Source organism: Microcebus murinus, chromosome 4 (genome assembly GCF_040939455.1).
Source record: "Microcebus murinus isolate Inina chromosome 4, M.murinus_Inina_mat1.0, whole genome shotgun sequence".
In the NCBI taxonomy this organism is placed as follows: domain Eukaryota; kingdom Metazoa; phylum Chordata; class Mammalia; order Primates; family Cheirogaleidae; genus Microcebus; species Microcebus murinus.
In genome coordinates this window covers 58,994,293-59,547,558 of record NC_134107.1, presented here as the reverse complement: position 1 = coordinate 59,547,558, position 553,266 = coordinate 58,994,293, and the positions used below count along the sequence as shown (strand labels likewise).

Sequence of the window (553,266 nt, the reverse complement as noted above, 5' to 3'; positions counted from 1 at the left end):
AAATTCGCTGCCTATGCTGATGTCTAAAAGAATTTTTCCTACATTTTCTTCTATAATTTTTGTAGTTTCTTGCCTTGCATTTAAGTCTTTAATCCATCATGAATTAATTTTTGTATATGGTGAGAGGGATCTTGTTTCATTTTTCTACATGTGGCTATTCAATTTTCTCAGCACCATATATTGAATCCCCTATGCTTTATTATCCGATTGTATTTCTTTTGTGAATTACCTGTTTGTTCCCCTCCCCGTTTATCCTTCAGGGTCTTAATGCTTTTATTCCTGACAATTTTAGCTTTTTTATACATACTCTTATCACATTTTAGGAAGGAGTTTGTATTCGAGTAAAGATCACCATATTGGGATTCATGAAATCTGGGTTCAATCCCAGCTCTTCCATGTTGTGACCTGGAGCAAGTCACTTCTCCTTTCTAGGTCTCAGTATCCACAACTATAAAATGTGGATAATGGACTAGGAGCTCTAAGATCGAGTGAAAGGCCAAGGAGCCGGGCGCGGTGGCTCACACCTGTAATCCTAGCACTCTGGGAGGCTGAGGCGGCAGATGGCTCAAGGTCAGGAGTTTGAAATCAGCCTGAGCAAGAGCGAGACCCCGTCTCTACTAAAAATAGAATGAAATTAATTGGCCAACTAAAAATATAGGGAAAAAATTAGCCAGGCATGGTGGTACATGCCTGTAGTCCCAGCTACTTGGGAGGCTGAGGCAGGAGGATTGCTTGAGCCCAGGAGTTTGAGGTTGCTGTGATGCTGTGAGCTAGGCTGATGCCACGGGCACTCTAGCCCAAGCAACAGAGTGAGACTCTGTCTCAAAAAAAAAAAAAAAAAAGAGAGAGAAAGGCCAAGGAGATGGGGCTGCTCTCCAAAACTCTGCTTTCCACTTTAACTAGAGCAACTCCTCTTTTATCCATTGTTATTTAAAAAAATTCCTAATACTCTTTTGTCTCTAATGGTTTTAGATTTAATTGTTCTGCTATACATAGGTAGTTGCCCAGTTAGAGAAAAATTCTATGGTTATTTCCATTTTACAGATGAAGAACCTAAGACTCAGTTCAAGGGAATAGATTATCCTTTAAGTCTAACTACAAGGAAGCCAGACCTTCTAACTCTATCATGGTCCCTACTCCTTTCTTGAATCCAGAACCACCCTCTTTTTTGAATCCCAGTGGTTTCTGAAAGTGGACTGTTGAACATGTCAGCATCATTCAGTATGCATATCCTTATAATTAAATGCTCACAAACTTCCACCCTAAACCACTTGAAGTAACATGTTCCTTACAACCAAAAGAACTGAATTCTTTTATAAGTATAGACAATAAAAAAAAAAATATTACAAGTATAAACAATAAAAAATAAACATAAATAAAAAATAAAAGAACTGAATTCTTCAAAGTAAAACAGAAGTCACCCTGATTTAATAGTGCTGTTTTGGCATAAGAACTATTGTCTGGTCTCATGAAGGATTCTCCTATATGCTCACTCGTATAAGCCTATGGGAGTTATTAGACCACTTGACTTTTGTCACATCTTCTCCTACAGTTTTTTGAGTTATAATGATTCTTCAAAAGTTTCCAACTTTCTTTTTAAAAATTTGAGCCTGTCCAGTAATAATAACACCAACACAGTGCCTTCTTTTTTCTAAAACATCTGTGTAGGCATTTTCTCAATTGTTCTTCACCACAGTCTCATGAAGCAAGTAAAGAAGGACTCAAGCTGGGTATAGTGGCTCATGCCTATAATCCCAGTACTTTGGGAGGCTGAGGTGGGAGAATTACTTAAGGCAAGGAGTTCAAGACCAGCCTAAGCAATATTGCAAGCCCTCATCTCTGCCAAATAATAATAATAAAAAAAAAATTGGCCAGCCACAGTGGCACAGTAGTCCTAGATGCTTGGGAGGCTGAGGCAGGAGGATGGAATGAGCCCGGGAGTTCAGTGCTGCAGTGAGCTATGGTCAACCACTGCACTCCAGCTCAGATGACAAAGTGAAACCCAGTCTCAAAAAAGGAAAAAATAAAAAAAATTAAAAAAAAAGGACTTGTATCCTAATCACAAGATGCACAACAGAAAAATTAAGGCTGAGAATTGAAGTGATTTGCTCAATATCACACAATTAGAAAGTGAACCCAGGTTTTTAGTCTCCTAGCCCAGTGCTCTTTTCATTCAACCACTGCTACTTAATATTATCTCATTTGATAATTGTTAGTTAGAGACCCATTATTTGGACAGTTTATCATTATTACAAAGCCCTTGAGCAGTAGTCCCTCTACCCCTAAAGTCACATGGAAGGGACCAAAAGAGACTAAAAGTTATTTCTGTTTAGTCAAATAAGTGAATAAACTTCCTTTTCCTGCTTATCTGCCTAATTAGAAACTGGTAGTGTAAGATAAACCACATTTAGGTACCTAGAAAATCTCCTAGCTGGGAAGGTTGGGACTGGAAGTCCTAACTTCTTTCTTAACCAGTTTGTGAAGACTTGTTAGAGCCATTTTGACTAGAGAGAGGCTGAGTACAGCTAGTAAGAGGTGTCATTCTAAGTTTAAAGGAATCAGCTTTTGAGAAGGCTCTGATTGTTAAATATTCCTACATTTGGTGAAAGTTTGAACTTGTTTTTTCAAAGGCCCTTACCAGCCCAAGATGTTATGATGTTGAGTTTCTCAAGATTGTATAACTCTGGGGGAAACAGGAAAAGGTGCACTTAATCTCTGGCAAAAACTAAGCATAATTTTTTAGCTTTTATCCTTATGGTTTAAATTACAATTTCAAAATGTTTAGACTTTAAAAAAAAAAGATTATATAACTCCAGAACCCTAAGATTATATAGTCTATTAAGGCTCTAAAATCTTGTAATTCTTGTGGAACAACTTTATAGAGGGAGGGTGAAGTTGTGGAATAGCCAGTTCTTTCTGTCTGTCTCTCCTCTATCTGTCCCACCTCCAATTAGCTATTCAAATTCAGTGTTTAAATGCTCAATGGGTCTTGCCACACGTTCTAAAAGGTGACAAAAAATAAAAATAAAAATAAAAAAATAAATGCTCAATGGGAAAATATAAACATGTGACACATTCATTAATAGAATACTTTATTCTAAGCATTCAATTAAAATGGCAAAGAAAAAGACTTAGTATGCAACTAACAATACATAACTTACACAGCATTGTCCCAATTGTGTTAAAATAGATAAAGGGGGTGGGGGGGTAAGAATGACAAGGCTTATAATGATAATTTCTGGTTGATGCGATAATAAATCATTTTTATTTCCATTACGTTTTTCTAAATTTCCCAATTATCTACAATATGCACGTATTTTTGTAGTCAGAAAAAAAAATGCTTTAAGTTCAAACGTGTCAGGCCACACCTGGCGCTGCCAATTTACCTCGGGGTTGGGACCTAAAGATGAGTCATCTCAAAGACGTGGGAGGGGCCAGCAGGGCTTTGACTAGGGCTGGCTTTGAAGAGGAGGGACAGACACTGCAAAGGGTGGGAACTGATCAGCGTAGCTGGAGTTCCACCCGGAAGCAGCGGCGGTGGCACACCACCCGGCAATACCAAGCCTCAAAAGCTGGGAATAACGTGGCAGCCGCAGCTCGGCCTAGCAATCCCACCACCCTCTGGCAGAGGTCTCAGGCCAGCCCCCGCCCCTTTCCTCTCCCCGTTGGTCCTCTGTAGCTCGTTCGTTTCCCAGGACCCGCCCCTCGGCTGCGAGAGGAGGGACGCTCCCTCCTCCCTTTGACAGCTGCGGCCAAGCTGAGCCTGGCCCGCCGGAGGAGGGTGTGGCCGTTCTCTCTTACGGCTATCGTTGACTCCATCCAAGAACTGTGCCAGTGTCTCCTTAGTCACGCACGGGCTCTTGGGACCGGAAGAAATGAATTGATTTTCCACTGAAATGATTCTCACTTGGGAGCTGAGCATTTGTGTGAAGTGCACACATCTTCTGCAGTGCCTCCCATTCCATAGAGGACGGTGGGTTCTAGTTTTCCAGGGTGATGTCATCTCAGAATCTTTCTAAGGTCCTAATGCCCGAGGATGGGATCACAGAACCACTCCAAATTAGAGCTCCGTAGAGATTGGGTGGCAATGTAATTTACTGTTCAAACTGGACTGCTTTGAGAGTCTAAGGGGATACTATTAATAATTATAATGAGCACGACAGATGTGAATGAGGACTGTTCTGGAGTTTATAACTACCCTACTTAGAGATCACCAGATCCTGGGCCCATTTTTGAAAACGTGGTAAAATAACAAAATTTTCCGTTTTAACCATTTTAAGTGTACAATTCAGTGGCGTTAATTACATTCACAAAGTCTGGCGACCATCGCCATTATGTATTTCCAAAACATTTCGTTACTCCAAACAGAATTTCCGTAATAAATTACTGTTCACACTAGTCCCTGGTAATCTTTGGTGTATTTCCTGTCTCTATGAATTGGCTTATTCTAGATATTTCACGTAAATGGAATCATATTGTACAATATCTGACGTTTTCGGTCTGGCATGTTTCACTTATAATGTTTTCAAGGTTCATCTATTTTGTAGCAGGTAGCAATACTCAATTTTGTTTTGCGGCCAAATAATTTTCCCTTGTGTGGATATATCTCAATTTGTTTATCCATTTATCTGTTGATGGACACTTGGGTTGTTTCTACCTGTTGGCTGTAGTGAATAAAGCTACTACAAACATTTGGTGCAAGTATTTGTTTGGGGGTCTCAATTTCTCCACATCCTTGCCACCATTTTTTTAAAAAAAGCCTTCCTAGTAGTCTGAAATGTTATCTTATTGTGGTTTTGGTTTGCATTTCACTAATAACTAATGATGAACATATTTTTATGTACTTATTGGTCATTTGTATATCTTCTCTGGAGAAATGTCTATTAATGCCCTTTCTTCATTTTAATTTTTATTATTATTATTTTTTTATTTTAGCGTATTATGGTGGTACAAGTGTTAAGGTTATGTATATTGCCCATGTCCCCCCTCCCCCCTCTTTCTCATTTTTGAACTGGATTGTTTATCTTTTTGTTGATGAGTTGTAGGAGCTCTAAATATATATCCTGGATACTAAATACTTATCAGATATATGATTAGCAAACATTTTCTTCCATCATGTGGGTTGTCTTTTCTCTCTCTTGATAGTGTTCTTTGATGCACAAAAGTTTTTAATTTTAGTGAAGTCCAGTTTGTCTATTTTTTTCTTTAGTTGTCTGTACTTTTGGTGTCCTATTTGAGAAACCATTTCCAAATCCAAGGTCATACAGCCCATTTCATTTTACAGGTGCAGAAATTGAAGCCTATAGGAGAAAGGCCTGAAGGCTCAAGCTCACTAGAAGTTAATGTCATCTAGGACTAAGACCCAGAGTTCTTTACACAACCAGTGCTAAAAAACAACTTTTAAAAAAAAAAACATTGAGTGGAGTTTTATTTTCAATGATATAACACACTGTAATAGAGTAAAACCTTCAGAACAACTTTGTTTTCAGAATAAAGAAAGAAGGCCGGGCGCTGTGGCTCACGCCTGTAATCCTAGCTCTTGGGAGGCCGAGGCGGGCGGATTGCTCAAGGTCAGGAGTTCAAAACCAGCCTGAGCAAGAGCGAGACCCCGTCTCTACTATAAATAGAAAGAAATTAATTGGCCAACTGATATATATATAAAAAATTAGCCGGGCATGGTGGCGCATGCCTGTAGTCCCAGCTACTCGGGAGGCTGAGGCAGGAGGATCGCTTGAGCCCAGGAGTTTGAGGTTGCTGTGAGCTAGGCTGACGCCACGGCACTCACTCTAGCCTGGACAACAAAGTGACACTCTGTCTCAAAAAAAAAAAAAAAAAGAAAGAAGGTAGTACATATGGCTCAAATTATTATGATAGTAGATAACTCTGATTGGATAATCTTTGGGTCAGTATTAAGCAAACAAAGTCACTGTTGTTGATAAAGAAACAAACAGGATCCTGGCTTACCTCAGGACATAACATTTATAGAATGGCTCTTTCATTTGTGGCTTAGGATACTAGAATTTTATAAATCTAGATATTTCCTGGATGAGTTACCTGAAGGGCTCCCTATCTGAAGCCAAGAGCCAAAATGTCAACTTCACTTAAAACTTTTTTTTACCAGTATGCATTAATAGAAATGCGCTCACAAAATTTGGCTTTTTAAAAAAAATCAGGGACACATGTCTGAAGTTAAAATCATTTTATTCAATAAATATCTACAAAGAACTTTAAGTCTCTTATGGTCTTTATTCTTTATTTTATCCATTAATTTGAAAAGTAAATATTATTAATGATAATTTCACCTTCTCTGAGATTTACATGGTGCATTCTGTTAGGGCTCAAACAAAACTATTCCTTCTATCATGTATCCAAGTCAAGATGAATGTGGTTTATAAAAAAAAAAAAAGATGAATGTGGTGTAATGGCAATGCTTTCCCATCACATTCATTTCTGGAGGTTTTTTTTTTTTTTTTTTTTTTTGAGACAGAGTCTCGCTTTGTTGCCCAGGCTAGAGTGAGTGCCGTGGCGTCAGCCTAGCTCACAGCAACCTCAAACTCCTGGGCTCGAGTGATCCTTCTGCCTCAGCCTCCCGGGTAGCTGGGACTACAGGCATGCGCCACCATGCCCGGCTAATTTTTTATATATATATCAGTTGGCCAATTAATTTCTTTCTATTTATAGTAGAGACGGGGTCTCGCTCTTGCTCAGGCTGGTTTTGAACTCCTGACCTTGAGCAATCCGCCCGCCTCGGCCTCCCAAGAGCTAGGATTACAGGCGTGAGCCACAGCGCCCGGCGTTGGAGGTTTTTAAATGGCATCATTTTTTTTTCCTTCAAAACTACAAAGTTTGGGATAGAGAGAAAATAATTAGAAATGATACAAGGGAGGAATTCTTAGATACTATACTAATTGGAATAGGTGGCTATGGTGGTGGGGTCATTCCCACATTCTGTTGTACTTAAAAAGTATATGAAAACTTTCACTCTTGGAAATTTAAAAAACATTCTGCCCAAAACAGAGCCTACAAAAGCTCCCCTCTTTAAGTATTTAATTTTATAGGCAGAGAAGTTGCCAATTATAATATCTCCCTCATTCATATCTTTCCACCAACCTTCCTACCCCTGCACCAATTTTTTTTAAATCAGAATTGGCTTTTAAAACAAACAAACCTGAAAGAAAAGTGAGTTTAAATATGATTTTTTTTTTTTTGGCCAGGCACAATGGCTCATGCTTGTAATCCTAGCACTCTAGGAGGCTGAGGCAGGAGGATCTCTTGAGGCCAGGAGTTACAGACCAGCCTGGGCAATAATGAAATTCTGCCTCTACAAAAATTAAAAAATTAGCCAGGCACAATGGCACGTGCCTATAGTCCCAGCTACTCAGGAGGCTGAGGCAGGAGGATTGCTTGAGCTCAGGAGTTTGAGGTTGCAGTGAGCTATTGATGATCCCATTGTACTCTAGCCTGTGCAGCAGAGCGAGACTCTGTCTCAAACAAACAAATAAATAAGATTTTTTTGGTACTTGCAGAGCATATCTCAGGATCATAAGAAGACATAATAATTATCTCTTTTGTTGCTTTCCAAGATTTCTACAAAGAAGAATTATAACAAATATTTTTATATCTCTATAAAAATCAGACCATTCTAATAAAACATATTTCCTGGTTCAATTTCTCTTTGAGCATGTGAGACTGCTTGGTTCTAAAGTCTTTTTCAAGTTAGGGTAGTCTCACTGCTAAGGAAAGAAGCCCTTAACCAGTCTGTGGGACTACAAAATCTGATTTCACACTACTTAAAGATTACTCATAGTTAGAGTTGCCAGATTTAGCAAATAAAAATCGGATGCCCAGTTAAATTTTAATATAAGATTTGAAATTAAAATTTAACTTAAAATTAAAATTTAATTTAACATCCTGTACTTTATCTGAAAACCCTATTCATAATACACCAGTATTATTCATTCATCTCGTTTTAACATGTATTTATTGAACACTGCTAGTTTAACATATTGGGCGACGCTTTGTAGGTCAGATTGAATGTAAAATTTGTATCCTTAAAGAAATTATAAGTAAGCAACAAAACTGTATGTACAATAACATACATATGGCTGTCTGTCAATCTTTGTGTAATCTGTTTCTTTGATTTTAAGTATCGGTCCTTTCCAGGTATTTGTATTTGTAAGAACAGAGTCCTTCTTCTATAGGAAAGCTCTGTTTTGGAATCGGCATGGCTTTGCCTGTTCATTGTTACCAAAGAATAAATGTCTGCTGTTGAACATGACTGTCTAATATTTAAACTCTCCATAAAGTGACAAATTAGAAAGCTAGACACTTAAATACTCTTTTTTCATTATAATTTCAAATTTGTTTTATCTTATGATTGATATTTAATCCAATTTAGTGGGGTTTTTTTGTTTGTTTTTGGACAGAGCCTCACTCTGTTGCCAGGGCTAGAGTGCCAGAGTGTCCCTGCATCAGCCTAGCTCATAGTAACCTAAAACTCCTGGGCTCAAGCGATCCTCCTGCTCAGCCTCCTGGGTAGGGGGGACTGCAGGTGCATGCCACCACACCGGCTAATTTTTTGTTTCTATTTTTAGTTGCTTGACTAAATTTTTTCTATTTTTTTTTTCTTTGAGTTGCCAAGACAGATGAAAATTTTTATTTATTTATTTTTTTATTTATTTTTTAATTTTTTCTATTTTTAGTAGAGACGTGGTCTCACTTTTGTTCAGGCTGGTCTCCAACTCCTGACCTCAACCAATCTTCCTGCCTTAGCCTCCCAGAGTGCTAGGATTACAGGCATGAACCACTGTGCCCAGCAATAGTGGTTTGCTATTAATATATTTGTGCTTTTGATTTTACCTTCTGTTAAGAATTTAATGAAATTTAATGATCCCTAAACAAACATTTGATACGATGGTACTTAAATGACAATGTGACCCCTTTGCAACTCACAAATCATTTTGTAATGTGATAAATTTCATTCTCTAATTTATAGGTAAAATAGGTTAGTAGTTCAGATACTAATGTTAAGTTTTCTATCAAATAATATAAAAAGGGATAATATCCCAAGGGGGGAGACTGACATCTCTTAAGAAATATTTTTTTTATCTCTCTCCCTTCAAGTAATAATAACTACTTATTGAGTTATTTCTGTGTGCAGGTACTGGGCTAAGTGCTTTACAGACTTCATTTAATTGAATCCTTATGGGGAACCTGAGCCTAGAGATGTGGTCTAGTATTTTTGGAGGACAAACACTAGAAAGAGAAAGCACAACAGCACGCAACATTTTTTCTTAAATGAGGAGTTTTAAATGACTCTATTATGAAAAGAGAGATTTGGGTCAAACATTAGGAAATGCTTCCCAATAATGAACCACTGGAACAGGGGAGAGCGGGAGAGTGGAGAGATAGTCTTCACTATATATACTGCAGAGTCAGTTGATGTTTATTTGCCTAGAAGCTTGGGGAAATAAAGTCCTATGGATATCCTCTGAGCTCGGTAATTCTGGGAAATGGAGTTTGCCTAGAGACAAAAGTAGAGACCTTTATCTGCTGTGCATTTCTCTTTCCAGCTTCAACTCCATGCCCACCTGTGTGGAACCTTGTAGTAAGCAATCTGCTGCAATTCCTACTTTTTTTTTTTTTTTATTTTTTTTATTTTGAGACAGAGTCTTGCTTTGTTGCCCAGGCTAGAGTGAGTGCCAAGGCATCAGCCTAGCTCACAGCAACCTCAAGCTCCTGGGCTCAAGCGATCCTCCTGCCTCAGCCTCCCCAGTAGCTGGGACTACAGGCAAAACCACCATGCCTGGCTAATTTTTTCTATATATATATTAATTGGCCAATTAATTTCTTTCTATTTATAGTAGAGACTCGATCTCGCTCTTGCTCAGGCTGGTTTCGAACTCCTGGCCTAGAGCAATCTGCCCAACTCGGCCTCCCCTAGTGCTAGGATTACAGACGTGAGCCACCGCGCCTGGCCTGCAATTCCTACTTTTAAAACAAAAAGTATCTATAAACTGGCTAAAATAAAAACGAATGAGAATAAAATAAATAAATAAATAAAAATTTTTAAAAACCAATAAGTAATACTTATCTACGATTGGATTCTTACTTCAAAGGGAATATGCCTATAATTACTACAATTAAACTTACCATCTTCCTCTGCTTTTTTTTTTTTTTTTTGAGACAGAGTCTCACTCTCTTGCCCCAGCTAGAGGGCCATGGCATGAGCCTAGCTCACAGCATCCTCAAACTCCTGGGCTCAAGCCATCCTCCTGCCTCTGCCTCCTGAGTAGCTGGGACTACAGGCATGTACCACCATGCCCTGGCTAATTTTTTCTCTATATATTTTTAGTTGGCCAATTAATTTCTTTCTATTTTTAGTAGAGATGGAGTCTCTCTCTTGCTCAGGCTGGTTTCAAACTCCTGACCTTGAACAATCCTCCCACCTCGGCCTCCTAGAGTGCTAGGATTACAGGCATGGGCCACCACGCCCAGCCTTCCTCTGCTTCTTGATCTTCTGGGCCTCTTTAGTTACTCCTTTTTTTCTTTCGTTCCCCTAGAACCAAATTTCTTTTTTTTTTTTTTTTTCTTTTTTCCGAGATGTTTCTAGAGCTGACCAAATTTCTTAAATAAAAGAATCTTCACTTCTTGCCTCCATTTCTTCATCTCGAATTTACTCCAAAATCCCAATCTGGCTTCTGTCCTCATTACTCCATTGAAACTTCTCAGACTCAGGCCACCAAGAACCCTTTTTAAAAGAATACTTTTTTGAGGAATAATTGATTTATCATAAAAGTCACTCATTTTAAGTGTACGATTCAGTGATTTTTAGTAAATGTACAGAATTATGCGGTCATCACCACAATCCAATTTTAGAACATTTCTACCACCCTAAAAAGATCCTTTGTCCCCATTGCAGTCACCTATCTTTTGATAGCAGATTCAATGGACACTTTTCAGTCCTCTATTTTTTTAACTGCTCTGATGTATTTGACACTGCTTACTGTGCCTTTCCTTTTGAAACTTTCTCTTCCCTTGGCTTTCTTGTCACCATGCTCTCTCCTGGTTTTCCACCTAACTTTCTGTCATTTCTTCACAGAATACTTTCTCTGCCTGACTTTAAATATTGCTGTTCCATAGGATTCTGGCCTAACCTTCTCAGCTTACGCTCAGGTGATCACATCCATCCTTGTTACTGCAACTGCCACTTATAAACCAATGACTCCAAAATCTCTATCCCCTGCTCAGACTCATATCCTGAGCTCTAGATTGATATGCTGTAGTAGTTAAAATACTTATCATCAAAAGGGGTTCATCTCTTGGGCTTTGGCTATAATAAAATACAAATAGAAAACTTAAAAATTCAGAAGATAAATCCTGTTTTTCTCGGAGGAGAGAATTAAGATTCACCCATATCTTATTAAGTTTTCAAAGTGGTAGATGAAATATGAAATATGCACAATCTCTGTGGTCTATAGACATAATATACTCTTCTTAGCAGATCTGGTAAGTTAAATAGAGCTATACAGTATCTGCACATCTATTACGTACTGTATTCTGACTTAAATTTAGTTTTTTTTTTTTTTACGTTTGCCTCACCAGTAGATTGATGTAACCTCAAGAGCAAGAACCAGATCTTTTTATGTTTTGTGTTACCAGTAGAAAAGCAGAGTGTCTGGTACAAAGTTGTCAAAAGTGTTTGTAGATTGAATAAATGAACCAATAAATAGTTCAGGACAAAGCATGCTCAAAACTGAGCTGGTATGTTTAGTGTAGTGAACACTGGTATGGTGTTGGGCTGCCAAATATTATTTTCCATCTTTTACTCCTTATAAAAAATTGCAATTTTATTGCAAAAATCCATCTTCCTCCACACAGCCATATAACTCAATTCCAGTCATAGTAATTCCATTTCTCTTGCAGTGACAGATTTAGGATGGGCATATGTAACAAGTCTAGCCAATGAGATGTAATGGGGAATCTTCTGGGGGACTCTCAGGGAGGTTGTCTTTACTTATAGAGATACATAGAGGCAGTTCCTTTCTCTGAACTTTATAGTATCTACATGTATCAAGTGGAACTGTGGCAACCATTTTGTTATTATTGGGGAATCTAATGTCTAACAGCAATGTCAATATACTGAGGAAGGCAAAGCAGAAATACAAAAGAACTTGGCCCTTGTAAACAACCCTGGAGCTGTCCTACCTTGGACTTCTTTAGGTGATTTGATTTATTGGTTGTTTTTTTGTTTTTGTTTTTGTTTTTTTAGTGGTTTTTTTGATAGGGACAGTATCTGGGTCTCACTCTGTCACCAGGCTGGAGTATAGTGGCACAATCATAGCTCACTGCAGCCTCAAACTTCTGGTCTCAAGCATTCCTCCTGCCTCAGTCTCCCAGGTAGCGGGACTGCAGGCATGTGCCACCAAGCCTGGTTAATTTTTCTATTTTCTGTAGAGATGGGTCTTGATATGTTGCCCAGGCTGGTCTTGAACCCCTGGCTTCAAGCAATACTCCTGCCTTGGCCTCCCAAAGTGCTGGGAGTACAGGCTCAAGCCACCATGCCCGGCCTGTTTAAACTATTTAGAGCTGAAAGGTTTCTAACTAGTAAATGGATCACTTAGCAAATAAACTGTGTATTTTTTTTTCCTGATCAAAAGATAGTGGAATGTGGACAAAGGGCACATGTAATCTCTCTTCTCTGTATTGGACTACAGGTGCAATGTAGATGTTTTGCATGCCTTCTCTGGAAAGATTGCGTGCTAGCCATGATAGTCTCAGATGTGGACACAAAAATAACAGCATGTCAAGTAAAGACAGTTGGTAGGATCAGTAATATGAGAATTTCTTGTTTTTATTGATAAAAATAATGAGAATTTTCAGCTTATTCTACCACCCAATGCTAGCATTTTCAGCCAGGGGAGAGTCCCAATAGTAGTAATTTTCAGAAGGGTTGAAGATATACATTGACACTGGTTCTTTGCTGTTTTTATAACGTTTTTATCCAAGTTTCAATACATTTATCTTTTTCTCCTTCCCTTCCTTCTACTCAGATTCTTTCAGTTTGTCAATATACAATTGAGATTTCACCCTTGTAATAACCTCTTTCTCCTCTAATCTCTTACAGAGGCCTTTGTGCCTTATTTGGTGATTGGTCATGCAGTGCCTTGTGAAATCTGTATTTATTATTTTGAAATGGTTTAATCTTTATTGTTTAATTTTTTTATGTCTTTCCTCTTCAACTAAGTAAGCTCCTTAAGAGCAGAATAAATGTCAGCACAAGCACCTCATCTTTTGGATATTAAGTTGTCAAATAAACAAATAAATATACATTGTACATTTTATTGTACAATGTTATTATACATATTACAAAACTGTGGTTAAAAATACATAACAAAATCTACCATTTAATCATTTTTAAGTGTACAATTCAATAGTGTTGAGTATATTTACATTGTTGTGGAACAGATCTCCAGAACTTTTTCTTCTTGCAAATCTAAAACTCTATATTATTAAACAATTCTCCTTTTTCCCCGTCCCTCCAGCCCCTGGCAACTACCATTCTACTTTCTTTCTATGACTTTGACTACTAGCAATACCTTATATAAGTGGAATCATACGGTATTTGTCCTTTTGTGACTGACTCATTTCACTTAGCATAATGTTTTCAAGGTTTATCCGTGTTGTAGCATGTGACAGGATTTCCTTCTTTTTAAGGCTGCATAATATTCTATTGTATGGATATACCACATTTGGTTTATCCATTCATCTAGCAGTGGACATGTGGGTTGCTTCTACCTCTAGGCTATTGCTTCTACCTCTAGGGTGCTAGTATGAACATGAGTGTGCAAATGTCTCTTCAAGACACTGTTTTCAATTCTTTTGGATATGAACCCAGAAGTGGGATTGCTGGATCATATATGGTAGTTCTATTTTTAAACTTGTATTTGTTTATTTGTTTTTAGAGACAGAGTCTTGCTCTGTCAGCCAGAGTGGAGTACAGTAGTGTGATCATAGCTTCCTGCAATCTCAAACTCCTGGGCTCAAGTGATCTTCTTGCTTCAGCTTCCTGAGTGGCTGGGTCTACAGGTGTGCACCACCATCTGTGGCTAATTTTTAATATTTTTTAGAGACAGTCTCGCTATGTTGTCCAGGTTGGTCAACTCCTGGCCTCAAGCGATCCTCCCACCTCAGCCTTCCAAAGTGCTGGGATTACAGGCATGAGCCACTGTACCCAACCTACTTTTATTTTTAACTTATTGCAGAACTTCTACGTTTTTCATAGCAGTTGTACTATTTTACAATTCCACCTACAGTGCACAAGAGTTCCATTTTCTCCATATGATCACCAACACTTGTTATTTTCTGAGGTTTTTTGGATAGTAACCATTTTGATGGATGTGACGTGATACATTGTGGTTTTGATTTGCATTTTCTCTGGTGATTAGTGACATTGAGCATCTTTTCATATACTTGTTGGCTGTTTGTATATCATTTGTTTGGAGAAATGTCTATTCAAGTACTTTGTCCATTTTTGTTTTGTTTGTTTGTTTATTTATTTATTTTTAAGACAGGATCTTGCTCTGTTGCCCAGGCTAGAGTGCAGTGGTGTGATCATCGCTCACTGCAACCTCAAACTTGTGGGCTCAAGTGATCCTCCTGCCTCAGCCTTCTGAGTAGTGGGCCTACTGGTGTGTGCTACTACACCTGGCTAATTTTTAAATTTTTTGTAGAGGCAGGGGGTATTACTATATTGCTCAGGCTAGTCTCAATCTCCTGGGCTAAAGCGATGCTCTCATCTTAGCCTCCCAAAATCTAGGATTACAGGCATGAGACATCACTACTCCTACTTTTAAAGTAGATTATCTGATTTTTTGTACTTGAGTTCTTTAAATATTTTGGATATTAACCCCTTATCAAATAGATTGTATGTTTTTAATATAAATGCTAAAAGTGTATAGAGGAAACAGACTTAGCAAAGGAGTAAAAAATCATATTAGATATTTTCTATGTATATTGTTGTTGACAGCTAAACAGATTTTCAGGATTACAAAATATCCTTACTTTACCTCCTGAAGTATATAGTAATTCAGTGGTAATAAGTATGGGGAATCAAAGAAGACAGGATTTGTTTAATTGTTTGATGTTGACATCTATGCTTTACTTTTCTTTCCCCTCTTCTCTGTGCAAAGCACATTGCCTTATGTATCATTTGTCCATAAAAAATGTTGAAACACATTCAAAAATGTATTGAGACTTGAGGATAAGTTCATGAGTGTTTGTTGTAGTGCTATAATTTATTTCTTGATTTCTTTCTTTTTTTTTTTTTTTTTTTTTTTGAGACAGAGTCTCGCTTTGTTCCCCAGGCTAGAGTGAGTGCCCTGGCATCAGCCTAGCTCACAGCAACCTCAAACTCCTGGCTCAAGCAATCCTCCTGCCTCAGCCTCCCGAGTGGCTGGGACTACAGGCATGCGCCACCATGCCTGGCTAATTTTTTGTATATATATTAGTTGGCCAATTAATTTCTTTCTATTTTATAGTAGAGACGGGGTCTCGCTCTTGCTCAGGCTGGTTTTGAACTCCTGACCTTGAGCAATCCGCCCGCCTCGGCCTCCCAGAGAGCTAGGATTACAGGCGTGAGCCACAGCGCCCGGCCTATAATTTATTTCTTACAAATAGTTTATATTCTTTGTCTCTACTTGGTATTTATTTATTTATTTTGAGATGGGTGTCTTGCTCTGTTGCCCAGGTTGGAGTGCAGGGGTGTGATCATAGCTCACTGCAACCTCGAACTCCTGGGCTCAAGCAATCCTCTTGCCTCAGCCTTACTTACTATTTATTAATGTAAAAAGAAAGTTTACAATAATACTATGCATTCTGAAATTGCCCCGTAACCTTTTTGTTTTAATGATCTGTTCATAACTACTTAGTAATTTATTTGGCATCTGTATATATGTATATAATACTATAGGATTAGATTGTACTTCTTACCCTGTTCTGTTTTTTATTTATATTATTAGTCTTGTTCACCTCTGATCTTTTATTACTGTTGGATTCTGTGCCTAAGCTGCCTTCAAATAACTCTCAAAGTTTCTTTCTACTGTCATGAGTTTTCTTGCTATGTTGCCCAGACTGGTCTTGAACTCCTGATTCCAAGCAATCCTTCTACCTTGGCCTTCCAAAGTGTTGAGATTACAGGTGTGAGGTACCACACCAAGCTTATTTTTTATTTTTTATTTTTTTGAGACAGAGTCTCGCTTATTGACCAGGCTAGAGTGAGTGCCGTGGCGTCAGCCTAGCTCACAGCAACCTCAAACTCCTGGGCTCAAGCAATCCTTCTGCCTCAGCCTCCCGAGTAGCTGGGACTACAGGCATGCGCCACCATGCCCGGCTAATTTTATATATATATTAGTTGGCCAATTAATTTCTTTCTATTTATAGTAGAGACGGGGTCTCGCTCTTGCTCAGGCTGGTTTCGAACTCCTGACCTCGAGCAATCCGCCCGCCTCAGCCTCCCAGAGTGCTAGGATTACAGGCGTGAGCCACCGCGCCCGGCTCTTATTTTTATTTTTATAGAAATATAGGTCGGGCGCGGTGGCTCACGCCTGTAATCCTAGCACTCTGGGAGGCCAAGTCGCATAGGGTGCTCGAGGTCAGGAGTTCAAAACCAGCCTGAGCAAGAGCAAGACCTGTCTCTACTATAAATAGAAAGAAACTAATTGGCCAACTGATATATAGAAAAAATTAGCCGGGTATGGCGGTGCATGCCTGTAGTCCCAGCTACTCAGGAGGCTGAGGCAGGAGGATTGCTTAAGCCCAGGAGTTTGAGGTTGCTGTGAGCTAGGCTGACGCCACGGCACTCACTCTAGCCTGGACAACAAAGTGAGACTCTGTCTCAAAAGCAAAGCAAAGCAAAGCAAAGCAAAGCAAAGCAAAGCAAAGAAAAGAAAAGAAATATAATTCACACACCATAAAAGTTACCCCTTTAAAGTACATAATTCAGTACTTCTTTAGCATGGTCACAATATTGAGCAACCATTACTGCTTTCTAATTCCAGAACATTATAGCAGTCTAAAAAGAAAAGGCTAATATATATGGCCTTTTGTGTTGGACTTCTTTCAATTTACATAATGTTTTCAATGTTCATCTATGCTATAGTATGTATCAGCACTTCATTCCTTTTTATGGCTTAATAATAGCCCATTATATTGATATACCAGATTTATTTACCCATCCATCAGTTGAGGGACATTTGGATTGCTCCCAGTTTTTGGCTGTTAGGAATAATGGTGTTGTGGACATTCATGTAGAAGTTTTTGTGTGGACATATGTTTTCAAATTCTGTGTATAGCTAGGAGTGGAATTGTTGGGTCAATTTTTTCAGAAAAGTGTTTAGTAATAATAGAAGGTAGCACATAATTAGAGCTCAGTGAGGGACTGGTACAAACTATAACAAGTAGAAGACGATATTTGCTAAGGGAAAAATCACTGTGGCCTGGCATGCAGCATCTCAGTACTTTAAAAATTTAATTATACTTAACATTATACCTGTATATATTAATAGATTTTAAAGGTCTAATAGTGCTATAATGTTATTTTAATTTACCTAGTTTCTATTATTAAACTTGTTGGTAAGTTTTCCTCCACCCACCAGTTGTCTCTCAACTAAATTTTCTATATGGTCAAATTTAACCTTCATCCTTCTGCTCCAAGTGGACTGATTACTCTTTAGGCCTGCTGTAAAACTCTTACCTTGTGACTTTTTTTTTTTTTTTTGTCTTTCCTGGGAATTCCTTTTTATCTTTTCTTGTATAGGATTTACTATTTCTGGATCTATATCTTCCTTATTTTTACTTTAGCTCCTTATTTGGCTACTCAGCTTTTTGAAAAAGATAACATGGGAAGTAAATTTTTAAGACCTTGCATATGTGAAAATATTTTTGCTCTACCTACACATTTAAATAATAGTTTGGGCTGGGTGTGGTGGCTCATGCCTATAATCCTAGCACTTTGGGAGGCCGAGGTGGGTAGATTGCTCGAGGTCAGGAGTTCGAAACCAGCCTGAGCAAGAGCAAGACCACATCTTTACTATAAATAGAAAGAAATTAATTGGCTACCTAATATATATATGGAAAAATTAGCCAGACATGGTGGCGCATGCCTGTAGTTCCAGCTACTCGGGAGGCTGAGGCAGGATTACTTAAGCCCAGGAGTTTGAAGTTTTGTGAGCTAGGCTGACACCACGGCACTCACTCTAGCCTGGGCAACAAAGCGAGATTCTTGTCTCAAAAAATAAATAAATAAATAAATAATAGTTTGCCTGGGAATAGTATTCTAGGTTGAAAATCCTTTTCACTTAGGTGTTGCCTCATGGCTTCCAAGTTTCCAATGTTATTCTTGAGAAGGTTGATGCGATTCTGGTTTTCAATCCTTTCATTATGTCCTGTTTTTAATTTCTGGGAACTTCAAAAATCTTTTGTCTCTGATGTTATAGAATTTCACGATGATAAAACTTGATGCAGATCTCCTTTTATTTTTGTTGGGCATCTAGTATACCTTTTCAATCTAGACATTCATGTCCCTCAGAAATTTACCTTTTTTTTTGAGACAGAGTCTCTGTTGCCCTGGCTAGAGTGCAGTGGTGTCAGCCTAGCTCACAGCAACCTCAGACTCCTGGGCTCAAGCAATCCTTCTGCCTCAGCCTCCTGGGCTCAAGCAATCTTTCTGCCTCAGCCTACTGAGTAGCTGGAACTACAGGCATGCGCCACCATGTCCGGCTAATTTTTCCATATATATATTAGGTAGCCAATTAATTTCTTTCTATTTATAGTAAAGACTGGGTCTTGCTCTTGCTCAGGCTGGTTTCAAACTCCTGACCTCAAGCAATCCACCCACCTCAGCCTCCCAAAGTGGTTAGATTACAGGCTTGAGCCACCGCGCCCTTGCTGAAATTTGCCTTTTTAATAGTTTTCTTTGCACTAAACTTTTCTTTGTTCTCTTTCTATATAATTCCTGTTATTTGTATGCTGGATCTCTTGGATTAATCCTAGATAATCCTCAAATTATCTAGTGTCCATCTCTTAGCTTTTTGCTATACTTTTTGGAACATTTCCTTAACGTTATCCTTTAACTCTTTTCTTTTTAAACCTTGGATATCATTTTTTAACAATTTTTTGTAATCATTTACCATTTTTGTTTTTTACTCTATCTCAACTTACAAATCTTATTATTTAAATGGATATCATATTTTTAATTTCAAAGAAAGCCTATTTTTGTTTCAGTGTATCTTTTTTTTAGAAATAGGATCTTTCTTTTCCTTCATAAGTGCTGTAGCTTTTCTCTTATAGAGCTTCCAGGTTTTTTTCCTGCTTTTTTTTTATTTTTTTTATTTATTTTTTATTTATTTATTTATTTTTTGAGACCGAGTCTCGCTTTGTTGTCCAGGATAGAGTGAGTGCCCTGGCGTCAGCCTAGCTCACAGCAACCTCAAACTCCTGGGCTCGAGCGATCCTTCTGCCTTAGCCTCCCGAGTAGCTGGGACTACAGGCATGCGCCACCATGCCCGGCTAATTTTTTATATATATATATCAGTTGGCCAATTAATTTTCTTTCTATTTGTAGTAGAGACGGGGTCTCGCTCTTGCTCAGGCTGGTTTTGAACTCCTGACCTTGAGCAATCCGCCCGCCTCGGCCTCCCAGAGAGCTAGGATTACAGGCGTGAGCCACCTCGCCAGGCCTTTTTTCCTGCTTTTTAATTAATTAATTTATTTTTTAATTTCATATGGGACACTTTTCTTAAATATATGGTAAGCCTTTACAGTTTGTTCATATTTAAGAGTATTTAACAAATGGATTGAAAGCTCATTGTGAGTAGGTGGCATTTATTGATTAGAGGGGTTCATTAGAGGATGATTTAGTGGTGAACTGGCTTTCTTATTGAAGGACCTCTATGTTCAGAATTTATAGGTCATTTCTGTGGGATATTTATTTATCTACAGAAGGATATTTTAGTCTCTTTTTTGGGCATATGAGACTGTTATGGAAGGTGCCTGGGGAGAGATAATTGATTATCAATCCCTGTTTTCTGGCAGCACCTCACTCTGGTACTCTACTATGCCTGGTTAACTGAGCCTAGAACCTCTTGTGCTAAGTTCCTCCTTAGGGAGAGATGGGTTTATAACTTCTGTTTATATAGTCTTTGATATGGTTCCCTTGATTTTGGTCCCTTACCTTACTCTACTTTATGTGGTACATGGTGTTTCACATTTCTGAGCCTTTCTGCATTCTGCTTGGTTGATTAGCTTACTTCTTGTTACTTTCTCCTTCAGTAAGCATTTTCTATGCTCTGTTTAGTCAGTTACCACTGTTCTATCTTTGTCTTCATACTTAAAATATGGCTCTAGTTCTCTAACACTAAATAGAGCAACAACAACAACAAAAATATGGCTCTGGGTTAGAGATGTCAATGCCAGAGTTTGCATTTTATTTCTTATTATTTTGGACTGGTTCAGAAAAGGAAGGAGATAGAAATATCTTTAATCTGTCTTCCTAAATTGGAAGTTTGTTCAAGTTTTCCCCATGATGTTGTGGCTTATTATCTCACTGGACAATTTGAGCTACAATTTCTATAATTATTTTGATAACTTTTGATTTTTATATAAAATGAAGTCCTAGTCACTTCAAAAAATATGAAGAAATATTCACAGAAAGATAATATTTCTTGGCTGCTTAGGCAAGTTAAAATTTGGCTGTATATTTTGTTGGTATTTCAGTGCACACAGTGTTGGTCTCACTTTTCTGTCCTAAGATGCTCTGTTCTTTATATAAACAGCAGTAGAAGCAGTTGTTCTCTTCTACTCTGAAAGTGATTATCTCTTAGTAGCAGGTGGAGTGATTCATTCTCCTGTACATCTTAGAGACTTTATTATTTGTGGAGGATAGAGTGTGGGGAGAGGAAAGCTCCAGCAATATGTCAGGTATTACACATTCTGGACTAGCATAAAAAGAAGCAAATTCTTCCCCCACTGCAATTTCAAAGCCTAGAAGTAACACCCCACTTATAAGGCTCTGAGAAATCACATTATTCATAACAGGGACCATGATTCACATGAACAGAACAAAATGGAATTATCAAAAATAGATTCTGTGGATCAATCTGTAGCAAAAAATATCTTCTGACTTAGCCATTAATTGGCTATAATCACAGGAAGGATCATTCCATTTAAGTTCTACCACCTTCTCCTCCACTGTGATTAATTTTCATTAGTCTCCCATGGCACATCCTTATAGGTCAAAGTATTTGGGAAACAGGTTTTAACGTGGGGCCTCTCTTTTTTATTTTTTCTTGTGGTCCTTTTAAAACAAGGCTTACTTGAACACATCTTGTGTTAATTGTGCTTGTTTAATTGGTCACCTTGAATTATTGAGCATTTGTCATGTTTATGCTTTGTATATTGACCCATTATTATTTTTAGTAGCAATGATTATAATAACCTGCAGTGTGGGTTAGAAGTTCTTTGCATTGGATGGGATTTGAATTCATGCCAGAACTATTATTTATTTCAAATATGAGCAATATGATTTCAGTCCTTTTACCTGGACAGTTTTTCTCCTTCTATTGATTTTCTGTCTCTCCAAGAGTAATAAATCCTTTTTTAAGGAGTAGTAAAGAGAAAAAGGCAGTTCCAGTTTGATAACTACTACTTTACATACACACACAATATTGAGTGCCTAATGTTCAAGGAACTGTGCAAGGTGTTTTAAGGGATCTAAAGATAAGAATGTCAGCTGCTTACAGCTGCAATTAACAATAACAAAGAAATACAAAGACATTTATATTAGAGAGCTATCATTAAATATAAAGACATTTATTATTTTACTAAAAAGAAATCCAGAAAGAGGCCAGTTCTGGGGTTGGCACAGTGACTCAAGGATGTCTTTTAGCTTTCTACTTAGCCATCATCAATGGATTGGCTTTTGTCTTCAGAATTATATATATATATATACATATATATATATATATATTTATTTATTTATTTATTTTTATTTTTATTTTTATTTTTTTTTTGAGACAGAGTCTTGCTTTGTTGCCCAGGCTTGAGTGAGTGCCCTGGCATCAGCCTAGCTCACAGCAACCTCAAACTCCTGGGCTCAAGCTATCCTTCTACTTCAGCCTCCCGAATAGCTGGGACTACAGGCATGCACCACCATGCCCGGCTAATTTTTTCTATTTATATTAGTTGGCCAATTAATATTTTCCTATTTATAGTAGAGGTGGGGGGTCTCCCTCTTGCTCAGGTTGGTCTCGAACTCCTGAGCTCAAATGATCCGCCCACCTCAGACTCCCAGAGAGCTAGGATTACAGGCATGAGCCATCATGCCTGGCCCAGAATTATATATTAATGTTCAGAAGAGTTGTCTTAATTCTAGGTATCACATTCTTATGCAATCACATCCAATGGCAGAAAAATGGCTGTTTTTCCTCATCTGTTTGTTTTTATTAAGGAAGAAAGTTTATCTCAGAATCTTCTAGCATATTTCCTCCATTTTCCACTAGCTCAGATCGAGTCATGCACCCATACCTTAGCTAAAGGGAAACTGGAAAAATGCCATCTCTAGTATATATTGTGGAATTATGTGTGTATGTTGTGCATTTATTGTTGGATAGGCAACCAATAGCCACTGCCACTAAGAATAAGATGAAATCCCAGTCCTCCCTCAAGAAGCTTTGTGTCTTTTTTTTTTTTTTTCTTTGAGACAGAGTCTCACTCTGTTGCCCAGGCTAGAGTGCCGTGGTGTCAGCCTAGCTCACAGCATCCTCAAACTCCTGGGCTCAAGCTATCCTTCTGCCTCAGCCTCCCAAGTAGTTGGGACACCATGCCCGGCATGCGCCACCATGCCTGGCTAATTTTTTCTATATATTTTAGTTGGCCAATTAATTTTCTTTCTATTTTTAGTAGAGACGGGGCAGGGGGGGTCTCACTCTTGCTCAGGCTGGTTTCGAACTCCTGACCTTGGGCGATCTGCCCACCTCAGCCTCCCAGAGTGCTAGGATTACAGGCATGAGCCACCGCGCCTGGCCAAGCTTCGTGTCTTATCAGGGCAGAAGACAAGCTATAATTGTATTACAATTTCTGTGTGATAGATTCCTGATACACTAATGGGCTTCAAATTAGAAGTCCCCTTTAAATTGATCAATGAAAACTGCTTTAGGTTCTTTGAATTTGGAGCTGCCAAGCCTATCCTTTCCCATTTCCCTAATTTTTAGTTATACATTTTTTTCCATAAGTAATCTTTAAGAATGAATAATCAATTTACATAATATATTTTTGGGTGTTGTTCTCATTCTCAAAAATGCTCTTACCATTCATTCCTTCTCTGCATGCCCAAATCCCATTCATTCTTTGAAGATAGCAAAAATAATCCTTCTCATTTATATCATTTTGTCAGCAAGTATCTGTTGCATGCTTACTATGTAGCAAGTGCTCTTCAAGAGCTGGAGAGACAAGACATGAGAACTGGCCTCACTGAGCTTACAGTCAGGTAGGGAAGAATGACAATTAACAACAGGTAAGTGATGGGGAAAAATAGGGTACAATGGGAGGGCAGGCAAGGCTATTTATACTGTGGAGGGCATGGGAACAGACAAGGAAGCCTTCTTGAAGACTTCTGCAGTGGATTGAATGTTTGTGTCCCCCAAATTCATATGTTGAAATGCTAATCCCCAATGTGATGGTATTCGTAGGTAGGCCCTTAGGGAGGTGATTAGGTCATGAGGGGAGAGCCTTATAAAAGGGACCCCAGAGCTTTGAGCAGTGGCAGTATTGTAGCCAATGAGGTTTATCTGAGGTGTGATTATTGCTAATTGAAAACTTTTCCTAAAACCCTGCCATGACGACTTGAAATATAGTTGGCATTGGCAATTTTTGACAGTCTATATGGAGACTGAAAAAATTAAAAGAAACAGTAAAAGAGACCTCAAAGAGCTCTCTTGCCCTCTTTCTGCCATGTGAAGACACAGTGAGAAATATGGTTGTCTATGAGCCAGGAAGCAAACCTTCACCAGACACCTGAATCTTCTAGTACCTTGATCTTGGACTTTCCAGTTTCTCTCTAGAACTGTATGAAATAAATCTTTGTTGTGTAAGCCACCCAGTCTATGTTATTCTGTTCTAGCAGCCTGAATGGACTAAGACAACTAACTTCTTTAAGTGATAACTGAAGGATGAGTAGGAATTGGGGAAGAGTGGGAAAGGGAGGGGGAAAGTTTACAAGTTAAAGAGAAGTGTGCAGAAAATCATGGAGGTGAAAATGGTGCTGAAAGTGCCCTTCAAAAGGGCTTCTCTAATTCCTCCTTCTCCAGTAATTTTTCCATTTACTGAACCCTATAGCATTTGATATACTTTTAGACCATAAGATCTCTGAAGCTAAAACATATGACTTACACAGAATATTTGGTAAATATGAAGGCAGATTCAGAAGAGAATGAGACTATATATGTGTCAATGCAAAATGAAAGCATAAAACATGAAAACATTTGAGGTGAGAGGTAGACTATACCACACCTCTCTTCAAAATGATAGGGGATATGCACTACAGGATGTTTTTAAAAAATGATAGAGGATAGCATCACCTGTCTAGGTGACTACAGAGACCAAAGCAGCAGAGAGGAACCGATTCATAAAGTTCTGTAGGAAGTACAAAGTAATTATAGTTCCAATCTTCAGATTTTACTTTAAAGGCCATTTCAGGAAACATAATGAAAAGCTGGTACCCATCAGAAAGAAAAAATAACCACTCACTTTTGTTTGCAAGACCTTGTTAAAAATAGTTTCTTAGTTTAGCCTGCTCTTTATGTGTGACAGGGTTCTGGGTTACCAGTGGGGAGGACCCTACCAAACCTGATAAGCTACTTGTAAAATTACATATTAAAAAAATAATCAAATGTCCATGTCATAACTCAGGTTTTTTTTTTTTTTTTTTTTTTTTTGAGACAGAGTCTCACTTTGTTGCCCAGGCTAGAGTGAGTGCCGTGGCATCAGCCTAGCTCACAGCAACCTCAAACTCCTGGGCTCGAGTGATCCTTCTGCCTCAGCCTCCCGGGTAGCTGGGACTACAGGCATGCGCCACCATGCCCAGCTAATTTTTTATATATATATTAGTTGGCCAATTAATTTCTTTCTATTTATAGTAGAGAGGGGGTCTCGCTCTTGCTCAGGCTGGTTTTGAACTCCTGACCTTGAGCAATCCGCCCGCCTCGGCCTCCCAAGAGCTAGGATTACAGGCGTGAGCCACAGCGCCTGGCCATAACTCAGGTTTTTACCGTTTCATTTTAGATGCATGTTCTAAAATCCTTCTGGCACTTGGCTGAAGGAACCAGAAGGGAGTAACTTTTGATAGAGAAGGAGGTTTGAGGATATAGTTTTTATCTTGATAGGCCAGTATAGACAATATTTTAAGAATTTCAATTCTAGCATATTGCAATTCAAAAGAGTTGATGTTAAAAAGGCAACATAAGGCCGGGCGCAGTGGCTCATGCCTGTAATCTTAGCACTCTGGGAGTCCGAAGCGGGCGATTGCTTGAGGTCAGGAGTTCAAAACCAGCCTGAGCAAGAGCGAGACCCCCGTCTCTACTATAAATAGAAAGAAATTAACTGGCCAAATAATATATATAGAAAAAATTAGCTGGGCATGGTGGCGCATGCCTGTAGTCCCAGCTACTCGGGAGGCTGAAGCAGTAGGATTGCTTGAGCCCAGGAGTTTGAGGTTGCTGTGAGCTAGGCTGACGCCACAGCACTCACTTTAGCTTAGGCAACAAAGTGAGACTCTGTCTCAAAAAACTAAAAAAAAAAAAAAAAAAAGAATTTCAATTCCTATTCTTAATTTATTCTAGGTCAGCAATTCATCCCTGGGCTTTCATCCTGTCATTTCTATAGATAAGTAAATAATAACCCCAAATAATGAGAAAATGTATATAAGTATGTTATGTGAATGATAAGATACTATACACAAATGTAAGGACTTATTTTTCATTATTAACTTGGGAAGCATTTTTAATCTGATCTTTCAAAGTGTCTTCTTCAAGGGTAGGGTTTCTTTTTTTGGATCTTGTCCCACAGTATGGTGAGGTGTGGCTGAAGTTGTGTGGATGCCAAATTCTCTAATTTGATTTATCAAATTATCTTTTATTAATAGTTTTTTATTTTTTAACAGTTTTAGATTTACAGAAAAATTGCAGTTAGTACAGAAAGTTACCCATATACCACCAGGCCATTTTCCTCTATTATTAACATCTTATATTATTCAAAGTATATGTTTGTTACAATTAATCAATATTGATACATTGTTAACTAAAGTCCACACTTTATTCAGATTTCCATCCTTTTTTGTCTAATGTTCTTTTTCTGTTCCAGGATCCCATTTAGCTTAAAAGTTAAATTTAGTTGTTTTAGTTGTCATGTTTGTGTCACGTTATTATTGTCATGTTAGTTGTCCATATTACATTTAGTTGTCATATTTCCTTAGGTTCCACTTGGCTGTGCCATTAACCTTCATTTTTTTGGATTATGAACCAGGTTGAAAATCTGATGAAAGCTATGGACCCTCTCCACAGAAAAATACACATTCTTCATTCAGATGGCTTAATAGAAGTATACCTGTAGCAGATTTAGAAGCCCCGTTTTAGGAGGAAAGGGTGATCGTTGCCCAGATCTAGCTCTAGCTTAGATTAGGCTCTAGCTCAGGCTTTTCCTCTAATTTGTTGTGTAACCTTCAGCAAAGCTGTTTCCTATGTGTGCCTCAGTTTCATCATCTGTGAAATGAGGGGTTCGGTTTACATGATGTCTAAACCCTTTTCTAGCAAGATAGAAGGTGGGCGTCATCCACAGTTAGGAGTTAACATCTGAGGAACAGGGGCTGGTCACAGAAGACCCAGTCAGGTCAGGCCAGGGAAGTGGATGGGCTTATCAATAAAGAGGTTGCATAGAGGTTCATTGGGGGAAAAGTGAGATAATCGGTGTCCAACTTTATGGCTTTATGGATTTTGCAAGTCATTTTCTCCCTTAGGGCTTCAGTTTTCTCATCTGCAAAATGGAGAGGCCCTGTTTCTGGCAATTTAAAAATTCCTGAGAGCAGTGGAGAATGTATCTAGTAAGATGCTGTGTGAGGAATTATGATGGGAAAGAGGATGCAGAAGTGGGGGTTGGGTTCAGGGGCGAAGGGCAGATCTGAGGAATGTGAGGCAGGGCCCAGGGCTCAGGAAAGAGGCACCTATTATACATCTTGGGGCTACAAAACCCCACCTGCACTTTGCGGAGTTATTCTATCTCTGCCCCGGCCCCGCCTCTGTCCCACCTTCCTCCCCCTGCCCACTTCTCCCTTCCCCACAAACTGAGACGCGCCACACTTCGCATGGCCGACGCGTTATTCCGCCTTCCACTACTCAAAGGCCGCGCGCGCTCTCGCGCCGCCACCTCACTACTTGTCCCTGCCCGCCCTCGGCTTCTTCTTATTGGCTCTTCACATAGGTGACGTAAGTGCTCCATTTTTCTACTCCCCCATTTACCCCTGGCCCTGCCCCGCCCCCTCGCTTCTTCTGATGCGAGTCGAAACCTACCCTGCCCTCGTCGCTGCCGCGAAGGAGGAGCCGGGAGAGCCGGCTAAACCAGGAAGGCCCTGGCGGTAGCGCGCACGCATGTACGTACGCCGGCGGCCAGCGGGACGGCAGGCTCGCGCTCGGGCTCTCCTCGCGCCGCGCCAGAGGCTCGCGCACTCAGCAGGTTGGGCTGCGGCGGCGGCAGCTGTGGGAGCTGAGGCGCTGCGTGTGTGAGTCCCAGACACGTCTCCGGTTCCGGCTCCGCTACCCTTTGCCTCCCTCACCCCAGTCTCCCTGCCGGGTGCTGAGGAAGGGAACGGCGCTAGCCTCGGAAACTCAGAGCACACCCCTGGCTGTCTCTGACACCGCCCTCCTTCCCTTCCCTGCCACGGGCCTCGCTCGGTGCTAGGCGACTCTGCGGGGAGGCGGCGGCGGCGGCTGCCTGTCTGTGGAGGGTCCCGTTGCCTTCCAGCCTTGCTCCTCCGCCTGGCCCTGCAGGGGCCGAGAAAGCTCGGCGCCCGCAGTTCCACTCGTCTTTTTCGTAAGCCTGTTGGAGCAGCGTCGGTCCGGGAAGTCTCTGGGCTGAGGCGGCGGCAGCTCCTTCGGCTCCATCATGTCCGCGGGCGGAGACTTCGGGAATCCGCTGAGGAAATTCAAGTTGGTGTTTCTGGGGGAGCAGAGCGGTGAGTGCGCGGCTCCCTACTCCTGGCAGCTGGCAGCGGCTTCCCCGCACCACCCCCAGTGCGGCCCTTTGGTCGGCGGAGGCTCCCTGCGGGCCCCGCGTCTGCGCTCCGTTCCACCCTAGCCCTTCCCCGTGCTCGCCGACCCTCTTTGCCACCGGCTCCTCGTCTGGATCCGTCGGTTGGGTTTTACTCTGTTCCCCGGGCCCTTCGGTCCCCGACTCTGCTGTCTCCATTCCCCGCAGCCCTGCCTGCTCCCGTCGATCTGCCCTCCCTTCCCAGTCCTCACCCCGCCCAGCCACAGCCTTCTGTCCATTCCTTTCTTCCTCCAGTCTCCGTCGTCTCATCTACCTCGGACCTCTTTCTTGAACCCCACCCTTATTCCTTGCTCTTTTCCCGGTTCGTCAGCTCCTTGAGGCCCACTCCGGGAAGCCCCACTCTTGGGAATGGGCCCTCTTCAACCTTGGCCAAGGAGGGTGGGATCTGGGCGTTGTTTTCCCCAGAGGCTTGGCCCTGAGAAGTGCGAATCTCGAGTAAGGTGGAAATGGTGGTTGTAGAAACAATTCTTGGGTGGTTTTTACCTGGGTGGGAAATTAGTCTGGGTTATAGAGGAAATACATCAGAATTGGAGGCGACTTTGGGGTGGTCGAGGTTGAAAGGAGGTGGCATCGGCAGTGACGATTTTTGCCCCTTGGATTGGGCTGTGGCTTGTCTGAAAATCTCATTTTCTTCTCCTGACTTTCACCACTGACAATTCTTTTGGCAGCGTTGATGGTTTTTCGATCTTTGCCAGATGCTATGTCATGATCATTTTACTTGGAATTTTTCACATCTCACCTCCCCTTTTTCTCGATTCAATATGAAGCAGCGTCTGATTCTCCTCATGGTGGTGCAAACAGGAATTACTGGGGAAATGTTAATTATTCATTTCTTCTTGAGTATTTTCTAGTGATATATTTAGGATTCCTGTGAAAGAAGGCCTAGAATTACGAACATCTTTCTTTTGTAGGATTTCCTTTGGGTAATAGAATAGAGTAGAAATAAATTCATCATCTAGTTATCTAAATTAGATTTAGATCTAATTTAGGCTGAAGGATTCTTTTATGCTTAATATTCCATACTATTTGATGAGTGAAATTGTTATGCCATTTATTTGGTGCTTTATATCAGATACAAGATGTTAATTTTTGTGATGGTTATCTCTGAGATTACTTGTAATAATTATAATTTTATGCTATATTATACAAACTTGACCCTCCACAATTCAGAGAGTATTACCCTCCTTTGTTTTTCTCACATTTTTCATGACCATCTTTAAAATTCAGACATTGAGAGATTAGTTTCAAGTCATCAAACATTGGATACCTACTAGGTGTCTTAGGGGAGGTTTTAGAAAACATTGGTTATTTGTTTTGACTGGAAGGCATATAATTGATATGAATTCATAGCTTTTGTTATTGTCTTGAACTATTCTAGTTTGTATGGCATTACAGTAGGTCAAAACTAGTTGCAAAATAGCCTCCATTCCAGATGGACCTGGGAAGTTGTTTTTCTCCTTTCGTAGGTCCCCCCCTCTTGATGGGGAAAAATACAATCTTCCCTCCTTTTTGCTTACGGATTTTCCTGAAGTAAGTTTAAGCTTGTTTCCTTAGGTGAGTAACTTGTTAGAACCTATGGAATTGATTCTGGTTCAACTGTTATATGATAATTTCAGGACAGTACCATACATAGAATATAGCTTATTGGTTTTTATTGATAAATAGCACCTACAGTGCTTATTATGCACTCTAGAGATGTTATTGCCTTATGTTATAGATAATAGAGCTATTTAGTTTGTATTAAAAAAACCCATTAATCTCTCTGTCTAGGGAGGTTTTACCATGAATAGAGAGTTTTGATTTCTTAAGTATCTGCTGGTTAGTTTCCTTTGACTTTCAATATGTTTTAATTCACAATAAAGAGTTTAATGGCTGCTCTTATTTCTTACTTTCTTTAAGTCTTTATTAGCCCCCTCTTTGTAATTCCTGAAGCTTTGTTAGGTTTTTTAAAAAGTAGGGTTTATTTTTTAGAACAGTTTTAGATTTACACAAAAATTGAGATGGTAGTGCAGAGGGTTTCCATATACTCCTGCACCTAGTTTCCCCTATTAACATCTTAGGTTAGTATAGTACATTTGTTATAATTAATGAGCCAATATTGATATGTTATTCCTAACTAAAGTCTATAGTTTATTCAGGTTTCCTTAGTTTTTACCTAATGTCCTTTTTCTGTTTCAACATTCTAGTCAGTCTAGTCTAATTAACCTCTGCATTACCTGAGGTTAATTATCTTTTGAGGCTACTATATTGCTAAGTAATGCCATCCTGTAGCTTTGACAGTGAAAGATTGATCTCTGTTTTCATGGTCAGTGTCTGTAGTTTACTAATGCATTAGACCAGATCTGTAGAATCCATGTCATCTTGATGTAACTCTTCATGAATTATTTATTTTTAGGTCTCTTGGAATTCCACAGTTCAGCTTTCAAAGACTAATCTGTGGCAAAGCCTTGTTTGTTTCCTTCATAGCATTTACAGCATTTATAATTATTTTTTGTGTGTTTGTTTTGTCTGTTTCCCACAGCAGAAAGTAAGTTCCATGAAGATAAAAACTATTTTTTTGTTCATTGTATTCTCATCGCCTAGCATAGTACAAGGCTCATAGTAGCTACTCAGACATACTTGGTGAGTGAATGGTGGTTGAATATAATAGTAACCAAATCTAGTAGCCTATATTATATTCTTTGCTGTGGTGAAGTCTCCATTTTTTTATGCAATTAATAGTTTAAGAATATTTTATCCTTACGTCATTTAATTGTATACAGGAATACTTCAGGTACTCAGGGATGCAGGGAAACCAATAATTTAGAGGCCTAATGATTTCATTAAAAAAATAAGACTGGCCGGGAGCAGTGGCTCACGACTGTAATCCCAGCACTCTGGGAGGCTGAGGTGGGCGGATCGCTTGAGGTCAGGAGTTCGAAACCAGCCTGACCAAGAGCCAGACAAGACTCCATCTCTACTAAAAAAAGAAAGAAAGAAAGAAAGAAATTATTAATTGGCCAACTAAAAATATATAGAAAAAATTAGCCGGGCATGGTGGTACATGCCTACAGTCCCAGCTACTCGGGAGGCTGAGGCAGGAGGATGGCTTGAGCCCAGGAGTCTGAGGTTGCTGTGAGCTAGGCTGATGCCACGGCACTCTAGCCCAGGCAACAGAGTGAGACTCTGTCTCAAAAAAAAAAAACTGACCTGAATTTTGTACTTTTTTTTAGATGAGCAAAATCAGTCTTGCTTTGTTAAAGTTGTTATTAAATTGTTTGCTATTAGTATAACACATAAAAAGTATTCAAATTATGTTAAAGATATAGTCATGGAACTGATTTGAAATTATGTAGACTTTATTTAGCTTATCAAAAATTTAAGGTACTATGCTTTATAATGAAGATGAATTGTGTTGGTACTTGAAACAGGTTGAGTTGATGACATTAGTCTTCGTGATCTTCTGATAAACTCTTATGGTTTCTTCGTTATTTCAGTAGTATATGTGCTTTAATAAAGGAATGTTGAAATACACAATTTGAAGTTTCCTTGAGGAATCTCTTTTGTTACTACCTATTGTCTTGATGTAGACGCACTTTTAGGAATGTCATTCACTGGTTTACAGTAGAAGAATTTGTTATATATGAAAGTTATTGATTATAAATTAGGAAGTATAATGACAAGGAGAAGCACATACCTGGCCTACTACTTCTTCTTTTACTTTTTGTTGTCTTTTTTTTTTTTTTTTTTGAGACAGTCTTGCTTTGTTGCCCAGGTTCGAGTGAGTGCCGTGGCATCAGCCTAGCTCACAGCAACCTCAAACTCCTGGGCTCAAACAATCCTTCTGCCTCAGCCTCCCAAGTACCTGGAACTACAGGCATGCGCCACCATGCCTGGCTAATTTTTTCTATATATATTAGTTGGTCAATTAATTTCTTTCTATTTAGAGTAGAGCTGGGGTCTCGCTCTTGCTCAGGCTGGTTTCGAACTCCTGACCTCGAGCGATCCGCCTGCCTTGGCCCCCCCAGATTGCTAGGATTACAGATGTGAGCCACCATGCCCGGCCTTATGTTGCTTTTTTAACATCAACTCTTTTTTTTTTTTTTTTTTTTTTTTTTTGAGACAGAGTCTTGCTTTGTTGTCCAGGCTAGAGTGAGTGCCATGGCGTCAGTCTAGCTCACAGCAACCTCAAACTCCTGGGCTCAAGCGATCCTACTGCCTCAGCCTCCCGAGTAGCTGGGACTACAGGCATGTGCCACCATGCCCGGCTAATTTTTTATATATATATCAGTTGGCCAATTAATTTCTTTCTATTTATAGTAGAGACGGGGTCTCGCTCTTGCTCAGGCTGGTTTTGAACTCCTGACCTTGGGCAATCTGCCCCGCCTCGGCCTCCCAGAGAGCTAGGATTACAGGCGTGAGCCACCGTGCCCGGCCTTAACATCAACTCTTTTGAATTGCAATATGCTAGATAAGGAAAATGCGGCTTACAGAGCAACAGTACTGAACAGTTTATATTGGTTAGATCAGTGGTTCTTAAACTTTTTCTTTTTCTTTTTCTTTTTTTTTTATTTTGAGACGGAGTCTCACTTTGTTGCCCAGGCTAGAGTGAGTGCCGTGGCGTCAGCCTAGCTCACAGCAACCTCAAACTCCTGGGCTCAAGTAATCCTCCTGCCTCAGCCTCCCAAGTATCTGGGACTACAGGCTTGTGCCACCATGCTCAGCTAATTTTTTCTATATATATATTAGTTGGCCAATTAATTTCTTTCTATTTATAGTAGAGACGGGCTCTTGCTCTTGCTCAGGCTGGTTTCGAACTCCTGACCTTGAGCAATCCGCCTGCCTTGACCACCCAGAGTGCTATGATTACAGGCGTGAGCCACCTGGCCTGGCCAGTTTTGCCATCTTAATGGTAGCTTGTTTATGCCAGCAGCGAAGAAGCCTGGAGAGCAAGTAACAGTGAAATCGTGAAAGGCGTTTTCCACAGCTTGTTGAGAATTGAATATTTTCCTTGCAAGAAGTAGTCCAAAGCCTGGAAGAAATGGTAGTCAGTTGGTGTGAGGTCTGGTGAATATGGTGGATAACAGAGAGTTTCCAAGTCCAGCTTCTGTAGTGTGAGTAGCATTGTTTATGCAACATACAGTGGAGCGTTGTCTTGCAGGAGGATTGGCTTGTCTCTATTGACCAATCTCAGCTGCTTAATCACAAGCATCTTCATCATTTCATCCATTTGGTTGCAGTAGATATGTGTTGTAATCAATTGACCAGGTTTTGTGAAAGCTGTAGTGGATATTACCAGTGCTTGGCCTTCAAACAGACACCATTAGTTTTTTTTTTTTTTTTATGAATATTTGGTTTTGGACTGTGTTTTGGCGCTTCATCTTTGTCCAGCCATTGTGCCGAATGCTTGCTATTGTCAAAAAGAATCCATTTTTCATCACAGGTAACCATATAATGTAGAAATAGTTTACCTTTATATCATGACAGCAAAGAAGGGCAAGCTTTGAGACAATTTCTTTTCTGTTGGTTGTTTAATTTAATTCGTGCAGTACCCATCTATCCAGCTTTACCTTGCCCATTTGTTTCAGATGGTCCAATATGGTTGGAATAGTAATGTCAAACCTTGCTGCTAATTCATGTGTATATAGGTTGAGATGGATTCACTTCCACTACAGCTTTCAGTTTATCATAATCCACTGTGGTCTCAGGTTGACCATGTGGCTCATTTTCAAGATTAAAATCACCAGAATAGAACTTCTCAGACCATTGATGGATTTATTGTGCATTCATTAGTCACATCTTTCCCAAACACTTCGTTGATATTTCAAGCTGTCTGCACTGCATTGGTTCCACTACAGAACTCATATTTGAAAATAACATGAATTTTCGACTTTCCATGGTTTCATAAAAACTGCTCTAAAAAAAAGTGAAAGATAATCACAATCCAAAATATATATTTGAAAGACTGATGGCATACCGTCACAGTAAAAATAAAATAAGAAGTGAAAAGTGAAATGTAAATGAAATGTAAAGTGAAATGTCAGAGATATCAACTTTCAAACTTAGTACTTAAATCAGATATTTAATACTTAATAACCTAATAAAATATACTTTATAAAATGACAACTAACTCATTTACATCCATCTTCATTGTAGCATTATTCACATTAGCTGAAAAGGTGGAGACAAACAAGTGTCCATCTATAGATGAATGGATAAACAAAATGTGATACATACATGCAATGGAACATTATTTAGCCTTAAAAAGGCAGAAAATTCTGCCAGATGCTACAACACAGATGAATCTTGAGGACATTATGTTAAGGGAAATAAGGCAGTCACAAAAGGAAAAATACTATATGATTTTAAAAGTTGATAAATACTATAATAAATAAACCTCACTGTTATCATCTACCATTGTGAGACGGAATAAAACCTTGCCAAAATACCCCAGTAGACTTCTCGTTTGAGATGAAGTCCAGACTCTTCTGAGTTAAAGCCTTTCATAGTCTGGCTTTTACCTTCCTATCTCTGACATTACTCCTAGGACTCATCTTTACCCATTATTATAAGGCAGATTTTTTTTTTTCCAAAAATAGTTTTTTAAGAAAATCATCTTTAAGGTATAATCTGTGCAGGACACATCTTTGCTTTTTAAAGCTTCGATTCTAAGAATCATATAGAATCTTAGCTGTCATTTATTCATTTAACAGATACCTACAGTGTAGCAGGCATGGTGCTACGTCCTGTGGAATATAGTAGTTAACAGAACTAAGACCCTGTCCTCTTGCTTATAGTCTAGCTGGGAACTACAAGGTAGATTCAGATCTTTTACAAGATATTTATTATTTACAAAGGGAAAAACATTCTTATGGCAGAGAAACCCTGTAGACACCACCAATAACCCAATGATCAAGGTTAACATCACTAGGAATAAGACATTAATGTGCCGTTGTGTACCCTCTGTTATACTGCACTGAAAAAGGCACATCAGTTCTGTGGTAGTTTTGCCAAAAATGCATTACCTCAACCTAATCATAAAAAAAATCAGATAAATCTAAATTATATAAAATAACTGACCAGTATTCTTCAAAAGTGTTCAGATCATGAAAACAAGGAAAGATGGAAGAAATGTCACAGATCAGAGGAGACTAAGGATCCATGACAACTAAATGTAATGTGGATGTTGGATGGGATCTTGGAACAGAGAAGGTATTAGTACCGTGTTTCCCCAAAAATAAGACCTACCCATAAAATTAGCCCTAGCAGGATTTCTAAGCATTTGTGCAATATAAACCCTACCCCAAAAATAATACCTAGTGATGGGTGTGGCTACCCAGCGTATCTACACAACCCATGCATTTCATTGTAGAGTGGTAAAGAAGACCAGCAGCCCTTTTCATCTGGCCCATCGTGACAGCTACTATCCCAGAGGTGACCGGAAAGGTGCAGGCAACCCCACCAACAAGGTCAGCTCCCCCTGTCAGGTCCCAGCCATCCTGTGCGTGCTGCAAGCTGCAGGCTTTGAGGGGAAAATAACACATCTCCTGAAAATAAGCCCTGGAGTGTCTTCTTGAGGAAAAATATAAGACCCTGTCTTATTTTGGGGGAAACACGGTAGAAAAACTGGTGAAATCCAAATGAGTTGTGTAGTTTAGGTAACAACATATCACTGTTAATTTCTTAGCTTTGATAATCATGGTTATGTAAGATGTTATCTTAGAGGAAACTGATTGAAAGATATATTGAAATTCTCTGTACTATTTTTATAACTTTATTATAAACCAAAAATTATTTCCAAATAAAATAAAATAGTCCTGTAGGTACTACTACTATTTGAATTTTACCACTAGGAAACTGAGACACAGAAAGGTTAAATAACTTGTCTCATGGTTCCATGGTTAGTAAATAGCCAAGCTGGGATTTTAACCCAATAGTCTTGTTCTAGGGCTCAAATTCATTGATAAAATCTTCACATATTTAGCTTATAAAAACACATGAGTAAAAAAAAATTCACATATAGGTGGAATTTATGCAGAAAGTACAAGATACTTAGGTGTTCCTCAAACCTTAAGAGTGAGAAAACCAGTCATGTCTAGAAAATAGTTATATGAACTAAATCTGTTAGATAAGATTAGGTGTTTGTTAGATATTTTGTAGTGTTATTTATATTACAAAACTCTTAATTATATGTAATTAAAGTTAAGAGAATAAGATGAGAAATTAGTTTTCAGTAAAGTTCAATAGCTTTAATAAAATTTGCTTTGTTTAATGATTATTACCTCTGATAGTTATCAGAAACATTTCAAAACATTTTGTTTTTCTACACAAGGAAAATCATAGGCTTATTTTGTCATGAAATTAAAGTATGGGATATTCAAATGAGAATTGCTCAATTAATTTTGGAGAGAAGGCAAAGGTACAACTGAAAAAAGTCTTTAGATTTGTAATGATGTCTTACATAGAAGATAATAGTGAATTATTTTGCAATTCTGAGAACTGAACAAGAAGAGAAAGGCTTAAACTGAAAATAGTGAATTTAAGTCAGACATGGAAGAATTTCCTGACTGAAAGGCTTGTAGAAAGAGTGGGTTATAAAATCAACTGGAGAATTTTTTTTTTTTTTCCAAAATAGAGAAATAATTTATTGGAAGAGCTAAAAGTGCCTGGAGAACCAGGAATATACCTGCAGTACTTAACAGATCCCATTTTGTGTTCCATAGAATCAAATTTGATGACTAAATATTCTTGTTTGTTAGTTTTAGTTGGTCTTTTTTTTTTTTTTTTTGAGACAGAATCTCACTTTTGTTGCCCGGGTTAGAGTGCCATGGCGGTACTTAGCTCACAGCAACTTCAAACTCCTGGGTCCAAGCAATCTTCCTGCCTCAGCCTCCCAAGTACTACAGGCATGCACCACCATGCCTGGCTAATTTATATATATATGTGTGTGTTTTTAGTTGGCCAATTAATTAATTTCTTTCTATTTATAGTAGAGACTGGGGTCTCCTGCTCAGGCTGGTTTTGAACTCCTGACCTTGAGCAATCCACCCGCTTAGGCCTCCCAGAGTCCTAGGATTACAGGCGTGAGCCACCATGTCTGGCCTTTTAGTTGGTCTTAATTGCCTCAATGTAACCTTCCTTTTTTTATTTTTTTTTTCTCCCAGAGTGAGAATGAGTCTCTGTTACCCAGGCTGGAGTACAGTAGTACAGTCATAGTTCACTACAGTCTCCAAATCTTGGGCTTAAGTGATCTTCCTGCCTCAGCCTACATTAGGACTACAGGCGCACCACTATACCCACCTAATTTTTTAATTTTTTTGTAGAGACAAAGTCTCCATGTTGCCCAGGCAGGTCCTGAACTCCTGACTTCAAGCGATTCTTCTACCTCAGCCTCCCAAATGCTGGAATTACAGGCATGAGCCACTGTACCTGGTTGCCAGTTATGTTTTAAAATTAGATGTGTCTAATCTTTCTGCAAAAAGGAGTTATTTCAATTACTGAAAGTTTTGTGATCATAAATGAGTATGCTAAAGTATTTTCTTGAGTTGACATTATAAAGGGGCCACCTAAGTAGACTGTACATCGTTTCTCTGGAATTTTGTGGTATCCTCAATACAAGGAGTAGGCAATGGCTATATTGAGATCCTGATTTACTGTTTAGAAAGTCCTTCTTTAAGACAAAATAAAAAATACCTTGAACTAAAATGTAGAATTTATCCTCTATACCAAAGTGATATAATGCCAATTTTAAACTCCGTGAGAGCAAAGGCTCTTTTAGTTACTAATTTCTTGTTTAAAAAAATTGGTGTGCTGTAAAATTTGTTGTTTTACTAGAGTTGGAGGGAGAATATTTTTAAGCTTTTTCTTTCTTGCATTTTAAGTTTTGATTACTTCATTATTGTAATATCTAGAAGTATTTTTCCAAAGTCAAAAATTATTTGCTTAAGATATGCCATGGGGAAAAACTTTAAGATACACATAAAAGGGACTGTAGTCATAGTTTTGAGAAACAAAAAGTTTTCATCTATGTATGATACAGGTGGGCATTTGTGGTTGAGTCTCACACTTGCTTTATTTTCCTTGAAAGCTTGTGTCCAAGAAGTGTGAAGGTTTTTCCTCAACAGACCAACCTAGCTTACCCATTTTACTTTTTCATGATCACAATATATTAAACTTAATTTAATGTAGGTGGATGTATCAATTTTTTCTCTATGGGTAGTGATTTTTGTGTCCTATTTTAAGAAGCTTTTCAATAGCCTGAGTAATGTCTCTCTCCTATTACATATCTTCTATTACATTTTTTAGAGGTTTTATTTTTTGTTTTGCTCTGCCTTTCCCATTTAAGATTATAGTACACTTGAAATTGATTTTTATGTGTACATACTATGAAGCAGATGCCAAGTTTCTTTTAATTCAGAGTGGATTTGTAATTATCCTCATATCATGTATTTAAAAGTCCTTTTCCCCACTGCTCTGCCATGTCACTTTCGTAATAAGCATATATAAATTCATTGGTCTGGTTTTGGGATTTCTGTTCTGATAATTAGTTTGTCTACCCTTGCAACAATACCAAACTATCTTACTATAACTTCATATAAAAATTACTGAATACCCAGAGGGTAGATCCTCCCACCTTATTCTTTGTATTCAAGAGCACCTTGGCAATTAGTCTTTTGCAGTCATGGGGAAGGTTTTTAAATTAGGGCTTCAATTCCTTTTGTAGTCGTGGGACTATTAAGATATTCTTTTTCTCATTTTTCTAGGACTTTGTACATTTCCTCTAATATTTCAAATTTATTAGCACAGATTATTCCTATTATGTCTGTGGGATCTGTAATCTTCCATTAATTAATTTTTAATATTGGTTATTTGTGCATTCTCTTTTCTCTTTTTCTTTAAAAGAAACAAGTTTTGACTCTGTCATCCAGGCTTGAGTGCAGTGGCCCAATCATAGCTCACTGTAGCCTGGAACTCTCTGGGCTCAAGTGATCCTTCCACCTCAGCCTCTCACGTAGCTAGGACTATGGGTACTGGCCACCATGCCCAGCTGAGTTTTTTATTTTTTTGTAGAGATGGGGTCTCACTATGTTGCCTAGGCTGCTTTCAAACTCCTGGCCTCAAGCAATCCTCCTGCCTCAGCCTCCTGAAGTGCTAGGACTACAGGTTTGAGCCACCATGCCCAGCCTCTTGTTTCTCTGGGTTTATTTTGCTGGTCTTTCCCCACTTTTATTTATTTATTTATTTTACTGGTGGGGGGTGTTGTGAGGAGGGGAGGGTTGTTTAGTTTCCTTGTTTTTCTTTTTTTTGTTGTTGTTGAGACACAGTTTCACTCTGTCCCCCTGGGTAGAGTGCAGTGGGATCATTGTAGCTCACTGGATCCTCCAACTCCTGGAGTCAAGCAATCTTTCTGCCTTAGGCTTCTGGGTAGCTTGGGACTATAGGCATGCACCACAATGCCTGGCTGGGTTGTGGAGATGGGGTCTGACTTTTGCTCAGAACTGGTCTTGAGCTCCTGAGCTTAAGCAGTCCTCCTGCCTCTGCCTCTCAGAGTGCTAGGATTACAGGTGTGAACCACCTGGCCTGGCCCTTTCCCACTTATTGAGATACATACATAGCTCATTAATTTTTAGCTTTTCCCTATGAAATATGCTGTATATGATTGTATATAATTATATAAATTTCCTTTTAACTGCTACTATAGTTCTTTTTTGGAAATTTGATATGCACTGTTTTTAATATTCAGTACAGAATGCTTTCTAATTTCTATTGTGACTTTTCCTTTAATCCATTGGTTATTTAGAAGCATATTGTTTTATTTCTAAACACTTGGGAATTTTCTGTTTGCTTTGTATTTTTGATTTTTAGTTTAATTGCACTATGATCAGAAAATATAATTTCATTGTTAATGTTGCTAGGACTTTGTGGCCCCGTATATCATGTCAGTTTTTATAAATATTCCATGTTTGTCTGGAAACAATAATGTATTATGCATATTGTTAGGTGCAGAATTCTATATATGATCACTAGTTTAGTTTATTAATCGTGTGGTTCAAATCTGCTGAGTTCTTATTGAGTTTTTGTCTGTTCTGTTAATTACTGACAGAGTATGTTAAAATTTTGCACTGTGGGGCCGAACGTGATGGCTCATGCCTATAATCCTACCACTCTGGGAGGCCAAGGCGGGCGGATCGTTTGAGCTCAGAAGTTCGAGACCAGCCTAAGCAAGAGCGAGATCCCGTCTCTACTAAAAATGGAAAGAAATAATCTGGACAACTAAAAAATTAGCTGGGCATGGTGGCACATGCCTGTAGTCCCAGCTACTCGGGAGGCTGAGGCAGGAAGATCGCTTGAGCCCAGGAGTTTGAGGTTGCTGTGAGCTAGGCTGACACCACGGCACTCTAGACGGGGCAACAAGAGTGACACTTTATCTCAAAAAAAAAAAAAAAAAAATTTGCACTGTGATTATGGGCTCTGTATGGTTATCCTTGTAGTTCTTCCTAGTTTTATTTTATGTGCTTTAATATCATGTGTATATGAGTTTAAAATTGTTTTATCTTCTTGATGAATTGAACCTTTCATCATCATCAGGTGTTCCTCTTCATTTTTAGTAATACTTTTTACCCTTAATTTTACTTTGATGTTAATATAGGTATACCATCTTACTTTTGGCTAGTGTTTTCACAGTATTTATATTCTTCTATCTTTTTAGTTTCAACTATTTTATGTTTTTAGGTTTCAGATGTGTCTTAATAAACAACAGCTAGTTAGGTTTTATGTTTGTCCAGTTTTATAATAAGTTTTAAAAATTGGAACATTAGGCCAGGCGTGGTGACTCATGCCTGTAATGCTAGCACTCTAGGAGGCCGAAGCGGGTGGATTGCTCAAGGTGAGGAGTTCAAGAGCAGCCTGAGCACGAGCGAGACCCTGTCTCTACTAAAAATGGAAAGAAATTAATTTTGGCTAACTAAATACATATATATATATACATATAAAAAAAATTAGCTGGGCATGGTGGCTCATGCCTGTAGTCCTAGCTGCTCAGGAGGCTGATGCAGAAGGACTGCTTGAGCCCAGGAGTTTGAGGTTGCTGTGAGCTAGGCTGATGCCACGGCACTCTAGCCCAGGCAACAAAGTGAGACTCTGTCTCAAAAAAAAAAAAGAAAGAAAATCATTCCATATTCTTTATTAATTGGAAAGTTATATTTTTTCCTTTTATTTAGTGATTACCCAAGAAGTCGTGTCATGCATTCTTGATTTATCAAAGTCTACAGTTAGTTGATTATTTTATCTTTTTGGACAATTCAAGAACCTTAGAACTTTTCCTTCCTCTCCTCTCCTCTCCTCTCCCCTCCCCTCCCCTCCCCTCCCCTCCCCTCCCCTCCCCTCCCCTCCCCTCCCCTCCCCTCCCCTCCCCTCTCCTCTCCTCCCCTCCCCTCCCCTCCCCCCCCTCTCCTCCCCTCCCCCTCCCCCTCCCCCTCTCCTCCCCCTCTCCTCCCCCCTCTCCTCCCCCCTCTCCTCTCTTCTCCTCTTCTTTTTTTTTTTGAGACAGAGTCACTCTGTTGCCTGGCCTAGAGTGCCGTGGCATCAGCCTTGCTCACAGCAACCTCAAACTCCTGGGCTCAGGCAGTCCTTCTGTTTCAGCCTCTGAGTAACTGGGACTACAGGCATGCGCCACCATGCCCGGCTAAGTTTTTATATATATTTTTTTTAGTTTTCCAGCTAATTTCTTTCTATTTTTTTTTAGTAGATATGGGGTCTCACTCATGCTCAGGCTGGTCTCAAACTCCTGAGCTCAAACAATCCTCCCGCCTTAGCCTCCCAGAGAACTTTTTAACTCTGCTTATCACTCTTCCTCCTGACTTTACTTACTATTATGTATTTTAAGTTTGTGTATTTATGTGCACAAGTATGTGTGTAAAACCCCACAGGACATTATTATTGCCTTTTTTTTTTTTGTAGAGATAGGGTCTTGCCCTTGCTCAGGCTGGTCTTGAACTCCTGAGCTCAAGCTATCCTCCCACCTCAGCCTCCCAGAGTGCTAGGATTACAGGCATGAGCCACCATACCCAGCCAGAGATTACTGTTTCAAATGATAATAATTTAGATTTTTTTTTTTTTTTTTGGTGAGGGAAACTTTTTATTGAAATACAACCTACATATAGAAAAGCATGCAAACTGTAAGTGTACTACTTGAATGAGAAAATTTGCTCGTCATATGAATATGAATATTTTCATTCTTACAAACGTTATTTCTTACTGTAAATTAGTAAATTTGACCTCTTTTTTTTTTTTAAAGATAGGGGATCTTACTATGTTGCCCAGGCTGGCCTTGAACTTCTGGGCTTAATGATCCTTCCACCTCAACCTCCCAATTAGTTCAGACTGCAGGCATGCACCACCTTGTTAGGCTGACCTTATCATTTTATATCTCAGTTTCTTTTTTTTTTTGTTTTTTGTTTTTTTTTTTTTTGAGACAGAGTCTCGCTTTGTTGTCCAAGCTAGAGTGAGTGCCGTGGCGTCAGCCTAGCTAACAGCAACCTCAAACTCTTGGGCTCGAGCGATCCTTCTGCCTCAGCCTCCCGAGTAGCTGGGACTACAGGCATGCGCCACCATGCCCGGCTAATTTTTTATATATATATCAGTTGGCCAATTCATTTCTTTCTATTTATAGTAGAGACGGGGTCTCGCTCTTGCTCAGGCTGGTTTTGAACTCCTGACCTTGAACAATCCGCCCGCCTCGGCCTCCCAGAGAGCTAGGATTACAGGCGTGAGCCACCGCGCCCGGCCTATATCTCAGTTTCTTGAGCTTGATTTTATAAGTATGTTCTCATGAGATGTATCCACTTTCCTATTTCTAAGACTACAAGGCTGCTGTTGTAACCTAGACTCTGGACCATATTAACTGCCTAAGGTAGTGAATGATGTCTACTTGGTAGTTTCTTTTCATTGATTGATTAATTCATTCAGTGCCAGACAGGAACTGACACTGAATATAGCTATAAACAAGGCAAATAAAGTTCTTGTTTCTCATCTTAGCATTTGTAATTGGGAGAGATAAACTAATAAATAAATATGTGAACAAGATAATTTGAGACTTAAGTGTTTGAATGAAATAACACTGATAAAGTGAGTTTTAAGCTAGTAGTGAGTCTTACAGTAGTATGAATTTTGAACTTTTCATTGGTCTTTTTTTGAGGGTACAGATTATTTTGACTCATCTTTTTATCCTTATGATACATAAAGTATGTTAACTTTGTTGTTGAAATAAAAGCCCTGCTGCCATCTAAAATACTTGTAGAGATACAATCATAGGCTGAATGTAATTTTAAAAGATAATTTTGTGGTTTTTTTCCCTTCAGGCAGAACCATATCTGATATCAAATTTGTAAGCTTATAACGTAATCAGGAAAGAAAATTCCACAAAATTATATTATGTGCGTAAAAGCTCAGAGGCTCCAAAGTATATGGTATGCTTGGAGAATAATAGCTTTTCATGATTGACAAAGTTTATGTTTGTCAAGAGTAGGAAATGAAACTAGAGGCTAGACTCAAGTTTGATTGTAAAGGTCCTTGAATAGGTGTCAGAGAATTTTACCATTATCTTATGGATCCTGGGGAGCCCCAGAATGTTTTTTTTTTTTTTTTTTTTTTGAGACAGAGTCTTAATCTGTTGCCCAGGCTAGAGTGCCATGGCATCAGGGTACCTCACAGCAACCTCAAACCCCTGAGCTCAAGCGATCCTCTTGCCTCAGCCTCCCGGGTAACTGGGACTACAGGCACGCGCCACTGCACCCGGTTAATTTTTTCTATTTTTAGTTGTTTGGCTAATTTCTTTGTATTTTTAGTAGAGACAGGGTCTTGCTCTTGCTCAGGCTGGTCTCGAACTCCTGAGCTCAAGCAATCCTCCCTCCTTGGCCTCCCAGAGTGCTAGGATTACAGGTGTGAGCCACCGCCCCAGCCTTAGAATGTTTTATAAATTGAGAAAAGATACCTGTGGTAGTATGCAGGTTGGATACTGAGCAGTACTTCCTTCTCTTGTTCACTCTCTTGTGTATGTACATGTTCATTTTCTTTAGTGAATTATAAACTCCTTTTAGATCAGGGTCTTACACATATTTCCTTTTACATTCTTATCCTCCAACCTCCTTACTCCCTAGCATTTAATAGTTTTAGAATGAAGTGAAACATAAATAGTAGCCATCCAAGCATTAAAATATTTGTTTACTTTTCATTTATCTTTGGTAAGAGTAGTTTAGTAATGGGTCTTTACCTTTATGTATCTTTCTTCAACTTTTATATAGTTAAAATTTTTTTATATAAACATCTGTGTGCAGAGGGTTTTTGTTTGTTTTTGTTTTCTTGTGGAGGTTTTTGTGTGGGCATACATTTTCAGCTCCTTTGGGTAAATACCAAGGAGCACAGTTGCTGGATCATATGGTAAGAGTATGTTTCATTTTGTAAGGTAAATATTTTGTTTTTACTTTGGATGTTTGTATTTCATCATCCTGGAAACTCATATAATGGATCTAATAAATATTGTAAAGAAATAAAGTATCTTTATTAAAAAACAACTGTTGAGCCATAGATGTAAAGTTACTTATTTCAACAAATATTCTGTACAACTGAATTCATGTTCTGCATTTTCAAATGTGATTGTTAAGTATAGTTGTAGTTTTTGTTTTTTGTTTTTTTATGGGGAGGGGTTAAGGAGAAACAGTCTATTCAGTTTAGGTGTTTTAGAGGAAGGCTACTAGATTTTTAAATTTTAGTGTTATTGACTAGGTGAGCTACATTGAAGTAGCATTAGCTTGGTTTAATTGATTTTCTATTTTGCTACAGAATTGCATCATCTAGGTGAGATGTCCTTTGCAATATGATATTGCAGTGAGATTTGCTTGCAGCGGAGCTTTTTTGCTGTGATCCCTAGGTACTTTTCTTAGCTGTCTTTGTTAACCATGGTGGAATAATGACTACAGATGTTTTTTTTTTCGTAACTTTGTTATTAAAATCATAGCATATGATTTAAACTGCTATTATCATAGCACATTAATCTTTTATAGTGGCCTATTACTGTTGGGAAAAGTTAGAAAATATAAATATCTAATTGGTCTGATTTAGTACTATCTGACCACTGTAACTAAGAATTATGAAACATCATAACTTGTCATATAGACAGAAAGATTGTAGAATAATTGAGGCTTTTCCTTTTATGCAAATAGTTAATACATTTGCATACATTTCTTATATTTCTCCAATCCTAGGTATCCTTCAAGAGTATATTATGGGAGGAGTTACTTTACCACTTACAGAAATTATCTCCTAAGTTAGTATCCCTCAGTTTTCTTTTCTTTTTTTTTTTTTTTTTTTTTTTGAGACAGAGTCTCGCTTTGTTGCCCAGGCTAGAGTGAGTGCTGTGGTGTCAGCCTAGCTCACAGCAACCTCAAACTCCTGGCTCAAGCAATCCTCCTGCCTCAGCCTCCCAAGTAGCTGGGACTACGGGCATTCGCCACCATGCCCAGCTAATTTTTTGTATATATATTAGTTGGCCAATTAATTTCTTTCTATTTATAGTAGAGACGGGGTCTCGCTCTTGCTGGTTTTGAACTCCTGACCTTGAGCAATCCGCCCGCCTCGGCCTCCCAGAGAGCTAGGATTATAGGCGTGAGCCACCGCGCCCGGCAGTATCCCTCAGTTTTCTTGAGGCCCAATAATTATTAATACTTTCTCTAACCTTTAATAATCAGCCACTTTTAGCTTTTCTTTTATTTATCTTTGGTATTCCAATATAGGATTTTTTTTGAGACAAAGTCTCGCTTTGTTGCTCAGGCTTGCATGAGTGCCGTTGCGTCAGCCTAGCTCACAGCAACCTCAAACTCCTGGGCTCAAGCAATCCTACTGCCTCAGCCTCCCGAGTGGCTGGGACTACAGGCATGTGCCACCATGCCCGGCTAATTTTTTCTATATATATTAGTTGGCCAATTAATTTCTTTCTATTTATAGTAGAGACGGGGTCTGGCTCTTGCTCAGGCTGGTTTTGAACTCCTAACCTCGAGCAATCCACCTGCCTCAGACTCTCAGAGTGCTAGGATTACAGGCGTGAGCCATCGCGCCAGAATTCCAATATTGGATTTTTTAAAAAAATCCCCCATAATTTTTTTTGTTACAAGGTTTTTAAAAAAATAGTAAGAGTTAAGTGGCATTAACTATATTCACATTGTGGTATAACCATCACTCCTATACATTTTTCATAACAGCTTTACTGACAAAAAATTTACATACCATGTAATTCACCCATTTCAAGTGTACAATTCAGTGATTTTTAGTATATTCACAGAGTTGTGCAACCTCCAAAAGAATCCCAAATCTCTTAGCCTTCGCTACGGCAATGATGGCAATTTCCATACTCTTCCCCAGTCATAAGCAACCACTAATGTATTTTTTGGCTCTGTGTATTTGCCTATTCTAAAGATTTCTTATAAATGGAATCTTATAATATGTGATCTTTAGTGACTGGCTTCTTTCATTGGTGTTGTGTTTTCAGAGTTCAGTATTTTTGTAGCATATATCAGCACTTCATTCCTTTTTATGGCTGAATAGTATTTCATTGCATAGATTTGCCATATTTTGTGTATTCATTCATCAATTGATGGATGTTTGATTTGTTTCTACTCTTTGGCTGTTATGAATAGTGCATACCATATGTTATACTAGTTGCATCATTTAGTTCAGATTATTTTAAAATTTTCATTTAGATTTCTTCTTGAATCTACTTTATTTCCAAACATTTCAGAATTTTCCAGATATCTTTTAGTTATAAATTTCTCATTTAGTTTCACTGAAGGCATAGAACATGTTTCAGATTTTTAGATTAGGGATACTCATGTATAACACACATATCCTGAAATCTGAAACACATCTGGTCCCAAATACTTTTTTTACAAATCACAGCAAATTTATTACTCAATATCCAGTGCCACATTATAGCACCCTCACCTTCCCCCTCAGCCTGGCCTGAGGGTACACCCAATACAGAAAAAACCAAAAGTAAATCCAGATCCCTGCTCCTCTGGAAGAAGGGGCCTTGGCCAGGAAGCACCTTCCACAGACCCCAGCAGACGGGTGAGTGGACCCCTCTGTGGCCAGAGAGTGAGGTTCCAGGCTCCAACAACAGAGAGAACCTGCAGGCAGGAGAAGGGGCAAAGGCCTGTGTCTGTGGGGAGGAAGAGTGGGAGGAAAGGGCACTGCCTGAGGAGACCAGTAGTCTGGTCATCCTGCAGATGCACTCAGGAGCTTCCAGGCAGCAGGGGCCTGCCCTTAGCTGGTTTGCGCTTCAACAGCTTGTGAGACAGCCAGTCCAGCCCATCTTACTGGCCTGGCACAGGTGAACTGGACGTATCATGTGCAGCTGTGTAAGTGTTGTAGCTCCAGCTTGTCAGCTCACGCATTGGCATAGCATTGGGTATGTTCTGCTTGTTGGCAAACACCAGCAGTATTGCATCCCACAGCTTATCGTCCTGCAGCATCTTCTGAAGCTCATCAGCAGATTCCTGGACCCACTCCCAGTCATTACTGTCTACCATGAAGATGAGGCCCTGGGTGTACTGGAAGAAGTGCTGCCACAGAGGCCAAGTCTTGTTCTGGCCTCCTACGTCCCAGACTGTGAAACAGATGTTCTCATATTCCACTATGTTTCTACATTGAAGCCTATGGTTGGGGTGGTGGAGACAGTCTCCCCCAAATTTAGTTTGTATAGAATTATGGTCTTGCCAGCCTTATTCAAACTAACCATGAGAATCTGCATCTGGAACTGGGGGTAGGAAAGCGGGCACCTGGTCTCAAGAATTTTGGATAAGCAATTATCAAACTGTAGTTGTCTTGTTCTACCTAATTTTACTGAGAAAACTTATTTATTTATTTATTTAATTTATTTAGTTTTAAGACAAGGTCTCACTCTGTTGCCTATGTGAGAGTATGGTGGCATCATCATAGCTCACTGCAACCTCAAACTCATGGGCTCAAGCAATCCTCTTGCCTCAGCCTCCTAAGTAGCTGGTACTACAGGCACAGGCTATCTTGGCCAGCTAATTTTTTTAATTTTTTGATAGAGAGGGGGATCTCCATCTTGTTCAGACTGGCCTCAAGCAATCCTCCCATTGTGGCCTCCCAAAGTGCTAGGGTTACAGACATGAGCCACCACAACTGGCTGAAAACTTACCATTTAGTTTTTTTCTCCTAGCTTTTGGATTTTTACTATTAGAAATTACTTTGCTTTTGTTTACTTATTAAAGGGTTAATTTTTCTTGATTATAATGGATGAGTATTTTTACTTTAGCAAAATTGGAATAATAAAATCAGACAGCTTTTTTTAAACTTGATTTTTACATTAAAATATTTTCAACCATTTTTTATTGCACTAAGATTTCTGTATAAAAAATTTGAATAGGGTCCAGGCATGGTGGCTCACCCCTGTAATCCTAGCATTCTGGGAGGCCGAGGCGGGAGGATTGCTCAAGATCAGCAGTTCGAAACCAGCCTGAGCAAGAGTGAGACCCCGTCTCTACTATAAATAGAAACAAATTAATTGGCCAACTAAAAATATACATAAAAAATAGCCGGGCATGGTAGTGCATGCCTGTAGTCTTAGCTACTCGGGAGGCTGAGACAGAAGGATCGTTTGAGCCCAGGAATTTGAGGTTGCTGTTAGCTAGGCTGATGCTACTGCATTCTAGCCAGGGCAACAGAATAAGACTCTGTCTCAAAAAAAAAAAAAAAAAAATTGAATAGGTGCATAATGTTGTGGACCTTATGAATGTGTCATAATTTTAAGTAACCATGGCCCTGTTTAAAAGTAGGCTGTTTCTAAATGTTACTGTTATAAATAGTATTATAGTGAGCAACCTTACACCTAAATATTTGTGCACATCTCTAATTATTTTTTTTGGATGCCTGTTAGATCATACTACATGCTGGATTTCACTGCATGTTACTATTTTTGATAAATACTACCAAGTGGCCCAAAAAGTCCACCCATAGAGTATGAATGTGTCTATTTTCTAGTAGCTTTACTAATAGTGGAATTTGAAATAAAATGCCCAAAATGTTTCTACCATTTTAAATAACAAAAAGTAGTTAGATGACCTAACACTACTACAGTGCTACCATTTAGCACTGATAGCCTTTGTTACTGTTACAGTCAGCATTCATTCATTCATTCATTCTGTTAAATTTCTTGTATTGTGGAAGGGTCTTGCTAATCTCTGCTTCCATCTCTTTGGCTTTCTCTTCTGTCTCTTCTGTATCCAAATTTCCCTCTTAAAGGGCCACCAGTCATTGGATTAGGACACACCCTAATCAAAAATGACTGTATTTTAACTTGATTATATTAATTTAAAATAGGCAAAACCTAATTTCCAAGTAAGATAACATTCACAGGTTCCAGGTTGACATGAATTTTGGTGGCATAGTATTCAACCCAATTTGGTAGCCTCTTGGAGAGGGAGGAAGGCATAGTTGGGATGTTTATAGGTGTTGGAGTGTTGGGGTCTGATTTAAGATGGCTTTGTTTTTTGTTTTTTTTTGAGACAGAGTCTCACTTTGTTGCCCAGGCTAGAGTGAGTGCCGTGGCGTCAGCCTAGCTCACAGCAACCTCAGTCTCCTGGGCTCAAGCAGTCCTCCTGCCTCAGCCTCCCGAGAAGCTGGGACTACAGGCATGTGCCACCATGCCCGGCTAATTTTTTATATATATATATATTAGTTGGCCAATTAATTTCTTTCTATTTTTATAGTAGAGACGGGGTCTCGCTCTTGCTCAAGCTGGTTTCGAACTCCTGACCTCGAGCAATCCACCCGCCTCGGCCTCCCAGAGTGCTAGGATTACAGGGTTTTTGATTTTTGAGACAGAGTCTTGCTGTGTTGCCTAGGTAAGAGTGCAGTGATGTGGTCATAGCTCACTGCAACCTCCAACTGCTGCACTCACGTGGTCTTTCTGCCTCAGCCTCCCAAGCAGCTGGGACTAAGGCATGTTCCACCAAGCCTAGCTAATTTTTAAATTTTTTGTGGAGACAAGGTCTCACCTCTTTGCTCAGGCTGATCTTGAGTGATTCTCCTGCCGTGGCCACCCAAAGTGCTAGGATTGTAGCTGTGAAACCAGTGTGCTCAGCCTTGTTTTGTTTTATCTGTGTTACCCAGGCTGGAGGGCAGTGGCACAATCATAGCTCACTGTAGCCTCAAATTTACAGACTCAAGGAATCTCCTTTGATTTTGGTTCTTATTTTAATTTTCCATCTTAATTCCTCTATTAATTTTTCAGTTACTCTTTTTTTGTATAGTTTTTAGTAGTTGTGCTATGGCTTGCAATATGCATCATTAGCCTCTTACAGCAGTCTGTAATGTACTATTCACATAAACTATAGAAGGCTTGCACGCTTTGTTGCCCAGGCTAGAGTGAGTGCCATGGCATTGACCTAGCTCACAACAACGTCAAACTCCTGGGCTCAAGCAATCCTTTTGCCTCAGCCTCCCGAGTAGCTGGAACTACAGGCATGCACCACCATGCCTGGCTAAATTTTTTTGTATATGTATTTTTAGTTGGCCAATTAATTTCTTTCTGTTTATAGTAGAGACGGGGTCTCACTCTTGCTCTGGCTGGTTTCGAACTCCTGACCTCGAGCAATCTGCCCACCTGGGCCTCCCAGAGTGTTAGGTGGCCTGGCCTCCTCCTGTCCTTTGTGTTATGGTTTTCATGTATTACATCTATGTGCTACAAACTCTATAATACATTAATTTTTAATTTAAAACATTTATATGTCTTAAATAAATTAAAAGAAATTATATAGTCTGTATTTACCATTTATGATTACCATTTATAGTGTAATTTACCTGAATAAATCCTTTTAACTTTTTTGTGTACAAATTTCCTGGCAAGGAATTCTCTTGTTTTATATGCAAGTCTTTATTTAACCTTCATTTTTGAAAGGTAATTCATGGGAAAAAAGTATTTTTAGGTTGAAAAACTTTCTTTCAGCAATTTAAAAATGTCATTCTATTGTCTTCTGTTCTCATTTTGTCTGTGAAGTTAGTGAAAATTTGTATTCATTATCCCTCCACAGCCCCCCATCCTCCTCCCCATGTGTAATGTGTTTTTCCCTGGCTGTTTTCAAGGTTTTCTCTTTATCCATGGGTTTTAGCTATTTGTCAAGGTGTGATTTTCTTCCTGTTTATCCTGCTTGGAGTTCATTATGTTTCTTGGATCAGTAAGTTGTCTTTCACTGTAATTGGAAAGTTTTCGGCTATTATTTCTATAAATATTTTTTCCTCATTTTCTTTTGTCTTATCCTCCTGGAACTCTAATTATACATATGTTAGATTACTTGATCTGTATTCAGCTTCATTTATTCTTTCCTCTGCCATCTCTAGTGTGGTATTAAGTTTAAACAGTTACTTTTCTTTAACAATTACTGTAATTACCTAGAGTTTACATTTGGTTCTTTTTTCTCATTTCTATTTCTATGGAGATTTTCCTTCTGTTCATTTATGTGTATATCTTTCTTTAAGTCAGAGAACATTATCTGTGATAGCTGCTTTAAATCCTTGCCTGCTAACTGTAACATCTAGGTAATCTCAGAGCCTGTTTCTAACTTTTATTCTTGAGTATAAGTTATATTTTTTGTTTCTTTGCATATCTACTAATTTTTTATGAATACTGGACATTATGAAAAATACATACAGAGACTTTGGATTTTGTAGTTCTTCTAAAGAGTTTTTTTTCCACCTAGAAGACAATAAATTTGGTTTCAAACTCTAAATTCCCTTTTGGAGGACAGTAGCTAAAGTCTCTTCTCAATTCTTTCAACATCCAGTTGCTACTTTTTTTGGTGGGAACCCTGAAGCCTCCCTAACATGTCCTCATACTTAATTTAAGAAATCAGCCAAGGATTTTGACGTGTTTTAATTGCAGATTGTGCAGTTCACCCTCTTTGTAGCTCCCTCCCTCCCCTTTCCTCAAACATTTTAACTGTTCTGCAAGCCCTGCACTTTGTCCTGTGATTTTTCAAGCCATCTAGGTTTTGGGTTTCTGCTTTGAGAAACACATGGATTGGGTAGTGTTTCTGCAGATTTTATAGACTGACAAATCTCACCCTTTGCCATTTTTCCTTTAAAGATATAGCCCCTTTCATTTTCTGTTTTCTTATCGCTTGTGTTCAGGTTCTTGAAAACCTGAAGACTGGGTAGGTGGTGCAACATAGCTCTTATGTAATTGTGGCCATGCTACTTTTAGAAATACATACAACATGCTGGGTACAGTGGCTCATGCCTAGAATCATAGCACTTTGGGAGGCTGAGGTGGGAGGATTGCTGGAGACCAGGAGTTTGAGACCAGCCTGAGCACGAGGAAAACTGCCATCTCTACCAAACAAAAAAGGAAGAAAGAAAGAAAGAAATTAGCCAGGTGTAGTGGTGCATGCCTGTAGTCCCAGAAACTTGGGAGGCTGAGGCAGGAGGAATGCTCTAGCCCAGGAATTTGAAACTGCAGTGAGCAATGATGATGCCATTGCACTCTAGCCTGGGAGACAGAGCAAGATCCTGTCTTAAAAAATATATATATATAAAATAAATATATAAATATATAAAACAAAAGAAAGTAGTATATTGGGAAGAACATAATCTTTGGTTAAAAATTTAGTGTAATCACATTTTTGCAGAGAACTAACTGATTAAACCTGGGCAGTCTACTAAACTTCTCTGAGCTTTTTACCTTTTCTTGAAAAATGGAATTTCTTCTCTTGTAAGCATTATCATAAACACCTAGGTATGTGATACATACACTTTTATAAAAAACATGATAAATTTTACCTTTTTTTTGTGTGTGTTATTCTGCATGAATATTAAATGCCATAACCTTGCCCTTACAATCCATAGAGACTTAATGTATAGTTCTTGTATTTAACAGAGGTCATTGTCATTGGGCATCTTTTAAAATAAGTATATTGTTAACTTTATTGTGTTTTATAATAGCAGTATTTATAATGAAATCACTTATTTAATTAAAAATAATGTCTACTTTGAATATCCCTGGATAATACATTGTTTACCTTTTAGAAAAGTGTTAGGTGTCAATTCAGTGAACATTTGCTTTTCACTTAGTATGATGTTCCAAGCATTCTGTTAAGCTCTGATGGTATGGAGTAAACAAGACAAATATGGAGCTTGTAGTTTAGCAGGAAAAACAAATATCAAGCAAATCATCACTAGTTTGCATAATATTTTACAGTAGGTTTGGGGATGAATAAAAACAATAAATTTATAAGGACTCCATATTGGAGAATCATATTCAAAATGCTTAATACTGAATTCTTAACCCTTTGAATAAAAAACTATTTTTAACAAACAAGCTATTTTGTATTTATTACCTATTTTATATACTCCTTTGGTTTTCCCGTACTCTTTCCTCTCTGGAAATTGCATAATGCTTTTTTTCTCTTCATATTTTCATATTTAATTTTCACAGATTGAGATCAATGTTAAATAATATTAGTATGTATTTTATATTGTTCCTGACTTTACTGTGAATAGTTCTAGAGTTTTGCCTTTAAGCACATATTCTTTTTTTTTTTTTTAAACCTTTGACTGAGATAAGTACATATTCTTATATGTGAAAATATTTTGGAGAAACATATACCAAAGTTTTACTTTTTTTTTTTTTTTTTTTTTTTTTTTTTTATCATGAGTTGTAGCAAGTATATACCAAAGTTTTAACATTGATTATATTCTATATGGGTGGTAAGATACAGGAAATTTTCACCTTGTTCTTTTTTTTTATAAATATATAATTGTTGGCCAATTAATTTCTTTCTGTTTGTAGTAGAGACAGGGTCTCACTCTTGCTCAGGCTGGTTTCGAACTCCTGACCTCGAGCAATCCGCCCGCCTCAGCCTCCCAGAGTGCTAGCATTACAGGCGTGAGCCACCGCGCCCGGCCTTCACCTTGTTCTTGATCTTTTCTGTACTACCTACTTCACAACATGCATTTTGTTTTTTTAAGTAAAAAAATGTTGGGATTTTTCAAAACAATAAAAACTATATGTACTATTTACTAGTAAAGAAGTGCGTAGGTCAACTCATTGCTTCATAAGGAGGCTTCTTCCCAAACATTAGTTTTCTTTTGGTTAGTGTCTAGGGAAACTATAACTCTTCTCTTCTGCTATTTTAGGCTCTGCAGAATAAGACATTTGGGGGTAGATAATTTTCTGGGGCTCTTCTGTTTGGCTCTGTTTTTTTTTTTTTTTTTCCCCTCTCACGTTTTCATATGGCATATGAACAGAGGGAAATGTAGAAGCCAGAATCTGGTCTCTAAAAACTGGACTGAAATCAAAAGTTACTTAAGTCTGGGTGTGGTGGCTCATGCCTATAATCCTAGCACTCTGGGAGGCCAAAGCAAGAGGATCATTCAAGGTCAGGAGTTCGAAACCAGCCTGAGCAAGTTCGAAACCATCTCTACTAAAAACAGAAAGAAACTAATTGGCCAACTAAATAATATATAGAAATAATTATCTGGGCATGGTGGTGCATGCCTGTAGTCCCAGCTACTCAGGAGGCTGAGGCAGGAGGATTGCTTGAGCCCAGGAGTTTGAGGTTGCTGTGAGCTAAGCTGACACCACAGCACTCTAGCCTGGTCAGAGTGAGACTCTGTCTCAAAAAAGTTTACATAAATTCATACTAAAATATGAATGACTATGTATGGTTTTTATCCTCCCAAAAAGTATTTCCATTTTGGGGAGCATTAGGAATGTTCATTTACCCAGTTCCTTTCTAATTGATATAATTTCTTGAATTCATTTAGTATTTATTTTTTCTGTGCCAAGCTACTGGAGAAATAGAAAAGTAATCAGATATGTTTTTTGCCCTTGAAAAGTGTGCTCATTGGAGAAGAATTGCTAGCATTCCACTATTTTTGCCTGGTGGTACTTTCCTGTGTATTAACCTAAAACTATCAGTGCAAAGCAAAATTATGAATCTTTGAGCTTGTCCAACCTGAGAAATGGTGAGATCTATTTGATCTTGAGATAAGTTTCAAAACATCTTCCTGTGTTACTTCTTTCTCTCTCTTAAACAGCCTAGTTCTTCTAGCCCTCATACTTCTCCTAGGATTCTGTCTTTTGTCTTTTAGTTCTTATGGATTGTACTTTGATTTGCTAAATGAAATGGACCTGAGCCTCCATGAGTTCTTTTTATTAGGACTCAAGTAAATAATCTGCTTCGCCTTTTGTAAATTAAGAATGTTAACATAATTATTTTTCTCCATTTTGTTTCTTCATTTTCCTCAACTCTTAACTATTATAAATACTCTTTGCCTGTGCTCTTAATTTGAGAGATTGTTATCTGTTATTAGAGAAAGCCATGTTGACAAATGGGGCTATATGATTTTAAATTAGTGTTAGAACCATTACAGAATTTATTATAATTGTAGTTCTCTGTAGAATTGCCTGAGAACCCAATACAATGTGTTCACCGAGCAAATCTCTTTTTTTCTTTTCATTTCAGTTGGAAAGACATCCTTGATCACCAGATTCATGTATGACAGTTTCGACAATACTTACCAGGTATTTTGTTTTTGCCAATTTATTGGTTGTCTATTTTGTGTTGAAAAATATTCAACATATTTTTTAAAATTCACTTATTTACATGCAGTTATGGATGTAAAAGCACTTTCTGTAATCTGTAAAATGCTATATAAATACAAAGTATAAATGATTTTGTCCACAGTCCTCAACTTTATCATTAGATTTCTTTTGTCTTCTCTTCCAAAGTCTGTTGAAATATTATTTTTGTTACTGTCTGGGATGCAGTTAGAAGTGATGGTAGATATTCTCTTATAGAGATTTTATATAAGTCTTGGATCCTGTGACATTTTGATCAACACTTGAAGTCAAGAATAAATAAGCAGTGAAATTAAAAATTATTCACAGAAGGAAATTTGGGAAATTCACAGATTTGTGGAAATTAAACAATACATTTTTAAATAATGAATGTCAAAGATGAAATCACAAGAGAAATTAGAAAATACTTTGAGATGAATAAAAAAGAAAACACAGCATGTCACAACTTACGGGATACAGCTAAAATAGTGGTATACAGAACAGAACAGGGGTCCTCAAATTTTTTAAACAGGGGGGCCAGTTCACTGTTCCTCATACCGTTGGAGGGCCGGACTATAGTTTTAAAAAAACTATGAACAAATTCCTGTGCATACTGCACATATCTTATTTTGAAGTAAAATTTTTAAAAAAAGGGGCAAAAACACCTGCATATGGCCCGCGGGCTGTAGTTTGAGGACGCCTAGAAAAGAAGAATGACTTTAAATTAATAACCTTCCATCTTAAGAAACTAGAATAAAGTAAACTAAACCGAAAGCAAGCAGAAGGATGAAGCTATTTTAAAATTTAGATTTTACTATTGTTTGGGTATGGTGAGGCCAATAGATCAGGAGATGATTGCCATTGAAAAGATAGTTTGTTAGGCCGGGCGCGGTGGCTCACGCCTGTAATCGTAGCACTCTGGGAGGCCGAGGCGGGCGGATTGCTCGAGGTCAGAAGTTTGAAACCAGCCTGAGCAAGAGTGAGACCCGGTCTCTACTATAAATAGAAAGAAATTAATTGGCCAACTAATATATATAGAAAAAATTAGCCAGGCATGGTGGCGCATGCCTGTAGTCCCAGCTACTCGGGAGGCTGAGGCAGAAGGATTGCTTGAGCCCAGGAGTTTGAGGTTGCTGTGAGCTAGGCTGATGCCATGGCACTCTAGCCTGGGCAACAAAGTGAGACTCTGTCTCAAAAAAAAAAAAAAAAAAAGAAAAGAAAGAAAGAAAAGATAGTTTGTTAAAACTCACAGATCCTGACCGGGCGTGGTGGCTCAGGCCTGTAATCCTAGCACTCTGGGAGGCCGAGGCAGGAGGATTTCTTGAGCTCAGGATTCAAGACCAGCGCCTGAGCAAGAGTGAGACTCCGTCTCTACTATAAATAGAAAGAAATTAATTGGCCAACTAAAAAAAAAATATATATATATATAATTAGCCGGGCATGGTGTGCATGCCTATAGTCCCAGCTACTTGGGAGGCTGAGGCAGGAGGATCGCTTGAGCCCAGGAGTTTGAGGTTGCTGTGAGCTAGGCTGATGCCATGGCACTCTAGCCTGGGCAACAGAGTGAAACTTGCTCTCAAAAAAAAAAACCCAAACTCACAGATCCCAAGAAAAGGTGGGTATGGTGTGTCATGGGAGGCCACATAGGGAAGCACCCAGGTCAGTCAGGAGGCAGAAGGTTGGAGAAATGTGGACAAGAGCCTTTATTGTGGTTTCCATGGGAAGGAATAGGCAAGACAGGGTAAACAGGTTTAGGATTAGGTAGTTTGAATAATTTCAGTGGTTCTGGGGTGGAGGGGCTGTTACTAGTTATCTTGATACATAGCCCAGTTGATTAGGGCAGTATAATAGTGGCCCTCACTGTGATAGAGAAGGTGCTGGGGTATTGGCTTTGGATTGGTTGGTTTGCTTATGAAAGTTAGGCTCATAGGTGAGTTTACTATCTCTAAGAAAAAGGCAAACCCGGGGAAGGGCAGTCTCTTCAGTGTCAGCAATGCCCCTGATGTCAAAGCATCAGAAATACAGGAAATAAAAAGACATACTTAATACAGAAGCTAATAAAGGTTAGAACAGAAATACATGAAAGAGAGACCAGAATAACAGTGAAGAAAATCAGTAAAACCAAAACGATCAACAAAATTTACTAACTTTAAGCTTGACTAATCAAGAAAAAAAGAGGGAAGACTCATATGCTAAAATCAGGAGTGAAAGAGATGACATTACTACCAACTATACACAAATAGAAAGGATTATAATGGAATGTTATGAACAATTATATGCTAATAAATCAGATAATCTAGATAAAATGGACAAATTTCAAGAAAGACACAAACTATGGAAACTAACTCAAGAACAAAATCTGAATCTACCTATACTAAGTAGAAAGAATTAGTAATCAGAAAACTTCCCACAAAGAAAATCCCAGTACCAGATTGTTTCTTTGGTCAATTCTATGAAACATTTAAAGAACACTAATGCTTTATAAACACTTCTAAAAAATAGAAGAGAACACATCATAACTCACTTTATGAGGTCAGTATTACTCTAATACCCATCCTAGACAAAGACATCAACATTAAAGAGAACTACAGACCAATATCCCTTATGAATATAGATACAAATCCTCAAAAAAGTACCACCAAACTGACTCAAGCACCATGTAAAAAAAGGGATTATACACTATTTAACAAAATGGTATTTATTTCAGGATTGCAAAGTATTGGTTCAACATACAAAAAGCAATCAATATAATACACTGTGAATAGAAGAAAGTACAGGCCGGGCGTGGTGGCTCATGCCTGTAATCCTAGCACTCTGGGAGGCTGAGGTGGGAGGATCGCTCAAGATCAGGAGTTCAAAACCAGCCTGAGCAATAGCAACACCCTGTCTACTAAAACTAGAAAGAAATTAATTGGCCAACTAAAAATATATATATATATAAAATTAGCTAGGCATGGTGGCGCATGCCTGTAGTCCCAGCTACTCGGGAGGCTGAAGCAGGAGGATTGCTTGAGCCCAGGAGTTTGAGGTTGCTGTGAGCTAGGCTGATGCCACGGCACTCTAGCTTGGGCCACAGAGTGAGACTCTGTCTCAAAAAAAAGAAGAAGAAAATACAAAATCACATGATCATTTCAATAAACACATAAAAAGCATTTGACAAAATCCAGCAGCCTTTCTTGATAAAAACATACATCACACACACTAAGAAGTGAAGGGAGCTTCAACATAATAAAGAGCAGTTATAAATGCAATCGCAGGCTGGGTGCAGTGTCTCACACCTGCAATTCCAGCCTTTTGGGAGTCTGAGGTGGGAGGATCACTTGAAGCCAGAAGTGCGAAACCAGCAGGGGCAACACAGTGAGATCCCATCTTTAAAAGAATAAGAAAAATTAATGGCATGGTGGTGCACACCTTTAGTGCTAGCTGTGAGCTATGATTGGGCCACTATACTCTAGCCTAGGCTATGAAGCAAGATCCTGTCTCTCTTTAAAATAAAATAGAAAAAAAAAAAAAGGCTGGGCATGGTGGCTCACGCCTGTAATCCTAGCTCTCTGGGAAACCAAGGCGGGCAGATCATTTGAGCTCAGGAATTTGAGGTTGCTGTGAGCTAGGCAGACATCACAGCACTCTAGCCGGGGCAACAGAGTGAGACTCTTTCTGAAGAAAAAAAAAAAAAAACAACTTCAAGATTTTGAGCCCATCTCATTCATGCTATAATTTGTTTCTTTGTACTCTGAAACTAATACTAGATCTTTGAAAATTGAGTTAATGCTTTGTATTTTTTTTTTTTTTTGAGACAAAGTCTTGCTTTGTTGCCAAGGCTAGAGTGAGTCCTGTGGTGTCAACCTAGCTCACAGCAACCTCAAACTCTTGGGCTCAAGCAATCCTTCTGCCTCAGCCTCCCGAGTAGCTGGGACTACAGGCATGCACCACCATGCCCGGCTAATTTTTTTTTTCTATATACATTAGTTTGCCAATTAATTTATTTCTATTTATAGTAGAGACAAGGTCTCGCTCTTCCTCAAGCTGGTTTCGAACTCCTGACCTCGAGCAATCCACCCGCCTTGGCCTTCCAGAGTGCTAGGATTACAGGCGTGAGCCACTGCGCCCGGCCAATGCTTTGTATTTTGAAACTGACATGTAAAAATATATTGATCATATAGACAGACAAACGATACTTAGATCAAACTGCTTGCTCTGTGAGGGAGGTCTGAACATGGTGTACAGAGAAAAGATACACAGTTGCTTCTCTACTTACAATGGAGTTACATCCTATTAAACCATTGGTCAGTTGAAAATATAAATTGCAAATACATTTGACAGACCTAAGCTGCCAAACCTCATAGCTTAGCCTAGTATACCTTATATGTGCTCAGCATGCTTACATTAGCCTACAGTTGGGCAAAATCATCTAACACAAATGTTGAATATCTCGTGTAATATATTGAATACTGAACGTGAAAAAGAGTGGTTGTATGGATATGTGAAATACGGTTTCTACTGAATACATACTGCTTTTGCACTATTGTAAAGCTGAAAAATTACAAGTCAAGGCATTGTAAGTTAGGGACCGTCTGTATTTGAGAAATATGATTTTGATATTTCTCCCTCATGTTTTTAAATTTTAGATTGTAATTTTAGGTAAAGTAGCAAATTTACAGTATGGTAAGGAAAGTCAAAATGCAAGGAAAAATGGGGCCAGGTGGCATCATGGCTCATGCCTGTAATTCTAGCATTTTGAGAAGCCAAGGTGGGAGGAATGCTTGAGCTCAGTAGTTTGAGACTAGCCGGAGCAAGAGTGAGAACCCATCTCTACCAAAAAGAAATTGGTGCATGCCTGTAATCTTAGTTACCCGGGAGGCAGAGGCAGAAGGACCACTTGAGCCCAGAAGTTGAAGGTTGCAGTGAGCTACAATGAAGCCAATGCACTCTACCCAGGGCAGTGGAGTGAGACTCTGTCTCAACAACAACAACAACAGCAAAAAAAAAAAAAAACAAGGCAACTAAACACCCATCTGCACAACCCCCCATCCTTTCATATTTTAAAATTAAAAAAAAAAGAAAAAAATGGAAGCAATTTCTAAAAATAATGTAATTAGGAGCAGGACATATTGCATGGTGGAGTAAGGAGCTAGGCAAATGATAAAAAGAAATGATAAAATTGGGACTGAATTGTCAAAAACTACCATTTTGAGACTCTGGAATTGATAATAGGTATACATTAAGTTGAAAAGTGATTATCAAGAAAGATAACTGATCCTTTGTCAGAACAGTATCTGTGGTGCCTTGGCCCGGGACTGCTACTATTTTCCTTCACCTGCTTCTCAGCTCCTCGATGTAGTAGTTCAACCAGGGCTGGGCAGGCTGGGAGAACAATATTGGATTGATTTGGAGAGAACAAGCCCCATGCCCACAGGCATTGTTGAATAATAGTGACTTCAGTGGTGAAGAATTAGGGAAGTCTAATATCATAGATGCCTGAGAATGTGATCCTGGATGGGGCAAGCCACAGACCAGCCGGAAACTTAATAGGGTGGTTCAGGAAATGAGACAGCTTTAGTGAGTCTTAATGAACCCCTCTATATTCCTGATGTTTTGGAAGGCTGTGTGTATGTTTAAGGCTCTGCACCTGCTCAAGTTAAAGAGAAAACCTTAGTTGTGTACTCATCTTTGATTGATTGTGAGAACTTGCAAATTCAGAAAATAAAAGATTAACAGAGTTAGAGTACATTTTCCGACTTACCCAGAGAGCCAGTACTCCACAAACATTTCCAATATAGAGAGAAAGATACACATCCCAGCTCATTTTGTGGGGCCAGTATTACTCTGATAATAAGGCCAAACAAGGATCTCGTCTCCTGAATATAGCCCGTAGTCCTAGCCACTTAGAAGGCTGAGGCAGGAGGATTGCTTGAGCCCAGGAGTTGGAGGTTATGGTAAGCTGTGAATGCGCCACTGTACTTCAGCCTGGTACCCTGTCTTTAAAAAAAAAAAAAAAAAAAAAAGGTAAGGATAGATATATAAATCAATGCAACAGAATCAGGAGTCAAAAAGCAAAACTGATCCAGGACAAGATGGAGTTACTGGAGGTTCTGAAGCACGGGCTGCAGCAGGTCAGCGGTCACGGCGGCCTCCGTGGCTATCTACGAGTTTTATTCAGGGCAAATGATGTGAGGGTTGGTACATTAGTAGGGGAAGACAAATATGGAAACAAATACTATGAAGACAACAAGCAATTTTTTGGCCGTCACCGGTGGGTTATATCTACTACTGAAATGAATGGCAAAAATACATTCTGGGACATGGACGGAAGCATGGTGCCTCCAGAATGGCATCGTTGGCTTCACTGTATGACTGATGATCCTCCAACAACAAAACTACCTATTGCTCGTAAATTCATTTGGACAAACCATAAATTCAACGTGACTGGCACCCTACAGCAGTATGTACCGTATTCCACCACTAGAAAGAAGATTCAGGAGTGGGTCCCACCTTCAACACCTTACAAGTAAAGACAGTGAAAAATAGTTTAACCGTGCTAAATCTGAGGCTTTTCATGTAATTGCACCTTTTCTGCTGACTTTAAGTTAATTAAAATTGTTTGACTAAAAAAAAAGCAAAACTTTGCATTTGTGGGCAATTGATTTTGACAAAAATACCAAGGCAATTCAATCAGGAAAGGATAGTCTTTTCCACAAATGGTGATATAGCAATTGCATATCCACAGTGAAAAAATTAATTTAGGCCCCTTGCCTTATACCAAATTGCCTCAAAATGAATCATAATCCCATTAGAACTAAAACTATGAAATTTTAGAAGAAATGTTTTTAGGAAAAAATTTTCATAATCTTGAGTTAGGAAAAAAATTCTTTCATATCACACCAAAAGAATGGCCCATAAAAGAAAAAATATTAAATTGACCTTTATTAAAATTAAGAACTTTTGTGCTTAAAAAGACTCCTTTAAGAAAATGAAAATAATCCATGAATTCTGAAAAATTCTCAAAAAGAGAAAGCCACAAAGGAGAATATCATTTTCACTATTGGTGATAGCTAGTGTGTCAGTTCTTTACTCTGAAATTGGAAATTAAAAGGAAAGAAGTTTCTATCCTGCCTTTTCCTGTGCAAGTTGTACTTCAGGGTAACTAAATAGCTCTGCTTGGTAAATTCTAAATGGAAGAATTCCATCTAGTAAATGGAGCAGGAATGACAGAATTACAAAATTACCATTTTGCTACCCTAATGAAATAATTGATTCAGAGAGTTATTATCTATGAATGTTAAGCCCATTGGGTAAAAAAAATTAAAGGGAAATTGGTATTTGCATGATCCCAACCCATCGTCTCATAGATTATTTGTTATGAGTAAAAAACACAACTTTACAATGGAAAAATCACACTGTAACCAGCTGAACTTATTGATCGATGTTAGCCACACTAACAGTAGATATTGTGTTCCTATTAATGTGGTATAATATCTTTTTTTTTTTTTAAGTACAACTCAGTAGCATTCACGTGGTATAATATCAAATATTCAGCATTACCCACAAACCTAGAATATGTTGAACCTGAATCTTACCAAGCTTTTTTTCTTTTTACCCCTCCCTCCCTCCCTCCCTCCCTCCCTCCCTCCCTCCCTCCCTCCCTCCCTCCCTTCCTTCCTTCCTTTCTTTCTTTTTTGAGCCTGGTTCTGGCTCTGTTGCCTGGGCTAGAATGCAGTGGTATTATCATTGCTCACTACAGCCTCAAACTGCTGGGCTCCAGTGATCCTCCTGGCTTAATTTCCTGAGTAGTCTGGACTGTAGGCATGCCACCACAACTGGCTAATTTTTCTGTTTTTTATAGAGACAAGGTCTATCCCTAGTTTCCAAGAAATACAGAGGATAGAAGAACAAATAGACATCATAAGGAAGTAAGAAGGTAATTTTGTATGGATCACTCCACCAGAAAACTGTCCTATGTCTTCAAGTCAATCACATGAAAAAAAAATGGAGGCAGTAGATATAGTTTACAGTTAAGAGATTCTTATGAGAAAAACAGCTAAATGCAGTTTGTGGACCTTGCTTATTTAAGAACCGAAAAGATGATAGCTGAACATAGATAACTAAAACATAAATCTGACATTGAAGAAAAGTCACTTCATAATAAAACATACAAAGATAAACTATGTATGTTTTATTTTTTTGAATATTTCAGAAATGGTTTAACTACCTCTTAAGACTTTGTAAAAAGAGCAAGCTTAGAAATGAAAAATTGTTCAGTCAGCAAGAATGCTTCAGTTTCTTTTGGACCCGTTTTAGATCAGGTAGCCCTAATTTTTAGGTCTTTGCAATTCCACAGTTTATAGGCTTCAACCAGATGACCTTCTTTTGTATATAGTATTTTGAGTCTGAGCAGTGCTTCTCTTTCTCCTTAGCAGAGAAGCCACAAATACCAGTCTCAGTGACTTAAAAAGGTTTTGATGTTACAGAACCAGATGTGGCGAATTCCTATGGGCGTAAGCTCCTATCTTTTGAGAGTAGAACCAAAGACTATAGTATATAAAATCTGAACTAGGGAGACTTAGACTAAAGAATTATGAGCTAGAGACTATATTTAGAGTTCTCTGGGCGTGTTGTTGTTGTTGTTGTTGTTGTTTTTGAGACAGAGTCTCTGTTGCCTGGGCTAGAGTTCCGTGGCGTCAGCCTAGCTTACAGCAACCTCAAACTCCTGGGCTCAAGGGATCCTCCTGCCCCAGCCTCCCGAGTAGCTGGGACACAGGCATGTGCCACCATGCCCAGGTAATTTTTTCTATATATTTTTAGTTGTCTGGCTCATTTCTTTCTGTTTTTAGTAGAGACAGGGTCTTGCTTTTGCTCAGGCTGGTTTCGAACTCCTGACCTTGAGTGATACATCTGCCTCGGCCTCCCAGAGTGCTAGGATTACAGACATGAGCCCCTGCGCCTGGCCTCTCTGGGTGTTTTTAAAGTACTTTGTTACACCCAAGTTCTCTGTGGAAGTAAGGATACCTTTCAGGCAAACCTGAAAGTGCCACTGCTATTTCTTTGTGCACTGAGCCTGTAGCTTCTGTGCAGACTATGTTAGGGCAATGATGATGTTGATGGGGTGTGAAGGTATATGGAATTTGATATAGAAGGAAAGATTTTGATTCTTTTGGGGGGAAGTTGTTGCTAATGAAGTCAAATTATCATTGTACTTTGTCACTAACAGGAGAAGCTAATTAATAATAGTTGGAGTTATAGCTGTTTATAATAATTAGGTACAGTCTTAGATCCAAAGATACTGGTCTATAAGACTATCCTTTTTTTTTTTTTTTTTTTTGAGACAGAGTATCACTTTGTTGCCCAGGCTAGAGTGAGTGCCGTGGCGTCAGCCTGGCTCACAGCAACCTCAAACTCCTAGGCTCAAGCAATCCTACTGCCTCAGCCTCCCAAGTTGCTGGGACTACAGGCATGCGCCACCATGCCCGGCTAATTTTTTGTATATATATTGTTAGTTGGTCAATTAATTTATTTCTAATTTTGGTAGAGACGGGATCTCACTCAGGCTGGTTTCGAACTCCTGACCTTGAGCAATCCGCCCACCTCGGCCTCCCAAAGTGCTAGGATTATAGGCGTGAGCCACCACGCCCGGCTATAAGACTATCCTTTGTCTTTACTTGAGAAAATTGATCTGAAAGTACAGGACATCAAGTATTATTTTTGAACGTGAAGAATTGACCCTTTGTGGCTAGCTGCCAACTTAGTTGTCAGGTGAAGGGTTCTTTAATCATTTGAAGGTTCCCTGCTGCCACACACCACACACACAACAATTTTATTCTGAAATGAATAAAGAGTGCTAGTCTGATTGCTAGAAATTTATTATTGAACTTACCTGAGCCGTGTGTAATCTGAAACTTAAGTTTTATTTCACAAAAAATAAATGTTGTATGATTCATAATTCATATTCTGTATATAATTCATTTGCACTGAATTCATTTCATTTGAAATAGAGGAAACTGGTTGGAAGAATCCTTAATTAGCCAAATTTTAGGCATTATTTCAAAGTCAAGTGAAAAACTGTTACCTGGGAAACTGTTCTTTTTAGCTAGAGCCTGGAAATAATTCCCTTAAGTTGCTCTTATTCTTCAGTTCTCTTTCTTTTTCCAATATAAACCTACAGATTTTCTAACAGTTTCAAGGATATCAGTTTGAACTATATTGTTACCATTTTTGTCGTTCAAAAATGATAATATATTGGCAATTAACCATATTAATATGGTTCAACTTAATAAAAGTAAGCTTAAAAAAAGATTTCCACAGTTAGAGTAAATTTATCCTTTTATTTGAGCAAAGTAATGTTAGTCAGAGTAACTTTTGAGATTACTTTGAATTTAGAGGATTTCTTATTATTATTTGTTATTTTTGCAAATCGATAAAGATAAGTACAAGATGGCATAGATAAAACCGTGAATTTTAGGCACATAATGAACTTGTCCAAAAAGATGGTGTTGATTGAGCATACCCTTAACCTCTTTAAGTTAAAGCTCTAGATTGTTTTACACAAAATTCTTGTTTACTACCAACAGACATAAAATCTGCAACTGGACAGACTGCTTTTCTGATGCAGTGTTTAATTTATTATTTTTAAATATTTTTTAAATTTTTAATGACTTTTAAAATGCACAAGATTCTACCAAGTTTCTGTTTTAAGGAATATGGCACAAAGATACTTAGGGGAAAATTGTGTATGTATATACACACATACATAAACATATTAATGGAATGATTAACCTTCTAAAATAGAATCTGCATCAACTTCTTCTGGTGTCCTTTGTCTTCCATTCTTTTTATCTCTCATATTTAATTTTGGACGCTTCTTTAATGCGTCTACTTTTTTCCTTTTTTCTAATCTTTGCCCCTTTTCAGCTCTCTTATTTTTTTTTTTTTTTTCAGCTCTCTTATTATTTCATCATTTTCTCATGCTAGGGAAAGCAGCAGCTAGGCAACAGAACTTTACATGCTTGAACCACATAAGGAAGCTGATTATCATTGCTTGGTAAAGAGGAAAACTTGTTTTCTTTACCTAATTAACTTTCCTTTTATGTTGAAAAAAAATTATGCCCCTTTTGGAAAATCATGTTTGTGGGTCTCTGGCTGTCTGTGGCATTAGGACAGTTGATACATCACTGTGTAGGAAGTCAGGCAGAATAGCAGTTTACATTAGCAGTAGTTTGATATCTGGCATATTAATGCCTCCCATTTTGTTTTTGTTGCCTAGAATTGCTCTTGATATTCGGGGTGTTCTTTGGTTCCATACGAAGCGTAAAATTATTTTTTCTATATCTGTGAAGAATGTTGATGGGATTTTAATAGGTATTGCATTGAATCTGTAGATCAGTTTGGGTAGTATAGACATTTTGATGATATTGAGTCTGCCGATCCACGAGCATGGTATGGATTTCCATCTGTTTACATCCTCTGCTATTTCCTTCCTCAGTGTTTCATAGTTCTCCCTGTAGAGGTCTTTTACCTCTTTGGTTAAATATATTCCTAGGTACTTTAATTTCTTTGTTGCTATTGTGAAGGGAATTGAGTCTTTGATTTGGTTCTCAATTAGATTGTTGTTGGCGTATATGAATGCCTCTGATTTCTGTGTATTGATTTTGTATCCTGAGACTTTACTAAATTCATTGATCAGTTCCAGGAGTTTCTTGGTTGAATCCTTGGGGTTTTCTAGATACAATATCATATCATCAGCAAACAGTGAAAGTTTGATCTCTTCTGCCCCTATTTGGATACCTTTGATTCCATTTTCCTGTCTGATTGCTGTAGCCAAGACTTCCAGCACTATGTTGAACAGAAGTGGAGATAGTGGGCAGCCTTGTCTGGTTCCGGTTCTAAGTGGGAATGCTTTCAGTTTTTCCCCATTCAGTATGATGTTGGCTATGGGTCTGTCATAAATGGCTTGTATCATTTTTAGGTATGTCCCTTCTATGCCTATTTTCTTCAGTGTTCGTATCATGAAAGGGTGTTGAATTTTGTCAAAAGCTTTTTCTGCATCTATTGAAAGAATCATGTGGTCTTTGTTTTTGCTTCTGTTTATGTGGTGAATTGCATTTATAGATTTACGTATGTTGAACCATCCCTGCATCCCTGGGATGAAGCCCACTTGGTCGTGGTGGATTATTTTTTTGATAAGTGTCTGGATTCGGTTAGCTAAGATTTTGTTGAAAATTTTTGCATCTATATTCATTAGGGATATTGGTCTGTAGTTTTCTTTTTTTGTTGCATCCTTTCCTGGTTTTGGTATCAGAGTAATATTTGCTTCATAAAAGGTGTCGGGGAGGTTTCCGTTCTTCTCGATGTTGTGGAATAGTTTCTGCAAGATAGGTACTAGTTCTTCTTTGTAAGTATGGTAAAATTCAGGTGTGAAGCCATCTGGACCGGGACTTTTCTTTTTAGGGAGATTTTTTTTTTTTTTTTTTTTTTGAGACAGAGTCTCGCTTTGTTGCCCAGGCTAGAGTGAGTGCCATGGCGTCAGCCTAGCTCACAGCAACCTCAAACTCCTGGCTCAAGCAATCCTGCTGCCTCAGCCTCCCGAGTAGCTGGGACTACAGGCATTCGCCACCATGCCCGGCTAATTTTTTGTATATATATTAGTTGGCCAATTAATTTCTTTCTATTTTATAGTAGAGACGGGGTCTCGCTCTTGCTCAGGCTGGTTTCGAACTCCTGACCTCGAGCAATCCGCCCGCCTCGGCCTCCCAGAGAGCTAGGATTACAGGCGTGAGCCACCGCGCCCGGCCTAGGGAGATTTTTAATTGCTGTTTCTATTTCAGCTCTTGAGATTGGTCTGTTCAGGGAATCTATTTCTTCCTGGTTGAGCCTAGGGAGGCTGTGTGTTTCTAGAAATTTGTCCATTTCCTCCACATTTTCCAGTTTGTGTGCATAAAGATTTTTGTAGTATTCATAAATTGTATCTTGTATCTCTTTGGGATCAGTTGTGATATCTCCTTTTTTATTCCTGATGGAGCTTATTAGAGATTTCTCTTTTCTGCTTTTCGTTAGCTTAGCCAACGGCGTGTCAATCTTGTTTATTTTTTCAAAGAACCAACTTTTTGTTTTATTAATCTCCTGAATAGCTTTCCTGTTTTCAATTTCGTTTAGTTCTGATTTGATCTTGTTGATTTCACTTCTTCTGCTGGGTTTGGGGTTGGTCTGTTCTTCTTTTTCCAGCTCTTTGAGTCGTTTCATTAGATTGTCTATTTGTGATCTTCTTGCCTTTTGGTTATAGGCATTTATGGAGATAAACTTTCCTCTCAGAACTGCTTTAGCTGTGTCCCAGAGGAGTTGATAACTTGTCTCTCCATTGTCGTTTTCTTCATAGAACTTTTTTATTTCCGTCTTGATTTCTTCATTTACGAAGTAATCATTTAGTAGGAGGTTGTTTAATTTCCACGTTTTTGTGTAGAAATGTGAGTTTCTGTTAGGGTTGATTTCTACTTTTATTCCACTGTGATCTGAGAAGGTACATGGTATGATTTCTATTTTTTTAAATTTCTTGAGATTTTCTTTGTGTCCTAGGATATGGTCAATCTTAGAGAATGTCCCGTGAGCTGATGAGAAGAACGTATATTCAGTGGATTTTGGGTAGAATGTTCTGTAGATGTCTGTCAGACCCAATTGTTCTAGAGTTTTGTTTAAGTCCATTATTTCTTTATTAATTTTCTGTTTGGAGGATCTGTCTCGTGCCGTCAGTGGGGTGTTGAAATCCCCGGCGATTATGGAGTTGCTATTAATCCATTTGCTTAGCTCCAGTAAGGTTTGCTTTATGAATCTGGGTGCACCTAAGTTGGGTGCATATATATTTAAAATTGTTATCTCTTCTTGTTGGACTGTGCCCTTCACCATTATATAATGACCCTCTTTGTCTTTTACTACTATTGTTGGTTTAAAAACTAAATCGTCTGAAATTAGAACTGCCACACCAGCCTTCTTTTGGCTTCTATTTGCTTGGAATATTGATCTCCACCCTTTTATTTTTAGTCTATGTGCATCCTTGCAGGTTAAATGTGTTTCCTGAAGACAGCATATACTTGGCCTGTATTTTCTTATCCATTCAGCCAGCCTATGTCTCTTGAGTGGAGAGTTTAAGCCATTCACATTTATTGAGAGAACTGATAGGTAAGGTAGATTACTGATCATTCTGTTGGGTTGGATGTTGTTGCTATGATTTCTGTCTTGAGCCATTGTAATACCTGGCCTTTAATATCTTTGGGTTTTGGTTGTTTTTATATCCGTGGATTATTATTATGATGTTCCGTGCATAACGCTGTTTTAAGTACTTCTTGTAGGGCTGGTCTTGTCTTGGTGAATTCTCTGAGCCTTTGCTTGTCTGAGAATGTTTTTATTTCTCCTTCATATATGAAGCTTAGTTTTGCAGGGAATAATATTCTAGGCTGGGCATTGTTTTGTTTCAAAAGAGTGAGAATGGGGCCCCAGTCTCTCCTTGCTTGTAAAGTCTCATTAGAGAAGTCTGATGTTATTCGAATTGGCTTTCCTTTGTATGTCACTTGCTTCTTTTGTCTTACAGCTCTTAGAAGGGCCTCTTTAGTTGATACTTTGGTCAGTCTGATGACTGCATGACGTGACGTCTTCCTGTTTGCATTGAATCTCCCAAGGGTCCTCTGAGCTTCTTGAACTTGTATATCGAGATTTTGAGCAAGGCCTGGGAAATTTTCCTCTATTATATCTTCAAAAAGCTTGTCCAGCCCTTGAGTGTTGTCTTCCTCCCCTTCGGCTAAACCTATGACCCTCACGTTAGGTTTTTTCACATAATCCCACAGCTCTTGTAGGCTTTGGTCTTTTCTCTTGTTTCTCTGCTGTATTTCTGTGACTGATTTATTTAATTGGAGGGTGTTATCTTCAAGCTCTGAGATTCTTTCTTCTGCTTGATCTACCCTGTTCTTGAGACTTTCCACAGTATTTTGTAGTTCTCTGAGTTGATTCTTCATCTCCAGGACTTCGGTTAAAGTTTTCTTCACTGTGTCAATCTCTTTGTTGAACCTTTGTTCCATTTCTTGGAGGTTTTTTGTGTTTTCTTGGTGTTGGTTATTGAGTTGTTGTTGCAGCTGGGTGAGTGTTCTTATGATCCACATACGAAATTCCTTTTCTGTCATATTGGTTGCCTGATTTTGGTCGGTGTCCGTTTCTAGGGGGCTGGTGCTCCTCCTTGGGGGTGTGTTTTCCGTTTGGTTCTTCATATTTCCTGAGTTCTTTCGCTGATTTCTTCCCATGTCGATCAGTTGTTGTTTCTTTCCTTAGGTTATTGTTTGGGTATTCACACACCTTGTTTAGTTTCTGAGGGGTTAGGTGGTGCCCTTGCCGCTGGTCTCCGGGCTGCTCCGGTGTTCTCAGCCTCCAGTTCTCCTCTGCAGCCTCCTCCCGTGGAGTCTCCCGGGGTCTCAGGTACCCCTCCTTCCGGCCCTTGTCCGCTGTATGCTCGTCTTCTTGCTTCTTTCCTCTAGTTTCTGCTAGAATCGGTCTTTTCTGCAGAGACCCTCTGTCTGGCGGTGTTATTCGTCTGCCATCTTGCTCCGCCCCCCTACATTAGCAATATTTTATAAAACTGCTGTTGGGACAAATAAGCACCATTCTGAGCGGGCAGCACTCAGATATTTAAAATAAAGTCCGAATGTAATTTTTTGCATATTCAAGTTGCAAATATTCAAACTAAACTTCCCATTGTCTTGTTATCTATAAACCGAAAAAATAGGGATGAGAATAAGCTACTTTGCCAGGCGTATAAGATGATCATGTATTTAGTAGCACCCATGTGCTAATTTTTTAAAAAAAGGTGATAATGTAAAAGGCTTAAAACAATCTCTGACACGAAGCAGGTGCTCAATACATAGAAGTCATTTTCCCTAAAAATTTTGTTCTTAGTTGGCTATGTTGTGTTGATGTGTTTATTAATTATTTCTTCCACAATTATAAATTCCATTTGAATCATGAACTCTGGCCAACATTAAACTACTATTATTTGTTAACTTTGTTTTGTTTTATTTTACAGGCAACAATTGGCATTGACTTTTTATCAAAAACAATGTACTTGGAGGATCGAACAGTGAGTAATGTTTTCAGTGTGCAATTTTCTGCAACACTACAAGTTAGAAAACTATGACCAAAGCTATAATCAATGATTGTCACCATTAGAAATACTTAGCAAATACAGACCTTGAGAAAAATTCATTACAGAGTAAGTAGTACCTAGCACTCCTCTTGATTTGGAAAAATAAGAAGAAATAACTTTAATGGAGAATTAAAAGAGAATTTTAATAAAGAAATTAGAGCTGCTAAAGAACTTTTGAGTGATGCTCTTGAGGCAGAAGTTATGTGTATCTTATCTTTTGGGTTCTTGTCTTCCATCCTTTGGAATAGTCCCTTTAAATACAATGTAAATTCTATGTTCTAGTCTACTACCCCTTGAAGACATTCTTGTCACCTAAACAGTGAATATCTTAAATGCAACATTTCAGAATTTGCACCCCAAAAACATTATTTTATTTCCAGTGCTATTTTTATAAGTGTGTGAGTTTCTTCTTTTGGATGTTCTCTTTAGTTTTAATATATAGCCGTTCTTAAAATTTGAAAGCTTGGAGACTGCTTTATAATCATAGGGGCACTTGATGTTTATTTTTAGGCTTTTCTTCCTGTAATGTAGATGTGAGAAAGAAAGTAAGGAAATTTTTATGTAGGGTTGCAAAAAATCCTCCTTTTTTCTTACCTTATATACAGCATTCTGGGGAGAAATGTATGGGAGAAACATAAGTATAGTAGTTAAAGTTCCAATATCAAAGTATTCTAAACCGAATTGGAAAGAGATACATTTTAGTTTCAGAGAGACTTTCAAAGAAGAATTAATCCTTTTACCCTGATCGCCTGGGCTAATCATTGACATTTACCGTAGTTTTTATCTTTTATGCTCAATATTTGAACATCAGCAGTCTACTTTTTGCCATCTAGAAGGCATAGGGATCTAAAGAGGTTTTATTTAGGGAGGGGAAAAAGGGAAGCCACATATCTGATTCTGTGAAATCTTTCCCAGTAGTATTTTTGAGTTGTACTTTCAGAGCAAGCAAATTTTTAATATTACTCCCTTTTATAAAAGGGGTGTTTTCATTCTTCACTTCCCTGCAACCTCTTGCATGAGTCTCCTTTCTACTTCCTTCCCACCTTCTCCCTTTAAAAAACATTTCATTTTTCTTTTTAGTATTAGTTTGGTTTTTTTTTTTTTTTTATTTATTTTTTCCCATCCCACAGATCAGGCTGCAGCTGTGGGATACTGCGGGTCAGGAACGTTTCCGTAGCCTCATTCCCAGTTACATCCGTGATTCTGCTGCAGCCGTAGTAGTTTACGATATCACAAGTAGGTATATTGCAATGGGTTGACCTTTCTTATTTTTCTTGCTTGTTTGACTGATTTTGTTGTTAGGTACGATTGCAATTATGGGACACAGCAGGTCAAGAGCGGTTCAGGAGCTTGATTCCTAGCTACATTCGTGACTCCACTGTGGCAGTTGTTGTTTATGATATCACAAGTGAGTGGGGGGAATTATACATTTCTAATTTTCTTTCAACCTTTAGCTTAGCTGCATGCATGTTCTTGTGTTGTGCTTGTTTTCCTTATTGGCATGTAAAAATAAGTCTTTTCATACCAAATCTTATCACATACCAGCCAGGTCAGAAATATTTGCTTTGGTATTAATACCAATATGCTTTATTTCTACTGTGCCAGGTTTTTCACTCAAGTAATTTTCTTTAGGGTCCAATTATGAATGAATCCTCTTCAAGACTTCTTAGTATCCTGTTATCCCTAAGCCATACCATAATTATAGTTGGAGGAATATCTCATTTCATTTAATTTGCTCTCGTATTTCTCTAAAATAAAATAATCTGCATTTAAGCCTCTTGTCAAGTTTTCTAGTTCCTCCAACGCTTCTGTTGAGGCTATTTAAAAGCTTCTGCTAGCCAGCTTTTCTCTGCTTTCCCCTTCCAGCCATTCTCTGTAGAGGAAGACAGAGAAAACATCATGTGTAGTTTTCTATTAATCATTTTTATTTGAATCATATCTAGATTCTATGATGACTTACTTTGTTTGATACTAACAAATTACACTTTAATTTCTCTCCAACAAAAAAATTTTAATTGGGAAACAAGTAGTAATCTTTTTCCTTTCCCCAAAGATTGAATAATGTCTTTGGCCTTTAAAGTGATTGTAAATTTTCCATGGAGCATTGGTGACTGACAGGAAAATGCTCTCAGATTGAAATTGTCTTTGTAAATTGGTTTGTATATATTAGGCAATATTAAACATTATTCAATATAGTGGTCCATAATTTATAGGAAAACCAGGGTTATATAGCATCTTGGACTTTTAAAAAAAATCTTAGGTAGATGAAGAAACTTAATTTGAGTTAGTAATACTGTACTATACATTTTTGCATATCTGCTCAATCAGAGGTCATGTCTAATAAACAGTATTTGCTCTGGAAAAACTAGAAATTAAAAGATTGCACTCAGGGACTATTTTTTTTTTTTCTGATAGATGCTATATACAGTCTTACTTTGCAGCTTTACTGTGGGTTGCTACTTGTTTAAAAACTGTATGTTCATTATTGTGTGTTGACAGGTTTTGTAGCTTTAAAATGTTTGTGTTTACTTTAACCAAAGCAAGTGAAACTTGGTGTATTTTCTTTAAAAAATCCGCAAATATGGTTATAGTATTAGTACATTGTCTTCTTTAGCTATTGAAAAAGTGTTGAAAGTACTCAGAATCCAACACTAGAAAAGATGAATTTTGTTACAAGTGATTCTGGTGCATTAAACTAGGAAACTTTAGGTTAAAGTGATCACAAACTGAGTAAGCAGTGCAAACAGAGTGGTGTTGAAAGCTATTGAAAGGCTTTACCAATTTTCTGGATGTGTTGGGACTTACTGGCTGACATACTTTTGGAAATGCTTTCTTTGTCATGTTTGGTATGTGTAAGTGATCAAAAAAGCATTGTGGCAATATGACACCATATTATCTGCCATAGCTGTCCTTACATTTCAAAAAATTGCTTTTCAATTATATAGTACATTGCACTCATTTGGTCATGACCAAAAAGTTTTTAAACTACTCTAAAAGGAACCTTGAAGATTTTATTCTTGTGATTTATTTAGATTGCTGACAGTTGTAATCAGATAAAATGGAGTTATGTTGCAGGCACATTAAAAGTGGGTATTAATGTGCCAATACCTTTCCAATTTCCAGGGCTTTTTTGGAAGGGGGTGTCCATCACCTGGGGAGACATTTTTCAGTAACACTAATCTCTCTGTCCACCTTCCTATACTAGATGTTAACTCATTCCAACAAACTACAAAATGGATTGACGATGTCAGAACAGAAAGAGGAAGTGATGTTATCATCATGCTAGTAGGAAATAAAACAGATCTTGCTGACAAAAGGTATGGAGGGATTTCATGTATGTGTTTGCTTTATATGTTAAGCAGCCTGTTATTTTGGTTCACTGAAAAGTTATTTTGAAAGGAGACATGCTTAACCCTTAAGTTTATACTCCTCTTTTCTTTAGTGTGGGAACCTGAAATACAAATGTAAACATTAAACCAGTCCTTTAGGGAAAATGAGTTTTATTTTTTGTAAACCCTTGTGTAAATAACTCTTGTGCAAAATTGTTTGCATATGAAGCTGGGAAATATTTTGCATTTTTCAGGTCCTATAAGTATTAATAGGTTTAGTTAAAGAGCAAACCGTTTTAGAAAACAAATCTTATCTTTAAAAATTATTCATAATAATTAAATGTACACTGTTAGTAGTCTTATAAACATTCATTATAATTCAGTAGTGTAGCTTTTTTGTTTTAATTGTATGGTTGAGCCAGACTGTGTAGTTGAACTGAATAGCTTGATTGTGGTACCTTAGTCAAATGAGCAAAGCCATATTCAAGTCACAGGATGCAAAATGTATTAACATTCACTGTAGACAGCAGTGCTTGAATATCTGCTTTCAGCATTCTTAAGCAATCTATTGCATATTCTTTGTGCTTTAAATAGTCTTGACCATACTACTTAATAGTGAGAGCTTTTACTGTTTATTTGTTTATTCATGAGTTGGCTATTGAAATTCAGGTAATGAACTTGTAATATTAATTAAAATGTTACAAAGAAATCCAATGTTCAAAGACTTTTGGAGATATTAAGCCCCCATATCTGCCCACAGTACATCAGTTAGAGAGTTCATAGGTACCTTCATTTTTAAACAAAAAAATTGTATCTCTGAATTGTTTCCCTTTATAGCCAGAGTAATCTGAGGTGGATGCTTATGAGCATCTTTTCTTTTATTGCTTAATATTTCAGTTGAGTGCATAAGATGCTAGAAACTTACCTTAAATTATATTTATAATAATTTTTTGTTATGGTAATATTTGTTGATTCTTTTGGAATTACCATCTTTCTTGGTAATTTTTGTCAGACTGTAGCCTCACAGCTGTTCACATTTAAAAGAATTAGAGCTTGTTCATTCTAATAAAATGATTTTCAAATCAGTAGAAGAATTAAATGTGTTTTAAAAAAGCATTAAAAGAAAATATTTTGGTAGTGAGAAGCCTTTTATAAGCATGATGTGGGCTGGGCGCGGTGGCTCATGCCTGTAATCCTAGCACTCTGGGAGGCCAAGGCGGGCCGATTGCTCGAGGTCAGGAGTTCTAAACCAGCCTGAGCAAGAGCGAGCTGCTGTCTCTACTATACATAGAAAGAAATTAATTGGCCAACTAATATGTATATAGAAAAAATTAACCAGGCATGGTGGCGCATGCCTGTAGTCCCAGCTACTTGGGAGGCTGAGGCAGAAGGATTGCTTGAGCCCAGGAGTTTGAGGTTGCTGTGAGCTAGGCAGATGCCACGGCACTCACTCTAGCCTGGGCAACAAAGCGAGACTCTGTCTCAAAAAAATAAATAAATAAAATAAAATACTTAACCAAATTTACCTCCAGTATCCCACAGATAACCCCACAGAAATATGAAAAGATGACCATATAAGGATGTTACTAACAAGGCCAGGCTCGGTGGCTCATGCCTGTAATCCTAGCACTCTGGGAGGCTGAGGCCAGCGGATTGCTCGAGATCAAGAGTTCAAGACCAGCCTGAGCAAGAGCCAGACCCCGTCTCTACTATAAATAAAAAGAAATTAATTGGCCAACTAAAAATATATATACAAAAAAATTAGCGGGGCATGGTGGCCCATGCCTGTAATCCCAGCTACTTGGGAGGCTGAGGCAATAGGATTGCTTGAGTCCAAGAGTTTGAGGTTGCTGTGAGCTAGGCTGATGCCAGGGCACTCACTCTAGCCTGGGCAACAAAGCGAGACTCTGTCTCAAAAAAAAAAAAAAATAATAATAATAATAATAATGTTACTAACAATATTATTTATAATACTGAGAAATTGAAATCAATCTAAATGTCCATCAGTAGCAGATTGGATATATGAATAGTATTTTAAGTGTGAATCATAGCCATTAAAAGAATGGGGCTGGGCCAGGCGCAGCGGCTCACGCCTGTAATCCTAGCACTCTGGGAGGCTAAGGCGGGAGGATCGCTCAAGGTCAGGAGTTCAAAACCAGCCTGAGCAAGAGCGAGACCCTATCTCTACTAAAAATAGAAAGAAATTAATTGGCCAACTAAAAATATATAGAAAAAATTAGCTGGGCATGGTGGCGCATGCCTGTAGTCCCAGCTACTCAAGAGGCTGAGGCAGAAGGATTGCTTGTGCCCTAGAGTTTGAGGTTGCTGTGAGCTAGGCTGATGCCACGGCACTCTAGCCTGGGCAACAGAGTGAGACTCTGTCAAAAAAAAATAAGAATGAGGCTGGGCACTGTAGCTCATGCCTATAATCCTAGTACTTTGGGAGACTGAAACAGGAGGATTGCTTGAGGCCAGGAGTTTGAGACCAGCCTGAGCAACATAACAAGACCCCATCTCTACAAAAAATATATAACTTAGCCAGGTATAGTGGCACACACATGTAGTGCCAGCTATTTGGGAGGCTGAGGCAGGAGGATCGCTTGAACTCAAGAGTTTGAGGTTACAGTGAGCTATGATGACGCCACTGCACTCTAGCCTGGGTGACAGAGTGAGACCTTGTCTCAAAAAAAAGGAATTTATTGATGTCTAACATAAGTCTAACACATGAAGCTTAGGAAAGCACTTGATCAGTATGTATATACAGCATATCTATCTTTTCCATTAAAAAAAAGATATATTTATTTGCTTAAAATAAATCTGGGGCCGGGCGCGGTGGCTCACGCCTGTAATCCTAGCTCTCTGGGAGGCCGAGGCGGGCGGATTGCTCGAGGTCAGGAGTTCGAAACCAGCCTGAGCAAGAGTGAGACCCCCGTCTCTACTATAAATAGAAAGAAATTAATTGGCCAACTAATATATATATAGAAAAAATTAGCCGGGCATGGTGGCGCATGCCTGTAGTCCCAGCCACTTGGGAGGCTGAGGCAGAAGGATTGCTTGAGCCCAGGAGTTTGAGGTTGCTGTGAGCTAGGCTGATGCCACGGCACTCATTCTAGCCTAGGCAACAAAGCAAGACTCTGTCTCAAAAAAAAAAATAAATAAATAAATAAATCTGGATAAGAATACATGAAATTTAATTGTGGTTGGGAAGGGAATGGGATTATGGAGGATTTTATTATTAATTGGTATTTTAAAAATGATTACTTTTGCACCTAAGTGGACACATAGAAACTACATTAATTGGGTATTGGGTGGGGGGAGGGGCAGGTATATACATACATAATAAGTGAGATGTGTACCGTCTGGGGGATGGGCACACTTGAAGTTCAGACTTGTGGGGGGAAGAAGAGCAAGGGCACTATTTGAAACCTTAAAATTTGTACCCCCACAATATGCTATAATAAAAAAATAATTACTTTTGTGATTGGAAAATGATGTTTTAATAAAAAAACCCCAAAATTCAGAGTTACATGTTTTAATCACTTTCTTAGAGAATGAATACTTTTTTTAAAAAACACTTGGAGGAAAGTCCAGAGTGTATCTCTTTCAGTGTCTTTTTCCTTCATGCTCAGTACTCATTGAGTCCCCTGTGGCCCAATAATTCCCAAATGAAAATGAATTGGTAAATGTAGCTTATTAGACTCTCTTGTAAGACTCAGACTCTAAAGGATCATGGTTAACTTTTTAAATTTGGAAAATTTTGATCCTTCCTCTAGATATCAGTGAGTCTAGAGTGGGGCTCTTGAATCTGTATTTTAAAGAACCTTCCTAGTGAGTGTAACACAACCAAACCACAGTTGGGACAATTGCTTTAACCATTTTATTAAGATGACTTATAGTTACCCTAGTGCAATGCTGAGGATTCTAAAACCAGGAAGGATTTCTGTTTGGAATCATTCACATGTAAGGTTTACAGACTAGTGATCATTCAAGAAATATTTATTGAGTGTCACTTATGTTCTAGATGCTTGCTGCCTGAGCATAGAGATCAAAAATGACAAATATTCAAGGAACTTTTTTCCCAGAGAGTGATCCAGACAGTAAATAAGTTAGTAAAATACATAGTATATTAGATAGCCATACATGCTTCAGGGAAAAAATAGAGCAGGGAAAGGATGTGAAATATTAATGGTGAGTTTGAAGTTTTATATAGATTGGCATGGAAGACCTCATTGAGAAGTGACTGTTGACTTTTGAATAAAGATGCTAAGGGAGTAAGGAGTTATCTGTGTAGGAGGAAGTTAATTATGTCATTGTCTTGAGGGGAACGAGGTTCTAGGCCAGGGGTCCTCAAACTTTTTAAACAAAGGGCCAGTTCAGTGTCCCTCAGACCGTTGTAGAGTACGTACTGTGGGCCCAGGATGAGTCAGCTGCTAAGCAGGACAGGTAGCGGTGGCAAAAACACCCGGAGGGCTGGATAAATGTGCTAGGCTGCCTGCATGTGGTCCACTGGCCGTAGTTTGAGGACGTATGTTCTAGGCAAAGGACTTAGAAAATGCAAAATCTCTGAGGCAGGATTACACTTAGCTTATTTGAGGAACAGCAAGGAGGCCTGTGTAGCTGGCTAAAGAGGGTGATGGAATGAGTGGTAGGCAATTAAAAAATAATGATAATGAAGACCAGATCATGTGGAGTAAAGTTAGGGCTTTTTCTTAATGAGATTAGAAGACTTGAGTAGAGGAGTAACTTCATGGAGCACCGTTTGCTCCATTGAAAATAAAGTAGTGAGGTAGAAGTGAGTAGACCATTGAGGAGATGAATCCAGGCTACAGTCCAAGAGATGATGATGATGACTTGGACTAGGACAATGGTAGCTTATTGGATGATAAGTAGTTAATTTCAATACATTTTGAAGATAGAGCTTTCAGGATATACTTATGTAATAGATGAAATACATGCTGATAGGTGGAATGTGGGGTGAGAGAGAAGGAGTAGTTGAGGATGATACCTAGATTTTTGACCTGAGTAATTATTATTAACTGAGATGAGAGAGACTGTATAAAGAGCTGATTTGGGAGGGAATATCATGACTTCAGTTTTGGTCATGTTATATTTAGTGTGGCCATTAGATATCTAAGTGAAGATGTCAGGTGGACAGTTGGATATATGAGTAGGGTTCGGAGGAACAGTCTGAGCTAGATAAATAATTTTAGGAGTCATCAGCACATAGGTGGTATTAAAAACCATGAGACTGCATGGGGTTACCAGGGGAGTGATTGCAGATGGAGGACTAAAGAGTACATTTTAGAGAATCTATTATTTAAAACGGGGATGTCTCAACCTCAGCACTCTTGACATTTTGGGCCAGATAATTTTTTCTTGTGGAGGACTGTCCTCTGCCTGTAGAATGTTTAGCAACATCCTTGGCTTCTACCCAGTAGATACCAGTAGCACATACATACCAGGTTGTGATAACCAAACTTTCTCCCCAAATTGCCTGTAGTTAAGAACCACTGATTTGGAAGTTGAGAAAATGAGGAAGAACCAGCAAAATAAACAGAAAGGAGAAATTGGCCACAAAGGTAGTAGGAAAAGCTGGCAGATGCAGTATTCTGGAAGCCAAATGAAAATAAATGTTTTAAGAAGAAGAAAGTGATTAAGTATGTTAAATGCCCTTTAAGATCAAATAAAATGAAGACTAAGAATTAACCATTGTATTTAGAAACATGGAGGTTATTAGTAATGTTGACAAATAGTCACATTGGAGTTGTGGGATTAAAAATGTGACTATAGTTGGTTCAAGATAGAATATCTCGGCCGGGCGCGGTGGCTCACGCCTGTAATCCTAGCACTTTGGGAGGCTGAGGCGGGCGGATCGCTCAAGGTTAGGAGTTCGAAACCACCCTGAGCGAGACCCCGTCTCTACCAAAAATAGAAAGAAATTAATTGACCAACTAAAAATATATATACAAAAAATTAGCCGGGCATGGTGGCGCATGCCTGTAGTCCCAGCTACTCGGGAGGCTGAGGCAGCAGGATCGCTTGAGCCCAGGAGTTTGAGGTTGCTGTGAGCTAGGCTGACGCCACGGCACTCACTCTAGCCTGGGCAACAAAGTGAGACTCTGTCTCAAAAAAAAAAAAAAAAAAAAAAGATAGAATATCTCTCTCTCCTTTGAAGTTATGAAATAAAATGAATGAGTTGACCCTATTTGTAATAGAAAAAAAAAAAATTCAAGGCATAACAACAGCATATACTATTCAATACTTACACAAAAATAATTATAAATCACTAAGGAAAGACTCAGTATAGTTTGAACATACAGAAAACATACAGAACATACATATAGTTTGAACATACAGAACATATTATGTTCTTGGATAGGAAAACTTTATATAAAGATGCTAGTTTTCCCTAAATTTTTCTAATTTAACAATACTATATGATTTTTAAAGTTGATAAATACTACAATAAATAAACCTCACTGTTATCATCTACCATTGGTAGATGGAATAAAACCTTGCCAAAATACCCAGACTTCTCATTTGAGATGAAGTCCAGACTCTTCTGAGTTAAAGCCTTTCATAGTCTGGCTTTTACCTCCCTGTCTCTGATGTTATTCCTAGTACTCATCTTTACCCATTATTATAAGGCAGATTTTTTTCTCCAAAAATAGTTTTTTAAGAAAATCATCACATGGCTGGATACGGTGGCTCACACCTATAATCCTAGCACTCTGGGAGGCTGAGGCGGGTGGATTGCTCGAGGTCAGGAGTTCTAAACCAGCCTGAGCAAGATCGAGACCCCGTCTCTACTATAAATAGAAAGAAATTAATTGGCCAACTAATATATATAGAAAAAATTATCTGGGCATGGTGGCACATGCCTGTAGTCCCAGCTACTTGGGGAGGCTGAGGCAGCAGGATTGCTTGAGCCCAGGAGTTTGAGGTTACTGTGAACTAGGTTGACGCCATGCACTCACTCTAGCCTGGGCAACAAAGCGAGACTCTGTCTCCAAAAAAAAGAATAGCCATTAAAACCTTGAAAAAAAGAGCCCTGTTGAGTACTTGGCCCTTTCAGATATTAAAACATATTATAAAGCCTCTGTAATTAAAATAATACGGTCTTGGGCTGGGCATGGTGGTTCATGCCTATAATCCCAACACTTTGGGAAGCTAAAGTGGGAGGATTGCTTGAGGCCAGGAGTTCCAGACCAGCCTGGGCAATATAGCAAGACTCCATCTTTAAAAAAATTAAAAAAAAAAAAAAGGCAGGTGTGGTGGTGTGCACCTGTGGTCCTAGCTACTTGGAAGACTGAGGAAGGAGGATCATGTCACTTGAGCCCAGTAGTTTGAGGCTGCAGTGAGCTGTGACCATGGCATTGCACTCTAACCTGGGTGACAGAGTGAGACCCTGTCTCTTAAAAAAATATATAGAAGTGTAGTCTTGCTGCATGAATAGTATACAGAAAAATGGAACAAAGTATAAAATCTACAAACAGACATGATTTCATATGGAAAATAAATGTAAGGGCAGTAACTGAAATCAGTGAAGAAAATGAGCTATGTAATAAATTGATTGGGATAACTGATTATAGAAAAAGATGAAATTGGTTCAAGTCCTCACACTCCATCAGAACAAATTCCAAAGGGATCAGAGATTTAATTATAAAAACAAAATAAGGACTAACTGAATACTGGTACTTAATAATGCTAATGCTGTGATACAAAATGGGAAAATGTTAATAAATTTGATTATATAAAATACCATAAACAATGTAAAAAGCAAACTAGGAAAAAGTATAACTTCATTTCAGAAATAGCTAATATCTGTAATATATAAAGAGCTTCTAAAAATAGAAAAGAAAAAAGATGCACTATAGAAAAATCTAGAAATACAGTCAATTTGTGAAGAAAGTAATATTGCTCTTAACTATCTGAAAAGAAGCTTAATCTTGCTGCTACTGTAATGCAAATTAAAAACTACACTGAAAAACATTTTTGCCTCAGATTCAGATTGCCAGAATTTCAAGTTAAAAATCTGCTAGCAAGTCTACAGGGGAAACAGGTATAATAGCCTTTGACCTGGAAATACCACTTCTAAGAAACTCTCCAAGGTAAATTGGTAAGAATATAAAAAGACATGTAAGACTTTTTGCTGTAGCGCCTTTTATAATATCTAAAGACTGTAGGCTGAGTGCCGTGGTTCATGCTTGTATATCCTAGCACTCTGGGAGCCCTAGGTGGCATTGCTTGACCTCTGGAGTTTGAGACTAGCCTAAGCAAGAGTGAGACCCCGTCTCTACTAAAAATAGAAAAAAATTAGCCGAGCATCCTGGTGCGCACCTGTAGTCCCAGCTACTTGGAAGGCTGAGGTGGGAGGATTGCATGAGTCCAGGAATTTGAGGTTGCAGTATGCTGCAAAGATGCCACTGCACTGTAGCTCAGGTGACAGAGCAAGACTCTGTTCCCCTAAAATGATTATAATATCTAAAGACTGTAAAATAAACATCACAAATGCTCACAAAAGCTTATGTACATCCTCATAAAGGAGTGCTAAGCAAGTATAAAAAAGGAATGAGGGTTAGGGTTATATATATATATTACTTTATATATATATATATATATATATATTACTTTAGAGTGAACCTTCAGGATATATGACTAAGTAAAAAAAAGCAAGGTGAAGTAGTATGTAACATGCGACAGTTGACTTATGAAAGAGGGAAATACAGATGTATATACATACTACTAAAAACAAAACGGGTCCCCTCTGGGCTGCCACCCCAGCTGGACTGCCACTGTGTCTAGCACTGAATACTTTCAGAGTAGTGGACCTGTGAGCAACAGAAATGAGAGGCTGAAAACTGGAACCTGCAAAGCTATTAAATTATTACAGCCAAAAAAAAAAAAGGAAAGAAATATAAGTTTAAAGAAAACGTTTACCTATGGGGAAAGTGGGGAGAAGGAAGAATTACGGTGGAGTGACAGAAACAGAAGCTAGGCATCTTTGAAAATAACTTGTTTTGTAGATTTGACTTTGGATTTGCTGTAATATAATTAAAAACGAAAATTTAATTAAAATTCAAAACAGTTCTTAAAAATGACAGTGAAACTATTCAAAGTAACCTAAAACATAGTATACCAACTGAATATTCACACAGATATACCCAAGGATATAAACAACTGCAAGCAGTCTTAAATGTTTTTAGTAAACATGTTATTGGTGATAATGTTAGGTATTGTTATTTTGAAACTGTGGTGTGTATTCTGTATAAAATAAATGAATAATTTGCTTAATGATTGTATCTTTGGGAATTGGTATTGTTGGCGTGGGAAAATAAGATCAATAACGTTAAATATACTGGGTGTGGTGACTCACATCTGGAATCCTAGCACTTTGGGAGGCCTAGGTGGGAGATGGCTTGAGACCAGGAGTTTGAGACCAGCCTGGGCAAGAAAGAGACCTCATCTCTATGAAAAATATGAAACTTAGCCAGTCATGGTAGCATGTACCTATAGTCTCAGCTACTTGAGAGACTGAGGCACAAGTATCACTTGAGTTTTGGAATTTGAGGTTGCAGTGAGTCATGATGCAGTGAGTTATGATGCAGTGAGTTATGACACCCACTGCATTCTAGCCTGGGTGACAGAGTGAGAGACCCTGTCACACACACAATATATATATATACATCAAGTATAAGCATAAATTCATGATTTTTTTCTTGCATTCAAAATTTAATATTTTCTAGCTCTACTGAAAACACCTAAACCAAGAGGAATGAGCCCAGACTGTGATATCTAAATACTGTTTCTCTCTAATGGAACCTTGGCTACATTAAATGACAGATTTAGAGTCTGGTCTAGAAAATGTAAAAGATGGGCCTGCAGTATCTTGTCATACCATAAATCAGGAAAGTTATTAAAGGCCATTGGAGTTGTGTCAGATTCAGGAGCCAACTCCTGAACAAAGATGTTCTGCTGATCAAAGATGGGAAAATTTGAGAATCAGTAATTACTACAAAATATGCTTAAATTCATGAGTACTTAGGGGAAAAACTCATTGGTCATCTTTGGAAGATGCTAGAGGCTGACTCTAGCATTTATCCTTCTTTCCCCTCCTTCCTTCCCTCCTTCCATTCTTTTCCTATGCTTGTACCTCAGGATAACCAAATAGTTGAGAAAATTTCTCTGTAAAGAAGTATTTCATTTGCTTTGAAGGTCACTATTAAGGTAATTGGCAGAACCTGATTAGATTCTATAGCATCAATGATGGTATAATATGATAATTTCTGAATTTTAATAACTGTACTGCACTTAAGAGAATGTCCTTATTTTTAGGAAATTCACACTGATGAAGTATTTAGGGCAAAAGGTCTGCAGATTGACAGTTTACTCTCAAACTATTAAAAAGGACAAAATTTTTTTTTTTAATTTTGAAAAAAGTTTTTAAAATGTGTATACACAGAATGAGAGGGTAAAACAAGCAAATATGGTAAAATCTTAATGGTAAGTACAAGAGAATGTCCTTCTTTTTAGAGTGTAGAGAACTTCTAGAATAATATCTTCTTGTAGACAAGAAGGGAATGGGATCTAATACATAAATTTTGGGCATAAAGACTGTTCTTCCATAGTAATAGGAGTTGAAGTGGAATATAAAGGCACACATGCAGGTAGACAGTGATAAGAGGAAATTCTATTCCATTGCTCAGTTTTCTATGTTGTAGAAAGCAGGGTTTGTCAACTGGTAGTCTATATCTACTTACGTAGAATATTTGCACATTTATTGACTACCTATGTGCTACCCAGGTGTTGGGAATACCAAGATCAATGAGATAATCTTGTACTTGAAGAGCTCTCAATTTGAGACACACTTCTCATTACATCACAAAATGCCCTGTAAAAGATATGTTAAAGTATTAATATTTTGTATCAAGAGATTTTACCATAAAAGTCTTTGACTTACTTGGTCCACTTATAGAAATCCACAAAATCCATCCTAGGGAAATGTGCACAAATATTAAGCACAAAGATGTTTAGGACAACATTTTTCATAGTAGTGTAAAATTTGAAAACAGTTGCATTTTAACAGTTTAGGGACGGTTATATAAATTATAGGAGCAGATTGACAGATTGTCTAGCCATGAAAGTTACTTTATACAAAGTTTTGAATCACAAGGCTAAATGCTTGTAATCTAATACTAAGGGAAAGAAGCATGCTATTAAGTTTTTTAAAGTAAAAAAAAAAAATACAGGAGGAGCTCAGTCAAGTAAAAGCAAATCATTAAAGAATGTCTTTTTAAAAATTGTTTAGAGGCTGGGCATGGTGGCTCAGGCCTGTAATCCTAGCACTTTGGGAGGCCACAGTTGGGAGGATCGCCTGGGGCCAGGAGTTCAAGACTGCCTGTGCCAGAGTGAGATCCCTGTCTCTACAAAAAATAGAAAACATTGGCTGGGAACAGTGCCAGCTACCTATAGTTCCAGCTACTCAGGAGGCTGAGGCAGGAGGATCACTTGAGTTGAAGAGTGTAAGGTTGCAGGGAGTATGATGATGCTGGTGCACTCTATCCTGGACAACAGAACAAAACCCCATCTCCAAAAGAATAAAATAAAATGATAAAAATAAAAAGTTCTTAAGTATAACATACAGACATGCACAAATATCTAGTGTGCTGCAAATTGATGAATTTTCTAACTAATCTCACCTATGGAATCAGCACTTATATAAAGGAAAGTTATTTTCAGAACTTTGTTTATAATCTTTGTAATACTGTATCTTTTAAAAGTAAGAATTTGCTCACAACTGAGGGATGCGGTGAGCATTGTAGAAGGGAGGGCATACCTCTAACCCTTGCTAGGGAGTGGCAAAGATACAAAATGTAACCAAAATGTTTGTACTCTCATATTTTCCTGAAATTAAAAAAAAAAGTAAGAATTTGTTTCTTTTTTTTATTTTCTACAGACAAGTGTCAATTGAGGAGGGAGAGAGGAAAGCCAAAGAGCTGAATGTTATGTTTATTGAAACTAGTGCTAAAGCAGGATACAATGTAAAGCAGGTAAGTGTTCTTTGAGTGTGGGTTGAGGTTACCAAATTGAAAAAACATGAAATGATTATGTGAGTATTCTCTTTTCCGGTGTAAGGTTTTTTCCAGTTAGCAATAGCAAAGCTCATGAACTAGCAACATGTTTTCAAACAGTGAAAAAATATAAAGGAGGCATAGGTTTTGGAAAAAGAGAAATGACTTGCCAACCTTTTTAGATTGTATGCAGAAAAGCTATTTCATTATGATTACAAAGTTGTACATTTACCATGCTCTCACTACATCCCTATTGCATTGTTTTAAAGGTAAATTTTCCTTATTTCAGAGTTTGATGGCAAGACTGTGATAAATAAAAGCAAGTATTTGCTGTTTGTAATGGTGTTTTGCTCGTATTGTGAAAGTAAATTCTGGTTATTTTATCCTTAAATAAACTGGTGTTTCAACAGTGTTTACAACAGGTGTTTTGGGGGGAAGAGAGCAGTAAAATACAGTCAGTGTTCACATTACCAAGCTATTTTCTACAAGATAGGTCAGCCAAAAATTCACCTGATTAATTCTTCAGGGTTATGTATCATATAAAGTAGTGATCCCAGATTTATAGACCAATTTTTAAAAATTTTAATAAAATAATTAGGGGGTATAAGTTGAATTCCAGTAAATGTATATATTGTATAATGGTGAAGGCTGGCTTCTTGTACCCATGTCCTGAGTAGTGTACATTGTATCCCATAGGTAAATTTTTATCCCTTACCCTGCCCTCCCTCTGCCCTTTTGGGTATCCATTGTCCATTATACCACTCTGTGTGTCCTTACATAGCCATAGTTTCACTTATAAGTGAAAACATGTGGCATTTATCTTTCTGTTCCTGAGTTACTTGGGATAATGGCCTCCGGTTCCATCCAAATTCCTGCAAAAGACATTATTTGGTTCTTTCTTATGGCTGAGTAATACTCCTTGACATATATATATATACCACATTTCTTCAGTTGATGGACACATACATTGATTCCGTATTTTGCAATAGTGAATTGTGCTGCGATAAAAATACAAGTGCAGGTATCTTTTTGATGTAATGATTTATTTTCCTTTGAGTAGATCCTTAGTAGTGGGATTGCAGGATTGAATGCTAGATCTTCTTTTAGTTCTTTGAGAAATTAATGTAATGATCTCTATAGAGATTATACTAGTTTATATTCCCACCAATGATGTTATGTGTTCCCTTTTCACCACATCTATTGTTTTTTGACTTTTTAAATTTTATTTATTTATTTACTTATTTGTTTATTTTTTTTGAGACCGAGTCTGGCTCTGTTGCCCAGGCTAGAGTGCCATGGCGTCAGCCTAGCTCACAACAACCTCAAACTCCTGGGCTCAAGCAATCTTTCTGCCTCAGCCTCCCGAGTAGGTGGGACTACAGGCATGTGCCACCATGCCTGACTAATTTTTTCTATATTTATTTTTAGTTGTCCAGATAATTTCGTTCTATTTTTTTTTTTTTAGTAGAGACGGGGTCTCCCTCTTGCTAAGGCTGGTCTTGAACTCCTGCCCTTGAGTTATTCTCCTGCCTCGGCTTCCCAGAGTGCTAGGATTACAGGTGTGAGCCACCGCGCCCAGCTGGCTTTTATTATTTTGAAGTGTTCATTCTCTGAGCTTTTTGAGAGTTTTTATCTTGAAGGGATGCTGTATTTTATTGAATAATTTTTTTCAAATCTATTGAAATGATCATACGGTTTTTATTTTTAATTCTATTTATGTAGTGAATTACATTTATTGACTTATGTATGTTAAACCATCCTTGTGTCCGTGGGATGAAACACACTTGATTATCCTTTTGCTGTTGTTCTATTGGATTCAGTTTGCTAGTATTTTGTTGAGGATTTTTACATCTGTGTTCATGGGAGATACTGGTCTTTAATTTTATTTTTATGTTCTATCTTTTCTTGGCTTTGGTATCAGGGTGATACTGGCTTTGTAGAATGAGCTGGGGAGGATGCATTACTTCTCAATTTTATGGAACAGTTTCAGTAGGATTGGTACCAGTTCTTTGTACATCTGATAGAAATTGGCTGTCAGTCAGTTTGGTCCTGGGCTTTTGTTGTTGTTGTTGTTGTTGGGAGATTTTTAATTACTGATTCAATCATGCTACTTGTTATTGGTCTATTCAGGAGTTCTGTTTCTTCCTGGTTCAATCTCAGGAGGTTGTATCTTTTCAGGGATTCGTTCATTTCCCCTAGTTTTCCTAGTTTGTGAGTGTATAGTTGTTCATAGTAGCCTCTGATGATCTTTTGTATTTCTGTGGTATCAGTTGTAATGTTTCCTTTTTCATTTCTGATGTTTGTTTGGATCTTTTCTCTTTTTGGTTAGTCTGGCTAGTGGTTTATCAACTTTATTTATCTTTTCAAAGAACCAGCTTTTCGGCCAGCCGTGGTGGCTCACTCCTATAATCCTAGCACTCTGGGAGGCTGAGGCGCGCGGATTGCTTGAGGTCATGAGTTCGAAACCAGCCTGAGCAAGAGCGAGACCCCATCTGTACCATAAATAGAAAGAAATTAATTGGCCAACTAATATATAGAGAAAAAATTAGCCGGGCATGGTGGTGCATGCCTGTAGTCCCAGCTACTTGGGAGGCTGAGGCAGTAGGATCGCTTGAGCCCAGGAGTTTGAGGTTGCTATGAGGTAGGCTGATGCCACGGCACTCACTCTAGCCTGGACAACAAAGCGAGACTCTGTCTCAAAAAAAAGAACCAGATTTTCCATCATTGATTCTTTTTTTCCCTTTGGTCTCTACTTTTTTTTTTATTATTATTGGTTAAAAGGCATATGAATTTTATTAATGTGTACATGGGAAGAACCACAGAGTGACTACCCAGTCTCTATTTTATTTAGTTCTGCTCTGATCTTTGTTATTTCTTTTCTTCTAATTTGGGGTTTGGTTTGTTCTTTTTTTTCTAGTTCTTTCAGGTGTGATGTTAGGTTGAAAATTTTTTGTGCAGGCATTTAATGCTATAAACTTTCTTCCTAGCACTGCTTTTATTGTATCCCACAGCTTTGGGTATGTTTTGTTTTAATTTTTGTCCATTTTGAAAATTTTTTTCCATTTTCTTAATTTTTTCATTGACCTAGTGATCATTCAGGAGGCTGTTGTTTAATTTCCATGTACTTGTATAGTTTATGAAGTTGCTTTGTATTGCTTTTTAGCTTAATTCCAGTGTGGCCTGAGATGATATTTGTATAATTTCAGTTTTTTAAAGTTTGTTAAGACTTGTTTTGTGGCCTAACATATGGTCTATCTTGGAGAATGTCCATATGCTCATGAAAAGAATGTATATTCTGTAGTTGTTGGGTAGAATGTTCTGTAAATGTTTTAAGTCCATCTGGTCTGAAGTCCAATTTTTTTTTTTTTTTTTTTTGAGACAGAGTCTCGCTTTGTTGCCCAGGCTAGAGTGAGTGCCATGGCGTCAGCCTAGCTCACAGTAACCTCAAACTCCTGGCTCAAGCAATCCTCCTGCCTCAGCCTCCCAAGTAGCTGGGACTACAGGCATGCGCCACCATGCCCGGCTAATTTTTTGTATATATATTAGTTGGCCAATTAATTTCTTTCTATTTATAGTAGAGACGGGGTCTCACTCTTGCTCAGGCTGGTTTCGAACTCCTGACCTCGAGCAATCCGCCCGCCTCGGCCTCCCAGAGAGCTAGGATTACAGGCGTGAGCCACCGCGCCCGGCTGAAGTCCAATTTAAGTCTAGTGTTTCTTCGTTGATTTTCAGTCTCAATGATCTGTCTAGTGCTGTGAGTAGGGTGTTGAAGTCTACCGCTATTGTTGTGTTGTTATCTCTTTCATTAGGTCTAGTAATACTTGTTTTGCGAATCTGGGTGCTCCAATAATAGGTGCTTATATGTTAAGGATTGTTATATCCTCTGCTGAATTGATCTCTTTTTCATTATATAATGACCTTCTTTGTCTTTTTTTTTTTTTTTTTTTACTTTTTCTGATTATTTAAAGTTTGTTTTATCTGATACAAGTGTAGCTATTCCTCACTTTTGGTTTCTGTTTGCATGAAATATCTTTTTTTACTCCTTTACTATCAGTCTATATTTGTCTTTATGGGCAAAATGAGTTTCTTGTAAGTAGCATATAATTGGATTGTGTTTTTTAATCCATTCTGCCAATCTGTATCTTTTGTTTTGTTTTGTTTTGAGACAGAGTCTCACTCTGTTGCCCTGGCTAGAGTGAGTGCCATGGCGTCATCCTAGCTCACAGCAACCTCAATCTCCTGGGCTCAAGCAATCCTCCTGCCTCAGCCTCCCGAGTAGCTGGGACTACAGGCATGCGCCACCATGCCCGGCTAATTTTTTCTGTATGTATTACTTGGCCAATTAATTTCTTCCTATTTATAGTAGAGACGGGGTCTCGCTCTTGCTCAGGCTGGTTTCGAACTCCTGACCTGACCTTGAGCAATCCGCCCGCCTCGGCCTCCCAGAAAGCTAGGATTACAGTCGTGAGCCACCGCACCCGGCCTCAATCTGTATCTTTTAAGTGGAGCATTGAATCTATTTATGGTTGAGGTTACTATTGATATGTGAGTCTTTGTTCTACTTATATTATTAATTGTTTTCTAGTTTTATAAATTATTAATATTTGTTTCTTTTTCTCTGTCTTTTTGTCTTTGTAGTTTGCTGAATTTCTGTTGTCTTGCCATTTAATTCCTTTCTCTTCTTTGATTGTTTTCTTAGACTTTGGGGTTTTATATTTTCCATGTGTTTTCACGAAGGTGAATATTGACTTTTTGTTTCCATGTTTAAGACAGCTTTGAGCATTTCCCATTGGGCCAGTCGTAGAAACAAATACTCTCAGTATTTGCTTGTCTGGGAAAGAGTAGTTTTTCTTCATTTATGAAGCTTATTCTGTCAGGATATAAAATTCATGGCTGACCATTGTTTTTTTAATTTCAGCACTTTGAAAATGCCATCCCATTCTCTTCTGGCCTGTAAGGTTTCTGCTGAGAAGTCTGCTGTTAGTCTGATGAGGTTTAGTCATTCTGATTGTAATATGCTGTGGTGAAGTCCTTTTTGCATTGTATTTGCCTAGGGATAGTTGGGCCTCTAATACCCTTGCTAGACCTGGGAAGTTTTCATCAGTTGTTTCTGTAAACAGATTTTCTAAACTTTTTTATCTCTCTTCTCCCTCAGGGATACTGATAATTCATAAGTTCGGTCATTTTATATAGTCCCTGACGTTGCAAAGGATTGGTCATTTGTTTTTATTCTTTTTTAAAATTTTTATCTGACTGGATTATTTCAAAAGACCTGTCTTCAAGTTATGAGATTCTTTCTTCTGCTTGGTCTAGTCTTTTGTTGATGCTTTCAAATGTGCTTTATGTTTCTTTCAATTAATTTTTCAGCTCCATATTTTGTATGTGTGTTTTTCTTAAGATATCTATGTCCTTGGTCAATTGCTCATTCATATTCTGAATCGATTTTCTGGTTTCTTTATATTGGTGTTCAGATTTCTCTTATATCTCATTGAGCTTCTTTAGAATCAATATTTAGAATTCTTTATCTGGAATTTTGAGGCATTCTTTTTGATTGGAATTTTTACTGGATAATTGTTTGTTGTGGTCCTCTGTTGGTATCATATTTGCTTGCTTTTTCATATTTCCTGTGTCCTTATGTTGATTTCTGCACATCTAATGTAACAGTTGATTGTTCCAACTTTTTTTTTTTTTTTTTTTTTGAGACAGAGTCTCACTTTGTTGCCCAGGCTAGAGTGAGTGCCGTGGCATCAGCCTAGCTCACAGCAACCTCAAACTCCTGGGCTCAAGCAATCCTACTGCCTCAGCCTCCCAAGTAGCTGGGACTACAGGCATGCGCCACCATGCCTGGCTAATTTTTTCTATATATATTAGTTGGCCAATTAGTTTCTTTCTATTTATAGTAGAGACAGGGTCTCTTGCTCAGGCTGGTTTCTAACTCCTGTCCTGGAACAATCTACCCCGCCTTGGCCTCCCAGAGTGATTGTTCCAACTTTTTGAAATTGCTTTCAAAGGGAAGAATTTTTTCTTGAAGATGTATCTATGTTGTTGGTTGAGTAGTACACTTTGGCTTTGATTTTGGATGCCTGCAATAGAGTGATCTTTGTATGATTTCTTAGGTCGTACCCAGGATCAGTGGTGTCTGTGATATCCTTGGTGGCTTAGGGAATTGGTTATTGATTGAGGCTGTGGTGAAGTTTTGCTGGGGAGTTGAATGCCAGCCGAGCCAGCCAGTCTTGGGCTCTAGTAGTGACAGCAGTAGGCTCAGTGTGCCTGATTTTAGGCCACAAGAACACCTTATACTGGCAGCGGTATTAGTGTGTTCTGAGGGCCAATCCTTGGACCTTCAGGTGACTTGCACAGAAGGTAGTAGTTGGATCAGAGGGCTGGGTTTGTGGGCGGGTTCTTAGGCCCCTGAGCAGCTGGTGTGATATGGAAGATAGCGTAGCAGTGGTGGAGCCATTCACTAGGATCCAAGTGGTCTGTGTTGGTGATGCTGGTAACTGCAGTGGACTGGACAAGCTAGTCCCTGTCTCACAGCTGCCCATAATAGGGCGGTGGGTATTTCTCCCCTATCACTTCCCTGCTAGGTGGTTAATTTAATTTAATTTTTTTTTTTTTTTTTTTTTTTTGAGAAAGAGTCTCCCTCTGTTGGCCTCGCTAGAGTGCCATGGTGTCAGCCTAGCCCACAGCAACCTCAAACTCCTGGGCTCAAGCAATCCTGCTGCCTCAGCCTCCCAAGTAGCTGGGACTACAGGCATGCGCCACCATGCCCGGCTAATTTTTTCTATATATTTTTAGTTGGCCAATTAATTTCTTTATATTTTTTTAGTAGAGACAGTGTCTCGCTCTTGCTCAGGCTGGTCTCGGACTCCTGACCTTGAGCGATCCTCCTGCCTCAGCCTCCCAGAGTACTAGGATTACAGGTGTGAGCCACCACGTCCAGCCCTTACTTTTTAAGACTGAATAATAATCCATTTATGGATATGCTATATTTTATATACACACACACGTTATACAACACATGGGTTGTTTATACCCTTTGGCCATTGTGAATAATGTTGCTATGAACATTAATATACAAATGTCTCTTTGACTCCTGCTTCCAATTCCTTTGAATATATGCCCAGAAGTACAATTGCTGGATTAAGGAATTTTTAAATAAGTAGATGTTATGAAGCAGCATATGTATTTTCGTTTTTAAATTTTTTTCTTAGGCAGAGACTCATTCTGTCACCCAGGCTGGAATACAATGGCATGATGATAGCTCACTCTTAGCTCAAACTCCTGGACTTAAGTGATCCTCCTGCCTCAACCTCCGGAATAGCTGAGGCTACAAGTACATACCACCACACCTGGCGAATTTTTTTTTATTTTTGTAGAGGTGGAATCTCACTATGTTGCCCAGGCTGATCTAGAATTCCTGTGCTCATGTGATCCTCCTGCCCCAGCCTCCCAAAGTGCTGGGATTACAGGTGTGAGCCACCTTGCCCAAACAGTATACATTTTGTTTTAAATTGTGGAAATAGGTAAATATGTGTGACTATAACAATACTTACCACAAAAGACCTCGTTAGTTATGTTCTTTTTACTTAATAGAACCTATTTTAATTTTTAGAAAGCCTCAAAACTTGTAAACCTAATTTTATTCCATTTTCAAAAGCTCTACCGAAAAAGTAATCAGACCTTTCCTATGCCTTCCTCTTGAAAAAATTTTCAATTTCTAAGCTAGCCAATAATAAACCTGATATTCTTAGGAGCCGAAGAGATTATGCATCTTGAACATGTAAGCAGTTTAAAAAATATTTCATGTCAGAAGCAAGCTATTATAAGATCATGGATTTCTGGATGTTCTCAAGAATGCTTCAGATCTACTCTAATATTTTCAGAAGGCCTCCCACAGCCCTCTCCCCCGACACCTTTCCCACTAGTTTTATATAGTTCCTTCTTAAAGCAGAATTGAGTCTGTGGGTGTTTCGTTGTAGTCCTAGAATTCACTGCAGACTTGCATAACATTTGGAAAAACTCTCTGTACCCAAGCCCACAGGATGATGAGTTATTTTGTTGCTAGTTGCATTATTCTCTCTGGTAGAAATAGAGCTGCTTTTTATTAAAGGCTTTCTGTATAACTCGTTAGTCCTAAGCACTTGGCATAATTATTTCCCTTAATTTTCACAATATTCTAGTCAAGTAAGCATACCGTTATTTTTTTTTTTTTTTTTTTTTTTTTTTGAGACAGAGTCTCGCTTTGTTGCCCAGGCTAGAGTGAGTGCCATGGCGTCAGCCTAGCTCACAGTAACCTCAAACTCCTGGGCTCAAGCGATCCTCCTGCCTCAGCTTCCCAAGCAGTTGGGATTACAGCCACGCACCACCATGCCCGGCTAATTTTTTCTCTATATATTAGTTGGCCAATTAATTTCTTTCTATTTATAGTAGAGACGGGGTCTCACTCTTGCTCAGGCTGGTTTCGAACTCTTGACCTTGAGCAATCTGCCCACCTCGGCCTCCCAGAGAGCTAGGATTACAGGCGTGAGCCACCGTGCCCAGCCAGCATACCCTCATTTTAAGTACATTTTACAGATGAAGGAACAGAGGAACAAAGATTACATGATATGCCACATAAATTGCCTACCCAGAATGCAAACCCAGGTTAACCACTACCCTGTACTCCTGTCCACACTTCACTTTTTAGTTTTTAGCTTTTTGCCATCCCACTCTATTTTTTTTCCCCCTTGGGGGATTGTTCTTTCAAACCAGTGGCACACATGAATTTGTTTCTATTACCATAACAAATTTTCTCTAGATAATCCCAGTTCTCAATGCCCCTTCTCCATAGAATAAGCATTTATTTTTTCCTCCTTTTATTCTAAGTGTCAAATTTTCTCACAGTTATAGCCTAAGAATGTGTTCTTATTTGGCACTTAATTATATAAACGCAGCATATACAGTAAAATACTGTTTCTCTTTTCTTCTTTTTTTTTTTTTTTTTTGAGACAGAGTCTCGCTTTGTTGCCCAGGCTAGAGTGAGTGCCATGGCGTCAGCCTAGCTCAAACTCCTGGGCTCAGGCGATCCTCCTGCCTCAGCCTCCCGAGTAGGTAGAACCACATGCATGCCCCACCATGCCCGGCAAATTTTTTTCTATATATTTTTAGTTGGCCAATTAATTTATTTCCACCTTTCGTAGAAACAGGGTCTCGCTCTTGCTCAAGCTGGTCTCAAACTCCTGACCGATAGCAATCCACCTGCCTCGGCCTCCCAGAGTGCCAGGATTATAGGCATGAGCCATAGCACCTGGCCTGTTTCTCAATGTTTTATCATTTTTCTCTGTTGTGAGGAGATTTAAAAACATAGAATTCCAGGCCAGGCATGGTGGCTCACCCCTGCAATGCTACCACTCTGGAAGGCCGAGCTACCAGGATCCCATGAGGACAAGAGTTGTAGACCAGCCCCAGCAAGAGAGAGACCCTGTATCTACTAAAAGTAGAAATAAATTAGCCAGGCAACTAAAAATAGAAAAAATTAGCTGAGAGTGGTGGCACATACCTGTAGTCCCATCCACTCGGGAGGCTGAGGCAGGAGAATCCCTTAAGCCCAGGAGTTTGTGGTTGCTGTGAGCTAGGCTCCATCCCACTCTAATACCTTTCACTTTCTCTGTGATTTGTATGTCTCAGAAACCATACTAAGACTCTGAAATCATGGATAGAAGTCCTAGAGCAAACTATTTTTAGTGGCTTCTTTCACCCACAGAATGCATAGGAAGGTCTTTCTTAAGTCTAGCCTCCAATATATACATCCCTGTCCTAATGCTTTTACATATTCTATGTCCAACCAGTCGGGACTACCTGACCACTCTTATATGTACAGGGTGCATTTCTATCTCTGGACATTTAGATCTTCCCTCTGAAATCTTTCCTACCTCTTTTTCCTTTGCCCTCATGTCTACTGAAACAGAAATGTGCTGAATATGCATTTTATCTAGATGGCCAAGTGTTAAAATCATTGAGGCGAAATCTGAATACAGGCATACCTCAGAGATATTGCAAGTTTAGTACCAGACCATCGAGATAAAGTGATTATCTTATGAACCAGCCTGGTTCGTTGTTGTTGTTTGTAGAGATGTGTTATTGTTGTTTGTAGAGATGTGGTCTCATTGTGTTGCCCAGGCTGGTCTCCAACTCCTGGCCTCAAGTAGTCTTTCCATCTTGGCTTCCCAAAGTGCTGGGATTACAGGCATGAGCCACCATGCCCAACCCTGTTCAAGTTTTATCATGAGATTGCAGCAATTTAGTCACATCTTCAGGCTCCACTTATCTTTTGTTTCTTGGATTTGGTTGGTTTTTGGGTTTTTTTTCTTTTTTTGTGAGATAAGGTCTCACTTTGTCACCTCAGGTAGAGTGAGTGCATGAAAACATTAATCTCTTTGTACATCTCCATCAGAGCTCTTCTGTGACCGGGTACATTGTCAATGAGCAGTAATATTTTGAAAAGAATCTTTTTTTCTGAACAGTAGATCTCAACAGTGGGCTTAAAATATTCAGTAAATCATACTATAAATCGATACACTGTCATTGAGGCTTTGTTGTTTCATTTATTGAACACAGTGGATTTAGCATAATTCTTAAGGGCCCTAGAATTTTCAGAATTGTCAATAAGCATTGGCTTCAACTTAAAGTCAGCAGCTGCATTAGTCCCTAACGAGATTCAGCCTGTCCTTTGAAACTTTGAAGCCAGGCATTAACTTCTCTCTCGCTATGAAAGTCTTAGATGGCCTCTTCTTCCAATGTTATGCTTTTGCTTAAGGGAATATTATGGCTGGTTTGATCTTCTATCCAGACCAGTAAAACTTTCTTTATATCAGTAATAAGGCTGTTTTACTTTCTTTTTTTTTTTTTTTTTTGAGACAGAGTCTCGCTTTGTTGCCCAGGCTAGAGTGAGTGCCATGGCGTCAGCCTAGCTCATAGCAACCTCAAACTCCTGGCTCAAGCAATCCTCCTGCCTCAGCCTCCCGAGTAGCTGGGACTACAGGCATTCGCCACCATGCCCGGCTAATTTTTTGTATATATATTAGTTGGCCAATTAATTTCTTTCTATTTTATAGTAGAGACGGGGTCTCGCTCTTGCTCAGGCTGGTTTCGAACTCCTGACCTCGAGCAATCCGCCCGCCTCGGCCTCCCAGAGAGCTAGGATTACAGGCGTGAGCCACCGCGCCCGGCCTGTTTTACTTTCTTATCATGTGAGTGTTCACTGGAGTAATACATTTAATTTCCTTTAAGAATTTTTCCTTTGCATTCACAACTTAGCTAACCATCTGGCACAAAAGGCCTAGCTTTCAGCCTGTCTCAGCTTTGACATGCTTTCCTCAGTATGCTTAATCATTTCTAGCTTTTGGTTTACTATGATGGATACATGCAACTTTTCCTTTCACTTGGACACTTAGAGGCCATTGTAGGGTTATTAATTGGCCTATTTTCACTATTGTATCTCAAGGAATAGGAAAACCCAAGAAGAGGAAGAGAGATAAGGGAAGCCAGTTGGCTGTTTCATAGTCACTATACTTAACTGCCTATTTGCAATATTAAATAGATGGCTGTTTTCAGGTGATGCTAGTGGGGGAACATTTTTTTTGCTTTCTTATTTTTATAAAATGTGTTTTCCTTTATATACTTATATTCTCTTTATGTCCAGATTAAAGGTGATTTATTTATGGTGTTAGATTTTTTTCCTGATAGATGAAATTTTGAACTGACAAAATTGATATTCTGCTTTTAATTCATTGTCTAATGCTAAACACTAGAACTTCAAAAAGATTAGAATTGCCCAACCTTGTATTCTTTTTTTTTTTTTTTGAGACAGAGTCTCGCTTTCTTGCCTAGGCTAGAGTGAGTGCCGTGGTGTCAGCCTAGCTCACAGCAACCTCAAACTCCTGGGCTCAAGCGATCCTCCTGCCCCAGCCTCCCGAATAGCTGGGACTACAGGCACGAGCCACCATGCCCGGCTGATTTTTATATTATATATATTAGTTGGCCAATTACTTTCTTTCTATTTTTATGGTAGAGACGGGGTCTCGCTCAGGCTGGTTTTGAACTCCAGGCTGGTTTTGAGCAATCCGCCTGCCTCGGCCTCCCAGAGTGCTAGGATTACAGGCATGAGCCACTGCGCCTGGCCCCAACCTTGTATTAATTACATTTTTATAAACACTTGCTAGCTTAAAAAGGGGATAATATTCTTCCAGCAAAAATGTCATTTGAGTCATAAACGTCGAATATTATAGAAACTCAGAGAAAGAATAGATCATTCATTTAATAAAACTGTATGGTAGCATTCCTATCTTCCATAAAAGGTTAGGTTTCAAAGTCAGATATAGTAAAAGTTGGGCTAGTCAAAATTACCCTTGATAATTCCTTAGAAAAACACTATGTAGAGATCAACATGCCACCTCTCAAGTCCAACACAACTGGCTTTTCCTCCATCACTGCAGTGAGCACCCGCAGAAGTGTTTGCCTTGTGTTTGAGGTGTGATGTTGTATTGCCCCATACTCACTGGACATAATAGCAAGTTAAACTGCCTGATTGTTTAAATTATTTCTTTTAGTTAGGCATGCAGTATAGAATTCCAATAGGTAAAATGCACATGATGTAACTCCCTTTTACCAAGTATTTGCATCATTGAGGCATTGTCTCAGGCTCTTTAGGAACACAGAAATGAACAAGATATAGTTTACTAATTCAAGGAGCTCAATATCTGGCAAAAGAGAGAGATTCAAACTATTCCTTATGTCACAATGTGATGCTACAAACCAAGGAAGTACAGAATGATAAGAGAATGTAAGGAGGAGACTGGGGAAAAATCTTTAGAAGGTGATGTGATTTGGGATTTAAAGGCAATTTTGAAATTTCACTTGGCTGAAAAACATTGTATAAAGCACATAGTCTTTAAGTGCTCCATAAAAGTTACTGAATTAAATTAAGAAAGAACAGAATGAATGGAAGGCCAGAGATGAAAGATTGAATTATAAGTAATATGTTTAAGAAAAGCAGTGTACTGGCCGGGCGCAGTGGCTCATGCCTGTAATCCTAGCACTCTGGGAGGCCGAGGTGGGTGGATCACTCAAAGTCAGGAGTTCAACACCAGCCTAAGCAAGAGTGAGACCCCTGTCTCTACTATAAATAGGAAGAAATTAGCTGAACAACTAAAAATACATAGAAAAAATTAACTGGGCATAGTAGCGCATGCCTGTAGTCCCAGCTACTCGGGAGGCTGAGGCAGGAGGATTGCTTGTGCCCCAGGAGTTTGAGGTTGCTGTGAACTAGGCTGATGCCACAGCAGTCTATCCTGGGCAATAGAGCAAGGCTCTGTCTCAAAAAAATAAATAAATAGGCTAGGAGTGGTGGCTCATGCCTATAATCCTAGCACTCTGGGAGGCCAAGGTGGGTGGATCACTCAAAGTCAGGAGTTTAAGACCAGCCTGAGCAAGAGTGAGACCCCATCTCTACTAAAAATGGAAAGAAATTAGCTGGACAACTAAAAATATATTTATAAAAAATTAACCGGGCGTAGTGGCGCGTGCCTGTAGTCCCAGCTACTCGGAAGGCTGAGGCAGGAGGATTGCTTGCGCCCAGGAGTTTGAGGTTGCTGTGAGCTAGGCTGATACCACAGCAGTCTAGCTCCGGCAATAGAGCAAAGCACTGTCTCAAAAAAAATTAACAAATAAAAAAGAAAAGCAGTATACAAAAGGAGTAGACTTCAAAATTTTGATCTATTAAACAATAGCCTGATAGGGTAGGAGTAGGGAAGATTGGGAAACACTGTAATTGTCTTGGATCTGTAAGGTTCAGTAGTGTTTTAGAGAAGTACCAAAGTTAGGCTTTAGCCCCAATGTTCTACCCAAATCAGCTATTAGACTTCAAATTGTATAATGCATACCTTAACATCATTTCTGGTACACCAGAAATTGTACATGATGAAAGATTATATAGTTTTATCAATTACTATCATATCAAATAAATATAACATTAATTGTATAAGGTGAATCCCTTGAATTAATATGTGAATACTTGGTTGGAAATACTAACATTCTAGATGTAAGAATAAGTGCTGCAATAATTAATGACTATAAAAGCTGTTAATCTTATGAAAAAAATTAATATTTATAAAAACTAAATGGAGAAATAAATTGACATAGTGTATTAGATAACTTTAGGAAGAATATTATGCCCTTTTTAAGCTAGCAAGTGTTTATAAAAATGTAATTAATACAAGGTTAGGCAGTTCAAATCTTTTTGAAGTTCTAGAGTTTTGTTTTTGTTTTTGTTTTTGAGACAGAGTCTTGCTCTGTTGCCTGGGCTAGAGTGCCGTGGTGTCAGCCTAGCTCACAACAACCTCAAACTTCTGGGCTCAGGTGATCCTTCTGCCTCAGCCTCCTGAATAGCTGGGACTACAGACATGCACCACCATACCCGGCTTATTTTTTCTACATATTTTTAGCTGGTCAATTAATTTCTTTCTATTTTTAGTAGAGACAAGGTCTCTTTCAGGCTGGTCTCAAACTCCTGACCTTGAGTGTTCCTCCCACTTTGGCCTCCCAGAGTGCTAGGATTACAGGAGTGAGCCACTGCACCCGGCCAGTTCTAGTGTATTAATTAACATTAGCATTAGACAGTGAATTAAAAGCAGAATATCAGTTTTGTCAGTTCAAAATTTCATGTATCAGGAAAAACTCTAATACCATTAATAAATAAATCACCTTTAATCTGGACATAAAGAGAATATAGTGTATAATGGAAAACACATTTTATAAAAACAAGAAAGCAAAAAAAAAGGTTTGCCAACTAGCATTAGCTGAAAACAACCATCTATTTAATATTGCAAATAGGCAGTTAAGGCCGGGTGCGGTGGCTCACACCTGTAATCCTAGCTCTCTGGGAGGCCGAAGCGGGCGGATTGCTCGAGGTCAAGAGTTCGAAACCAGCCTGAGCAAGGGTGAGACCCCGTCTCTACTATAAATAGAAAGAAATTAATTGGCCAACTAATATATATATATATATAAAAAAATTAGCCAGGCATGGTGGCGCATGCCTGTAGTCCCAGCTACTTGGGAGGCTGAGGCAGAAGGATTGCTTGAGCCAGGAGATTGAGGTTGCTGTGAGCTAGGCTGACGCCATGGCACTCACTCTAGCCTAGGCAACAAAGCGAGACTCTGTCTCAAAAAAAAAAAAAAAAAATAGGCAGTTAAGTATAGTGACTATGAAACAACTAACTGGCTTTCCTCATCTCTCTTCCTTTTCTTGGGTTTTCCTATTCCTTGAGATACAATAGTGAAAATAAGCCAATCAATAACCCTACAATGGCCTCTAAGTGTCCAAGTGAAAGAAAAAGTTGCATGTATCTATCACTGTAAACCCAAAGCTAGAAATGATTAAGCATACTGAAGAAAGCATGTCAAAAGCTGAGACTTCTGCTGGCGCTCATTCCACTCATGTAGGAAAAGCCAGTTGTGTTGGACTTGAGAGGTGGCATGTTGATCTCTTCCTAGTGTTTTTCTAAGGAATTATCAAGGGTAATTTTGACTAGTCCAACTTTCACTATATCTGGCTTTAGAACCTAACCCTTTTTGGAAGATAGGAATGCCACCATAGAGTTTTTTTTTTTTTTTTTTTTTTTGAGACAGAGTCTCACTTTGTTGTCCAGGCTAGAGTGAGTGCCGTGGCGTCAGCCTAGCTCACAGCAACCTCAAACTCCTGGGCTCGAGTGATCCTTCTGCCTCAGCCTCCCGAGTAGCTGGGACTACAGGCATGCGTCACCATGCCCGGCTAATTTTTTTTATATATATATCAGTTGGCCAATTAATTTCTTTCTATTTATAGTAGAGACGGGGTCTCGCTCTTGCTCAGGCTGGTTTTGAACTCCTGACCTTGAGCAATCCGCCCGCCTCGGCCTCCCAAGAGCTAGGATTACAGGCGTGAGCCACCGCGCCCGGCCTCACCATAGAGTTTTACTAAATGAATGATCTGTTCTTTCTCTGAGTTTCTTTTTTTTTTGAGACAGAGTCTTGCTTTGTTGCCCAGGTTAGAGTGAGTGCCATGGCGTCAGCCTACCTCATAGCAACCTCAAACTCCTGGGCACAAGCAATCCTGCTGCCTCAGCCTCTCAAGTAGCTGGGACTACAGGCATGCGCCACCATGCCCGGCTAATATTTTCTATATATATTAGTTGGCCAATTAATTTCTTTCTATTTATAGTAGAGACAGGGTCTCACTGTTGCTCAGGCTAGTTTCAAACTCCTGACCTTGAGCAATCCGTCCGCCTCGGCCTCCCAGAATGCTAGGATTACAGGCCTGAGTTTCTATAATCTATTTTTATGACTCAAATGACATTTTTGCTTTTTATTTCATAGCTACTCATGTCTTATCTCGCCAGTTAAAAAGCAGGGATCATGGTTTTTTATTTTTTTTTGAGACAGAGTCTCACTTTGTTGCCCAGGCTAGAGTGAGTGCTGTGGCATCAGCCTAGCTCACAGCAACCTCAAACTCCTGGGCTCAAGCAATCCTACTGCCTCAGCCTCCCAAGTAGCTGGGACTACAGGCATGCGCCACCATGCTGGGCTAATATTTTCTATATATATTAATTGGCCAATTAATTTCTTTCTATTTATAGTAGAGACAGGGTCTCGCTCTTGCTCAGGCTGGTTTCGAACTCCTGACCTCGAGCAATCCGCCCGCCTCGGCCTCCCAGAGTGCTAGGATTATAGGTGTGAGCCACCACGCTCGGCCCATGGATCATGTTTTATTCTTGTTTATATTTGGCATACTGCTTTTCATACATTCATTTATAGAATGAATAGACATTTTAATATGTTTTCATGATGCTGCTAAAGCGTAAGTGAGGAATAACCTGGAGTCATATCCTTTAACTCACCATCCAGTGGTCATTTGCCTTGATAACATTTGCTAAATTTTCCCTCCCAACTGTCACATTTCTCTCTTTCCCACAGCTCTTCCGACGTGTAGCAGCAGCTTTGCCTGGAATGGAAAGCACACAAGACAGAAGCAGAGAAGACAGTATCCTTTTTGTTTCATCAGAAAATGTTTATTGTTAAAACTAGTCTTTAGAGCCTTACTTGGTGGGCTAATGAATATTATGCTATTGCCTTTCATTGCTTTTTCTTTTCTTTCTTTTATTCTTTTTTGTTTGTTTGTTTTCTTTGAATGCTATTGTCCATTGCCTTTTACAACCAGGAATTGATGGCTTAGGGATACAGAAACTCAGAGGTTTTCTTTTTTTTTTTTTTTTCTTTTAACATGCTCCCTAGAAAAGTAAAAACTCAGAGGTTTTCTATAGCAAATGTGGGCTGGTTATCCAAGTGTACCTTTTGCAGCCTGTGGCTCATTATGATTTGTCAGTGAGAGGGTTTTTGTTTGCTTTTTAATGAGCAGGAAATTCTTAGAATCCCTGTCTCCTTCCTTCTTCGAGTCCCATGGACTCTGGGCTTTTTTTCTAACACTTGGGCTTTCTACTTGACACAGGCAAGAAATAAAATGGCACTTTATCATGGACTCTGCTTTCAGAAATAGGATTTAATGAAGCACATCTGATATTATTTCTAAGGATTTGGATTTTACTGTTTTCATTGTTTGTTTTATATTTATGTTCTACTATTTTTCCTTATGCAGACATTTTTTTATTAAGCCATAGAGTGCATAACACTTTGTATTCAGCTCTTCCCAGTTCTAAATGTTTTGTGTTTTCCAAGCCTTTATTACTTTTTTCCCCCCAGACGGGGTCTCTGTTGCCCAGGCTCCAGTGCAGTGCTATCATCATAGCTCACTGCAGGCTTAATTAAACTCCTGGGATCAAGCTATCCTCCCACCTTGGCCTCCTCCAGTGCTAGGATTACAGGCATGAGCCACCACACCCAGCCCTTTATTATTTTTAATGGCATAATCTGTTCTACTGGGTTGAAGTTCCATTATTTATTAAATTTTTCACCTGTTGTTAGAACTGTCTTGCAGGCTACTTTCAGATATTTATTAAAGGTGATTAATTTTCTAAGGAATATCATCTTCATATGGTTTCTTGCTACTATAGAATAATTTCCTTAGGAAAGATTCTCATAAATAGGGCTTGTACCTCATTCTGACCGTTGCTGCATATAGTATATATAAGCAAGTTTATTCCATATGAGCACTTTGTATGGTGAAGTGGCTACTAGAAAATAGTGACTATTGTAGGCTCTGAAGTCAAAAAGGAATATAAGGGCCTTGCCAGAGATATCCATGTTCAGCAGAATTGAAATTGTACATTATCATTTATATAGCTCCTTAACTTTTATTTCAGTGATTGACATAAAACTGGAAAAGCCTCAGGAGCAACCAGTCAGCGAAGGAGGCTGTTCCTGCTAATCCCCTATGCCATCTTCAACCCTTCTCCAGAAGCTCACTGCTTTGGCCCTCTTACTCTTTCATTGACTGCAGTGTGAATATTGGCTTGAATCTTTTCCCTTCAGTAATAACGTATTGCAATTCATCATTGCTGCCTGTCTCGTGGAGATGATCTATTAGCTTCACAAGCACAAAAAAAGTCAGTGTCTTCATTATTTATATTTTACAAAAAGCCAAAAGAGTCCAGCATATTCCAGTAATAACATTAAAAATTAGATACATTTTCTTAACATTTTTTCCTTTTTTAATGTTATGATAATGTACTTCAAATGATGGAAATCTCAACAGTATGAATATGGCTTGGTTAAGGAGCAGTGTGTGTTCACAGCCTACTTGATCTCTTGCTGCTTTTCTCGATGACCTTCTTCCCCATTCCCTATTCTTATCCTTGCTCCTTTCCTCAAAACAAACAAGAGGAGGCAAAGCAGCAGTCAGACTAAGCCAGAATTATCCTTCAATTTTACAAATACTACTAGCTTTGGGCCATGAGCCAAGATGTCCAAAATTATTCTTGAGCACTGATACAGATATAAATTACTTAGACCTTTGAGGTCAAAATGCAGCTATCATGGTGGGCAGTGTTTGAATGAGAAAAGGGTTCTTTACAAGTAGAGAAACATAAAATATATTTCTGACCAAAACAAAAATGACCCTTTCACATGTGCTTTACTAAATACACTCTGGGAGAGAAAAGTAACCAAGTGCTTCAGAACAGGTTTTTAATATTTAATTCTTCATGGTAAAATCATAAAGTTCTAATGAACTATTTCTCCCAAGGTTTTAAAATTGTCAAGATAAGAGTTATTCTATTTGTTTAAAAAAAATCTTTAAGCAATAGATTTCGCTTGGGTTTTCATTCTTTTTTTGAAAATGCTATGCAGGCAAGACACTATAAAAGTCAAATACCTTTAAGAAGAACCAGTGGAAGAATTTACATTTGGCACCATGATCAAAATTAAATTATTAAACTAGTAAGAATAATGATATCTAAAACTTACCAACAAAAGAACCCTTGGCAGAAAAGCAAATACTTTGCTTGACGTTTGAGGTCAAAGTGAAGACCGAAACGGTTTTCTTTTAAGCCCCTAGAGGCAGATCAGAAAAAGCATACGTAGAAGGAAAGGAAAGAATGGAAATAAAACTCAATATATTATGCAGATTAATGCCTTATTTTTTAGCATTTTTTAAATGTTGGGTCTTGAAGGCTGGTTTTGCTTTTTATTAGATCTGTATAGTTTGGTTAATTAACTAGTGATTTAGTTTTATATTTAAGCTATAATTAATCATTTTTCTTTGGTGATATTTATTTCTTTGCCTTTTTTAAAAAAACTACTTTCAATTTTTAGCTGTTTTGTTGAATCTAGTTAGAGCTTCATCACTATGGCAATATGTATTTCCCTTAAAACACTGCAAACAATTATACTAGGAGTGCACCCTTTTAATCTTTACTAGTTATTGTGAGATTGCTGTGTAAGTTAATAATAAACACTTTGTAAATACATTGTTTGCAGGAAGAAAATTCCTGAGTTTACAGCTCAGGAAAAGCCTGCTGAATTTATGTTGTAAGCATTACTTAACACAGTATAAAGATGAAAAGACAAAAATATCTTCATACTTCCTTATCCCCTCATTGCAACAAAATCCTTAACTGGGAGAACGTTAGTCCCCTCTCTTTCCTCCCTCTCCTCCACTTCCCATTTACTGTCACCTTGTAATATTCAGAGAGCACTTGGATTATGGATCTGAATTTAAAAAATGCTTTCAGATAATCATTAGCCCACATACCAGTAACTTGTACTCAAAGATGGGATGGAGTTGTAAAGTGCTTTTATAATACAATATTATTGTTAAAGGCAAGGGTTGACTCTTTGTTTTATTTTGACATGGCATGTCCTAAAATAAATATCGATTCAATATGGCAGATGGGTCATATTCTTTATTTGGAAAAAGTTGTGATTTCTGACAAGGGGGTGATTATCTTCCTACACTATTGCATTTGATTCTTTTTATGTAACTTTAAGAAAGTAACTAGTTATGCTGCTTTTATTATTGGTCTTTTTATTTGGCTTGGGGTTTCTTCAATTGAAGCAGTGAAATGTGTTCATAGTCCAGTTTTTTTTTTTAATAAACAATTTTGCTGCCAAAAATATATAAATAAAACATAAAAAGAGAACAGTTATTGACTTGGTTTCCCATTCCTGCAAAGGTGATGAATTACTATATGCTTCTTACTCCCTCCCTAGAAGAACTATAAAGGGAACATGGAATACAGAAAAATAACAAAACAACAAATGTGAGAAACCCCCAGGAAGTCAGAAGACTCTTGTTTGGGGTAAGGGAGACTGGCTGCCACTTGAAAGATAGGGCCCTGGTGGAAACAGTTATAGGATATATTAAGAAAAGTATTTTAAGTTCTACTTTTGCCTTTTTTTTTTTTTTTTTTTTGAGACAGAGTCTTGCTTTGTTGTCCAGGCTAGAGTGAGTGCCGTGGCGTCAGCCTAGCTCACAGCAACCTCAAACTCCTGGGCTCAAGCGATCCTGCTGCCTCAGCCTCCCGAGTAGCTGGGACTACAGGCATGTGCCACCATGCCCGGCTAATTTTATATATATATCAGTTGGCCAATTAATTTCTTTCTATTTATAGTAGAGACGGGGTCTTGCTCTTGCTCAGGCTGGTTTTGAACTCCTGACCTTGAGCAATCCGCCCGCCTCGGCCTCCCAGAGAGCTAGGATTACAGGCGTGAGCCACCGCGCCCGGCCTACTTTTGCCTTTTCACTTCTAACCATGCCTTTGCCTTTGGACAGGGGTTGGCAAACTATGGTCCTCCTGCCAAATCCAGCCTGGTCCCTGGTTCCTATTTTTTAAATTAAGTTTTATTGGAACTCAGCCATACTTTCTCACTACAAAGACAGAGTTTAATAGTTGTAACAGGCTGGACATGGTGGCTCACGCCTGTAATCCTAGCACTTTGGGAGGCTGAGGTAAAATTGCTTGAAGCCAGGAGTTGGAGACCAGCCTGAGCAGTATAGCAAGACCTCATCTCTATAGGAAAAAATTTTAACATTGGGCTGGGCGTGGTGGCTCACGCCTGTAATCCTAGCTCTCTGGGAGGCCGAGGCGGGCGGATTGCTCGAGGTCAGGAGTTCAAAACCAGTGTGAGCAAGAGTGAGACCCCTAACTCTACTAAAAATAGAAAGAAATTAGCTGGACAAGTAAAAATATATAAAAAAAATTAGCCGGGTATGGTGGCGCGTGCCTGTAGTCCCAGTTACTTGGGAGGCTGAGGCAGAAGGATTGCTTAAGGCCAGGAGTTTGAGGTTGCTGTGAGCTAGGCTGACACCTCGGGACTCGCCCAGGCAATAGAGCAAGACTGTCTCAAAAGAAAAGGAAAAAATTTTAACATTAGCTGGGTGTAGTGGTGAGCACCTGTAGTCCCAGCTATTCAGGAGCCTAAGACAGGAGGATTGCTTGAGCCCAGGAATTCAAGGTTGCAGTGAGCTGTGATGTCACCACCGCACTCCAACCTGGGTGACAAAGGGAGACCCTGTCTCAAAAATCTAAAAAAAAAATTGTGAAAAATTCAGTAGTTGTAATAAGGAACACATGAATGAAGGATGATAACAGTATAAGTGGCAACATCTAGTAGCAAATCCAGAAAGATAAAAAAACAGGAAGAGGCCAGGCCGTAGTGACTGATGCCTATAATCCTAACACTCTGGTAGGCCAAGGCGGGAGGATTGCTCGAGGTCAGTAGTTCGAGACCAGCCTAAGCAAGAGTGAGACCCCTGTCTCTACTAAAAATAGAAAGAAATTATCTGACAACTAAAAATATATAGAAACATAGCTGGGCATGGTGATGCATCCCTGTAGTCCAAGCTACTTGGGAGGCTGAGACAGAAGGATTGCTTAACCCCAGGAGTTTGAGGTTGCTTTGAACTAGGCTGATGCCACGGCACTTTAGCTCAGGAAACAGAGTGAGACTCTGTCTCAGAAAAAAAAAAAAAAAGGAAGAATTAAAGTATGGAAAACAAAGAATTTTGAATGTGATATTTATTTTTTTTAGAGACAGAGCCTCACTATAGTGCCCAGGTTGGAGTGTAGTGGCTATTCACAGGCACGGTCATAGTGTATACATCCTCAAACTGGGCACTAGTGATCCTCCTACCTCAGCCTGTCAAGTAGCTGGGACTATAGGTGCACACCATTGCACCCAGCTTTGAGCATGGTATTTGTGGTAAGTATCTGCATATTCTATGAATGCATCTTCTGAAATGGCTCCCAATCCCTGTCTCCTGGTATTCATGCCCTGTATGATCCTCATCCCTTGAGTATAGGCTTGACCTAGTGACTTGCTTCTAAGGAATAGGATACAGCAAAAGTAATGAGATGTCACTGAAAGGTGATCTTACTAATAACCTGTCTAACAGAGGAAAATAAACTCTAACAGAAAGTAAGGGAAGTAAACTCATAGCACATAATTGGCCCTTGGAAGAGGAAACTCAACACAACTACCCCCTTTTGTTTTAATTAAAACACCTGTAGCCTAATTTGTTATTTCTAGGAATTTCTTTTTCTCAGCCTTGTAGAGCCCTAAGCAGACAGTAGGGGTGCAAACTCCCCACTCCAGCTCTTTTCCACAGTTCCTGCCAGAAACACATTTCAAGGACAGATAAGCTGGCCTCACAGAAGAAAGAGAAAAAACTAAAGAGCACCTGCAACCACTTCTGTTATCAGTCTGCTGAAGCAAAGAGGAAAAAAAGCCTTTTTTACCCTTTAAAAACTCCAAACAGCTTTTCCTCAGCTGCCCGGCACTTCCTTCCATCTTCTGTGTGGTGTAGCCACTCCCTCCTTTTCTCTCTTTCTCTATTGCTCTCTCTCTCGGAAAAATAAGTTTTTACTTTTATATATCCTAATCTCTGCATGAGAAATCTTTCTTCGCCTACAGTGTGAGCACCTAGTGAGCTTTCCACCCTTACAGTAACTTCAAAGATTAGATTATGAAGATTGTGGCTTCTGTATTCACACCATCTCTCTAACTCTTCTCTCATTTTTTTTTTTTTTGAGTCAGAGTCTCACTCTGCCGGGACTAGAGTGCCGTGGCGTCAGCCTAGCTCACAGCAACCTCAAACTCCTGGGCTCCAGCAGTCCTCCTGCCTCAGCCTCCCAAGTATCTGGGACTATAGGCAACAGCCACCATGCCCAGCTAATTTTTTCTATATATATTTTTAGTTGGCGAGCTAATTTTTTTCTTTTTCTTTTTCTTTTTTTTTTTTTTTGAGACAGTCTCGCTTTGTTTTCCCAGGCTAGAGTGAGTGCCGTGGCGTCCGCCTAGCTCACAGCAACCTCAAACTCCTGGGCTCAAGCAATCCTCCTGCCTCAGCCTCCCAAGTAGCTGGGACTACAGGCATGTGCCACCATGCCCAGCTAAGTTTTTTCTATATATATTAGTTGGCCAATTAATTTCTTTCTATTTATAGTAGAGATAGGGTCTCACTCTTGCTCAGGCTGGTTTCGAACTCCTGACCTCGAGCAATCCACCCGCCTCAGCCTCCCAGAGTGCTAGGATTACTGGCGAGAGCCACCGCGCCCGGCTTTTTTCTATTTTTTTATTAGAGACAGGGTCTCGCTCTTGCTCAGGCTGATCTCAAACTCCTGAGCTCAAACAATCCGGCCACCTTGGCTTCCCAGAGTGCTAGGATTATAGGCGTGAGGTACTGCGCCCAGCCTCTTCTCTATGATGCAACCTGCCATGTTATGAGTTGCCTTTAGAGAGACCCACATAACAAGCAGCTAAGAGCAGCCTCCAGTCAACAGCCGATGAGAAACTGGGTAAAGAAACAGAATGAAAAACAAGCCAAGGACTGAAAAATATTTACAAATTGCATATTTGATAAAGGGTTGGTATTCAAATTATATGAAGAACTCTCATAATTTGATGGGAAAACAATCCAGTAAAAAGCAGGCAAAAGATTTGACCACTTCACCAAAGATGATAGAAAAATGGCCCAAAAAGGATATGAAAAGATGCATGACATCATTAGTCACTACAAAAATGCAAATTAAAACTACAGTGAGGCCTGTAATCTTAGCACTCTGGGAGGCCAAGGCAGGCGGGTTGCTCGAGGTCAGGAGTTCGAAACCAGCCTGAGCAAGACCCTGTCTCTACTAAATATAGAAAGAAATTAATTGACCTACTAAAAATATATATACAAAAAATGAGCTGGGCATGGTGGCACATGCCTGTAGTCCCAGCTACTCGGGAGGCTGAGGCAGGATTGCTTGAGCCCAGGAGTTTGAGGTTGCTGTGAGCTATGCTGATACCACGGCACTCATTCTAGCCTGGGCAACAAAGTGAGACTCTGTCTCAAAAAAAAAAAATAAATAAAACTACAGTGAGTTACTACTACAGACATATTAGAAAAGCTAAAATTAAAAGACTAACCATACCAAGTGTTGGTGAGGATGGGAGTAATTTTTTTTTTTTTTCTTTTTTTTTGTGGCGTTCTGTTATAGCAAGGATGGGAGTAATTGTAACACATTTCTGGTAGAAGACTTTGGAAAAACAGTATGGTAGTTTCTTTTTTTTGAGACAGAGTCTCGCTTTGTTGCCTAGGCTAGAGTGAGTGCTGTGGCGTCAGCCTAGCTCACAGCAACCTCAAACTCCTGGGCTCAAGCAATCCTGCCTCAGCCTCCCAAGTAGCTGAGACTAGAGGCATGTGCCACCATGCCTGGCTGATTTTTTCTATATGTATTAGTTGGCCAATTAATTTATTTCTATTTATAGTAGAGACAGGGTATTGCTCTTGCTCAGGTTTCGAACTCCTGACCTCGAGCAATCCACCCACCTCAGCCTCTGGGAATGCTAGGATTACATGCGTCGGCCACTGTGCCCAGCCCTGGTAGTTTCTTACAAAGTTAAAATATGCACTTATATAACTCATCCATTTCATGCCTAAGTATTTACCCACAAGAAATGAAAGCATGTATCCATACAAAGACTTGTACACAAAATTCATACCAGCTTAATTTACATTATCCTAGAGCTGTAGATAACCCAAATGCCCATTAAAAGGTGAATATAAACACATTTTGGTACATGCATGCTATGAAACACTATTCAGCAATAAATCAGAATGAACTATTGATACCCACAACAGCAATAAATCTCAGAACTACCTTTAGTGAAAAAAATTAGACAAATATTCCATTTATTTAAAATTCTAAGGTATGCAAACTATAGTAACAGCAGATAATTGGTTGCTTGAGGATGCAGGAGATATGAGGAAGAATGGGAAGTATTACAGAAGGACATGGAGAAACTTCTGGGGATAGTGGGTATGTTTATTACTTGATTGTGGTGGTAGTTTCACAGTTAAATACATATGTCAAAAGCTATCAAGTTGTATACTATATGTGCCATTTTGTATATCAATTGTACATCAATAAATCTTTTAAAGAATATATAGCCAACAAGCTAATAGAGGAGGGAAAATTGAATAATAAAACTTATCTGATTCATCTGAAAGGCCAGAAAGAAGATACTGACATCTATGCTGGGCACACTGGCTCAGACCTGTAATCCTAGCACTCTGGGAGGCCAGGAATTCAAGACCAGCCTGAGCAGTAGAGGGAGGAAGAAAGGAAGGAAGGATGGAAGGAAGGGAGGGAGGGAGGGAAAAATTAATAGCTAAACAATATTGATTCTTCCAATTCATGTACATGGTATATCTCTTTTTATGTAGGTCTTCCTTCAATTTTTCCTAGCAGTTTAATAATTTTTATTATAAGGATCTTACACATCTTTTATAAATTAATTCCTAAGTATTTTATATTTTATGCTAATTAAAGGAACTGGTGTTTTGTTCTTATTTTTAAAATGAGTTCCCAGTTGTTTACTGCTGATAAAGACAACAATTGATTGCTACATATTGACTTGAACTTGCTTAACACATTTGATAGTTCTAGTAGTTTTTAGTTAACAGTTTCTTTTTATTTATTTATTTATTTTTTTGAGACAGAGTCTCACTCTGTTTCCTGGGCTAGAGTGCTGTGGTGTAGCCTAGCTCACAGCAACCTCAGACTCCTGGGCTCAAGTAATCCTCTTGCCTCAGCCTCCTGAGTAGCTGGGGCTACAGGCATGCACCACCATGCCCAGCTATTTTCTATGTATATTTTCAGTTGTCTAGCTAATTTCTTTCCATTTTTAGTAGAGACAGGATCTCACTCTTACTCAGGCTGGTCTCGAACTCCTGACCTCAAGCGATCCGCCACGTCAGCCTTCCAAAGTGCTAGGATTATAGGCATGAGCCACCGCGCCTGGCAGAGATACCCACTTTTTAATATTATCTTTTTCATCTTTAGCCATTTAGGTGAGTATGTAGCACTATCACATTTTAATTCAAAACTTTTTTTTCATCTTCTCAAAGATTTTAGATGAAATAATTCAAAACTTTTAAAAAACACTGCTAACCAGACAAAATGATGTATGGGCCAGATGTGGTGCCTGGGCCACCTCCAGATTAGACTGTGTTATCTCTGAGAATTGTTTGCCCAAACATATATGTGAATAATTTAAAAATTATCTACCAGGCAGCTGGAACAATAAAAAATTCATGATGCAATCCTAGTAGTGAAGAGATTTTGAAGTAAACTGCATCTGGAGCATCCATTTGCACTCATTTCTCTGCTCAGTGGGGAGAGAGGAAAGCTCCATGACAAAACTATAGAGAGATGTTTGGGGGGAAAGTCAAAACAAAGGACAGGGGAATGAGGTGAGGAAGTAGGAACATCTGCAAGTGATATAAAAACCTATCCCCTTGTGGGAGGAGTAATTTAGTTTTATTTTTTCATTTCTTTCTTCTCCCTTTGGCTACCCAACCATTTCTAGGAAGTGTAGTGCACATATGTTATGATGATGGGGCTGCTGGTGATGACATAGAGAATGAAAAGCTGGGGCAGTAAAGTGAAACCTTCCCACGTTGATCCCTTTCACAGTGTCTAGGCAGAGAGAACAGGCACCCATTTAAGAGAATCTTGACAAGATTTTCAAATGGTGACCAGTAGATCTAGGCAGAGTAAGATGTGTGGGGAGAGCAGCTGGCCAGTGGAAAAGAACGCCTTCCTCCCATACCATACAAGAAGAAGGTGACTCGGAGGAGGGAAAGCTGATATCTGCTTTGTAGTTGGAATTCTATGTTCAGCATGCTTTCCTTGCCTTGGCATATCCTGGTTTCAGCCTGTTATCTCTTTCTCCGTTCCCCAAGACTGGTGACCAACCTAGAAAGGGCCAAAGGGTCAAACTTCTGTGCTTCAGGTTTAGGGGAAACAGACTGATTGGAATGTGATTCTGACAATGAAGTCATCTGGCAACCACTTAAGATGTCTACATATCTCTGCAGGAAGTTCTAGGGTTGGGGAACACTGTGGTCTGAGGCCCAGAAGTAAAGCTGGGACCCAACTCCTAGGAGTTCACAAGAGGCAGGTCTCAGCTCCAGCTGAGGAAAGAGGTCCCACAGACTAAGCTATCCCACAAGGGCAGGAAAGGGAAAGAGTGAACTCCCAATTCCCATGGGTGGCAGAAAGCAGTGGAATGGTCCCTGCCAGGTAGGGAGGCATCAGTTTCCAGGCTGGAAAGGGCATCTAGGGTCATTTCCAGCCTGCTATTCTGGGTATAGGACTCCAGTTCTAAGACTGAGTCATATGCTCAGTTTTGGAGAAGTGCTCACTGCCGAGATGAGATGCTCAGAGGGCAACAGACCCTCACTGTCTACAGAATATCCTCTAGTAGGGGGCTGATGGAGGCAGGGTGGTCTCAGGAGTGGATCTGGAGTGCAGTGCCCCCAGTGAGCTGTGAGCACCAGGCAATGCCTGGGCTGCCCAATTTGCAGAGATGATTTTGTCTGTTTAGACTGTGTTGTCCATGAGGATTAATGTTTGTGTTGGTGAGTGTGATCTTTTCTAATTTCCAAGTTTGACCATGTCCTTCCTTTGCTTGCAATCTTTTGGAGGCTCTTCGTGGCCTCAGAGTATATATTTCAAGCTCTTTCCCTGGCATTCAAGGCCCCTGGTGTTCTGACCACTTTCCACCTGATCACACTGCAGGTCTGGCCTCACCCAGTGACCTCCCAGCGTTGATGAATGCTGCTTTAATTCTTGTTTCCTCTTCCAGACCATATTGGGAAGAGTATTTATCTTTTAAGCCAAATTAATAGTCTTCTTTACCTCACTTCTTCCTATACCTGAGTCAAGGGCTCCTTTCTCAGTGCCCCAAAAGAGCCTCAGGGCTACCATTTGCCATAGCCCTGATAAGACCATGTTGTTATAGTCTGTGCCCATATCTGAGGCAGACAGGTATGTGTACACACACACACGGCTCCTTGAGTGTAAGGCTCAAGTTCATCTCCCAGTACCCAGCTTTCAGCCCTGTCTGCCCACAAAAAACTCTGAGGAAAGGATTTGCTAAAAGAAAAGGGATATTTGTGCTATACCGATGACCCACTTTGAATGGTCCTGGTCTCCTTTCTGGGAATTGTTTTCCTGCCAGATAATGAGCCACTTGGGATTCACAGTGCAGAAGCAGTGTGGTGTGGTAGACAAGGTCAAGTGGCCCGCATTTGAATCCAGGTTCTGACACAGCATGCATGACCTTGGACAATTTACTTCCCCTCTCCACATCTGTTTCTTTGTAGGTAAAATAAGGATATTAACACCTGGCCCATGGGGTTGTTGTGAGGATAAAAAGAGCAGGGTCGCTCTGGGCAGTGACTATGAATGCCTCCAGTTCTCTTTGATCTCAGATGCTCTGCCCAGTCAGTTCCCTGTTTAAGCTGCACTCCTAGGAAAGACTTTGGATGGCTGGGCTCTTCCTAAGTACTAAACTGGCTCTCTAAAAGCCCTGAGACTGAGCCCCCAGAGAGTAGGCCCAGAGGCAGGGTCATTTCCAGAGCCAAACTCAGTTGCTTACTCTGGTGCCACTCACTAGACTATGCCCCGTGCTCACTCTCTTCTCACCACACAACCTGCTATACATGAGCCTGGTCCCTGACCCTCGTGGTGTTCTCAAGTCTCTAAAGCCTTTGCCCATGCCATTTATCCCATCTGTTCTGTGTGAAAAGCTCTCCCACCCTTCTCAGATTGGCAAACTCTTACTCACCCTTCAAGGCTCAGACTAAATTTCCATCTCCTGTCCCAAACCTTTCCCCCATTTGCTTGGCAGAAAACCTCCTCTTTGGGGCTCCTACTATACCGTGTTCCTCCCTTACCTCATTGACTCGTCACTGTTTGTCTCCCTTCTAAGTTTGTGTCTCTGGAAGGATGGATGAGGTGGACACCTGATATTTTTGCCACCAAGCCCTCATCCATCCTACTTCTAGCAAGAGTGCCCTTCCCCAACTCTGCTGTAAGCCCAGGTGTTTTAGACCATCCTTTTCCAGACTGCTGTGATTCATTAAGGATTGGCCACAAGACCCAATTTGGGCTGCGGTCCATCAGGCCCAGGACCTTTATCACACTGTTGGAAAAATCCTTTTGGCTGGACTTGAACTCAGGAAAGCATTAGTCTGGAGTTACTGACCACCACTGCAGCCTCCAAATGAGCCATCCCAGTGACTAGAAAGATGGAAACAAAGTCTTAGTGACACTGTTTGAGCCCCTGGACCACACAGTTCTTGGACTTCTCAGTTATGTGGCCCAGTGTTTTCTTTGGCTTAAATCAGTTTGAGCAGGGGTTTTCTGTCACTTGCAGCTTCAAGAGGCGTGATGCAGGATGGTTGTGTTTTCTTCCCAGGCCACCTGGTCTCTGAGAACAATTCATTGATTCAGCTCTAGAAGGATGAGAACCTACTGTAAAGACCAATACCCAATACCACAGGGCTCTCAGAAAGCAGGCAGGGCCTGGCTGATCATCCATCAGCTCAGCCAATAGAGACCTGATGCAACCTCTCCTCTGGGAGCCCTCAGGGATGGTCAGCTTCAATGTGTCACCTTATGGGTAAGGAAAGAAAGATCCAGAAAGGTTAAGTGACTCGCCCAAAATTGCTCAGTAACACTATCAGTTACCCCCTGAACTCAGAGTCCATACTTTTATCACTATGCCAGAGAAGGCACTAGTAGACGCTGGGTTATGGAGCTGTCCCAGGGAGATGGGGCCTCCTAGGAGAACAAAGCAAGCCAAAGACAGGGCTGGAGCCAACCACGCTTTTATTAGTCTCTGCAGTAGAACCAATGGAGTCCCCATCTACAGGGGAACTTTAGTGGGCTACTCTGGCTGCTGGGCAGTGATGTTAGCATTTCTACTGGTGATTGGGACAGGATGGAGGAAGAGCCTGGAAGATGACCAAACAGGGAGACTGCATGGCCACCTGAAGGCAGGCATATGTGGGGCTTCCCAGGCTAGCACAAGGGTAGATCAGGCCCCACAAGGGAACACTGCCATCTTCCCTAGATGAAAAGACAAAGCCTGAGATGGTGACCGTCACAACTAGGAACAGAGGGCTGAGCTCCTGGGATCAGAAAGGCATTTCCTGATGGAGGCAACTTCCTAGGGCCAGAGGTGCCAAACACAACTCACCTGTCCCCCAACCACAGGCCCCCAGGTTCAGCTCAATTGTCATGGGTAACAGGGGAACCAAGGAAGCTGCTGGTGGGAAGGATAGGGCTAAATTCAAGGGTGTTTGGGGTAATGGTATGTGTCAGTATTAAAACAGGCAACATATTCATTATAGGCGCAATCATGAAACTTCCCTCCATAGAAAGCTCACGTCTCCCCTTTACCCAGCAAGTCCTTAGCCTGGAGGGCCACCATATGATCCCTGCCTCCACCCAGCTCAAATGAACTCCCCCTTAATTTTGTGGACGTGCCATGACACTCACGGCTCTGTATACTTGCCAATAACCATAACCCCAGCCTACCTGCCTCATCCTGCCCCCATGTGTCCTTGTCAAGGACCGATAACGCTGCAGTTTTGTTGAGTGTTTGTTCACTCTGGTTTTCCCCACCAGGCCTGGAGCTCCCGGAGAACAGGGCGGACAGCCCAACTCATGTTGTGTCTCCAGTGCCCGTGGAACTTTTGAGACCAAATGATGTAGTGTTTGCTGTGTCCTAGTGTGTTTGGAGGACATTTATCCATGTGTCTTTATCGGATTTCTGGGGTGTCTAGCAGTAGATGTGAAGATTTCGACTGATGTTTGTGCCTGGGATCATAGCTTCTTCCGATGTTGGGGGAGAGGGAGGGAGTGGGAGGCATAGTCCAAGCCCGGAAGGATGTAACGGAGAGGAAAGGGCCAAAGTGGGACAGGGCTTGGAGGGTGGGGTCCAGGAGGAAGAGGGTTCTACGCGCAGGGTCCAGTGCTCCGAGTCCCAGGACTCAGAACCAGCAAGGCGACCACATGAGCGAGCCGAGCGCCGCACCAGTGGCGGCTCCTGCGAGCATGCCCATGGCCAGCGGGGCGCCCGAGCTGTAGCAGGGATCCTCTCGCACTATCACGTGCGTCACGCCAGGGCCTGCGGAGAAAGCCCATGAGGGTCCAGGACTTCAGAAGAGGGAGCAGGGTGATCTTCATTCTCTTCCTGCGTGGCTCCAACCCAACCCACTGAGGCACTGAGCCCGCTCTCCTGCTCCCCAGTCGGGGAAACAGACCTTGATACGGGAAGGGCTCTACCCCAGGGCTTCCTGGCCTTGGATCTGCTACGAATGTCTGGAACCGTGGGTCTAGGGCGGAGTGGCGAGGAAACCCCGGGGTCTGTAAGCACCACCACGCACCCGGGGATGGGCCTTCCAAATTGCCAAATCCTAGAGCCAGGAGGCGGCCGTTCCCGCATGCACCACCAGGGGTCGCTACTGGCTCAGGAATGGGCATTGCTGAGCAGCCAAGCTGACCAGGCCAGCCTGGAGAACTGAGGTCAGCTCTCGAGAGTGGGGGAGGGACACCGGTCCCAGGGCTATTCTGAATCTTGGGATGGGGAGGGGCTTGCGGAGGGTACTGCCTGGAAAAAGCCGCGAACACTAAAAGGGTGTGGCCTGGTCGTGACTGATGGACCATGGGTGGGTCCTGGCGCTGGACAGGACAGGCCTCTCCCGGACTTACCTGCATAGGGCGGTCCGTAGTAGCTGCGGACATACGTGGCCTCATGTGCATTGGGCGGCACCACCTCGTAGTAGTCCTGGTACGGGCTGTAGACGCGCACCTGGGGAATCCAGCCAGGTCAGGTGCCAAGCAACTCCCTGGCCCACGTTTGGTCCCCTACCGCCCACGCCCTGCTCAGCCTTCCGTCGGCCCCATGGAGCCTCCTCCCCAAGGCAGGAGGAAGCTCCTGGATAAAGGCCCTGCCTTCCCCACAAGGTCCATGGTCCTTGTCCTCTAAAACTTCAGCCCCTATATCCATCTCCCACTGATGCCCATTCTCCTGGCCCCCTACTCAGCTCAAAACATTCTCCCAACATCCCTTCACAGATAGTCAAATATTTGCTAATAGCTCCAGAAACCCAATGGATTTCTCTATTCCTCTAGTCACAGAGAAACATGGCCAAGCCCCAGGCCCAGGAAATAAACAGGGGTTGGGGAGGAAGGAAGGGTAGGGGTGGGAAGTAACTACAGTAGTCATGTGTCACTTAAACAACAGGGATATGTTCTGAGAAATGCTTCCTTAGGCAGTTTTGTCATGCAAACATAGAGTGTACTTACTACACACTGAGGCTACAAAGCTATACAACATGTTACTGCAGTGGATACTGTAGGCAGTTGTAACACAATGGCAACTATTTGTGTATCTAAACATACACGCAAGGTAATGCATTGCACCACAATGTTATGATGGCTACAATGTCACTAGGTGATAGGAATTTTTCAGCTCCTTTATAATCTTATGGGACCACCATCATATCTGTGGTCTTTGACCAAAACATCCATCATTATGCTGTGTGTGGCTATAACTGTTATTGAGTATCCACTCCATATCAGGTTCTGAGGGAAGTGTCTATGTTTGTTACCGTCTCTAATAATCCTTAAGGCAGGTATTATCTCCATGTTACCACAGAGTTGGAGAGAGAATTGTCAATGTTCTCTCCAGAACACACTCCCGGCCCTCCCCCTCTTCTCCTGTTAGATTTATATCAACCCTTCAAAGCTTAGCTCAAAGGTTACCCACTCCAGAAATCCTCCTAGGTCTCAGAAAAGAATTCTTTCTTCCTGAGTTCTCTGGACTTTGTTCATGCCTCTTGTTGCTATCCTTTCCCCTGGCCTTTCCTGCCTAGAGAACCCCAAATGTGAGCTACCTATGAGCAAGGACTCTGATTCATGTGTGTCACCAGCAGGGCCTAGTGCATAGCAGGAACCAGTAAATATGTGCTGACTTAAATGGAAGCTCCCAATCCAACCCCTTCATTTTATCCATGAGTGAGCCGATCTGGAGAGGGGCCAGGATCCCCTTCTCTTCTGGATCTTTTCAGCCCTCTTCCTTCTAAGTTGGCTTTACACCTGAATAGTCCAACTCCCCTCCAAAGTTCAGGTGTCTCAAACTCCACTCATTCCATCCCCCAAACCTGCTCCCCTTCCCGTACATACTTTACTCTGTACATGCCACCACCATGCACTCAAACCAAGAAAGCAGGTTGGCACCCTCATCTCCTCACACACTCGCCTTCCATGTCACATCAGCCACTAGGTCTCATTATTTTATATTCTAAACATGCTCTTCTGTCCACCCTAGGCCAATGCCAAGAAAATAAGCCATTGGTTTTAGCAACTTGGAAGTTGAGAGTGAGCTTAAAAAAACACTTTCAGAAGAATGGTTGGGAAGAAGCCAAACTATATAGAGGGTTTAAAGAACGGTTGAGAGGGAGGTGAGGATGGAATGAACATGTCATGGTATCTTCTTCTCAAGAAGTTTGGCTGTAAAGGGGAATTCTCCAAGCACACCTTGTGATTTCAAGTCTCCGTGCCATTTCCCTTTAATAGGGATGCCTTTCTCGCCTTTTCTCATTCAACTATGTAACTTGTCTTTCAGACTCAAGTATCTCACTCTCCCTGAACCTCAGGTTCTGTTGGAGTCCCATCTGGACACCTACAGCCCTTGGACTTCCTCCATCACAGCACTGATCATGCCATTTATCACTGCGTCCCTGCGCATGTCTGTCTCTTCCATCAGACTTGGAGATCCCTGCAAGTGCAGAGACTGGGTCTAATCAGACCTGATTGGAACATGGCAGGGGCCTAATAAATGCTTATAGAATTTATCTCAATTGAATCAAATACAGGGCCAGACTGGAACTAAGTTCATCCAACTCTAAGTTCAATTTCAAGTTAAGGAGAACAACAGTCCCAGAGCAATGCAGCAGGATCAGATAAGCAATGCTGTGGGTCTCCTGTCTCAATTAGCTTTACTTGCTGTACTCCCTCCACAAGGGTGATCCAACAGGGCTTTATGGAAGGGCGGCCAGGACCTGGGCTCCATGCGCAGAAGGGGCTAGAGGGATCTAAGTACTCAAATCCAATTCTACTGGTAGGGAAGTTGCAGAGCCTCCACCTGCCCTGCAGCTGCACAGTGAGCCAGTGGCCTTGTGAGGCCCTTGAGAGGATGGAAAATGCCACCTCATGTCCCTCTGGGCACCTGTTTCTCCAGCTCTGGGAGGCTCAGAAGGAAACTCATATAAGTCACCTGGCAACAGGCAGGCACACCCTAGAGACGCATGGGCAGAAACTGAGGCTTTGATTGCTGTTTCTCTCCTTCACAGGCCCAGCCCCTCTGTGCACGGGGCCAATGTTGGCCAAGCTGGGGTCACAACAGATAAGCTGTTGTGCAGTCTTTTAAATCCTATTTTTAGGCATCCCTACTTTAAACAAACTGGCATCCTGGTTTATTGTGGGGAATACCTCGGAATGATGGGCTGGGAGTCCTAGGCCCGCCACTGATGAATTGAGTGACCCTGATCATGTTCGGTAACCTCCCAGACACTTCACCTTTCTCCTCTGCCTGCAGTCTTTCCTCCACTGGCTGCTCCCAGGCACCGTGAGATTCCAGCCGAGCCGCATCTATGCAACCGGGTGGCCCACGCACTTCCAGGCTCGGTGGTTCAGCATGTCAGATTCACCAGGAGCAATGATTTATTTATTTATTTATTATTTTTCTATATACCTTTCTATATATCTTTAATTGGCCAATTAATTTCTTTCTATTTTTAGCAGAGCCCGGGTCTCTCTCTTGCTCAGGCTGGTTTCAAACTCCTGACATTGAGCCATCTGCCCTCCTCGGCCTCCCAGAGTGCTAGGATTACAGGCGTGAGCCACCGCACCTGGCAATTTTTTAAACTACAGATGTCCTAGGCCCCACCTGAGATCCATGAACATTCTATGAGGCCTACTTGTGCCAGACCCTGAGGAGGCTCGGCATAAATCAACGGTCCCCAACCTTTCTGGCACTAGGGACTGGTTTCATGGACGGGACCAATTTCATGAAAGACAGTTTTTCCACCCACCGAGGTGGAGGGGACAAGTGACAGGGAGCAGCTGTAAACACAGACGAAGCTTCCAGCACTTGCCCACTGCCCACACCTCCTGCTGTGCGACCTGGTTCCTAAAAGGCCACGGACCAATACCAGTCTGTGGCCCAGGAGTTGGGGATCACAGGCATAGACTGTCCCCATCGTTTGGCCCTCATTGAGCCCATGCTGAATACCTAGCCCTGTGCCAGGCTCCATAGGGGCAAACCTGGTCCTGGCCTTGGAGGAAGTTCCAGGTCTCATGGGAGACTAGACAGACAGGAATAAACTGACTCTGAAACCAGGCAGAATGAAGAAAGTGCTAAGCGTTAGTACTGGGCCGTGGGAGGGAGTGACAATGCCTGGAGGTCTGGGAAGTCCTCACTGAAGAGGCAGTTTGTCCAGTGAATGAGGAAAGGAAGGGTCCTGGCAGCAGATGAGCAGGTACAAAGGCGGGAAAGGTGGGCGGGTGTGGCTGGGGCAGCGGGTACAGCGGAGCAGTTGGAGGACAGGGATGGGGGGATGTGACAGGCGAGACTGGCCAGATCCCTAGGGCCTTGAAAGCCAGGATGTAGTCAGTGTCCCATGGGTGACGGGGAACCGTGGAACGTGTGTGAGCAGGGAAGGGCTGTGACCAGGCCTGGTTTGGGAGGCAGGGAGGGTGAGCCAGCACTTACCCAGATCCGCCTCTCAACCTTACAGGGGTTCCATGAGTAGGTCACACACCTGACCTTGGGGCAAACCCGGCGGCTCCTGGGAGGGACGGTGGCTCCAACTGGGGCCTGCTTAAGCCACAGAAACCCAAGAAGGGGGAGGGAGGGAGGTGTCAGAGGTCCTCTAGATCGAGAGAGACTCAGAGCTCTCACTAGGCCCTACCAGAGCCCTCAGCCTGCTGAGCTGGGGCGGGGGGGGGGGGTGTCCTCTTCCTCCTCAGCTCATGGGGGAGGCTCAGGGAGGGGTAGTGACTGCCCACGTTACACAGAGAAGAAGGAAGAGCAGTCTCTTTCTAGAATTAACTCACTCTCCCCCATTTCATGCAGCCAGGGTTCCCAGTCTTCCGGGAAGACAGGGTGGCTCTGATCCGTCCTCCCACCCACCTGGCCCCCTTCACCTCCACCCAGCCTTGCCCCTGGCTGCACCCCCAGGCCCTGTGTTCCCTGCTATGGCTGGTGTCAGGGGTTCTTGGAGCCTCCGCCCAGAGTTGGGTATGGACCTGCAGCAGGTGAGGGACATAGCGCAGGTCATCACCACATAGGCACTGGGACAGAGAAGCCCACAAACACAGACGTGAACACACAAAGTCAGGCAGACGCAGGTACAAACACACAGAGGCACACACACACCCCTGATCTAGTAGTCCGGGGCCCAGAGGGCTGCGTGCATATGGAGCAGTGGGAGGTGGAATGGAGGATTGGGGCGGGGCGGGCTCAGTGGTTCACCCCTGTGATTTGTAATCCGGGACTTTGGGAGGTTGAGGCAGGAAGACTGCCTTGAGGCCAGGAGTTTGAGAGGGTCAGAGCAGAGAGAAGGGGTAAGTAGAGCGGCAGGAGGGTGGACAGGCAGAGAAGGAAAAGCCAGCTTCATAGAGTCACAGAGCGCAGAACGGTCACCTTCACCACCTTCCTTCCATGTCTCTTGGTGGGACTGATTTGCCCTACTTAGGGGGCTTTGGATCTCAGAGCCAGGGTGGCCCAACCTGGGTCCTTCCACCCTGTTGGCTACTATACTCCAGCCTCCTGCTCCCGGCTTCCTCTAATCTACCCTCCACCTGCAAGCCTCAGTCTGGCCCTGAAGTCCGACCACAGACCTCCCTGCCAACTGCCCTTTGCTGCTCCCCACAAGCCTCAAGAAAGTCCAGTTCCTCAGCCTGGACTTGAACACCCTTCATGACCTGGCCCCGATGACCTCAGAGGTCACCTCTCCTATTTCATGCCCTTCATGCGTCACCCTCCCCAGACTCCAGGCCCTTAGATGCATGTGTACTCGCACACACACACACACACACACATCACTTCCCTGTCACTGCTCATCAGTTCCTCTCAAAGTCCCACTGACCTGGGTTCCAATACAGCGTCTTCCACTGATTTAAGACTGTGAGACTCTGGACAAATCAACTCCCTTCTCTGAACCTCAGCTTCCCTATCACTAAAATGGGACTAATAAGACCCTCCCCTTCTCCCTGTCAGGGTTGCTGGAAGATGCAATGATGTAACCAATGCCAGGCGCTCAGCACAATACCTGGGCCTCACCAGGTGGATGTCCAAGGGGGGTGCTAAATGCATCTCAGTCTCCCCTGCTACTTTCCAAGGGACTTTCTCTCTGGATGAGAGGGGACTCCGCCGTGCCACAGATAGTAGCAGCAAACGCAGATCCTGGAGTCAGGCTGATGGGGGTGGCAGCCAAGCTGTGCAGGGCAGCTCTTCAAATCCACACCTCCACTGGGCTGGTGACCCCACTTCCTAAATATGTCCTGTACTCATCAGCCTGTCTCTGCCAGCAAGGCCTTAGTCCAGACCTCCAGCCTGTCACCTGGACACTGTCCCAGCCTCCTCACTTGCCTCTGGGTGTCCACACTTACCCTCTATAATCCATTTCCTACCTACCAGCCAGACTATCTTTTTAAAAACACAAATCTGATCTGATCATGCCATCCCTCTGCTTAAAACTTGTCAATGGCTTCCCGGTGCTCTTAGCAGAAATCAACACCCTTAACACAGCCCACAAGGCCTGGCCCTGCCAACCCTCCTTCCCCACCACCCCTCGCCTGAGCACCAGCACCACCCCAACCTTCCTTCTGTTCCTCAACTTATCAGTGTCCTAACCCCTGACAGGGCCTTTGCACATGCTGATCCCTATGCCTGGAATGCTGTTCTCTTCACTCCATCCCACACCTTCCACCCAAGTTCCTTTTATCTTTCAAGTCTCAGCTAAAGCCTCATCTGAACTCCCACCTGGATCAGGCCACCAAAGGGCCACACACTGTGAGCCTCCATCAGAGCAGTCACTACTATTGAATTGGAATAACTACTAATCAATTAGTTGTTTCATGTGTGGCTCCTCTCCCAGCTGAGTCCAGGAGGGCAGGACCCACATCTCCTTGGTTCACCTCTGATCTCTGGTCCTTGGCACAATACCTGGCACGCGGAAGGAACTCAGTAAATACCTGTCACATGGATGAATGAATCTCAGTCTTATCAGCTGTGGAGATGGAACAATAACTTTATAGAACTGTTAAGAGGAGTAGCTGGAATTATATCTGCACCATGCCTGGCACATAATAGTTGCTCAATAAAAGACACTTCCTTTCCCCAGCTCACATGCCACCCCTCCAAGTCTTCATGGAGGCTTTTTTCTCTCCCTCATCTGAGCACCAATTGGCTGTCCTCTGCCCTTTTCCATTTGTGACTCAGGGCATCTGAGTCTGCACAAACCTGTCCACACTAGAGTGAGAACTCTTGGTAGGTGGAGACCAAGTCTGAGTCGCCCATGATTCCATGGCATGGGGGGTGGGGAGGAGAGGGGAGAGAATGGGGGACTCACCGGGGTGGAGTTTGCCTCCAGCAGTGCCGTCTTCCACGCCCTACAAAGCAAATTCCACAGACATGAGGAGGGAGTTTGGGGGGAAGGGGATTGGGTTTTCATATTCTGGACTTTCCTCCCCAACCCATCCTCAAGCCCCAGCCTCTTGAGAAGGGGGAGCTCCCCTGGACTCCCTCAGGTAGACAAAAGTGACCCCGCCCCTGCCCCAGCCACACGGATAGAGCCCTAAGCTAGGCTAATTCATTCTTAGTCCATAGTCTCTTCCCCTCTGCAAGTTCCAATTTCTCCATCTATGTAGTGGAGAGCCGGGCTTAGGTGGAATCTTTTCTTTTTGTAGAGATGGGGTATCACTCTGTTGCCCAGGCTAGAGTGGCACAATCCTAGCTCACTGCAGCCTCAGACTCCTGGGTTCCAGCGATCCACCCACCTCTGCCCCCCCCCCCAGTAGCTGGGACAACAGGTGTACTACAGGCACAGGTGTACATCATGCCCAGCTCCTGGGTGGTCCCTTAGGGGCCTTCAGATTCTGACACACCTGGGTGGGTGCTCTAGCTGCAACCCACCTTCACATCCCAAATCTATAAATACAGTTCCCCAGAGCTCTGACCCCAGAGGCCAGGAAGACCCAGTAGACACAGGACAATTGGGCCTTTGTTGGTTGCCATGGCACCTGGCCGGGTTGGACAAGGCAGCTCTGTGCTGCCTGCCCAGCGCTCAGCTTCCCCCACTCCCACACACCCATCTCGCTCTCCTCCAGCGCACAGCCACGCGCCCCTCAGCCAGAGGGTAGGAAGGGACGGAATGTGAGTGAGCAGCCAGTGCCTGAGGAGGACGCACCCAGGCGGGCCGAGTGGACACGCAGCTGACATTGGGGTACCCCTGCCTGGGGCACAGCCGGCTGCCTCTGTAGGCAGATCTGGGTCTACCCCTCAGATCAGAGTCCCCCCACCAAGGCCAGGCATCTTCCCAGAAGGGACTGGGAGGGAGGGTCCTTTAAGGATGCCACTGGGCTCATCTGCTTCTTTGGATCACCCCCAGGCGAGGACATACCTCAGGGGTGCTAAACACCTGATTCTGAATGACCAGGGGCCACACACCTGAGGTAGGAGTACACACCACTCCCTGAACAATCCTGAGTTCGTCACAGACAACGTAAGGAGTTTCCTGTGTCCCACACCGGGTGCCACTCAAATCCACTCTGCCCAGCCTCCAACGAGACACCCTTGCTGACTGGTCTCAGTGCCCCCTTCCTACTGTCAGAGAACCAGAATGCCCGATGAAGAGCGGGTATCCGACCATGTTCCGGAAGATTGTACCCGTCCTCTCCTGGGAGTGACTCACACAGCATCATCCCGGGTCTCTGCACATAGGTGCAGGCGGGAACCTTCCCGCAGGTTCACAGTCAGCAGGCCGTCTCGGCTCCGGCCCTCTGGGGGCTGCACATCTAGAAGCAGACACACACACGTGGGTTTCCACAGGCACAGGCCCCAGGTCCCCCCAGCAAACCAGGAACCAGAACAGGAACTGACTTCCTGGCTCCTGTTTGCGGGCCATTGCCAAGCTTCCCTGATCCCACACACTTTCTTTGGGATCCTACTCTACTCTTCAGACCCTTTCAACCTCTCGGCGCTGCTGGCTTCTCTAGGGACATCTTCTCCTGGGTACCCTGTTAAATTGGGGTCTGAGCCTTGGTCAAGGAATTTGGAGATTTGATGTGTGACTCTGGCCAGTCATTTAACTTCTCTGGGCCTCCTTATTGCATTTCATCTTTAGCCAGTAGCCAGCATCTAGAGGGCAGGAACTGTGTCTGACTCACCTCTGAGACACAGCACAGAGTAGAAACTCAATAAAGCACTGATTTTTTTTTTTTTTTTTTTTTTTTTTGAGACAGTCATACTCTGTTGCTCCAGCTAGAGTGCCATGGCTTCGGCAACCTCAAACTCCTGGCTCAAGTGATCCTCCTGCCTCAGACTCCCAAGTAGCTGGGACAGTAGGTGTGTACCACCATGCCCAACTAGTTTTTTCTATTTTTAAGTAGAGACAGGGCCTCTCTCTTGTTCAGGCTGGTCTCAAACTCCTAAACTCAAGCAATCTTCCTATAAGAGTGTTAGGATTACAGGCGTGAACCACCACACCTGGACCAATTTCTTAATGCACACCCAGCTGAACTGCAGTTGACAGAGGCTCAGAGGCAACGTCTGTGAGCTGCAAAGAGCCTTCCAGCCGCAGATGTTCTCAGAGACAGTGGGAGGGCCTGCCTACAGTCACAGTGCCACAGAGGAAGAGGCTCTGCTCACCGTGGCACTCTTGGCCGATCTTTATGTCGCGGACGTTGAAGTGGATGAGCACACGGTCTTCCTCGTCCTGTGCTGTCTCATCGTGATAGTAGCCCAGGGTCCCGTCCAGCCACAGGGCGAACCAGTTCCGCTTCCAGCGGCGGAGGATGGAGCCTGTGCGGTATTCCAGACCCACAGGCAGGCTGATCCCAGAGCTTGCTGGGATAGCAGCCCCACACCAGCTCCCAGAGGCCCCTCGGCCCCAGCCCCCTCGCCCGTGTTACGACCACTTCCTCCTGTCTCTCCACCCCCTGAAATGAGGGTGGGGCCTATTTCTGTCTCGCTCACCCCCTGCCTCCCACTGGGCCCAACACACAGTGGAGCTCAATAAATGTGCTGAGTGGTGCATGAGTAACTGCACCTGTTGCTTGGGAGCTTCCAAGGCCAAGCCACAGGTCTCTTCAGGGGCAAAGACCTCTCCCTACCGCTAACCCCATCTTATCTCTGACTTGTGTGAAAGTTATTTGTGTAGTGTCTGCAGCTCCATGCCGGGCCTGGCCCTCGGCTGGACTAAGTGAACTGAGAGGGGACGGGCAGCAGGGGGCATGGGAGCTCCTTGTCCCAGGGTCCCCAGGCCACCTCTTCTTCAGATCATGACTCTGGTCACAGGTGGGTCTGGAAGACCCAGCTTCAGACATTCTACAACCAGAAATCTTAACACTAAAGGCCAAAGATATAAGAGAGCCTCTTAGTGCTTCACAGAGTCCAAAGCACAGAGGCATCTTTCATTTCGTTGTGTCCCGCCCTGGGCTAGGGTGCCGTGGACACACACAGGGTCACACCAGTCCCCACCCTTGAGGAGCTCCCAATCTGGGGCCAGCATGGGGTCAGGGAGTGGAGAGACCCCCAGGCAAGGACAGCTCTGGTATAAGGGGGTGGCTGTAAGGTGTGTGGGAACCAAGAAGGGAGCCTCTAACCCAGTTTTGGGGCTACGGCAGGGTGGGGGTTGGAGGAAAAGTCAGAAAAAGCTTCTCTGAAAAGGTAATGTCTGAGCTGGGTCTTGAAGAATCAGTAGGAGTTTACCAAGCAGTCAGGAATGGGAAAGACATTCAGGCAGGGGGAAGAGCAGGAACAAAGGAGGGAGGATAAAAGTCCCGGTTTCTTGTGAGAAGAGAAAGGGTTCACCATGGCTGGCCCAACAAGCTGAAGCCATTTCCCTTGCCCCCACCCAGGGACAAGGCACAGGACAGAGGAAGAAGGCTCGGCCCAGGATCACTCACTCTGTCTCCACAGCCAGCCGCCCCTCACCAGGGCCATTTCTTCAAAAGGACTTTCCAGGGCGGAGTCCGGCGGGACCTGTCAGAGGAGCCACAGGGCACACAGGCCTCAGCGGCAGCTCCAAGGCAGCTCCCTGGAGAGAAGCCCCCAGCGCTGTGCTCCCTGGGGGAGCCACCGAGGAAACGTTTAAGGGAGTGTTACTAAACAAACAAGGGCCAGGCCGCCTCAGTCTCCTCCCCATTCTCTGCCTGAGCAGAGAATGGGAGCTCTGTCCTAGGGGTCAGCAGGGCAGCCACCAGTTGGCATGGGGTGGGGGTGGGGACCAAGAGCCTGGATTCCAGTCTCCAGGGCCATAATTCCAGCCAAGTCCCTTCTCCCTGCCCCTCGGGCCTGGCCTCGGTTTCTAGATCTGTAAAAGTGCGTCTGTGAGGCAGGTTAAGGCTGGAGTGAGGAACTCTTAAAATATTAGAAACTCTGGAATTTTGAAATGCTGGAAGCACAGAATATTAGAAGCATGGCAATGAAAGAAGGAGTTTCATGATAAGACCTCCCTCACACTTGGAACCCATAGAGCTATTTACAAAGTGCATAACAGTTTAACAGCAGCCATGCGCCAGGTACACCTCTCAGTTCCTTCATCCATTACCGCATCTAAGCCTCCGATCGATCCTTGTTATTCCTATTTTAGAGATGAGGAAACTGGTGCCTGGAGAGGTCTGGTCACTTGCATAGGTCCCTGGGGCTAGCAAGTGATGGAGCCAAGACTGACACCTGTGATAGTCCTGGCTTCAAACCGTTACACCAGCAGAAGCTTTGAGAACTCCTGCCGCCCAGGTCATACCCCATAATTATTAAATCAGACCGTCTGGGGGGCAGGAGGCAAGCATTGATCGTCTTTAAAGATCCCCAGGTGATTCCTATGCACAGCAAAGTTTGGGAGCTACTGCATATCCTACCTCACCTTGTCCTCACTGTAACCCTGATAAGAAGGGAATCTTTACTCCTATTTTGCAGATGGACAGACTGAGGAACAGAAAATGACTCATCCATGTATGCCATGGAACTTGGATTGGGATCCAGGTGCCCTCTGTTCCCGAGAGCGACTTATTTGGGAGCAGGTACCTCTGCCCCTCCCCCACCTGCTCACACCTGGTGCTGCGTAACAAATGCTGGCACACCTGGGCTGGAAGGCCGGGCCTTGTTTCTCTTTCTCCTGTCGCTCCCTCCCCTCTCCAAGCTCTTGACATAGGTCAGACAAGAGGGTCAGGTGCAAACTCCCTTGCCAGCCCCCCTTGATGGACCCACCTTGTCTACACCTGTTGCTGATGCTGCTGCCAAAGCGGCTGCTACTCGATCCTGCAGCCACCCAACCAGCTGCGCCTGCGCTTTGTGCGCCCCAGAGAACCTGGGGCACTTTACTCCTCAGGCTGCGTCCAGGGCCAGGCTGCCCCTGGGACCCGCCCCCGGACCCGCCCCTCCTCCAGGAAGGGGGCGTGGTGCGGAGCGATGCTGACCGGAGGCATGCTGGGATTTGTAGTCTGCAGTCCCAGAGCTGGCCAGAAGCAGCCTCACCTGCGATCTTATTTTTCTATTAAGACATTCGTTCACTCATTTGTCATGAAATACTTTTTCTTAAGAATCTGTGAACTCTTTTTCTAGAAAAAAAAAGTAAAGTTGCAGGGAGAAGCCAAGCTCCTAGTTTTGCATGCTTTTTCAATGCTCAGTTTGTGCCAGGCCCTGCACTGGGCTCCAGGGCAGCATCAGACACTGACCTTCCCTCTTCCATTCTCAGCTTCCAATCTGCCCAGGGAGACTAAATGTAAACACGCAATTTGAGTACAGCGTGTGATTTCACAACGGGAAAGAGTCTGAGTCTGATTTTGCCCAAGAAGTTTGGGAAAGCTTCCCTTCCCAGAGGAGGTTGAAAGGGGTCTTGGAAGTCTTGGAGGCAGCTTCCCAGGGCAAACCTAACTAAGGGCTCCATGAGCACTGGTCAGGATGTTCAAGAGTGCCCAGCATTTCAGGGTGTTTGGCACATAGAGCTGCAGGGCTTGCAAGGAAATAGCACAGAGGCTTGCATGACAGGCTAAGAGCTTGGACATTATGACTTAGTGACAGGAGCTTGGGGGTGGGGATTTCAAGATGAGGAGTTAAGTGGTGTGATGTGGGGGTTGGAAAAGTCCCTCTAGGGCACGCTAAAAAATGGACTGGAGGGAGCCCAACTGGAGAAGACTGTTTCTGTATCTGTCACCTCCATCTGCCCCTGCAGGATCATTTCCTTTAATAGTTCAGCCTCACAAAGCCCCACTTAGGAGCAGACACGGGATGTCATTCAGAGAACAGGGGCTGTCAGGGCCTAAAAGGCATCTAGTCCCATCCCCTATTTGGGAAGGGCGTCCCCCCTGTCCTGGGCCCTTCCTCCTGTCCCAGAGAACTCTTCCTTACCGGGGCTGCAGGGCTCATGGTTCCTAGGCGGCCAGGGCAGCATTTCAAAGAAGGCTCCTGCAGGGGGGCATTTCCCTGAGCGCCTTAGAGTTAAGGGGATCAGGAAGGTGCTACCAAGTGGGAGCCTGAAGGGGGAGGCAGAAGGGAGCACATAGATCCGGGGTAGGTCTTCCTCTTTCTCCAGTCTCCTCCCCAGCCTTCCCGACTGATCTCTGGCTCTGCCCCTCACTTCATTGGACGAGTCACACGCGATTAGGAGGTGGTCTTGGCCTAGCCTCGCAAAGATTCCCGGGGCTTTGCTGGGGAGAGTCTGCCGCGAGGAGGGGGCGGGGCCAGCCCTCCTCCCCTGGGCGGGGGCGGGGCTAAATCTTCCTTATGGGGCCTGGCAGGACAGCGCCCATCATCCTAGTCCTGGCCGCGCACCCTGGCTCCTTAAACCTCCCTGTCTGGTTCCGACGTCTCTGTAATCCTGACCTCGAGCCATCCAGGCGCTTCGGCCCTTCGTGCAGTGCGTGCCTTGCTGGGGGATTCACCATGGTAGATCCTCTTAGCCACTGAGCTCATGCCCTCTTAGCAGCCCCAGGAACCAGCTCTCCCAAACCACGCTGTTTTTCATCCCTGTGCCTTTAACTCCCTCTCTAGCTGATCCCTGGAACGTCCCACCCCTACCATCTCCTGGCTAAATTTTCCACCCCCATAGCAGAAGGATGAAAGGAAGGGGGAGCGTGATATGGGTGATGAAAGAGAGGTGATAGGGGAAGGGAGAAAAGGAAAGAAGGAGGGAGGGAAGAAAGGAAGGAAAAAAGAAAGGCAGACAGGCAAGGCTGGCGCTGGTCCCTGTCTCGCCTCTCCCCAGCTCTCCTTGCACCCCTCCCTGATGGTCAGTTGGGCCTCGTTCATAGAGGCATGGGGTGAGGGGAATGATGCAAACATCTCCTAGATTTCATTCTCCAAATTTAGCAACCAAATGGAAAAGGAAGGTTCTCCTGCATCAGTGTAGAATTCAGAGGAAGACTCTCCCCACACCCTCCCAAACGGGGTTCTATGGCAAGAAGAAAGGGAAAGGACCCTGGGCAAACTAAAACCACAAACATGGCTGCCAAATCTAAACACAGCTGGACCGGGCCTGTGTCTCTAAAACGTTGGCGGATGACCCTCTTTGAGAAACTAATAATAGGCATAGATTCTCCTCAGGAAACAACATGCGCGCGCACACACACACACACACACACACACACACACACGGCACAACATTCTGCATACAATCCAGACACATTTTTTTTTTTTTTGAGACAGAGTCTTGCTTTGTTGCTCAGGCTAGAGTGAGTGCCATGGTGTCAGCCTAGCTCACAGCAACCTCAAACTCCTGGGCTCAAGCAATCCTCCTGCCTCAGCCTCCCGAGTAGCTGAGACTACAGACATGCGCCACCATGCCCGGCTAATTTTTTCTACATATATATTAGTTGGCCCATTAATTTCTTTCTATTTATAGTAGAGACAGGGGTCTCACTCTTGCTCGGGCTGGTTTCAAACTCCTGACCTTGAGCAATCCGCCTGCCTCCCAGAGTGCTAGGATTACAGGCGTGAGCCACCGCACCGGCAATTCCCACGCATTTATAGACCCCAGAAGCCATGATGACCATGGTTGGATTGGGGTTTTTTTAGTTTTGTTTTGTTTGTTGTGAGACAGGGTCTCTCTGTCGCCCAGGTTGGAGTGCAGAGGCACAATCATAGCTCACTACAGCCTTAAACTCCTGGGCTCAAGCGATCCAGCTCCTAATGTGCTGTGATTATAGGCCTGGATTGTTTTTAATATTTCTAGAGCTGTATAGACGAGAAGAGAGCATGGATTGTGACATGAGATGTATAATCCACCCCATAAACAAATTTCAATGACCCCTATATTATTATTATAATCGTATCCCTTAACGACATGGTCTTTTTAGTTTTTTCCCAGAAATGGTGTATTTTCTACACGACAAAGGAGCTGAGATTCTGAAGGCCCCTGGGTAGACTTCCTGACTGCTAGATTCACCATTGGCCACTACCTGTCCCCAAGGCACAGTAGACCCTGTTAGTTACACCACGCCCTCCCCCGTGAGCCCCTCCTTTAAGAGCCCTTGATCTGCATTAGTCAGACAGACCAATTTGAGGCAGCTTTCCCAGTTCTCCTGGCAAGACTCTGTCATATTAAAAAATTCCTTTCTTCCTTGTTGTCTCAATAATTGGATCTTTGTGCGATGAGGAATGAGAGCTAGGCTGAAACCCTTGTGGTTTCCACAACAGAGGTATCAGAGTATATCAGGATCCCAGCCCTGGCAGTCCTGGCTGTGAGAAATTTTGTCTGTTTATTTAATCAACTAAAACTTATGGAGACCAACAAGCCAGCAAGTAACTTTTCTATTTCTCTTTATGTAACTGTGGTACATAAAACCATTCACAGAGAGAAAAGTGTTTTGCTATTTCAGAGGTTTCTGGTAGATGGACAGCTTGCAGATAATATATTGTTTAGAGAATAGTGGACTGGCTTATCAAATTCAAATTTACTATTATGTTTTCTAGACAGTATAATATAATAAAAATAATTAATATTATCTCTATTTACTAAAAAAACTTTGAAGTTCATATCAAGAGGCAATTTGAGCAAAAGTAAAACCACTTAATGTGGATATTTTTAATAATTTTAGTGAGATATAATTCACATACCATAAAATTCACCCTTTTAATGGGTATAATTCAGTATCCTGATATATTCAGAGTTGTGCAATTGTCACCAGTATCTAATTTCAGAACATATTTATCACCCCCAAAAAGAAACCCAATATTCTTTAGCGGTCACTCCCAATAACCCTTCCCTCCAGTCCCTGGCAATCACTAATTTGCTTTCTGTCTGTGTGGATTTGCCTATTCTGGGCAATCATTTAAATAGAGCCATGCAATATGTGACCTTTTATGACTGGCTTCTTTCACCGACCATAATGTTGCCAAGGTTCATCCTCGTTGTATCACATCTCAGTACTTCATTCTTCCTTATTGATGCATAACATCCTATTGTATGGATATACTTTTTTTTTTTTTTTTTTTGAGACAGAGTCTCGCTTTGTTGCCCAGGCTAGAGTGAGTGCCGTAGCATCAGCCTAGCTCACAGCAACCTCAGTCTCCCGGGCTCAAGCAATCCTCCTGCCTCAGCCTCCCGAGTAGCTGGGACTACAGGCATGCGCCGCCATGCCCGGCTAATTTTTTTCTATATATATTAGTTGGCCAATTAATTTCTTTCTATTTATAGTAAAGAAGAGGTCTCACTCTTGCTCAGGCTGGTTTCGAACTCCTGACCTCGAGCAATCCTCCCGCCTCAGCCTCCCAGAGTGCTAGGATTACAGGCATGAGCCACCTCGCCTGGCCTGGATATACTTTTTTATTTATCCATTCATCAGCTGATGGACATTTGGGTGGTTTCTACTGTTTAGCTATTATAAGTTTTTGTGTGGACATATGTTTTCATTTCTCTTGGGTGGAAAATTTCTGGGTCATGTGGTAACTTTATGTTTAACATTTTAAGAAACTGTCAAACTATTTACCAAAATGATTGCACCATTTCACACTCCCACCAGCAACCTATGAAAGTTCCAATATTTCCATGTCATAGCCAACACTCACTATTGTCTGTCTTTTTTATTATAGCCATCCTAAAAGGTGAGAAGTGTTATTTCATTGTGGTTTTTATTTATATTTCCCTAATGACCAATGATGTTGAGCATCTTTTCATGTGCTTATTAGCCACTTGTGTATCTGCTTTGGAGAAATGTTCATTCTAATTTTTTATTCCATTTTTTCATTGGGTTGTTTGTTTTTTGTGGAGTTGTAGACTTTTTAAACTAATAAACTATATAGATAATTCAAAAATAATTTTGAAGAAAAAATAAGTGAAATTACTCAAAATTCTTGCAGTGTTTCAGAATTTTGAGTAGAAGAGTCATGTGGAGGCCAGTGAATCCAGAAGATGACGTACTTCCATTTTCTGGATGGGGATGTCCGGGGAAAAACCCAACCCACAAGTGACAGTAAGGAGGACAATAACTCTTTTTTGGGGGGGGGACAGGGTTTTGCTCTGTTGCCCAGACTAGAGTGCAGTGGCATCACCATAGCTCACTGCAATCTCCAATTCCTGGCCTCAAGCAATCCTCCCACCTTGGCCTCCCAAATTGCTAGGATTACAGGTGTGAGCCACTGTGCCTGGTTGGAGAACAACTCTTGATGGAAAGCCATCTCAGAGAGTCATCCAGGCTTCCTAGAGCAGAGGGAGTGTAATGGTTCATTTTATGTGTCAACCTGGGGAGGCTATATTAATGTTCGATTTATTCCATCAAACACTAATGTAGGTAGGTGTTGCTATAAAGATATTTTGGGCAGGGCACAGTGGCTCACGCCTATAATCCCAGCACTCTGGCAGGCCGAGGCGGGTGGATTGCTTGAGGTCAGGAGTTCAAAACCAGCCTGAGCAAGAGTGAGACCCCGTCTCTACTATAAATAGAAAGAAATTAATTGGCCAACTAATATATATAGAAAAAATTAGCCGGGCATGGTGGCGCATGCCTGTAGTCCCAGCTACTTGGGAGGCTGAGGCAGCAGGATCACTTGAGCCCAGGAGTTTGAGGTTGCTGTGAGGTAGGCTGATGCCATGGCACTCACTCTAGCCTGGGCAACAAAAGCAAGACTCTGTCTCAAAAAAAAAAAAAAAGATATTTTGTGCATTTGCTTGATCTATAAAATCAATTGAGTTTAAGGAAAGGAAATTATTTTTGATAATGTGTGTGGGCCTCATCTGAGCTGTTGAAGGGCCTGAAGTGTAAAACTGAGGTTTCCCTGAGGAGGAAGAAATTCTGCCTGTGGACTGACCTGCAGCCTCAGCCCCTGCCTGACGGTTTGCAGCCTGCCAGTCTGCCCTACAGATCGCAGCCTTGCCAGCCCCCACAATCCTGTAAGCCAAATCCTTCAAATAAACCCTCTGTCTTTATATGTGTATATATCTCCTACTATTTTTGTTTCTCTGGAGAGCCCTGAGTGGAAGAGGATGTCTTCTTACCATGAACTCCCCATTTTAATCTGTTGGAAACACCAGATTTGGGCCAAAATGAGGAAAGCTTTATACCAAGAAGAGGGTCTGAGGGGAAGGTGTTGAGAGCCTCCCGTCTTAGAGGAAATAGCACCCCATGTCCAGAGATGGGGGTGGCGTGCAAATGCTCCCTGAACAATCCTCCATCTGAACATCAGATGCACAAGGATTGAATTCTAGAAGCTGAAGTTTAGTCACGGTTTCCATTATTTTTTGTGTCATCTCTGTGATCTTGTTTTGAGATGAAGAGGTTTCTCGCAGCCTCCCACACTTTCAACCAATGATCATGAGCTTTTAGTTCAAGAGAGATAATTTGGCTTTGAGAAGAACAAATGACTCTGTTCAGCTTTGCTCCAAGCTTTCTGACTTGCTTTCTGAAGGTTTTCAGCTCTTCATTCGCATGCTTATCTTGTCGTTTGCTTCAGAACTTTCCTCCTCTTGCTCCAAGTAATGATCTTTTTGGACAGATCATTTCTCAGGAGACTCTATAACTTTCTCTTGACAAAGTTCAGTCACTTCATTTCCTCTCTCTTGAAGATTTTGATCTGCACTTCAATTGAGGTTTGCTCAGCCTGAAGATGTTTTAGACAATCTGTCTTGTCGGCTTTTCTGTTTTCTTCTTTAGCAATGTTGATGCAGAATTGATTTTTCTCTCCATCTTGGATGTTTAAATGCACACTTGACTTTTCAATATCAGTCAATTTCCTCCTGGCTCCTCTTGTCTGGTCATAAATACTGTCTCCACCTCCTGCTTCCAAGTTATTACCCATGTTCTCTTTGCCAAGGGAAGCTGCCAGATCTTTCATCTTTAGCCAGTGTTCCTCCAGAGACTTAACCTGAGTCTTCTAGGATTCTTTATGAAGGTCCTGAGTCTCTCTACTGTTGCCTGTAAGAGTTTTAAGTTTATTTTTGCTTTTCCCTTTGTATTTTTATGGATTTGGTTTTTGCTTCTAGAAACAAGATCTTTCTCCTGGTACAAGAGAGTAGCTCATCTTGATCTGAATATTGAGGCTTTTCTTTTCCCAGCTGATTTGCTATTAAGAATAAGATGGACCAAATGACAGGGTTAGCTGTGTCCAGAGCAAGAGGCACTTCTGGACTTTTATCTTCTTTCACTGCAGGGAGAAACTTGACAAGGGCTTCAGTGTTACCAGGACTAGCACTGAATAGTGAATGACATGCTCTTGACTCTCAGTACAAAAATTCTTTTTTCACTAACTGAAAAATTTTGCCCCAAACCAAGAAAACTGTTAACACACATACTGCCATGACATTAACTATCTTCCATGGATTCCCGGGAGAGAGAGACTTGGTCTCACATCATCAAGTACTTCACAGAACTCTGCAGCATGTCCCCAGTTGGCCCATAGCACAGATGCAACTGCAGGATGAAGCGTCAGGTTCGCATATAACACTCCGTTGACTTGCCAGATGGTTCTCTTAGGAAAGCTTGAAACTCCTTTCAGAACTCAGTGTAGGAAGGTGGAGAGCAGAGGAGGTGGTGGCAGCTCTGCCCGGGGCTCTTCTTCACCACTGCTCCCACTCCTGTCACCCCCACTATGAAACTTGGAACAAGGTGCTAAACCTTTCTGAGTCTCCTCTCCTCGTCTGTGAGTGCAGAGAGCACTGCCCACCTGATGTGATTTTGGGGAGGGTGAACACAAGGATGACACAGAATCCAGCAGGTAAGGGGTTCAATCCATCTCAGTGAACTTCTAGATTCCATCATCCGAGGTATTAGCAACTCCTTTGTCAATCAAATATCTGCTTATTCTGCTCAGGTTTAGCAAGAGCATTAAGAGTAGAAAATAAAATAGCTGCCTTAATCTTAAGGAAAAAAAAAAAAGGATACAATTCTTTTTACTGTTAGAATAGTATGTCTAGTAAACATAAGAGACTCTAGTAATAAACTACTAGATTGATAAGAGAATTGGACAAGGTGACTGTATATAAGATAAACATACAAGACAAGGCTTATTTTGTTTTTCCAAGAAAACTATAATGAGGAATGAAGAACAGCCACAGCCTGTTAGCTCCCTGCTCCTGTGTTTCCTCCTCGGGAACCTTGGTCCCCCTAGGCCTGGTGGGTTCAGCAGCCTTCAGTGCCTTCACACATTTGTTTTGGGGCAGGGTGTGGGGTAAGGGCTATTTTGGCTTTTCTAGTAGGTCTCAGCAGGAGCACTCACTGCCAAAGGCTGTTCTATCATCCCTGAAAGCAAAAGTGTCCATCTTTTTTCCTATTCTTAGAATGAATACTTAGAAACAAAATGTAGGGGGGGATTACATTTATAATAGCAACCAAAACTATGAAATAAGCCGGGCGCGGTGGCTCACGCCTGTAATCCTAGCTCTCTGGGAGGCTGAGGTGGGTGGATTGCTCAAAGTCAGGAGTTCGAAACCAGCCTGAGCAAGAGCGAGACCCATCTCTACTATAAATAGAAAGAAATTATTTGGCCAACTAAGATATATATAGAAAAAATTAGAGCCGGGCATGGTGGCGCATGCCTGTAGTCCCAGCTACACGGGAGGCTGAGGCAGGAGGATCGCTTGAGCCCAGGAGTTTGAGGTTGCTGTGAGCTAGACTGACGTCACGGCACTCACTCTAGCCTGGGCAACAGAATGAGACTCTGTCTCAAAAAAACAAACAAACAAACAAACAAACAAACAAAAAACTTAAAAAAAAAAAAAAAACCAAAACTATGAAATACTTGAATATACTTTCTTCAGAAAAGTATAGAACCTATAAAAAGAAAGCCACAAAATCCGACTAAAAGACATAAAACAAGCACTGGGATTACAGGCATGAGCCACCATGACCAGCCAAAACCGTGTGTTTTAGTTAGTTATTACTGTGTGGCAAACCACCTCTAAACTTCACGGGTTGAAACAGCAAGCATCTTTTTTTTTTTTTTTTTTTTTTTTACTTTTCACCATTCTGGGGGTTGACTGTGGTCAGCTGGGTGGTTCTGGGGCTCACAGGGATCTTTCATGAGGTTGCAGTCAGCTGGCGGCTGGGGATGAATATCCAAGGTAGCTCACTCACTGTGTGGCACTTTGGTGGGATGGCAGAAGGCTGTGACCTTTTCCTCCTTGTGGTTTAGCTTGGGCTTTTTTACCTGGTGGCTGGATTGGAACAAGGCAGAAGTGGAAGCGGCTAGACCTTCTTAAGGCTTAGGCCCAGAACTGGCAACTATCACTTCTGCCACATGCTGTTGGTGAGTCACAGGACCAGCCCAAACTTAAAGGGAGGGGACTACACAAGGTTGTGAATATTGGGAGACAGAGTTCACTGGGGGCAATCTTCAGACACTAGCTTCCTCAGCTTGGAAGGCAGATCATGGGCTGACTGAGGTTGTAGCCATGCAATGTAGCAATGTAGTAATAGTAAGAAAATTCAGAATGTTTCTGCTGTCTGGCTTCTTCTTGCTATTAATACCTTTAGCAAGTCCTATGAGAGAGAAAGAGATAGAGAAAATCAAGCTATAGCTAGCTACTCTGTACAGCTTTGCTAAGGGAGGAACTCTTTGCTATAACCTATAATCTGGGTTGACTGAGAATCCTGTAATTTTGAATTTTGCAGACTCAAAAAAGCGATTGCTTCCGCACTAAAGCAGTTATAAGTGGTAATTGCAAAGTGGCAGCCTTAGCAGGAATTAAGACTAGTGCCCTTTTTAGAAAAGCTGTGAGCCTAATGGCAAAGAAGGAATTAAGGATGGTGCTTCCCCACTCAGGCCTGTTCTTTCAGATGGCCTGAAGAAAACCATCATTAAGTTGGACAAATGGCTAGTAAACAAAATATCAGAGTCTTCAGGCTTCAAAACTGTGTTGAGATAAGATCTCTGGCTGTGCTTACTCACATTGGAACTAACCAGCACCAAATAAACCAAAGATCTACTACCTTTTTGAAGGAATAGTGCTATCATTGAAACTCCAAACCCCTCCTAAAAGAACCTGTGACTTCCCAATCCTCAAAACACTACTTAAGCCCTTGATCCTGCCCAAGCAGTGAACTCAGATGACTGTGAATTTCCGAGGAAGGGCATGCTCTCTTACAGCCTGTGTGGATGTGGCCATCCTATCCAGCCTTGGGCTTGTGTTCTGCTTCTCAGTGGTGTGGCCAATCTGGGAATTAAATGAGGAGTGTTGACTTACTCGTGAATTTAAGCTTTACCAAATGCTTCTATGCGCCGGGCATGAGGATTAGTGCTAGGGATGCGACTGTGAAGGAGGAGAGGCAGCTGAGGGTCCAGAAGGCATGGTAGGACCCCTCCTCACTCAGACTCATCATGCACAGCTGTGTCTCCTCAGGGACACCTTTTCAAGGGGATCCTGAAGTTCCTGCCTCTGTCCCCATTGCTATCTCACTGCTGGATGTCCCTCTTGCTGCCCTGAGATCACCATGTAAAAGAAGTCCAGGCGAGCCACGTTAGCCACAGAGAGGGGCTCAGCAGGCAGCCAGCGTGCACACACGGCTGGGAGGCCATCTTAGACTGTGTAGCCCCAGGTGATCTGCCAGAGGACTGAGGTATCAGGATGCACTCCAGGCAAGACCAGCAGAAACATCACCGAGCTGAGCCCAGCCCAAATTACTGACCCACAGAATCCTGAGGTTGGGGGGAACAAAATTCTTAAACAATTTTTTAAAAAAGGTTGTTGCTTTAAGCCATTATGTTTTGGGGTAGTTTATTAAACAGGAATAGGTAACTGTGACAGGAGGGACTGAGTGGCTGGAGAACAGGAATGGGAGAGAGATTCTAATTCACTCTTTTGTACCATTTGACTTTTAAATCTTGTGAATGTATACTACCTATTAATTTTCCTCAAAAAAATGTATGCTGCATTCCATACATAAGATAAATCTCTCATTTTTGAATGCGAAGAGTACAATTGGTAAGTGAGCCATCATTACCATTGATTTTTATGAGCTTTTCTTGAAGCAAAACATACTGACAGAAAAGTACACAAATAGTCATAGCGTAGCTTGATGAATTTTCATAAAATGAACATACCTGTGTAATAGCACACGCATCAAGAAATGCCACCATCAGCCTCCTTCATGCCCCCTCTTAGTTGCCACCCACAAGGAGTGTATGAATATGTATTTAGCAGTCTGCCCTCTGTACCCATGGGCTCTGCAACCATGGATTCAACTAATCACAGATTGGAATCATTACAAAAAAATTTGACAAAGTTCTAAAACTCAAAACTTGAATTTATGCTTGCTGAATACTACATTGAACCCACACAAGTGAAGTAATGTATAGGCATTTTATTAGGTATTATAAATAATCCAGAGATGACTTAAAGTATATGGGAGGATGTGCCATAGGTTGTATGCAAGTACTGTGCCATTTTATATAAGGGACTGGAGCCTCTGAGGATTTGGCTATGCACGGGTGGCCTTGAACAATCCCCTAACGGTATATATTTATAACACATGCAGTATATGTATTTATAGGTACATTTAGATGCATTGTTATATTAACAGAAAGGTAATGTGGTGTTTTTTTGTCCCCACTAAATACATTTGAACAAGTATTTAAAGAATGCCATTTTAAAGGCACATCGAGTTATTTGCCTTCACCGGGGCACCCCCAGATCTCCATCTGGCTCTTCTGCTTTAACGGGATAAAGATATCTCAAGCTATTCCTGTTGAAAGCTAAACCCCTGCCACTGGCGAGAGGCGTCACTGCCCCCTTGTGGTCATACTTGGTTGCTGCACCCGAGCCAGGCACCCAGCAGGTCAGAACAGGACTTTCCAAAACTTTAGCTAAGGAGATCTAGAATAGACAAATTGAGCTGAGTTCAGGGCTGGCATTTTAGGGCAATTCTTCCAGTCAAGGTGGCCTGACAGTCCCCAGTCTGGGTAGCATGTATAAAGTTACCCCCTTGGCTGGTAGACGATTTCCGCCAGCAGCCTGTCCCCTAGTGGAGAGGAGGTGGGTTAGAATAGAGAGTAGGGAGGCCGCGGAAGTTTGTTCAAAGGACACTGTGGCTTTGGCATTTTCAAAACTCAGTATTTAGGGGCACCCAGGGAGTGCCTGTATGGCTGGAGTCCTGAAGTCCAGCTTCTCCAGAGTTTCTCCCTCCTCTCAGGTCCCATAGGACAAGGTGTCATATGTGAGTTTCCAGTAAAAACCAGGGGGTTCAACCACGGATGCCCTGAACATCAGGGCCTGTGCCCCGTAAGTGTGAGCTGGCACAGAGAGGAAGACAGGAGCACATGTGTACTGTGTGTGATGGAAAGCCTTGGAGAGTTTGACATGATGTGATTCACATTCTAAAAAGCTCATTCTTTGGGGAGGTTGGAGGGACTGGTGATTTCCAGAGATGAGCCATGGTAGATGAACGGCTATGGGAGGTCTCCTGGGGTAGATGGAGCTGCTGGAGGTTACGGGATGCCCACCCCCAGCCCTGCTCGGTGGTGCATGTATATAATAGGATATAAAGGGAGAAATGTGCAAGCAGAGAAGTAGGACATATACAACTCCTGGAATTCTCATTACCCCCCTGCACTGTGGTCAGTAGAAAAGGACTCCATTTCAATAATACTGAAATGGGGAAGCAACATATTTTGCTGACATGAATTATATAAATAGGGTGGGCAGAAGGAGGGAACAGCTATGTGACTATGTCACATTGGAAGCTGTGCTGTAGAGAATGAGGCCTTGTTAGAAAGGAGGAGCCGCTGGAACCCAGAGGGTGATAACAACAGCCAGTTCTTCCACTGGGCCAATTCAGACATGCTGAGCTAACAGTCTGGGGAGATGAAATTAACCTTTAAGGCCTTCCAGATATATCTCCCCTCACATGCAAAAATATATTCTGTGTCAATTGGGATGTTTTTGGCTGTAATTGGGTCTTCCTAACTGAAAGTGACTTGAGCCATTGAAGTTTCATACTTGGCTAAGAGGAAGTTAAGTCCTTAACTTAGTCCTTGGGTTGACTCAGTGGCTCGACTTGTCACCCAGGGCCTTGCCCATCTCTCCCCTAAGCCACCGTTCCTGGCAACATCTTCCCTGAAGGTTGTAAGGTGGCTGCTGCAGATCCAAACATCACGTCATCACACGACAATGTCTAAAATCTAGACTTGAATATCAAGAGAGCTTTTCCCATCTTATCTCTCTCCGTTTTTTATTTTTTATCAGGTAGGGAGATCTTTCTTAAAATCCTGTCCCACCAGCAGACGTGCTCTTTCATCTCATTGGTCAGCACTGGAGCACAAGGCTCTACCACAGGAACCACAGGGGAAGGAGACCACCACCAGGGCTGGTTGGACCAATCATGATTCATACTGTCAACAGGGAAGAAAGAGAATGCCTGCTGGGAAACGTCCACCCATGTTTGCCATAATATTTTTTGTTCTTTCCTCTGATTACAAAAGTCATATATGTTCATTATAGAATATTTGGAACATCCAGAAAAGGATGAAAAAATTAAAACCTCATTTTAGGCCGGGCATGGTGGCTCACGCCTGTAATCCTAGCACTCTGGGAGGCTGAGGCGGGTGGATTGCTCGAGGTCAGGAGTTCAAAACCAGCCTGAGCAAGAGCAAGACCCTGTCTCTACTATAAATAGAAAGAAATTAATTGGCCAACTAATATATATAGAAAAAAAATTAGCTGGTCATGGTGGCGCATGCCTGTAGTCCCAGCTACTTGGGAGGCTGAGGCAGAAGGATCACTTGAGCCCAGGAGTTTGAGGTTGCTGTGAGCTAGGCTGACGCCCCGGCACTCACTCTAGCCTGGGCAACAAAGCGAGACTCTGTCTAAAACAAACAAACAAACAAACAAACCAACCTCATCTTATTCCACCACTCAGACTCAACATTGCCTTGTCATCTTTGCACCCCAGCCCTTTCATCCTCACTCTGCACAAGCCCTTGAAATCTGCCCACCCTCTATCAAACCACCTTCCAAAAGCCAGGTGCAGTGGCTCACGCCTGTAGTCCCAGCACTTTGGGGGGCTGAGGTGGGAGGATTGCTTGAGGTCAGGAGTTTGAGACCAGCCTGGGCAACATAGTGTGACCTAGTCTCTACAAAAAATAAACAAATTAGCTGGGTATGGTGGTGCACACCTGTAGTCCTAAATACTCAGCAGGCTAAGGTGGAAGGATTGCTTGAGCTAAGGAGTTTGAGCTTGCTGTGAGCTATGATAACACCACTGCATTCCAGCCTGGGTGACAGAGGAAGACTCTGTCTCAAAAAGGAAAAAAAAGTTGGTTGTAGACCATGGCCCCAAACTCCTCCTTCATTCTTTTTTTTTTTTTTTTTTACTGTGAAAAATTCATAAATAACAGGGTATGTACAATGGATGTGTAATATTTTTTAAAGAATAATGATGTAATGAACACTTGTAAGTTCACCACTCAGCTTACAAAATGAAGCATCACTAATACATTGAAGCCTTGTGTGCCCTCCCCAATTACATCTCCTCTTTTTCCTTTCTGAAATTGCTGTTGCTTATTGTATTAGTCAGTTGCCACAAAATACCATGTATTGCCTCAAAACTCAATGAGCATTTATCTCACACTTAACTGTAGGTTAAGGGCTTTGCAACTAACCTGGGCTGGGCTTAGTGGGGTGGCTCTGCTTTAAGTTGTGAGTTGGCTGATTTAGGCTCCAGGTTGGATGCAGGTCTGCTCTGCATGTGCCTCATCCTACGTGGACAGGAGTCTGGCTAGGGTGTATCCTTCTCATGCAGCTCACTGAGGCGTGAGAGCCAAGCCAAACAGCACAAACACATTTAGGACCACTGCTCATGTCATGTCTACTAACGTTCTACCAGCCAAAGCAAGTCATATGGCCAAGCCTGACATTAACAGCTGAGGAAGTATACTCCCTTCACAGTGGAGGGAGGTGCAGTGAATATTTACTAAACCATAATCTAGGCCATTGCAAAGATTCCTTTGTTTTTCTTCATAGTTTTGCCAAATATGGATAGATCCCTAAATAATACATCACTTGTTTTCTTCTGTTCTTTAACTTTATGTAAATGGATTCAGAGTGTTTGTGTTTTGTCTGAGTTACTTTTCTCTTCCCTCCTCCTTACTTGCCCCCTCCCTGTGTCCTCAGTCAGGGTGCTTCGTTGTGAACACCGACACCACCCTGACTCACTTAAACAGAACAGGAATTTAGTGGAAGGGTGTTAGGTGGCTGCGCAGACTTGATGGGAAGTTTGGAGAACCAGGCTCAGGAAGTGGACAAGATGCAGATCAGTGGTTGCCTGGGGCTGGAATGGAAAGGGGATTCCCTGTAAAGGCACACGAGGATATTATATCTTGGGGTGACAGAAATATTTTATATCTTGATCGTGTTGGTGGTTACATGGGGTATATACAATTAGTTGAAACTCATCAAACTATGCATTTTGAAATTGGTATAGTTTATTTTATGTAAATTGTATATCGAGTTGATATAAAAAAAGAGGACAGCCTTTATTTAATTTTGTTTGTTGGAAAAGGCTGCAGTGGCTAGTGATTGAGGTAGCCGCTGTGAGACTCTCCCCAAACCAGTTTTATATGATCTGGGCTGATGTTCCTAGATCCAAACCTGGTTCTCAGGCCTCTTGAGTCTGTGAGCTTGCCAATAGCCTTTTTTGTTTTTTTACTATAATGTGTTTATTGAGATATGTCATATACTATACAAATTATGTATTTATTTATTTATTTGAGACAGAGTCTCACTTTGTTGCCCAGGCTAGAGTGAGTGCCGTGGCGTCAGCCTAGCTCACAGCAACCTCAAACTCCTGGGCTCAAGCAATCCTTCTGCTTCAGCCTCCCGAGTAGCTGGGACTACAGGCATGCGCCACCATGCACGGCTAATTTTTTCTATATATATTAGTTGGCCAATTAATTTCTTTCTATTTATAGTAGAGACGGGGTTCTCGCTCCTTTCTATTTATAGTAGAGACGGGGTTTCGAACTCCTGAGCTCAAGCGATCCGCCCGCCTCGGCCTCCCAGAGAGCTAGGATTACAGGCATGAGCCACCAGGCCCGACCCAATTCATTTATTTAAAGTGTACAATTCATGAAGTTGTTAGAACTCTTGTAAAAAAAAATAAATAAATAAAGTGTACAATTCAATGGTTTTTGTAGAGTTGTGCAACCATCAATCATCACAAGCAATTTTAGAAGATTGCATTGGCCCCAAAAGATGGCCTGTACCCTTTAGCAGCCACTCCTCATCTCCCCTAGGCCCCTGTATTAGTTTCCTAGAGCTGCCATAACAAAGTGCCACAAACTGGGTGGCTTACAATAACAGAAATGTATTCTCCCACAGTTCTGGAGGCTGGGAGTCCAAAATCAAGGTGTTGGCAAGATCATGCTCTCTCTGTAGGTTCTATAGGATAATCTGTTCCATGACATTTTTCAGAGTCTCGCTTTGTGTCCAGGGTAGAGTGAGTGCCGTGGCATCAGCCTAGCTCACAGTAACCTCAAACTCCTGGGCTCCAGTGATCCTCCTGCCTCAGCCTCCCAAGTAGCTAGGACCACAGGTGCCAGCCACCATGCCCAGCTAAATTTTTGTTTCTATTTTTAGTTGACTGGCTAATTTTTTTTCTATTTTTTAGTAGAGACAGGGTCTGGCTCTTCCTCAGGCTGGTCTTGAACTCCTGAGCTCAAGTGATCCTCCTGCCTCAGCATCCCAGAGTGCTAGGATTATAGAAGTGAGCCACTCCGTCCGGCCTGTTCCATGCCTTTCTCTCAGCTTCTCATGTTGCTGGTAATCCTTGGTGTTCCTTAGCTTGTAGATTCATCACTCCAATCTCTGCTTCTCTTGTCACATGGCATTCTCCCCTGTGTCTCTGTGCTTTCACATGGTGTTCTCCTCTGTGTGTGTGTCTCTTCTCTTCTTATAAGGACTTCAGTTATATTAGATTAAGGACTTACCCTATTCTGGTGTGACCTCATCTTAATAATTTATGGCTTAATTAATATCCCCAAAGACTCTATTTCCAAATTAGTTCATATTCATAGGTTAGGACTTCAACACATTTTTTGGGGGGACATAATTCAACATAGCAAACCCCATCTCAAAACTAAATAAGTAGTGCTCGCTTCGGCAGCACATATACTAAAAAATTGGAACGATACAGAGAAGATTAGCATGGCCCCTGCGCAAGGATGACACGCAAATTCGTGAAGCGTTCCATATTTTAAAAAAAAAAAAAAAAAAAAAAAAAACTAAATAAGTAAATAAAAGGTGTAGGGCCTCAGGGCAAGGGACTTTACTAGGTAGGCACTGACCATTACATAATCAACAGGAAAAATGAGACTTACAAAGTGAAGCTGCATACTGTAAATTTTTTTATTGATGAAAAATTGTTAAAATAATCAAATCTTCTTTACAAAACACAAAACAGCAAAGGCTTGTTCACTGTCTCTAGTTCTGTTTTCCTCTAGGAGCTTCAGCAGACAGTCAAGATATTTGACTCCCTCTTTTGACCCTAAGAATGTTTTTATCTTGTGTTTATGAAGATAGACTTTTAGATGGAATTACATCTATTGATTATTTTTCTCTGAGAATATTTACCAGAACAAATGCAATTAGGTTAGTTCAATATCTTTGATTTTTCTACACAGCCTATTAAATCTATTTCCAACTTATCTATATTCACTTAAATTGAGCTAGAATTATCATCTGAAAAATATTTTCCATATAAATTTTATAACAATGATTTATCAATCTTAAAAATTTATATCACAGTTTAATAATTATAGCTCCTGCTATTGGAATTTATCTTTTGTTATCATTATTTCTATTTTCTACTGGGTTCATTTTTTTCTGGGACATATATTACAGATCTACACTTGCTTAAGAAGATTTATGTGAGTTTTCCATCAATTTTTAGTTAATAAATAATTTCATTGTGTGCAATTTACATGTTTTCAGCTTTATTTTTTCTGTTGATTATATAGTGGTAATGAATCTTATGCCACATATTTAGGAGAGTAAGAAATGACATGTTACTTTATTCACTTTAAATCAAATAAATCCAAATCAGAATTTACATCCTGGACATTATTTGGACTTCTTCCACTTCATGGTTGTACAAAGGATCTTATGGGGTCTTACGTAGAGAAAAATATTTGAGGAGGCCCCTCTCATCCTCAGTGGATACTAATGTATTCTGTCTACCACATGCTGTTCCTCCTTCACTTCCAGAGAGCAGCCCACATACGTCTAAACCCCGGACCTTCCCAGTTTTGGAAGGCAGCTGTGCTCACCACTGCGCCAGTAATGTCGCTCAGGACCTACCTAATTTTAGGAATCTCCTCTCTTTCACTCTTTTCAAAGGTATTAGCCTTCTCTCCCCATCCACCCCTCAAATAATCCTTTCACAGCCTTTTAAGAAACAGCATCCCAGGCTGTCTTGGATGAGAACCAAACACATTTCTTTTCCCCTAATTCATCCAGGTTAGGATGGGAATATTTTAAGACTATTTCAAGTTTATGAGAAAACAAAATGCTAGAAGAAAACACAAGCACTATAAGGGATGAATTCAGTCTAGGAGCACTGGCTTCTTATCCTCTTTGAAATCAGATTTGATGACACAGAGTTATTATTCACAATATATAAAGACCTTCTAAAACTAGGGGGGGGGGAGGACAACCACTTTTTAAACCACAATGAGATCTCACTACATATCTATTAGAATAGGTAAACTTAGCACTCTGGGAGGCCGAGGCGGGAGGATTGCTCAAGGTCAGGAGTTCGAAACCAGCCTGAGGAAGAGCGAGACCCGTCTCTACCATAAATAGAAAGAAATTAATTGGCCAACTAATATATATAGAAAAAAATCAGCCGAGCATGGTGGCACATGCCTGTAGTCCCAGCAACACGGGAGGCTGAGGCAGAAGGATTGCTTGAGCCCAGGAGTTTGAGGTTGCTGTGAGCTAGGCTGACGCCACGGCACTCACTCTAGCCTGGGCAACAAAGCGAGACTGTGTCTCAAAAAAAAAAAAAAAAAAAAAAAGAATAGGTAAACTTAAATAATTGATAGCCAGGTGTGGTGGCTCATACTGTTAGGTAGGGATCAAATCTGCAGGTGGTGGTGTGGGCCAGGAGGATAGTTCCTAAGGGTGGAGAAGAGAGGGGCCAATCAGGGGAAGGGACTGCAGGAAAACCCAGAACACCTGATAATCATTGGATAATACCCCACACGTTCTGTAAGTCCACTAGGCCAATGAAAGGAGACCACCTGAGAGTCCTCAACGTATTTCTCTACTCATGGAGACTGACCTGTTCCTCTCTCTGGACTTTAACTTTGTATAGTTTCTTTCTTATCTGTAATAAACTGTTCGTAGCCGGGCGGGTGGCTCACGCCTGTAATCCTAGCACTCTGGGAGGCTGAGGCGGGCGGATTGCTCGAGGTCAGGAGTTCAAAACCAGCCTGAGCAAGAGCAAGACCCCATCTCTACTATAAATAGAAAGAAATTAATTGGCCAACTAATATATATATATATATAAATTAGCCGGGCATGGTGGTGTATGCCTGTAGTCCCAGCTACTCGGGAGGCTGAGGCAGAAGGATTGCTTGAGCCCAGGAGTTTGAGGTTGCTGTGAGCTAGGCTGACAGCACGGCACTCACTCTAGCCTGGGCAACAAGCGAGACTCTGTCTCAAAAAATAAATAAATAAAATAAAATAAAAAATAAATAAACTGTTCGTGTGGGATTTCATTGTATTTGTGATCACTCATCATCAGCTCACCTTGGTACCAGTACTCACTCTTGACACTGGGAACCAAGACCCAGGGAATATCAAGATAGACCTCATAATGCCTATAATCCCAGTTACTTGGAAGGCTGAGGCAGGAGGATTGCTTGAGCCTAGGAGTTTGAGGTTGCTGTGAGCTAGGCCTCCCAACTAGCTGGGATTATATCGCACCATATAGACCTGAAATAATTTTTCTATTTTTTGTAGAGACCGGGTCCTGCTCTTGCTCAGGCTGGTCTCAAACTCCTGGCCTCAAGCCATCCTCCCACCTCCCAAAGTGCTAGGATTATATGTGTGAGGCACAGCCTTCTGTTGTCTCTTTCCTCTTTTGAATGTAATGTGGTTCTTTCCTGGAGTCTGAGGCTGAGATAAGGGGATATCAACACAGGACACAGGGGAGCATGGGCCTTACCTAGGAAACTTTTCTGTTCCCCTAGAACGAAAGGTTTCTTGAAACCTTGTCTGTTTTGGCTCACTGCTCACAACCCAGACTCCAGCATGGTGTCAGGCAAATGATGGGTACTCGGTAAAAGCTTGATGAATGAACGGATGGGTGGATGGACGTGAGATCATACCTATGCGGGTGGGAGGGACTTTGGAGGGCAGGAGGCCCTACGCAATGTGACTTAATTTATTCTCATTCACTTGACAACTGTTACTGAGTGATTACTATGTGCTGGCAATGTTCTAGTGCTGGAGGTACAGTAGTAAAAACAGAGAAGAATCCTGGCTCCCATGGAACTTACAGTATCTTGAGGAGACTCTTATACCTGACCTTGGCCTGAGTTAGGTGTTTCCTCTGGGTTCTCACAGCCCCTCGCCCCTTCCACATGGCACTGAGCATATGGGGATGTGACTGTCCGTGTAGTCCTCTAGACTGCGAGTTCCTTGGAGACAAGGCCATGTTTGAGTCCCCTTAGGCCCCTGACACCAGAAAAAGACCTGGTACAAACCAAGGGTCAGTACCTTGAGCTGAATGAATAATGAATAAACATACAATGCTGTTCATCCTCTTTCATGGATCCACTGGCCCTAGCTAGAGGAAACTTAGTTCTTCTAGGAATAAAATTCTCTTCATTATTACTGTTTTTCTGGAAGGGCTTTCCACTTTCTAGCCAGAATAAAAATTGGTGGCTCCTTCCTTTTCCTCTGCCACATCTAAATTACTCAAAAAAAAAAAAAAAAAAAAAAAAAAAAAAAAAAGGACCTCTCTTGCTCTCTAAACAAGGCAACATTATGAAACTCCTAGGCCAGGCACTGGGTTTTCCATGGATTAATTCATTTCGTTTCATCCTATGAAGGAGATAATGTTAGTTACACTTTACAATTGAGGACATAGAGGTACACTAAGGAGAAATTATTCTCCCAGTGCCACAGCCTGTATGTTACTGAGTGGGGTATGAACCCAGGTCTGGCTTCGCCATGCTTGTGCACTTCATATGGCATCATACTTTGTCACGCTAATTAGAAGTATCGGCCATCCCAGTAGACAAGGCAAGAACTAAGAGTGCAATAAGAATTTGAAAGAGAAAAGGCGCACATTCAAAGACAACGGATGTTAACATCAATTTTCCATAGTTGCTGTTAGAGATGACAAATTAAATGGAACTGGTGAACATTTACCAAACTAGGCTCCTCTGAATCTGTTTGGGGGGCTTAAAACACTTGCTAATTACTTGATTACATGGGTTTCCAGTTTAATCAGTATATTAGTTTCCCAAGGCTGCCTTAACAAATTACCACAAACTGGGTGGCTTAAAACAACACATATTTATTGTCTCACAGTTGTGGAGGCCAGAAGTCGGAAATCAAGGTGCTGGCGGGGTTGGTTCCTTCTGGAGGCTCTGAGAAAGAATCTGTTCCATGCCTCTCTCCCAGTTTTACTGGCTGCCAGCAATCTTTGGCATTCCTTGGCCTGGGGCTGCATGACTCTAACATTTGCCTACATCCTTACTTGGTCTTCCTCTCTATGTCTCAAGGGTACAGAGCTTTCTCTTAAAAAGACATCAGTCATTAGATTTAGGGACTACCCAAACCCAGGAAGATGTCATCCCAAAAACCTTAACTTGCTTACATCTACCTAGACTCTACTTCCAAATAAGGTCACATTCAAAAGTATGGGTGTTAGGACTTGGTCATGTCTTTTGGAGGGACACAATTCAACCACTACAATTGGTATACTTTTTTTTTTTAAGTTCATGAACTTGAGCAGCTTTATGAAAAGAATCCTGCTAAACTTAAACTCCAACCACTTCACTCCAAATTATCTTTTGGCCTTTGTCAGTAACAACCCTCACTTTATCAGCATTTCATTACATGCAAAACATCTGTTAACTTTTTTTGTTTGTTTGTTTTTTTGACACAGCATCTTGCTCTATTGCCTGGGCTGGAGTGCAGTGGCATCATTATAGATCACTGCAACCTCAAACTCTTGAGTACCAGTGATTCTCCTGTCTCAGTCTCCCAATAGCTGGGACTGCAGGTACACACCACCATGACTGGCTAAATTTTTATTTTATTTTTTGTACAGATAGAGTCTCGCTGTGTTGCTCAGGCTGGTCTTGAATTCCTGGCCTCAAGCACTCCTCCTGCCTTGGCCTTCCAAAGTGCTAGGATTACAGGAGTGAGCCACTGCCCCACCCTCCTTTGTCATCCTAATTGATTATCTATATAGTTTATATACTTGTGTTAACTGATTGATTCATTAATTCAACCACCATTTTTTGAACCCCTACCATGTGAGAAGCCCTGAGCTTGACTGAGCTCTGGGCCACACAGATGAACCAGACCACTCTGTGCCTTGTTCTTTAGCTCACAGCAACCTCAAACTCCTGGGCTCAAGCAATCCTGCTGCCTCAGCCTCCCAAGTAGCTGGGACTACAGGCATGTGCCACCATGCCCACCTAATTTTTTCTACATATATATTAGTTGGCCAATTAATTTATTTCGATTTATAGTAGAGACAGGGTCTCGCTCTTGCTTAGGCTGGTTTAGAACTCCTGACCTCGAGCAATCCACCCGCCTTGGCCTCCCAGAGTGCTAGGATTACAGGCGTGAGCTTGTAATCCTAGCACTTGTGCCTTGTTCTTGAAGGCAGAAAATAGACAATGAACACAGAGAGTGAGCAGTGCTGTGGCAGCCCAGAGCAGACTCCTATCCTAGCTGGGAGTCAGGGGAGGTTTCCTGATGTCTGAATTAGGTCTTGAAAGATAGGTAGCAATTTTATTCCTTTAATATGGTTATTAAATATTAGGATAGGCATTTGATACTCATCTATTGAACATTAATGATGTGTTATTAGCTTTCTAACACTCTGGCAAGCTGGCATAGCAGGTTTATATAACAGCCTTCAGCACAAATGGCAGTAACTTCCATTTGCCCAGTGTTGGGGCCATTTACAAAACATTTTCACACTTCTTGTCTCATTTGCTGTCACAAAAACTCTTTGAACTCTTTGTTTCTATTCTTGTGATTTCTCTTGTTTTATCTCTTAGCTAAACTCAAAAATTATATTTAATTGTCCAAAAATATTCTGGGAGGCCGAGGCGGGCGGATTGCTCAAGGTCAGGAGTTTGAAACCAGCCTGAGCAAGAGCAAGACCCTGTCTCTACTATAAATAAAAAGAAATTAATTGGCCAATTAATATATATAGAAAAAAACTAGCCAGGCATGGTGGCACATGCCTGTAGTCCCAGCAACTCGGGAGGCTGAGGCAGCAGGATTGCTTGAGCCTAGGAGTTTGAGACTGCTGTGAGCTAGGCTGATGCCATGGCACTCACTCTAGCCTGGGCAACAAAGCGAGACTCTGTCTCAAAAAAAAAAAAAAAAAAAAATATATATATATACATATATATAATTGTAAAAATTTATAAATTAAATGAGAAAACTTTGGAATTTATAATCACTCAAATTGTACTAACTGAATATAAAACCAAGGCCTGATTCTAATCCTAGCTCAGCCAATCCGTTCTCTCTGGGTCTCAATTTCCTCTGCCATTTCATGCAAAGGATGTTTAGGCTGAAGGACTTAATGAGATAATGGATTTTAGACACCAGCACAGCATCTGGCTTACTAAAAATCAGTTCTCCTAGATATTCTCCTCTAATATCTATTTTTATGTAATTCTGGAAATTCTTAAAGCCCACACATGTGTGTCAAGGCTCCCAAAGAGATGCTTTGAGAGAGAGAGCATGCAAAGAAGCTCATTAACACTGCTGGGACAAAACCATTCCAAAGTAAGAGTTAATAAGATAGTAACAGGCAAAGGATGGTGCTTTGATACGCTCACTTTTTTTTTTTTTTTTTTTAGGCAGAGTCTCTCTCTGTTACCCTGGGTGTAGAGTGCAGTGGCCTCATAGCTCACTGCATAAACTCCTGGGCTCAATTGTTCCTCCTGCTTCAGCCTTCTGAGTAGCTGGGACTACAGGCATGTGCCATGACACCCATGCTAATTTTTCTATTTTTAGTAGAGAAGGGAGTCCACTCTTGCTCAGGCTGGTCTTGAATCCCTGACCTCAAGTAATCCTCCTGCCTCAGCCTCCCAGAGTGCTGGGATTACAGGCACAAGCCATTGTGGCCAGCTGACACTGTCATTTTGACTCTGAGTTTGTTTTGATGGGGTTGCAGAAAAAATTAGATATGGTAGAAATAATCAACACAAAATAAAACTGACAATGGCTAAAGCTACACATAGTATAATAGAATTTATTATGGATGGGAAAGCAAACTGAATGATTCCATCTTTGTTTGGTAACATTGAAAACTGTGAAGTTAAAACCTGGGAAAATTCCACTTAGTAGAAATGATCAACACAAAAGAAAACTGACCATGGCTCAAATTGTTCCCAGAAAAAAGTGAACTTGGTGGAAATAATGACTAACAAAGAAATTTCATAATGACTGAAGGAATAATCAGTAAAAATTGATAAAGATAAAAGATAACTGATGAAACAAATCTGTCTTGTGAAACTGCTAAAGAATATATCTTGATGAAAATTCAATATAGGAAAAAAAATCTATTCTTTCTGTCTGCTTTAAAGGATAACAAAAAGAAAAAATCTAAAAATGTTAGAAATTGTGCTATATAGGAAATTTACCAAGGAATTAAATTGACTTAATGGAGTAATTCCTTAAAAAAACTTTCATAAATTAATTAATGTTAATATAATTCGGAGTTAAAAGTTTACACACCATGACTTGGCAGGGGTTTGGAGAATTCTCAAAATAGATGAAGTGTTTGAACTCTAAGTATCATTTTACGGTCTTCAAGGCACTTTCAAACCTACTGTTTTATTGGATTCTCCTAATAACCTTATGAGGTGGCAGGGCAGGAATCATTCTTTCCATTTTGCAGATGTAGAAACTGAAGTTTAGAAAACTTAAGTGACTTATTTAAGTCACCCATCATGTTCATAGCAAGGTCTAATTTAGGATCTGATTCCCAGATTCCTGGTCTAGTAAGCTTCTCATACCTATTTATTACCCTAGCTCAGATAATCCTTTACTTGCTACATAGATCAGAATCCTTTTAATTTTGACTACCCAGCTTCTACTTTCTACTTCTTCCACTAGGAAGAAGTGGGGAAATGGAAGAGAAGTGAAGACAGGGTTTAGAGGAGGGCATGGTCAATGCAATACTAAGATAGAGGAAGGGACTTGATTGTCACATAGCCTACATGTCATAGACACCTTCCTCACTATTCTCAGAAAAGGGAAGAGAGGGGCCTGAGATTTTAAGGCTGAGAGAATAGGATGAAAAAGGCGATACAGAGTTTGAAAAATATAGCGCCTGAAGTATTTGGGGCAAGTGAATCTTGAGGGACAGGAGTGTAACTGCAAGTGAGGTGGGGTGAAGCTAGAGAGAGGCTACAGTAGGACTGTGAACTAACTTATCCTCTGAGCTAAGCTTTCTTTCTCCTGTAGGCCTACAGTTCTCTAGTGGGCTGTGCAATGGAGCTCAAATGTCTTGATGTTTCTTATAGAATGCCAAAGAATAATGACATATAAAATTGAAAATGTTATAATTGAATATATGATTTATGATAATCAGAGATAATCTGATACCATATTCCGTATTCTGGAAGTGCCAGACACAGGTGTCAGAAGAGAGAAAAAATATTTTTTTTCAAGCCTGGAATGGTGGCACACACCTGTAGTCCTAGCTACTCAGGAGGCTGAGGCAGGAGGATCCCTTGGGTCCAGGAGTTCAAGGCTGCAGTGAGCTGTGATCTTGCCACTGCACTTCAGCCTGGATGACAAAGTGAGATCCTGTCTCTAAAAAAAAATTATTTTTCAAGTGCAAGACTTATGTATTCAGTCTATAGACAATGCTTTGTGTAGGTAGAGCTTTGTAGGCCTTTTACAAGAACTCTGTTCCTCTCTCTTCATTTTCCCTACCCATAATGATTTCTGGCCCACAAATTAGAAACCATTGCTATACCATCTGGGGATGGTGGAATTTGTGGAGACTTATGGAATAGCATGCAGTAGGATAGAGCAGAGGAGGTGAAATTTGGGGTTTTCCTGGGGTGGACTGATAGAGATTGGAATAGGAGCTGGTGGGGATGAGACGTTCAATGAAGGGAGTGTGATGATGAGCAGGCAGGAAGGTGTCAAATTGGAAGTTAAGTCCAAATTAGTGTGCCCAAAATATGTTCTAGGGAAGGTAGGACTTTGGCTTGAGTTTGAAGAGTAGGAGAAAAGGAGGAAATGGGTGTGGGCAAGTCCAGAAAAAGGGAAATTTTGAGAAGAGGCACTGAAAATTGAGAAAATTCTCCCTGCTAACTTAATGTTCTTTTATGAATTGGAACTGACCATCATTATTTGTTTTAATAGTGGAACTGTTGAGGTCAGAGAAAAACCAGCCAGGCAGTCCTGAAGCATCAATGAGGCAATGGGAAGCTACAGAAAGATTCTAGGCAGGAAAGAGAGGTTGTTGGATTTGGAAGTTATATTTTTTGTAAATAGTCTTACAGCTTAAAAAATGATACGTGCTCCTTTTAAACAATTCAGGCATTATGAAAATAAAAATTACTTGCAATCCGAAACCCTTTCCCTTAACATAATCACTGCTAATATTTGGGGGGAACATCTTTCCTGAAATCTCTATATGCTTACAGAACATTGTCTCAAACTTGACATAAATTGCACCCATCTAAACATCCTGTTATATGATAAATTCTTTCCTCTCGAGAATAAATGGTGAATAGCTTTTCATGTCAATAAATAGATGTCTCATCATTTTAAATGGCTGCTTAGTACTGCATCGAATGTATCACAATTGGTTTAACCAGCCCCCTAGTGATGAACATTAATGCTACTCCCATCGACCACCTCATATATCAACTTTGTACATTCATCTTTTTTAAATCGTTCGATTATCTTTTTAAGGTACGTTCTTAAAAGTAACGGAGCTGGGTCAAGAAGTATGCCCTTTTTACATTTGGATCCAAGTTGCCAAATCGTCCCCAAATTTGCAGGGAAGACCAGTGAGGAAGGGGCTGCATTAGATCTGGTGTGAGAAAGCGGCAACGAGAATAGCGAGGGGAGTACAGAATAACAGGTGATCTAACCCATGTCGGCCTATCCTCGGTGGGTTGGCATATTCCTTTCCTTCTTCCTCTCTTTCTCTTCTTTTTCTTAACATGGAGGAAGAAACTAGAACTCCATCTCCCAGCATTTCGCAGGGACCACACTCCCTGGGAACTGTAGTATCCGGTCTGAGAAGAATCCGGAAAAAGGGCGGGAGGCTGTGGGGCATGCTGGGAGATGTAGTCTGGCGGGCGGCGGCCTCTGTATGTGTCAATGCAAAGAGGTTGGAGAGGCTGCGAGCATTTCCCCTATGGGGATAGGGCCTCTGAACAACCTGACTTCCCTCACAGGTGGTCTTGGAATCTACAAATGCCATCTGCGGACGGTTGGCTTCATTCCCCTTTCCGGGACCGGAGAGGGCGCGGCCCGAGCGATTGGGCGCGCGGCGGGAGGCGCAGGCCGCGCGCGGCCCGGAGCAGGGCATGCCGGGAGTTGTGGTCCTGACGCTCTGAGGTTGTGGGACGTGTCGCGGTGCCGCGCCGGCTCCTCCTTCCCTGTCCTTCTCAGCGGTCCCCCGCCTCCTCCCTCCTTCCCCTCCTCCCTCGCCCGCAGCCGAGCGTCCCCTCCCCCCACCCATCGGGCTCCTCGGCAGCTACTGCAGAGGATTCAGAGCCGAGTCGCTGAGGAGGAGGAGGCTCCTGTCCCTGCGCGCCATCAGCCACCCTACTGGACACGGGCGAAGGAGCAAGAGCGTCGCAGCTGTAGCTTCCACAGAAGACAAGGACATCGTCGCCTCAGCCGCCGCCGCCGCCGCCGCCGTTTTCGCCTGCAGCTGCTCTCCGGTGAGCATACCCCCTCCAAAAAAAACCCGGTCCGCTTGTCCTGAGCCTGGGCCGGTGGTTCTGGGGAGAATGAGAGTGGGGGCTGCGGAGCCCCCACGCCGGCTGGGGGGAGGGGGTTGAGGTAGCGATGGAACCGCGGGCTGGCGGGGGAGACTTGTCCAAGCGCGGGCTGGGGGTGGGGTGAGGGTGGGACCCAAGCAGGTTGGGGGGCGGGCGACGAGGAAGGAGTACTTTTAATGGGGAATAACCGGACCTGGGACAGAAAAGTGGGGTGGGGGCGTCGGGTTGGAATTTGGGATGGTCTTGGGGTGAGGGGGAAGATGAGCCTGGACTGGGATGGCTTTTAATGGGGGAGGGGACTGAGTGAGGGTGGTGATTAGGGGTTGGCCTGGAGCAGTTGACAGCTTGGGGTCTGAGCCGGGATTGGGGGTAGGGGAATGATTTCAGTGGAGTGAGATGTACAGGGTTGGAGAGGACCCTGGGGAATGTTAATTCGGGAAGGTGGAATTCAGGGTCGACCTGGGGCAGGCTGGTGGAGGTGGTAGGAGCTAGGGATGAGGGACTTGGAAAGGGTTGAGACCTGAGCTTGATGTGGGTGTCTGTCATCTGAGGATGGTGGAATTTGTGGAGACTTATGGAATAGCGTGGGGTAGGATAGAGCAGAGGAGGTGGAATTTGGGTGAGCTGATGGAGATTGGAATAGGAGCTGGTGGGGATGAGACGTTCAGTGAAGGGAGTGTGATGATGAGCTGGCAGGAAGGGGTCAAATTGGAAGTTAGGCCCAAAATGGGAGAACAAGGATTGAAATTGGGGGTGGGGCACAGTGGAATAGGATTTAAGGTGATCTTAGAATCACTGGAAGAGGCAAGGTGGCTCCCTGGGTGTGAGGTTGAGGCAGAGGGCATATAAGACATCACTGGGCTGGACTCATTGAAAGGGTAGTGTCAGGTGGTAAGCAAGGTTAGGTTATGATATCTTGAAGAAAATGTCCCTTGGGCAAGGTGGCAGAGGGAGTTTTGGAGAAAGAATGCCAGAAATGAGCTGGTAGGTCTGGAGAGGTTGTTGATTGATGATGGTTAGGTGGCAGAGGGGAAATTTAAGGAGTGGGAAACCTGGAGTTGCTGGTATGGATGGAGCAGAGAGATGGAAAGGTATGAGAGCGGTCCTTGGAAGAAGTGGGTTGGATTTTTCTGGAGAGTAAGGATTAGGTTAGTCTCCAAGAGACACAAGAGGGTTAGGGGTCGGAACACTTAAATGGGCAGATTTGGTGGCTGTGTTTGGGGGAAGGTTAGTAAGGTTGTTAGAGGGGACTTAGGAGGGGACACAGAAGGTGTATTAAAGACTTTCAGAGAGGACGTTTCAAGCTGTTAGTTTGATCTTTTTGTTTGCTTGTTTCATTTATCTTAGTATCATTTGGAAGCCAAGTCATTACATTAGTATCATTTGGAAGCTCAAATGATAAAGTTGAGAGGGGCTTCAGTTAAGGTAGAATTAAGGAGGGGAGGGTGTCTTCTATTATTCATATAGCATAAAAAGAAAGTTGGGGGAAAATGCACTTCCAAACTAAAGGGGGGAGAAGGTGAAATTAGAATGTGATAGATATCTTTCTATATGTTGTCTCTGCCTTCTCCTTTCCCCTCTCCCACTGGTGCATTTAAGAACTAGTCTTGGAATTTGGTATTTAAATAGATTTGATGAGCTTGAGATTGTTATGGGTGCATTCCTTGCTTGAGAACTGATGAATGAGACTGAAAAATATAAGGCTGAATTTATTTTCTAGGCAGGCAACATGCACATAGGTAAAAAGAGCTTAGCTCCCCCCACCCTCCTTTAAAATTGATTGCTTGAAGACTCCATTTATTGGTGTCCTGGTTTGCAAGGCAATTAGGCCCATCATTGTATTGCAGGCTAATAATCCTGAGATGAGTCTTGGCACCACCACTTTATGTAAACAGAGAGAAGACAGGAAATATGGAAATGTCATAAATATTCATTGGCGAGATGGTTTGGTACTGATGGAATTTTTCATATTATTCCCTTTTGACATTGCTTGATAAGATTAAAATAATTGGACTGTATTTCAGATTCAGATTCAGATTCAGTTTTCTTCTAAAGGAATTCAAATGATCAGAATTCTGTCAGATGTGGATAAAGTATATGGAGTCATTTTTATTTTTATTTTTTAGGAAATGATGTTGATATAGGCACATTGCATTAACTACAGAAACAATATCTCCATCTATTCATCAGAAATTTGATTTAAAGCTTAGTGATATACTCATTCTCCTGGCAGAATGGTGATGATAGAAGGTAGAGAGGAGTGTAAATGGAGGGAACATCTTTAGGGGAACAATTTTCTGGACTTAATTGCATTAAGTATGATATGTTAAACATGAAGTAGCTATTGATTAGATCTCAGACTGAGGAAAAAATGTAGGATATAAAGAAGATAAAATTGGTATCAATGGGATCAAAATAATTCTTTTTGTTTATGTTCAATCTTCAGAGTTCAACTTGCAAACCTTGGCTTTCACAACTAAGCACATAAAAATACCCATTTAGAATCTTTTTTTTTTTTTAGTTTCAAAATGGGCAGAATGATGGAAAGTTGGATTTATTCTTTGAATTGAAAGTGTTTTGTTATGAGGAAGCTTCCTGTATTACAATAAAAATCAGGTTTTAGCAGTTACCTGTAATTCAGTGAGAGTGTAATGCAACTAATGCAAGCATTTCTCCTTGTAACTTTACTCTGGGGTCCAGACGTTGTTTTTGTGGATCGGCAGGCTTGGTCTAGAGAGATGGGATGTTTATGTTAAAACCCCAGCTTTTTTGCATTATTTCGGGACAGAAAAAGAAAAAAACAAAACAAAACCCAGCTTTTAATTTTGGACTTCTCCTAAACAAAACAAAACAAAAACAAACCCTAGCTTTCGAGAGCTTAAAATGAAAAGTAATCAACTGGGAGAAATGTATTGCTAGATTTTTTTTCCTCTTAGCTATGGTCACCTGTGCAGTAGTAATGTGTATAAAGTGCTTTAGTATTATATCTTTACCTCATTTGATCCTTCAGATACCTGGTGAGAAGGAGAGAGCAGATGGAGATATTGGTAGACAGATGCCTTGGTAGAATGAATAGCTCATGAATTTAGGAGTCAAGAGTCCTAGCTTCAAATCTCAGTTCTACCACTTGAAAGCTGAGTGATTTCAGTAAAGTCATTAAAAATTTTTCATATTTGGTCATTAAAATTACACAATGCTGTGAATGTACTCAATGCTGCTGAATTGTATGTTTATATTTGGTTAAATGAGGGGAAAACCCCCCCAAAACCAGAAAACTTTCATACTTCACAAAGCTGTCAAAGGGAACAAACCAGTTCATGTCCTGAAAACACTGTGCATATATGAAAAATCTATTTGCTATTTATTTATTTAATGCCTGCTAAGTGCCAGGGGAAATGAAAATGATGGAAAAGCAGCTGTCAAGGAGCTTCGTCGTCATGGGAGAGATAGAAAATTTAAATATAGTGAGAGAAGTGAGGCAGAATGAACACGGTGGTTAAGAATATGGGTTCTGAAGTCTGTCTGCTACTTACTACTAGGTATGTGACCTAGTATAGGCACAATGGGCTCATCTGTAAAGTGTGGATAATAGAAGTAATATCATAGGGTTGTTTTGAGAATTAAACAAAATAATTGGTGGAAAGCATTTAACACAGTGTATTATATAGTACTCATTAGAAAAATAATAGCTGTTGCCATTATTATTAGAGATATAGGCAGAAGCTAGAATAGTGAATAGCCTTATGTGGCCTACCAATGAGTTGTTATTATGGTATTCTATTATTTATTAAGGAGATATTATTTTGTATTATGATCTCCTAGTTTATCTGCATATTTGCATGTTTATAGTCTAGGAACTTTTAAACAGTTCTTTAAGCTCCAAGAAAAGTACTAAACAAATGTTAGCTGTTAGCATCTCATCTATAAAATAAAAAGAAAAACTATGCTCTGAGAGGTTAAATGACTTGTTTAAGGTTACATAGCCAATAAATGGAAAGGTTTGGGGTATAGCCCCAAAATTCTGATTCTTCAATCCTGCTTATATCCCTCTTTTTAAATTGTGAAATATGCCTTATTTATGAAAGTATATAATGTAAATTGACAATTTAAAGAATAATAACACAGTGAAGACCTCAGTGAAGACCCCAGCTTAACAAAAAAATGGAGATTTCTAGTACCTTTAAAACCTCTTGTGAGGCCCTGTCTGATTGAATCTCCTACCTTTCCCCTCCCTCAGAGGTAACCACTTTCCTAAATTTTATGTGAATAATTTCCTTGCTTTTCTTTATACTTTTACCAAATATGTGCCTATCTCTGAAGAATGTATTTTTTACCTTTGCAACTTTTTGTAATAGAATCATAGGGTAAGTATTCTTCTGTGACTTGCTTTATTCTTATTCTTATTTTTTAACTTTACAGTAAGCTTTCTTTCTTCTACCATTAAGTAATATATGCTCATGATGGAAATTGAAAATTATAAAAAAGTAAAAAGCAAAATTATTATCTGTAGACCCATTGCCCAGTAATACTTTCTGTTATTATATGTGTGCATATATTGAGAAATATGGGTAGTCCACATACCAAGAGCATCTTACCCTATGGATCATCAGATTACCCAGATGTAGATTAGTCATACTCGGAAATAGGAATAGGAGGGTATAGTAGTAGCCTTTGTGAGCTCTGACAGAGTACTGTCTGGGAGAGTTTTTCTCACTGGCAGGAATTCTGTGTATTCTAGATTCTAATTCTTTGTTATACCAGTTTGAAGCTTCATGTCATGTTTTGGCTAGTCACTTAACTCTTTTGGTCAGATCCATCTTTTTTTTTTTTTGCAGAAAGGCAGCCTGGTACATTGGTCCTCATCTGATTGTGCAGGAGAGTCTGTCATCTGATGCACAGAGAGTACCACGAATAGGAAATCCTCAGTTATACATATCAGAAGCTTAGTAACCTACTTGGCAAAATTTTTTTATGTAAGGAATTTGGAATCCAAATTCATTAATAATCTGTTGTAACTTTGGTTTACTTATCTGTAAATTGGGGCTCAAATGAGATAATAAATGTGAAAATTACTTTTTAAACTATAAAGGACTATAGAAATGTTAGTTGCTTTTTCTTCCCTTCTAGTTTATAAAACTGAAATCAGGATACTATACACATAAGTAAAAAGCTTTTCATATTTGGTTTATTGCCTTTCTGAAGGGTTTTTCTCTCAGTGAGGGAGGAAATACATGATGGTCAGTCCACAGTTTCTGTCATAAACTTGAAGATTGTTGGATATAGTGGGACAGAAAAAGTGCTAGAGGACTGTCTCTTAGTAAATTTTGGGACCTGGTTCCACATTAACTGTGCTGGCTGCTGAAAGTGAAACAGTTGAGACTTTATTGAGGTGGAAAATGAAGTATACACTGTTTGCTCTTCATTATCCTGACAAATACAGTCATTTCCCTCTTTGTTTTCTACCTGTAACGTACTACAGAGAAAGAGGTAAAGTGAGGATTGTTTGAGATATGTAAAGAGGAGATAATCCTCCATTGTTGGGTTGATACATGGATTAAATGAGAGCAGAAGGACAAAGTACCTAAAACACTGACTGGCACATACATAATTGGTACTTAGTATCATAGCTATTATTATTATTTATATTTTTATTTTACTTGTGAATTGTTTGGAGCTAACTTCTCCTCCAGGATATTCTGTTACTCAGTATTTTCTTGGGTTACATCTCCCCTCACTCAGTTTACATTTGGAATGGAAATTTATTTTAATAATATCATAAGTAAAGCAAAAAAAAAAAAAAAAGAATGAAAATCCACAACTGCAACACATTCCAGGGTCAAGGAGGTGGTTTTATGAATGACAGATAGGTTTAAGACATATCTGTTCAAGTATCTATTGAGTGATTATTAGATGGTAGGCAGTAAGGGAGTGTTGGAAGTCAGGAATAAAAAAATTCTCTGCTCTTAAGGAGCTTAGAGACTAGGGGAGAATTAGGTATGTCACACATAATTATAGCATAGGGGGATAAATACTACAGTGGAGGCATAGACAAAGGGCATGGGGACCATGGAGGTTGGCATGGCCTGAGAAGTAGGGAATAGAGGGATACTTAGAGATGTTAATGCTTAAGGTGAGACAGTCTTCCTTAATTGTTCCCTCCCTGTGTTTTAGTAGGCCTTAGTTTGTACCTCTCTTTAAAATCTTTTTTAGCATGTGTACCTACTGGAAAACCAAATAAGCCAATCCACAGTCATGCTGTACTGTCATGGTCCTACTCATTCCATATGCTGTACTTTCCATCTGGAAAGCCCCCTCCTTACTAAATTCCTTATTTCTTATTTTGTCCACTATATGAGCTGTACTATTGAACCTAGTTCATCATTTTTGCTTGTCCTGGTTTGTTGTTTAGCAGAAAGAGATTTTTAAAGTTGTAAAAATAGCTGATATATTTTTGTTTGTTAGTTTTTTTAGAGACAGGGTCTTACTCTGTTCCCTAGGCTAGAGTACAGTGGAGTGATCATAGCTTACTGTAACCTCCACCTCCTGGGCTCAAGTGATCCTTCTACCTCAGCCTCCTAAAGTGTTGGGATTATAGGCATAAGCCACTGCGCCGAGCCGAAAATAGCTAATATTTAAGAAAAGATCTTTATTGTTTCTACCTTCTCAGTAAATGTTGCTAATCCTTAGGACTGGCTTCTAGGCTCACTTGTGTTTTTAGAGTCTTTCCTCGAATAGTCTTGTCCATATGCTGACGACTCTTAAATCTCTATCTTTAACTCAGAGTTCTCTCCTGAGCTCCAGACTTGTCTATCTCTCTGGGTACTATCTCCCATCTATAGTATTTTCATTTCAAAGATCCTCAAATTCAGTATATCCAAGACAGAACTCATTTTCCCCATCTACTTCTTCTGACCTCTCCTCTTTCTACCTCTTCCCTCACAAAAAGTTAAAATCATCTTTTTCTTGTTTTGTTCTAGCTTAAAGTCATTACTATCCATTTAGTTATTCAAGATATGAATTTATCATTAGTCTTTTCTTCCCCTGTATCTCTCATAGCCAAACATAAAATTCTTCTAAATATTTCAGGAATTCAACTCCTCATTCCTACTATTACCAGCTCAGGCACTAATCTCACTTGGACAAGGGTAGCCTCCTAACTGGTCTCTGTATCATTCATCTCATAAACCTATTTTCCACTCAGCACCCAGAACATTTACCCAACAAATGTATATGTCTATGTCACTCCCTTGCTTAAATCCCTTCATTGGCTCCTTAATGTGATATATTAGGTCTTTTGTGACCTGTTCCTATATACTCCTCGTGCCTGATGAGAGCATCATGAGTGGCATGCAGTTTCTACAGACAACTTGTTTCATACCTTTTCCCATCCTTTTAGGTTAGGTGTATCATCTCCCCCGAGAAACCTTTCAGAACCCCTAAGGTCACAGATAACAAAATGTCCTCATTTTGTTTCCAGGTAGCATCTAGTCCATGCCTCTGTCAAGTATTTGCCTTATTTTAGGAAGATTAACTGTTTCTCTGTTCCTTAATTGTAAGTTTTGTGAGGGTGGGGACTATGTCCAACTCACTTTTACAGTCCTAGCTCCTGGAGTATGCCTTGCAAGTAGTGAGTGATTAGTTTTTGAACTGAACCTATTGAGAATAGTTGACAAACAAGTAGTATGATATTCTAATGAGTAGGTACAATTTTTTTCTCTAGATGTGGGTTTTTAGAATTTAGAATTTAATTGGATTGATAGAGGCTTTAGTGATGGTGATGTATAGCACAAGTTTCAAAAGAAGAAGACACCAAAATGTTGTGTTCAGGGGTTAGCAAATGCTTTCTATAAAAAATACTTTAGGTTTTTGCAGGCCATATATGGGCTCTGTCATTTCTCCCCCTTCCCCTCTTTTTGTCTCCCTTTCCCTCTTTTTTCCCTCCTCCCCCATGTTCTTGCCTCCCCTCCTCCTTCTCCTCTTCCTTTTACATGGTTTTAAGAATGTAAAAACCATTCTTAGCTCACAGGACATACAAATAGGCCATGGTTGGGCCATAGCTTGCCAGTCCTTAGTATATTACCAAAAATCAGCTCAAAGTTGTAGAATATTAAAGAACAAAGACTAAAGCAAGTTCATATTTTTTGCTTTATTTATTTTGTAAAATTTAGTTTCTTGGGCAATTATACATATCTTTAGTACTGAAAACAATTGTGTAGAATTTTTTTTTGGTCAAACTATGTTTATCTAAAAGTTAAACATTTTATTAAATGGGCCATTGGTCTCTGTAAGAAGATGCTCTAAGATATGCTGTAAGAACACCTTGATTTATAGCTCTAATACTCCTCCTACCACTTAGACAGGTAAGTTTGGGTCCTTTCAGAATATGCCTATTTTTATGATAAGTTGTGCTTTTTCTTGGGTATAGACATTTAGAAGGAACCCTGGGCTGATATGTTTAGATCTACTGTTAGATCAGTAGTCTTTGACCTACTTAGACAGCTGGGACTCAGAATCACCTCAGGAGCTGTTTAAGAAAAAGAAAAAAAAAAAAAGATAAACCTCAGTTCTACCCTAGACCAGTACTAACATAACTTCTGTTGGTGAGCCTATGGCAGATGTGTATATGGGGTTATGTTTATATAGAAAATATAACTTAAAAAGAAATTATATTGAAGTATTTGTGACATGTAGAAAAAAAATTGCACAAAAAGTATAACCAGCACTCAGATCAAGAAAGGGAACATTACTCTCTCTTCTAAGGCAAGCAATACATTTCCAGTACCATAGGTTATTTTTGCTTGTTTATGAAATTTCACAAGGTATGACTGACTTTTTGTACTCAACATTAGTTGTGAGACTCACATCATTAGGAATGTAGGTATAGTTTATTCATACTCACTGCTATAGGGCAACATTCTCAAGCATTGCGGTGTCTTCACATTCTTACTTATCGTTGAGGTCCCCAAAGAGCTTTTGTTTGTGGGTTATATCTATCATTATTTACTGTGTTAATATTTAAAACTGAGAAATTTTTGAAGTATTTTATTTAAAAAACCTCTATTACATGTTAACATATTTTTATGAAAATTAGTATATTATTTCAAACCAAAGAAATTAGAAGAGACCAGGCACAGTGGCTCATGCCTATAATCCCAGCACTTTGAGAGGTCAAGATGGGAGGATTGCTTGAGGCTAGGAGTTTGAGACCAGCCTGGGAAACATAGTGAGACCCTGTCTCTGCAAAAAATAAAAAAATTAGCCAAGTATGCTGGCGTGTGCCTGTAGTCCCAGCTATTGGGAATGCTGTGTGGGAGCATTGCTTGAGCCTCGGAGTTTGAGGTTACAGTGAGCTGTGATTGGGCTATTTCACTCCAGCTTGGGCAACAGAGCTGATGCTCTGTCTCTAAAAAAAGGGAAAAAAGCTAAAAAACAAAATAGATGAAGAATGTTTTGCAATTTTCCAAATCTCTTTAATATCTAATTGGATTCATATATGTTTCTGCATTCAGTCTGTTGTGATTGTTTGTTTTGCATGGAGTATATAAAGAATCCAGTCCCGTATAGATAATTGGAAAAGGGAGAAGTGTTTTAATTATCTTTGTAGGTAATTGTGGATATTCATCTTTAATACTACACCAAAACTTGACAATTGGTAGTTTCCTGAGGTCCATTGCCTTGTGGAATCTGAAACCATATTAATGAGCTTTTCATACTTTGTTACATTAAAATCCATTGGTCTGTTTTGCACTTTGAGTAGATCTTTTACCTGTGCATCATTTTGTAGCATCATGGATTGGTTATTTGGAAAATATTGATGCATTAAGTGTCTTAGTCTGCTTTGGCTTAGACACACAAATTTATTTTCTCAAAGTTCTGGAGGATAGAAGTTCAAGATCAAGGTTTTAGTGTGGTCATTTTCGGGTGAGGGTTGTCTTCCTGGCTTGTAGTTGGCCACTTTCTCTATGTGTCCTCAAACAGTGGGTTAGTGAGGGAGGAGAGTGACTGTGAGTAGACAAATTCTCTGATTTCTCTTATTAAGGACATTAATCCTATCATGGCAGCCCTACCCTCATGACCTCATCTAAACCTAATTATAAGTCATCTAAACCTAATTGCCTCCCAAGGGCCCCATTTCTAAATACCAAAGTATTGGGGCATAGGGCTTCAACGTAAGAGTTTTGAGGGGACACAGTTCAATCTATATCACTGAGTTATGCAGATCTTCTGAATGTTGACATATTCTATTGTATAATGTTAAAAAAATCACATTTGTTAATATCACCACTGATCCCATCAGACAAGTCTTTCCTAATTTTCGCTTGAAAGCTCAAATTTTATCATTGGCAATAAATACTGACAGTTGTTTTCCTTGAAGTGACAGTCTCACATTGTTCATTTTTGAAAAAATGTCTGCCATACATCCAAATCTGAATAATCATTATTTTTCTGCCATTCGTTTTCAAGTAAAAATGGTGTTTTATGAAAAAAAGGAGCTAGTTCAGCTTGCAACTCCATTGCACAAGTTCTTTAGTGCTTTTCTTTGAGATGATTCTTGTACTTTGATTTGCAGCAGAAATGCTTTATGTGTACATCCCATTTCTTCACATAGAATATTAAAAAGATGTATAATTAAGGATTGAGATTTAATAAAATTAACAGTTTTTGTTTTGAGATAGAGGTCTTGCTATGTTCCCTGGCTGATGTCAAACTCCTGGCCTCAAAGTGATCCTCCCACCTCAGCCTCCCAAGTAACTGGGACTATAGGCATGGGCCAACCTCGCCTTGCTAAAAGTAATATGGTAGTTTTTACAGCTTCATCAAGAACATTCTTAACATTCTTTAGTGAAACTGAAACTAGCTTTTTTTTTTTTTTTGACATGGCCACGAAGAATGCAATGACACTATTACAGTTTGGTGCTACTTCCTTGATTCAGTATAAGATGATGTATTTTCATTTGTTAATAAGATTATATTTCTAGGCTTTACTTATTTTTTTATAAGGGGAATAGGTGGTTTTGTCAAACCTTTACTAAAAATACTGTTTGAAAGCCAGTGTGAATGCAGGTTTTTCCCTTAGCTCAGTAGAACCAAAACACTTCAGCATTGAGGCATTTCACAACTTTGTCAGGATGTTAGAAAATCACTGGGCTTGGTGCTTATTTTTCTCCACCTTGTATGAAGTAGCCTTTAGAGAGCTGTGCATAGTTGTGCCTAAAAGTGTTTTTGTAGGTTTATTAGGTCCTTGTCGTTAGCCTGGAGCATTTACAGTAGAAAAAGAAAAAGATGAAGCCATAGACAAACAGTTGGTAATGACTTTGGTTTTTTTTTTTTTTTTTTTTTGAGACAGAGTCTCGCTTTGTTGCCCAGGCTAGAGTGAGTGCCGTGGCGTCAGCCTAGCTCACAGCAACCTCAAACTCCTGGGCTCGAGTGATCCTTCTGCCTCAGCCTCCCGGGTAGCTGGGACTACAGGCATGCGCCACCATGCCCGGCTAATTTTATATATATATATCAGTTGGCCAATTAATTTCTTTCTATTTATAGTAGAGACGGGGTCTCGCTCTTGCTCAGGCTGGTTTTGAACTCCTGACCTTGAGCAATCCGCCCGCCTCGGCCTCCCAAGAGCTAGGATTACAGGCGTGAGCCACAGCGCCCGGCCATGACTTTGGTTTTTAACTGCGATTGGGCACAGGAGAATGGAGAAAGAGGTAAGCTAGATAAGTCATGGTGCTAAACATTATTGTATCTTCTAGTTCTAGCCTGGAATCTTAGTTCTGGAGATGGGGAATTAACATTGTGTGCCTACATTGTGCTAGCCCCTGTTATCTTAATTAAACCTCACATTTTCCTGTAGGGTGATCATAATTATCTTATTTTATATGTGAAAAAACTTAGGCTCAGAGATGTTGAGCCTAAGGCCCATCAGCCAGTAAGTGACTAGGGTAGGATTTATCTCCAGATTTTTCTGCCATCAAAACCTATGATTGTACTTTCTTATGTGCCATGCTACCTTCCAGGGACAGGATCTCACTAATTATTCATGTGTCTCTCATACTTGGAACCTAGCAGAGGTTTAGTACATTTTTGTGGAGTAACTCGTCAGTGCTAAATGAGTGAATCAGTTTTTACAGAGTAGAACATAATCTTTCCACTCTGAGCTACTATGTATGTTGGTTCTACAAAGTATAGAGTGATGCAGTGGTTTTACACACTAGTATCTGTTCATCATGTGTTGCTATGGGGAAAAGGTCAATCATCTTGATGATAAACTCTGTAAAACTATTTAAACAATTTGGATATTTAGGAATCTGAGAAATCTAATACAATGAATTTTTCCTAGATTATTAATTATCTCTTTAGAAATACATAGCACATCTATTTTGTTTTGGCTTACCTCCTTACAAGATATGAGACCTTGGGTATGTTACTTCACTTTTTTTGTGTATCATTATTTTTTAATCTTTAAAAAGGGTAGGGCAGGCTGGGTGTGGTGGTTCACTCCTATAATCCTAGTACTGTGGGAGGCCGAGGTGGGAGGATTGCTTGATTGCAGGAGTTGACCAGCCTGAGCAAGAGTGAGACCTCGTCTTTACTAAAAATAGAAAAGTTAGCCGGGCTTTGTGGCATGCTACTGTAGTCCCAGCTACCTGGGAGGCTGAGGCAAGAGGATGGCTTGAGCCCCCAGGAGTTTGAGGTTGCTGTGAGCTAGACTGATGCCAGGGCACTCTAGCCGGGGCAACAGAGTGACACTCTGTTTCAAAAAAAAAACAACAACAACTTACCACAGTGCTTGCCATATATTAATTACTCAATAAATAGTAGCCATTGATTTATCCTTCTAGAATGGAAGTTGGGATTTATTGTGACTTTCAGTATATGGAGAAAGCAATGTGTTCGCTTTTAAAGCATCTATTAGAGAAATAAAGCACTATATTTATTGGTTTTCGTATTTTGGTATTTGTTTTCTGCTTGTAACTTATTTAGTCTTCTTGGTAACAAAGCCCAAATTTTGGCTATTTGCCTGGATTTCTTGGTGAACCAGTGCAGGTATGGTGTGACCTTTGACTCTCCATCAGCTCTTTTATTTTTTTAGAGATAGTCTTGCTCTGCTGTCCCAGCTGGGGTGCAGTGGATCAATTATAGCTCATTGTAACCTGAAACTCCTGGGCTCAAGCCAACCTAGCCTCAGCCTCCTGATTAGCTAGGAAAACAGGTGTATACCATAATGCCCAGCTAATTTTTAATATTTTTTTAGAAATGGGGTCTTGCTATGTTTCCCAGGCTGGACTTGAACTCCTCAAGTGATTCTTCGACTTTGGCCTCCCAAAGTGCTGTGATTATTATAAGTATGAGCCACTACCCCCAGCTTCCATCTATTTTTTCAACTTTGTGGTCTGGTTTCTTTTCTTATTTATTTATTTATTTTTTTGAGACAGAATCTTACTGTGTTGCACAGGCTGGAGTGCTGTGATGTCAGCCTAGCACATAGCAACCTCAAACTCCTGGGCTCAAGCAATCCTTCTGCCTCAGCCTCCTGAGTAGCTAGGACTACAGGCATGCGCCACCATGCCTGGCTAATTTTTTCTATATATTTTTAGTTGGCCAATTAATTTCTTTCTATTTATAGTAGAGACGGGGTCTCGCTCTTGTTCAGGCTGCTTTCGAACTCGTGACCTTGAGCGATCCTCCTGCCTCGGCCTCCCAGGGTGCTAGGATTACACACGTGAGCCATTGCACCCTGCCTGTGGTCTGGTTTCTGAAACAGATTGGATTGTTCTGGAGAGTTCACTGAGGTTGATAGTTCTTTCTCAATTAAAAATGTCAGTGAATGTGGGAAACATCCCTTTCTAAATCTTTTCTAAGTATACCCGTCATCATTGAGGGGATCTGATATTTCTTCATAGTATCCTAATACTGGGGCATAGTACCCTGTCCCAGAGACAAAGGAAGAGGGTTTTTTTTTTTCTGCATTTATTTATGTATGTGGTAATATGATCCTTATTTTGAGATTTATGGCTCCAACAGTACATTTTGATCAGGCTGTGGAATTATGGAGGGAAAATGAACTTCATTCTAAATGAGCATATCTGAAAGCCTGTCCTTCAACCTGGTGTCATTGTAGGAGCACTGTCTTCTAGAAGGGAGTTAACACGAAACTCTGTGAAACTCTCAACTATTTAAAACCTTTGAGATGAGGTTCAGGCTTCCTAATATAATATCTGAGGCAGTTCAGGATCCTCTCCCTAAATTCCTCACCAGTGTTTAGCATTGTTTATCTCTCCTCTCAGCTTGCACATTTTACCTCTAGCACTGCTGAAATGTGCATTGTACTGTGCTTGCAGTTCTTCAGATGTGCCATGCCTCTTCTCTCAGTGTCTTTGCACATGCTCTTCTCTTGGCCTAGACATCACTTTGTTACTCATAATTGGTATACTGTGACTCAGCCTTTAAGACTCAGTCTAGGAGTTAACCTTTTCCAGAAAGCTTTCCTTGACTTTCCAAGGTTGGGATTGAGTACCCCATCTCTGAGTTACTCTGATTGTGATTATCCATTTATTTATTATTTGTTGATATCCTCCACTTGCAGTGGGCAGGGATTATATCTAATTATCCTTTTATTCTCAGACCTGTCTTGGGACCTTGCACGGAATAGGCACTAGTAAGGACTTATCAAGTGAATCCACAGTTTTGGGCTGGCCTGTTAGCAGCTGTAATTTCCCAGCTAGTCACTATTACTCCATGTTGCTCTAGGCTAAGTTTTAATAGAGTGGCTTTTCTATCATGGCTGTTGTCCCTTGCTCTCTGCCCTTTGTGTTTTCTCAACTCTACTTCAGCTACTCTCATGAAGCTGTCCTCTACTCTTTACCCATAGCTGGGCAAGTGGAGCTGTGTATGTAGTGGACACATAAATACTCAGAACTTTATTTGTGGCAGATCCTGGAATCTCACTTGGAATGAATGAAGATTACTGTGATGAATGGAGAAGCTGGGATCTTTCGATTGCTTTTCAGACTCTCTCAGTCTAGTGTTCTTTTTTCTGCTTCCAAGTTTCTTCTTTATTAACCTTTGGTCGATTTTAACTTCTAGGTAATGTAAAACAAGTGCTACGAAACCAAATTTTATCATATTCTTGTGGATTTGATTTTTTTTTTTTTTTTGAGACAGAGTCTCACTTTGTTGCACAGGTTAGAGTGAGTGCCGTAGCATCAGCCTAGCTCACAGCAACCTCAAACTCCTGGGCTCAAGCGATCCTCCTGCCTCAGCCTCCCGAGTAGCTGGGACTACAGGCATGCGCCGCCATGCCCGCCTAATTTTTTCTATATATATTAGTTGGCCAATTAATTTCTTTCTATTTATAGTAGAGATGGGGTCTCACTCTTGCTCAGGCTGGTTTCGAACTCCTGACCTCAAGCAATCCGCCCGCCTCGGCCTCCCAGAGTGCTAGGATTACAGGCGTGAGCCACCGTGCCCGGCCTGGATTTGATTTTTTAAACTGAAATAGGGGATGTGACTTATCTGATGGTGGGATGACTGAGACTTTAAGAAATATGGGGATTTATAACTGCTCTATTAAGCCCTTAGTAGTTTTTAACAGGTGATTAATTATGATTCTCAAAAATATTTTACTCAGCGTCTTAGTAGCAAGCAAAAATAATCATTTATGTACGTATTCATTCAGTCAGCATGGGTATCAGGGTCTGTGTTATGTTGTTTCTTACGATACAGAAATGAATAAGACGTGGTCACTGTCTTCAAGGAGCTCCCAATCTTCAAGGAGCTCCCAGGTGCAAGAGAGAGAAGGTAGAAACAAATACATTACAGTTCAGTGTGTTGCAGTTGCTATAAAATAAGTACCAGAGAGGGAGTATTAAAACCTTTTTCAGGGATGAGTTCGTCGGGGAGGAGAAACCTGAGTTTATTTGTGAAAGAGACTAGGTCTTGTGTGTGGACGATTCTGGGTATAAATTCAGAAGTCCTGAATTTAAATCCCAGTTTAGCTGTCTGACGTGGGTAAGTTGTTTAAGTGCTCTGAATCTCAGTTTTTCCCCCCCTGTAAAGTGAGGATAATCATGTCTATCTGCCTTTGAAAGTTGTGAGGATTTAATACATGTGAAAGAACCTTATAAATGTGCTATACAAGTATTCTGGTTTTTGGTTTTTATTTACTCATTGACAATAGTATTTTGACCGATTAGAGCATCAGTTTTCATACCCACACCAGAAATAAGTGAGAAAAAGATTGAGTATATTAGTATGTAGATGTCATTTATGAAGTGCTAACATCGTAAACATCATGAATTAGGACAAAGATTTAAAGTCCAGAATCCATGAAACTTTGATTCTGTGCTATTATGGAAGATATTGCTTAAGGTGCCTAATGAATGGTCTCTGAAAAATCATTGAGTATGGTTTTGAGTGGCTTGGATAGCAACATGCCAAATAGAAAGAGCTCCATTTCCTGTCAGAAGACTTAACACTTGCATCCCAGTGATGCACCTTATTATGTCTGTGCTACCAATCAAGGTTAACGTTTCAGAATTTCATTTTCCTTGTCAATAAAATAGAAAAATAATAGTTACTTTGTAGACTGTGAATTAGGGATAAATTGGGTAAAGTGTAAACCACTAGCCTTAATCAGTTAAAAGTTTAATTTATGGAATATTAAAAACTTGTTTTCCCTTTCATTAGTGTAGACATCTCTAGAGAAACTAGCTTTAAAGAATGGAGGGGGGATTCTGTCATTTATGCTATATGGACACTAATAGTATTTTACCTCCTCTAAGTTTACTCTTCAGAATAATTTTGCAAGGTGAGTTTAAATCCCAGTGGTTGCACTTACTTACTGTGTGACCTTCAAAGTTACTGAATCATTCTAAAATTTATTTTCTCCATCTTTTAGATGGAGATACAGTGTTATTCAATGATATGGTTGTTGGGGGATTAAATGAGGTAATTAAAGTGCTTAGTTCTGGCACATAGTGTGATTTCAGTAAAAAGTAGTGCTATGAGTTGATTGTGTCCTAAAATTTATATGTTGATATATAATGTTAATATATAATATATGTTGATATAATCTACAATGTGATAGTATTTGGAGATGGGGCCTTTGGGAAATACTTAGGTGAGGAGAGTAGAGCCCTCATGATGGGGTGAGTGCCCTTATAAAAAGAGACATCAGAGAGCTTGCTTCCTCTCTCTGTGCTCTCCAGTATGTGAAGATAAAATGAGAAGAGGGCCATCTGCAAATCTGGAAGCAGGCTCTCAGCAGTTACTGGATCTGCTAGTACTTTGAGCTTGGACTTTCCAGCCTTCACACCTGTGAGAAATAAATATTTGTTGTATTCTGTTACATTATAGCAGCCTGAACTCAGGTAGCATTGTTATTATCACTTTCATTTTATTTATTATTATTATTTTAAACACGACTGTGCTTTTCCTTGAAACTTTCATTTTATAAATGAGGAACTGAACACAGAGTTAGAAACCTGACTAGATTCACTAGCAAAAATTAAGGATGGGATTCAATCCAGGTTTGTATGATGCCGAAGACTTTACTGTTTATCCTTTTACCAGGCTACATTTTATAATTAACAATTCATTTGTATGGAAATGTATTCTGAAATGCTGTAGAGCGCTTGGAAATAATTTGTTATTCTCAGGTATTTAAAACGTTCAGTGATATTTTACTAATAGTTTACATAAACTTGAAACTAAATTGGCTAAGGACAAAACTCTCTGGCTTGGCTTCTCTGTGATTAGACACAATTTAAATGCAGACATTCTGGGGTGATAGTGGTTAGTAGAAAGAACAGTGTGTATGTGTACTTGTGTGTGTGTGTGTTTCCCCTTAAACAGCTTTATTGTGGTAAAATTGACATACAATAAATGATACAAATTTAATGTACAGTTTGCTAAGTTTTGAGGAATGTATGTATACACTCATGAAATCATCACTATAGTTTAGGTGGTGAACATATCCATTACTTCCCCAAAGTTTCCTGGTATCTCTTTGAAATCCCTCCTCCTGCTTTCCCCCATTCAAGTGACCACTTATCTTTCTATCACTGTAGGTTAAACAGTGGTTCTGAAGTCAGACCAATCAGGATTCAGTCACTTCATCACTCAGCCTTACTTTACTCATCTGTAAAATAGAGATTCTATCCTCTGCCCAAAGGAAGATTAGGAACAATGTATAATACATAAATAGCCTAGCATAGTGCCTGACACATAGTAGGCCCTCAATCCCAGGAAGCCAGCATTACCAGCCAAGCTTTCAGTTGGTGGTCCAGAATACATTTAGAAGGTCAATATCAAAATGCATTTCTATCACCTAGAGCTCCTGTCCTCTTCCACTGAATGGGCTTCTAGTGTTTTTGAACCTGGAAAATTCAGATTTAGGGATCTTGAGGCCCTAAGGGGCTTTCTGGTGCTCCTTCCTTCCCACCCCCATGCCCAGTGTTCCACATGCTATTAATTATGAACAGATGTTCTTTATAAATAAGCAAAGAACTCCACGGCAGATTTTTGAATTCTTTATGCCTATGTTTAAGTCTGGCATTGCGATAAAACTGCATAAGCAATGAGCTTCTAGTCAAAGTTCCACGTTTTAGTTTTCATTCTGCCTTGGGCAAATCATAAAATCTTTCTGAGCCTCAGTTTTCTCATATGTAAAGTGGGGGAGGATCATACTTCACAAGTTTGTTGAAAAATTAAAGGAGAATTCTGTAAGTGAGTTGTATCATGAGGTTATATTAACAGTATATCTATTGTGTCCTATGACTGCTTCATAGTGTTAGAACTTTGTAAAAGGTTCAGGTAGCATTTAAATCTTTTTTGTTACAGATATTTTTTAGGTTCTACTAATAGGTAGAAGACAAAAGCAAAAACCAAAGGTTAAAAGTGCTTAGACTTTAAAGTTAGAAACTTTAATTCAAATCTTAGTTTAGTAGCTGTGTGACCTTAGACAAGTTATTTAATCTCTCTGAGCCTTAAATTCTCACCTGTCAATAAGGGATATGTGTTCTACTTCAGAGGACTGTTGTGAGGATTAGAAATAATGTGTGTATAGTGGTTGGCCTATAGCAGATGTCCAGCGATGCTAGTTTCATTTATTCTATTTCTAAAATTGGTAGACTTGTGGATTCATTGAACTATTACTGAAGGGATTACTTTTGCCTTCCCCATTCCATGATGCAGTTCAGCACAGGATAGCTGTTAGGTAGTGTGTCTCACATTTCCCATTTAAGTTTGTAAATATAGTTCCAGGTTTATGATGCTAGCAAGTTATTGTAAAGGGATTTTTTTTTTTAAATAATGGGAGAAACCTATGCCATGCCTTTGTACTCATTCATTCTCATTGCTCTAGCTGAAGTTACTTTGTATTGTGGGAGCCAGGGAAACCACAGGCCCGTTTTTCTTGTCTCTTCTGTTTGTGTTTATTTGGGTCGGAGGATTGTCTAAAGGTTTCCTAGTGAATAAAGTGGATTTGCTGAATTCAGATTCTTTTTCCTGGGCGAACCCAGGAACAACCTGGTTGGGGGTGGGGGGGACAAACAGGAAAATGTCAGGAAAAATGGTGAATTCTCTTGAAAAATTGTCAGAATCTTTGAGTTGGGGGGCATGTGAATAGTTGAGTCTCCATTCCCCCCTTTCCCTTCTAGAGCCTGTACACTCCAACACAAAAGGAGCTTTAAGATGGAGGTCTGCATGTAATTTCCTAGAAATTACTGCTTCTGGTAACTGCTCATTCAGTTTGCACCTCTTTGCTGCAGTAGATGAAACAATGGAGACAATAAAGCCATTTATCTGATAGCTGTAGCCTCAATGGGATGTTTGTTTTAATAATGGTATAATTTGCAGGGCTCATAAATTGTGATTTTATTCTCATGGAAATAACTGCCCGGTGGTATTTGGATTCTCAGGTCTCCTGTTGTGGATAATTTCAGTAACATTCTGGCTGACAATTCCTTTTATTCCAGACTTCGTTTTAGATTGTTCAGGCTGGTTGGGTAATTAGCCCAGTGCAGAGCCAATTTTCTTTAGTTTGGGGCTGGCAGGTGGTTACCAGGTAACTAAAGGATCTTCTGAAAGGGGAAGAAATTCTGCTTAGGGATTCAAGGCAAACTACCCAGGTTTGTTTTGATTATCTGGGATTTAAAAAATTCTATCTAATGCCAAAATATGTGATGAAAATTAAAAATTTAAGTCATCTGAATATTTATTTTCTATGGTACCAAATGACTCATTATATTTGGGATATCATATATTTGAGTTATTCATTTTCATCTACATGTTTTGGCTGGGAATATCCACAGAGGCAAAGGACAATAATAGCTACCACGTGCTAGATTTTGCCCTACGTGTTTTACATACATTATCTGTAAATCTTAATGAGAACTCTGAGAGGTAGATATTGTTTCCATTTTACCTATGCAAAAGCTTAAATTCAGAGTAGTTTAGTAGCTAAATTAAGGTATCCCAGCTAATTAGTGGCAAACAATTTACCAGATTCACAGCTTATACCAGGTTTTCAATTATAGTATGAGACATTTTGAAGATAACATTCAAGTGTCTATTAAACTCTTAGATAATAAAGCAGTTGGCTTAATAATATATTGTACACAAATCAGATGTTTATGACAGCAGTAAGGTACATGGAGTATTTTGGCTGGGCGGAGGTGGCTCACGCCTGTAATCCTGGTACTCTGGGAGGCTGAGGCAGGAGGATCACTCAAGGTCAGGAGTTTGAGACCAGCCTGAGCAAGAGCGAGACCCCATCTCTACTAAAAATAGAAAGAAATTAATTGGCCAGCTAAAAATATATAGAAAAAATTAGCCAGGGCATGGTGGCACATGCCTGTAGCTCCAACTACTTGGGAGGCTGAGGCAGGAAGATCGCTTGAGCAGGAGTTTGAGGTTGCTGTGAGCTAGGCTGACGCCATGGCGCTCTAGTGGGCAACAGAGTGAGACTCTGTCTCAAAAAAAAAAAAAAAAGATACATGGAGTATTTTCATTATCTTACCAAAATTAAAGGACTTCCAGACATAATGCTGTTTTAAGAATCCTTAGAAGTTTCCAAAGCATGGTATAGTTACTGGAAAAAGCCTCAGACTAGGAGTTTGAGGATTGTTTTCAAAATCTTGGTACTGCCATTTATTGAATGATCTTGGATAAACCTCTTAACCATCATTGGATAACTCTTAACCCTTGGATAAGGCTTATTTTGCTCGTCTGCAGAATAGGGATATGATATCCACTTTACAGAGATGTTAGGGCTAATGTATTTGGTAGTGTCTGGCATATGCCTATAACATAGTAGGGGCTCAAAAAATGTTGGTTTTCTTCTTTTTTTATTAACTCTACTACTAGTGGAGTATCAAGGAATAATTTGATGCTTCTTTCATCATTGGCAGCAGGGTTTATTAAAAGATGACCACCTTCTAGTGCTATTATGCTGATACTGTTGAACAGAGTTCTTTGTTTTCTAGGAATTTGTTGCTCTAGCTAGGTAATTTGTTTAAGGGACATTTAGACAGCTGGTTTATTGTTCACACTTTCTTGGTCAAAAGAGTGAGTGTGTATGTGGAAAGGACATTGGGTTTGTAAATGTACAAACTTGTAAAGTTTAGCTTTGCTATTAATACTTAATATTAGCTGAGTTTTTTTGGGACAACTATCTTTCTCTGTCCGAGACTTGGGATAGGGATAATAATAGACCTTCCCATCTGTTGTGAGGATCAAATGAGATAATGGATGTGAAAATACCTTTTAAATTGAAAAATGCTAGGCAAGATAGTAACAATTATATGACTTTCATAATTAGATTAGGTAGGGCTTAGTGAGAATTTCCTACCATTTAAAAAAAAATAGGCCAGATGAGGTGGCTCATGCCTAGCACTCTGGCAGGCTGAGATCGGAGGATCACTTGAAGTCAGGAGTTCAAGACCAGCCTGAGCAAGAGTGAGACCCTCGGCTCTACTAAAAGTAGAAAAATTAGCTGGGTGTGGTGGTGCACATTGTCCCTCCCAGCTATTGTCCTAGCTACTTGGGAGGCTGAGGCAGGGGAATCTCTTGAGCTCAGGAGTTTGAGGTTGCTGTGAGCTAGGCTAGTGTCAAGACACTCTAGCCCAGGTGACAGCAAAACTCAGTCTCAAAAAAAAAAAGGGACGATTCTTGAATTTGCATGTAATCCTTATTCAGGGGCCATGCTAATCTTCTCTGTATTGTTTCAATTTTTGTATATGTGCTGCTGAAGCGAGCACAGAATTTACTACCATTTTAAGAGGAAAATTTAAAATTTCACTTGAGCTATATTTAGAAGAATTTTTTTTTCCAGAGCTAGGGTCTTGCTCTGTTTTCCAGGCTGGAGTGCAGTGGCTGGATCAAAGCTCATTGTAACCTCAAACTCCTGGGCCCAAGCTATCTTCCCATCTCTACCTCCCGAGTAGTTTGGACTATAATTGTGCCACTATGCTCAAATAATTTTTTAATTTTTATTTTTATTTTGTAAAGATGAGGGTCTCTTTATGTTGTCCAGGCTGGTCTTGAACTTCTGGTCTTAAGTGATCCTCCTGCCTTGGCCTCCCAAAGAACTGGGATTATAGGTGTGAGCTGCCATGCCCAGCCAAAGAAGACATTTTGATGAGTTTTACAAGAAGAGGCCAGAATGAGCTCCTGTTTAGAGAAACTATTGAGTGAATGTAACTACATAGTAGAAATGAGAATGGGGTGAAGCAGAGGTACAACTGTGAGGGCACGCCTCAGGGACTTAGAGAAGAGATTTGAGATTTGCATCTTGATCTAGTATTGATCTATAGAATAAATAAGAGAGATGCTCCTTGTTTAGAAAAACTTAGGACATTGGGTAATGTGTGGAAGAGAAGTGGTTGAAAGAATAGGGTTGGAAGGGGGAGGGGAGGGAAAAAAAAAGAAAGAATAGGGTTGGAGTTAATAGCTGTAGCTTCCCTCATGAGGACACTCAAGTTGAATTCCCAGTTTTAAGTCTTCTAGGAATATGTACAGAGGTTAAAATAGATTTTTTTTTTCATTCGTAACTAACTCTTCCTATCCCCCAACAGTTAAGTGTGTCCTTTTTTGGCAGAACTTTCCAAGTGAGTCTTGTGATTATTGCACATGAATCCAGTGGTGGCTCTCAGGCGGGCACATTGACATATTTTCATTTAAAGAAGTGCAGGTGGCTGGCAAGTAGGGAATCTGCTTCTACAAACTAGAAAGCTTAATTTTATGTGGTCATATTCAAGTTATCTCTTCCCTGAAAATTGATTCTGTTTACAGTGTTTTAGTAGAGCAGATGATATTTTTCCTAAGTGGAGCATCAACCCAAATTTTCAATGTGTTTAATTATTGATGTATCTGAATGCTGCATTGTATTGGTTAAGGATTTTTCCATATGAAGACAGGTTTCTGTCTTTGAATTTTGGTACAAAACTAATTTTATTCATTTTTCTTTCAGGGGTATGTCAGTTTTTCTTTACTACAAATGACTGCATTATGTTGTTTGGATCATTGCCTTCTCTATTGAGTATTAGGGTAGAATAGTTGTTGTTTAGTACAGTTTCAAGTCTGCATTTTATTTGTTTGTAAGAGTGCATTTACGGCTGGGCGCTGTGGCTCATGCCTGTAATCCTACCACTCTGGGAGGCCGAGGTGGGTGGATTGCTCAAGGTCAGGAGTTTGAAACCAGCCTGAGCAAGAGCGAGACCCCGTCTCTACTAAAAAAATAGAAAGAAATTAATTGGCCAACTAAAAATATATAGAAAAAAAAATTAGCCAGGCATGGTGGCACATGCCTGTAGTCCCAGCTACTTGGGAGGCTGAGGCAGGCGGATTGCTTGAGCCCCCAAGAATTTGAGGTTGCTGTGAGCTACGCTGACGCCATGGTACTCTAGCCTGGGCAACAGAGACTCTGTCTCAAAAAAAAAAACAACAAAAAGTAAGGAGATTTTTTTTTTCCTTCTATTTCTGAGCATCTGCATTTTGTAAGGAGATGGGTTTTCATAGGCCCCAGTCAGAATCAGTCTGAATCACTTTATCACAATAACTTCATATAGAATAATGTCAACTGATATTTGAGTAATTCTTTCTTTGTAAAGTATTTTTATGTGATTTAGAATTTTTCTTTTTACTAATCTGTTTCTTAAACTAAACAGGTAGCTTTTTGGGGGTAGGAATGTGTTTTTTCCTCATCTTTTTACTCACTTTATTTAGCACAAAGCTAGGAATAATGATAATATTAGCTGACATTGTGCCATCTCCTAGGCATTGTGCCAAGAGCAATGTTTGTTTTAATCTTCATTATCCCCATTTTATAGAAGAGAAAACCGAGTCTCAGAGAAAGGAAGTAATTGCGCAGCCTCACAGTGTATGAAGGGATGCAGCTGTGATTAGAACCCAAGCAAGAGCCTGCATATTTAACCCCTACATTATATTTTCTCAGAAAATTAATGAATGAATATATAGGCATATATAAAATATATTGTCTATCTTATTTGAGCCTTAAAACTCTGACATAGATATTATGCTTTCCTTATCTATTCTATAGGTGAGGAAAAGTCAAGTGAATTAATAATATAGATCATCTGTTTGCTGAGTGGTAGAATCTGGACCTGGAATCCCAGGTCTCCTGATGTCAAATCCCTATTTTTTCCCCCTCTATCATACTTTTAGCTATTGGTTAGAGCTTCACATCTATTTTCGTAGGAATGCACAGTAATCTTTTTGGTATGGAAAATAGGTTCTTTAATTTAGACTAACTAAAGAAAAGAGGCAGCCTTAAAAATCTTTTTTTTTTTTTTTTTTTTCGAGACAGAGTCTCACTTTGTTGCCCAGGCTAGAGTGAGTGCCGTAGCATCAGCCTAGCTCACAGCAACCTCAAACTCCTGGGCTCAAGCGATCCTACTGCCTCAGCCTCCCGAGTAGCTGGGACTACAGGCATGCGCCACCATGCCCGGCTAATTTTTTGTATATATATTTTTAGTTGGTCAATTAATTTATTTCTATTTTTGGTAGAGACGGGGTCTCGCTCAGGCTGGTTTCGAACTCCTGACCTTGAGCAATCCGCCCGCCTCGGCCTCCCAAAGTGCTAGGATTGCAGGCGTGAGCCACCACGCCTGGCCTAGCCTTAAAAATCTTTATGTATGCTTTTATTTTTCAAATCTAAGGAACAAAATTCACTGGTAGTTAGACTGAGAGCTACTTGAGGGTAGACAGGACAAGTGTGTGTGTGTGTGTGTGTGTGTGTGTGTGAGAGAGAGAGAGAGAGGGAGAGAGAATGTGAGTGTGTGATCTCCATTTTCCTGGTAACTGGCATAGAGAGTATTTTCCATAAAGGTCGCTGAGGGAATGCATGATTGAAAAAGTCAATGCTGAGTCTAGGATTATTAGAGAGTTGATGATATTAAAATTGCTAGTTTACTTTTATATCCTTTGCTTTCTCCTGATTGCTTCATTCTTGGTCATTATTTGAGTATGTTTGAGAATTACAGTAATACTAATTATAGTGGCATTTAATATTGTTGAGCCAGTGTAAGGTAATTGTCTATAACAGAGCCTTCATATGAGAGAGGGATAACGTCTAAGCATTTTGTAACACTTGAGGAAGCAATTTTTCTGACGTCTGGGTGCACTTAATTCTATTGGACTCTTTTTGATTGCCTTGTCAGATTTATTTTGTATTTCTGTAAAGAAGATATGACAGTGGCAAATTCGTTTTTCAGTATTTTTTTTGCTTAAGTGTGCATTTTAAATAAAGAAATTGAAGTGATACTATATTCTGTGACTTTTCTGCACTTAAATATTGGCATTAAAATAACAGCATTATTTTAATATTATTAGAAAATGTATAAACTTTGGAATTTCATGGAGCTGGAAGAGCTCATCATTTGCTCCAGCCTCTCAAATTACAGATGAAGAACAGAAGCCCAAAGAAGTGAATTGATTTGTTAAAGGTTATATAGTTTGAAAATGGAGAACCTGGGACTAGAACCTAGGTTTCCTTGTATTTACCATAGCACACTCTTTTTCCTTTGAAAATTCTTTTTTTTTTTTTTATAAATGTAAAGTAAATGTTTATTATTGGAGAAAAGAAAAATGTATACTAGAAAGTTTAGATTCTTTCTCCTCATGCATTTCTTTTAGAATAAAGTTCCAGATATCAACTATGAAGATATTTACAAGGATAAATTTTTTTCATCACATGACCATTTACTGTGTGGTGGACATTTTTTCATAGAAGCCATATACTGTAAACTAAATATATTCTTATAGTTTAGAAGAAGCTTAGAGCAATAATGTATTAACAAAGAAGATGGTATATTTTACTGCAAGATATTATAAAAGTGATACAATTCTGTGGCTCTTAAATGTTTAATTACTTGATTTGAACAAAGGAATGAACAACAACCAAAAAAAAGACACTCAGTAAAATCATCAAGACAGGGCTGGCTTTAAGATTTTTTTATTCGATCCTTTCTACTTTCACATCATCTCCAATGAGCTGATACACGTAAGTGACCACTGTAGAAACCTGGATATCCATTAACACAAATGATGGAATAATGTTTGTTTCCAAGGCATTATATGCTCCAGTGGCAGAACCTGGGTTAATGTAGAATTTATTTTCATGCTCAAATGCTTCAAATTTGTGTGTGTGTCCTGAGATAAGAATGTCCACATCAAACTGCCCCTGCAACAGGGCTAAGCTGGCCATATCTCCCCATGGAATAACTTGATATCCATGGATCAAACCAATTTTGAACTGTCCAACAGTCACAACTTTCTCTTCTGGATAATTCAGATTCTCATCAAAATCTCCTCTCACAATATGAACATCACCAGCCAGAGTCTTGAGATAGTCATAACTCTCTTTGGTGCAAAGGTTTCCTGTGCAGAGAATGTGCTGAATCTTTCCTGGCACCAGAAGTTTTTTGAATTTAGCTGGCAAACTGTTGCACTGGTGTGGGATGTGCAGATCTCCTAATACCAACACCAATTTGAGGAGTGTCCTTGCCCAAATTCCACACTTTGACAAATCAGGTTGGATATAGATCATATAGAGTCCATCCTGTCACGGGGCTCCGCTCAGTCACCACAACCGCCGCTGCCCTCTTCCTCAGGCTCCTCTGAAAATTATTTTCTTAAAGGTGCTGTCACATGGCCAAAGTCATAGGCTCAGATTTTTTGGCTCATCTGTCCTGTGAACATGTATCATATCCTTGTTATTTTATAAGAAAAGGATATTATGGGACTTTTGATAGGAACATGTCAACAGTAACAGATCAAGGGTTTAGTTCCGTTAATAGCCTCTTCCCTGGCCCTTGAGAAGAAGCCAGTTTGCTTCATTTGGCTTCTAGGCAATATCACATCCAAATGCAGTCATGTCACAGCCTTGGTTTTCCAGCTGCCCTGCTCTGCATTATTTTTGTGTTAGATTATAGTTCAAAATATTTGAGAATTCCTAAGTCCCTCTTCTTATTTTAGTCTCAGATGGTTATGTTCAGATAAATTACCCCTCATTTAAGAATGTTATAATTGATTCTGTTGTTTCAGATTGCAGATTTGAGTGTCAGGTAGTAATCTACATATTACTATATCTTTTAAGAATATATTGTTTTAATATGAAAGCTGTAGGAGATAAAAAATTACAATCCTGGGCCTTCTCTGTCACTTGGCACATGTCAATCCAACTCTTTTCTCATTTTATGTCTATGAGCTGCACATGAATGTATCCTCTCCAATCTCGAAGGTACTACCAATAACTAGTAGATTATTAGGCCCCTGAAATTTGTCTCACTCAGTTTCCTTGCAGATTTTACAAGTGTGGAGGGTATATAGTTAGAATACAGGGTAGCTGTTGGAAGAAACCCAAACATACAGTGGCTCAAACAAGATAGATGTTTATCTCTTATATAACAGTCCCATGGTAGGTCTGTTATGATCACAGTGGTCAGAGGTTCTGCTCCATGAAATCATCCAGAGTTCTAGGTTCGTTCTATCTCATTGCTGTCCTAGACTATGCATGCTCAAAGACAGCTTATTAACACATACACCTTGAGATGAGTCAAGAAGGGAGAAGAGAGAGTATAGGGCACACAGTTGCTTTTGGAAAAAAGATGAGCTGGAAGTTGTATAAATCAATTTACCCGGCATTTCCTTCATTATCTTTAGAAACATGGCTTACCTGGTTGTAAATATCACTGAGAAATGTAGTTTCCAGCTGGGTTGCATGTGTCCAGTTAAATCTTGGCAGAGGGTGAGGGTCAGGGAGTATCAGTACTAAAAGGCAGAAGGGGGAAAATGGATACTATTAATATTAGTGGTCTCTTCCATAGCTAGAAGGTAAAAATAATAAGACTCTTCCTTCATCCATTATCTTTTAAAATTCTCACCACAACCTCTGAGGTAGGTGGTATTATAACTATTTTGCTAACTGAGAAACTGATTTTGAGATATTAAATGCCTGGTTTGAAGTCACAGGCTGGCTTAAAACTGACCTCATTATCTTCCCCAAACGTTCTCTTCATGTTTCTTATCTCAGTGAATGACACCACCATTTTCTCAGTCACCCAAGCTGGAAATTTGGGATTTCCTTATCTTCTCATAGGCCTTTAATCACTTAGCTGTGTAGATATTATCACTTTAACATTTCTCAAATCTGTGCCTTTCTGTCCATCCCAAATAGCTGTTACCTTACCTCAGACTCTGAGCAGCTCTTGTCTGGACAACAGCCTCCATTCTTGGATCTGTTGCCAGGGTCACCTCCAGCGACTTCCTCTTCTGAGCCCAACCCTGCCAAACTACTTGCAGTCCCCAGGACTTACCATATGCTGTTATACTGTCAAATGTTTATTCATGTTGTTTCTTCTACTCAAATTGTCCTCTTCCCCTCTCAACTTGACAAATGTAGCCTTATTTTATCTTTAAAAGTATAGCACTGGCTGGGCGTGGTGGTTCACGCTTATAATCCTAGCATTCTGGGAGGCCAAGATGGGAGGATCGCTTGAGGTCAGGAGTTTGAGACCAGCCTGAGCAAGAGCGAGACCCTGTCTCCACTAAAAATAGAAAGAAATTAGCCAGACAACTAAAAATATATGGAAAAAATTAGCCGGGCATGGTGGCACATGCCTGTAGTCTCAGCTACTCGGGAGGCTGAGGCAGTAGGATTGCTTGAGCCCAGAAGTTTGAGGTTGCTGTGAGCTAGCTGACACCACAGCACTCTAGTTTGGGCAACAGAGTGAGACTCTGTCTCAAAAAAAAGTCTAGCACCAACATCACTTCTTCTGTAAAGCTGTTGCTTTCTTTTCCAGTTAGAATTGACTATTTTCTCTTTATGCTTGTTCTGTGTTGATGATTGTCATAGCACCTGTAACACTTTATTGTAATACTTTATGTATCTTGCTTTTATCATTGGTACTCAATACTGTGCCTAATATTGAGCATCTACTTAATAATTGCTTGAATGAGTAGAGTATGTGACAGACTGGTACTTGAATTCAAATCCTGTGTTTTTCTTATCATGATGACTCCTCCTGTGTAAGTGTGTACGTATTTTTCAGGAGTTGCTTCCCAACACCAAATTTGGAGATCTGAACTTCCAGGAGCTCTTTTCTTTGGCAGTCAAGAGTAACCCTGTCTGGTTACATTCTTGATCTTAAAAAAAAAAAAAAAAAAAAAAAAAAAAAGAGTAACCCTGGTTGAAAAGGGCTATTTCAACAAATGAGTGCCTTTGTGGCATCATCATTGCCCTGTCACGTGTTTAGAATTCCCATACACAGTTTAGTTGACATTTATAAAAGTCCAACTCTTTGACCTTAGAATTATCAAACTTGTGGCAAAATTATTTTTCCATTTGGATTTTGGGGATGTGCTTTACCTTTTTATGTAGGTGCTGCTAAAACTATTGTCTATAACTTATAAAACAGATGTTGGATACTTGGCTTTACTTTTTATTGATTACATAAAAGGACAGAAGAAGTTTGCTTTATATTTTGGAGGAGAGGCAGGCAAATTAGAAAAAAATACATCCCGGGCGACTTCTGGGGCCCCCTCTCTTGGGGCCCCAGGACCTCGTCCATAAAAAATAAAAAATAAAAAAATAAAAAAAAAAAAATTAAAAAAAAAATAAAATAAAAAAAAGAAAAAAATACATCCCCTTGAAGACTTGAAGATAGTTTTTATTCTTAAGTTTATGTACAAAGTACATACATGAAAGTGGAAAAGGAATAACTTCAATTTATGATAGGCACAGTTTAGGGAAACATGCTTACATCTCAGTGATGAGTGTAAATTCAGCTTGGCTATTATCATTTCTGATCACTAAAGCTCACTTATTGTGGCTTTAAACCATCTGTTTTGGTGTTAATCCTTGAAGACTCAGTTGGTGGATGTTAATGTGATAAAAGGTAATAAAGCTTGAAATATGGCAGTCATTTGGTCTGGTTTACTTTTCAACTAATTGTATGCAAACTTAAGTGTGTTTGGGAAAAAGGAAAGGGAAGAATTAATGCTGTAGTCAACTATTTTGATCTCAGCTTGAACCCGGCACACCTGTCACTGGCTTGTGGAAGTTTTCCTCCATAATTAAGAGCTTCTCTCTCATGTTATTACTTAATTGGATGCCACGAGAGCCTGGTGAAACCGTGGAATCCTCTTAATTGCATACCAACCTTTAAAACAAATCACCAATGTTTAATGTGGTATTGTTTTTATAAGCCTTCCCTGGAAACAGTGTAGATTGCTTCAAGTCCAAAAGGAAATGTATTCCCTGTGTTTTAGAGCATTGAGGATTCTGCTGTTTATGAAAGTCTTATAAATACTTTGAAACATCCTCCTTGAAGAGTTGAGGAACATAATAATGTTTACACAATGCTTTACAATTTGACTAAGTGCTTTCCCTTTCTTTATCTTGTTTTAATTCCTATAATAGCTCTAAGAAAGGTATTATAATTATGTTTCCCATTTTATAGGTGAGGAAACAGAGTCAGAAAGGTGACTTGCCCAGCATTATACAATTCTTGTGGCTACTGATGTAAACCCTAAACCCTACCTTCTTGTTACATCATGCTATTTCAGTGAACATAAATTGCATGTGTAGAAATAGTTTAGTGAGTTAGTTTTTCCTTTAACTTGTTTTGTCATAAGGTAGTCTCAATTTAGCTTACTGTGTTTGGTACTTTTCTTTTTGAGCTTTCAACCCTTATACATATAGTGGAAAGAGGCAGCCTGGTAGTAGGTGAAGAAGCCAAGGAGCTGGTGAATGACAGCATTGCCCCATTCCATGCCTTGGTCATGACTGTATCTAGCTGAAACATCCTTCTGTAAGGTTGTCTGGGTTTTGTGGTTCTGCTGCTTTGTGGATAGGTCCTTTACAGTGTATTTAAGTGCTGAGCAGTTATGACAGCTGGTCTGAATGAGCTTCTGTGGCAATCACCTCCATTGAGGCCCCAGTGCCTATTTTCCTCTCCTACTATTAGGACCTAGTAGTGGAAAGAGCTTTTGACAGGGAACCAGGAAAACGTAATTCTATAGTTGTAGTTGGGTGATTTGTTAGCTGACCTATTCTCTTTAGGACTAAGTTTGCCCAAACCACCTCTATGAAGACTTACAGAAGTCTTTGTGGCCTTAATGCCTTTTTTTTTTTGAGACAGAGTCTTACTTTTTTGCCCAGGCTAGAGTGAGTGCCGTGGCGTCAGCCTAGCTCACAGCAACCTCAAACTCCTGGGCTCAAGCAATCCTGCTGCCTCAGCCTCCCGAGTAGCTGGGACTACAGGCATGCACCACCATGCCTGGCTAATTTTTTCTATATATGTTAGTTGGCCAATTAATTTCTTTCTATTTATAGTAGAGACGGGGGGTCTCACTCTTGCTCAGGCTGGTTTTGAACTCCTGACCTCGAGCAATCCACCTGCCTCGGCCTCCTAGAGTGCTAGGATTACAGGCGTGAGCCATCGCGCCCAGCCCTTAATGCCTTTTTGTTGGTTGTTGCAATAACCTGTTCACGTATTCGCTGTGTAGTAATCACATTGTTCTGCAAATTTTGTGTCTTTCATTCCCACTAGAACTATACATCTAACCCTTTTTTTCTACCAGACTTTCTGTACTTGAGAATAATTGACCCAACTGTATATTCTGTGAGAGCACAACATAGACATTTGTCGTAGACATTTGTAGACATTTGTACTTGTCGTAGACATTAGTAGACATTTGTAGCTTACGTCTTTAGCTTCCCCCTTATCTCAGCAATGGCGTCAGATGTTAGTTTTAGAAACCACATCTCCCCGCTACTTTGTCCCATGTGGTTTGGGTGGGAATTTCTTGGCTCTGGTGTTATGTGAACCAGGCCCAACCTAACCAGGGCATCACATTACTCTGGCCACAGTGATTGGTTTAGGTGTAAATATATGTTTTAAGCTTGTCTAAACCAAATGTTCAAGACTTGCAGGAGCCACTGCAGAAGACCTCCCAGTCCTGCTAGACTAGAAGGGTGTATGGCTGGAGCTGCTACAGCTATTTTGCTACCATAAGAAGAAAGAGTCTTCTGTCATAATAGAACCAACATTGAGGAAGTGAGGCTAAAGAGGTGGAGAAGGTGACTTTCAGCTCTAAATTGAGGCTTCCCCACTACCCTAATCCTGGGCTTCAGTTAATTAAGTCAGTAATTAGGCTTTTTGCTTAAACTAGTTTGGGATCAGTTTTCTGTCATTTACAAGTGAAAGAGTCCTAACTGATTTCTTTTCTGCATCTAGTGTAGTTCATGGCCTAGAATTTGTTAAATGCATAAATGAATGAACTCTATGAACTCTTCTTTCTTAATCTTAGTTTCTTTTTTTTTTTTGAGACAGAGTCTTGCTTTGTTGCCTGGGCTAGCATGAGTGCCGTGGCGTCAGCCTAGCTCACAGGAACCTCAAACTCCTGGGCTCAAGCGATCCTGCTGCCTCAGCCTCTGGAGTAGCTGGAACTATAGCCATGTGCCACCATGCCTGGCTAATTTTTTTTCTATATATATTAGTTGGCCAATTAATTTCTTTCTTTTTTTTTTTTTGAGACAGAGTCTCGCTTTGTTGCCCAGGCTAGAGTGAGTGCCGTGGTGCCAGCCTAGCTCACAGCAACCTCAAACTCCTGGGCTCAAGCAATCTTCCTGCCTCACCCTCCCGAGTAGCTGGGACTACAGGCATGCACCACCATGCCTGGCTAATTTTTTTTTCTATATACATTAGTTGGCCAATTAATTTCTTTCTATGTATAGTAGAGATGGGGTCTCGCTCTTGCTCAGACTGGTTTCGAACTCCTGACCTCAAGCAATCCACCCGCCTCGGCCTCCCAGAGTGCTAGGATTACAGGAGTGAGCCACCGTGCCCAGCGAGTCTTAGTTTCTTTTACTATAAATAGGAATAATAATTTCTGCTTGCCTGGCTCAAAGGGTTGTCGTGAGTTAATATAAAGAAAAGCTTTCTGATCTCCTTCAGCACTTTATACCAAACAATTGATCACTTACTTATATATTTATATATAACCATTATTTAATGATTAAGTTTTTTTCTTTCAACTCGATTGTATACCCCCTAAGGGTGGCATTACATCTTACATATCTATTGATTTTGCCCTACTACTCACCATGATGTTGTGAGAATAGTGGGCATTCATGAATATTTATTATGACAATAACAGCTATAATTTATTGCATACTTTTTTGGGCCAATGTGCTATAGGCATTCTATGTAAATTAGCTCCAAATTTTACTTAGAAAATAGCTCTATTAGATAGCTATTAGATTAGTAGTATTGTCCTCCGTGAATGATTATATAGTGGAAATGATTATATGATAGAAAATAAATATGACTGATTCTTCCCAAGAATATACCAGGAATGTTTGAGGGGTCTACCTTAAGTGAATGATAGAGGTGAATATCAAGTAAATACCTGATAGGAATGAAATCCTGGCCTAGTCTGGAATTGCTTCAAAAGCTACCTGAGAGTCTTTTGTTGGCATAGTTTCATTGATTGCACCAATCTATTTCATCACTGTTAAATAATAAAAGATATAGAGAGTAGTGGCATTGGAAATCTGGTCACAAGAATACTATATAGTATGGTGATGTCCCACTGAATATCACAGTGAATGCCCCCTCTCTGGGGCTCTTATGAATTGATGCCTTGCTAAATATGCTTGACTGGTACCCAGTGAATATTTTGCTCAGGTTCAGGCAGAACTGCCCTGTTAGTAAGTAATCTTTTGTTTTTTAGTGGACTTTAAATTCAAGACTCCAGATTAAGAAAGAAATCAAATGAAAAAAGTCTAGTATTTTAGACTTCATTCTATGATGGAAAACACTTTCACCTTGAAGCAAGACATCTGGATTATAGAACAAGGTCTCAATCAAATGGTTTTATTTACTGAGGATCTGCTAAATTATTTGCATATATTATCTTTAAAAAATTTTTTTTGTTTTTTGAGACAAAGTCTCTCTGTCGCCTGGGCTACAGTGCAGTGGTGTCATCATAGCTCACTACAGCCTCAAACTCATGGTCTCAAGTGATTCTCCTGCCTCAGCCTCCTGAGTAGCTGGGACTACAGGTGCATGCCACTGTGCCTGGCTAATTTTTCTATCTCTTATAGAGATGGGGTCTTTCTCTTGCTCAGGCTAGTCTTGAACTCCTGGCTTCAAGTGATCCTCCTGCCTTGACCTCCCAAAGTGCTAGGATTACAGACATTAGCCACCATGCCTGGCCTTGCATATATTATCTTATATAATCCCCAGAGGAACCTTTCAGGATAAGTGTTCCTATCTCCATTTATGATGAAGAGACGTCATATAGCTATAAATATTCCCCTGTAATGTTTTGAACCACAGTCCTAGTATTGCAGCATTGAACCTCAAGATCACGAATCATACGGAAAGGCCGGGTGTGGTGGCTCATGCCTGTAATCCTAGCACTCTGGGAGCCCGAGGCGGCCAGATTCCTCTAGGTCAGGAGTTCGAAACCAGCCTGAGCAAGAGTCAGATCCCGTCTCTAATATAAATAGAAAGAAATTAATTGGCCAACTAATATATATAGAAAAAATGAGCTGGGCATGGTGGTGCATGCCTATAGTCCCTACTCAGGAGGCTGAGGCAGGAGGATTGCTTGAGCCCAGGAGTTTGAGGTTGCTGTGAGCTAGGCTGATGCCATGGCACTCACTCTAGCCTGGGCAACAAAGTGAGACTCTGTCTCAAAAAAAAAAAAAAAAAAATCATATGGGAGAAGAGAATATTTAAATTATCCAGAAATTTATTTTTTTAATATATATATATATTTTTTTTTTGAGACAGACTCTCACTTGTTGACCAGGCTAGAATGAGTGCCATGGCGTCAGCCTAGCTCACAGCAACCTCAAACTCCTGGGCTCAAGTAATCCTTCTGCCTCAGCCTCCCGAGTAGCTGGGACTACAGGCATGCGCCACCATGCTTGGCTAATTTTACATATATATATATATTAGTTGGCCAATTAATTTCTTTCTATTTATAGTAGAGACGGGGTCTCGCTCTTGTTCAGGCTGGTTTCGAACTCCCGACCTCGAGCGATCCGCTCGCCTCAGCCTCCCAGAGTGCTAGGATTATAGGCATGAGCCACCTCGCCCGGCTCAGAAATTTATTTTTATTGCCCAGAATGAGTAAAGTATTACATTTACCCCTTACTTAAATGATACATATATAAAAATAAAGTCATTTCAGTAAAGTAAGGGGATCTCATAAAGATCTTGGTTTATGGATTTTTAAAAATGTGAATATGCCATTTTCAGTTCTCTGTGGCATAATTTTAACATAGTTATTAGGGATATAGTAGGATTTATAAAATTTGTATGGTCTTTGGTATATTTATTCCACAAAGGATTGAGAGTAGCTTACAACAGTAATCTAATAAAATACTAATAAAATAACAAAAAATTATTCAATACTAATGAAAATAGAATAATGTATATGTGTCTTCTCAGTTGCAGTAGGTGAGCTACAAATTTACCTCTGAATTTCTTGGAAATCTAGGGAAGGATGACTTTTAAAAGGAGAAAAGAAGACAGTTCTGTGGGCAAGGAGTTTAGCATGTAGGCATAGGAAAAGGCGTGGACATAGCTATATATTGGTGTGAAACCTCAATGAAATGATCTTTGTTTACATGTTTTATTACAGTACTTTTAATACAGTATTTTTTTGTAAGGTTCTATTTGTAGGGGAAATGGACTAAAATGAAACTGTAGAAGCTACAGTTTAAACTAGTATAGGGTAACTTCCTAGAGGTGGAACTTAGTTCATTTTCTGCTGCTATATCAGAATACCTGACACCTGGTAATTTATAAAAAACAGAGATTTATTTCTTACAGTTCCAGAGGCTGGAAAGCCCAACGTGGAGGGTCCCATATCTGGCAAGGGCCTTCTTGCTGTGTCATCCAATGGTGGAAAGTGGAAGGCCAAGAAAACGCATGGTTGGTGGTGGCACAGTGCAGTACAATTTACATTTCTGTGATTATGAGCACTCAAAGGAGGGAGAAACCACTTTTGGCTTGGGTAATCAGAAAGACTTCCCAGCAGAGCAACATGTATGTTGGCAGTACAACAGGCAGACCTATTTGGCTAGAATGGGGACATAGTGTAGGAGCCCAGACCAACCAAACACACACTGTAATCATTCAGAGTATTTTAGTCAGCTTGGGCTTGTGGTTTAAATGTGTTCCCCAAAGTTCATGTGGTGGAAACTTAATCCCCAATGCTATAACAGTGTTGAGAGGTAGGACCTTTAAGAGGGGATTAGGTCTTGAGAGCTCTGCTCTCATGAATGGCTAAATGTTGTTATTTGAGGAGTGAGTTTGTTATCTGGAGATGGGTTTGTTATAAAAGTGAGTCTGTTCCCCCCACCCCCCTGCCACCAAACATATGCTCTCTTGCACTTCCACCTTTTGCCATGGGATGACACAGCAAGAAGGCCCTCACCAGATTTGGGTCCCTCTACCTGGGACTTCCCAGCCTCCAGAACTGTAAGAAATAAATCTCTGTTCTTTATAAATTACCTAGACTCAGTATTCTGATATAGCAGCACAAAATAGACTAAGATAGGCTGCCATAACAAAACACCATAGACTCGTGGCTTAAACAACAGACACTTGTTTGGACATGGTGTCTCACGCCTGTAATTCCAGCCCTTTAGGAGGCCAAAGTGGGAGGATTGCTCAAGGCCAGGAGTTCAAGACCAGCCTGGGCAACAAAGCAAGACCCTGTCTCTATAAAAGAGAACCTCCTTTGTGGTGTAGTTTAATCCCATTTCTCAGGATGTGTATATGCTAAGAAGTGGCCTTTTCCCTCCTAGCTTTTATGTTCAAATATACTTGGCTCTTCTTTCAGTTTTTGTTTTATGTTTTGTTTTTTACTAAAACTTTTTAAATTTTCAGCTAACACATTTATGCATTTTTCAGATTCTTCTTGATGACAAAGGATGGCTATTGACACATTTCTGAGCTCATGATACAATTGTTAATGGTGTGAAAATGTGCTTTGGCATGTACAAGTAATAACACACTTAAGTATGTTAATAATAAATTAAAATTAAGATAGTTGACATTACAGAAAATAATAGATTAGCCTCTGCAAAAAGTATTATAATTTTTAAAGCAGATAAGCCAAGGATATAAAAATTGAAAAAATTTGGTTTAGATATTATCATATAATTTTTTTGATGAATGACATTTAGTTGTAGAAGGTAATACTTGCACGGTACCTGACATATTGTTGATATTCAGTAAATGTTTATTGAATTGTATTACTTTTCTGTTTTTAAAAACTTTTTGTTTTAGGCCGGGCATGGTAGCTCACGCCTATAATCTCAGCACTTTGTGAGGCCAAGATGGCAGGATTGCTTGAGGCCAGTAGTTTGAGACTAGCTTCAACAACATAATCAGATCTTGTCTTTACAAAATATTGAAAACAAAAAAAAAATTGCTGGGTGTGATGACACACGCCTGTAGTCCTAGCTTCTTAGGAGGCTGAGGCTGGAGGAATGCTTAAGCCCAGGAGTTTGAGGCTGCAGTGATCACAACACTGCACTCTAGCCTGGGCAACAGAGTGAGACCCTGTCTCTTAAAAAACAAAACAAAACAAAAACATAAACTTTTTATTTTAAAACAATTATAGACTCACAGGAAGTTGTAAAAAAAAAAAAATTACATAAAGTCCCGTGTATCATTCTCCCAGCTTCCACTTAAGATGACATCTTATATAATGTAGAACAATGTCAAAACCAGGTAATTGACCTTGGTAAAATACTGTTAACTAGACTACAGACCTTATTCCTTTTTCATCATCTGCGTAGGCATTCATTTGTGTGTGTATATGTATGTCTATAGTTCAATGCAGTTTTATCCCACGTCCAGATTTGTGTAACTACCACCATAATTAAGAAATAGAACTGTTTCATTACCACAAAGGAACTCCCTTGTGCTACCATTTTAAACTTGTTCATAGATTTGCCTTTCCTCCCAATTTATCCCATCCCTGTTTCTTGGCAACCACTAATCTTTTCTCCATCTGTATAGTTTTGTCACTCTGAGAATGATAAATAAATGGAGTCATGTAGTATATAACCTTTTGAGATTGACTTCACTAAACATAATGCCCTTGAGATCCATCCAGGTTGTTGCATGTATCATTATTTAGTTCCCTTTTGTTGTTGAGTTGAATTCCATCATGCAGATGTACTAGAGTTTGTTTAAGCATTCATCCATTGAAGGACACTTGGGTTATTTCTAGGTTTTTGCTATTACAAATAAAGCTGCTATGAACATTTGTATACAGGTTTTTTGTGTTTTTATTTCTCTGGGATAAATGACCAAGAGTACAATTGCTGAGTATATGGTAAGTGCACATTTAATTTTATAAGAAACTGCCAAAATGTTTTTCAGAATGGCTATACCATTTTACATCTCTGCTAGCAATGTATGAGAAACCTACTTTCTCTGTGTCTTTGTATTTAGTATCATCACTGTTTAATTTTAGTTGTTATAATAGGTATATAGTACCTTTTTCATTTTTTCTTTGGTTAATTACCTTTGTTTTTAGCAGATGACAGGCTGATAGCCTTTGTCAGGGTTAGCTTTCAGGTTGGCCATGTTTGTACTGACTGCATCTAAGAGTTTTTATTTTAATTTTTGAAATAATGAACTTTACGTTCTGAAGGCTTACAAAGCTATTGAAAACTTTTTCTAGTGTTTTAGTTTTCTCTTAGCTTCTATGTGTCTCCTGATCGCAGCAATAGGTACCTTTACATACCTTAGCAAAAGTACTTTTTGGACTTTCCTGAAGTGAGACTAATTCTATGGACATAGCTACATGGACTTATTTAATGCTATGGTGGTGGCACTGAAGATTTTGTTTATGTTTTTCTCATTTGTGACTATTCCTTAGAGCTATTGTTTTCTTTCCTGCTGAGAATCAAGAATTGCACTGCCATCTGTTGTGGTTAAACTTTGGGTAATAGGAAGAAGAGTTAATGACCCAATTTTTGGAGTGTGTGACGGAGGATTCTCATTATTGATTGAATTATTGATTGAGGTAAAATTCACATAATGTTATTGAAATTAACCACTTAAAAGTGAGAAATCCAGTGGCTTTTAGTACATTCATAGTGTTTGTTGTTCAATGACCACCTCTGTCTAGTTCCAGAAGATGTCATCATCCCAAAAGGAAACCCTATACCTATTAAATAGTCATTCCCCATTCCTCTTCCCCCTATCCCTTGGCAACATCCAGTCTGCTTTCTGTTCCTATGATTTTGACTACTGTAAGTACCTCATATAAGTAGAATCATATAACATTTATCTTTTTGTGACTGGCTTCTTTCACTTAGTATACCTATTGCTTTTTTCTTTTTAATTTCAGCATATTATGGGGGTACAAATGTTAAGGTTACATTGTATATTGCCCATGCCTCCCCTCCCCTCATTGCTTTTCAATATTAACAACATGCCCTCCTCTTTCTTTTTATTTTTCTGGTTTTTTTTTTTTTTTTTTTTTGAGACAAGAGTCTCACTCTGTTGCCTTTTATATCCTTCTCACCTAGCAGAGATTCTAATGATCTGGACTAATCCTGATGGCATTTTATAGCCTCATCTTTCTTCCTTAGATCTCCTCCATCCTGTAGTTTTTTGAAAAATGCTTATTATGGAAAAATTAGAAAACTTGGCAAATAATATCTCCCTATAGTTTACCATGCAAAGATTAACTTAAAAAAATTTTTTTTTTTGAAACGGGGTCTCACTATATCGCCTAGGTTGGTCATGAACTCCTGGCCTCAAATGAGCCTCCCAAGTAACTGGGATTACAGGCTCAAACTGCTGTGCCTGTCCAGAGATTAATTTTTAAAACTTTTAGGATTTGGGCTTTTTTTGAAAAGTTTTTTGTATTTATTTTATATAGTTAAAAGCATACTATAGATAGTTTTGTGGAGTGCGTTCTAATTTAACATTATATCATAAACATTTTCCAGTGTTATCAAAATTTTTGTTAAGTTGGCCGGGCGTGGTGGCTCACGCCTGTATTCCTAGCACCCTGGGAGGCCGAGGGCGGATTGCTGGAGGTCAGGAATTCGAAACCAGCCTGAGCAAGAGCCAGACCCCGTCTCTACTATAAATAGAAAGAAATTAATTGGCCAACTAATATATATAGAAAAAATTAGCCGGGCATGGTGGTGCATGCCTGTAGTTCCAGCTACTCGGGAGGCTGAGGCAGAAGGATTGCTTGAGCCCAGGAGTTTGAGGTTGCTGTGAGCTAGGCTGATGCCACGGCACTCACTCTAGCCTGGGCAACAAAGTGAGACTCTGTCTCGAAAAAAAAAAAAAAGCATCAGGCTTTTTTTTGTTCATGTGTTTGTTAGTTTGTGTTTTAGAGATGGAGTCTTGCTCTGTCACCCAGGCTGGAGTGCGGTGGTGGCATGATCATAGCTCACTGCCAACTGGAAATCTTAGGCTCAAGTGATCCTCCTACCTCAGCCTCCTGAGTGCACCTGTACAGCTGGCTAATTAAAAACATTTTTTTGTAGAGATGGGGTATCACTATGTTGCTTGGGCTGGTCTCAAACTCCTGGCCTCAAGTGATTCTCCTGCCTTGACCTCCCAAAGTGTTGGGTTCACAGACGTGAGCCACTGCCTGGCTGAGCATCAGTTTGTTTCTTTTTTCCAGACTCATGACTGGCACAGAATAAGCATCAGTTTTAATGGCTGTATGCTTTTTCATTCCGTGACATGATTTATTTAATCATATCTTTATTGTTAGACATTTAGGCCATTTTCTAATTTTTTTTAGATATTATAAATAATGTGATAATCATCTTTGGTCATCAATTTTGGTCTGTATTTTTTGATAGCTTTCTTAGGATAACTAGTTAGGGTAATTGGAGTAAAAGTATAAATTTTTTCAGGCTGATGAGTGTGTAGCAAGAGCCTGAATTGTCCTAATTGTCCTAATTCATTGTAGGAACTGAGTTTTATTAAATGAAAGAATGAATGCTATCTATAGGAGTGGATAAGTACCTGTGACTCTCATACTGCCTTTCATATCCTTTCATATTTGACCCTCTCAATGTCGTTTGTCCTCATTTGTTCATAGTGAGGGCCTTATCCTCTTGTTAGTTTCAGACTTAGTTGCTTTTTCTGTGCTCAGGTCAGATGAAATCAGGTCTTTATTCCTTCTCTCCCAAAGAAGAAATACTGTGTTTTTCCTCATTTTGTTATTAATATGTTCCTTTTTCACCCTTCCATCATCCGTTAGTAGTATCTTCTGACTCTGAGAGCCCTTCGTGAAACCATTGAGATTTGAAAAACTTGATTCTATAGGTAACATTCTATAGGTAAAATTCTATAGGTAACATTTAAAATATGGAGAGACCAAGATCTAATTGAGAAAAAATCTAGAACGAATTTCTGAGAAACCAAAAGGGATTATAGTTCCTACCCTACATGAGTGATATTAATCTTTAATCTCTCTGGGCCTATGTTTTATTATCTGTAAAACAAGCCCATCATAATAACTCCCCTACTTATCATACAGGCTTGATAGGATTAATCAATTCACAAAACAATACATTCTTATTGAATAACTACTGTGTGAAAATTCGGTAATAAATTCAGTTCATTCGTTCAAACATTCATCTATTATTTATTTAGCTGGTCAACAGATAATTATTTTGGCTTTATGTTAAGTAATAGATGGAGAGGAAGACAGCAAATAAAGACATTGCAATTCAGTGTGAAACATGCTATGATGTTGGTATGTAATAGTAGCAACAACTACCACAACTAACACAATGATTGCCTACTATGTGCTAGGCACTGTTCAAAGCCCTTTACTTGAATTAATTAATTTAATCTTTAAAACAAACCTTTAAGGAAATTGTATAATTACTGTAAAGTACAAATTATAGTCGGGTACAAAGGAGAGTGTTAAAATAGTTACCATTTATTGAATTCCCATATGAGCCAGACATTCTATAGATATGTACATTTTCTTTCATCCTCACCACAACCCTGCAAGGTTAGATATTATTTAACATATGAGAAAACAGAATCTCAGGAAGGTTAAGAAATGTGCCCAAGTTCACACAGTTTGAAAGAGGAAGAGTTGGAATTGAACTCAGTTTTAGTCCAATTTGAAAGCATTGGTTCTTAGGATTTTGTTGGTACAAGGCAGAGGGGTAAGTAAAACTCTCTAGGCTAAGGAACTATGGGAAATTCTATTGCCTTTTAAGAAAAGAGGAAGTAAAATGGAAAGGTACTTAAAAATGTGAGATTATTCCTTCCATTTACCTTTATATCCCTTCCTCTCCAGGATAGACTAAGAAATTCTCTCTTACCAGCATGGATATGTAAGTACTTTCTAAGTTGTACTTGTGGCTGTTGGTACTGATGGCACATGGTAGTTCTGAATGCTGTAGCCAAGTGCCTAATAACTGGAAATTCATTCAGGGCAGCTGCACTATGTAACCATATGGGATTTAAAATTGGCATGTTCATGTAAAAAAAGTCTAATTTAAAAATGTCAATTTGCAACCTGATGTTGACATGTTAGAATATTCTAATCTTTTTTTCCAATAAAGAATAGGAAGTGTTTCATTAAACTCCTGTTATATTGTTTACACTTGTTGCACACTGCACAGATGTGCTCATCTTGCTGAAATGTTTTTCTAAAATTGTGTGCAGTAGAAAAGAGAAAAATGAACAGTTTTAGTTGGGAGTCTAGAATGGCTATTGAATAAAGGAGTGCAGTGAAAGTTTTAGAGTTTATGGAATTGACTTTAACAACTGCTTTCGTAGTTGGCTATATAATTGAATCATGGTGTAATAGCTTTGAGGAGCATAGACTAATAGAGCCCATTTAAAATAAGCTGTGTTGGCCGGGTACGGTGGCTCACACCAGTAATCCTAGCACTCTGGGAGGCCGAGGCGGGAGGATTGCTTCAGCTCAGGAGTTTGAGGCCAGTCTGAGCAAGAGCCAGACCCCGTCTCTACTATAAATAGAAAGAAATTATCCAAACAACTAAAATAGAAAAAATTAGCTGGGCGTGGTGGCACATACCTATATTCCCAGCTACTTGGAAGGCTGAGGCAGGAGGATTGTTTGAGCCCAGGAGTTTGAGGTTGCTGTGAGCTAGGCTGATGCCATGGCACTCTAGCCCAGGAAACAGTGAGACTCTGTCTCAAAAAAAAAAAAAAAAAAAAAAAAAAAAAAGGCTGTGTTTAAAACTATTTGCATTTCAGATGGAAAAATAACAACAACAAAAAACAAAACAAACAAACAAAAAACTACTTGCATTTGGCCGGGTGTGGTGGTTTATACTTATAATCCTAACACTCTGAGAGGCCAAGGCGGTAGACCCCCCCATCTCTACTAAAAATAGAAAAAAATTAGCCAACTGTGGTTGTGCGTGTCTTTAGTCCCAGCTACTTGGGAGGCTGAGGCAGGAGGATCGCTTGAGCCCAGGAGTTTGAGGTTGCTGTGAACTAGGCTGACCCCACAGCACTCTAGCCTGGGTGACGGAGTGAGACTCTTATCTCAAAAAAAAAAGATATAATAAAACTCAGTTATTCTCCAAACCTCACTGTACACAATATAATCTTATCTTTGATTTGGGAAGAAACTTAGGAATTTGTAAATGTTTCTGGTTATTAATAATGAATGCATAGATAATAGAGCATATTATATAAAATTGACAAGAGAGCTGGTAAGTTAAGAATTCTTTTTTATGAATAATAATAATAGTAGATAGTATTTGGGACTTGTGCTTTAAAATGGGAAAATGTTCCATTTTTACATAAACAAGCAGCACTCTAGGCTAGTTTTTGAGCCATTGGCAATTGAGTAATGTGTGTTCTTGCTGTGTTGAGGTTTACTGGTTGGATGAGTACATCATACCCTGCATTTATCTGTATGTGGATATATGTCCTCTATATAAAAAATAACAACAAGGCATCAGTGAATGTAGAGTGGTATGGACATTACTACCTTAAGTCAAGAAAGGAAATGAGCACTGTGGTCTGGAACAGTTATGACAAACTTATAAAATAGATTGGATTTGAGTTGTTAGATGAAAATGATGGCACTTAGGTAAACCTGATTTGGTAGTGGTCAGTGTCACAGTGAGTCTATGGCAACAGAAGTACTTAAGCAGGAATGCAGGGCATGTTTAAGGTACATGGATCCATGCTTGGCAGAGGCTCAGAGTTCTTGAATAGGCTGTATTTGGAAAGAAAGGCAAGTACATGCCAGTTAAGGTATTTATTTAGACTTTGACGACAATGAGGAGTTGTTTAATGGTTTTCTTTAGGATTTGCTGTCACTCTATTTCAGAAGCAGTTTGGGGTTATCTAGAATCCTTGGGGACATGGCCTGCAGATGCACTGTACATTATTTGTGTGTGCAGGGATATTTATAAGGAGTTATGGGTGGCATGGTGGATGATGATAAGCACCCTCCTTGTAGGACTCATACACAGTAGAACAGAGAGAAACCCTCTCAATCTGACTTTATTAATTTATTCATTCATTTATGTATTCAGCAAATATGAGTATGTATCTGTGCCAGGTTCTGTGCCCTGGGGATCTAGATGATTTAAGTTATAGTTTCAGCCCTCGAGGAGCTCATAATCAGACTTTTGTCTAGTACTTGTTCTTATTGCATAGATCAGGGGCGTGCAACCCATGCTGGGGAGGAGGAGTGTGTGCCCTTGTGGATTGTGCTTGCCATCCATTTTAGGTATTGCCTATTCCCTGCCCCATGGCCGAGGCTCCTTTTCTTTTTTTTTGTTTTGTTTTGTTTTGAAACAGAGTCTCACTTTGTTGCCCAGGCTAGAGTGAGTGCTGTGGCATCAGCCTAGCTCACAGGAACCTCAAACTCCTGGGCTCAAGCAATCCTCCTGCCTCAGCTTCCCAAGTAGCTGGGACTACAGGCATGCGCCACCATGCCCGGCTAATTTTTTCTCTATATATATTAGTTGGCCAATTAATTTCTTTCTATTTATAGTAGAGAAGGGTCTGGCTCTTGCTCAGGCTGGTTTCGAACTTCTGACCTTGAGCAGTCCACCCACCTTGGCCTCCCAGAGTGCTAGGATTACAGGTGTGAGCTGAGACTCCTTTTCTTCCCTATGTGGATGCTCGTTTTTTCCCTCACACTACCAGCCAGATAATTTTTACTTTCCCCGTAGTCTGCTGTCCAGTTAGAACACTCTGGCTTCTTCTATTTCTAATACTAATTCTGTATTAATTAATTTAATTATGCCTTTTTAAAAAGTCCACCTGTATATGATTCTGTCTAAGACATAATAGAGGAGAAGTAGTAGTCCTGTGCAAGTCCCTGATTATAAAGAACTCTTGCTGCAACATCCCAATTGAAGCCAGATGGCCCAGAAATGCCCCTGGCATATATCCCCAAGTCACATCATGTCATCAACAGCCTTGTGAGGACTAAGACAAAATCAGTTAATAAGGTAGCTAAGAAAAATAAAGTGTCAACTTTAAAAATTCCTATATATTTGAATTAGCCAACAAACCAGGCAGTTGAAGAATGAAGGAAGGAAAAAAAAGTTTATTGATGAGCAGGCCCTGATATGAGTACTTTGCATGTAAGTTCTCTATAATTCCTTCATCAGCCCTTAAAAATGGATAATATTATTTCCATTTTGCAGATGAGAAAATTGAGGTTTAAAGGGGTGAGATAGAAAGTCTGAGTTTGAATCCTAGCTCCTCTACTTTTATTTTTGATTTTTAGTTGTGAAATCTTTGCAAATTATTTTAACTATGATTCTCACTTTATTTGGTGGTTAAAGAGGAAGATGGCAGCCTATAAAACTTCATTCAGAAGATTCCTTTTGAGCATCAAATGAGAAACCTCCTATGAAAAAATTCAATTCAGAAACTTAGTAGGTACTCAGTTAAGTTTAGTTGAATGTGAGTCTCTTGCTACTTTGTTTAATCAGAGATTCATTTTGAGGAAAGGATTAAAATTCCAGGAAAGACTAAGAAATTTTGCAAAGAAATATGGAGAGTTAAGAAATGTGGCCTAGAGTTTAATAAATACAGCTAACAAATGTATTTATTATATAGTATTTTATGTTTCTTGATAGAAACTACAGGAAAAAAAGGAACTTGTGCTGAGGAGCCTTCACTGACCTTCCTTGAATATTAGGGAATGATTATGTAGAAAGTTAGTCCCACGTCCTTCTGGAACATACTCAGGCTTCTCCTTAGGCCCCTGTTCATAACATTGGCACTTTAGTATGGCTTTGTGTACTTTTTTTTTAAGTTTCTGCTTTTCAGGTAATTAAACAATAATAAATAAACCTTATAAACTATGAGGTCTGAAGGGGTAAGGAAGTCAAGGAGAAACAAGAAGAGGATTTAAGTTTTAGCATCTATTTAGGGGATGGAGATGCAGAGGGTGGTATTTGTTTCTGCAGAGCCTTGGGCTAAAGGGGAGAGTCTTTTGCTTAGAACACATGTGAAAACTTCTCAGAAGTCCAAAGTGCCAGCAAGGGACGCTTGGGGGTACTTTCATCTCACAGTATTGGAGGGTAATGTTAAAATTAGGCAGCTGGAGGCTGTGGTCTGAGTAGATGTGTGTGTGTGTGTCCCCTGCCTGAGTGATAATTTGGAACTCGCATTAGTTTGCTCTTTCTTATAGAAGCTGGCTTGGGGCATGGTTCCGAAGGAAGATTACTATGGGGCCAGCTAAATTTACATATGTACATCTTTTTTTTTTTTTTTTTTTTTTTACAAGAACAGTCTTGTTATTTCCACGGTCTTCTAGTCTGCTACATTGGGTATATGGTGTGTCTGAATCTAAAGTTGTTCTCTTCAATTTAAAACGTGGGTTGTCAGGACTGTTCTGAGTAGTTATTTTTATTTTTTTATTATTTATTTATTTTTTTATTTTAGCGTATTATGGGGGTACAAGTGTTAAGGTTATATATATTGCCCATTCCCCGCCACCCTCGAGTAAGAGCTTCAAGCGTGTCCATCCCCCAAATGTTGCACATCTTACTCATTTGGTTGTATGTACCCATTCCTTCCTCCCGCCTCCCAAGTAGTATCTTTATCAACTTCCATCTGTAGTATTTTGTATTTATTTTATGGTGTGTAGTATAGTGGTTAAAGGCCTGGGCTTTGGAGTCAGACTGCCTGAGTTTGAATTCAGTTTCAGTTATTAGCCGTGTGATCTTGAGCAAGTGTTTTGAATTTTCTAGGCTCAGACTTCTCATTTGTAAAAAAGAGATCATTATAGTCCCTCCCTTATAGGATTATGGTCACAGGTGGATGAGATAATGTACTTGATTGTAGTAAGCACTCAGTAGATATTAGTTATTATTATTATTATTATTATTATTTTTTTTTTGAGACAGAGTCTCACTTTGTTGCCCAGGCTAGAGTGAGTGCCGTGGCGTCAGCCTGGCTCACAGCAACCTCAATCTCCAGGGCTCAGCGATCCTACTGCCTCAGCCTCCCGAGTAGCTGGGACTACAGGCATAGGCCACCATGCCCGGCTAATTTTTTGAATATATATTTTTAGTTGGTCAATTAATTTATTTCTATTTTTGGTAGAGACGGGGTCTCGCTCAGGCTGGTTTCGAACTCCTGACCTTGAGCAATCCGCCCGCCTCGGCCTCCCAAAGTGCTAGGATTACAAGCGTGAGCCACCACGCCCGGCCTATTAGTTATTATTAGTATCATCATTTTACCCCCATCACATTACCATGCATGCTAGCTTGTTTCCTTGCTTATTTATTTATTTATATAAATCATGGTAAAATACACAAAACAAGAATTTACCATCTTAACCATTTTTAAATGTACAGATCGATAGTGTAACTATATTCACATCATTGTATAGCAGAACTCTAGAACTTTTCTTGCAAAACTGAAACTCTATACCCATTGAACAATAACTCCCCCTTTCTCCCTCTCCCTGATTCCTGGCAGCCACAATTTTACTTTTTCTTTCTTTCTTTCTTTCTTTCTTTCTTTCTTTCTTTCTTTCTTTCTTTCTTTCTTCCTTCCTTCCTTCCTTCCTTCCTTCCTTCCTTCCTTCCTTCCTTCCTTCCTTCCTTCCTTCCTTCCTTCCTTCCTTCCTTCCTTCCTTCCTTCCTTCCTTCCTTCCTTCCTTCCTTCCTTCCTTCCTTCCTTCCTTCCCTCCCTCCCTCCCTCCTTCCCTCCTTCCCTCCTTCCCTCCTTCCCTCCCTTTCTTTTCTTTCTTTCTTTGTTTTTTTTTTTTTTTTTTTTTTTTTTTTGAGCCCAAGAGTTTGAGGTTGCTGTGAGCTAGGCTGATGCCACAGCACTCTAGCCCAGGCAACAGAGCAAGACTCTGTCTCAAAAAAATAAAGTTAAAGAGCTTTATTGAGATATAATTCATGTGCCATGCAATTTGCCTGTCTTAAGTATACAGTTCAGCACCTTTTAGTATATTCAGAGTTGTACAGTCATTACCACAGTCAGTTTTAGAAAATTTTCATTACCTATTTAGAAACTTGAACCCTTTAGCAGTTACCCCCTACTTACCCCATCTTCACCAGCCCTAGGCAACTATTAATCTATTTTCTATAATAGATTTACCTGTTTGGAGCATTTTATATAATTGAAATCATATAATATGTGGCCTTTTGTGACTGGCTTTTTTCATTTAGCGAATTTTCAAGGTTCATCCATATTGTAGCATGTATCAGTACTTCATTCCTTTTTATTGCTGAATATTCCATTGTATGGATATGCCACATTTTATGTATTCATTTATCAGTTGGTGGACACTCAAGGGGTTTCTACTTTTAGCTATTACTTTTAAAAAAATTTTTAATATAATATTTTAAAAATTTTGAATAATAAAAAGCATTAACTTTTCTTTTTCTAAAAAGGCTAAAGCTCTAAACTACTTTTAGCTATTATAAGTAATGTTGCTATGAACATTTGCATACAAGTTTTTATGTGGACATAGGTTTCTTAATTTCTCTTGGGTATATACCTAGCAGTAGAATTGGTAGATCATATGGTAACTCTCTCTGTTTAACATTTTGAGGAACCCCAGACTGTTTTCCAAAGTGGTTGTACCATTTCACATTCCTGTCAGCAGTGTATGAAGGTTCTAATTTATTTACATCCTTGCAACCACTTGTCTTTTTTATTTTAGCCAACCCAGTAAATGTGAAAAGATATATCATTTTGGTGTGATGTGCATTTCCCTGATGGCTAATGATGGTGAGCAACTTTTCATGAGCTTATTGCCCATCTTGTTACTATTTTTATGTATCTATTTTTTATGCTTTACTACCCACCTTAGTAATATCCTTCTTTAGTAGGATGGTACTGTGTACCAAAGATGCTTATTAATACTGATTTTAGTTAATCATAAGAGGGTCCCAGAGGAAAAAATATGGTTTCATCTTACCATTCTTTTCTTTTCTTAGGGAAAAAAATCATGTTAAATTGAAAGTCCTCAGGGGTGGTGGCCGAGTCAGGAGAAATTAAAAAAAAAAAAGAAAGTGCTTAGTATGTCCAGACAAGGGAGATTTTCAAAGAATATATAGTCTGTTTAGGGAAAGACCAGACTGAAGACTTAAGATATAGTTAAAGAACAATTAATGGCAGAAACTGATTACTGGCATTGATTATAGAGGACTTACAATTTGATTTTGGCACTGGATGGGTATAGAACAGTGAATAAAGTCTTTGCTTCTAATGCTTAAGTTGGGGCTCAAAAAAAGAAAAAAAAAAAAAGAAAAAAAAAAGTCTTTGCTTTCATTGTGTTCTAGTGGACAGAGAGAAAAATCAGGCAGTGTGTAGGGAAAAGGAGTAGTGGAAAGGGAAGGAGCTATTTTAGATATAATCAGCCTAGGACTCTCTGATGAGATAAAAATTGAGTAGAGATCTTACTGAAATAAAGGAGCAAGTCATATTGATAATTCTAGGGAAGAATGCTTTAGGCAGAGAGAACTGTTAGGTACTAAGTTCTGGAGGTGGGATTGTGCTTGATTTATTAAGGAGCAAAAGGGAAGAATGTTTCTGCTGTTCACATTGAAAGATACGAGGCTCACATGTTCTTGGTCTCTGTGCTTTTGGCCATCTCAGAGTGGTTTCCAAACAACTCAAATGTTGATGCTAAAATTTAATTTTACTGCAATATTGAGCAAGGAAGAAGAGTGTGGTAAGGGGTAAGATCAGATAGGTAGAAGGGAGCTAGATTATGGTATGGTGTAGGTCATGTCATTGACCTTGTATTTTACTCTGAGATGAGAAGTCATCTCAGGGTTTTGAACAGAGTGGAGTGACATGTTCTGAATTGAATTTAAAAGGATGATTTTGGCTTCTGGGAAGAGGGGATAGAAAGATAGCAAGGGCAGGGGATAGAAAGATAGCAAGGGCAGATGCAGGGGATTCAGATAGGAAGCTGTTATAACAGTTATAGAGTGATAATAAAGGCTTGAGTCAGTGTGATAGAGGTAGAAGTGGTAAGAAATGGTTAGAATCAGGATGTGTTTTGAAAGTAGAGGTGATAGAGTTTGCTGATAGGTTGGATGAGGGTTATGAAAGGAAGAAAGTAGTCAAAGAAGATTCTGAGATTGGCCAGACACAATGGCTCACACCTATAATCCTAGCACTTTGGGAGGCCAAGGTGGGAGGTAAGAGACTTGAACACAGGACTGCCAGATGGCAAAGCCTGTGTGGTCTTTCTACTATATAACAGCTATCTCTTTACACTAATATTACAGAGCTTTGTGATTCTGAGCACATAGAATTTATTCATTCATTTATTCAATGAATATTTGATGAGCACTTGCTATACTGTTCTAAGTGCTAGGGATACAGTTGTGACCAAGCCAAATTTCCTGCCTTCACAGGTCTTTCATTCTAGCAGGGGAGACTGACAGTAAACAAATGAACACATTAATAAATAATACAATGTTAATGCCATATAAGAAATAAAGCAAAATAAGGGACCAGCATATGTTGGATGGTGAAGGATGATGAAGAAAAGCCTCTGAAGAGATTGCATTTGTGCAGAGACCTGAACGATCTTAAATAGAAAGTCATGGGACGATGTGGTAGAAGGGAATTCAGAGCAGAGGAAGTAGGAAGTAGAAAGATGCAGAGATATGAATGAGCTGGGTGTGTTTTGAAGAACAGCAAGAAGGCCATTGGTAGGGCAGGAGGCTGACAAATAAAATGCATAGAGCTTTGGAGTCATTTAGCCCTGGACCATTCAGTTCTGACTTCTATCAGTTAATTTGGTATGGGACTCCAGGCAGAATATCTGACTTTTCTGAGGTTTAATTTCCTTGTCTGCAAAATGGAGATAATAAAATAAAGGCTGTCTTGAGAATTAAATGAGAGAATATGTGAAACACCTAGAATGGTGCCTTGCACATTACTTCATTCATTAAACATATGTTTACTTCATACCTACTATTATTGACAGTGTCCTAAGCATTCATTCCACTGCCATCAAATAAGTTCAGTTTGTTTTTCTTTGTTTTTTCAATTTCTTCTAGTCAGCAGATCTTAAAATTCTTGTTTTGTGCCAGGTCTGTATCTCCCTGAGCTCATCTTTGTGTTAATCAAGAAAGAAGTTTTGGACTGAAAAGAAAATGATTTAGAAGTTGATGAGTAGGTACAAAAATAAGGTCTTGGGGTTCTGGTAATTGCAGTCTCTGATATATTCATTTATTATGGAAAGAAACTGCATGTGCATTTCTGTCGTCTTTCCTCATCACTGGATAGTAGCTCTACTCAGGCACTGCCCAGCCAGGTTTCCTACTGATCCAAACCTGCTTGCCTTAGGAAAATCAGATAGGAGCCAAGTCCTCTATCCTTATAAGACCATCTGTTTTCAGACCCACAGATGCTGCCGTTACAATTGCAACCCAACACAACTGGAATGATTTATTCATCTCCAGGTAACATTTGTGCACCAGCCTTCTAGCAAAGTACAGTATCAGCTTTACACTTAATGAAGCATCCAGCACAGGTGGTGAGCTGCACTGTAAAGGATGCTTCTGGTTTAGAAATGGCTGATGGACTGGTGGAGGTAAGCTGTTAGTCCTGAGAATGTAGCTAGAAGAAGCAGGTGAATATTGGCAATTAGAGCTTCTTGTCCAAGTAAAAAGTCTTGATTATGTATCCTAGATTCCTGGAGTGTTTTTGAGATCATTCAATTCAACTAATTTTTAAAGTTAAATGTTGTACCATTTAACTGTTGAATTAGGTTAACTAGGTGAGGAATTCACTTTTGAATTACGTGAGGAAATGAAGACCTCGAGAGAGGAAGGGACTTAAGTTGCACTTTGAAATGCACAGCCAAATTAAGCATATACTTTATGCCTGCTCAATTTTTAGGTTCTTTCCTTATGTTAACTTACATAACCTAGAAGTTCTTTTCAACTTCTTCTTACTATATTGAGGTCTAATTAGCGTAATAGTACTTTTCTTCCATGGCAGAATCCTTGATAGTCAAATCTCCATAACAAACACAGTTACTACAAACAATTCATGCTTACTTTTAGAAAAATTAAGAATGTTAGTGTGAACCTGTGGTGATACGCAGCTAGAGCTAGTCTGAATCTTGGCCCCTCCTGCAAGGTGCTTTGGGACCCTATGATTAGAGGGCGAATCATGACCATGATAGTACTCTTTGTCACCTCAGAGAGGCTTGGTTTCCCTTTTGGAATGTTTGGTTTTAGTAAATTGCTTCCTTTTCATTTTAGGTTTTAGACTCTTTGACAAGCCATCTGCTTCTCAAACCCAATTTCCCTTACCAGCAAGGGTGCTTACAGGCAGTTCAGATGGAGAACAAAAGCTTTCTCCAATTCCTGGTGGTTTTATGGGAAGGCTATAGGGAGAGATTGCATCTGCTTATTGGAATATATTTGTGGTGTGTGCCTGACTAGGCAGTATTTTACCTGGGACTCTGCTGAGCTGGCTGGGGGAGAAATAAAATTCTGGAATGGAGGCCTATCAACATGCATTTTGGCTATTTTGATCCTTGCCAGTATCAGGGCTCTGAAGAACTTGTTGGGATTGATGTTGCTGCTAGTTCTTTTTTGGTTCCTGCATCTGTTCAAGTTTTTCATTTGCCCTTTGTTTTTCTGTTTGGTTGCTTTTTCTGGTTACTGATCTGTTCAGTGAGTAGCTTAATATAATGCAATTCGACAGACTATATTAAGTGTAGATTCAGTAATGAATAAAGTAAGATATGGGGAAACCTAACACAAGGTAATGGAAGAGTGTTGATGAACCCACAGACATGTGGTTCAAATCTCAGCTTTGCCTTACATTGGCTTTGTGACCTTGGGTAAATCATTTAATTTCTTTGATCCATAGTTTCTTCATCTCTAAAAATGGGAATGTAAATATTACCTTGCCTAACATTATGGTGAGGACTAAATGAGTGAATATATAGAAAAGGTGACACATTGAGTCTGTGCTCATTATATATTCATTTCTATCTTTCTTCCTATCTCCTTAAGGAATATATGTGGGGAAATCAGACAGTAATGCAAGTGTTTGTGTGAGTATATGTATGTATGTTAGTTTAATATGGTTCTAAGAAATGGCTGGAATTTGCCACAGTCATTGGGAATTGGAAGTTAAGGGCTTTAGGACGATGCATGTCTTTGTTGAAACCAGACTGAGAGATACTCTCTGGCAAGGTAACATAACACAATCTTTATGTACTTAAAGAAGACCTGAGGAGAGAAAAAGAAGTTGGAGGTGGGGACCTTGAGCTGTTGGTTTCCTCAGGGGGACTATTATAGTGTCTCTGGTAGCTGCTTGTCTCTTAGGGATAGAATAATCTGCTTTACAGTAAGCTGAGAACAGAACCTGGGGTTTGTAAGCATGAGAGCTGCCTTTTGGGAACGTATAGTACAAAGCTTGGAAGATTGTAGGTATCAGTCTTTTCCCAAATCTGTCATATCATCAGAGTGATCTTTCCAAGGTGTAAATCTGGTCTCTCAATTTGCTGTTAAAATTCTTCATTGGCTCCCTATTGCCTTCAGTTCATTTATTTTTATTACTTTTTTTTTTTTTTTTCCGAATCAGAGTCTTATTCTGTTGCCCAGGATAGAGTGCCATGGCGTCAGCCTCGCTCACAGCAACCTCCAACTCCTGGGCTCAAGCAATCCTCCTTCCTCGGCCTCCCAAGTAGCTCAGACTACAGGCATATGCCACCATGCCCGGCTAATTTTTTCTATATATTTTTAGTTGGCCAATTAATTTCTTTCTATTTTTAGTAGAGACAGGGTCTTGCTCTTGCTCAGGCTGGTTTCGAACTCCTGACCTTGAGCAGTCCACCTGCCTTGGTTTCCCAGAGTGCTAGGATTACAGGTGTGAGCCACCATGCCCAACCTTGCCTTCAGTTTAGAGTCCAGATTCCTTCTATGACATACAAGGTGTCCCTTGATCTGATTTCTACCTGTCCTTTCAGCCTCATTTCCAGCGATACTGGATTATTTGCAATTTCTCAACCCTTCCATGCTGATTTGGACTGGTCCATGTTAGTCTTTCTTCTATGCTACACTTCCCTTCTTTTCTATTGCTCTGTTTTGCCTGAAAAACTTCTTCTCTTTCTTTAAAACTCTTTTCTGGCATCATGTTTTCTGCGAAGTTCTCCCTTACTCTGAAAGTGAAATGCCAGGGCATGAGATACCTCCTTCCTATAGGTTCATCTAGAATTTTTTACATGCAAAAATCTAACTACATGTGGAAGCATCAATGATTAGTGGACACAGTGCTGTATTTCTTAATGCTTTTGTTTATGATCCATTAGTTTCTTTATTTTAGTGCCTTCAGTAGAACATTCAGTTTATCTATATATACACATACATTTACAACAGCTATCTTTGGAATCAGAAAAATAAATGCAGATACAGTACAGCATCTTTCTGGACATAGCAAATTACTTTTTATTTATTATATCTCTTGCCCCTGATGAAGTGAATAGCCATCAGTAAAACAAACAACTAGGTTTAGAAAGAGTTATTTATTATCACATTGATGGCATAGGTTCACCTGTTCTGATTTTTTAATCATTGACAAACTTTGACAAAGGTATTCATAATTATTATGTTTCTTTTTTTTTTTTTTTTTGGAGACAGAGTCTCGCTTTGTTGCCCAGGCTAGAGTGAGTGCCGTGGCGTCAGCCTAGCTCACAGCAACCTCAAACTCCTGGCTCAAGCAATCCTGCTGCCTCAGCCTCCCAAGTAGCTGGGACTACAGGCATTCGCCACCATGCCCGGCTAATTTTTTGTATATATATTAGTTGGCCAATTAATTTCTTTCTATTTATAGTAGAGACGGGGTCTCACTCTTGCTCAGGCTGGAGCAAGTCGAACTTCGAACAGGAGCTTCGAACTCCTGACCTCGAGCAATCCGCCCGCCTCAGCCTCCCAGAGAGCTAGGATTACAGGCGTGAGCCACCGCGCCCGGCTTATTATGTTTCTTTCAAATAACTTTTCATTTGGATCCTCAAATATCTTCTGATAGAAACAGGATATGAATTCTGTCTTTCATGTTGTAGCTTTCCCAGATATCTGGTTATCCTTGGTTGTCTGTTTTTGTTTAAAAGTGGGATAGTAAAAAGCTGATTGGAAGTTTTAAATACATGGCGTGGGCTTACTGATTATGGACTTTACTATATGGTGATCTGTCTGGCCTGTATGTGGGACAGCCATAATGTTAGTGTGTTTAGGTCTTTCCACTAGGGTTGGTCATATTCTCTGAAAGAATCCTCTAGCTTCCTTCCTAGGAATTATAGGTTGCCAGTGATCTGGAAGCTAAGTGGGAGAGGAAGGCTTCAGGGAGGTCTTCAATATTCAGTGCATTTACACTCTTATTTTCAGCATAGGAAAGCTGCCCTTAACTGTGCCTGCCTGTGTTTTACTCTTTCCAGAGGGAAAAGAAAACCTCCAGTCTTCTGTAGTGGGGAAGGGAGGAGGCAATTTAGATCCTTTTTTTTTTTTGAGACCGAGTCTTGCCCTGTTGCTCAAGCTAAAGTACAGTGGCATTCACTGCTCACTGCAACCTCAAACTCCTGGGCTCAAGTGATCCTCCGGCTTCAGCCTCTTGAGTAGCTGGCACTACAGGTATGTACCACCATACCCCACTAATTTTTTCTATTTTCAGTAGAGACAGGGTCTCATTCTTGCTCAGGGGTCAGACTGGTCTTGAATCCTGAGCTCAAGCGATCCTCCTGCCTTGGCCTCCCAGAGTCCTAAGATTACAGGCATAAGCCACCGTGCCAGGCCTAAGACTTGGGTTTTGAATTCATTGCTTAACAAGCCATGTGCCCTTAGGACACCTATCTAGAAAGATATGTGAGCAGACTTTAAGGTGGCGCACAATGTGGCAGTGTTAGATGGGTCAGTCTATATGGCTGTACTCACACTCATTCACTTCTACATCCATGGGAATGTGGCTGTTTACTCCCAATAGCATAACCTAATACAGTATGGCCTAGCAAATAGATGTGATTTTCTTGACTAAAGTCCATCCATAAATTTAATGTTCATTAGCAAATTAGACTGGGGCACCCGCAGATAACTAACTTACCTGGAACATTGAGGCTTTACCCATTTAAACACAATTTTTTTTTTAAAAATGTATTGTTTTGGTGGATTTTCCCCCTAAAAACATTATAAACTCCCCCCCCCCTTTTTTTTTGAGACAGAGTCTCACTCTGTTGCCTGGGCTAGAGTGCCGTGGCATCAGCCTAGCTCACAGCAACCTCCAACTCTTGGCTCAAGCGATCCTTCTGCCTCAGCCTCCCAAGTAGCTGGGACTACAGGCATGCACCACCATGCCCGGCTAATTTTTTCTATATATTTTATTATTTATTTATTTATTTTTTGAGACAGAATCTCACTCTGTTGCCTGGGCTAGAGTGCCGTGGCATCAGCCTAGCTCACAGCAACCTCAAACTCCTGGGCTCAAGCGATCCTTTTGCTTCAGCCTCCCAAGTAGCTGGGACTACAGGCATGTGCTACCATGCCCAGCTAATTTTTTCTATATATTTTAGTTGGCCAATTAATTTATTTTCTATTTTTTAGTAGAGACAGGGTCTCACTCTTGCTCAGGCTGGCCTCAAACCCCTGACCTTGAGCGATCCACCCACCTCAGCCTCCCAGAGTGCTAGGATTATAGGTGTGAGCCACTGTGCCCTGCCATAAACTTCCCTCTTCAGAATAAATAGAACATTATTGAATTCTTCTTGATATTCAAGTTCATTATTTTGAACTTATCAGTTATTCTACCTTTTTATGTTGCGGAGATGTCCATGGAAGCCATTGCATTCTACACTAAATACCCTCATACTGTACTTTAAAACAAAAGCTAAAAGCTACTTTTTTGGTATATGAATACTATGCACCTAACATTTTTGTGGTTGTTTTGAATTATTTTTTTCTGCTTATTCTCCTTGGTGTTTGTGAAACACAGCAGAGAATATTGTCCTCCTTTCTTTCTTTGTCCCTTCTTACCTACTATGTATAGTGTTTCCAAATTGCTGAGTTTATTAGACGTGTTTTCAAAGGAAGAGTGAGGCCTTAGGGATCCTACTAGTAGTAAGTGTGAAGAATTAAAGACAGTTATTTTGGCTTTGGAGAGGCCTTTTTTGTTTGCTTCCTAGTTCTCTGTGTTCCAAAAATACAAGGTATTTGGATTGCTGAATTCCATACAAGTGAGGTATTATGATGAAACTTCGTGGTTTGTCAAGTAAATAGCTTTTATCCATTTTATCTCTCCTATCTCTTTTTTTTTATTTTGGCATATTATGGGGGTACAGATTTTAAGGTTTCAATAAATGCCCTTTCCCCCCTCCCCCCACAAGTCTGAGTTTCCAGCATGACCATCCCCCAGATGGTACACATCTCACTCATTACGTATATATATATATATATATATACCCACCCCCTCCCCCCTTCCCCCCTGCCCAATACCCTATTACTGTAGTACCTATGTGTCCACTTAGGTGCTACTCAGTTAATACCAGTTTGCTGGTGAATATATGTAGTCTTTATTTTTCCATTCTTGGGATACTTCACTTAGTAGTATGGGTTCCAGCTCTAACCAGGAAAATATAAGATGTGCTATATCACCATTGTTTCTTAGAGCTGAATAGTACTCCATGGTATACATATACCACATTTTATTAATCCATTCTTGGATTGATGGGCACTTGGGCTGTTTCCACAGCCTTGCAATTGTGAATTATACTGCTATAAACATTCGAGTGCAGGTGTCTTTTTTGTAGAGTGTCATTGGATCTTTTAGGTAGATGCCCAGCAATGGGATTGCTGGATCAAATGGTAGATTCACTTGTATCACTTTAAGGTATCTCCATATTGCTTTCCACAGAGGTTGAACTAGTTTGCAGTCCCACCAGCAGCGTAGGAGTGTTCCTCTCTCTCCACATCCACGCCAGCATTTGTTATTTGGAGACTTTTTGATAAAGGCCATTCTCACTGGAGTTAAGTGATATCTCATTGTAGTTTTGATTTGCATTTCCCTGATGATTAGAGATGATGCACATTTTTTCATATGTTTGTTGGCCATTCATCTGTCTTCTTCCTATCTCTTTTTTAAAGATTCATAGTGATTCTGTGAGGTAAGTAGGACAGGTAGGGTTATTCCCATTTTATAGATAGGACAGGAGTGGGAGGAGAAGGGGCTGGGATGGGAGAGGAGGAAGGGAAAGAGAAAGGGAAAGGGTGTAGTAGGGGAGAGAAGGAGGGAGGAGGGGAGAAAGACCTGGGAGCAGGGAGGAGGGGAAGGACAGAGGATTGGGGAGGGAAGGCCAGGCCATGGCATCCACAGTCCAAGCTTCCTACATGCCTCTCATTGGACTCCAGCCTCTGTCTGCCACACATCATATATTCTTCTTCATCATAACAGCAAAAAAGTTGCATATGAAGATGTTCTAGTAGAGCGTGATTTTAAAAATAGTACTCAGTAAAGTTTAGGAGGCAGCGTCTGGGGTGGTAGAATAAGGGAAGAAGCTAACAACGATCTTGTTTGCCCTACGCTGTAGACTGCGAGAATCAAGCCTCAAATTTGAGGCTGATCTGAGCTTGAGGTAGTGAAGATGGAGGACTGTCTAAAAGTCTAAAATAAGCACCATACAAACTCACACATGATTGAAAAGCTGCCATACATCATTAATATGATGGGGAGCACTGGGGAGGAGATGGAAGGAGTGTGATTAGTACAATCTCAAAAATGAATTAAGCTACATATAAAGATCACACACACACACACACAAATAAATAAAAAAATAAATATATAGATAAGACAGTCTGAGTTTCAGAGAGAGATTAAATGCCTTGCTCATATCACTCAATTAAGTGGTAGAGCTGGGACTAATCTCAGGTTCTCTGACTCAAACCCTACTCCTCTGTCTCTTCTCTGTTCTGGCCTTTGTATGTGGCTTTCTATAGAGAGGGTCAGATTCATAAGGTCAGAGTGCAATGCATGTGGAATAGTCCTTATTTGATTCTATAGGAGCCTGGTAGGATAGGTAGTATTTTTCCTATTTCCCAGCTAAGGAAATTAAAAGTCAGGGGGGTTAAACAACTTATCCAAGTTCACCTGGAAAAGTAAAGAGTAGCAGAGTCCAGCACTCATTCTCTTTTGACCTGAACTCCTACTTTCTGATTGCAGTGTGTGATACATCCTCCTTAAATCATAATGAGCTGCCAAAAGAAGAAATATGCCAGTGCCATGTATATTAGATAGCAGTTTGAACTGTTAGTAAACAACCAAGTCCTCTTCCCCAGGAAGGTTTCAGCTGATTAGAATTCTCAGGCTGGGTACTGTGGCTCACTCCAGTAATCCTAGCACTCTGGAAGGCTGAGGTGGGAGGATCGCTTGAGCTCTGGAGTTCAAGACCAGTTTGAGCAAGAGTGATAGAAAAAAAAATTAGCTGAGCAACTAAAAATAGAAAAAATTAGCCGGGCATGGTGGCATGCACCTATAGTTTCAGCTACTTGGGAAGCTGAAGCAGGAGGATCGCTAGAGGCCAGGAGTTTGAGATTGCTGTGAGCTAGGCTGATGCCATGGCACTCTCTCCACCCAGGATGACATAGGGAGACTCTGTCTCAAAAAAACCAAAACCAAACTCAGTCTATTTTTCCAATTTATGTAAAGGAGGAGGATAAATAATTGTTGTATTTGGACTAGCAACAAACTTATTCCTTTAGTGGAAACTCTAAAGATATACAGTTGCATTGCCAGTTTGGCACAATACTTAAGCTCCAAAGTAGAAATATTTACTGAGTTTCTAGTACAGCCTAATGATCTAGACCCCAGGAGGGATTCATTATGAATCAGGGAATGTTAGGGCTCCAAGATCCATTCATTCTTAGGCTTAAAGGCTGAGTTCATCCAGTCAATCCAGGAAAACAATTCTTTTTACATTTACTCAGCTCCTACTGTGTACAAGGAACAATAAGGGGAAAGTCCTGCTTAGGAATCTCATGGTCTGTTTGAGAAGAGACATACAAACTAATAATTACATTATAGTGTAAGAAGTACTATCATTGAGAGATATACACAGAACACCGAAAAGGGAATCATTAATTCTACCAAGATCGAAGGGTGCAGGGAGTGATTGGAGAAAACTTTACAGTGAAAGTGATCATTGGTACCTTGAGGGATGGATCAAATCTTAGAAAGAGAAAGAAAGGCATTGTAGGCAGACGGAACAGTATGTGCAAAATCTTAGAAATGCGAAAGAGCTTGTTTGAGGGAAGCAATGAGAAGCTTGATTCAGCTAGAACTGGAAAGGAAGGTAAACTAGGCCTCCTCTCTGGTCTGGGGCTCAAGAATGGGCTCTTCTATTATGCAGTGCCAGTGTGTGCTCACCATAGGTATTAATATATTGTTCCTCATATGCAAATGCCCTCAGAAACAGGCTGCATCTCCTTTGCAGTCTTGCCAGCCTTTCTTCTTAGTTAGCATAATTATATTCTCCTCTAAAAAGCCTTCCAGGCCATTGTGAACAACCGAGGGACCCCATCTCTACAAAACAGAGAAGAAATTAGCCAGGTGTGGTAGCACACCCCTATAATCCCAGCTACTCAGGAGGCTGAGGCAGGAGGGTCATATGAGCTCAGGAGCTTGAGGTTGCTATGAGCTATGATGACGCCATTGCGCTCTACCTAGGGGAACAGAGCAAGACTCTGTCTCAAAAAGAAAAAATAAAAAGCTTCTGGTCCACCTGATACCTGTTGCCCTTTTTTAGCCAGTGCAAGTCACCTTAAGTTAACACTTATGAATGTTCATTGTAATTTGTTTCTGTATTCTTTCCTAATGTAGAATTTACCATTAGTGAAATTTCTGGTTATGCCCAGAATTCAGGTTTTGTTTGGTTACTTGCTTTTCTTAAGCCTTGGTTACAGGTTTATTTTTTTTTTTTTTGAGACAGAGTCTCGCTTTGTTGTCCAGGCTAGAGCGAGTGCCGTGGCGTCAACCTAGCTCACAGCAACCTCAAACTCCTGGGCTCGAGTGATCCTTCTGCCTCAGCCTCCCGGGTAGCTGGGACTACAGGCATGCGCCACCATGCCCGGCTAATTTTTTATATATATATCAGTTGGCCAATTAATTTCTTTCTATTTATAGTAGAGACGGGGTCTTGCTCTTGCTCAGGCTGGTTTTGAACTCCTGACCTTGAGCAATCCGCCCGCCTCGGCCTTCCAAGAGCTAGGATTACAGGCGTGAGCCACAGCGCCCGGCCTACAGGTTTATTTTGAGGTTGTTTAACCTTCCATTTAGTTTAGGAACCTTTCAGTAAGGTGTGGTGAAATGAGACCCTCTAGGAATACCTCTCTGACCCTCCCAGAGCTAGTAATTCCTTTTCTCTTTGTCTTAGAGCTTGTCATCCAGTGCTAGAATTCACTTGTTCAAATGTCTGTCCCCTCTACTAGATAATGGGCTTTCCTAATGGGAGAGATTTGTTATAGTTCATCTCTTGTTTTTTCAACAGCTATCATAGAATAGACACTGGATGCAGAATACATTTATTGTTTATTGAGAGTCAGGAACATGACTACTAGTCTCAGGTCTACCACTGTGTGACTTTGGGAATGTTACTTCCAATCTTTTAAATTTCTGTTTATCTGTAAAATATGAAGGCTGGTCTTGATAACCAGTATCATAGCATTTATCTTATGTCAATCAATCAGGGTCCAGTTAAGGAGACCGAAATCACCAATAATTTGAACTGATAAAATTTAATATAGAGAATGGTTAAGTGGGTAGAAAGGTAGTTAACGATAAAAGAGGTAAAAGAGAACTCTAAGATATAATAGAAGTAATAACTGCAGAAAATGACTGTCATACCTAAGACTGAGGGAAAAGTAAACAAGGAAGGAACTTAAAAACTTAGAAGAGAGCTCCGCAAGGCTGAGATTCAGACCTCTGAGGAGTGTATGGCTGCTTAGTGAAGAAGAAACTGGCTGGACAGTGCTTGCCTCAGAATCTGGAGAGTCACTGCATTGAAATGTACCAAGACCCCCTGCACACTGATATATTTGCTGCCTTGTAGAAAACTAAACACTGGAAAAAGTCCCTTCTTTCTCCCCAGTTTTGTAGTCTCCTTCCAGCTGGGAAAGGAGAAATGTAGTCTGCAGAGTCTAGTCTGGTATCACACAACAGAGCAATGAGGAATTGATTTAGGAACTGTAAAGCAATAAATTAATAACTTCTATGTTATAGTTTTCTGTTTTGATATCTGTATCATTGTATCATGAGCTTGGTAGTGGCTGATTTGTCTCTGTATCTACATTGCCCTAGAAAGGGGTTTGGTACTAAAGAGTTGGTCAGTAAATACTGTTTGAATGAAGAAATCGCTTAAGGTATGGAAAGTTAGGCATTTCTCCAAATTTGGCTTAATTCTGATTATTCTTGGAAGGGATTGGGCCTAGACTAGGCATCCTCTTTAGCAGCTCTGTTATTCCATAAGTTAAAGCCTTATTGGATGTCATTTGTCTTGTGCCTGTCATGTGCATAACTTGTGTTAGATGCTAGAGTGAGGATGAGGAGAATATTCTGTTGATATTCATATAGTCTATGAAATTAAACATGTCCTCTTTCCTAAAGGGTAGCAACATGAAATGTAGGGCAGGTACTTTGCACGTAAGTATATTCTTTACAAGGGCAAGGAGACTAACTTTATGTGTCATGTACAATTAGTTAATTTTATCCCTATAGCCCATTCTTTTATCCCTGTTTTACAGATGGAGAAACTGAGGCTCACAAAGGTTGAGGGGCTTGACCAACGAATACAGTTAGTAAGTGGCAAAGCTAGGACATGAGTTGAGGTTTGGCTATTCTAAAATTTGAATAGGGCAACACTCTCTTCCTTTCTCCCAGCTTGTGAAGTCAAGCACAGAGTTTTTTCTAGCTGATGGCAATAGAAATCTGTGGAATTGGTTTCTCTTTCTGGCCATTTGAGGCTGAGCAAGCAACAACAGAGCAAAATAGCAGCACTTGCAAGCTTCAATGACAGTGTTTGCTAATAATTGGCCTTTTACATTAGCCAGTTTGAGCTTGAACTTCAGACACCTGATTTGTGAAGCAGTTGCTACCCAGCAGCAGGGTATTATTCTTTTTTTTTTTTTAATCTTACACTAGCAACTCAGAAAAGAATTCTAATGTATTCTCTACAACATTAATCTTACCTACTTTTGCTCCTACAGGATTTTTTTCCTTTTCTGTGAGCTGGATAGACCACTTAATTATTATTAGGAAGCAAAATTTATGAGGCTGGAGTTGTTGTTTCTGGGACAAGACATGCAAAGCCTCTAAGTAAATTACTTAGGGTTGGGAGTCAGTTATTCCTTTCTTAGGTCCAGGCAGAGTTGGGGTCCCTGGTCTCACTGCTTGAAGGGTCAGAGTATTGCATATGGCCTGGAAGAGATTCTGTTGTAAAGGAGGCTTTTCATTAAAATAATTGGGTGAGGCCAATAATGGCACAATTTGCTAATCAAATTATTCAGCTGTTTATTTTGTGATTATTTTGTGATTATGGCCACAGAGATTGGCTGCCATGCAAATATGATTTCATCATGAGAGTGAGAAGTACTTGCACCAATGTCATCTTTCCTTAGTTTCTTTTGGTACTGTCATACCTGAGGGAATCTTATTTATTTATTTGTTTTTTTGAGACAGAGTCTCACTCTTTTGCCTGGGCTAGAGTGCCGTGGTGTCAGCCTAGCTCACAGCAACCTCAAACTCCTATGCTCAAGCAATCCTTCTGCCTCAGCCTTCCGAGTAGCTGGGACTACAGGCATGTGCCACCATGCCCAGCTAATTTTTTCTATATATTTTTAGTTGACCAATTAATTTGTTTCTATTTTTAGTAGAGATAGGGTCTCTCTCTCTTGCTCAGGCTGGTTTCGAACTCCTGACCTTGAGTGATCTGCCTGCCTCAGCCTCCCAGAGTGCTAGGATTCCAGGCTTGAGTCACCACACCTGGCCTGAGGGAATCTTAATGTAGTCAACTTCCCCCTTGATTTTCTTAGCTGTAAACACTGCTGCTTAACTGTTTTTCAGAAGTGATGACATTTATTCTTCAGTAGGAACTGAAAGAAAGAGTATGTATATGTTATTTGTTTTTAACTGAATACTCAATGGAGTTGAAATCTTACTTTCATTTTGTGGTTTAGCATAGAACAGCAAAGGTGGTGTAGTTGAATTAATGTAGGCTTTAATAGCAGAACCAACTGGGGCAAAGACTCATTTTGCTTAATAATGCTTAATAATAGTTATTTATGCCTTCTGAGCCTCAGTTTCCTCATCATTAAAATGAGAATAATAATAAATAATAATAATAGTGATTCATGATTTTGTATAGGACTGCTAATTTCTTGGAACATTAATTTATCTATAAAATGGGGGCAATAATTCCTCAACAGCAGGTTCGGTTTGAGAAAGTAATTGGCCTCTGCAAGTGAAAGTGGCTCATGGGATGTCTGGTATGTAGGATTTGCAAATGCTAAGTGCTCAATAAGTGATTATATTATGACCCATTGTTTTTAAGAGATCTGAAGAAAGAGATAATAGACGGTAGATATTTTCTGTGGGATGAGTCATACTCATTAATTAATTCTGCTAGTTGGGAGCTCCTGTCATTTCCTTTAGGGACAATTTTCCCTGGTCTGCTAGTATTCAATGTATGTAGAGAGAACCGTGGAGTCGTTTCTCCTGTGAGTTTACTTCCAAAGCTATAGTCCTGTTTCTGCTGTTTCAAGTTGCTCACCATAGAGAAAGTGGAGTGCAAAGGCTGAGTTCAGAACCTTCAGTACTTTGTATTTCTGGGTCTCACCTGTACACAAAACTAAGGAGTGTTTGTCATAGGCTGTTAAGGAGGTATGATCATGCTGTTATTTGCTATTTCTTTGGTACAAACCAAAAAGGAGGGCTGGCCAGTAAAAAATGTTGTGGATCAATAAACTGGATGACTCTGCAAAGCTGACCCATGATCTTAATCTCTTCAGGCGAGAGACTCTGGTAAGTTTGACTTCCAACTGTTTCAGTTCAAAGGTTTTATTTCTTTTTTTCCTCACAGTTACAGAATCCTTAGAGATCTTTAAAAGCTGAAATACAGAGATTAGAGGACTTGTTTAAAGTCATATGGTAAAGCTAGAACCTAGATTTTTTTCCTTTTAATTCTCTTCTTGTAGTTCTTTGGGAAAATTATTTCATAGGATGTTTAGCCAACAATAAGCAGTTTATTTTTGAGAATACTTACTTGTTTTCTTATAAATGCTACATGATTTTATTGTGCTGTAAAGTTCACAGAGTCCTTTCATGGCCAGTGTTGTATTTTTTCTTCACAGTATTTCTGTGAGATAAGCAAGTTAGATGCTTTTAATAATTTTTGTTTTTGTTTTTCACTGATGAGGAAATTGAGACCCAGAGGGAGGTGACTTGTTCAGAGTTACCTAGTGAGTTAAAGGTGGGGTTAGAATGAGAACCTAGGAACAAGAAGGCCCTTTTATTTTTAGGTTTCTGATTATCACTGGGAACATTGTCACATCTTGCACATCTTACCAACCCTGGATACTATCACTCTGTACTTTTGCCATTCTGACAAGAGAAAAGTATCTCATTATTTTAATTTTTATCTCCCTAATTACTAGTGAAGTTAAATTTCTTAAAAGTTTAAAAGTTTATTGATCACTTATAGTTGTTCTGTGAATTTTGTGTATCATTTGTACATTTTTATGCTGGGTTCTTTTTCACTTATCATTTTTTAGGGGAGACTCTTTGTATGTTGAGGGTATTAATCTTTCGATATGTGTGCTACAAATATTTTTGATGTTTTACTTACGAAACTTGGCACTTCCATAGAGCACCAAAGAGAATAGTGCTTTATACTGAGATAATTATTTAAAAATAGCTTACTACTACCATCGTTAACACTACCACTTAACATTTATTTTCTTTGTTTTCCAAGCTTTCATATTCTTTATGTCTCTTGTCCTTTCAAGAACTTCTTAGGGGGAAGGACCTTGTAATTAAAATAAGATGGATTAAATGTATACACATATACATCTTAATCCCTTTAAAAACTTCTTTGAAATGGAACAAAATTGGTACTAACTCACAAGGGCTAAGAGAATAGGAGAGGAGATAACAGTAAAAGAGAGAGAACAAGGTTTTGGAAGATGGAAAAGAGGCACAAGTGGTGAATGATTGAGCAGATTACAGAAAGCAGAAAACTGAGGCTACAGAGGGATGTAAATGTGAAGCCATTTTGTGGTACAGATTCTAGAAATAAGTATTGAAAGTTCTCAATATCTTGAATAGTAGGATGAGAAGTGGAGCTGAAAACAGGAGGATTAGCTCAAAGGTTAAATAAGAAACAGCAAAACTTCCAGATCCTTTTTGTATTTCAGCAAAACATTGGAGGTCTATTCTCTGGAGAAATAAAATCAGGGAGGCTTTGGACTTGGGGATACCAGACTCTACTGAGAGCATTCATTCAGAGGTGATATTCTAAAATCAGGGATTAAGTGAAGGTCTCCATCCAATTCTTAGCCCCCAGGTATAGGTAGTCAGGCTTATTCTCTTCAGATAGGAGATTAAAGGAATCCTCTCTGAGAAACTGACCCACAGAGATTTGAGGCCTATCCCAATACAAAAATTGCTGTGACATTTTCTGTTACTACAGTGAAGCCTAGCAGTTAAAATGCCCTACTGCACATACAATGTGTCTGTGTGTCCCTTACTTTTAAATATGAAAGAGGCAAAGATTACCTGATATTTGAGAAAAACCTCTAACATGAATAACAGAAACTAAAATAGACAAAGAGAGCCTCACCCCTCAAAAAGAGAGAGAAAAGGGAGAAGAGTGCGGTAGAGAGAGGGAGAACACGTGAGCATAAGAGAGACAACTTAGGGAGCAAAAGAAAATTTGCAAAAAAACTCAGATCAGAAAAAATATTGCCTCAGTGAAACAAGAATAGGGTCCTATAAAAAAGGAACAGTCAGAAAACAAGAAAGAACTTTTGGATACTTAAAAATATAATACCAAAAATAAAGTAGAATGAGAACAAGAAAGTAGAAAGTAAGAGAGGAAAGTAATAAATTAGAGGATTAATTTAAGATTTTTTTAAATTTAAAAGTTATTTAAATTTAAGAAGATGAATTTAATTATTTTTACATGATTTCCTTCTCTCCAGTTTCTCTAGTTTTTCCCCTTCAGATTTTTGGATTTCCTTATAGTCAGATGTTGGGTTATGGAATTATGGAAACCATCAGAGAAATAATATAATTTCCTAGAACTTAAGTACATATGTGTTTAGATTGAAAACCCTATCAACTGCTCAGTACACTCAATGAAAAAAAGAAACACATCACCATAAAACTTCAGAACGCTTAGATAGAATGAAAATATCATAAAAGCTTCCCGAGAGAATGAAGAGGTCATTCACAGAAGCATTAGACTTCTCAAAACAATACTGGAAGCTAAAAGAATGTGGAGGAATTGCCTTATATTCTGAGGGGAAATTATTTCCAAGCAATAATTCTATACTCAGTCAAAACTAACAATCAAATAGGAGAGTGGAGGAAAAAGACATTTTTGGATTTGCAGTATCTCAAAAGATTTATCTCCCACATATGGTATCTCAGAAAACTTGGTAGTTTAATTTACCAAAATGAGGTAGAAAAGAAAGAGGAAGGCATGGAATCCAGGAGACAGAAGAATCCAACATAAGAGAGAAAAGTGAGTAGAAATCTCAAAATGGTGATTACAATGTATTTCAGGACCATGGTATGGCTGTACCCTAATATTAATTTAGCTAAAAATTGTGATCTTGCCAGGCACGGTGGCTCACGCCTGTAATCCTAGCTCTTGGGAGGCTGAGGCGGGCGGATTGCTCAAGGTCAGGAGTTCAAAACCAGCCTGAGCAAGAGCGAGACCCCATCTCTACTATAAATAGAAAGAAATTAATTGGCCAACTGATATATATATAAAAAATTAGCCGGGCATGGTGGCGCATGCCTATAGCCCCAGCTACTTGGGAGGCTGAGGCAGAAGGATTGCTTGAGCCCAGGAGTTTGAGGTTGCTGTGAGCTAGGCTGACGCCATGGCACTCACTCTAGCCTGGACAACAAAGCGAGACTCTGTCTCAAAAAAAAAAAAAAAATTGTGATCTAACTATGTCAATGGAAGGGTAGGGTAGTGTGTTTACTTGTATGGTTGTATGTTGTGTGATGGTGCTGGCATAAAAGAGTAAACCCTCGTTACAGGAAGACAATGAAAGTGACTAATATTAACAAAATTTTAAAAATGCCAGTATAAGCATGGTTTTTAGAAATAAATACAAGGAGAAAGAGCTAAAAGTTGAAAGAGATTACCTTTGGGAAATAGAAATCCGGGATAAGGTAGTAGATTTCTGCTTTTTTGTTACAAGCCTTACAGTATTGGGTTTGATTTGTAAAACAATGTATTAACTTTGATCAAAAATAAAACTAAGCTAGATGTGGTGGCATACACCTGTAGTCCCAGCTACTCAGGAGGCTGAGGCAGGACTCTTTGAACCCAGGAGTTCAAGTCCAGCCTGGGCAACATAGCAAGACCCTGTCTCTAAAAAAATGAAATAAAATAAGGTTAAATTATAAATAATCATTATACTCCCCTCCCCAAAAGCATATCAAGTAAAGGGTAATAATCATACATGGAAATAAGGCCCAGAGAGTTAGGGGCCAAAGGTTTTAGAATGAATAACTAGAGAAGTTGAGCTCCAGGTCTGGCTCTTTGGCTCTAACCAAAGCCCTTTCTGCTGCAACCTGCTTTGGAGTGCTTGTTCTTGATGTTCATATGAATGAAAACCTGTGGTCTCAGCAGAGGACGCTCAGTATTTTTTATATTGGCTCTTACAGCCTCTACATTTGGGACACTGTAAAGCACCTGACATAGCAAATAAAAATCCTAATGACCCCAGTTCCTGAGTAGCTAATGCTAGGGGAATAAATTACCATAAAATTGCTTTCCAAAATGCCAGCTCTGCAGCCATGTCCATTTTGTTTTGATGGGCTAGGGATAGCTCTTTTATAGGAATTGCATGAAGTCATAACTCTTTGCAATTTAAAAATCAGTTGTTGGCCTCTGACAAAATACCTGTAATATGAGAGAGAAGTCACAATCTGAGCTTGGAAGTCAGAGAACTTGAATGCAAGCTATTATTCCACTACTTTCTTTGTTTTTTGATGCTTTTAGCCAAGTATGATTCCTTCTTCTCTAAGCTGTAGTTTCAGCTTCCTTGAAAATTCCCTCCTAGATACCTTTATTGAACTCTGCAGTTCCCAAATTTCCTGTGTCTCATGTAGTCCTTGGGAATCACTTCTGTAAATGATTTATCACTCATCCATCATGTATGAAAATTTTATTCTAAGTGAGAAATTCCATTGTTTAGTGCTGGAGAATCATACTTTGTCCTCATGTACCAGCTACAAGCTTTATAGCCCAGAGTGAGGGACTCAGGATGAGTCAATATCCTAGTGGTTTATGTCAAATACCAGGTTGCCCCCTTCCCCACTGTTATTACCATTAAAGTATTCTTGTCCACAGGCATTGGCTGCAAGCTCCCCAGGTTTTCTTTACTTACCAGTGAAGATACTCTGTGATTGTGTTTTTTTTTTGAGACAGAGTCTCGCTTTGTTGCCCAGGGTAGAGTGAGTGCCGTGCTGTCAGCCTAGCTCACAGCAACGTCAAACTCCTGGGCTCAAGCAATCCTGCTGCCTCAGCCTCCTGAGTAGCTGGGACTACAGGCACACGCCACCATGCCCGGCTAATGTTTTTTTCTATATATGTTAGTTGGCCAATTAATTTCTTTCTATTTATAGTAGAGACGGGGTCTCGCTCTTGCTCAGGCTGGTTTCGAACTCCTGACCTCAAGCAATCCTCCTGCCTTGGCCTCCCAGAGTGCTAGGATTACAGGTGTGAGCCACCGGGCCCAGCCTTTTTTTTTGAAACAATCTCACTTTGTTGCCCGGGCCAGAGTGCGTGGCATCAGCCTAGCTCACAGCAACCTCAAACTCCTGAGCTTGAGCGATTCTCCTGCCTCAGCCTCCTGAGTAGCTGGGACTACAGGCATGTGCCACCATGCCTGGCTCATTTTTTCTATATATTTTTAGTTGACCAATTAATTTCTTTCTATTTTTAGTAGAGATGGGGTCTCGCTCTTGCTCAGGCTGGTTTTGAACTCCTCACCTTGAGCAATCGGCCCAAGTTGGCCTCCCAGAGTGCTAGGATTACAGGCGTGAGCCACTGCGCCTGGCCTCTGTGGTTGTTTTATCCAGGTAAAGACTAATTTCCTGGTTCTAAAGATGAAATTAAGAGCAACCAACTGCCCCACCCTCCCCCACCATCTCCACAAATGCCATGACCAGATATGAGCAATGTCATGACCACATGTGAGCAAAACAAGAAGAGTTTTATTTTTTATTTCCTGCCATCCTGAGCTCAGTGAAATGGATAAGGCCCTCAGCTTAGTCAGGTGCCCATAATGAGAGGGTGGGTAGGCATAGGTTGTGTCTCAGCTCTCTTGTTCCTGAGGAACAATCTCTTCAGAGGGTTCCACAGGTGTTGCCACAACAGTATGAACAGTACTGTAGTATATATGTCCTATTATTCAGGTTTCTTTGGAGAGGGGGCCAAAGAGCTCCTTTTATGGGGCTAACTGCATATGATTGTGGCTCTTACTAAGAGTAATCAACACTCATAGGCTAGGTTTCATATGTAGAACAATCTACCCTTCCTTTCAAATTATAAGACTAAAATCAGTCATACTAAAATGATAGCATATATATTTCCTGATACTACTGTACTGTAATAAAATTTTATCAGCTCACTTATAACTTAGAACCTCCTGGTTTCAACCAATGTAAGAAACAGTCTTCTAAACTAAAGGACCTTATTATATATAAGGTAGTGTGTTAGGAGGTCCTAGGCCCTTAGAGATGGTTTCCTACAAACCATTACCAGTAATGTTTTTTCCGTTGATTATTTCAGTTATCTTTGGGTCCTTGGACAGATCTTTGACAGTGGTATGAAATAATATGTAACTCCATCTCTTTTTTTTTTAAGGACACAGCCATTGGTCAGGGTATGTAGGGAAGAACTTTTCTGTTTTGAATTTATACAGGAGCTAAGTTTCATTTTAGCCTTTGGTGACAGGCTTGATCATCCTTTTCATTTAAGGATTATGGTTTTAGTGAAAACATTTTGAGATGACTGCTAAAAAGAACTAGGTCAAATCAGGTATGCTTTATAAAATGTACCATTAATGAGGCAATGAGAAAGTTAGTTCTGTCTTTTTGTATCCTGAAATTTTAAAGAGGTTAATTACAGGAAGGGCTTCAAACCATATGTTCCTTTGTCTTGGAAACAGTCCTACTTTTGCATAAGATCCTTTCTACATGACTACATCCAATTATATAGTATTCAGTACCAGCATTTATTACTTGTGTTATTTTGTTTTATATCTGAAGGTATATAAAACTGGCTTCAAAATAAAATTTAAATTACAATTTCAATAGGTGAATATGATATTGTGCACTTACTGATCTGTGATTACCATAATGGTATTTTGTCAAAAACCTATGCTGTAGTCCTTGTGCCACTCTAAACCTTTTTCATTGTGTTCCAGTTATACTCATCATCTCTCAGTTACCCTGAGACTACTCAAGGTCTTTTCTGACTCATGCCTTGGCCCATGCTATTCTTTTTCCTAAAATGTTTGCCTGCTCCTCCCTCCAGTATGTCTAACTACTCTTCCGTTATGGCTTGTTTATTTTTTTACTTAAAAATTTTTTTTTTCTGAGACAGTCTGGCTCTGTTGCCCAGGCTAGAGTGCCATGGCATCAGCCTAGCTCACAGCAACCTCAAACTCCTGGGCTTAAGCAATCCTCCTGCCTCAGCCTCCTGGGTAGCTGGGACTACAGGCATGCGCCACCATGGCCAGATAGTTTCTTTCTATTTTTAGTAGAGACAGGTTCTTACTCTTGCTCTTGCTCAGGCTGGTCTTGAACTCCTGACTTTGAGCGATCCTCCCGCCTCAGCCTCCCATTGTGTTAGGATTACAGGCGTGAGCCACCACACCCGGCCCGTTATGGCTTGTTTAAATGTTGCTACCTTAGAATATCCTTTCTTGACTTACCATTCTTGAGCAAATCTTTTTGCGTCTTTATGAGCATCTGTCACAAATTGTAATCATAGGATGTATTTGTTTGTCCAACCTGCCCTTCATCTCTTTCCTCTTCTAGAGTGTAAACTCTGTGAGGACAGGGGCAGTGGCTGAGTGGTGCACCGCTGTATTCTCAGTACGTAATATGTCTAACATCTGACACATAGCACAAACTCATAACAAAAATTTGTTAAAAGCCTGAATGAATGAAGGAACCTTAATTTTTTTTTCATAGACGCTTCCTAGGGAACATCCCAGGAGAATCAGGTGAAAGCTGCATCCTGTTGGTTGTGACTCATAAAGCCATACCCACCCAAGTTCAAGGGGAGGAGAATTAGTTTCTACCTTTTAATGGGGTTATGGCAAGATCACATTTTAGAAGAATGTATGGGATGGGAGATGTTATTGGGCCATCTTTGGAAAATACAGCCTGTTACAACAAGAGATTATTTCTAGCTAGGTACTGGATATCTTCCCTGGGAAATGGATGCAGTCCTGTCATATACCTGTATAGTACTCTCTGATATCTCTGGATAGATCTCCCTAGACTGTGAAGAGTCAGGGGTTCAGATCCTAGTTCTGTCACATTCTAGTGATAGAAAAAGAAAACCTATCAAAAAATGTAAGAGATTTCTCCATTCATTCAGGCTTTCGGCAAATATATTTTGAGTACTACTATGTGTCAAGACTTGGACACTGTGTTAGACACTGAGAATGCAGTAGTAAACTAGACAGCCTTTGCTCCTGCACACAGTTAATAGGTAAATCATCGATACCCCCCACTCCTTTTTTGTAGGCATTTCCTTTTGAGTTGTGACCTGTGCTGTAAAGAATGGCTCCAAATCTCCTACTTATATAATTGAGTCTAGCATGAATGGCATATGCTTCCTATCTTATGTTGAAAAGCTATAGGACCTGCCTTCATGTTAAAAAACACTTAAGCTCATATCAGGTATTTAAAAAAAAGTAATTGGTATTCCTGAGCCAAAGCTAAAGTTGTACAGTGTAACAGGTACTTCTGAGTTGTTGTTTTCCCTTGACCAGAAGTATTTATTGAAGTTCAGAAGTATTTATATCTGATGTTAGGAGTATACCTTCAGAGAATTAATGGGCAAGCACAATCCACCATGACATATATAAGGCTTCTCCCTCCCCCAATAAATAGTGCCCTTCAATGGTTGATAATATAGGAACTTTTTCTGTTGGATTTAGAAATCTATGAATTGGAAAAATACAAAACAGTAGCATCTAGCAATTAGGTAATCTGGATTCTAAACTAGCTGCCTGAGGGGAGAGGGCAAGGAGATTGGGATGGGGGGAAATTGTTTACTACTCAGTTATTTTTTAAAATTATGTAGACTCAGTGGCCTCAAAAGTGCCTTACAGCTGTAAATTTGCTGTAAATTTTCTGTGACGGCATGCTCTTGCCTACTAAAAGCTCCTATAGCAATTTGCATTTAAAAAAAATTTGTCTCACGCCTCTAATCCTAGCACGCTGGGAGGCGGAGGCAGGTGGATCGCTCAAGGTCAAGAGTTCGAAACCAGCCTGAGCAAGAGCGAGACCCCATCTCTACTATAAATAAAAAAAAGAAATTAATTGGCCAACTAATATATATAGAAAAAAATGAGCCAGGCATGGTGGCGCATGACTGTAGTCCCAGCTATTCAGGAGGCTGAGGCAGTAGGATTGCTTAAGCCCAGGAGTTTGAGGTTGCTGTGAGCTAGGCTGATGCCATGGCATTCACTCTACCCTGGGCAACAAAGTGAGACTCTTTCTCAAAAAAAAAAAAATTATTAGTATTCTTGTAATTATGTGTTTCATATCTATGTTCCCCACTGGACAATAAACTCCATAAGGCCAGGGATCATGTCTGTTTTGTTCACTCCTACTTCTGTGCGATTCAGCATAGTGACAGGTACATAGAAGGCACATTTTGGATGAGTGAATGAAGGATTTTCTACTATGCAGATAGTCTTTATAGTACCAGAGGCCCATTGATTTGTTTATAGACTCCATAGACATTTACTGCTAGGCACTGAGTTAGAAGTGAATTGCTCATGATCTCCGCCCTGGAGGCACTCAAAATCTATTAGAGATGGACATGACAAAAAAAATCATACTAGAAGTTTGTGTGAAGTCTGCAGAAGCCTAGAGAAGGGGATGAGGAATCTATATTTAAAAGTAAGACTTGATTGGGCTTAGAGTTTGAAGTATATTTATTGGATTTATTGGATTACAGCACTCAATTCCAGCAGAAAATTACTTAAGTTTATTCTGTCATAGTATAGGAATGGAGGGGTAATAATCTCAAGGATATTCTTTTTGAGTTAAGTGTGCCTATCAATCTCAGCTTATCAGACACTTTCTCAACAATTTCTCTCATTTAATTCTTTTGACAATCCAGTAAGGTAATTAGTATTATTCTCCATTTTAAAGATGAAGGAATTGGATCAGAGAGGTTAAATAACTTTCTTGAGGTAACGCAACTGATAATGGATAGATCCAGGACACATTTAGGTCTCTGGACTACAAGTTCAGAGCCTTTTGTATTGTTTTATAGATTCATTTTATAGAGCTCTCAGATATTTCCCCAAAGGGCCAGAATTCTTAATCCTCTTGAGAAATTTTCTAAGAAGATTCTGATTCTTTTTTGTTCCTTTTCTTTCTTTTTTTTTTTTTTTTTGAGACAGAGTCTCGCTTGTTGACCAGGCTAGAGTGAGTGCCGTGGCGTGAACCTAGCTCACAGCAACCTCAAACTCCTGGGCTCAAGCAGTCCTTCTGCCTCAGCCTCCCGAGTAGCTGGGACTACAGGCATGCGCCACCATGCCTGGCTAATTTTATATATATATTAGTTGGCCAATTAATTTCTTTCTATTTATAGTAGAGACGGGGTCTTGCTCTTGCTCAGGCTGATTTCGAACTCCTGACCTCGAGCAATCCGCCCGCCTCAGCCTCCCAGAGTGCTAGGATTACAGGCGTGAGCCACCGCGCCCGGCTGTTCCTTTTCTTTAAGATTCTGATTTTTAAGAACCTACAACTCAGCCAAAGGGCCATCTCTTTCATGACACATTTCCTGTAAAAAGTGATTTCCTCAGCCTCATTTCTTCTATGACAATTTATTTATATTCTTCTTAATCAGCACATATTCACTGAGCCCCTAGATTAGCTCAGGGGATTTTAAAATTTGTATATATTGCGTGATTATAGTTTTTCATACTGTCACTAGAATTTTTTTGTTGATTAAATAGATTGTGCATCTAGGGGATGGTCATGCTGGAAACTCAGACTTGTGGGGGGGGAAGGGCATTTATTGAAACCTTAAAATCTGTACCCCCATAATATGCTGAAATTAAAAAAAACATTAAAAAATAGATTGTGAATGGTATTTTTGCCCTTTTTAAATTAATTAATAGATAGGTGTTTCATTGGTTTATAAGAAGTGATGTACTAGGGGGAGGGGGACATGGACAATATACGTAACCTTAACATTTGTATCTCCATAATATGCTGAAAAAAAAGTAAAAAAAAAAAAGCGATGTGTTCATTGTTGATGTTGTAGTTATCCCTTCCTGGAGTGACTCTGTTAATGAAGAAATTTTAGGCAGTATAAATAAGCCAGAGGGAGCTATTTTGGGGAAGTACGAATTATGGTACCTGTTTATCACATCTGGAGGTTGTGGTGGGAAGCCACTGTCAGGTTAAGTACCTTTCCTTACTGTTGCTTTAAAAGGACACCATTCCCCTCCCACTTTGTGGGCTTGTATTAATTTTTCTTTGATAAGGAGCTTCACCTTATTAGACTCTTGTGCAGACCAAATGTAGCAGTATACAGGAGATTATTTTGGACATAAAAGTGCTGTACAGACAGGAGTATGGGTTTGTTTTTTTGTTCCCTCAGAGAAACAAGTTACTGCTCTTTTTAAACCAGTTAAAGCATAGTTTTTTCCTCCAAACAATATGCTTTTTCTTACTTTTGACAACATAGACTTCAATTAGAGTTTCCCAACCAAGCATCAGATTCATTCTCACTGTTTTCCTCCCCACAGACAGTTGTATTATGCCAGGTACTTGCATATATTTCATTTAACTATCATAACAACTCTGAGAGAATGGTGTTACTACCTTAGTTTTAAAGATGAGTAAGCCAAGGGCCAGCAAGTTCAAATAACTTAGCTAAAATAGTAAGTGGCAGATTTGAATTCACATATTCTTGGTTTATTTCTTGTTATACCTATTAATCAGGACAGGCAGAATTGCGCTGTAGTAACACATTGACTCTAACATTTCAGTGGTTTAATATAATAAAAATTTGTCGGATTCTTGCTCATGAATTCCAGTGCAGGTCAGGTGACTCTCGAGGGCAGTTGTCCTCAGATGTGATGAATAGGGTATTTAGGCTGCTTCAGTCTCGTGATGCCACCATCTCAACATGAGACTTCCAGGGTGCCTTCCCTGAAGAGGCAGATGGCTTAAGGGTCATATAACAGCTTTTAAATACTTTTACCTGAAAGTGAGACATGTCACCTCCATTTACACAACATTGGCCAAAACTGGTCACATGGCGCTGCCTAACAGCAAGAGGTCTGGGAACTGTGGGGGAGGTCATGAATAGTTAGTGAATATTGAATATCTCTGTGAGACTACTTCACAACAGATGCTTCCCTAGGAAGATTATTTTTACATAGTACGCATTTCCTTCTAGCTAACGCTGGGATAGTTTGCTAACATATCTGGATCACATTTTATACTGAGTACCTTGAGATCAGGAATTAAATTAATAAATGAGCTTATTAGTTTAGTTCAATTAAACATTATTGAACACCTGCCATTCCAGGCCTTGTTTTCTTTCCAATGTCTCTAGCCTCTATTCCTCACTCTTTCTATCTATATTATATGTAAATTATAATAACTAGATAGTACTAGATTTTAAGTTCTTTCAGGGTAGTATAAAATAATGGTTTAAAGCTTATGGAGGCCGGGTGTGGTGGCTCATGCCTGTAATCCTAGCACTCTGGGAGTCAGAGGTGGGCGCATTCCTCGAGGTCAGGAGTTCGAAACCAGCCTGACCAAGAACCAGACCCCGTCTCTACTATAAATAGAAAGAAATTAATTGGCCAACTAATATATATAGAAAAAATTAGCTGGGCATGGTGGCGCATGCCTGTAGTCCCAGGTACTCGGGAGGCTGAGACAGAAGGATTGCTTAAGCCCAGGAATTTGAGGTTGCTGTGAGCTAGGCTGATGCCATGGCACTCACTCTAGCCTGGGCAACAAAGCGAGACTCTGTCTTAAAAAATAAATAAATAAATAAAGCTTATGGAATTCTGGGTCTGCAACTTCCTAGCTCTCTGGCCTTGGACAGTTTTTTTGTAACAGCTTTATTTTATGGCATATAATTCATATGCCATAAAAATATAACTTTATCCACCCTTTTAAAGTACACAATTCAGTTTTTTTTAGTATATTCACAGACTTCTGCAAATATCACCTGTCTAATTTTAGAACATTTTTATTATCCCCAAAGAAACCTTGTGCCTATTATAGTCACTTCTCATTCTGCTCTTCTCCTAGTCTCTGGCAACCACCAGTCTACTTTCTTTCTGTCTGGATTTGCCTACTCTGGACTTGGGAACATTATTTAACCTTTCTGTGCCCTAGTTTTCTCATCAAGAAAGTGAGGATAATAATACCTACTCATTAGGTTGTTATGTGTGATACGGCAGCAGGAAAAGAGTTAATTTAAAGGGCTTAGAATTGTGCCTAACACAAGGTAAATGATATGTGTTTGTTTTTATGTTTTTATTATGTTCAACATTATCATGATCATTATTTCATTCCATATACAGCACCTAGCTTAGGGCTGGACACATGGTAGGCACATTCATCCAATTTCCTAAGGCTTCTACTATGTGCCAGGCACTGTTTTAGGGGATCTCAAATATGGATCAAAATACTGTCCTTGTTCTCAAGCTGTTCACAGTCTCATGGCAGAGACAAATATATAAGAAGTATATAAATATACTAATATATATCTCTAGTACTTATATGTATATATGAGCTATAAAGAGATATAAAGGATTGATGCTACAGTAGAAATAAATACAGTGTGATATGGGAGCAGGAAGGAAAGAGGAATTCACAGAATTATTGAAATGTGCTTCTCATGTATCTTATTTAATTCTCAAGCTAATCCTGTGAGAGTGGGGATTCTTAGTCACATTATTACAGATGAGGAAACTAAGAGATGTTAAATAACTTGCCCAGGGTCATGTAAATAATAAGTTGTAAATCCTACAAAGCAAAAGCTGTGTTTTTGGCTAAACAAGCTTGAGATTGATTACATATTATGAAAAATTCAACTATACTGGAGCCTATTGCTACCTTTACCTCAGTGAGAAAAAACCCGAAGATTGAGAAGGCCCAAGGTGTGGCCTCAGCTCTGGGCTGCATGGGCTCTGCCCCATTTGGTTTTATCCTTTGTCCATGTCTCCTGACTGGTACCTCTGCTTTTCTGGGCCACGAGGCTCCTTTGTGTGGGCAGGAACCTTGGGACCTGAATGGAGGGTTTGTGCAGAGCTTCCTGTGAATGAGAAGTGTTCCTATGATTAGCTATGACCTCCTAGCATTCATCATCTGGCTTCAACTTTCCCATCTGCACTTTGAGGTTCCACTAGATCTGGTGGTCACAGAGCAGCTTCCATTTAATTCAGCAGTTTGGTTCTGATTACATTAGGCATTATCAGTACCCCCTTTTGGCTCACCTCATGAATGGACTGGTACTGTGGTTATTTTCCACAGAATATCAAAGCTGGGAGGACCTATAACCCCTGCTCATTTTACAGAGAAAGAAAGCTGAGACCAATCAAGGGAAAGTACTTACAAAGGTCCCACAGATTCTGTGGCAGAGGAGACACCAGGACTCTGATGCCTTGACTCCACTCCAGTTTTTCCCCCTGCCAGGCTCTGCTACCTCCTATTTTCCTACTTACATAAGATCATAGGCTCTTAGAGGCAGAGATCTTGACTTATGTGCCTTTTTATCCCTCAAAGAGCCTAAGTTATTAGGTATGCCTAATAACCTTTCAGGTTTGTTAAATCTGGTTTTACATAATGGCATGTGTTGCCTAGTTGAAAGAGCTGGGTAGATCTGCATTGGAATCTTGGCTAGGATTTGATGGAGCCAGGGTTCCAACTCAGATATTCTGAGTACAACTTGTCCAGTCTTCTTTCTCATACACTATAACTGGATTGGTGTGATTTTGACAGGGGAGAAACAATTCAGACAGAGCCAGGCTACAGAGTTAGCTGCACTTGGAAAGAAGCAACTAGAGTGATGTGACTAGAGTACAGGTTGACTAAAGTGAAGGGAAGTGAGGGGAGGGCAGTGAGAAATGCTGGAGGGAAAATTTGAAAAAAGTTCAGAGCTAAAGAGGACAGATCACTTTAATGTGGACTTTTTAGGGAAAGCCTCCTGGTTGGGAGCCTTGAGCTGGGCCGAAGGATGGTTAGGATTTGAATTTACAGGAGTGGCACAAAATTTGTGGAGGAAAGTGAGCACACACTTCTCTTCCTCTTTACACAGAATTAGAAGGCCAAGGAATATTATGCTGGAGAGTGGAGGCTGGGGGTAGGTTTTTAAAAGCCTAGAATCTAGATTTGGGGATTTAATTTTTATTTTCATTAATACCATTGCAGATGTGCTCCTTCTATAAAGATGAGTTGTGGGAAGCCTGAACAGCAGCTGGGTAATGAACTCTCTGCTTTTTTACCCTTTATAAATTGGGGCTTTGTTTTAGATATTTCACTTTGATGAACTTAATATATGCAGCTTTGGCTGTTCTTGAGCAGCCTCAAAGGTCCATGACATATCATAATTTCCCATTTCCAGGGTGGACATTTGAAAAACATTTGATTAGACAGTGGTGGATGGGAATGATTTACTTAGCCAAGGAATGCCTCTCACTTATAGTCAGTGGCATTTGTAAATGTGGGGATTCATAAACCATCCCTGGAGATTGTTCACAGATAATAAGGTTTTTAACAGATTCCCTTCCTATATTGTGTCCTATATTGTGGACACATTATACTGAAGTCCACAATCAGCCTAGTCCTGAGTTCTCATTCTAGCTCTGCTCCTTGACTTGCCTGTGTGATTACAGATAAGCTTATTTCTGTTTCTGGTCCTCAGTTCCTGTGTCCATAATAATAGTGATGCTGGACTGGATAATCTCTAAAGGCTCTTCTGGTTCTGTTATTTTAGGACTTTGTACATGTAACACAGATCAGCCTTTTCTTGACACTCTTCATGTACATAGTTCATAATGCCATAAAACATAATTATATTAGTGATTGTACACAAAACGGCTTTCATCAGCACAGATAAAATCCACAGAGAAAATATTGTTGAAAGTATTTTGAATCACTGACTTCTTTAAAGATAAAGTAAGGATATGGAGGTTTTTTTTCTCCTCATTTCTATAGGTCTTGTGTACCAAGGTTTGATGAGAACAGGTCCAGTAGGTTGAACCTAACTTTTGATCATATTTTTCCCACACTGCACATTTAGCAGAGCTTTTTCCCTCAAAGGCCCGGTTGGAAGTAGTGCCCTTTCTTTCTGATGTATAATTTACCTCTTCTTCCTGGTGTTTGAGGCTTGTTGGTCTTGATAAATGCCCGTTTTCTATGCACCACCTATAGTTAACATAGAGGCCCTGGTGTGAAACTGCTTAGAAAGTGGTGAGTGAGAGTTCATGTGAGAGTGAACAGGTGGGTCAGTGGCCTTTAACCCCTTTGGTTAACCCATTAACCCAGAGATCTTGTGTAGTCATATTGAATCTATAAATGTCAGTGCCAGAAGGGAAAGCTGATGTGAAAAGGGTCCTTTGGTCTTGGTTTACTGCTGAAAGGAATGGATATCAAACAGGGTCTCATAATAGAGAAGGGATTAGAATCAGACAGTTCTGTATTTGACTCCAGGCTCAGTCATTTATTAGCCATATGACCCTAGACAGGTTCCTTAGTCTGAACCTCAGTTCTGCCAAAATGGTGTTAACAATACCAAGTACCTCACCAGGGGATTATATTCTTTTCTAGAGGCCCGCTGGCTTGCTGTCTTTCCTTCTTTAGGTCTTTTCTCAGATAGCACCTTCTTGGTGAGGCTTTCCTTACTATCCTCTTAAAAATTATAACTTCTGTCCTGGCATTCCCTGGGTCTTTACCCTGCTTTATTTTTCTCCCATACTACTAATTGTCCTTCTTTTTTGCTGTTTGTTGTCTTCCTCCCTACTCATAACAACAACAAAATAAAATAATAATAGTAACAGCTAGTTCTTATATGTTGGGCATGTTCTAAATAAGCACTTTATGTGTGTTAACTGTTAATAATTTAATCCTTATGGTAACCTGGTTAGCACAATTATTATCCCCATTTTACACATGAAGAAACTAAGGCATGAAGAAGTTAAGTGATTTTCAAAAAATACATAGGTTGTCACAGGGGAACCAGAATCTGAACCTAATCATTCTGACTTCGGAGTCCTTACTCTTAACTGTTGTGCTATTCTGCCCCATTAGAGCTGCTGCTGCTGCTTTTTAAAAAATTTTTTTTTTATTTCAGCATATTATAGGGGTACAAATGTTTAGGTTACATATATTGCTCTTGCCCCACTCAAGTCAGAGCTTCAAGCATGTCCATCCCCCAGACAGTACGCACCTATTAGGTGTGTATATATCTATACTCTTCCCCCCTCCCATCTGTCTGACACTCAATGAATGTTACTACTATATGTGCACTTAAGTGTTGATCAGTTAAAACCAAGTTGATGGTGAGTACATGTGGTGCTTGTTTTTCCGTTCTTGGGATACTTCATTTAGTAGAATGGGTTCTAGCTCTATCCAGGATAATACAAGAGGTGCTGTATCTCCATTGTTTTTTGTGGCTGAGTAGAACTCTTTGTTATACATATACCACATTTTATTAATCCACTCGTGTATTGATGGGCACTTGGATTGTTTCCACATCTTTGCAATTGTGAATTGTGCTGCTATAAACATTCAAGTGCAGATGTCCTTTTTATAGAATGTCTTTTTTTCCTTTGGGTAGATGCCCAGTAATGGGATTGCTGTATCAAATGGTAGTTCTACTTGTATCTCTTTGAGGTATCTCCATATTGCTTCCCACAGAGGTTGTACCAGTTTGCAGTCCCACCAGCAGTGTATGAGTGTTTCTGTCTCTCTGCAACCACGCCAACATTTATTGTTTGGGACTTTTTGATAAAGGCCATTCTCTTTTTTTTTTGAGACAGAGTCTTGCTTTGTTGCCCAGGCTAGAGTGAGTGCCGTGGCGTCAGCCTAGCTCACAGCAACCTCAAACTCCTGGGCTCAAGCTAATTCTTCTGCCTCAGCCTCCCGAGTAGCTGGGACTACAGACATGTGCCGCCATGCCCAGCTAATCTTTTCTGTATATTTTTAGTTGGCTGATTAATTTCTTTCTATTTTTAGTAGAGATGGGGTCTCACTCTTGCTTAGGCTGGTTTTGAACTCCTGACCTTGAGCGATCCTCCTGCCTGGACCTCCCAGAGTGCTAGGATTACTGGTGTGAGCCACCGCACCAGCCAAAGGCCATTCTCACTGGAGATAACTGATATGGTTTTGATTTGCATTTCCCTGATGATTAGAGATGTTGAGCAATTTCCCTATGTTTGTTAGCCGTTAGTCTATCTTCTTTTGAAAAGTTTCTGTTCATGTCCTTTACCCACTTTTTGATAGGGTTGTTTGATTTTTTTCTTGTTGATTTTCCTGAGTTCTATATAGATTCTAGTTATTAGCCCTTTATCAGATGTGTAGCATGTGAATATTTTCTCCCATTCTGTAGGTTGTCTATTTGCTCTCATGATAGATAGTTTCCTTGGCTATGCAGAAGCTTTTTAATTTGATCAGGTCCCATTTATTTATTTTTATTGTTGCTGTGATTGCCTTTGAGGTCTTCTTCATAAATTCTTTGCCTAGGCCAATGTCTTAAGAGTTTTTCCACCATTTTCTTCTAGATTTCTTGTAGTTTCACGCCTTAGGTTTAAGTCTGTTATCCACTACGAGTTGATTTTTGTGAGAGGTGAAAGGTGGGGATCCTGTTTCAGTCTTCTGCATGTGGCTATCCAGTTTTCCCAACACTATTTTTTTTTTTTTTTGAGACAGAGTCTCACTTTGTTGCCAGGCTAGAGTGAGTGCCATGGCATCAGCGTAGCTCACAGCAACCTCAAACTCCTGGGCTCAAGTGATCCTCCTGCCTCAGCCTCCCGAGTAGCTGGGACTACAGGCATGCACCACTATGCCCGGCTAATTTTATATATATATTAGTTGGCCAATTAATTTCTTTTTTATTTATAGTAGAGACAAGGTCTTGCTCTTGCTCAGGCTGGTTTCCAACTCCTGACCTTGAGCAATCCGCCCGCCTCGGCCTCCCAGAGTGCTAGGATTACAGGTGTGAGCCACCATGCCCGGCCTTCCCAGCACTATTAATTGAATAAGGATTCTTTTCCCCAGCGTATGTTTTTGTCTGCTTTGTTAGAACATAAGCTTCTTTAAGGCAGGGTTCTGTTCACTGCTGTTTAGTGAGTACCTAGACAATACCTGGCACATAGTAAGCAATAAATATTTGTTAAATGAATGAACGCATATCAATAATATGTGAGAAAAAAGTTAAATGGAGTTGTTTTTACCATGCCCTTTTTCTTCTTCAGACCTAACTATTGCTCTAGTCCTGTGTTTTCTAATATAGTAGCCAGAAGCCACGTTTAACTACTCAGCTACATGTGACTTATAGCTACTATATTGGATAGAGTAGATGTACTAGAACATTTCCATCAGCATAGCAAGTTCAGTTGCATAGTGCTTCTCTGGTACCTCCTTTGGGGGGAGACCAGAGGGCATATAGAGTGAGGCCTGAGGAAGAGCAAGTGGTGAGAATGGAGGGTCAGATAGGGATGGGGTCATGGAGGGCTTCAAGTGCCAAAATAATGTTTGCACTTATTTTGAAGACACTGATTTCTGAATTTGTTCATTTATCAAAAATACCTGGGGAGTTTGTTTAAAATTCCAATTGTCATATGATCTGGACCGAAAACTCTATTTTTGTTTTTTTTTGTGGTAAAAGAACATATAACGTAAAATTTACCATCTTGACCATTTGTAAGCATACAGTAGTGTTAATTATATACACTATATACAAATCTCTAGAACTTTTTCATCTCACAAAACTGAAACTATACCCATTGAACAATTCCTCTTTTCATGCTCTCCCAAGCCCTTGGTAAACCCCATTCTTTCTGTTTCTAGGAGTCTGAATACTTTATTTATCTATCAGAGATGGGATCTCATTCTGTTGTCCAGGCTGGGGTGCAGTGGTGTGATCATAGCTCACTATAATCTTCAACTCCTGGGCTCAAGCAATCCTCCTGACTCAGTATACCAAGCAGCTAGGACTACAGGCGCATACAACCACACTGGATTAATTAAAAAATTTTTTTTTTTTGTAGAGACAGTGTCTTGCTATGCTACCCAGGCTGGTTCTAGAACTCCCAGCCTTAAGCAATCTTCCTGCCTCAGCCTCCCAAAATGCCAGATTATAGGTGTGAACCACCACACCTTGCCGAATTTGACTACTTTCGATACGTTGTATAAGTGGAATCTTGGAGTATTTGTCTTTTTGTAGCTGACTTTATCTATCTATCTATCTATCTATCTATCTATCTATCTATCTATCTATCTATCTATTTTGAGACAGAGTCTCGCTTTATTGCCCAGGCTAGAGTGAGTGCCATGGCGTCAGCCTAGCTCACAGCAACCTCAAACTCTTGGGCTCAAGCAATCCTCCTGCCTCAGCCTTTTGAGTAGCTGGGACTACAGGCATGCACCACCATGCCTGGCTAATTTTTTCTATATATATTAGTTGGCCAATTAATTTCTTTCTATTTATAGTAGAGACAGTGTCTGGCTCTTGCTCAGGCTGGTTTCGAACTCCTGACCTTGAGCAATCCACCCACTTCGACCTTCCAAAGTGCTAGGATTACAGGCATGAGCCACCGCGCCCAGCCTTACTGACTTTACTTATCCTCAACATTCATGCATATTGTAACATTCATGCATATGACAGAATTTCCTTCTTTTTAAGGCTGAATAATATTCTATTGTATGTGTGTGTATACCACATATTCTTTATCCATTCATCTATCAATGGACATTTAGATTGCTTCCACCTCTTGGCTATTGTGAATAGTGTTGTAGTGCACATGGGTGTGCAAATATCTCCTTAAGATCCTGTTTTTACTTCTTTATGGGATTCTGGGTCATTCAGTAATTATGTATTTTTTTAATTTCAAAATATTAAGGGGGTACACATGTTTTTGTTACGTGGAAAGCTTTTATATTTTTAATATTTTGAGGACCCTCCATATTGTTTTCCATAGCAGCCACACTATTTTACTTTTCCACCAACTTTTCACAGGGATTCCAATTTCTCTGTATCCTCACGGAAACTTGTTATTTTCTGTTTTCTTTTTTTTTTTTTTTAAATAGCGGCCATCCCAATGAGTATAAGGTGGTATCTCAATGTGGTTTAGATTTGTGTTTCCCTGATAATTAGTGAGGTTGAACATCGTTTCATATGCTTGTTGGCTATTTGTATATCTTTTTTTTGTTTGTTTGTTTGAGACAGGGTCTCACTGTGTTGCCCAGGCTAGAGTGCGGTGGCGTCAGCCTAGCTCACAGCAACCTCAAACTCCTGGGCTCAAGCAATCCTCTTGCCTCAGCCTCCCGAGTAGCTGGGACTACAGACACATGCCACCATGCCTGGCTAATGTTTTTCTATTTTTAGTTGTTTGGCTAATTTATTTTCTATTTATAGTAGAGATGGGGTCTCGCTCTTGCTCAGGTTGGTCTCGAACTCCTGAGCTCAAGCAATCCTCCCGCCTCGGCCTCCCAGAGTGCTAGGATTACAGGCGTCAGCCACTGTGCCCGGCCTGTATATTTTTTTTGGAGAAATGTCCATTCAAGTCCTTTATCCATTTTTAAATTAGATTATTGGTAAAACTCCATGTTTTCAGTAAGTGCTTTTGATGGAGGGTGATTTTGATGGAGGGTGGTGGTGAGTGGGCCAGCAGTGGTGATGGAGAGTGAAGAGGCTTGGATAACTCAAGCTGTATTATTCTCAATTGGGCTATTCTTGGCTTCACATATTCTCCAGCTTGATTTTGTGTTATGTCTATACCATTAAGCCTGAAATTAGACAGGTGCTTCCCTGGGGATTCTTTACTGTAGAGTCCTGAAATTGCCTGCTCTTCCATTTCCTGCACCTTTAGCTCAGAATAGAATCTATGTCCTTTTTCATCATGAATGCTTTCTCAGTGTTGGTGCTGCTGGGCAGAAATCTCTTGTTGCTCCCATCTTCCATTTTTTCCCAGCTTTTCTTCAGCTTTATCACAATAAAACTCTTTCTGGTCCTCTGCCCAAGCCTGCAGCCCAGAATGTTCTGGGGATTCTGTATCAAACAAGGGTAGTTCTGCCAGGTTTTTCTGAGCCCTTCTGTCCTGAGACAAAAGACTTGGCCTGGTGTTCAGACTGTCAACTGTTTGGAATGCAGTAGTTCCTGATTCAGAGCCTTAGACTTCCCACTGCAAGGGCTCAGTAGTCTTTGAATTAACCAGTAAGCTCAGGAGATCTCTTATGCTTTTGGTAGAAGAGCAGTCTCACTACCACTCTTCTAGCTGGAAGTCTGGAGGTATGAGGTCCAGTTCTGGATTTGTTACTAATTTGTTCTGTGTCTTTGAATGAGTCACTTGGTCTCTGTTTTCTCAGTTGCAAAATGAAGGACTTGAATTAAATGATCATTGAGGTCCTACCAAGCTCTGACATTGTTTGGTTCAATTCAGTTAATCAAACTGTGTACTTGTATGCTTGGCTCTGTAATACAGAGTGGGGAACTCCATTGGTTAACAAGATAGCCTCTGCTTTCAGAGCTCATAGTCCAGGAGGGAAGCAATCACATAAACAATTAGGTCTTCTAACTTAGTGGGTATAGAATAGACCTGTCACCAAGGGTGTTTGGAACAAAGGATAGTGATTAGTTTTAGTGGGAAGAATTTGCAAAACTTCTCATAGGAGGTAGTGTTTGAGCCATTGGTCCTAGTGATGACCTCTGTTCTGTTGTTATTCCTTCTCCCCATGAATCCCCAAGTCTGTTCCCTTAAACTCTGCCACAGTTTTCATGGTAAATCATGTTCGTCCTTAACAAAACAAAGGCCGATGTAGTGACTCATGCCTGTAATCCTAGCATTCTGGGAGGCTGAGGCAGGAGGATTGCTTGAGATCGGGAGTCCCCATCTCTACTAAAAATAAAGGAAAAAAAAATTAGTCAGTCAACTAAAAATAGAAACAAAAAATTGGCCAGGCATGGTGGCTCATGCCTGTCATCCTAGCTACTCGGGAGGCTGAGGCAGGAGGATCGATTGAGCCTAGGAGTTGGAGGTTGCTGTGAGCTAGGCTGATGCCACGGCACTTTAGCCCAGGCAACAGAGTGAGACTCTGTCTCAAAAAAGAAAAAAAAACTTACAAAAAGACCCTAAAAACACATACACACAATCATAGAAATCCTCCCTTCTCTGAACTCCTGTAATATTTGTTTAGGTATACAAGTTACCTATAAAATTTATTTACATCTTTATTGTCTTGCCTTTCTTTCATTATTTGGAGTGTGAGTTCAAACTATTTCTCTCATTTTATCTGCCATCAAGATTTTAATCTCTGGGCTGGGCGAGGTGGCTGACGCCTGTAATCCTAGCACTCTGGGAGGCCCAGGCGGGAGGATTGCTCAAGGTCAGGAGTTCAAAACCAGCCTAAGCAAGAGTGAGACCCCATCTCTACTAAAAATAGAAAGAAATTAATCAGCCAACTAAAAATATACAGAAAAGATTAGCCGGGCATGGCAGTGCATGTCTGTAGTCCCAGCTACTCGGGAGGCTGAGGCAGAAGAATTGCTTGAGCCCAGGAGTTTGAGGTTGCTGTGAGCTAGGCTGATGCCATGGCACTCTAGCCGGGGCAACAGAGTGAGACTCTGTCTCAAAAAAAAAATAAATAAAAAGATTTTAATCTCTGAGTGTTTGGGTCTCATGTTTGTTTAAATTATTAGCTTCGTAAGGGCAAACAGTATATCTTATTCTCTCATCATGTATGCCTCCTTCAAGTTATTTACATAAGGAAAAATCCAAAGCAAGAGTGTCATTAAATATTAGTTTGTTTATTTTAAACCAAGTCTCTTGCTCTGATATGAATATTACATTTGCTTATTTTTTCAGGATGTGCTATTTAAGTTGTTAGGTGATTGATTTATAATATGTAACAGTCTTTTTGAGACAGAGTCTCACTCTGTTGCCCAGGCTAGAGTGCCATGGCATCAGCCTAGCTCACAGCAACCTTAAACTCCTGAACTCAGGTGATCTCCTGCCTCAGCCTCCTGAGTAGCTAGGACTACAGGCATGTGCCGCCATGCCCAGCTAATTTTTTCTATATATTTTTAGTTGACCAATTAATTTCTTTCTATTTTCATTTATTTTATTTATTTGTTTACTTACTAGAATTCAGGAAGCAAAAATTTCTTTCTATTTTTAGTAGAGACGGGGTCTCACTCTTGCTCAGGCTGGTTTCCAGACCTTGAGTGATCCTCCCGCCTTGTCCTCCCAAAGTGCATGGATTACAGGTGTGAGCCAACACACCTAGCCTGTCAGTCTTGATTCTTTCATATGTCAACTATCTTCTTGGATAGAAATATAGTGAACATTATGATATGATGGAAAGAACCCTGGGCTTGGAGTGTGAGGAGTCAAAGTAAAATTTGGGCAAGTTGCTTCTCTTATTTTAGGCTTTTCTTGTCATAAAGTAGTGGCTAATCTCAGCCTCTGATTCCCCATTGAGAGTGTGGAAATGCTTTGGAAAGTCAAAAAGTAATCTTTTTATTTCTTTGGCTTTTAGCATTTTTAATTTAACAAACATTCACAACAGAACAAGGGAGTGAACAAAGTAGGTGGGTGGAGAAAAGAATTGAGGAAAATAAATTGTGGACTTGCCAGCTTATGGGGTTCAGTCTGGAGACTTGGCTTACCTTTGAAAATCCTTTTTATGACATGTTTCTGAGTATAGCTGGGGTAAAAGATGTGTACCTCACATGTGAGATGAAGTTGGAGAGAGCGTCAGTGTTCTTCTTGCAATTATCATTTTTTATATAACAACAACAATAGTGTGGTACAGGTGAAGAAAAAGGGAACTTGAGTTTAAATCCCTGGTCTATTACTTAGAAGGTATGCATCCTTGAGCATCTTATATAATGTTGGTGAATGCTCAGTTTTGTCATGTGTAAAAACAGAGTAAATATCTCAAGTAATTATTCAGTTCAATTAAACAAAAATTTATGGGAGTCTTCTCTGTGTTAACTGGATTCTGAGGTTGCAGGAGTGAAAGGACAGTCTTCCAGGAAATGTCAGTCCAGTGGGAAGAATTGTGTCATGTAAGAGTGTGAAATAGAAGCCATGTAAGAACATCCGTACGGGCTTCCACCATGGATGACCAAACGTTAAGTCTGCTTCCCACTGTAATGATATTACCATAAGTAACTTCCCATCATATGTCTTTCTGTTTGTGATCCTGTCCTCTCCATGGGCCATTTTTTTCATCTCTTGTCAGCCTCTAACTTTCCTCTGTGCCCAGCTGTCTAGGGTATGGGTGTGTGTGAGTGTGTGTGTGTGTTTTCCTTGTCAATACCTGGTATCTGAAGGCCCAGCATTATTATAAGGAGTAAATATAACAGTATCAGTGAGGCCAACTGGGATTCGCATCTGACACACAGTAGACAGTGACTAATAGGAGCTTTCATTATCCATGATCTGTATATCTGAGTTAGAGAACAGGGGAACCTCTCAAATTTTCTGCTACATTCTGAATACTGTTCTAGCATCGGGGGTATAACAACACAGATGAAAATCTCTGTCACCATGGAGCTTACATTTTTGGGGGGAAGACAACACGATAAAAAAATAAAATATTAAGCACAATAGATAGGTAGGAAAGAAGAAAACTAAAGCAAGGAAGAAAGAAGTATAATGTTGAGGGTGAAGCTTTGACCTTATAGATTGGGAGCCAAGAAGGGTCTCACTGAGAAGGTGACTTTTAATTAAGACCTGAAATAAGTAAGTGAACTGGAGAAAGAGAATTCCAGGCAGAGGGAACAAGTACCAAATCCCTGAGCCCCGACCTGGTATATTTCAAGGAATAGCAAGGGGACAGGATGGCTGAAGTGGAGAAAATGGGGATAGGGGTTTGGGGGGGTAGAACATGAGATTAATAGAAGTCAGAAGTTTGAGATGAGAGCAGATCTTGTTGGATCTTCTAGATCTTAGTAAAGAATTGGTTTGTCTACCGAATGAGGTGGGAAGTTCATTGAGGATTTTGATCAGAGGAGTGACCTGATCTGACCTATGTTTGAATCACTCTGCTGTGTTGACAATAGACAGAAGGAGTAAATGCAAAAATCAGGGAGACCAGTTAGGAGGAAGTTGCATTAATTCTTGTGAGAGATGATGGTGACTTAGATTGGGATGGTAGAAGTGAGGGTAGTAAGAATTCTGGATATATTTTAGAGTTAAAACTGAAAATGATTTGCTGATGGACTAGTTGTGAGATGCCATGTTTCCCCAAAAATAAGACCTATGCATAAAATAAGCCCTAGCAGGATTTCTAAGCATTTGAACAATATAAGCCCTACCCTGAAAATAAGACCTAGTGATGGATGTGTCTATGCAGCGTATCTATGCAGCATATCTGCACAACCCATGCATTTCGTCGTGGAGTGGTAAAGAAGATGAACAGCCCTTCTCATCTGCCCCATCGTAACAGCTACTATCCCAGAGGTGACTGGAAAGGTGCGGGCAGCCCCACCAATAAGATCGGCTCCTCCTGTCAGGTCCTGGCCATCCTGTGTGTGCTGCAAACTGAGGCTTTGAGGGGAAAATAACACATCCCCTGAAAATAAGCCCTAGGGTGTCTTCTTGAGGAAAAATAAATATAAGACCCTATCTTATTTTCGGAGAAACATGGTAGGAAAAAAAAGACAAGTCAGGAGCGACACCAGAATTTTGACCCGTGCTATTGAAAGTATTGAGTTGCAATTCATTGAACCTGGGAGGACTTCAGGAGAAACAGATTTCAGGAGGGTTGGAGGTGATAAATATAAAAATATAAATGGTATTTAGTCATGAGATTATATGAAGTGACCTTGAGAATGCATGGAGATAGAAAAGAGAAGAGCCCCAGGACTTGAACCCAGCTTGAGAAGGAACTGCCAGAATGACAGGGATAAAAAAAGCAACACACCAAAACCCAGGTAAGTATAGTGTCTGAAAACCAAGTGAAGATAGTGTTTAAAAGAGAAGAGAGAATGATCAAGTGGGTTAAATAAATGCTGCTGACTTGGCGAGGAAGGTGAGGGCTGAAAATTGACTACTATTTTTAGCATGGTAGAGGTCATTGTGGTGACTTTGATAAGAATATGGCGGTGGAGTGGTGGGAGTGAAAATCTAATTGCAGTGGGTTCAAAGGAACGGGAGGAAAAATGAGAGAAGGCAAGTACAGCATAAAATAGCTCTTTCTAAGAGCTTTGCCAGAAGGGGAAGGAGACATGAAGTAGTAGCTAGCATGTTAGGAATCAAGAAAGGGTGTTTAATTTGTTTCTTTTATGTATGTATTTTTAAATGAGACAAGTAACTGTATGTTAATATGAATAATCCTTCAGAGAAGGGGAATCCTAATAATGCTTAAGAAAGAGGGAAGAAATGATTGGAGTAGTATCTTTCATTTAGTGAGGAGTTAGAATCTAGTGTATCACTAGAGTGTTGGACATGGACTGTTATCCATGGTAGGAGAGAAGTTAGAGTATGTGGGCACAGATGCAGTTTGGTAGGTAAATATGGTGGGAGTTCATGAAAGTTCTCTTCTTGATGATTAATTTTATTTAGACAAATAAGCAAAATCACTAGTTGAGAGTGAGAGAAACAGAGAAAGCATGCAATAGTCTAGGAAAGTGAATGGACACTAGGTAAATACAGAATGATTATTAAGAACTGCCTCCCCTAAATAAAAAAAAGAAAAAAAAAACAACTCTGCCTTTAAGTTCACAAATTCAAAAAAAATAGAGTAATTATTAGGTTGTATGTAGAGCCCACATGAAAATAGTGATTACAAGTTTAAAGTTTAACTTTAGTAAGCGTGGTTGTGTGTATTTCCTTCTCCCAAGACCTGTACCAATGTAGGCAGAGAGTAGATGGTGAATTGGATTTAACCAGGATTGTGGTTTAACCAAACTGGTGTTAATATAAGTGATAGAGGGGCAAAGGAGTGATTATAAAAAATTGACCAAGGAATTTCAGATAGCCAGGGTTTGGAGGGAACTGAAGATATGAGGAAGATGATGGACAGTGAAATGTAGGTAAAATTAGTAGATTGGATGTCCTGACCAGTTGAAAGATTATTAAAGTTAGGATACCATATATAGTGAGCAAACTAGAACAATAGGAGTTGGTGGTTGGATAATGAGATATTTGAAATTAGGATTATAGAAGAAGGTTTCAATTATTAGTAATGACAAGGTCAGGGAAATAACCATGGAATTAATAGGCTGAGATAGGGTAGAAGTCAAGATCAACAAAAGAGAGGTCAAAAGACAGGGTAACATGTTGTAATCATTTTTTATGTGGTTGTTAAAATTACCAAGAATTATGACAAGATGTTACTAGAATGGCAGTGAGCTAGGAGCCACAATCGTTAAGGCCTGAGAGGGAAGTAACTTGGGAGTAGTAAATGGCTACAAGGAGGAGCGATGTTGAATCTGATGATGTCATATTCAAAGCTGGACGTTTGTATGGAGGAAGATCTGGAAGCAACAGTGAAGTTCAAGACCCAGGGGTAGGTAAGGAGTGAGAGAAAACTAGTCCCCATTTGAGAGGGATGCAAAGGCAAGCATTATCATCAGAGACAGCCAGATTTCACTTAGAACAAGAAGGTGAGGGGGACATTCACAGAAGAGGTTGAATTTACAGAGGATTTTTCTAACCTTGAGTTCCAGAGAATACAGTAGAAAAGATCAGGAGATGAAGAGAAGAGAGAGATGAGTGTTGGAACATGCAATGTACAGATCCATATAGGATTAAAGTCTGGAATACAAGGGTTGGGAAAAAAAGGGAAAAGACAAAAAACAAATAATATCCCCAACTGAAGAGGAAGAGATCTTTTCTAATCTAGTAAGATCATTCACATTTTACTCACATTGGTCTTGCTGGTTAAAAAATAACCCATGACTTATCAGTGTGGATAATATAAATTTATTAGCAAATGCTAAAAACCTACTATTTTGGAATAGGAAATATTTGTAGCTGTATTATAAAAACCAAACAGATGCACAGTTGTTCTCCTGCAAGAAAATATGTTTGGGGATGTTAAAGCAGATGAGTAACTTGTTCTAGGCATTAATCTTCTTTATTCAAACATTGATACCATGTTGTCTTTTCTTTTGGGGGTCATTTTGCTTCCTAATGGACTTGTTGAAATTTATTTTCAGAGTAGCAGGATGCTCCATCTAAATGATCTATTTAGAAATACTTGTTCCAGATTACAAATCAATCTGGAAATCTCAAGGCATAGGAGGGGAGAAAATCCTATAGTGAGCTTTTGATTTTATCTTGAAAAGCTAATAAATGGTAGTCAGACTTATAATTTGTGATCATCTTTGTCTGGAATGTTATTAAAAACCAATATTTTTGTGTCATAACATAGATGTACCTTGAAGACATGCTAAGTGAAATAAACCAGTCACAAAAGGACAAATATTGTATGATTCTTCTAAAATGAGTTTCCTAAAATAGTTATATTTATAGAGATGGAAAGTAGCATGGTGGTTGCCAGGGACTGGGTCAGTAGGAGAAGAATGGGGAGTTAGTATTTAATGGATTTGAAGAATTAGGTTGGGAAGATGAAAAAGTTCTGGAGATGAGTGGTGGTGATGGTTGCACAACGATGTGAATGAATTTAATTCCACAGAACTGTACACTTTAAATGGTTAAAGTAGTAAATTTTATGTTATGTATAATATATTTTACCACCAACAAAATAAAACAAAAAACCCCAGCATTTTACATATTCATTGTCTACAAGACTGCTTATCTAAACTTTGGTCAACCATACTTAACGTTGTATTACAAATAATGAGCCTCCTTTCCCCCAGTACTTCACATTTGTAAGTAGGTACATAAGAATAAAGAAACTGATTCTAAGGGACTTGCTACCAGTAGGTCAGGGACAGATAGATATACATGTGTAGGCCAACATGGTCTAGTCATAAATGTGAGGACTGAAAACTTGAAGGGGGCTTTGAAGACTAGAGCCTCTAGCTGCTCTGAAGAAACATATAATAGTTCCTTCAGCAGAGGAGCTTAGATGCAGAATAGTTGAGATCTTCACTGCTGACTTGCACATGGGGCCTGGTTTGGCTCCAAACCTTCAGCAGGGCATTTGGACAAAGTACGGGACTGATTACACTGTCTTCAGTTTGATTGATTAAATTCTATATACCCATTGCTTTTTCCTAAAGGGAATTAATTTTTTAAGTATGCATAACAGGCTGGCATGGTGGCTCACGCTTATAATCATAGTATTCTGAGAAACTGAGGCAGGAGGCTTGCTTGAGATCAGGAGTTCAAGACAAGCCTGAGCCAAGAGCAAGACCCTATCTCTACAAAAATTGAAAAAAATTAGCCAAGTGTGGTGGCACCCACCTGTAGTTCCAGCTACTCGGGAGGCTGAGGTAGCAGGATTGCTTGAGCCCAGGAGTTTGAGGTTGCACTCCATGGCACTCTACCTGGGGCAACAGAGGTAGACTCTATCTCAAAAAAAAAAAAATGTCATAATATAATAGAATAAATAGATTAGTAGTGAAAGGGGAAAGAGGACAACATAGTAAATGAAGCCAGGGTAAATTTAGTACTTGTAGTACTAAATTTCTAGTTCTTGGTCATTGCTAAGGATTGGTAGCAAATTTGACTCTGAGCTTCCTAATAACCAGAGCAAGGCCTGATCCAAGATTCAGAGTGTTCATTATTCATTTATTTATTCTTTCAACTAATAGTTTATTCCTGTTAACTGAATAGTCGGAAGACACATATGTATCTCTTATTCTAATATCTGAAGGAAATAGAGCTCATCTTAAACAATAAGGCTGGCTGCAGTGGTTCATGCCTATATTCCCGGCACTTTGGGAGGCTAAGGTGGGAGGATCCCTGAGTTAGGAGTTTGAGACTAGCCTGGGCAACTCCATCTCTACAAAAAAAAAAATTAGTCAGGTGTGGGGGTATGTACCTATAGTCCTAGCTACTCGGGAGGCTGAAGATTTGCTTGAGTCCAGAAATTAAAGGTTGCCATGAGCTTGATCACACCACTGCACTCTAGTTTGAGTGACAGAGCGAGACCTTGACTCTTAAACAAACAAAAAACCCAACAGATGACATTAGTGGTTGCCATAGTAAACTTGGTGACAGTGTCTTATGTCTTATTTACTTGGTTCTGCTACATCTAGCATCAGTGATTAGCTCAGACTAAGTATTATGGATTTACTGAATGAATTGGTAAGAAATTACTGCATTTTAGGATCTGATATAAAAACTTGGACAATGGAATGAGTTCAACAGTCATAAATACTGAATACCTGTAGTGTGTAGTTAGTACTGTGCTGAGCCTTGTGGAAGTTAGACATGAATACCTTATCACTTTATCCTCCAGGGGGATTTAAGAAAACCTGATAATACAAAGTATTATGTGATAATACTAAATTTGTAAGGACTGTGAGAGTTCAGCATAGGTTGGGCTCTTCAGTCTCCACACTGGTAAAATGGTGATAATAAATAGTACCTGCTCCATAGAGTTGTTGTGAAAATTAAGATATTAACATATGTAAAGCTCTAAGAAAAATACCTGGCTCATGGTAACCATTCCATAAATGTTAGTTGATAATGACATTCAAGGAAGACATCTTGGAGAAGGGGTGATTAGAGTTAGGTTTTTTTTTTTTTTTGAGACAGAGTCTCGGCTTTGTTGCCCAGGCTAGAGTGAGTGCCATGGCGTCAGCCTAGCTCACAGCAACCTCAAACTCCTGGGCTCAAGCAATTCTTCTGCCTCAGCCTCCCAAGTAGCTGGGACTACAGGCATGCACCACCATTCCCGGGTAATTTTTTCTATATATATTAGTTGGCCAATTAATTTATTTCTATTTATAGTAGAGACAGGATCTTGCTCTTGCTCAGGCTGGTTTTGAACTCCTGACCTCGAGCAATCCACCCGCCTCGGCCTCCCAGAGTGCTAGGATTAGGAGTTAGGTTCTTTAGATCCCTGTGCTCGTCTCTACCATAGTGCAGTTGGTGTCTTTATTTGATTCTTTATATGTTTCCCTTCTCTGACAGCTGCAAGTTTCTTAAGGGCATGTGCCATAACTTATTCATCTCCATATCCCCAATGCTGATGCTAGACCTGGCATAAGATAAATACCTAGTAAAGGTTTGTTGACTGAAGGTAAAGAGGAAGGAAGCAAACAAGTAAACGTGTTGGGAACCAAGCAGGCTTCCTTCTTTAATGACTGAGGAGGTTCTAGAGACATGCTTTCTAAGAGCCCTTTTTGGCTCTGAATTATATCTGACAGTATATTCCCTTGTTCTGTTGTACTTCCCCTATGCTACTGTCATTCCTTACTGCCATTATACCCTTGCTGGACTACTTCTGCTAACTTCTAAGCAAATGAAAGTAATGGTAGGTAGTTAATTCACAGCAATTGTCATCTTCTGGATCACTATTTCCAGTTTCTCAGTTGTTCATTGAACATCTTTGTCTCTGCTTGTTCAAAATGAGCATCATCTATCAGTGTTTACCACAGAAACTCCATACTTTCCCCTCATCAAGCCCTACATGCAAAGAATTTCTAAATTCTATCAGTTCTGAGTGCAAAGTATTTCCTCTGCTCTTTCCCCCTTTTCTGTTTCAGCTCTTCCTTTCTGGTTCAGACTTACATTTCCTTAATCTGGATAGCTGCTTTAAGACCTGTTTCTCTTCTGTCAATCCATCCATCATCTTCACATGAAATATCATTCTAAAATATAGATATGATTATATTACTTTGTTACTTTAATCCTCCATGGCATCTTCATAGCAATTCTTTATATTAAAGCATTTCCATTTTATAGATAAGGAGATATTTTTTTTTTTTTTTGTTTTCCTCCTCTCCAAGTAAGATAAGGAGATATTTACCTTCCTGTAGCAGATGGCCTTAAGTTGAAAAAGGTGAAATTAACACTCCTTACTCTTTTTTTTTTTTGAAACAGAGTCTTGGTTTGTTGCCCAGGCTAGAGTGAGTGCTGTGGCGTCAGCCTAGCTCACAGCAAACTCATGGGCTCAAGCAATCCTTCTGCCTCAGCCTCCCAAATAGCTGGGACTACAGGCATGCACCACCATGCCCAGCTAATTTTTTCTATATATATTAGTTGGCCAATTAATTTCTTTGTATTTATAGTAGAGATGGGGTCTCGCTCTTGGTCAGGCTGGTTTCGAACTCCTGACCTTGAACAATCCGCCTCTTCTCCCAGAGTGCTAGGATTACAGGCGTGAGCCACCACACCCGGCCTACTCCTTACTCTTTTGAGGCTCTCTAATGACCCTGCTAGAGCCCTAAATCTGGGAAAGGGACAGTCCAGAGGCTTGGGTCCCTGTGGACATTGTAGGTCTGGACCATTGACAAGGCATGTGATGAGCATGTTTTCCCAGGTGAAATAATGCTAAAGCCACTATTTATTGTGTTTACATGTGCTCAGGCAGAACATTCATTATATTATTTGATCTTCCCAACAATCCTAGGATATGGATACCACTAGTATTCCCACTGTATAGAAAAAGAAACAGGCCAGGCGCGGTGGCTCACGCCTGTAATCCTAGCTCTCTGGGAGGCTGAGGCAGGAGGATTGCTCAAGGTCAGGAGTTCAAAACCAGCCTGAGCAAGAGCGAGACCCTGTCTCTACTATAAATAGAAAGAAGTTAATTGGCCAACTTAAAAAAATAAATAAATAAATAAATAAAAAAAATATATATATATAGAAAAAATTAGCCGGGCATGGTGGTATATGCCTGTAGTCTCAGCTACTTGGGAGGCTGAGGCAGAAGGATTGCTTGAGCCCCGTAGTTTGAGGTTGCTGTGAGCTAGGCTGACGCCACGGCACTCTAGCCCAGGTACAGAGCAAGACCCTGTTTCAAAAAAAAAAAAAAAAAAAGAAACAGATTATAAGTAAGTTATCCAAGGCCTCACAGATGTTAAACTGTGACCTAAAAACTATGTTCTTGGCTGGGCATGGTGGCTCATGCCTAGTACTTTGAGAGGCTGAGGGTGGAGGATCACTTGAACTCAGGAGTTCGAAAGCAGCCTGAGCAAGAATCTCTACAAAAAATAGACACGTTAGCTGGGTATGGTGGTGCGCATCTGTAGTGCCAGCTACTCAGCACTTTGGGAGGCTGAGGCAGGAGGATCACTTGAGCCCAGGAGTTGGAGGTTGCAGTGAGCTATGATGATGCCACTGTACTCCAGCCCTGATGACAGAGTAAGACCCTATTTCAAAAACAAACAAACAAAAACCCCCCAAACCTATGTTCTTAACCATTATATGAAGTTTCTAGACAGCACTTTGTACATGTTGCTTTTTCAGGGACAGTGATGATTTTGTATGCTATACACTTGCTGTTGAGAATTTCCAGTCTAGTGGACTTTGTGGTTTGCTTCAAAGAACTAACATATTCTGATAGAACACCTTGACTCTATGGTTTCTGCAACAAATACCTACATTTCTTCAGATTCTCTTAGTATCCCTATGTCTTATGACAGATGAATCTAAAATGCCAAGGAAGATTTGTGACCAGCAAAAAGTGGGGAGGGGCTTTACAGGGACTATCTTGTCATACAGCTCATTTGTTCATTTGTCTTCTTTCTATCTAATTGTTCATCTATAAATACAGAGAATAGGATCAAGGTGATAAAGCAGAAAGCTTCAGTCTAAAGTCAGGAGGCTTGGATTTTGTTCAGGGCCCTGACCACGACCTTGTCTTGCTATATATTTCTGGAGTAGTCCCTTGTCTCCTCTGTACCCCAGTTTTCTCTTCTTAAAAAATAAAAAGCTTTTGGATGCTATTTTAGTCTATTTGGTGCTGCTGTAACAAAATACCTGAGACTGGATAATTTATAAAGAACAAAAATTTATTTTTTACAATTCTGGGGCCTAGGAAGTCCTAGGTCAAGGGAGGTTTGTTGTCTGGTCAGGGTTCAGTCTCTGCTTCTAAGATGGCACCTTGAATGCCGAGGAATGCTGTGTCCTCACATGGCAGTAGGCGGAAGAGCAAAAAAAAGGACAGACTTCTTCCATTAAGCCCTTTTATAAAGGCATTAATCCAGTCATGAAGGCAGAACCCTTGTGACCTAAACACCTCTCCAAAGGCCTCACTTCCCAGCACCGTTGCATTGGGGATTAAGTTTCCAACACATGAGTTTAGGGAGACACATTCAGACCATAGCAGATGCCACACCATAGACCTCTTCCAACTGGCTCTCTGCAATTAGACATGATAGATAATATGGAAGTTGTGCTTTTGAAAATGGCACCAGTATTTTTTTTTTTCTTTTTTGAGACAAACTCTCGCTTTGTTGCCCAGGCTACAGTGAGTGCCATGGCATCAGCCTAGCTCACAGCAAGCTCAAACTCCTGGGCTCAAGCAATCCTGCCTCAGTCTTGCGAGTAGCTGGGACTACAGGCATGCGCCATCATGCCCAGCTAATTTTTTCTGTATATATTAGTTGGCCAATTAATTTCTTTCTATTTATAGTAGAGATGGGGTCTGGCTTTTGCTCCGGCTGGTTTCAAACTCCTGACCTTGAGTGATCCTCCTGCCTCGGCCTCCCTGAGTGCTAGGATTACGGCATCATGGGCCTTTATCTGACTAAGAAGATAAAATCTGGCTTATATATTTGCATTGCAAATGTAACTTTTTGTACGAAACCTTTAAAGAGGGACTCTGGGGATTACTGATTTATAGTCTCTCTAGAAATCCCTGATTACTATTTCTTCTATCTGGGAGTGTTATAGAAAGTCTACCTGCAGCAATGCATTTGCAATAAATTATTAATATAACTTGACTTCAGAGGTATGTTATATAAGGTGGTTCTGAAATCCTAGTATCCAATCAATTTATTTAGCAAATATTTTCCAAGCACCTACTGTGTGCCTGACTTTGTGCTACGTATTAGCGAGAAGACTCTGATTAAGACAAACTGCTCTCATGGGCTTTACTGTCAGGAATGGGATGCAATTAATTATATTATAGTGTGATAAATACTGCAGAAGTTTCCTGGGGAAAGTAGCATCTAATTGAGCCTGAAAAGAAGAGTAAGAATTATTCAGAAGCTGAGAGCAGTCACATATGCCTATAGTCCCAGCTACCTAGGAGGTTGAGGCGGGAGGATCACTTGAGCCCAAGAATCCAGCCTGGGCAACATAGTGAGACTCTTATCTCTTAAAAAGAAAAAAAAAAAGAATTATGCAGACTAAAGGATAGGGAAGATGGGGAGAACACAGAAATGATGGAGGAGTATGGTATTGCAGACAAAGAAAACAGCATGAATAAAGACTCAGAGGCAAGAGAGTATGGCATGTTCAGGGAAGATCAAGTCTGCTGGATTGTAAAGTGTGATGGTAGAAAAATGCTATTTTGAAATTACAGCCAATTTAGGTATTACATCCGGATTGTGAAGCAGCATGATGTCCAGGAAAGAAAACTGGACTTGGGGCCTACAGATCTAGGTTTGATTTTCTAGTGTCTGTAAGACCTTGAACAAATCATTTAACTTCTATTTATTTATCTGCAAAATGGTAATTGTTAACTCTTGCACTATCTTTATAACCTATAAAAGTATTACACTGTGAAAGCTTTCCTTGACCCTTTAGCCAAGAAAAATGACATCCTCTCTCTGTTTTAAGTACTTTGTTCTATATAGCACCTTGTATTATAGTCAGTCTTACACATAACTATATCCTTGCTAAAAGATGAGCTCTTTTAAAGGGTAGAGAATTGGCACATAGTAAGTTCCAAGCACTGGTGCGGTTTAGTGAATAATGCCTGGGCTAGAGTGGGAGGTGCCTTAGAGGAAGGTGCCCTCTGAAATTTGTGTATTTTAAAAAACCTCTGAGGAGAAATTTTGTATTATTTGCAAGCATTTGCTTGAGAAACAATTTTGTAGTTTTTGATTAGCTAAAAAGCTATTTTCTTAAAGTTATTTTAATGGGCTGAATCCTCTGGTGGTTGAAACATGACATTTTATAGATGAACATCTCATTTCTAGGCAGGCACAAAAGCTGGTTGTTGAGCTTTTGCATTAAAAGATCTGTTAACTATGGAGGCCTTTCAGATAATTCAGATTCTCTTTGGCAGATTCCTAGAAATCAGAGTTTTCCATTTCATTTTGAAATTGAGACATCTTCTGAGATGAAATCTTATATGCAGAATTGTAAAATGCAGAAATCTAATGTGTAGTCCTATTACATTTAGCAGACAGTATAAAGAAGCTACTATAAAAATGGTTTTCTTGTGTATCATACATAGATAGAAATAAAAAAAATCCACCTCAATAGAATTTTTTTAAATTTGTTTAGTAAGAAGTTAATTTCTAAAGTGAAAAGAAACTTTTTATTCACCCATTTATTCATTCATTCATTCATTCATTCATTCATTCATCTAGTCAACAGATGCTTATCAAGCACCCTGCTTTCATGTCAGGGCATTTTTTCAGAATTCAGTAGTAAGTAAAACAGATACTGTTTCTTGATCTCGGGGTGCTTAAAATGCAACAGGAAGAAAAGAATTAGGCAAGCAAATTACAGCTACAATGAGTATTTATAACAGAAAAATTCACAGAGCTCTGGGATCATAAAATGGTTTTAAGCCATGCCCCATATTGCTTTCTGATATCCTAAATAAGAGCTGAGTGGATATAGTAGAGAAATGGGGACAGGAAAGATAATATCCCTACCATGTTTTCCCTCATTATATGCTCTAACCTTCCAGAACCACTCGATATTCTTTGAATGTGTCTTACTCTCTCATGGCGTAATTTTACGAATGGCCTTTCCTTCTCCTCTGTCTCTGTAGAATTCCAGTTATCATTCAAAACACAGATCAAATGACACATTCTTTTGAAATCTTCTATACCTCTCTTCCCAATTAAATATGATTGGGTTCAGCTATATACGTATAACAGAAATCTAAAATAGTAGTGGTTTAAAAATAGTGGATTTTATTTTCTCATGTAAAAAATACAGAGGTATGTGGTCTAGGGCTGAAATGTTCGTTCTTTCAAGTCTTCTGCCACCCATTCCCAAGGTCATTTCACGGAAAGGCTGCTGAGTTCCAATCATCATGTCCTAATTCTAGATAGCAGGAAAGGGTAAAGAGACAGGGAAGGAAAAGAAGAAAGGGCACCTTCCCCAGTTCACATACTTTCTTTTAAGCAGCCTTCCCAGAAGTTCTGCACAGTATTTCAATTATATCTTGTTGAGCAGAACTAATCAGATAGCCACACCTAACTACTACTGGGGAGGTTGGGAAATGGAAGCCTTTAACTGAGCATGTTGCCATCTAGTGGTAGTAACAGCATCCGCCCCCCCCCCCATTTAGTTCTTTAAATTCTAGCACTCCGTTTAACAACAGTACTACATTGCCATAAATTGCTAGTGTTCAAGGCTGTCTCCCTCATATAAATATGCCAGGGTTAGAAATTGTGCCCTGTTATCCCTGAATCCATAACATCTTACATAGGATATGGCACGGGAGTATCAGCTCATGTGTATAAAATGAAGGTGTTGAACTAAATGACTTAATCCCTTTTAGTTTGTAAAAAATCTGTGACTATTTTTGTTTTTTTTAGAGTCTTACTCCATCACCCCAGGTGGAGTGCAGTACTGTCATCATAGCTCATTGCAAACTAGAGTCTAGTGATCCTTTTGCTTCAGTCTCCCATGTAGCTGGAACTAAAAGGAGTGACACCATGCCTGGCTAATTTTTTCTGTTTTTCATGGAGACGGGGTCTTGCTCTTGCTCGGGCTGGTCTTGAACTCATGAGCTCAAGGGATCCTTCGGCCTCGGCCTCTAAGAGTGCTAGGATTATAGGTGTGAGCCACCATGCCTGGCCCTGTAACTATTTCTTGAATCACCAATTTGTATTTTTAGCAGCTTTGTTGAGATCTAATTTATATTTAATAAAATTCTCCCATCTTAAGTATGTAATTCAATACTTTTTACTAAATTTACAGAATTGTGCAACTATCATTAAAATCTAGTTTTTAGACCAAAGAAATCCCTTGCTCTTATCTGTAGTTCATCCTCATCCCTACTCTGAGTCCCAGATGACTAAAAATCTGTCTGCCTCTATAGATTTGCCTTTTTTGAACATTTCATATAAATGGAATCATACAGTATATGGTCTTTTGCTTTAGCTTCCTCCATTTGTCATAATTTTTCAAGGTTAATCCATGTTGTGTCATATATCAATGGTTTCTTCCTTTTTATTGCTGAAATTGATATTTGAAATTTTAAAATTTATTTTCTTAAGTGGTTGCTTTGGGATTAAATGTGCATCTTTTTTTTTTTTTTTTTTTGAGACAGAGTCTCGCTTTGTTGCCCAGGCTAGAGTGAGTGCCGTGGCATCAGCCTAGCTCACAGCAACCTCAAACTCCTGGGCTCGAGCAATCCTTCTGCCTCAGCCTCCCTGGTAGCTGGGACTACAGGCATGTGCCACCATGCCCGGCTAATTTTTTTTTTTTTTTATATATATATCAGTTGGCCAATTGATTTCTTTCTATTTATAGTAGAGACGGGGTCTCGCTCTTGCTCAGGCTGGTTTTGAACTCCTGACCTTGAGCAATCCGCCCGCCTCGGCCTCCCAAGAGCTAGGATTACAGGCGTGAGCCACAGCGCCCGGCCTTGTGCATCTTAATTTATTATAATTTATTCTTTATTATGATCTATTTCAAATAAAAAATAAATTAATTTCAGTACAATATAGAAACTTTGCTCCAATCCCACACACTTTTTCTTTGGACTCTCTTTTTTTTTTTAAAGACATAGTCTTGCTGTGTCTCCAAGGCTAGAGTGCAATGATGTCATCATAGTTCACTGCAACCTCAAACTCCTGGGCTCAAGTGATCCTCCTGCCTCAGTCTCCTGAGTAACTGGGACTAGAGATGTGAGCCACCACACCCAGCTAATTTTTCTATTTTTAGCAGAGATGGGGTCTTTCTCTTGTTCAGGCTAGTCTCCTGAACTCAAGCAATCCTCCTGCCTTGGCCTCCCAGAGTTTTAGGATTACAGGTATGAGGTGCTGCAACTGGCCTGGCCTTCAGTATTTCTGATAAGGAATCAGCTGTTAGCTAGGTGTGGTGGCTAGTGCCTGTAATCCTTACTCTTTGGGAGGCTGGCAGGAGGCTGGAAGGAGGATCCCTTTAGCCCAGGAGTTCAAGATCAGCCTGAGCAAGAGCGAGACCCCAAAAAATTAGCCAGGCATGGTGGCGTATGCCTGTAGTCCCAGCTACTGAGGAGGCTGAGGCAGAAGGATTGCTTGAGCCCAGGAGTTTGAGGTTGCTGTGTGCTAGGCTGACACCACAGCGCTCTAGCCTGGGCAACAGAGTGATGAGACTCTGTCTCAAAAAAAAAAAAAAAAAAAGAAAGAAAGAAAAAGAAGAGAAGAAGAAGCTTATGCTTGTAATCCTAGCACTCCGGGAGACTGAGGTGGGGGGATCGCTTGAGCTCAGGAATTGAAGACGACCAACCTGAGCAAGAGTGAAACTCTGTGTTTACTAAAAACAGAAAAATAAGCCGGACATTGTGGCACACACCTGTAGTCCCAGCTACTGGGGAGGTTGAGGCAGGAGGATGGCTTGAATCCAGGAGTTTGAGGTTGCAGTGAGCTATGATGATGCAGCTGCACTCTACCAGGCAACAGTGAGACTTTGTCTCAAAAAAAAAAAAAAATCAACTGTTAGTCTTATTGTTGTTCCCTTTTATCTGATGAGTTTTCTCGTGCCACTTTTGATAATTTCTCTTTGACTTTCAGTAGCTTTGCTATGATGTAACCAGATGTGGATATTTTTTGTGTTTATCCAATTTGGAATTCATTGTTTTTCTTGGATGTATAATTTAATGTTTGTTGTTGTTATTTTAATCAAATAGGAAAGTTTGGGGCCATTATATTTTTAATTAAATTTTTTTCCTACTTTTCTCCGTTCTGTGACTCCCTTTACTTGTATTTTGGTTTACTTGATAGCTTTCCACAGGTCTCTGAGACCATTTATTTTTCTCCATTTTTTTTCTTTTGTTTTTCAGATTGTGTAATTGATCTATCTTCAGTGATTCTTTTTTCTGTCAGCTCAGATTTGCTGTTGAACTCCTCTTGAATGATTAATTTCAGAATACAATTTCCATTTAGTTCTTCTTAGTTTTATAAATTCTATTTATTGATATTTTCTATTTGATGAGTAATCATCATACTTTCCTTTAATTCTTTTTTTTTTTTTTTGAGACAGAGTCTGGCTCTGTTGCCTGTGCTAGAGTGCCTGGCATCAGCCTAGCTCACAGCAACCTCAAACTCCTGGGCTCAAGCAAACCTTTTGCCTCAGCCTCCTGAGTAGCTGGGACTATAGGCATGTACCACTATGCCTGGCTAATTTTTTAGTTGTCCAGATAATTTCTTTCTATTTTTGGTAGAGACGGGGTCTTGCTCTTGTTCAGGCTGGTTTTGAACTCCTGATCTTGAGCGATCCTCCTGCCTCAGCCTCCCGGAGTGCTAGGATTACAGGCATGAGCCACCACGCCAGGCCCTTTAATTCTTTAAGTATGGTTTTCTTCAGTTCTTTTAATATTCATAATAGCTGCTTTGAAATATTTGCTGATTCCAACATTTGGGCCTCCTCAGACACAAAATGTATTGTCTCCTACTTTTTCTTCCCATAAATGGAACATACTTTATTGTTTCTTTGTATGTTTCATGATTTTTTGTTGTTGAAAACTACATATTTTAGATAATATATTGTAGCAACTCCTAATTCATATTTCCCCCTACTAGGAGGGGTCATTGTTGCTGGGATTTTTCCATTTAGTGACTTGCTTAAACTCTACTATAGAGTCTCTCTCCTTGTAGTGTGTGATTGCTGTTGTCTGTGGTCATATTTTTAAATTCTTCTTTTAAATTTTAAACTTGGCTTCCTAAAAGTTACCTCTGGGTTGGCATTAATTAGTGGTTGCCCAATTTTTGGTAGGGGGTTATGCTTACACCTTTGGCCAGGAAGGCTTCCACCCTTTGCTGATGGATCTATATATAGTTTGGAGAATGCATTCAAAGTTCAGGCAATTTCCAATTCTGCCCTAGCTTTTAGTTTGGTATATTCAGGGCCTTATAGTCACCTAGGGTCAGTAGATAAGAATACCTTCTCTAGTTTCTCCTTAGCAAATGTAAAGCCTTACAGACCACTAGGGATCTCATGAAAGTTGATTAAGACCCATGGTTGTTTTGTTCCCTAGAAATACCTTTTAAATTTCTGGTTTGTGTGCAGGTCTGTTGCCTGCCCCAATTATAGTACTATGACCTCAGACTAGCTACAGTAGTGGCCTTCCTGGATTATTTGCCATTGTTCCCCAGATTGTCTCACTGTTGTTTTTGACAATGACTCTGGGCATGAGATTTTCTATGCTCAGCTTCAAACAAATCAGCCCACTCTGGTACAGTAGTCCTTTTTGGCCTGGGCTAGCCTGCCCTGGTAGAATTAACCCCGGGGAGCTGGGGGTTGGGCAATAAGGGCAGTCCTAGGCTAAAATGCCAAACACTCTCTGTTTTTAATATGGTTCAGTAGTTTTTCTTTTTCTTTTTTTTGAGACAACGTCTCACTCTATTGTCCAGGCTAGAGTGCCGTGGCATCAGCCTAGCTCACAGCAACCTCAAACTCCTGGGCTCAAGCAATCCTTCTGCCTCAGCCTCCCGAGTAGCTGGGACTACAGGCATGCGCAACCATGCCTGGTTAATTTTTTCTATATATATTTTTAGTTGGCCAATTAAATTCTTTCTATTTATAGTAGAGACAGGGTCTTGCTCTTGTTCAGGCTGGTTGTGAACTCCTGACCTTGAGCGATCCTCCTGCCTCAGCCTCCCAGAGTGCTAGGATTACAGGCACTGTGACAGCCCAGTAATTTTTCTTGAATGAATATTTCTCACTTTGGTCAATTTTCAGAGACACGTAATGGTTGTTTTTTGACCATTTTTATCCAGTTTTATTTTTGCTTTTGGGGGAGAGGGTTTGCTGAGTACTTTGGCTATTCCAGAACTTCTGCCTTCTTCTATTAGCCTTGGCATTTTTATTTCTTTTTAACTGTTAAAATTTCCCAGCTAGACCATAACCTCTTTTTTTTTATTTTTTTGAGACAGAGTCTCACTCTGTTGTCCGGGCTAGAGTGCCATGGCATCAGCCTAGCTCACAGCAACCTCAAACTCCTGGGCTCAAGCAATTCTTCTGCTTCAGCCTCCTCAGTAGCTAGGACTACAGGCATGCGCCACCATGCCTGGCTAATTTTATATATATATATATTTCTGGTTGTCCAGCTAATTTCTTTCTATTTTTTTAGTAGAGATGGGGTCTTGCTCTTGCTCAGGCTGGTCTAGAACTCCTGAGCTCAAATGATCCTCCTGCCTCGGCCTCCCAGAGTGCTAGGATGACAGGTGTGAACCACCACGCCTGGCCACCATAACCTTTTTTGGGCAGATACTGTCTTTCTCTCTCCCCTACAGTATCTATCCCAGAAGGCATTAAACCTTTAGGCTTTAATTTCTTTATCTATCAAATGAAATTTATAATTTTTTCATTGCGTCAAAGGATCAAAGGAGATAATGGTTAAAATCTCATTGTAAACTATAAAGCACTATGTAAATGAAAAAAAATCTTTGAAAATTCCAAGGTAGTTTGCAAACTAAAACACAGATTTTAAACACTGCAGCCTGTTGTACAAATGGTACTTTCAAATATTCATCTTTAATCTCTGAGCTTTTCTTCTTATCATTTTATGGTGATAGATTTCGCTGCTGTTTTGAAAGAAATAGTTCGGGTGTTTTGAGGGCAGCTAGTGAGCCATTTGCAGAACAGTGGGAAGAAGGCTGGGAGTGAAAACCAGCTTCACCAGGAGGGAAGTCATTAGCACCTCTGTTTTCTCTCACACACATCATGCCACTGCTAGGCTTACCACTCCTTATTTTGCCCAATTCGAGTACCCAGTAGAGGTTTCTCTGGGCATTGGAAGTAGATGCTGGAGAGAAACCTTCTGTGTCGTTCTCATATCAGCACTACTGTCACATCATCATTGTTTACATCTGCATGCCACTTTACAGTTTGTGATCTCTGTTAATTCTCTCAGTACCCTGTGGGGAGAATGTTTAGAGGGAGCGTGTAACTTTTTTGATGACTCTGGCTGTGAGAACATTGTTTCCTTAAATTGAACTGAAATATATATACTTCCTTTAACTTTCGTCTTCAAGTTGTTCTAGCTTTAGTTTGTCAACTGATGGTAGTTTGATCTCGCTTGTTGCTTTGGGGTGGTTTGCCAGGGCTGCACATTGGGTACATTTCAGGTAGTTCTGTCCTCTGAAATTGACCAGTGGCATTTTTCCTTTTGCCTGTCTGATGGCCTTAGCTTCTCCTTGGGAACCCACCTTTTCTCCACCTCTCATTCCAGAACCTTGGACAGACTAATTAATCACAGAGCAGTTGTCATTAAGCCAGCTGTTCACTGCCTGCCTTCAATATTTGACTTGTTTCCTATACTAAAGTGCTACAGGAGAAGTTAATGACCTAAAAAATTGCCCATCTATCATGTAAACCTAGTTAAGAGGGAATTGTTGGATTTTTATGAAGTGTAAATAATATATTTGGAGACGTTTTCAAACACGTGTCAGCCTATGTGTAAGAAATGGCTTCCTAAACAAGGTGGGACAAATTGGCTGGCTCATAGAGCTTAATGACATATTTTCCATTAATCAGAATGGAGAATGTGCTTCATTAAGATAATTAAGAGAGCACACGTGCAGGTGATACTTATTGCACACAAATTTCCAAGTTTATTGCTTTCCCTTGAGTAAATTGAGAGAGAAATCCTGGCAGTGTTTCCTTGTTTGCATTAAAATGATCAATAGCAACAAATTTCTAGTTTTGTTTTTAAGCTACTAGTAACTACTATCTTGTCCTCTGTAGGTGCAAGGAGCAGGTGAGATATTTACTGCTCTTCCTTCCAGCAGTCTGTATGCTCATCACTAGGCTCCTGGGCGCCACCAGTAAACTGTAGAATTAGAAAGGACCTCAGAAATCTCAAATTAATTCATTTTATATCTGAACACTGAAGTCCAGAGAGCGGAAAGTGACTTGGCCAGTGCCACACAGTATGCTAGAGATGTCTGTGGGATAATGAGACTAATACTAAACTGAGAACCAACATGCCTGGGTTGACATTAGGCAAGTTATATAACTTCTCTGCTCCACAGTATCTTCATCTATAAAATGGGGAAAGTATTTAGCATAGGGCCAAGTACAAACAAATGGGCTTTTTGTTTAGTCCTTTTTCTACTGTACCATTATATACCATTATATACCTGCTTAAAGGTATATAATGATTATAGAGGAGAAGGATTATAGAGGAGAATGATTATAGAGGAATTATAATGATTATATAAAGATTATAGAGGAGAAGCTGATGTCAGGGAGAATGGGCAATTAATAACCAATGCTATTTTCTTTGTTTTTTCTTTTTTTCTGTAGGATCCTCAGTCTTCCACAATGAACCCTGTTTACAGCCCCGTGCAGCCTGGGGCTCCTTATGGCAACCCTAAGAACATGGCCTACACGGGTGAGTGATGTGAGAATAGCTCTCGTTTTGAGAAATGGTGGTTAAGGATGTTATCAAATAACTTGCTGAATGACTTTTCATGTATGAAACACCAAAAGGACACTTTTGGAGATGTGTATTATACTTCCAAAAGTCCTAGTAAAGCTTGAGAACTTGGAAAAGATAGTTTGAGGAACAGCAAGAGTTGGAAATGACATTTTTGAGACTAAGGATCATTGAATTTTTAACTAGTGGGAAGGAAAGGAGGTAACATTTATTTATTGAGTACTTACCATGGGCATGGCCTGTGCTGGTCGCTTTCACATACGTTATTTCACTTTATCCTTAAAGCAGTTCTACACAGTATAGCTTATTATCACCATTTCATAGATGAGAAAATCATAGTAGTCACAAAGCAAAACAGAATTAGATATTTGAACCCAGGTCTGATGATTCTGAAGGCTAATCTCTTTTCTGAGCTGCATACCAAGCTGTTTTTTACTTCTACTTTTATGTATGTTGGCATTCTGTCTGGAATGCCATTGTCCCCTGGCAACTTTACCTTTTTCCTTAAGAACGCAACTCTGAACTCAGTGCTTTTCCAGAAAGCATTCTTTCCCTTACTTGACTTTAGGCAAGTTTTCTAATGTTTTAGCACCTGGGGTTCTCATGTATAAAATGAGGACAGTAGTGTTATTTCATTTCATAGAGCAGTTGTAAAAATTATGTGAGCTAGTGTAAGTTACTGGGCAAATAATACCTGGCACAAAGTGAGTGCTTAATAATGGTTATTATTATTTACAAATAAATAAAGGTGGATAGCATGGATGGCAATGGAAGTGAATGAGAAAAGTATGTAAGTTGCCTGGCATGGTGCTTAACATTAACACATCATAAGCCCTCAAAAATATTAACGAATATAAATCAAGGTGGAGGTAATAGTATAAATAAACACATAGAGGTTAAGAAGGTATGGTCAATTCTTGGCTATACTGACTATAGGCAACACTTGAGCCTCACTGGAGTAAAGAGTAGAAGAGGGGAGAAGTGGGAAAGGAGATTCAAAAAGTAGATTAAAAGTCTTGGTGGCAGGACTAGGGGTAAGGGGATGGGAGAGTTTTGCCCCCAAAGAGAGTCATTGGCAGTGAGTGGAAGATGTGGAATGTACCAGTTTCTTCTTAATAATTCCTCGTTGTGTACTTTACTATGTGTGCTGAATAGACTCCTAAGACTGCAAGTGGAGAGATCTCAGGGACCCCATTGTCTGGTTGTTTCCAAACTTTGTTCTACAAGAACATTAGGAAGAGTGTTTCAGAGAGTCCTCAAATATTTGATTTGAGTTTTCAAAAATTGAGAACTGTTTTTATAAAACACACATACAGGTAAGAGGATCAGTGTGTTAACTTAAGCTTCTAAGAATGCATGTTAATTAAAAAACAAACAAACTGCTACTGTCAGGTTTCAGTCTAGTTTCTTGATGTGCTCATGGCTGAAGGAAGAATGACCAGACAGACCAAAGTATGGCAAACACAAAAATGAAGTTTATTGAGGAGAGAAAGATAGGATTATAGAATAAGAGCATGATATAGGTTTACAGAGTGTGATACATATGCCACATATGACAGCTGGACTCATTGTGGCAGTGGAGGGAGAACAAAAGGAAGGGCAAAAAAAGGGGCTGGTTATGGTCTACATCTTATTTTATAGTGCCCTGATTGGGACCTCCCTAGTGTTTCAGAGGTCACCATAGAACCAATTTGATTGGACAGTTGGGAGTTGCATGACCTGTCTTGCTACGTATGTGGGTTGTTCTTTGACAATTTCCAGACTATAGTACCTGTGCTGTTTAGCCCTTGGGCTAGAGAGTCCTCTGCATTCTTTTGCAGTTGGCACACTGAGTTATGATTGGCAGATTCATAGGGTATTCCCTCCTCCCCACAGGTATGGCAGTCTCTTAGGGTGGGGCAGGACCAAAATGGGGTCCCGGGGCCCAGGCTTGTTTTTCTTCCCAAGTGGGGCCATTGCACCAAGGCAACAGTACCCAATTTCATCCCTAGGAGATCTGGAATCCCTCTCTAACTATCTAAACTATTTACATCTGCTTATGGTTTTAAATCAGGATTTTCTCAATGCCATGCAACTAAATTAACATTCAGAAATATAGTGCTTCCCATCTCTTTGAATGAGGAAATAAAAGGAAAAAACCCAAAGGAATCAAAGAAATAAAAATTTAAAAAACAAAGAAAACATAAGAAATATATTAGAAGTTGAGCCTGATTTAGCTGTAGCTGTTATCTCTAACTCTCAGGTTCATGTTTGTGTTTATCATAACAGCTTCATTATTCTTATTATTTAACCTTAAAAATAAATATTTTCTGTTTGGACTTCTATCATACATTTATTCTAATAAAGTTAATTTCTAGTAACAAAGACCCATGGAGCAGTACCTCATAACTTCTATCATACATTTATTCTAATAAAGTTAATTTCTAGTAACAAAGACCCATGGAGCAGTACCTCATACCTTATTAACTCTGGGAACTTGTTGCTTTTCCCCTTCCCAGTTCAGGGTGTTCAGCAATCTAAGTTCCTTTCCCAGAGGGGACTGAACTGCTTTGGCAGACAGAGCCCAGAGGAATCCTGCCTGGGTTTGGTTTCCTATTTGCTGTGATCTTGGCTGCTTTCATTCTCAATGAATTGCTAAACTAGAGAAGGAAGGGAACAGTTGCATTTAGTTGATTTGCACAAAGAAGATTAGGCAGTGTGATATATTAGAAAAGGAACAGACCTTGTTTCTGTTCAGCACATAGTAGAACTTCGTAATGTGTTTTGATTGAATGAATAATAACCAAGTTTAAATCCAGCTCTGTCTAATAATGGCTGGGTGACTTTGAACAACTTGCCTAACTTTCCTAAACTTAATTTCTTTGATAAACTGGAATAATATTATCTATTTCATAGAACAGTTAGAATTAAATGAGATAATTTGTACTTCTCTAGAGGAAGGGAGGATCTTTTTTGTTTCTACTAATCACCAAGGAATATTATCAGCCTAGAACTGTGTTTTAAATTAATTTCCTTGCTAGAGATTCTAGGACCACACAAGTGGTATAAATTCTACACAAATAGTTTAAATTCAGACTTCACACAGATCAATCTTTCACATTTGTAGGGAGACGTTTTCTTTTTTAACCCAAGTTTCTCTGTTGTATCTCTGTACTTCTGGTTAGATTTTTTTTTTTTTCAATTGACGGTAAGACTTCTCTAAGATACCAGCTTGATACAGGGAAATTTGAGGTCTAGCTCTTGGCCTCTCCAGTGCCTACAGCCTATCTCCTACTCTTGATGGCTGTAAAAAGCAAGATTCCCTGATCTTTAGTTTCCCCTTCATTTTTTGACCACTAGAGATTTTCTTTTCTTTCTTAAAATCTCAACCCTGCCTATGAGTGAGATGTTTGTTACACTTTATCCAGCTTTTCTAGATGTTGTGCAATAGGCAGATTTTCATGTTATCTTTTCTTTTATATTGATAGAAATGGAAGATCCATTTATCCAAGTGAGATAAGTTGTAAACAAATGCCAAATGTAGTGTATTAAACATTTGTTATTATTGTTAGTAGCAGTACTAGTTATGTTAAACAGTATTGATTACCATTCGGTAAGAGCATGCTAGGTACTATATATATTAATTATAATCTTATTAATCATAAATCTTATAATACTCTTCTATTATAGATAAAGATACTATGGCAGTTTAATTCAGGTCATGTGACTTGGCCAATGTACATAGCTTATAAGGGATGAGGAAAGATTTGAACTTGGGTCTTTTTTTCATTCTTTCCTTTTTTTTTTTTTCTGAGACAGAATCTTGCTCTCTTGCCCAGGCTAGAGTGCCGTGGCATCAGCCTAGCTCACAGCAACCTCAAATTCCTGGGCTTAAGGGATCCTCCTGCCTCAGCCTCCTGAGTAGCTGGGACTACAGGTGTGCATTATGACTGCCCAGATAATTTTTTCTATTTTTAGTAGCAATAGGACCTCACTTTTTCTCAGGCTGGTCTTGAACTGAGCTCAACTGATCCTGGTGCCTCAGCCTTCCAGAGTGCTAGGGTTACAGGCACTAGCCATGACACCTGGCCTGAACTCAGGTCTTTATGATTTCAGAATATATGTGCTTTCTGTTATAGCAAGCCTAATTTGTCTTAGAATATGTGCTCTTTTCACTGTTCACAGTGATAAACTAGGAAAAGCGTTGTCTTTTCAGTTTTTAAGACTAGGGAGCCTTCCCTTTGAAGAGCTAGAAGCCTGTTCCTGCCCAGCAGTTTATGGTAGGTTCAGTGGGGCTAAGTGGAAGGGATCAAGTCATTTTTAATATAGTTTGCCTCAGAGGCAATGGGATAGTGGCCAGAGGGAACAGAGGGATCAGAAACACTGCTGATTTAAAATTCTCTTAGAAATCTTAAGATGGGAAATAAAATATAGCTTTGCAATACAGTATATTGTAGTAAGCAGCTGTCTTCTAGCCAATTGAAGGTGTTCTTTCTCTCTCTGTCCTTTTTAAAGCTACTTTACTGAGTACTTACTGTGTGCTGAAAACTGAGCTCAGTATTTTACAGATAATATCTATCTTTACACTTGCAACAATCCTATGACATGATTATAACTAGCTTCTTGTACAGCTTGGAAAAGAGAATTTAGAGGATGTTATATGCCATATACTTTAAAATGCTTAAGCATAGGCTGGGTGCAGTGGCTCACGCCTGTAATCCTAGCACTCTGGGAGGCCGTGGCAGGAGGATCGCTTGAGGCCAGGAGTTTGAGACCAGCCTGAGCAAGAGCAAGACCCTGTCTCTACTAAAAAATAGAAGAAAAAAATTAGCCGGGCAACTAAAAATAGAAAAAATTAGCTGGGTGTGGTGGCAAGCACCTGTAGTCCCAGCTACTTGGGAGACTGAGGCAGGAGGATTGCTTGAGTCCAGGAGTTTGAGGTTGCTGTGAGCTAGGCCGATGACATGGCACTCTAGCCTGGGCAACAGAGTGATACTGTCTCAAAAAATTAAAATTAAATAAAATGCTTAAGCCTAGATTGTGTTATGAACTGAATGCTTGTGTCCCTCTAAAATTTGTATATTAAAGCTCTAACCCTCAATGGGATGGTAATTGGAGAGATGGAGCCATTGTAGGTTTAGATGAGATCATGAGGGTGGGACCTCATAGGATGGGATTAGTACCCTTGGAAGGAGAGGGAAGGAACACCAATGCTCACTCTTTTACATGACGACACAGCAAGAAGGTTGGCATCTACAAGCCCGGAAGAGAGTCCTTACTAGAACCTGACCCCTGATATTGGACTTCCAGTCTATAGAACTGTGAGAAATAAATGTCTGTTGTTTAAGCCACTCAGTCTATGGCAAGGGTCCTCAAACCTTTTAAACAGGGGGCCAGTTCACTGTCCCTCAGGTCGTTGGAAGACCGGACTATAGTTTAAAAAAAACTATGAACAAATTCCTATGCATATTGCACATATCTTATTTTGAAGTAAAAAAAGAAACGGGCAAAAACACCTGCATGTGGCCCACGGGCTGTAGTTTGAGGACGCCTGGCTATGGTATTTTGTTGTGGCAGCCCACACTGACTAAGACAGATAGATAGTAAGTACTGTGAATACTAGAAAATACTGTCACCTAGATTCACCATTACAATGGGCTCTTTATAGACTGGGGCATTTCTTTTCCAAAGTAGAATTTTGGAATGTAGTAAAACCTAAACATTCTTCTCTTTTCTTTCCTCTTTTTCTTGTTTGCTTTTCTTAAAATGTTCTAATGGTATCAGTGTCCAGGTATCACTCGAATGAGGATAAGTTCAGTACTTGTCCCCACCACAGTTTGGTATTTGTCTCCATGGTGGAATTAAGAACAAGGACAAGTGGTTTGAAGAGAAGGAAAGGGAAGTTTATTTTTTTTTTTTGAGACAGAGTCTCACTTTGTTGCCCAGGCTAGACTGAGTGCTGTGGCATCAGCCTAGCTCACAGCAACCTCAAACTCCTGGGCTCAAGCAATCCTTCTGCCTCAGCCTCCCGAGTAGCTGGGACTACAGGCATGCGCCACCATGCCCAGCTAATTTTTTCTATATATATTAATTGGCCAATTAATTTCTTTCTATTTATAGTAGAGACGGGGTCTCGCTCTTCTTCAGGCTGGTTTGAACTCCTGACCTCGAGCAATCAGCCCTTCTCCGCCTCCCAGAGTGTTAGGATTACAGGTGTGAGCCACCACGCCTGGCCTAAGGGAAGTTTATTAATTTGCTGGTAAATGAGAATGGCAGACTCTTGTTTTAAAGTACTATATTCCTTCCTATAAGCAGAAGTACAGAGCTTTTAAAGAGGGGTTTTCAGCTCCAGGTTATTGCTGCTTAACTATAGTTGATGGTCCTGATCAACCTTATCTCCTGTGAAGATAATCTCAATCTCATGACCTCTACCCTCTGTCTGGACAATTCTGTTGAGCCATCTCCTGTGGTACAAAAAACAAAGAACATTCCTCTGCCCCTCTGATTACTGGCCTCAGACAGGGCTGCAGGTTTTAATTCCCAAAAAGAGTATGCGTGTGCTGGAGGGGAGGGGGAGCAGTTAAAGAGACAACTTTAAAACAACAACTTTACTCTTTTTTCAGGCTGTTTCCCCTGTTACAAAAAGATGTTGTTCAGAATATGTTGGAATTGGGTCTAGAATCTAAATCTCCACGTTCTGAGTCTGTATATTCATTGTCTCAGTACCACAGAATAAAAAGCAAAGTTTTATCCATCTTTCTCTACATACTGTCCTGGCCACTTCCCACTATTCTGCTGACCCACACCAATTCAAGTACTCTCTCTCTGGTTCCTGGGAATTTCCTGGTTTCAGCCAATAGCAAACATAGGTCCAAATGCTACAAATACCCCAACAAAAGATATCACCCTCAGTTTAGAAGGTTAGGAAATTGATCTTTTCAAAGACTTTACTCTCTTTTTTTCACCAATGGTTTTTTTTTTTTTTCTAGAATGCTGCTTTTGCTTAAAAGAAGTCAATTTAAGAAGCAGATTTGTATTTGTATCTAACACAACAATTTATTACGCAGAGGAGTAAGATTAAAAAGTAAAATCTTTCTCTTCATTGATTCAAGCCCTGCCCAATTCAGTCTCCTTTGTAAGGATCACCTAGTGTAGGTTTTAAGATTAACTGGCATTTGTATTTCATTTATTCTTTGCAAAGAACTTTTGTGGGTTTTTCCTCCCTCATATTTTTTCTTATAACAACTCTGGGAGCTAGCTCTTATTTTCCGGATGAAATGACGGGATCAGCTTCCCCAAGGTTACACTGTATAATATAGCCCCAACTAACCCTAGATTTTCTGAGTTGCAAACTAAGCACTTTTACTGCTCTAGCATGCGTTGTTGTATCTTGGACACCACAGTGATTAGGATCTCAGATAAGCCTGGAAAATGGATTCTGATTCCTGAAACTGCTCTAGGAAAACCCCCTTTGAAGTTCAAACTAATCTCTTTTGCTCAGAAAAGACCTCTCCTAACTTACTTTCTCACCTGTAATTGAAGAAGAGCCTCTAAAGAGAATTCTTATTAACTATTCTCACTATAGTTATGAGTTATCTCCTTATTGTTATATCCAATGGATCCTTTTCAGCCCTCATCCTAATTTGACACCTCTATATCATTTAACACCCCTGATCCTTCTCTTCTTGAAGTAAACTTTCCTTGCTTTTCCTTGACTCCTAATTTTCATTGACCATAATTTTTCTGTTTATTTTTCAGTTTCTTTTTCCTTTTTTCCTCTCCAGATGTTCCCGAATCTGTCTTTTTTCTGGCTCTTCTTCCCTGGCTTACCCATTAAAAGTTGATGTTGGCTGGGTGCCAGTGACTTATACCTATAATCCCAGCACTTTGAGAAAAAGTGGGGTAAGTCTTGAGACCAGGAATTCAAGATCAGGCGGGACAACATACTGAGACTGTGTCTCTACAAAATATAAAAAATTAGCTGGATGTGGTGGTGTGTGCCTGTAGTCCTAGCCACTTGGGAGGCTAAGGTGGGAGGATCCCTTGAGGCCAGGAGTTTGAGCTTACAGTGAGCTGTGATTGCACCACTACATTCCAAGCCTGGGCTGTGTGAGTGAGACCCTGTCCCTTAAAAAAAAAAAAAAAAAAAAGTTGGTGTTGCCCAAGGACCCAGTTTCTCTTCTTCCTGAGCCTCAGCTACTGTTTGTAGGCCGATGTTTCATGAACTCTAGCTCTGTGGCAAACCACCCTTCTGAGCTGCAGACTAGTTTATCGAGCTGTCTTCTGAACATCTCTTCCATGAATGTCTCATACTTTGCTTAGACTTAATTATGTCTAAAACAGAGCTTGTTATCTTACTTTTTCCCTATAACCCATTTTTCTTTTTATCAATTTGTGATTGGTACCACCACTACCTGTTCCCTCAGATCAGAAAGTATCATCCTTGATACCCTTTCTCTTTGGCCTTCTAAAACCAGTCATTAAATCCTGCCTTATAAAAAAAAACTGTGGGCCGGCTTGGTGGCTCACGCCTGTAATCCTAGCACTCTGGGAGGCCGAGGCAGGTGGGCAGATCACTCGAAGTCAGGAGTTTGAAACCAGCCTGAGCAAGAGCCAGGCCCCGTCTCTACTATAAATAGAAAGAAATTAATTGGCCAACTAATATATATAGAAAAAATTAGCTGGGCATGGTGGCGCATGGCTGTAGTCCTAGCTACTCGGGAGGCTGAGACAGTAGGATTGCTTGAGCCCAGGAGTTTGAGGTTGCTGTGAGCTAGGCTGATGCCATGGCACTCACTCTACCCCAGGCAACAGAGTGAGACTCTGTCTCAAAAAAAAAAACTGTGAAAAAAAAAACATTTATCGGGTGTCAGCCAGGTGGAGGGGGGAGGAGGGGATGGGTGTATATTTACGTAATGAGTGCGATGCACACCACCTGGAGGATGGACACGCTTAAAGATCTGATTGGGGGGAGGGGTGACAAGGGCAATATATGTAACCTTAACAACATTTGTACCCCCATAATATGATGAAATAAAAAATAAAAAATAAAAAATAAAAACTGTGGTAAAATATACATACTGTGTTTCCCCTAAAATAAGACAGGGTCTTCCTCAAGAAGACACTCTTGGGCTTATTTTCAGGGGATGTGTTATTTTTTTAAAGTACAGTACAACAATCTACATTTATTCAAATATAGTTAAGTTGTTTTCTTCTGGAACATCATCATAACTCTCCAAACCCCGAATTCCATCCTGAATTTCTTGCGACTCTATTTCCTTTAGAACCATTGGCCCCAGTCTCTCATGTCGAGCAATAGAGCTCTCATGGGGCAGATGAGAAGGCCTGCTTATCTTCTTTACCACTCAGCCACAACATGCATGGGTTGTGCAGATTGCTGCGTAGCCACGCCCATCACTAGGTCTTATTTCCAGGGTAGGGCTTATATTGCATAAATACTTAGAAATCCCGCTAGGGCTTATTTTTATGGGTAGGTCTTATTTTTTGGGAAAACAGTAACATAAAATTGTTTACCATCTTAACCATTTTTATGTATACAGTTCATTGACATTAAGTCCATTTATATTGTTGTGCAACCATCACTACTATCAATCCATAGAACTCTTTTCATCTTGCAAAATCAAAACTCTGTATCCATTAAATAATAACTCCCCATTTCCTCTTTCTCACAGTCCATTCTACTTTCTGTCTTATACATCTAACTATTCTAGATGCCCATATAAATGGAATCATACAGTATTTGTCTTTTTGTGACTGGTTTATTTTACTCGGCCTAATGTCCTCAGGGTTCATCCATGTGTAAGAATTTCCTTCCCTACAGATGAAGCTTTGCTCAAAAAAAAACAAAAAAAAAAAAAAAAAAAAAGAATTTCCTTCCCTTTTAAGGCTAAATAATAGTGCTTGCTTTGGCAGCACATATACTAAAATTGGAATGATACAGAGAAGATTAGCATGGTCCCTGTGCAAGGATGTCATGAAAACTCATGATGTGTTCCATATAAAAATAAAGAAAAAAAGGCTGAATCATATATCATTGTTTGTGTCAACAGAAAATAACCCAAACTCTGTGAAATAATTTAAAGAGGTTTATTCTGAGGCGGGTATGCGAGATTGTGGCCAGGAGAGACATGCCGAAGAAACCTTGAACAAGTGGTCTCACTATGGTTGGGTTACACTTTGGTTTTATACATTTCAGGGAGACAGGAATTACATATAAAGTCATACATTGGTTTGGCCTGAAAAGACAATATCTCCAAGTGGCAGATTATAGGTTATGGGTAGGTTTAAAGAGTCTTTGATTTGTAATTGGTTAAAGCAACAAAGCTTTGTCTAAAGGCTTGGAATGTTTTAAGTTAAGATAAGGAAGTCTGCCAGTGAGGTCTTTGCTTCAAAAAAAAAAAAAAAAAAAAAAGATAAGGAAGTCTGTTAATCAGAGACAAGCCCCCCAGACATATACCTGCAGGTGTGGTTAAACTTTGTCTTGTGTAGCCTTAGGCCTGTTAATGAACCACAAAGGAAATCCAAGAAGGGAGGGGGCATGATGAGGTATGTCTTACCTTTCCTTTTCTGGGCCAAGCTATTCAGCTTTATAGTATTTCTGGGGTCCCCTTGGCCAAGAGGGGGTTTGCTGGGGGCTTAAGATTTTATTCTAATTCACATATGTATATGCAATATTTTGTTTATCCATTCATCTGTCTATGGACACTTGGATTGATTCTACCTTTGGGCTGTTGCAAATAATGCTACTTTGACATGAATTCACTGATAGGGAAAAGCCCCCTCTTGGGGGCCCTGAGGCAAAATCCGTTGCTGATTGGATACCTGTGAAGCTTATCCTACTAATGCTAGGGAAAGCCCCGCCCCCCCCTCGGGGTTGGGGGGGTAGGAGGGCCTGAGGCAAAAACCACTGCTGATTGGATACATGTGAGACTTATGGCTAATCCTACTAATCCCACTGTTAATTGGATATTGGTTGTGTGTAACCCCAAGAAGTGTATAAAACTGGAGAGAAATAAGGAAGCAGGGCTCAGAATTTGGTGGTATGCCCCTCTGAGCCCGCCAGCGAAATAAAGGCTGATTCTCCTACCCTTTGTGTGCCGCTCAGTTCTTTCCCTGGTCAATCTCTGGTCACTTGCCGCAACATTACAAATCACTCTTCAAGACCTTGCTTTCAATTCTTTTGGGTATATATCCAGAAGTGGAATTTCTGAATCATAAGGTAAAATTCTGTTTTTGATTTTGTTACATTTGGCACTTGTCCTCGAGGCTGCATCAGAAAACTGAGAACAAGTAGTTTGAGGAAAGAGAAGTTTATTACTTTGCCTACAAAGGAGGAGGATGGAGACTCCTGTCTGAAATGCCATAGTCCTCCTAATAAGCAGAAATACAGAGCTTTTAAAGGATGGGTTCTCAACTTCAGGCAATTATTATTCCACCACAGTTGATAATTCTGATCATCCCATCTCCGCTGAAGACAATCTCATGACCTTTATCTAGGACCTCCCTTTACCAGGTCTGCACAATAACAAAAACCTTATCCCGCCCTTCCCAACCACTGGCCTGAGGCAGGGATGCAGGTTTTAGTTCTCAAAAAGGAGTGGAGAATGTTTTAAAGAGACAGAAAATATTATTGTCATTTTTTTCTGGCCATTCCCTACTGTCAGTATTTCCCTTCTGTATCTATGGGAGGAGGGCTGATACTGTGTTACAATGTGAGGAACTGCCATACTGTTTTCCTAGTGACTATTCCATTTTACTTTCTCCCCCACAGTATGCAAATGTTCCAGTTTCTGCACATCCTTGCCAATGCTTGTTTTTCTCTCTCTAATAGCCATCATAATGGGTGTGAAATATTTTTTTTAAAAACCCTTCTTTACACTTCTCAGATTAGACCTTTCCTCCTGATCCTTCCCATTCTTATTTAAGCCATTGTTACTCTTTCTGGGATTATTTAAATTGCCCTCAACTGGTCTTCCTAACTCCTATAACATACCTTCTCTCCAGTCTGTTCTTTACATAGCAGCTAGAATCATTTTTCTAATTTGAAAATTTGACCACATTATTCCAGGGTTTAAAACCCTTCAATGACTTTTTACCATCTTTTGGATAAAGTCCAAACTTCTTAGCTTGCAATAGGACTTTGTTTTCTTTCTTTCTTTCTTTCTTTCTTTCTTTCTTTCTTTCTTTCTTTCTTTCTTTCTTTCTTTCTTTCTTTCTTTCTTTCTTTCTTTCTTTCTTCTTTCTTTCTTTCTTTCTTTCTTTCTTTCTTTCTTTCTTTCTTTCTTTCTTTCTTTCTTTCTTTCTTTCTTTCCTTTCTCTCTCTCCCTCCCTCCCTCCCTCCCTCCCTCCCTCCCTCCCTCCCTCCCTTCCTTCCTTCCTTCCTTCCTTCCTTCCTTCCTTCCTTCCTTCCTTCCTTCCTTCCTTCTCTCTCTCTCTCTCTCTCTCTCTCTCTCTCTCTCTCTCTTTCTTTCTTATATGAAGGGGTGGGGGATTGTAAGGAGAGGTATTGCCTTGGTTTGTTTTTGTTGAGACAGTCTCATTCTGTCACCCTGCGTAGAGTGCAGTGGCATCATAGCCCACTGTAACCTCCAACTCCTGGGCTCAAGTGATCCTTCCTCCTCAGCCTTGTGAGTAGCTGGGACTATAGACATGTGCCACCGTGCCTGGCTAATTTTTTCTATAAATTTTATTTGTCCAGCTAATTTCTTTCTATTTTTAGTAGAGACGGGGTCTCACTCTTGCTCAGGCTAATCTCCAAATCCTGAGCCCAGGCAATCCTCTGGCTTCTGGCCTCTGACTCCCAGAGTGCTAAGATTACAGGAATGAGCCACTGTACCCAGCCAGGATCTCATTTTCATGACCTGACCATTCAGATTTCTCCAGCCTATCTCCTGCTTATCTTATTTATCTATATTCTCAGTTCCGCTGGTGGCTAGTAGTATGTTTTTATTTGGAATTATGAGATTATTGGAGATCATCAAGTCCAACACTGTTCTCAAATAAGGAACTTGAGGACTAGTAAGTGCCTAAGGTAAGCGCTTACTAAGATTTGCAGGCCAGGCTGTGGTGGTTCATGCCTGTAATCCCAACTACTTGGGAGGCTGAGGCAGAAGTATCACTTGTGCCCAGGAGGTATGATCATGCCACTATACTCCAGCCTGGGTGACAGAGCAAGACCGTGTCTCAAAAACAATAACAACAAAAAATTTAGCAATGAATTCTATGTCTGATTTACTCCTGTATCTATAGTACCTAGTGCGCCTCCAGGCATGCTATGAATATTGACTAAATAGTTTCTCGACAAATGAGTAGACAAAGAGATGTCAGAGCTGGAAGTAGAACCCAGAACTTTGGCAGCCAATATAGTTCTCTATTTATCTTATACTGCTTCCCCCTCCCCCTAAGACACTTATTTAGATTTATTTAAACAAGGTAACTCTATCATACTCTTAGATCATTTCCTACTTTTTTGAGTTTTTTCTATAAAATAGTATCTACTTATTTCAAAAGTGCTTTGATGATCAGGTGATATGTATAAGGCATTTGGTATGTAGTTGGGCTCTTACTAGTTACTAAAGAATCAGCAGCCATTGTTTTGTTATTAGTCATCATTATATCCCCAGCACCTAGCACAGTGACTGGTACAGAGTAGGCTGTCAGTAAATTTTGAAGGAAGGAGGGAAGAGAGAAATAAAGGGAAGGAGATGGGAATCTAATGAGTGAAGGAGGTCACAGCAAGGCAGTATGAGATGGGGTTTAGAAAAAGACTTCTGTGATTTGTCTATCATTGCTCATAAGTAGCCTTCTAATATGGCAAGGAAAATCTGGGACAGGTAGCCAATATGAGAGAGATTGTTCCTGCTTTGTAGATGAATAAAAATTTCATTTGGATGATCTGTTGCAACTGGGCAACCCTTCTAGATGGACCATAAACAGGGAGACTTTTCTGCTTATGAGTCATGTGGAGACAGCAGAAATCCTGAGAGAAAACAAGGGGACCATCTCCACTTGCCTACTTGGTTTATGGCAAATATTCTTTTTTAGAACAATAATAGTTGGAGTTTGACAATTCCTTTGAGCTATTTAGCAAGGAAAATCTGTCTGCAGACCTCTTATATTACCCATGTAGTCAGCCTTGAGCCAGCTCACTTTGAGTCAAAGCTTCTTTGCAAAGAAAGCCAGATTTGACTTTTAAAAACAAAATTTGACTCTCGTATGACAAATTTTCTGTGAAGCATGAGAGAATAAGGGCCCACAAAACCTCATAAAATAATACATAAGAAGTATAGTACAACTTAAAATTACCATTTCTTATTTCATTTAATCCTTACAACAGTACTGTGATGTAGAAATTTCTATTAAAACATTCATTTTACAGATGAAGACTTAGAAAGGTTAAAAAACAGGTACAAGGTCATACTGGTAGTAAATGGCAGAGCCAAGACTAGAGTTTAGGTTCATTGGACTCTAAATCGAAAGCCAATGCTCTTTCTACTCCACCAAGGTATCAGCCAACACCTCTCTGGGTTTTGGATTGAATATAAGTAGTGAGTGTGCATCTGTCTCTGATACTGGTGTGATGCTAAAACAAAAAGCACACGAATTAAACCTGTCAGGGCAAGAATCAGACACATTAAACGATATTGCTATTTGCTTGTGACTGATTTACTTTCCTGGATCACAAAATGATTTCCTACCTTTGTAGAAAAGAACAACTTTTCTCCTAAAGCAGAAAGCATTGGTGTTGTCAGGTTATTATTATTTTCTTCCTTATAAATCCTTCTTGGCTTCCTGTTCTCTATAAGAGTTGTTTGTTTACTTGTCTATCTTTCTAGACTGTGAGCTCCTTGAAGGAAGAAATTGTATACTTCCTGTGCCCAGAATACATACTTAGTTACTCATTAAGTATCTGTTGAGTTAAATTATTATTATTAGTTTGTATTATATTATTCTTGCTGTTAATTATGTAATAACTACTATTAATTACTGTCAGTGGTGCTAGGCACTTAACAGATTCTCCAATTCTCATGATAATCCTTCAAAGGAGAGCTATTATCATTTTACATTTGAAGGAATAGGTTCAACTAAGTTAAGTAACTTTCCCACGGTCAGATAGCTTATAACAGTCACCTTAAGTGAAATATGGATATACTTTAAAAAAAAAAAGCTTATGCTAATATATACATAACATAAAATTTACCGTTTTAGCCATTTTTAAGTATGGAATTCAGTGGCATTAAATACATCTGCAATGTTGTGTACCATCCCCACTATTTCCAGAACTTTTTCATTATCTTAAACAGAAATTCTGTATCCATTAAAAAATAACTCCCCTTTCCCACTCCCTCTAGCTTCTAGTAACACCTAATCTGCTTTCTGTTTCTGTAAATTTGCCTATTCTAGATATTTTACATAAATGGAATCATACAATATTTTTTTATCCATTCATCTGTCTTTTTAAATGCCTTAGAATCTGTTTCAGCTAGTAGAGGTTGAAACCACGGCTGTCAGCCTCTGTATTGGCCTCTCAGTGACCAAAACCAGCAATCAAAATGCATCACTCTGATATTGGAGGACTAGGTCCTTACTGCCCACCCTAGCTCCAGCAAGCAGCACCAGGGACTGTGGAGATGGTAGCTGCTAGGCAAAAGGCCGAAATTCTCTGAAATTTACTAGCCTCTTCATCAAGCTCTTCCCTGGATTCTGCAAGTATTTTGACTAGACTCCAGAGTTCCAAAATAGTTATTTCAGGTATTTTCTTCCTGCTCAATAGTTGTTTAGTTGGAGTGATAGATTCCTGGAGCTTCCTATTCTGCCATTGTTCATAACATCACTCCCAATATAAGTATCCTTAAAAACAACAACAACAAAAACCTTTGGTGTCATATAAAAAAGGGTTTTTTGCCATTGCGTAAAAGCAAGTATCAGGTAAGGATTTTTATTTTCTTTACTGGGTAAGTTCTTGCTATATCACAGTATGCTTTGCAAATAAAGAATAGCCATCATCCTACGTTATGGTACGAGATGTGCCTTCCATGAACCCATTCACAGTGACAGATTGTCACAATTAGCTGAAGTCATTTCATAGCAGTATATTTAGTCATTGTCATATTTCTATAAAACGTTGAAAAATTGTCCTATAGCTCACTTTGTTACCTGTCTTTTGCCCTGGTGGAGAGAAAAAAATCTTTATTCATTATCATGCTGAGAGCTTTGAATTAAGATTTAGGTGCCTGACGCTGGGCATGGTGACTCATGCCTGCAATACTAGCACTCTGGGAGGTCAAGGCAGGAGGATTGCTTGAGCTCAGGAGTTTGAGACCAACATGAGCCCTGAGCAAGAGGGAGACCCCATCTCTACTAAAAATAGAAAAAAAATTAGCCAGGCATGGTAGTGTACTCTTAGTCCCAGCTATTTGAGAGGCTGAGATAGGAGGATCATTTGAGCCCAGGAGTTTGAAGTTCTGTGAGCAATGATGATGCCACAGCACTCTAGCCTGGGCAACAGAGCAAGACTCTGTGTCAAAAAACAAACAAATAACAATAATAACAACAACAAAGAACAAGAAAACAAGATTTAGGTACCTGCTTATGTCTGGAGAGATTTCATTTAAGGTTTTGCATTAATGTATTTTAAACCTGCTTTGTCACCCTCTAGGGTTCTAGTGGTCGCATCTTTTCTCTGGAAAGCCATCTTTGGTTTGCTGAGCAGAGCCCTGGGGAACACCAGATTCCAGCTCTGATTCAAGTTAATAGTAGTTCTGTGTGGCTGTGGAGCACCCGAGTTGTACCAGGCATGAGCTGGAGGCTTTATATATGTTATCTCACTTAATCCTTGTAGCATCCCTTTGAAAGTAGATATTATTAAGTTTTGTAGATTAAAAATCTGGTACAGGGAGGTCAAATGACTTTTACAAGGTCATAGAGAATTTCCTCTGGTTTGCCCAGTCCCAAAGGCCTTTCCTCTGTCCCATAGTGAATGAAGGGAAGGCCTAGAATTTAAAAATTCCTTTTTTTGGCTTTAATCCTCATTCAGAAAATGAGGAGATTGCTCCTCATGATGCTTAGGAGCTACTGAAAGAGAAGGAGTAAGCCAAAAATGTGCTCCCTTCCCCTACAGTAGAGATCTGCTCATTCCTATTTTATAGATTGGACTTCCAGATGAGATTTTGTTTGATGAAAGGGTTCTACTGCCTTAGGAGCGGGCCTAAATGAACTGGACTAGATGAACTCTGACTTTCCAGTTTTGTTATATACTCTGTTCTTCAAATTGTTAGATTATCAGTTTTGTGAAGACACACACACAGTGACTTTGTGTCCTTTGTGTATATGGTTTCTCCATATACTCCCATGCTTAACCAGCACAGATCTGTAAGAAATGGAGACATAGGTGTATAAGGAGACAATTACAGTTCACTGAGACAAATCCTGTCTCAAAAGTATGTGCCACTATATTCCAAATGCCTACCATAATAAATATATGTTCAAATTGCTTTGGAACCATGGTATGTGGGGGAAGGGCCACAAATCCATGAGAGCCTGGTGTCAAGAAAGGCTTCTGAGAAGGCAAGTATGGAACCAGATTTTTTTTTTCATGTCAGACAGGTCATGTGATGATGTTGTAACAAGATTTAAGGGAGGTACATCTCATACATGAGCGAGAAACCCAATTATCTCACTCTTACGACCTCCGAAAGGACCTGGAACTAGATCCTGAAGCATGAGGAGGAGTTCTAAGTTCCAGGTCTCATTCTACTACTGTTGAGTGGGGGACACTGAGCAAGTCCTACTTGTTTCTCTTGCCTTCACTTTCCCATGCAGACTATGAGGGACTCATGTGAGTTTAGAAATTTCCTTTCCAGATCTAACATTCTAGGCATTAATCTTTAAATTTTTATTAGCTCTCTTTCATTGTAAATCAACTGGCTAACTCCTTCCCTTAATCTATTTTGCCTCTTATTGAACATAATTTTCTGTGCCACTTTTTGGAATCCCTGGTATTAATGAAGGGTTCAGAAACAAGTAAGATGAGGTGAGCTCCCTGCTTTCACTCAGATCCCTCTCTACACTGACAGTAGCTTCTGCCAGCCTAGGCTTCTTTCCCTAAGGCTCCTGATGATCTTGGACAAGATCAATAGAAAGCCATGAAAGCCTGTTCCCAAGTATCCTGTGAAAGGTCAGTTACAGCCATAGCTACTACCGGTGAGTGAGCGTCCTTTTTCTGCTAATTAAACTCATGCAATTTAATTTAGTTTTCTATTAGTTACTTATGGTTTCTTAGTCAGTGATAATATAATTTTTGTGTCCCTAAATACAGCTAAAATTCAGTGGGACATTGACAAAGGACTTGAAGAGCTGTGCTGCATAGATTCTTACTGGAATGACTTCCCGTTGCTTAATGTAACAGGGAGAGTTTACACTTCAAGTCAGAAGACCTGAATCTGACTCCTGGCTCTGCCTCTCAAAACTTGAATAAGTCACTTTACTTCTAATGACCTTAGTTCCGTCCTCTATAACAATGGGAATAATACCTTTCCTATCAATTGTTTGTGAACGTTTAAGGAGATAATTGAATCTGTAAGAGTTTTTTTTTGTTTAGAGAGAGATGGGGTCTTGTTCTGCCACTGGGACTGGAGTACAGTGGTGCAATTATAGCTCACCGAGGCCTCCAACTCTTAGGTTCAAGGGATCCTCCTACCTCAGCCTCTGGAGTAGCCAGTATTACGGGAACTACCATGCTCAGCTATAAAAGATTTTTTAACACATTAACTACCATGAGAGTTCTATTTAACTCACACTAATTTTGAGCCCAGGGCCTTGTAAAGCATGTGTAACTCACATGTCTCTTCACCTTGGGAGCTGTGCAAAGTATTTTTCTTTTCTTTTCTTTTTTCTTTTTTTTATTTTTTGAGACGGAGTCTCGCTCTGTTGCCCAGGCTAGAATGCCGTGGCATCAACCTAGCTCCAGCATCCTCAAACTCCTGGGCTCAAGCAGTCCTGCCTCAGCCTCCTGAGTAGCTGGGACTACAGGCATGTGCCACCATGCCTGGCTAATTTTTTCTATATATTTTTAGTTGGCCAATTAATTTCTTTCTATTTTTTAGTAGAGGCTGGGTCTTGCTGTTGCTCAGGCTGGTTTTGAACTCCTGACCATGAGCAATCCACCCACCTCAGCCTCACAGAGTGCTAGGATTACAGGTGTGAGCCACCACGCCTGGCCAGCGAAGTATTTTTCAAGTTGCATATAACTCACACACAGGAAACAATAAAAAATAACAAATTTTTCATTAAATTAGAAAAGATTGTTTTGTTTTCAAAGTTTTTATACTGTTTTCATAATAAAACACTGTGCCCCCAAAGAAATATTGTTTTTTCCTAGTGTGGCAGTCAATATGTTAAATGAGGCAAATTGAGTCATGGAGCTCAGTTGATTATTGGACTGACTCTTCTTATCCTGAAGGTTAACTGCTTGAAGGCCCAGCCACAGTTTGTTGAGATTACCAACTTTAATAGTGCTGAAATGTTCCTTTTCTGTGTTTTGAAGAGAACTCCCTGGCATTTGGAGGCACAATTGGCCTGCTTCCTGGAGTTCTACTTTTCAATGGAATCACAGGGCTTCAGAACAGGAACTGGAGAGGCCCACAGCTTGGAAAAAAAAAGGATATCTGGGTAGAGCGGATACCCCCCCCCACTCCAGTTATGCTCCAAATACCACAGAGTAAGTTTGTTTCTCCAGTGGGTGGGTTAATAATAACAGCTATCAATTATTAACAAGAATGGATGCTATTTGTTGAGGATCCATTATGGGCCATACACAGTGTTTTGGAAAATTTTCTACCAAAATATATCTGACATCGGAGGGGAATGAATTTTTTCCTGGATTGATGTGGGAATGAATAACCCACAGCAGCCATTCCAAGGTTGAAATTTATTTGAAGTTTGTGTCTTCTCTTCAAAATTCATAAGTGTTTTGCCTTGTGGAACCATTATATAGTCATACTTGTTTTCTATAAAACAGATACTTTTAAATTATTTGCCAATTAGTAAAATTAACACCCCAGGAAAGTGTAGCATATTTACTCAGTGCTTTCATGTACCCTCCAACATATCATTATTGAGTAACACAGGGGTTCCTGTACCTAGTTTGAGAACTATGTCATCATTATTTTATTTATTTATTTTTTTTTACAGAAGACTCCATGCCACTTTATTTTAACCTTCATCCAAAAATATAAAAGTGTTAAAAATGTGTAGATGTTGACCTCCAATCCTCATAGGCAGGTAAGAAGAGAAGATCTGGATAGAAGTTCAGAGTTCTTCCCATCCCCAGAGAAAAAGGGAAGCCCTAGGCATGGTATAGGATCAGAACACCAGGGTCCTATGGAAAACAGGCCCCCTTATCTTCTAGTATTGGCCTAAGTCCCTTTCACTCAACCCCCACCCTACACTCTCCTTTTCAACTGAGAAGAAACATGTAAAATTCTTGAATCTTGTTCAGGAAGATGGTGCACGGTACATATAGTTGAACAAAGAGGGCTAGGCCTGCTTTTTGCTTTGGGGCAGGAAGGAAAGGGCACACCTCAGCTTCCTCCTCTTCACTCTCCTCTTTCTCTCTTCTTCCTTGCAAACATCATTGCTTATTGTAACTTGGATTGACAAGACAACTTGAGGTAGGCCACAAGGACTGTCATCTCATGGTGATCATGGTTCCAGGTTACAAGTTCCACCAGATTACATTCATTCTTAGCCCCCTCAGTGAGGCAGAGTTTGGCAATTTCAGCATATGCTCCACATCATCCTCTTCCCGTATCTTGAAGGTAAAGGAAGGAATATAGTCTGAGAGCTCACAGATGAAGAAAAAACTGTCTGTAGTGACCAGGGCCAGGACCCCCAGACCTCTGACCTAAACCCTAGTAGGCTGAGTGATTGACATTATTATAATTATTTTCATCATTTGAGTATCTATTCCCTAATAAGTCCAGTGCCAGGGGTTAGGACTGCCTGCTCACAGACCTCCCAATCTGTTTAGGAAGGGGCCAGCTGTCTCTCCTGTCATAGCTGATACATGTGTGATAGCTGACACATGACCTTACATGGAAGATATAGTTTCCACCAAGATAGCCAACAATTCTGTCTTTTTGCTTGCAAATCTTAGGAAAACTAAATAATTGACCCCAAAAATTGGCTTTAAAAGGACTCATGTTAGGTAGGGTCAAAAGTGTGATTACTTGAAAATTGCTCAGCTGGTGGGAAAGGTACTTGAACTTAAGTGCCTAAATCAAATTTTTGCTATTATTGCCCACAGTAGAAGAGGCAGAAAAATCCATAGTCCTTGGTCTTGTTTGAGCTACAAAACCACACTTCTGTTACCTCCAAAGGTCTCTGTCTGCCAGGGAGAAGTTTTTGGCCTCCACTGTGACCACAAGTGCTGTCACAATATGTAAGTTTATGTTGAATTCATTGAACTGTGTTGCGTTATGCCTGTATGGCAGGAAGCCTGGAATCTTTGTAGTACCATAAGATAGGTAGGAGTGGGCAGAGATCCAAGACTCCAGACCTTTTCTCCCTCTTCCCTCTTTTGGGTGGACCATGAGCTGGGAGAACTGAATTGAAATGCAGACAAGAGGGCACAGTGTTCAAAGGGAGGGACCTGTCCCTGAACAGCTGTTATAATTTGGGTTACTGATAATCCTGAGTTTCCAGAGAAGCTTGGAGCCTTGAGGAGGTAGGCTGAGTGATTGACATCATTATAATTATTTTCATCATTTGAGTTCCCATTCCCTAATAAGTCCAGGGCCATATTTTTCTCATGTAGCTTAGTAGTTAAGAAATGCTTACATTTGAATCTCAGCTCTATCATTTGATCACTGTGCATCAGCTATAAATGCCTGAAGATGCTACTGGAAGACTTGATTAACAGTAGCTTAAATAAATAGGCAAACAGGAGGTATGTTTTTCTCACATTAAAAAAGTCTGTCTCTTCCAAGACGCAGCCAAAAGAAAATTTTTATTAAAAAAAAAAAAAGTTTGTCTCAAAGTTTTCTGATTTAGGGGGAAAAAGAAGTCTGAAGGTCGGTGGCAGGTGGCATTGATTTATTAGATCAGGGATTTCAAGACTAATATCCCTCTTTCCTTTCCCTCATGATCTAAGATGGCTACTATAGCTCTAGGTATCATGTCTGTGATTGAGGTAGGAAAAGGGAGGCATGGGGAACATCAGTAATATCTGTCCTTTTCCTAGGAAAGCAAAGACTTTCCCAAAATATCCCCAGCAGATGTCTGTGTACATCTCATTGGTCAGAACTGGTTCTATGTGGCTAATCCTAGAAGCTAGTAAGGCTGGGAGAGTGAGTAGTTAGCTTTTGCAGCCTCAGTAGTAGAGGCAGGCAGGGGGAAGAGGGTTGGGAATGAATGAGCATTGAGTTAGCCAGCCCGTGATGACAATGACCTGGACAAATAAATCAGCTTCTCTAGTTGGTTTTCTCATCTATAAAATAAAGATAATAGTAGAACCTAACTCATGAAAGGGTTGTGAGGATTAGATGGGATCACTGTGAAGTACTTAGCATAAATATTAATACTTTACACATAATAAGTAATACTAATTGTTTTTATTATTAGCATTATCATCATCTCCACTCTGGCAAGTAATTATTGTCCCATTTTACTTGAGAGGTAGCTGAAGCTCAGTGAGTGGAAGTAATTTGCCTAAAACCACAGTTTGAAATGACATAACCAGGATTAGAGCCTGTTTCTGAATCTAAAGTCCATGCTTTTTTTTCTTCAGTGGAAATTGAGTCAGCAGGGAAATAGTGGTTAGCTGATGGGTCTGTCTTGGCCAGACCCAGGGCATCAGCCATAGGCTTGGTGATTAGGGAAGGAGGGAGACTGAAAAAGAACAGGTTCAGGTGGTGAAAACCCAAGCACAAGGAGAACCACAACTTAGGGGATCATCACAGAACTGATACTAGATCCATCAAATGGGGGATGAGCATTTGAGAAAAGTAGAAATGTAATTTGATAAAGATTATAAGAAAAACCAGTTACAGGAGTAGCCAGAAGGGACCCCAATGTAGCCTTAAGCGAGGAGATCAAGGAAGACTTTTTGGAGAAGGAAGTGAAGTGAAGGGCAAGGGAAGGACTATCAAAGCATTGAGGAGAGCCTGAACAAGGCATAGAGTAGAACAGTCAGGTGGAGTGTGTTAGAACTGCTGTATGTTTGGTGTGGGTGATGTGTAAAATGCCAGGCCAGACTTGGAGGGTCCTGAGACCATACTAAGAAGTTTGGAACTTTATCCTTGGTGATGAGAAGCCAAAAGAGAGTGGCATGATGGATAGACTGGCATTTCTGAAAGATCTCTCTGGATGCAGTGAGGAGGATGGATTGGAGAGAGAAAGAAAATGGACTTCAGAAGACCAGTTAGGAGACTCTAATAATAGGTCAGTTGAGAAACCTGAACTAAGGTGGTATGGGATGCAGAGGAGAGGACATGTTTGAGACATTTTTGAGAGAACAGTGTCTGGCATATAGTAGAAATTCAATTTTTGTGGAATATGAATGAATAAGTTGGGACTTGACATTAGCTTTGGGGAGTGAGGGAAAAGGAAAAATCTGGACTTATTCCAGGCTTCCTGTGCCTTAGGTGATAGGTTGCATGGTTATGACTTTCACTGAGTTCTCAGGAGTACTGAGGCCAGTGTGTGTGTCAGAGAGCATTTGTTTTAAATGTTTCTTGGGTAATTTTCTCATAATCCTTGGGGAATCCTACTTTTTCTTAGCCTTGAGCATTTCTAAACTTAATATATCTTGGTAATTGTGAGGCAAGATAATGCTATTCCCATTTTACATATTTGGAAACTGAGGTGCAGCGTAGTTAAGTAACTCAATTGGGATCCTCCAGCTACTCAGAATTAGAAATGTTCCTTCCTCTACAGCATGTTGCCTTTGTTTAAGACTCTTGGACTTCCTATTGTGATTTCAACTGATTATAGACAATAATAAAACAAGCAATAAAATCCAGAAGATTAGATTGATCTAATTACTCAGCTGTTAAGATGAGGCCATGAGTTAATTGTAATTCAATGCACCTTCTAATTTAATCCAACACAGTACAGAGTATAATTTGCATTATACAAAGAAAGTTCTATTATATTAATGTCTCCTCAGCGTTAAAATGAAAAAAATAAAATAACTCAATAGAGTCAAACATTTCCCTACCCTAGTTCTCTTTTATTAGATAGATCTGGTTTCAGTCTTACCTGTCACTTATGGAACTATAAGCCAATTACTTAATCTTTCAGAGCCTCAGTTTTCTCACCTATAAAACAGAATATGGGAGATGTTGACTTAATAGTAGCTGTTGGGCTGGGCACTATGGCTCAAGCCTGTAATCCTAGTGCTTTGGGAGCCAAGGCAAGAGGATCGTTTGAGGCCAGCCTGGGCAACATACTGAGACCCCATCTACAAAAAATTAAGAAATTAGCCAGGCAAGGTGGTTTACACCTGTGGTCCCAACTACCCAGGAGGCTGGAGGATTGCTTGAGCCCAGGAGTTTGAGGCTGCAGTGAGCTCTATGATCATGCCATTTTATTTAAGCCTGGGTAACAGAGAGAGACCCTGTCTCTACCAAAAAAAAAAAAAAAAAAAGTAGGGGCTATTATTTTGCAGATGTGGAAACAGAGGTTCAGAATTTGATAAGGACAATAAGGGTTTTGCCCAGGTTATATGGTAACCTAATGATAGCTCTAAACACACAGGCTAAAAAATGTTTTGAAATAGTAGTATTTTCTGCAGATCTTTGATCTAAGACATGTTCCTTATTTTACTTTATTTGAAAACCCAGTCCTGATGTGAATGTTGCACATATTTCCTGCCTTTAGGACCTCAATAGTGGGTTGACAAAGTCTCTAGTAATAACAGCCCTCTAAATTTGCAGGGCCCAATAAGAGTTTTAAGGATATTTTTACATATATTTAGAAAACCTGGGTATTGGATTCTAGTCCTGGCTTTACCTGAATAATGAGTGGCTGTTATTTGGACCAGATGAAATGTCTAGCAATACAGGATTAATTGAACCTACCTAAGTGTCCAATAACACAATTATTTTATGGTTTCTCTTATTGTTTTTCCTTATTTTCAAAACAATGTCTGCTCATTTCATTTTTTATTTTGAGACAGGGTCTTGCTCTGTCTCTCAGTCTAGAGTGCAATGGCATCATCATAGCTCACTGCAATCTCGAACTCCTGGGCTCAAATGATCCTCCTGCCTCAGCATCCCAAGTAGCTGCAACTACTGGCATGAGCCACCACACTCAGCTAATTTTTTTCTATTTCTAGTAGAGATGGGATATCAGTCTTGCTCAGGCTGGTTTTAAACTCCTGGCCTCAAGGGATCCTCCTCCTTGACTTCCCAAAATGCTAGGATTAGAGGTGTGAGTCACTGCACTTGGCCATCTCCTCATTTTAGAAAGATCAGAAAATATTGACATATGAGAAGAACATAAAGAACATTCATAATTCCCCTGTTTTAGAGACAATCACTATTAACCCTTTGGTGTATCTGTTTTTCTAGATTTTTTAACACGCAAACACACATTGTTTTTCTTTATGTTTTTGTTTTTTGTTACTTTGAGACAGAATCTTGCTCTGTTGCCTGGGCTAGAGTGCCATGGTGTCAGCCTACCTCACAGCAACCTCAAACCCCTGGGCTCAAGGTAGCTTCAGCCTCCCAAGTAGCTGGGACTACAAGCATATGCCACCACGCTTGGCTAATTTTTTTCTATTTTTAGTAGAGATGGAGTCTCGCTCTTGCTCAGGCTGGTCTTGAACGATACTCCTGCTTTGGCCTCCCAGAGTGCTAGGATTACAGGCATGAGCCACAATGTCTGGCTGTTTTTCAACAAAAATGAGATTGTATGCTATGTACAGTTCTATAACTCACCTTAATTTACTTAAGGAATTCTGAATTGGGTCATTTAGATGTGTTTTAGCTAATACTGTGTTGGTAGACATTTAGGTTGCTTGAACATTCACTGTTAACCAATAGCACAAAGCAGAAATAATAGATTGAAATTAATTAGAAATAAAAGGCAAAAATGTGGCAGTACTTTCAATACAAATATTTTTTTCTGGTCTTGTATTTGGTGATAGAAAAATTAGCTGGTGAATCATTTACAAATTTTTTAAGTGGGATAAAAATGTTTTAAAATGCACAAAAGATTGTAAACATATATACACATAACAATACACAGAAGAATTACTTGTATTCGGAGAATAGTAATTGGTTCAATCTTTCCACAAAAAGCCATGCTGACTAGAAGCTTGCTTTTGTCTAGCTTGTGCTTAGCCAAACAGTAATAGGACTAACCTCCTGGAGCCATGTGAGGGAAAAGCAGGAGATAAGGCACATGATTGAGGATCTGGAAGATTTTCATTAAGTAGTCTTAAAATCCATGGGCAAACAACCATTTCCAGCAGGGAACTCTGTGTGTGTGTGTGTGTGTGTGTGTGTGTGTGTGTGTGTGTGTGAGTGACAGGGCCTTGCTCACTGGAGTACAGTGGCCCAATCATAGGTCACTGTAGCCTTTAACTCCTGAGCTTAAGGGATCCTCCTGCCGCATCCTCCTGAGTAGCTGGGATTAGAGGTATGCACCACCACGCCCGGCTAATTTTATAACTTTTTGTAGAGATGGGGTCTCGATCTTGCTCAGGCTGCAAACTCCTGGTCTCAGGTGATCCTCCTACCTCAGCTCCCCAAGTACTGGAATTATAGGTGTGGTCACCACCCTTAGCCTAACTGGGAACTTTTGGGTGGGGTACTACCATTTATTGAAGTACCTACCGCATGCTGTCTCTTAATTTTCTAGCCTGCAGTATAGGATATCCTTGTGTTCCTAAAGTTTTGGTGAAGGGACTTGTCTATGATTTCATGTCTGATAAATGGTATAGTTGACTTTTAAATCCACATTTAAAATTAAAATTAAATCCACAATTAAAATGTGGATTTAAAATCCACATTTTAAATCTGCCTGACTTCAGAGCCCCTATTCTTTCCTTTAGGAGGACCAGAGGAGGAAACCTCTTCTCTTGCCTCTACAAAGCTAGTTCAATACTGCCCTGCTCATCTCCCTAGCTGGCCTACATGTAGATACAGGAGAAGGATAAAGGGACAATGGTGCTGACAGAGTAGGTACTGAAAAGTTACTTACCAAATAAGCAAATTACTGATTGTGTCTGTTTTTCAAAATATCAAAATCTAGGCTCTGAAAATTGCAGTGATTTTCCCAAAGTCACAGAGCTAATCAGTAAAAGAGCTGGGATTTGAACCTAGATCTGCCTGTAAATGAAGCTCTTGCTGTTGTGTGACACTCATCCTCATGGGAGGATCGCATGAGCTCTGGAATTAGAGGCTGCAGTGAGCTACGATTGTGCCACTGCACTCCAGCCTGGGCAACAGAGCAAGACTGTGTCTCTTAATAAAAAGAAGAAAGATCTCAACTGTATAACCAAAGCTTTCACCTTAACACAGTGGGAAAAAAAGAGAAAATGAAACCTAAAGGAAATAAAGAGAAGGATATAATAAAAAATTAAAGTAAAAATCAATGCAGTGAGACCCCGTCTCTACTATAAATAGAAAGAAATTAATTGGCCAACTAATATATATAGAAAAAATTAGCCGGGCATGGTGGCACATGCCTGTAGTCCCAGCTACTTGGGAGGCTGAGGCAGGAGGATTGCTTGAGCCCAGGAGTTAGTTTGAGGTTGCTGTGAGCTAGGCTGACGCCACTGCACTCACTCTAGCCTGGGCAACAAAGCGAGACTTTGTCTCAAAAAAAAAAAAAAAATCAATGCAATAAAATAGATAAAAAAACAATAAATTAAATGAATAAACTATAAATTGGTTATTTTAGGAGATCAGCAAAATCAACAAACCTTTTTAGCTAGACTGATCAAGAACACAAGAGAGAAGACTCCAGTTACTAAAATTGAGAATGATGACACGGGGACCATCACTACTGACTTTTGTAGAAATAAAAAGGAATGTAAGGGAATATTATGAACAATTACATGCCAACAGTTTAAATACTTAGGTGAAATGGATAAATTCCTAAAAGGACACAAACTACCAATACTGACTCATGGAGTAATAGAAAATGTGAATGGACCTATAAGAAACAGAGAGAATTAGTAATAAAAAAAAATTCCCACAAAGAAAAGCCCAGGGCAGATGGCTTTATTGGTGAGTTCTACAACATATTGGAATAAGAATTAACACCAATCCTCCATAAACTCTTCCAAAAAATTGAAGATGAAGGAACACATTCTAACTCATTATTGTGAGGCCAATATTACCTTGATACCAAAATCAAAGACATCTCAAGAAAATGATAGACTAACATCCCATTTGAATATAAATGTAAAAATCCTTAATAAAATACTAGCATTGTTTCAGATCTTTTCCAACACTTGATATTGTCAGACTTTAAAATTTTTGCCCATCTGATGTGAAGTAAAATTTTATTCCCTTTACATGTATTTTGCTGATTATTGGTGTGGTTGAACATCTATTCTGTTTCTCTTCCTTCTCCCCAGGAAATTGAGTGATTCCTTCTGCGAATTGTTGCCTGATTAGATTCCATTGGCTTATTTTCATTTCTTATTGATTAATATGAGTTTTTTTATTCTGGATACTAGTCCTGTGTTAAATGTGTTACAACTGTCTTTCTGTGCTTATCTTTTAACTTTATTTATGATATCTTTTGTCATATAAAAGTTTTGTTTTTGAGGAGTTAAATTTATTACCCTTTTCTGGTTTTTCCTTTTGATTTCATCTGAGAAATAATTTCTAGTGCCAAGGTCATACTCACATTCTTCTATTTCTTTTCCTAATAGTTTTAAAGTTTTATGTTTGGGCCTTTGGTCTTTATTGAATTGAAGAAGTATGAGGTAGGAGGTCTAATTTCATTTTTTTACATGAAAAATAAGTGTCCTGATATAATTTATTGAATCTTAGCAAGATTCTTTCCTTTGTCAGATCTCTTTAAACAGAATAATAGAATAAAAGAGTGAATTGGCCTGAGAGAGAAAGGGATTCATGGCCCAAATTATCATTTTGCACCTTGTTCTTTTATCTGTTTTAGAAGATAAATGCACAGATGCCAGGGACCATTCACCAAACAACCTATAAAGTGCTGAGTACCTCCTAAGTGCCTTATAGCTGTTGGGAGGGTGGGGAAGCAGCAGCAACAGCAGCACACTCCTGGAGTGGAAGTTGAGACAGAATAGGCCATCTGCTTTCCATTAAAATTTCTCCCATACCAGCAGATAGGGAAACTACAGAGATATTTTTAGATTTGTTAAAGAATATTTTCCCCTGAGGAATAGCACACACTTAGCCTTATGTTACTTACCTAGGAACAATTATATTATTAGCATCTAAGCAGACTATTTTCTTTTCTTTTTTTGTTGTTGATATTGTATGTACACTAAAGACATATCAAGTTAAGCCGGCTCTGATTTTAGCAGCCTTTCTCTGCTAGGGCTTAGCCTAGGTGAATGACCCAGAGGTTCAGTCTTTAACCTGGATTGGGCATGTTTTTCCTCAAGATGCAGCACAACTCTGAACACAATTGATTACTGGATATTTCCTCCTTTCGTGTTACCTCAGGGGGAGTTGCCCAAGCTAAGAACAGTGTCTCACTTGCATTCACACCCTTTACAATTCCCTGGGGCTCACCAGTTGGAGGCTGGGTGGGTAGGCTTTGAATCCAATATACAGGCTACCTCAGATTCAGCACTACAGAACCGCTGCCTGCTTGGGCTGACCTACATTCTCGCCAGTATAGCACTCTCAGCAGCCAGGCCTCCCAGCTAGTAAGAGGAATTCACATTCAGGCATTTTTCTGGAGCTAACAAATTCAAAGGTCTATTTAATTTATTTTCCTTCCTTCTGCCTGTGAAAGAAAAGAAGGGGGGGGGGGGAAGGCCTGTAAACCCAGCAGTTGTTAGAATGTTTCCCATCTTGCTTTTGCAGCTTCTCAGCCCACAGTACTGAAAAATGGGTCTTGCTATCAGCATCAGATTTTGTGGCCTCTGTCTCCTAAACATCTTTATAGTTCCTCCCTCTTCATCCCATTGCTGCTGTTTTGGCATTTCCTCTGGGCTACTGCAAATAACTTCCTATCACTTCCCCCACTGATCTTACCCACTCTGAACCCCTTTCTACACTGCTGCTGGAGTAGTTTTATACAAATCTGAAATTCCTCATTTTAGAACCCTACAATAGTTTCCTATTCTTTCTTGGTAAATTCTGGCCCTTAGCATTCAAGTCCCTTCACAATCCATCCCCCAATCTACCTTTTTATCTACATTTCCTGCCATTTTTTCCCAACATACAGTAAACTCCAACCATAGTGAACTATTTGTCATTTTCCCAATATGTCATGCACTTTCAAGAATGGAATGGATAGATCACTTTGTTTCCATACCCATACACCTAACAAACTTCCCATTCATCATTGTTTGAGGCCAACTAAAATGTTTCTTCCTCTAAGAAACCATTCCCAACTATCCCAAACTTGTTTGTCATTTCCTCCTTGGCATTCTGATAACACCCCCAACATTCTCTCTCTCTCTCTATATATATATAGAGAGAGAGAGAGAGGGAGAGAGAAAGAGGAGAGAGAGAGAACCTGTAGATTAATTTAAATAACCTATATTACTTCCCCATCAGAGTATAAGCTCCTACATAAAGAACCTAGCACCATGATTGCCACAGAGTAAGCATTTGCTACATGCTAACGACTATTATGATGAAGATGAAGAAATCTGGGTTAATTCGCAGTAGGCCTTCACTGGCCACCATCACCATAGTTTTATTATGTCCGTTCCATTAAAAATTTTTTTAATTGGGGGGAAAAAGCCATCAGCAGAAGAGTGAACAAGACAGAAAGAAAAATTTGAATTACTTTAAGAGAAGGGAATTTGTAAATTGAAGTCTGATCAGAGGTGAGCAGTCAAGATGGGGGAGGATTGAAGGAATTGGGTCTGTTGGATTTGGACAAAAGAAAATTCAGGAAGAATAACTGATATCTTCATACAAGGGCTGTCTGGAAGGATCCAGCCATGTAATAGGAAAAATATATTAACAATGGCTGGATCCTTTCCAGACAACCCTCATATATCTTCATCCTGTCCTGGAGGAGAAGAATAGACATATTGTTCTCTGAGGGTAGAAGTAGGACCAGTTGCTGACAAGGTGTCCAGGGTAAGATTCCTCATAAGGCAGATTTTTAGCTGAGAGTGAAGAATTTTCTAACCTCTGGAGCTCTCCAGCAGGAGCTTTAGCTGACTGAAGAGGGTCTGAGCATGCCATCATTAGAAGGGTCTGCTAACTGGGTTATAGGCTACCCATATAAAGGGTATTCCTGTGCTGAGTGACCAATTGACTCAATCATTCTCTAATACATCTTCCAACTCTATAATTCACTGCCTAGGTGATACTTTTCAGTAACTTGAGCATGACCTATATGAGAACACTGATAGAATGGCTTTGTTGTTTTTGTTGTTAACAGAAGAACCATCTTTGACCAGATTGATTTCCAGAGTAATTTCCTATTTACCCTCATTTTGAAGATAAAGTAAAAGGATCTTGGCAAAGTAAATGACAGCCAAATCTGGAGGTTTACTTTGAGTAGACTCATGTTTTGAGGAAAGGTGGGGAGGTTGTAGCAGTGGACTTTGTCTCAGCAGGCCTGAGTTTTGTTACCACTCTCTACTTATTGGCTGTGTAAGTAAGATTAAGTCTCAATATCCTCATCTCTAAAATGGAACTAATAATATATTTGTAGATTTAGGTTGAAGATTAAATCAGATAAAGAAATGCCTAACCCAGTGCCTAGAACATAGTACAGATTCAAAATTGTATCCTTCTTCTTGCCCTTTATTATTTTGAGAGAATAAAGATTTTTTGTTTTGTTTTGATTTTGATCAACCTGGGGGTGGTCCTTGAGGGGCAGCTTTCTTTTTAATTATAAGCTTCAGACCTAAAATGTCTTCATTTCCTAAGTGTTTCCCTGCTCACAAAGGAGTAAGCTTCTTTGTCTTTCAGAGCCAGGGAGTTAGTCTTCCATTATTAGCCTTTTGATACTCTGCTATTTTTAGCTCCTAAAGATCAAGTATTTTCAGTAATAGTCCCCTGATTTCTGTTGAAAGTAATTTCTAATTTCCATATTAATCAAAAAATAGCTTTACATTTCTTTAGTCCTAATCCTAGTTACAACAAGAAAAGAGGATTAGATTGTATTGACATCTATAAAGCAATTAAAATGCACATATCAAAATCCCAGGAAACCTGATCACTACTGTAGCCTTTGGGATACAAAGGAGAAAAACTCACTGTGTCCATTTATTCTCTTCATTTTTGACCTTCAAAAAATACAAATACAGAAGGGGCAGATTTGTTTCCCAGGACTAAATCATAGTAATTTGGTAGGTGTGGGAAAGGCATTACTGTTGGGATTCCATTCCCTGTTTTACCACTGACTTGCTGAATAATCTTAGCCAAAAAGTTATTTCACCTCTGAGCTTCTATTTGGCTATCTACAAAATGGGAGAAATAACATTAGGGGCCCAGTGCCAGTGGTGATGCCTGGAATCCTAGCACTTTGGGAGGCCAAGGTGGGAGGACTGCTTGATGCCAGGAGTTTGAAACCAGCCTGAGCAAGAGTGAAGCCTTGCCTCTACAAAAAATAGAAAAATTAGCCAGGTGTGGTTATGTGTGTGCCTTAGTCCCAGGCTGAGGCTGGAGGATTACTTGAGCCCAGGAATTTGAGTTTCCAGAGAGTTATGATGATGCCACTACCCTGTAGCATGGATGATAGAGCATGACATTGTCTCAAAAACAAAACAAAACAATCATTAACAAAACAAATCAAATCATTGATTTGAGGCTCAAATGAAAAGCTGGTGTGAAAATATTTTTTGTATGAGCAGTGGGTAAAATATATATAGTGTATTATTTCAACTCAACATACAATCATGAGTAGCTTATCAAGAGGATATGTTCTGAGAAATGCATCATTAGGCAATTTCATCACTGTGTACCCCCAGGGGAGTATACTTACACAAACCTAGTTGGTATAGCCTAGGCTATAAACCTGTACAGCATGTTACTGTACTGAATACTGTAAGCCATTGTAACACAATGCTAAGTATTTGTGTATCTAAAAATAAAAGAAGTACAGTAAAAATATAGTATAAAAGATAAAAAATGATATACCTATATAGGGCAGGTTGCTCAAGGTGAGTAAGTGGTGAGTGAATGAATGTGAAGACCTAGGACATTACTGTATCCTACTGGGTACTTTATAAGCACTGCACACTTAGGCTACACTAATTTTATAAAAAAATATTTTTTCTTTCTTCAATAATAAAGTTAACCTTAGCTTTCTGTAACTTTTTAACTTGATAAACTTTTAAAATTAAAAAAAATTTGGCTCTTTTATAATACTTTTCTTAAAACAGATTGTATAGTTGTACAAAAATATTTTCTTTATACCCTTATAAGCTGTTTTGTATTTTAAAATTAATTTTTTTTTAACTTTTTAAACTTTTTTGTGAAAAACTAAGGCACAGACACACATATCGGCTTAGGCCTATACAGAGTCCAGATCATCAATATCACTGTATTCCACCTCCACATCTTGTCCCACTGGAAGGTCTTCAGGGGCAGTAACACGTATGGAACTGTCATCTCCTATGATAACAGGGCTTTCTTTGGGAATACCTCCTGAAGGAACCACCTAATTGTTTTACAGTTAGCTTTTTTTTTTTAATAAACAGAAGGAATATGCTCTACCAATAAAAAGTATAGTATAGTAAATGCATAAACCAATAACATAGTCATTTGTTATCATTATCAAGTATCGTGTACTATACATAATTGTATGTGCTGTACTTTTATGTGACTGGCAGTGCAATAGGTTTGTTCATACCAGCATCACCAGAAATACGTAATATGTTGTGCTATGATATTAGGACAGCCACAGCATCATTAAATGTTAGGAATTTTGCAACCTCATTATAATCTTATGGGACCACTGCCATGAGCTCAGTCATTAATTGAAACATCATTATGCAGTGTGTGACTATACTTTACCCCCCATGAGCTACAGCAGACCCAGTCAGTTGTTGCACTCTGCTCACTTGGGTAGGGCTGAGCCTATCTGAGGAGTCTCGGACTGTGCTGAGAGGAGCATATTCCAGCAGGGAATAACCACAAACTAACAAGTGCTCATGTGACTGGAAACTTTTATTCTAATGATGAGGGACAAACAGTGATCACATATTTAATACAAACAAGAAAATATATAGTATGTCAGTTAGTGCTATGAAGAAAAACAAAGCAGGATAAGGAGTATAGCCAGTGATGAGAGATAAGAGTACTATTTTAGAAAGAATGAAAGGTGACCTTTGAACCAAGTTCTAGGAAAAGGGAACAGAAAGGGTAAAGGCTTTGAGATTAGAAAGTGCTTGACACATTTGAGGAACATCTAGGAGGTCATTGTGGCTGGAGAAAATTAGCAACAGGGCAGATAATGGGAGATGTAGTGGGGGCTCAAGTGGGTCTTTAAAAGGATTTTGCTGTCATTGTCATGAGAAGCTACTGTAGGGCTTAAAGGAGTTACGAGATCTGACTTAATGTTTTAACAGGATCACTCTGGCTGCTGTGGGAAATAGGCTATATGAGATCAAAGGTAGAAGCAGGGAGACCAGTTATGAAGCTGTTGCAGTAATCTAGCGGAAAAATAATGATGATTTGGACTAGAATAGAAAGTGTGTAGTCAGTAAGATATGGTCAGATTCTGAATATATCTTGAAGGTGGAATGAAAAGGATTTGCTCAGGGATTGGATATAGATAGGAGAGAAAGAATAGAGTCAAGGATAACTAAGGTTTTTGGCCTGAGCAGCTGGAAGAATAAATTGTCATCTGATGTGCAGAAAACTGCTGAGAATAGGTTTGGAAGGGACTGAGAAGATAGGAAGCAAAAATTTATTTCTGAATCTCTTACATTTGTAATAATAATAGCTAACTTTTTGAAGGCTTAACTATGTGCCTGGCCTGCTTTGGGATCTTAACTAATTTAATATTTCTAGCAACCTATTATATTAGGTAAATAATATTATTAGTCCCATTTTATAGATGAGAAAACTAAGTCAGAGAGCTTAAAGGGCACAAATAATAGTGTTGCTAGGATTCAAACCTAGGCAATTTGTCTAGCTCCAGAGCCCACATGTTTTTTTGTGGGTTTTTTTTGGAAGCAGAATATTGCTCTGTCGCCCAGGCTAGAGTACCTTGGAGTCAGCCTAGTTCATAGCAACTTCAAATGCCTGGGCTCGAGGGATCCTCCTGCCTCAGCCTCCCAAGTAGCTGGGATTAATGCCATATGCCACCATGCCTAGCTAATTTTTTCTATTTTTAGTAGAGACAGGGTCTCATACTTGCTCAGGCTAGTCTCCAACTCCTGACCCCAAGCGATCCTCCTGCCTTGGCTTCCCAGAGTGCTAGGATTACAGGTGTGAGCAACTGTGCCTGGCTAAGCCTGTACTTTTAACCACTCTGCTACGTAGCTTTGATACCTAGCAAATATCCAAGTGGAGATGCCAAGTAGGCAGTTGTATACTATATGAGTCAGGAGTTTAGGCTAGAACTGCAGTCTAGCAATATGAAACTTGAGTATAATCAGTGGACAGATGAAGCTATAAAGCTTGGTTAGGGCCAGCCACCATAAAGGGAGACATGTTCACAAAAAGGCAAAATGATGAAATCAAGTCCCCAAAAGATAACCTACCTTCTCTGATTTGCTGCTCCTCAGAGCCAAGGAGGGCACAATCCAAGCCACTTACAGATGCCTCCCAAAATGCTAAAAAAACCTCCCTCCACTGCTTCTGCCTAGACTGTCCTTTTTCCTTTTTTTAGTCCATATCCAAGGGCACCTACTACCCTGTCAAATAATAGGTAATAAATAAATGATCGTTGATAAAGGTGCCTTCTCACTCTCTATCCCTGTGATGGCACTTTTCAGGCTATATTCTAACTGACCACGTATTTTTTCTCCCTCATCAGTTGTTAACTCTCTCAAGATCAGGGACCCTCTTGGATTTGTTTCTTTTGTTTTTAAACCACTCAGCTTCAGCATACAACCTACCTGGTAATTTCTTCATTGAGTACCTATTCTCTGCCTTATCTATGCTAGGCAATAGAGATGCAAACATCATCATCCACAGAAGTAGCAAGATGAAAAATGTCAGTTGGGGACAAGGAAACATAATAAAACAAAATGAAAATGGGATCAAAATGAGAAGAAAAGTGGGGAGGAAGCCCAGCTAACCTATGATGCCTTTTTTAGACAAAGAAAGTTGATTGTAGGGAAGGGATGTTCTCTACTGGCTAAATAGGCTATCAGCTACCCTGCATTTGGAAGCTCAGGTGCTTGCTGTACATGCCGAGGGGGAGGGTGGGTGGGTGATTTGCTGACAGAGTGGGAAGTGGGAAGACGAACTAAAAGCTGTTGCATATAGGCTAATGAGACATAGCTGTGCCTTCAGGGAGCTTACAGTTTGGGGAAGGAGTAGAGGATAGGAAATATTAATATAAACAAACCATTGAAATGTAGAGTGCAGTAAGTATGATGTGATAAGATAATTTGGGCATGCATGTGTCTTCATTTTCTGTTCTAAAGGATAGAAGCTCCAAGTAGTCAAGTCTGATGCTATATGAAGAGGCACTTTCAGATAATCAGAGTAGTCTCACAGTGGAATGGGTGTCTCAGGAAAGGAAGGAGTTCACTGTCCTCACTGTCAGTAGACATGTAAGGGCCGAGATGAATGATTCCATGAGGATGTTGTAACAGAGGCTCTAGCCCCAAATGTGAGATTGGACTAAATGGCCTTTAAGGTGTTTTTCTAACCTTAGCAATCTGTGACCCTAAGTCCCTCCCCTTTTCTGGGCCTCAGGATGTCATCTATAAAATGAAAAAGGGTAGACCAAGCAAAGCTCCCTATACTATTGCCATTCTGTAGTATCTGCCAAATCCAAGTGAATTAAAGATAATTCTACTTGGAAACAGTAAAGGAAGATCCCATAATTGCCCCTAAACTAAAAGGCATCTGAAATGACAGGAGTCTGATTACTTGTAGCTGCACAATATCTCACATGAAGCTGAATACGGTTTTCAGCCATGAGACTGGATCACTTGGCTTTCCAGATTAGACTCCTTTCTTCTTGAAAAGTGGCACACGTCCAGATTGCTAATTAAGTGACAACAATTTGGCTACCTCAGTTCTAAAATCAGAAAATGATTAGGAGGTAAAGAGAGATGAATTTTCTTTGGGGTTGGAAAGGATTTAGGGAAAGGCATATTAACAAAGATACATTATTAAAACTCTAATATTTACAAATCCCAAAGAAGCTTTTAGGGATTTAAGAATTTAATCTTTGACTTCTAAAACCAGCTTTCCATTGTTAGTCAAAATGCCAATGAGCATTTAAAAACTGCAGGGAGCAGTGAGACAGGCACTTACACATTGCTAGTACAAGTACAAATTGATAGTCTTTCTAGAAGCAGTGTGGCAAAATATATGAAGACTCTTAGCATGTCACTTCTTATCACCTCCACTGCTATTTCCCTGGTCTGAGTCCCCTCATCTATTGCCAGGAGTTTGCAGTAGCCTCCCAGCTGGTCTCTATGCTTCTCCCTGTATAGTCTGTTTTCAACACAGCAATCAGAGTGAACCTTTTCAAACATAAGTCAAATCATGTTATTCTTTTTTTTTTTCACTATTATTAGTATTTATTTATTTTTTTCATTATTATTATTATTTTTTATTTCGGCATATTATGGGGGTACAGATTTTAAGGTTTCAATAAATGCCCATTTCCCCCCCTCCCCCCCCAAGTCTGAGGCTCCAAAATGACCATCCCCCAGATGGTGCACATCTAACTCATTATATATGTATATACCCGCCCCCCTCCCCCCTCCCACCTGCTCAATACCCTATTACTGTAGTACATATGTGACCACTAAGGTGCTGTTCAGTTAATACCAATTTGCTGGTGAGTATATGTGGTGCTTGTTTTTCCATTCTTGGGAAACTTCACTTAATAGTATGGGTTCCAACTCTAACCAGGAAAATATAAGATGTGCTATATCACCATTGTTTCTTAGAGCTGAATAGTACTCCATGGTATATATATACCACATTTTATTAATCCATTATTGGATTGATGGGCACTTGGGCTGTTTCCACAGCCTTGCAATTATGAATTGTGCTGCTATAAACATTCAAGTGCAGGTGTCTTTTTTGTAGAGTGTCATTGGATCTTTTGGGTAGATGCCCAGCAATGGGATTGCTGGATCAAATGGTAGATTCACTTGTATCACTTTAAGGTATCTCCATATTGCTTTCCACAGAGGTTGAACTAGTTTGCAGTCCCACCAGCAGTGTAGGAGTGTTCCTCTCTCTCCGCATCCACGCTAGCATTTATTGTTTGGAGACTTTTTGATAAAGGCCATTCTCACTGGAGTTAAGTGATATCTCATTGTAGTTTTGATTTGCATTTCCCTGATGATTAGAGATGTTGAACATTTTTTCATATGTTTGTTGGCCATTCTTCTGTCTTCTTTAGAAAAGTTTCTGTTCAAGTCCTTTGCCCACTTTTTAATAGGGTTATTTGATTTTTTCTTCCTGATTTTTGTGAGTTAGAAGTATATTCTAGTTATCAGTCCCTTATCGGATGCATAGGATGCAAAAATTTTCTCCCATACTGTAGGTTGTCTGTTTACTTTCATGACTATTTCTTTGGCTGTGCAGAAGCTTTGTAGTTTGATCATGTCCCATTTATTTATTTTCGTTGCTGCTGTGATTGCTTTTGGGGACTTCTTCATAAACTCTTTGCCTAGGCCGACGTCTAGGAGAGTGTTTCCAACTTTTTCCTCTAGAATTCTAATAGTTTCATACTTTAGGTTTAAGTCTGTTATCCAGCGTGAGTTGATTTTTGTGAGAGGTGAAAGGTGTGGGTCCTGTTTTAGCCTTCTACAGGTGGCTATCCAGTTTTCCCAGCACCATTTATTGAAAAAGGATTCTTTTCCCCAGTGTATGTTTTTGTCTGCTTTGTCAAAGATTAGATGGCTATATGAGGATGGTTTTATATCAGGATTCTCACATCTGTTCCACTGGTCAATATTCCTATTTTTGTGCCAATACCATATTGATTTAATTACTACAGCTTTGTAGTATAGTTTGATATCTGGCATATTAATGCCTCCCATTTTGTTTTTGTTGCCTAGAATTGCTTTTTTTTTTTTGAGACAGAGTCTCACTTGTTGCCCAGGCTTAGTGAGTGCCGTGGCGTCAGCCTAGATCACAGCAACCTCAAACTCCTGGGCTCAAGTAATCCTTCTGCCTCAGCCTCCCGAGTAGCTGGGACTACAGGCATGCGCCACCATGCCTGGCTAATTTTATATATATATATATATATTTATATATATATTATATATATATTTATATATATAATATATATATATTAGTTGGCCAATTAATTTCTTTCTATTTATAGTAGAGACGGGGTCTCGCTCTTGCTCAGGCTGGTTTCGAACTCCTGACCTCGAGCAATCCGCCCGCCTCAGCCTCCCAGAGTGCTAGGATTACAGGCGTGAGCCACCGCGCCTGGCTAGAATTGCTTTTGATATTCGGGGTCTTCTTTGGTTCCATACGAAGTGTAAAATTATTTTTTCTATATCTGTGAAGAATGCTGATGGGATTTTAATAAGTATTGCATTGAATCTGTAGATCAGTTTGGGTAGTATAGACATTTTGATGATGTTGAGTCTGCCGATCCACGAGCATGGTATGGATTTCCATCTGTTTACATCCTCTGCTATTTCCTTCCTCAGTGTTTCATAGTTCTCCCTGTAGAGGTCTTTTACGTCCTTGGTTAAGTATATTCCTAGGTACTTTAATTTCTTTGTTGCTATTGTGAAGGGAATTGAGTCTTTGATTTGGTTCTCAATTAGATTGTTGTTGGCGTATATGAATGCCTCTGATTTCTGTGTATTGATTTTGTATCCTGAGACTTTACTAAATTCATTGATCAGTTCCAGGAGTTTCTTGGTTGAATCTTTGGGGTTTTCTAGATATAATATCATATCATCAGCAAACAGTGGAAGTTTGATCTCTTCTGCCCCTATTTGGATACCTTTAATTCCATTTTCTTGTCTGATTGCTGTAGCCAAGACTTCCAGCACTATGTTTGAACAGAAGTGGAGATAGTGGGCAGCCTTGTCTGGTTCCAGTTCTAAGTGGGAATGATTTCAATTTTTCCCCATTCAGTACGATGTTGGCTATGGGTCTGTCATATATGGCTTGTATCATTTTTAGGTATGTCCCTTCTATGCCTATTTTCTTAAGTGTCCTTATCATGAAAGGGTGTTGAATTTTGTCAGAAGCCTTTTCTGCATCTATTGAAAGAATCGTGTGGTCTTTGTTTTTGCTTTGTTTATGTGGTGAATTGCATTTATAGATTTACGTATGTTGAACCATCCCTGCATCCCTGGAATGAAGCCCACTTGGTCATGATGTATTATTTTTTTGATAAGCGTCTGGATTCGGTTAGCTAAGATTTTGTTGAAAATTTTTGCATCTATATTCATTAGGGATATTGGTCTGTAGTTTTCTTTTTTTGTTGCATCCTTTCCTGGTTTTGGTATCAGAGTAATATTCGCTTCATAAAAGGTGTCGGAGAGGTTTCCATTCTTCTCGATGTTGTGGAATAGTTTCTGCAAGATAGGTACTAGTTCTTCTTTGTAAGTGTGGTAAAATTCGGGTGTGAAACCATCTGGACCGGGACTTTTCTTTTTAGGGAGATTTTTAATTGCTGTTTCTATTTCAGCTCTTGAGATTGGTCTGTTCAGGGAATCTATTTCTTCCTGGTTGAGCCTAGGGAGGCTGTGTGTTTCTAGAAATTTGTTCATTTCCTCCACACTTTCCAATTTGTGTGAATAAAGATTTTTGTAGTATTCATAAATTATATCTTGTATCTCTTTGGGATCAGTTGTGATATCTCCTTTTTTGTTCCTGATGGAGCTTATTAGAGATTTCTCTTTTCTGCTTTTCGTTAGCTTAGCCAATGGTGTGTCAATTTTGTTTATTTTTTCAAAGAACCAACTTTTTGTTTTATTAATCTCCTGAATAGCTTCTCTGTTTTCAATTTCGTTTAGTTCTGATTTGATCTTGTTGATTTCACTTCTTCTGCTGGGTTTGGGGTTGGTCTGTTCTTCGTTTTCCAGCTCTTTGAGTCATTTCGTTAGATTGTCTATTTGTGATCTTTTTGTCTTTTGGTTATAGGCATTTATGGAGATAAACTTTCCTCTCAGAACTGCTTTAGCTGTGTCCCAGAGAATTTGATAACTTGTCTCTCCATTGTCATTTTTTTCATAGAATTTTTTATTTCATCTTGATTTCTTCATTTATGAAGTAATCATTTAGTAGGAGGTTGTTTAATTTCCACGTTTTTGTGTAGAAATGTGAGTTTCTGTTACGGTTGATTTCTACTTTTATTCCACTGTGATCTGAGAAGGTACATGGTATGATTTCTATTTTTTTAAATTTCTTGAGATTTACTTTGTGTCCTAGGATATGATCAATCTTGGAGAATGTCCTGTGAGCTGATGAGAAGAACGTATATTCAGTGGATTTTGGGTAGAATGTCCTGTAGATGTCAGTCAGACCCAATTGTTCCAGGGTTTTGTTTAAGTCCATTATTTCTTTATTAATTTTCTGTTTGGAGGATCTGTCTTGTGCCGTCAGTGGGGTATTGAAATCTCCGGTGATTATGGAGTTGCTATTAATCCATTTGCTTAGATCCAGTAAGGTTTGATTTATGAATCTGGGTGTACCTAAGTTGGGTGGATATATATTTAAAATTGTTATCTCTTCTTGTTGAAGTGTGCCCTTCACCATTATATAATAACCCTCTTTGTCTTTCACTACTTTTGTTGGTTTAAAAACTAAATCGTCTGAAATTAGAACTGCCACGCCAGCCTTCTTTTGGCTTCCACTTGCCTGGAATACTGATCTCCACCCTTTTACTTTTAGTTTATATGCATCCTTGCAGGTTAGATGTGTTTCCTGAAGACAGCATATACTTGGCCTGTATTTTCTTATCCATTCAGCCAGCCTATGTCTCTTGAGTGGAGAGTTTAAGCCATTCACATTTATTGAGAGAACTGATAGGTAAGGTAAATTACTGTTCATTCTGTTGGGTTGGATGTTGTTGCTTTGATTTCTGTCTTGAGCCATTGTATTATCTGGCCTTTAATCGTTGGGTTTTGGTTGTTTTTATATTTGTGAGTTTTTATTTTGGTGTTCCGTGCATAACACTGTTTTGAGTACTTCTTGTAGGGCTGGTCTTGTGTTGGTGAATTCTCTGAGACTTTGCTTGTCTGAGAATGTCTTTATTTCTCCTTCATATATGAAGCTTAGTTTTGCAGGGAATAAGATTCTAGGGTGGGCATTGTTTTGTTTCAGAAGAGTGAGAATGGGGCCCCAGTCTCTCCTTGCTTGTAAAGTCTCATTAGAGAAGTCTGGTGTTATCTGAATTGGCTTTCCCTTGTATGTCACTTGCTTCTTTTGTCTTACAGCTCTTAGAAGGGCCTCTTTAGTTGATATTTTGGTCAGTCTGATGACTGCATTTCGTGACGTCTTCCTGTTTACATTGAATCTCCCAAGGGTCCTCTGAGCTTCTTGAACTTGTATATCGAGATTTTGAGCAAGGCCTGGGAAATTTTCCACTATTATATTTTCAAATAGCTTGTCCAACCCTTGAGTGTTGTCTTCTTCCCCTTCTGGTAACCCTGTGACTCTCACATTAGGTTTCTTCACATAATCCCATATCTCTTGTAGGCTTTGCTCTTTTCTCTTGTTTCTCTGCTCTATCTCTGTGATGGTTTTATTTAGTTGGAGGATGTTATCTTCAATCTCAGATTCTTACTTCTGTTTGATCTACCCTGTTCTTGAGACTTTCCACTGTATTTTGTAGTTCCCTGAATTGATTCTTCATTTCCAGAAGTTCGGTTAAACTTTTCTTCATTTTGTCTATTTCTTTAGTGAACTTTTGTTCTAGGTCCTGGAGTCTTTTTGTGGTTTCTTTGTGTTGGTTATTGAGTTGTTTTTGCAGGTCGGTGAGTGTTCTTATGATCCACATACGAATTCCTCTTCTGTCATTTTGGTTGGTGTCCATTTCTAGGGGGCTGGTGCTCCTCTTTGGGGGTGTGTTTTCCGTTTGGTTCTTCATATTTCCTGAGTTTCTTCGCTGATTTCTTCCCATGTCGATCAGTTGTTGTTTCTTTCCTTTAGGTTTTTGTTTGGGTATTCACACACCTTGTTTAGTTTCTGAGCCGTTAGGTGGTGTCTGTGGGTGAGATTCGACCAGTCCCTGTATAATGAGTCAGTGGGTGCCGTGAAAAGGCTGTGCCGGATGCTGTCCCTGTCAGTAGGTGGCGCTTGCTTGGAGGAACAGGCTATGCTGTTGTTTTTGTGCCTGTTATCAGCTCTTGTTCTGGGCATTGCTGGGTTGGGTAAGCCTGCCCTCAGGCACCACCAATGCCATTAGCAGGGGTCAAAGTTCTGTTGTCTGCTTCCAAGAAAAGCTGTCAGCAAGGGGCTGGAATGGTCCTGCTCAGCCAGAAAGTCTGCGTGTGGGTGTGGGGCTGTCTGAGACCCGCAGTCTGGAGCAGGCCTCGCTTCTTTCCACCCTCCCCAACTCCGCAGCTACTCCTGGGCCTCTGCCAGCAGGCCAGACCACACGCCTCCAGGCCTCCCTGGACCGTGATGCTGGCGGGGAGGTTCCCTGCGCAGGAACGCCACCTGGGCTGGGCGCACGGCCTCCTTTTGGAGGAGGGTTGCCCTCTAGGACGCTGATCTGCCCCTGAAGGCACACACACCTCAGTAGGCTGTTCACGTATATCCCTTCTGTGCCCCGGGCAATGCTAGACCTCGGTGCACGGGATCTGGTCTGCAGGTCCGACCTCTGGGTCCCAGAGTTCAAACTGTATCCCCACCAGGGAGAGGAGTTCCGGTCCCAATTCACCCACAGGGAGCCCAAGCTGGGTCTGTGTCTCTCAGCCTCTGAGTCGGCACCGTTCTCCTGGGAACACCGTGCCAGCAGCACCTGGGAGGGCTGGCAGGTAGGGAGCTCACAGTCTGAGTTCCCCTTAGTCAGCTGTAGGGTCCCAAAAGGGAAGCTCCCGTTCCCTGGAGGTGCCTCTGGCTGGTGGCTATATTGTCTCTCTGGGCAGCCTCGGGTAGGGTTGGCGGAGGGGAGGAGGAGGCAATATGGCGCCTGCCGCGCCGCTCGGGTCTGTGCACACGGAGGTGCCGGGAGGGAGTTGAGAGCCTGGTACCGGTCCGCTACAGGCTCACCTCTAGCTGGCGGCAGCCGTCTCTGGGCTGGTGTGCGCAGGTCTCTCCACCCACTGGGGAGCCCACCAGCAGTCCCAAATGCAGGGGAGGGGAAACGGCAAATCCACATACCCTTCCCGCTGGTCTCCGGGCTGCTCCGGCGGTCTCAGCTTCCAGTTCTCCTCCGCAACCTCCTTCTGTCGAGTCTCCCGGGGTCTCAGGTACCCCTCCTTCCGGCCCTCGTCCGCTGTATGCTCATTTTCTTGCTTCTTTTTTCTAATTTCTGCTAGAATCTGTCTTTTCTGCAGACACACTCTGTCTGGTGGTGTTTCTCGTCCGCCATCTTGATCCACCCGACAAATCATGTTATTCTTTTGCTCAGAACCTTGTGATGGCTTTTCATTTAACTCAGAATAAAAGTCTAAGTTCTCACAGGAGCCTGTAAGGCCCTAAATGAACTGACCAGCCCTTTATCTCTCTGATTTCCTCTACTGCTACTGTATCCTTCTTTTTCTTCGTCTTCGTCTTCTTCTTTTTTTTTTTTTTTTTGAAACAGGGTCACACTCTGTTGCCTGGGCTAGAGTGCAGTGGCATCATCATAGCCCACTGTATCCTCCAACTCCTAGACTCAGGTGAGCTCCTGCCTCAGCCTCCCGAGTAGCTGGGACTATAGGCACATGCCACTATGCTTGGCTAAATTTTTATAGAGATGGGGTCTTGCTATTTCAGCTCAGCCTAGTCTTGAACTCTAGCCTCAAATTATCCTCGTGCCTCAGCCTCCCGAAGTGCTAGGATTACAGATGTGAACCACCATGTCCAGCCTTTCACCCTTATTTGTTCCAAAATGGATCAATGATTTCAATATACAAGCCAAAACCATAAAACTCTTAGAAGAAAACATAAGGATAAATCTTCATGACCTTCGATTTGGCAATGGACTCTTAGATATAACATTAAAAGCACAAGCAACAAAAGGAAAAAGAGATAAATTGGACTTAAATCAAAATTGAATTTTTTTTACAGCAAAGGCATTATCAAGAAAGTGAAAAAACAAGCCACAGAATGGGAGAAAATATTTGCAAGTAATATATCTGATAATGGTTTAATATTCAGAATATATAAAGAACTTCTACAATGCAACAGCAAAAAGACAAAACCCAATTCAAAAATGGGAAAATGATTTGGGTAGACATTCCTCCAAAAAGATATACAAATAGCCAGTAAGCACATGAAAAAGATGCTCAACACCATTAGTCATTAGGGAAATGCAAATCAAAACCATACTGAATCCCACTTTACACCTACTATAGAGGATAATTATAATTAAAAAAATAGAAAATAACAAGTGTTGGTGAAGATCTGGAGAAATTTGAACCATCATACATTGCTGGTGGTAATGTAAAATAGTAGAGCTGTTGTGAAAAACAATTTAGTTGTTAAAAAGCTAAACACGGGAACTAGGTGTACTGGTGCACACTTGTAGGCCTACCTACTCGGGATGTTGGAGTGGGAGTATAAGTCCAGCCTGGGCAACATAATGAGAACCCTGTCTCTTTTTTTTTTTTTTTCTTTTTGAGACAGAGTCTCGCTTTGTTGCCCAGGCTAGAGTGAGTGCCATGGCGTCAGCCTAGCTCACAGCAACCTCAATCTCCTGGCTCAAGCAATCCTTCTGCCTCAGCCTCCCGAGTAGCTGGGACTACAGGCATGCGCCACCATGCCCAGCTAATTTTTTATATATATATATTAGTTAGCCAATTAATTTCTTTCTATTTTTATAGTAGAGACGGGGTCTCGCTCTTGTTCAGGCTGGTTTCGAACTCCTGACCTCGAGCAATCCGCCCGCCTTGGCCTCCCAGAGTGCTAGGATTACAGGCGTGAGCCACCACGCCCGGCCAGAACCCTGTCTCTTAAAAGAAAAGGCTAAAAAACATGGAATTACCAAAAATCCTTCTATTCAATATAGATCCCAAAGAATTAAAAACAAGGACTCAAAGAGATACTTGTATGTCATTATTCTTTGCAGCATTATTTACAGTAACAAAAAGGTGGAAACAACCCAGGTATTCATCAATAGAAATGGATAAACAAAATGTGGTATACACATAAAATAGAATATTTTTCAGCCATAAAAGGGAATGAAATTCAGACGCATGCTAAGAGAAAGAAGCCAGACAAAAAAGGACAAATAGTGTATGATTCCACTTACATAAAATGTCTAAAATAGGCAAATTCATAGAGACAGAAAGCAGATTAGACATTACCACTTTGGGAGTTGGGCAATGAAAAGTTATTGTTAATAACTTGCAAAGTTTCTGTTTGGGGTGATGAAAAGTTTTAGAAACGTAGTGATAATAGTTGTACAACATTGTAAAAGTAATTTACAATGCCACTGAAATGTACATTGAAAAATGGTTAAAATCACAGATTTTATGTTATATATGCTTTACTACAATAAAAAAATTTCAAAAAAACCCCCCAAACTATATATGATATGTTGAGGTGAGCTGGAGCTGCCTTGTGTGAGCTCTTGAGAGCTGGTCATGAGCACCTCTTCTCAACTACACCTTCTGCAATGTTGGTAGCTTCAGATTGGCCACAGTAGGAGTATTTACACCAGGGCAATTAGCAAATGCCTCCACCCCCACCCTTTTGGAGCAGCCAGTTTTTAAATACTTACAAGCTTATTACTAAATATGTATATAAAAATGCATAAGCCAGGCGCGGTGGCTCACGCCTGTAATCCTAGCACTCTGGGAGGCTGAGGCGGGCAGATTGCTCGAGGTCAGGAGTTCGAAACCAGCCTGAGCAAGAGCAAGACCCTGTCTCTACTATAAATAGAAAGAAATTAATTGGCCAACTAATATATATATAAAATTAGCCGGGCATGGTGGCGCATGCCTGTAGTCCCAGCTACTCAGGAGGTTGAGGCAGAAGGATTGCTTGCGCCCAGGAGTTTGAGGTTGCTGTGAACTAGGCTGACGCCACGGCACTCACTCTAGTCTGGTCAACAAGCGAGACTCTGTCTCAAAAAAAAAAAAAAAAAAAAAAAAAGCATAGAAAACCATCTAGAAGGATAGATGCCAGACTGTTAATAGTGTTACTACTGGGGAGGAGAGTATTATTGTGGCAGGAATGTGAAAGTAAACTTATACATAAACAGTGTTAACACTTCTATATACCTTCCTTTTTTTTTTTTTTTTTTTTTTTTTTTTACAGTGAGTATATAGGTATATTTCTTGTATTGCTTTTTAAAAATAGACCTAAAATATGCATATATTAGAATTGTGATATCGGAAACTTTTCAGAGGCTGAAAGCTGGTCACATGTATTATCTAAAATATCCCATGAAGAGACTAAAGACTGAATCCTGGGAATTGGATTCTTCAGAACTGCTGTTTTCTTGCCCAACTAATTGAGGCTTTTTCTTGTCTCTCTGTAGGTTATCCCACAGCCTACCCGGCAGCGGCCCCTGCCTACAACCCCAGCCTGTACCCCACCAATAGCCCCAGTTATGCTCCAGGTAAGGAGTAAGTGGGGGCAGCAATGGTGAATGGGATGGGAGGTGGAGCTCTATTTGGAAAAACAAACTCACCTACTAGCCTTTTCCTGTCCTTAATTTCTGTGGGCTCAGCCTTTCCAGGCTTGATTCTCCTGGGAGTCCCCTCTAGGAACTAGAGCAGATCTGCCTCAGGGTGGGGGTGGGAGTAGAATCTCCTCCATTATCCTTGGGACTTAACGTTGGCCCATCTCTCCTATGCTGGAATGTTTAAGACATGTATTCTCCTCACAGAACCTTTTCTGCTCTCCCAAGCAATGTCCAAATCCATTCTTTGTGGAGTTTTCCCTGAGGCTGCACACACACACACACACACACACACACACACACACACACACACACACACACACACACTGACAGACAGACAGACAGACTCCTGGGGTGTGGATTTGGAAGAGAGTGAGAGACTTGCCACCAGAGGGTAAAGACCTGGTTTTCAAGCTGAGATTACCTACTTGTTTTTCAAAATATTAAAGTCCCAACACTTTCTGGATAGAGGTTGAAATGTGTTTGAAAATGTTGAAAAGGTTTGTTCTATTTTGGGCCAGGAGCATTGCAGATGACCTTAACCCTCATGCTCAGCCGGTGCTTTAACACTCAAGAGCACAAAGAAAGAGTATAGGCTGTGTGGTCAGGAAGTCCTGGGTTTGAATCCTGATTAACTAACTCACTAGTTGTAAGGCCTTGGGCAAGTCACCTCAGCTCACTGAGTTTCAGATGTGACTACCTACCTCAGGGTTGTGGATGGTTTTATGTAAATTCCTCTTTATTTACTCAACAAGTATTTATTTGTTGAATGTTCTCCATATTAGGATAGAAAAATTAAAAGATGCCATCTTTACCTGAAGTAGCTTATAGTCCATTTGGGAGCCTGCATATAAACAAATCCATTGTAGCACAGTGTGATAAATGTTGTAATAAGAACAAATATAAGAAGAGAGGAGGGAATAACGGTGCGTGTGGGGATGAAAGTGTAGGGGAGGCTTCACAGAGGAGGTAGCAGTAGAGACTTGAGGGAGAAGTAGGAGGTGTTCTTTTAAGCACACAAAAGAAGAGTAGGCATTCTAGGCAGAGCAGAGCCTGGGCAGAGGCATGGAGATATGAGAACACAATGCTGTGAGGAACCTACAAGTAGGGGAATGGTTGAAGCATAGACTGTGGGCAGCTAGATGAATCTGCAATAGCCAGATTTGGAAAGGCCTTCATTGTCATGATAATATCCCCATTTTCTTGCTTAGCAATTGTTACTGTGTTAGTAGAATTAGCTTCAAAAGACCCCAGAGATTCTCCATTTCCTTCTCTTCTCTTGACAAGGGAGATCCAGAGAGAAGCATGTTTTCTCCCAAGTTACCTAGTAAATCAGCAATAGCATATGGACTAGAACCCTTGGCAGATCTCCTCTCAGTCCAATGCTCTTGTGTGCCGTTCCCTTTCTTCTGGGACATTTAAAGGAGAAAAGAACAGGGGCTATGTCTGAAGACCTAGATTTGAGTGCTGACTCTGTCACTTCCTATATTAGCAACCTTAAAGTTACCTGACCTCTCTGAACCTCAATTGCCCCATCTCTATGGTAGGAATCATATCATAATCATATCACACACCACACACACACACTCACCCCATGAAGTTATCAGACAGCCCCTCTTTTTTTGGCAAACAAAAAGTATTTTATGCAAATAAGTGATGTTAACCCTTAAAGTGCTTACATAGATATGTCATTCCACAGAGATTTAGTTTGGTCCTGTTGTGCCTGAGACACTCTGGAAGACAATGCAGGTTATTCAAATTTGAGGAAGCTGTAATAGCTGCCCTCGGAGATCTTATGAGGAGAGCAGTGACACCTGGGCTAAAAATCTATAATGGTATCTCAGCATTAATTTTATATTCACTTTTAGTCAATAAGACATATAATATTTCCCCAAAAATCTATAATAGGAGGCAGAAACAATAAAAGCTACAGAAATTCTCTCCAGTAAAATACTTAATCAAATTTGATAAATTCTATCTTAAAAACTATGACTTTAATTATCACATATCTAATATATAAATGATTTAAATCCAAGTACTATGAGATCTGGGAATCGGCTTTATAATAAACTGTCTAGTTTAAAACAAAATGAGGTGAGTTGCTGCAGAAGGTCGGGTAAGATCAGGAGAGAAGATTCATTGTCTTTACAGTCGGGAGGCCATCAGTGACCTCATTGGAAGCAGTGTCAATGAGGCGGGAGGCTAGAAACCAGAGTGCAGTGAATCTGGGTAAAGAAGCAGATCTAGCAGATAAAGCCTACTCTTACTAGAAGTTTGGCTACCAGGGAAAGAAAAACCGAAAAGACATTGACTAGAAGGGAAAGTGGGGTTGAAGGAAGGGTTTTTTTGAGTATGAACATGATCAAATAAATAAGTACTGATGGGAAGGAGCAAGTGGAAAGGACAAGTCGGAGATGCAAGAGAAGCAGTGCCAGACAGAGCTAGGCCCTTGCAGAGGCTGCTGTGGGAGTGGGAAATCCAGAGCTCTGTTCTCTCCTTTGTTTTGAGGAGTTGAGTGGCAGGTGAAGGTGGGTACCTCTCACAGGAGGGCAGCTCTGTACAGGAAAGATCACGGGTAGATGTGCTTAGATTAAATTGCCCAGTGGGAAGTGGAGAGTTCTTGTGTAATGACCTTGATTTGCTGAGACAGAGGGGAGCTAGGGATAGACAAAGAGTTCTTAAGGAGAGAGGTTTGGGTGTGAGCGCCTCACAGGAAGGAGTGGGAGCTGAGGAACTTCCAAAATATAACACAGCAGGCCTGGCTGAATGGTGGAGGCCGTGAATTTTTCCAGACTCCCATCCCCAGCACTGGGTTATTTTCTCATAATGTTCACTTCTGGTGACTGATTGTGGGATTGTTTTAAGATCAGTTTCAGAAGAAAGTGGAAGGACAGGGAATAAATAACCCACTAATTATCAAATGGTTCCTATGTGCCAGGAACTAGTTTAAGTTCTTTATGGATATTAACTTGTTTTATATCACAACAAACCTTTGAGGTCAGTACTGTTGTTATTCCCATTTTCCAAATGGGATAACTAAAATTTAGAGAAGTTAGGTAACTAGCCCAAAGATCCAAGCCCTGGCATCCTGCCACCAAATCCACATAAGCTCTGAACTACTACATTGTTGTTGAGGGCAGTGGGCCTGAGAGAAATTGAAGTGTTAGGGGCTAGGTGCAGTGGCTCATATCTGTAATCCTAGCACTTTGGGAGGCTGAGATGGGAGGATTGCTTGAGGCCAGAAGTTCAAGACCAACGTGGGAAACATAGTGAGACACTATCTCTACAAAAAATAAAATTAGCTGGGTATGGCAGCACATACCTGTAGTCCCAGCTACTCAGGAGGCTGAGGTAGGAGCCCAGAAGTTCTAGGTTGCACTGAGCTATGATGACACCACTGCACTTTTAGGCAGGGCAACTGAGTGAGATCCTGTCTCACGGGAAAAAAAGAAAGAAATTGAAGTGTTAGACTAGAGCAACCAGGCCAGAGAGTGCAGATAGGAGGTGCCTGAAACTGAAAAAAATTAAGTCTGGGAAATCTCCTGGCATGTGTAGAGTATTAAGTTTTAATTTTAAAACAAAAAAAAGCCCTCATCTAACCTGATTTTTCCCAATTTTGTGTTTCTAAAAGTCACCATCTTTCCAAGCTATGACTAAAGTCACTGAGACCATTTTCTCAGAAATCCACAAAATCTACAAGAGAGGGCAGCATTAACACATTGTGTTAGAAAGCCCCAAACTGGGACTTGGAAGACCTGGATTATAGCACTAACTCTGTTTCTAATTTTGGTGTGACCTTGGGAAGATCCCTTTCTCTTTTGAGTTACACACGCGTGTGCGGGCACGCACACACACACACACACACACACACACAACTGGGTCTGTTTCATATTTTGGAATGCTCATCTCTGCATTTACAATGCAGATTTCCTGACTGCAGTGGAGGACTTCCTGCCCTGGAAAGCTGGCTCAAGGTCAGAGAGGACAGTGCAGGTTACTCTCTGCTTTTTGCCAGAGCCAGGCATTTGTGATGCATAGAGGTGTCTGCAAAGGAGTCAGGCTCTCAGGTTTAAATTTCTTTCAGCTGCTTCAAGGAGATCAAGGAGTTGTTTCAGAGAGAGCTATTTTTAGCAGCTATGAGTACCTACCCTAAGATGTCACCTGTCCAGGATGCAGGGAAATGGTTCACTCTTTCATTGGTTCTGAAAGCAGTGTGGGTATGATACTTGGAGCTTTTTTCCAAGCTTGTAATGATTTAAAGGATGTTATGTAAAAATAATTGGGCCTCACAGGAATCAGGGGCCAGCCAAGACTTGGTTTTTAGAACCTGTAAAGTAAAGTACAAATATATCATTTCTAGTTTATACATAACAAACCTGGGGAAGGGCAGGAGAAAGGAATGTGTGCTTTCTGAACACCTCTATTCCAGGCCCTGCCCAAGGCATGTTACAAACATTTGTTTTGTTTTTTTAATTTCTCTACTTTTGAAGGAATACATATTCATTTTTACTTTAGTCTTGTGAGTTCAAGCTTCTTGCCTCCAGTTTGCTCAGAGAGGTAAAATAAGTTATCCAAAGTTATACAGCTAAAAAACAGTAGAGGTGGGATTCAAACCCAACTTGTCTGACCCCACAACCTATGCTCCTTCTATAGCACCGCACTGTCCCAGACGCTCCAGGGATGGAGTGCCTGTGCATTTGGTCCTTGCTCTCTGGGCATTTACAGACAGCTCTTTAGAGGCCAAAGATAGTGAGGTTATCCCTGAGCCTTCACTTCCTCTAACACATAAAGTCTTTGTCACGTGTGAAATCCTTCTGAAGTTCTTCGGAGAACTGAAATGTATTCTGAATATCAGGGACAAGCAAAGAGCAAGAGCTTAGGCTTGTTCACTTCCAGCTTCTGGGTCAGCTGCTTGGAAGACACCATGGCATCCAGGGAGGTGCCCCTCGACAATGAATGGACTTTCCTGGATGGCAAGTCTGTCACCCTCTGCAGGGTAGAGACACTTCATACCTTCTGCATTCACTGTTTCTTATGTAGCATGTAGCCCAGGGGAGAATCTGTTTATGTAACTGCAGTGTGTACACTTTTGCACAAATTCTTAGTGGTAATTTCAACTAACATTTCTATCCAACAGAGTTTCAGTTCCTGCATTCAGCTTATGGTAGGAGAGCTATTTTTTCTCATCTGTATTACAGCCTATGAATGTATCTTGTAACAATGGTAGATCCCTTCTCCTTTCCTCCCCAAATCTCATCCCCTAGGCTTGGGCTCCCCCCAGGTGGCTCAGCAGCGGTTCCTAAAGCATGCAGGAACATGTCTGATGGTGCAAAATCATGGGTTGGAGACACACATGAACCATCCCCTAGGGCAGCAATGAAGGATCATGGCACTAAAAGGCGTCTCTCACCCTAACCTGGCTGCAGAATTCAAACAAACAAATAAACAAAAATTCTAAGGCCTGTATGTGGCTCCTCTGTTGCCTTTGTGGTAGCCTCTGTGAAGGAGTACCTGAATTATGCCTATTAGAACCCAAAAAACTAGTCTGCCCCAGGATCAGGTTTTCCATCTCCATCAGCAGTCTGACATGTTTGAAGACCTGGTTGACTTTAGGTACAATCTGTTCCCTTAGCCCAGATCTTGAGCTCTGGGCTCATTTTGGGGGCATTTTCCTAGATGGTGAGAGGTGGGGGCCAAGTGTACTAATAAGTGAGGGGCCAGAGCTGGGTTCTCTGGGCAGTGTGGACTCCAGGCCCAAGGCACCACGAGAACTTCTGGGCACCTGTGAGGGTCCCAGCAGTGTAACTTGATTAGGTCCTTTTTGTCATAGACAGGAAGGGACCATGAAAGGACTTGCCACTTTTACCACACTCACCTGGGCTGCTCAGGACAATGTTTTTTGAAAATCTCTGCACACTTTCTCAACTTTTAATCTTGAATTATTTGGATGCTAGAAATTGAATTGGTGTGTGATGCATCTTTCAGGAGATGAGCTGTGAAATTTCTCCTTGCCACTGCTGTGGGCTGTGTGATCTTGGGCAATTTGCTATTGTCTACAGGCCATAGATAGAATGTTTTATTCCACATGATTTCTGAGGTCCCTTTAAATGCTAACACACTGTCCTCTTATGATTTTATTATTTTAATTTTACTAGTCACAAACCTGTTTCTCAATCATTTGGGGGAGGAGTCATTTGGCATTTGCCTCAGGATATATGAACAGAAGACTTCATAGAAAGTTACAGAAGCTGACCAGGTGTGGTAGCTCACATCTATAATCCCAGCACTTTGGGAGGCCAAGACAGGAGGATCACTTGTGCCCAGGAATTTGAGACCAGCCTGAGCAACATAGTGAGACCCCCATCTCTACAAAAACTGTTTTAAAAAATTAGCTGGGCACAATGGCACAGGCCTGTAGTCCTAGCTACTTGGGAGGCTGAGGAGTGAGGATCAGCCCAGGAGTTCGAGGCTCAAGTGATCAGTGAGCACTGATTATGCCACTGTGCTCCAGCCTTGGTGTCAGAGTGAAACCCTATCTCAAAAAGAAAAAAAAAAGAGAGAAGCTTTCGTGCTTCCTCACCCTTCCATATCCTGAAATGGGTATGCGTAAAGAGTATGGATGGTGCTCTTCACAAAATATTCTGCACCAAGCCCTAAGCTGGCCCTTTGAAGATGAAAAGACCAGTCAGACAAGGTCCTTGTTCCAAGGAGCTCACAGTTTAGTGGGGAGACAGACAGGACATCAAGTACAGGGGCTTCTAAGAATCACAGGGACTGGGCTATCAACTATATAGGAGGCATGAAGAGGTCGTGGTTAAGGGGTGGGGAGAAGAGAAGCCTTCATAGTAGAGGAAAGTCTTCTCATGATTGATGGATTAATAAATGTTTACTAGGTGGAGTTTGGTGAGAGACACACCAGAAGAGGTAGCACTGTGGACAAAAACACAGAGATGTGAAGTTCCTTGGCATATTCTGGGAATGATAAGCAGTCTCTGTGGCTGTAGTGTGGGTTGGAGAGTGAGAGCAATCAGAGAGTCTGTAGAGAGATCATTAGGACTAGATGATGGGGACATTGAATGCTACACAGGAGCTCAAACTATAACCTGTGGCAGTGGAGAGCCATGGAATGTTTTTAAGAAAGAGGGTTTTGTGATTAAGTTTAGGTCTTAGAAATATCAGTCTGACTGCAGCTTGGAGATTGGAGGGGGCAGGTTTAAAAACAACAGTGAGGAAGCAGTTGCAATAGTTCAGGTGAGAGATTAAATTAGAGCTGTCCTCAACTGTGGAGTTGGAATGAGTGGCTAGATACCATAACTAGAAGATACAAGACTAGGCTGGCGCGGTGGCTCATGCCTTAATCCTTGCACTCTGGGAAGCTGAGGTGGGCGGATTGCTCGAGGTCAGGAGTTCGAAACCAGCCTGAACAAGAGCGAGACCCCGTCTCTACTATAAATAGAAAGAAATTAATTGGCCAACTAATATATACAGAAAAAATTAGCTGGGCATGGTGGCACATGCCTGTAGTCCCAGCTACTTGGGAGGCTGAGACAGCAGGATTGCTTGAGCCCAGGAGTTTGAGGTTGCTGTGAGCTAGGCTGAGGCCATGGCATTCACTCAAGCTTGGGCAACAAAGCAAGACTCTGTCTCAAAAAAAAGAAAAAAAGATACAAGACTAGATGACACTTTATTTTTGACCCTCACATCAATATTATGAAGCAATCAGGGAGTGATTATTAGTGCCATTTTATGAGACAATAAAACTAAGCTTAGAAAGGTTAAGTGACTTGCCCAAGGTCCCACAGCTAATAAGTGGCAGAGCCCAGGCTAGAACTCAGATGTCCTGACTCAGTACATTGTTCAGGATGATGGTCCCTTGCTGCCTCTCCTTCTTGTAAATGTGCTTAACAGATTGTTCAAGTGTCAGAGGGCGTGAGGGTCCCGTATCTGGGGAAGTGAACAACCCAGCACCTGGATGTGGGCAGCATGCTGTGACTGGGCCATGGCCCTTCACTGCCAAGGGTTCTCCCTTTCTCTGGTTTTTTGTTTTTTATAAGTTGAGGGATAACATACACAGTAAAGTATACTAGTCTTGAATGTACAGACTTAATGTTTTTACACATGTATATTCCTATATTTAACTACCACCCAGTTCAAAATATAAAACATTTCTAGGAAGTGGTACCTTTCAGGCACCCAAGAGCAAGTATGCCTGTCAGAGCAGCCTCATCTATCACCATGGCTCTAAAAGTTTCAGCTGGGACTGTCCTAGTCCCACAACTGAGCTCTGAATCACTACCACCAAGGATGGGTTACTTTAGGATTGTACATAGAGAAGCTGGATCATATAGTACAACTAACTAATGGGAAGGTCAAGTTGCCAGCTAATATTTGTTTTTTGTTTTTCGTTTTCACATTTATTCAGTTGTTTAAATTATTAAGTATTCAAATATAGTACAGAAAATACTAATTTTCTTTTATAATGAAACCAGAAGAAAGTACTCTTTTGTTCAGAAAAACATAGAGTGTAGTTCACACGATCAGTTGGAAAAGACATAATCAAAGGCACAGCCGCACTTGCTTCTTTCCTGGTTAATCTGGAACATTATTTTACTGTGTATCATGCTGTCTTGTTCACTCCCTGGTTGGCGTGTGGCTGTGTTGCATCCCCAGCTAGACCATAAGTACCTTGTGTGCGGTGACCGTGACCTTATGTGTGTTCCCGTCCACCGCGGCGCTACCCTCAGTGCTGAGTGCAGTGTAGGCCTCAGCACTCTTTAGTTAATTTTGATTTATTTACTCTGTCACATAGTCCTTCCGGCTAATGTCAGACTTGTGGCTTATGATAAAAATTATGGTAAAGGATGTACTACTACTTGGGAGGAAATACTGGAATGGAAGAGAACCTCCAAATTCTCCAAATTCCTACAGCCAAATTCAGGGCTCCTGCCTGATGCAGTTCTTCTGGGGTCTTGAGGGCATGGGCTTGCTCTATATCACTTTTCAGAGCTACGTGTTTTACTTTTTAGAGAGTTGTTTTGGGTGACCACGGCTTTGCAGTCATGTGGAGTGGCAGCTTCTAAATTTGGAGACATCTTGATAAGATTTTTCAACACTAATTGGATTCTTTATCTCCTTCCTATCACCACCCTCAAAGAAACCCAAGACAATTGCTTAAAATGGATTCCTCTCCTCCTGCGTTGTTTGCAGAACCATGTCTTGATGTCTAGCAAAGGCCCTGGACTCTACGTAGAGTTCTGCTGGGTCTCCATTTCGCTTGCCAGAATTCTCCTTTTAGTGTCACTTTCCTGACCATGATTTCCTTCTCATTTCTCAGCATCTGCTGTATATATTGCGGGCCATTAATGCAAGTACAGAGTCAGCCTACAGCAGCCACACTTCTAGCCTTGGTTCAGCAAAAACAGGAGAGTCTCTGACCTTCTCTGGCCCTGGTACTTCTGTGATTGAAGGAACCAGAGGCACTACCTGTTACCCAGGTGGGCAGAGAGGGTTACGATATCTCTCTGGGAATAGAATATACTTGTCCTGATGGAATTAGAGTGTATGTAGGAATATTTTCTTCACATACCACCCTGCCTTACCTTAGCCCCTTGTTAAATGTTTCAAGTATATCTGTTGCCAATGCAGCCCCACTTCCTGCTAATATACTTTAAAACATCTCATATCCATGACTCCCAATACTTTATTTGAGTGAAAAACAAAAATTGCTAAAATCATTCTTTTTTCCATAAGTAGAAATTTGGGTCAAGAATGTTTCTCCTGGCTGGAGAAACATTGACCCAAACATTTCGGGTCAAGAATGTTTCATGGTGGCTCATGCCTGTAATCCCAGTAATTTGGGAGACCAAAGCAGGAGGGTCACTTGAGGCTAGGAGTTTGAGACCAGCCTGAGTAACATTAGCAAGACCCTGTCTCTACAAAAAATACAAAAATTAGCCAGACGTGGTGGTATATACCTGTAGTCCCAGCTACTTGAAGGCTAAGGCAGAAATATCGGTTGAGCCTGGAGTTTGAAGTTGTAGTGAGTTATGATGACGTCACTGCACTCTAGCACGGGCAATAGAGCAAGACACTGTCTCAAAGAAAAAAAAAAAAGAATGTTTCTCCTTACACATGGTGTGGCTAATGAAAAGAAGAAAAAAAAAAGAAAAAAAAAAAAAAAAAAGAATGTTTCTCCTCTAATGTTTGAAATTATAATAAGGGAAATATCTAAAAAGTTAGGTATTTCCCCCCTTTGGAACCTTATTTCCTCTCTTTTTCCCCTCAGGATACCATGAAGGTAAGTTTTTAATCACTCCCCACTTTAGAACACATGAGTTATCATCCTTCAGATTTCTCAAGCTGAGCTCTGAGTCAGCCTGGGAAGTCTCTGCAGATCTCAAACTGGGCCTCATCTCTATTTCATACCTGCCCCAGTTGACATTTACTTTCTAAATGGCCCAACGGATCATCTCTAATTCATTAGGAGCTATCTCAGGTGGGTCACCCCGTAACACCTCAGCAGGAGATATTCAAGGGTGTGCAAGAGGTATGTGTATCTGGCCCCAGCTGAGTGTACAGGAAGAGTTAGCAAGGAGTGCCCCACTGGGTTAGTAGGTTTAGTAAAGCCACACTGCCCAGTGCCTTTTAAGTTACCATGGCCAGGCCGGGCGCAGTGGCTCACGCATGTAATTCTAGCACTCTGGGAGGCCGGGGCAGGTGGATTGCTCAAGGTCAGGAGTTCAAAACCAGCCTGAGCAAGAGCGAGACCCTGTCTGTACTAAACAAATAGAAAAGAAATTAATTGGCCAGCTAAAATTATATAGAAAAAATTAGCTGGGCATGGTGGTGCGTGCCTATAGTCCCAGCTACTTGGAGGCTGAGGCAGGAGGATCGCTTGAGCCCAGGAGTTTGAGGTTGCTGTGAGCTAGGTTGATGCCATGGCACTCTAGCCCAGGCAACAGAGTGAGACTCTGTCTCAAAAAAAAAAAAAAAAAAAAAAAAAGTTATCATGACCATAGTTTAGTCCCCTTAGAAGGCAGTCCAGCAAGATTCAGGTAATGTGGTAATTATTTGTGTGTTGTTCTTTCTGAAAGCAGCTTGTTAAATACACAGATGTATTAAATCTCCAGATGCAATTCCAGACAATAAAGAATGCTTCGTTGATCTGGCCCACTATATAGTCAAAGGCTCCCAGGTTGCCACATGTTAATGAGAAAGTGGCTGAGGAATATACCAGAGCCTTGGGCCACAATGTCAGTAGTAGGTGGCAGTATTCATGGGTATCTTTGTGGTTTTAGTAATGGGTAGAAAATCCTGACTCTCTTCGTATAAGTTCAGATTTCCTTGATTTCAAATCACTTGGAAGCACACATTACCACTCCTTCCAACCCACTCACCCATCTCAGAAAAGCTAAACCATTCTGTGTGTCTGAACAGGCCCCTTGGGTTATATGTTTCCGTCCAGCACAAGACCCTTGCCTTGTATCTGTGATTGGTGGTGCCCACTTCTTGTTTCTGCCTAATTCCATTCTTGTGTCTTCCCTTAAGCAACTCTGCTGATGAAACAGGCCTGGCCACAGAACTCGTCTTCCTGTGGCACTGAAGGCACCTTCCACCTCCCAGTGGACACCGGGACCGAGAACCGAACTTACCAAGCATCCTCTGCGGCTTTCAGTAAATACAGCCTGTCTCCTCCTTTCCTTGTTCCCCTTGGTTGGGACTGATTTGTTTCTTAGGAAAAAGGAAAGGGAACTTTTGAAAATGACATTTATAATGTAAACACTGTTTTAAGAGGTTTTCCTGCCTACGCAAAAAATTGGCCCTCCTTACTGAGTAAAGGTCATCCTTTCTGATCATGCACCCAGCTTTCAGGGGACACAAAGTATTGAGGGAGGGAGAAAGAAGTATTCTCCTGATCAGCAAGTTTGATTAAGTAAAGACTACATTTGGGGGAGAGGACAGAGGGTACATTTTGAAGGCCTGTGGGTCTTTGGAAAGAGAAGGCTCCTCCCCTAGCACAGGGTTTCTTAACCTCAGCACTGTTGACATCTGGGCCAGATAATTCTTTGTTGTGGGGAGCTATCCTATGCATTGTAGGATGTTTAATAGTATCCTTGGCCTCTACTAGATACGAGTAGCACATTCTCATTGTGACAACCTAGTGTCTCTAAGCATTGTTGAATGTCCCCTGGGGGACAAATTTGCCCCCTGCCTGAGAAACACTGCCTAGTGGAAGCTACACTGTGGGACCAAGGTACGTATGAAGAGTCCTCAGAGAGGCTAGAAGCCAGCTGGTCACATTCATCTTGAGGTTCAGTGGGGTAACTGATGCTATCACTTTCACATCTGATTTTTAATACAAAATGGTTCCACTGGGAAGTGAGGACCAATGTTTAGAAATTACTGAGTGGCATTTTGACTCTGTATAAGACCTTTGTGCCTTGTCAGAGCTATCCAGTAGAGGAATGACTGACTTTGGATGTGGTGAGTGCTAATCTCTTAGGTTGTGCCAGCAGGGGCTGGACAGCCCTCAGATAGATGTTCCAGATGAGGCCTGATAGTCTGTGGTTTCGTGAGTTATTAATCTAAGTAAGTAGATTAGAAGAATTCATTGTATTTTTTTTCCTTTTCCTTAAGATATCCATTGTCATTTTCTCCTAAGTTTTCACTGCCTCAAGATGTCAACATTGGCTTAATGTTTATACAATATAACTGACCTTTTGGAGAATTTGCTTTCATGATCACCCTCTCATTTAATCTATACTACTCTCCTATTCAGTTATTTGGGTGGATTTTCATCCCAGTTTGAAAGATGAGACTCAGGAAGGTAATATGCCTAATGCCACCCAACCAGTGAGCAGAAAACTAGAAAAAGATATCACTAAGGTTAGGATTCTATTACTGACTTTTTTTATAAGATTGATTTTACTCTTTTAAGAGAGGAATGTCAAGGCCGGGCGCTGTGGCTCACGCCTGTAATCCTAGCTCTTGGGAGGCCGAGGCGGGCGGATTGCTCAAGGTCAGGAGTTCAAAACCAGCCTGAGCAAGAGCAAGACCCCGTCTCTACTATAAACAGAAAGAAATTAATTGGCCAACTGATATATATATAAAAAATTAGCCGGGCATAGTGGCACATGCCTGTAGTCCCAGCTACTCGGGAGGCTGAGGCAGAAGGATCACTCGAGCCCAGGAGTTTGAGGTTGCTGTGAGCTAGGCTGACGCCACGGCACTCACTCTAGCCTGGACAACAAAGTGAGACTCTGTCTCAAAAAAAAAAAAAAAAGAGAGGAATGTCAGCCATAAGGAGTTTTTACTGATACCTGAAGTAGAATTGAATGAACATATGTAAGATTATATATATAAATGGGCATATACATATTCTCTCTTATATCTGCTCTTATGGGTGTAGATACATATAGACACACCTGCTATGTCTGCTACACACTGTAGCAGAAAGAGGCCTGGAGGGAAACCCAAAGAGTTGGATTGTAGATTTGGTTCTATGTAACCTTGGATAATTCATGTCCATGCTTTGGATCTTGGTTTTTTCAACTGTAAAAAAAGGGAACTAGTTCATCTTTAGGTTCTCTGTAGCTGTTAGACGACTCATTCTCTCACCTTGGTGACATGAACTCAACATCCTGCACCCTAACAGAGATCTCCTTTCTAGTTGCTGTTACCAGTAGCTGGCGAACGAGCCTTTGCCCATCTGCAAGGATAGGATACTCATTGTCTCTAGAGGCAATCCTTTCTGCAGTTAGAAAGCTTTACCTTTTACTATGTTGAAATCTTCCTGAAGGCCCATTAAATGTGCAGTAGCCGTATCCCATTGTCCCCTCTCAGACAGGCTGTCATAGTCCCTGGAAAGGACCAAAATGTACCCCTCTCTTTTAATTAAGTATTGTATAGATCTGTGGAATTTTTTTAATTGAGTTGGGATTGACTGGCCAGCCACACCCACAAGGTCCCTCTCAGCATTCAGATTTGTGGCTTCTAGTGCTACAGAAAATTCAAGGCACTTTGATAATTTCAGTTCAATTTCACCAGCACTTGTTAAGCTTGTTTGTAATTAGGTCTTTCTCCTACTTATTCATCATTCTCTTGTTCAGCTACCAACAAGGAGACTTAGGGGTCAAGGCAAGATTCAGACATAGAGCTTTGCTTTGTCCAGACATATAAATCTGATGATCAATAAACCGATTAGTCTAAAAGGCATCTGTGATGTGAGATCAATGCCTTTGGAGGTGGTAGGGGCTTTACAACTAAAAAAGATTTATAACAGCGAAGAAGGATTGAAGAGGAGGCTGAAAAGGTTTTATCTTGCTAATGTACATACTCTCTTTATTATCCTGTTCGATGCAGCCTAAAATTATGGTTAGGAACCTGAGAGAAATAACAGGACGTCATAAACAAAGCCTCTTTTATAAGGCAGAGCTGGGGCTTCTAGTGATTAAATTCCTTTTTTCTCTCATGATACTGCCTTTAGTGAAATAGGGACACAAAGGCCAGTATATCAAATGCCCAAGATTGGACTTCAGAGACCTTTAACTCAGCAAGAGCTCTGTCCAGGACATGGTGAGCCCTGAATTCTGGGCTCAGCTCTGCACTGATGTGCTATGCAATTTTGGGAAATTGCTGGTCTGGACTCCAGGTTTTTCCTCTGAAAGGAAGAAGGTTGAATGTAAGCCTTTACTATCCTTAAGGCATAACATTTCATAGTCCTAATTCTGTGACCTTCAGACTTAGAATTCCTTTCAGCATAGCTAGGCCTCCAGCAAGTGAATTGAGTCTAAGTTCATTTGGGTAAAATCCATGAGATTTTTGCAACAAGCTTAACAACTTTTTTATTTAGATGCATAAAGTAATAAACTTTGATTTTTGTGTTACCCAAGATAGCCCAGGCTATATGGCTCCAGGGGAATTTTCAGTGTTCCTTAAGAGTATCGACAGGATCACCAGTCAGTTGTGCAAAGTTCTCTATAGTGATTTTCTCATAAAAGTCTTTTGAAATACTCAGAGACTTGAAATGTCAACACTAGAATGGCCCTCTGATTATCCAGTCCAAATGAGGATATTCCCTGAGAGAGGATTGCCATGAGTCACTGACAGCGCCCAGGATGAGGGTCCTGGGGCAGCTTTTGCAGCTTCATGTAAGATCCTCCTGACACAGATGGTAACCTTGAGGGCCACTGTGGCTAGAGGAAGCAGCACTGAGTCGTAGGTCCCCACAAGCAGCCTTTCTTTCAGCATCTATTGGTTATCTCATCTGTGAAATGTTTACATTGGTCTTAATGATCTCTAGATCTCTCCTAGCTCTGCAGTTCTGCCTCTCCCGCCTCACACTGTCTGGACAGAAGAGCAAGGCCGCCTTCTGCAGTAGCATCTCTTTGGCTGCCAAGGGTGTTTTGGCTACTGATTTGTATTCTGAGTATGTGTGTGTGTCTCATTTCATAAAATGAAAAAAGGGAAACATTCTCAGACAAGGTTATTCTTAGATATGGAAACCAAATTCTATTGCAGTTTCTTGGAGCCTTTTTGATTTTCCTCAGAGGGATAGTCTCAACACTTTGTAAATGGTTGTCCTTGTGGCAGAGAGGGGGTAGTGCAGTTTCCCTGGGGAAGATAAAAATTCCAGAGCACGTTCTCTAGGAGCATAAAGGAAAGTCGTCAGCGTCATTGGCTTGTTAATTTTAAAGAATCATAAAATCATGGCATTTTAAGCCATAAAATTTTAGCATCTTAGAAGCCTAGAGTCTAAAAATCCTGTATTCTAAGTTGGAACAGACTATAAGGAGTCATAGTTTTTAACTTTCTATCTCTTATAGTCTTTTAGACCAGTCACTGCTCACATACTCCCAGGACAGGAAGCTTACCATCTTTCTATACAGTGAGAGAGAGAAAATAATAATAGCTAATTTTATAAAGTACTTATGTCAGACACTGTTCTAAGTGTTTATTAGTTAATGTATTTATCGCAGGAACCTTATGGAGCAGGTACTCATACTATCCCCATTTTACAGATGAGGAGACTGATATATTCTACAGTTATTAAATAGCAGAGGTGGGGTTGGACCCAGGCAGTCAGTGTCCAGACTGCTCGTGACCACTGCTCTGTGCTGTAGCACTTTCAGGGACAGGCGTCTTCTGATTCAGCAGTGTCCTGCTCTCCTGCGTAGAAAAGAGATGCTCCCTACTCTGGCAGGACTCTCTACACATTGTTTTATTCTTTTACATCAGAGGTTGCCAAATTTTCCTGCAAAGGGCCAGATGATAAATATTATATTTTAGGCTTTTCAGGCCATAATGGTCTCTGTCAAAACTACCATTGTAGCAAGAAAGTAGCCATAGTTAATATGTAAATGAATGAGCATGGCTGTGTTACAATAAAACTTTATTTACCAAAACAAGCTGCAATTACAAAAAGCCATGGCTGAAGTTTGCCTGTCCTAAATGTTAACAGTATGAATAAAAGATTCTGTGATAAAATTAATTTGGGAAATAGTCTCCTACATATCCCTATCTTAGAGATTTGTAGTTTACCCTATCATTTAAAAAACTTCTCAGGGTCAGTGTTACAGCTCTTTTGGAATTTGTCTAGCAAATTCCAAATTCACTGGAAAACTCCCTTAAAACTCCCCCAACTTCCAGTGTCATGGTATAAAAAAAAAAAATCAAGCCTATTTCTATTTTATATTGCTGATTCACAGATATATGAAACTATAGAACTCTTTTCTTATCTTTGGCAAAACAATTATCAATTCCAAGATCCCTTGGAATTGATAGTCTATAGTGTACATTTAGGACATGTCCATCTTTGATTTATCTATAAAACTCCTTTTGTTTTATAGATAAGTAAACTGTGTCTCCAAGGTGAAGTACCCTTCTAGATGTCTACAAGGCTAGACTTCCTGTCTTCCCCTACAGTATCTGCTTCTCATCTCATGATTGGCTCCACAATCTAGAAACTTTGAGAATCTGCTCTAGACGTCTCTCTCAACTGACTCACATCCCCACTTCCAATTAGTTTCTACTTCTTATCAATGTTACCTTAACATGTCCTTTCCACTCCATCCTCATTGCTACTTATTTCCCAAGCATAATTGACCACAAAACTAGTATTTTTCATGGAACAAATTGAGGATCTGCAGGTGGAAATATAAATGACATGATTCCAGGGGAGAGGACAAGACATCTTTTGTGGCAGCCGAACAGCAGCTCTCCTATCCTTCTGAGTCATCAGGAGCAGGGGTGCCAAGCCAGAGCTGTGATGTAGACTGAGAGAGATCTGTGACATGTGGTAGCTCGTTTTTTCTTGGGGTTAGGGTGGTGGAGACCCAGGGTCTTTAGAACCATGAAATTTTAGTTTAGGAAGAGATCTTCATTCTTAGCCTCCTGATTTTACAAAGTGAGAAACTAAGGCCCAGAAACTTGACAGTATCACTGCAAATTAGGGGGAAAGGTAGGACTATAGGCTAAAAAGACTTTCACTTTCTGAATCCCAGGATCTCCTTGTGTAAAGTGAGAGGGTTAGAGTCACTTGATCACTTGTGTTGGTAGAATGATTCCATTTTGTGATTCTGTAAGGAGACAATCTTCCTGAGTGAATCATATTTCAGGTTCTTCCTGTGAACATACAAGCTGCCTCTCTTTTCCAGAGGATTCAAAGGGAGTACAGTTTGTTTGCATGGCCAGTTGTGAGCGTGACTTCTCAGCCCCAGCTTTTGTCCATCCTGCAGAGGCAGAGACATGACCTGGGTTCTGGGCTGATGTGAATCTTTGTGATCCCTGACTTTAGGCCTTTTAAGCAGAGGTGGTTCTACCCCAGGCTCCAGCAGGAAGAAAAGCCAGCTCTGTAAAGCAAAAATTTCAGCATCCCAGAAGATGAGGATCTCTGAATGGTGTTTTATATGGGATTTTCACCTTCAAACTCAGGGAAGAAGAAGGGGAATTTGGTGGAGGGAAGTCTAGAAAAGGAGAGGGATATAGGAGAAAAAGAAATAGAGCAAAAGTAGCAAGACAGAGAAAAACAGAAACAGCAGCAAAAGATACCCTAGGATGTTTATGTTTAAGCAGAAAAGCAAGAAGATAGAGAGTAGCCATAAAGAATGAGTGTCAGTCTGGACATCACAGCAAGATCCCATCTCTACAAAAGTTTAAAAATTAGCTGGGTGTGGTAGCACATGTCTATAGTCCCAGCTACTTGGAAGGCTGAGGTGGGAGGATCACTTGAGCCCAGGAGTTCAAGCTGTGATCACTCCACCCTGGGGGACAGAGTGACACCCTGTCTCAAAAAAAAAAAAAAAAAAATGTGAGTTTGTTGTTCATTGAAGGGCATCCATCCATGTGCATCTGTTTGTCTCAACACAGACAGCTCAGAATCCCAGATTTTCAGAGCTGAAAAGGCCCCGTATGAGACTATCTAATTCTAGCCTCTTATTTTATAGATGAGAGCCCTGAGACCCAGATAAATAAAAGATGCCCAGAATTACACATGCAGCCCTGTGCACCAGGACTGAGGGAGATGCCTCAGGGATCAGGGCTATCTGGGTGGAGCCCTGTACTCTGTCTGTTCTCATCTGTGTTTCTAGCCTGGATTCAGCCCATCCTTGTCTAGGGAGTCGTGACTGGGACCTTCTGCCTTCTAACAATGCTTTTTTGCCAATTAACTGGAAGTCTCTCTTATTGCCTTGACACAGGATATACTGCGGGGACACCATACAAGGTCCCACCGACCCAGAGTAATACTGCTCCGCCCCCATACTCCCCATCACCCAACCCCTATCAGACGGCCATGTATCCCATCAGAAGTGCCTACCCCCAGCAGAATCTGTATGCCCAGGTAGGTACATATGGGCCCATGGCTTCTGCAGGTAGAGGAGCCTCCAGCTGGGATGGGGTGTGGTGGAGTTGGGTGGGGTAGTGTGAGAAAGAGAGGGAAGGAGAGAAGAGAGTTCATGGCTCTGGCCAGCCATCGCTGTGTATCAATGAAACAATATTCCTGCAGTCTGCTCACTCCCTCACTCCACCTCAGTCCCCAGAGGGGTGAGGCACAAGGTCATTTAGATTAACAGAGTCTAGAATGTCAGAGGGACAAGGGCCCTTTAAGATCATCCAGCTTAATCCTTTGTTAAACAAGTGGGGAAGCTGAGGCCCAAGAGGGGAATGACTTGTCCAAGGTAACACAGTGAGCTATTGGTTGAGTCAGGATGAAACCCCATGTGTCTTGGTCCTTTCTCCCTAACCCCCACAGCTACCCTTCCTTGATGAAGTCTATGAGACTAGTGGAGAGGACAAAAGTACCCAGGCTCTCCCACCATTGTATGACCTTGGGCAAGTTATTCTCTCTGTGCCTTAGTGCCCCCATCTGTGTTCTTCAAGCTGGTACTATGTACACTCTGAGGTGATTGGTATGAGACAGGGACTACATGAGGGCCTGGTGTACCCATGGCACATTCTTCTGGAGTGACAACTCTAAATGAGGGTGTAAGTGATGTAGAAGACACTTTTTTAGTTTAAAAAATTGCTGTATTGTAGAGTAGAAGACAAAACTTAAAAAAAACAAAATGAAACAAGAGGTTTGAATCAGTTTTTCTCATTTTGCTTTGGACTATGCTCTCAGGCCTCTGGGGTTACAAACCCACATTCTGAGGCTCTTGTTATTTAGTAGAAATATTTGAGGATTTCTGAATTAAGATGATTTTAGGGCCCCTTGTCCACTCCCCCCAGAAGTCAGCAGGCCTGTGGACTGTGGCAGCAGGAAGCAGGATTCAGGCAGTGAGAAGTCATCTCAGACCACTGTCTCCATCCTCACCTTTTTACTTAAAACAAAATAGATAGTAAGAGACACCTTGGGAAAGCTATCCATTCATGACATTTTTTAAATATGTAAAATGCCAGCATTTGCACCAAATGATAATACCACTAATAACCCTTCAGTGCATGTGCACGGTGTCCTGGAGTTCACCAGCTTCATTCACATGCTTAGTAACTAATCAATTGTAGTCCCTACCTTTAAATTTTAGGCAGTTTCGGCTGGGAGCGGTGGCTCACACCTGTAATCCTAGCATTCTGGGAGGCCAAGGTGGGAAGATTGTTTGGGGCCAGGAGTGTGAGACCAGTCTGAGCAACAAGTGAGACCCCCATCTCTACAAAAACTAGAGAAAATCAGCCAGGTGTTATGGAATGCCTGTAGTCCCAGCTACTCAGGAGGCTGAGGCAGGAGGATCACGTGAGCTCAGGAGTTTGAGACCATCCTGAGGAAGAGCGAGACCTTGTCTCTAGTAAAAATAGAAAAATTAGCCAGGCATCATGGTGTGCGCCTGTAGTCCCAGCTACTCAGGAGGCTGAGGCAGGAGCATTGCTTGAGCCTAGGAGTTTGAGGTTGCAGTGAGCTATGATGACGCCACTACACTCTAGCCAGGGTGACAGAGCGAGACTCTATCTCAAAAAAACCAAAAACAAACAAAAAAATTAGGCAGCATATAAAAAGCACATTGCAATAAAATATAAACATTTTAAAATGCTAAAACCAGGATTAAGGGAGTAAAGCTCCTATCCCATTAGATCATCATAGCAGTCTTAGAAGCAAGGCAGGACAGAGTTAGAACCTTATTTTTCAGACCAGAAGCTGAGCCCAGCACTGAACCGACCACAGTCATGTAGGAAGACAGAAGCAGTGCCCCAGCTGGGGCCCACACCTTATGTCCCAGGGCCAGCGCTTCTCTCATCCCATCCCTTAGGGTCTGGGAAGAACAGAGGCTCCCCTTCCCTCTCCTCCTCTCCACATCCCGCCCACCTCTGCAAAAGCCTGTGTGACCTCAGCCTCTTTCCTCCAGGGAGCCTACTACACACAGCCGGTGTACGCTGCCCAGCCCCATGTCATCCACCACACCACGGTCGTCCAGCCCAACAGCATTCCTTCCGCCATCTACCCGGCTCCTGTTGCCGCTCCCAGGACCAATGGCGTGGCCATGGGCATGGTGGCAGGCACCACCATGGCAATGTCAGCAGGTGAGGGCAACATCTGCATCTTTGTCCATCCCTCTTCTCCAGGAACTCATGATGGAGTGGAGGACTCAACAGCTGGGGCTTTGGGAACCGGGAGGAAGGACCCTCTAAATCTGTCTGCAGGGATGAGGAAGATTTCACCAAGAAGGGCATATTGAGCTGGGCTGTAAAGGGTAGACAGAGGCTAAGCAGAGAAGTGAAAGAGGGAAGGGCAATACAGGCAGGAAGAACTTGAATAAGGCTTGTTCACAGAATGGAAAGGGTCCAAGGCTCTTAGGAAATAGGGATTTGGAGTTAGAAGGGTGGCTGGAGCGCTGGCAAAGATAAGATGGTGAAAAGTCCTGCATGCCTTTTGGTAATGGAGCTCACAAAGGGGGTTAAACAGGGGAGGGATGTGTTTGGGATTCTCTGGCTGCAGGGCGGAGGCAGGACTAGAAGGGGAGAGCTAGAAGCAAGTAGGTCAGCGATGAGCCTGTCAGTGTAGTTTAGGGGAGAGATGATGATGCTAAGACTCCAACAGCAGCAGGGGGCCCCGGAAAAGAGGGCACAGGGGCAATGTTACTTAGCAGGCAGGAGCTTGAGGACCTATCCAATGATTCACTGCAAGGGATGAGAGAAGCAGGAGTCCCTGAGGACCCCTTCCCCATTTCTGGCGTATGCCAAAATTTAGGGAAGAGCAGATTTAAGGACGTCTTTAGGTGAGTTGATACCTACAGAAAAATGTGGGCATTTCAATGAAGAGCATGAGAAGACAAGAGGGCTACGAATAACATGTAAAGACTCAACTTGTAAAGAACCAGCTGGGTCACGCTCTTAGGGAAGAAAGTGCAAGGGGTAGAGTGGCATTTGGATTTTATTCTGCCCCTTATGTGATGGCATTGTTGAGGCCTCTCACTCCCCAGGTTAAATCAGCAAGCTGTTGGATCTCTGCTCTGTGCCAGGCTTGTTGTTCTGGTCCTGGGGACCGGATATCAGTAAATCAGACCAGAAATCTGCCCTTCAGGAACACTCAGGTTAGTGAGGGAAATATACCCACAGACACCAACAGTTACTACTCAGTGTGGTATTTGTGCAATAAGAGAAACGCACAAAGACAAGTAAAAGGAGGCCTCCAAAGAAGAGTGGTTGATCCTATCTTCGAGCACCAGCAGAGGTTCCCCTAAGGGAGTGAAGCCTGGCAAGGTGGAGAAGGGCGGACGGAGGTTCCTCAGGCAGGCGAGGGAGATGGGGCAGCGCAGCGGGAGCAGCCACACGAAAGCCAGTGGCTTCATCCCTGCGCCATGGTACAGCCTTGTCAGGTTTACTCTTGTCTCTCTGGATGCTCAGGTACCCTGCTGACTACACCCCAGCACACCGCAATTGGGGCGCACCCTGTCTCCATGCCAACATACAGGGCCCAAGGAACCCCTGCGTACAGCTACGTGCCCCCGCACTGGTAAAGCCTGCAGCCCATCCAAGTGAGTGGGGCCAGGGTGAGAGAGTGGGGAGGGGGATGCACATAGGAACTGCCCCAAAGCCCCCGTCTGGAGTGCAGGTGTCAGCCGGGGCAGGTGACAGTTTTCAAGTTATCAGTTGCTTTCCTATTCCAGGGTCTGTAATATCATCCTTAATAATAGTTGTCACTTTACATGTTATCTTCATAATCCTTTCCATAGCTCTGTGAACTAAGAATCTCTATTTTACAGATAAATATGTAGTTCAACATTACTTAGTTTGCAAAAACTAAGTGAGTACTGTACTCCAGTCTTCTAGTACTAAATTCTGTACTCTTTACCTTATGGTCTTCAGACTTCTTTTTAACATGAGTCCCATTCTTCAAATGAAATCTCACCTTAATTGTATGTTATGTTAATTTTGGTTGGAGACCTTGGGCTGACCTAGCTGAACATCTTCCTTACTGCTCTCAGCAGCTCCTGAGGCAGTGCCCATGAACTGCAGGGCTCCAGGGATGTCACTTTGAAATCCTCTGCCCTGCTGCCCCATCCAACCTGCCTTCTGCCTCCTGCAGGGAGGGGTTCTTGGCACTAGAGCACAATAACTTCCATGGGTGGGAAGCAGGCAGCTCCACTGGGAATGCACAGAGTGCTCCATTTAGAGCTTCCAGGTTGAGGGAAGGGGTCCAGAAACTTCCTCAAGTGGCCCCTGGAATATCACTGTCACTAATGGCTTTCCCTTCCCCCTCAGATCTGGAGTCACACATTGTATGCAACTACTCAAGTCTTACACCGGTGCTGGAGCAGTTCCCTAGCAGCACCACCTCTATTTGCAAGAAAAGACAACGGAAGTGCAAGGGTCACTTTATGCATCTTTAATGGTTTTGGTTTTTATTTTTTGATTTTTGTAAAAGCTGCTTTTTTTAATCTCCTGCCTCTCCCCCACTGTCCCCCTCTTAGCCGCTGGCCTTTCTAGCTCTAGCTCCTCCTCCTATCTGACCAGGCCATGCCCTCTCTTCTCTTCTTTTCTTCCCTAAGCATCCTGTCCCTAGGGATCCCCATCTAGTGGCACACAGAGAGTGGGGTTTATTGCAATGGTTCAGCTGAAATCTGAGTTTTATATGAAGAACATAAACAGATGTGGCCCTCCGTCTAGGGTAGGAACTCAGAGCTGTTGAGCAGGCCACATCTCTAGGGAATTGTTCTTTTTTTGTTTTTTCTTAAGATTAATTCAGGACATTACCATGTCCTGACACAAAAGAAATGTCTTCTGAGAACCATCACAACAGACCAAGAACAAAACCACCTGATTATGTAGGCGTGGTATTAGCAGCTTAATTCCCCAGGCTGAGAACCTGGGGAAACCAGAGTCTGTCTTTGGGAGAATTTGGAGGAGAGGGGAGGGAGGGCACTGTTGGGGAGGAGAGGGAAGGGGAGAAGTGCTTGCCTTGATAGCTTTGGTTTGAAATAAGGTTTCTGGCCAAATTGTCTGGGCCTCGACCTTCTGATTTGCACAGTGATGTTAACTGACCTGGCACTTCCTCAAAGGTGGTTTTGACCTCAGACCTGCCAACCAGCTGTAGTGTGGTGGGACCCAGCATCCTGAGGCTTTGGAAGGCCAGGTGCCCTGTGTAATTCAGACCTTGGCCTCCGAACTGTCATGAACCCACTCTGATCAGGAGCTTTCTCCTGATCAGAGTGGGCATCTAGGGCATTTCTCTCCCTTTCCCCTCTGCCCTTCCCAGTGCCAAGGCTCACCCATCTGTAGGGCTGGCAGGCAGGCCAAGCTCTTGGTTACCTTGTGCCACTCATGGCCAAAGTGAAGGAACCACATTCCAGGTGGGTGCTGGCAGCTGTGAAGGTCAGGACAGTGAAGGAAAAGCAATAGCAATAAACATTTCATAGACTCATGGAACTGAAGGGACCTTAGCAATCATCTCATCCATTCCCCTATTTGATAGATGAGGAAACTGAGGCCCAGAGAAGAGGAAAAGAGTTCCCCAGACCTCGCTGTAAATTAGCATTAAATGCAGCCTTCCTACCTAATGGCATGTTGCCTACAAAAATTTACCTAGGGATGGAGTGGCTTGGTTTTGTAAAAATTAAGTCAGCAGCGCTCACACCTGGTGAGCTCTGGAACGGTCTCTGGGCTCTTGTTTCTGTTCTTTTCCTCCATGGACTCCAAAGGCTGGGGTTGAAGACTGGGCAGAGGCCACATGGGGGCAGATGGCAGGAACAGAAATTGCAAATGAAGAAATAGCATTTGGAAATTCTGTGAAGACATCTGGAACTTTCACCCTGTGCCTGACTTCACCTCTAGGAAAAGGAGCAGGTGGGCTGGCCGAAAAGGAAAGGCCATGCTTTTAGGACAGTAGCGCCTCATCCTGAGAGGAGAGGAAGAGGAGGAAGAGAGTGGGAGTCACCAGGAAAGGAGCACGAGGATGAGGCTCAGGAGACATAGGCTCATCTGGGAGAAGAGGGACCCCTGGGACAAGGAGGCCCCTGCTAGTCTCAGCCAGGAGCCTGGATTGCCCTCCTGCACCCAGCACCTGGCTGGGCCAGTAGCCCATCTGGGCATAAGGCAGGAATATTTTACTATACAAAATGGGATCATTGACAACATTTGGGACTTTTAAATAACTATTTTCAGTTTAAATTCATGCAAACTTGGATATACCCTTCCCTCTGCTTCCCATGTCTCCTGAAACAAGGAAAAAAAAAATCAGGAAGCCCTTGGGCTGGAAGGACCTCAGAAGCTCTCTAGCTGCTCCTAGGAGGGCAAAGCTCATCAGCATCCTTGTCCCAGAGCCAGGAGTTTGGCGCCCACCTTCCTGGGCTTCCAGGGAACTTCAGGACCTGTAAAAGAAAATCCTACTGCTCTAAATCGTCTGTTCTGGGGTGCTGATGAGGTTTCGTTCTAAAACCACAAAGTTTTCCAGTGTTAATCCATTTTTGCAAATACCTCCTCCCACCCTCTTTGGTTTTGTAAAGGTGGATGAAGGTTGTTCTAGATCATGTCGTGCGTGTTTGAAAAATGCCAAAATAATAATAATGATAATAATAGGAAACCTTTGCATTTGTCAGGTGCATCATAGATTTCAAAGCACTTCACAGCCTTTAATCTACAGGCCCTGAAGAGACAGGGTCAGAGTTATTACACCCAAGTGACAAATGAGGAAACAGCTTACAGAAGGAAAGGGAACAGTCCACAGTGAGCAGAATGCTGGTATCCTGCCAAGCTTCCCTGAATCCGGCTGTCTCCGGGTGGGCTGGGGTAGAATCACAGAGGAGGAAAGAAAAGGAGGAGACCGAGGAATGACCTTGTAACTTTTGTTCTTTCTACACCATTAAGTAAAACTAACATCTGGACCTCACACTTCATAGAACAGTTTCAAATACATCATCTGTTTTAACCCTGTGAAATAGAGATTATTCCTGCCATTTGATCCATGAGGAAACTGAGGCTCAGAAAAGTGTCTTGCTAATAAGTGACAGCACTACTTTAATTCTAGGCTTTCACCTTTCTCTTTCCCCTCCAGTCTGACCCCACATAGGCTCATGTACGTAAGCATCTGTGCTCTGCACCCTATCTCAGCCCCTGTGTACTTCAAGAGCAAAGGGAGGTCTCAAAGTGAAAAGAAGGCACTGAAGGGCTGTGGTCTGGAAGAGCCCAGGCCCAGCACCCTTTTTCAGCATGAGCACTAGAGCCCCAGTTCAGCTGGCCTCACCCTCTTGCTTTGATGGAGATCCACAAGCCTGGCCAAGCTTGGTGAGTCACTGCAAAGGGACTGAGCCCAGCAGAGCAGGGGCAATTGGGTGTCTTTGGTAGGATGAGCACAGCTTTTGGTAAGGTCACAAGTGCTGGGGGAAGGTCCATAGGTACCATCCAAAGACTCTGGATGTCCCAGTGGCCAAGCTGGACAGAAGATCAGAGCTGGAAGAGCCCTCTCATTGTAGGAAGACAAGTAAGCCAGAGAGGACAAGGGATGTGTCCATGTGACATAGTGAGCTATAGTGCTGGCACCAGCATGCAAACCCCTCTCATTCCCACTGCCTCTCCCCAGATGCAACACCATGGTGGCCAGTGTCAGGGGTACAGATGGTTCCAGTCACCAGCCTGGGACCCAGGAATTTTCAGTCTAGAAGCTGGATTGTCCCCAGATAGTGAAAGCCTGAGATATAATCTTTTGCCACATTAAAAAAAAAAACAAATATATTTAATTTTTTCCCCATGAGACAGAACAGTTGCTGTCCCTTCTCTTTCTTACCTGGCAATGACCCTAAAGTACATGTCCCCTTCCCTGAATATTCATCAGGGACACACACGCCTGTCCAGAAAATTTTTGATATGCAAGGTACTCTGACATGGATTGCCAAAATCTAAATTTTATAGATGGAAAAACTAAGGCTCAGGAGGCTTAAGAGACTTGACAAAGGTCACACAGCTAGTAAGGGAAAGAGCCAAATCTTAACTCTTCAAATCTGCTCTTCCTGCTGCCACCTGCTGGGTCTCTGAGCGGCAAGCATGAAGGGAGGGCTGCCTGTCTGTCCCCAAACAGAAGAAGACTTTATGGAGACCTGGGAATCCCAGTCCTCAGCTGAGCAGATTGTTATGAATTATTGCTTTAGACCGGGCCTGTGATGGGCTGTGGGGACCCAGAGGTAAATCCAGCTGGCAGCACAGGGAGAATGAGAATTTGCAACAAAAGGCTTAACTTGGACACAACATTTTGGGATCATGTTGTGCAGGATGCACAGGACATGTTCAAGGACAGCACGAGGCATCTTTCGATTGAAAGACCCATGTCCCTGGGAACCCTCCCCATCCTGGCTTTCTGACCTCTGAGAGTCTGCCCACTGCCCAGATTCAGTGAGTTGGCACTTGAGGGGGATCCAGTGTAGCCCTGAAAAGCCAAAAGCATATGGACTAAAGCCCCTGGATTTGCTTTTCCCATGGGTGAGAAACAGGACCTAGAGAGACTCTGAGCATGTAGGCTCCATGCATACTAATCCTTACCCCAGCCACCCAAATTGTTCCAAATTGGAGGTATCCCACTCCCAGAGATCTGGGTGAAGGACTTGCTTTGTTCTGAATGGCTTTTAGAAATCATATGGAGCATAAAAGTAGGACAGGTCCCTTGGTCACTAAGGTCTAGCATCCTCATTGTGCAGACAGGACTCATCAAGGGTTCTGGTGACGCACTGCGTATCAGATTCCTTGGCCCTGCTCTGGGCCCTGTGGTCTTCATCACAGCACTCTGGCTGGATCAGTCATTTCCGTATCCCCACAGCATTCCTCCTCAGCTACAGTTGAGTGAAGTACGTGGAAGCTCTGCTTTCCCATCCCACTGGTGAGCAGCCCAGCTGCTTGCCAAGTGTGAGAATCGGGCAGGGTGAGTAGCGGACTGGGCAGGTGGGAAGCAGGCTTCCTGTCAGTGTGCAGCCCCCGGGGCCAGACGCCCCACACACAGTGGAGGAACCCTGCCCGGCTAACTGGTCAGATTCCACACCTGAGCCTCTGAATGCTCAGGCTTCCATGGCATGCCAGGCTCGCTGCAGGGTTTGTCCTTAACTTGTCCATGTCCCCCTCTCCTAGAAAACTCCTTGTTTCTGAAATTAGGCATTACATGGTTCCAGGGCCCAGCCTTCAAAATTCCTGGCAGGCCAACTTCAACATTCCATGGCCAACCTTGTCTGAGCCAGACCTGGGTCCCACTCCCTCAGTTTCTCCAGTGGGTATTTTCTGTCTTGTGTTGCATGCTGTTGAGTCCAACTCAGAGGCCAACTGGCTGGCTGCCACAAAGCCAGAAAGGGACCCGACAGCACTTGCTTCCCTGTGGCTGCATCGACAGTCCTGGATATCCTTGCTGTGGCAGTGAGGCCCTGTACTCATTCCAGCCCCTGACAGGTGGGATTTTCCTTCCTGAAGAGAACTGATGTAACAGCTCCGCAGATAAGTACCAGCCCACAGGAATCAAATGAGTGAAATCAGCTTTGGGCCTGACCCCAGCAAGACCAGCATCTCCAGGCTCTAGCCTTCCTCCTCAGGCCTAAGAGAGTCAGGGAAAGGGGGGACTGGCCGAGAAACCTCCTGGGGTCAGCCAGACTGTCTGGATCTATGGTGTAGCTCAAGCTCCTCCTTACCCACTAGTAGGTAAGGCTAGGCCTCTAGCAACTTGGAGTTGTCCGTACTGATCATTACAGGCCCAAGGGCCTGTCCCCATCCTGACTTCAAGGCATCTGCATCCCTGTTTCATATCACATGACAGCGAAACCTGTTCTCATAGCATGTAACATCCCTGTGAAGAGAGCGTTGTATATGATTTTGTATTTTTTAATTCATTTTAATCTACAGGTTGGAATCTAATTTTTAAATTTTATTGGAACTCACATTTTAAAAAGAAATAAACATTTAAAATAATAATAATAATAATAATAAACCTTTGACCGGTGTCTTCCAAGTAGTTTAATCAAAGATTTATAGGTGTTTCCAAAACACAGCCTGGAGTGTAAAGATTGGAAAGCCCCATGGCCTCGCTTGTGTGTATGAAGTGTAAATCTGGTTTTGTTTTGTTGTTCTGGATTCTTTTGGGTTTTTGTTTCGTTTTGTTTTGAAGATCAGATAGTGATCACTCTGAAAGATTGAAGCCAAGAATTTGTAACTATGATATTTACTGTAAGCTGTAGAACATTCAATAACTATTAAAAAAAAAAAGTTTCCAAAAAAAAAAAAAAAAAAAAGTCCAGGTGACCAGACTGAGTGGTTTTTGGGGAAGGGAGCAGAAGACCCTGCTCTGGGCCCATGAGTCCCCTGGGCTTCTCAGGTTGATTCTGGTCAAGAAAAACCTATGCTGTGTCTCATAGCAGACATAGCAGGCGCCTGCCCTTGGGGTCTCTCAGATGATGGGGAGCTATGAAGTGGCAGCTTTAGCACCTGGACTAAGTTGTGTGACACAGAGCCCAGTGAGGCCATTAAGAGCTGACATTTGTTGGAGCTGTCGGCTCAATAAAGCTGACATCTATTAAGTGCCTACTGTGTGGCTGGCACTTGCTACTCACTAGTTCATATAATCCTCACAAGTGGATGTGAGGTAAGCCCAATAGTTAGCATCATCTTAGCCGGGGGACAGCTAAGGAGGGTAGTAAGTACCTTGGCCAAGGGTACAGAGCTGGTGAGGGGCAGAGCTGGAACTCACCCTTGGTCTGGCTCCGTAGCCCAGGCAAGTAAGCCCCATGTTCTGCCCATCTCAGAAGAAGGCAGGCCCTGAGCTTTCTCAAAGGGTAGATTTATCAGAAACCAAGGGGGATGGTTAAGCGAGGCCATGTGGTCTCCACCCTCACAACCACCAAGTGCTGTCAGTTTTGCCTCCTAAACATTTGAATCTCTTCTCCCCCCTGGGCAAAGCCACTGCCCTAGTCCAGGCACAGGCTTCTCTCCTGCATTATCCGTCCAGCATTCCTTCCCGGGGCCCAGCCCCTACAGCCCATGTTCCATGTGCCCATAGCCACACCTCCAAGAATTCAACCTCCTCAACTGGAAAGAAAACAGGCCAAAAGAGGCCAAGTAACCTTGGCTCACACTGCAGCTGGGACTAAACCTCAGGACTCCTTAATCTCCATTGCTTCCCTCCAAACCTTACTCCCTGCCTCTGCCCAGCCTCCTCTCCTGTCCTTGACCCAAACCCACCCACTGTGGGGGAGGAGAGGGTACCTCTGGCCACAGGCATTGCTGGGGCTGTGTCACAGCAGTGTCTCCTGTGCAGGCCTCTCCCAGTGGCTCCGGGTCACAGTGGCAGGGCTGAGGGCCGGGAACAGATGGGGAGGTAGGGCATTGGGCCCCAGCTCCCACCATTCTGGCTCTGGGGGTGGAGGGTGAGTGGAGTGAGAGGGTAAGAACTCTCCCTCAGTGGCTTGTACCTATCTTGAGCTCAAGAGCTGACAAGGCTACAGGGACAGGACAAGCAGGAAAGCTTCCAAGTTGAGGTTGTGAGCCCTCAAGATCAAGGGCACCAGACACACTCCTACGTGATCCCTCAGCTCTTCATCCCACTCTTTAGAGCTGGCTTCAACACCCCAGAGGACCTAAGAAACTGAAGCCATGGTCATACATTTCTCACACGCTTCAGCAGGCAGAAAATTGGGATGGGGGACAGTGCTTACTGCAATGGAAGTGTTCACGCCTGGCCTGGGAAGCCTGGACCCAGCCTTGGTCTCCACCCTGGCTCACATCTGTATGGCTTCTCCCCAGGAAGGGCAGGCAGGTCAGGGAGAGGGCATCTAGACACCACAGGCCACCCTTCCTTGAGGAAGGAGGCTGAGGCCTGAGAGTCTGCCCCAGTGTGGTGAGGTGCCACCCAAGTCCTGGGTGAAGTGGGTGGTTTGCCTGGCTGAGGGTCAGCCTAGTTGGAGAAGCCAAACCCTGAGATCCAGCTGACAAATGGGGATCCAAGTGTGTGTGACAGCCCCAGGGAGCACTTCCTTGGGACCATGGTGATACCTGCTAGTCCCCTACCTTTGCTGTTCCAGAAAATTCCTCTTGATGCCCAACCTCCCTATCTCCTTCCTTCCTCTCTCCTAGTGTAGGCAAAACCTTGTCTCCTGTGTCCTCAGAGGTGCCCCTATCCTTTTCCTGGCCACCTGAGAAGCCCCAGAGAGAGAAGCCTGTGCCCTAGGTACCCAGGGAGAAGCTGGGAGAGGTTGGGTCCAAAGCACATCTGCCCCAGGGCAGGAGTTTTCTCTGTAGCTGCTAGGCCAGGCCTCCCTAGGTTTCATCAGGTGTCACTTTCTAGTTCTTCATCCTGTGAAAAGGCCATTAGCATTTAAATATGTCCCCCTCCTCCATGTTTAAACAAATACCAAACACCAGTGAAACACCAAATGAACTAAAAACCAGTCCCTCTGCAGAACCTAAGGCCCCGCCAGCCATGGCCTGGCATGGTCAGGCTTCTGCAGGGAGCAGTCCACTTGGACCTTGCCCTGCTCTTATCACTCGCTTGAGACAATGCCTAACAAGTCCTTATGTCCATGCACCAGGGCATGCATGTAGCACCTGGCTTTGCAGCCCTCCCTGCTCCCACACTCCCCCCTGGCTGCAAGGACACTGCCCTCTCCTGGTTACTTCCACCTTCCTGGCAGTGCGTTCTCTGCCCTGCCCTGGAGCAGCCCAAGATCTGCCCTGGACCCTTCCCCAGGAAGTGCTCCCTCCAGCCCAGTGCCCACCTGAGTCCTTGGAGATATTCTTGTCAGCCAGGTCTGTCTCTTGAGAGCTCCAAGCCTTCACATCCAGATGCCTCTGGACATCTGCCAGCGCTGTCACAGGTGCCCCGGGGCTGCTCTGCCTCTTTTCCCACCAGCTGGCCCTAATCCTTGACCCGCAGTCCCATTACCAACCCCTGGCAGCTCTGCCCTAGGAATCTCTCTCTTGGACCCATTTGTCTCTCTCCGCCTCTTGCCAGGGTGGCCGCAGCAGCTTGCTGGGGTACCCCCGTTCCCATTGCTCCTCTGCCCTCCACACTGGGACCGAGGGAGCTGATGAATCATGCTCCCCCTCCCTAAATGCTCTGGAGGCTCCCTGGCATCCTTGGCATGAGGCCTGCGTGCCCACCCTCTGCAGCTCATCCTGTTTGTTGGTGCGTGGCCTTTGCACATGCTGTTCCCTCTCCTGGAACACACTCCCTCCCGCCTCCCGCCCCTGCCTTCCTTACCGCCTCTGTGTCCCAGGTTCCACGAGGCTGCTGCTGCCTCTAGAGCTGCCCAGTGTGGTGGCCACTGGCCACATGTGGCTACTGAACCCTTGAAATACGCTAGTTCGTATTGACATGTATAAAACACATACCAGCTTTCAAAGCAAAGAAAATAGCTCATTTGTAATTTTTATATTGATTTTATATTGGAATGAAAATATTTTGGATATACTGGGTTAAAAATATTAATATTATTAAAATTAAGTTCATCTGTTTCTTTTTACTTTTTGAAATGTAATCACACAATTTTAAATCACATACGTGGCTCACACCCTATTTCCTCTGGACAGCCCTCACCCTAGGGCCTTCAGTGAGACCCAGAGGCGGTGAAGCGCCTCCCGCGGGCCCTGCTTCCCTGCGCGGCCCAGCAGGCAGGAGGGACAGCCCGCCCAGCACACACCCAGCACACGCCCGCCACACAGCGGGGCCTGAGAGGTCTGTGTTGAACAGACAGACGGCTGGGGAAGGGCACAGAGAAAGGAAGCTCCTCATGACAGCACTTTCCCACCTTTTATTACTCAACAAATGGATGGGGACGGAGATGCCAGGAGAGGGCCACAGCAAACTGCAATAAATAAGAGAAACGGGGACGGGCGGCGGCCCGCGCCTACACAGCCCCACATAAATAACCAAGTTGCTGAACCGGAGCAGAGGGTGGGGCCGGGCCTGGCAGTCGCCTGCGCTGCCCAGACACACTGGCACCACAGGGCACGGAAGCCACTGAGGCCAGAGGGTTGCTCCAGGCCCACCAACACTCCTCTCCCCAAAGCTCCTGAGATCGAGGGGGAGGCGGGGCAGGCTGGGGCTCTGCACCACAGCCCTGCCTGGGTCAAGACTGTTTTTGCAATTTCATTAAAAACAGCAGGGTGGGGCAGGCACATGCATTAAGCCCCATCTGTAGGCAGAGCCATGGATGGACACCCCGTAGGGGCCTTGAAGGCAGAGGCCCTGGAAGCAGCAACAGGGGGGCCAGGTAAAGCTACTACCGGGAGTGGTGGCAGAGTCCAGCTCCCCCGCCCCCCACAACCCAGCCCAGAACCTGCCAAGCAGCTGGAGAGGCCCTGGGTACTGAGACGTCATCTCCTCCCACTTCACAGTCAGAAACACCAGGGCCACCAATGGCCGGGAGCATTCCCAGGGTTAGAACCCAGGAACTCAGCCTCCCAGCCCAGGGCTTTTGTTGCCCTTCCCTTTACAGGACCTACCAGAAGAGGAGGGGGAGGCACATCTGCTCTAAGGCCTGTAGAGGGGCAGGGGGGTGGCTAATTACCAAAGGAGGGGGCCAGGGGCTCCAGACACAGGTCCTTCCCTCCCACCAAGCCTAGCCCCTGGCGGTACAGAGAATCCGAGGGCTCCTCGATCTGGCCAGCGCAGGCACGGGGTCAGGAGCATCCTGCAGGGGAGGAGCCAAGGCAGCAGGGACAGGGGCGGGGCTTTCAGTCTGCTCCTGCACACAGTGCTCGCCGACCTGCCTTGCTCCTTACTGGGACGGACGGTCCCACCTCCAGGCCGTGGCCTTTACTGTTTCTTCTGCCACTGCATCTTGGTCCTCACAGTCCCAGCAGCGGCTCTACCTCCTCCAGGAAGCCTTCAGAACCTCCCAGGGCAGGCTGCAGTGCTCTCAGTCTAGGCAGCGCCTCAGATGACCAGGTTGCTCTCACTTAGCCGGACCACGTAGCGGTTCTCCTGGGCCACGGGGGTGAGGGGTCAGACCTGAGTCAGGGGCTGGCTTCTGGGTTCCAGAAAAGTAGCCCCTGCACATCCACCCCTGCCCTATCTTTGGTCACACTTGGCCCTGGTGCAACAGACACCTCCCCAGAGTCCTCACCTCGGCTTTGTTCTCTGCTGGGGGCTTCAGCCACTTCGCATGGCTTCCGCCACTTCCCAGCAGTGCCCGCTGCTCAGGGGGCAGGCCAGGCCGTGGGGAGTCAGGGAGATCACCTGCTGAGGGCCCAGCCTCTGTGATGGTCTTCACCTCAGACACCACTGAACTTGTCCGCTGCTCGGGAATTCGAGCCACACGGAACCTGCGAGGAGAAGTGGTGTGATTAAGCCCATTAGAGGGGGAACCCCAGGTGTAGAGAGGGCAGCACCTGCCCAGGGTCACAGAGCAAGTTCATGGATCAAAACCTGAGCCTACTGACACCTGAGTCCTTTGCAGCCCCCACCACGGACAGGGGTAAACTCTACCGCTGTTTGCACCCAGCCCCCACCCGCCCCAACTCTAGGTTGCAGGTGGACAGGACTTGGCCTGAGAGGTCCCATGTGCCATGGGGGCCAAGACCCTGCCCTGGGGATCCAAGGGCTCCACATGAGACACAGCATAGCTGGGAAGTCCTGACTTTCCTCTGGCCACCCCTCATTGCCTAGATAAGGGCAGGGCCACCACAAAGCAGGGTGCTTAGGGCTCATCCTAGGGCCCTGCCCTGCCTCCCCTGTAGGCTGTCTTCCTGTCTCCCTGACCCTGTCTGTGCCCGCCTCACCTGCCCACAGACAAGATGGTGATCTCGCCCTGGCGTCCTGCCTTGGCCCCGGCCTTGGGAGCCCTGGCTGGGTTGTGCAGGAGGGTAGGAGCAGGAGAGGTGGCAGCTGCAGCCTCAGGGGACAGCAGCACCTCAGGCCACTTCTTCTGGCTACAACGGGAGCAGCAGGGGCCAGAGAGCGAGGCCAGGCCCTGCACGGTGTGGAGGTGATGGCGATGTGGGCAGACGTGCGGCATGCTGAGGGGCGCTGGTGGCTGCCTGCAGGAGGGCACAGGTGGGAGCAGTCAGGAGGGCAGGCCAGGAGGGGCCAGGTGACATGAGGAGGAACGGACGCAAGTGGTGAGCCCCCAGGAGGCAGGCTGATTATCCTACAGGTTCTGGCCCGCTCTCGCCCACCAGCCCACTCACCTGGGCACAGGCCTATGGCTCGTCTGCACCAGCTGCTTGCTGTGGTACTCTTTCAGCAGCTCCTCCAGGGCCGCAGCGTTCTCTGTGGGCAGCTGCAGTCAGAGCCTGGCTCTGGCCACACAGGGCAGCCTTCCCACCCCCTGCCCCAGCAGACAACCCACTACCTACCCACTGTCCTTCCCCAGCCTGGGCTGTGTGCCTTCCCCTCCCCCCTCATTAGGTGAGAACAGGAAGCCAAGACGCAGCACCGCTGGGCCAGACCATGCCAGGCGGGGCTGAGGCAGCCCAGGGCAGGGGCAGAGCAGGGCAGGGCTCTGACCCCTACAGCTGCCGCACCGGCTCTTGAAGGAGATCCTCCTCTCCTAGGCACTGGGATGGGGTCAGACCCTCTCCTCACCTTTCTTCTCTGTGATCAGGCGCACCAGGACCCCAATGGTGTCCTCGTTGGCATCCTCAGCCCGGTAGGCAGGGTTGATTCCTGGGGAAGAGAAGAGAAGGACCATGATCCTACAGAAGAGGGGGGACTCCAGGCTCCCAAGCTTATGCCAGAATCAGCCGGCAGAGGGTGCCCTCGGCCTTCCTAAGAGTCACAGCAGAGCCCTGTGCATATGTGTTTGGGTGACAGAAGTCTCCCAGAGCCCTGCACCTGCGGGATCAGATGAGGCCCGTCGTCACCTTTACAGTTTCTTGCACCCAGAAGCCCCAGGTGCTTAGAGGTTTCAGAACCATCTGAACTCCACAATCCCCATAGTGTGTATGTTGGGGGGCCGTCAGCCTCTTCTGGGCCTGCATTGTCCCCTTCTCGGCCTCAGGGAGCTGTGGGTCACCTCCCTGCCCAGAACTCCCAACATCTACAGAAAACTGTGCCATTCTAGGCCTACCACCTCCCTGCACACCACCCTGTCTATGTAACTATTTAACTGAGGGCCCCTGGTCAGCTTTGGACCTAAACCTCAAGGACCTGAGAACGGACCACAGTGATCAATCCTGAGCCCAACAGCAAACAGAGCTCCCAGGACTTGCACCCAGGCAGCAGCCAGCACTTACAGGAAGTCACTAGGCTAGGAAAACAAGTGCAGTCTCAGGAAAAATGGCCCTGAATCGCCATCTTCCTTCCTGCCTGCCTAAAGCTCCTGTCCCCCTCCTGCCTCCTCCAGACTTCAATGTCAGAAGTTGGAAGGGACTCTGGCCAGCTGGGCAGCTTGGGGTACTGGCACAGGAGCTGCCATTTTACTCGTGACTTGGCCCAGGGCAGTTTGTGCATGTGGGCCCCCCGTCCTTCAGGTGACAGTGGTGGGTGGAGAAGAAGAAAAGGGCCCAGGGTCCTGGGGTTGGGGTGATAGAACATGCCACCTCTGGTTTCAGGACTTGTAAACTCAAACCACAGCCTGGAACTGAAACCCAAGCCCTTTGTGGTGCCCGCCCAGGACAGCTGCCCTGCCAGCCCTCATGACGCATAGCATTCATTCTCCCACTCCAAGCCAGAGGTCAGAGGTCACCTTGAGTATCTTGAAGGCCATCTGACCCTGAACCACATACACAGCTGTGGCCCCCAGAGCCCAGAACCCACAGCTTGGCAGGGCCTCGCCCAGGGTAGGAATCCTGTTGAAGCTACTTGACTGGCTATCTGGCCTCTGCTCTCCTGCCACTAATGCACCTCGGGCCCCCACCCTTCCTCCCACTTTGTCAGCCTGCAGCTATCACCTCCCTTGCAGGCCTTTCCCTGTCAGACCCCCCCAGCCAGGGCAGTTCCTAGCTCATGTGCTTCGTCCTCCCTGCCCAGACGGCAGCCAGCCTCACCATTGCCGCCACATCCAGGGCCAGGCCCAACATCCTTGTGAGCGGTGCAGTGGTAGCCCTTCCGCTTGAGCAGGTTGCACACCAGGATGCCCAGCAGCCCCATGAGGCAGAAGACAGGCACGATGGCAATGACCGCGTACTGCGCAGCCGTCTCCTCATGGCCGCCTGCCCGCGTGCTGTTCCCAGACTGCTGCGTCTCACCACTGCCACTGGCCCCTGCGGCCACCTCCACACCACGTCGGGCTCGCCGCCCCCATTCTGAGCGTCACGGAGGGTGGAGGCAAGACAGGGGCAGAGAGAAAGGCAGACACAGAGAGGCCGAGGCCCGGTGCAGAGTTAGTGTGAAGTGGGGAGGAACTGACAAGGCCTGGGGAGCCCACGCCTGCCATGTTGGAGAAGCAGAGGTCAAGCCACCCCCCCACTGTTCCCTTTGGCTGTCAGATCAGTCATCCTAAACAGGGCCACGTCAGGCCCCAGGACGCCCAGACCTTTGGCCCCAGCCTCTGAGGTCGGAGGGGCAAACAGATGGCACACAGGGCATACGCCTGGCACAGGGACACAGGATCCTGCCGCCCCCATGGCCTGGAATGTGAATTAGCTGCCCCAGGTGACTGGCTCTGCGGTGAGAGGAGGTGCATGTGCGTGGATGTGAGTGTATGTGTGCACACGTGTGCTCATGCTCATCCGCATGGGTCTCTCCGAGCGGATAGGGACAGGGGACTGGTCAGGAAGTGAGCCCCTCTAGTTGTGGCTGCCGCCTGCTAGGTGGTCTCTGCCACTCAAGAGCAAGGTGGGCAGCCACAGCCAGTGGAGCGACTGTGTCCTGCCGGACACCCTCTGGCTGCACGCCCTCCCCTGGGCTGGGAGACGGGTCCCGCTGTCCCCCCACGGACACTGTGGTAGCTGCTGGGCTCAAGCTTGCCAGCCCCTTCCCACAACCCCCTACCAGTCACAGTCCCAGTCTGCCACTCACCATCACAGCCTCGAGTACCAAGAGGTGCCCAGGAACATGGCTGACATGGAACTCGGGGAACCCCCAAAGGCCCAAACCACCTGCAGGGAGAGAAGATGTCACTGAGGGCTGGAAGTTGCCCCCAAAAAGTATCCCTAAGAGAGATTGGGTTCCTTCCTAACAGGTACCCTCACTGGTCCTGCACCATCCCATTTCACAGGTGGGATAACTGAGGCCTGCTCAGGCTGGAGTGAGGCTAGGACCCCAGGATCCAGAGTCCTGGTCACCCACCCATGAGCCCCCACTCCCCAGCTCCATGGCTTACCCAGGCTGGCAGCCACCACACAATGTATCTTGAGTCGCCGTGCCCAGCTGGGCCTCCAGGCGCCTTCGAAGGTTGCAGCGGGCATGGGGCTGGCATGGGCTGGAGCCCCATGAGGCTGAGAAGGTGCCCGGGGGGCAGGACCTGCATAATGTGTCCTGCTCCGGGTCCTGTGGGCAGTAAAGGGTGAGAACAAGGCCAGGGGCTAAGCCCAAGGCCTCTGGGGAAGCCAGGTCTGGGGCTCTGTCCCTGGCCCTCAGAAGTCTTCCCAGGACAGAGCAGAGGGGCGGCAATGCTCACCAGGTTGGGCTCCTCCCCAGGTGGGCACTGCCATGGGGTCATTGATGTTGGAGTGGCCAGAGACCAGTGCAGCAGCTGAAAGAACAGCAGGCAGGAGGACGTTGAAAAAGGCAGAAAGTGCTGGGTGTGTGGTCTCTGGGGTCATCTATCCACTGTCTACTTCCTGAGGCCCTGGTGGCGGGGACCACTGACCACACAGGGCCACTCCACCCAAACTCTTGCTGCGAGGAAAACCTGCCCTGTCCCAGACCTGTCACACTGCCAGTGCCTGGGTAGGGAGAGAACCACATCTGCTCTGGAAAGTGCTAGAAAGCCCCAGACAGGGCCAGATCAGGATCGTCAAGCCCTGGGGTCTCTGAGTCATAGCCCTTGCAGTAACCAGATGATGAGGAGGAAATGCTTCCGAATCCTCTCTCAGATTCCGTCCCTGTTCCTGCTGATTGGTGCCCACCCCCACCCCCATCACAGCTGCTCCTGTCATTGACCAGCCTCTGTTTATCATCCTGGAGCCAAGTCTGCAGCTCGTGCTTCCTATTCCTGGCCCTGGGCTGAGTTTTCAGGACCACATCCTCCTCCGTGACCTCCCCATGAGGCAAGGCCACCCCATTCACACCCGTGCACACAAACAGGGCATGCCACGTTCCAAAGGATCTATCTTCTCAATGCATGTCCTCCAGCCCATCCACTGGGAGCTCCTTCTGCTTCCCATTCTCAGGTATGAAGTGTCTGCCCTGAATCCCTCCTCCAATTTGTTCCAAGCTTTGGGGAGGGGGGGTCACAGGCACAGGGTGGAGCAGCTACCCCAAGGTGGAATGTTATGCAGAGGCTCTGGAGAGCTCCTCAGGCCCCAGACCTGTTCCTGACCTGCTAAGGCTGGCAGGCCTCCCGCACAAGCAACCCTTGGAGGGACCCGAGGCCAAGTCTCGCCCTCCCTGAGCTTCCAGCATCACAGGAGAAAGATGGTCCCAGAGCAGACTCGAAGACCCTGCAAATCTGTAGTCCACAGTCACCTGAGCCTCTGATTCCGGGACCTGGAATTGGTGGTCCCTAGACCAAGACAGATCTTAAACCCTAGCATCTAAGATGCTAAGTTTCTCAGGCTCCAAATTCCAGGCCTCTTCTGCCCAGTTTCCTCTAGGTCCCCTGCCCACCCTCCCTGCTGGACTCAGTTTTCATGCCTCCCTACAGGCAGGCATCTTAACCTCAACCACGCCTGCCTCGCCTATGAACACCAGCAAGTCCGTCCTTCTTCTCCACACCCCCACGGGCCTGGGTGGGCACAGTTTGGTGCCTTGAGTGGGGACAGCCATGGTCTCCACTCCTGGGTCACCATCTCATGCCAGAGGGGGTTCCAAGGTGCTTCCTAGGGTCTGACTGCTTCGGATTCCTCAAGCACTGAGTAACCAAGCCCTACCCCAGCACAGGGCTCCTGAGCAATGTCCGCACCCCCCTTGCTGGGAGCTGGGGTGCAGGACTGAGGATTTGGCTTTTCTGCCTTCCCCAGGGCCCCTCCCCAACTCACCACAAGCAGGCAGGACAGGGGCCAGCACAGTGGGCTCAGCTTCATCCTCAGGCCCCAGGGTGGTCGCCAGCCTACAGCAGATGGAGGGGAGACTCAGCTGGACAGCAGGGACAGGCAGGCAGCTGCTGTTCCTTCAGCACCACTTTCAGGATGACAGGACTTAACAGTGTGAACTAAAATAAAATTTTAAGGCTCACACCCAGCTGGCTGGCTGAATGGACTCCTTGTGGCCAAAAGGATATCTCAAAACTAAATTGCCCACCAGGAGGAGGGAGGTCAGATGTGTCTCATCATGCCCCCCACTTCTTGGAGACATCCTTAGTAACCCATTAACAGGCCTAAGGGTATGCAAGAACAGATCTATGTCTGGTGGCTTATCTCTGATAAACAGCACTTTATGTTAAAACATTCCAAACCTTTAGACAAAGCTTCATGTCTTTAACCAATTACAAGCCAAAGAATCTTTAAACCTACTCATAACCTGTAAGCCCCCACTTCGAAATGGCCCACCTTTTGGGGCCAAACCAATATATGCCTCCCACGTATTGATTTATGGCTTTACCTGTAACCCCTGTCTCCCTGAAATGTATAAAACCAAACTGTATCCTAACCATAAAGTCCACTGGCTCAAGGCTTCTTGGGTGTGGTTCCGGGTCATGGTCCTCAAATTTGGCTCAGAGTAAATCTCTTTAATATTATTTTACAGAGTTTGGTCTTTTTTGACAACAGGAAGTTAGCAAGGTGCTGCTGGTCAGGCAGAGCATGGGGTGGCTACACCCCCTCCCCACCTAAAGGGTGGCCTCACAGGGCAAGACAGGCTGGAGGGGTAGGCACAGGGTTCTGAAGGTTGGTAGGCTTCCCAGAGGGGGATGGGCTTCCTTCCCCTTCCTTAAACAGCCAGGTGTCCCACGATGGCAAGGAAGCCTGGGAGGAAGGAAGTATGTGCCGCAGCCTGAGGCTGGGGGATGACAGGGTCACAACGCCCCCAAGCCCCAGCCTACCCTGTCCAGCCACAGCTCTCCAGGTTCCTGCTGCCTACTCTTTGCAGGTCCACAAGCACACCTCGCCTCTTGAGTTTCTCTGCCTCACTTTTTTTTTTTTTTTTTTTTTTGCGACAGATTCTCGCTCTGTGGCCTGGGCTAGAGTACCATGGCATCAGCCTAGTTCACAACAACCTCAAACTCTTAGGCTCAAGCTTGGGATCCTGCCTCAGCCTCCCAAGTAGCAGGGACTACAGGCACTTACCACCATGCCTGACTAATTTTTTCTATTTTTTGTAGAGACGGGGTCTCGCTCTTGCTCAACCTGGTCTCGAACTCCTGACCTCAAGCAACCCTCCTGCCTTGGCCTCCTAGAGTGCTAGAATTACAGGCATGAGCCACCACACCCAGCCTTCTGCCTCACTCTTCCTGGTTCTACTCCAAGAAAGGCCCTTTCCCTCACCCTTTGAAGCCCAAAGCAAAGACCTCTCTTTCCAGAAGCTTCTCTAGAAGACCTCTCCAAACGGGGTCTGGCTCTCATAGCTCCTGTGCGTCCCTCCACCCCCACCCTGGAAGATCCTGGTCCTTCCATAAAGCTACTGTCCACACTTCCTCCAGGGGGTGCTGGGACATGTCTGATTACAGCTCTGCCCTGGGCAGACCTATGGGGTGGGGTGGTCACAAGCAGCCAGTGTTCAGCCTTCCGCCATCTCTCTAGCACCTACTGTGTGCCGGGCACTGCCCTCAGCACTAGCCAAATAGGTATGTATCAGACAGACAAGGTCCCTCTTCAGGGAGCACCATTCCAGGGAAGACCAACAGCAAACACATAGAGAATGGTCCCCCTGCCAGTGGTGGGAAGTGCCAAGAGACAAAGCAGGGTGTTTTATAAAGCACAATATGTAAAATTTCAGAGAAACCCCCAGGCCCAGACTGTAGCCTGCTCTGAAGAAGCCTTCATCCAGTATAGAAGGTAGACACAGCAGGAAGAACTCGAGTTAGACAGCGGAAGGGACTGCAGCAGAGTGAGGAAGTCCACGATGTACTTCCAGGGGCCCGGCTTCGGGTGCCGGAGGGTGAAGGAAGCTGTGGTCCTCAGGTGTCAGCATAGGCCACACGCAGCCTCTGAAGCTCAAGGGCGTCTTCAGAGTCCAACCATCGGCCTGGGCCCCCTGCAGGCTGAGGAGCCCTGAGTTGTCTGATGCCAAGCCTAAGTACATTCCAGGTCATTCGAGAGCTCCTCTCCCTACAGGGAGTCCGGGCTTCCCGCCTGGAAAAGGAGCCCAGGAAACTGATCTGCCCACCTGCCCTCATGGCCTGGCGGGGCACAGACCCAGGAGGGGCCAGGGTTTCAGTTACACCCCAGGGAGGGAGAGGGGGATGGGTGGCAGTCACATCATCCTCGGGACTCTCCAGGTCACTGGCAGCTGCTCTGTGCCTAGGCAGCGCAGGGGAAAACCAGGGATAGGAGAAAGCTGGGCCACAGAGTAGGGTGACAGCCACACCTGGCAGCTACCACCTAACAGATGGCACCCCTGGCCCACCTGTCCCTCCTCAAATTTGGCACAAGTCATGCTTCTCATTTCCGCCCCAAGGTGTCCCTTCCCCCTGCCCAGGCTGAGCTCCCACCTCAAGCTGTCTCTGCACAGCCCTCCCCTGTCCTTCAGAGTTCTAACCCACAGACCTGACCAAGAGCTCCAACTCCTCAGGCTGTCCCCACAGCTTGGCCCCCAGCTCCCCACCATGTCCCCAGGTGGGCCTGGAGGACTGGGGCAGGGGTGAAAAGTAAGAGACAAAACCACCACAGAAGAGACAGCCCCAGAACCACCCCCATCCCAGGTGGCACCTGCTGGGTGACCTGAGCCCACAGAGAGGCTGTGCAGCTGTTCATCTGCAGACACAGAGCTGTACGATCTAGAGACTTCCAGGAGGAAAGTGAGGGTCCAAAGGCCCAGACTGAAAGCCAGCAAGGGCCCACTCAGGCCCACTCACAGACACCCGCCACCTAGGGCCCCCGCGCCTTCTAATTACGCACCTTCTAATTACCCCAAACCGGCATTTACCCCAGTCTGGCTCCCTGGCCCCACACTCAGCTCAGACTGAGCTTCAGCTGGACCTGCCCGGTCAGGCAGAAAAGCCCTGCGCGCACACGACTACATGTGTGTACACACCCGCTGCTCAGGGCCCCCTCACCCTCTTCCCCTCTGTGCCTCCATCGTCTAAGACAGAGCCCTGGAACCATAACCAAAAAGAAAGTTCACATGGAAGCCCCTCGGCTAGGAGGGCGATCTGCAAAGGCCCCACCCCAACCTCCCCCTCATCCTGAAGGCTGGCCGGTCAGTGACTTCCCAAAGGCCAGTGCCTCCTCAGGACTTCCTGCAGGGCACTGGTCAGAGATGGGGAGACTGAGGCCCCAGGGCCTCCCCTCCAGCTCTAGGTTCCCACAGAGGACAGCCACGCCCTGGCCATCCTGGGTGGGGAGGACGGGCCACCAGAGGGTTTTACCACAGAAGGAAGTTAGTAGAGTCCACTCCTCCCCCAATTCTACCAGCCTGGGGCCCTGTCTCCACTGCCACCAACTCCCTGTGGGACCCAGGCCCCTCACTTCACCCGGGCCCCTCCCCTGCTGGGTCTCAGTTTCCTCATCTGCAAGATGGGGATGTTTATCTCCCAAGGCATAGCTGTCATGAAGTTCAAATGAGGTAATGGGCCTAAAGTAGGTCATGGGATTTCCTCCTTGACACCCCTTTCCTTTCCTCTGCACCTCTGGCGGAGGTTTGTGTTTAAGCGTTTGTTTGCTTACTTGTTTACTCCTCGCTGCTCCACCAGACAGGAGCGAGGGCAGGAAGTCTGTTTTATTCACCACAAGACCCAGCCCCCAGCCCCCTGTCTGGAGCAGGAGGCCTCCTCTAAACAGGCTCACGAGGCTGGGAAGGGCTTCCTCAGACTCAGCCCTCCCCAAAAAATGCCCAATTAGAATGAGAAATTCCCTGGATAAAAGACAACTAGCAAAGGCCACGAGCAGGGCCCCAAGCTGAGGTGGCAGCCAGAGGTGGTGGAGCTCCACGAGGGCACCCTTGGAGACCTTAGAGAAAGAGGAAGCTGTGTTGTGGGCCCAAGCCACAGGCAGCTTCCTTTTTCCCAGAAAGGAAGCCCAGCAGGGTCACCCAGTCCCCTGCCACGCCCCTGCCCTCCCCAGCCCAGGCCTCCCCTCTCCTCCCTCCCGTACACTCCCCAAGATCTCCCAAGGCCTGCACCCCCTCCCTGGCCTCCAGGTCAGCCCAGCCCTACAGCCTGGGTGTCCTGACCCTGAGATCTGGTCCTGGGCCAGCTCCCACCACACTCAGGAGGGCGTCCCGACACACCCCTGCCAACCCGTATATGCACACGCCAGCCACTCAGAGCTTCTTTCCCTCCCTCAGACACACTGTACCTGCTGCTTCCTCTGCCCAGAAGCACCTCCCATCACTTGGACAACACCTACTCTTCCTTCAGAGCTCAGCTCAAAATCACTTCCTCCTAGAAGCCCCCCACTGCCCTCTCCCCCTCCCCATAAACAGCCCTGTGCATGAAGACCCTACTTACCCAGCCCCTTCCCCACCACACGAGCTGCCCTCCTGCCCTCCCTCAGCTCCCAGCGCCAAGTGGCATGGGGGGAGGGGGCCCAGCTATGCCAGCGTAGGGAGGGCCCAAGAGCAGGCTGACGGTGAAGGAGCCCAGAGGCTGGGCTTAGGCAGGGGTGGGTTTGAACCTGGATCTGAGCTCCTAGGCTGACTTGGGGTACAAAGCACGGAGTACCATCATGCTGTTCCTCCCTGGCTCTGTGGCTGTGGACCCCCTGCAGAGGGAGGTGGTGCCAGTGAAACAAGAACTCACATCAAGTACTCAGCACAGGCCTGGCATGGAGTAAGCCCTCCAGTAAGCATTCACCATGCTTCACCGTGCCTCAGTTTCCCTACTGTAAACTGTGGAGGGGGAAGGGCACACACCTGACAGGTAGGTGTGAGGTACACAGGAGATTCTCTTTTATATTTATGTTCAGTGTTCAGCACGAGCCTGGTCCATGGAGGGGCTGGATTAGGCATGGTAAGAACCTGGAGGTGGAAGGGTGGAGGAGATGAGGAGTCTGCGGGGTTGGTGGGCAGTGCCCAGGTCACATCAAGCCTCAGCTGAAAGCCAAGAAGCTTCTACTTCCCCAGGGCCTATGGGAGCCGCAAAGGGTTAAGCAGGGGAAGGAGAGGCACGGAACAGTTTGCATCCAGCCTCAGCGGTCAGTGGCTGCAATAGCTGCCAGGCTGCCTGCCAAGTGAGGCTGCACTGGGGGAGCTGGAGGTGGTGGCAGGTGCCCACCTGGAGCAGGGCGGGTGGAGAGGCAGGTTCTCTGCTTCCCAGCTAGTGGCTCCAGGGCCTGTGGACCTCCCTCTGGCCTCCAGAGGCTGGGGTTGCTTGGAAACACAGCTGGACACGGCTTCCCAGGAAGACAAAGGCTGCCCATCCATAGAGAAATCCAGGTTAGCAAGGAACCCAGTGGTTCCCTGGCAACTGGGGCTAAAGTAGGGCACTGCTGGCTTCCCCTCCCCCAACCCATACAGGGAAGGGACTGACCCCAACCCAATGTGGGCCAGGCCCTCATCCTGGGTCCCCTCCAATCATCACAGGACAGGTGAGCATTCCCATCTCACACCTGGGTAAACTGAGGTCAGGGGAGGTCACTTGTGGGGGTCACACAGCCAGTAAGTGGCAAAGCAGGAATGGAGCCCAGGACTGTCTCATCTCTGCCTCCCTTCACCCTGCAGCCTAGCCCAGGGCCTGGCACACAGTACATCCTCAGGGTATTTGCCCAGCTGATGGTCCAACACACACAGTAGGTGGTTCAACTGAGTGTCTGTTACAAAGGACCCAGACAAGCCCCAGGGAAAGGTGCTGGCCTCACCTGCAGTGCCTGGGGGCTCTGGGATTTGCCTGCATTCATATCCATTTGCATATGTCCTGGTCTGTGCCAACTCTGGCAGGAAAGGGTGCTGGGAACTGAAAGAAGCAGGAAGACCGGGAAGTCTGGGAATTCCCAGAGGGACAAAGACAAGGTCCCGGGGTGGAGCCCCAGCTCCCCAAGTGTTGCTGCTGGGGCTGGGGGCCCAGAGATGGGCACAGGCTGGTGGGGGCCAGTCAGTGAGAAGGGTACTCCCACTCCTGCTTCTCCCCCCAGCCTTGGGCAGCCAAGATCTCCCAGGCCACCCCCTGGGGTGAGTACTCCTCAGTGCTGGACTCCTAATCCTGCACCACCACATAGCCAGGTGGCAGCTGCTCCCTGGCCCACCCTCAGCCCCCAGGGCTGGGCATGACTCTGCGCCTCAGACTTCCTGGCTGCCACCAGGCTGGGCTTCAGTGGCTCAGGTGGATGCGGTGGGCAGGTGGGGCTGAGGGGGCTAATTGGCCCCTTGAGGCTAAGAAAAGGGCTGAGGCGGCCAGACCTGGCCTACCCGGCTCCTCCCCGTCTGGATACGGTACAGATGCAATCCCCTCCCCGATTCCCAGGCGAGTCTGGGCCTAAAGGAAGGGGTGTCTAGGACCAGACGGTCAGCTCTGGGGCACAGCTGGGGCTGCCCAACACCCTCCCCACTAAGCACCTACTGCATGCCCCATTCCCTCTCCAAGCTGGGTTTCACTGAACCCCTCAAAGACAGGGTTCCATGCTTCACAACTGAAGAAATTGAGGCTCAGAGAGGCTAAGTGGTAACCTGTAACCACTTGGTCTCAGAGGAGACAATTACAAACAGGACTTGGCCCAGACGCCCCCTCTTGCAGGAAGTCTCGCCAGCCTTCTTGTCAGGAGGTCCCCTCTCCTCTCTGGGCCCCCTCAGCCATCAGTTTTTAGTCTCCCTCAACCCCTGCCCCTGTGGGAATGTGGGAGGCTCCTTGGGCTGGGAGAGAGGCAAGTGCACGTGCCGGGCACACAGGGAGGCTGTGCAGGGCAAGCGTAGGTCCCTCCTCTGGAAGCCCACCTTCCTTCCCTCTCCTTCCTTTCTCTCCACGCAAAACTGCCTCTAATTGGCTGTAGAGGTCCCCTCTATCCCCCTGTCTATGCCAACTAGCCAGGGCACTCACTCACTCCCAGCCACATGGGCAGTTTATTTATAGAGCTCTCATCTTTCCCAGGGTGGCCTAGGAAAGAACTCTGGCCTTCAAGGCCGACAGACCTGAATTTGGATGTCAGTGACACTAGGGTCTTGCAAGTGTCTTCCCCTTTCTGGGCCTCGGTTTCCCTTTCTGTGCCTGGAGAGACTGATCATGACCCTCTGGAGTATGAAGCTGAGGATGTGACAGCCAGAGGGGCCCTAATCCCAGGGCTGGGCACATAGTAGGGACACAGCATTGGCTCTTATCCTCTCTAACACCCCAGCAGCTGGAGGGTGTTGCCATCCAGTAGCATCAAGCCTAGGCCCAGGCACACAGGGTCTCAGCACACAATAGGCACTAGCTCTGCCCAGAGACAACATCCCTGCACCCCCCAATCCAGAGTGGAGAGGCCCTGCTGGGTGATCTCAGCCAAAACCCCTCCCTCTCTGTTCTACCCTCCTGCCCAATGGGCAGAAAGGCTGGCCCTATAATGGAGGGAGTCTGTCCTCGCCCAGCCAGGCCAGGTGCTGACCAGCCCGCCTTCTCCCACGTCAGGTAGGCCAACCTGGTCCTTCTCTGGATGTAGAATTGTCAGATAACCCCCAACCCTCACCTTTAGCCTGGAGACCAGGCTGGGAGCTGGGCGAGAGCTAGAGTGCCAGACTCCGGCAGAGGCTCCCCCATAACTACTTGGGAAGGTGGAGGCCCCTGTCAATCCTGCTATACAGAGACACTGAGCTTGGGGTCTGGCATACAGCAGGGCCTGAGCAGGGACAGTTTCCTCTGCTGGCCCAGAATGAGGGCCTTGCCTAAGGAGGGCCATGGCAAGCACCAAAGCTGCCCCATACTCACAGGGGTGCCCTTGAGTCTTTGCCCCTAACCCCCAGCACACATTCTGACTCAGGCCACGGCAAACATCAGAGACCCTGGGTGCAAACCTCCCTGTGCCTCCCAGCATACAGGTGCCGGGATCCCGAGGTGGCTGCCCTTTCTCAGGAAGAGGCCTTGCCAGCATAGACATGGCAGCAGAGGAGGGCAGGCTGCTGGCCGGGCTGGCCCCACCCAGCATGTCCCACACCTGTGCCTGCTCCCCAGAGGCAAGAGGGGTGGGTTTGGGAGGGGACACCTGGCAGGTAGACCACAACAATGAAGAGGGACTAACATTGGGCTGGGAGGGAAGCCTGAGTGAGGCAGGGCTGGGGCTGTACCCTGAATGGCCAGGAGGGTTCTAGAAAGAGGAGACGGCGAGAGAGCAAAGGCAGGGCAGCACCGAGGTGTCTGGAACGGAGAGATGAGAGTGAAGGTGTAAAGTTATAAAGGTCTTGGAAGAAAAGGCCTCAACGCCAAGATGAGGAGTTTGGACTGTATTTTGAAGGCAAAAAGCAAGAGTTACTTTAGGGAGGTGACTCTGGCAGTGTGTGGAAGAACTGACACAGAAGCAGAGAAGCTGGCACAAGAGTCTGGGCGGGGAGGGCAAGGCCGAGCTGGAAGGTAAGAAGCCGATGCTGGGAAGGTGTGTCTTGGGCCTGCTTCCAGTGCTGACCCATGTCTGGCCAGCCAGGTAACATGTGGCTGCAGGACAGGGAAGACAGGACAAAAAGCAGGTCTGGAGGTTGTCCTGGAGAGTAAGGACAAGAACATCAGGGCTCTGAGGGGCTTGGACAAGTCTTTGCAATTCAGAACCTCAGTCTTTCCCTCTGTAAAATGGGGTTGGGCCTGTTCACTTTGACTCCTGACCCTATTAGTAGGGGCAGGTGCTGACTGTCCCTTAATGTCTCCCTTCCTTGGCCAGACACAGACACCTCCCCTCAGCAACTATCACACCAGTCCCAACTGTGGCCTCAAGCAGAAACCCAGCCTGGCCTCACTATCATCCCCAGAGGCCCCAGTTCTCAGAAGGGTTTGGCTTGGGCAGGGCACAGGGTGGGGCTGGGGGCCTCCAACAAGCTGGGCTGAGGAAAGGTTAACTCTTCCCCTGTCTCTCCCCATCCCGGGCCCTGAGCTATTTCCACCTCTTGCTGGGGATGGAAATAACTTGGGCTCAGCCCCTAGAGACCAAGACAGCTATTTTCATCAGTCCCAAGAAGCACAGCTCCAGGCATTCCAGAGAGGACCGAGGGACACCCTGATCTCCAGCCCCAGCTTTGGCCAAGTGGCGACAGTGGTCAGAACTAGAAGCAGCCTCTGGGAAGAACATGGAGATAGAGGCCCAGAGAGAGCAGGGCACCAGCTCAAGGTCACTGCCTGTCTGCTTCCCACCATAGCATGTGGGTGGATTTGGGAAAATGACTCTAGAGGAACTGCAAAGAATGAGAGGGGGGGCCTCTCAGGTATGCTGAAGGTCACCTGGGACTCTCAATTATCCCTGCCATTCCTGGGCTGTGCTGCTAACTCCAGACACTCTTCAAAGCCATGTGGACACTCCCAAAGCCTACAAGACCCTAGAAAGCAGGATACAGGTGTTTTTGGTGACCTCTGGCTGGGGATGAGGACAGGAGGAATAGGAAGACCACGTAACCCACCCATCACCAATGTTGCAGACGTGTGCATATACAAACCACACTTAGTGCTCACAATGGGACATCCTGGCCAGGCCATGCCTACCAGCCCAGGTTTGAGAGATAGAAGCCCAGGTAAGCCATAAGCAGTTATTAGGAAGGGGGGTGATCTCCCAGCATCTCACAGGGCTTCTGGATCAGAACACCTGAATTTCAGTCCTAGGACTGCCCCGACTCCATATGACCTTGCTCAAGTCACTTAGCTTCTCTGAATGTCAGTTCTTTTTTCTAAAAAATAGTCACTCTATCGCTGTGAGGATTCAACACCATAAAGCACACCATAAAGTGTTCAGAATAGTGCCTGACACTGTGTCCCCCAGCCCTAGAATGCAATCAACACGTTCAGAGTGATGACAGCAAAAGATAGATCTTCCAGATCCTATAGCAGATGTGCCATCACCCCACCATCTCCACCACCACCTTCTGGGCTAGGGATGTCAATTTCCACCTTACCCTGCATGAACCCACAGACCCTCATGTGGGAGTAAGGGCCTCAGAGGGGTCTTGCCCAGGTGATGAGAGGGCCTTGCTCCAGCTCTCCAGGAAGAACTTAGCCTCCCAGCCCAGAGACCACTCCTGGGGAACAAGTCCATCTCCCTTGTCCCCCCAACGAGGGAACTGGGGGAAAGCACACCTGGGCACAGAAGTCAATATCTATGGATCAGGCTTTTGGATCCACATTGTCTGTGGATCCATTTTGGGACTGAGAACCAGGCAGCCTTTGTAGGGGGAGGCTGACATTTCCTTGACCAGTTTTGGAGAGGGCTGTTTCCAACTCTATCACCAGCACCTGGGTCCAGTGCCTGGGCCATTGTGTAGCCAGCAGGAGCCTGCCCCCACCCCCCACTGCAGTCTTTCTGTCTGAAGGGAGGGAAAGAGAACAGAAGCAGTTGACCCAAAAACAATAGAGGATCCCAAAGTGATGATTCACAGTCCATTCACAGCCCAACACCTCAGTGTGCAGAGGGGAGACTGAGGCCCAGCCAGGGCAGGGTCTGTCTGAAAGCAAGACTATGCCTGGTCCCACTAGGAATATAGGTTACCAGGGGGCAGAGCTTTGCCAGGTGTAGGGACTTCAATGTGTGTGTGTATGTGAGAAGGTGTCTGTGTGTTTGGGGGGTGGAGCCCGAGATCACCTCAGGGCCAGAGGTGCCATGCCACCCTGCCAGATGCTGCCCAGTCTTGCCCCTCTTCCAGGGCAAGTCCCTCAGAATCCATCCCTCACTAAACGGAACTCTTGAGGGGTGCCCTCTTGGGGACAGCCCTGGAGAGACTCTTGTCCCAGGCCCCCTAATTTCTTTGTCCCCCACCACCACCATCTTGCTGGAAGTATCTGGAGTCTCTGCTCTTTCTGTCTCTTACTCATTGCCCTGAGGCACAGATACATACACACACACACACACACACACACACAGAGACACCACTTGACCCCACACGCACACTATGGCGCCAGTGACAGTGATTCGGTGCTAGTTCTTAGTCACTTGAGCTCCCCTCCATCTGTTTCACACACACATTAACGAGTGGTCCTGGCCCTGCTCTGGCCACACGCACTCAGTGACCCCAGTGACCCCCGTCTCTCACACACAATCACACGCACACACACTGCCTGTCACAGAACACACAGAGCCCCTCTGTGTCACCCGCTCGCTCGGCGTCACCGCCCAGTGTCCCAGCCACACGTTCGCCCGAGCCAGGCCGCCTCACGCGCCGTGTCACCCACAGTCACGGGCTGACACCGTCCAGACAACCCCCCCACCCGGCCGCCCCGCGCCGCAGCCGCCCCGAGACGCCGCCGTCCAGTCCCGCACCCGTCCTGGTCTCTGTCCAAGTTTCTGGGGCGAGGGTGGCTCCGCGCCCCGTCAGCCCCTCACACGGGAAGTTCGGCCGCTTCGCCCCTGCGCACCTCCTGACAACCCACCGCGCAGGGCCGGTCCCGGAGTCGCGGCCGGAGGACGCGCAGGTCCCGGGCAAGGGGCCGGGGCGCGGAAGGTGCCGGGACAGGACGCGGGGCGGGGGGGCGCGGGGCCCGGGTTGCCGCATCCGCCGCGCGGGCGAACTTCCTTAGAGACTAGGGGAGGCAGGGGGCGCCACACAGGTCCGCATCCCGCTGGCCCGGCAGTGGGGAGCGGACCCTGGTTGGGGACTCCGCGCGCACTCTTTACCTGGCCGCACCACGTCAGCTCCAGCTGGGATTCTCTTCTACTCGGCGCCGGTGCCCGGCTCGGCGAGCGCCGCGGCTGCAGCGCAGCCTGCGCGCCTTTTGAATGAATCGCCTGCCGGGCCGCGAAGGTGCGCAGCCCCGCCCCCGCGCGTCACGGCCGCAGGCCCCGCCCCCGACGTCAGAGTCTGGCTCCGGCCCGCAGCCCCCGACCCCGAGAGCCGCGGAGGGGCTCGCGTCGCTCCCGCCCGGCCGTGCTGCTCTACGTCGCCATCTCTCGCGTCCCCAGGGAACTGCAGGGGGCTGCGAGGGAGGGGCTGGCGGGGCTACAAGGCCTCTAGAATCAACACCTTCAGGGCTCCTGACCAAGAAAGAAGGGGTTGCACAATGCAAGATAAACAGACTGGAGATACTCCTCCGGGCCCTGTCACCACTGCCACTGTAACCGGGACCCCTTCATGGACCTTGTCTTCCTCCTGGAAATTGGTGGCTGGGGAGAATGACCTCACTTTGCCTTGTTGATGAGGCCCAGGCTGCCCCCTAGAAACACCCACCAAGTTGGTGAGAAAGGGCCCGGTGAAGAGTCTATAAAGGAAGCCCAGCTGGTGGGCTCCTGCGCATCCCTCAGGGTCCAGCTAGAGGAGTTTCCTGCCTCCACCCCTGCCCCCCCGGCCCCCCCCTCTCCCTCTTTGCTAGGGCAGTCTCTCCCTCCAGCAGAACAGGTGACACGGCACACCCTGTCCTATACCAGCTATCCCACCCTGCCCATTCACAAAGCCAGCACTATTATGGGGCACTATTCATGCTGTGTTCCCAGCTCTGTGAATCGTGTCCCCTGGAGTTATGTGACGTGGTGTGCCATGACTGGAGCCGCTTAGTGACCAGAGTTTCCCCCACTCAGTACCATTCAGGGGATCTCAGGTGGCCCTCCCAAGACAGCAGTGCTGGGAGGATTCTCAGACAGCAGGGCAGGCCTGGTGCTAGGGGCAAGAGGCCTGGCTGGGGTCAGGATAATCACAGCCTGTGACAGAGGAGGAGGAAGGTAAATAAGTCTGTTGGGGACAGGTGGGTTGGGGTGGGGTTCTAAACAGTCATAGAATCTGAGTGCAGGGATGGGAGGGTGGGAAAGGTCAGGTCCCCAGGGCCCAGGAGATTCCAGGAGGAGAACCCGACACCCTGTGGGGAGGGGGGCAGGGGAGGAGTTTCCATTTCCCTGGGCCGTGCCCAGGTTGTGGGGGAAGGGCATAGCAGCTCCAAGTCCTTGATGTCAGGATCATGGCCCCAGCCCCCGCATATGTCAGTGGAGACCCCCAGGACTGGGGCCAGGGTTGAGTCCAGCGTCCTGCATCCTGCATCCCAGCCCATGCTGGGGACCAGGAAAGGGCTCAAGCAGCTCTGGATGTCCTCTACTCTCAGAAGTGTTTTCTTTATAAGGGGACTGTCTATACCCCAGTTCCAAGTTCTGGAGTTCCAATGGTGGTATTTCAGTTGCCCCTCAATAAACCAAACGAGGATATGCTTTTTGGTCAAGGAGCACTGGCTATTACTCGGACATTCTAGAGAGATCCAGACCCATCTCTACCTCCCCAGTTCTCTCTGAGTCTTTGGTCAAATCCGCCCCCAGCTCAGTTTCTCCATCTAAAAATTGGGGTGCCAAAACTTGTTGCCTAAATGTCATTCTGGCTCTCTGTGGGAGGAGGCTGGCCACCCGCCCTGGCTGCAGATCCATAGAGCAGGTCTCATGGAGCCACCAGAGAACACCTCCTACCTCTGCGCCCCTGGGGTTAGGAGGGAGCCTAATTATTATTTACTGCTGGTTGGACGGGCCAGCTCCTCCCCCAGCAGACTCTGACTCCCAAACCACTGAAATGGGACCCTCCCTGAGCGTCTGGGAGCAGCACGGGCACTACACAGTGAGGAGACAGGGAGGGAGTTGTGGAGGCTAGAGGAGAGGTTTACACTAGCTTTTTATGGAGCTTGGAGACCCACAGGTTTGAGAACAAAGGACTCTCAGTATCAAAGGCTCTCTAAAGTTCTGGCATCTCCGATGAACCCATGGAGTCTTAGTATTAGAATCCCTGAGCTCAGAGACCTCAGAGACCATACGTTGAATTTCGCGTAGTACAGCTGCGAAGTGAGCCCAGAGAGGGCCTGCACCTCATTGTAGGTAGCACAGCACGAAGCTCAGTAAGCTGGGATGAGCTATGATGGTGACATGGAGGCAGGGACATGGACTCCCTGTCCCAGCAAGGCCCTGCCTAGGGTGGGGATCCTGGGTCACAGGATCAGAGCCACCAGGTGCAGTCCTTCGCTGGAGATCTGAGCAGATGACTGCCTCTGGGTTGTGGCCCAGAAGTGGTGGTGTCCCCTGCTGGTTGTAGTGGAATTCCAAAGTGGAAGTACATCACAGCACAAGGCTGGGGGAACAGATTTCAATGCTCTGCCCTACCTAGGCTGACCACCCAACGGCCAAGTCCTACCCCTACAGAAGGTGGGCTGCCATCCTGTGGTTGTGCCTTAGCTCCAGGGGAGGAAGGGCCCAGTCTAAGGAGAAACTGGGGCTAGGAAGCCAGGGCAGGAGCTGAGCTGGGGCTGTCTGGAAGACTAGGTTCAACCTGCATTTAGGTCCAGAACCTGACCTCACTGGCTCTGTCATGGGAAGTCCGCCATTCTCAGTTATAGCTGTCTCAGAAGTGCTCAGGGAGGTAGTTTTGGGGTCTTTTTGGTCCCACGGTGGGTCTGAGAGATGAACCCAGAGCCATGAACTGCAGGCAGTGAGGCTGGTGGGGGCCCAGGGGACTGCTTGGGTCAGACTTGCCATCCAGTTACCTCTGGGCCAAGAACATGAGCGGGTCAAGAGTCAAGGAGTGTGTGGCCATACTCGGAGGCGGGTGGCTTGCTGAAGCACTGGAGTTAAGGAGAAATCTGGGGGAAATGGAAGAATATGTGCTTTGGTGTCACACAGATAATGATCAAATCCCAGTTCTGCCATTGCCAGGCTGTGTGGCCTTAGGCAAGTGACTTCACCTCTCTAAGTAAGAACTCACCCACCCAGGGTGTTAAGAGGATCTGCTGAAACCCCACGTGGCCCGGCCTCTCCAGGCCACTGGGCTTAGGAGCTCCCTCTTTGCCCTCTTCCCTCAGGGCAGGGCTTGCCCTGGATGTCAGGGGCACTGCCCGTAATTGCCCCGATGTCTGCCACCATTTCCCTCCCCAGTGCAGCCCTGCAATCCATCCAGACCCAGCTTGGGATGTCGGTTCACTTGCCTTTGCCAGGCAGGACTCCTCATTGGTCATAATTGTGCCCAAAATAGCACTTCTCCTTGCTGCTTCCTGCAACCTGGACTGTGGCTTAAGGTCTATGAGGACAGAGAGAGACTTGGTGTTTGGCAGGCATGCAGAAGATGTGAGTGGCTCTCAGAGGTCACCTAGGTCCAGAGAGAGGAAGACACTTGCCTAGGGGTACACAACGAGAAGAGGCCAGGGCTGGAGCCTGAATTTAGACCCCTGGGTCCCCCATCCCCTCCCCAGGCCTTGTCCAGAGGTCTAAGGCGGGGCCTTAGCCAGACCTGTTGCTCCCTCCATCAAGCCCTCTGGACCTGCAGACTAGTGCTGAGGCTGGTTGAGGTGTGTAACGGGGCCCTGGGAGGCCAGCTAGTCTAGCCTCTGCCACCCCCGGTTCCTGGGGGTCATTTCCTGACTTTACTGACCACAGAAAACCTACCTGCCTGGGATGTCCTCCCTAACCACCCTCAGCTTCAGTGATACCTTACTGTGACCTCAGGCAAGTCCTTGTCCCTCTATGAGCCTCATCTTTCCCATGAGGTGGATGGGCTGGCTAAACCCAGCCTTCTGTCCCTAGCCCAAGCAGCCACCTGGAGAACCCCCTTGAAGAGGAGATGGCCTTTGACCCTGACTCTCTCCCCTCCTCTGGCTGGTCTAAGGAACACGAGCCAGTCACCTCATGAGTGACTAGGTGTGGCCCTGGCTGCTCAGGCTGTCTCTTCCGTCCTCTGGTCACACCCTGAGGCTAGCCTTCTTCTCTTTCACAAGGCATGAATACCTGAGCAGACAGAGCAGATGTGAGTCCAGGTTCTATCACTTAGTAGGTGGGTGACCTTGAGGAAGGCATTTGACCTCTCTGAACCTCTGTTTCCTCATCTGAAAGAGAGGGCAATGGTACCAACCTCCCAGGACCACTATGAGGTTAGAGACAATCTGCGCTCCTGCCTTGTGGTGAACACTCAGTAATGGAGGCTGGGGTTATTGTTTTGTGGCTTGCAAGACCTAGAGTGGGATCTCACCTGAATTCTCCAGATTTAATTCAACCAATATTTATTGAGCACCTACTGTGTGTCAGGTGCTGCAGCAGGCCTGGGGATGGAACAAAGAACAAAACAAAGTCCTGGCCCCACGAAGCTCCCAATCTCTCCTCCCCCACCCTTCCTCTTTGCCCTCCAGTGGGGACCCTCACACCAGGCTCCCCCACCCCTCCTTACCTTGGTTCCAGCTGTTACCGTCAAATCCCAGCCCCAGCGGCCACCCCAGCGGCCAGCCACAGCCATGCCCTTTAATGCAGTTCTCCCCTGTGGTCAGCAAAACTAAACCATGGTATCAGAAGCTAGGGTAGTGGTGACCCTTGGAGGGTAGACAGGAAGGGGGTCTAATAGGAGCTCCTGGGGTGACAAAATGTTCTGTTCTTGGATCTAGGTGTGTTCCCTTTATTCATCAAGCTGCACACTAATAACTTGTGTACTTTTTGTATAAATGTTCTTCTCTCTTTTTTTTTAGGCACAGGGTCTTACTATGTTTCCCGAGCTGGATCCAAACTCCTGGGCTCAAGTGATCCTCCCTCTTCAGCCTCCCAAGTAGCTGGGACTCTGGGAATGTGACACCATGCCCAGCCTAAATATTATACTTCATTAAAGTTTCCTCAAAAAATATTGATACCTGGGTCCCACCCTGAGTTCTGATTTCACTGACTTGGGATGGGCCTGGGCCCCCCCCTTCAGGGGAGTACAGTGTGAGCCCAAGCTGAGAACCGCTGCTTTAGAGGAGCGGTCCTCCTAGGAGTCCCCCCTCGGCTTATTTATGCCAGGATCTCCCTGCCCGAGGCTGACTGGCTCAGGACTGAGCACCTAACTGAGGGCAGCTGCCCACAGGCTGGCCAGTGCCCTGGGATGTGGCCTTCGAAGTGACAGTGGTCTGGGACAGTCCCATTCCTCCGAAAACACTCAGGGTGGGAAAATGGTGAGGATCTGGCCTTGGATATTTAGCACTGAAACTGGAGTCTGCCCAGGGGCCTCTGTGCCGAGGAGGCAGAGCCCCTGAGCAGCAGCTGGCTGGCAGTGAAGGAGGAACAAGAGACTTGAGGCAGGGAGGTCCTGAGATGCAGCTCCGATGTCTGAGCCACTGCCCTTGGATAGCTACTTACTGCCAGTTCATGTCTCCACTAATAAGGATCCCTTCTACTTCAGGGGCAGAATGAACCTCTTCCTTACAATCCAAAGACCTGTGCACACTGAGCAACAGTCCGGTGCAGGAAGGGATGATCAGCCCCATTGCACAGATGAGGAAATGGAGGCTGACAGGGGATACAACTCATCTAAAGGCACATAGCTAGTAAGCAGCAAAGTCAAGATTTCAAACAGTGTCTGTCCAGCTTCAAAGCCTGTATTCAGGCTGGGTGCAGTGGCTCACATCTGTAATCCCAGCACTTTGGGAGCGGGGAGGACTGCTTGAGCTCAGGAGTTTGAGACCAGCCTGAGCAAGAGTGAGACCCTGTCTCTACTAAAAATAGAAAAATTAGCCAGGCATGGTGGCACACACATGTAGCCTCAGCTATTCGGGAGGTTGAGGCAGGAGGATCTCTTGAGCCCAGGAGTTTGAGTTTGCAGTGAGCTATGATGACGCCACTACACTCTAGTCTGGGCAAAAGAGCAAGGCTCTTATCAAAAAAAAAAAAAAGAAAGAAAGAAAAAAAAAGAAAGAAAAAAGGCCTATGTTCCTTTTGATGCTTTGTTTCATCATAAATTCCACATGAAGATCGCCTTCTATTCTGTAATGTATCTGTGTTTAAAACAGTCCCCTCCTCCCCAGTAAAATGATGCTACAGGGAGACAGTCCACACCATGTCCTGTGGCACTGAGAACCCAGCAGACCCCCAAGAGACGTATATGCCAGTTTGCAAAGCATAAGCCTGCACACCTCCTTGGGAACTGACTTTTTAAGTTAGGCATTAGGTTGGAAATGTTCCCATGGGTTTAGCAGAGCTGAGGCACGGTCTCACCTTTTCTAGTGGTGGCCACCTTGAGTTCTGCAGGTGACCTATGATGGGAAGGGCTCTCTGCCCCTGCACAGAGTGGCCCCATGTTGCTGGGCCTTTGTATTCTTGTGTCTGATTTAACGACATACCTCTCTGAACCAGAAATCAGACAGACTCGGATGCTACCCCTGTTCCAAACCCTGACAAAGACTCATCTTGGCTTTGTCAGGGTTCTCCAGCTGCAAGGCTTTGCTGGAAAACATTGTTTCCTGGAGGAGCCTTAGACACGCTCACCAGGGCCCTGGTTCTTAATTTGCAGCATGTGTCACCTTTGGATTCCCAAGCCCCATCCCAGACTCACTGTCTCAGAAGCTCAATTGTTTTGACATTTGCATGTCATCTATAGGGATTCTGACATGTAGCCCTGGTTACAAAGCACTGGACCAACACAACCTCTTTATTTTCCTGATGAGGAAACTGCAGCCCAGATGGGGCAGTGACCTTCCCAGAGTAACACAGCACGTTGATGGCAGCCTTGCCACCCAGCACTCTTCTGGGTCTCCAAGGCTTCCCTTCTGCCCAAGTGAGTCAGTATCGGGAGGCCCATGTGGCTGAGGAGGCTGCTGCCAGGAGGCCGCCGTAGCCACCAATGGGGAGCAACGGTTTGGTATTTCTGTTTATTGACTCTTTAAACTTCATCATCCAAAGAGAGTAGCAAGAGAAACATAATCTAAGACCACAATGACCCACCCACCCCAAACAAAACCAAAACCAAACAGAACAAAACAAACCCCATCTGAAACCAGACCTTTGGAGCTGTAGCTGAAGCAGCGAGGGGGCTGAGGGTCGGGCTGGCTCCCCACCGGCCGGGGGCTTGGGGACACTCCCTCGGGAGGGAGCCTTCGCAGCTGAAGAGGCCACATCCAGCCCCTGAGCTTTGGGGATCCTTCCTGGAGGGGCTGCCCCGGCAGGAAGTGTGAAGAGAGAGACTCGGTGGTCAGGGTGAGGGGCTCCTAGGTCCGCCCCGAGGTGACTGTATGTGCCAGTGCATGAGACACGGGGAGGCGGGGCTGGGGATGGGGGCTTTGCAAAGAGCACGGGGGCCCTTTTCTCCTACCTGAGAGAAAACCCTGGCCAAGGCCCCATCAGTGTTCCCAAATCAGGAAACTACTCAAGGCACCACCAACAAACTGGGAAATGCCAAGGCCTGGGGAGGCCCCCAGCTGGGAGCCACTGCCCCAGTAGTCACCATCTTGTCCTGGATGACAGAGGTCAGCCCAGTCAGGACGGGGCCTTGGAAAGTTGATGTGAAAGGGCAGTGCTTTAGTGCCCTAACATGCAGTGTGTGTGTGTGTGTGTGTGTGTGTGCGCGCGCGCGCGCGCACGCACGCAAGGGGAGGGGATTGGTCCCTCCAGGAAGGCTTGGTTAGGGTCCCAGGGTGGCAGGAATAGGGTTATTTTCCTCCTGTCATTTCCTCAAATCATCCCCTACCCCAGGTCATTGCATAAATAAGTGCTTGGGAAGGTATACATCTGAAAAGGAACATAAATACTGTACATGGGAAAGGACTTCATTCCCCAGCCTTCCCGCTGCCCCCAGAAAACTGTCCCCAAATATTGCACATGGCCCTCCCCAGCCCTGTGGGGTCCAGGCCCAACCGCGTCTTTGGTAGAAGCTCCAGGGACAGAGGTCCTGGGCAGCGCACGTGCCCCCCACCCTGTCATGACTGGGGGCACCAGAGCAGCCAGAGGGCCAGGAGAGGCCTTGGCCTAGCTGGCCAGCGGGTGTTCCATCAGGAATGCTTCTGCGACGACGAGACAGAGCCCACGAGGGCACACGTGCGCCCCTGGCCAGACACTCCTGGTCAAGGTCTGCGTGAGGGCTAGGAGGAGGCAGGCAGGCTGATGGGCAGGTGGGCGGGCAAGTCCTGGGCCACAGCGGACAGGCTCACACCCTCCATAGGAGGAGGTGGTTTGTGCTGTCATCACGGCCCACAGTCTCACTGCTGCTGCCGCCCCCACTACTGAGCCGGAAGTCCTCGTAGCCGTCACCTCCACTGATAACCAGCATTTTAGGCCTGGCCGAGGTGGGGCTTCGGTGCCGAGGGGAGTCCCGGTGCTCCAGGGATGGCAGCTTCTCGGGGCCTGGGGGCAGAGGGGAGGATCCATCAGCCTGGGGGCGACTGGTGGCTTCACTGTCCCATCATGGTCTGAGTTCCCACACTCAGAAGACAGGAAGAAAGACATGCACCCTTCCTGTGGGCGATCCCACTCTCTGTAGGTCAAGAACTTATTTGGAAAGAAATGCCCACTTCCTGGCAGCCAGACCTCTTATCTCCCACCTGCACTTTCTAGTCAGGACAGACAGGAAGGGCGACACCACTTTCTGTGTCTCTTGATTACTGCACACATGATGTCCTTCTCATCATAATAATATAACGCTCCTACTTCAATGCCCTTTCCCAGCTGGGGAGCACAAGCCTGCCCTGGACCCGGAGGACCCTGACCCAGGCTTTATTGCTTCCTGATTTCCATGGCCACTTTCCCTCGGGAACATGATTTCTTGTTCTGCCAAAGCAAAACATTTATGACTATGACCTCCTTCATGTACATCATTTCCTACCACTTCACTTTCTAATTCTCCCAGTTCATTTCCTGTCCCACGTGCCATGCTATGTTGTGTTTTCTGCTGCTATTTCTATTTCCTGCTCTGCACATCACTTTCTGCCCTGTATACTATTTCTGGTCCTGTCGTATTTCCCATTGTATATAGGAAATATATATAACAGAAGAAATACATGTAACTGGACATATTTCCTATATACATATTCCAGCTGTGCCATATTCTACTTTTTAGGCTTATGGGTCATTCCCTGTCCCCGACACCTCTTTGGACAGAACTTTATGTACACACAACACGTGCACACATGTGCTATCCTAGTAGGTTTCACTTGGGGCTCCCATCACCTATTTCCTGTGATATATGCCATTTCCAGGTCTATGCTACGCTTTTCCTCCTTCTTAAAACCTATTCTGGCAGGACAGCAGGGACTTCTAAACTGAAAGTCCAAGACCTCTGGCTTAGGGTGGGAAACACAGACCCACCTGTGTCCGGGGGAGGTGGTGGGGTTGGGCAGAGCAGGTTGAAGCCATCTGGCAGCTGGACTGCGGCCAAGAAGCGGACATGGCCAGTGTGTCCCTGGCCGAGGCCGGCAGGGCTGAGTGGTGCCCGTGGGCAGCTGACAGTACCAGGCGAGGTGGGCATGGTGAGCACGACGCCGGCACTGGTGCCCACCCACAGCAGCTCCTCACACACCAGCAGCGCCGTGATCCGCAGGCAGGCGGCCTTGTGCTGCCGGATGATGGCATCCGAGCCTGGGGCGGGAGACAGACCAGAGCTGGGACCAAATCCTGGCCCCGGATCAGCCTCCTCAATAACAGGGCAGAAAGGCTCTAAGAGAAGGTGTGGTGGTAGCTTGAGGTCAGTACCTGCGAGCATCCTGTGCACGGGAGGAGTGACATCTACCTCTGCCAGCTGCTCAAAGGTGTCTGGATGGTAGAGACACACATGGGCGCTACCCTTCAATGTCACCCACACGCCCAGGCTGGAGTCCACCATGCAAGCCACACTGCGGTTTGAGTCCTGCCCCACGTGAAACGTGTGCTGTGGGGGTGGCGTAGAGAGCAGATGGTCACCGGCAGCCCTGCTTCCCAGTGTCTATCCCTCCTCCCTTACAACTCACACCAAGCCTCTCCAGAATGCCCACCCGATGGACTGCAAAGGACGCCTTGGGCCATGGTTTGGATGATTAACCTTTCAAAGCTTGGTTTCACTGCTGACTCCCAACTTGATCCTCAGGAATTCAAATGGTGGTGCCCTTTCCCCACAAAACTTGAGTGATTTAAGGATCAGAAAATTTCAATGCTTGAAGAGTTTTAAGATCAGTCATTGGCCTCTCCCTGGACAGATGGGGAAGCTGAAGCCTAGAAGTAACCTGCCCAAGGCCACACAGCAAGGCAGTCACAGAGCTGGGGCCTGAACCAGACTGCAGCCTGGCCAATGATGGAATGAGAGGGAACTCAAGAGAACCTGATAGCACCAGGCTAGACACCTCTGACATGTACAAATGAAGCCAGGGCTAGAGGCCAGAGTGTAATGCTAATGGATGTTGACATCACGAAGGACTCCTGTCCTATTCCCAAAGACCCCAACACCTGAGCTAAGAGATAGGGTGGGCAGAAGCATGAATGAGTCCTGACATACACAGGCACTTACTGTCTTCCTCATCATCTACAGAAGAAACGAGGAGCAGGAAAAGGCAGGGGCTGGCCCAGGATCACACTGTGCTCAGAAGGTTCCAACCCCAGCTGGATGCTTTTAATGTCCCCACCATGGTCTCATCTTTCTCTCACATGGGCCCAGCTCACCCCCAGCCACCAATTCTGTTCCCCTACCCCCTGCTACCTCCAGCTGCAGCGTGTCAGGACTCAGGACAAGGATGCGGTTCTGGCAGCCACACCACAGCCGCCCGCCCACAGATACCATCTTGGTTATGGGGCTCCCCTGAGCACCCAGGGTCACTGATTTGAAGTTCTGGGGGTCCCAGAAACGGCCTGGAGTGGGAGTGGGGTAAAGAAAACAAGAAATTCAATCCAGTACTGAATTTAAGCCTCACTCTCCCCTGGAATGAGGTGTTAACATCCCCACTTATAAGCAAGGAAAGCGAGGCCCAGAGAAGGCCTGGAAGTCGCCCAAAGCCACACCTTCAGCAGAGAGCTCCAACACCAGCAGGGGGACTGGGGCAGGTAGGCACTGACCTGCTTCTCTTTGGTAGACCACAAGTTCTCCATTGGCCAGAGACACAAACACCTGGTTATTCAGATATCTGGGCAGGAAAAAGAGGGAGCAGTCAGGGAGTTCAGGAGGCCAAAGTGGGTCACCTGGGGCCTGGGGAATTAGATCGAATGGCTGTGGCTCCCAAGAGACCACCTCCTCCCACCCATGAGAAATCTAAGACTAAGAAGCAGTGATTTTCCCGAGCTCACACTGTGTGTAAGAGGCACAGCTAGCCCAGGGCTAGGGCTTGGGCCTCCAGCCTCTGCAGAGAGGAGGGGCAGCAGAGCAGGGGGACCCAGGTGGACAGAAAGAGGCCTGCCCATGTGGCTTGGAAGGATCTGGACGGGAAGGGCCATACTGGGGCCTTACAGGATGCAGGTCACAGAGGCTGCATGCTGGAGCTTCATGCTGTTCCTGCGATCACGGATGCTGTCGGAGGACTGGTACACGTGGACACTGTGGATCAGGGGTGTGCGCCTGTGACACATGCTTGGTGCACACCAGTCCCTGGAGTCATCCCTCCGCCTCCTCGCCTGTACCACCACGTTCTCCATGCCAGGTGCGTGCCCAAGGTACTGAGATCCCACGGCCTCCCGTTTGCTTCAGACCCATCCCGGCTGGCAGTGTCCCTGAGGTCTGACCCAAAGCCCTCCCGTCTCTGCCTCAGAGTTCCATCTGATTTCCAGGGAGCTCAGGCTTCTGGTACTGTGTCCCCAGCCCCTCTCCTGTCCCTACCAGCCATCTTCAGTGCCCAGCCACACGGAGCTCTGGTAGGCCTCGGGGTCAACGCTCAGCAAGTCCTCAAGGCTGCCCCGGGTGAAAGAGCCGCGGCTGGAGCGGCGAAGGGCTCTCCCATCCATTGGGCTGGTGCCACAGGGGCCGCCAGGCCCAAAGGAGCCAGACAGTGACAGGAAGCCAGGCTCCTGCTCCTCCTCTGAGCTGGTCGTCTCTGCCGTGGCCTCCTTGGAACTTGGGGTCTCCTCATCTGGGAAAGACAAAGCTCTCTGTCTCCATCCTGCTCCACCAGTCCTGAGACCTGGTATCTTCCTAGGCCTCAGTGTCACTGCATCCCTCCTGGCCATGCCCCTCCCAAGGGCCTCTTGTAGCTGTTTTGCCATCCCAGAGGCCTCTGCATCTGCTCAGACCTCTTACCCTGTGCACAGCTCACACAGGCTCCTGTCCTAGCATGGCCTCCCTTCCCTAGGGCCCCAAGGTTTGGACAGAGGAACCAACCACTCCACCCAGCACCCCATCTTCCTTAACTGGGCACTCAAGGGTCTTGGGGATCCTGTTTGACTATGACACTGTTCTTGGGTCCTTGGCGTCATGGCCTCTGCCCACCTTGCTGGCTCCCGCTGAGATCTGACTCCAGGCCACTGCCTACACTGGTCCCTCACACTCTCTGGGCAGCCCACCCTGCCAGGCAGCCCACCCTGCCTGCCAGCTCCAAGTTGGGCACTCACTGCCAAAGCTGGAGGAGATGGTGGACCGGCTGGCCTGACTCTGTAGGGTCCCAGAAGGACTGGGTGAAGACTCATCATCAGAGTCACTGTCAAAGGGCACCAGCTCTGGGCGAGGGTCGCCCTCGGCTGGGCCCGGCGCCATGTCCAGGCCCGAGCCTGCGATGGAAATGTGCAGGCAGGGCTGGGGCCCCGGCTCCACCAGTGCCGCTGCTTCCTCGTCCACAGCGGTCTCCACGTCCAGTTCTGGCCCGGCGGGCTCCGGTGCCGTCTCGCCGGGACCCCTCAGCGATGGAGGCCGCTCCCTGTGAGACATAAGGGAGTGGGGATGAGTTTGGCTACAGGCCAAACTGCCGGACCTGCCTTCAGCTCCCCCACAGGCCCCGCCCACAGCCACCGGGCCCCGCCCACAACCAGATCCGAGTGGCTGCAGCATGCTGTGCCAGGGCAGGGGGCTTGGTCTCCCAGGCCCACAGCAGCGCGTCCACCCCGCCACCGAGTCTCACCGGTGGCAGCGTCGCTGCAGGCCGGGCACCGCCCCGATACAGAGGATGCGCGCGGAGCAGACGGCGATGCAGGCCTCCACGTCCGGCTCGGCGCGCAGGCTCAGCAGGCACACCTGGCCCACGTAGCCATCGCTGTTGCACACCCACACCTCGGGCGAGGGCTCCGGGCAGCTATTCAGGGTGGGGGCCGCGCACGAGAACTGTGGGAGGCATCAATGGACAGGGAAGGTGAACAGAGGAATTGCTGCCAGCTCCCCACTCTCCAGGGGGACCCCAGCAGAACGAAGGCGGGCCTGCATGGGTGTGTATGAGTATACACGACACTTTACACATCAAATGCACTCATGCCCACGTGATACAGGCATCTCCCGTACCTGCATGTGCACATACATATCCCAAGCATGATCACAAATACATGCATGTAACAAATGTGACAATTGGTAACCTTTGTACATATGTATGCAGACTCATACAGGCACATAAACGAGACAGCTTCCTATCAATCATATAGCCTTTGTTCATATGCACAGATACAGATATGCATGAAACATACCCATACACATGGGATACACATGCAGTGCACACCGGCACGTACAGAGAGCGGTACGTACTCAAAGACATAAGGAATAATAGCAACGTTCTAGTCACATATGCAACGTTGCAGACAAAACAAAAATTCATCAACACTCGCTGGCTTTGAATGCATGCACCTACACGCCACACATGCGCACACACCTGCATGCCGCTGCGGGTTTTCATGATGGGGATGGCCTTCAGGAACTCCGGGTCTAGACAGCTTTTGCTGGCTGCTGTAGTGGAGTTGGACGGATAGAAATGGGGACAGGGCAGAGGGACGCAGGCCCCGCTTAGCATCTACCTCACCCAGGTCCTGCCCCTGCCCTGTTTCCCTTCCTTCCCCTCCCCCTCAGGGTCTCTCTAGGGAGGGCCTGACCCCGACCATATTAGAATGAGGCCATTGTGCATTATTCTCTGCTTGCTCCTGGCCTCGATCTTTTCCCATTTGTATGGTCTCAGAGTTAGACTCAGAGGTCTCTTAAGAATCTTCTAAGCCACGAACTCTGACTGATAGCTTTCCCTGATCTAGCCCTGTTCACACTCTGGAGGCAGAGTATGGAGAGGGTCTTGGTCATCCACACCCACTAAGCAGCCGGGCAGATAGCGATGACCCTATCCAGGGAATCCCCTCCCTGCTAGGGAGCCCCTGGGGAGGCCACAGCTCCTATTTATTCAGTCTGCTGTTTCACTGCAGAAGTCTCAGTCCACCCTCCCCACCAGGTGGAGCTGGAGCACATAGCACAGCAGTTCTGGGATTTCAGGCTCCAGAAGTCACAGACATCTGAGTGCAGCCTACTGCTTACTGCCCGGAGTTTCTAGGAGAGCACCAGTGTGCCCTGGCTCACCCAGCTTCCTCTTGGCCTCATCGAAGGCCTGTTCGAAGCCAAGGCGGGCATCCGGATGGGGGAACTCAAAGATGAAGGAGTCGGTGCCCTCGGGCCGTGTGGCACAGAGCTCCAGCTTGGTTGGTGGGAAGGAAAGGGCGTAGCACAGCGCCTGTTTCTCCGACAGGTCCCGGTGCATGGCGGCAGACAGGTCCCGCAGCGCGTCATCCAGGCTCTGCAGCGAAGGAAGGTAGCCCAGGCCTCAGGCCTAAGCCTCTCATCACAGCCTGCGCCTGTCCTTGGGAATGTGTGGGGGACCCGCCTCTCTCCTAAGACAGCAAATGGGACTCTGTCTCCTTCCTTAGACCAGGAGGTAGCCTGGATTCGCCCAGGTTTGGGCCCTCTCTCCCCCTGAGACGGGGATGGATGGAGCTCTGCCTCCACCCTCAGACGTGGAACATGTCACTTCCCTCAGATGGGGGTGAGGCTGTAATTTTCCCTCCCAGGTAAGTGAAAGAGATGTCTCCTCCCTCACGCAAACGCCAAGGCTAAGTCTCTCCCTCAGATAGGGTCAAGGATCCCCACCTCCCCAGCCTCAGGTACCGGGCACACACCTGGTGGGGGAAACCGAGGCTCTCAGAGAGCTTGTTCATTTGGCCCAGGGTGGTGAGGTCCTCATCTAGGCGGCTGATGGCTTTCTGGATGTTCTCCCGATTGGTGGCTTGGGTCACCCCTGGTGGGGATGGAGGAAGGCCAAGGACAGATACAGAGATGGACAGACAAGGTCCAGCTTGGACAGACACTCCTCCCCTCACTGCGTAACTTGCAACTGGGCATGGGGAAAGGCGTGACAAACCCAGAACGTATATACCCCAAGCTTTTGGGAACAAGGTGAACAGGCAGCTCCCAGAGAATCCCCAGGCCTGAGAGCAGAGGACTGGGCCTGGTTCAGAGCCACATGGCACAGGATGTTGGGCCATGGAGAAGTCCCCGGGAAGGCACACAGCATAAAATGGCAGACGGCTCCGCAGGCTGCACAGGCTCCAGCTGACAGGGAACCACTGGTGGTGCAGCTGCCTCAGGGGAGTTGGCCAAGAAAGCAGAGCCTCCGGCAGGCAAATCTGCTGACCAGGACACTTTCCCCACATAGGAGGGGCACTGAGCTGATGGCCTGGATTTCTGTGGCCCTATCCTGCACCTGACCATTGCCAAGTGGCAGGCCCTACCGGCAGCTCAGCACCCCCATGCCCTGTGCTGCCCAGTTCAGGGTGTACACTCTGGACCAGGGGCCCATACATGGGGCTCTCCCTCCCCCATGGGCCGGACACACACATTCCTATTGCTTATAAATTACCCAGTCTGTGGTGCTTTTGTTATAGAAGCTCAAACAGACTATGACCATCCCCTGCTCCTTCTGACAGAAACTGCCCCTAACCCTAACCCTCACCACCTGGCAGCCACATTTTCTTCCACACACCCCTACCGCTCTCCTGGCCACACCTGACTGGACCAGGAGTGGGCACGTAACCTAAAGGTGGTCGTTTTATTGACTGGCCTGTTCTCTAGTGAGAAGAGATGAGTTGGACCAGTAATAATAAAAATCAGCTTGCACCCCCTGTGGTGACCTAGGTGCCCCTGGAGAGGGAGGCTGGGCCTGATCACTGGAGTTACAAGAAAGCAGAAAGCTAAGGGCAGCTAGAATGGGCCAACTCACAGCAAGAGGGGCAGAAGAGACAGCAGGAGGGCGCGTGGCTTCTGAAGCTGCCTCAGCTCCCGACAGTCTCAGACCCAAATGACACGGGCCGTTCCAACCAGCCCTTTGCTCTCTCTAACTTAAGTCAGTCCCTGCTCCCTGTGTACAAAAGCATTGAACCAGAGCAGTGCAACATCACCTAATGTTAGGTGCTCAAGTGAGTCTGTATAGATGAGTTAATGGCTAATTAGTTATGTCTGCTCTCCCTGCACCGCCCCGCCTGGCCCACCTGCCAGCGTAGGCCCCTGTGCAGACAGAAGGTGGTGTGTATGGACAGGCTGGTCTGGCTCTGTGGGTGCCACCAGGTCCTTCATGCCAACCCCCTTTTACAGGATGGGAAAGCACAGCCCCGAAGCAGGAGAGCAGATGGCCAGGTAGCCTCCAGCAGGGCTTCTGAGAGGAAGACCCCAACATCCAGAACCCTGGGGCAGGCCCGAGCCAGCCTCACCTTTGATAATGTCAGCGTCCTCCAGTGGCAGCTTCCACAGCATCTTATACTTGCTGGCCGTGTCGATGACACTGGCTGCCGTGTACCTGTGGGGAGCCAATAGGGCACTCTGGCCAGGGCGGGGGAGTAGGGCCCAGGGAAGAGCAACTGCTCCCCCTGCCCGCACCACCTGAGCCCCGCCCCGGCCACTCACAGGCTCATGGAGCTGCGCCGCAGGGAGCCTGACTTCCGCTTCAGGGTGGTGCAGACGATGAGGTCCGTGAACAGGAAGAGGGAACGGTCCTTCTTGCCGCCAATTGCCTTCTGTGGGGCCCGAGGCAGGATTCAGGCTGAGCAGACACAGTCCAGAAGCCCACCCATATGCTCACAGGGCCCAGGGGACAGCAAGGCCCAGGAGGAGCCAGGACTCCCCCCAGCTGCTCAGAGAGTCAGAGCAGGGTTGGGATTAGACCAGGGCTCCTGTTGGGGGTGGAAGAGCAGGTAGGAGCCAAAGAGTAACAAAGGGGGGAGGTGAGGACAGGTGGGCAGACACTGGGACGCTTCTTACCACTTCAATGACCATCTCCTGCCTCAGGAACCGCCGCAGAGGGGCCTGGAGCTGTGGGGCAGGAGGGACAAGGCTGGTTACTAGTCCCTGTCCTCTCCACAAATCCCAGTGATCCCTTGTCCCCACTCCATGGATCAGGCCACTGGAAGCAACGTCCTGTCCACCCTCCAAACACTGCTGCCAGACCAAAGGACAGATGGTCAGAGACAGACAAGGAAGAGGATGCAGACAGGTGGGGATGTGTGATCAGAGATGCCGGCAGACGTGGATGCAAACACACTGCAGCCCCAACATGGACACACACACACACACACACACGGCCACGATTCCAGGTGACAGATGCAGACAGAGGCTGAGCACACAGACATGGGTGGGGCGGGGTGGGGCAGCACGCACATCCTCCATGCCCTCGATGTGAGCCTCGATCTCCTGCAGCACTCGGGCATGCCGCTCTGCCTCCTCCGCGCTCCGGACACCCTTGTTGATGCGTTCAGCTACCCGCTTGATGTTCCGCTGTGCATCCAGCAGGTGTGGGTGGTCTGGGTGGTCCTCAGGTGTGTGCTTCAGGAGGTCCTGGGGTGGGAACGGGTAGGAGACCTGCCTGCTTAGCTGCCCCTGGGGCCCCAGATCGACTGTTGGAGTAGGAGGGCCTATGAGTAGACACCAGAGAGGACCTGAACCGTGGAGACCCCGATGCCAGGCTCAGCCAGGCAGAGCCTCAGCAGCCCTGTATCCCCCCATTCTTCCCCCAGGCCTTGCCCACCTCCCCACCCAGCCCTATGCCCACCTTCACCAGAAGCTCATAGCGTGGGATCCGCTGCACAGGCTTGATCATGAGGTCAGACAGTGCCTGCTTCTCCTTGTTCTCACGCATGCTTTGCTGAAACCCAAAGCAGGATGGATAGGTGCCCATGTGAGGAATGACTTGCTGGGAAGAGTATGCAAGGGGACAGGCCCCCAGCAAGCTCTTCCAGCTTAGCCCGAGGTCAGAGGTTGGCCCAAAAACTAGGGCTATGGTGCCCAGACCGGGAGCCTCTGGGGCTCAAGGTGAGGGTCACCTCCACCCCCTGCCCTGGCCCACAGTACCTCCAGGAACTTGAGAAAGGCAGGTCTCGCCTCCTTAGCCACTCGCACGGCATCCTTTGCATTGAGGAAGTTATCAATATAGGCGGAATAGATGTTCACCAGGACATCTTTGGAGAACTGTGGGTGAGGAGGCAGGTTGGGGACTCTCAGGGGACACCTCACCCCAACTTCCCCAGTCCTGGTTTCCATTGATTCATGAGTCAAGATCTCTTCCCTCCAACTAGAAATGATACAGTCTCTAAGGGATCAGTCATGTGCTCCTGTGTCTTCTGGCTAAGTGTGTAAGTGCTGTGTGTGTGACATGTGAATAGGTATGTGTGTATACATACGTATAGGTGTACATTTATCTGGGTGTGTTTGTGTGTATACCTACGTATGTGTGCTTGGGTGTGTCCTGTGAGCTCAGACCTGGTTCGTTCACTTCCAACTGGACATTTCTGTCCCTAGGTCTCCAATGCCACTAAGTCCAGCCAGGCAGGTCCCCCTCCTTGTCTTCTCTGAGTGATGCAGACTCATTCTAGCCATCTGGCTTTTGGCTCATGCAATTCCCTCCACCAGGAATGCCCTTCCCTATCCAAATCTCACCCACCCTCAGAGCTGAGCTCCAGTTCTGCCTGCTCCAGGAAGCACTCCCTGTCCTGACCAGGGCTCTGCCTGGTACTACACCAGGCCCCTGGCTTCTCTGGACCCCCAGGACAAGTTCTCCCTTTCCAAGGAGAGAAGTTCTCCTATCACACCCACAGTAAAGCCCTGCTCGGGGCAGGGCACACAGCTGGTGGCTAACACCTGCTGGCCAGCTGATGGCAGACTAAATATGGATTCTCAGTCTGAGTCCTTGGTTGGGAGTCAGGACACCTGGGTTCCTGTCTCAGGTGTACCATGGATAGACTAAGTGACCATTAGTGGTGTTTCTGACTCCCTCAAGGCCTCAGAGTCCTTCTCTCCAAGGTGTCAACTGTCCCTGCCTCTGCACAGAGCAGGGTATGAAGCAGCTCAGGGAGGAAGACAGCCCTGCCCAACCACCCCCATCCTGGGCCAGAGCATGCTGGGCTGACTGCTGCCTGGGCCTTGGCTTCTGTGACCAGCAGTCACAGTCCGTGACCAGCATGAAGCTCTGGGCAGGGGGCTGAGCCCAGTGACTCCGAGGGCTGGAGCTGTTAGCTCTCCATCCAGGCTGTGGTCCCATCTGGTCACATCAGTTTCCAGCTCAACAGGGACATTCTAAGACCTTTTTAGGTTCAAGTCCCCATGCCACATAATAATAAACACATTAGGACACACCCACACCTCGCAAAAATGGATATAATTTTCTTTTACTTGTGAAGTTTTTGGAAGAATTTTTACAATCATGCTTTTGAAATTATGTGGCTCTGAGTAACCATTTGGTTTGCATTTGGCTGTGATTTATCAGTCATCATATATTCTTGGGGATTCTGGCAAAATAACAAAATGTAACTTAAAAGTTTTTCAAATGTAGTTAAATTCTTATACATTAATGCTAAATTTAACAATGGAAGAAAATGGCATGCTATGCTTTACAGACGTTTCATTATATGTTGGAATTTTGAAATCAATGCCTTTTCTAAGGTCTCAATCACTACTGTAGGAGCTTGATAAACTTTCAGGGCAAGTCTGGTCTGTGGTGCAGGGAGTATAGCGCAGGGCAGAGCCTGGCTGGAGCCAGGTTTCCTGAGGTCAAAGCCCCCACCTCTTATTGTGACTCTGATCAGGTTACTTATCTGTCTCTGCCTCAATCACTAGCTTTAGAATCAGGGTAATCATTGCACCTTCCTCCTAAGGTTGTTGATATATATAATCTACTTAGAATAATGCCTAACACATAATAAATGACAAATAGTGTTGGGCATTATTATTAAAATAACTGATGGAGAAAAGAGCTAGTCAAGACTAGGTCAGGGTGAACAGCAAGCCCAAGTCCAGGGTCAGGATCAGGGCAGTTGTTTAGGTTCAGGTAAAGACAGGGGTTGAGGTCAGTACCAGCATCCATCTGATGTCTGGGTCAGCATCGGCACCAGTTCAGGGTCAGCACTAGGGTCAGGTCAGTGCCAGCCACTGGGGCTGGGTCCAGGATCAGGGCAGTGTGCTAACCAACCTTGGGGTTGGGGTCCATGCCAGAGTCTGGCCAAGCTCTGAGGTTAGGCAGTGTCCAGGTCCAGGTCCACCTAGGGTATGGGGTCAGTGCCAATGTCTAGCCAAGTTCTGGAGTCAGATCTGCGAGCAGAGTCAGTATCCAGGCAGGGTGGGCTGGGGGTGGGAACCATGGTAGCATCCAGCCCCTTCGAGGAGGGCCCGAGCTTGTGGGGGCTGGCAGAAGAGGGCAGCAGGGCCACTCACCGACTGGACGAGCATGGCTCCCACCGTCTGCTGGGCATGCCAGGTCTGCACACAGTGCCGAACCTGCTCCAAGAACTGCTCGTGGTGCTCCAGGAGCTCGGGGATCTGGTCAAAGATCTCGTCCACCAGCGATGGGTCACACAGCAAGGAGTTCTCTGGCTGCTTCAGCGGCTGCATGTAGCCCTAAGGACCCCCAGGATCAGCACACATGCCCTCAGAGAGAGATGGCCCCCGCCCCACCTACAAAGGCTCCTGTGAGAGTGTACGTGGATCACTGGGCCTGCCGTTCAGTGCCCTGCCTCCTGCGTCTCCCTGGGAAGACCAGGGCCTCTGGGAGGGAGACGGGAAGACCTATGCCCTCACGGCCCAGCCCAGGGCCTGACAAGAGATGGGAGTAAAGGAGGCTTAGGAAAGGTTTGTTGAATGCATGAACAAACAGAGCTTGAAATGAGGCAGCAAGATGGGGCTCCCTGGGAGATCATCCCACACTAACTCAGCGAAGATTTATTGAGCACTTAACTATGTGCCAGCACTGCTCTAGGAACTGGGGGACAGCAATGACCAAGAAAGACCAAAATCCCTGTCCTGACAGAGCTTAAAATCTAGTTGGATGGCCGGGCATGGTGGCTCACACCTGTAATCCTAACACTCTGGGAGGCCGAGGCAGGTGGATCATTTGAGCTCAAGAGTTCAAGACCAGCCTGAGCAAGAGCGAGACCCCATCTCTACTAAAAATAGAAAGAAATTAATTGGCCAACTAAAAATATATAGAAAAAATTAGCCGGGCATGGTGGTGCATGCCTGTAGTCCCAGTTACTTGGAAGGCTGAGGCAGGAGGATCGCTTGAGCCCAGGAGATTGAGGTTGCTGTGAGCTAGGCTGATGCCACGACACTCTAGCAGGGGCAACAAGAGTGAGACTCTGTCTCCAAAAAAAAAAAAAAAAAATCTAGTTGGATGAAACACATAAAAGGAATAGGGAAAAATAAAATCACATTGCATCAAATCTAAGCTACACCATCATTTGTATTTATCTTTAAGAAAAAAACTTGCCACCAATTACATTATGATATGCCACTGATTATAGGATGAACCCTGACTTCGGAGACGTTACAATGCGAAGACCATGTGTCTTAGAAGTGAAGCGTGTAGAAATCACATGGGATGTTAAAAGGCAAGAACTGAGGCCGGGCGTGGTGGCTCACGCCTGTAATCCTAGCACTTTGGGAGGCTGAGGCGGGCGGATTACTCAAGGTCAGGAGTTCGAAACCAGCCTGAGCAAGACCCCGTCTCTACCAAAAATAGAAATAAATTAATTGACCGACTAAAAATATATATACAAAAAATTAGCCGGGCATGGTGGCGCATGCCTGTAGTCCCAGCTACTCGGGAGGCTGAGGCAGTAGGATCGCTGAGCCCCAGAGATTGAGGTTGCTGTGAGCTAGGCTGACGCCAGGGCACTCACTCTAGCCTGGGCAACAAAGTGAGACTCTGTCTCAAAAACAAAAAAAAAACAAAAACAAAAAAAAAAAAAAACAAGGCAAGAACTGCTGTGAAGAAGGTGGGGGAGCATAGCCGACCACAAGGGAAGTGACTGAAAGCTTTTAGTGACACTACCTGAACACTGTATTAGTTTTCAGATCTGCTGGTCAGTCTGTGACTAAAACTGCTATTTCACCTCAAATCTGCAGGCAGTGAGGTTCCCTGAGCGTGAACAGCACAGCTCAGTGGCTGGCGTGCTTAGGGGGAGGTCGCCCTCTGCTGGCCAAAATTGTCACTACAGGCCCAAGAAACGAGGGTATTATTTGAAAAAGCATATGTGATGTTGCAATAACATTTATATTAAACATTTAAAAAATCTGGCTTGTTTTGTAAAACAAGCTTGAAAAAGTAAATCTCAACAGAATCCTCTCGCCTGGTTGGGGATTCTGGAAAGGCCAGAGGTGACAGTGAGGAGACAGGCAGGCAGTCTCCCTTGCACAGCTCTCAGACCAGGTGGGCCAGCACCTGGGGCCTGGGCTGGGTCAGGGTCACTGCCAAGCCCAGGTGGCAGCTAAACTAAAAATAGAAACAAATTAGCTGGACAACTAAAAATATCGAAAAAATCAGCAGGGCATGGTGGCGCACGCTTGTAGTCCCAGCCACTTGGGAGGCTGAGGCAGGAGGATTGCTTGAGCCCAGGAGTTTGAGGTTGCTGTGAGCCAGGCTGACACCACGACACTCTACCCTGGGCAACACAGTGAGACTGTCTCAAAAAACAAACAAACAAGGATGAAATGCAACTTTATCCACGCATGCATGCAAGTACACAGAGTTGCAGGCAGTATACTAAATTATATACATATCTCTCTTGTCATCTGCACTTGAGGCAGGTACTGTTACTATCGTCACTCTACAGATGAGGAAACTGAGGCAGAGACTATGTAACATGCTCCAGGTCACACACCTGGTCAAGAGGTAGAGTCAAGCTTGAACGCCAAGCCATGCTCTGGACCACAGGGCCGGACCTCAGTCCTCCCTCCCACACTCCAGGGTTGCCTCGAGCAACAGTCCTTGGGTTCAGGCGACACCTTCCTGCACCTCCACCCCTCCACACCCAACACTCTCAGTTTCGCTTCCTCCACCCACAGGTCCTGAGCACCCTGTGGCGGGCCTGGGAGATTTGGAGGTATTAAGACACACCCAGGCCCTACCTGCTCCCAGCTCTCCACCGCTCCTGCCTGCGAACAGGCATGGGTGGTGTCACTTTTCAATCTTCTCGCTGGGAGATGGGTAAGATTAGCAATATTTTACAGGCAAAATCAAGGCTCAGAGAAGTGAGGTGATTAGACTGGTGTCATTCAGCAAGGAGGCAAGTGACTCAAACCCTGGACTGTCTGATCCTAATGCCTCCAACTTTCACCTAGGGGATGGCAAAGGACCCTGCGAGTCTACTCCTCCTGCCTGGCATTCTGGTTGGGTCCCTTCTATGGCTTCCTTTACATACAGTAAAGCCCAGCTCCACGGCCCAGCAGCCCTCAGGCCCTGCATGGCCTGGTCCTGCCTCCCTCTCGCAGCTACGCTGGCCACCTATGGTCATCTACTGCTCTAGGTTCCCTCCAGCCTCCCGACCCTTGTCCCTGCTGTCTCTTCTCCCCGGTAACATCCCTTCCAAGCTCTCTCTCGGCTGAAATCCTACCCACCCTTCAAGTCTCAGCTAAACAACCCAACCTCAGAGAAGCCTTCCCTGGCCCCACACCAGGGCGGGCCCCTTCTGTGTTCCCTCCTCTCCATGCACTCTTTTTTAGAAAACAGATGCAGCAATGTATTTTTTGTGGTAAAACATACATAATATAAAATTTACCATTTTAACCATTTTAAGTGTATAGTTCATCACATTCACATTAAGTACGTTCACATTCTTGTGCCACCATCACCACCACCCATCTCTAGCCCTCTGTCCCCATTAAGCACTCACTCCCCACTCCCTCCTCCCCAATCCCCTGGCAGCCACCTTTCTTCTTTCTGTCTCTGTGAGTTCAACCACGCTAGGGGCCTCGTGCAGCGGAATCATATTTGTCCTCTTGTGACTGGCTTCTTCACTTAGCATAATGTCCTCAAGGCTCACCCGTGTCACAGCACGTGTCCGATTTCTCTCCTTTTTAAGGCTAACACCCATCGTATGTATGTGCTCTGGTGTGTGCTTTTGCATCACCCTGTGTAACGTGTAAGCTCTGTCTGGCTCGCTACCGCCAGTCTCTGCCCCAGACCGTAAGCTCCACAGATAGGCCCTCATGGCTCGGGCACTGCTGACCCGGCCCCCACAGGCAGCACTGAAGAGGCTCACTGTGCGTCTGTGGAGTGAGTGTGTGAACGAATGTTCTGGATGTTTCCAGGGCTTTACCTTCATCCTTCACTCTCACTCTCCCTGGGTGGCCTGAGCGAACTCATCCTCTGCCGTGACTACCAGGCCCCAGGGCTATGTGGGCATCCAGGCCCTGGACCTCCCCAGAACCCACACGTCTGAACCTGAACTCACCATCTTGCTCCAGCTGCTCCTCCCCTGGGCTCCACCTTCCCAGGCCAGGAGCCCAGGCATCAAGCTGGGCTTCCCCACCTCGCCCCCCCAGTCACCACACCTGGCCTGACCGGTCTACCTCCTGAGTGTCTGTCCCCAGCACTCCCTCCCTGCAGCCTCTGCCCTCACCTGACTTCAATGGCCTTGGCCTTCTCTTCTGCCACCCACCTTCCCAGCCGTCAGATTCATGAAGCATTAATCAGGCCACACACCTCCCCTGCTCAAAACGCTTTGCCGACTCTCCAGGTTCCTCAGTGGAGCCCACGCCCTTCCCCTGGTGTTCAGGGCTCCCACAGTGTGGCCCTGCTGACTCCTGCAGTGTCACCATAGGACCAACCCCCTAGGCTCGTGGTGGCCACATGGACCTCTGCTGCTGAGAAGACAGGTTTCTGCAGAAGCCAACACCTCCTCCAGGGAACCTTCCCTGAGCTCAGATCTGGCAGTGCCCCTCGCTGCTTCTAGAGTGCCCCATATATTCAACTACGTCCTGGTCAGGGCTGAGAGCTCCTGTGACAGAGGCTGGTCACTCTTACTCATCTGAGTCCTGCACCTGGAACAGGGCCTGCACAAAGCAGGTGCTCAGCATTTAATTCCATTCAACTAATATTTTCCCAGCCAATGAATACAATGGAGGGGCACATCAGAGGGGGTTCTCAGATCTAAGCGTAGGCCCAGGGCTGCCTGGGAGGTCGGAGGACAGTGGGGAGGGATCCTGCCCTGGAGTGGCCTGGCCTGGCCACTCTGTATTCTCTGCTGCCCAGGAGGGGGCTTCCTTCTCCTCTGGGGCAGCCATGCAGGGGTTCTCCACGGAAGGGTGGTGTGTCCCGGGCTCATAGCTCTCTGGCCTCAGCTCCTTGTCTGTGAAGTGGGTTTGTGCATGCCTGTCTGACAGCCTCCTGGACTCAGATCGGCCGTTCTCAGGGCCCTGGGCTGTGATCTTACCTGCATCAGGGTGCGCAGTGACTCCACGTACGACTGCTCGGTGTCCAGCAGGGTCATGGTCACGTGCTTCCGCATGTCCTGTGGGGACAGGAGGAGAGGGTGAACAAGGGTCTCGTTCCTCTCAGACCCCATCTCCTGCAGCCACATGGGGCCCAGAGAACCCATCCACACTCTCTCCCTGGCCTTCAAGGCTTGCACTCCTGCCACCCAGGGCTCCTGGCTGTTCCCCCAAAGCCCTGGACCCCCTTCAGGCAGCCCTTTGCTTAGGTGCTCCCTGCCGGGAATGCCCCCTCGTGCCAAGTCTCCCATCTGCCGCCTCCCTAGAGTTAGGCCCTCACTCTTCCACCCCCCCGACCCCGCAGCTGTGGGCATATCTGCAGGTCTCTGTTTTACTTCTTGGCTTTCTGCTGGGGCTCATGAAAAGGACTCTTAAAAAAACAAAAACCTTTCACATCTGCAAAGGACGATGCCTCCAGGCCACCACCCACTCTAGCTGCCAACTCGCAAAACCCTACCTTCAGGCTGAGCGCTATAAGGACATGCCCACCTGGCTGGGCTCCACACCTCTCCAAGAGCAGACACTGTCACCTCCTGCTACAGATGAAGACACCATGGACCAGAGGGGTGACATCAGTGCGAAGGTCACACAGCTAGGTGGTGACAGGGGTCAGCCCCTCTCAGACCAGAAGGGACCCCACTTCTCTGATTTAAAAAGACTAACTGAGCCCTCTTATGCACCAGGCCGTGTTCTAAGCATTATATTAAATACTCCCAACCATCCTGTGAGGTGGACGTAATAATAATATTCTCATTTAAAGATAGGGAAAAGGAAACCCAGACACTCATGCCTCCATCCTGAGGATTTGATGATCTGAATTAGAGTCCCCAAGGGTCACCCAGTCTCTGCACTCACACCCCCAGGGACAAGGGAAGCTCTGTTCTATGGGAGGCTTTGCTGGATGCTAGCCCGGGAATGCCATCTCTGCCCTCAGCCCCCTGGGACTGAGCTTACCTGCTGCCAGTTCCCGCCAGTCTCTACACCTCTGGCCCCTTCTCCAGAAAGCCTTCCCAGACGCCACCAGCCCAACAGCTTCCTTTCTCCAGCAGAGACTCCACTCCCAGTCTCCAACTAACTCCTCTAATCCCTAGAGTGGTGCTGGCAAGGCCTCTAACTGTTCTAGGTGGCCCAAGCATCTGTCTGGACCTTGAGTCAGGCTCCAGCCATCAAGGACTGCTGGTTCGAGCAGACACTTTGCAGGAGGCAATGCCAGGGTGAGTGTCCAAGTCAGTGGCATCTCTCCAGCCCCCAGTCCTAGAAGCCCCTCAGGGTAGGGACTCAGATTCAACCAGTGGGGATGCCCTGTCATTGCTGTGCCCAGGGCCCACGTCTACTTGGTGGACCTGACCCCCAGGCCTTGTCTGGCTTACTGGACCCAGCCACTGCTCATCCTTCTGCTTGTGGTACACCTACGTCAGGCCTCCCACTCCTGACCCAAGGACTCAGGGACTCGGGGCTCAGGCCTGTCCCCCAATGTCCTACAATGAGGCACATGTGGAAAAGTGGGCTTCCATGCTAGGAACTCAGTGGGGGGGGTGAATGACATCTCCTGGGGTGGGGGTGGGTGTAGGAGGCTGGCTTGCCCCACCTTGCCCGCCCTGTGCTCCGATGGGTGAGAAGGCACTGGGCCCTGCCTTAGGACCCCCAGATACCAGACCATCCATCTATCTTCTGTGCTTCTGAGGCTTTTAAAAAAGCAGGGCAGCTTCTGGAGGGAGGTGGTATAAGTCAGCCCAGCCCTAGGATGGAGAGCTTGGGACAGCACCAGGGCCAGGAGGGCCTTCCAAGGAAAGGCCCAGACATGCCATCCTGATCCACCCCAACCCCAGGGATATCTCAGCACCTCACAGACACAGCTTTATTTCAGCCTCACACTCAGCTCTGTGACAAAGGTGTGTCATGTCCACTGCACAGACAAGGAGTTGAGTCAGAGAGGTGATGTGAGGTCACAAGGTCACACAGCCAGTGATCAGCAGAGCCAGGACCAGAGTCTCTTCAGCTACCTCATGCTGAGTCTTGGGGCCCTAACACCCAGAGTTCACTCCCAGACCAACCAGGCAGCCACAGGCCACAGGGCTCCCAGCTCTGCCCTTGCTGGCTGTGTGACCTTGGTGGCCACCTAACCACCCTGTTCCCACATTCTTCTCTACTTCATACACGTGCAACTGATAACCCCTCCCTCTCAGCGCTGTTCAGGCGACAGGAGGCAGGGCAGCCCCGTCCACACACGCAGGTCCTCGACACCCATTCTCATTCTACCTCGGCCACCCTCCCCCGCCACACCCGTGGCCCAGTCAAGCCAGCGGGCACAGTGAGGGGCAGGGGCAGGGAGGCTTCCTGAGAGGCAGGGCTGGCGCTGGGCCTGATGGCCGGGAGGCTGGGGTGACACAGGGAGGCTGACGCTGCAATGCCCGCCTCTCCCAGCCTCCTCCCTGCTGCAAAGCACAGTGGGCTGTCACTCAGCTGTCAGGTAACGGCAGGGAAAACAAGGCCAGTTCCCTGTGACTGCGTGGAGCACCCCTCCGCACGTGCCCACACACGGGTGCAGTGCATGTGGGGGGTCCGGGGGGAGGACGAGGGAAGCAAGTGATGGACAACGCAGCTGTCAACCAGAACAGCAGCCCCACCTGTTCCCGCGGGACAGCCCTGCAGGCCCAGCCTGCCCACAGGGCCCCTCGCCCCTCAACAGCGCCCCCCTCCAACCCCCACTACATGGGGCACTGAGGTGGGGACGGGGGTACAGCAGGAAGACGGAGGGAGCCTCTCCTCCTAGTGTGATTGGGGCATCACGACCTGAAGACTGAGACTTTGACGTCCACAGCATGAAGACAGAGACACAGGCACACAGAGAAGCCATAAAGGCAAGACACGCCACACAGAGACGAAAAATGCAGCCAAGCCACCCAGCTGAGAACCAGGCCTTCCAGCCCAGAGACTCGAAACTGTTGAGACACAACACAGCACAGGAAGGAGGACAGAACAACAGCCCCCACTGTACCTGGCAGAGTGGCACCACCAGGGTCCAGGCCCAGGGACACACACAAAGACATGGAAACAGCCCCAAGAAGCTTGCCCCCACCCTGAGCCAGGAAGGGGGACACCGCTGTTCCCACCACAGTATGACACCTCCAAGGCCTAGCAGCCCAGCAGAGGGAGAAGATGGCAAGGGGGGAGCAAACTGGCTCTCCCCAGCACATGCACCTGGGAGCTGCCTCCAGCCTGAGTACAAGGCTGGGAAAACCTCCTTCCTGCGCCTGGGGACCCAGGATGCCCCTGGCAGCAGCCTCTGCTTCTACACTGACCCATTTCGCCAGCTGAGTGCCACCAGGCCCTGACCCTCAGCGCCCTGCCAGCCACGCCATTCGTTGCCAGGGCTCCTCGCCCTCAATCTCGCTGCCCTCATCTCTGGTCACAGAGCCCTGAGGCCCATGGCCAGGCCCTGCACTCCATGCTTCCCCCAGGCTCTCCGGTCTGCTGAGTTCTAGGCCGCGGCCCAAGTCCCTGGCTGCCCCTCCCCTTTCCCCGTACCTGAGCCTCCCCGGGCTCCTCCGCGTCAGCGCCGCTGCCCCCAGCCGGCTCCCCAGCCGGCTCCCCGGCAGGCTCCCCGGCAGGCTCCCCGGAGGTGGCGGCCGGGCCCAGATCGCGCATGTCTTCCAGCGCGATGGTGAACTGGGCCAGGGTCTTCACCATCTGCAGCATGCGGCCGGCCCGCCGCCCGGGCGGGGGCGCAGGTTGGCGCGGGGTCTGGGGACACCCCCTTCCACCCTCCTGGCTCGCTCAAGGGCTCAGCCCAGCCCCGGCAGCGGTCGCGGCGTCAGTCCCAGCTAGGATCTGAGCGCGGCGGCCAAGCCGAGCCGTGGCGCCGCTGCCTCCTCCGCGCAGGGAGTGCGCCGCCTAGCCCCGCGCAGCGCCGCTGGGGGAGGGGGTCCCCGCCCTCTCCGCCCGCCCCGTCTCCCCCGACAAGCCGCACGCTGAGGGCCTCGCACCCCTCCCCCAACACTGCGGGTCAGCTAGCAGACCCATCCCCCGCCCCACGGCACAGTTGGCACACACTGATGGACAAAGGCAGGTATACGCCGCGACATGTACTTTCCGTCCACACCTGTACCCAATGTGGGCGCACACTGAACGCAGATCCCCACCGAGGAGCCACGGAGGCACGCACACACCTACACTGAGTAGGCCTTGGCATGGAAACCTGCCCTCCGGCCTTCATCACTCGTGCAAGCGGGTTAGAGTCAAGTCACACAGCGCAATCCCACAGACCTGAACCCTGACACACATGAACCTTTCGTGTTCACACAACTATGGCCGGGCAGAAACAGGCACACCTGCCCAGGCGCGGCTATTTAGGGATGTGCACACACACACACATCCCTGGAAATTCCGCACTGGCCTCTGACGCAAGGGAGGAGCACTTGGGCCTGAGGAGACTGCCACCCAAAGGGCCCACCTTAAGTCACCCCTATCCTTACCCCTGCACTGCCCAGCTTGACCTGTGTCCTGTACCTGCCACAGTCTTGTCTTCTCCACCTGGCTCTGGCACTTACTGCACCACACACCAGACTGTACTCAAGGATGTTTCCAAGCAGGATCCTCAGAACCTGCTTCCTCAAATCCCAGAGCAATGGCAGAACGTATCCTGGACCCATTTAATCAGACTGAGCAGCAGGGGTGCTCTAATGCACCCTGCAGCTGTGCCTCAGCCCTGGTTGACTTCACGTCCCCCTTAGTGTACTAAGGGCTCCCACTTCATCAAGCCTCCAACTGACTCCCTTTCCTAAACCTGCTTTCCCCTGGGTTTCCTGTGCAGTGGAGACATCCTGACCCTATCACTCAACACTGGGCCCACCTGTCCACTCCTCTCACCCTCTAGCTTGATTCCAGCCACTTCTGTTATAACTTCTAGAAAAAGATCATGCTCTCTCCTGCCTCAGGGTCTTGGCCTATACCTTTTCCCTCTACTGGGAATGCTTTTTTCTTTTCCTTCAAGACCAGTCTCCACACAAATATCACCTCCTCAGGGAAGCCCTCCCTGATCCCCACATTAGGTCATATGTACCTGCTCTGTGCTCTCAAAGATTCCCAGTTTTCCTCACCTTACCCAGGCATCACATGTATAATCTGTAATTACAAAATGTATAATTTGTAATTATACATTTGAGCAATTGCCACTTTGAGGCCCATTTCCTCCCGGGAAACTATATGCTCCCTGTGGGGAGGGCCCCTGTCTCTTTTGTAAAGTAGGTGTGGACATAGTAGGGTCTGGCTAATAAGCAAGCCCCCAATAGCTCTTCCTCCTCCCTTCTCCCCACATGCCCAGCAGTCACTGACTGGGAGGGAGATCAGCCTGAGCAGCTCTCAGCTCAGGTACCTTCCCTAGCATCCCCACGGCACAGGGTCAACCCCTCCTGCTGGCCTCTGCAGCCTCACTGGATTTCCTGGTCCAAACTGGAGGCAGAAGAGGACTTAGCACCCTCTTGGAGGATCATTGCTTCTGCTACGCAGGGACAGAAGGGTGCCCTTCTCCCCCTCCTCCATTCAGCCCAAAATCAGGTGGGTCCACACCCCCATCCAAAGGAATCATTCCTCATCTTCTCCTGAGAGGGCAGGCCATGGGCCTGGGCAACACTGGCCTCCTCAAAGAGTCTGAAACATCAAACATTAAAATTTTAACTTCCCCAGCCTGGGCAACATACTGATACCCCATCTCTAAAAAAAAAACTTAGCCAGGTGTGGTGGCACACACCTCTAGTGCCAGCTACTTGGGAGGCTGAAGCAGGAGGACGGCTTGAGCATAGAAATTCAAAGTTACAGTGAGCTATGATCAGGCCACTGCACCCCAGCCAGGGTGACAAAGCCAGACCCTGTCTCTTAAAAAAAAGAAAACTTAACTTCTCAACAGACAATCCCTAAAAAGCCAACAATGAAAACAGGCACAGAAAATTCCAAGAGAGTAGCAAGATGAAAACCAGTGTGACGCCACACGAAAGCCAATCCCAGAGCAGGGAGCACACAGGCAAGATGCAGGGATGCTCCTAGGGGCTGCACTGGGGGATCAGAGCCTGACACTTGCTAGGTGATTGGTTAAGTTCATGCTGTATAAATGAATGAACAATCAGTGAACTCATCTGTCTCCCTGGGGCCCCACAGGGCTTCGCTCAGAATAACTGTTCAGTTAGTTTGTTGAGTGAACCAATGAATAAAGGCATGAGTGTGTGCTCTGTACAAATCCTCTTTCTAGTCCCTCTACAGCAGTGTTTCTCAAATTGTGGTCCCTGGACCATGAGCTTCAGCATCTCCAGGGAATGTGTTAGAAATGCACATTCTCACATCCCCCACACTCCCTACTGAATCCAAAACTCTGGGGCATGGTCCCAGAAATGTTTTGACCAGCCTTCCAGGTGATTCTGATGTTCTTGCACCACAGAGTCTGCAAGGCCTGGAGCCTGCGTGGCCACCATTTCCAGTCCTGGGGCAGTGGGTCCTTGCCAAGCCCGTTCTGTCCCTGGGTGGCAGAAGCAAAGGTCCTACAGGTAGTCCCCAAGCCCTCCCTGCCTCCGCTTTGGACCAAGCAATCCAGTGGGTCCACCTGCCTCTTATCTTCCCAACAGGATGGATTGTGGGCTCCTCTGGGCATGGGGCCTGCTCTTCTTCCTCCTCTCAGGGCTGGTGTGTATGGGGGTGGGATCAGGACAGCAAGCCCAGTTGGGTGGTGGTTTGAGAAGGAGGATGGACAGGCCCATGGTCCAGTCCACACAGCCAGGTCCCACAGATAATCCCACATGAGCATGTGGACTGCTGGTCTAGGGCCCCACCCCTGGCCCACTGCTGCTTGGTCACTGTAGACAACCCACATTTGGCTTTCTGGTAGAAATGAATGCCTGCTCTCCCATCTCACCCTCTCTTGAACTATCCCACCTGGAGTGTCAATTCCTCTGCATGGCTGGGAGGCAGTACATGGCTCAGGATCCTTAGGGAGGAGCATCCACTTCCTCACAGCTCCAGCAGTATGGGCCCCTGCAGAGATGAATCCACCTTCCGCTGGCCTCCCAGAGCTCCCAGACAGCACACAGGCTTCTCTCATAGGGCTCAGCAGAGGGAGTCACCTCTGCTTGCAGGAGAAGCACGCAGGAAGGGCTTCCTGGAGGAGGTAGGGTTTGAACAAGGTCCCGAGGGCAAGAGTTCCAGGAGGCATGTGGGTGCCCAGAAGGCAGAGTTCACTGGAGGCCCCTGTCACAGAGAAGGGGCGGGACTTGGTGCCAAAGGCACTGCTTGCTGTTGCTCCTTCATTAAGGGTGGCTAATTAGATCCAAGCTTGTTGTCATGGCAATGCGGGGGGAGGCATGGGGCAGGAAATGGGAGCACATGAGTTGGTCAGTTGCTTGGTCAGGGTCTCCAGGGATCGCCCCACAAGAGCACAGGCATCAGACCCCTTTATGGTGAGGTCAGCTGGGTGGGGTGAGGGCACGAGGTATAACAAGGCACCCTATACATGTCTGGTTCCGTTTTTCCTCTGAGCTTGTTTTGGGTGCTGATTTCATTTTTCCTTTTGGGTATGTGCAGTTGTTTAAAGTAGGTCTGGCTCAGAATAGATTTTGTAAGTGTGCAAGGTGGTTGGTGAAGGCCTGCCCAGCCCTCCTCTCCATACCCCACACCCCACCACAAACACCTCTTCACCCACCAAAAAGGCCCCCACCTGCTTCTTAGTCAGGGGAAGGCAAGAGACAGAGAGGGGAAAAGGGCTCTGCCCCACAAGACCACCCCAACTCCAGGAGGAACAGGCTGGGCACCGTAGCTTTGTAGGATCAACCTTCTGCCAGCCTTGGGGAACATCTAACCCTCCCTACTTCCACCCAGTCTGCCAACAACTTCCCCATCTCAGAGGGAATGCCAACACCCTGCTCGCCCACCTCGGGACATACTGCCCAGTCTGGGCCCCTCCAGGAGCTCCTGCATCTGGGCATTGCCCACTTAGGGGACACTTGGTCCTGCAGCTGATGCTGGACCAATTGGGGGACCAATAATGAGAAAGGTTGGACATATAGATGGACAAATGGACAGATCATGAGTAATGGCTGAATATATGTAAGGACAAAAGGATGGAATAATGATAGATGAATAAATAAGTAGAGCGATAAACAGAACGCTCCATCAATAACAGATGAACACATGAATGGATGCACAGATACATGGTTCAATGATGAATAGTTCATTGAATTTTTATTTTATTTAATTGTTGAGCAGTTCAATATATTGAGTACCTACTAGGTGCCAAGCACTGTGCTGGGGATTGATTAAAGGTAAGACAAGAGGTCTGTGCCCTCCTGGGCACCAGTACCCCCAGGTACACAGGAAGACAGGAACTGAGAAAGAAACAAGTACGATGACGCAGGTCGCAAGGAGACAGGCTGGCTCTGGGACAGCAGGTCTCAGAAGGCTCCTGTAGGGTGGGGCCTTTGAGCTCCTGCAGAGCTCTATATACATATTTGTCAAGAGAGTGCCTGGGCCCCAGAGCTGCCAAAACTAAACACTGGGAACCCCATAATATTAGATTGGAATCCTAACCATCACTGATGTTGCTTGAACAATTTTCAGAGCCTAGGCACCCAACCACTGCCTCACAAGCCCTGGCTCCTTTCATCCCCACAACAGGCCTACATCAAGGGTTCTGTTATTGTTACTCTCCCATCTTACAAGCCAGGAAACTGAGGCTCAGGGAGGTCACCTAGCTGGTAGGAGGTAGAGCCCAGCTGGCTGCCTCCAGAGCCCAAGCTCTTATCCCCCTGCCCCGAGAGGAGATCCCATCGCCACCTCCCCTGGCCTCGTCCACTCCGCTTGACTTCCCCCAGCCTCCCTGGGGCACTGGCTTTCTGAGGTGCCTTTCTCCAGCCTCCTCTGTCCCAACACAGTGATGTGAATGGATTTTCCTGACCCAGGAAGGTTTAGGTGGTAAACAAAATGCCATCACAGGCAAGGCTAGGACCAAGGAGGATCCTCTTTCCTGGGACCCAGGCCTGGCTAATGGCCCAGATAGACTGCCTGACTCTCCTGACCTCACTGATGTCCACAGCACGGAGCTGGTACTGAATGTTCCCAACCTAATGGGCTGTCCACTTCACTGGCGGTGGCTGCCCTCCTCAGGTGCTCAGGTTCCTCAATGAGACAGACATCCCAGGAGAGGGACTTCTTGGTGTAGAGATTAAGAAGGCAGGCACTGGAGCCAGATAGATCAGGATCAAATCCTGGCTCTGCTGCTTACTCGGGGAGTGACCTTGGCAAGACACCTCACCTCTTGGGGCCTCAGTTTCTCCATCTGTCCCTGTCTGAGACCCCCTTTCCCATTCTTCCCATCATCAGCCCCTTGTTCCTGCCTTCCCAGTCACATCCTGTTCCCTACAGACCCTCCCTTCTGGAAGGAGGAGCCTTTCAAGGCTCCACAGAGTTCCCAGGCCTCATAGGCAGCTGGGAGGGAGGCCACAGGGCCCCCTCAGGACCGGCTGCTCTGGGTGGGCATCATTCTGGGGACTGTGCGTCAGGAACGGGAAGGAGAGCTCAAGGGCCCGAGGAGCATCAGGACCTTCCTGCTATGGGGACACTACCCTGCCTATGTGGGTCAGTGTGTGTACCTGGAGGGGGGGGTTATCAGTGACACCGCTTATGTTTCATCCACGTGGACCCCTCCACCTTTGTGTGGACACCCCTCTGTCAGGGGTCTGCTGTGGACATGAGACTGCACGGCTGGTCTGAGGGTGTTGGTCCATGTGTTTTTATGGCAGAGGTAAAGAGTGAGGAGGCCACTTCAACAGTAATCGAAATAGCTATAGCTCATTTACCAAGCACCTACTCTGTGCACTATGTGCTAGGCACGAGCTAAACACTTCACATCACAGCCCCATTTTCTCCTCATGATCATCCAGGTAGGTGTGGCAGATTGTATTTCTCAAAGACCAGGTAGGTGTGGCGGATTGTATTTTTCAAACGTTGCTACCACAACGTTTTCCACTCCACGTGCTCTACTTACAATGTGGTGCTGACACTCTTCCCATAGAGTGATGAGGTCCAGGTCCCCTCCACTTGAAAACGGGTAGAGCTTTGTGACTGCCTTGACCATAGAGCACAGCAGAAGTGATATTATGTGACCTCCAAAGCTGGGTCATAAAAATGCCATGTATTTCCACCTTGCAACTTCCATTCTTGAAACCCAGCCTCCATGTTGGGAGGAAGCCCAGGCCATATGCAGAGGCCATGGGGAGGCAGGTATTCCAACTGACAGCCCAGACGAAGTCCCAGCCAGATGCCAGCATTAACTGCCAGATCTGTGGGTGAGATTGCCTTCAATGTAATTCCAGCCAAGCTCTATCTGACCACAACTGCAGGAAAGACTCTGAGTGGCAACTACCCAGCTGAGGAAACTGAGGCTCAGAGAGGTGGAGAGGCCATGGTCATGTAGGCAGTAAGCGGAAGAGCTAGAATATGAACCCTAGGTCCTTACCATGTTGACGGGAGAAACGAAGCAGGGGCGTGATTTCTGCACAGACTTAGTTTTCGTGTATTGGCACAGAGGACATGTCCTGCCAACCTTGGCAGCACTACAAAACCTCACCACCGCTTCCAGAAACTGTCCCTGCCGGCTGAAAGGAGGGTCAAGGTGGCAGGTCTCACTCCCTATGCTGGGGCTCAGAAACAGCTTCTGGCTGCGGAACCTTACTGGTACACACCCTAGCCCGGAGGAGATCCCCTACCCACTGCTGACCCCCTCCTGGACCTCCAGGAATGATGTGCAAGCCCCATATCCTTAGTGGGGCTTAATTCTACAGCCAGCTAATGCTCAGCGAGGTGCCGTTTCTCATGTATTATCTCATTGAGTCCTCACACCAATCCTCGGAGTTACGTATTCCTGTTATCACCATTTTACAGAGGCTGTGAGAAGTGAAACAACTTGCCTTATGACAAAGCTTGGATTTGACCCCATGTCAGAGAACTTGAGTAACTTTACCAGGGTCACTGAGTACATAAATGAGGATTCAAGCCAAGCCCACAGCATCTTGAATTAGGAGGTAGGGGGCTGTTTTCTTTTCCCTGAATGGCTGGAAGACAGAAATAGGAGGAAGGTCTCAATCTTCCCCCTCAGCTATAAAACCCATAAAAGCAGAGACATACAGTAGATGTGCAATACATATCCATTAACTGACAGTCTTGCCCTGTGACTTTAGCTAAGTTCCCCCCACTCTGGGATTCAGTTCCCTACTCTGTCAACAAATGAGGAGGAGGAAAGGTGCAGGTGGACTCTTAATTCCCCACCAGGCTCCCTGAGTGGAGGGGGAAGTATATCATGCCCACAGAAGGACAGTCTGACCTTCCTGATTTCAGGCATTAGGATCAAGCCTTTGGATTTAGTGAGGCAGCTGGGCCTCCAGGCACTGCACTTCCACCAGACGCCCACAGGTGGCAGCAGAGGCCCGCATGGCCAGGGCTGTGGCGCATGTGGTTTGAATTGAACTCCAGTCGTTTTTTTCTTGTGGGATTTTCCCCTTTCTTTCTTCTTCTCTGCAACACCCGCCCCTCCCAATATCACGAAAATGCAGCTGGACCTAGCCTGTGAAGAAAAGTTTCTTAACTTCATGGATAATGGCCGGAAGCAGGAGGTGGGGGTAGGGTAGTAGATAGACAGACAGACCCTCAACAGATGTGGAAAACATCTGAGGAGCTCACAAACACAGAATTTAATCATCTTGTTGGCCCAAGAGGCTGGGACTGTCACCCCCATTTTACAGTCAGAGAAACCAAAACACAGCTCTTCTGGGTGCCACATTGGAGTCTGTGGAGCAGGATGCTAGAGGGGACACCACTGGGAATCTGATGAAGCCTTAGGGTAGGACTTGCTAAATCTGTCAACTCCTTCTTTAGGGGCTCCCAGGAAATGCACCCACCACCCCTATGCACACATGGCTAGTGGCCCCAGTCCTCATCCTGTGGATGAGCTGACCTCCAGGGGCCATCCTCTCCCAGCCTAAAAATTATTTCATTCAAAATGACCTTGCCCAGCCACAGAACAGTGCACGGGGAATCGGGCACATGTGGTCTGGGCCCGGCACCACCACCTTCTGGCCATGACCACTCCTTCCTTTCAGCCTCTATTTCTTTACATGAAAAATGGAGGTGACCACCTACTGTACCATAGGTGCTTGGAAAGGAGGGCTCCCTTCCCGCCCAGTCCTCCAGCATGCAGGGAGGCTGGGATCGTGGGAACGGAAGTTATCCAGGGTCCGTTTCCAGCCCCTCTGCTCCCTCCCTCCCTCGGACCCAGGAACAAGGGGGGGTTCCATTTGTGTGTTGTCGGGTGGGATGGGGTGTCTTGTCTCGGGGGCGGAAGATGACTCACTGGGCTGTGGGCCAGGCACCCTGGGAAAGGCCAGGCTAGCCTCAGGCCAGAGCCCCAGGGAGCTGAGAGGCAGGGCCTGCCTGAGCTGAAGATAAATCAGGGGCTCTCAAAGCCCACAGCCAAAAGAAGCCATCTTCCCCACTTACCATAGTTCCAGAAATACCTCTACTCAGGCCACCAAAGGCCCAGGGAGGCCTAAGGTATAACCAGCCCCTACCAGCCTACTCATCTGACCTCCCAGCCTCTGCAGCCAGGCTGGTCTCTTCACCACTGCCCAACACCAGGCTCGTCCTCACCTCTCCACCTCTGTCAGGCTGTCCCCCTTGCCTGGGTCACCCTCCTTGCTCTTGACCCTGTTCAAGACCCATCTAACTTTTACATCTGCCTCTTCCAGGAAGTCTCTTTAAACCCTCCACCCTCTCTGACCTCTTCTTCCTCAGTGACTACCCCCACCACAGACCAGGACACTGAGCAAACTGCCCTGTGATAGCCCCCAATCAACAGTCTTCAACATATTGCAGACCCACAGTGTGCCAGTCTTGCACTCAGGCAGGCTTGTGCTCAGGGTACTAAGGGACATGTAATAAAGTCTGTGATCTCCAAAGGGGAGGGAGGCCTCTGTCTTGTTCCAGCAGTGCCCTGCCTAGAACAGAGCCTGGCACAGTATGTGCTCAGTGCACATTTGTGAATTAGTGGATGAATGAAAGCAGGTATCGGTGTAATGAACGTGTGCAGCAAGTTTAGAATGCCCGTGTTCCATTCTCCCTTGAAGGAGGGAGGCAGAGAAGGGATCATTTGTTCCCATTTGACAAATGGGCCTGAAGCCCAGAGAGGAAAGTGTCTCATGACCCCAGGACAGCAGGCGGTCCCCTGAGCTAGAGCCAGCCCAGACTGGTCCTTTGGGGCCTTTCCACTGAAACTTTGGGGCTCTTCCACTGAATCTTGTCCAGAGAGGCCCAACCAGCTGGGATGCATTGTAGCCCCAGGTGACACTCCTGGCAGACAGTAAGTTCTATCCATCAGTAAGTCACTCCATCTGTGGCCCTGGTGACCCTGGCCCAACCCAGAGCCCAGGAAGTCCCCTCCCTTCATGCCAGGGTGGTCATGATGCCCAGGGGCAGTGACCATGCCCTGTTTAACAATCCCTCCACCCAGACTCTGGCAGAAGTGGTCTGACCATCAGCAGCAGTTGGCTGCAGACTTTACGAGAAAGTCTAAGCTGGGCTGAATCCCACAGTCTCTGGGTAGCCTTAGCATTGAATGGCAGTGACCTTGGGAAGGATCTTCCTCCACCTCCCATTCTAAACTCTTTTGGTCTCAGACCCTTCTGTGAGTTGCTTCTCCAGGTGAGAGGTTGGGAGAGGTTTTCTGGGTAGCTCTCTTGTCCCCAGCCCAGGTGACCACCCCCAATTCTCCCACTCTCTGGGATGACAGTAGCGTTTGTTGGCAGTACTTGTGCCTTTTCCATTTTCTCCGTTGGAAAACAAAGGAGAAGCTAGCTGGGTCTGACCTCCTCGCCACCCCACCCCCAACCCTCCAGTCCCTCAGGCACAGGAGGCTCTCTCGGCCTCAGCCCTGGACAACAGGGCCCGGTGGAGAACCCTAGAGGAGGGGCCCTGTGAGCTGGCTGTTGCCATGGCAATGGCAGCCCTGGAATTTGACCACTGGGGCCCAGAAGTGGGGGTGGGGAGTTGGTACAGGCCATGCAGGGGGCAGGGAGAAGGCCCAGGAGAGCCAAGAAGAGCAAGGCAGGGCAGGGGTCCAAGGGCCTCTCCATGGCCTCAGTTTCCCCGTCTGTAAAGGAGGTAGAGGCACGGACTTCAAGATCTCTCTTTCCAGTCCTAATCCAAATTGCAACCTGGGTAAGGATTATTAGGGGGAAGAGGCAGCCAGAACAAGGCCAATTTCCTCCTTTGATGGATAGGGACCACAGGGGACAGGGACTCCCCTAAGGTCACAAAGCAAGTCCAGGGTAGTGCCAGGACTAGATTCTGGGGCGTGTGGTCTGTCCACTCTGGTGTCCCTATTTCTCCATAGGCGAGGACAAGGGTGCCTGCTTCATGGTAGGGAGAAGAGGACCCCGCTACGAATGGCTTGTGGCTGGGCTGGGCCCACAGTCCCGAGACAGCAGATGAAGTGCCCGCCCCCAGAAACCCCTGGCATTCCTGGATCTGGAAGGCTGGCAGAGGCCCTGCCCCCACCCCCACCTGCTGTGCCAGGCTGCAGCGGATATTTTTAAATGGGTGCCCGCCCCTCTCTGCCTTTCCGCCTACCTACTCCAGAACACAGCGAATTCTGCTGCCAGACCTCTATCCACTGTGGCCAAGCCTGAGTGGGCACTAACTAGATCCACTGCCATCCTCTGTGGCCCCACCTCCAGGACAGCCCCCTCTCGCTGGCCACCTCCTCCCTCACAGTCAGCCCAACGCCCTTCCCAGCTATGGTACTTTAGGCCCAGAGAGGGGATGGGACTTGTCCAAAGTCACACAGCACAGATAAGGAATTTGGGGATGCGGTGCCACCACCTTCAAATGCCCACCAAGTCCTACTGGTGCCACGTCAGGCCCTTCTCTTCATCGCCCGGCCACTGATCCTCAACAGCCACAGCCTTGCTCCCCTTCAGCTGGCCTTCATACCCACCCCAGAAAGACACTCTGATCCTGACCAAGTTGCCCCCTAGCTTAAAATATCTGCCATCTGGGAAAAAACAGAGTTGAAGCCATAACTCACACTATGCACCAGGATAAATTCCAAACAGATCAAAGATTTAAATGTAAAACAAAACAAGAAAACTTAAAATGCCAGAGGAAAACTTAGGAGAATTGCTTTATAACCTTGGAGTGGGAAAGGCCTTTTAAATTCAGAAGTCATAAAATAAAAAAAACTTGATAAGTTAGGCCACATAAAAATAAGACCTTTTGCACGACAAAAGTACACCATAAACAAAGTCAAAAGTCAAATGATGAATCAGGAAAAAATATTTGCAACTCATAACCCAGACAAAGCATTAATCTCCCAAATATTTAAAAGCTTCCTAGAAATTGGTAAAACAAAAGACTAACAACCCAACAGGAAAATGGACAAAGGACATGAACCATTCACAGCAAAGGGAATCCAAATGTCCAAAAGGACACAGAAGAAGATGCTCGGACTCACTCATTATAAGATAAATGCAAATTAATATATACTAAGACACCATTTTTTACCTATAGCATTGGGAAAATATTCAAAGGTCTGAATTGGTGAGGTTGTTGGGAAACGGGCTGACATCCCACTAGTGGCAGACACCCGTGGACAGTAGCAAAATGAGAATCACATCTCCCTTCTATCCCAGTGATTCTACTCCCCCATGCAAAATGACCTAGGAACAAGCTCATTCACTGCAGCACTGTTTGTAATAATAAAAGACTGAAGAAACCTAAACATCCTTCACATGAGGTTCCATACAGTTTGATGATCTGTACAGTGGAACACCATGCAGTACAAAAAGGAACATGGATGCTCTCGAAGTGCTGAATCTGCAGGTAGAAGATTCACATGAAACTACTAACTGGGTGGCCTGGGGTCAGGCAGGGTGGGTGATAAGGAGCTGGGTGGGAAGGGGACTTTTTATTCTTTTTGATTTTTCTTAACTAGTTGAATATATTATATATTCAAAATATTAAATATATAGATTTAATTTTAATCCATCTTTGTAAATCTATCTTGTAATCTGGCCACTGCTGCCCACTCCAGCCTCAAGTCTCAGCTCTGAACAGCCTTTACATCCTTCATCTTCCTTCCCTCTCCTGCAGAACCCTCTGGGATCTTCTAGCCTCAGGGCACCTCTGCCCCAGTCCTGATCACTCCCTGGTGACACAGGCCTGGTGTCCCTGTCTCTCTCCTGTATTCCCAGCCTACATACAGGACCAGGTCCTAAGTTGGCTCCCAGGGAATAAAAACTACATGGAAGAATGTGGGTGCCACTCTGAGGCCCCGAGTTCAGAGGAACTCAGGGAACTCAGCTCATCCCCTACCAAAGATGGCTCTCTAGGCTACCCTCAGGGACCCATCCACTTTCCTCCATCCCTGGGGCCCTTCCTCAGCCAGGCCCAGCCACCACCCTCCCTCCCCCTCCAACCTGCTTTATGGCTTCCCACTGATCCCCAGTACCTGTGGTCCAGCCCAGCCACCACAGACACGTCACACTAAATTCTCACAACCACCCTATAATGGGTGTTGTCATCATTATCCCCATTTTACAGGTGCCTAAACTGAGCCACAGAGGGATTAAGTACTCACTTATGGTCACACAGCTAATAGGAAGACCAGGACTTGAACCAAAGCCATCTGTTCTAACCATTATACCAACCCAGCTGGATACAGGATCAAGCCCACGTACTTGGGGTAACCTGCAACACCTTTAGTGATCTGGCCCTTGTGGACCCAGCAGCATCAAATTTCCCCGCCTCTCTCACGCCCTGGCTGCAGCTTGTTCTGGCCATAGTAGTTCCTCCAAGCTATCACACTCTCTCACAACCCTAGGCCTTTGCACATCCTTGCCTCTCTGCTAGGTGAGAGACCTTTCTATTTTTATGTTTGGCCATTTTCTACTTGTGCTATGTTTTTGGTGGCCAAAGAAGTAGGAGCCTGGGTGATATGGTGGGCCAGGAAGGCTGGTGCCTAAGGTGGGCAAAGCCCAGGTCTTGAAGAGCCTTGGACCTCCAAGCCCCAGAGCTCAAGCTTTCCAAACACTTGCTCACACTGTTCCTTTTACTCACTCAACTCTGGTGAAGTCCTTCCTGATTCTAACCTAAACCATCTCCCCTCAGAGGAGTCAGGAGGACTCCTGGGCCCCTAGGGAAGGTGCCACTGCCCATCCTCAGTCAGTGTAGCTGAGCTGGGCCAAGACAGTGTGCACATTCTGGGAGCACGGCTGGTGGCCAGCTCCGACCTCCCTCAAAGGGCCTGTACCTCTCAGGGGGCAGCAGTGGGCAGGTGGGATCTTGCCATCACTCCAGCAGGTTGTTCTCCCAATCAGGTCGGGCCCTGGGTGGGGCCTTGCCTGCTCACAGGAGCCCTGAGGCTGGGTAGAGACACAGCCCGCAGCAGAATTTAGCCCTGCCCAGGAAACTGGCTGGCTGCACTTCTGAGCCTGCGGAGATGCTAAAGGGAGAGGCCTGCCTTGCTCTAAGCCACTCATCAGCCTTCCCTCTGCCCAAAACAGGGATTTTCTGACTGAGTCCTGGGGGCTCCATGGAATTACACGGGATAAGACATGGTCCAGGGGGCAGACTTGCCCTCCCCTTCACTTAAATCAATAATGTTGGCCTATTTTATTGTTCTAGGTCAAGATTCCTCTAGAAGAAAGGGTTCCACTATTTTTAAACGCTTGGAAATTCCTGCCCTGGGATCAAGTCCAGATTTTCAGGCCTGGCCTTCAAGACTCCCCAGGGCCCGCCTGACCTCTTCAGACCAGGGAGCTTTTGTGGCACCTCAGGCACACTAGGGCTGGTCCAGCACAGGCCTCTCTGCAGCTCTCTCTGCCTGAAGGGCCCCAGCCATGCTTACCTGTCAAGGGCCCACTGGTCCTTCAAGACTCCAGCCGCTGCCCCAAGTTAGCCTCCCCTGCCTTCACCCTTCTTAGCCTCCTCTGACCCCCAGTTCTCCAATGGTGTCCCTGGGGCAAGAACCCCTTCTTAGCCCCCATGCTAACCCTGCACATACAGGCACTGGTGGTCCACAGTGGAATTGAATTTTAAAGGTTACCCTGGGTTCCCCAGACCCAGCGTGTATTCCAGAGTTAATTACCCACAGCTAGTTAGAAAAGTTAGGAGAAGTCAGCGCTCAGTCACTACAATGACAGTGAGCACCCTGTTCTCAGTCCAATGGCCGGGCTCTCCCCATGAGAGTGAGGTCTGCTCCCAGGCAGGAAGTGGGCTGAGGCCCTCTCCCCACTCACTTGGTTCTAGTATCTACTACTCAGCCCAGTCCCTTGCCAAACACTCAGGGGGTTTCATGCAGGGACAAATTGCCGTGTTCACATTTCTCCAGATGGATAATGCCTAATTACATTACTTATTAAGTTGACATCTGGTTGCCCTGATCTACTGCAACTTTGCTGTTATCAAAGCTTGCTCCAGGGAAGGTCTGAGGGTTTCCCACGCTGGGTCCTCACTCCTGCATAGATGTCTTTGTGAGTATAGGACTCTGCTGGGGATTGAATAGGAGTGTGCGTGTGTGTGCACGCGCGTGCATGCTTGTGCACATGAGCAAACACATGTATTCACGTGCCTATGTGTTGTGCACCTCTGGCTTTGCCCGTGTTGGGATGGGTGGGGGTCTGCTGCCAATGTACCCCACAGTGTGGGACTGTTAGTTTCCATGTGTCTCCCCTCCAGCCCTCGGGCTCTGCCAGGGCTCCTCTCTCCATCTCTAGCCTGAGCACAAGGCCCAAACCTGGGCCTTTCTTCCCTAGCACCCACAGCCCAGGCCTGGCCGTACAGAAGGTGGCCTGGTGACTGAGGGGAGAGGGCCACAGTGCTGCCTGAGGCCCAAGAGTTAAACTTGTGGGACAGAGCTCAGGGCTAGGGGCCCAGAAGGAGACAGGGCAGGAGGCCGGGGGTGGGGGAGTCAGCTTGGGCTGGCTGTGGGTCTGGGCCTGGGCTCTTTGTCCAAATATGGAAGGTTTTTTTGTCTCCATTTGAGTCACGCCGGCCATGGCCCAAGAGATCTGCTTTCCAGATACTGCAGACGGGACTGCGCCACACTGCCTGGCCTGCCCGCCCCCCTTCCGCCACCCATGGCCCATCTCAGCATCTTCCCAACTCCTGGGCTGAGCTCTTTCTGCCAGCAGAAGGGCTAGCACTCACCTCGGCTGCTCTCCAGCACCAAGAAAAGGGTCCCTGGGACCATGAAGGGAGGAAACACTCATTCCTTCTGCCTGCCCCATCACCCCCTTTCACCCCCCGAGGGCTTTTTGAATGAAACCAAACCATTCAATTAATATTAACTGAGCAACTACTATGTACTAGTTCTTGGGGATGGGACCATGGACTGTGAATCCAATGAGGTCATGATGCCCAAAGCCGAATCCACCCTCTCCTGCTGTGCCCACCTGGTGATGGCACTGCCCCCCACCCCCCATCCAGGCAGACCTGGAAGGCAGGAGCCCAAGCAACTCACAGGTTCTGGAGCTGGCTTGTCAGGGCCCCAGAAGCCTGAACTCCAACCCTGCCACTGAACCAGCCTTCCTAATTTGGGCCAGCTGCCTCACAGGGTGTGCCTCAGGGTCCCCATCTATAAAACAGGGAAGACAGTACCTCCCCACAGGGGTGCTGTGAGGACTGAGTGAGTTAATGCATGTCAAGTGTTCAGACCAGCACCTGGCCCACAGGAAGAGCTTTACAAGCTTTACTGCCACTACTGGTGACTCTCTGCCCCCTGACCTGTGTCAGGTACGATGGACCAGACCTCTGAAGACTGTTTATCAGCTTCCTCCCTGATGTCTCTGCATTAGGCAAGATTCACTCCCCCAGCCTTGCAGTGAGGCCAGCCCGGGTCCAAATACCACCTCTCTCTTTCTGGGATCTGTGCTCTGAGCTAAGCACCTCACCCTCTCTGGGCCTCATTGTCGGCTTCCTGCCCCCACCCCCAATCAGTGCTGACACCGGACAGTACCCTTTGCTCATCCTGCCTGGTACCCAAGACAGAGCCAACAGAGGGCTGGGCAGGGGTGGTGAGGGGAGCTTGGAGTAGCCTGGGAACTCCCCCAGGGTAGGGCTCAGCTGTCCTCCTGCCTCCCCCATGTTATTTATTTAATAAATGTGTAGAGGCTCCACCATGTGCCAGGAACAGGAGGGTTTGGCATGGGTGGGGCCACCTGACCAGAACTAAGTATTGGTCAAAGGGAGGACTGGGGCTCCCACCCACATCTGCATACCCCTGTGCCTTTGAGGTCTGCTCCCCACTAAGCAGAGAGGAGCTGCCATGGCTGTGTGTCCTGGGGTGGGGGCAGTTCCTCACACCTGAGCTGGGAAGCTGATGGAGACACGCCCTACACAGGGGCCTCTTCCAAAGGCCAGTTCCTGGCCTGGGGCCTGTCTGGCTCTGTCTCGGGAGGCAGGGATATATAGAGGGTCAGAAGGAGCAAGGCCCAGGGAGGAAAGCAGGCTGAAGGACAGAGGAGGAGAGGGGTGAAGAAGGCAAGGAGATGCCAAAGAGAGAGAGGCCTGGTGTGAGTGAGTAGAAGAGCCAGATCCCCAGGAGGGCAGCCAGGCTCTGGGCCCAGGTGATGAGGTGGGGCCGGTGGGATGAGCACCCTGCCTGGCCCTTCTCCTCCTCCTCGTCCTCCTCCAGTCTTGGGGCCAGGCCCAGGACTATATTTAGCTGGGGCTGAATTTAGCCGTTTCCTCTGAAATTCCTCACCCGCACCAGGCAACGCCCCCGCTGGCCTTGGGGAGAAGCCTGGAAGCGGCTGGTCCAGGCAGGGTGGGGGGTGCAGGAGCAGCAAGGAGCTAGCAGGGTACTTAGCATCTGGTGGGGAAACAGGCTCAGCTCAGGCCCCAAATCTGAGTTCTTCCTCTCCCAACAGCCCCTGCCCTGCTCTTCTCCAGAAGGCCTCTGGCGGTGCAGGGCCAACAGAACGGCCTTGGTCTCGGGAGTCTGTGGCACAAATATCACAAGGGTTCTTTGTCTCTGACTACAGGACTGCATGAGCACTACTAGCAAGACTGCCTACCTGTCTACCTACCAGTCTCTTGACCTCCAGCGCCAGAGAGCCAGCATATTCCAGAGCTCTACTGGGCTCTGCCACATCTGGGACTTCTGCTTCACAGATGAGGAAACTGAGGCAGACTGACTTGTCTTGGGTTGGTACCAGCAAGGCAGCACAGGCCTGCTTCCTATACCACACTTCTCCCCGACAGGCCAGATTGGAGATGTGGCCGGAGCTCTGCTGCTCCCCAGAGGCCCCCCTGGTGGCACTCCCACCAGAGCAGGGGGCTGGAGTCAGACAGGAGGCACAGTGGGCGTGGGCAGTGACCTGAGCTGGCATAGAGCCCCTCACCCTTGCAGAATGCAGAGGAAAGTTCTACTAGGAAGCAGGGGGATGACTCAGACCCTGCATGCAGTCCCACAGCCCATTTTCTAACTCAAATAAGGGAGGTGGGTCCTGCTCTCCCACCCATTTCTGATAGGACCCTTGAGCCTAAATTTAAATCCTCAGATCGTACCTCCCAATCACCTCCCCAGTCCGTCCTCCTCTCGCCACCTCCACGTCCTCTGCTCCCCTAAGCTCAGGATTCTCCCCTCCCCGTGCTGTCTAGTCCAACTATCACCTCACAAACAGAGGCCGCACTGTAACACGCAAAGCTGGCAGCACTCTTCCCCATCCCTGCCTCCTCCATGGCTCCCCATGCCCAGACCATTGAACTCGGCACTCAAGGCCTTCAGTCTGGCTCCTCCCTGTGTGCTTTGGTGGAACTGAGACCTCGTGCTCTCTTGGCCTCAGATATATACAGGGGCTTCGCTTCCCTGCCCTGGCTCAGACCAACTCCCCAAATGACAGGTGACCCATGCACCCTCCCCTCTCAAGACTTGCCAGTGGCCCCTTGTACCCAGCAGTTCCAGTGTAGGGCTGGGGCAATGGTGAAGTGCACGGGGAAGAGTTCTGGGTCTGGTCTGTTACTGCGTGGTTTGGGGCAAGACCCCTCCCTCACTGGGTCTCGGTTTCCTCATCCGAATAATGCAGGGGTGAAGGAAGGTTCAAAGACATGGCTGGTATCTGAGGGTCTCTACAAGTGGACCATCCTGGCATTCAAGGCCCTGGCCCTCTTCTTCTTCCTCCTCCTGCCCTGCTGGCCTGCCAAGAAACTGGACGTCTCCCCACCAGGCCCCATCCCAGGGAGACATGGAGAGGCAGGGGGATGGCGAGAAACCAGGAGTGAGACCTCAGTGACACACAGGCAGCCAAGAAAGATGGCGTCGCCAGGACTTTTATTGGGAGGAGGGGTCCCTTCCCATCCTTCCACCCCTTCCCTTCCACATCTGCTTCTTAACCTCCAGTGCCCTGTCCTGGGAAAGGACTGAATGTTTGTCCAGGCAATGGGGGAGTGGGGTCTCAGCAGTCCCAGGAGGCTGGCTGTGGGGCTGGCTGGCGGCCAGGAACCTGGGCCTCCCTCCCTCCTGCTCCACAGTGCCGGGGGAGCAGGGCCTGCTCACCCCCTGGGAACCAATAAACAGGAAACAGACACCAACCTTTCGTTTGCTCCCTCGGCCTGGCTCCCGCTCCCTGTCACAGTGCCCCCATGGCCCTCCAGCTGGCCCACGACTTGCCTGGCCTCTCCCCAACCCCACAATCTCAGGACCAAAGGCCACCAGAACCAAGAAGGAACAATCTCAAAATAATGAACAAAATCAAGAGGGCTGGACTCCTGGAAAAGAACTCAGAATCCTTCATCTTGAAGCCACACACTAAGTGGCCACATTTCTGAGAGCTGTCTAGACCCAGGGTCCCGGGCCGAGGCCTCCACTAACATTATCTCGTTGGCCCTCATAACTCTTCAGTGTCCTCATTTTGCAAAGCAGGAAACTAAGGCTCAGAGTTGAGGCCTGATGACCGGTGAGGGAGTCAGAGTCAGAGTCGAGATTTTAACCCATATCAGTCTGATCCCAAAGCCCACCAGGCACACAGAGGCCCAGGCTCTCGCCGGGGAGGGGCTCCGGGACCAGGATGGAAAGCAGGGAGACCAAGCTCTATCTCATAGGCCGGTTCCAGCGGGCCTGGGGCTTTGTCCCACAAAGAGCTTTGGCTCTGCTCTGCCTGTTACCATGGGCTGTGCTATCCCAGACATGTCCTGGGCTGGGACTGGTGGTAACAAAAGTAGAGGGAGACCTACAGAGAGGAGAAAGGACAGTAGTGGGGACTCAGCTCACCCTCCCACATGGCTCCTCTCCCTCCCTGCCTCCAAGGGCCCAGGCTGCTGAGCCACTGACTCCGCTCAGGTGCAGCCCGGAGGGACCCCGACCTGCCTTCTTGTCTAGAGCTTTCTTTGTCCTCCGCTTCATGGCTGGAAAGAGGTGCTGAACAGCTGACAATCTTTGAATCATAAAATCTTAGCATCTCGGGCATGAGAGGAGGAACTAACATTTCTTGAGCACTTACTACATGCCAAGGCCTCTTGGCATCGTTTCATTTTATCTCAACAATAATCCTTTGTGTAGCAAGGGGATATTATCCCCCATTTTGCAGATTCAGGGGAGTAGGTAAGTGTTTGCCCAGGGTCCCGAAGTCAGCCTGGGGGAGAAAGGCATGTTGGACAGTGCCCGTTACCCTCTACACGCCAACTCCCTGGAAGCCCCTCAGCCTCTCAGGTCAGACAGCACCAGGGTCACCAGTCCCCAACATGGAGCTCCCAGAACATGGGGATAGGGAGCAACTTTCCATTGGCCCTGGGGTCCCAGCTCTGCCCTCAGCTGGGACAGCCTGGAAGGACGTGACTCCAGCTCTCCCCCAGGCCCCTGCTCTAAACCCTTTCCTTCTTGCCCTGGCTCTAAACTCTTCTACCAACTGCACTTTTTGAGAGTTGCTTTATCCCACTTTCTAGTCAGCAAAACTAGGGCCAGCCACCATTTGAAGCCAGGCCTGTCCCCAGCCTCCCTCCAGACCTCACCTAGCTCAGGGGACTAGGACCCTTGTTGAAAGTTCCTGGCAAGCAGGGATGGTATGCAAACTTTCCCTGCGTGTCCCCACTGCCCATAATGGGGCTCAACAATTGACTGCTAAATGAATGAATGAATGAATGAATGAATGAATGAGTGAGTGAGTGAATAACAAATGACCATGGGAAGAAATGAAGGCAAGATAAATGCAGTGGGCCTGAGTTCATAGGCTGTGCCCCAGAACGACCTGCACCTACTAGGGGCTCCGAATCTCAGGAGTCGACAGCCTGGTCCCTCACCTATCAGTGTGGCAGGCAGAATAACGGCCTCCCGAAAGATGTCCATGTCCTAATCCTCAGAACCTGTGAATATATTATCTTACATGGCCAAGGAATTGCAGACGTAATTAAGGATTCTGAGATGGGAAGAGTACTGGATTATTCAGGTGGGCCCAATATAATCACAAGGGCCCTTAAAGAGGGAGGAGGAGGTGCACAGGGAGAGAGCTGAAGATGCTATGCTGCTGGCTGTGAAGACAGAGGAAGGGGCCACAAACCAAGGAGTGCTGGCAGTACACCACAAGCTAGGAAAGGCAGGGAAACTGATTTTCCCCTAAACCTCCAGAAAGAAGGCAGGCCTGTTATCACCCAGTGAAACCCATTTCAGACTTCTTACCTCCAGAACTATAAAACAAGAATGTGTTCTTTTAAGCCACTAAATGTATAGTAATTTGCTATAGCAGCAATAGGAAACTAATACACCACTCGTTGGTCAGCCTAGACCTCTGGAATCAGCTCGTGTCCTTCCCACCCCAGTTGCCCTCTGCACTCCCCTCTCACCCTCTTCCTGCCCAGGCAGAGTCTTAGAGCCAGGTGATTTCCCCCAAGCCCCACCAGAAATAAACCAGAGGAAGTTTTAATGTCCTGTCAGCAGCAATATCACTTCTAGACAGGCCCCAGAGTGAGCACCACAGCCTGCCACAAATGTGGGAAAAGACCCTGTCTGCAGGCCGGGTGCAGTGGCTCACGCCTATAATCCTAGCACTCTGGCAGGCTGAGGCAGGGAGATCGTTCAAGTTCAGGAGTTCGAAACCAGCCTGAGCAAGAGCGAGATCCCGTCTCTACTATAAATAGAAAGAAATTAATTGGCCAACTAAAATATATAGAAAAAATTAGCCGGGCATGGTGGCGCATGCCTGTAGTCCTAGCTACTCGGGAGGCTGAGACAGAAGGATTGCTTGAGCTCAGGAATTTGAGGTTGCTGTGAGCTAGACTGACACCACGGCACTCTAGCCCGGGTAACAGAGACTCTGTCTCAAAAAAAAAAATAAAAAAATAAAAGACCTTCTCTGCAGGTGTCAGGCAGGGAAGCCCAGAGCAGGAGCTGGTGGTAGGGGAGAGAGCCCTGGGGGCAGACCTGGGCTAGACTCACACCACTCTGAGCCTGCCAGCTCTTCGGTCTACAATTGAGACCCTTACGCAGGACCATTGCCTTTCCCAACAGCCCTGTAAGGAGGTTTTATCCTGGTGCCTGAGAGTATGGGGGAGTCTGTGGCTCTATGCACTAGCCCAGGCCATCTGCAGTGAACCCCACAGCTACTGGAGGCCTGGGTACTGGAAATATCTCTGTGGGCTCAAATACCCTGGTGGGGGCCCCAGGCCCCTGAATGTCATAAGCTGGGGCTTACTCATTGCTCAGAGCCCAGCAGCAGGACAGTTTTCCTCTGCTTCTGTCTACCACTGGAATGCTCCAGAAGCCCTGGGGGCTGAGAAGTGGAGGGGGAACAGGAAAGATCAACTCCCATGGGTGGGGCATCAGGTCCAATAGGCTTCTGCTTCCCAGGGGACCCATAGCCCCCATTTCAGGGCCTGCCAACAAGGCGCCAGGCTGCCTGGGCACATTTCCCAACAAGTACGCCAGGGCTTCAAGCCTTTCTGGGAAACATGGGCTCCCCTTTCCCCCTCCCTGCCACCGCCATCCCTGCCAACTCTGCTCAGTGGGAATTCTGTGGGGCCAATGTATGGCCTGGAAGTCAGGACACCAGGGGCCAAATCCCATGCTTGAGCCATGGGGCCTTAGGCAAACCTCTGCTGGCTCTGGGCCGGCTTCTTTATTCAAATATTGGAGCTGTGGCAATGCCTACCTAGCTGGATAGGAGGGACAGGAGCTGCCTTTCGGGGTGGGGACATGAGCTCCTTGTCCCAGGAGACATGCAAGCTGGAGCTGGATGGGTGTCACAGTGGCTGCAATGGGATGGGGCACTGTCACCTTCCTCACTGGGGCCCAATGGGATATGGTTGTCAACTGCCTCACCAGGGCCCTATGGCAGCGCCACTCTCCTAGCCTTCGAGCCAAGCCAATGTATGCCTGCTGGGGGTGGTCAGTATAGCCCACAGCCCCCATCCACTTTGGGGGCTTTGTCAATTTCCCTCTTCCCACCGTAAGTGACCCCTCACACATCACCCAGCAGCACAAGTGGTCATAGCTCTGCGCTCACCTTGGATGCTGGGGTCCAGGCCTTTGCAAAGCCCTTTGGGTTGATGCAGAAACCCACCACCCCACCACCTCTGCCCTGGCCCAGGCCACCATCATCTGTTGCCCCAATTATTCTAGTGGCCTCCTGGCTGGCCTCACTGCTTCCATCCTGACCCCCTAAAATCTACCCCCATGGAGCAGCCAAAGCAGACATGAGAACACTCCTCAGAACATTCCAACAGTGTCTGCCCCACCTCACTACGAGTAAATGCTGAAGTCCAACACTTCTCAGAACATTCCAACAGTGTCTGCCCCACCTCACTACGAGTAAATGCTGAAGTCCTCCTATTGGCCTACAAGGTCTTCGTTTCCTTAACCCACCTCTGTGCTCCCTCACTTCTCTGAGCTCTGATCTCCTGCTTCTCTGTTCCATCCATACAGTCCTCTTGACTGTTTCTCAGACACCTCAGGGCCTTTGCACTTGCTGCTCCTCCTCTCAGTCCAGAATGCTCTTCCCCTCACACAGCCACTGGATTTGCTCCCTCGCTTTCTTCAGGGCTCTGCTCAAACATCATCTCCTCAGATAGGCCTTCCAGCCCTTTCAATCTAAAATAGTCCCTCCACCCTGTCATTCTCTCTTCCTTTTTCCTGCTTCATTTTTCTCCCCAGCCCCTACTGCTCCCTGACATATGAAGTCTCCATTTACAGACAGGTCTCCTCACTAGTCTGGAAGCTCCAGCAGGGCTGGCCTTTGTTTGTTTGCTGCTGTATCCCAGCCTAGAAGAGGGCCTGACACATCTAGGTGCTCAGTAAGTATCTGCTAAATGGATGAATGCATTACCCTTCAAGGGCCACCCAAGTCCCTGAAACAAATACAACTCGCCAGGTTCTTTCCCACCTTCTAGCCTCTGCTCATGCAGTGTCCTCCTCCTAGAACCCCTCCATTTCTTCTGGTGTTCAAGGCCAAGTTCAGTCACAGCCTCTTCTAGGAAGGCCCCCTGCCAGCCCCCAGGCTAGTCTCTCAACATCCTAAGCCCCTTCCAGTCTGATTCTGGATCCTAAACTCTCTGAGTGTCATGGCTCCCAGGCAGCCTGGGGGTGCCTCTACCCCACGCAGGGTAGCATATGTAGCCTGAGAGATCACAGATGGGAGGGAGAGAGGGAAGCAGGAGAGGCAAGTCCCTCCATGGGGAGAGGGGGCTGGGGACAGGATTAGCAGCAGCCTCCCCGCCTCCCAAACCCAGCTGGTCTGGGAAACACAGGCTGGAAAATGTCAGACTCAACTCTGGTCCATCCCCCAACCCTTCCTCTCTGGGGTGGACTCATTCCTGGAGAGCATTTCCCCAACAGCCTAGGGCCCTTAGGAAGGAGTTGGGGGGGATAAACAGAGGAACAGGACAGCCCTCTCTGCCTGTCCTCCTCCATCCCACCCTCCTGCTGGGTGACAAGACATTTAATTATAGATATTTGGTACTGCTCAGAATTCCAAGCGTCCTAATCGCCTCCTCCCGTCCCTCTAGAACCAGTTTCCATGGAAAAATCACAGCAAAGAGCCAAGGAGGGGAAGGACAGAGCCCCCACCCCTGCGGGTTCCCTGCCAAGGGGAGACAGAGAGAAGAAGGGTGATTGGAAGAGCTGCCAGCTTTCATCAGCAAGGCAGGGAGCTGGCCAGGCAGGGGGTGGGGGGCTGTCACTGGGGGTGGGGAGCAACGAGGCCAGGCTTCTGGTGCTTGGGCCTGGCTCTGCGCCAGCCTTGCTGTGTGACCTCAGATTCAGCATTCTCCCTCTCTGGGTCTCAAAGTTTTTCCTACCCCTACCCCAGGCTCTGGTGAATTAAATAACCACTATGAAATTGTTCAGGATGTTGGGGATATGCAGGTGACACCCCCAAGTGTCCCGCAACTTGTCCTCCCTACTCACATGGCAAACCAATCCCACTGTAAAACAGGGATCCCTCAGGCCCTTCGCCTCTAAGACACAGATATGCTAGGACTCAGCAGTGAACCGAGTCTAAGCCCGCACTGTGAAACAGACCCAGAGCGTTCACGTTCCAAGAATGAAACAGTCAGTGTCTGGCATATAGTAAGCATTCATAAATATTAGCCATTGTTACTGCTATTCCAACAGGCTAAAGTTCTGTGAGTTCATCCATCCATGACTCTGAGAGACGGAGTCACTTCCTGTATCTGGGCTATCGTTGTTGCACGTATCAAATGGGTATCAGGTACCTGTGGGCAGAAGGCTGGACTACAAGACTCTGTACTTTAAGGCCAGAATGCAGGAAGCCCTGGCACAAAGAGTTGCTGATCAACCAGGCTATTTGGGCTTAAGTAGAAGTAACGAGGGGCGTGGGAGGCCCAGACAGCTCTGTCTCCTCACCTCCAAGCACACAGGCAAGCAAGTGTTCATGGAACAAATTACCCCGGAGCTGTCCCTTAGTCCCTGCACTCCTAGGCTCTTACAGCTACTGCAGAAAGCTGCCCTCCTCCCCCTCCAACCACACCCCTACACCCCTGACTCCTCCCATTTCCCTTGACCACCCTTCAGGATGAGTCCTTGCTACAGAGCCTCAAAGACCAGGCAGCCTAAGCTCCCACTGTACAGATGGGAAAACTGAGGGCCAAAGAGACCTCTGTCCAGGTGTCAGAGAAAGTTCAGAGACCGATCCAGGCCTGGTATCCAGGCCTCCCACCTCCCAACACTGGGGCAACACCACCCAGAGCATGAATATGGGTTCTGGGCTGAGAAAGACCTGAGTGTGAGTGACTCCCCACAGCCTGGGGTTGGGCCAGGGGTCCCCACAGCCCCCACGGCCTCTCCTGTCAGCCCCTGCCTAGGTTCACGCTGGTTTCTGCCCTATAAGCAAAGAGTGATAACTTCTCTCACAGCCCACACCACGCCACCCCCACCCACGGCCCAGGGAGCATGACTGGAGCCCCAGGCCTGAAACAAGGGAACATTGTCTCCTCAACAGAGGCCAGAAGGAGGGGGTGGACAGCTGCTCCCCATTTTCCTGGAGTCAGAAGGAAGGGGACAGCAGGAGGGATTTGGGCTAGCAGATGGAAGAACTTCCAGGCTTTATGAGGGGGTGGGAAATTAAGAGATGGTGAATCTTTTCTGAGCCAACTGAAGCTTACCAGGTTACACCCAGCCCCCAAGCACCCAGCCCTGTGCTCACAAACTAGCAGAAGGGCAGGGAGGAGGTCCCAGGCCTGGTCACTGACAAGCAGCTGGGGCAGTAGGGGCTATTTTTCCTCTTTTCTGCCCCTGGGAGGAAATAATCACACCACCCACTCACTGTACAAGAGCCTGCCAGGCAGAGACCGTTGTCCCCATTTTACAGAAAGGGAAAGTAAGGCATAGAGTAGGGATGTGACAGCTCCTAGGCCACACAGGGATCTGCAGTCAAGGCTCAAACCCTGCTCTTTTAATTATAGACTCACCAGTTCTCCCCCCTGAGGGGTAAGAGGGGACACCAATCTGGGCCTGGAAAAGTGGCAGGACTGGAGTGAGCAAAGACTTAGAGGCCAGAGAAAGCCTCCATGCAAGGCGGGGAGAAGCCTGTCCCACCTCAGAGCCCCCTGGGGTCGGGGGAGAATGTGAAGGGAGAAGGGAGGTGGGGCAGGAGCCAGTTCTGTAAAAACTCCCACCTCCTCTCTGGGTCTCAGTGCCTCTACTTAGAAGCACTCCTTCCCACCCCCAGTCTCTGAGTCCCATGGTTCACTCCTGCCCTGTCCCCCAGCTGAGCTTTCAAGGCTCCCAGAGAAGGTAATTATATGGGAAAGGAAGCTAGGAAGAAGCTCCCTGGCAGGAGCTGCCCCTGCTCTCCCCATCTTCTCCCCCACCTTCCAAAGACAGAATTGGCACTGGAGTTTAGGGGCACCCAAGCTGCCCTAATAGGGTCTCAGAAGGAAGGACAGGTCCCAAATTCCCCCTCTCCCCACTCCCTGCCTGCTGACACTCTCTGCAGCCTCCATGAGAAACACCAGAGCCAGGACCAGGGGGAACTAGAGACAAGGAGAGGAAAACAAAGAGAAAAGGAGTTCAGAGGGGCCGTGAGAGCGCTGGGAACTGGAGTGACCAAATTAGTCCAGGGTTTAGGGTTTCCAGGCTTCTCACACAGTCGGGGAACACAGTGGGAGTGCAGGCCGCAGTGGAAATAACCCAAGCAGGACCCAGAGCCTAGAATCTACCCCCTAATCCAGATTCCAGGGCCTATGCTGCCTACAACCTATCTGAAACCACAGGCAAAACTCCAGGGATAGCTGAAGCCAGAAGGTAGAAGTGGGGGCTTAGGGGAGAGTGAGCCCTGTGGCATGGCAGAAAGTGGGGAGCATCTCAAGAGCCACCAGGAAGGGGGTGGGGAGGGGAGAAGATGCAAGCAGGCAGGATGTGGGACCAGAACACATACCCCTCCCCGACCCATAGAAGCAGCCCTGCCTGTGGCGTCCAGAACCACTCTGGACCTCTCTAAAGGACCCTGGCTGCTCAGCCTCTGCAGCCCACCCGCTGCCTCTACCCTCCCCCAGGAGCCCCCATCTAGAAGCTGTCCCAATCTGAAGAAGCTATAGCAGACCTCAGGGTCCAAGTGTGCCTCAACTCAAACCGGTAGACTCCCATGAATCTGCACAGTACCAGCTGGATGGAAACTTAGGCACCACTTTGTTTATGCTCCCTTTCCCAATTTTATGGATGGGGAAGTTAAGTCACAGAGAAAGGCCAATGTCACACAGCAGGGGCAGAGCTGGAATTCGAATCCTGACCCCTCTCTGCTACTCCATAAAGTAATGCCTTGTACCTCCCCAATTCTCTCAGGGCCAGGAACAGCCCTACATTCTGACCTGTCATAGGAAAGCCACAAGAGGAAGGGCAAACTCATGTCAACTGTGGGCCTCCAGGCCAAACATCCTATAAGGGGTCTGGCCAACAGAGCAGCAAGGCTCGGAGAAGGACTGAGCCTGTGCTGGGTGCAAGACAGGAATCCTTTGTAACTATCACTCAGAACACCTGGGGCAGACAAGCACCTTTGACATTAGCACCAGCAGAAGCCCGAAATCTCTACAAGCCCTGAGTAAACGGAGCCTTGTGTCATTAACACTATTAAAACTGCCTGGGCACTTCCAGGACCAGATAAGCACCCTTGGGATCTGGTCACTTGCCCCAAGAGTACACTGTAAAAGGCTCCATGGAAGTCAGTGCCCAAGGAGTGTTCTTCAGCCCCATCCCGAAGCCCTCCCACCAAGGACTCACCACCTGTGGCTTGCTGCAGCACTTGATGGCTGGGGCAGGCTCCTCAGGAGGCCGGGCTGCCTCAGGGGGCTTGGCCTCTGCAGAGGGTGGTGCAACCAGAGTCAAGCAGGGCATGTCCACAGGCACTGGGGCAGGGACCTCGCCCGAGTGCAGGGTCAGCATGTACTGCTTGGTAACATCCTCAAGCGATGGTGCCTGCAATGTGGGGTGGGCTCGGGCAGGGAAGCCCATGGGCTCCGGCACAGCCACAGGTGGGCCAACAGAAGTTGGTGGCTCAGGCACCGCGATAGGCATGAAGGTGGCGGGCACACTGGCATGGCGAACATGTTTGGAGGAGGGCTGGGTCCGAGACAGGCCACCAGTCTGGTCCTGATTGCTCTCCTCTCTCCGAAGCTCCTGGTGACTGCTCCGAGCTGGGCGCTTCTTGGAGCCTCGGCGAGTGAGCCTCAGGGACAGGATGTCAGCCAGCTTGGGGTCAAGGTGAAAGTCCCGGTGGGCAGTGGAGGTAGGCAGGGCCTCAGGTAGAGCCCGCTCAGACTTTGCTCGGCCCCTAGCAGGACTAGGCTCTTCTGGCTCTGCCCACTGCTCTGCAAGGATGGGCTCACTGCTGGACGGAGGCAGCATGGGCTCAACTTCTCGGATGGGCTCCCCTCCAGGGCCCTCGAATCCAGCCCCAGCCAGCTCCCCACGGCGGCTGGGGTCACTCAGAGATTTCTTCTTGGGGGCTTTGCCAGCAACCCTGTCATCCACCACACACCCCAAGGCACCAGGCCCCTGAACAATGCTTTGAATAACCTCCTGGTACCCCTTGCTCTCTTCACTGCCCACAGACCAATCACTGTGACCACTGGTCAAGCCGTCATCTACGGCTGGGGTCGCTGGGAGCCCAGTTTTGGGGCTCAGTGAGCCCAGGAGGTTGCTGTCCATGGAGAACCCAGAGGGCTCCTCAGAGGTGGCAGCCCAGTGTCGCTGTGGAATTGGGTCACTTAGGGACCTATAAGCTTCACCTGCCTCCCCATTGTTCAGTTCAGTCCCACCAGGACCTGAAGGTGGGACTTTTCGTCGCCGGCGGAGGGCACCTGGTGTGGGAGGGGTCTCAGGGGACACCAATGGCCACCCACCTAGACTGTCCTCAGTTCCGGGGCCATGGTGGTTTGTCTGGGCTGAAGATGAGGAAAGGGGTCGCCATACTCCTGTTGTACCCAGGCCACAAAAGGCTGCAACAGAGGGCTCAGGGTCTGCCCCAATGCCCTCATCTGTCAGGCTGGACTCAGGGCCCGAGAGCTCTTCTTGAGACCGTTGCCCTTGGGTTGCATGCCCTCCCCAGTCAGGGCTTCCAGGGGGCACATCGCTTCCATCATCCTGCTGGGCACCCATGCGCTGGATCTTCTCAAAAACCTGCCGGGCCTCCTGCACATACTGATCCTGGACGATGAGGGGCAGTGGGTCCTCCTCGGCACCAGGGCCTGCCAGCAGGAGCTCAGAGGAGCTGGGCTTCAGGGCACTGGCACGGGGCAGCCGGCGGGCCATGGGCTTCTCAGAGCAGGTAAATGACTTTGCCCTCCGCAAGGTGGCCGTCAAGTCCTTGAGTGTGGGGCGGGTGCCAGGTGATGCTGGGGCTGGGGTGGGCATGGGTCCAAGTTGTCCCACAGGGTCACCTGCTGATGGTGAGTCTCTGTCATCTAGGGGGTTGCTCCCATGGTCCTCTGGGCCCCCACTAGGCTTTCGGACCCTCAGCTCTGAAAGGTCTGAGCGCAGGAAACTGAGCAGTGTCAGGGTCTCTGAGGCAATATCTGGATTTGACAGGGACTTCCGCTGCCGGCTCTTGTCCAGCTCTAATCCTCCATCTCTCAACGGTCTGGTGGTACTCACAGGTCCCTTGGCACGGGTTCGAGCCTGGGACCGCAAGAGGAGCCCTTCCCCGGCTCCAAAGCTAGGGGAGCGGTACACACCCCAGCCCCCAGAACCCCGGCTAGACCACAGGTCGTCGTCCTTGAGGGTCTCTGTGCTGGAATAACGGCTGCTACCACGGGAGCCTGTGGGGCTGGCCAGGTACGCTGGAAAGCTCACCTTGGCCACACGGAAAGCTCCTCCTACGGTGTCAGACATAGGCAGCAGTCCCTCCTGGGGACCTGGGACGCAAGGCGGGGGACCCCACTCCCGGAGTCCTTCCTCTCTAGGGGCTCTTGGAGATGTTGGGGGTTCGGGGCTCCTGGCTCCCCCTGCTGAGTCCATGCTGCCCAGATTTAACCCATCACTGTCAGGCCTGCAGTCCTGATCCAACAGGGAGTTTCCAGGCCTGAGTCCCGGCCTCCCTTCCCAGAGGTGGCCGCCCTCACCGTCTTGGTCCTCCTCACTGCCCGAGGAGTGGCCGCCGTGGTAGGCCGGACTCTGTGCCCGAGGCGGCTGAGGTGGGCCCTCCTCTTCCTCCTCGCTGGAGCTGGCAGCCCGGCTGCGGCTGACAGGATAGGAGGAGGCGATCGAGGAGGAGGAGGAGCAGGAGGCCCGGGCCCCGGTCTGCGGTTGGGAGAAGCTATGCCAAGAATGTAAACCATCCGCCGGACGCTGAGCCCGCTCCTGTTGCTGTTGCTGCTGCCGCCGCCGCCTCCCCTCGGCCCCCGGCCCGGTCAGTGGTCGCGCCGAACGCAGACCCGCCAGGGGGAAGCACGTCCGAGGAGGTGGCGTCGGTGGCTGCCGGGGCTCCCGAGCCAGGGGCTCCCACGCGGCACCGTCGGGGCTGGGCGTGCCCGCGGCCTCAGAGTCGGCGCTGGGCCTCCTGGAGCCAGGGCCGCCGAAGAGCTTGCGCATCTCGGTGACGCTGGGCCAGGCCCCGCGCGCAGCGCTCTCGGCCGCTTCTTCCGCGGCCCCAGGGAAGACGCCCCCGTCCCGGGCCCCAGCGGAGTCGTCTTCCAGACGTGGCGCGTCGAAGCGCCGGGAGAGCTGGCGCACCGACGGCGAGAGGCTGCGGAGCGGGCGCGGCTGCGCGGAGGCGGCCGGGGGCCCCGACGCCAGCTTGGACACGCGCCGAGAGGGCTGTCCTGGGACTGCCGTGGTAGGCCGGCACGAGGCGCGGCGCCGCAACCCGGGGGTGTCGGTGTCCTCTTCCCTCAGCCCAGGCCCGCCGCTCCAGCGCTCCAGCAGCTTGAACGAGACGCTGCGATAAAGCGGGGGCCGGGGTGCCCCGTCCGCCATGGTGGCAGCACTCACTCCGGGGGGGCTGGCCTCGGGGAGCCGCGGCCAACCCCCCCTGCGCCCCCGCTGCAAAGGAGCGCAGCGGCTCTGCGCCCGAAGCAGCGCGCGGGGGTTCGTGAGGAGCGCGCAGAGACCAGAGCAGAGGTTTGTCTGCCGCGGCTCAAGTTTCTGCGGCCGCAGGAAGCATCGGCTCCATCCCCAGCGGCTCCCCCAGCCTCAGCGCCGACCCCCAGGGCCAGCCCCCACCTCGGCTGGAGCGACCCGAGGCATCGCGGCTGTGCCCGGGCGGGATCCCAGCGCTCGGTTCCTCGGCTCTGCGCCCGCCCGGCGGCGGCCTGCCTCCCCTCGCTCTCCCGCTCCGGCTCCCGCTCCCTCCCCCTTGGCTGCTCGCTCCTCGCTCCCTTTTGTTGCAAATAAACTTTGTGGCAGAGGAAAGGGGGCGGGGGGCGGGGCCTCGCGCCCAAAAGAGGGGGTGGGCTCCGGGCGCGCGCGAGGCTGGGAACCGGGTGGTGGGAGGGGATCGGGGAGGAGCCGAAGAAGAAACAAGACTGCTTGAGCATTTGCAGGCCGAAGTGACCCTCCAGAGAAGTCCCTCGGGAGCCCAGCGGGCCGAGCTGCGCCCCAGGGACTCGCTCAGACACACGCAAGCTCTGAGTGTGGTCAGCTCCGCAGATGCGCAGCCCGGGCCGCGCGCGCACCGCGGCTCGGCCGTCTTGGCGAGCGAACACCTCCTGCCCGAGGGGCTCCAACATGGCAACCTCGGACCCACAAACTCTCGTACACACAGACCCAGGTACACGCAGGTACCCTTTCCCTGGCCGGGAAAGGGTGGGACCGGGCGCCAGGGGGAGCTGTGGCCCACTGGAGGGCTCTCCGCTCCCAGACCCGCCCTCTACCCCGCCCAGGCCACGCCCCTTGCCCAGCCATTGCCGCGAATTCCGTGGTAACCACGCCCATACCCCGCCTCTCACTCTCCCAAACGCCCGGCCGATCCCATCTCCCTGGTGCTTTTCCAGAGCTGACCGCCCCACGCTGCTCCAGACGCCCCACCCTTCATGCCACGCCCCCACCCCTATTTTTCCTGCCGCCACGCCTCCCACCTGCCCCCGCCGTCTCGGCGGCTCCTCTCTAGGTGCCCCGCCCACCGCCCCGCCCCTCTCTTTCTTCACGCTTCGGGATACGCGGCTCTTGCGCCCTCTACCGGCCTGATTTTCCCAACCCACGGGGAGATAGAGCAGCGCCCACCCTTAAAAACTGGAGTTAGGAGAACTTCATTTCCTTTCAATAGTTTCCGTAGTCTTTTCAGACTGCCCTTCCTTAGGCCTAAAAGGAGCTTCGACGGGAACGCCTTCGAGTTCCCACTGCCAAATCTACACTCCTACCTGTGGCTGCTCCACCTTTCTTGGCAGGAAAGGTGTAGGTCGTTTCTCCTGCTCCGCTCAGCTCTGCTCTGATCCAGCCCTTGAGCTCCTCTCGCTTTCAGCCTGGGTCTGGTGAGTCTCACATTGTTCTCGGTATTGGGTCATCATCCCCTTCCCCACCCCCACCGGCCTCTGCAAGATCCCATTCATCCTTCCAGACCCATCTTAAATGCAGGACCCTACCTCTAAATGAATGAGTGAAAATTTATGGAATGGCTAGGATGTATGGGTAATATTATTTATTTTATTTAATCTTTGAACCAACCTTGAAGATAGATATTATTACTGTTTCCCTGTGGGTTATGAAGAAGTAACTTTGACCAGAGTCAAAGTCAGGAAATGGCTGCTCCTGCTGTGACTTAAAATCAGATTTTAGGGGCTTCAAACACTGTGCTGCTCCAGACAGCCTTCTTGGTCCCAGATCCTGGTGAAAAAGGAGATTCTCTCTCCTTTGAGGCCCTAGTAGCCTCCTCCTCCTCCTTGGGCCTGAGCTCACCCTCCCTGGGAGCAGAGGATAACCTGATCTGACCGTGGTCCCCTCAGCCCTGCTCCAGCCTTCTTCAGGCCTGGTCACCCTCAGTAGCAAGGCCTCAGGGCAAGACACAGTTAGGTCTGCAGTCTGTGCTTTGCCCAGACAACCCGGCTGCCATCCTAGTCCCAAATATTGTAGCTGGGCAGGATGAGGCTGAGAGGCCGGGCTCAGATGAGAGAGGTGGGATGAGGGTAGTGAAGGATGGCAGACACTCCGGGATTGCCTGACTACAGCATGAGAGAGGGAGGACTTGGCTGGGACCCCAGATCCTGCTTGCTACTCACATACCCCCCAAGATGGGAAGCTCACTCTCTATCCTCTGGGCATCCCCTTGTGTTGTGGGATATCTCTATAGGGTGAAAGTTCTTCCTCTTTGAGTTGAGACCAGTTGAGGTGAGTCCTCACCTCAACTTTGTCTCAGCTCTGCCTCCAGGGAGCCAAGAGATAAATCTCTCTCTCCTCACTAAGTAACTGATGATTGGTGGGCAAGGAAGGGAGCCTGCCCTGCCTGGCCTCCTGTCTCTCTGCAGTGCCTTGCTCCAGGGCCTTGGGTGAAGCTCTCTGCTTCTCTGGGCCTCAGCTGTCTCTTCTCAAAAGTGAGGAGTGGGTCAGATTTCTCACGGGTGTGATCTCTGAGTCTGGCATTTGAAGTCAGATTCTTACCTCCTTTAGTCTTTTCTTTCTGCTGTTTTGGGGCAAGATTTGGGGTATGTGTGTGGGCATGGGGGACCTCTCATTCCAGGAGTCACTCTCTCCCCCATAACGATGGCCTCTACCATCTGAAATTTGTACTTTTTCGGACTCCTTCACACACTGTCATGTTCTGCCTCCCTGTTACTTCTAGGACAGAAATCTTCATCTCATATCACAGATGGGCAAACAGATGGAGAGGAATGGAGACTCAGGTCACAAGCTCCATGGTCCTGAGGTCCTGAGGCTTGGCTGTGGAGGTGAACTGGCTGGGGCCTTGGGCTCAGGAATCCCCTTGAGCAGGAGGGAGGGAGGTGGGGAGTGAGCCTGTTTAAAGATCTAGGCTGGGTCTCTTCCCAAAGGGAAGCTCAGCCAAGCAGACAGTGGCTTGGTTACTTCTAGTGCTTTGTGAGTCCTCCTACCCCCCAGCCCATACGAACAGAGGGCATCTGGAAGTTTTCAACCTTGAGAAGACTCATCTTGGGCTGGGGGCAGGGCTGGTAGCACTGGATACCAGGGTGGAGAGAGAAACCCTAGGCTGGGATTTTGAAGCTGGGCCCACATGCAGATGTGCCCAGTGACCCTCAGTAGGTCACTCCTTTCTCTGGGCTTCGGGCTTCTTATCTATGAAAGGGGAATGAAAATAGTAACCCCTCTACCTGGTGAGTCATGCTGACCCAGTGAGGTCAGGGCCATAGAATCCCTTGCAGAAATCAATATGGGAAGGTTTTGATGGTCGCAGTCACGGCAAGTGATGGGCTTTGGATACAGATAGTCCCCAACTTAAATGATGGTTTGACTTATGATTTTTTTACTTTAAGGTGACATGAAATATGCGTACACATTCAGTAGAAACTGTATTTTGAGCACCCACACAACCGTTTTGTTTTTCACTTTCAGTACAGTGTTCAATAAATTACACGAGATATTTAGCACTTTTTAATAGAATAGGCTTTGTGTTAGATGATTTTGCTCAACTCTATGCTAATGTAAGTGTTCTGAGCATGTTTAAGGTAGGCTAGGCAAAGCGCCAATGTTTGGTAGGTTAGGCGTATTGAATGAATTTTCAACTTATGATGAGTTTATTGGGGCATAAGCCCATTGTTAGCCAAGGAGCATCTGTATTGAGGAGGGAGAGAGATGACGACTGAAGGGACCCCCAGAAGCAACAAGCTCCAGGAAGGAGCTGTCTAAGGGGGCAGTCTGGCTCTTGACTCTATTCCAAAGCCAAATAGAAACTATTTGAGATTGACCCCTTTCCTATACAGTTAGGCCTAAAGCACACAGGATTGGATTATTTATAATCTTTTGTTCATAATACATTCTCATCAGTTATTTAATTGGCTTTCACCAAAAACCAAAACAATACAACTAGGACTTTTACCGTAACTTACATTTCATTATATAGTTCCCTTCCCACCCATTTTCCTGCTGACCCACCACTTAGAACTCCCGACCTCCAGCAGTCCGTCCACCTCGGCCTCCCAGAGTGCTAGGATTACAGGTGTGAGCCACCATGTCCAGCCTGTCCCACCACTTAGATAACCATCATTTCAAATCCTGTGTTTGGGCCGGGCGCTGTGGCTCACGCCTGTAATCCTAGCTCTTGGGAGGCCTAGGCGGGCGGATTGCTCAAGGTCAGGAGTTCAAAACCAGCCTGAGCAAGAGCGAGACCCCGTCTCTACTATAAATAGAAAGAAATTAATTGGCCAACTGATATATATATAAAAAATTAGCCGGGCATGGTGGCGCATGCCTGTAGTCCCAGCTACTCAGGAGGCTGAGGCAGAAGGATCACTCAAGCCCAGGAGTTTGAGGTTGCTGTGAGCTAGGCTGACGCCACGGCACTCACTCTAGCCTGGACAACAAAGCGAGACTCTGTCTCAAAAAAAAAATCCTGTGTTTGGCATTCTCTTCCTTTCCTTTTTATATGGTTTTATTGCATCTACATATTCCTTCCTATATATTTTCATTTTAATTGTTTTTAACTTTATAAAGAGGCTATCTTGTTCCATGTAATTTTGGGGGATTTCTTTTTTCTTAATATTATACTGCTACAATTTATCTATATTGTTGCATGTTGGTATAGCACCCTGGCAGCGTGGAGTATTCCAATATGTGAATATAGCACAGTGTATTGATCCATTGTCTTGTTGATGTGCATTTTGGTGTTTCCAGGTGTTTGCTAAGTGTCAAGCATGACTCCAGGTGCACATGGACAGAAATGCTCTGGCCCAGGGCATGCAACTGTTCAACATTAGGAGGGATTGCCAAGCTGGGATCAAATATCTCTTCTGTGTTTTCTGATCACCTGCATTTCTGTTAATCCATAGTGCCTGTTGGTGCCTCTTGCCCATTCTTCTATTGGGATATAGTATTTTTAGTATTTTCTGAAATTTTTGCTCTAACTTTTCTATTCTCATTATCCCTGGTGGCTTAGGGAGGGCTGGTAGTATTATCACTATTTTATAGGTAAAGAAACAGAGGCTGAAAAGAGTGAGGGAGCTCAAAGTCACAGACTCTGTTGCAGCCCTGCTGCCCTGAGCTGATGCCTCTGAGGCCTTTGGGCCTCAGCTAAGGAAACTTCTTTGTGCCTCAACTAGGTCAGGGCCCTCTGGTCCCAGCATCGCTCAGCTGCTGACCATTCCATGAGCTCATCCTCTCCCCAGTGAGACCTTCCTTGGGCCTGGCCCTCTGTATGTTGTTCTGAGCTCTCCTTCCCAGCTGTAATGGTCCAGGTGTGTATGCGTTTATTTCATTATTGCCCGTCTCCTCCCTCAGACCATGTGCTCCCTGCGGGCAGGGACCTATTGCCCAGCATGATGACTGGCATACAGTAGGTGCTCAATAAATGCTGTTTACTGGATGAACTGTTTCTTTGTCTGCGCCCTCAACCCCCCGGATGCTTTCTGAGGGTAGGGTCTGGGTTTGAGCTCCTCTCAGAGGCAAATGTTTATTAAATAAATAAACAAGGGAAGAAAGGGCCACCTACGTCCACTGCCAGGACAGACCAAGTGCCTTTGGGCTTTGCTTGGGAGGTGAATCTCCACAAGACAGGCCCTCATTCCTGGCTCTCTGGATCCCCCATGCTTTTTTTTTTTTTTTTTTTTTGAGACAGAGTCGTGCTTTGTTGCCCAGGCTAGAGTGAGTGCCGTGGCATCAGCCTAGCTCACAGCAACCTCAAACTCCTGGGCTCAAGCACTCCTGCTGTCTCAGCCTCCAGAGTAGCTGGGACTATGGGCATGCGCCACCATGCCCGGCTAATTTTTTCTATATATATTAGTTGGCCAATTAATTTGTTTGTATTTATAGTAGAGACAGGGTCTGGCTCTTGCTCAGGCTGGTTTTGAACTCTTGACCTGGAGCAGTCCGCCCACCTCAGCCTCCCAGAGTGCTAGAATTACAGGTGTGAGCCACCACGCACAGCCTTCCCCCATCCTTGACTCCACTTCTCTGGCTCCCTGTCCTCAACTGCCAATAACCCACACTTTAAGGGCTTTGTTCTAGAAACTCCTTCCCTGGACTTGGCCCCCTCAGAATCTTCTTCTCTTTTCTTCACTTACCACCCCCACTTCCTCTTCTCCATCCCCCCTCACTCACCCGACTCCACTGCCCTGCCATGCCACCTTCATTTAGAGACCCCCCAAGCTCCTGTCTTCTACCTCCTCCTCCTAATGTTGGAGTTCCCAGGACTCTACCCAGGCACTCTCTCCCTCAGGAAGCATGTCTGCCCCATCAGCCTCCAGCCAGTTTGGAGCTGACCCTTCCCCGTGCTTTGTGCCTTTTCTAAGAAGCCTTCCTGGGTGTCCCCAGACCTTGTTGACTCCTAGCTCCCACCCAGCTTGCCACCTGGCCTCCACCTAAGGCCCACCATCTCAGGATAGAACCCGAGTAAAGGGATTAGTTTTGGCTGTGGGTAACAAAGGTCTGAAAAACTAGTGGCTTAAAAAGGACAGACATTTATTTCTTTTTCATGCAAAAGTCTGGATTTAGGTGACCCCCAGATGGAATGGTTGGAGGCCCAAGCTGTTTCCAGCTTCCTGCTTCACCAGCCGTAGAAGGAGCCCCTGCTCTCATGGCCCACGATGGCGCTCCAGCTGTCACATCCACCTTGTCAGCAACAAGAAGGGACCGGGGCGGCAAAGACACTGCAGATCTCTTAAAGGTCCTCCCCGCTCCCCATATTAAACTGGCTTAGGGCACTTTGATTGTATCCCACTAACCAGGAGTAAATGAACTGGCTATACCTAGCTGCAAGAGAGTCTGGGAAATGGAGTTTTCATCCTAGGAAGCCATGCGCCAGCTAAAGGGGGAGAACTAATATTGTGGTTGGCACCCAGCTGCCTCTGCCACACTTTGGGGTGCCAAGAAAGGAGACCGGACAGGGAAGGTGGGCATTTGGATGCCAGGTGAAGAAAGGAAAGGGAAAGGAGGGGGGGATTTAGTATCTGGGTTAGAGAAAGACTGTGTGACTTTGGCAAGTCAGTTCTCACATCTGGGCCTCAGTTTCCCTATCTGAGTTATAATAAGGAGTAAATGAGAAAATGTGTATAAAGCACATTGCAGGCCGGGCGCGGTGGCTCACGCCTGTAATCCTAGCTCTCTGGGAGGCCGAGGCGGGCGGATTGCTCGAGGTCAGGAGTTCGAAACCAGCCTGAGCAAGAGCGGGACCCCATCTCTACTATAAAGTAGAAGGAAATTAATTGGCCAACTAATATATATACAAAAAATTAGCCGGGCATGGTGGCGAATGCCTGTAGTCCCAGCTACTTGGGAGGCTGAGGCAGGAGGATTGCTTGAGCCAGGAGTTTGAGGTTGCTGTGAGCTAGGCTGACGCCACGGCACTCACTCTAGCCTAGGCAACAAAGTGAGACTCTGTCTCAAAAAAAAAAAAAGCACATTGCATAGTGCCTAGAACTTGCAGGGCCCAGTAAATGGTCACTGCTGTCACAGTTATGGTGCCCCAGTGCTTCCCTGGCCTGGCACCCAAGGCCGTCACTCTCCAGCTTCATCTGCAGCCACTACCCCTCCTACCCCTCTTCCAGCAGCCCCCATGCCTTTGCCTGTGCTGTTCCCTGACCAGAAGCACCCTTACCCCCTGTTCAGTCCAGGTACTTCCATCCTTTAAGACCCAGTTCCCTACCCAAATTTGCCAGAAAAGTGAAATAAAGAAAATAAAAAGAAATAAATAACTTTTAATATTTATAAAAAATATATTAAAAAATTAATAATAAAAAAAAACAACCCAGTTCCCTGCTCCATCCCCAGGGAAGTCTTCCCCAACCAACAGGAAAGTCACCTTGGACCCCTTGGAACCTGCATGGTCCCCTGTCCGCTCACCACCCTCTACCTCCACACCTCTGTGTCCCCTCTGTCTCCCACCCCAGCAGGCAGAACATCCCCAGGTAAGCCCCCGCCCCCCACCCTCCACTGAGTGTGCTCTGGGTTAGAGAGAGGAGAGAGAAGGCAGGGAAGAGGAAAGAGACAAAGGGAAGGAGAGGGGAAGGGGGAAATCAAGCCCCCAGACAGCACTTAGAGTCCTGGGCACTGGCATATAAAATAAATGGTTTTTCCTTCTTATAGGAACAGATGGGACTCGTGGATTATGGTCCTTATGTTCAAAAAAGTGTGATGAACTTTTTTTTTCTTTTTTTTTTTTTGAGACAGAGTCTCGCTTGTTGCCCAGGCTAGAGTGAGTGCCGTGGCATCAGCCTAGCTCACAGCAACCTCAAACTCCTGGGCTCAAGCAATCCTGCTGCCTCAGCCTCCCGAGTAGCTGGGACTACAGGCATGCGCCACCATGCCCGGCTAATTTTTATATATATGTATTAGTTGGCCAATTAATTTCTTTCTATTTATAGTAGAGACGGGGTCTCGCTCTTGCTCAGGCTGGTTTCGAACTCCTGACCTTGAGCAATCCGCCCGCCTCAGCCTCCCAAAGTGCTAGGATTACAGGCGTGAGCCACCGCGCCCGGCTGAACTTTTTTTTTCTTAAAAGATCACGCTGCCTTTTAGGTAAGAGAGAAAAAAAAATGATTGCAACCCCCTACGTAACACCCCCTTTTTAGGACCCCCCATGCCTATTCCTAGAGAGGGAACCTAGAGGAACTTGTGTTCCAAAAAGGCAAAATAATTATAATAGTAACATTCATTGTGTGCCTATTATCTTCCAGGAGTTTTTCTATTAATGAGCACTTTGCACATATTAATTAATCCTCACAACTTTACAAGTATCGTTTTTCCCATTTTATACTTGGGGAAGTTGAGACACAAAGATATTAAATAACTTGCCCAGAGTAGCAATAAATGGTAGAGCCTGGACACACAGCCAGGAGGTCTGGCTCTGGAGTCTGTACCCTCCATGCTATTCTGCTTGCAAAGGGAAGCTGGGAATGGAATTTACCTGTAGGCCACAATTTCCACTCCCAGAAAAGTAACCAAAGGGTCACAGCTCTTGGTAGTTGGCTGGGGCAGTCATCGGGGACTCTACAGGGCTCAGCTGGGCTGTGGGCAGAGGCCCCTGACTCCTGCTTCACTCTCCCCTCGGTGCCCCCATCCCAAGCAATCACAGAGACTGTCTCAGGCTCGGGGCTAGATGCCAGGTGTGTGCTATTTGTCCTGCTTGGCGTGGCATTTCACCGCACAGGAAGTAAGAACCAGCCTCTGTCTCCTAATGTTCCCATATGCCTATCTCACTGTGGTCAAAAGAGTCAAAGTTCCTTCTGTCCAAATGGTCAGTCTCTCCAGCAAGGACACCTTGGATGTTTTCCCAGGGTGGGTTGGGCCTGGTTTCCACACTTCCTGGGCCAGCTGCAAACATGCCTCTGACATTACTATGGAGTTTCACTTCTCCAAAGCCCTGGTCTGAATGGCCCTGGTGCCCAGCAGCCTTGGGGACTAGGCAGCATTAAAAGAACATTGTGTAAATTATATAGTACTCCCTGCCCTGCTCTGTCCCCTGCACTTCCCTCTCCGGCCTTACCTTCTACAAAGGAAGACTCTGCCATGGCTAGTCCTTTCACTTATGGGGTCTGTGTGTGGCGCGAGCAGTTGGCTAGATTGTTCTACATGTGAAAGACAGATCTGGGAGGAGGGAATAAGGACTGGGGCAGTGCTCAGAGGGGAAGAGGATTCTTGGGTGCTACAACTCCTCTTTGCTACCTCCTCCAGAGACCCTCAATAAAGATGCCTTTCCAAGACGTTTTATGGCTCAGATCTGTGTTTGAGATGTGTCTATACAACATGGCTTCAAGTCAGCCTTCCGGACACCCACAGGTCGGAATGATGGACCTGAGAGGGCAGGGGTGGGACACAGCGGGAACAGTCTGTCATAAGACTGGTTAACAGCTTCCCAGCCATGGGACCTCCATGTGGCAGCCCTCTGGTGGCTCTGAGTCTCCTCAGCTGCTGGCTTCTCCTTTTAGCATGAAGCAATGCTGCAGGGCTATGTCCCATCACTTGGAGGCCTGGTGGAGGTACCCCAGACACAGGATCCCCCAAGGTTGAAAGAGCCACATTCGAAGAGGTGGGTGAAGGAGAGGTGGGTTTGGGGCTCTTCCTAGCATTTTGTGCTCTGGCAGCCCCCCTCCACACACCCGACCCCCAGGTTTCATGGAAACTCAGTGTCACTTTATAGCCACGCTCAGCTCATTCCTCCCTCCGGGTTTTGTGCCTTCCCCCAGGAGCAACTCCACTCTCTCTGCTCTTTACATTCTTCCCAGCTCAAGCCCTACCTCTTATAAAAAGCCCCCCATTCCTCCCTCCGCTGAGCTCCCACAGCCCGGGACGTGTCTTGCCAACTCTTGCCCTTGTCTGGAGGTGGCTGTGGGACAGACAGCTCTTGTTTTCTCAGCTTTGGTGCACATGGAGACAACCATCCTCCACCCTAGCCCTCTGCTTATCTGCCCCAGGGCAGAGCCCCGCAGGAGGCTGGCCCAGGCTGCACTGTGCTCCCCGCTCTGTCTGCTGAGCTCCTGCTCAGCCTTTGACTCCTGGTTCAGATGCTCCCTCCTCAGAGAGGTCTTTCCTGACATCCTCCGGGCACCACCCCCCCAGCCATGCTTCCCTCTGTCACAGCCCTGATGATGTGTCAGTCTATGCAGCCAGCAGTTGGGAGCCTCTATGGTACCCCAGAACCAACCCAGGCCTGAGCAGGTGTCAGCAAAGGTTTACTGAGTAAATGGAATATCACTCCCGCCACCCCAAGAGCTCATAGTCATCCCTCAAAACCCAGCTCAAATGCCCCTTTCCAGAAGCTATCACTTCTTCCTCCCATCTTCCCTCACCCACTTCATTGGTGACTCCAAAGCATGAGGCACGCCCCTTGTTTACATGTCAGACCATATTTTTGTGAGCAGCTTAACATGATTTCCCCAGCTCTCCATGGCTGGCTTCGCAAGAGTCAGGCGCAGGCCAGTCTGTCACTGTGCCCATAGGGCCTGGTCCAGAGAAAGGGCTCAATAAATAGTTGTTGGTGAGGTCCTGGGGTCTGTGAGGGACCTTACTCCATGCCAGCCGAGCTGAGCTCTAGTTCTCTGCATGGCTTGGGTTTGGTGGGGCTGCTGGTGGCCTGGCCACAATGGCAAATGTGACAGCTGCCCGGGCCCTGGGAGTCCTGCCCTGGCGGACTCAGCGGCCGTGCCGCTGCCATTTGGCCGTGAGTTTCCATATTAGCTCCCGCGGCCGCTGGCGGAACTTCTTCTGGGTGAAGTAGAAGAGGATGGGATCGAGCACGCTGTTGGCGCTGGCGAAGGGCCGCATGCCTTTGTAGGCGGCTGCAAAGGCCTCCAGCACGGGGCAGGGGACACCTGGTGTGGAGCGCACGGCCAGGTAGGCTGTCTTGGTGACGTGGAAAGGCAGGAAACTGATGGCAAAGGTGGCTGCCACCACCACAGCCATGCGGGCCGCCTTAGCACGCCGCTCCTGGGCCACAGGCCCCATGGGGCCATCCTGGCGGCACAGGCGCCGAGCCAGGCGACAGTAGCAGGCCAGCAGGGCTGCAAAGGGCAGCAGGAAGCCGATGACCGTGAGGGCCATGCCGTAGGGCATGTAGTGGCCGGCCAGGGCGGGCGGGCTCAGGTCGTAGCAGACGGTGCGGTTACGCTGGATGCCTGTGGCAGCAAAGACAGCTGTGGGCAGGCACTGGGCTGTCACAGCCAGCCACACGGCTATACACACAGGCCAGGCAGCCCGGTGGCCCCCGCACTTGTGCCAGGGGGCCAGTGGGTGGCAGATGCCCAGATAGCGCTGGAAGCTGATGCAGGTGAGGAAGAGGATGCTGCCGTGCAGGTTGACGTAGAAGAGGAATCGGACCAGGCGGCAGGCGAGGTCACCGAAGGGCCAGTGGTCACCCTGGGCGTAGTTGTAGATGAGCAGGGGCAGGGAGCAGGCATACAGCAGGTCGGCCAGGGCCAGGTTTAGGGTGTACACGGCCGTGCGGGTCAGGGCCCGGCGGGATGTGCAAATCTGGGCAATGACACAGATGTTCAGCGGCAGACCAGCCGCCAGCACCACTGAATACACAGGTGGCAGCAGCAGACGCTTGAAGTTCTCACGGTAGACACAGGTGGTGGGTGGCAAGCCCAGAGCCTGGCCTGTGCCATTGTCCCACTCCATGGCTGCCCAGCTGGGTTTCCTACATTTGGAGAGGCTGGCGAAGCAAAACACAACCTGTCAGTGACATGCTTACTCACCACCTGATAGGCGCTGTCCCTCTCTGGGCCTCGATCTCCCCATCTGAATAGTGAGGGCACCGACTTTGTCATCTCTTATATTCACCACCCATGGAGGCCCCACACAGCTCCTGCTTCAAGGAAACCTGGAGTACAATAAAGCTCAAGCTTGGGAGAAATCCAGTTTACTTTCTTTCTATTGTAGTCATCTCCCTTTAGCCTTCCTAGTGAACTTCTATTCATGCTTCAAAAGCCTGGTCATATGTCTCCTTCTCTGTGTTAGTAGAGGTTGATGGACTTGGGTTTAAAGCCCAACTGTATGGATCAGCTCTGTGACCTTTGGGTAGTGATTTACCTTCTCTCAGAGACAGGGAAATGCTGCACCCACCTCTCCAGGATGTCGTGAGGTTAGAAGTACTAAGTATGTTATGCTGGCTGGGTGCGGTGGCTCACGCCTGTAATCCTAGCACTCTGGGAGGCTGAGGAGGGAGGATTGCTCAAGGTCAGGAGTTTGAAACCAGAGCTGCTTCTGGGGTCCCTGGGGTGGGGAGATTGTGATCATGGTGGGTCTGTGTGTCTCTCCCAGACGGGGAACCTCCTGAGGAGAAATGCCGAGTCTGGTGTCTCTGTGTGTCTCGGGGTCCGGGGCAGACAGGGCCCTGATAACTTTTAGTTAACCGGTATGAATGGTCCACACTGTGGACAGCGCCCTCCTCAGCCTGAACTCCACCTTCCAAATCCATGGCCCTTCTTTTGTCCATAGTCTGGTTTTCTGTTAAATAGAGGAAGGAGTTGATTAAGGAGTTCCCTACCGCCTCTTTCCCCTGGACTTGAGTCTGCAAAGGTGGGTCTAGCAGAGCCACTGGCACGACAGCGGCGCCCCCTGGTGGCCAGAGTGAAAACAACTTCGCTGAAAGCCAACGGCTGAGGGACCAAGGCAGCCACTTACTTTGCAGGGAAGGATATACAGGCAGTGTGAGGGGGAGGGACCACTCAGCGTTACTTTGTGGATTGGAAGCAGAGTCAGAAACAGAACCCAACTGCCTGATTCAGAGGAGGCAGCTTGGTGTCGCCCATGGACATGGGACGTAGAGGTTACATGCTCAGCTCAGAGCTAGGCAGGCCTGGGTTCAAATGTTGGCTTTCCCACTTCCATGCTGTATGACCCAGGTCATGTCACTTGCCTTTTCTGGGCCGGTGTCCTCATCAGTAAAATGTGTCATGGACCTGGCATTCAGTAGGTGCTCAATACATGTCATGCCATTGCATACTATACCTGTCTCTCCTCTCATCTTTTCAGGGTGGGTTGTGGGGAAGCCAGCAGCACAAATGCCTCAAGGGCTTAACGGGTTCTCTGATAAAGTAAGTCTGAATCCTAGTTACTTGCCTCTAACTTTTCCACATTATTGGTGTCTACAGAGAATTTACAACTTACATCCAATGGACCTAAAAGGCAAAGCCTTTTAGATAGTCTGAGCTTCCTCTCTTCCCATTTTATAGATGGGAAGAACTAAGGCCCAGAAAAAAAAAAAAAGCCCTGCAAATGTACTCAGGTGTGTGGTGAAGCCTTGAGGTCAAGTACACGGACTCCTGTCCAGATGCCCAGGTTCAGATCCCAGCTCTGCCATGTGTGAGCTGTGTGGTCTTGGCACATTATGGAACCTCTGTGCCTCAGTTTCACCATCTTTAAAATGGGATAGTGCCTGCTTCATGAGGTTGTTGCAAGGATCAGAGCCTGGAACAGGGCCAAGTGCCAGCTATTTAATACACCTAATAAGCAAGGTTATGGGGTTTGAAAAGTTTGTATTAGAGCAAAACATACTCCTTTCCAACTTAAAATTTGATTGTGATGAAACTATTTTACCTAAATTCTGGGCAAAATGGTAATGTTTGGATTCTTTTTTTTTTATTTTTTTTTATTTTTATTTTTTTTTTGAGACAGAGTCTCGCTTTGTTGCCCAGGCTAGAGTGAGTGCCGTGGCGTCAGCCTAGCTCACAGCAACCTCAAACTCCTGGGCTCGAGCGATCCTTCTGCCTCAGCCTCCCAAGTAGTTGGGACTACAGGCATGCGCCACCATGCCCGGCTAATTTTTTTTTTATATATATATATCAGTTGGCCAATTAATTTCTTTGTATTTATAGTAGAGACGGGGTCTCGCTCTTGCTCAGGCTGGTTTTGAACTCCTGACCTTGAGCAATCCGCCCGCCTCAGCCTCCCAAGAGCTAGGATTACAGGCGTGAGCCACTGCGCCCGGCTATGTTTGGATTCTTTAGTCTGCATTCAACAACCCCACATCACCTTTAGTTATCAAAGAGTTTTTTTTTTTTTTTGCTGTGTGGTCGATATCTGAATTTTTTTTTTTTTTTTTTTTTTGAGACAGAGTCTTACTCTGTTGCCCAGGCTAGAGTGCTGTGGCGTCAGCCTAACACAGCAACCTCAAACTCCTGGGCTCAAGCAATCCTCCTGCCTCAGGCTCCCAAGTAGCTGGGACTACAGGCATGCACCACCATGCCTGGCTAATTTTTTCTATATGTTCTTAGTTGGCCAATTAATTTCTTTCTTTTTTTAGTAGAGACAGGGTCTGGCTCTTGCTCAGGCTGGTTTCGAACTCCTGACCTTTGAGCAATCCTCTCACCTCAACCTCCCAGAGTGCTAGGATTACAGGTGTGAGCCACCATGCCCGGCCTTATTAACGAGTCTTTGTGAGGCTTCAGCCCATGTGCTAGGAGTGCCGGGTGCCCAGCCAGGACGAGGCAGGCCCTGGAGGGAGGCCAGAGAAAGGAGCACATGCATCCCCTACAGTGTCGCCAGCAAGCTGGGATTACACAGGCAAGAGAAGTCTGTTCATTCACCTTGTCATTCATTGGGTCAGGCTGTTCTCTCATTCACACATTCATTCTCTTGTTTTCACATGCCAGGCATTTACTGAGGACTCACGGCCTGCTGGACACATGAGGGCACAGAATGCAGATGGAATAGAGCCACAGATGTACCAGTCTGAGGGAGGAGACCAGTGAGAGCCACAGGCTGAAGGGGACTTTTCAGAGGAGAATGAAGGATGGTTCGGGAAGATTTCCATGAAGGACACCCGGGTGGGAGGAAGGTGTGGCAAGCAGGGTCTGAGAGGAGGTGAGTCTTCCAGGGCAGACGTTGCGGTGAGGAGGAGAAAGTGGGTAGAAGGGTGCTGTGTCCCTAAACCTTCCTGTGGGAGGCCTGTTGCCCTCAGACCCCAGCCCCAGGGAGTGCGCTCTGTCTCAGGTGACTGGAGACTACAGTCGTTTTCTGTCCCCCGCACTCCCTGGTGAGACAGGTCCTCCGTTGACTGCCTCCCCTTCCTCTCGGAAGGAGGCAGGGGGCTGCAGGAGGGGACGCAGGGAGCTGTCCTGCCCTGTGGGCAAACCCAAAGGCTGTGCCAGGAAAGGCTGGCTGCCTCCCTCCCCTTCCCGGCTCCCTCATCCGCTCTGTCTTCTGAGGACCTAGGAGCGCTGAGCTGTTGTCCCGGTTCCCGTAGGGGCTGGCCTCAAGGGAGGGCTCACTCTGCTCCCACCTCAGGGTAGCAGCTGACACTGGTGTCACATCTGTCATCTGCTCTTGGGTCTTAAGTCCTGGACTAGCTCAGATGCCAGCCTCTTCCTGGGCTCCAGCCACTCTGCTGGGGTGGGAGCTTTCTAACAAGTGGCTCTGGCTACATCCTTCCCTACATCCCTCTGCTCTTTGGGGAAAAGCCCAAACCCCTTTCCTGACATTCAAGGCCCCTGCCAAGCCCTCCAGCCTCATCCAAAGTATCCTAGCTCCACTCCACTCTGCCCCTCATTCTCACCCCTTCCTCTGTCTTCACACTATTCCCAAGACACTGTGACTGCCGCACAGCCATAGGCAGCCGGAGAGCCAGATGCCTCTGCAGCCTCCCCATCCTGCTGTTTCCTTTGCACAAAGTGCCACTCACCGCCCCCCATCTACCTGTCAAAGTCCCCAGTGTCCATCAGGCGCCAGATCCCATCCGCGTGGAATCCCTTCCTCTGGACCTCCCAACTGTCAGCGCTGGACTCAGCCTGCCTGCCCAAAGTCACAGTTCCTTGTGTCCAGCTGTCCCCAGGCCACCCCACACTGGCCCATGGCCCCCAAACACACCGACACTCACGTGCAGCCTCCTGGCCTGTCCCTGCAGCACGCTGGTGGTCCCAAGTGTGTTCGGGCACAGGGGAGCCAGACCTGAGGCTCCTCACTCTCTGACCTTCAGCTAGGCTGCGACACCTCCGGTGGGGCGGGCAGCTTCCTCTGTTTCCTGGCAGGGCTGTCTCTGACTGAGAGAGCCCCTACGGGGGCCACCACCTCCCTGCCACCCCCAACACCACGTGGAAACTGGGCCTAGAGGAGCAAGGAGGCGGAGAAAAGGCGTCCTTCCTGGAACCTCCCCCATCCAGCAGGGGAGAGAAGGGCTGAGAGGGTAGAGAGAGAAGTGGGGTGGACCAGAGGCTGCCCGTCAAAGGCCAGCCCCATAGACCCCAAAGTTTTCTTTCTCCTTAGCCATTCCTCAGTCTTCTCATCTGCCAAATGGGCAGGTTGGTGACTAAAGAACTCTTGGCTCTTCCTTTAGCTTTAGAGCCACCAGGTGTCCACTCATCTTCCCAGTCGCATACTCCTCTATCCTGCCTGCCTTCCTCACTCATTCAGTGGCTCATTCACCAACACTGACGCCCTTCCCTCTACGTGGCAGTCCACTACAGCCACTGTTCCCTCTCTCCTCCCCCGTTTCCCTTTCCTTTTTCTTTTCTTTCCTTTTTTTTTTTTTTTTTTTTTGAGACAGAGTCTCACTTTGTTGCCCAGGCTAGAGTGAGTGCAGTGGCGTCAGCCTAGCTCACAGCAACCTCAAACTCCTGGGCCCAAGCAATCCTCCTGCCTCAGCCTCCTGAGTAGCTGGGACTACAGGCATGTGCCACCATGCCTGGCTAATTTTTTTCTATATATATTTTTAGTTGGCCAATTAATTTCTTTCTATTTATAGTAGAGACGGGGTCTCGCTCTTGCCCAGGCTGGTTTTGAACTCCTGATCTTGAGCAATCCGCCTGCCTCGGCCTCCCAGAGTGCTAGGATTACAGGCGTGAGCCACTGCACCCAGCCTCTTTCGCTTTTCTCTATGCACATTTATTGAGCACCTACTATATGTCAGATCCTCCCACATTCTCCCAGCTAGCGGTCCCTGCCCTTCTGCAGGGCAGGCCCAGAGCTCCCAAGGACAGAGGGTGTGTGCTGTGGAGAGAGAGGTGATGTCCTCACCTGAGTGAGATCTTCCTGCCTGTCCCTGGCTCTCCCCAGCCCTTCCTCGCCACCAAACTAGGCCTCAGAGCTGTGCGAAGGCTAGAGGAGGAAGTGTAGCTCCTCAGTGTCCCCTCGCTCCAGGGATGGAGGCAGCATTCCAGAAGGGTGGCCTGGAGGAGGTGGCTTTTGGTTCAGATCAGCAGAGGCAGCAGGGGAGGGGCCAGGGTGGAGCAGGGAGTCCGAGGCCCAGCGTGTCGTTCTACCTTTGCCCTGCTCACTGTCTGACTCTGGGCCCCTTCCCCTCTCTGAGCTTCCTCTGTAGCATGTGGTCACACTGCCCGCCAGCAGATTGGGAGGGTGGAATGACACCAAGGGCTCTTCATCTTTTATCCTGTAAGGTGCTGAGGGGACTCCTAGACCCCAAGAGCAGCAGAGACAAAGGTGCTGTAAAGGCACTGATCTTACCCCAAACCCATTTTTACAGGCAGGCGGATAAAACTCAGAAAATTCAGATTTGAACTGCCTGGTAAACACTTGGGCAGTTGTGCACAGATTGAGCACCTACTGCTTATTCAGGTCTGTGCTAGGAGGCCACTCGTGCCGGCTGAGGGCGTGGACCTCCTGGTCTGATTTGAGCTGTTCTGGGGCCCAGGAGGGAGAGATGTCCTGGCCTTCAGCCCAGCAGCCAGTCCTTTGCTGGGTCCCCAGGACAACCTCCCATGGCCACCCTACCAGGGCAAGTCACTATCTGTCCCTGAAATGGAAGCAGCTCTGAGGGCTTCCTGGGGGTGTCAGCCCCAGTTCAGAGCAGGGCTTGCTTCAGACACCTGAGGGTTTCAGTTCCTGCCACCTGGACGGGAAACACAAGGCTGTCCCCTTCAGGCCTCAACCAAAGGCCCCAGACATGCAGATTTGGAAACCTGTAATCCCACCTTCTGTTCAGTAAGGGCACTTGGACCAACTTCAGAGGGGAAAGGAAGCTCATGGGGTCCAGGTGGAGAAAGAGACTAAGGCCAGCTGCCCCTTCCCCACCCTCTTCTCAGGGGGTCAAGGGCATCTAGGATCCCTGGCCTGGCACCTCAACAACCACCGAGTACCCATTACCCACCCAGCCTTTCAGTCCTTTGCCTTAGTACCGAGTGGAGGGCTGAGGGCTCTCGACCTTGGAACCGCAGCACGACAGCGCGTGGGCTTGCAATGACCCCCAGGACGACTGAATCAGAGCGAAGGAGATGCCCGGTTCTCACCAGGTCTCGGCTTTGCCTGTGGACCTGGCCAGGCCTGGGGAGGGACAGTGCAGGTCTGAGGGGTCGCGGGTGCACCTGGGAGGGAGCAGCCTGGAAAGCTCCGGGAGAAGGCGCATCTGTCGCTGGGCATTGCAGGCCTGGAGGGACTTGGGCGCAGAGGGTGAAGGGGGCCTCTAGGCAGGGTGCCCGGTGTGAGCAAAGGCACGAGCCTAACCGGTGTGACAAATAAAGAATGAACATTGTAGCCATAGCACGGGGTGAGTTGCGGGAAGACAGGGCTAGGCAGAGGCCTGAGGGGGGCCGGGCTGCCTGGAACTGCCCGGCCTCAGCCTTCCCCAGCAGGCCTTCCAGCCTCTGGACCTGTGCACATGCTGTTCCCACTGCCTGGAACGCTTCCCCCCGCCTTGTCTGAGCAATTCCTACTCATCCTTCCTCGTTTTCTTGTCTGTAGGATGAGAGTGATCATTGGCACTGGCAAATGAAGCTGTAAGAATGAAAGGAAACCATGTCTGTGTCCTGGCACACAGCGGGGACTTGATCAACCTTTGTTGGCGGAGTGAATCAGTCCAGGTCTCGCCCGGATGTCCCCACTTCAGCCTCCCTCAGTCCATTGAGGGCTCCTCTCATTTCTGGGCCCTCAGCCCTGGGTGTTATTTCTGAAATGTCTGTTCTGTGCCAGATGTTTTGTCTGCAGTTCTGGGCAAAGGATACGGAGATTATTCTGTCCGTTTTACAGATGAAGAAACCAAGCCTCCGGAAGGCCAGTGAGTTTCCCAAGGTGACTCAGCCAGGTGGCATTTCAACACGGTCTTTCTAACTCTAGGGCCCCACTTTCCACTGTTCCCCCAAAGTCCCTGCTTAGATGCTCAAACCAGGGGGTATCCAGGCCAGTTGTGTCTTCCCTGCGCTGAGGGCCTGTGGCCATGAGATGGCGCCAGCGGACAGCTCGGGACGGACAGCCTGGCTCCTTCCCAGCGCTGCCCCTGCTCGCATCAGGGGCCTCCCCTCTGGGGCTGGCGCTGAGCAGCTGCAGGACTGGGCTCCCGACCTCAATCCCTCCTCACCCCTCCGCAGCCCTCCTCCTATGTACCCTTCCCAGAAACTCGCAAGCCCTTGCTCTCAGGTCCTCTCCCTGGTCAGTGTGGCTCACGGGAGCCACTGGGGACGTTGGCTGTGGCAACAGGGCCAGTGCTGAGCCCTGCTGGTCTGAGGTGGAGGCCCCAGAGTGCGCCTGACGCCAGGCATCCACTGCCCGTCTCCATTGCAGCTGCTCCATCAGCACAAACACGGCAGTCCCTCAGCCCACAGCAGAGACACCGTCTGCCACCTCCCTTTCTTCAGTTCAGTGGCAGCATGGGGTCAGCTCTACAGCAGAAGCAATTCAGTCTAGACCTAAGGAAGAACTGGCAAGGGATGAAGCTCTTTGGGCTGCTTAGGTCCTACAGTCTCAGGATAAACTTTAGATGACCTCACAGCCTCACCCCCCCCCCCCCAAGGCCTTCCTATCTAGAGGGGATGAGGGGGCGTGTTGGCCAGAGGCAGGAGCTGGAAGCCTGAGTCACCGCCTGCCAGCTAGCCAAGGCAGGAACCAGCCCAGACCGGGCTGGCCGTGGGAAGAGGCTTCCTAACCTTGCCCTGCCTGCCTGCTGGGAAATAAGGCCTGGAAACCCCCTTGCTGGGTCCCTGCCCGTGAGCTTAGCAGGAGGGCACAGGATGACAGGGCCTTCCTTCCCCTGAGGAGTCAGTCAGGCTGGGATCCACTACCAACGTGCTGTGTGACGTTGGTAGGGCGAGCCACCTACCCTCTGGGCCTGAGTAAACAGGCAGCTATGGTACCTATGGTACCTATCTACCTTACAGAGCACCCTCAGTGCTCCTGCCGTCACCCCAGCCCTGGCCCTGGGCAGCATCCAGCCTGGGGCAGAGGTGCCCCAGGCCCTACCTCAGGCCAGCCTGAAGCCAGCTTCCTGATGCCAGTGCCTCCCTGGCACCCACAGGGTGGGGCAGAGGGCAGAGTCCCCCACCTGAGGAGTCCTGGCCACACCTGTGGTGTCAGGCTAGACACAAAAGCAGACAGACCTGGCAGGAGGGTGCAGGGAGGGCAGGAAACCTGATTTCTCTTCTCCTTTTCCACTTCCCCTTCTCACCTCTTGCTCAACAGGAATTAAAGCTGGAACCGAAACAGCCACTTTGAGCGCAAGGAAGGGGAAGCCGCAGCTTTGGGGAATTTGGGGGTTGAGGCTGCTTCCTTTGTCTCCTCTCCCCCCTCTTCAAGCCGAGCAAAGAGGGAACTTGCGTCTCCTGAGCCCCTACTGTGTGCCAGGCCAAGGCCGAGCATGAGTGCGCCCCCAGGAGCCCCACCGCAATCTGCACAAATGCATGTCTTGGGCATCGACGGCACACCCGGCATTGTGCAAAACGCTTTACGTGCTGTATGTCATTTACTCGTCACAATTACTAATACTGTTTCCCCTTTATAGATAAGGAAACTGAGGCATGGCCAAGTCAGCAAAAGGTTCTGTCTTGGGAAGGTGAACGACGAGGGTTGGAGACCATGGTGGCCCTGGTGGGCGCAGGGCTGAGAGGTCAAGGGCAGCCCTGGGCTGAGGAGCTGTGGGGCCCTGGTAGCAGCAGCGGCAGGGGAGTCCCCAGTGAGCAGAGGGGGAGCCCGGGGTGCCCGGCCTTCCAAGTGCACGCCGCCCGCAGGGCCACAGCAGCGCCCAGCCCTGGAGCCTCCCCTGGAGCGCGTGGGAGAGGCTCTGCTCCTTGCCTGGAACCCGAGGCTGTCCCAGTTTTTGTCTCCCTGTGGAGGAGCCACTCAGCGCTCCCTCAAGAAGAAAGCTGCTGTTTAGTTGCAAGGGGCGCAGGTGGCTGACAGCCTCAGCAAATGCCTTTAGGACCCAGCCACCCTCCCAGATGACCAGGCTGCCTGCTGGGGCAGAGCTGGCCCAGTCCAGCAGGCGGGCATTGTTCTGCTGCCCTGTAGCCTCTTCCCACCCTGTTCCCAGACCCCCCTCTCACGGTGTCAGCCCTGCTCTCTGTTTGTCGTTTGGGGGATGTCCCCTTCTCCCTTCTGGGATCTTGAGCATCTGGGAGTGGTAAGCCTATGACTGAGGCCTGCCAATGAGAGAAGAGGGGGCTCCTCGGACCCTGTCACTGGCTCAGGAGGGGACAGGTGACCCTCACGGGATGCCCCGGAGTCAATTCTGGGGCTTTTGTAGGACATGGGGAAGGAGACAAGTTTTCCACTGGATTTGCACAGTGGGGAGGAAGTGAGGCTGGAGCTGCTAATGCCAGTTAGACTTTGTGCCAGGCACTGTCCTGGGCACTGGAGATACCACCAGGGAGGGGACTGTCCAAAAATAAAGGCGAGGCATGGAGGAGTTGAGAGATGGGAACACACTGTTTCTGAAACACCACTGAGTGCCTGGTTCTAGCCATGCCTGAAGCTTTACCTTCCACTGGTTTCTTGGTGGTGTGAGTGAATCAACTCCCTTTTTGCCTAGGATCTGTCACTGAAATCAGGACTCCTGCCCTATAGATCTGCACCCCATGGTCAAGAAGAGAGGTGGCATTTCCCTATGGGAAAACTGAGGCCAGAGAGATTGGGAACTTGCCCAAATTGCACAGTAAACCCACCATGACACCCCGCCTCTTAGGAACAGAGTGGCCTAAGAAAGGACAAAAAATGGAGGTCAGGAGTCAGGGCACAGGGGCAATGTCAAAGACTTCCTGCCTTCCCTTCTGTAACTTTGTGAGGAACTGGGGACAAGGTCTGCTTTGCCTTTGGGGCCTTAGAGAATAGCACAGGCCTGAGCTCCCAAGAGGCACTGGGAAATGTTGGATGATTGAGTCCAGTCTATAAAGATGAGCCACAGGGCTCTGTCCTTGGTGCTGCCTGGCTCTATACAATTTTCCTTCTAAAATTTTTGTCTTGGCTGATGATAGAGAAGATTTGTCAAGGGGAATGAAGGTAATGGCTGCAGGAGCAGCACCGCTGAGCCTGCGTGGGTCCTCCAGGCCCGACCTCAGGAAGGGCAGACCACCCACGCTGCCTGTGTGTTTATCGTGGCGCAGTCCTGCCCATTTCACTAACAGACACTGAGGCCTGAAGGAAGGCAGTTTTGTAGACCACAACTCTCACTGGTAAGGCTTGGGAGTGGAGGGAGCCTCAGAGAAGCCCCCACCTCCCATGAAAGGCAGCCCCTACTTTGACTTCTGCTCTGACCATCTCTAGCACTTCCTGGAGCCTGAGACAAGACATCCCACTGGACCCCAGAGTCCAGGGACCAATGACAGGGCTCTGAGTTCTGTGCCCTCAGGGTCAGAGGGGCCTTAAGATTATCTAACCCAGAGCTACTCCTATCCCCAAGAATGAGGCTCCACAAATGACACCTTCGTGACAGGGCTTCTCTGGCCCCTGCTTGCATACTTCCCTTGACAGGGAGCTTACTCCTCTCCCAGGCTGCCGCATTCCACCTTGAGAAAGCTCACTGGGAGATGTGCTTTGTCACACCAAGCCCTGAGATCTGCCTCTAGTCACTGCTTTTCTCCCCAAGTCCAGCCTGCCTCTGGGGCCTTGGAGCTTAGCTGCCCTGGAACAGCCTGCAGAGATTGTCCCAAGACTATTCATCTGTGGTCTTCATTCCCACTGGGCAATTCCAGGGCTCATGTCCAGGCCCAGGGAGACATTGTGGTGGATCCCATAAAGCAGGCATGAGGCCATGTGGCCAAGGCTGTTTCTAAACTTGAAGACAAAGCCTTTGCTAGCCTTTGTCCTGTCTTATTCCCTGCCTGGAGCCCGTGAGGGGGGCATGGTCTCTTCTTACCATTTTGGGAGGAGAAAACCAAGGTTCCCCCCACCCCAAAGCTTAATAACTTGCCAGGGCTTCCAGCCAGTCAGTGATCTTCCAATCAGCAGGACTGTCTTCTACCAAACCCCAAATCCTCACCTGCAAACATCAGTCATGTGGGACTGGGGCCCCATTTGTGGCCAGTGCAGTGTGGAAGGAAGAGGACTTTGTGGGTGACGGAGACATGGCCTGGGAGGAGGAGATCAAAACCAGGGGCAGCTGCGTGGTTCAGAGTGCAATGTGGGAGGTTGGCGGGTGACAGGTGGCTCCTGCGGTGGAGTGTGTTGTTGCATGTGGAGTGTGTATGAAGGACAGAGGACAGGCCTCACTTCCTTGGGTGGTCACACAAATGACACCTTCTCTAATGAGGCCTTCCCCTACCACTGAGCTAAACCCCCTCCCATCCCCCTGTGCACACACGCACACATGCACACATGAAATTCCTACGCCCCTTCTCTGCTATATTTTTCTCCTTAGCATTTACCATCTTTTAACAGATGACTCTGTTCATTCACTTATTCTCTCTCTCCCCCACCAGAACATAAACTCCACCAGGCAAGCAGTTTTCATGTTCTTTTCACTGCTATATCTCCAGCACCTAGGACAATGCCTGGCGTATAGTAGGTGCTCAATATGTATTTGTTGAATGAATTAGTGAATACATTTCCAGGGGTGACTCAATATTGTCCACACGGAAAGGACTTAGGGTCAGAAATCTGACTGGGTGCGTAGGGGACTTGGCGTGAGGCCATCTGTATAGCAAGCTGTAGTTTCACTCATGGTATGTGTTTATTGGGACGTGGGGGCAGATACAGATGAAATGTGGGAGCCACAGGCCTGGGCTGTGTCCGTCTGGCTGTGTGTGTAAGATTCAGGCTGTGAACAGTCGCAGCTTAGAGGGGCCAGCAGGACTCGGGCGTGGCGGGGCAGGCAGCCTGCTCTTCCTCTCCTCCCCACCCCCGCCCCCCGCCCTGTCTTCCCTGGTGCTCTCATCTCCTCCCGCACAATCACTCCCTGACACCAGGGCCCTTGGCCCAGGATCTTCCTGGCCTCTCCCCTTTCCCTCGCCAGCCTGTACCTCCAGCCCAGGACCCAGAATCCCCGTGAACACAGCCAGTCGATGCATACCCCTGTAGGAGCCACCATCCGACCGCTCCGTCCTGCTCTGTGGAGCTGAGTGTGGCTGGAGGACGTGACTCAGTCGAGCGCCTGAGGCCCCACAGGCCTGGTTGCTGCCCCCATTGCTTGGGTCCCCAACCTTCAGTCTGTCCTGAGGTTGCCTCTCTCCCTTCTCTTCCAAGCCTTGTCTCCATCTTTCTTGTCAGCTCTACACCCTCAACCCTAATAGCCCTCAGCTGCTCCTTTCAGAAGGGCTGGCTTCAACTTCCCACCACCTACATAAACCCCTGTGCCTGCTCCCTTCTCTGCTCCCTAGTAAACCCCTTCTCTCTGCAGCCTGCCCCCCTCCTCACTTGGAGGCCAGAGGGCCTGGCTTGCCCTTCTGCTGGTTCCTTCCCCTCAGCCCAAACACTCTCAGTGTCTCTTATCCTGGCAAACCTCTTCCTGGGCCCCACGTGCCTCTCCAGTTGTGCCTCTTCCTTCTTTCACAGTGGAGCTTCTGGAAGAGTCGCCTGCAATCTCTGCCTCCGCTTCCTCCCTGCATCCATTCCTCACAGCCCTGCAGTCAAGCCGGGACAGAGCAGGAGCCTTTGGGCCAGGCTGCGGGAAGAGCAGTGGGCACCCTGTCTAGTAGGCGAGGCTGGCGGGATGGGACTGTGGAGCGAGCAACTGTCTGAGCTCCATCACAAGGCAGTGTCCAAAGTGATCTTGACAACACAGACCTTGGTGCAGGGCTGGGGGAGGGGAGCCTTCCTCTTCCAGGAAAAGGCCTGGACTCTGCCTGGAAGGTGGGTGAGCTCAGGGTAGGCAGTGGCACCTCCAGAACGTCTGTGTGAGGGGGCATTTGGGGGATTCTGGAAGGGGTGGACGAGGGGACTGGTTGGCATGATACATTTACATAGCTCATGACACTGGTTTGAGAAAACCTCAATGGTCTGCGCCACAGAATGGGGGGGCTGCCAATCATGGAGCAGGTGAGGGTGGGGGTCACAGGGCTCCCCAAGCTACCCACCAGCAATGCCCCTGAGGATTCCAAATGTGAACTTTCACTCCTGGAACAGGTCTCTACGCAGAACTCCTTAGAAGACTCAGAGTTCTTTAAGCTCCATGCCAGGAATTAGATCCAAGCACCCATTCCTGGATGTGAGGGTGATCTGGCTGCGACATCTGTCACCCCATTGATCGCCAGGGTTGATTCAGCTGATCTGGCTAGCTAGACAGGTGTCCCCTTCCTCCCTCACTGCTCCAGGTGTGTCCCTCCCGAAGCTGTGCGCTTGGTGGAAGAGGACAACCTTCCCCACTAGAGGAGGACCAGTTTTCGGTCAAGGGTATACGAGTAGCTGCATTCCCTTGCTAGAACCTCCAAACAAGCTCTCAAACACTCATTCCTGGCCTTTGTACCCCCTGCCACCCATCAGTGTTCCCTTTGCAAAGCTTGACTTCCAACAGACCTGGTTCCCAGCCTCATTCGGCAGCTCGTGAGCAATGACTTACCTCTCAGAGCCTTAGAGTCCTTAGTTATAAAAATTATAAACAATCGCAACATTGTTGGGGGCTCAAAGTGAAATAACAGATCTAGATGACCTAGCCTGACACCTGGTGCACAGTAGGTATGCACTCAGTGGGGCTTCTATTATCATAATTTTAACAGACCAGCTAAACTCATAAGAAATGGCCTCCCTTGCAACCTTTGCTTCCTCCCTTCCTCCTTCACCTATTCATTCATTCATTCATTCATTTGACATGCATTTGCAGCGAGTCTTACGATGTGCAGGGATCTGTCCTTTGAGGAGCCCCAGCTGGTGGGAAAGGCAGATGACAGTCAGAGAATTAGGAAGACAGATGAGGGTGGTGTCGGAGGCCTTGATCCAGCCCTCAGCTCACAGAGGGGAAGCTGAGGCCCACAGCAGGCAAGAGGATGCTACAGCCCTGCTGGGAGCTTGCAGGGGCGCCTCCCCTCCCTGCGGCTCCAGTCTGGCTCTCTTCGCTGGTAGAAGCAAAGGCATGGCTTTGATAGCTGGGACTTTGAGGAATCCGGAAGGATGACTTGCTCCAACTGCCAGGCCCATGCAGGCTGTCCCATCTTAGACTGGGGAGGGAAGCTCTTAGAGCTTCCAGAGTCCTCCTCTCCTCTCCTTCACACCCATTTTTCAGTGGAGGAAACTGAGGCCAAGAGAGGAGAGGCATTTGGCCCTGGGATAGTACAGCCATATGGGCAATGGGATGGCTGTCAGGTGCAGGAGACAGAACACCTGGCCCTGGCTCTGCCGCTGGCCAGCTGGATTCATGATTCCTGAGGACCCTCAGCTGGTGAGGGTGGGATTCCAATGACACCAGTGTCTGGCCTGCATCTGGCCCTTGTGCCCAGCACCGTTCCCAGGGGTCAGTCCCTTCTATTCCAGCCTGTGTCTCTCAAAGCATAGCTGAGGAGGACAAATCAGGAAGGAGCTATGTGTCACCTGCTCCAGAGCACTGTGGATCTGGGCTGGTACCTTGTTGGGTGGAAGAGCCCAGACTCCACCCTGCCCAAGGGAGCCAGATGTCCCGGCACAGCTCAGCTAGGCTGTGCCCCTGTCCTCAGCCCTGCCAGCTCTCCCAGGGTGGGGCTGGCAGGGAAGCTTGGCTCTGGTCCTTGGAGCTTGCAGACTTGACCAAGCCCCCTGAGTTTCAGGTCCTGTGCTTGACCTTGACTCTAACAAGGGGTGAGGATGGGTTGAGGCAGTGTTTGGGATGACATGGAAGATATGGCTATTGACTGTTTAAAATGGTCAGTGGGCTGGGCGCAGTGGCTCACGCCTGTATTGCTAGCTCTCTGGGAGGCCGAGGCGGAAGGATCTCTCAAGGTCAGGAGTTCAAAACCAGCTTGAGCAAGAGCGAGATCCCATCTCTACTAAAAATAGAAAGAAATTAATTGGTCAACTAAAAATATATAGAAAAAATTAGCTGGGCATGTGGTGCATGCCGGTAGTCCCAGCTACTCAGGAGGCTGAGGCAGTAGGATTGCTTAAGTCCAGGAATTTGAGGTTTCTGTGAGCTAGACTGACGCCATGGCACTCTAGCCCGAGCAACAGAGTGAGACTCTGTCTCAAAAAAAAAAAAAAAAAAAAAGGTCAGTGCCAGATGCCTGCTATCCTCCAATTCCAAATTCCATCTAAAGAAGTCAGTGGGGCAGGGCCTGCTCATTGCCATCTCTCTTGTGGGAAAACCATTCACCAAGCCCTGTTTGTACTATGTTCTTATATCTGTCAAACTCCTATTCTCTTACCCTGTGGCCCCTGCCCCAGCTTAGACCATAGCCATCTCATGTTCTCCAGTCTTCCATCTCCCTAGCCAATCCATCCCTGTCTATAGCCAGATGGACCTTTGCTTAGCAAAGGTCTGACCTCATCACTCTCCCCTTCCTAAGTCCTCTAGAGCTCCCTAGTGCCTGAGGATAACAACAAACACAGGCCCTGCTGACCTTACTGTACTCAGCTACCACCCCTGCCCTTGCATGTGACCGGCTGGGCCTGATTCACTTTCAGTTCCTGGGACTGGCTGTGCGCTCTTTTCTCCCCGGTCAGTGCCGTTTCCACTCCAGGACTGCCCTCTCCTCACGTCTGCAGCTGGCAGACTCCCACTGTGAACTCAGTGACAAAGGAGACCCAGGTCCTGTCCACAGGAACTCACTGGGGACAGGGGACATATACCTGAAATCCCACAATCCAAGGCAAACGTCAGGGCCCAGAGTCCTGGCAGGGAGGATGGTTCCACAGGCAGGGAAGGCTTGGTGAGGAAGTGGTCAAGTGTGTGTGGAGCAAAGCACATTTCAGGCAGAGACAACAGCAGGGACAGAGGCTGGGTGAGGCCTGTTGAAGGATGGTGAACACAGCTGGAGCTGCCAATGTGCCAGCAGATGTGCTTGAAAAAGAGGCCCAAACTAGTAATAATTGTTATATAGTTATTGAATCCTTACCGTGCGCTAGATGTGTATTACCCCCATTTAATCTTCATAAGGACCCAGAGGACAGACACGTAAACTATGTAGGTGAGGTAGGACTGGCTATTTTCTTCATTTTATATTTCTAGTGGGGAAACCAAGGCACAGAGGTCAGCTCAAGGTGCACAGGTAGAAGGAATGGCTACTGGGCTATGAACCCACACAGTCTGGCTTCAAAGTCTACATGCTTAGCCCCTACAATATGCCAGGGCTTGGATAGGGAGGGTGTTAGGTGGCAGGGAAATCCAGCCCCTCTACTGTTCTGACGCAACCTGCCTGGGGCCCAACCTGCCTTGGGCTCACCCTCCCACCAGTCACAGGGCCTCATAATTGCTGCCTCCTCTAGGAAGTCTTCAGGGACCAACTAGAAGGATTCACTGTACTTCTCCCAGACCCCCCACAGGAAGCCTAAGGTGAGGGCTGTCCTTCCACACAGAGCTTCCCAACTCCAGCTGCAGGTCAGATTCCTGGAATCCTTCTGAGGAGGAATGTTTGCCTACCTAGCATCTCTACCTATTGGGAGCCTCCTGCCCCATTTGGTGGAGATCTTGTTCATTCAAAGTAGTCACCTGACCCAGAGCTGACCAACCAGAGCATCCATGCAGGCCACTCACCAATGATTGGTTCAGGAGCAACTAATTAGAGTTTGCACAACAATTTTGATGGAATCCAAATGAAAGGTCCTCTCTCTTTTCCTCCTGGGTTATTAGCTGTGAGGACCATGGAGGCCTGGTGCTTCTGGAAAGAACTTGAGTGAGAGTGTAGAAACCCAGCAGAAAGTCAGGAGAAAGAAAACAAAGAGAATGCTAATGGCATCATTGTAACTGCTGGATCTATCATGTCAAATCTGAGTCTACCTTGGACTTTTAATTTACATGAACTGATATACCTTTTCTTGCCCAAGCTAGTTGCATTTGTCACTTGCAATCAAAATGGCACTGACCACTATGACACCAAAAGCACAGGCAACAGCAACAAATTAGATAAATTGAATTCATCAAAATTTAAAATTTGTGTGCATCAAAGGATTTTTTTTTTTTAGACAGAGTCTCACTTTGTTGCCCAGGCTAGAGTGAGTGCTGTGGCACCAGCCTAGCTCACAGCAACCTCAAACTCCTGGGCTTAAGCGATCCTCCTGCTTCAGCCTCCCGAGTAGCTGAGACTACAGGCATGTGCCACCATGCCCGGCTAATTTTTTGTATATATATTTTTAGTTGGTCAGTTAATTTCTTTCTATTTTTGGTAGAGATGGGGTCTTGCTCAGGCTGGTTTCAAACTCCTGACCTCCAGCAATCCGCCCGCCTTGGCCTCCCAGAGTGCTAGGTAAAGGACATTATCAACAGAGTGAAAAGGCAACCCAAAGAATGGTAGAAAATCTTTGAAAATCATATGTCTAATAAGGTAAACCCAGAATATAGAAAGAATTCCTACAACTCAGTAATAAAAAAGAAACAACCCAATTCAAAGATTGGCAAAGAATTTGAGTAGAAGAAATACAAATGGCCAAAAAGTACATGAAAAGGTGCTCAGCATCACTATTCATCAGGGGAATGCAAATTAAAACCACACATACCACTTCACACCCATTAGGATGGCTACTATCCAAAAGAAAAAAAGTAGTAAATAATAATGGTGAGGATGTGGAGAATTATTGGTAGGAATGTAAAATGGTGCAGCCTCTGTAAAAAATAATATGGTAGTTTCTCAAAAAATAAGCATAAAATTACCATACAATCCAACAATTCCAATTCTAGAATTCCAACCAAAAGAATTGAAGACAGGGACTCAAACAGATATTTATACACCAATGTTCACAGAGTGTTAGTCACAATAGCCAAAAGGTAGAAACAACTCAAATGTCCATAGATGCATGAATGGGTGAACAAAATGTAGTATACACATACAATAGAATATTATTTGGCCTTATAAAGGAATGAAATTCTGACACATGCTACAATATGCATGAACACTGGCAACATTATGCCAAGTGAAATAAACCAGTTGCAAAAGGACAAATACTGTATGCCTCCACTTATATAAGGTATCTAGAATAGTCTGATTCATAGAGCTAGAAAGTAGAATGGGGGTTGCCAGGGACCAGAGGAGGGGCGACTATGGAGTTAGTGTTTAATAGGTATAGAGTTTCAGTGGATGATAAAAGAGTCCTGGAGATAGGTAGTGGTGATAGTTGCACAACAATGTGCATGTACTTAATGCCCTTGAATGGTATAATCAAAAAGGATTAAAATGGTCAATTTTGTTATGTGTATTTTACCACAATAAAAAATAAACAAAATAACAATAAAAAACAAACAAAACCCAGCCCTGACTGGCACATCTACTGTATTGGGAGACAATCCTCCATGGGCCTCTCATATTTCTGCATATCTTGTGAGCAGAAACAGACTGCCTTTTGTTCCAGATGATCTTTTCAAGGATTTTTTTTTTTTTAATATGAAGGGGTGGGGGGTTGTGAGAAGGGGTGCTCGGTTGCCTTGTTTATTTTTGTTGTGACAGAGTCTCACTCTGTTGCCCTGGGCAGAGTGCAGTGGTGTCATTATAGCTCACTGCAACCTCAAACTCCTGGGCTCAAGCAATCCTTCTGCCTCAGCCTCCCTGGTAGCTGGGACCATAGATGCACCCCAACACCTGGCTGAGTTTTTTTTTTCTTTCTTTCTTTATTTTTGGTAGAGACAGGGTCTCATCATTGCTCAGGCTAGTCTTGAACTCCTGAGCTCAAGTGATCCTCCCATAAAAATTTCATTTTTATGGCTAAATAATATTCCACTGCATGGGTATATCACAATTTGTTTATCCATTCATCAGCTGATGGGTTATTTCCCATTTGGGGCTATTATAAATAATGCTGCTATGAACATTTGTGTACAAGTTTTTGTGTGGATGTATGTGTTCAGTTTTCTTGGTTGTCCATATGGGAGTAGAACTACTGGGTCCTCCCGCCTTGGCCTCCCAGAGTGCTAGGATTAGAGGCATGAGCCACTGCACGGGGTCTCAAGGATGTTTTTAGAGCAAACAGCCTTGGGAGATAATGATAATGTCTTCCTCTGGAGCAAAAAGCAGGTTTATTGACTGTCTGATGTAACAAAGAAGCTTTCCTCTGGAACAAAGGTCAGGCAGGCTTACTGCCCATTATAAAAGATGTGGATTGCCTGAGCTCCAGGTTCCTTTCTTGCCATGCAACCCACTGCACACCCAGGTATTATTCAGCCCTCTTCGCATTGTCCTGTGGGAGTTGGGGGGAACCAGTGCAAACACTGATATTCTGGCTACTCCTATTGCTGTGAGGAACAAAGTTCTTTATCTCTATTCAGGAGTTGTACGTCTTCTGCAGCATCTGTGAAACTGTGGCAGGCTGACTTGTTAGCCTGGTACTCTTGCATCAGAATCTCAGATGAGAGACATTGAAACCCTGTATTTCTGACAGTTCATCACGATGCAGCAGGCCAACTCAGCTTTGTGGGAATCTTTCCCGAAAGCTAAGCCCCTGACGAGCTGGCTTCTCTCAGGACCTAGCACTTCCCTCCTCTTGGAAGCCGATCCCCTCTTTCACTCCAGCCACCAGGAAACTCATTGTCAACTTTCCCTGTGCTCCTACCTTAGGATCACCCTAGTTGGAACCTTCTACATCATTTCTATATTCCCTCTCCTGGTTTTTAAAAAATTGAGATATAATTCACATGCCATAAAATTCAACCTGTCAAAGTGTACAATTCAGTAGTTTTTAGTTATTCACAGATTGTGCAACCATCATCACTAATTTCAGAACATTTTTACCACAAAAAGAAACCCTGTATCCATTAGCCATCACTTCCCTTTCCTCTTTCTCCCATCTTCCAGGAAACCACTAGTCTCTTTTTTGTACTTACGAATTTGCCTATTCTAGACATTTCATATAAATGAAATCACACAATACAATATGTGCCTTTTATGTCGGGCTTATTTCACTTAGCATAAGGTCTTCAAGGTTCATCCATATTGTGGCTTGAATCAGAATTTCATTTTTATGGCTAAATAATATTCCACTGTATGGGTATATCACAATTTGTTTATCCATTCATCAGCTGATGGGTTATTTCCCATTTGGGGCTATTATAAATAATGCTGCTATGAACATTTGTGTACAAGTTTTTGTGTGGATGTATGTGTTTAGTTTTCTTGGGTGTCCACATGGGAGTAGAACTACTGGGTCAGCTGGTACCTTTTGAGGATCTACCTAACTATACTCCAAAATGGCTGCATTACTTTACATTCCCAGCAATGCAAAATTCCAATTGCTCCACATCCTCATCCGTACTTGTTATTGCCTATCTTTTTTACTGTAGGCATCATAGTATGTGTGAAGTGGTATTATATTGTTTCGCTCCTTTTTTATCTTGTCATTCATATTTTTTCATTTCATTCTATGTATTTCTGCTCTGAGTCCTGAATACCACGTGGAGTGGGAGAGTCGGGGGTTTTAGGGACAGAGAGTCCTGGTTTGAATCCCCCCTCTGCTTCTATTAGCTGTATGACTTTGAGCAAGTTATTTAACACTCTGAGACTCTGTTTCCCCACTTATTATATGTGAGTTACAGTAGTGAGCTTTCTTGCTCGTTGCTGTTATTGTAAGATAAATCTGTAATAAAGCCCAGGTGTGGGCTGGCACAAAGTGAGTCCTCAGTGAATCTCACCAGTGGCACCCAGAGTTGGAAGGGGAGACCTAGGCTGGGCACTGTTTAGGTTTTGATCTATTATCTGTTTTACTCCAGCAACTTTGTACAATAGAAGCATTTCTGTGCCAACCATTAGCCTCTTTGTACCTCCATTTCCCCCCTGTGGCATGGAGGCATATCCACTGCAGGAGCGTGGTGGGGCCCGATGTGAGCGCATGAGAAATGAGACTGTGCACCCCGATGCCAAGTATTGGTGAATCTGTAGGGTAGACTCTAACATCTTACAGGTCTTGTCTCTTGTTGCTGCCTAAGGGAGTTTCTCTTCCCTCAGACAAGGGACTCTCCTTTCCCTTGCAGAATCTGTCCCTGCCACACTCCCGCCCCACAATAGAAGGCACAAGGCGCTCAGGACCTGTGGGCTCATCCAAATGGCTGGTTCCCATCCATCTGGTGTGTCAGACACAATGGCATCCCTCACTCTGAGTTCAGACCTGCCTGCTGGTGCTATAGAACAGCCCCCCACTCTATCCCAGGCCGTGAGAACGAGCACTGCACAGGGAGTCAGGATGCCAGGCCCTGCCTCAGCTGGGACTCTGGGCCCAGCCTGTGAGTTCCTAAGGGGAAAGCTGGACCTACTAGCCCTGGGTCCCTGGCATCCTGTATGGGGCTGGGCACAGAGGCCACTGACCCAGCCTAGGCCATCTCCACAGACCAACAACTGCGTCTTGCACAGGCCCTGGCCTCCCGTGCAGCTACTATAAGACAGGCCAGCCACCGGGCAGAGGGAACAGCAAGACACCTCCCCATGCCAGGACCAGAGCATTGGCCCTAATTCAAGACAAGTCAATAGTCAGAGAGAAAGAGTCTGGGCTGCCAGATGCCCACCCTAGACTAAAATTGAAACCCATTTCAGAGATAAATGGGGAAATGGCCCCAGGGCAGGAGTGGGTGGGGTGGGTGTTGGACCTACTTTCCAGAGTGTCCACTGGCCCCAGGTCCTCTGCTGTAACAGGCACCTGTCACCAGGCTCTGCAGACTCGATCTTCCGCTGGAGAACCCAGAAAGCCTGGGCTTGGAGCTCTGGGTCTGGAGCCTGACAAATTGTGATCCCAGCTGCCACACTGGACAGGGTGCTTTAATTGGTCTGAGCCTCGGCTTCCTCAACTACAGATGGGAACAACAACGATTCTGCCTGCACTCAAGTCTGTGTGAAACACTTGACACATCAGAGGTGCTCAATACTGAGACCCGTTGTTAGTATTGCTTAACCTTCTCTTTCAGCCCAGTAGTGGTGAAGTGATTTATCTATTTCCTCTTTCATTCATTTATTCATTCAGCCAACCAGTCAGCACACGCCCACTAGGTAAGCCACAACAGTTAAGAACAAGGTTTTTGGAGTTAGGTAAGAGTTGAAACTCCAGCACTGCTGCTAGGTGGCTATTTCCCCTCACTGAGCCAACGTTTTCTTGCCTATAAAATAAGAACAATAATAGCATCTCCAGAGGGCACAGAGATGTTATAAAAAGTCAGTGGAACAATGATGTGAAAGCAGCCGGCAGGGGCAAAGTGGGTGGCCGGTGGGTGGCACAGAGGAGCCAGGCAAGCTTCTGGCCCTGCAGCCAGGGCCACGCTCTCAGCAGTCAGGTCTCAGCAGTCAGGTCTCCAGGGACAGCCACAGGATGAGGCAAGGGCAGGAGAGAAGAGTCTTAAGCTCAGAGACAATTGCTGGGCTTCCGGACATGCCCCCCTCCCTTTCTGGTAAACTAAAAAATAGTAAGGAAATGCAAAAAAAGATTGTAAGAATTTTAGAGGAGAAAAATCCCAGCCAAACAAGAGTCTTGGGCAGTGTGGAGTTGCCCCCACTCAGGCGGGCCTGGGGAACCTGCACAGGCACACACATGCACGCACACTCACAGCTGCACATGCTCACCCATGCACACACGCCCACGAGCTTGCACACACGTGCAGATGCACCAGAGGCACAGCCCTCGAGAGTTTGCACAAAGCCTTGTCATTTTTCATCTCCTTTGATACTGAGAGGCAGAGAGACTGTCACTTAATAGGCTTAGGATCCATTCTGGAGCTGGCAAGATATGTGAATCCTAAAATCCCCTCTTCAAGAGCCCAGGGCTGAATGCATGGGATGTGCTGCCTCTTTTCTCCCTGGCAGTATCAGCAGAGCTGAGCGGCAATAGAAACTCCAGAAAAGTTTTTTTTTTTTTTTTTTTTTTTATGAGACAATCTCCCTCTGTCACCCTGGGCAGAGTGCAGTGGCATTATCATAACTCACTACAGCCTCAAACTCCTGGGCTCAAGTGATTTTCCTGCCTCAGCCTCCCAGGTAGCTGGGACTACAGGTGCACACCATGACAGTGCCAGGCTAATTTTTCTATTTTTAGTAGAGATGGGGTCTCACTTTTGCTCAGGCTGGTCTCGAACTCCTGACCTCAAGCAATCCTCTAGCCTTGGCCACCCAGAGTGTTAAGATTACAGGTGTGAGCCACTGCACACAGCCTCCAAAAAGTTTTAACCCAGCTCCCCCAGATACATTCTTTTTTTTTTGTTTTTTTTTGAAACAGGGTCTTGCTCTGTCACTCAGGCTAGAGTGCAGTGGTGTCATCATAGCTCACTGCAACCTCAAACTCCTGGGCTCATGTGATCGTCTTACCTCAGCTTTCCCAGTAGCTGGGACTACAGGCACATGCCACCATGCCTGGCTAATTTTTTTATTTTTTTGCAGGGGCAGGGTATCACTATGTTGCTCAGGCTGGTCTTGAACTTCTGCCCAAGCCTCTCAGAGTTCTGGGATTACAGGCATGAGCCGCCACACCTGGCCCAGATACATGCTTTCACTCTGCTTCACTCCCCTTAACCAAAGTCACAACTGGACTCGGGGACTCAATTTCCACATCAGTCACCTGGGATCAGCTCCAGGCTACCTTGAGATTTCACTGGGTGACAGAAGTAAGAAGCTAGGCAGCGGGTGGATTGCTCGAGGTCAGGAGGTCAAAACCAACCTGAGCAAGAGCAAGACCCCGTCTCTACTATAAATAGAAAGAAATTAATAGGACAACTAAAATACATATAGAAAAAAAAAAGAAGTAAGGAACTTCCCAAAGGCCTCCTCTGTGGACTCCCATTTGGTCACTTAATCCTTTTTACCCACTCTCCCCACCAAGGTTTCTGGGGAGCTCTGAGGGCAGGGCCCAGCCTCCTCCCTAGAGACCCTCACCAGCATACTACACTTCACAGTTTACAACACTCAAGGAGAGTTCATTGTCACCCCCATTTTAGAGAGTAAGAAATTGAGACCTAGAGAGGAAAAGTGTCCTGTGCCATTTGCAACTCAAACTCAGACCTATGTGGCTCTGAATCCTGCCTCCACTATTCCGCTTCTCCAGCACAACCCAGCCCCAATGTCTCCAGCTCCTCCCCTCCTGTCCTGCGTGCCTCACCCCTCCACGCTGTGCAGCCCAAGGGCTCTAGGCACAACCAGGCAGAGGAAGGAAGGAGGACTCCTAAGTCTGCCCCACTCCCACTCCCACTCCAGCCCGCGATGAGCTGCGGTGGCCACAAGTGGACAGCGTGTGCTTAAGAAGCTCCTAGAGGAGCTGGGGGCACAGACCCTCCCAGAGCATTGACCCAGAAAACTCACCCGGGACTTAGCGAGCGGCCCACTTGCAGTCCGTGACTTGCTGGGGCAATTTCCTACTCCTGGAGCAGCCCCTGCTGCTAGCCAGCTCCTGTGCTACCTTCACATGCAACGTCTCTCAGAAGTCTGGAGAGGCAGCAGATGAGGAAACTGAGACACCCAAGGAGGGGAAGTGACTTGCCACAGAGCTGGCCAGGACTCGAATCCTGAGAACCTTCAAGCTCAAGTCCCCAACGCCAAGGCTGACGGAGCCACCACCTTGCTGCAAGGAAGTCACTTCACCCTCCGAGTCTGCTCACCCAAAGAATGGCATCATCAGTTGAGCCCCAAGGGCTGATGGGAGGATGGAGCGAGATAACATTTAAGGACCAGGGCCTGGCGCAGGAAGGCACTCATCAGATGACCACTTTTCCTCCTCCTCCCCACGCCCACCCCAGCCCTCTCCTGGCCTCTCTCGGGTCTGGAGACGAGCCTGTTCCTGCTCATTGCTGCCACAGGGAACAGTTAACTTGGTTTTCTCAGCAGTGCCTGGAAGGTCCATTAAAGGAAGCTGAGACCCCACCAAGCCCATGGGTCCAGATACCCCCACCCCAGGGACTGAGGATGGCTCCTCCAATAGCAGGTGAGGCTGAGCCCGGGTACCCTTCCCCTCCCCAGCTCCGATCCCTCCTTGAGCTTGGGCATTATGGGGAGAAGGCGGCCAGGGTGGCTCTGCCTGGGCCCACGGTGGGCCTGGGCCAGCCCCTCCTCATCTGTACGGTTATTCACTCTCACTCTCCCTCCTCTTCTTTCTCTTCCTCTTCTGCTTTACAAATACTCATCGGGCACATACTTTGTTCAGGTAATATTCAAGTCACTCAGCGGCACAAAAGAAAGTCCCTGCCCTGAGATGCCTATATTCTAGCATGGGAGACTGGTTTATTTTAGTTAATGAGTAAATATATAGCAGGGCAGGTGGTGATAAGAGCTATAAGGAAGAGTAAAGAAGGATAAAAGGCAGAGATTCAGGGCTGCAACCTTGGATAGGCCGGACAGGTACCACCTGGGCTGGAGAGATCCCCTGTCCCCACACCACCTCCCAGCTCTCTAGAGAAGCCCACCCAGCCCGGAGGGTACCCTGCCCCAGGCCCTGGGTTCCCACTGTGTGCCAGGCTCTGCCTCAGCAGATCTCAGCAGCAGGCCAGGGCCCCAGGCCAGGGCTCCCTGGGCACAGGCTGCTGCTTAGGACTGCCAGGGCTTTGGCATGGGGCGTCCCAAGCTTGCCTTCCACTCTTGGCCCTGAGGGAAGAGGGGAAGCCCTCTGCAGCCCCCAACCAACCCCAGGGCCTCTTGTAGAGAGGAGAGCACTGGGCCCAGAGAGGGGCAGGGCTTTCCTGGGTCATGCACAAGGCAGAGGTGCTCTTGCTCCCCTCCTGCCCTCTCCTCTGGCAAATGCTCAAGGCAGATTCAGGGCTGAGCCTCCCAGCAGAGCGCTGGCCTGTGAGGGGTGGCTGTGCCCGCAGTCAGTTCCTGGTAAAGGCATGTGAGGTGCTCCTGCAAGGGGCCCACCTGGCAGTCCCACTCCATCCTCTTGGCTTTGACAGGCTGAATTCTCATGCCCTAGGCCCCAGGAGGCTGAAAGCACTTTGCCTTTAACCCAGGCTCATGAAAGTTTTGGTCAACTCTGCCTCAACTTGCTGTGTGACCTCAGGCAGGTTCCAGGCCCTCTCTGGGCCTCAGTTCCTTCATCTGTCAGAGGAAATGAGGCACCTGCATCTTAGGGGTGTCATGAAGAATGAGCAAGACACTGGCAAGAAGGCAGTTTGAGAACTTTTAGGCGCTACCCAGATGACAGGTGTTGTTATGTGCTCATCTGAAATGAGCCTCCTCATACTGTGGACTCCTATGGTAGCCCCGGAGCAGCTCCAAATCCTTGATGGGAAATAAGCAGAAATTCCACAGAACCAGTTCTTCGGAAAAGGCGAGGCCACCTCTGCTCCCAACCAGCCAACAGGAAGGGCCCCTCCTCTGCCTGTGTGGTGAGGTGAGGCGGGAGGGACAGGAAAGGGGCAAGGCTGAGAGGCCTGGGAAAGTTTGCTCTGGGAGGAGGCTGCGAAGCCCTGAGGTAACTGTGAGAGTCACCCATCAGGTCCGGGACAGTAACGGTACTTGAATGCTGGGTACACACGTGTCTGCCTGGGGGCTCGTCAGCCATGTGTGGGCCCGACCTGAAAGACGCACATGTATTCACAGGGATACACACGTTTGGGTTGCACCAAAGTGTGTATGTGCACATGTGTGTCCATGTGAGTGGCTCTGGAATGTGTAGGTTTGCTCACATGCATGTTTGCCCATGCCTGCGTCTCTGCATGTGCTGCACACACACCACTCCTGGGGAGCCCTGCACACCCCCAGTCCAGACACCGTGGGAGAATTGTGGGGTTCCCAGGCTCTGCAGGCTCTTGTTTCCCTGGGAACAAAAGCAGTTACATAAGAGGAGGAGGAAGCCTTAGAGGATTAACTCGGGCTCAGGCTCTCCCAGCGCAGCCCAAGCTGTAGGGGAGCGGGGGAGCGCCCAGGCTCGAAGCCCCTCAGATCCTGTGTTGCCTGTGGGCACTGACCGTCAACAGCCACCCTCCCGCCCTCAGTCTCCAGCAGGAGCCCCCTGGCTCCTGTGCAATGAGTCAAGTGCTTTGCAGTTTATCCCCACACGCCTTGTGGAGGATGCTCCCACACACTGGCTGCGCTGACCTGAGAGCCCTCCCTCAGAGGCCCTGTCCCCAGGCAGCCACCGCTAGCTCAGTCTCAGGTCCCCCCGCCTGGCCCTGGGCTGGGCTCACAGTTCAGTGCTGGCCACTCCATTGGGTGGGTCTCACCCCTCCTGAACCCTGGTTTCCCCAGCTGTGGAACGGAGCTATCCATGCCCATGTGAGCTAAGGGCTAAGAAGGGTCTCTGTGGGCTGTGATGAGCCACTGGCAGGTGGGAATGGTTTTGTGCACATTCAAGGCACTCGAGGCCACTGCCCATTGGCCCCGTGCTGCTCCCAAGTGGCATGAGGGAAGCACTACCCTCAGCCCTGTGTCTGAAAGAGGAGACGCCCTGGCCCCAGTCTGTGGGAGGAGACACAGTTCCTCTGGGTTTCGGACAAGATCCTAAAGGGAGTTGACCCGGCTTGGGGCTTGCAGGAAGCATGCTTGATGGTCCCATCTGACAGAACGAGGATGGTCTCTCTTGCTAAGCCTCAGCTTTCCTTCTCTGCAACCTGAGTGCCTCATTCTGTCCAGGGCCTGGGGTCATCCACGATAGGAAAGCACAGAGGGTCTCCAGAGACCTGGCAGAGGAGTAAGGAGCATGTGCCTGTGGGTGCAATCCCACACTGGTACATGTGCAGCACACCCAGACCCCGATGCAGCTCCATGTAACTCACGCAGGTCCACACGTGTGAGTATGCAAGTACACGCGGGCATCTGCCACACGGAGCACCCGCAGCAGGCACACGTGCACTCACATGTGCGCACCCACGTCCAGCCCAGCAAACGCAGGGCTCTAGCTTAGCTCAGCAGCAAGTTGCACTCAAAGAACTTTCAGAACCAGGAGAGGTAGAAGGGGAAGAACCGAGTCCTCAATTGCCGAGGCCCTTCCTCTGCTCCCTGCCAGAGAGGCTCAGGGGTTTCCCCGAGGACACAGACGGCCTGTCTGGCTCCCCATCTCTGGCCATCCACACAAGTCCTGGCCAAAATACTCAGGTTGCTGTGGGAGTACAGCCCTGACTTGCCCAGTGGGCCACCAGTCCCGCTAGTCACCAACGCAAAGTGAGGCTTCCAGCTGATCTCTGAATTGTGCAGCTCTCTGCTCCCCAGCCTACGCTGAGCTCACACAACCCCGTGCATTAACAGCGCTGCTCCTGCTGGCGCCACAGGAACCTTCTCTACAACCTATGGTGCAACAGAAAGTCTCTCAGACAGAAGGAGTTTGCCTGTGGCGTCTCTTCAGCTGTGTTTCTCACACTCTCTCTTCTTCCTCTCGATGGCATTTCAGGTACCCAGTGACCCGACAATCCCCTCATCCTACAACACAGGATCTGAGCCTCTCTCTCTCCCAAAGCCACCCTTCCTGACAGCCATGAGGCACTCTGATCACCTCCACTGGTCTGATGAGTAGGGGCCTGTGGGGTCACTGTCATCCATCCCACAGAACACGTGGCCATTTTACCAGGGTCTTTCCTCCACCCCAGGCTGGCTGTGGGGGGAAGGGACCTTTCCTGGGGCTTCTTAAATAATTCTGCCTAAGTGACTTCTAGTAGATCTTCCCTGGTCGTATAAGCGCGAAAGCGTCAGACTGCCAAAGCCAGGGTCAGAATCCTCAAACATCTGAGCTGGAATTAGGGAATGTTACAGTTGGCGTGTAGAAAGCTGGAGTTTGGATTGTAGCCTTCCAGAATGTTTGATTAATTATAGACTCTTAATGCTAGGACTGTGGAATCATAAACAATTATAGCCAGAATTATGGATTAAGGGATATCAGGGCCAGAAGTGACGCCAACATCATCCAGTCCCACCTCCCCGACAGCTGAGAAGAAAGATCTGGCCTCGTCACTCAGCAAGTCAGGGCCGGGCTGGCCTCCTTCTGCCCAGCAGGGCTCTGTCCTCCAGACATAGCGGAGCAGCTCTCAGGGCCTCTGGGGCGGAAGCACCCCCTGCCTGGGCACAGCGGGCACAGCAGGCACAGTGGGGACAGTGGTCTGTCTCTGCCCCACCAGGCCTGTGCCGGCCCATCACAGCACCCTGCCACCACAGGGATATATTTAGGTGCCCTCCCCAAATATGTTTCCACAGTCCAGACACTGCCTTTTATGTCCCCTCGTCCTCCGAGGCCTCCAGGCACCTTCTTGAAACTGACCCGATGAAGTCACCAGGAGTAGGGACTCTTCCTCTGCCAATGCAAATGTTTGAGCCCCAGAAACAAAGCCCAGCCTGAGGGGTCTCCTGGTCCACTTCTGCCTGCTGCTCAACTCTGACCTCACAGCCTCTCTTCCAGCTCCTAGGGCCGTCTTGGTCCACGGACCAAACGTCCCGATCCCGCTCTTCTTGGCTTTCCTCATTCCAGGCAGAGGGCACCCCAGTCCTGCCCTGCCAGTTCCCAAACACCCACCCCCACTCCCCAGTGCACAGGCCAGGATTTTTCTGCTGCTCCGTCCACGCCCATGGCTGCCCTGCATTTCTCCCCCACCCTCTCTCCCACATTCCATCCCAGGCCTTGCCGGAGACTTGCGTCTTCCCCTCTCTGACTCCATCTTCCCAGGAGTCAGATGGTCACTGTAAATTCAACAAGGATGCAGTCTGGGGACAGGAATGGATCCCCAGACATATTCAGGTGGGGGGCTCTCAGATTCCTGCCCACTCAGCTCATTGAAATATTGGCTCCATGAGAACTGAGACTTCCTGGGGTGGGCAGGGCCCCAGCCCCATGGGGGTCTCCATCACTACCATTAAAGCTTTGTCAACAGCTGCCGAGTGTTTCTATGTGCCAGAGATTGTGCCAAACTCTTTATATCCAGGAACTCAGTCAATGCTCACAATAGCCTATAAGGCAAATACTACCACCATCCCCATGTTACAAAGGAAGAAACTGAGGCACAGCAAGGTTTTGCCCAAAGTCCTGCAGGTAAAGTGCCAGAGCTGGGATTCGAACCAAGCTTGGATGACACAACCACCTTAACAGCCCCAGGTGGCAGCCTGCTATGGGAACCCCCTTCTCCGTGGTCCCCTGGATCCTGCAGCCTCTTCTTGCCCAGTGGAAAAGAGGCGAGAACCCCATGGCCAGTCAGGGCTCCTCCCCCCAAGCCCAGCTCCCTTGCCCCTGCACTAGAAGTGACCAGGACAAGCTCCCACCCAGCACATGTCACATACCTAACCACACAGCCACACTCCTCTGTGTGTGTGTGAGGGTGAGCCTGGGACCTGCTGTATCTCCTCCACCCCGAGCAGGGTGAGCTTTTGCTCTCCCAAGCCCTCGGGGGTGTGGGTCGGAAAAGGCAGAACGCCCCTGGGGTCATGGAAAATGTTCTGTCCGTGGTAACCACTGCACAAATGCGCCTCACCTTCCATTACCTGGCTCAGCACACCACAGGCGCCATGGATGTGCCACACAAAACACACACCTCACAACTCGCACAACACACACGCAGTGCACCATCCCGCCTCGGCTCCTACCACACAGGGCACACACACCGTGGACCCTGGGCTACCCGGGTGCAGTCACTCAGGGCTAAAGATGGGTACCACGCACGCTTCTTGCAGGCGGATACACACCGCACACTGACTACTACAACCCACTGCTTGCAGTAATCACTTACTGCCCGCACCGCTACAGGGACTCGCCCCAGGAATTCTACCCTGCAGGCCTGCCCTGCACACCGCCATGCCCCGCCACCCCCTGCCCCTTTGATCCCGCCCCGCGCACGCCCTCACCTGTGGGGGGCAGCACCAGCGGGCGACTGGCCAGGTTGGGCCAGGCAGTCTCTGTCCTCGGCTGGGAGGGGAACACGCGAACCGAGGCGGAGGCGCCGGTGTAGACCCTGGCTGCAGCTCCTGCCACAAGCGCAGCGAGAGCAAAGCCGCAGGGAGGGGCTGCGGCCGGGCGGCCTCGGCACCGCGCAGGAGTCCCGCCCAGCCTGGACTGAGCCGGCTGCCCGCCCCTGGGGGAACGAGGGGGAGGTAATAGAGTCTGGAACAGGCTGTCAGCTTCAGGGGACCGCTCCAGGGTTGGGACCCCCGACCTGGACTCCAGTACTGGAATCTCTCGCGATTTACCCTTCCTTGACCTCAGTTTCCCTCTTTGGATTTGTCGGGGGAGGGGGTGTTAAATGGTGATTTCTTCCATCTTTCCAGGTCTGACATTACAGTTCTGGGATGGTAGAGAGGAGGGAGAAATAATATTAAGTATTATTTCTTGAGCATCTACTGTGTGCCAAGCTCTGTATTATATGTTTCAATGCATACCTCACTTAATCTTCATAGCAATTCCAGAAGTTTAGGTTCTCATAGTAAAGATTGGTACGAAAGAAAGAAAGAAAGAAAGAAAGAAAGAAAGAAAGAAAGAAAGAAAGAAAGAAAGAAAGAAAGAAGGAAGGAAGGAAGGAAGGAAGGAAGGAAGGAAGGAAGGAAGGAAGGAAGGAAGGAAGGAAGGAAGGAAGGAAAGAAAGAAAATTAAAAGAAATTAAACAATTGCAGAGGTAATATTACCCCCATTTTACAGGTGGGGATGGAGGCACAGAGATAAAGTGACTTGCCCTTGGTCACATAGCTGATAAGAGGCAGACTTGCAATATGAAGTCACGCAGTCAGACTCCAGAGCCCAAGCACCCCTGAAGCGTGGGTTTCTGGCACTTTCCATACCATACTCTGCTTCCTGATCCTCATAATAATCCCAGGAGCTTGATGTTTCTAATCCATTTTACAAATTGAGAAACTGAGGCTCAGGGAGATTAGCTTGCTCCAGGTCCCTCAGCTAATAGGACATCACACTAAAGTCTGTGGGAGTGGAGATGGGAGTGATGCTTAGGACGGTGAGTGTCAGGTTAGTGTGATGCTGGGTCCCCAAGCCTGTGGCCCGTTAGAAACATGGCGCACAGCAGGAGGTGAATGGCGAGTGAGTGAAGCTTCATGTGCATTTACAGCTCTCCCCATTGCTCGCATCATCGTGGCATAAGCTCCGCCTCCTGTCAGATCAGCAGTGGCATTAGATTCTCATAGGAGCCCCAACCCTACTGTAAACTGTGCGTGCAAGGGGTCCAGATTGCCCGCTCCTTATGCGAATCTAATGCCTGATGATCTGAGTAGGAGCTGAGGCAGTGATGCTAGCGCTGGGGAGCGGCTGCAAATACAGATTATCATTAGCAGAGAGGTTTGCACAATAAATGCAATGCGCTTGAATCATCCCAAAACTATCCCCACCCCACCCCCATCTGTGGAAAAATTGTCTTCCATGAAACTGTTCCCTGGTGCCAAAAAGGTTGGGGACCTTTTGTAATGGGACAGTGCCTGACACACACAGTTGGTGCTCATCAGTGTCAACATTCCTCTTGTCACTCTCCCTTCCTTCTCTTTTTCACTTTAATCTCCTAAAATCTGGCTGGTGGACAGGGATCTCCAATTCCCTCATCTCTAAAACCTCCCTGACCCTCAGTCCCCAGGACTGAGGGAGAGAGGAAGGAGCCAGTCCCTCCTCTCAGCCACTGCTGTGGCTTTTATTCAACAGAGTCTGCTATGCACCAGGTTGTATGTTAGGCACTGAGAATACATTAGAACAAGATAGTTCAGACAGTGCTGGCCTCAGGGAGTTTATGATCTTGGGGGGAATACAGACATTAAGCAAATAGCCACACTAATTAATTCCTAGTTATACATTGTGTTAAGTGCTAAGAAGGAAAAGTGAAGAACTAGATGAGAGACTATAGTGGGGAAGGGAGACATCTAATTTAAATGTGGAAGATCCAGGAAGGCTTTCCGGAGGAAGTGACATTTAAGCTGAGACCAGAAGGAGGAGTTAGACTCAGCCAGGTGAAGGTAAGGGGAAAAGACTCCCAGACAGGAAACTGCACAGAGGCTCTAAGACAGGAAAGGCCTTCCTTTCACTGTCAGCATTATTGGGGGAGGTTGCCAGTTGTTGGACTGCCTGCTCTGCAGTCCTCTGCCTAGCTACCTAGTCTCCCCCAGAACTCCTGCAAGACAACATTGCCAAGGATCCAGTGACCTCCATGCCTCCAAAGCAATGCACACATCTCAGTCAGCTACTCCCTGGACACTTTCACTAGTCCCCCCTGTGGCTTGCATAACTCCCTTGCTGGGTCTTTTCCCACTTCCCAGACTCCTCCCCAGGGAACTCTCTCTACCCTGCCCAGGGCCCTGGCCACCCTCTCTCTGCTCCCCCTGCACATTCTCCCTGGAGAAGGCACTCACTCTCCTTACTCTCCTTTCATTCAATAAACATTCAATTCCTATTAGGTGCCAGGATTAAAGAACAAATTTTTAAGCAAAAATAACAACAGCAAAGAAAAAATTATAAAGGAAAATAGTAGTAAACTCAGGTATAATTTTAAAAGTTCTTTCTGTTTGGAATGGATGCTCAAGGCAATTAAAATTTAAATAAATAAAATAAAATGAAAGTTCTGTTAATCCAAAAATGCTAAAGAGAAAAGTGAAAAGATAGACAGAGAGATCATCATAACACATATAACAGATGAAGGATTATCATCCAGCATATAAAAATAACTTCTACACATCAATAAAGAAAAGCCAAACAACCTAATAGAAAAAGGATCAAAAGACATGAATAGACACAAATTTCACAGAAAAGAAAGCAAGTATGGCCAACACGCATATGAAAAGATGTTCCACCTCACTATCAACCAGCGAAATTTAAATTACAACCAGAATGAAATACCATTTCGCCCATATCTGATCAGCAAAACTGTAAAAGTTTGATAGCAATAATTTTTGTTGAGGTTATAGAGAGACAGGAATTTTTATATGCTGCTGGTGGAACTGGAAATTGAACACAGCCAGGTTGAAGAGTGATTTGTCAATATCTAGTAAAGTTGAAGATGCACATAGTCTAAGACTGAATTGTTTCACTCCAAGGTATATACCAGGAGGAACTTTTGCACATGTATAAAAATGTACATCACAACACTGTATCTTATAGCAAGACATTGGGAGTAATCTTAAGTATCCACCCATGGGAGAATGGAGAAATAAATTATTATTCAGATATCCTCACTATCTGAACTCTCATTCTCGTGATATTTGTTATAATGGGTTGCAAATAGTAGAAACTTGCAAATGTTCATCAACATGAATCCGGGTGAGAGGACGCCCAGTGTGCTGCAGTTCTAACCCAGTTGTCCTCTCGATAGGATAGCATTGCTCTCATGCTCATGCCCTTACCTTCTTGGATGAATCATTACTCCCTTTTCTTTGTTATTAAGTGAAATTGTCTTCAAAGAAAGTAGGAAAGCCTGAGAAGAAAGTAGGTGAGCCTGCGAGGCCTAGAAGTGCCTACACATGATGAGAAGAAAGTGTGGACGCCGTACAGCTCATTGAGAGGACTGGATGGTGGGAGACGTGAGCTTGGCTTAAGTGAAAAACATACGTGACAGTCTTCTATGTGGGAGAAGACAAAGCTCATTTGGTGTTAGTGTTTTCAATGCTTTAGAACTTTCTGCAATGATGGAAATATTGTATATCTGCTGTCCAGTGTGGTAGCCTCTGACCACATGTAGCTACTGAGCACTTGAAATGTGCCTAAGGTATTGGAGGAACTGGAGTTTTGACATTAAATTAATTTACATTTAAATTTAAATAGCCTCATGTGACAAATAGATACCGTCATGGACAGTGCAGCTCCATACTTTGCAAAAATGGTTGGTGATTGCTATAGTTTTAAAGAATTTTAATGATATTTCAGGAAAATTAATTTGGGTTTTTGGATGGGCTGGGAACATATTATTTTTCCTTGTCAAAATTCTATAATATGAGCTTTCACTATTCACAAATTTGCTGTCAGGAAGGGACTATATTCTAATAGTAAGGGGTGACTGTATATTCATGTAATGGGGTACTATACAGCGGAGAAAATGGATGAGCTAGAGCAATATGCATCGAGAAGGCTAAAACCACACAAGCATACTGTGATCAAACAAAGAAAACATATAGAAGGACACATACAGCATCATGCTATGCACATACAATTTCAAAATGTGTAAAATAATACTATATTCATGTAGAAAACATACAAGATATAAATAGGAGTGACCACCATAGTGGAGGTCACCTTTGAAGGAAAGGAGGTGTGAGATTGTATGGGATACATGGTACCTTATGTTTCCCTCCTGACTCCCCAAGTTCCCCGCAGCTCTGCAAGGGCAAAGGGGACGGGCAGGGCCAGCACCGAGAGGAAGCACCTCTCTCAGGAACTTTCTCTGGCCTCCTCCTTGCCAGACAGGGCCAAGGGCCTCCTTGGATCTCTGAAGTCCCCAGCATTGGCCTCTGTGACACCCTGATCACTCTGGCCCGATGTTGTCTCTCTCCACATCTCTCCCCAACCAGCCTAGAATTTCTTCCAGGGCAGGCGCTGTATCTGTTGTTCACCAGCCTATTTTCCCTGCCCTTGGCATTGTGCTCTGTAAATATCTAAATGAAGGAATGAATATAGGATTCTTAGGGGATTTTGTCATCACCATCATTCATTTATCCTCTGACACCTGCTATGTGCCCAGGCCTGTGCAGGGCACTGAGGATACAAAGATGAATTGTTCATGGCCATTGCCCTCTGGAAATGCCCAGAGTGGAGGAGAATAGACCGGAATACGGTGGGCACTGGGACAGAGTGACATGCACTGAGGCATAGGAGCCCAGAGGGGGCTCTGGCCCAGCCTGGGGGCAGAGAGAGCAGGGGAAGTCAAAGTACAAATGTTCCTAGGCTGAGTGTTCAAGAACAGCCTGAGGCCAGGCACGGTGGCTCACGCCTGTAATCCTAGCACTTTGGGAGGCCGAGTTGGGAGGATCGCTTGAGCTCAGGAGTTCGAGACCAGCCTGAGCAAGAGCGAGACCCTGTCTCTACTAAAAATAGAAAGAAATTAGTCAAACAACTAAAAACAGAAAAAATTAGCCAGGCATTGTGACACGTGCCTGTAGGAGTTTGAGGTTGCTGTGAGCTAGACTGATGTCATGGCGCTCTAGCCCAGGCAACAGAGTGAGACTCTGTCTCAAAAAACAAAACAAAACAAAAAAAGAACAGCCTGAATGGTTTGGGTAAAGTAGGGGAAGATGTTCCCTTCACAGACGGACAGCATGACAAGACCTGGAGGTGGGGTTGCACATGGCAAGTGACAGGAACCTCATGAAGGCCAGGCCTACTGGACAGTCCAGTGGAAGAGGGAGTGGGAGAAGATAAGCTGAAGCGAGAGTAGTGATCAGGTCCTGCAGGGACTTGAACGCCAGGCTGGGAAGCTTGGTTATCCACAGGGCAGTGGGAGCCATGGAAGGTTAAAGCAGGGGTGGGACATGCTCAGAGCTGTGTTTTAGAACGATGGCTTGTCCTGGCTGCTGTGCACAGAGGCAGAATTGGAGGCAGGCTCCAGTGAAGAGGTCAGGCCAATTATCCCAGCAAATGGCCAGGGCAGTGGGGATGGAGGAGGAGTGACAAATGAGCGATGATTAGAAGATGGATTTGGGGGCCTTTTAGGAGGTAGAATCAGGAGGACTTAGGCAGACTGGATGTGAATGTGAGGGAGGGGGAGAGGGGGTCTTGGTTTGAGTTCCTCTAGAAGCAGACCCTGAGGAGAAGACTAAAGTGCAAGTAGATTATTTCGGAGGTGATCCAGGGAAAAGGAGGAAGCCAACTCGGGGTGGTTTAATGAGCAGATCATCACTGGGGTCATTCTTGTTGGGAATCTCTGGGAGACGACACAGAACCTGCCTCAGACATGTCCCACGTGAGGGGCAGGGGGACATGCAGGCTAGAGCATTTGTCCACTAACTCTAGCTGTCATTGGTTAAAGGCTAATTCTCAAACTTTCTGGTAACTGCTGGCCAAGTGTGCTCCAAAGGCCAGAGAAAGCCCCGGGGCAGTGGCCAAGGCTCCGCAGTGAGAAGCTGTGCAGGTGAGGGGCCTGGTGAGTGCAGAGGGTCCTGGGCAGGGACACACCCACAGCATCTGCTGCAGGGCAAAGGGGCCCTGGCTGCTCCCAATCTGCTGAGCTCTGGTTCTCCAAGGCTGGGGAGGCAGTCTGTGTAGGAGTCAGGGGAATGGGTTTGGATCTGGTGGCCCTAACTCTCCCCAGTGTCCTCCCCTCAGCCCTCGGCCTTTCTTGCCTGGCCCACCCACTGTCCCCAGGTCCTCCTGGGTGTGCAGAGCCCCACTCTGATTTCCATGGAGACTGTGTTCCAATATCTGGGAATGCTTAGTCTGATCAGCTCAGCCAAGTGGTCGGACCCGCACACCCACATCAAGGCAGAGACACTTGGCGTCTCTTTAATAAAATAAAATCCTGTCATCTAGGGTTGGCAGCAGGCTAGAAACACAGATTTAGAATTTGCCAGCTTAATGTCTTGTCCTCTAGGCCATAGGGCAGGTGAGGTCACTTCTACCCTCTTTAGGATGGAGCCATCAGTTAAAGGAGGGAGGAGGAGATGTCCAGAGATGAGACGAGGAGGATTAAGTATGATGAGAAGCAGAGCAGTGTGCTGTCACTAAGGCCAAGGGAAGATGGGCCTGGGAGAAGGAGGGGCAGGGCTGCAGGCTCAGAGCTGGTCCCTGGAGCCAGGCCCTGTCCCCATTGGCCCCAGGAGAGGTCAAAGAACCCTTGGTTAAATTGTGCCTGGCAGCAAACCTGCTTCCTCTTCCCTCTCCCAGGCTCAGAAGCCTGAGCAGTTGGCAGGTGTCCAGCAAGACCCAGCGCTGGGTGACCTACGTCTGGCATTCCCACAACCCCTGAGACTTCTTCCCCTGTCTTCTTGTCCCTGTCAGCCCCAGCCTTGGTGTGCCCGTGGCCTCCTATCAAGGCCAGTGCTGCTCATTCAGTCCAGCCATAGCTCCAGGACCCCTGGACCCCACATAGCTCCCGGTTGCCCTGTCATTCCAGGAGCCGTGGCCAGCCCTTGTGCTGAACAGGAACACCCCTTCCCGGAAGTTGCCGCTTTCACATTCCCACCACATTCCGGCTGCTTAATCAAATGTTAATTCACAAATTCATGACCCAGGAATCCTGCCTTGGCAGCTCTTTGTCTCAGCTCTGGATGCCTCTCCTGTGTCTAAGCACATTGATGGGATACCCCACGTAGCTCCCTCCTACCAGACCCATGCCCAACAGAGCCGCTTCTGGTACAAAAGTTAATATGCTCTCTGGCAGCATTAAAAGGAGCATAGTGCCTATGACAAAGGAGGTGATAGTCCACAGAGGTCTGTGCTCAAACTGCCTGTGGAGCCCCATGACCTCTGCAACATTGTCTGCTGCTCCTGGGACTGCAGGGACTCAGAGGATAATGAAACCAACACATGTAACAAGAAACCAAGTTAATGAGAGTCAAACCTTGGGATTGGGGGAGGGCCAATCTTTCGTTTAGTACCAATAGGTACCTGCCCTTTGTAAAGCAGACTTATTAAATCTGAGATTCAACCAGACATTGTTGTTTGACAAAATAGTTTAAACTTCATAGTGAGAAAAAAGTTGATGTGTTCGTTTATTTCTGCTCTTTAAGAAATCAACAAATCAATATTGAAAGATTAGAAATGAGCTGTCTATTCATACGGAACTGGTTAAATAAATTATGATTGTTAAAACAGAACAAGGAATTCTGTGTGAATTTCTTAATGTTATAATTTATTTAAAAATAAGAAAAATTAAAAATTAAAAAAAAAACAGAACAAGGAAGCTTTTTATGTAGAAAGACCTTCAAGAAATCTTCAAAAGAAAGCTAGGTGTAGAAATATGTATATTTTTTGTTTGAACTAGTGAATGCATTATTTAGTTGAAAATTAAGTTAAAAAGAAACATCAGTTTCTTAAATCAAGATGTCACATTTGATAAAGGTGCCCAAGTGCCAAAGGTGCCCCAAGCACTATCAAGCTGGGGCCTGATAGTGTCCCATTGTTGAGAAAAATGGAAAGTTTTCATAAACAAGGATTGATATAGGAATTTACCATTTTCTAAGTAGTTTTGCATAAATTAACATGTTAACCTTATTAACACTTTTATAGCACAGCTGATAACTCCCATTTTTCAGAAGGGGAAACAGGTTCAAAGAGGTCATTAGTCCTGCCCAACTCTCCCCCATCTGTAAGTAAAGAAGCCAGTCTTGGAGCCTGGGAGCTGGACGACAGGAACAAAAGAGAGAGCAGAGCACTGAACAAAGCCCACACAGAATAACCCCTGGGCTGACTGGGGGTTAGAGTCCCCCTTTGGCAGGGACAGGCCTGGGTTTAGATTCTGGCTCATCTACTGGTAGCTGTGTGACCAAGGCAAGTTCCTTCACCTCTCAGAGCTCTAGTCACTCGTAAAACAGGGATAATAATTCTGTTCCGCTGACTGACTGAGATAGTGTACGTAAAACTCTTAGCATAGTACCTGGCACAAATAATCAAAACCTTTAACTCTTTTTTTTTGACACAGGGTCTCACTCTGTCACCCAGCCTGGAGTGCAGTGGCACAATCACTGCTCACTGTAACCTCCAACTCCCAGGCTTAAGTGATCGATCCTCCTGCCTCAGCATCCTGGGTAGCTGGGACTACAGGCATGTGCCACCATGCCTGGCTAATTAAAAACATTTATTTTGTAGGGACAGAGTCTTGCTATGGTATCCAAACTGGTCTCGAACACCTGGCCCTGAGCGATCCTGGCACCTTGGCCTCCCAAAGTGCTGGGATTATAGATGTGAGCCTCCATACCTGGCTCAAAACTTTGAACTATTGAAATGTTTATTTTATTTTATTTTTTTTATTTTTATTTTTTTTTTTTTGAGACAGAGTCTCACTTTTGTTGCCCTGGCTAGAGTGAGTGCTGTGGCGTCAGCGTAGCTCACAGCAACCTCAAACTCCTGGGCTCAAGCGATCCTCCTGCCTCAGCCTCCCAAGTAGCTGGGACTACAGGCATGCACCACCATGCCTGGCTAATTTTTTGAATATATATTTTTAGTTGGTCAATTAATTTCTTTCTATTTTTAGTAGAGACGGGGTCTCGCTCAGGATGGTTTCGAACTCCCAACCTCGAGCAATCCGCCCGCCTCGGCCTCCCAGAGTGCTAGGATTACAGGCGTGAGCCACTGCGCCTGGAAAAATGTTTATTTTAAATAACAGAACCAGATATTACAATTCAACTGACACCCCATGGACTCCCTATATATCTGCTACGTAAATTAAGAGGAGGAGAAGCACTGGCGAATTGAAAGAAGTATAGGAAACCATCTTTGCCCTAAATGATACTCATGGTCATATTGGTGGAACAAACTTTAAGTCAGTCCATACACCCTTTTTGGGAACACAGTTTATTATTGCCAATAGGCAGCTTATTTTCCCACGCTAAACCTCATTGTAAAATTAAAAAACAGATAAATTGTTTTTCCAGTTTTATATGTAGTAGTTTTAAATGATGAGTGACAAAATTCACAATAAGAACTAAATTTTTTTTCAGAATATTTGATGCCATTTTAGATAATATTGTGTGTCACTTTTGTACTGCCAACCACCCTCTACTCTGACTGAGGTCCTGGGTACATGTCTAGGCTCCTGCAATCATCCTGTATTAATGCTGTTTTTGGCACTAATGGTGCCAAAATGGTGGCGTTGTCATGTGTTCTCTTCATTATCTAATGTTTCATTGCATTGACATCCATGATACTCCCTTTGGGCTTCTGGAAATTTTCAGACCAGAAAAAATACTAACAGATTCGTGCTGAACTTCACTGAAAATTGTAAGAAACAGCAAACATTCCGTAATGTATACATATATCAAAACATTGCATTATACCCCATAAATACGTGCAATTATTATGTGTCAATTAAAAGTAAAAATTTAAATTAAAAAAAGAAACAACAGAATTGTTCTTTATGGTTTATTGTTTTTCCCCAAAATTTGAGAATAAGGGGATGCAATGTGCATCTGAAAGGAAAAACTCCTGGCTTCCTTCTCTCTTGTGGAGAGGGCCACACGTCCTCACACACCAGGGAGACTGGTTTGTGTGGAAACACCTCCACTTGAGGGCGTGGCTGGCAGAGGCTCTCAGGTGTCGTCATTCTCTGAAGGGACAAGAAAGGCCAGAAGAACAAAGGCAAGGGTAGTAAGGATGACAGTAGAGGGTTGAGACCGAGGTGGCTTGGGCCCACACTGACCTCTCACACAGGCAGGAAGGGACGTGCTTCGCTGGAATCCTGCTGCCTCTTGCAGTAAGAAAGCCGACGGGAGAAACTTCTACAGTGTTTGGTCCTTCTGGACTTAGATAAGAAAACTGTGGTGCTCAACTTTTCTCCAGGTGATATATGGACTCCAGGATTTAAAAAAGAGCAGGAGACAAAGCATGACAAAGCATAATGAAAAAGTGTCTATGTCCCTTGTATGAATAACAACATGGGAAAACCCATTGACAAGATATTCAGGAGATAAGAAAGCAAAAAAAAAAAAAATGAACCAAGATTATCTATTAAGGAAGTGATAAAAAGAGTCTATTTGAAGACAGACTGAACATTCTTTTATCTATAGAAGAATCTAGTTAGGCACAAAATTCTACCATGAAAAAAGCACCAATAAAATAGAAATTTGGATCTTGTATTAGTCCTGGCTCTCCAGAGAAACAGAACCAAATAAAATTTATTCTTTTATTATGGGAATTGTCTCACATGGTTATGGAAGCTGAGAAGTCCCCTGAGCTACTGTCTGCAAACTGGAGATCCAGGATAGCTGGTGTGATTTACTTTGAAGGCCCGAGAAGCAGGAGCACAAAGTCAGAGAAAATGGATGTTCCAGCACAGAGTGAATGTGACTTTCTTCCACCTTTTTGTTGTATGCAGGTCCTTAGTGGATTGGATGAGCCCACCCACACTGGGGAGGGCCTTCTTTACTCAGTTGACCAACTCAATGCTAATCTCTTCCAGAAACACTTTCACAGACACACCCAGAGTAATGTGTTACCAGCCATCTGGGCATCCCTTAGCCCAGTCAAGTTGATACAGAAAACTAACCATCATAGATCTCCTTATATTATCACTGCTTTCCTGGGTTTTAACTAGCATTCTCCTTGCTCTTCAGGCTTTAAATAGAGATCCAGCATAGACTCCAGCTGTAAGAGAAAATAGAAAACACTTTCCCCTGGTTCATAGATCCTGGAGAAAATATTTGAGACACATGAATGCTACTGACCCAAAGAAAAGATTAATGGCATTGATGTTAGAGCTGCAGTCCTGAAGGGTTTTGATTTGGCTTGAGCAGATTAGACAAAAGTGAAAGAAATGTACTGTGATATTAATGTCCACCACAATGAAAACCACCACTTCATTGGCATGGCTGCTGGTACAAGAGACTTAGAGGAGCAAGAGGCTGTCGTACAGATCATGGTCCATGACATTGCCATTGCAGATGGTTGGGCTACACACGTGCCCCGTGTGGGCAGTGGCTCCAACAGATCCCATCTCTTTCCCTCTCTCTCTCTGTCTCTCTGTCATCTGAGGAGACGTGGTGGCCTTATTCAGTGATGGATTACAGTTGGCCACAAAGCAATCACAGGCCATGAACATCAACACATGGTATTTAGAGAGGACTTACCAGAGAATGAAAAGCAGCTGAGTCATATGTCTGACATAGAGATGATGTTCTTCTTTGATACAAAAATCATCTGCAGTTTGGGGGGTTGAAACAGAAGGACAATAGAGATCTGGGAAGGGATGGTTGAAAGGAAAATAGAGCATGGGGGTGTGAAGGAGAAAACTTGGGTCAATTAGAGTGATCAAGGCCAGGTTCCCAGTGAACGCCTTTTTTGGCCTCCACCCATCTGCACCCAGATGCTCAAAATAAACAGCATCTTGCAAAAGAGAAAATAAAATAAAATTAAAAGGCCAGGTTCCCCATCATGGCAATAGCTTTTTAACCCAGCAAGAGTAAATTCAGATCCTGAGAAGTCTGGGAACATATATCCTGAGAGAATACAGTGCCCTTTTTGCCTGTAACAACAGATCTGACGATTCTCATGTTTGCCTGCCCCAGGGAGAGTGGAGAAATGTGGTCCAGTCTCTTCGTTTCAGAATTTCTCCATGTTTCTCTTCGAGATGGCTTCTGGGTGTTTAGGGAGTTGGAGCCTCGTATCTTTGTAGCAGTGAGGAGAGATGGGACCTTGGCTTTGACTTCCATTCTGATGCCTACTCCTCCCCTACACATCTTTTTTTCCCTCCATTTATTTATTGAAGAAACCTGGTCATTTATCCTATGAAAGTTCTCAAATTCTTCCAGGTGTTATGGCTTGAGCCCAGGAGTTCAAGATTAGCCTGGGTAACATAACAAATCTCATCCCTAAAAAAATATGAAAAAATTAGCTGGGCATGGTGTCACTCACCTCTAGTCCCAGTTACTCGGGAGGCTGAGGCAGGAGGATCACTTGAGCCCAAGAGTTTGAGGTTGCTGTGAGCTATGATGACGCCTCTGCACTCTAACCTGGGTGACAGAGCAAGACCCCACCTCTAAAAAAAAAATGATTTCTATATAGTTCTTTTTGTCTTCAGAATATGTCTGTCTTAGGAATGTACAGTGAAACAATTATTAATTCCAGAAAAAACAAAAAGTTATGCAAGAAGGAAAATTTGATCACAGAATGCTATAAGATGTTCCTTTGAACAATAGTTTTGATGTCATAAAAATAGAAGCACTGAATTTTTAACCAAAAATTGCAATGGTAGGATAAAGTAGTTGAAGAAAACTAAAGCGTCATTTCATAGTAGGAAATCAGTAGAGAATGTCTAAAATGGAAGAAACCAGTTTTTTAAAACAGTCTGACTTTGATACTAACATGAAAGAGTTTTCTTTTTCTCCAGTGAGTTTAACTTGTCATCGCATTTCTGTTGTTACGTATGGATTTAACACTCACTCCTCTCCCCTCCTGCGTCCCTCCCGACCCTCTGACTCCAGCTCCCTGTGAACAGGAGCTAGAGGAAATGGAAAAGCCATTTTTACTGAAATGAGATTGCGGTTTAAATGCTCTTTGGGTGTCCCTCTTTCCCGGACAGCCCTGACTTGGACAATGTCCTCTGCGGAGACCCTCCAGCTCAGGCATCTCTCACGGGCCAGATGTGTGAGTCCTCTGTGGAGGGAGGGCAAGGCCGAGGAGAGGGCTGGTGATCCGAATAGCTTCACCCAAGAGGGGATTTGCAAGTGAGACTTGGAGGAGGAGGAGGCACCTACCACGTGAGCAAGGGAGTGAGAAGGGCATTGCAGACAAGGGGCACTGCTGCAGGAAATGCAGGGTGTGCAAAATGGGGTCTGCAATGCGCCCGGGGCCCACAGTGCTCCCCAGGGACGCTGCTCAGCTGCTCTGATTTTTCTGGAAGCCCAAGACATAGGGCTATTTCCTAATGTATTTAATAATGGCAAATAATCTGGCGTCTGGTCAGCGCAGTCCATGGTTTTGGAACAAATGGACCCAATTAAAAGGCCATAATAGGGGAATTTAGGGGAAGAGTAGAAAGCCATTGATCAAATCAACGCCCAGATGCCCTGGGGCTGGTTTGTGACTGGCTGTGACAGAGTCCTTCCCTCCACTCTGCTCAGTCCTCTCCCAGATGCTGCCCTAGACCTGGGGACCTTCCTGCCACCCAGGCCCCATCCTCTACTTTTCCACCCCAACCCGCGCCCACCAGCTGCGTGGCCCCTCACCACACCTTCTCTAGGTGTCAGTTTCACTCTCTCCCACCACGGGGTCTATCAGCAATCCTGTCTGCTCTCCCTTCAAAATACATCTGGCATTGGTCCCCTTCTCCCCACCTCCATTGCTGCCACCTGGTCCTGGTACCCAGGACCCAGGACTAGAGACTAGTGTGGGCTAGTCTCACACACCGGGCTGACCCTTCCAAAATGTGTCACATTCTACCCCCTGCTCAGAACCTCACCATGGCTTCCCACCTCACTGTCGTACCAGCTCTCCCCACCTCTGGCCTCCTCTCCTCTCTTCCTGGCCCGCTTCACCCCCGTCACAGGCCTCCTTACACTGGCGGCCAAGCCTTAGGGCCTTTACACTGACCGGTCCCTTTCTCTGGAAGGTTCTTTCCCATTGGCTAACTTCCAAACCTCTTTCAGGTATTTGCCCAAACGCCCCCTTTTCACCCTCTCCTGAGGTTTCACTTGATCACCCTATTTAAAATCGCACCCTTCCTGCCCTCCCAATCCCTCTTCCTGCTCTGTCCCCCCCAAGCTCTGACACACCATATAATTTACATTTTATTATGTTGCTTATTATCTTTCTCCCCTACTAGAATGTAAGCTCAAGGCCTGTAACTTCGTCTTTCTGATTCACTGGTGATTTCCTAATACAAAGGTGTAGAGCAGTACTTGGCATATAGTAGCCAGTTGTTAAATATTTGTCAAGTAAATGAATGAATGAATCAATAATATAATAATAATGTTTCTACCTCAAAGGGCCATTGTGGGGCTTACATGAAATAATTAATTTGATTTGCTTTGTAAAGGAAAGGAATTAATATATAATGTTTATCCACTGGTACTAGATATTTGGCAAAACAGTCTACACAGTTTATCTCATTTGTTTCTCACTACAAACCTTATTCATTCACTCAGTTATTCCAAAAGTGATTGTTGTGCTCCTACTATGTGCCAGGCACTGTTCTGGGCACTGAGGATAAAGCAGTGACCAAAACAGTCGGAGACCCCTGTCCTCTGGGAACTTTCATTCTAGCAGTGGGAGACTGCTAGACAGACAACACAAATAAAATGTGATGTGAATCTAATTATCCTTTTTTTTTTTTCTGAGACAGAGTCTCGCTTTGTTGCCCAGGCTAGAGTGAGTGCCGTGGCATCAGCCTAGCTCACAGCAACCTCAAACTCCTGGGCTCAAGCGATCCTGCTGCCTCAGCCTCCCAAGTAGCTGGGACTACAGGCATGCGCCACCATGCTCGGCTAATGTTTTCTATATATATTAGTTGGCCAATTAATTTCTTTCTATTTATAGTAGAGACAGGGTCTCACTCTTGCTCAGGCTGGTTTTGAACTCCTGAGCTCAATCAATCTGCCTGCCTCGGCCTCCCGGAGAGCTAGGATTACAGGCGTGAGTCCTTTTTTTTTTTTAATGCTGAGGAAACTGAAGTGCCCAAGGTCACTTGATTAGTGAGTGGCAGGGAAGGTATTCAAATGCAAGTCTGTGCAACCCCTGGGTTTCTGTACTTTCTATGCTTCATGAATGAGGGCATCTGGGCTTGGGTGGAGTGACAGCTTGTGGCTGAGAGGTGTGCATGTCTAGAGCAAGATGTGAGGGGGTTTCTGGAGGGCTGGCTAAGACTTCCCCTCTCACCTTTGTGCTTCTCACTCCACCCAGGGGCCCAGCCTGTGGGCCTCCCTTCCACAGGACGTCCACATGCGTCAGGCACATCTGACCTATAGACATGCTGGTGGGATCCAAATTACAGCATCTTGTAGGGGGTGGGTGTACCCTACCTCCTGCCCAGATGCAGTCACGGAGGTGCTAGGAGGACCAGCTGAGCTGGTCACACTTCCCATGGGATGGACTGCAGGTTTGGAAGCTGTCCTGTGGGAAGATAGGGGCAGACAGAGGACAGGAGTCTCTGATGGGAGTGGGGCAGGGGAGGGAGTTGGGGGTGCCCAGCCTGGAGTAGGGGCATGGTTGTACCCTGCCTTGGACTGAGCTGGAGGAGGAAAAGAGACTGCCCAGCAAGGAATGATCACCTTGGGGGTGGGAGGGGCAGATCAGAGATGAACATCATGACTGGGTTAGGCACCATCACCTTTTTGGCAAGTCAAGGTGTATTGGCAAGTCATGGTGTGCAAATTGTGTTCTCTCTTTCACTTCTCAGTCCTCCCTTCCCACTACATGACCCTCAACAGCCTGTTCATTTTTCTGGACCCCAGCCCGTTTCCTGCCCCTGCTGCCACTCCTGGCCACCAGAGGGCAGCAGCGCAGCGTCAACCAAAGTGGGACCCTCAGTAGACTGAACAGCCAGGGAAGAGCACTGAGCCAGCGCCAAGAATGAACCAAGGGCTGAAGCCCTAGACTGTCCCGCCTGCCTCCCTTTGCTCCCAGGAATTCTGGAGACAGGGAGAAAAAAGGGGTGAGTGACAGGGGAGGGAAGGAGAGGGGCTCCAGAGAGCTGGCAGCAGGGTCCTCTCTCCTCCCATCCCTCACTGCCATGCCCACGCCTGTCCAGTTTCATCTCCTGGTTTTGGTCTGACCTCCTGGCAGCCCCTCGTTGTCCCTCTGTGACCTGACTGCCCACCTGTGGCCCTTCTGTCTTCAGGTATCTACTTAGTACCTGACAGAACTACCCCCCATGCCCATTCTCCCTTGAACACAGACGTGATCACGCAACACAAACACACGTGTGCACACACAGACACAGCACATACTGTGTGTCAACTTTTGCAGCAAGCTTTTAATTTCCTGCCGCACAGTTTTACAATCACTTTGGTCACAAAGGCTGATCTAACAGTTTAATCCTGCACAAGGGGGGACTTTTCACATGGCTGCTGATTTGGAATTTGGCTCCAGGACATAACTCTGAGGACACATGGGGAAAATAGCCCACTTTCTAAGGAAACTTGAAAACAATTGGGGCTAGACATCTTTTCAGAGTTCCTTACCCCAACTCTCTGCACCCCCACCCTGCCCCCACACAGGCTCCATGGACTTGAAGACATCTTTGCAGTGCGAGACCCCAGCCTGGTGGGGAGGGTGGGGCGCAAAGGGGACAGGCTTCCACACCCCAAGCCCAGTGAAGGGGCAGTCTAGAAAGATCACTCAGGGGACTGGGAGGTATCTGTCAGGGTCTCAGCAGGAAAGACATGGCACATGCAAATTGAGTAATTTGGGATACTTTAATGAAGAGACTTTTTTTTTTTTTTATAATGAAGAGACTTTTTCACAAAGGAGTGGGCGGGAGTTTGGAGGGCTCCTTGCAGGGGGCACTTATAGCCAGAGAAGCAGGGACAGTGAGAGAGGGCCTAGTAGTGACAGGGAAGACACACCTTCCTCCCCTCTCTCCCCACCCTGTCCCAATACCTAGAGGAGAGAGGGACCCAGAGGAGGAGTGAGGACGGTCCTCCCAGCACGGGGGAAGAGGAGAAAGGATTAAATTAGGTAGGGGACTGAGATTTTAAACTTGACTTTATTTGTGACATAGAAGTAGTTTGCCAAATATGCAGTTCTCGAATGGGAAAGGGGCATCACACATCGCTGAGCAGGCATCACGGACGGGAGGAAAATAAGACAGCTGTGTGCACCTTACTGCGTTCTCACTGTCCCCTAAACTGGGGAAAGAGGTCTTCCCCGTTCCCTTTTACAGATGAAGGGACTGAGCTTGCAGTCACAGAACTGTTGGTGGCTGAAGGAAGCCAGAACCCTGCTCCTGCCTCAGCTGCCCTGTGTCCCCAGCCCTCCTCCTTCCCTAGAGCTGCTACTTGGTAACCTTGAGTTCAGCGCGACCTAAAGCCACTGTCTTAGTTCGGGCTGCTGTAACAAAATACCATCGACTGGGTGGCTTGTCAACAACAGGCATTTACTTCTCACAGTTCTGGAGGCTGGAAGTCTGAGATCAGGGTGCCAGCACGTCGGGTTCTGGTGAAGCCGTCTTCCGGGCTACAGCCTGCCGACTTCTCGTCGTAGGCTCACGTGGTTGGCAGAGAGTGGGAGAGCACTAATCTTATTCACGAGGGCTCCACCTTCAGGACCCAATACCTCCGAAAGGTACTACTACCATCACTTTGGCACTTAGGATTTCAATATATGAATGGGGGTGGTGGCATAGACATTCAGTCCATAACAGCCACATTTGGTAAAAACAGGACTGAATAGGGAGAACCGGCTTTAAGATCAGGCCCCTGCACAGAGCTCACTGCTTCAAGGTCAGAACCCAAGATGCACCCCTCCCACCCACGCCATGCAGGCTTCTTCCCAGGATGCCCATCCTGGACCCGGAAGGGGAGCTGCAGGAGACACAGACTAGAGATGCTGAAGTTGGCCGAGACAGTAGGAGCAGCAAGAGAGCCCTGGGCTCATGTCTGGGGTCCACCCTGACTGCTGTGTGACTCTAGGCAGAGTATAGCCCTCTCTGGGCCTCCAGTCCCACTGAGCAGCCAAACAATCCTTGGGGCCCCTGCCGGGAGGAAAAATTGATTCCAACTGGTCATGTCTCCCAGGGATCTCATGTGCTGTTTCACAATGCCCTTCAGGAAACGATGTCAGGGTAGGGAGGGGAGGAGCAGGGCAGGGAGGCCCAGAGGGTAGAGACAGGGATATTTTGGGGCAGGTGGGTCCCCCATGTCACTGCTGGACAATGGTCCAGGAAAGTTATTGTGCTTGGAGTGGAAAGTCCTTTTCTGACTTCATCTGCAAGGGCCGAAAATAGCCCAAGGTGGTGGGTGGAGCCCCTGAGGACAGGGTTTGGGGCCAATGAGTGACTGGCCCTGCCTGGCCCATTGTCCCTGGCTAGGACAGGGCCGAGAGTGGACATGGGGCTGGACTGGAGCCAAGATAGAGGAAAGCCCAGGAATCCCCTGCTGGAGGAAGAGTGGCTGGGCAGGGCCAAGCCCCATCAAATATGAGGAAACTGAGGCCCAGAGGGGAGCAGTGACTCACCCAAGTCACACAGTGCATCAGGGCAGAGGAGGATGAGAGTTTGACTCTGGGGCTCAGTCCTGACCCCCAGCCCTCATGTGCACAAGCACATCCCCACCCTGCGGCCCAGTCACTCCTGGCCACGCTCCACCCTCCACCCTGCAGGAGCTTCAGACTTTGTACCATGTGGCGGCAGTGGAGCCACTTCACCTCTCTGGTCATTGATGCCAGGAGAGACCCTCTGCCCCCGCTCTAGTCCTCAGAACCAAGAGCCTGGTGAGTCTTGGGAATGGCTGGGGCGCAGCCGTTGCTGTGCCTGTGATGAGGATGTCAGGGCGGAGGTGGGGGAGCTGGAACGCAGGAAGCTAGGTCTCCAGGCTGCGGAGTGTGGCCCAGAGAAGGCAGGCAGGTGGCCTCCAGTCACACAGCAAAAGCTGCTCATTCACTGCCTGCCCTGGACCATCTCCAGGTCAGTCCTGCCATACTTGATCTCAGGACTCTTGGCTGAACCCAAAGTGCAGTGGCAGACCACCGTGGTGGGCACCGCCATTCAGGGAGGAATGGCTCGCCTGCGGCCATGGGTGGGCAGGAACTCACCCTCCTCCTCCCTTCCTCCTCCCACTGTCCCCTCTCCCTCGCCCTCCCACAGCCAGGCACCTGGACAAGGCACTGTAAACAACTCAGGCCCGAGGGCCTGAAAGCCACCCAGTGCCAGGCAGGGCAGAGGCTGGTCCCACGCCTCCCCTAGGATGGACCTGCTTCTGTCCTCCCACCTCCACAGGGGTCCCCGGAGATGTCAGGCCCCCTGTCCCACACTGCCCAGGCACACTGTCCTCTCCTCTGAAATGTTCATCCCAATGTGGTTACATGTTACGTGACATCAACTCCGTGGGGCAGGCCCAGCCTGTTTGCCTCTGTGCTTCACGTGGAGTGGCCCGGGGAAGCCCCCAAATGCCCTACATGAGTGGCGGTATCTCACGGTAGAAATGAGAAAACCCAGGTGCTGCAACACTAAGTAACTTGCCCACATTGCCACAGCTGGAAAAGTAGAGACAATATTCAAACCAAGGCCATCTGGGCATAACATCTGTGCCCTTAACCCCATCCTCGCTACACTGTCCCTCTCATCTCGAATCATGTGAAGTGTCACTTACAGCCCTTCCTGCCCTGCAAGGCTCGAGTGTGCTGTGGGACACTAGAAAGGGCCTGAATCTGGGCATTGGATGGCCCTGGACTCAATCTCAACTCACCCACCCTCTGCCTGTGTGACCTGCCCGAGTCCTCCCTTCTCACCCCCGTCTCCCATTTCCGCATCTGCTAAATGGGGATGATACTGTCCGTGTCACAGGGTTGTTGTGGAGAACACGTGAGAGAGTGGCGCCTGGGACATGGGTCAGTACATTAGTTCCCTCCCCCGTGTGCCTGATTCTAAACACATCAGCCCAAATCTGCCATGACAAGGGTGGCAGAAGGGTAGATGTGGTAGCCTTACCTGGACCAAGACTGAAGCAACTATGCGTGGAGAAGATGTTGTCTATGTGCTCTCCTAACTTGGAGGGTGAGGGTGGGATGTCCTCTGGGATTCCCCCTCCTTCCCGGGTGCCGGGACATCTGCCACCCAGGGCAAAGACCTCTATGTGCCACACGGCCTCACTGGGAACAGCTGTGGCAGACACATTAGCAGGCCCCCCCAACACCTGACTCTCTACCCTTTCCCTCCTCCCACCTGTTGCCCACGTCCCTGCCTCAGCTCCAGGACGAGAGGAGCTGGAGTGCGGGTGACAGCAGGATTCCCACCATGGCACCGACCTGCACTGAAGCAGCAGGAGCAGCCTGAGCTCACATCCTGAGCCCCTGGCTCACATCCAGGCGCCGCGCTGACCTGCTCAATGACCTTGGCCAAGGCCCCGCCCCTCACTGGCCTTGAGTCTGCAGCTGGCTTGCATAATCCCTGGGGTCCTGTCCCATGGCTGGGCGACTCACTTGTCCTTTTGCAGTGGCCTTCATGAGTCAACAGCCCCAGGAAGTGATGTCAGGGCGGGGAGGTGGGAAGGGGCAGGGAGGCCCAGAGAGTAAGAGGAGATATTTTGAGGGCAGGCAGGTCCCCCCACGTCACCGCTGGACAATGGTCTGGGGCTGGGAGTGGAAAATCCTAGTCTTGCTTGGGCTGAAAATAGCACAAGGCAGCAAGGCAGGAACCTCGCCCTCAAGGCGCATGCCTGGGCACCAAGCAGCAAGGCCGATGTCTATATACCTAGGGGCCAGGCAGTCCAGCTGAGGTCCAGGGCTGGGGCCCTGGTCCTGTCCCCAGTCCCCAGGGGTCTCCGTTCCCCACCTCCACTCACATCTGCCACAGGATTAGATGGTGACTAAGCCCCTCCTCTGGTCCTGGGTTCACAGCGTCTCCAGGGCAGCTGCAGGAGGGCTAGGGGAGCAGGACCTGACAGAAACGGGGCCTAGGGGAACTCTGGCCTGCAGTGGTCATAGTCCCACCCCCAAACACAGATGCCCACTAAGGACCCCTGAAGTCATGATACAGCCCCTGCCTCCAGGTCTAAGCAGGTCTGAGAGGGTCAGAACTCAGCACTCACACTCCTGGCCTGCAGGGCTTCTCGCCTGGGTGGGGGCGCCCTGTAAACTGGGATGGGGTTCAGCCGGGGCAGCAACTGGTAGGAAAGAGATAGGTTTGGGCCTGCGGGAAAGGTCAAGGACAGTGTGTAAGAGGCAGTCACTAAGAAAGCTCAGAGGGACTCTGGCGACATTAACAGAAGTATAGAACCTAGAATGTGGGAGGTGAGTACCTCACACTATTCTGGGCAGGTCACCCACATTGTACAAGGCAGAGTGATAACTGTGATGAGTCTCTCTCCCGTGAGGGAGTTGTGGAGCGAGGCTCTGAATAGAGCAGCCCCTGGAGGTGCCCTGCCTTTGACAAGGCAGAGTGGGAGGGTAGAGAAGTCGAAGGAGGTAGGCAGAGTCGGCACACAGGGCAAGGGTTCTCCCAGAGCCAGAGCAGTGAGTCCCTGTCTTTGAGGTCAAGAGTGAGGCCTGTCAGCTTTGTTCTTCTGCTGCCCAGGGGCTAGGTGCTGGACTCCATCCAGCTGAGCTCCACAAATCAGCTCGGAGTGGTCCCGGCTGGACCCAGGACCTGTCAGGGGTGAGACCTATCTCCTCCAGGTTAAGTCTTGATCCAGCCTGAGCACCAACCGTCCTGCCACACAGCTGGGATTTTGCCAGAAGGCAAGGGATTGCGTGGGAAGAAGAGTGAGTCTCTCTCACACTTATCTGCGGTGCAAGGAAAACCTCATGGACAGGGCAAGGAGGGAGCCCTGCTTTGGCCTCCTTGAGACCCAGCCCCAGCCTCTTCCATGCCCTGAGCCTGTGCCAGCTGTCTGCCTGCAAACCATGCTCTCTTGCCCCCATGTCTCTCTTACCCCCAGGATGTATCCTAAACCTGGCTGTTCTCCTGGTGACGGCTTTTCTCGGAAGCTACAACTCAGGAGTCTCCTACTCCATGAGTCCCCTCCCTGGCACACAGCCCCATCCACTCAGCATTGCCCAGTGGTGTGCTAGAGCAGCCCGTACCTGCTTGCAAGAGCCAACTGTTAATTTTTCAGGGATTTTGCAAGGAGGTGCACATCAGGTTTGTAGTTGAAATTGGCCATGGTAGGCGCTGGCCTACCATGTTGGCGCTGGCCAGTGGCCAGGTGACCTTGTATTCGTACCATGGCAATCGGCAATGCTACAAATAAGGGGGTCCCCTCAGCTCCCTGGAGATCCAGTTAAATGGTCTAACATTTGTCAGCAAGTGATTGGTCATTACCTAAACTAAGGCATCCCAAGGACTGGGACCCCACCTGACTCTATGCTTGGCACAGAGCCAGGCACAGGAGCCAGTTGGCTTTAAAGTGGGGTATACCTGGGGTCTGGAGAGGGAATCCCTGATGTGAGACTGTTAACGAACCCATAAGAGGGGTTTAATGTTGTCCACTGCATAGAAAGCCAATTACTGAGATAATGAGGATTGTCAAGGAAGAAAGGATTTATTTTAGTGGACATGTCATTTGGGAGGTGGGAGGTATGAACTGGTTTAAATCCCCAACCAACAGGGTCAGGGGTTTTTTTGGAGGTGAAATGAATAATACATCAGGGGAGTGAGCATCACTACGTGTTTGGGGAAGAGTGCAGTGCACACAAGAGAGATGAAAAATCATGTTAGTACATATGTCCCATGATCAAAAAGGGATACGTCCCTCCCAGAGCAGGGATTTTAGTATTATAATGAGCTAGGGGTTAATACTGGTCATTCTTTTAGCCTAGTGTGCAGGCTCAGTGGGTCGTTGGGCACTATCTGTGGTGGAGAATCGCTTATCATGTATTCTCTGGACAAACAGGTGGTGTGAGGCTTTGTAGTTATCTCGTGGCTGCAAGGAGGTTCTGCGGTTTCTGGGAAAGAAACTCAAAAGGGAATGCATCAGTGCAACAGAAAGTTACAAAGCTCTGGTCAGCAAATCATACTGGCCTGGGAACTGAAAATATGGATAACTACAAAAAAAAACCTATAAAAAATGTTTTCTTGCTTATGGAACTGGTTATAAGACTACCCCGAGACTACTAGTGGGAAGGCAGGTGGCAGAAGAGGACAGATTGGAGAAGGGCCCCTTGTGTGGATGTTGAAAGATTCCCAGACTATATCCCCATCCTCTGACCACACAATAGGGCACAGCTTGGCAGGCAACAAAACCTTTAGTATAAGTTACAGCTTCACACTGGCTCCCAGCCCGGGGGAGCCTCCAGAGGAGTCTATGACATCAGTTCCCAGATGCTCGTTTCTTGGGCAGGGGGTACTCCTCACAGCTGAGTCCACTGTGGCACCCAGTCCTGCTCCCGACCACCATGAGAACTCAGCCCTGACTACTCATCAGGGTCCTCCAGCCAACCTGTGACTCTGCCCCCACCCCAGGTGGCTCAGACTCAGACCTTGCTGTGTGACCTTTGTTAAGACACCTTCCTCTCTGGTCCTGTTTCTCTATTTGACTTAAATAGAGTAGACTCCAGCCTGGGCACCTTGGCGGGCACAGCCAGCTAATCCACATGGGAGTCAGGCCAGGGGCAGCACTGGCCATGAACATGGTTTCCTTCCGTGAAACCATATTCCCCCAATCGCACATACGAATGACAAGTGGGGACTATGGGGACAGTGGACTCTCTTCTGGACCGTGGAGGAGGGAGTATCCTGAGCCCCTGCCAAATGACAGAGCATGGGGTCATGGCTTCCTCGATCATCTAGCATGAGCCGCTGATGATCCATATCTGGGAAGACCATCCCATTTGCACAAGTCCTGGTCCTCGACCTCTCCCTGCTCCTCGACCTCTCCCTGCTCCTCCAAATAAACTTGCACAGGCCCAAAGGCTTCAGGTCCTACAGCCGGATGTCCTTAGTGTTTTCACTACCAGCTGGCGTGGACTTGGTCCGCCTGGAGTCCTCACTGCTGGCCGACACGTCTTCTGCCCGCTGCAGGTCAGGCCTTTCCGACCTTCGCAGGCCCAGCCTGCGACCGGCCTGGGCGGTGGGGCTGGGGTCTGTGGGCGGTTTGGCATCTCGGGCAAAGCGCACGAGCCTCTGCCCGGCCAGGAAGTAGAGCACGGGGTCAAGGCAACTGTTGGCGCTGGCCAGCGGCCGGGTGACCTTGTAAGCCATGTTGATGGCGTCCAGGGTGCGGCAGCTGAGGTCAAGCGAGCGGAAGGAGTAGTAGAGGGTGCGGGTGATGTGGAAAGGCAGGAAACAGAGGGTGAAGACAGCCAGCACCACGGCGATGGTGCGCACGGACTTGCGCTTGGCCCGCGGCAGGCCTCCCGTGGTGCCGTAGGCCGGCTTCAGCAGGCGCCGCGCCATGAGCACGTAACAGACCAGGATGACGGCAAAGGGCAACGTGAAGAGCAGGCCCAGCATGACCGAGCTGTAGGCCACGAAGTGGCTGAAGAGGTCCGGCGCCGACGTGTCGTGGCAGGTGATGCGGCCTCCGCGGGTGCTGGTGGTGACGAAGTAGAGCACGGGGGACTGGCAGGCCAGCACCAGCACCCACACGGCCGCGGACACCCGGCGGGCATAGCGGGCCCGGCCCCAGCGCAGGGAGCGCAGCGGGCGGAGGACACCCAGGCATCGGTGCACGCTGATGCAGGTGAGGAAGAGGATGCTGCAGTACAGGTTGGTGTAGAAGAGGAAGCGCACCAGCTTGCAGAGCGCCGTGCTGAAGGGCCAGTGGTCGCCGCGGGCGTAGTAATAGACCAGCAGCGGCAGGGAGGCCGCGTACAGCGCATCCGACACGGCCAGGTGGAACATGTAGGTGGTGGAGGCGTTCCAGGTCTTGAGGCGGCACAGGAAGATGTAGAGCGCCACGGCGTTCAGACACAGCCCCAGCACGCACACCACGCCATAGGACACGGGCAGCAGCACGTACTTGAAGTCCTCGTTGAAGCGGCATTTGTAGCCCAGCTCAATCCCATCCCAGGTGCCATTGGTGGTGCCATTCCCAGGGCCTTCTGCCATCGCCCTGCAGGGACCGGGGGGGGGGGGGGGGGGGGGGGGACAGTCGTCAGGGTCACGGGAGGCTCTGAGGGGAGTACTGACACCCACCCGACCAGGGCCTTTGTTGCCATCTGACCTGGATTTGGACCCAGAACCTCCAAGCCCTGGAACCTCAAGGATGCATGAGATACACAAATATAAGGATCATATAATTCTCAAACGTTGTTTTTGTAAATAAAGCTTTATTAGAACACAGCCATGCCCATCTGTTAACAAAGACCATATGGCCTGCAAAGTCTAAAATATTTGCTATTTGACCTTAAAAAAAGTTTGCTGATCCTGCTCTGATGGCGTCCAGGGTGCGGCAGCTGAGGTCAAGCGAGCAGAAGGAGTAGTAGAGGGTGTGGGTGATGTGGAAAGGCAGGAAACAGAGGGTGAAGACAGCCAGCACCACGGCGATGGTGCGCACGGACTTGTGCTTGGCCGAAAAAGTTTGCTGATCCTGATCTCAGGATCAGAGTTCTAGATCTAGGGTTCTGAGCCCTAGAATCTGAGGAGCTGGGGGTGTCAGAGGGGTACAGTCTCAGATCTATGGGAAGGGGCCTTCCAGGCTGGCTGGCCCTGCTTCACACCCAGTGCCCACTGCCTGCTGAGGTGTTTCTGGCCAGTGGGCAGCCCATAGTCTCCTGTGGGCACTGCCAAGTTCCTCCTGCAGCTCATCTTCCCACTCCCTGGGGACACTCTGGTCCTGGGCCTGGTATTTTGATATTTGAGGAACTATTTCCAAGGATCTCCTTCTTCAGTTATTCATTTAATCACTCGGTAAATATTTTTTGGATACTCTGATATTCTGGCACTTTATACATCTGCAAACAGCAGTCATGACCCCAAGACCTATGAGGCTATCAGACAGGACAGTGACCCTCCTGAAGAGTCCAGGGAGGTCTGGGGTGGAGATGGGGATGGGGGGACAAAAGGGGACTTCCTTGCAGCTTCTTCTAGACCAACCCAGTTTCTCTTTCATGACATTCCCCTACCTTGTCCCTAATGAGCATATGACACCCCATGCGGACTGACTGCCCAGCAGACAGTGAGTGCCCAGACAGCAGCTTGTCTACCTTCCTCTTCTTCCCACCCCTATCAGTGTGAGCAAGAATAGCTCTCTCAGTTAGGAGGCAGGGGACAGACCCCAGTCTGGAGGGCAGAGATGTGCCCAAAGGTCCCAGAAGGCAGGCTGGAAATCACAGCAGAAGACTCAGGTGGGCAGGTTTGAGAAAAACACAAAGAATAAGTTTCTAACAGTGTGAAGGAGTAGGGGAACTAACATTTTTCAAACCCTACTACTATGTGTGCTTTTTTTTTTTTTTTTTTTTTTTTTTGAGATAGAGTCTTGCTCTGTTGCCCGGGCTAGAGTGCCGTGGCATCAGCCTAGCGCACAGCAACCTCAAACTCCTGGCTCAAGCGATCCTTCTGCCTCAGCCTCCTGAGTAGCTGGGACTACAGGCATGCACCACCACACCTGGATAATTTTTTCTATTTTTGGTAGAGACAGGGTCTTGGTCTTGCTCTTGCTCAGGCTGGTCTCGAACACCTGAGCTCAAACAATCTGCCCACCTTAGCTTCCCAGAGTGCTAGGATTACAGCGCGAGCCACCGCACTGGGCTATGTGTGCTTTATTAAAGTTACTTCATTTAAGCCTTACCACATGCTCTGGGAGTCAGATCACCATCCTCAGTTTTCCAATCAAAAGGCTAAGACACAGATCATTTAGGTAATTTGGTCAAAGTCACAGCCCAGCTAGGGATGGGCTGCGGTTCCCATCCAGGTCCATCCCACAATGGAAGGGGCTGTAGGAGGGAGGTAGTGAACTCTCTGTTCATGGAGACAGGCAAACAGCTCTCTAGTAGAGGTTGCAGGAGGGCTTGTGTCCTGTGTGTGGGTGTGTCTGGGAGGCTAGAGAGGACAGATGACGTGTGAGGCCTTCCTACCTCGAGAATCTGAGGCTGTACAATTCACTTAATTTTGGATCCCAGGGTCCTGAGAGGCTGGGACTGGGGAACTCTATAGGGTAGCAACATCCCCTCCCTTAGACTCGAGCTTCCCGCCTCGCCTTGGTCTCCTAGCAGCAGGTCAAGGCCCGTGAGGTTAGGATTAGGGGAGCTGAGGGAGAACATAGGTCCTTCAGTTTCCCTTCTTTCCCCATTTCCCCCAGATCTTTCCTGTCTCCTATTGTCAGCAAACCCAGGAGGAAATGGGCTTGTACCCTTGACACCCCTGCCAGGGACCCAGATGGCTCCACAAAGAGCCAGGGCAGAGGTAAGAGGAGGAGGCAGGGAGAATCTTATTGATGCCAAGCTAAGAGATGACAGGTAGTAGCTGGGGTCTGACAGGGCCAAGTGGCTGGACCCCTCTTGCTCAGGGGTCAGGACAATTCCTGCACCCCACCCTTGCCTCATGCCCCAGCCCAGTGCCAGCCTCTCCCTCTCATTGCTGGAACATTGCATCAGTCTTCTTCCTCCAATCTCAGCCCCCTCCCCAGTCCAGAGGGGTCTTTGTAAAAGACAAAGTCATTGCCCTGCTAGAAACCCTCCTGTGGCTCCTGCCTTCTCTCAGAAAGCCCAGTCCCTTTGTCTGGTACTCTAGGTTTTCTTTTTCTTTTCTTTCCTTTTTTGTTCTTTTTTTAGATGGGGTCTCACTATGTCATCCAGGCTGGTCTCCACCTCCTGGGCTCAAGCAATCCTCTTGCTTCAGCCTCTTAAGCAGCTGGGACTACAGGTGTGAGCCACCACCCCCAGCTCCTGGTACTTGAGGTTTTCATGACCCAGTCTCTGCCAACCACACAAGCCCCATCCCCTGTGACCTGTGGTTTCCTAATGTGCTCATTACTTTCCCCTCCCAGCCTTAGTTCCTGCAGCTCCTTCTACCTGGATCTATTCTTGCCCCTGGTCTCCACCTGTTGAGCTCTTTATCCTTCAGTGCAGCAAACTCTAGTGACTAGAACCTGGCTTCTGGGGTCAGACTGCTTTTGTCTCCCTGGCTGTAAAATGATGAGGTTAATAGAATCTCCACCATAAGACTGCTGGGGGGATCAAGTAATTTGTGTAAAATGTTTGGAGTGGAACCTGCACACAGTAGGGACACTGTGGTGTTATGAGCATCGAGGCTCGGCTCAGAGGTGGCCTTTTCCAGAACCCTTTAGGGAGCCCTCTCAGACCACAGGCAGAGGAGGGGCTTGGGGGCCGGACTGGAGGCTATGGAAGAGGTGAGTGTGGTGGGCCAGGGGAGTGACGCCAGGCCTGGGACCCCCTGAGCGAGGAGACCTCAGAGATGTTTGGGAGGGAGGCCCCGGAGACCGTTCCCTTATGGGGAGGTGTGGGAGCAGAGGAATTCAGTGTCAGACACGGTAAGTGTGGGGACGGGTGCAGGCTGGGCCTGTTGGGTCTGGTGCTGTTGGGTCTGGGGCTGGGCGTCGCTGGCCCACAGAAGCTGCAGGAGGTGCGTGAAGAGGCCCCGAGTGTGAGACCGAGGAGCTGTAGAGGGGCCACATTCCCTCCCCGGACAGAGCCCTGGCCTGGGACTCAGAAAGCTTAGGTTCCAGTCCAGCTCTGCCACAAAACCCCAGGTGACGTCAGGCATTTCTCAGACCTCTCACGGGTCAAGTCCCCCAGCTGCGCTACTGTCCCAGGGCCAAGGCCTGGCTGGCCGCCCCTCAGACTAGGGTCAGGGCCTTCATCTTCCCTTCATAGTCGACATCTCATCGCTCTGTACCAAGAGTTTCCTGCTAATCACGGATGGTGGAATCTCTGACACTGAGAAGAAGGGTGGAGACTTCCCTGTCTCCCCATGAACTGGGGGAGCTGCCCTTTCCACCTGTTTTAAGACATCCTGGCCTCCACCCTCCCAGGCCAGCTGGGGACTCCATCACTGTGGGCCCTGGGCCAGACTGAGCCCGCCTGCCCCCCTCCTTCCACAGGCTGCCTCACCAACCTGGGAGCACGTCTTTCCCTGCCTCAGCCTCAGCCTGGGCTTTAGGGAGACAGGAATGTACACAGCCCTCTCCCTCAGGCCTCCCCTCTGCCTCTCCTGACCCTGGCTGCCCTTGGGACCTCCCCACAGGCTCCTAGGGAGCCAGGTGTCACCTGATTTTTTTCCAACACCACTCACTAACCCCTCTGGGCCCAGTTCTGGCTGGCCCTGCCCTGAGGAGCTCCAGTCTGGAGGGGAGGTGTGAGCCATTTAAGAGCCCTTCCAGGCTTCCCCACCTTTGCTCAAGCTGTCCTTTCTGCCTAGAACAGCTTTCTAGAACCTACCCACAATTCTCAAAAGTCACCTTATCCCTGAAATTCTCCCCCTCCACCATCACCCCTCAGGGCATTCCTTGTTGGTAATTTGTCCTTCCAGCCTTTAACCCAACACATTCCATGTGCTCCTTGAGGGTTGGGTCCATGTGATGTTTTTCTCTGTCCCTATCATCCATCAAGAAGCCCAACCCACAGCAGGTATTACAGGACCAAGAGAATGAATGAATGAATGAATGAATGAATGAATGAATGAATTGAGCAAGAGGTTATGGGAGCCCAGAGGAGGCTGAGCTTGATAAAGATGCATCTCCTTTCCCTTGCTTCTCTGAGGGTCTCTCAGAAGACAATGGTGTTTAAAGATTTCTCAGCTGCTGACCTAGGTGGCCAGGGGACAACCCAGCCCTCCTGGGGACCCAGCACACTTGGGACTTGCTTATACCTAGACAGGCCACTGTACTGTCTCTCCTTCAAGAGCTTCAGGGGCTCAGAAGTCTCTGCCCTTCTCTGGATAGCCAGGGAAATGGCAGGGGGAGGGGAATGGAACCCAGGCATTCTGGAGACGGATCAGCTGTCTGAGGCCTGCCACACGTTTTTATCTAGCTCAGGTCACAGGTCAGTCTGATCAGCAGTTCTCCATTCCGAAGTCCCCACTGCCAGCCACCCTGCTTGGTAGGGGCCAGACCTGGGCTGAGCAGCTTCTACGCAGCCTCTTCATTTCATCCCCATGCCCCACCTCCACCCCTTGGTAGGTATTGCCAGAGAGGTCAAGCTATTGTTCAAGGTCACACTGCCAGGGAATGGAAAAACTGGGCTTGATACCTAGGGCTGTCTGGCTCCAAAGCTTGAATTCATCACAGCCTGGGATGAGGAAGCAGGTCAGGGCACCTGCCTTGGGACCCGCCCCCCCAATCTAACCCCAGTTTAGTGCACAACATGCAGGTGTACCTGCCCAAGCCTCCCAGCCAGGGGACCCACCCTGGCAACCCCGTACCTGACCAGCCCCTGCTCTTGAGGTCAGGATGCTCAGCGCCTGCTCAGGTTCCTCACTCATGAATGCACATGCCTGGACCAGGCTGCCAGAAACTCTGTGGGAAACAGGAAAAACAGGTCCCCAGGCCTGGGGCAACGCCCAGCCTCCAGCATTTTTCAGGGCAGGCAGTGCCACAGCCCACAGGGGGCTCCTGCAGACACAGGGGGGTGGAGACAGCATGGGTTAAGGGTCATGGGAAGCCAGCCAGACCAAGCCCTCCCAGGGCCACTGCTTCTGCTCTAACCTTGGCCTGAAGGAGCCAGAGGGGTGGCCTGGTGTGCTTGTCCTGGTCACAGTGCCCTCCGCATACCCAGACCTCAGCCGTCCACCCCAGCTCACATGCTCCGGCCTCCTTCCCCAGGTACCCCCTTTCACAGCAGTGTGGCTCTGCCGGGTGGAAGGTCGCCCCCATGTCCTGCAGAGCTGAGCCAAACCTCCAGTGTCCCCTCCCTCAGGCCTGGCTCTGTGCTTTGGCCCCACAGCAGGAAATAGTCAATACCCTCCTTGCCCACGACACACTCTATTGTACTTCTCCCGACACACTTTTCCCAAGCTAGGTCTCCATCTAGAATCTCCCTCCTCCCCGCACGCAGCGCTAAGCATTCATCCCCAGGCGCTAGAAACACGCACTCCACACCTGAGCGTACACGCAGGACACAGCAAGGCGCGCAGATGCACACAGGCACGCAGAGCCACGCTCAGACATACACGCAGTGGAGGACACGCACACAGTCCAGGCAGTCAAGCCCTGGCACAGCCTCCAGAAATCACCTGTGCCAAACCCCCTGTGACACAGGAGGAAGCCGAGGCCCAAGGCCTTCCAGTGAGTCAGGGACAGAACCAGGATTAAAACACGGACCTTTGCATTCTAGCCCTGGCTTTGTCCTGCCTTGGAGCCCCTCACGCACACCCAGCACAGGGCTTCTATGAGGGGTGTCTGGTGGAGGGACCCCCCTATAGGGGCAGATCACAGCATCCACCAGACATAAGAGGAAAGGAACATCCCCTTCCTGAACTACCTTCTCACGTCTGCTTCTTTTCCCTAGAATGGGGGAGCGGGTCTGAGACAGTGGAGACCGGGTCCCCAAGCTGGAAGTGCAGTGCAAGGGCGGGGGATGTTGAGAGGAGATGGGGCCGCAGGAACGGGGCTGGACGGGGCGTGGGCAATGCCTCTGGGCCACTGTTTACTTAGTGTACCTTGCTGGGTCATCTCAGGCTGACATGGCCACTGGGCTGGTAGCTATCTGCCAGTGTACTCTAGTGTCTATGATAAGGCCAAGGGACATCGCCTTTTCACCCCGCTCCACCCTGGTGCACACCCTGTCTTCTCCTTAGGAGATGCCTCCACTCAACATAGCACTTTCTCAAAGTCATTGCCCTGTTTCGTTTCTGAGAAGGGCCTCCACCGTCCTTCCAGGCTTCAAATCTCCAATGTAGCCTTGACAACCTCTGTCTTCCACCCCATCTGAACCCCATCACTCACCACGTCAGTTCAACTGTGAAGCCCCTCAGACATGCACCCCTTGGACATGCACTTCCCCAAACCACTGCCCCCTCCCTGTACTCCTTGACACCACCCCTGTCCCATCTGTCCAGCCTTCACACTGCAGTCACAAGGTCTTCCTAAAACACAAATCCAACCACATACTGTCAAGTTCAAAACCCTTCTGTGGCTCCCTAGTGCCCTTGGGCTAATGTCCAAGCTCCTCCACCAGGCATCCAGACCCTAGCTGATCTTGTCCCTGCCAACCCACCCTCTCTGCCTCCACACCCACCTCCTTTTCTCAAGCACAACAAAAGCAGTCTCATGGTCATATCTTTGCTCAGGGACACCCTCCCTTATCTTCTAACATCTATTTCCCAAGAGTTCAGTGCTGTCTCTGCCATATTTTGTGTTAAGGTGGCTTCATATTCCTCTTCTCATTTAATCCTAAGAGACTCAGAGAGGCTAAATACCTTCCTGGGGCCACCAAGCTAGCAAACAGCAGAGCAGCTCCTGTCTGTCTGACGTCTGAAGCTATGACTGTCACCACAACTCTTACCTGCGAGGCGCAGGCCTCTGCCCAGGAAGCTCGCTGACCATCCTTCTTTCAGTCCCACAGCTCTGCCTGTCTGGTCAGTTCTCCACCAGAGGAGTGCCCAACTGGCAGGGCCCTGGATTTACTCTTTTTTTTTTTTTTTTTTTTTTGAGACAGAGTCTCACTTTGTTGCCCTGGCTAGAGTGAGTGCCGTGAGCCTAGCTCACAGCAACCTCAAACTCCTGGGCTCAAGTGATCCTCCTGCCTCAGCCTCCTAGTAGCTGGGACTACAGGCATGCGCCACCATGCGCCACCATGCCCGGCTAATTTTTGTATATATATTTTTAGTTGGTCAATTAATTTATTTCTATTTTTAGTAGAGACAGGGTCCGGCCTTCCAGAGTGCTAGGATTACAGGCGTGAGCCACCACGCCTGGCCTGGATTTACTCTTTTTTTTTTTGAGACAGGGTCTCTCTTTGTTGCCCAGGCTAGAGTGAGTGCCGTGGCGTTAGCCTAGCTCACAGCAACCTCAAACTCCTGGGCTCAAGCAATCCTCCTGCCTCAGCCTTCCCCGAGTGGCTGGGACTACAGGCATGCGCCACCATGCCCGGCTAATTTTTTCTATATATATTAGTTGGCCAATTAATTTCTTTCTATTTATAGTAGAGACGGGGTCTCGCTCTTGCTCAGGCTGGTTTTGAACTCCTGACCTCGAGCAATTCGCCTGCCTTGGCCTCCCAGAGTGCTAGGATTACAGGCATGAGCCACCGTGCCCAGCCTGGATTTACTCTTTAGTACTTCCCTAGTGTGAGGTGGCCACGATGGTTATTGTACCCATCTCGCAGGTGGAAAAACTAAGGCCAGAAGGGGTAGCTCAAGGTCTCAAGAAAATCATGAGTCAAGGGCAGAGCCTAGCCTAGCATGCAGACCATGCAGACCTGGCTCTGCCCCCGCCCTAATCTGGGTCTTTCTCTCTGTGGCCCTAGGCTAGTGAGCCTGAAACCAGGAGGGGCTGGGGCAGGTCCCTGGTGGCTGCGGAATTTCCAGGGTGGTTGGACAACATTCCAGCTGCTCCACTAGGGTGTGCCACGCAACCTGGCTGGTGGACCCTGTCCAGCCTGGCAGGGGAGAGTGTCCTGTCACCACTCTGGAGACCCCTGCTGCCTGTCTCTGCCAGGGGTGGAATGCTGCGAGGAGAAACAGAGAACCTGCACCCTGCCATCTCGGGGGCAGGAGAAGCCCTGGGCAGGGAAATCTCAGTTCTGCTATTCCCAGCTGTAGGACTTTGGACAAGTCCAAACCCCAAATCTCAATTCCTCTCAATATCAGAAAGTACCTGCCTCAGAGGGTTGCCCAGATAGTTAAATGAGATGATTCAACTCCTTTTAGGAACTAATAGGAGAGAAGATTTCAGCAAGTGGAGAAGGCACGGAGGATGAGGGTATCTCAGGAAGACGACAGGGGCAGGAAATCCCACGGGAATTGTGCGCAGGGGCTGTAGGTAGTGAGGTCATGGTTATAGCGTCCACAGATCAAGTCTCGAAGAACACTGACAGCATCCTCGGGGGAAGCCGTTCAGGGACCCCACGCAGGAACCAGACACCTGCCACAGTGCCCTTCACAAAGGTTGCTGTGCTATGCCTGTCCCTGGGCAGGGCACGTGGGCACTCGGAGGCAGGTCAGATTCTTCCCTGATCGCAAGGAGCTCACTGTCAAGGTGGGAGAGGCACACTCAGAAACAGGCAGTGACAACTCAGGGCGATCAGGCCTGAACAGAGCCGAGGCGGTCCTGAATGGGAATGGAGGGTAGCTAGAGAAAGCTTCCTGGAGCAGAGCACATCTGACCTGAATTTTGGAAGATCAGTAGGAGTCAGCTGGGTGGAGAGAGAGGAGGAGCAGAGTGAGCAAAAGCCAGAGCAAGAGATTACATGATATGCTTGGGGACTGTTAATTGTCCCTGTGGCTTGGGAGTGGAGAGGGCAAGGCTGGGTTGAACAGGCTTAGGAGCTTAGAAGTCACCTCTGTTCCCTCCCAAATGTCCTCCGAGAAACCTTGCCTGATGAGTTGCTGCACTGTGATCACGGGGGCTGGTCTGCAGAAACAGCCAAGGGGTAACCTCTGACGTTATCAGCCAGGGCTCCTGCAGTGTGACTCTCCCCTTCAGGAGGCCCTTGAGCTGTATAGCTCCTCCCTACAGGGAGCCCCCAGGATCCTGGCTGTGGGGGCCACTCACTGAGGCTGAGCTCAGAGCATCTGAGTGGGTGGGTCTCAGATCAGCCAGGCTTACAGATCAGGAAACTGAGACCCCCTAAAGAGGAGGAGCCTTACTTAAGGTCTGGTGTTCTAATTATTTCCAGCGTGGTTGAGCAAACAACCTCCAACCCAGAGCAGAACTCCAAGCCACCTCTCCCACCCCCAGCTTAGCACAGCCCAGCACGGGGCCGTGGAGATGTGCTACTGAACTGAAAACAGGTTCAGAACCACAATGCCCCAGATGTGACCCGGACCTATCATACCCAATGCCTCCAGCCAGACTCAAGAGGCAAGAACCCTGAGTTCAGGCTCCAACTTGGAACCACCCATGCTGTGCAATCTTGGTCAAGTCAGTCCCCCTCTCTGAGCCTGGGGTTCTTCACTGGTCAAAAGGAGAGAATCACCACTACCTGTGACAGCTCATGAGGAATGAGTAAGACAGGGGCAGGTGGGTGCTCCACGGTGCTAGCAAATTGTGCACTGTCCTGATGTGGATGGAGGTTGTGTCTGTCACGACAGAGAGACACTGAAATCCAGAGGCCCACGATGATTCTCAGTGGGGGGTGGTCTCTCAGGTGTCCCCAGCAGAGGGGCAGAGGTCACGGTCAGAGCAGTCAGGGAAGGCTTCTGGAAGAGGAGCTTTGATCTGGTTTGAGGAGGAGCAGGAAGGGTCCCACTTGAGAGGAAACAGGGAGAATGGAGAACCGAGTTGGAAAAAGGGGTAAAGTGTAGAAAGGATACCCGCCAGTCTGATTCTGAGATTGTCTCATGCTGAGTGCCCCAAGGATTCTGAGTTCACTGGTTCTCAGAGTACAGTTCCAAGAGTTTCTGGTTCTAGGAGCTAAATGTTTCTTTAATTCTGTTACTTGTTGCTCCTGATAGCCCTTGCTTTTGAGATTTTCAGAACCACAGGAGTCTGGAGTAATGCCACCATAAATTACATTCCCAGGAGACACGAAGTCCCAGCAAACACTTGCCAATGCGCTCGTGTGCCCAGCCTCAGAGGGAGCCCGTGCACCCAGGCTCAGATCACACTCTGTTAGGCATTTGAGGAGCACACGATCTGGCTGGGGAGAAAGATGCAGACAGGGACTGAGTCCACTTGGGTGATTAAGCCATGACCAAAGGAAGCCCAGGAGCCACAGAGCCCAGAGCAGCTCCTACCTGGCCTGGGGGAGGTGGTCAGGGAGCGCTTCCCAGAAGAGGGGCCACTGAGCTGGGATTTAATAAATGATTAGGAGGCCAGGCGTGGTGGCTCATGTCTGTAATTCTAGCACTCTGTGAGGCCGAGGTGGGAGGATTGTTCAAGGTCAGCAGTTCGAGACCAGCCTGAGCATGAGCGAGACCCCGTCTCTACTAAATATAGAAACAAATTAATTGGCCAACTAAAAACAATATATAGAAAAATTATCCGGGCATGGTGGCACATGCCTGTAGTCCCAGCTACTCGGGAGGCTGAGGCAGTAGGATTGCTTGAGCCCAGGAGTTTGAGGTTGCTGTGAGCTAGGCTAATGTCACTATGTCTCAAAAATAAATAAATAAATAAATAAAAATAATGATTAGGAGTTTGTCAGATAGCAAAAGGGGTAGGAAGGCGCTGAAGGCAGGAGAGGCATGTGCAAAGACTTGGTGGTGTCAGAGTGTGGCCTGCTGGGGACAGGCCAGGAGATCACGAGTGGCTGGTGTGGAGGATTAGGTGGCATGGAATGTGTGGGGGCCTGAGGAACTCACACGGAAAGGCTCGAATGCCAGGCTGAGGAGTTTGGCCTCTATTCTAAGGAAACTGGGGAGCCATGGCAGGGCTTCAGAGGGGGAGGACATGGAGTTGACCTTTACAAAGATGGTGCCACACGGAAGGTGGGTGGGACTGGGGAGTCTGGAGGGAGGGAGACCAAGGAGGAGACTGTATGTACAATGGTGCAGTGACAGGAGTGGGTCCCTTGGCCCTGGATTTACTGCAAGAGGGGGAGCATCCTTCCCTGCCCATAGCCCGGCCATGGCAAGAGTCCTCCTACAAGCTAGGGCCAGAGGCTGGGCACTCACTCGGAAGCCATGCCAACACCAGGAGGCTCTCCTCAGACAGGAGAAGACAGGGCCATGTGGATCCCAAAAGTCAAAGGGAGGCCCTCCTCCCTGGCTCCAGTGCTCAGGACTCTCCTCTGGGGAGCTGCAATGACAGGGACAAAGCCACCAAGCTTCCCAGCAGGGCCCAGGCTGCCTACCCTCCCAGCAGAAACTCTATCTATTCATCCTGGACTAGGAAGGAAGGACTCAGACCTAGGAGATGGGGTGTTGGGAGTGGAAGAACTCCTCTGCTCAAAAGCCAACTGTGGCTCTCCATGGAGCAAGGACCTCCTCTTCTACTGTGTGCCTACCTTCACCTGGTCATTCATTTCCCAGATACTCACTGGCATCTGCTCTGTGCCCAACCTGTGCTGGGTGATGGGGACAGAGAGAGAAAGCAGGGATGGCTTGGGCTAGTGCTGACACTGGCCTCTGGGAGTGTAGTGGTCAGAGTGGGCCTCCACAGCCAGCCTCCCCACTCAGGACCCAGTAATAGGGAAAGGCCAGGCAAAGGGCAGCCCATAGGGTACACCAGACGGGCCTATAGAAGGCAGTTTGGGGAGAGGAAATATTTCATTAGGGGAACCTCCTCCTCTCACAAGATCAAGGCTTCTCTGGTCCTATGGGCAGGCATTATCTTATTAGCAGTTGGGTAATCAGGCCACAAGAAAGCCCCAAAGACATGTTCCTAGGGCAGGAGTCAAACTCCCTTTAGCCTGGAAGCCAGAGGACCGGGCCTCCCCCTGATGGGGCTCCTGTCTTGGATGGGGAGGGCTAAGCTGGGGCAGTAGACAGGAGCCTCAGATTTCACCTTCGCTTAGTGACCTTGGGCAAGATACTTTCCATGCCTCTATTTCCTCATCTACAAGATGGCGACAGCAATTCCTCCCTCATAGGGCTGTTGGAAGATAAAATGAGGGATTTTTATAAATTGTTATTAGTAAGCCATCTCTTCAGAGGGTGTAAGGGGAGAGGAAGGCATTCAATAATTAAATTCTAAGGACCAGCATAATCCCTTGCTGTTGCACCCGTGTTCTATTATAGTCTTCAAAATGCATTTAAGTCTTTGAGTTTCACACTCCTCCCCTGAGGATTGCACTTTAAAGCTTACAAAGCTCTTTCCTTGCCAGTATTAAGAATTCTCATAGCAACTTTGCACTCAAAGAGGCAAGGCTCAACATTTCCAATTGACAGATGGCAAAACGGGTACCTAGAGAGGCATAATGGCCTCTCTAAGGACCATGGCCACAAAATCACTCACGAGGCCTCCTTGGTGATGCCTTCACACTCTCTTAGCTGACTCTTGGGGAATCCAGAAGCCTCAAAGCCCTGTGCATCCTAAGTAGGAGGGGGACAGGAATGGAGGAGCCACAGCCTCACTCTGCCACCCAGCTTGGCAGCTATATCTGAAGGTTACCTCTACGATCCTCCAACCCCTCTAGCCAGACCCCAGGACAGCCCAAGGCAGGTGGAGGAGGAGAAAGAGTGACAAGACTGTGCCAGAGCCTCCTCCCCACCCCCCCACCAAACACACTCTCAAACGTAGGACCTTACTGGTTCTGGCCTCCTTTTAGAGGCTGGCAGGCCGGAACTATCCCATGGTCCCCAAACAGGTTGAGGGCAGAGCTGGGATGAGATCAATTGCAGGTCCACTAGCCCCACCCTGGGAGAAGGAGAGTCTTAAGTGTCCCCAAATTCCTCAGCAGGAGCATCTGAGAGCTCAGGGGAAAGTGTTTGGCCAAAGGGGCAAGGGCTAACTCAGAGTTTGAACAATGCCTGGGATAGTTCTGGTGTCAACATCACAAATGCCCTGACCTTCCTGCACTTGGCACTATTCAATCCAATCTTCACCTGCAGCCAGGGAGACCTTTCAGAAATGCTGCTCTGACCATGGATCTCCTCTGCTCATAAACTTCCATGGCTCCCTATTGCCTTCAGGAGGCAATCTAAGTCTTCAGCCTGCACACTCTGGGTCCTGCAGTGCTCCAAACCACACTGTGAAAACCTGTGCCACTTGCTTTGATGACCAGATTCTGGTTTACCCTTCTTTGTAGTGACATGGAGCTCCACTGTAGACAGGCCTTCACTGGGGAAGTTGCGGGCAGAGACAGGGGATATGGGGCTGCTGTGGTTCTCTTGGTTCAGCTCATCCCTGTGCAGGGTGCTGGCAACACAGAAATGAGTGAGACCCAGTTTCTGCTCTGCAGGAGCCCCCAGAGTTAGGGAGAGGGAAGAAGGAGACAGATATAGACTATGACAGTCTAGGGTGGAACCAGGGTTGTCAGCACCAAGACTGCAGAGGCCCAGAACAGGCTCCAACCCAGCTGGGCGATCAAGGAAGGCTTTCTGGACGGGGGACATCTGAGCTGGGCCCGAAGTCTGGGTAGTTCTCCAGTTGAGGAAGGTGAAAGTAGTTGGGCATGTCAGGCAGTAAGCATGGAATATGAAGTGGGCAGAGGCAAGAAACAGCCCAGTGCGTACAGGAGTCTACAGGCAGTGACTGTAGGGTAAAGAGTCAGGTGGGAGAGGTGGCTGGAAGTGTTGCAGGGACCAGTTTTCAAAGGCCTTAAGTCCCAGGCTAAGGGGCTCAGGCTTGGTCCTGTGGAAGTCCTGTGAAAGTTTAGCCTGGGGAGAGGCATGGTTGGGAACTTGGTTTCAGGAGGCTCCCTCTAGGGTCTGAGCCTCCACCCCCAAGCTGTGAGCCTGCCCAGGGGACACTGGTGCTGAACATGCCCCACAAATCAGCTCCTCAACAGCCCTCAAGTTCCATACCATCAGTATTCCTTTTTTACAGATGAGGCCATTGAGACTCAGAGAAGGGACACCTTGCTCAGGGTCACACAGTGGCCAAAGCTGGATTGGAACTTAGGTCTCTGAGTCTCCAGAGCTCTTTTGGGCACCCTGTGGACCCTGTCTGTGGACCCTCAAAGAATCTTCTTCCTCCCATGCCCATCTGCAGATAACTGAGACTTCCCTGGGGCTCCAACCTGATCCTCAAAAGCTCATCATTACTCCAGCCTAGATCCAAAACAAACCGGGCAGATCAAACTGCGGGCACAGGGATGAGAGGGGGAATGCAATGCTGAAAGGAACAACAGCCATGGACCCGGGAGATCCAAACTGACCACGCTAGTCTCTAGCAGGACCCGACCCTTGGGCTGGGCTCCCGGAGGACCCCAAGCCTGCCACTGGCTGCCCTAGTGGGGGCGTGGGGGACCGCCTTTCTCCTGCATAACCCTTTCTACAGCACCACCTGCCAGATTAAAAGTCCTCTGACAGAGGCTTAGCTGTCCTTCCTGGCCACTGCACCCTCCTTTCCACTTCCTCCCTGTAACTGCCCCCCAGTCTTACTGACGGCCAGGACTGGCGGGCCACCCAGAGTGACCCAGGGGTAGGACGGGGTGCAGGGAGTCTCTGGCCACAGCGCCTCGCCCCTGGGCGCTCACACCAGAGCACACACACAGACAAATTCCACAAGTTCAGCCATGCGCCCCTCAGGGGCGCACACACTCGCCCACTAACACACAGACTTCCAAAATATGCGGACACACACGACCTACTTACTGCCAGGGTACCTGTCCACACTCTCTGAGATCGACACTGCAGTGGAGACAGTTCAACCACAGACCCACAGTCGCGCCACACACCGCTCAGAACAGCGTCCCAGCAGGACCCACACGCACGCGGCTCTCCCCGGCCGAGCTGAGTCGGCACCTGCCAGTTTGACCCGCCGCGTCCCCAGGCCACGCCCGAGTCCTGCCGGTGTCCTGCCCCCTCCAGGCCACCCACCCCTCACCTCTGCGCTGCGCTCCTCCGCCGGGGTGCTGTCGCCGCCGCTCCCTGGGGCCAGCGCCCGCGTCCCGCAGCCGCGGGGACCCACGTTCCTGGGAGCCCGGCTGTCCCAGACAGCGCCTCGCTCCCTACCCCGCGGCCCGGCCGGGCGGGGGGCGGGGCGGACTCTGGACAGACCCTGGCGCCGCCCCGCAGCCGCGGGACAGACACCTCGCCACCCGCTCTGGGACGCCGCCCAGCGACACGGCCGCCGGGTCAGCGCGTCTGCGAGCGGTGCTGCGCGGGGAGGGGCCGGCGACGATGGTGCTACCGCCTGGCCAGGAGGCCGCCGTCCTCCCTCACGCTGGCCTGGAGCGTGTGAGGAGAGGTTTTCAGAGACGCCAGAGTTTTACAGGTTTGCCTGGTGCCTGCGTGGCCCACTGCGGACCTTTGCGCCGAGCCTCCGCGCCGCTCCACCTCTTCCCCGCTCCCGACCCGCCCGGCTCGCGGAGAAGGGACCTGCTCCGGACAGACCTGCTCAGGAGCTCCACGCTGAGAACGCCCCTCCCTGGCTTGAGACGGGGCGGCTGGGGCTCTCCCCATTGCCCTGGGAAGGGAAGCAGGGCAGTCAGATCCTGCCTTCCTTTCCAGCTGCGTAGGAGGCGGCGGCCGAGGGACCCTCTCCTACGCTCCCTCTCCCCTTCCCCTTCCCTAATCTCAACAGCAGTTCCCTGCAATCCACACACTTTTTGGTTCCTCATTTTGAGCTGCCTTTACCCCCTTAAGGGGAGTTAAGGACCACGGCGGCCTTTTTCCTGCTGCTGTCCCGAGGTCCTGGGAGGTGCTCCATCCTTGAGCGTATGAATGGACGACAAATGAGCAAGTGCCCCCCCCCCCGCCCCCATTTGCAGTTCAGGAGTCCGCAGTGTAGGTTCTGGCCCAGCTTCAGCACTGACTCTGGGAGACCTTCACTCAGTTCCAGTCCCTCTCAGGGCCCCCTTTTCTGTGAAATGGGGCCACTCACACTGATGCTCCCACCTCCCAGTGCCAATCCACCGCGTGCTGAGGCTGGTGCAGTGCTGGGCAGGTGCAGAGGAGGACTCTCTCTGTGGCCAAGGATCTTGCCCAGGGCCCTGAGGCTTGGGGCTCTGCTAGGCTCCTATCAGCCGCCAGCCACAGGAGGGGTCCAGGAAGGGTGCTGGCTGCAGCCCTGCCAGGAGCAAGAGCAGAGTGGACAGACAGCCCTGTGTGACTGAGCCGCCTCTGCAGTCCCACTGGGACTTTCGCTTGGGAGATACAAAGGCCCCTTGTGCAGCCTCCTCCACCTATTGTCCAAGCAGCTTCCAGGGACTTAAATATCCCCGTAGCCCCAAGTTGTGGGACCCAGGCCTGAAGGTCCCAGTGTGGAGAAGACCCTTGGGCACTGGAATCCCAGCCAACCCTCTCTTTCTTAGCCCCATTCCAAGCCTTCAAACCTTTTACTGTCACCGCTGTTTAGCCCAGGAGGAAAATAAAAAACTCTTTTGACACCAAGTTGAGGACCCAGGTTTAGCCCCAGACTTCAGCAGAGAGACCTGGATAGTGGCCTGTCCAGGGCTCCGCCTCTGCTCTGGTTCAACTCCCTTACTTTACAGCCAAGAAGCTGCATCCCTACGACACAGTATCTGAGCTACCACAGCAGTGACTTAGTGAGGCCGGAGGAGCAGAGGAAAGGGCCTTGTCCTTAAACCCCAGAGCCCTCAGTTCAGATTCCAGCCTGCCTGTCCTGTGACTCCTCTCTGAGTCTCAGTTTCCTCTCCTGGAAAATGGAGTCATAATAATCTCTTACTTGCTGGTCTACCTTGAGTTTTTTTTTTAGGATTTTCCCCATCATCCCAAGCTTCCTGGGTTCAAAGGGTTAGTATCCCCTTTAGTGAGGTCTGGAAGTCTAGGCTGACGTCTTCCCCAGGCACTTCCATCACTGGGATTTAGAGGTGATCATGTCCAGCAGGCTTCAAATCCCCCACCAACGTCCCCTTACCTGGGGCTGCCTGGCTTCAACTGGAGCACCATTGCTTTTATATTTTTATTTATTTACATTTCCTGGTAAGAATTGGTTGCAAACATATAAAAGATTCTATGGCTAAAAGAATTTAAAACCATTTATCAGACCAGGAAATTGAGGCCCAGTGAGTCACATGGCAAGCCTCACACAAGTGGCCCATCCAAAAGGGTAGAATAGCATCGAGGAATCTCCCTGGGACCAAACAGCCAAGGCAGGCTAATGGCGAAGCCCCAGGCACAGTAATGGTCCCCACGAGGTGGGTAATGGAGCCATGGAGGCGGGGGAGGCTTCCATTAGCAGCAGCAGGTCAGGAGGGGCAGGGCAAGCCCCAGCCTCGGCTTTTCTCCCTGCATTAGGAGGCTTCCTGTCTCTTCAGCCCCGAGGAGGTGTTTGGCTGGCTCAAGCCTTTTTATCTTCCCTCTTTCCACTTCTCTCATCACCCCTGAGAAAACCTTCTGCTCTGAGAATCCAGGCGAGGGTTGGAGCCCCTGTTCTGGCCCAGGCTCCAGCCCTTCCTTCCCAGGCCAGCGTGATGTCTCTGTTGCCCCTTGCTGCCATCACCTGCTCACACTCTCAGGTGGCTCCACCACCCTCTGGATAAATCCCAGCTCTCCAGCCTCCCTACCTCTCTGCCTCACCTCCTGCCCCTGAGCCAGCCATGCTCAAGTGCCACCTGCCGCTCCTCTGCCTGCAGGGCCCCTTCATGCTTCTCTGCCCATGACCCCAAGCTCCTGGTTGTGAGATAGGTTATTATTTGCATGTGACATGTAGAGAAACTGAGATTCAGAAAGGGGAGGTGAATGTCCAAAGTCATGCAGTGAGTCTGAGGTGGATCTCCTGGCCCTGGGACAGCAGCTGCTGGGCAGGAAGGCCCTGCTGAGTTCCTGCAGTGATGGCTGGGCCATGGCGCTGAGACCCACCCTGGTGGCTCCAGTTACATAGGACTGGGCTGGTTTCGGCAGCCTTTTCTTACTTGCTCCCTGGGCTGATGCATTGACCTGTGCTGTCCTCCCTTCCTCGGCAGCCGGGAACTGTGCTCCTCAGGTTTCCTGGGCAGGGGCCAGGGCCCTGATGCCAACTGCAGCCTGGAAGCTCTAGCTCTCCTCATGCCAGGATGCAGGCACCCAAGGGAGTCAGTCCTGGGAAGCAGGAAGCCTGGTCCAGGCCTGGACAAGCCTCTGCTCTACCTCCCCACAAGCAGGACCAGCTACACATTAATAATTTGCAGAACCCAGGGCAAAATGAAAATGTGGTCCCCTTGTTCAAAAATTAAGAATTTCAAAGTGGAGACAGCAGAGTATTAAATCAAGTACAGGGCTCTGCAAATCATGGGCCCTGTGTAACTGTGCAGATTATATGACCCTACAGCCTGTCCTCAGGCCTTGGTTTCCTCATCCATCAAATGGGAGAGTGGTAGCCACCAGGCTGGAAAGGTGAGATGAGGTGGGAGATGTAAGGAGGAGGTGCAGTGAACAGCACGAGCATTGGGTAGAGGTCCCTGTGGACATCATTTGTTGTTTGCGTCTCACCAATTCTTGCCAGGAGTTTGATTGTTTTTTGGTTTTTTTTGAGACAGTCTCACTCTGTCCGCCTGGGCTAGAGTGCAGTGGCATCAGCCTAACTCACAGCAACCTCAAACTCCTGGGCTCAAGAGAACCTCAAGCACCAAGTAGCTGGGACCACCACACTCAGCTAATTTTTTGTTTCTATTTTTAGTTGGCAGGATAATTTTTTTTCTACTTTTAGTAGAAATGGGGGTCTCACTCTTGCTAAGGCCAGTCTTGAACTCCTGACCTCAAGCAATCCTCCCTCTTCAGCCTCCCAGAGTGCTAGGATTGATTACAGGTGTGAGCCACCGTGTGCAGCCAGGAGTTTGATTCTGTACAGCAGCTCCTTTTCACAGATCTAAAAACAAAGACTCAGAGAAGCAAAGTGACTTGCTCAGGGTTGCACAGAGACTCAACACCGGAAGCCAAGGTCAGAGCCCTGGCCTGTCTCTCTGCAAAGCTGGTGCTTTTTGTAACACAGGCAACAGAGAGAGAAGGGCAGGAGGGAGGTGGGACGGGACAGAGGAGCTGCTCAGGACAAAGAGGGCCACTGTGCAGACACAAAGACCTGACCACAGAGGCCCCTGCGGGGGCTGGGCCAGACAGATGGCTAGAGCTGTGTGACTCTATCTGTGGGGACTGGGGGAGCTGCCAGGCGCTGCCTCCTAGACCCTCCCTGGTTGTGCCTGGGCGAGGGCGTGTTGGTATGCAGGAGCCAGGAAATGGGTCAGGGAGGAGAAACAGACTAGGGATGGGCCCCTTTCCACAGCCCCAGGCCTCCAGAGCCAGAGCTGCCCCCAGCTCCTCCAGGGCGGCCTGCTAGCTTAAGGAATCCCTCTCACACCACCCACCACCCCACATTCCTGCACCTTAGTGGGGGCCAGGGGAGTCAGGCCACCAACTGTCTGACTGTCCCAGCCGCACAATCCCCGCCTCCCACAGCAGGCTGGAGCACCTGCTTCTCCACCAATCAAGGTCCCCTGTGACCTCTCCTGTTGACCTTTCCACTCTCACCTGTTCCACTCCTCATCAGCCTCCCACACCTCAGTCACATGGGATGTCCACCGTTCTCCAAACCAGTCCATCCTTTCACTCCTGCCCCTGTGTTTGCTCGTACTTTTTGTTCTTCCTGGAGGGGCGCTCTTTCCCCTGCTCCACTGTGGCCTGAAATCCCATTTCTCCTCCATGAACCAGCTCCACCAGCCAGCTCTACTTCATGCCCACGGCTGGGTTTAGCCTCACGCATTAACCTGTTACTCCACTCTGCCACGAACATTGGATTTACCTACTCTTGCAGTGCTCATCCCACGCTGGCTTGTGTTGAAGTTGTTTGGATCCACAAAGCCTGCCGGGAAGAGGGGACATTTGAGCTGGGGCTTACAGGGCAGTGGACTTCACTAGTGGCTGGCAGCGGTAAGCAAGTAACCAGAGCTTAGAGAGCCAGGGATACCAGCCCTACTTCCTAAATTTTATCTGAATCAGTCTGGTTCCTGAGTGCAGATAGCAAGGAGTCCATAATTCAGAATGGCAGAGGCATTGTCAAGGGCGAAGTCATTGAGGGTTTTATTTGTCATACTAAGGAATTTTCTTGTTTGCTTGTTTAAAACACACTTGAATCTATTTCTCATTTCTATAGTTTACTAAATAATTAATTTATTTTATTTTTATTATTGTATTCCTCTTAATTACCTTGGGGTAGCTTTTTTGCTCTTTTTCTACAAGCTTATTAAAAATGAATGCCTATTTTATTTCTTGTCATTCTTTTTAAGAGTAATGTAGGCATTTAAGGCTATCATTTCCTTCTGAACTTAGCTTTGGCTACGTTACATACATTTTGATATGTAAAGTTTTCTTTATCATTATTTTATAACTAGCTGGTAATTGAATTTTTTTTTTTTTTTTTTTTTTTTGGAGACAGAGTCTCACTCTGTTGCCTGGGCTAGAGTGCCGTGGCATCAACCTAGCTCACAGCAACCTCAAACTCCTGGGCTCGAGTGATCCTTCTGCCTCAGCCTCCCGGGTAGCTGGGACTACAGGCATGCGCCACCATGCCCGGCTAATTTTTTTATATATATATATCAGTTGGCCAATTAATTTCTTTCTATTTATAGTAGAGACGGGGTCTCGCTCAGGCTGGTTTTGAACTCCTGACCTCGAGCAATCCGCCCGCCTCAGCCTCCCAAGAGCTAGGATTACAGGCGTGAGCCACAGCGCCCGGCCTGAATTTTTAATTATTCTTTAACCAAACCAAAAGTCTTTTTAAGAGAATATTTAGGTTTTGGTGTTCTTTTGATTGGTTAAATGTGTTATGAATTCCTAGTTTTGTTGCAGATATAAGGGGTTAAATTAAAGTCCATAAATAAAAGGGTTAAAGTCTGTAGTTGTGTATATTTTATTTTTTTACAATTTACATTTTATGAATTCCATGGCTATTTTAAAAGGAAGTGTCTTTTTTTAATAGGATCCAACTCTTGATATTTTCTTAGTCTAGTCATACTATGTATGTACATGCATAACACACATATGTAATATTCTAAAATGATGTATATCCATCTTTATTTTTAGCTTGTATAACCCATCAGGATGAGAATGATGTGTCTTCCACTTTTTGGTTTATATTAAACTCTCCTTCTATTTCTATTTCATCTATTTTGATACTCTATTATTCCATATATAAAAGTTCATCATCATTCTTATCAATAAAGTGTCACCCTTTTGTCCCATTTAATGCTTTTCATTATTTCTTATGTCACTATTCCCATCTCCTACTTTATTTTATTTGCATTTACCTAACAGCTTTGTCTGTGCTTCTTCATGTAAACTTTCCATGTTGTTTAACTTTTTTTTTTTTTTTTTTTTTGAGACAGAGTCTCGCTTTGTTGCCCAGGCTAGAGTGAGTGCCGTGGCGTCAGCCTAGCTCACAGCAACCTCAAACTCCTGGGCACGAGTGATCCTCCTGCCTCAGCCTCCCGAGTAGCTGGGACTACAGGCATGCGCCACCATGCCCAGCTAATTTTTTATATATATATCAGTTGGCCAATTAATTTCTTTCTATTTATAGTAGAGACGGGGTCTCGCTCTTGCTCAGGCTGGTTTTGAACTCCTGACCTTGAGCAATCCGCCCGCCTCGGCCTCCCAAGAGCTAGGATTACAGGCGTGAGCCACAGCGCCCGGCCTAACTTTTTTATTTGAAAATTTAAATGACTAATTTATTTACATATTACAAAAGTAAAAAATATAAGAAAGAAAGATATGCAGAGAAATGTCTGCCTCCATTCCCCATCATTCACATGCCCAGTTGCTACTCCTCCACTCACTCTTAACCTGGAAAGTGGTTTCATTAGCTTCCTGTGCATTCTTGAGTTTCTTTGCAAATACAAACATTTTCACTTATTTTCCTTTAAAAAAAAAAAAACTATAGGCCAGGCGCGGTGGCTTACGTCTGTAATCCTAGCACTCTGGGAGGCTGAGGTGGGAGGATCGCTCAAGGTCCGGAGTTCGAAACCGCTTGAGCAAGAGCAAGACCCCATCTGTACTAAAAATAGAAAGTAATTGGCCAACTACAAATATATAGAAAAAATTAGCCAGGCATGGTGGCGCATGCCTGTAGTCCCAGCTACTCGGGAGGCTGAGGCAGAAGGATTGCTTGAGCCCAGGAGTTTGAGGTTGCTGTGAGCTAGGTTGATGCCACGGCACTCTAGCCCAGGCAACAGAGTGAGACTCTGTCTAAAAAAAAAAAATTAAAAAATTTAAAAAATTAAAAAATTTTAAAAAAACCTATAAAATATAGCAGAAGATACACCCTGACCCTTGCATTTTATTACTTAATGATGTGTCTTGGATGGCTCACCCTGGTAATTCTAACACTTTGGGAGGCTGAAGCAGGAGAGTTTCTTGAGCCCAGAAATTCAAGATCAGTTTAGACAATAGTCAGACGCCATCTTTACAAAAAATAAACAAAATTAGCCAGGCATAGTCGTGCATACCTGTAGTCCCAGCCACTGAGGAGGCTGAGGCAGGAGGATCACTTGAGCCCAGGAGTTGGAGACTGCCATGAGCTATGATAGTGCCACTGTACTCTAGCCGAGGCAGCAGAGCAAGACCCTGTCTCAAAAACAAAAACAAAACAAAACAAAAAAGTGTGGGGATCTTTCCAAATCAGTACATTGGAAACTTCCTCATCCTTTTCAGGGACTTCATAGTATCATAGTATCCTGTTGTATAGTTGTATCATCATGTATAATATTTAACTAATCCTCCACTGGTAGACATTTGGGTTGTTACCAGTTTTTGCTAGTACAAACAATTCTGCAATGAATAACCTTGTACATACTTTTTGCTTGGGTGCAAATATATGTAGGAAAATTTCATAGAAATGTTAATACTAAATCAAAAGGATTGCTCATTTGTGGATTTGATAACTACTGCCAAATTGCCCACTACTAGGCTTGTATCATTGCTCCCATCAGCAATGTATGAGAATGCATTTCCTCAATACTGTGATATCAAACTTACGGATTTTTGCCAATATGATAGGTGAAAAATCATGTCTCAGTGTAGTTTCAGCTTGCATTTCTTTTGTTTTGAGTGTATCTGTTCATAACAAACGAATCATTTCATGCCTGTAGTCCCAACTACTTGGGAGATGAAGGAGGGAGGATCACTTGGGTCCAGGAGTTTGAGGCTACAGTAAACTATGATCCCACCACTGCGCTTCAGCCTGGGTGACTGAGAGAGAACTTATCACTAAAAAAATCATTTAAGATCCATTTGCATGTCCTTGTCTGTTATAGTCATGAATCACTTAACAACTGGGATACATTCTGAGAAGTGCATCATTATCATTAGGCAATTTTATCATTGTGTGAACATCATAGAGTATACCGTACTTATACAAACCTAGATGATATAACCTATTACACACCTCAGCTATATGGTATGGCCTTAGGCTTAAAAGCCTGTACAGCATGTTATTGTACTGAATACTGTAGGCAGTTATATATAACACAGTGGTAAGTGTTTGTGTATCTGAACACATCTAAAGATAGAAAAGGTAAAGTAAAAATAAGATATTATAATCTTATAGGGCCACTGTCATATATGTGGTTCATCACTGAACAAAATGTTGCCATGTGGCACATGACTATATACCCTTTAGCCATTTTTCTATTAGATTGTTGGTCTTATTGATCAATTAGCTTTAGCTTTTTGTATTTTTTGAGGATTATCCATCCCTCTGTCACCTGAGTTGAAAATGATTTTTCTTGGTTTGTCATTAGGATTTATTTAGTGTCTTATTCTGTTTTCTGTTGCTATAACTGAATACCACAGACTGGGTAATTCATAAAGAATAGAGGTCTATTTAGCTCATGGTACTAGAGACCAGGATGTTAAGAGCATGGTGCAGGTGCCTGGTGAGAGCCTTCCTGCTGCATCATGACCTGGTGGGAGGCCTCACATGGCCAGACCAAACAAGTGTGCTAGCTCAGGTCTCTCTTCTTCTCCCTGTAAAGCTACCACTCCCACCATGGGGGCCCCACCCTGATGACCTTATCTAATCCTAAATATGTCCCAAAGGCCTCACCTCCAATTGACATATGAATTTGGGGATTAAGTTTCCAACATGTGAGATTTGAGGGACACATTCAAATCATAACACTTAGGTTTTTCATTTTTTAATGTAGTTTTTATTTTTCTGTGGTTGAATTTACCAATCTTTTCTTTTATGGATTCTGGATTTTGAGTCATAATTAGAAAGGCCTTTTCTATTCCCAGATTTCTTCCCTGTATTTTCCTTTAATACTGTTTTGTCTCTGTTTTACATGTATATCTTTAATACATTTATTTGGATATTCTGTGTTATTTTAAGTACATCTTGTAAGTAGCGTATTGTGTAGTTGACTTTTGTTTTAAACATGAGAATGAGCTGGATGGGTGGCTTGTGCCTGTAGTCCCAGTTACTTGGGAGGCTGAGACAGGAGGATTGCTTGAGCCTAGGAGTTCCGGGCTGTAGTGCACTATGCCCATCAGGTGTCCGCACTAAGTTTGGCATCAATATGGTGACCTCCCAGGAGTGGGAGAACACCAGTTTGCCTAAGGAGGGGTGAGCCAGCCCAGGTTGGAAATGGAGCAGGTCAAAACTCCCGTGCTGATCAGTAGTGGGATCTCACCTGTGATTAGCCACTGCACTCCAGCCTGGGCAACATAGTGAGACCCTGTCTCTAAAAAAAAGAAATATAGAAAATGTATTAAGAATAAATAAATAAATAAACATGAGAATGAGAGAATCTTTGCCTTCAATAGCATAGATTAATTTATTTATACTTATTTTATAACTAATGTGGCCTCATTTTTTTATTGTAAAATTTAAAATTTTAATTTTTAATTTTTTTAAGACACCAGGTCCTTGTTACCATCCCTGACAAGCTAAGAGTTGAGGTAAGTAATGCACTGTGGTCTCATTTTGTTCCCTTATTTTTGTGCTTCCTTATTGCTTGTTTTTTGTTCTTTGCTATAGACTCTAGTTTTTTCTTGCTTTTATCTTCTATAATGATTTAGAAAGTGGAGATCTAGTTTGTAATTCTATAAATCTTTAGAGTAGTCAAGCACATATATTTAAATTCATATGTATCAAATTACCAAAGTCAATAAAAGATGCCATTTATTATAGGTACTGGCTGCTTTTAATAAATCTCTACTATTGTATGCATTTTACAGACAAGGAAACTGAAGCCCAGCGTGCTTAAGTAGTTTTCCCAAGGTTACACAATAATTTTTGACGATCTCTGGATGGTGAGAAATTTAGCAGACGTAGGCCAGTCAGGGCCACCCCTGGAGCTGGACTGAAGGAAATCTCAGCTAAATGACATTGCTGAAAGTGAGGGAGAGGTTAATTCCTCAAGTTTAAAATCCGTATGGCCTCATGACCTTTGATATCAAACTCTTGGATTTTTGCCAGTCTGGTAGGTGAAAATCATGTTTCACTGTAGTTGTGGTTTGCATTTCTTTTACCAGTGAGACCAAGCATCTTTTCATATGTTTGAGATCATTTGCATTTCCATTTCTGTGAACTGCCTATTTGTATCCTTTGCCTACTTGGGAGACACCCAGCAAGTAACCACTACTGGTTACCGCTACTATCGAAGCTTTCTGGATTTTTTTTTTTTTCTTTCTTTTCTTCCTTTTTCTTTACTTTTTTTTTTTTGTTTTTTTTATTTTGGATGTTTGTTTTGAGAATACCAAACAGATGTCCTTTAGAGTTTCACTCTGTTTCTTACAGAAAGTCATTTCAGAGATAATAAGCTCTTCATCTGAACTTTCAGAACAATTTCCTTCCTCCTTGCGCTGTAGGATATTTTCACAGGTCCCATGTTGATTATGTTTGTTCACTCTTGATCAGGCAGAGGCAAAGCCAGGCCAGGCACGGCCTCCTGGTCTTCTCAACCGTACACTGGATTGCTCAATAGCTACAGGCGTCTCAGTTCCACCATTAGACAGACAGCACAGATACAAAAAGAGAAGCTGATGGAGTGGATTAGGGGAATTGTGGTCATCATTATCATAGCTGCCCCTTAAACAATGCTACATATGTAAATTTATTTATTTATGTATACATATGAGTATATGTGTGTGTATGTATATATACTAAATGTTTATATACTGAATTTATATACACATAAATTTAGTTCTCACAACAATTCTGTAAAATAGGTACTATTACTACCCTCATTTTACAGATGACAAAGATAAGGCATAGAGAGGTTATATAACTTGTCTAAGCTCATTCAGCTAGTAACTAGTGGAGCAAGGACTCTGCCTACGTTATCTGGCCCCAGAATCCATGCCCTCAACCACTCTGACTGGCTTGAAAGGTCATTCCAGTGTTGCTGGGATATGGCCAAAAATCCATCTGGTTAGTGCTGCCCTGGGTCCTTGAGACAGGAGTAGGCAGTGGGGATTAGTCTGCCTTACCTACTTTGAAACTATTAGTTTTTCATTCATTTAATCCTCTGATTCATTCGACAAATATTTATTTATTTATTTATTTATTTGAGGCAGAGTCTTGCTTTGTTGCCCAGGCTAGAGTGAGTGCCATGGCGTCAGCCTAGCTCACAGCAACCTCAAACTCCTGGGCTCAAGCAATCCTCCTGCCTCAGCCTCCTGAGTAGCTGGGACTACAGGCATGCGCCACCATGTCCAGCTAATTTTTTCTATATATATTAGTTGGCCAATTAATTTCTTTCTATTTATAGTAGAGACGGGGTCTTGCTCTTGCTCAGGCTGGTTTCGAACTCCTGTCCTTGAGCAATCCGCCCGCCTCGGCCTCCCAGAGTGCTAAGATTACAGGCGTGAGCCACCGTGCCCGGCTGACAAATATTTACTGATTATCTACTCGATGTATGCCAAGTCCTGTGCTAGGTGCCAGAGATACCAAGATAAATTAGATACGGTCCTTGTCCTTAGAGAACTTGCAGTAAAGGGGGTGGCGGTAAGACATGGTCAGTTAATGACACAGGATGACACACACTGTTCTGTTTCGGAGGGAGAAGCAAGTGGTGTGTCATCCAAGAATGTGTTTCTCAATCTGGCCCCATCTAACATCTGGTTACCACAATTTCTCCCTTGCACTTTGCCCTGTGACCTTCTCTTATCTTTAGTTTATCTAGCATCCCTGAAAGTTTTTGTATTTTTGCATATCTTCCTTAGCATTTTCACAGAGTATAGAGATTAGGCTGATCAGTCATATCTGTCATTTTTTATTACCTCGGACAAGTGGCCTTGTTCCTCTGAGTGATGGGGAGCCAGGGAAGGGTTCTCAGAATGACCACTCCAGCTGTAGTGTGGGAAATAAATTAAATGAGGGAGATGAGGCAGGCAGCCCAGTGGGAAAACCACTCCATAGTCCAGGTAGAACATGAGATCTGAGCAAAGCCTGTGGCTGGGGAAGGAGAGGAGGAGATGGACCCAAGGAATATTAAGGAAATTTACTAATTCAATCAACAATGTTTAATTAGCATCTACTAAGTGTCAGGCACTGTGCCATGTACCAAGAGTACAGCAAGGAACAAGATAGACACTAATTTCCTGCCTTCATTGAGTCTAGAGGGGGGAAAATGGATAATTGGAGCCTTTGCAAAAATAAAAGATGATAAATGATGCAACAGGAGAAGTCCGGGGCACTATAGGAAAACAGAAAGGGGCACATGAGGGGGTGTGAGGGAGGAGTCCTGGCTGATGCCGATGTCTGCCTTGGTTGCAGGAGTAGATGGTGGTGCTGTGTCTGAGCCAGGGAACTCAGGAGGGCAGAACCCTATGGATGTCTCTCTGGGTCCCCCAAGCCCAGAACAGGGCAGGAGCAGGGGAGGCGGTAAGCAAGTGACTATTGAATGAATAAATATATATGAATACTCCCCAACCTCCAGCCTGACCCTAAAAGAGGAAGATGAGGAATGCTCCAGAAAGAAACTTGAAGTTTCAGGAAGACCAGTGGTTACCCAACACCCACAAACCGTCAGCCTCTTCCTAGTTACCCAATGGGCCGTATGAGGCAGCCACGACTCTCCTGATGTCCAGTGGGCAGACTCAGCAACCCCTGACTACTCTGAGGCTAAGTGTGGGCCCCAAAAGTTATTGGAGGCCTTCCTGGAACAGGCAGGAGGGAAGAATCAGCCGTACAAAGTCCCTGGGTATGTGTCCCCAGAGTTGGGGTCCTTCCTCTGACTCTTGCACCTCCTATGTGTCCCTCTGGCTCAGCATTAGCCCCCCGGGTCTGGGTCTGTCTGCCTCCATCCAAAGGCAGAGACTGGTGATTATCCTCTGTGTCCCCAGCACCCAGCCCACATACTCCACACATGATAGAAATGTTTCTTTAGTTCAAAGAGAGCTGTACCCTGACCCCCAGGGCAGTCTCTCACACTGTCAGGAGAAGCATCGCCAGAAGCCACACAAAGGCCTGCCCCATTCTTGGCATGTGGCAAGGATGGCCATGGTTACAACCCTGGGTGGGTGGGCCGAGGCTGTGACAGTGTCTGACCCAGGGTAGGGAAGGCACCAAGCCACTCCCCTGCCTCTGCCCCCATCAATATCTGAGAGTCCTAGAACTGGAGAGTCTCTGAATCTAAAAGATCGAAAGGCCCTCTATGCTCATGTGGTCCACCTGCCCTTTTTTTTTTAATTCTGTCTCCTTGTTCCATTCATTCTCCCTAATAATCATTTACTGTCCCTGAAAAAAATTGTCTGCATTCTCCATCTCCTCCTTCCCCTATGAGAAAGGGCGTATAAGCTTCTATACCCCGTCGCAGGGCCGGGGTAATCAGTCTGAGCTTCTCCCCCATGCATGTGAAATCTGCACGCCTTTCTCCCGCTCATCTGCCTTTGGTCAGCTGGATTGTCTGGTGAACCTTCAGAGGGCAAAAAGGAAGCTTGCCCTTGGCCCCTAAAGTCACTGGCCAGGTGTTTGCCGTCAGCATAGGGTCACGTGGAACTGGCAGGGAAAGACTGTGGCCTCTTCTGCTCCTGTCACTGCCAGTAGGTGGCAAAAGGCCCAGCAGCCCCTGGCAAGCGCATCTGTGTGTGCGTGTGTGTATGTGAGTGTTTTTCTCAGTTGTGGTTATTTTATCCATAGATATTTATATAAATTTATGTTACTAGATATTTATATATACATATATGTAATTATATATGCTATGTTTATTTATAAATATATAAATAGATATTTTATGTGCATATATATATTTAATATATGACTTTTTCTTCTCGCCTGCGTGGGGAAACACCATCACAGACTGGCAGACAATACTACAAATTCATACATATAAATATCTATATTTTAATTTTTAGTTATTTATATATTACTGTATATAATTATATATATAATATATTTCTTATATATTTAAAAGTATAAACCTTTTATCTGTGTGTGTACACATATTTCAAGTGTTGTCATTCCTTGTGTCTGTCCATATGAAGCATTCCACAGTGACAGTGCTACACTGTTTCTTTTGTTTTATGTTTTGTTTTGTTTTGTTTTGTTTTGAGACAGAGTCTCGCTTTGTTGCCCAGGCTAGAGTGAGTGCCATGGCGTCAGCCTAGCTCACAGCAACCTCAAACTCCTGGGCTCAAGCCATCCTACTGCTTCAGCCTCCCGAGTAGCTGGGACTACAGGCATTCGCCACCATGCCTGGCTAATTTTTTCTATATATATTAGTTGGCCAATTAATTTCTTTCTATTTATAGTAGAGATGGGGTCTCGCTCTTGCTCAGGCTGGTTTCGAACTCCTGACCTCGAGCAATCCGCCCACCTCAGCCTCCCAGAGTGCTAGGATCACAGGCGTGAGCCACCATGCCCCGCCCTACACTGTTTCTTAAGAGCGGTCAGTGGTTCTAAAACCTGAGAGCCCACTGAGCATTGTCCTCCGGTCTGATGTGAGGATGCAGCTGTATGTTGGACTCTGGATGTCGGGGCCATTTGTTCTTGTGCTGTTTCCATGAGGTCCAGCTCCCACTCCAGGAGAAGGCAGAGAGTTGACTGGCTACTTTGGGGCCAGGAACATCAGGTGGTCTCCCATTCTAGTCCTCTGTGGTTGCAACCCCTCTGAGCGGCTAAGAGAAGAGAGGGGCTCTTTTTGGCTTGCTCGGCTGTACTTTTGTCAACCTAGGCTGGCAACCTAAAGGCCAGCTCAAAAGCTCACATTGCTCCTCCCTTTTGAGGAATCTTAACTGACCTGTCCTGCCCTGATCACAATGCCCTCAGCAGTGGGAACTCTCCCTTACCTGGGACGAGAGACCAGCCTTCTATTAAATATCACTTCTCTTAGGGTCTCCTCTCATCTTCAAGGCCACAGAGAACTCACCTTGCCCCCAGGGCCCGGAACAGTCCAGCAGAGCCAGGACAGGGGGTGGGAGTGGCAAACCTTGCCATCCCTGAGAGATGAGGAAGTGCGCAGTAGGTCCTTGCTCAAAGGCCAGAGTTGAAGTGCCATCATGTGCAATAACCAAACCATCCGTGGGGCCACATCAAGGCTAAGAAAGGCAAGAGACAGGCCATTCTGCCAAGCAGGAAGCTGAAGTGTTGTGGCTATTGTGAGGCAGTGTGCAACAGTAGCTAAGAACACCTCTGCTGTGTACCAGCTGGTGTGACCTGGTGCTTAATCTTGGTGAACCTCAGTTTTCTCTTCTCTTCTCTTCTCTTCTCTTCTCTTCTCTTCTCTCTCTCTTCTCTCTCTTCTCTTCTCTTCTCTTCTCTTCTCTTCTCTTCTCTTCTCTTCTCTTCTCTTCTCTTCTCTTCTCTCCTCTCCTCTCCTCTCCTCTCCTCTCCTCTCCTCTCCTCTCCTCTCCTCTCCTCTCCTCTCCTCTCCTCTCCTCTCCTCTCCTCTCCTCTCCTCTCCTCTCCTCCCCTCCCTTTCCCTCCCCTCCCCTCCCCTCCCCTCCCCTCTCCTTCCCCCTCCACTCCCCTCCCTTTCCCTCCCCTCCCCTCTCTCCTGTCCTCTCTTTTGTTTTTTCTTTTCTTTTCTTCTTCTTCGTCTTTTTTTGAGACAAAGTCTCGCTTTGTTGCCCAGGCTAGAGTGAGTGCTGTGGCATCAGCCTAGCTCACAGCAACCTCAAACTCCTGTGCACAAGTGATCCTACTGTCTCAGCCTCCCAAGTAGCTGGGACTACAGGCATGTGACACTATGCTCAGCTAATTTTTTTCTATATATATTAGTTGGCCAATTAATTTCTTTCTATTTATAGTAGAGACAGGGTCTCACTCTTGCTCAGGCGGGTTTCGAACTCCTGACCTTGAGCCATCCCCACCCCACCCCCACCTCAGCCTCCCAGAGTGCTAGGATTACAGGTGTGAGCCACCACACCCATTTGTTCTGTTGCCCAGGCTGAACCTGAACTCTTGGGCTTAAGCATACCTCCCCTCCCAGCCTTCCAAGTAGCCACCAAACCTGGATTTGCTTGTTGGGAAAATGGGGTAATGATGCTGCCCTGGTGGGATGGTGTGTGGATTAAATGTGTGTAAAGCAAAGGTCATCCCAGTGCAGCCCTAGGGAGGGGCTCCGTGAATCTGTGCTCTCACTTGGCAGTGTCAGGAGACTGAGGGCACACACCGCCCTGGCTGCTGAGGACCCCTCTAGGCAGCTCAGCCCACTGTCCCGCCAGGGCTGGGCTCGTGCAGGCTGATGCTAGCAGCAGCCCGGAACTGTGGCCGACACTGAGAGGGGAGAGGCCTGCTCCGCCCCGGGATTGCCCAACACCAACGGCTGCGCCCATCCTGTCGGCTCCCCACCCTTTGGGTCTTTTTTACCTGAGGGCGAGCTAGGGCTCTCCTTCCTGCCCTGGAATCACTTATTTGTATGGCTCTTCAAGCAAGACGTCATGTGTTTACCAAAATTTCCCAAGTGTCTGCCGGGAACAGACACGGCCTGGTGAGAGGTCCGGGGGACCAGGAGAGTAGGGAAAGGGACAGGGCGCCAGGCAGCTGGCCCTGTGAAATTAGCTCTCAAGTGCCAAACAAAGGGTGTTTTTTTTTCTGACTCCAGAAATAACGCCTCTGTATTTGAAAAATACAGAAAAATATAAAACAGAAAATGAAAAATCTCAACTGTCCTGAATTATACAAGTAATGGATGTTAAGATTTTGTTGTGTTTTATGCCAGGGTTTCTATATATCTTAACCTAGCCATAATGTGTATAGATAATTGTGTATCCTGTTTTTTTTTTTTCACTCACCACAATGGTACAGGCATCTTCCTGGGTTTTTCACAAGCCAGCCAGTTAAATTCTACCCTATTGATTTTAGCCCATCACTCTAACAAAATTCCTTAACTTTTGTTGGGACTTAGCTGTGTGGTCTCAGCATGGACTGGTGCTGGGTGCCAGCATGCAGGGAAAGCGGGAGGAAGGTGGGGAAGAGGAAGAGAGGAGACAGAGAAGGAAAAGGAGGAGGAGACAAAACTGGCACCAGGGAGGTTCATACTCTCTGCCTATCCCTTCCCCTTGGGTTAAATAGTTTCTCAATATGAAAATGACAGGCCAGTCACCTGACTCCCAGGGCCACCTGGACTCACCTGATGTCCTTCTGAGTCTTCTCCCTGCTCACTTTGCACACTCAACCCTTAAGGGAAAGGAGCTCACTCCCTGTCTGGAAAAAAGCCTTCCTCTTTGGGGGTTATCCCTGAAGACCCTGGGTGGCAAAGACCCCTGGTCCAGCCACTTTGCTTCCACTTGGCTCCTCTGTCCACTTGTCACATGACCTGTTTTTCAGGTCTCTGTAGTTTTATCACCTTCTCATGATCCAGAACATTCTCCAACATGTCAGAGTGGCCCCAGAGCTCCACTCAGCTCTGGCTGAGTGTGCAGCAAGGTAAGGCAATCCCCTTCTCTGTTCTGAATGATATATCTTTATTAATGCAGCCTACATGCACATTGGCTTATTTGGCAGCCACTGCCTTGGTTCATGTAGAGCTGTGGTCAGCTCAAATTCTGTGCTCCTATTTGTATCATTGTTGGTAAACCAGTTCTCCCATATCCTGTGCTTAGACAATCTTTTGAAGAAACCACATAGAAGCCTTGGCCCTTTTTATACATTTGCATTGTGATTTTTAGCTCTTTCCTGGCTTCTTGCATTGGGTGAACTTGGTATATGTGCACCATGTCTCTATCCAACCTATTGAGGTGATAATCTGAACCTGGACCAAGACAGACTTCCCACAGGACCTGGTCCATAACCAGAGCCATACATTTAATCAGCTTATTAAAAATCTGTGAAGAGGCTGGGCGCGGTGGCTCACGCCTGTAGTCCTAGCTCTCTGGGAGGCCGAGGCGGGCGGATTGCTCGAGTTCAGGAGTTCGAAACCAGCCTGAGCAAGAGCGAGACCCCGTCTCTACTATAAATGGAAAGAAATTAATTGGCCAACTAAAAATATATACAAAAAATTAGCCGGGCATGGTGGCGCATGCCTGTAGTCCCAGCTACTCGGGAGGCTGAGGCAGGAGGATTGCTTGAGTCCAGGAGTTTGAGGTTGCTGTGAGCTAGGCTGATGCCATGGCACTCACTCTAGCCTGGGCAACAAAGCAAGACTCTGTCTCAAAAAAAAAACAAAAAAAAAACCTGTGAAGAAATAGCACCTTCTTTAAAAATCTAATCATGTATTAGTATACACACAAAAGAATTGAAATCAGATACTCACATACTTACACACAATTGTTCATAGCCTACTATTCACAGCAGCCAAAAGGTGGAAACAGTCCAAATGTCCATCAACAGATGAATAGATAAACAAAATGTGGTATACATACAATGGAATATTACTCAGCCATAAAAAGGAATGAAGTTCTGGTACATGCTACAAAAACCTTATGCTGAGTGATGGAAGCAGGACACAAAAGGTCACATGTTATATGATTCCATGCATATGAAATATCCAGAATAAATAAATCCACAGAGACAGAAAGCAGATTAGTGGTTGCCAGGGACTGAGGGGTGGGGAAAATAGAGAATGACAGCTTAATGGGTACAGGGTTTTCTTTTGGGGTGATTGTCAGGTGTGGGGACCAGAAGTCAGGTCCTTGTGTTCCCTGGTTCTTGGTTCCCAATACCAAGGCATGGTTACTGGTGCCGAAGTGTCAGAGCAAATGATCAGACCAGGCAGATGCAAGCAAAGTGCAAAAGTTTGTTAAGGCATAGTACATTCCAGAGAAGGAATGGGCCAACCCCTTCGAGTGGAGGGGACCCTGAGTTTAACAAGATTTTCCCTCTTATGCTGATTCCCTAATTTTATGTTAAGTGGAGGGGTGGAATATTCATGGGTTTTTTTTGGGAAAAAGGTGGATAAATTCTTGGAATGGTGACTCCTCCTCTTTTCTATCCTTGTAAGGCAATTTCTGGGGGTTCCCATGGTATTTGTAAACTGTCAGGGCACTGGTGAGTGTGATTTTTACTATGTTAATGAGGGTAGGTCACTTGAGGATTCTGTCACCTTGTACACATGCTCCCAAGACCCTGATTTGTGATCTTTGTCATCTCCACTTTATGGCCTTTCTACCTCTTTCTGGTTGGTCAGTCCTCAGAGACTCCTTATCGTAGACCAAATATCTGGTCAATCCTTGGGGACCCTTTGACGCATCATCTGTTCTTTCTTGGAAGCCCCCTTTCTGGTCAATTTGTTCCTCCTAGTAGACAAAGCATCTCCTAATGTCATCTATTTCTCAATGGAACCCCCCCACCCCCCAGACAAAGCATGGTTCCCCTCCCTCCTTGTCCCAACCTAACATGATGAAAATGTTTTGGAACAATAGGAGTAGTGGTTGCTTAACACTGTGAATAGACTAAATGCCACTGAAATGTACACTTTAAAATGGCTTATTTTATATTATGTGAGTTTCACCTCAATAAAAAAAAATCATTTGCAAAAGAAAAGAAATCTGAGTAGGTATTCAACGGACAATCTTGTGCTAGGTATTGGGATCACTGAAATGAGTTAGATCTGGTTCCTGCTAATGCTAATAGAGCCTGTAGCCTTAGAAGCTGAGATGGGGCAGCTGAACCCAGAACTCGAATGCTACCTTCTGAGATTTACCTTCTGTGTGGGTTCTCTAACTGGTTACTACTACCACCATGCAGACTCCCATGTGGACTATTCCTCCCTTCTCAGTGAGCTGGGGTGGTATGACACAGAATGCATCCTTCTAGTAACTTTGCTGTGGAGAAATCTGACAATCACTAACTCTGACATGTGATCGAGTTTAATATATTTTTTTTTTTTTGAGACAGAGTCTCACTTTGTTGCCCAGGCTAGAGTGAGTGCCATGGCATCAGCCTAGCTCACAGCAACCTCAAACTCCTGGGCTCAAACGATCCTACTGCCTCAGCCTCCTGAGTAGCTGGGACTACAGGCATGCGCCACCATGCCCAGCTAATTTTTTCTATATATATTAGTTGGCCAATTAATTTCTTTCTATTTATAGTAGAGACAGGGTTTTGCTCTTGCTCAGGTTGGTTTCGAACTCCTGAACTCAAACGATCCGCCCGCCTCGGCCTCCCAGAGAGCTAGGATTACAGGCGTGAGCCACCGCGCCCGGCCTGATCGAGTTTAATATTAACAGTGATGTGTCATGAATGTACTCTTGATATGGTGCAATGAGAATGGCACTTTATCTCTGTGATCTTCCTCCCAAGAACTCCTAACTCCAGTCTAATCATGAGAAAAACATCAAAAAGCCCAAACTGAGGGAGAGTCTACAAAATACCTGACCGATACTCAAGACTGTCAAGGTCCCCAAAAACAAGGAAAATCTGAGCAGCTTTCCCAGACCAGCAAGAAAGTAAGGAGACATGATGAATAAATGTAATGTAGTATTTTGGATGGAAATCTAGGAAAGAAAAAAAGACACTGGTAAAAACTACGGAAATTGGCTGGGTGTGGTGGCTCACGCCTGTAATCCTAGCACTCTGGGAGGCTGAGGCGGGAGGATCGCTCAAGGTCAGGAGTTCAAAACCAGCCTGAGTAAGAGCAAGACCCTGTCTCTAATATACAGAAAAAATTAGCCAGACATGGTAGTACATGCCTGTAGTACCAGCTACTCGGGAGGCTGAGGCAGAAGGATCGCTTGAGCCCAGGAGTTTGAGGTTGCTGTGAGCTAGGCTGATGCCATAGCACTCTAGCCAGGGCAACAGAGTGAGACTCTGTCTCAAAAAAAAAAACAAAACAAAAAACCTAAGGAAATCCACATACAGTATGGGCTTTAGTTAGTGCTATGTTGCCGAAGCTGACCTCAAACTCTGGGCTTAAGTGATCCTCCCTCCTCAGCCTTCTGAGTAGCTGGGACTACAGACACTTACCACCAAACCTCGGTTTTCTCGATGGTAAAATGGGGTAAGGATGCTGACCTGGTGGGATGGTGTATGGATTAAATGAGTGTAAAGAAAAGATCATCCCAGTGCAGCCCTAGGGAGGTATCAATATTGGCTCACTAGTTGTGGCGAATATAAGATGTTAACAACAGAGAAGAGTGGGCGGGGAGATATGAGAACGCTCTGCACAAATCTTCCCAACTTTTTTTGTAAAATTAAACTATTATGTGAAAAAGTTTATTTATTTTAAAAGTTTTTTTGAATGTTATCTTTAAAAATACATCCTTTTAAAATCCTTAAAGTGGCTGTAACAAGGTTGTTCAGACAGAGATGACAAGAGAAATGAACAGAGCTGAGTGTGACCTACTGAACAGTTTGTGAATAAAGTGTCACGTGTTCTCCAGGTGCTAACTGACTCCTGGGAGAAAGTTACGCCTTTGTCTGATGGCCACACTCCCTTTCCGGTTCCTGACCTACCTCTTTTTAATAGACCCTTGATTTGGGAGCACCCTAATAGACACCAGTACTTTCCAAAGTCCAGACTAAGAGCCAGGGCTTCTCTCCCACAGCGAGCAGACCCGAGGCACCTGCTTTCCAGGCCACACATCTTCCCCAGGGGACTTACACCAGGAAGAGCTTTAAATGAGCCATTTCACTGCTTTCCCACAGGGGTGTGGCCTTGCTGTGGGATGGTTTTGTTTTATGTCAACAGTAGAATGTTATCTTAATCCAGTGGAGTATCCACAGATGTTCGAGCCCACTAACCAGGCTAGTAGAATGTTTACTGAGTAGACATTCCTCCATTGGGTACATGAGGGTACCATGGAGGCCTTTGCCTGGGGCCTTCCTTAAATACCAATGCAGATCAGGGCTGAGCAGTGGATAAGAGGGATGGTTTGGAATAGACAATCCTAGATTCAAATTCGAATTCTATCACTTATTAATTTACTTAAACCTTATGACCCTCAGTTTCTGCAATATAAAATAAGGATAATAATAATATCTGCTTTATAGGATTGTGGGGAGATTAGATGAGATAATTCACGTGATGTGCTTAGTATAGTACTGGCACAAGGTAAATCATTCAAATATGATACCGTGGCCGGGCGCAATGGTTCACACCTGTGATCCTAGCACTCTGGGAGTCCAAGGCGGTGGATAGCTTGAGGTCAGGAGATCGAAACCAGCCTGAGCAAGAGGGAGACCCTATCTCTACTATAAATAGAAATAAATTAATTGGCCAACTAATATATATAGAAAAAATTAGCCGGGCATGGTGGCACATGCCTGTAGTCCCAGCTACTTGGGAGGCTGAGGCAGTAGGATTGCTTGAGCCCAGGAATTTGAGGTTGTTGTGAGCTAGGCTGACGCCACGGCACTCACTCTAGCGACAAAGCGAGACTCTGTCTAAAAAAAAAAAAAAAATGATACCGCAAAATGACATCCTCAGCTCTCCTCATCTTTCAGCTGTTGGATACCGTTGAAATGAAAGGAAGCTGGTTGGGCCAGTGAATCCATGTGGGTTTCTTCTACTCACCACCTATCCCCAACCGGCTGTGGGCTCACAGACCTTCAGGTAAATGACAGGACCTGGAATGGTGCTTTCAGAGTCTAAGATCCTTTCCTCTGTGGTTTCCACAGTTTACCTTTTTGAGGTTGGCTCTCCAGTCTGCAGGAGTTTATGTTCACTGTGAATCAAAGATCTCTGACAGTGGTTCTGTGAGCACAGTCGTGGCCTCATTGTGCCTGAGCTGCAGCTCCGCCCAAAACTCCTCTGGAGCAGCTGGGAGAGGCCAGGAAGGTCTGAAGCTCACTCATCCTGGCCTTCCCACCCCTAAACCCCATGGTCTCCCTTTCCCAAGCCCTTGGCTCCCAGGTCAAGCAGGAGAGGTCTTGTTCCATGATTCTTTTGTGTCTCTGAATGTTGTCTCCATAATCAAACTGGAAGCTACCCATAGGGCATATCTCCTCCTCTTCTTGACTCTCCCTTAAGTGTGTAAAGGTAAGGTCAAGGCCAAGGAATCTCAAATGCTGACCCACACACCTACTGTGACTATCCCCAAAAAGAGATATCATTCCCTGGTTAAGAAAAACTATTGTTGCCAATGTTAGTGATAACTCCATAATGATGACCAGGAATCACCACCTTCTACTTGGCAGGCTAAGGTGGAGGATCACTTGAGGTCAGGAGTTTGACACCAGCCTGGGCAGCATAGCAAGACCTTGTTACCCTCATAAAAGAGTCACCACTTTTACCACACCATAAACCACCATAACAAATCTTGGTCTCATCACAATGCCTGTAATGATAGTTGTAATTTATTGAGCACTTAGTATGTGCCAGACACTGAAATAAGGGCTTTCAACATATAATCTTAATTGAATCATCTAAAGTCCACATCTAAAGTCCATCTTAATACATGACCCTGCTCTATTCCTGGTCCAGGAGTGAAAACCCACCTTCCTTCTGCTGGGAAACATTTGCATCTGCTTTTGTTGCTGTGTTTTTGCCACTGTGAACACTGCTCAAGGACAGGCCCTAGAAGACCATCACGGGACATGTGAGGGCACCTGGAGACAGGGCAGACCTGGAAATCTGAGCTGGGTACTCAGTATGCCAAAGGTATCAACTATGCCCATGAGCTAAGAGCTGGCAACGACCTTGGAACTGGGAGCTGGCATGATCAGAAACCCAGTAAGTCTCCACCAGAGGACAGGGACTTTAACCAGGCTTCAGGCTCCTGTCAAAGTTCTTAGATGGAGTTGATGAGAAGTCCACAGGTTCCAGGGAAGTGACACCTGCCACCAAAGCCACAAGTCCATTAGTGATACAGATACCAGAAGAAAAAAAAAAGAAGGCTGACTGAATCCTGAAACCTGTAGAAGAAGAGGAAGAGGTAGACAAGGAATTTGCCCATCCATGGCCAAACTTGACTCTGAAGAGACTGTCACAGAGTGGTTCTCAAGGTCTTGTGCATGTCTGTCCCCAACAGTTCTTTATATTCTGCAGGGCCATCACCAGGCAAGTCATCATGAAAACTACCACTTGTCCATCCCAGTGAGGGATGGACTGCCCAGTTCCAGGCATGCACCTGGAGAGGGCAGGAGGGTCTAAGACATGGGTTTATGTGGCTTGAGCTTCTGGAGCCCCCCTGGTGTGCCAGGCATTAGCCCTTTAGTTGAAGGACTGTGAGAAAGTCCAGGAAGTGCACCCAGGGGCAGCCAGGGTGGTAGAGCACTTGGAGGTCTCAGAGCAGCTACGGCTGTACTATATCATGTGCTGGCTGCACATCAGCCCCAATTGTGCCCTGGCACCCAGCACTGTAGGTGCACAAAGTAGGTGCCTACTGAGCATGCAGATGACAGGATGAAAGGTCCCTGCACTTGAGGCATTCACAGTCTAGCAGGGGAGACATGGCACACTGATGACCCATGAAGACTCTTCCCCAGAGGTATCCTCAGATTTGGGCTACTAAAATCCCTGAGCTAACAAAGCACTTCCAGGACCAGGTGAAGGGTGATGCATGGGGGAGGTGTGAGCTGGCCCGAAGATAAATGCTACGTGCATGCACAGGGCTTAGCTGTCCAAAGACATGACTCAGGGCAGGGTGGCAGGCTGAAGGAAGGGTGGGGCAACTGGGGAAAGTGCCAGTGAACCCCAGGAGGAGCCAGTCTCAAACCTGCCTTCCTGCTATTCTCCCTCCCTCCACAGTTTACTGCTCTGGGCAAAAGGCATCGCAGAGGAGCACAGACAAGCAACAGCTTTAATGGCATCTGCAACATAACTCATAAAGATCAAAATGGGATAAAACTGGGATGAGTTTCTGAGTGCCAAAAATGAATATTAATATCTCAGAGATTACTTCAAAAAATGGGGGAAGCTCAGTGTAACAGAAGGAGCTTGAGCTTTAGCATTAGACAAATCTGTTAAAATCCTGGCTTAGCCACTAGCATTTAAACTCCCTGAGCCTCAGTTTCTTCTTTAATTTGGGTGCTAGAGATGATGTCTGTAGGGGGCGTGGCTCATTCAGTCGGGGCTCAGTGAAGGGTAAGTAGACATGGCTCTGTCACTGTCACTGCACTGTCCCAGACCATAGCTGTGAAAGGGCCCAGGCAAACAGATGCTAAAACCACAGGGACCTCCCTAAAGGGGAGAAAGTCACTCACCTTTTCTAATATTGCAGAGTGATTGTGTCACCTACTAAAATGGCCCCAAGCAACATTCGATGCAGAGAAGAGAGAACAATGCGGTGTGACTGGTCCTCCCAGCCTAAGGAGCAGCCACACAGTGTTATTTCCCTGCCATCAGCTCTCTATCAGTCCATCTCCCAGGTCAGGGCTCAGCCCAGTGCTACAGGGGATGAGAGAAGAGGACGATCCAGTCCCTGCCCTCTAGAAATGCAGAATCTCACAGAGCCAGGCTCTCTGAGCAAGGGCATGCCACCATGCTGACTTCACTGCAGCACCAGCCAGCGTGAGCCTGCCTCAGTCAGGCTCTCTGCATGGTGGCCTCTCAGCCTCATCCCCACCCATGCTCCTCCACGCCAGCCACTCCCCACCCTTGTTCTTCCACAGCATACTCCAGGTCTTCTCCTGTGCTGTTCCCTCCTTCTGAAAGGCCCTTTTCCCAACTCCAATGCCTTCCCTCTTCGGGAAGGTTTCCTGGGAGGCCCTCCCTGCTCTGTTCTCCCTTAGTGCTGGCAGTGATTCTGCTATTATTCATTGAAACCTGCTCTTTCGTGCCTGAATACCACGGAATGTGGCCCCTGCCTGCAGGTAGCTTCCAGTCTTGTGGGCCTGTCAGTCCACTGAAAGGGCAATTAATTCTCTCCTGGTTGTGTGATTGTTTGTACATCTGTCTCTGCACTACACTGTGTGCTCCAAGGAGGCAGGGGCTGTGTCTGTCCTGATCACCATTGTGTGTGTCCACAGCCTGCTCCAGAGAGGGGGCTCGGTTGATTGAAGTGTGACTGACAGCACTCTGGGAACTGAGAGGAGGCAGTCATGCTGCTAAAGAATAGCCAAGGAAGGGCTCCTGGAGGAAGCTGTGGGTGGAGTCTATACAGGAGGGAAAGAGGCAGGGCTGGAACAGGGAGTGGAGGTGAGAGTGGTCTGGGCTATGCAGGAGACATTGGGAGGAGGGTGGTGAGGGTAGCTGTGTGCGGGGCAGGAGGAGTTCAGGTGCTATCTCCCCACATAGCTCTTGGTTTCCCTCAATCCTGGGTTCTCCCTCCCTCATCCCCCTACCTTGCAACAAAGCACCCAGAAGTTCATGAATAAGGAACCCAAAGGGAAGCAAGGCAGGTGGCAATAGCTCTGGTTGTCTGAGAGCCTAGGACCTTCCTCTGTTCAAGTACCAGCTCCAATCACTTTCCCTACCCAGAACTGCCAAAGTACAAAGCACCCAGTTAAATTTGAATTTCAGATAAACAGTGAATAATTCTTTAGCATAAGGAATATTTGGGACATGCTTACACTAAAAAATTATTCATTACTACTCTGAGATTCATATGTAATGGAGCATGTTGTATTTTCATTTGCTATACCTTGCAAACCTTTCCCCCACTCTCCCATTTCAGAAACTGTCACTCACCCCTGTCCTGAGTCCCCAGGGAACCATCAGAGGCTGTGGGCCTCCTGCAACATACTCAAGAAAACAAGATTTAGAGCTGGGGGAACACTGAAGACTGTCTAGTCCCATCCCTCCCCGCATATGTGGACCAGGAGGCCAAGGCCTGGAGGGAACAGGCACTGGCAAGTCTTTCAGCAGCTCACTCCTTGGCTATAACTGGGCCCTCCCGGAGAACAGAAGGACCCTCCGTGGGGGGTTGCCCAGGAAGGACCTGTCCATCATTCTAGGCAAGCCAGGGCAGGGAATCTCCAGGTTTCTGCTTTCACCCCAGGCTGTTGTTTCCTGGATCCTGACACCCTCAAGCGAGTCACCTCCACCTTCCAGGCTAGATCTTGTGTAATGCCAAGGCCCCGGGGCTCCTCAGCTCTTACCTGGCTCCCTGGCTGGAGCCACGTGGGCGGATCAGGGAAGGCGCTTCAGAAGGGCCGAGCCGGCGGGGCTGGACCGAGTGGGCGGGCTCCTGTGGGAGGCTCTTTGCCCCATGGTCTTCGGGCCCCTCTAATGGCCTGGCCAAGAGTGGCTCCCAGAGATGACCTGGCTTGATTCCCAGCGGTGCAACTGGAGGCAGGGGAGGAAACGGCCTGGATCAAAATCTCCTAGCCAGTCAGGCTGGCGGGGCTTTCTGTGAAGGGGCCATTCCCACTCTCTGCTAAATTGCCCACCCCTGTGTTCTGTATTTCTTCATCTCACCTTTCCCTCCTTGATATCGCAGTATGTATTAGTGTGCTTATTGCTCGCCTTCAGTTAGAACATAAATCCCGTTCACTGTCTGGAGAGCGCAGAACAGTGGCACTATTGACATTGCTCTTGTTGCATTTCACCTTGTGTGGCACGGGGTACATGAAGCCTCCATCTTCCCACACTCAGACACGCATCACAGCATCCGCCAGGAGACTGTCCTGGGCAGGGCTCTGTGCTCCCCCAGGACTGGGTCTGCAGCTCCCTCCTCTGATTATAACAGGGAATAGCCTGAAAAAAAATGATTCTCTGTCTTTTTGAAACTTCCCCTGCTCTTTTAACTGAAACCTGCATCCCTGCCTCAGGCCAGGGGTAGGGAGGAGCAGGGAGAAGACCTTCGGTTCTTATCCCAGGTGGCCCTGCTGGCTGTCGAAGTTTGCAGGCTTTGTCTTAGGCAGAGATAGAAATAGAATAGTTAACCACAATAGCCTAGAACTGAGAAGCCCTCCCTTTAAAAGCTCTGTATTTCTTCCTATGTTCAGGAAATTTGGATTTTGAGATGAGAGGGTCTACCATTTTTCCTCCTTTGCCGGCAAAGCAAAACCTCTTTTCTCATCCCAAAACATTGTCCTCATTCTTCTGATTTGTGCTTGTGGACAAGTGCCTAGTTTTCAGTAACATAATCACAGCCCAGCCTGGATCCTGGGACTGAGGAAGTAACAGCACAGGGTTGAGCTGGGCCGATGGTGCTGCTCAGCGAGGGGTCAGGCTCTCCTTGTCTGTCCCAGTGCCTTCACCTGGACCACACAAGCCCACAACACCTGGGCATGGCCCAGGCGCTCAATCCCAGAGCCATGCTGACCTGGCTGCTCCCAGACCGTTTGGCCCAGGGTACAGCTCTGAGCCAGGAGCCGATGGCCTGTCTGCCTTGCTGTGTGACCTGCTCTGACCCTACCCCTTGCTGGGTCTTGTTCTACCTGTCTGGACAATGATGGTTCTGACTGATCTCTAAGGCCTACTAGCTCAGCCCAACCATGGCTTCTTCCTACTCCCTCTCCAACCCCAAACCTCTGTGCCAGCTGCTCCTGCCCTGCCCTGGGGTGTCCCTTATCCTGAAGCCCCAGACACTCCCCTTTACCCCGGTCAGACCCTTTGCTGACCCTATCCTGTGTCCTTCCCCTGTCTATCTTGGGAACTACGGGTGATAGAAGCCTAAGGGACTGTCCCCTGGATACTTGAGATACTTTAAGTCATCCAGAAAATATTTTTCAGAGAAAATCTACCCAGACTTGCCTGGCCCCAGCCCTTTAACCAGCCCAGATATCTCCTTTGGGCGCCTGCTCCCCTGACATGCCCAAAGCGGAACTTTTCACCTTTCCCCAGGCCTGTTCCACTCAGCCTCAGCAAGGGCACCTCCAGCCAGCTGGCCACTGGGCCAGGAGCCCAGGAATCACAAGCCTCCCCTCACTTCTAGCCTGCCCTATGCAGTCCTTCACTAAATCCTGGCCACCCCTCTGTGACATCCTGGGGATCGCCCCCTTCTCACCTTCCACAGAACTGCCTCTGATAATATTTCATCTTCTCAGCTCCCATTGTGCTCAGGATGAAGTCCAACTCCTTGGCCTGGCATTGAGGCCCTACATGCTCTGTGCCCTGCCAGCCTCACCACCCCATCCCACACTTGTCCCACTGATGGCTGAGCTTTCTCCTGCTGCAGCCTTGGCTGTACGTGTTGTCTCCACCTGGAAAACCTCTCTTCTTCCTAATCCTTAGAGCCTCCATCTCGAATCATCTGGAGAGTCCACTGTGGGAATCAATGCGTTATCCAGGGAGGCTGAATAAACAAGGCTTTTCTCAGGGTGCATGTGTGTGCTTTTAGTCAACATTTATCTATTTATTCATGTACTCATAGCATTGTTTCAAAAAGGATTTGAGGCGGGCTGTTAAATATTTATTGGGTGCCACCATGTGCAGCTAAGCCCTGCATGCACACATGTACCCTTATTCACCTCTAGCTTGCACACCCGAGACCAGGGCACCAGGGGACAGGCAGAAGCTTGCAGGGGGCCTCAGGGGGCCAGGGTGAGTTAGAATGATGCACCTGGGTTCAGAGGGAGGCCCACCTGGCTCAAGGGGACACAGACAGATGTGGAGTTGGGGGTTCAAATCTGAGGTTTGCTGAGTCCAGAGTTCATGGGGCTGCCCCTAGAGCACTGGTCCTCAACCTTTTTGGCACCAGGGACCAGTTTCATGTAAGACAATTTTTCTAACCACGGAGGTAGGAGGGATGGTTTCAGGATGATTCAAATGTATTACATTTATTGTGCAGTCAAACCTCTCTGCTAATGATAATCTGTATTTGCAGCCGCTCCCCAGCGCTAGCATCTCCACCTCAGATCATCAGGCATTAGATTCTCATGGGGAGGGTGCAACATAGATGCCTCGTATGCACAGTTTACAGTAGGGTTCACACTCCTATGAGAATCTAATGCAGCCGCTGATCTGACAGGAAGCGGGGCTTATGCGGTGATGTGAGTGATGGGGAGCGGCTGTCCGTACAGATGAAGCTTCCCTTGCTAGCCCGCTGCTCACCTCCTGCTGTACAGCCAGTTCCTAACAGTCCCTAGACCAGTACTGGTCTGTGGCCCTGGGGTTGGGGACCACAGCCCGAGAGGACCAAAGCCAAGCCCTGTCTTTAGGGAGTTCCTTGGTTATTGGGAGAGAGAAGGCTCTGGAATATTAAATAAAGCCCCTAGGGTGCTCAGTGCCCCACCTAGCTCAGCCCCCCAGGGTGAGGGAGCTCAGGGGACAGCCGGGACTGGGAGAAAGGGGGATCTGGGGAGGTGGGGAGTACTTGGAAGGAGAGAACAGTGACAAGGGCTTGCCAGGTGGCAGGAACAGAGAAGCAAAGACTGCAGTGGGGGATGGGAGACCCACAGCCTCCCTGCATAGCCCCTGCTTGCATTTCCCTTCCCTCTTGCCCAGATCAGCTTCAAGGTCTGTTCCTCTTTCTTCCTGCAACATTGCCAAGTGGGGGCTGGGAGGGGTGAAGACTGTGGTCCCTGCTCAGGCTCTAGGTTCCCCACGGGGGAGAGCCCCAGTCCCCAGCTGGAGGGCAGCCCCATGGGCCCAGTGGACTCCAGAGTTCCCAACATGCTTTTCAGTTTCCCTTCATCTCCTCTGTCCCTCCCAACCAGTCTGTGAGCACCTACGCTGCACCCATTTCAGATGGGGGAAACCAAGGATCAGAATATTCGTGACAGAGCAAGGATTCCATCTCTCGGTCCTCAGAGGCTAAAATCCTCCCACTATCACCTATCCCAGGTGCCATCTGCTCTGATCCCTGACAGCCTGGCACAGCAAGAGATCTCAAGAAACATGTGCTCAGTTGGTGTCAAGGAGAGTCCCTGAGAAGAAGCCTCGTCCTTCTGCAGCCTCCAGGCAGGGAGGCATCAGCGCCCAGTCTTGGCCTCCGTGGGCTGTTTTAAATCCTGGGCCCCTCCGCATTTTCACCCATAGGGCATGGGGCATGGAGCCCAGCTGGGCACCAGGAGGTCTGGGCTCCAGTACCAGCTCTGCCACCATTTGCTGTGTGACTCTGGGCCACGACCTTGGTTTCTCTGGCCTTTCCCTCTTGCAAGTGAGGCACTGAGCTAAAAGGTATTCAAAAGCCCTTTCTGTACTACAGCTGTCTTATCTTTGTAACTTTTGGTTTCCACGGGATTTGGTTGCAGAGGGTGTTTCACTGGGAGCAGGACCAGTTCCCATCCCATTCTGCTGGTTAGCACTGAGGGGACTCTCCAGGCAGTGGATAGTGTGGACAGGGGACAAGGATTCTAGTTCATCGGTTGCAGCCAAAGCCAGGGTTGGCCTGGCCCACTCCCCCGTGACCCCACCTGACCCCAGCACTCAGTGGCTGGGAACTGACGCAGGTTGAGCTGAAGCAGCTGTCAAAGCAGCCCTAAAATTAGCCCCAATAGGGATAAGGAGGCGGGAGCTGGCCCAGGCTTCAGGCTCCCATTGCCCCAAGGGATTGAGCCCACACCCTGCTCGAGACGGAAGAGGTCAGCCAGAGTTCTGGCAGTGACCTACCATGATGCTGGGTAGGGAGATTCACAAACTAGTGTGAGCATGTTTCAGAAGGGGGACTGAAGGGCAAGAGGTGCCCCCTGCCAGTGGCTTGGCCCTTGATCCCAGCCCCCAGCCCTTCAGAGCCCTGGGAGAACCAAGAAGGGACCTTGCTATTTACAATCTCCTAGAACAGGGTTGAGATTACCAGTCTGTCCTCCCAAGGCTGAATTGGATAACTTCACACCTTAGCAACAGCTCCCAAGAACAGAGGAGGAACCAGGAACTATATTAGCCTGACATAGAAATAGATTGGAGACACCAGGGACAGTCCCCAAACCGGTCTCCTCCCCACCAGGGATACAGTTCCAGCTACATCCCTCTTCTCTGCCTTGGTGCACTGAGGATCTTATTAAAATGCAGATTCCATTGGGTGCAGTGGCTCACACCTATAATACCAGGGACTCTGGAGGCTGAGGCAGGAGGATAACTTGAGGCCAGGAGTTCAAGACTAGCCTGGGCAACACAGCAAGGCCACACATCTCTTAATAAATAAAAAAATAAGAAAAATTAGCTGGGTATAGTGTGTGCCTATAGACTCAGCTACTGGGGAGGCTGAGGCAGAAGGGTCACTTGAGCCCAGGAGTTTGAAGTTGCTGTGAACTATAATCACACCACTACACTCTAGCCTGGGCAACAGAGTGAGACTCTGTTTCTAAAAAATAAAATAAAATGCAGATTTCTGATTCAGAAGATCAAGGGTGGGGTATGAAATTCTTCAAGCTTCTAACAAGGTCCCAGATTGGTCTGCAGACCACACTTTGAGTGTGAAACTCACTTCCCAGCCAGCTTGGGTGGGCCCCAAGGCCAGCATTCCTGTCTTCTCTTGTATCGAAGGTATCCCCCCACGCTCACCCACAATACAGCCGGCACAGGCACAGGTACAGGCACATAGGCACACGACATAACAGGTGGCTTTCTGTTTTACCATGGGTTCCTGCACACGTGTGTAGGTGTGCATAGCAAGGCATCCCTCTGCCTCTGTGTATACTGCATGTGGCTTATTACATGTGTAGCCTCATAGAGGCATCCCTCTGCCTCTGTGTATACTGCATGTGGCTTATTACATGTGTAGAGAACGTAAAAAGATGCACAAGTGCAATACTAATGAGATAAAAATAGCTAACCTTTATTAAGCACTATGCCCAGGCAAGGTACTAAGACTGTTACACACACAATATCTTATTTCATTCATTTTTTTTTTTTTTTTTTGAGACAGAGTCTCACTCTGTTGCCCCGGCTAGAGTGCCCTGGCGTCAGCCTAGCTCACAGCAACCTCAAACTCCTGGGCTCAAGCGATCCTTCTGCCTCAGCCTCCCGAGTAGCTGGGACTACAGGCATGCACCATCATGCCTAGCTAATTTTTTCTATATATGCTGTTAGTTGGCCAATTAATTTCTTTCTATTTTTAGTAGAGACGGGGTCTCGCTCTTACTCAGGCTGGTCTCGAATTCCTGACCTTGAGCGATCCTCCCACCTTGGCCTCCCAGAGTGCTAGGATTACAGGCGTGAGCCACCACACCTGGCCCTTATTTCCTTCTTATAACAACTCTAATGTGATGAGAAAATTGAGGCTCAGAGAGGTTAAGTGACTTGCTCAATGTCACACAGCAGAGAGGTGGCAGTTAGGGCTGGGATATACATGTGCATCTGTGTCCATCAGTGTACCTCCCTTGGAGCATGTGGGCTTGTGAGGGTGTGTGCCACCCAGTGGGCACGGGTGACTCAGGAGGCAAGCAGCAGCAAGGAAGGAAGGGGTGAGGTAAGAGCCACGCACGATGATTCAGAGCGTGAGCTTTCTGCAGGTGGGGAGGCAGAAGGATTCACAGGTGGAAGGAGGCACAGAGGGAGCCAGGCGAGTCTGGGCCTGCGTCTTCATGCTGCCAGGCCCGACGTTGACGTCCTCTGTGAAATTAGTGTGATGATATTTGCTTCACGAGGCTCTGCTGCGCGAAAGAAATGTGACAACAATACAAAGTGCCGTGCCTGGGGCCTGCCTGGCACACAGTAGGTGCTCAGGAGGTGGAGTTGGCCCTCCGTCTCCCCTGTGACTGAACTGCTTGGCCGTTCAGGGAGTGGCTTGTGCCCTAGCTGGTTGTAGCCAGCTCACTGGGTTAATAGGAGGGATCCTGAGGAGGGTCAGGGACAAGCAGGGACAAGGCACAGAGAGTGGTGAGGGCATCCGGAGGGGGCGGGGACAGACATCTGAACAGAGCTCAGAGCCTGCCCCATGACCTCTTGCAGCAGCAGGAGAGGCCGCAAGGCTGGAGACCTCCCGACTTAGGAGAAGCCCTCCCAGGAAAGGAAACACCCTGTCCCTTGACTCAACTTTCAGCTATGCCGGACACATCAGTCCTCACGGTCCAATAGGCTGTGCCCACTGGAGACGAAATCTCCTCTGGGCTGGGCCGGATATCAGTTAGGCTGGGCCTTCACAAGTCCCTGGTGAGTCATCTGCCCTTCCTGCACCCACAGTCCTGACCTCGCTCCTGGAGCTGTGGTCTCCCTGGAGCTGTGGTCTCCCTGGAGCTGTGGTCTCCCTGGAGCTGTGGTCTCCCTGGAGCTGTGGTCTCCCTGGAGCTGTGGTCTCCCTGAGGCCGTGGTCTCCCTGAGGCCGTGGTCTCCCTGAGGCTGTGGTCTCCCTGAGGCTGTGGTCTCCCTGAGGCTGCCACACCTGGGGAGCTGGGAAGCATCAGTAGTAGGCAGACCCTCGCCCATCTGCCTGTGTTGCCAGCAAACTTGCTGCCTGAGGCACTGCTGGTGGGCAATAAGCTGCTTCCTGCAGGCCTCAGTAAAAAGTAGGAAGTTGCCTAGGTGGGCATTAGTCTCACCTGGGACCCAGAGTTGGGGGGTCACTCAGATGAATCCCTAGGAAGCAGGTGCTAGGTAGGAGCCCAGAGCGCGCTGTTGATGAGGGCGGGCTCATGGTGGGCGATTGCAGCACTGGTGGATCCAGAAGAATCACCGCATCCACCTCCTTCATCTTCCACATGAAGACGCTAAGATGCTAAGCGAGACCCACTCATCAGGCAGAACAGGGGTACAAAACCTATCCCAGCCACCCACCCATGTTGCTGACGGAAGAGCTTCCAGAGGAGGCTGTGAAAGACTGGCTCTGGTGCCCCCACATGGCAGCAAGGAGGAAAGACAGGGCTGGGCAGAGGTCTGGGTGATTCCAGAGTGAGGTGCTCTTCCTGGGTAATTCGGTGAAGCCCTCTCCAGTTACACAGGCTCTGTCCCTACGGGTCACTCCAATCCAATATCCACCTCCTCCACCAGACTGGGAGCTCCCCAAGGGTAAGGCATGATCTGGTCCCGTCACATCGCTGGGGCATGCTGGGAGGGCATTGTGAGGGTTTGAGGAAGTGGTTTGAACTGAATTGAATTCAGCATCAATGGAAGGAAACAGTGAGGAATGTGGACTAAGACATGCATGCACAAATATATTCATTTAATCAATGTTCGTAAAAGCAGAAATTGTGTTGATAATTGTTGAAATGGGTGATGGGCACAGCGACTCATTATACTGTTCAATTTATTTTTGTGTGTGTTTGAAATGTTTTGAAACAATGGAGTTAACAGAAATTATAAAGGTCCAGCAATAGAAATCTAAATAAAGCATGATGCAGCTGTTCAAAGGAATAATGTCTAGAGACATTAAAAATTCTGCCATGGAGGGTTTTATTATCTTTAATTATAACATCTTTATTGATATATAATTCACATACCATACAATTTACCCATTTAAAGAGTTCTATGGTTTTTAATATATTCACAAAGTTTTGCAACCATTACCACAATCAATTTTAAAACATTTTCATCTCTCCCCCAACAAAACTCCATTCCCATTAGCAGTTACTCTTTTACTCTCCAAATCTCCCTGCCCCCAGCCCACAAATCTACTTTCAGTCTCTGTAGATTTATCTATTCTAGATATTTTATTTTATTTATTTATTTTTTGAGACAGAGTCTTGCTTTGTTGCAAAGGCTAGAGTGAGTGCTGTGGCATCAGCCTAGCTCACAGCAACCTCAAACTCCTGGGCTCAAGCAATCCTGCTGCCTCAGCCTCCCGAGTAGCTGGGACTACAGGCATGCGCCACCATGCCTGGTTAATTTTTTCTATATATATTAGTTGGCCAATTAATTTCTTTCTATTTATAGTAGAGACGGGGTCTGGCTCTTGCTCAGGCTGGTTTCAAACTCCTGACCTTGAGCAATCCACCCACCTCAGCCTCCCAGAGTGCTAGGATTACAGGCGTGAGCCACCTCGCCTGGCCTCTTTTATTTTATTTTTAATATTTTCATGTCATCCTTGTGCAGGGGCCATGCTAATCTTCTCTGTATCATTCCAATTTTAGTATATGTGCTGCCAAAATGAGCACTAGTCTAGATATTTTATATAAATGGAATTGTACAATATATGGTCTTCCGTGTATGACTTTTTTCACTTAGCATAATGTTTTCAAGGTTCATCTATGTTGTAGCATGTATCAGTACTTCATTCCTTTTTGTAACTGAATAATTTTCTTTTTTTTTTTTTTTCTTTTTTATAAGGACAACAGTTTCCTAAAACTGAATAATTTTCCATTGTATGTATATATCACATTTTATTTATCCATTCATTAGTTGATGGACATTTGGGTTGTTTCCATTTTTTACTTAGCTATTATGTATAATGGTGCTATGAACGTTCATGTACAAGTTTTTGTGTGGACATATGTTTTTATTTCTCTTGAATATACACCTAGCAGGGAAATTTCTGGGTCTTATAGTAACTCTATGCTTAACTATTTGAGGAGCTGCCTAACTGTTTTCCAAAGGGACTGCATCATTTTACATTCCTACTAGCACTGTATGAAGGTTCTAGCTTGCCT

The 553,266-nt window shown here is 45.3% G+C and overlaps 7 protein-coding genes, 2 long non-coding RNA genes, 7 other non-coding genes and 3 pseudogenes across 31 annotated transcripts; 8 read left to right on the top strand and 11 right to left on the bottom strand.

Annotated features, from left to right (window-relative positions):
- The first annotated feature begins 23,803 nt into the window (after positions 1–23,803).
- Positions 23,804–23,944, top strand: LOC142870697 (U4 spliceosomal RNA). The gene has a single exon (XR_012919046.1). It is a non-coding gene; the product is annotated as a U4 spliceosomal RNA (small nuclear RNA).
- A 3,741-nt stretch (positions 23,945–27,685) lies between these two features.
- On the top strand, positions 27,686–107,912 carry RAB6A (RAB6A, member RAS oncogene family). Of its 2 annotated transcripts, none has more exons than XM_012745039.3 (8): positions 27,686–28,276; positions 55,890–55,948; positions 72,036–72,089; positions 73,286–73,391; positions 75,361–75,472; positions 87,441–87,534; positions 104,545–104,611; positions 105,888–107,912. In XM_012745039.3, the coding sequence occupies exons 1-8, from the start codon at positions 28,207–28,209 to the stop codon at positions 105,950–105,952; spliced, it is 627 nt and encodes a 208-aa protein (XP_012600493.1). In that variant the 5' UTR covers positions 27,686–28,206; the 3' UTR covers positions 105,953–107,912. The 2 variants fall into 2 exon arrangements, with proteins under 2 accessions (XP_012600493.1, XP_012600492.1); XM_012745038.3 differs by lacking the exon at positions 73,286–73,391 and adding an exon at positions 73,458–73,563 and having other exon boundaries at positions 27,688–28,276.
- On the bottom strand, positions 47,634–48,151 carry LOC142870435 (ADP-ribosylation factor 5 pseudogene; annotated as a pseudogene).
- LOC142870611 (NADH dehydrogenase [ubiquinone] 1 alpha subcomplex subunit 12 pseudogene) lies at positions 55,962–63,335 on the top strand (annotated as a pseudogene).
- Positions 107,913–118,173: 10,261 nt separating the features above from the next.
- Positions 118,174–133,157, bottom strand: PLEKHB1 (pleckstrin homology domain containing B1). Of its 5 annotated transcripts, none has more exons than XM_012745040.3 (8): positions 133,006–133,157; positions 130,563–130,638; positions 129,304–129,456; positions 128,348–128,450; positions 127,007–127,046; positions 124,144–124,248; positions 120,078–120,177; positions 118,174–119,493 (listed from the first exon to the last, which is right to left on the bottom strand). In XM_012745040.3, exons 1-8 carry the CDS (start codon positions 133,021–133,023, stop codon positions 119,357–119,359), a joined length of 732 nt encoding a protein of 243 aa, XP_012600494.1. In that variant the 5' UTR covers positions 133,024–133,157; the 3' UTR covers positions 118,174–119,356. The 5 variants fall into 5 exon arrangements, with proteins under 5 accessions (XP_012600494.1, XP_075858419.1, XP_012600495.1 ...); XM_076002304.1 differs by having other exon boundaries at positions 130,563–130,722; positions 133,006–133,077; XM_012745041.3 differs by lacking the exon at positions 133,006–133,157 and adding an exon at positions 131,866–132,032.
- A 16,010-nt stretch (positions 133,158–149,167) lies between these two features.
- On the top strand, positions 149,168–149,276 carry LOC142870723 (U6 spliceosomal RNA). Its single transcript, XR_012919068.1, has one exon. It is a non-coding gene; the product is annotated as a U6 spliceosomal RNA (small nuclear RNA).
- Positions 149,277–159,883: 10,607 nt separating this feature from the next.
- Positions 159,884–352,095, top strand: FAM168A (family with sequence similarity 168 member A). 2 transcript variants are annotated; one of them, XM_012744926.3, is made up of 9 exons: positions 159,884–160,209; positions 271,529–271,616; positions 319,560–319,640; positions 324,841–324,867; positions 331,251–331,376; positions 338,399–338,541; positions 340,538–340,712; positions 342,036–342,166; positions 342,894–352,095. In XM_012744926.3, the coding sequence occupies exons 2-8, from the start codon at positions 271,547–271,549 to the stop codon at positions 342,146–342,148; spliced, it is 735 nt and encodes a 244-aa protein (XP_012600380.1). In that variant the 5' UTR covers positions 159,884–160,209; positions 271,529–271,546; the 3' UTR covers positions 342,149–342,166; positions 342,894–352,095. The 2 variants fall into 2 exon arrangements, with proteins under 2 accessions (XP_012600380.1, XP_012600381.1); XM_012744927.3 differs by lacking the exon at positions 324,841–324,867.
- LOC142870727 (U6 spliceosomal RNA) lies at positions 182,422–182,528 on the bottom strand. Its single transcript, XR_012919072.1, has one exon. It is a non-coding gene; the product is annotated as a U6 spliceosomal RNA (small nuclear RNA).
- LOC142870609 (vacuolar protein sorting-associated protein 29 pseudogene) lies at positions 186,720–187,365 on the bottom strand (annotated as a pseudogene).
- LOC142870738 (U6 spliceosomal RNA) lies at positions 281,558–281,664 on the top strand. Its single transcript, XR_012919083.1, has one exon. It is a non-coding gene; the product is annotated as a U6 spliceosomal RNA (small nuclear RNA).
- On the bottom strand, positions 289,256–289,360 carry LOC142870862 (small nucleolar RNA U13). Its single transcript, XR_012919189.1, has one exon. It is a non-coding gene; the product is annotated as a small nucleolar RNA U13 (small nucleolar RNA).
- Positions 336,270–336,328, top strand: LOC142870792 (U7 small nuclear RNA). The gene has a single exon (XR_012919125.1). It is a non-coding gene; the product is annotated as a U7 small nuclear RNA (small nuclear RNA).
- Positions 352,096–352,376: 281 nt separating the features above from the next.
- Positions 352,377–371,602, bottom strand: RELT (RELT TNF receptor). Of its 2 annotated transcripts, none has more exons than XM_076002303.1 (11): positions 371,493–371,602; positions 359,673–359,845; positions 358,151–358,225; positions 357,854–358,020; positions 357,550–357,629; positions 356,577–356,834; positions 355,174–355,254; positions 354,777–354,858; positions 354,369–354,626; positions 353,714–353,912; positions 352,377–353,571 (listed from the first exon to the last, which is right to left on the bottom strand). In XM_076002303.1, exons 2-11 carry the CDS (start codon positions 359,715–359,717, stop codon positions 353,524–353,526), a joined length of 1,293 nt encoding a protein of 430 aa, XP_075858418.1. In that variant the 5' UTR covers positions 359,718–359,845; positions 371,493–371,602; the 3' UTR covers positions 352,377–353,523. The 2 variants fall into 2 exon arrangements, with proteins under 2 accessions (XP_075858418.1, XP_012600375.1); XM_012744921.3 differs by having other exon boundaries at positions 359,673–359,743.
- LOC142870610 (uncharacterized) lies at positions 371,057–376,387 on the top strand. Its single transcript, XR_012918974.1, has 3 exons — positions 371,057–371,319; positions 372,390–372,530; positions 376,280–376,387. It is a non-coding gene; the product is annotated as an uncharacterized LOC142870610 (long non-coding RNA).
- Positions 376,388–378,189: 1,802 nt separating this feature from the next.
- On the bottom strand, positions 378,190–432,142 carry ARHGEF17 (Rho guanine nucleotide exchange factor 17). Of its 3 annotated transcripts, none has more exons than XM_012744918.3 (21): positions 428,951–432,142; positions 397,143–397,220; positions 392,146–392,328; positions 389,791–389,907; positions 389,492–389,584; positions 389,101–389,277; positions 388,705–388,755; positions 388,351–388,460; positions 388,158–388,243; positions 386,571–386,689; positions 385,978–386,191; positions 385,292–385,365; positions 384,557–384,756; positions 384,054–384,355; positions 383,326–383,575; positions 382,960–383,046; positions 382,572–382,639; positions 382,219–382,367; positions 381,243–381,417; positions 380,859–381,128; positions 378,190–379,898 (listed from the first exon to the last, which is right to left on the bottom strand). In XM_012744918.3, exons 1-21 carry the CDS (start codon positions 432,140–432,142, stop codon positions 379,702–379,704), a joined length of 6,192 nt encoding a protein of 2,063 aa, XP_012600372.2. In that variant the 3' UTR covers positions 378,190–379,701. The 3 variants fall into 3 exon arrangements, with proteins under 3 accessions (XP_012600372.2, XP_012600373.2, XP_020142192.2); XM_012744919.3 differs by having other exon boundaries at positions 385,292–385,362; XM_020286603.2 differs by having other exon boundaries at positions 428,954–432,142.
- Positions 432,143–442,937: 10,795 nt separating this feature from the next.
- On the bottom strand, positions 442,938–469,486 carry P2RY6 (pyrimidinergic receptor P2Y6). 4 transcript variants are annotated; one of them, XM_012745138.2, is made up of 2 exons: positions 469,243–469,400; positions 442,938–444,434 (listed from the first exon to the last, which is right to left on the bottom strand). In XM_012745138.2, the coding sequence occupies exon 2, from the start codon at positions 444,398–444,400 to the stop codon at positions 443,414–443,416; it is 987 nt and encodes a 328-aa protein (XP_012600592.2). In that variant the 5' UTR covers positions 444,401–444,434; positions 469,243–469,400; the 3' UTR covers positions 442,938–443,413. The 4 variants fall into 4 exon arrangements, 2 of the variants coding, with proteins under 2 accessions (XP_012600592.2, XP_012600593.2); XM_012745139.3 differs by lacking the exon at positions 469,243–469,400 and adding an exon at positions 448,599–448,690; XR_012918972.1 differs by lacking the exon at positions 442,938–444,434 and adding an exon at positions 463,089–466,680 and having other exon boundaries at positions 469,243–469,486.
- Positions 469,487–498,569: 29,083 nt separating this feature from the next.
- On the bottom strand, positions 498,570–517,769 carry P2RY2 (purinergic receptor P2Y2). 4 transcript variants are annotated; one of them, XM_076002300.1, is made up of 3 exons: positions 517,546–517,769; positions 506,376–506,565; positions 498,570–501,108 (listed from the first exon to the last, which is right to left on the bottom strand). In XM_076002300.1, the coding sequence occupies exon 3, from the start codon at positions 501,102–501,104 to the stop codon at positions 499,977–499,979; it is 1,128 nt and encodes a 375-aa protein (XP_075858415.1). In that variant the 5' UTR covers positions 501,105–501,108; positions 506,376–506,565; positions 517,546–517,769; the 3' UTR covers positions 498,570–499,976. The 4 variants fall into 4 exon arrangements, with proteins under 4 accessions (XP_075858415.1, XP_012600580.2, XP_012600578.2 ...); XM_012745126.3 differs by lacking the exon at positions 517,546–517,769 and adding an exon at positions 517,056–517,235; XM_012745124.3 differs by lacking the exon at positions 517,546–517,769 and adding an exon at positions 516,547–516,778.
- A 9,571-nt stretch (positions 517,770–527,340) lies between these two features.
- On the bottom strand, positions 527,341–531,993 carry LOC105860288 (uncharacterized). Its single transcript, XR_001148979.2, has 3 exons — positions 531,885–531,993; positions 528,876–528,945; positions 527,341–527,633 (listed from the first exon to the last, which is right to left on the bottom strand). It is a non-coding gene; the product is annotated as an uncharacterized LOC105860288 (long non-coding RNA).
- Positions 531,994–552,667: 20,674 nt separating this feature from the next.
- Positions 552,668–552,774, bottom strand: LOC142870736 (U6 spliceosomal RNA). The gene has a single exon (XR_012919081.1). It is a non-coding gene; the product is annotated as a U6 spliceosomal RNA (small nuclear RNA).
- Between the last annotated feature and the right edge of the window lie 492 nt (positions 552,775–553,266).

Bases quoted from the DNA above. Each gene is read 5' to 3' on its own strand.
- RAB6A (XM_012745039.3), top strand. From the start codon at position 28,207: ATGTCCGCGGGCGGAGACTTCGGGAATCCGCTGAGGAAATTCAAGTTG. The intron at 73,392-75,360 runs GTAGGTATATTG...TTCCTATACTAG, and splicing joins AGTAGTTTACGATATCACAA to ATGTTAACTCATTCCAACAA. The intron at 87,535-104,544 runs GTAAGTGTTCTT...TCTTTCCCACAG, and splicing joins CAGGATACAATGTAAAGCAG to CTCTTCCGACGTGTAGCAGC.
- PLEKHB1 (XM_012745040.3), bottom strand. The intron at 128,451-129,303 runs GTGAGCAGAGCC...GTCTGCTTCTAG, and splicing joins GATCGGCCAAGAGTGCCACG to ATGTGCAGCCCCCAGAGGGC. The intron at 119,494-120,077 runs GTAAGTCCGGGA...CTTTCTCCGCAG, and splicing joins CTACGGACCGCCCTATGCAG to GCCCTGGCGTGACGCACGTG.
- FAM168A (XM_012744926.3), top strand. From the start codon at position 271,547: ATGAACCCTGTTTACAGCCCCGTGCAGCCTGGGGCTCCTTATGGCAAC. The intron at 324,868-331,250 runs GTAGGAGAGCTA...TCTTCCCTTAAG, and splicing joins GTTCCTGCATTCAGCTTATG to CAACTCTGCTGATGAAACAG. The intron at 338,542-340,537 runs GTAGGTACATAT...TCTTTCCTCCAG, and splicing joins AGCAGAATCTGTATGCCCAG to GGAGCCTACTACACACAGCC.
- RELT (XM_076002303.1), bottom strand. From the start codon at position 359,717: ATGAAGCTGAGCCCACTGTGCTGGCCCCTGTCCTGCCTGCTTGTG. The intron at 357,630-357,853 runs GTAAGCCATGGA...CTCTCCCTGCAG, and splicing joins TGTGGTGGCTGCCAGCCTGG to GTGGTTTGGGCCTTTGGGGG. The intron at 355,255-356,576 runs GTGAGGCTGGCT...TCTCTTCCCCAG, and splicing joins CCCTGGATGTGGCGGCAATG to GAATCAACCCTGCCTACCGG.
- ARHGEF17 (XM_012744918.3), bottom strand. From the start codon at position 432,142: ATGGCGGACGGGGCACCCCGGCCCCCGCTTTATCGCAGCGTCTCGTTC. The intron at 389,585-389,790 runs GTACTGTGGGCC...TTTGGGTTTCAG, and splicing joins CCTTTCTCAAGTTCCTGGAG to CAAAGCATGCGTGAGAACAA. The intron at 386,192-386,570 runs GTGTGTGCCCGG...CCTTCGCTGCAG, and splicing joins GCCTCGGTTTCCCCCACCAG to AGCCTGGATGACGCGCTGCG.
- P2RY6 (XM_012745138.2), bottom strand. From the start codon at position 444,400: ATGGAGTGGGACAATGGCACAGGCCAGGCTCTGGGCTTGCCACCCACC.
- P2RY2 (XM_076002300.1), bottom strand. From the start codon at position 501,104: ATGGCAGAAGGCCCTGGGAATGGCACCACCAATGGCACCTGGGATGGG.